The 576,716-nt window shown below is 39.4% G+C and overlaps 6 protein-coding genes and 3 pseudogenes across 6 annotated transcripts in view; 2 read left to right on the top strand and 7 right to left on the bottom strand.

Moving 5' to 3' along the window:
• Positions 1 to 31,874: 31,874 nt before the first annotated feature.
• Positions 31,875 to 264,619, bottom strand: LOC131280359 (sodium/potassium/calcium exchanger 1-like). The gene is made up of 31 exons (XM_071218410.1): positions 264,614 to 264,619; positions 245,496 to 245,516; positions 236,305 to 236,325; positions 231,397 to 231,417; positions 218,801 to 218,821; positions 213,234 to 213,254; positions 182,913 to 182,933; positions 182,744 to 182,764; positions 179,549 to 179,569; positions 170,837 to 170,857; positions 170,657 to 170,677; positions 165,038 to 165,058; positions 163,513 to 163,533; positions 135,179 to 135,199; positions 113,410 to 113,430; positions 109,514 to 109,534; positions 109,149 to 109,169; positions 97,627 to 97,644; positions 71,748 to 71,768; positions 68,008 to 68,025; positions 67,257 to 67,277; positions 61,551 to 61,571; positions 60,905 to 60,922; positions 59,076 to 59,093; positions 57,998 to 58,015; positions 57,040 to 57,060; positions 43,341 to 43,361; positions 39,047 to 39,067; positions 35,381 to 35,398; positions 34,057 to 34,077; positions 31,875 to 33,444 (listed from the first exon to the last, which is right to left on the bottom strand). The coding sequence occupies exons 22-31, from the start codon at positions 61,561 to 61,563 to the stop codon at positions 32,237 to 32,239; spliced, it is 1,377 nt and encodes a 458-aa protein (XP_071074511.1). The 5' UTR covers positions 61,564 to 61,571; positions 67,257 to 67,277; positions 68,008 to 68,025; positions 71,748 to 71,768; positions 97,627 to 97,644; positions 109,149 to 109,169; positions 109,514 to 109,534; positions 113,410 to 113,430; positions 135,179 to 135,199; positions 163,513 to 163,533; positions 165,038 to 165,058; positions 170,657 to 170,677; positions 170,837 to 170,857; positions 179,549 to 179,569; positions 182,744 to 182,764; positions 182,913 to 182,933; positions 213,234 to 213,254; positions 218,801 to 218,821; positions 231,397 to 231,417; positions 236,305 to 236,325; positions 245,496 to 245,516; positions 264,614 to 264,619; the 3' UTR covers positions 31,875 to 32,236.
• Positions 264,620 to 310,262: 45,643 nt separating this feature from the next.
• TSBP1 (testis expressed basic protein 1) lies at positions 310,263 to 351,575 on the bottom strand. The gene is made up of 23 exons (XM_058306546.1): positions 351,538 to 351,575; positions 350,989 to 351,009; positions 350,695 to 350,715; positions 350,132 to 350,152; positions 349,522 to 349,542; positions 348,859 to 348,879; positions 346,490 to 346,510; positions 345,763 to 345,783; positions 343,598 to 343,618; positions 342,411 to 342,425; positions 341,771 to 341,794; positions 341,422 to 341,445; positions 341,102 to 341,125; positions 339,813 to 339,833; positions 339,185 to 339,208; positions 329,288 to 329,308; positions 328,356 to 328,370; positions 326,837 to 326,857; positions 326,177 to 326,194; positions 324,572 to 324,592; positions 316,876 to 316,896; positions 316,133 to 316,147; positions 310,263 to 311,618 (listed from the first exon to the last, which is right to left on the bottom strand). Coding segments are annotated over exons 3-23 (1,452 nt in total). The 5' UTR covers positions 350,696 to 350,715; positions 350,989 to 351,009; positions 351,538 to 351,575; the 3' UTR covers positions 310,263 to 310,557.
• Positions 351,576 to 353,629: 2,054 nt separating this feature from the next.
• LOC131280519 (testis-expressed basic protein 1-like) lies at positions 353,630 to 377,304 on the bottom strand. Its single transcript, XM_058307683.2, has 11 exons — positions 377,096 to 377,304; positions 375,320 to 375,406; positions 374,502 to 374,534; positions 373,670 to 373,702; positions 372,281 to 372,313; positions 372,164 to 372,193; positions 372,052 to 372,072; positions 368,839 to 368,859; positions 368,274 to 368,294; positions 362,864 to 362,884; positions 353,630 to 353,715 (listed from the first exon to the last, which is right to left on the bottom strand). Exons 1-11 carry the CDS (start codon positions 377,106 to 377,108, stop codon positions 353,630 to 353,632), a joined length of 399 nt encoding a protein of 132 aa, XP_058163666.1. The 5' UTR covers positions 377,109 to 377,304.
• Positions 377,305 to 397,165: 19,861 nt separating this feature from the next.
• On the bottom strand, positions 397,166 to 397,722 carry LOC101444763 (cytochrome c oxidase assembly factor 8 pseudogene; annotated as a pseudogene).
• A 21,414-nt stretch (positions 397,723 to 419,136) lies between these two features.
• Positions 419,137 to 429,348, bottom strand: BTNL2 (butyrophilin like 2). The gene is made up of 6 exons (XM_012527907.2): positions 429,270 to 429,348; positions 427,298 to 427,642; positions 425,386 to 425,667; positions 424,310 to 424,330; positions 420,428 to 420,775; positions 419,137 to 419,423 (listed from the first exon to the last, which is right to left on the bottom strand). The coding sequence occupies exons 1-6, from the start codon at positions 429,346 to 429,348 to the stop codon at positions 419,137 to 419,139; spliced, it is 1,362 nt and encodes a 453-aa protein (XP_012383361.1).
• A 34,631-nt stretch (positions 429,349 to 463,979) lies between these two features.
• LOC101438478 (HLA class II histocompatibility antigen, DR alpha chain) lies at positions 463,980 to 468,414 on the top strand. Its single transcript, XM_012527899.4, has 5 exons — positions 463,980 to 464,138; positions 466,027 to 466,272; positions 466,673 to 466,954; positions 467,208 to 467,373; positions 468,019 to 468,414. The coding sequence occupies exons 1-4, from the start codon at positions 464,057 to 464,059 to the stop codon at positions 467,360 to 467,362; spliced, it is 765 nt and encodes a 254-aa protein (XP_012383353.1). The 5' UTR covers positions 463,980 to 464,056; the 3' UTR covers positions 467,363 to 467,373; positions 468,019 to 468,414.
• Positions 468,415 to 508,186: 39,772 nt separating this feature from the next.
• Positions 508,187 to 522,013, bottom strand: LOC101443412 (HLA class II histocompatibility antigen, DR beta 3 chain-like; annotated as a pseudogene).
• A 163-nt stretch (positions 522,014 to 522,176) lies between these two features.
• LOC101442967 (HLA class II histocompatibility antigen, DR alpha chain-like) lies at positions 522,177 to 524,800 on the top strand (annotated as a pseudogene).
• A 41,827-nt stretch (positions 524,801 to 566,627) lies between these two features.
• Positions 566,628 to 576,716, bottom strand: part of LOC101437751 (DLA class II histocompatibility antigen, DR-1 beta chain-like) — a 13,646-nt gene continuing 3,557 nt past the window's right edge. The window contains exons 2-6 of the mRNA XM_004465520.3: positions 571,173 to 571,442; positions 568,399 to 568,680; positions 567,676 to 567,786; positions 567,246 to 567,269; positions 566,628 to 566,954 (exon numbers count right to left, since the gene is read on the bottom strand). Of these exons, the coding sequence (XP_004465577.1) occupies positions 566,941 to 566,954; positions 567,246 to 567,269; positions 567,676 to 567,786; positions 568,399 to 568,680; positions 571,173 to 571,442 (701 nt within the window). The 3' untranslated portion in view covers positions 566,628 to 566,940. The remainder of the gene's footprint in view (positions 566,955 to 567,245; positions 567,270 to 567,675; positions 567,787 to 568,398; positions 568,681 to 571,172; positions 571,443 to 576,716) is intronic.

A 576,716-nucleotide genomic window follows, 5' to 3' on the forward strand; every position in this document is an offset into this window, starting at 1 on the left:
TGGACCATATTACTCCTTTTCCCATCCCCAGCCCCCCTCAAACCCAGAAAACCCCACCCGAAGGTAACCCCTTGCCCCCATTTTGTCCCTTCTTTGTGCTCATACTTACCGCCAGCTCATCACAGATTCCACCCCTGCAGACATTAACTCACATCCTTCCTCCACCCCCCATTTTCCTGTAAGCCACTTTTCCAGACTCTAGCTCTCTGAGGCAGTTAACTTATTTCATATCATTGAGGTCATATAGTATTTGTCCTTCAATGCCTGGGTTGCTTCACTCAACATAAGATTCTCAAGGTTCATCCATGTTATCACGTGCGATTGTAGTGTATTGGTTCTTACAGCTGAGTAGTATTCCATTGTGTGTATATACCACATTTTATTGATCCACTCATCTGTTGATGGACATTTGGATTGATTCCAACTTTTGGCGATAGTGAACAATGCTGCTATGAACATTGGTGTACATATATCGGTTTGTGTCCTTGTTTTCAGATCTGATGGGTATATACCCAGCAGTGGTATTGCTGGGTCATATGGCAAATCTATGGATAATTTTTTGAGAAACCGCCAAACTGTCCTCCAGAATGGTTGTATCCTTCTGCATTCCCACCAGCAATGGATGAGTGTTCCCCTTTCTTCACATCCTCTCCAGCATTTGTATTCTACTGTTTTTTTCATGGCTGCCAATCTTATGGGAGTAAGATGGTATCTCATTGTAGTTTTGATTTGCATTTCCCTGATAGCTAGGGATTTGGAGCATTTTTTCATGTGCTTTTTAGCCATTTGTATTTCTTCTTTGGAGAAGTGTCTGTTTAAATCTTTTTCCCATTTTTTAAATGGGTTGTTTATCTTTTTGTTTTCGAGATATATGAGTTCTTTCTATATGCAAGTTATAAGTCTCTTATCAGATATATGGTTGCCAAATATTTTCTCCCATTGTGTGGGTTCCCTTTTTACTTTCTTGACAAACTTCTTTGAGGTGCAGAAGGCTTTAATTTTGAGGTAGTCCCATTTATCTATTTGTTCTTTTGCTGCTCGTGCTTTTGGTGTGATATTCATGAAGCCATTTCCTATTACAAGGTCCTGTAGATGTTTCCCTACACTGCTTTCTAAGGTCTTTATGGTCTTGGCTCTTATATTTAGGTCTTTGATCCATCTTGAGTTGATCTTTGTATAAGGTGTGAGATGGTAATCCTCTTTCATTCTTCTACATATGGCTATCCAGTTCTCCAGGCACCATTTGTTGAATAGGCCATTCTCTCCCAGTTGAGAGGGTTTGGTGGCTTTATCGAATATTATATGGCTATATACATGAGGTTCTATATCTGAGCTTTCAATTTGATTCCATTGGTCTGTGTGTCTCTCCTTGCAGCTGGGGCGGCTTGCACCCCAACGCTGACGGGGGGGTTTGGAGGGGTCAGCTGGCTGCAAAGGCGTCTGAGGCTGCGGCAGACAGCCTCAGAGGGGCTCTCAGGCGTGGAGGACGCGCGGCGAGGGGAGAAAGAATGCCGCGGAGACCAGGTCTGGTACGCAAGTCCGGTTTATTGCGGAAGGGGACATAGCTTTATAGGGTTAGGGACTGCGTGGAGGGATTTGATAGGTGCGGGCGGGTACTGCTTCCTGATAGGTGATTGTAAGTGGTTGCTAGGCAGAGGGCTGGCTGAGAGGTTTGGAATAGGGGAGGGGAAAAGGGGAGTGAGAGCTGGCCGGATGTTGGGCTAGGCGGGAGATAGAAAGGGGGAGGGCAGCGCCGGCCAGCCGTTAGCAGCAAAGGCCTAGTCAGGCGTAGTCACCTTATCTAGGCCCAGTGGGCAGAGGCGGTATCACTTCTTGCCGCACCGTTTGCTACTGTGGCAAGCCGGGCGCCCTTCCTCCCACATCTCCTTATGCCAGTACCATGCTGTTTTCACTACTGTAGCTTTGTAGTATGTTTTGAAGTCAGGAAGTGTGATTCCTCCTATTTCGTTTTTCTTTTTCAATATGTCTTTGGCTATTCGGGGCCTCTTTCTATTCCAAATAAATTTCATAGTTAGTTTTTCTAGTTCCTTAAAGAAGGCTGTGTTGATTTTTATTGGGATTGCATTGAATGTGTAGATCAGTTTTGGTAGGATAGACATCTTAATAATATTCAGTCTTCCTATCCATGAACAGGGAATATTCTTCCATTTATTTAGGTCTTCTTTGATTTCCTTGAACAATCTTGTGTAGTTCTCGATGTATAAGTTTTTTACCTCTTTAGTTAAATTTATTCCTAAGTATTTGATTTTTTTATTTACTATTGTGAATGGTATTTGTTTCTTGATTTCCTCCTGATCTTGCTCATTATTGGTGTATAGAAATGCTACTGATTTTTGCGCATTGATCTTATAACCTGCGACTTTGCTAAACTCATTTATGAGTTCTAGGAGCTTTGTTGTAGATCTCTCAGGGTTTTCTATATATAGGATCATGTCATCTGCAAATAATGAAATTTTGACTTCTTCCCTTCCAATTTGAATGCCTTTTATATCTGGTTCTTGTCTCAGTGCTCGAGCCAGTACTTCCAAGACAATGTTAAATAGGAGCGGAGACAATGGGCATCCTTGTCTTGTTCCTGAGTTTAGAGGGAAGGATTTCAGGATTTCGCCATTGTAAACAATGTTGGCTTTAGGTTTTTCATATATACTCTTTATCATGTTCAAAAAGTTTCCTTGTATTCTGATCTTTTGGAGTGTTTTTATCAGGAAGGGGTGCTGTATTTTGTCAAATGCCTTTTCTGCATCTATAGATATAATCATGTGGTTTTTTTCTCTCAATCTGTTTATATGGTGTATTACATTGATTGATTTTCTTATGTTGAACCATCCTTGCATACCTGGAATAAATCCCACTTGGTCATGGTGTATAATTCATTTAATATGTTGTTGAATATGATTAGCAAGTATTTTGTTAAGTATTTTTGCGTCTAGGTTCATTAGAGAAATTGGTCTGTAATTTTCCTTTCTTGTGGTGTCTTTGTTTGGCTTTGGTACTAGGGTAATGTTGGCATCATAGAAGGAATTAGGCAGTGTTCCTTCTGTTTCGATTTTTTGGAATAGTTTCAACAGGATTGGTGTTAGTTCTTTCCGGAATGTTTTGTAGAATTCACCTGTGAAGCCATCTGGCCCTGGGCTCTTCTTAGTTGGGAGATTTTTAATGGCTGATTCTATCTCTTTGCTTGTGATTGGTTTGTTAAGATCATCAATTTCTTCTTTCATCAGTATGGGCTGCTTATGTGTTTCTAGGAATTTGTCCATTTCCTCTAAATTGTCATTTTTGTTGGAATATAGTTTTTCAAAGTATCCTCTTATGATAGTCTTAATTTCTGTGGGGTCAGTGGTGATATCACCTTTCTCATTTCTTATTTTGTGTATTTGCATCTTTTCTCTTTTTCTCTTTGTTAGTCTCACTAAAGGTTTGTCAATTTTGTTGATCTTCTCAAAAAACCAGCTCTTGGTCTTGTTTATTTTTTCAAGTGCTTTCTTATTTTCTATTTCATTTAGTTCTGCTCTTATCTTTGTTATTTCCTTCCTTCTTCTTCCTGTTGGGTTACTTTGTTGTTGTTTTTCTAATTCCGTCAAAAGTGCAGTTAGTTCTCCAATTTTTGCTCTTTCTTCTTTTTTGATATATGAATTTATGGCTATAAATTTCCCTCTCAGTACCGCTTTTGCTGCATCCCATAAATTTTGGTATGTTGTGTTATCATTATCATTTGTTTCAAGGTAGTCATTGATTTCTTTTGAGATTTCCTCTTTGACCCACTGTTTTTCTAAGAGTGTGCTGTTTAATTTCCAAATTGTCGTGTGAAGTTTGGGTCTCTGTCCGTTGCAAATTTCCAGCTTGACTCCACTGTGGTCAGAGATATTGTTTTGTATGATTTCGATCTTTCTGAATTCATTAAGCCTTTCTTTGTGGCCTAGCATATGGTCAATCTTGGAGAATGTTCCATGTGCGCTTGAGAAAAATGTATATCCTGCTGTGTTTGGGTGTAATGATCTATATATGTCTATTAGATCCAGCTCTTCTAATATACTGTTCAAATGTTTTGTTTCTTTAGTGATTCTCTTTTGAGATGTTCTGTCCAGAGTTGATAGTGGTGTATTAAAATCCCCCACTATAATTGTAGATGCATCTATTCTTTCACTTAGTTTTTCCAGCGTTTGCCTCACATATTTAGAGGTGCCCTTGTTAGGAGCATAAATATTTATGATTGTTCGATCTTCTTGAAAGATTGTCCCTTTCGCTAAAATATAGTATCCTTCTTTGTCTCTCACAATTGTTTCGCATTTAAAGTCTATTTTGTCTGATATTAATATAGCCACTCCTGCCTTTTTTTGGTTGTTGTTTGCTTGTATGATTGTTTTCCAGCCATTCACTTTCAACCTCCATGAGTCTCTGGGTCTAAGATGTGTCTCTTGTAGGCAGCATATAGATGGGTCATATTTCCTTATCCAGTGTCCCAGTCTGAATCTTTTGATAGGTGAGTTTAATCCGTTGACATTCAGTGTTATTACATTTAGAGAGTTATTTATGGTAGCTATATTTTGGTTGGATTTGTGTTTGTTATATTTTGTTTGTATTATTTTATTTTCCCCTTCTATTTTTGTCTTTCTTGTTGCTTTTACACTCTCCTCCATCTCTGACTGTCCTGTTTTTTCCTTTCTTCCTGCAGAACTCCCTTAAGAATTTCTTAAAGGGGAGGTTTCTTGTTGATATACTCTTTCAGTTTCTGTTTATCTGTGAATATTTTGAACTCTCCATCATTTTTGAATGCTAGTTTAGCTGGATAGAGTATTCTTGGTTGGAAATTTTTTTTCCTTTAGTACCTTGACTATATCATACCACTGCCTTCTTGCCTCCATCGTTTCAGATGAGAAATCAGCACTTAATCTTATGGAGTTTCCCTTGTATGTGATGGTTTTCTTTTCTCTTGCTGCTTTTAGAATTTTTTCTTTGTCTTGGGCATTGGATAATTTGACAAGTATATGTCTTGGGGTGGGCCTGTTGGGGTTTATGACAGTGGAGTGCGCTGTGCTTCTTGGATATGTACATCTGTCTCTTTCAGTAGATTTGGGAAGTTTTCACTCATTATTTCCTGCAACACTCCTTCTGACCCCTTTCCCTTCTCTTCTCCTTCTGGAATGCCTATAATACGTATGTTTGAGCGTTTTGCGTTATCATTCAGGTCCCTAAGTCCTATCTGGATTTTTTCTACCTTTTTATTGACCACTTCTACTATCTGTTTGATTTCCAATGCACTGTCTTCCACATCACTAATTCTCTGCTCTGCCTCTTCTAGTCTGCCGATATTTGTTGCAAGTGTATTTTTGATTTCTTGAATTGTGGTGTTCATTTCCATCATATCTGTTATTTTTTTGAGCATGTCTGCAATTTCCCCTCCAAGTGTTGTCTTCATGCTGTTAACCTCTTTCATTACTTCATCAAATTTGTTGGTGATAAATGTTCTGAGATCTTTCATTGCTTGTGCGAAGTCCTGCCCCCCTTCCTGATTTTTAGTTTGTTGATTGGATTCAGCCATGTTTTCCTGATTACTGGTTTGGTTTGTAGATTTTTGTTGCTGTCTTGTCAACATTTTTTCTTGACGGGTTTAATCAGTTCCTTATCTTCTTTGTCTAGTCTTGGAGATTAATTAGCTGTTGTTTTTGTGTAAGTGCTATATCTTCTCTTTGTCACTTTGTTCTTCTTATTCCAATTTCTTATTGCTAGTTAAGCTCACTTTAAAGGAAAGTATTAGTGCTGGGGAAAGGCAATTGTGTAAGGAAGGAAAAAGTGTGAAGTCGTATTGGTGATATATGTTAACAAAGCAACAATATGAGTTCTGGGAGGATGGAGGTTAGATCATGTAAATTGTGTAGAGTTATAGTAGTAGGAAAGTACCTATAATGAGGTAGACGACTGAATATGGGAGGAATGTGGTACGTACTAAGAGGCTATTGTTTTCGTGAGAGAGGGAAAGAGAAAAGGAAGGTAATAGTTTCAGGGACGAATACCAGATGGAAAACTAAACAAAGGTATTAGAAATTAAGAGTTAGACACTTTGTGGATCAAAGAAAGGGAGATGGAATATAGGAGAGATAGCAGATGGTGGAGGATATCAAGTTGTAGGGGAAAGGGGATAGTGTAGATAGGCTAAATCTATTCACAGAGAAATGAGGCAGTGGAGGGTGAGGAAACCCAGCAAATGTGAGGTATTTCCTGTAGGACCTATTGTATTATTAAGGTAAAATAGTATAAGAAGAATATTGGGGACAAGAAAGAGAGGATAAAAAAAAACAAAACAACAACAACAACAACAACTACAACAACAACAACAACAACAAATAAAAAATAAAAAAAAAACACAAAAAACAAAGAACAGGAACCCTGCCGCCAGGCTCGGCTGGGCTCGGCTGGGCTCCGGTCCCCCATCCGCTGCCCGCCGCGGCTCGGCTGGGCTCGGCTTTCCCGCCCGCCGCCCGCCACGGCGCAGCGCGGCTCGGCTCTACCGCCCGGCGTGGCGCGGCTGGGCTCGGCCGAGCTCGTCTGGGCTCGGCTCCCTCGCCTGCCGCGGCTCGGCTGGGATCGGCTGGGCCCGGCTGGGCCCGGCTGGGCTTGGCTTCCCCGCCGGCCACCCGCCGCGGCGCAGCGCCACTCGGCTCTCCCGCTCGCTGCCCGCCGCGGTGCGGCTGGGCTCGACCGAGCTCGTTGTGCCTTTATTTTGGGAGTCCCCAGGATGCATAGTGTCTTCTAGAACTAGGGAAAGTATTAAGGGTGATAGTTGTTAAGAAAGGTAAGCACCTTGTCCACTTATTTAGCAACTGAGTTGTTCTGATGTTCTACTGGGAATAGAAATTACATTGCAAAGTGCAAAGTGTGGAGAATAGGCAGGGGACAGCAGAGGGGCTGAGGATAAAGCAGGAGTTTCCAGGAGACACGGTGAGGGAATAGAGCAGGCTGCTCAGTGGATGCACCATGAACGGGCAGCATTGGCATCACCTCAGAGTTTGTTAATGATGCAATTTGCTGGACTTCATACCTGATATAATGAATAAGAATTCCCGGAGTGGCCCCCACTCCAAATAAAACAAAACAAAGCAATGCTTTTACAAGCACTCCAGGTGATACTGGTGCAAGTTTGAGAATCACTGGATGACAGCAAAGGAGGCAGGAGAAAATCTGGATGGAAGAAGGAATGCCACTTCCACTGAGACATGAGAGAAGGATGTAAGTTCAGATATCTGAGGTAATTACAGAGTTGTGACTTGATTAATTAAATTTTCTCTCTGTGTGTGAAACAGGCACAATCCTCTGCTGAGAATGAGGGCTAGGAAGTGGCTTAAGAAGAGGGCTGGAGTTCTGAAAAAACTGCTCTGGGCAATGAAGAGGGACATTCTGAAATGAGCATGTTGGGGACTCAGAGGAACATGTAGATGGCAAATTGGGAGTGATATTAATTCACAGACCTTTTTCTCTCTTCTGGCAACAGAGAAGGCAGAGAGTTGATCTGATCCAGTATTGGGATGTCTGCAGTGTGGTGCTGCTGAATTGGTGGATTATCATTTAGACGAGAGTTTCAGGAATGAAATCAGTAAGGAAGACTATAGACTGGATGGAAACAAAGAGGCGAAGTGCCTGGTGGAGGTGGGAAGGTCAAGGAAGAAGAGGAGTGGGAATGAGGGAGAGCTAGAGCTGCAAGGACGGTGGGCTTTGGTTGGAGAGTGAGATGCTCGGTAAGGCTTCAGAAGAGATCTTCAAAAATGACTCAAAATAAAGACAGCATCCAATAACAAAGGCAGAGTCCAAAAGCAAACAAAAGAAAGAACTTGGAACAGAGAAGAAACCTTAAAAAATTTATAATCAATATCTTCAAAGAGATAAAAAGCAGGTACTGTATTTGTGAAAGAACAAGGTGCTTAAACAAGGGAATCGTCAGAAAATAAGCAAAGGGCTTCTGGAAATTTAAACATGGGACATTAAAATAAGGATTTAATAAAGGGTTTGGAAGGTAAAGGAGAGGAAATTTCCCAAAAACCATAAAAAAAGTACAATAGCAAAAGAAAAGATGTGAAAACATAAGATTGAGAATATCAGCTACTTTGTCTTTAGATTCTACGGTAATCATATCCTCTGTAAATAATGACACTTTTATTTCTTCCTTTATAATTTTTTTGTTCTTTTTCTTGTTTTGTTTTGCTGGCCATGACCTATGCTACAGTGCTGAATAAAGTGATGATAGTGGGTCTCTTTGTCTTGTTCACAACTTTAAATGAGAACACATCCCATATTTCCTTCTTTGGAAGATGTGTTGTAGATTAAAACAAAAAAACAAGTATACTTTATCAAACTATGCATAAACTATTTGTAGTTTTTTTTTAAGCCAGTCATCAGCAAACTACCACTGCTACCTGTTTGTTTGTTTATTTATTCATTCATTCATCTATTTATTTATTTATTTCTCCCCCCCTCGTTGTTTGCACTTGCTATCTGCTCTCTGTGTCTGTTCCTTGTGTGCTCTCCGTGTCTGCTCTTTTTCTTGTTAGGAGGCACTGGAAACTAAAACCAGGACCTCCCATGTGGAAGGAAGGTGCCCAATCGCTTGAGCCACATACACTCCCTGCTTGTGAGTTTCTCTTTGCATCATCTTGTTATGTCACCTTGTTGCATCACCTCATTGTGTCACCTTATTGCGTCAGCTTGCTGTCTTGCTAATCTTCTTTAGGAGGCACTGGAAACTGAACCCAGAACCTCCTGTGTGGTAGGCAGGGGCACAACTGCTTGAGCCACGTCCACTTCCCGGCCACCTGGTTGGATATGATACATCAACCAAGAATGGATCTTATCATATTAAATGGTTGAAAAAAAACCATAACATGTAAAGACGATATGAAACGCAAACGGCAGTGCCAGTCACATTAGAACACATCACACTCACTTACTGTTTGAGCTGCTTCTGTGCTGTAATGGCACAGTCGAATAGCTCTGAAGGAAACCCTATGGCCCACAAAGCCTAAAATATAAAATAGTAAGCATCTGGCCCCCGCTTTAAGCCCAGAACGGTGCTGAGAGAAAGGTGGGTTTCCCGGGTGTGCAGAGCAGGAAGGAGGGAAAGATCTAGGGTCCTAACTCCTCCTCGTACAGATTTTTCAACCAGCCCACTGTTTTCACCCTTACCCCCACCCCTTACGTCCTCGGCTCCCACTGTCTCCAACTCCGGGGATTTTTAGGGCTGTGTCTGAAAAGGCCCTGGTATTCCCTGGCATTTCCCTTAGTGCACACTTAGGTTCCAACTTCATCAGCTTGGCTTCTCCACCACTTTTCCAGAAAGTTGTTCTGTCTCTCCATATTCCCTTTTCGCAGAAGGCGCGTGGGGGGACCGGGGCGGGCGCGGGGGGCGGCGGCCCGGGGGGCGGTGGCGCGGGCCTGGGCGGGCGGGCGCGGCTGGGGCGGGGCGGGGTGGGCGGGGCGCTGCGCTAGGGCGCCGCCTGGCGGGCACGGGGCGGGCGCGGCTGGGGCGGGGCGGGGTGGGCGGGGCGCTGCGCTAGGGCGCCGCCTGGCGGGCACGGGGCGGGCGCGGCTGGGGCGGGGGCGGTGGCGCGGGCCTGGGCGGGCGGGCGCGGCTGGGGCGGGGGCGGTGGGGCTGGGCCTGGGCGGGCGGGCGCGGCTGGGGCGGGGCGGGGCGGGCCCGCGGCGGGGTGGGCGGGGCGCTGCGCTAGGGCGCCGCCTGGCGGGCGCGGGGCGGGCGCGGGGCGGGCGCGGCTGGGGCGGGGGCGGTGGGGCTGGGCCTGGGCGGGCGGGCGCGGCGGGGTCGCTGGGGCGCTGCGCTGGCGCCGTCTGGCGGGCGCGGTCGCGGGGACGCCGCCTGGCCCGGCAGGTGCGCGCGGGGACGAGCGCGGCCCTGGCTGACCGCGGGGCTCCCCGGGTTAACCTCCAGGGCGTGGAGCTCACGGGGGGCTTCGTGCGAAGAGGTGGGCTGGCCCCTGAACAGATGCAGCGAGGCTCTGACTTGTCCTGACTTTCCGGGCGAGTGTGACGTGCCGCATTTGGGGCCCCCTGTGCTTTGCGCGGGGACCGCCCCCCTGTGCGCAGGTGAGGCTTCTGCCCGCCCCGCCCTCGTCAGGTGCCCTGGCTACACTATCTGCAACTGCTCCCTTTGGACAGATTCGGCCTCACCCATTTCCCTTCTCTGTGTCACCTTTTTTTTTTAAAAACTTTATTTTGTACATTTGATAATTGAAAATATAAACAAAAATTAAAAACATAGTTGAATAAAAACATACATTTCTCATTTAAATGTACTGGATACATATACATTTCTTTTGGGTCATACAATATGTTACACAATATGCTTGGTTCACAGTAGTGCAGTCATGCAGTACTTGTCCTTTTGTGTCTGGCCTGCTTCACTCGACAGAATGTCCTCCAGGTTCACCCGTGTTGTCCGTTGTTTTATGGCTGCATCTCTTCTTACAGCGGCATAGTATTCCATCGTGTGAATACAGCACAATTTGTTTATCCTTTCATCTGTTGATGGACACCTGGGATGTTTCCAGCTTTTGGCAATCGTGAATAATGCAGCTATGAACATCGGTGTGCAGATGTCTGTCCGTGTCCGTGCTCTCAGTTCTCCTGGGTATCTACCCAGCAGTGGTATTGCCGGGTCAGGTGGCAAGTCTACATTCAACTTCTTTAGGAACCGCCAAGCAGTCCTCCACAGTGGCTGTCCCAAACCTCATTCCCACCAACAGTGAATAAGTGTTCCTATCGCTCCACATCCTCGCCAACATTTACAGTTCTCTGACTTTTTAATGCTGGCCGTTCTGATAGGTGTGAAATGATATCTCATTGTAGTTTTGATTTGCATTTCCCTAGTCATTAGTGATATGGAGCATTTCTTCATGTGTTTCTTGCCATTTGTATTTCTTCTTTGGAAAAACGTCTATTCAAGTGTTTTGCCCATTTTTTATTGGGCTGTTTGTCTTTTTATTGTTGAGTTGTAGTAACTCTTTGTATATCCTGGATATTAAACCATTATCTGACGTGTGATTTCCAAATATTTTCTCCCATTGAATGAGATGCCTTTTCACCCTTTTGACAAGTCCTGGAGAGGTACAAAAGTGTTTAATTTTGAGGAGATCCCATTTATCTATTTTTAAAGAAGATTTATTTACTTATTTATTTAAAAAATTTATTTCTCTCCCCGCCCCCCCCCCAGTTGTCTGCTCTCTGTGTCCATTCGCTGTGTGTTTTTCTGTGACTACGTCTGTCCTTATCAGTGGCACCGGGAATCTGTGTTTCTTTTTGTTGCGTCATCTTGTTGTGTCAACTCTCCCTGTGTGGGGCACCACTCCTGGGCAGGCTGCACTTTCTTTCGCGCTGGGCGGCTCTCCTTATAGGGTGCACTCCTTGCGTGTGGGGCTCCCCTACGCGGGGGACACCACTGCGTGGCAGGGCACTCCTTTCATGCATCAGCACTGCGTGTGGGCCAGCTCCACATGGGTCAAGGAGGCCCGGGGTTTGAAAATGTGGACCTCCCATGTGGTAGGCAGATGCCCTATCCATTGGGCCAAGTCCGCTTCCCTCTATTTTTTTATTTTGTTGTGTGTGTGCTTTGGGTGTAAGGTCCAAGAAACCACCACCTACTACAAGGTCTTGAAGATGTTTCCCTGCATTTTCTTCTGGTAGTTTTTATGGTCTTGGCTTTTATATTTAGCTCTTTGATCCATTTTGAGTTGATTCTTTTATAGGGAGTGAGATAGGGGTCCTCTTTCCTTCTTTTGGTTATAGATTTCCAGTTGTCCCAGCACCATTTGTTGAAGAGACTGTTTTGTCCCGTTGATATTGACTCAATAAGTTTGTCAAAAACCAGTTGACCTTAGAGGTGAGGGTTTATCTCTGGGTTCTCAGTTCTGTTCCACTGATCGATGTGTCTATCTTTATGCCAGTACCACACTGTTGTGACCACTGTAGCTTTGTAATATGTTTCAAGGTCAGGCAGTGAAATTCCTCCCAAGTCGCGCTTCTTTTTTAGAATGCTTTTGGCTATTCGGGTGCACTATCATTTCCAAATGAATTTCGTAATTGCCTTTTCTATTAATGGAAAGTAGGGTGTTGGAATTTTGGTTGGTATTGCATTAAATCTGTAAACCAGTTTGGGTAAGATTGACATCTTCATGATATTTAGTCTTCCAATACATGAACATGGAGTGTTTTTCCATTTGTTTAGGTCTTTAAAAATTTCTTTGAGCATTGTTTTGTAGTTTTCTGTATATAGGTCCTGTACTTCTTTGGTTAAATTAATTCCTAGGTATTTGAATCTTTTTGTTGCTATTGAAAATGGAATTTCCCCCGATTTCCTCCTCAAAGTGTACAAAAACATTACTGATTTTTGTGTGTTGATCTTGTATCCTGCAACTTTGCTGAACTCATTAGCTCAAGTAGCTTTGTCGTGGATACGTCAGGATTTTCTAAGTACAGGATCAGGTCATTTGCAAACAGTGAGAGTTTTACTTCCTCTTTTCCTTTTTGGGTGCCTTCCCCCCCACCCCTTGTCTAATTGCTCTAACTAGAACGTCTGTCACAGTGTTGAATAACAGTGGTGACAATGGGCATCCTTGTCTTGTTCCTGATCTTAGAGGGAAAATGTTTAACCTTTTCCCATTGAGTATGATGTTGCTGTGCGTTTTGCACATATGCTCTTTACCACAGTGAGGAACTTTTCTTCTATTCCTGTTTTTCAAAGTGTTTTTATCAAGAAGGGATGCTAGACTTTGTCGAGTTCGTTTTCTTCATTGATTGAGATAATCATGTGTTTTTTCCCCTTCAGTTAATGTGATGTATTATATAAACTGACTTTATCTTGAACCTCCTTTGCATACCAGGAATAAATCCCCCTTGGTCGTGATGTGTACGTCTTTTGAAATTCTGTTGGATTCTGTTTGCAAGTATTTTGTTTAGAATTTTTGCATCCTTGTTCGTTAAAGAAATTGGCCTGTAATTTTCTTTTCCTATAGTGTCTTTTAAAAATTCAATTTAATTTCATTTTATGTTTAAAGAAGGTTTATATTATATAAATGATACATTGAAAATATGGGAGGATTCCCAGATACCCCTTCCCCACCCCTTCCATACTTTCCTCCATTAGCAACGTCTTTCATTAGTGTGGCACATTAGTTAACAATTGCTGAACACGTACTGAGCATTGCTACTAACCATGGTCTATAGCTTACGTTACAGTTCACACTTTGCGCTCAACATTTTTTTAGGTTTTGACAAAATGTATAATGGTCTGCATCCTTCAATGAAATGTCATTCAGAGCAATTCCAGTGTCACGAAAATGCCATGTTACACCAATTCTTCCTTCTTCCTCCCCGCAGAACCTCTGCTGACCACTGCCTTTCTATCAGTGATACAAGTTCTTCCATTGCTAGAATAATAAGTCTACTTTAGTCCATAATTTTATTGCCCCCTTATGTTTGTTCATTCCTCAATCTTGAGGATTTTGGGATGGCGATGCCCACTCTGTTTCTGACTGAGAGCGGACTTAGACCCCATGGGGCAGATGGGTGGAACTGTCTTGCTTGCAGTTGTAGATACTCTGTTTTTGGGGTGGGCGTTGTCTACCATCATCCTTTTGTTAGTTGCCCTGGTGAGGGCAGTCAACTGGGGAGTGGGTGTGGCAGCTCTGCTGACATTCGGGGCTCCATCGGCATATGAGTAGACTGAAGATTTAAGTCTCTGGGACATATAATTAACAAGAATAGTGCTAATTATAAGTTCAAATAAAAGTGGCAGAAGAGCCATGTGTAGAGAAATTATAAATGAGTCTATCTCTGTTATATTGGGCAGTATGTATTCCAAAGGAAAGCCCACTAACAGGGTGCCAAATTCCTGAGATTTTCTGTCCTGCTTATAGTGTCTAGATGTCTCTAGAGGCCCCAGGAGCTCAGCTGTTTGAGGCAATGTTTACTGTGGCAGTCAACATTGCCATACCTGCTAAAATGTGCATAAGCATAATCTCTGGAATGACAGTCAGAATTACTTTGAAATCTCTTAGCCATGAAAACTCATTTTTATTTAATATTTCCTCCTTCTGGATGCATCATTAGTCAGTGCTTGGTAATAGTCCCTCTGGGTCAGGGTGGCTCATCCCCAGTGGTTTATCTTGACTTATGTTCTTTGGACACTTGAAATGAATTTGTATTCTGTTGTTGTTGGGTAGAATGGTTTATCATTGTTAATTAACTCTTGTTGGTTGATGATGTTGAGATTTTCTATATCTTTGGTAATTTTCTGTCTAGTAGTTTTATCAATTTTTGAGAGAGAAGTGTTGATATCTCCAACTATACTTTTAAATTTGTCTATATCCTCTCTGTTGTGTTTTTGGTCACATATTTTGCAGCCCTGTTGTTTAATGTATACATATTTAGGATTGGTATGGTTCATCTTGATGGGTTGGCCCTTTTATTATCATATAATGTTCTTTTCTGTCTCTGTTAATTTTTATTCTGAAGTCTACTTTATCTGATATTAATATAGCCACTCTTGCTTTCCTCTGACTAATATTTGCATGACATATCTTTTCCCTCCCTTTTAATTTCAACCTTAATATAATATTATATTTGAAGTAAGTTTCTTATAGACAGAGTAGAGTTAGATCATGTTTTTTTGATCCATTCTGCCAATATCTTTCCTTAAAACGGTGTATTTAGACCAATTAAATCTAATGTAATCATTGGTATGTTTGGATTATGCCTACCATTTTACTTTTAGTTTTCTTTTCGTTCTCTGTTTTTTTTTTTAATATTTATTTATTATTATTATTTTTTAATTACATTAAAAAAAATATATGAGGTCCCATTCAACCCCACCGCCCCCGCCCCCCACTCCCCCCACAGCAACACTCTCTCCCATCATCGTGATACATCCATTGCACCTGGTAAGTTCATCTCTGAACATCACTGCACCCCATAGTCAATGGTCCACATCATAGCCCAGACTCTCTCACGTTCCATCCAGTGGGCCCTGGGGGGATCTACAGTGTCCCGTAATTGTCCGTGAAGCACTATCCAGGACAACTCCACGTCCCGAAAACGCCTCCACATCTCATCTCTTCCTCCCGTTCCCCACACCCAGCAGCCCCCATGGCTACCGTTCCCACACCCATTTCACATTTCCTCTGTGGACATTGGATTGGTTGTGTCCATTGCACACCTATGTCAAGTGAGGGCTTAGATTCCACATGGGTACTGGATGCACTCTTCCCGCTTCTAGTTGTAGACACTCTAGGCTCCATGTTGTGGTGGTTGACCTTCTTCAACTCCATTTTAGCTGAGTGGAGTAAGTCCAATAAGTCAAAGTGTAGGAGCTGAAGTCTGTTGAGGCTCTGGGCCTGGGTGTCATATTATCAGTCCAGAGATTCAAATCCCCTACATATATCTTAAACTCAGCACCAACTACAATTCCAATAAAGTAGCATGCAAGTCTTGTGAAAAGAGATCCCCTCTGAGTCCATTTCCATCATGCAGAAACACCAGCTCCAAAGAAGGGCCATCTGTCATGGCAGTGAACCCCTTCTGCCATGACCATAGAACCCGTGGGTCTCTTTATCCCTCAAAAGAACCAATACCTGGGGTTGTATCTACCTTATCTGTCTCTTAGACTCTGTTCAGTTGTACATAGGGGCATTCCTTCTGACAACCTCCAGACTCTTTTTTAGAGACTCACAGCGTTATAATCTCATTTCTCCTTTCCATTTCCCCCTTACATTAGGTCAAACAGCTTCCCGAAGTCATGTTATTATATGTAGACAGGTATATTCTGCTGTTCCGCATTGAATCTTTAATTCAAGGTCATTTTCTAGTTGCTTCTTCAGCTGGTATGTGGTAGTGATCCCTCGGTGCCAGGGAGGCTCATCCCCGGGTGTCGTGTCCCATGCTGGGGGGAATGCATCACATCTACACGCTGAGTTTGGCTGTGAGAGTGGCCACATTTGAGTAACATGAAGGCTGTCAGGAGGAAACCCCCAGGCACAATGCACTCTAGGCCTTGTTCTTATTGCAGGTGCATAGGCTCAAAAGTGTAGCCATTAGTATCAAGAGCCCACTGTTGGGCCCTCCTTCCTTCCTGGTTCTTGCCGTTGCACCTGGAGGATTGCCGCTGCTCTCCCAGGGCCCACAACAGTGACCCCCCGGCCAGGAGCCCAGTACCCCCCCAGCTGTTGTTTTTAATTGTTTCCACTATGAGTATATATAGACATTACCATATACCCTGGGCATATGCCCTGTATAACTCCCTGTCAACCATATATATCCTGTCAATAACATCCCATATCAGTATTCCTCCGCTGCCATTGTTGAACCACTCTGTGATCCAAAACTTCCCGTAAAGTGAATCCCAACATAATGTCAGCTTCAGAAGAGTCTTAGATCACCAAAATTCATATATACAATATACAGTATTTCCCCAGATCCACCATAAAACCTTTTCCCTTCCACAGCAATAATCTTTTAACTTATTCATATCATATTTCCTGAAACTGATGTACAGATTCCGAAACTATAGTTTTCAAACAAGGTGACATTTGTGCTTACTATGTGGTCCATACTTTAGGTTGTACAGTTTTCTAAATTTTTTAGTTATCCTATGTTTTGTCTTATGGTTTTCATTATTAGTCTGTCGTCCCCTATATGTTTTTGGTGTAATATTAGCTGTTTTATATTCATCCTCGTGTACTCTCACATAACTCCTCTTTTGCCCCCTTATTTACCTTTGTTCTATCCATTGCACGTCCATTTTCCCCTCCCCTTAGGGCCCACAACGCCTGCCAATCTAATGCCCTGGGAGCCGTCCTTTCTCACGAGAGATACAGTTCTCTCTATTTGATGGCATTAGTCTTCCCCAGGATATGGGTCCACCCCACCCAATGGTAGAACCCACCTTGGCAAAATGAGCCTTCAGCTATTCCCTCCGGAGTCCATCCCGCATCAGACCATACCCCCTGAGCATCCTAACCAGGTGACCCTCCTATTTATACTTTGATACGTTTTACTCAACATTTAGTTCTCAACGAACTTCTGGCACTCTCCCATGTTTGTATGTTGCCCCTCCCTCCCACCTATTTCTTGGACCATATTACCCCTCTTCCCATCCCCAGCCCCCCTCAAACCCAGAAAACCCCACCCGAAGGTAACCCCTTGCCCCCATTTTGTCCCTTCTTTGTGCTCATACTTACCCCCAGCTCATCACAGATTCCACCCCTACAGACATTAACTCACATCCTTCCTCCACCCCCCGATTTCCAGTAAGCCACTTTTCCAGACTCTAGCTCTCTGAGGCAGTTAACTTATTTCATATCATTGAGGTCATATAGTATTTGTCCTTCAATGCCTGGGTTGCTTCACTTAACATAAGATTCTCAAGGTTCATCCATGTTATCACGTGCGATTGTAGTGTATTGGTTCTTACAGCTGAGTAGTATTCCATTGTGTGTATATACCACATTTTATTGATCCACTCATCTGTTGATGGACTTTTGGATTGATTCCAACTTTTGGCGATGGTGAACAATGCTGCTATGAACATTGGTGTACATATATCGGTTTGTGTCCTTGTTTTCAGATCTGATGGGTATATACCCAGCAGTGGTATTGCTGGGTCATATGGCAAATCTATGGATAATTTTTTGAGAAACTGCCAAACTGTCCTCCAGAATGGTTGGATCCTTCTGCATTCCCACCAGCAATGGATGAGTGTTCCCCTTTCTTCACATCCTCTCCAGCATTTGTAGTCTACTGTATTTTTCATGGCTGCCAATCTTATGGGAGTAAGATGGTATCTCATTGTAGTTTTGATTTGCATTTCCCTGATAGCTAGGGATTTGGAGCATTTTTTCATGTGCTTTTTAGCCATTTGTATTTCTTCTTTGGAGAAGTGTCTGTTTAAATCTTTTTCCCATTTTTTAAATGGGTTGTTTATCTTTTTGTTTTCGAGATCTATGAGTTCTTTATATATGCAAGTTATACGTCTCTTATCAGATATATGGTTGCCAAATATTTTCTCCCATTGTGTGGGTTCCCTTTTTACTTTCTTGACAAACTCCTTTGAGGTGCAGAAGGCTTTAATTTTGAGGTAGTCCCATTTATCTATTTGTTCTTTTGCTGCTCGTGCTTTTGGTGTGATATTCATGAAGCCATTTCCTATTACAAGGTCCTGTAGATGTTTCCCTACACTGCTTTCTAAGGTCTTTATGGTCTTGGCTCTTATATTTAGGTCTTTGATCCATCTAGAGTTGATCTTTGTATAAGGTGTGAGATGGTAATCCTCTTTCATTCTTCTACATATGGCTATCCAGTTCTCCAGGCACCATTTGTTGAATAGGCCATTCTCTCCCAGTTGAGAGGGTTTGGTGGCTTTATCGAATATTATATGGCTATATATATGAGGTTCTATATCTGAACTTTCAATTCGATTCCATTGGTCTGTGTGTCTCTCCTTATGCCAGTACAATGCTGTTTTCACTACTGTAGCTTTGTAGTATGTTTTGAAGTCAGGAAGTGTGATTCCTCCTATTTCGTTTTTCTTTTTCAATATGTCTTTGACTATTTGGGGCCTCTTTTTATTCCAAATAAATTTCATAGTTAGTTTTTCTAGTTCCTTAAAGAAGGCTGTGTTGATTTTTATTGGGATTGCATTGAATGTGTAGATCAGTTTTGGTAGGATAGACATCTTAATAATATTCAGTCTTCCTATCCATGAACAGGGAATATTCTTCCATTTATTTAGGTCTTCTTTGATTTCCTTGAACAATCTTGTATAGTTCTCGATGTATAAGTTTTTTACCTCTTTAGTTAAATTTATTCCTAAGTATTTGATTTTTTTATTTACTATTGTGAATGGTATTTGTTTCTTGATTTCCTCCTGATCTTGCTCATTATTGGTGTATAGAAATGCTACTGATTTTTGCGCATTGATCTTATAACCTGCGACTTTGCTAAACTCATTTATGAGTTCTAGGAGCTTTGTTGAAGATCTCTCAGGGTTTTCTATATATAGGATCATGTCATCTGCAAATAATGAAATTTTGACTTCTTCCCTTCCAATTTGAATGCCTTTTATATCTGGTTCTTGTCTCAGTGCTCGAGCCAGTACTTCCAAGACAATGTTAAATAGGAGCGGAGACAATGGGCATCCTTGTCTTGTTCCTGATTTTAGAGGGAAGGATTTCAGGACTTCGCCATTGTAAACAATGTTGGCTTTAGGTTTTTCATATATACTCTTTATCATGTTCAAAAAGTTTCCTTGTATTCCGATCTTTTGGAGTGTTTTTATCAGGAAGGGGTGCTGTATTTTGTCAAATGCCTTTTCTGCATCTATAGATATAATCATGTGGTTTTTTTCTCTCAATCTGTTTATATGCTGTATTACATTGATTGATTTTCTTATGTTGAACCATCCTTGCATACCTGGGATAAATCCCACTTGGTCATGGTGTATAATTCGTTTAATGTGTTGTTGAATACGATTAGCAAGTATTTTGTTAAGTATTTTTGCGTCTAGGTTCATTAGAGAAATTGGTCTGTAATTTTCCTTTCTTGTGGTGTCTTTGTTTGGCTTTGGTACTAGGGTAATGTTGGCATCATAGAAGGAATTAGGCAGTGTTCCTTCTGTTTCGATTTTTTGGAATAGTTTCAACAGGATTGGTGTTAGTTCTTTCTGGAATGTTTTGTAGAATTCACCTGTGAAGCCGTCTGGCCCTGGGCTCTTCTTAGTTGGGAGATTTTTAATGACTGATTCTATCTCTCTGCTTGTGATTGGTTTGTTAAGATCATCAATTTCTTCTTTCATCAGTATGGGCTGCTTATGTATTTCTAGGAATTTGTCCATTTCCTCTAAATTGTCATTTTTGTTGGAATATAGTTTTTCAAAGTATCCTCTTATGATAGTCTTTATTTCTGTGGGGTCAGTGGTGATATCACCTTTCTCATTTCTTATTTTGTGTATTTGCATCTTTTCTCTTTTTTTCTTTGTTAGTCTCGCTAAAGGTTTGTCAATTTTGTTGATTTTCTCAAAAAACCCGCTCTTGGTCTTGTTTATTTTTTCAAGTGCTTTCTTATTTTCTATTTCATTTAGTTCTGCTCTTATCTTGGTTATTTCCTTCCTTCTTCTTCCTGTTGGGTTACTTTGTTGTTGTTTTTCTAATTCCTTCAAATGTGCAGTTAATTCTTCAATTTCTGCTCTTTCTTCTTTTTTGATATATGAATTTATGGCTATAAATTTCCCTCTCAGTACCGCTTTTGCTGCATCCCATAAATTTTGGTATGTTGTGTTATCATTATCACTTGTTTCAAGGTAGTCATTGATTTCTTTTGAGATTTCCTCTTTGACCCACTGTTTTTCTAAGAGTGTGCTGTTTAATATCCAAATTGTCGTGTGAAGTCTGGGTCTCTGTCCCTTGCAAATTTCCAGCTTGACTCCACTGTGGTCAGAGATATTGTTTTGTATGATTTCGATCTTTCTGAATTCATTAAGCCTTTCTTTGTGGCCTAGCATATGGTCAATCTTGGAGAATGTTCCATGTGCGCTTGAGAAAAATGTATATCCTGCTGTGTTTGGGTGTAATGATCTATATATGTCTATTAGATCCAGCTCTTCTAATATACTGTTCAAGTGTTTGTTTCTTTAGTGATTCTCTTTTGAGATGTTCTGTCCAGAGTTGATAGTGTTGTATTAAAATCCCCCACTATAATTGTAGATGCATCTATTCTTTCACTTAGTTTTTCCAGCGTTTGCCTCACATATTTAGAGGCGCCCTTGTTAGGAGCATAAATATTTATGATTGTTCGATCTTCTTGGCAAATTGTCCCTTTCACTAAAATATAGTATCCTTCTTTGTCTCTCAGAATTGTTTCGCATTTAAAGTCTATTTTGTCTGATATTAATATAGCTACTCCTGCCTTTTTTTGGTTGTTGTTTGCTTGTATGATTGTTTCCCAGCCATTCACTTTCAACCTCCATGAGTCTCTGGGTCTAAGATGTGTCTCTTGTAGGCAGCATATAGATGGGTCGTATTTCCTTATCCAGTGTCCCAGTCTGAATCTTTTGATAGGTGAGTTTAATCCGTTGACATTCAGTGTTATTACGTTTAGAGAGTTATTTATGGTAGCCATATTTTGGTTGGATTTGTGTTTGTTATATTTTGTTTGTATTATTTTATTTTCCCCTTCTATTTTTGTCTTTCTTGTTGCTTTTACACTCTCTTCCATCTCTGACTGTCCTGTTTTTCCTTTCTTCCTGCAGAATTCCCTTAAGAATTTCTTGAAGGGGAGGTTTCTTGTTGATATACTCTTTCAGTTTCTGTTTATCTGTGAATATTTTGAACTCTCCATCATTTTTGAATGCTAGTTTAGCTGGATAGAGTATTCTTGGTTGGAGATTTTTTTCCTTTAGTACCTTAACTATATCATACCACTGCCTTCTTGCCTCCATCGTTTCAGATGAGAAATCAGCACTTAATCTTATGGAGTTTCCCTTGTATGTGATGGTTTTCTTTTCTCTTGCTGCTTTTAGAATTTTTTCTTTGTCTTGAGCATTGGATAATTTGACAAGTATATGTCTTGGGGTGGGCCTGTTGGGGTTTATGACCAGTGGAGTGCGCTGTGCTTCTTGGATATGTACCTCTGTCTCTTTCAGTAGATTTGGGAAGTTTTCATTCATTATTTCCTGCAACACTCCTTCTGACCCCTTTCCCTTCTCTTCTCCTTCTGGAATGCCTATAATACGTATGTTTGAGCGTTTTGCGTTATCATTCAGGTCCCTAAGTCCTATCTGGATTTTTTCTACCTTTTTATTGACCACTTCTACTATCTGTTTGATTTCCAATGCACTGTCTTCCACATCACTAATTCTCTGCTCTGCCTCTTCTAGTCTGCTGATATTTGCTGCAAGTGTATTTTTGATTTCTTGAATTGTGGTGTTCATTTCCATCATATCTGTTATTTTTTTGCGCATGTCTGCAATTTCCCCTCCAAGTGTTGTCTTCACGCTGTTAACCTCTTTCATTACTGCATCAAATTTGTCGGTGATAAATGTTCTGAGATCTTTCATTGTTTGTGCGAAGTCCTGCCCCCCTTCCTGATTTTCAGTTTGTTGATTGGATTCAGCCATGTTTTCCTGATTACTGGTTTGGTTTGTAGACTTTTGTTGCTGTCTTGTCAACATTTTTTCTTGACGGGTTTAATCAGTTCCTTAGCTTCTTTGTCTAGTCTTGGAGATTAATTAGCTGTTGTTTTTGCGTAAGTGTTATATCTTCTCTTTGTCACTTTGTTCTTCTTATTCCAATTTCGTATTGCTAGTTAAGCTCACTTTAAAGGAAAGTATTAGTGCTGGGGAAAGTCAATTGTGTAAGGAAGGAAAAAGTGTGAAGTAGTATTGGTGATATATGTTTACAAAGCAACAATATGAGTTCTGGGAGGATGGAGGTTAGATCATGTAAATTGTGTAGAGTTATAGTAGTAGGAAAGTACCTATAATGAGGTAGACGACTGAATATGGGAGGAATGTGGTACGTACTAAGAGGCTATTGTTTTCGTGAGAGAGGGAAAGAGAAAAGAAAGGTAATAGTTTCAGGGACGAATACCAGATGGAAAACTAAACAAAGGTATTAGAAATTAAGAGTTAGACACTTTGTGGATCAAAGAAAGGGAGATGGAATATAGGAGAGATAGCAGATGGTGGAGGATATCAAGTTGTAGGGGAAAGGGGATAGTGTAGATAGGCTAAATCTATTCACAGAGAAATGAGGCAGTGGAGGGTGAGGAAACCTAGCAAATGTGAGGTATTTCCTGTAGGACCTATTGTATTGTTAAGGTAAAATAGTATAAGAAGAATATTGGGGACAAGAAAGAGAGGATTGAAAAAAAAAAAAAGAACAACAAGAACAACAACAACAACAAAAAATAAAAAATAAAAAAAAAATAAAAAAAAAACCAACAAAGAACAGAAACCCCGCCGCCAGGCTCGGCTGGGCTCAGCTGGGCTCCGGTCCCCCGCCCGCCGCCCGCCGCGGCTCGGCTGGGCTCGGCTGGGCTCGGCTTTCCCGCCCGCCGCCCGGCGCGGCGTGGCTGGGCTTGGCCCCGCCGCCCGCCGCGGCTCAGCCGGGCTCGGCCGGACTCGGCTTCCCCGCCCACTGCCCGCCGCCGCGGCGCAGCGCGGCTCGGCTCTCCCGCCCGCCGCCCGCCGCGGCACGGCTAGGCTCGGCTGGGCTTGTCTCCTTCGCCCGCCGCCCCCCGCGTCACAGCGCGGCTCGGCTCTCCCGCCCGCCACCCGCCGCGGTGCTAGCTGCCTCGGCTCCGCCTACCCAAGGAGGGAGTCCTCCACACGTAGCTGGGATCTCCGTGTATATTTCACAGATGGATCCTCTCTGTTACCTTCCCTCCAAATCGATGTCCAGACACCTCCGGACCAGGAAAAATCCCGAAACAGCCGGTCCCAAAGAGTCTCTGACGCCTCCCAGCCGATTCCCCCCAGGAGCTAGTAACCGGGAAGTTCACTCAGCCGCCATCTTGCCTCCCCCTCCTGAAAAGTCCCAAATTATATCTTATAGACCAGTCCTTTCCGTTACCTTCCCACCAAATCGATGTCCAGACACTTCCTGCCCTGAAAAAATCCTGAAACAGCCTGGTCCCGGAGAACCTCCAGCGGTGCCCAGCTGCCTCTTCCCAGGAGAGACGGCAAGGCAAGCTCACTCAGCCACCATCTTGCCGGAAGTCCCCTCTCTGTTTTTGTTTTTGTTTTAATTTTTTCCCCTGCCTTCCTGTGGGCTACTTGGACATTTTTTTAGAATTTCTTTTGATTTATCTATAGAATTTTTGATTATATCTCTTTTGTAGATTTTTAGTGGTTGTTCTGAATATTGTATATACATAACTTACTAAAGTCTATTGGTTTCATCAGTTTACCAGTTTGAGAGAAGCATAGGAATCTTGCTTATTTTTATGCCTCTTTACCCTCCCTAATCTATAATTGTCTTAAATATTTCCTCTGCATACATTGAAACCACATCAGGCAGTGCTATATATATATTTTTGTTTCAACTGTGAAACATAATTTGGAAAACCCAAGAAGAGGGGGAGGCTATCATATTAATTTTTTGCTTAATGTGTTTTTTCCTTCTTAATGTTCCCAGTTTCCTTTTGTTTTTATGTTTAGAGAACTTTCTTTAGCCATTCTTTTAGGGTAGATCTCTTCAGTGAAAATTCTCTTGGTTTCCCTTTACCTAAGACGATTTTTTTTTTTTAAAGATTTATTTTTATTTATTTAATTCTCCTCCCCTCCCCCGGTTGTCTGTTTTCTGTGTCTTTTTGTTGCGTCTTGTTTCTTTGTCCACTTCTGTTGTCCTCAGCAGCACGGGAAGTGTGGGCAGCACCATTCCTCGGCAGGCTGCACTTTTTTCTTTCGCGCTGGGCGGCTCTCCTTACGGGTGCACTCCTTGCACGTGGGGCTCCCTTACGCGTGGGTCACCCCTGTGTGGCACGGCACTCCTTGCGCGCATCAGCACTGCACGTGGGCCAGCTCCACACGGGTCAAGGAGGCCCGGGGTTTGAACCATGGACCTCCCATGTGGTAGACGGACGCCCTAACCACTGGGCCAAAGTCCGTTTCCCAAGACGATCTTGATTTCTTCTTTTCTGATGGTATTTGCACTGGGTGTAGAATTATTTTCTTTCAGCACTTGAAGAGTATTGTGCTGCATCCCCCTGGCCTCCATGGTTTCTAGTGAGAAATCTATTCTCATCTGAATTGTTTTCCCTACATATAAGGTGTCATTTTTTCTATGGCCATTGTGGCAATTTGAGTCTTTTGTGGACCCCAGAAAATCTTGCTCTTAAACTAACCCATTACTTATTGTAGATGGGAACTTACTGTAGATGGGACCTTTTGACTAGCTTGAGTTAAGGGACCTTCCTTTTGATTAGATCACTTCGGTAGGGCATGACCCAGGGTGGATGTTAAACCTCTTACTGGAATCCTATATAAATGGAGGACTAGAAAGCCACAAACGCAGAAAAAAGCAGCAGACACAGAGAAGCCTCCAGAAGTTGAAGTCAACAACCCAAGGAGAGAGAAAAGCCATAGAAGGAGCAGTTCAAAGCTGAAGCAGTGAGGCCTGGAAGAGAGGGGAGACACCAACAGAACTGCCACTGTGCCTCTCCACATGACAGGAGTCCAGGATCATCAGCAGCAACCTTTGGGGAGAGAGCTTAGTCTCATGCCTTGATTTGAACATTTTTTCCCAGGTTTGGAGCTGTGAACTCTTAACCCATTGTAGAAGCCAACTCATTTCTGGTATATTGCATTGGCCACCTTTATTTTTTTTAATTTTTAAAGATTTATTTTTTAATTATTTCTCTCCCCTTCCCCCCCCCCCCCACACACAACATGTCTGCTCTGTGTCCATTCGCTGTGTGTTTTTCTGTGTCCACTTGTGTTCTTGTCAGTGGCACCTGGAATCGGTGTCTCGTTTTGTTGCATCATCTTGCAGCGTCAGTTTTCCATGTGTGTGGCACCACTCCTGGGCGGGCTGCACATTTTTTGTGTGGGGTGGCTCTCCTTACGGGGCGCACTCCCTGCACGTGGGGCTCCCCTACGCGGGGGACACCCCTGCGTGGCACAGCACTCCTTGCGCGCATCAGCACTGCGCATGGGCCAGCTCCACACGGGTCAAGGAGGCCCGGAGTTTGAACCCTGGACCTCCCATGTGGTAGGTGGAAGCCCTATCAGTTGAACCAAATCCACTTCCTGATTAGCCACCTTTAGCAAATTAAAAAGACGTTATCGAGATGTTTAATTGTTTAGTTTACAGAAGGCTAACTATGATCTGTTGTGGTATGAATTTTTAAAATTTATCCTGTTCTGATGTGCTCAGCTTCTTGAATCTATAGGTTTATGTCTCTTGCCAAATTTTGGAAGTTTTCAGTTAGTATTTCTTCAAGTACTTTTCCAGGCAACCCTTTCTTCTCTACCTCTGGGACTCCAATGACACAAATGTTTGATCTTTTGTTATAGTTCCATAGGTCTCTGAGGCTTCGTTCATTTATTTTTCTTTTCAGGATTTATTTTATTTATTTCTCCCCCCCCCTCCATTTCCCCCTGTTGTCTGCTCTCTGTGTTCATTCACTGTGTGTTCTTCTGTGTCTGCTTGTATCCTCATTAGGCAGCTCTGGGAACTGATCCTGGAATCTTTTGGAGTAGGAGAGAGGCGATTACTCTCTTGCGCCATCTCAACTCCCTGTTCTGCTACATCTTCTTATTTTCTCTCATCTGTGTCTCTCCTTGTGTCATCTTGCTGCACCAGCTCTCAGCATCAGCCAGCCCTCCTGCACGGGGCAGCTTTCCCGAGCTGGGCAGCATTCCCATACAGGGGGGCACTCCTGTGTGGGGTGGCATTCCAGCACTGTGTGGGCCTGCTTGCCATGTGGGCTACCTTGCCCTCACCAGGAGGCCCTGGGCATCGAACCCTGGACTTCCTATATGGTAGACAGGAGCCCAACTGGTTGAGCCACATGTTTCCCATTGTTGAAGAATTTTTGTCATCACGGCTGTAAATTCTCTTTCATATAATTCTAACATCTGTGTAATCTTGACATTAGCATCTGTTGATTGTATTTTTAAAAAAAGATTTATTATTTATTTATTTCTCCCCACCCCCTCATTGTCACACTTGCTGTGTCTTTTTGTCTTCCTTGTTTCTTTAGGAGGCACCAGAAACCGAACCCAGGATCTCTGATATGGGAGAGAGGCACCTAATCGCTTGAGCCACTTCTGCTCCCTGCTTTGTTGTGTCTCTCATTGTGTTCTTCTTCTTGTGTGTCTTGTTGTGTCATCTTGTTGCATCAGCTTGATGCACCTGCCTGTCATGTCAGCTTTCTGTCTTTCTTGTCCTCTTTAGGAGGCACTGGAAACTTCCATTCCCTGATTCATTATATTTTCCTTCTTGTTGCACCAGCTTGCCACCCCTGCTTGTCATGCCAGTTCACTATCTTCTTTAGGAGGCACTGGGAACTGAACCAGGGACCGCCCATGTGGTAGGTGGGAGCTCAATCGCTTGAGCCACACCTGCTTCCCTGATTGCATTTTATTCAGTTTTGGATCTCCCTGGTTCTTAAAATGACAAGTGATTTTTAAATGAATCTGGACATTTTTTGCATTATATTGTGAGACATGGGATCTTATTTAAGCCTTCTGTTTTAGCTGTTTTTATTTTTTGACATGGGAAGAGGGGGCAGGGGAAGGGGAGGTACTGCCTCGTCACTACCAGGTGGAGGTGTGAGTCCGTTTCCCCACTTGCCCTTGGATGCTGCCTGGGGGTTTGCTCCGCATTACTGCTAGGCAGGGTGGAAGTCCTAGCTCCTCACGTGGTCTCCATCAACACCGCAGTGGAGGGCGGGGGCTCATTACTAGGACAGAGGGGACGGTCTTGCCCCTCCAGGAGGCCTCCTGGGACCTCGTCCTAGCAGGGAAGAGGAAGGCTGCCTCAGCATCGATGGATGGGCTGGAAGTCTCGGCTTTCCCTGTCGTTTCTGTGGACAGTCAGGTGGGGAAACTAGCTCGTGAAGACGAAAATCCTGGCTTCCTACTGGCCTTTTCTGATCCCCCCCAGTGGGGGTGTCGCAGCGTCTTGTTACAGCGTCGTGAGGGTGGAAGTCAAGGCCGCCCCCTGGACCTTGGCTGCCAGCCTGGGAATGGGACCCCAGAGTTTGTGTGCTATTTGGCTGGAGTAGAGCAGTTATAGTCTAAAAGCTTTCTGTCTTGCTAGGGTGCCCTTTTTCCTGGACTTTTGGTGAAAGAGAGTGGGCTTTTTTTTTCTGTGTGTGTGTGTCTGTTGGCATTTCTGGGTTTCCAACTCTTTCAACCCCAAGTCTGGGATTTAGGAGGAAAAGGAGCCCCCGGAGCAGCCTCTGGGCGGCTGGAACCGGCTCCGCGTGCACTTCCTCCCGCCGCCGGGTGGGGGCGCGCCGAGGGCAGAGCCGCGGCGGGGGCCGCCTCCAGCCCCGCAGCCCCTCTTCCCGGAAGGGCCTCCGGGACGCGGCTCCTGATCGTCAGACTCCCTCCCCGCAGGAAGCTCAGCTCCCGCGTGCGGGAATACGGGCCTCTGAGGGCCTCGCTCGGGGACCCCTCGTCAAGACGGACGTCCCAGGTCGCTGGGCAGCCCCCTGTGGGCCACGAAGGCCCTGCCGCGTGGAGGAGGCCGCCCGCAAGCCCGCTGCTCGGCGACGCCCGTCAGACGCGGGGCGCGGCGGCCTCAGAGCCCCCCCGCAGGAAGAAGCCGCCGAGGGCAAGACGCGGCGTATGAGACCCCCCCGAGAAGAAAGCCGCACGGGCGAAGACGCCAGAGCGGTCCTCCCCGGGGACAGCCCGCCCCAGAGCGGGACGCGTCCTGCGGCAGCTCGGCGGAGAGGCCGCCTCGTGGAGCCGGAGCCGTCCAGGCAACGTCGGCGCAAGGCACACGCTGCCAGGCGGGGCCACCAGGCTTCCGGGTCGGTGAGAGCCCAGGTGCTGCCCGATGACCCCGGCCATTGGGATCTCAGGGGCCCCACTTGAGGCGTCTATGCCGCCACAGGGTTTAGCCCCTTGGCCGGCTCAGCTTCACGCGTGGTGCAAGCCTCCTACGGCACTCTGTGTCTGCGTCCCAGAATTCTTCACCCACATTGCACACCGACCTCTGCGCCGCGGCCTGACTGGGTTCTGACCTGGACTTTTGCTAAATGTGCCTTGCGCAGAAGCCACGGGCTTGAATCCTGATTCTGCTTCATTCCTTCCCACCCAAACCAAAACGTCCCCCGAGGACCGCCCTAATGAGCCCCCAAGCCCCCTTCTCATTTATCCTGATGGGGTTATCCATCTGCTTGAGCTGCCCCTCTGGTCTCCTTTTTAAATTATGTTTTATCAGGTACACATGCATTTACTTCCTCAAAGCTTATTAAACACATCTGTAGTCAAAACAAACAAACAAAAAAACAAAAAAACCCAAGGAACTTACCACGGTGGTGTTGTTCCTTTGGTTGCAAGACCCATAGCTGGTCTGCCTTCTTTACACTTTTCAGAGCCTCCCTATGTTTGTTATATATGTTACCCAAGGCTGTTAGTTGTACTCAATGAGAAGATTAAGGAAAAGAACATTTACTCCATCCTCCCCAAAGGGAAGTCCAACCTTCAAAATGATGTCCCTTTCTAATGGAGTTGCCTCCTCATCTCAATTATTCTCCTCTGAAGACCCTTTCATTTAAAAATTCTGTCAATATCTCTTAGAGGTAGTTTGGACACTGCAGAATAGAGAAGGTCTGTCTTCTTTTCCCTTCCATTTTACTCCCTCTGATTTACTCCTAAAATTGAATTATGTTCCTAGGCATCCATTGCTGTTTACTGTGTTGCCTCTTTCTATTTGTTGTCATCCACTGTAGGAAAAGATTAAGTTTAGTTTTCACAAAGGGGAAGCCAGAGCCTGGCTCTGCTGTTGGAGGAAGGAGGGAAAGGGGTTCTAGCGGCTTTGGTGCCCCTGGAATTTGCCAAAACGAGGGAGGCCAATGGTGAATGCTGGGGGGGGTGGGGTCAAAGTAAGGAAGGCCAATGATGAGAAGTGAGGGCGGGGCTAAGGCAAGAAGGGCCAATGGCGAGAAGGGAGGGCAGGACTAAAGCAAGAAGGACCAATGGTGAGAAAGGAGGGGAGAGCTAAAGCAAGAAGGGCCAATGGTGAGAAGAGAGGGTGGGGCTAAAGTGAGATGGGCCAATGGTGAGAAGGGAGAGCAGGGCTAAAGTGAGAAGGGCCAATGGAGAGAAGGGAGGGCAGGGCTAAAGTGAGAAGGGCCAATGGAGAGAAGGGAGGGCAGGGCTAAAGTGAGAAGGGCCAATGGAGAGAAGGGAGGGCAGGGCCAATAGTGAAAACAGCGCCAAATTTGAAAAGCCACCGGGAGTGACGGTGGCACCATTCCCACCCAGCTCACTGGAGTGTAGAGGGCTCCAGGGAGCGCCAACTGAGAGCGGAACCATACACGGAGTTAGACGGTTCTGATAAGCTGTAACCCCTGAAGTACCCAGGCAATGGGGAACAGGGGAGGGACCTGCGTGTTAGGGTTAGGGTATAAATGTCAGTGTTCGCTGTTGTTTGACAGGGTGGCCATTCTATCCAGGTCAGGCACAGTTCTTGCAAGATCATTAATAAAATTATTTTCTCCTCCACAATCGGGTGAGCTTTTGTTTTCTTACAGGGGCAGTTTTCTTTCTAATATCCACCATGTTCATAAAATGTCTCCATAGACTTAACTGCAATTGTTTTAGGCCTCCTCTGAGCCTGTTCTCTTTAACTTACCTGCTGTATACTTCTCAGTTTCTTTGATGGTTCAACTTCCTCTTTGTTTACTTATTTCAACAAATCACAAGGCTAATCTTATAGCGTCTCTTCTAGCAATAAACTCCTTATTTAAATCTCCTTTATATAGAAATGACTCTTTTAGTCCATACCCTTGAGCAAATCTCCCTTCCCTTCTGAATTCTATTTCATACTTACAATTACATCTCTCTGCAAACTGGACAAAGAACTCATCTTTCTCTTAGGTAGTTGTGTTTGTGGATTTCCCTTCTGATATAATTAATGCTGTTATCTTACCACTTAACAAGTGTTAAAACCTTGGAGTTATTTTTGTCTCTCCCTTTGCCACAGGCATTCTGTTAGTTGTGAGTCAATTCATTTTTCTTTCAAAATAATTCTCACATCTGTTCCTTTCATTATGTTCTCATTACTTCCAAATTAGTTTAGGTTCTTTACTTTTTATGGCTGTATCTCTGCAATAATCTTCTAACTGGTCTCCCAGCCTCCTTCCTCTTGTCTAAACCACCAGATTTCTCTTTCTAATAGACAACCTAGATTACACCTTTGTTGCCTATCAAATAAATGAAACCAAACCTCAAGTCCCTTCATAACCTGGCCCTAGTTTCTTGTTCCAATATTATTTTCATCTCATATTTCCAGTGTTTGCCAAATTTCAGTTATTCAGGTGCCATGGTTTGTTATTATTTTCACTATGTCTGAATACATCCTGTATTATTTTTTACTTGATGTTTTTCTTTAAATTGATTCACCTTTTTCCTTAGCTTTCTCCTAATGTATAATATCTATAGAATGATGAGCTGATGGACTGTATATACTATTTTCTGATTCACATAAAAATAAACATTAAATGTTTACCATTAAAATGTTTATTTACATGGCTACCAGCTAAAACCATCTTGAACACCAGTGATGGTCTGGGGACTACACTTTGGTGAATATTGACAAGCACAAATTCTTTGCTTTTCTCCCTGCATATTCTAAACTGTTTTTTCTTTCTTTCTGGATTCTCTCACTTCGTTTCACAACCAGTTAAATTCAGTAAACATTGTGGTAGGTATTAAGGATGGAAATAATGATAACATGTAGTTCTTCCTTTAAGGAGTTTATGCTCTCCTAGAGGAATTGCCAAATCTAGGGACTTAATAGAATAGCAAAATCCAACCCTTTTTGATGCCTAGCTCAGATCCTACTTCTTATGAAAGTCCTTCATGTATTAGCCCTATCTAATGAGATTTTCATCTTTAACATTTTCCCTATTGTAGTTGTTGTAATGAATCATTTATTCGATGCATTCCACTTACTGGCTATTTATTTTTTTACATTGTTTTCATGTTATTTATATTTATCTTTTTGATGAAGTTATTTTTGTATTTCTCTAAGATAGGGACTCATTTTTGTTAGACAAGGAAGTATCATATTTCTTAAAGAAAAATAACTCTATATTCCTTTATCCAGTATTTTATTTCAGAAAATTTGCATTTCCTTTATAATGGTATATAATGAATAAATTTTTGAAAAAAATCACTTTTGTCAGCAGAAGTTTGAGACTGAGAGACCGTAAAAGGTGAAATATCTAAAATGTCTTTTTTCCCAGATTATAAGCAAAGGAACAGAAACTTTTGACTAAAAAAGAATATAGGGAGACTACAATTTTAATCCATACTGCTGATGACTGGGACATAGTTTTGAAGTTAATGTGTTGGAATGAAATTATTTACTTCTCATTTGTTCTTTTATAAGCTCTGGTGCTGTTTTTTTCTCCAGTGTGATTTTTTACTTGTTTTTTCCCCTGGCATCTTCTTTCTGGTCTTTCTTGTCCTCTTTTTTTCCCTTCATTTTTTCATCAAACTGCTTTTCCCAATACTTCTCTTCTTTGTACTGTGCTCCTTCTTGTCCATGTCCTTGTTTTCTTTGTCCTCTTTCATGTCCTTATCTTCCTCCTTGTCCCTCTTCTTGCCCTCATCTCCCATCTTGTCCTTGTCCTCGTGTTCACCTTCCTTTGTGTCCTTATTCTCCTTTATGGCCTCAGTCTCCTTCTTGTCTTCATCTCCCTTTATGGCCTCGGTCTCCTTCTTGTCTTCGCCTCCCTTTATGGCCTCAGTCTCCTTCTTGTCTTCGCCTCCCTTTATGGCCTCGATCTCCTTCTTGTCTTCATCTCCCTTTATGGCCTCAGTCTCCTTCTTGTCTTCACCTCCCTTTATGGCCTCTATGTCCTTCTTGTCTTCACCTCCCTTTATGGCCTCGATCTCCTTCTTGTCTTCCCCTCCCTTTATGGCCTCAGTCTCCTTCTTGTCTTCACCTCCCTTTATGGCCTCGATCTCCTTCTTGTCGTCACCTCCCTTTGTATCCTTTTCTTCCTTCTTTTGTTCATCTCCCTTCATGTCCTGGTCCTCATCCTTCTTGCGTTCACCTCCTTTTATGGCCTCGATCTCCTTCTTGTCTTCACCTCCCTTCACGTCATTGATCTCCTTCTTGGGTTCATCTCCCTTTATGCCTTCTATTTCCTTCTTGTCACCTCCCTTTGTGTCCTCCTTTTCCTTCTTTCCTTCATCCCCCTTCATGTCTTTGTTCTCATCTTTATTTCCCTGGTCTTTATTTTCCTTATCCTCATCTTCTTTCTTATTCTTGGCCTCATCTTCCTTTTTATCTCCCTGCTTGTCTTTGTTATCCTTTTGTTCCTTTTTTGTACTTTTATCTTTTTCACCATCTCCTTTCTTTGATTGGCATTTACCCATTTCCTTTTTCTTATCTTTGTCCTTCTCAATATCTTTCTTTTGGTCTTCCTTTTCTCTCCTCTCTTTGTTACTCTGGGATTTCCCAGGAAGATCTTCAACTTTCTTTCCAAATTTCTGTTTCTGTCCCTTTACACAGATCTCCTTAGGACCAATTACTTCTCTCTTTTGCTGGTGTATAGGATAACTTTGACAAGTTGGTGATGGTCTTGCCTGAGTTTTCAAAGCAATTTTCTGTTTTGGGGTAGTTTTCCTTGATTCTCTAAGGCCACATTTTACCTCTGGTTTTGGATATTTTTTCAAATTACCTGAAAATATAACAAAGCATATAATAAAAGTGCATAATTCATATCTTAAATAATTTCTCTGTATTTTCATTTTTGTTACTTTTGTATTAATTTTGAGGCAATAAATTTGTTTTCCTAATAATAGAAAATGAATGAAGCTGTACACATAGACAGGATTAGGTAAAAGAGCATCGGGAGGGAGGTAAACCTATTTGTTTACTCTTTCCTCTCAACCTCCAAAATGAATTGAAATCTTTCAAGATCTTTTAAAATATATTGTATTTGCTTCCTTGACTTTAATGCACCTTCTCTTTTCTAAATGCCTGCACTTTCTCTTTTCTTGCTTTTCCTGTCCTCCACCCTTCACCCTGAGCCATTCATTATTAGTAAATTTAGTAGTTTCTGCTGACTACTCAGTGTAAACAATTCCAGGATATCATTTCTTTAATATACTGTATCAGTCAACAGAGTTGTTCAATTTAGAAATTATCAGTGAGCTATGGGGTGGGGGTATATAATAAGTATGTCAATCCAAGGCTTTGCTTGGGTAGAGTTGAAAATAGTGCAAAAATTTTTTCTCAGCTCACTTAGGGCATTGTACATACCAGAATTGAGAAACAGCAAAGAACTTACCAGTGGGCACAGAAGATACTACTAGAAAACAAAAGCAAGCCAATACAACACATTAGATTGTTGTTTGTTTTACATTTGTAGTTCCTATTCATGGTATTTGCAGAGGAACATCAGAAATGAGAACTTTAGGGACAATTAACCCTCCATTTTTTCCAGGAGCAATAAAATGTAATATGAGTACTGGTTTTCTGTTGTCCTGTTAACATTTAGTACTTAACCATTTAGCAGGAGAGTTTTCCTCTTTTTTTGTTTTGGTCAAGGAAGTTTGTTCTTTTCTAGAACACCAATAATAACTTGACAATTGCTGAGTAATGAGCAAAGGATGGAAAATACAGATATTGAGTTTCTTTAGTTTTAGCAATGATAATTCCCTCTAGGAACTATGGAAGAAAAACAATAAAATTAAGTTAAGGGGAAAAAATAATGTGTGTCAATGGGTATGACTTTATGAAATATTTTTGTAAAATAGAAACACCAATGTGTCTTGGTCACTGGCCCTTAAATATGCTTATAAAGATGTTCTTCTTGAAATATTTAATTCTCAACTTTGAATTATCAGTATGCTATTACCATTTTGCATATCAGAATCTAAGTGTTACAGGTACAAAAAGAATATTACTGCTAACCAAATGAACAAAGTTTAGCTGAATCTTTGTAGCATGCAAATCAAATGAATTTAAAATCTTTTTTTTTTTGTTATTGCTTTATCTGTATTGTATTAAATATTAAAAGCTCGGGACTGAACTAAATATTTAATCAGGTTACATTCTGAACATTTTTCTGTTCTAATTTGTCTTGTTTGTAAAAGTAAGCAAATACATCACACAGATTTAAAAAAAAAAAAGATGTTCATCTTGGGCAGGAAGCTCCGGCTTCATGTCTGTGTCTGTGGAGCTATCGCCCTGTTCAGGGTAGAGTTTAATAGGAGGCAGAAGACATAGGCAGGTTTTCATCATTTTTTCTCTCGTTTCCATTTCCCTATAAAAAATGGAAACCTATCCGAAATTGCTAAAAAATCTCTCCTTTAGAAAAATCTGCTGTGCTGAATTTCATGCATGCTCTTTACTTTATTCTGTTCCCCAATAAACTCAAGTGGTAAATTTTTTAGTTTCTGCCTGTAACTTACTAGGAGCAGGTCTAGAAGATTACTTCCTTATGTTTTACTCTTAGGTAGGTGAACTCTCTGTTTTCAGAATTAATCAAGAAATTAAAGGGCTATTGTATAAAATGGCTAGAAGTGAAAATAATGATTGCAGAAAAGATTCCCAAGTCTCTTGGGAGAGATGTGTTTATGGATTCTAGAACAGAGAATTAAAGAACTTACCACTGGGTGCTGTAGGTCCTGTAGGAGAAAAACCCAAAATAATAGATTATTTTTTGACTCAACAATCCAGTTCATTCAAAGCCTTTGCAGTAGGCTTCAGATATATGACATTGAAGGAGAACCCACCCCTCCAAGTCACTAATTGTAGAGAACTGTGATGGGGAATGTGGAAGGGATCTGGATGGAGTGTTTCCTTAAACCTCATGAGATCAGCCAACTAATATAACGTAGGGTGAGGCCCTTCCAATGTGTTCTTTTTCCCTCAGTATAGAGTGGAAACCCATTGGGTAAACTGTTGTGGGACCATCCCATTAAGGATCTTCTTCCTCTGGTTTCCTTATCTGTGTTTCCCTCTTTGCTTTTCTCCATTTATTCTTCATGAGCTTTTAAATCACTGTCAATAACTTAACTGGATGGCGAGTAACAAGGAGAGAAAAGGATACATATGAACATCAGTCTTTTTTGATACTAGAAATGATGTTTTCCTTTAGGAATTGGAAAGTGCAAATACTTGTATGTGTGTAGTTATTCTTAGAATTTGCTAAAATAGAAATTTAAATAAATATCTTCATGCCATGGTAAGAAATATCAAATATGGTTTTAATAAATTTTTATCAAGGAGGAAGCTCCAAACCCTCCATTTCTGTATCTGCATGCGATAGTCCCATTCCCGATAGCACTTAGAAAGAGGAAATGGAGGGGAACCTGCTTCATCTTCTTTCTGTCACTCCCTGTAAGAATTAGAAACCTGTCGGAAATGGTTAAAAGCTCTGTTTAAACTTTCTGCCTTGAGTTTATGACTCCTATTTAATTTTTAACTTCCTTACGTCTCCCCCCCTTGTAAACAATGGTGGTAAATTTATTTGTTTCTGCTAACAACTCATTTTCACAAGTCATAGGAGATCACTACTCTTTAAGGAATGTCTCTCCTTTCAGAAATTATCAATAAACTAAGCAATTGGGGGAAAAGCACAATAAACCTCAAGATCAGCAGAACTAGAAGTGAAAATAGTCATGCCATCCCAGGTAGATGGGATGCGAGGTCAGAATGCCTCTCTTTGTTCTCATTCCCTTCAATATGGTGGAGAGAAGGAGATCCGTTTTTAGTCTTTTACTTCTCACTGAGTTCACAGGGCTGAACCCCTTCAGTGACATTTCCCGTGCCCTCTTCCTCTCACTTGTCTTTTTATCCCCTTTCTCCTATTTCCTTAGTGCTGTTTCTTCTTTATCTGCCTTTTTTTCTTATTAGTACCACAGGATTTTTTGTTGGTGGTAAGCCATTAAATTGCAGACATTTATTCTTTCTGTTAATTAGGGAAAGTTGCCCGGATTAAATCACTTAACCATATACTGACTATAAGGGGAAAAGGTAGAAATATGAGATCAAGATTATTGGTCTTAGAAATGTTAGGACCCTTAAGAGCTTTTAAGAAAAATATTAATATAATTCCTAAGGAGAGAAAATTCTGTGTGTTTTATTACAGATTTTCTAAAGTCAAAACAAATGAACCTTTCAGGGTTCCTTGGCTAGAGCTTTTGAATCTTTTCTAATGATGTATCACTCTGGGTTCTGCTGCGTGCTTTTGCCTGGGCTGCTACAATCCCCTCAGAGTAAAGCTTGAGGAAGAGGTGAGAGAGGAAACATCTTTCTTCAGAGAAAACATCTGAAAGGGAATTTGGGTAAAGATATCACTTTCAAGGTTTCCCAGTGAAATAATTGGTATAGGGAAAGTTTCCCAGAACTCTCTGAATATCTGGGGTTGTTAGAATTGACAAACAGAAAGAGAGCATACCAGTGGATAGTAAGGGTACTGCCAAAAAGAAGCCAGAATAAGGTATTCGTTTTTTCTGTCCCTAAGAATATAATTCCTTTTCCATAGAATTTGAACATCAGAAATGAGATTTTTGGAAAGTACTAAACCCTCCTGTTATTTTATAGACATGCTATGATGAGAGATTTGGCATCCCTTTTGTGTGAGTCGTGTCCACTCGTTCTAGCTGTGGTGGGTTGTGGAGGCCCACGCAAACGGAGCGTTGAGGTCCTTCAGTGGATTGGTTTATGGGATGACAGTTTACATTTTTTTCTCTCTTGGTTTCTCTTCTTCCTGTATACCCCCCTCTCTTATCTTTTAATTTCTCTGTCTTATTTTGTTTGATATGTTTCTAGAACTTTTTGTTAGAACTCTGTAGCAATTGTGTATGTTTACCTAAAATAAACCAAAGAAATAATTTAGATTATGTTTTCTGGATCAGTTACCAAGTCATCATTTATACCGTATGTTATCTTCTTAGGGATTTAAGTTGTAACAAAATGGGTTTGGGTACAGTATTCCTACTTTAAGGTTTTGTTGTTTTTTTTTTGGCTTTTATGAACCCTTAATTTGGTGGGCCTTCAGGGACATCTGAGTAGATAGAGCCCATTCTCATTTTCACTTCTTCCCTTAGTTCGAAATGGAAAACCTTCAACAGGCTGTCATTTACACCCGTAACAGGTCCCTCCTTTCCTCTCCTTGATCTGCCTCATCTGCCTCTTTAATTTTATTCTCTGCAACCTCCCCAGTCTAAGTTGAATCACTTTTTTCAAGTTGAATGCTAATTTTTCTGGTGAATAAATTATTTTATCAACATATTTCTCCCTTAACATTTATTTTTTTGTAATCACAAGAGTTTATTCTTTTTAAAATAACATTAATGTACCTTTCGTATAAGTGACAATACTAGTGTTTTATGTTGTCTAAGACTAAGGTTATTTTTACAAGACAATGGAAAGGGAAATTATTAGGAGTTACTATAAACTTTTCTAATGTTAAAAATTTCATTTTAATATATTTTTGTACATGGTATATATTTAGTTTTGAAAATCTTCCTTTCTTAAGAACATTAGTGGTGAGTGGTCTGGGTTGCAGGCCACGAAATTCTCCAGGACACGCGCTGTGGAGGTCTAGTCTAGTCCAGGTAGAATTTAAGAAATCTGGGAAGGAGTTTACCACTTTTCTTCAAGAGTTGCCCTTTTGCCCTCACCCTTAGGATGGGAATTGAAACCTCTCAAGGACTCTATTGAAAATAGGCATCTTATGAAAAGTTTCCTGGATTCAGTAGGAGACTGACATATATATATATATATATAATATATATATTATATATATATATATTTTCTTGAAGATATGTCCCTACATTTTCTTGTAAGAGCTTTATTGTACTTGTTTTTTTAAAATTAATTAATTTTTTTATTACATTCAGAAAATATGAGGTCCCCATATACCCCCCACCCCTCTCACCCCACTCCTCCCCCCATAGCAACATTCTCCTCCATCATCATGAGACATTCATTGCATTTGGTGAATACATCTCTGAGCACCACTGCACCTCATGATCAATGGTCCACACCATAGCCCACACTCTCCCACGTTCCATCCAGTGGGCCATGGGAGGACACACAATGTCTGGTAATTGTCCCTGCAGCGCCACCCAGGACAACTCCAAGTCCCGAAAATGCCTCCACATCACATCTCTTCCTCCCACTCCCTATCCCCAGCAGCCACCATGGCCAATTTCAATGCCACATTTTCTTCTATTACTAATCACAATAGTTCATGAATAGAATATCAGTAAGTCCACTCTAATCCATACTCTATTCCTCCATCCTTGAAAAATGTGAAAACTTACGCTTAGGTACTGAAGTTGATCCTAAAACAAACAAACAAACAAACAAAAGTAATATAGATAAACTCCAAAATAGGTTTTTTTTCTTTTTGCATTAAATACAGTTTACTTTCATATTCTTCCAGAAGGAACATTAAAAAATGCGACCTTTGTGGAGCACCAAACCAACCCTATTGCATTTTTAAAGCAGTCGGGCAACTTTGATGGTGTTCAATCCACACTTCAACTTGTTTTCATAAGTATTGACTAGTTGAACCATATCCAGGAGAATTTCTCAACTTGTAAACTTTCGCATTTCCTTTTCATTTTCTCAAGTAATCTGCTTTTGCTCTCTTTCCTGGTCCAGGGACCTATTTGCCTGCTCTAATTTTGTTTTTCAATATGTACGAATTATAGAATGTCAATATACTGCTTATAAATAGGCTTAACCTTTTTCCCTGTCAATGTTACCACATTCCTCACTGCATACCTCTTTTTTTCCCTTTTCTTTCCAAGATTTTGTATTGAAGTTTCGCATTCATACATGAACATACATAAACAATAACTGTCTAGCAAAATTTATGAATTTGCAAAACAGGCCTCCCATATATCTCCCCACCACCAACATCTTGCATTGTTTTGAAACATTTTTACAAACTATGAAAGAGCTTCATCAAAATACTAACTATAACTCATATCTTACATTTACTGTATTTCCCCCCCAACTGCATACCTCTTTTTACTGTTAATAATAAATACATATTTTCTTAAATTACCAGTAATTGATTATATTTCAGAGAAGTTGGGAGAGGGAGGTATATCTGTCAAGTTTTAGATAAGCTGGAAATGGCAGCCTTTAGCATGGAAGACCAGAATAAACCATAGGAAGAAAATGGTAAAAATGCAATTAATAACACTGACTCAAAAGAAAGCACAACCATTTGAAGTTACTTTGTCTGGAACGTGTTGAATATAATTTATATCGATGATCTTCTGTTCCTTTTTTCCTTTATTTGTTCCTTTATTACTTCAATGGTCCATGCAACACATGTTAACCATACACTCTGTTCTAGGCACGGTGCCTAGTATAAGAGATGGTGAAAACAAATTCAAGGACATTCAGTTTATGAAATCTTGTGAATGCTTCTCTCCCTGTGTATTAGGCAGGGTTCTCTAGAGAAACCGAACCAAGAGGAGATATCTGTAAATATTATGAGATTTTAAAATAAGAATTGTCTCACGTGACTGTGGGGAGTGAGAAGTCCAAAATCTGTAGGGTAGCCTGCAAACTGGGACCCTGATGAAGGTTTTCTGTGAACTTCCCAGAAGAAGCCGCAGGCTGAAGTAAAGATGAGGCTTCTGTCTTCTTACTGCTGAAATAATCACTTCTCCTTTTACAGCTTTCAACTGATTGGATGAAACTTCCCTCACTGTTGAAGGCAGTCTCCTCAGTTGATTGTAGATGTAATCAGCCATAGATGCAATCAACTTACTGATGATTTAAATCCACGAAATGACCTCATGGTAACATTCAGATCAATGCTTGTTTGACCAAACAACCGGACAGCAAAACCTGGCCAAGTTGACACATAAACTTGACTGTCACACCCTGAGATAGACTTAGAACGAGACATTGCCTGATTTCCACGAGGCATATAATGCCCTCTAGTACTAAAATTACAGGTGCTTCTTTCTAAATAGCCTTTACTTCCTCCTGTATTATTTTTTTCTAAGAAATTCACTTTTTTTGAGTTTTTTAAAAAAGAAACCCTAGATTACATAAATGTTACATCAAAAATATAGGGGATTCCCATATACTCCACCCTTCCCATACCTTCCCACATTAACAACATTTTTCATTAGTGTGGTTTATTTGTTACAACTGATGAACAAATATTAAAGCTACTAAACATGGACTATAGTTTACTATAGTTTGTCCTACACAATTTTATAGGTTTTGACATGTATAATGGCCTGTATCAGTCATTGCAATGTCATGCAGGACAAATCCAATGTCTCCCAAATGCCCCATGTTTTTTCTCCTCCCTCCACTCAGAGCCTCTTCCTTTATATCAATATTACAAGTTCTTCCATTGCTGGAATAGTAATAAGTCTACATTAGTCCATAGCATTCTCCCCTTATGTTTGTTTATTTCTCAATCTTGAGTGATTTTGGGATGATGATGCCCACTCTGCTGATGATTGAGAGGGGCCTTAGACCCCATGGGGCAGATGGGTGGAACTGTCTTGCTTGCAGTTGTAGATGCTCTCTCTTTCTGGGATGGGCGTTGTCTATCATCATCCTTTCATTAGTTGCTCCAGGTGAGTCAGTGAACTGGAGAGTAGGTGCTCCAGCTCTGCTGAGATTCAGGGCTCAACCGGCATACGAACAGACTGAAGATTTAAGTCTCTGGTACATATGAGTATAGTGCCAATTATAGGTTTAAATAAAAGGGGCAGGAGGCCCTGTGCGGGAAATCGTAAATGAGTCTGTCTCTGTTACTTTGGGGAGCACATGTTCCAAAGGAAGGCCCGCCGGCAGGGCGCCGAATTCCCGAGGTTGCCGGCCCTGCCTGCAGAGCCTCGAGCCCGCAGGAGCCGGCTGGCTGAGGCCCTGCTTGCCGTGGCGGTCAACGAAAGCCTGTGAGACGTGCCGAAGCCAACCTCTGGAACGACCTCCCGACTCACTGTGAAATCTCTTAGCCATAAAAACTCATTTTTATTCAATATTTCCCCCTTTTGGTCAAGGTCTTTTTCCAGATGCATCGCTAGTCAGTGCTTGGTAATAATCTCTGGGTTCCAAGTCCTGTATTATTTTAAGTTGATTTATTACCCCAGAACTAGTGCTTCTCAGAGGTGTAACAGAGTTCTCTATATTTATAATCTGACATATTGAAGTCTGCTTGCAGAGTAAACTTATTGGTAAATACCATTATCACCTGCATTTCATCAAATAAATAAATGCCCAAAGTCACCAACTCTTAATTGGATTTGAACCTTAATAGCGTGCATTCAGAACCTTTGTTTTAAACACCGTTATACTGACATCCCCCTCCCCTCCCAAAAAACCCCGACAGCTCCATGCTGGCTCCTCTGACTCTGTAACCCCAGACCTCCAAGTATCGTTCTTTAAACTTTATTGCCTTGACTTTTTTCCCCACACGATTTTTTCTCTCATTCTTTCCCTCTTTCTATTCAGTTCCATTGTCTCATTTTTTCAAGTAAGAAAGGATTTTTAACCATCTTTAGTCACAGATCAAGTGGTTTGCAGATCTATTATGGGAATCCAGTTTGTTTGACTCTACATCATCCTACTTCTTTCCAAGATTCATAGATGAAAGAAAAAAATATCATTTTCTTCCTTTTATGAAACGAATACTAAAGAGTCTACCATGTTGGAGATAACATATTAGGTGCTGAAGATAGAGGAATGGCAGAGGAACGCTGTTCCTGTACTTGCAAAGCGAACAGTTAAGTAAAGGTTCAGCTGTGTTAACAAAAGCTACATCAATGTGCTGGGTATGTGAACTAAAAGGAGCATTCAGGCTCTCTAAGATCAAAATGTTAGAGATTTTATGAAAGACAGGTGGTTGTGTCAGGAAGCTCTGGCTTTCAGTGGCCAGCATGCAGAGGAAAAAGCATTAACAGGTAGATTAAAATTATAAATGAGAAAGGTAAAATTGTAACTCTAATGAGAAAACAACTCCAGTGATCTTGGGAGTAGGGAAGGATTTCTTAGATTCTGCAAAGCAAAAAATTGTAATGTGAAAAACAAATGTATTTGACAACATCAAAACTGTGTTTTTGTTTAACCAAGGGCACCACAGACAAAGTTCAGAGGCATTTAACAAATTCAGAGAAGATATTCTGAAGGTATAAAAATCAGGAAGAATTAATAGCTATAAGCTACAAGAGATGCTTATCAAGAAGCAAGAAAGAGAAGAAACCAAGTGGAAAGAAAATGGACAAAGGATTAATTGGCAGTTTACAAAAGGGAAACTGGAATGACTAATGAATATAAAGTAGATACATGAACTCACTAGTAGGCAGTGGAAATTCATTTAATGTAAGAACTTTAGTGTTTTTTTTTCTTGAGCAAAATATTATGTGTTAATGCTAAGTCAGTTAACTTGCAACAATGATAATATCATTTTCAGGTTATTCTTTTTAAATTCAGTGGAGTTAAATTTACAGAAATTTGATAAAATTCTTAATTTGTCCCCCAATGACAATGACAAACAGAAAAATTAATAATAGTCCCATGTACATTCTAATAATCCATTATATAAAATAATTACAAATAAGATAATGTACTTACTAAGACATGGTTTAGCTCTTCCTGAAATACAAATAGAAATAAATAATTTTGTTAATCAGTTCTGGGTACAATCTACTTTCCCCCCATCAATCTTCCACTGGAGAGTCTTAGAAAATGACAACCAAGAAGCACAAGCATGTCTGCATGAGTTATTTTGATGCTGTAATAATCCCAGGCAAGATGATCATCTATGAAATGTGTAAGATGTTCAGTTCTGATGTTGGAAAGAAATCTTAGGAGGACCTTGGTCCAGTTACCCAGTTGCTATGGTTTTCTCTTCTGGAACGATCCCTTCCATGAGAGGAACTTTAAGTGGGAACATTATTTCCTTGCATAGTCAAGTTTTGAGAAATCTACATCCAGTTCATATATTTTAAAAAAAATTATTTATTTTTCTTCCCTTCCCCTGCCCCCACCCTGCCTTTTTTTGCTGTCTGTGTCCATTCACTGTGTGATCTTCTGTATCTGTTTCTCCTTTTGTCTTCTCTTCTTGTCTTTCTCCTCTAGGATTCACCGGGATTTGATCCTGGGGACCTCTGATGTAGAGAGAAGTTCCCTGTCAATTGCACCACCTCAGTTCCTGGCCTCTGCTGTGCTTCACCTTGACTCTCCCCTTGTCTCTCTTCTGTTATGTCATCATCTTGCTGCGTGACTCACTTGCACAGGCACTGGCTCACCGCACGGGCACTTGGCTCGCTGGTTGGGCACTGGGTCACCACGCAGGCACGCTTTCTCTTTTTTTTCACCGGGGGGCCCCAGGGATCGAACCTGGGTCCTACCATATGGTAGGTGAAGGCCTTATCACTTGAACCACACCTGCTTCCCCAGTTCATATTCTTATATGGTTTAGATATGCATTTATTGATTGTATCTGTATAATATTTACATCTGCAGAGACACAAACATATGATATGGGCACTCTTTCTTTTTTCCTGGTCTCTCATACATTTTATGAGCAATTAGAGGCTGGCAAATGCCTGCTTCATTCCTTTTCCTCCTTTTTATTTTCTCAGTCCTTACCATCTAACTTTTCTTACATGTGGTCTTGTTTTTCAATTGCCATTCACTCACTTGAAAAAGAATGTGTGACTTAAATCATGATTGTTTTGTTCTTCTTTTTATTCTTTTTATTAATTGGTGGAAATTTTCGTCTGCAAATTCAGTAGAGAATGTCTTTTAATTGACATGAAAAGCAACTGAAAAAGATTAGGGACTTCATGAAATGAAAAAAATTACTGCTGGAGGACTTAATTATAGAATTTTATTAGTCTAACAAATCGAATTATTTAAAAATAGAAAATCAACTTATTAATTAGCAAATATTAATTTAGGGAAGTAATGGTTGGAAAAAATGTTCATGTATTGTATTAATGTATTGACAAACTATTCTTCTACACTTAGGCCTCCCTAGACTTTTCTTAGATTTTAACTATAACAGGGAATTTATGGACTCTTTATGTTTCCTTTGTATTATTTTCTTGGCTAATAAACAATTTAGACTCATGTTCAAGCATATAGTTTATTAATTTGGAGTCCTTAACTTTCCACTAGGAGCACCCATGTGCACCTCTTTCATTATTAACATCATTAATTTTTGTTTTTCTTTTGTGAACACCTTCCCATATATCCCCCCATCAATGACACCTTGTACCAGTGATCCTTCCCTGACACTGTTGTGACCCTTCTGTGATATAAAACCTCTCCGAGAATGAAGACAACAAAATAACCAAATAAAATTAATAAGAAAATGAAGTAATAATTAAAAAAATAGCCAGTAAAATACAAAGCAAATTTAAAAAATTGAAATAAAAATTTTTTAGACATTGTGCCTTTCATCACCACAAGATCTGTTGTCTTGTATGTACAGTGACATTTTCTTCCATATATTTCCCCAGTGTCTTATTTTTTTCATTTTATATTCAAAGAAGCTTTAGGATACAGGAAAATCACATAGATAATATAGAGGATTTACATATACCCAGTACCCTTCCCCTCGTCCCCTCTCCCCTATTAATAACATTTTACATGCGGATGGTATATTTGTTATAATTGATGTACAAATGTTGAAGCTGTTCTACTAATCATAATATCATTAGTTTTAATTTAAGCTCATGTAATTTTCCTAAGTGATAAATTTGAATGGTGATGTTTTGCATTTTAAAAATGTGTATTGGCGGCCGACTTGGCCCAGTGGTTAGGGCGTCCGTCTACCACATGGGAGGTCCACGGTTCAAACCCCGGGCCTCCTTGACCCGTGTGGAGCTGGCCCACACACAGTGGTGACGTGCACAAGAGTGCCGTGCCACGCAGGGGTGTCCCCGCGTAGGGAAGCCCCATGCGCAAGGAGTGTGCCCCGTAAGGAGAGCTGCCCAGCGTGAAAGAAAGTGCAGCCTGCCCAGGAATGGCACCGCACACACAGGGAGCTGACACAAGATGACGCAACAACAAGAAACACAGATTCCTGTGCAGCTGACAACAGAAGCAGACAAAGAAGACACAGCAAATAGACACAGAGAACAGACAATCGGGCTGGGGGGTGGGGGAAGGGGAGAGAAATAAATAAATAAATCTTTAAAAAAAAGTGTGTATTGATGGTTAATATTACCCTAAATATTTATTCTTTGTACTTTGTGTTAATGGGAATTAATTGTACATATCCTCTGATGATTTGCTCTTAATAATAAATCCTGAATATATACCTTATTGACCTATAAGAACTACACAGATATATTTGGTAGTTCAGACTTACTCTCTCATCTTAAACACGGTTTTTCTAATGTGTTACTTTGAGAAAATCTGAGTCTAATGATTTCTTTGGTTGGTATTCCTTTTGTATTCTAAGAGAATAGCCTGTGCAGTTTGTTTGAGAGGAGAGTAAGTTGTCTTCCTGGATACTTTTCAGCTTATTTTCTTACCTGTTGCAGTAAATTTATATCATTTGAGTCCTTTGCCCAAAATTAGACCATTTACTTCCCCCCTCCTTGTGATGCTCTTATTAACTGAGTCTCTTTGCTTATGTTTATGAATATCTCATTGGATTGAGGGTTTTATTAATCTGACAATATTTATCTTGATATATACAATTATTTTGTATCATTTTATATTTTCCTAACATCATTACAGTGAGGAAATATTGAGAAATATGATTATTGAAGTGTTTTACAGTCAAAACTAATAATGGCAATAGTAATTAAAAGTAGCTTACATGCATAAAACAATGAAAATTGAATTCAGAATTTGAAAATTCTCTAATTAAAAAAAAGTGAAAATGAAAGTAACCTAGAGTGGAGACATGGAAATGGAACTTAAGTTTGTGTCTCTCATCTCTTCCTGTAGTAAAAGAGAAATAAATGAAGGCTAAGTTCTTAAATATACTTGTATCCTAAATGATGACAACAGCTTGCTGCAACTAATTGATTACCACTGGCCCAGGAATTGTTCTAGTGATTTAACTGTTTCAATCCCCATAGAAGTCTGATTGAGGTGGCTATTATTATCTCCATTTCATCCGTGGAAGAAGTGGGCAGAGACTATCCAGGATCAGAAGCGTCTGCAATGATGGAGGCTGGATTTGTACCCAAAGCACCAAATCCCCAGAGACCACACCGCACAGGTCCTCTACGCATCGTGTTATTCTGTGATTTTAAATTTCCGTGTTGGCTGTTCTAGCACTATGATCTAAGACAGTGAACACTGTTTAGACCTCAGACTTTCCTTGACTTTCTCAGATGTTGTCATTATCTTTTTATCTTCTGTCAACCTGTCTTTAATATTCTTTGAAGCAGAGAAAGTTATTAATTTATTTGCAGTCACCAGTCAAATAAAGGTAATCTGGTATTGGAAACCCTGTTTGTTTAACTTTGTATTTTTATCCTTCATAAGTTTGGTAGACGTGAGAGAAGAAGATGTTATTCTTCCAGTTAAAAAATTATTCAGTAAATATCTCTCAAGTGTTCTAGGCATCAAACAAGGTGTCTCTGTCCTCTAAGCACTGAACAGTCTAGTAATTGCACTGATGTTGGAAGACATCCCTGGGGACACTACAGGATACTGAGGAGGAAGTGCCTGTCTCTTATTTTCTTTCCATCTCAGACTCTCTAAGGAGTTAAACCTTTTAGGAAATGTGGGCTCTTCCTTTATGGAAGGACAGTCTGCTGGAAAGGAAAGATCTGTCTTGATGGGGTCAGCCTGGTACACTAGAAAGAGCATGGACAGATAAATTAAAGACCTACCAGGGGAGTGGAGGAAAAGGAGAGAATATCTTCATGATCTTGAGTGTGGGAAAGGACTTCTTTGAACCTCAAAAAACCATCATAACATGAAAAACTGCCATATTTGATCACATCTAAATGAAGTATTTCTGATCAGCTAAGAACATCATAGACAGAGTTAAGGGCTACTTAACAGATTTGGAGAAGATATTTTCAAAGTCTAAAAGTCATAAATAATAATATTAGAATGTAGGAGGGATATTATAAAGCAACAAATAAGAGATAGAAAACCAATTTCATAAAAAACTAACAGCATGTGAATAGGCAACGAGTGGCTAATTATTATATAAAGAAGGATACGAGGGGAGTGGATGTGACTCAAGGGGCGGAGTGCCTGCTTTCCATATGGGAGGTCCTGGGTTCAGTTCCCAGTGCCCCCTGACAATAAAAAACAAACAACAAGCAAACAAGTGAAAAGAAACAACAACAACCCAGGGAAGCTGGTATGGCTCAGTGGGTGAGCACCAGCTTCCCACATACGAGGTCGTGGGTTCAGTCCCCGGCCCCAGTACCTCAAAAAAAATAAGCATATGAACACCTTAAAGACTTGAACTCCTGAAGCACCTTAAAGCTTTTAAAGTGATAGATGTGTATTTAAATCTTAGCTGTATGACTTTAGGCTTGTCTTTTGACTTCTGTAAGCCTCAGTTTTCTCACCTGTATAATCTGCCAACTAATATGTATCTCGAAGAATTCTGGTGATTTAAAAAATTATATTTACCTAAATTGCTGGCATGTAGAAAGTGATCAGAATTATTTCCTTTCCCTTCTCTCCTCCCCCACCTTTTTATTCCTATGCATACTGTTTTGTCTCTGTTCCCAGGGTTCACATATTTAAGGTTCATTTCTGGACTGAAATTAAAAACAGGCCTTGTGGTAATACCTTGCAGGGATTGGGCAGTGTTCTCCAGGAGGCTGTGTGTGTTCCAAATCAGCAGCCACTCTATGGTGCTGTTTCTTCCACAGCCAGGATTTATGGGTCCAGGAATCAAGGGGTGGAAATGGGAGTGGCACCACTCACTATTACCCTTAGTGATCCTCTAGGAAAACATCTACTCCCTGTTTCTGCAGCCGTAAGCTCTGCTGGTCTACAGGTCTTAGTTCCAAAAGGAGAAGTGCTTCCACAGGAACACAACGATTCCACTGAACTGGAAGTTAAGACCGCCAGCTGGCCACTCTGGGCTCCTCGTGCCTCTGAATCAACAGGCAATGAGGGGAATTACTGTACTGGCTGGGGTGATTGAGCCTGACTATCAAGGGGAAATAGGACTGCATTTACATAACGGGGGTAAAGAAGAGTTTGCCTGGAATACAGGAGATCCCCTAGGGTGTCTCTTAGTACTACCATGGCCTGTGATTAAAGTCAATGGAAAACTGCAACAGCCCTATCCAGGCAGGACTAACAACGGCCCAGAATCTTCAGGAATGATAGTTTGGGTCACCCCCCCAGGCAAAGAACCATGGCCAGCTGAGGTGCTTGCGGAGGGTAAGGGGAACATGCACTGGGTAGTGGAAGAAGGTAGTGATAAATACAAACTTTGACCATGTGACCAGTTACAGAAACGAGGACCATAATGGTCATTAATATATCTTCCTTGTTTTGGGTATGTTTATATAGGTACATAAATTGGTATCTTTGTTTTCTTCCCTACCCTTTCCCCTTATCTTATGGCGTAAGTTGTATTAGTTTCATGTCGTAGTATTTAAGGATGTCAGGTTTAAGAGTGACTATTACCCAAGGACTTGCACCCTATTCTGGAGGATTTAGTGTGTTTCTGGTTGTACGCAGGACAGCTGAGTATTGTTAGGTGGAAAAAATATACATATATAGGTATGTTATTGTTTTTATTTAGAGACTAAGTGTGGTCTAAGGTGTGTATGGCTGCCAAGTTGACAAAGGGTGGACTGTGATGGTTAGGCTAATGTGTCAACTTGGCCAGGTAATGATACCCAGTTTTTGGTCAAGCAAGCACTGGGCTAATTGTAATTCAAGGGCATTTCATGGTCTTTAATCATCAATGAGTTCATTGCATAGATGGCTGGTTACATTTACAATCAACTGAGGAGATTGCCCTCAGCAATGAGTGTGGACTCATCCAATCAGTTGAAAGCCTTTAGATTCAAGGGCACTAATGACTCTGTTTTCAATAATCAAGAGACCACTGACAGGCCATGGCCTGAGTTGGCAATAGAGCAACGCAAAATATCACCACTGGATATGACTACTTCCGTACTTATAAAAGGCCCATGAATATTAAGTTTCCCAGTACCATTTGTTGAAGAGATAATTTTTCCCCCCCTATGAATGTACTTTATACCCTTCTCAAAAAATCAGTTGGGCATAGATGTAAGGGTTTATTTCTGGACTCTCAATTCTATTCTATTGGTCTGTCTGTCTGTCCTTTTGCCAGTACCACACTGTTTTGATTACTGTAGCTTTGAATTAATACTAAGCTTTGAAATCAGGCATTGTGAATCCTTCACCTTTATTCTTTTTCAAGATTGTTTTGGCTATTTTGGGCCCCTTACAATTCCATATGAATTTGAGGGTTGTCTTTTCTATTTCTGTAGAAAAGGCTACTGAAATTTTGGTAGAGATTATATTGATATTACAGATTTCTTTGGATAGTATTGATATCTTCAAGATATTAAGCCTTCCAATCCAGAACACAGAATATCTTTCCATTTATATAGGTCTTCTTTAACTTCTGTCACTAATATTTTGTAATTTTCAGTGTACAAATATTTTCCTTCCTTGGTTAGATTTATTCCTAGGTAATTTATTCTTTTAGGCGCCATTATAATTCAATTTCTTTATTGATTTCCTTTTTGGATCATTCATTGCTGGTGTATAAAAACACTTGATTTTTTGATCTTGTACCCTGCAACTTTGCTGAATTTATTTACTGCTCTAGTAGCTTTCTTGTGGATTACATGGGATTTTCTATATATAGGAACATGTTGTCTGCAAATACAGATAGTTTTACATCTTCCTTTATAATTCTGATTCTTTTTCTCTGTCTTGACGAAATGCTCTGGCTATAACTTCCAGTACAGTGTTGAATAACAGTGGTAACAGTGGACATCCTTCTTTTGTTCCTGATCCTAGGAAGAAAGCTTTCAGTCTTTCATTATTGAGTAGGATGTTAATGGTGAGTTTTCATATATCCTCCCTATCATGTTGAGGAAGCTCCCTTCTATATCTGTTTTTATTTTAAAATCATGAAATGGTATTGAATTTTGTTGAATGCCTTTTCTGCCTCAAATGGAATAATCATGTTTTCTTTTCCTTTATTCTATTAATGTGATGGATTTTACATTGATTAATTTTCTTTGTTGAACCACGCTTACCTTCCTGACATAAATCCCACTTAGTCATTGTATATAATTCTTTTAACATGCTGTTGGATTCGGTTTGCTAATAGTTTGGAGTTTTGCACCTATATTCTTAAGGGAAATTGGCCTGTAATTTTCTTATCTTTTGATGTCTTTATCTGGCTTTGGTATCAGGGTAATGCAGACTGTGGTAGGTTGAACTGTGTACCCCAGAAAAAAAACAAGTTCTTTTTTTTAAATGAGATTTATTTTTATTTTATTTATTTCTTTCCCCTTCTCTCCCATCCCCTGGTCGTCTGTTCTCTGTGTCTATTCGCTGTGTGCTCTTCCTTGTCTGCTTCTGTTATCAGCGGCACGGGAATCTGTGTTTCTTTTGTTGCGTCATCTTGTTGTGTCAGCTCTCTGTGTGTGCGGCGCCATCCCTGGGCAGGCTGCACTTTCTTTGCGCTGGGTGGCTCTCCCTGTGGGGTGCACTCCTTGCACGTGGGGCTCCCCCACACGGGGAACACCCCTGGTGGCACGGCACTCCTTGCGCGCATCAGCACTGCGCATGGGCCAGATCCACACGGGTCAAGGAGGCCCGGGGTTTGAACCGCGGACCTCCCATGTGGTAGGCGGACGCCCTAACCACTGGGCCAAGTCCGCTTCCCACCAAGTTCTTAATCTTAATCCACTCCTGTGGTGGTGAACCCATGGTAAATAGGACGTTTTGAAGATGTTATTTTCGGTTAAGGTGTGGCCCAGCTGAATGAGGTTAGCCTTCCTCCTGTGCCTGGGGCAGGGATGAGGCCGCCAACACAGAGCTGCAGGGTCCTATGACCTTGCAGGGCATGGTGTGCTTTGGCCGACCTTATTCCCCCAGTTACCCTCTGCACATGGATGATAGGGAGTCTGGTCAGGGTCGTGGCCCCTCAGAGAGTGTCGGCTTCTTTTTGGAGCCATACATAGTTCCCTGTGGCTTCAGAGGCCGTGCACCTCACCTGCTGGCCTGCAGCTCTGTGCTGTGCTCCTCACCCCCGCCTCCAGGAACAGGATTAAAGCGCAGCCTCGTTCAGCTAAGGCGGGGCCAGCCGAGTCGTTCCATCCTTTTCCTGAAACTCCCCCCTTGTTCATACATCCTTTTCCTGATTTCCTTAGTTCTTTGCCCATGATTTCCTTTAGCTCTTTGAGCATATTTAAGAGTGTTGTTTTAAAATTTTTGTCTTATAAGTCCCACGTCTGAGTTTTCTCAGGGACAGTTTTTGTCAATTTATTTTTTTCCTTTGAGTGGGCCATACATTCCTTTTTTCATTGTATGCCTGGTGATTTTTGTTGAAAACTGTACATTGGAATTATATAATATGGTGTATTAGTCAGCCAAAGGGGTGCTGATGCAAAGTACCAGAAATCTGTTGGCTTTTATAAAGGGGGTAGAAGCTTACAGTTACCAGGCCATAAAATGTAAGTTACTTCCCTCACCAAAGTCTGTTGCCACATGTTGGAGCAAGATGGCTGTTGATGTCTGCAGGGGTTCAGGCTTCCTGGGTTCCTCTCCTCCCAGGGCTTGCTTCTTTCTGGGCTCAGTCACTTTGCTCTTTCTATAAGGCCAGCTGTAGATTATCAGGTGATTGGCTTCTCTCTCTCCCAGGGCCTCTGCTGTATCTGCTTCTCTGTGTGTTTACTTCCTGGGCTCCAGCTCAAAAACTCCAATCTCCCTTCTCTGCTGCGCAGTTTCTCTGTGAGTTCCCACCCACCAAGGGGGCAGATACTCAACATCCTACTGATGTGGCCAGTCAAAGCCTTAATCATTATTTAATCAAGTAAAAATGAAACATCTGTATCCAATATAATCTAATATGCCCAGAGGAACAAACCAGTTTACAAGCATAATCCAGTATCTACTTTTGGAATTCATAAACAGTGTCAAACCACTACATGTGGTAACTCTAGAAATAAGATTCTGCCTCTTGCCCAGTGCTTGCTGTTTTTTGATTGTTGACAGCTGTAGTCATCCATTTGTTTGATGATCTTTCCAAACTTTTTTTTGCAAAGACTATATTCCTTATTATGTGTGAACACTGAAATCTCTGTTCCTTTAGCTTGTGTTCAGTTAATGTTTTTACAGGGATTTTGATAATGTCAGGAGCTAAAAAACCCAACAAAACAAAACAAAAGCTAAACAAACACATCTAGCCTTTGCTGTTTGGTTCTGTGGTAGGGCATGTCTTTAACACATAGCCAAGCTTGCACCAAGTCTAGAGATCAGAGCTTCTCAGGTGTGTCTTCTCTGAGCACGTGTTTTGCCAGGGACACATGTGTTGCTTTCTAATTTCTACAGTATATACTGATACTTTTTTTTTTCCCCTGATACTTTTGAATGCCCTGATATTCCAAAGAAACTCTTCTCAGCTTTTCTTCCAAGGATTTAGGTGGATTGCTCCTTTGGGCATATTAAATTGTATTGGGTTCAGAAGTTTCACTTTTACTTGAATAAAGATTATGTCTCAACCATAATCTTTATCTACATGTGGCTTCAGGTTGTTCTCTATCTTTACAGTGTTTTTGAGCAATGCCTGCTACTTTTCTGCCCTGAGAGAGTCCCACATTAGATAAAACAGAGACATGCACTTTGTGACTGTCCTTCAGATGGCCCAGACAGGTTAGAACAGATAAAGACAATACTTTCTGAATAAGGTCTGCTCTGCTTCCTCCCCAATCAGGGACCATGGCCCCAGACTAGGAATGCAGGTTGTCATCTTCAAGAGTGATGCAGAGTCTAGGAAGGGATGGGACAAGGGCAATTAAAAATATCACAGAGCTTTCCTATTATTTTTTGTTGACTTTTCTTCATTCGACATTATTTTGATTGCTGTAAACCTTGGACTGATAATCGGAATTATGATAAAGTTGGTTCTGAAAGTATTTGCTCCTTTTTCTATGTTTCTGTGCAGGGCTGGGAGCTTGGAGCTTCCTTCTTTGCCATTTTGGTAATGTTATTCTCTGTTTTGTTTTTATTAACTGCCAATTTGCTAAGTCTTCAGGGAAGTGGCTTATAATTTAAATATGGCAAACCAAAAATTGCAGACTACTTACTAAGCTTGAAAATAAGAACTTCATATATGTCTGATGGAGACAACACAAAACAAGTTAATCTGCTTCTTATTAGTAAAATCTGATTTTTTGAAAAGTAAAGGCTGCATTAAGCCTAATAGTCCAAGACTACGGTTAAAAAATACAAACCGTAAACTGCTGTTAAGAATGAAGAACCTAAAAAATGGTAGATTCCTTCCTCACATGTTACACCAAAATGAATTCCAGATATATTAAAGATTTAAATGTAAAAAGCCATAAAAATATTAGAAGAAATGTAAGCATATATTCATATCATCTTGGAGTTGAGAGACACTCTCATAAAAAAGATTGATTGTTAAAAACTACAAAAGTTTCAATATTAAAAAGCCATTATTTGCTGAGTGGTAGGCTCAAGGGTTTTCATTTTATTATTGTACTTAATAACATGTTATATAAATTATTTTGTATGATCAAACATTATGTAATCTGAAACTTTAAAAAGTCACTAGAAAGTTTCCTTTTTAAAAAATTTTTTGTCTTTATTTATTTTTTTAATATTACATTAAAAAAATATGAGGTCCCCATATATCCCCCAAGTTTCCTTATTTAAACAAGAAACTGTGATAGCAAAAGGCCAGTATCCTTAATCAATATAAAAAGTTTTTACAACTTAATTAAAAATCAGTGTAACATATGAACACACAGGTCACAAAAGAAGAAGTACAGGTGGCAAAAAATATTGGAAAAAATCTTCTAACTAGTAAACAAGCAAACAAGAAACTAAAATGGTTCCATTTTCACCTTTCAAACTGACAGAGCTTTTAAAATGTGTTCGTGCCTGGTGTTGGTCAAGGTACAGGACAAGAGACACTCTCGGCCACAATGGGTAGGAGTGTGGATTGGCTCAACAGTTTTACTTATCTGTATATTATGATCTTCTACAAGAAGTAAATGTGTCAGTGTAGAATTTAAGGAGCTAACCAGCCTATCAGTGGGCTCCGTTTCTAAAGCCGGGAAGGATCTGCCTGCACCCCATCATCTGGTCGAGAATGGTCCACAGTGCCCAAGCTCCCTGGGGTCTAGACTGTGTTGTCACTAAAGTGAGTGAATTACCCTGGGGCCCCTGGATGAAAAGTGACAGGACAGTCAGGGCTACCCCTCCTGAGTCCACCCTAAGTCTACAATCAATACAGAACTAAATCCATGGTAGCTAAGCAGGTAAAGACTGCCTCATCTCTACAGAGCTTGAGAGCCATTCATTTAATCATCTCGTCTTGATTTGCCCTTGAAAAAATGGGCAGGTATATCAAGAATAAGCAAAGTATTAAATATCAAATGTATGTTCTATTAATTCCCTTTCCATCTCCACATCCCAGCGAAGGGTCAAAGACACAGTTTGGCTAACAGGTGTATTAGGAAAGAAAGAAAGAGAAAGCAAACTTCAAAAATTACCCTTATCTCAAATTTCTCTTGATTTTTTGGTATTTTTTAATAAGTATTTCTATCTTTTAACATCAAGGTTAGGATGATTAAGCCTCTGGTAGAAGAAATGACAGATATGCATTAGAGAAAAGGGTTAGCCGTTGAGAAGACACACATGATGAAAAAAGTATGGGACTTCCAAATAAAAATGGTGGGTGGAGTACATGTACCTACTATCTGAAACTCCGCTAAAACAACAATAAAGGGAATTTTATTATTATTTTTTAAAGCAAGAGGTTACAAGTAAAAAGAGAACAGGAGAGAAGACAATAGCAGTAAAACTTTGGAAGAGTGGCTTCTAGCAGACAGCAAAGCAGTGGGGAGAGCCAAAAAGCAACCTGAGTTTCACTGCAAAACCACCACCACCCTCAAAAAAGGCTCAGGATTTGGCAGCAGTATCAGATACCATTTTGGAGGATATATTTTTGGTAGTGGAATTGCCAGATCAAGAATATGCATATTTCCAAGTGTAAAGATAATACCAAAATGATTTAAAAAGTGGTCTTGTAACTTGGTTATATTGGGCAATACCTTCTTTGATTTTTTTTTGAGATTGGTTCTTTTCTTTTGCACTGCTGTAGCTCCACTGTGTTCTAAAACTCAGCAAATTTTAGAATCTTACTCTCCTTTTCTAGACTATTCTGTGCCATCTTCCCCAGAGTAAATAAACATTAAAAACTGTATATTTGCAAAAAAAACCTTTTTTTTCTGTTTCTCCGGGTAACGGTCTGGAGGCCTATCTGCTTCAGAGTTCTTACAGTGCTCTCTATTGGCAAGGGCACTGAAAGGAGAAGTGAGGAACATATGAGAAATAAAACCTTTTAATTTAGAATTTTAAATATAGGGCAAGGGGGTGCAAGTAGTCTGCTCATGGTCTAGTTTGAGTCACTTGAAGTGTGGCCCTTAGACAGAATAGAATTAGTATATCTCATTCTCCCCATAGGCTGAATGGAGGAGATGGCGCTGAGAGGAAACCGGAGGACATTTAGTTTATATGACTTCGTGAATGTTTCTTTGTTCCTGTCAGGCTTGGAACCAAAATTGCCTGGTTTCTTCACGTATATGTCCATCATCACTTTGTCATTTCATTTTCCCACCTCATCTCTTTTTTTTTTATCTTTTAGGGTTTCTATTTCCTTTTTTAATCTCATTCCTATCTGATTATATTCTATTGACTTAGATAACTTTTATTCACTTTAATTGTCCAGCCTCCCAGCTCAATTTTTGGTTCCTGTGTATAGATTCAAAAGACTCTATAGGGTATGAAAAAAAATTTATTCTTTTCTTTCCTTGTATTTTTCTATTTATCTTTCTCAGCTTCAACTCATTTTTTATCCCCTGTAAGAACATCCTTCTTTGTTACTGGTAAGTCAGTCGACCTGATTGGTATTCACTTTACTATAAATCATCTGGGTTTCATTTCAAGATGATTTTTAACAACAGCAAAATTCTTAGCTTTTCCTCCACTGAAAAAATAACAACTATAAAATTTAATAATAGCCCTGGGTACACAGCAATAGATTTTAGCAGTAGAATTATGAATAAGATAATGTACTTACCAGGGATTGGTGAAGTTCTTGCTAAAATAAAAACACAAGCAATTACTTTATGTTTTAACTATTAAATGTACAACTTACTTTCTTGGGGGAGTCTTATAAAATGACACTCAAGAAGCACAAACATTTCCCCATCAGTTAATTTGCTGCTGTGATCTCTAGCACAGTGTCCATTATGAGGTCTGTAAGGTACAAGTTTCAGGCCTGGAAAGAGCCTGTAAGTTCTTAGGTTCTTGGCTGAGAGGACCACAGGCTAGTCACCCCCTTGCTGTTTGTACCCCTCTACGAAGTCCCTGCAAGGTAAGAAACTTTGGTTTGGGACTCGTCATTAAAGAGGAGCTCATTCCTTTGTATATCCCTTATTTTTTCCCAACATTTGAATAACTCGGGCTTAAATAGTTTTATGCATTTTGTAAGTGAGTTTATTCTTTTTATAAATTAATTAGTTATTTTCCATCAGCCTCTCATGTGCTTTGAGAACTTGCAGAGACTGTCAAAAACTTTATTTCTTTCTTTTTACTTCTTCAGTTTTTTCCATTTCCCACTCTCTCTAGTAATCTTTTTCAGTTATCCTCCATTATTTGATTAAGAATTTATGACTAATCCTAGAGTCTTTTGTACATTTTTTTTTCTAATTATTTTTTGTTCAGTTGATTTTTCTGGTTAAAAATTTCATCAAGGGCTGCTTTTTAATTGGCTTAGGGAGTAGTTAAAAATATCAGGTCGGGACGCGGACTTGGCCCAGTGGTTAGGGCGTCCGTCTACCACATGGGAGGTCCGCGATTCAAACCCCTGGCCTCCTTGACCCGTGTGGAGCTGGCCCACATGGGAGTGGGGGAAGGGGAGAGAAATAAAATCTTAAAAAAAAAATCAAGTCTACAGAAACGCTTAAAAACCTGAAGAATAAATTCAGACTATTATTTAAGTTAGAAGATAGAAAAATTGAGAAAAAATAACATACCAAGTGGTTCAGCAAATCCTAATTTAGAGAAAAAGCAGTTGTTCTAATTATATAATGTAACATAATATTGTTTAGTACTCAATTCTACCACAGTTAGGCATTTGGATTCTTTTCTAGATTTTAGTCATGATATTTACTTGGTTCTAAATATATTCTCAGAAATTATTTTTGTTTTTCTTTTATATTCTCAGCAATGCTCAATTTGGTGGTATGGGTTAAAGCACATAAAACAACTATTGTCACTTACCTGAAAATCTAGAAACATACATGGAAATCTTTTTTTACTACAGTATCATTGATTTTATTTATGCTTATGTAATACAAAGAAATATGTAAGTATGTTAATGTGGGAAAGGATGGGAGGGGACATATGAGAATCCCTTATATTTTTTATGTAAAACATATATAATCTAAAGCTTCTTTAAAAATAAAAAAATTAATTATAATAAAAGAAATATTTAAGTAGTTACAATTTTAATTTATTGAACAGTTATTGAGGCTCAGTATGTCATCAAATGTTTGCTGTTTGGGTTTTCTATTGTGTGCATTAACTGTACATGTTATTCAACCATTTGTTGATAAGAAGCTTGTTGACCTATAAAACTGATGCAAACATTTTTGGCAGGTCAAATTTGCACTAGATGTTGTAAGAGAAGATATGGATGGTTGGAGTTGGAGCTATCCGACTCTGGTGGAAGAGCAAAGCAAATGGTTTTCCTGGAGCTTTTCTTCTTACAATAGGTTTATATCATTTTGGGGTCTGCCAAGAAGACAGACCACTTAATTTCCCTTTTCCTTGTTACAATCTTATTAACTTTGCTCTTTCCTATGCTTATGTGTATCAGATTGGGATTTAGCATTAAATACTGATTTGATAATGATAGTATTTCTCATAATGAATATTATCCATTAATAGTTTCTTAATCTTTCACCATATCATCAATTATCTATCTATATCATAAAGAGAAAGTATAGCGAAATGTTGGCATTGACATTTTACACTGCTGACACTGTAGTAACACTAGGGAACTAAATTAGCTTACATTCTATAGAATTTAGCATTTGAAAAGGAACTTACGGATGGATGGTGTAGGTCCTTTAAAGAAGAGAAAAATAGAGACATGAGTAATGTGTGGTATATGAAAATATATCAGATAAAGAAGTTTCTCTAGGTTTGTGAATTATGACAAAAATGTTACTCATGCACTTTTCAGAGGGCGCCTCCAAAAAGAAATGTCGAGGGTATTGCAAGACGGATGAGACTGTTTAGCAAAAGATGATTTTAAGAGCTGGTCAATCCTGGGGATTTTAGTGTTCTGTCTGAAGGAACTCTTGCTGAGGGAGACTATTCTTTCGTGCAAGATTTCTTTCTTTTAGGAAAATTTTTGAGTATTTAAAACTTTACCTATCACCCTTTACTTTTCTTGCAAAACTGGACTCTTTGGTAGAAATTCCTTCTAGATTTTGGTTTGCAAAAGATTTTTATTTGTTTTGTGGTATTTTGTCTTATAAGAAGTGCATTTAAGCTTTCCTGAAAATTGTCAAATTTCTCTAAAAAGACTCACTATTATGAGGGGAACAGAGAAAGTAAGAGAATAACAGTGAGATTTGTAAGGTTGATTATGTGCATATCCAGACTCATCTACAAAAAGATCTTCACTTTGCAGACACTACTCACAGAAAAGTAACTTACTGGATATTTTTCCAACAGTTTCTGAAAAACAATCTGTTAGATTGTAAATGCTGACCCGCAACTCAAAATGTGCTCCGCTCCCCTCCCTGCTCCTTCCCCCCTCGCCAAGCCACAGAACACTCACTCCCCCAAGTGATCAAGTATGCTCAGAACAAAAGTTCCCAAAATGTTACCCCTACTCTGGGAACTGCAGACCGGGTACTCTTCCACCCCATATCCTCACGTCCCCCTCCAACCTGTCCAAATCCACCAGTTCAAATAGGTATCCCCAGCGCAGTCGAGGGGCTGAAGTCTTTCACCGCAGACCCCCACCTTGTCGGTGATCTAAGAAACTTTCCCTGCCTGAATTTTGGTCTGTTTCTGAGCCTCACTAAACTGGAAACCTAACACAAACAAAAATAATTAAGGGAGAGCGGTTTGATCTACTGTGTTAGGCCAACCTCAAGATACTTCTTTGTGTTGTTCCAGTATTTAGTTTTACCTACATCACTACTGTGACCTTTTAATATGGAAGTCCTAGTAGAAACAGGTATATGAACCATTCTTGTATTCACTTCCTCCTTTTTCTATCTTTTTAATGACATTTCGTGTACTGTGTACAAAGTTTAGATGTTGCTTTTATTATTTCCTTCTTTGCTTCCTTCCTTTAATTCTATGACTAATTTCTTTTTCCTGCTTCCAAATAATTTCATTTAAAACATTGGTTATTTTATTCTCTCCTAATATGAGAATTTTAATTTTGTTTTCAGTAACAGATCAGTTCTCCTGATAAAATATTTATTTTTAGTATGGATCAATGGAGTTCAATTATAAGATAATTACCAATAACTCTAATATTATTAGCTTTTTGATCTTCTGAAAATGAAAACTCCATGATAAAATTTTACGCAAACTATATTAACCCATGTATTCACACTTTCTTACTTTTGGGGAAAAAAAGAAATGTACTTTCTGGGGCCCATTTAACTTACATTCCTCACCTTTTATCATGGGTTAAAACATTTAAGAACTTAGCAAAATTCTCACCCTTTAAATGTCTTTCTCTTTATTTCATTTTTTTTACTTGACTTACCTATTTGTATGATTATCACTTTGATTTCAAGATTAAATTATGTTTGATATTAACAACTTCAAATAAATGAGGGCAGCATTTCTCTTAACTCCTATCATTCAGTAATTAGCGTGCTTTAATTCCAACGATGAACAGAACTTACGAATAGATGTTCCAGAACCTTTTAAGATACAAGGACAAAGCAAGAAAAGAAATAAATACAATTTGTCTAGGCCATGGATGGTATCAGAGATATTACAGTTTTCCTAGATTAAAATACAATTTTCATTTGTGCAGTTTTTGGAGGATGCCTCAGAATAAAGAAATTGAGTGTGAAAGCTTATTTTAACAGATGACCTAATTTTGCAGATTTTGGTGTCCTTTACTGGAGGACATCTGCTGAGACCTCTGCAGAAACAGGTACATTCCTTTAGCTGCCTTACAGTCTTGTCTATTGCAGGCAGAGGTACAAAAGCTTTTAGGAAAGTTTTAAGTTGATTAAAAATTTTAACTTTACTTTTTTCTACCCTTGCCCCCCTTTTCTTGATTTCTCAAACTAAACTCTCCTTGGTTATATAGATTCCAGTCTATAGTGAGGCAAGTTTTTACTTTTATTGTGTTTCCTTTAGTTAGCCAGAGTATTAAAACTCTTCTGTAAACTGTCACAATCTAAAAAGTTCTGATTAATAGGTAAGGAACCTAGATTGGGAAATAAGCATATTATGATTTACAAAAGGATATTATTATAATGGTCTTCATGCACTGTGTTTCCTAATATATACAAATTGAGAAACAGGAAAATAACTTACTGGTAGGTTTCATGGCGATTTCTAAAATGTAAAAACAAATAAGTGAGTGAGGTAGATTGCTATGAGACTAAGGGTCTCTCAATTTTACTTTTGAAGCTGAGCTTTAATAACTTTCATACCTAATTCCTTAGTGCCCCACTCCTGCTGGTATGGCCAAGTTTGGTTGTATGTATTTTTTTAAAACCCAAAATACATTAACTAATAGATTCATCACAAGGGCTCAACAGAGACTTAATTTAAAAAACAAAACAAAACAGAAGTGACGCCGCCCATTCAGAAGGAAAGGACAGGCCATCTCGGGAAAGAGTGGAAAGGCGGCACCGAGAGCGGCCGGGCGCGGCTCTCGCTGGAGCGTCCTGCAGGTCCGCGTTCCAGGCCGCGGCTTCCGGGGCTCGGCGGCGAGGTTAAAGCGCTGGCGACGCGGCTCCCCAGCAGGCCCTGGGTGGACAGGGGCGTGGTCCTGACGCCACGAGGCCGACCACGTGTGCTTCAGGGTGTCCGGGCGCTGTGACCCGGGTGTCCCCGCTGGGTGCTGGCGGCGCTCACCGAGGGCGCCGCTGGAGGGGCAGCCGCGGGGGACCTCCAGCCCCAGCTTGCGCCTCAGGTCTGCGCACGCTTCAGCCCGCGCCAGCCGCTCCGTGGGCGGTTCCCCCCTTGAAAAGGCTGTGATTCAGGGAAGGCCCCAATTCCCTCGTCGCCAGGCACCACGGGCCACCAGCTGGCGCCTCTCGCGCATGAGCTGCGGGCTGCGCCCCTGCAGGCCCGGCCCCTCGGGGCGCGGGGAGGCGGGGGGGGGGGGGGGGGGGGGGGGCGGCTGGTGCCCCCCGGGCTGCCACCGGCCAGCCTGGTCGCGGGACCGACGCTTGGGGACACGACTGCAACTGCCTGAATGTACTGTTTTTATGTTAATCATTTTAAAAATGTCTTACAAATTAACAAAAACCTTAGTATGGTAGGGAAAAGGGAAAAGGAAGAATGCAAACTTGGATAGTTGCAAAGCTGGACACCCTCAGAGCCAGTATTAGCAAAAGCAGCACAGACAGTCGACAGTTCATTGTGTTCCTGGAATTATTCAAGGGATAATTTGTATTCCTGACTAAACTTTGGTTCCCTCCAACACAGTCTCATCATTGCTTCCAAGTTATATTTCTAAAATGAAAATCTATCATGATACCCCTTACTCGTTCCTGAAAACTCGTAATTCTTTTGAGTATTTTCAGGAGAGCCTAAAACAGAGTTCATCTGGCCCTATTTTGCTCTACTCTGACTTGGAGCATTTATTATGCTGCTGCTTTTCATTTATTTGTCTCTCTTGCCTATTATATTATGAGCTCTGTAAGATGTATTTACCTATCTTTGAATCACCACCATTTGGTGTGAGCACAGATGTGACTTACAGGAAATACTTATTGGATGGATAAATGATTGGATCAAGACAGTTCCCATTTATACTATTTCTTTGGGACAATTAAGTAGGGTTATTCATTGGCAATGAGTTGAGGAGGAAGAGCTGTAGCTTCTGTTGTTCTGTCTGGAGCCACCACACTCTGGTGTTTTTGATAAAGTGGAGCTGCACCTGCAAGGGTTTTGGTAGGTGAAATTCTCCCTATTTTTTTTTTTAAGTTGAGTAATTGCTTTTATTTATTTTTTCTTCCCCGCCTCTGCCCCTGCCTTGCTGTTTTTGCTGTCTCTGTTCATTCACTGTGTGATCTTCTGTATCTATTTTTCTTTTTTTTTGTCTTCTCTTCTTGTCTTTCTCCTCTGGGATCTACTGGGATTTGGTCCTGAGGACCTCTGATGTGGAGAGAGATTCCCTGACAATTGCACCACCTCAGTTCCTGGTCTCTGCTGTGCTTCACCTTGACTCTCCCCTTTGTCTCTCTTTTGTTGTGTCATCATCTTGCTGCGTGACTCACTTGTGTGGGCACTGGCTCGCTGCGCAGGCACTCGGCTTGCTCCACGGGCACTGGCTTGCCACGTGGGCACTCGGCTTGCCATGCAGGCACCCACATGGGCACTCAGCGTGCTGCGCAAGCACTCGGCTCACAGCGTGGGTGCTCGGCTCACAGCGTGGGCACTGGCTTGCTCTCCTTCTTTTTCAGGGATTGACCCAGAGATCGAACCCAAGTCCTCCCATGTGGTAGGCAGAGGCCTTATCACTTGAGCCACATCCGCTTTTCCTCCCTATTCTTTCACTTCCTTCCACCTTGTTAGGTTTAGGAGAACCAATGAGGAATTTCAACATCAAATATTTGTAACCTTAATTTTGATTTCATATTTTCTTATTTATTCATTTATCTAACATTTTATGTTTTTACACACCATAGTGTAGCTCTTTATTTGATATGGACCTCAAAAATGACCAACTAATGTTCCTTTCGAATTCCAATTTAGTTTGTATTTACCCCAAAATCATTAATAATAGATTCTATGACATAAAGAGAGAGATCGAATAATACGGATATGGCTGGAAATGAAGAGTCTATTTCACATAGCTTATGCATCAATACCAAATAATTCAATAATTGTAGCTTTATGTAGGGTATCATATTACCTAAACATGGTAATTTTATCCTTTCCTTTCTAATTCTTATATCACTTTTTCTTTCATTTTACTGCACTAGTTTGAACTTCCATTCAAGAACCATAATTAGTAGCAGAGGTAGAGCGGAATCCATACTTGTTCCTCCTTTAAATAAGAAGGCTTCTAAAAGCCCAGCAATAACATTGTGTGCTATGAATATGTGTGGGACACATGTCTCTATTTTATTAATCTTTATCCTCATGAAAATTCTTGGAAATAAGTTCTGGGCTTCTTTTTGAGTCTTTCCCAAATTAGTTTTTAGAATGAATTTTTCTAATGTGTTATAAATCTGCTGAACGCCTTCTTTATTCTAGGAATTCATAGCATTTTTAATGCATTTGAATTTTCTGATGTCTAATGTGGTGTGACTTCTGGCTAAAAGTTTTTCCACATTCATTACCCTGATAAGGCCTCTCACCTGTATAGATTCTCACATGTAAAGCAAGAATTGGGAACTGACTAAAGGCTTTTCCACAATCATAATCATTAGGTTTCTCACCTGTTTGACTTATAACATGCATAGTAAGAGATGCACTTTGAGAAAATTCCCTCCCACATACCTTACATTCGTAAGGCTTACCACCTGCATGAATTCTCACCTGTGCAGTAAGTGGTGTGATTGGAGAAAAGGCTTTTCCACGTTCATCACATTCACGGGGTTTCTCTCCAGTATGACTACTGTAATGTGTAAGGAGCTACTGCCTCTGGTGAAGGCTGTGTCCCACTCCTGACATATGTAGGGTTACTCTCCACTGTGAAATTCCTCATGTTCAGTGAGATTTGATCTGCCACTGAAAGCCTTCCCACATTCCTTACATATTGAGGTTTTCTCTCCAGTATGTCTTCTCTGGTGTCTAATGAAGCTTGATTTTTGGATGAAAGCTTTCCCACATCCACCACATTTATAATGTTTCTCTCCAGTGTGTATTCTCTGAAGGGCAATGAGTTTTCCTTCTGGTTGAAGGCTTTTCTATATTCATAACATCTATAGGGCTTTTCTCCAGAGCGAATGCTCTGGTGTTTAATGAGGTATTGCTTTTGTCTGAAGGCTTTCCCACATTCCTTACATTCACGTTGTTTCTGTCCACTGTGAGTTTTTCATGTTCTGTGACATATGATTTATCTAATGGATTTTTCGCATCCCTTACATGCAGAGGGTTTCTTTCAAATAAGAAATCTCTGTGTCTGAGATTTGACTTTTGAATTAAAGCTTTCCCATATGTATATGATTTCCCTTCAGTATGAATTTTCTGGTGAATAAAGAGGTTTTCTATCAGGTTGAAAACTTCCCCACATTTATTACATTTCTCTGCTTGCTCCCTGTATGGCTTTTAAAATGAGGAATAAAAGATGATCGTAAAGAGCAGACTACATTCAGGACACTCATGATTTCTCTCTAGTACGACTTTTCTCATTCTCCCTGCGGGTTTGCTTCAGATGTGGAGTATTCCCACGTTCATTACAATACTGATTTATATATGAATATTCTCATGCTCAGTGAGATGTAATGCCTGGCTGAAGGACTTCCAATATTGCTTATATACATAGGGTTTTACTCCTGCATGATTTCTTTGATGTGACTGTAACTTTCCCAAATTCATTAAATCCCAAACAGTTTCTCTGAAGTGTTCATTCTCAGGAATCTCATGAGGTCGAATTTCCAAGAGTTCACACTCATGACACTTAAAGGAGGTGACTCCCATGTGGAACCAACTATGGCAAAACACATTGTCTTCATTCTTTTTTCCTTACACGGATTCCCTGGTGCTCAGGTAAGCAGGATGCAAATCCCTTCAAAGCGAAGCCACATTCATAGAAGTGTTATTTTGAGGAAACAATGTCTGAGGTCAGAGAAAATATTTTCCCAACTTTCTTACGTTCTCTGCCTTCATCTTAAGCCTGTATGGTTGTGGACGGAGATGCGCCTTCACTCACAGGGCTTTTGTAGTGCCGTTCTGTCTGTTTCTTAGTGTCCTACGCTCCCTCTTGACAGTATCTCCTTTCCCTTTGTCCTGTCATCCGTGGCTCTGGCCTCGACTGAGGATCACATCCGCTGACCTTATGACTGGGAAATGGGGAAGTGATTCAGCTCCTGGGGTATGCTGGGGACAAAACAACACCCCACAAGTCAACCTGGAACCTTCAGGCTTCAGGGATAGAAAGGGTGCAGCTTCCAAAGATGCGTGAGGAAGGTGGCCCCGGAACAAAGGCCAAAATTCCTTGCCTTTTTTTTTTTTTTAAAGCAGAGGGATAGTTTTAGCAAAACACTTCTCAGCAGGTCATCAGTACTAGCACAGGAGCTGACCTCTCCCTGGAATTTGACCTTGCACGTGGGTGTGCCTTTGTTCAAGCACTTTTAAAATAATTTATTTAACAGTTATTGCTTGAGCAACAATCTGGGTTAAGCCCTGGTCTAGATACTGCAAATAGGGTAGAAGGAAAGATAGATAAGGGCCCTGCCTGCACAGGGCTAAACGGTCATGCTGGGGTGCCATGGGGTTGGTCAAGCTGGACCTACACCCTGCCCCTCCCGACATCACCATCACACGCTTTTAAAGCCCATTTTAAAAATTTTCTTTACACTCTATAGCCACTAAACATACAATCACCTTTCTTCCTTCCCTTTTCCTCTCATAACCTCTAATGTTTTCTGTCTCTGTGAAACTCCTTGCATTCTTACTCTTCCAGATATCTGAATAATTGGGAAATGCTGAGAGTGATATTGTAAAATATCACTTCCTCACCTGCTATCTAGACTCTATAATACATTAGGTTGCTGCATTAGAAGTTGCTTTCGCATGTTGTTTTCCATGCTTTCTTTTCATGATGTTTTTGCCTCTTTATTTCTCTGACTGGCATCCTTTACCTGCTTACAGTTCATCTCACTAAAAATTCTTGGTATGTACTTTTTCCTGGGTGAACCTTTCTTTTTTTTTTTTTTTTTGATATTGGAAGGTGAGTTGTATATTTGAAGGGTTAAACTTCAAAAGCATTATCAGTAATTCAGTAAAATGTTAGGTTTTGCGCTATTGAAAATGAAAACTGTCAGTCTGACAAAAGTCCTATATATCCTGAATTAGTTCCAATGTGTATGAAAATTACAAAAGGTGTAATGAACTTACTTGGAGCTGAAGCTGCTTTTGCTGAAACAAATAAATAAATTTTGTTAGTGTGCTGTGTAGCACATTTACCCATTGTTAGTCATTTCCCAGGTGTCTTTTAAGATGACATCCAATACACACCAAAACTTCCGCGTCAGATACTTTGCTGTTTTAATCTTATATAAAGAATACATTACAGTCAGGAACGGGAAGGAACGCTGGGGGTCGCGATCTAGCCACTCCCTCCGGAGTGTCTCCACTGAGTGAGAAGCCCACGCTTGTGCCTCTTTCCAAAGGGAAATTCAGTTTATTCTCCCATTTCTACTTGGGCTCAGGAAGCTGTCAAAAACTTCATAAATGCAGATTGGAGCTCCATCCTAGCCTCACTAGGGCTTTGAGACCGTTCATAATTTGTCAAAATACTGCTCATTTAAACCTGAGGAGCTCTACTTTTCCACCCTCTTTAGTGTTCTTGTTTTCCACTCTCCCACTTTCTCTATCTTCGTTTATTCCATTAACCCTCTAATAATTCAAATAACGAAAGTATGAGGAATCTCAGGATACCTTCTTCCTGACCTTTTCCTACTTTTTAAAACCAGTGGTTTTTCCCCTATCTTAAAGTTCATTAGTTGATTTTTGTTATTTGGAATGAAAGACAATTGAAATCAGTTTCTGCACATAGAGAATTTCAAGACAGTCCATTGAAAGAATCACTTGCACACACACGTGAGCTAACTGACCTAAAGAAGAGAGAAATATATGCATAACTTACTGGCTGGTCCCACAGCTTCTAATTTAGAGAGAGAAAAAAATTGGCATTACTCATTGTAATATATTACCTTATTTTATTAATAACCCATTTATTTCTCCACAGTTGGGCAATTGGTTTCTTTTCTGTATTTTAAGCTATATTTATAGTTCATAGCTAAAAAAATATTTATTTAATGATTAATGTGGTCTGATATTTCTCCCAAAATTTTCCTGTTGGATTTTTGATTTTACAAATTAACTCTATATGTTCTTTGATTATTTGTCTACATGAACCTAGAAATATGGATAGTACTGACTGCTGTGAACATTAAGGCGTTCAACTGTGCTAAGTAATACTCATGACGACTTATTCTTTACAGTGTGGAATCCTAATCAAATTATTTTTTTGAGAATCAAAATACTTTCTGTCCATGAAAATATTTTGTTTGTTTTGGTCTAAGAGCAAAGCCAGTTTGGTGGCTCCAGTGATTTCTTAATAACAAAGCGATTATTCTGTTTGGGATTTATTTAAGCCTTTATCTCTTCAAACATTGCAGAGGGTTAAAACATCGCCCCGGTTGCAGTGGGTCACATTTGGAGGTTTGTCAAGAAGTTTCAAAACATTTAAATTCCAGCTTCCCTATTATACGCTCATTAACTAAGCCCCCTCTTTGCTTAAAGATTATGAAAACCACCTAATTGTCACTATTGTATTTTTGTTTGCTCTTGACAAGGAATTTCAACTAAATTTAGGACAGTATTTCTGTCAAATTGTACAATCCCTTAATTGGTGTGATGTTTGTTGGGTTCTTGTCCAAGACTTTTATCTAAACTCTCTTCTTTAACAACTTGTCTTTTTTTGGGGGGGGTGTGTTTAAAGGATTAGCAGTGCATTTAAGCATTCCCATAAACTGTCAGTAATATAAAAAATGCTGATTCATTGGAGGGCAGTGTAGAATATTAAAAGAATATTAAGATTCGGTGACACAATGATTATGCAAAAAATTTTTCATGTACTTGCATCTCCAAAACTACTTTAAGACATGAGATTCTGGAGGTCACCATGGTAGTTCCTAAAATGCAGGCACAGAAAATAAGCTTGTCTTGCATGCATCTAAAGGTCTCCCTAATATGCTTCTTCAAGTTGGGTTTAAATCTTACTTCTTTATAATATGGAACCCTCCACATCTGGTATAATAAGAAAAGCTATGTAGGCTTATGGTTTAATTATATTTATTCTTTATTGCTAATTTTGTGGTTAACTTTAGTTTGTTTGTTTTGACTACTAAAAGATTATCGGTGTTGGAGGAAAAAAGTAGAAAGAAGATTAAGAAATTATATTCCCAGTGCTTGGGCACTGTGGCAATCAGGGTTAACAAAAGCACTTTTTTCTGCCAAGTATTATAGGATATGAAGTAAAAAACAGCAAAACAATGTACTTTTTCTCATCTCAGTGCTATCTAAAATAAAACAGACACAAGTGAGTGTCATAGGTTGTCTGGAGAAGACAAAGTATTTTTAATACATTGTCTGGACTTTAATTACTTTACATAATGGATAATAATAGTTAATTTATTTTGACCACTTTCTAGACACCAGACATTGTTCTGAAGGATTTAACTAATTTAATTCACACAGAAGTCCGACTTGGTATCTACTGATAGTATAACATTTTATCATGAAGTAAAATGGCCAAAATTACATAGGCAGATCCCTCCAAAATTTGAATCAATTGAGAAAAATTGGAACCTACTAATGATCTGTACACATTTCTAAAAAACAAAAGTATTATAGGAAAATCCCCAAAGAGATCTGTTTCCTGAAGTAAATTCCCCTCTTCCCCTCTTGTGCTATGCATCTGTCATCTAATTGACCCTCTCCTGGTGCCATTTTGTGGGGAAAATGGGATGGGTAGGGCGATCTGGTGCTTTTCGTCTTCTCTGTCTCTTGCCCAGCTAAAGGCTTAATTGTTACTTTCAGGCTGACTGGTCCTAATTGACCACCTTGACCTGGCATTGGGAATATAGTTTCTTATTCTTCTTTCTACTTTTTTTCTCTGACACTGAGAATATTTTAAGTAGTCCAAACAAACAAACTCTATATTCTTATACCTTCATTCTCCTCTGTACAACTACTGAGTCTGAAACTTCCTGTTTTCCTTACATGATTATAATTAATCTCAGGAGATATAATGAAATTTTTCTCTGTTGTTACCCAAGGCTTTTAAATTTTTCCATATTAACTAGGAGTTAAGGGAATGATGGATAATATGGAAGTAAAGGAGCTTAAGAGCTCATGACACACAGATTCCCAAGATCCTGAATATTCAGCAGTAAAAAAGAACTATTTTAAGACTTTAAGACTGTGTTCTACAGGGTATCAAATGTCAATTACAACTGACAAATGAACAAGGAGATTTCTATACAGTACTGGAGATACTGACAAAAATAAATTTATTTATTAGCTCAATAACACCTTAATCATACTCTTATAATCAATTTAGTCATTGTCTTTTCTGGGTCTGAGCCTCGAAATTAAGGGGATTTGATCTGCATTGTTCTCTCCTTCCCACTTTTCCGTTGCCCTGTGTCATTTCCTGGGAGAAAGAGGGTTGATAGCTTCGGTAGAGTGTTCCTTTCCCTGTGAAGATGGACGCTCACAGATTTCAGACGCTGACTAGGAATTTACTGATGGGCCTTTTCTAAAACAAACTCACACATGAAGAAATGAATCTGCAGATTTCACTCTTCTGTGTGGATAATCTCACCGGAGGCTGGTAAATTCCTTTGTGCTTTACTTTCTCATCCAGGGCACAGAGAAGGACATGGAAAATATGTTGTAGCAGCATCTGCATTTTTTTTGGGGGCGGGGGTGGGTGGGAATATCTTCCTTGTCCTTCACCCTCTTCTTTTCTTTCAAAGTAGCTTTTTCTTCTCTAGATTTACTCCAGTCTTTTTTTTTTTTAAGGATTTTATTTGTTTTAAGGTTATTATTCTTTTAGTTTATCAATGCCTCCAACTTTCCTGCAAATTGTTGGTGCCTTCCAAAATTTTGATTAATTGGAGAATAACTCAAAATGAGAAATAAGAATATTGAGATTTGCATATCTGGACATCTTTATGCACTTGGTTTTCCAAAAGCCACTCAAACTGAGGAAAAAAACCTTGAACTTACTGGCAGGTATTGTGTTCTGTATTCTTAAAATACAGAAATAAACAGGTGAGAGTGATTTGATTGGCAGGAAATTAAGATTTTCAAACAATGAGTTGTTTCAATGTCTAATTTTCTAGGAGCCCCAAACTTTCGTTATCTACTACTGTAGATAAGATATAAGGGTTCAATGTTTGATTTAAAAAATATCCTGTTAATAGGATTATGAATATGGGAGAGAGAAGGCATGAATGAAGCAGTGGGTCATAACTGGCAGCATTTGACACAATTTATCATGCTCTCCTTCCTAGTGGTTCCTTCCTTGGCTTCTGAGATACCATGCTCTCTAGAGTTTATATGTTCTCTTCTTCATTCCTGGGCCGCCCCTTCTAGTTTCCCTTGCTGTTTCCTTGTTAGGTTGCCGATTTCTAAATGTTGGAGGGCCTCGAGGCTCAGCCCTTGAACCTCTTCTGTCTCTATCTACACTAACCTCCTAGATGTTCCCATTTTGGTCTCATGGATTTAAATACCCTTTGCATGTCTACAGATTGCAAATTTATAACTGAAGCCCAGATGTCTTCCTTGAATTAAAAAATAGAAAAATGAACTTACCCTTGACTTTTGCAACTATTCCTAAAATAAAATACAAGGATGTGAATGTGGTGGGGTTGGCCTCACGGGAGACTGAAGTTCTTGATAATGTCTTTGCCTCGGCTCTAGAACATCCAACCATCTAAAACTAAGCCAACATTTGGTATTTATAAGTGATTATATGTCAGACAGCTCCAATGTTTCTTCTGATTGGACTGATTTAACCCTATGAGTCTGGAACTATTACCCAAATTTTACAGAGGAAGAAATGGGTCACAGAGATTACCTGGCTTAATCTCTAACACAGTCTCTCTTATACCAGTGTCCCATAGCTGATAATTAGCAGCGCTGGGATGTGCAGGAGGCAGATGGACACTGGAGTCGATCTTTTAACTTCATGTCTCACAGAACTCTGTGTTGACTGTTTGGTACTGGTGTTCCAGTCATTACCTTAAGTTTCTTTCTTTAAACTTAATTCCCTTGACTGATTTTCATATACTATTTGTGGCAGTTTGAGTCTTTTTTGGATCCTAGAAAGTCCTGTTCTTAAAGCTAATCTATTCCTGTGTATGTAAACCTATTGTCGATTGGCACTTTTTTAAAAGAACAACAACGACTTTATCTTCATAATATATATGAAGATAAAAATAACAGACAAAAAGCAGCTTAACAAATTATTGAAGCATTGCTTCGATACAGGCACATTTATCTTATTTAATCCTAAAAACAAACTCAATTGTTTTCCCCAGCGTTCCAAAAGATGAATAAATGAGCACAGATTATTTAAATGACATGACCAAGGTCTCCTCGTTAATAAAGAAATTGAAAAATAGAACTTGATCATATTCATATCTCATGAAACTAAATCCTATATTCTTTTTTTGACCTTTAGCATGGATATAGTACATTCTTTGCCTTTGCTACAAAAATATTAAAATATTATTGTTAACAATAGTCTATAGGGTACATTAGTTGTATTTTCCCCATGTATCTCCATATATTTTTTAAAAGATTTATTTTAAAAAATTTATTCCCACCTCCTCATTGTTCGTGCTTGCTCTCTGTTCATCTTCTTTTAGGAGGCACAGGGAACCGAACCTAAGACCTCCCATTGGGAGGGAGACACTCAATCACTTGAGCTACCTCTGCTCCCTTTCTATATTCTTAACACCTTATAATTGAGTGTGGCAGATTATTTTATGAATCCCAAAAAGAGAAAGATTATGCTTGTAAACTAATCTATTCCTCTTGGTGTGATACCCTTTGACTGTATTAAATTCAGTTGAGGGGCTTTTGATTAGATTCCCTGTTAAGATTGTTGTAGGGTTTTTTGTTGTACTATGTTGGTGAGTCCATGCCCCTTTGCTGGGTCTGATAAAAACTGACTTACACAGAAAGAAGAGGAAAAAGGGAACTGCCATGTGAGACAAAAGACTCCAGTTTTGCCCACAGTTGAACTTCAAGGACAGAAGTCCTAAGAGACAAGCCAGGAGAGAGAGGACTACAAGATCACTCAAGCACAAAGCCCCAAGAGGCTGGATAGAGCAACTCAAGAGGAGACCGTGAGCCTGGAAGGGAAGGCTGAAACCTCAGAGATGGGGGCCATCTTGTTTCACCACTTGGTAGCGCAGCAGGATCAACAGTAGCTGACTTTGGCAAGAAAGCATCTCTGCTGATGCCTTGATTTGGACATTTCATGGCCTTGGAACTGTGAGCTTTTACCCTTAAATAAATCACTATTAAAAAAGCCAACAGATTTCTGGTACTTTGCATCAGCACCCCCTTAGCAAACTAAAACATAGAGGAAAACTCTTGTATTTGTATTAACCACAATCCTCATCTACCACGGGAATCACTCTACTGTACAGTTCCTCCTAGATCATCTTCTAGCTGTGTTTCAAGTAATACTAACCTCCCTAGACTACCCCTTTCAGTCACAACCACATTTATAAATCAGCAGTGTTAGTTATACACATTATAATGTTATGTTACATCAACTCCATCCATTTCTACATATTTGCAATCAACCTTATTAAACATTCTACTTACATTGTCACCTCTACCTTCTCAACCCATGTTCTGTCTCCTTCTAACCTGTACTTCATAAATTTACTCATCATATTAAGTTTATATCAGTGAGACCATAGAATATCTTTTTTATGTCTGTCTTATTTCACTCAACATAATATCCTCAAGATTCATCCACGTTGTCATATGCATTCCAAGTTCATTTCTTCTAACAGCTGAATAGTATTCCATCATATGTATATACCACATTTTGTTTAAACATTCATCAGTTGGTGGACACTTAGGTTGTTTCCATCCTTTAGCAATTACGAATAATGCTGCTGTGAACATGGGTGGGCGAATATCTGTTCACATTCTTGCTTTCAGTTCTTCTGAATATATTTCTAGAAGCAGGGTTGTCTTTTGATAAGATTCAGTTATGGCACCTTCCTTTGGATTAGATCACTTCAGTAGGACATGACCCAGGGTGGGTCTTAATCCATTTACTGGGGTCTTTTATAAATGGAGGAATAAAAAGCCACAGACACAGAAAGAAGGCTGCAGAGGCAGAGGGAAGCCTCCAGAAGTTAAAATCAACAAATCCAGAAGAGAAAATAGCTACAGACAGAGGAACCTAGAAGCTGAAGGCAGTGAGACTGAGGGGGGGGGGAGGGGAAAGGAGACGCCCCCATGGGCCTGATTACCCGCACCTGCAGCTTGGGAAGAAAGGGTCTTCCGATGATGCCTTGATTGGGTCACTTTCATGGTCTCAGATCTGTAAGCTTTTAACCTAATAAATTCCAATTATCAAAGCCAACTTACATCTGGTATTTTGCTTCTAGCAGCTTTTAGCAAACAAACACAATTTTACTCTCATTTCCTTTCTTTTCTTTTGCATCTTTTCAACGTTTCCCTGAGACAGAGATATGTTTTAATTTCGTCATTGCTCCAGAGCTTATAAATGTCAGATCTTGGAAATAGGTGAGGCATTTATTTAAGAAATGTTTCTTAATATAAGATCTGGGGATAGAATGGTGAAAAGAAAAACACTGTGCTTGACTTTGAAAGATTTAATCATCTAGGAAAGGAATTAGTCATATTGGCCATAATTGCATGGAAGAGAGACTAAAAAGTTATGCTCCAGGTACAAATGAATGTTTAGTAGGAATTGCTCTTATGTCTCTTTATGGGAGACAGGGAATAGTGGAAAGAGTCTGAGTTTTGGGATTAAATACCTAAATGGTAGAGGTAAAATTATAAATCTAATGGAAGGAAAGGAGACACAAACCAGCATGTTCACTGAAGTATTGTTTGTGCCTCTAAGGAGATGGAGGCAGTTAAGGGTCCATCACAAGAAGAATGGATGAGTATAGTACATACTTTGAAACACTTGGCAGCTCTTAGAAGCAATGTGCTAAATAAATTGAGATAAATTGGGAAAAATGGTTATTTCTTTAAAACATACTGTCAAATAAAAAAGTAAGAAAAGAACATGGCCCAAAACACAAAATAATCATTTAAATTAAAAACACAAATTATAAGTATTGGAGAAGATGTGGAGACCTAGGAAACATTCATTCATTGCTGGTGGGAGTGGAAAATGGTGCAGCTGCTTGAAAAAGTTTGGCAGGTCCTAAAAAAGTTAAGTATAGGATTACCATATGACCGGGCATCCCACTTCTAGGCATGTACCCACAAGAATTAAAAGCAGGGACCTGAACAGATATTGCACACCATTGTTCATAACTGCATTATTAACAATTTCCAAAAGATGGAAGTAACCCAAGTGTCCATCAACTGATGAATGGATAAACAAAATGTGGTATATACAAACAATGGAATATTATTCAGCCCTAAAAGAATGAAGTTCTGATAAATGCAACAACATGGATGAACTTTGAAGACTTCATGTTGAGTTAAATAAGACAGACACAAAAGGACAAATACTGTATGATCTCACTGATATGAAATAATTAGAATAAGGAAACTCATAGAGTCAGAATCAAGACTATTGGTTACCAGGGGATGATGTGGTGATAGGGAATAGGGAGTGAAGGCTTAAAATGTACAGAGTATCTAGTTGGGAGGATGGAAAAGTCTTGGTAATTATTGGGGTGATGGTAGCACAATATTGTGAACATAATTAACAGCACTGAATTATATCCTTTAATGTGGGTAATAAGGGAAATTTTAGATTGTATATATGTTAAAAGAATAAAAATGTAAAAACAATCCATGGAAGTACACAACACAGTGAGCCCTAAGTTAATAGTATAATTATAAAATTGGGCTTTCATCTGTTGTAACAAATGTACCACATCAATGCAAGGTGTTAGTAATAAGGTGGTATATGGGAACCCTGAATTTTATGAATGATTGTTCTGTAAACCTACAACTTCTCTAATAAATACACGCAGACAACCAGCAAGATGGTGACGGAGTAAGGAGCTCCTAGAGTCAGCTTCTGCTACAGGCCAGTTAGTAAACACCCAGAGTTATCTGAAGCACCTATCTGGGGCTCCAGGAGCCCAGAAGAGCATCCTGCCACATCCTTGAAAGAATGGAAGAAGGAGACTGCCCATCTGCAGAGAAGATTCATAAGTAGAGCACTCTACACTAAGGAGGCCATTGCCCATTCTCCACTGGAGGCATAAACCGCCTTGGGATTGGAAGCTCCACTTCCCAAAAACAGTTAAGGAAGAGACGGTTGGGCACCAACTTCAGCTACTGATTAGTAAATTTGGTGGGTTACAGTATAATCTTGAGAACAGCTAAAGTTTGAGCCTGTCCAAGTCAGAACAGGCTGGTAGCCTCTATCCTAACAAGGTGCCTGGCACGAGGAGAAGTGGGGTGGACTGAAAATCACAGCGCTGGTAGAGACTGGCTTCTTTCCATCCAGATCAGACTGCAACTAGTATAAGCTGCATCCCATCTCCGGCAGGGAGGAAGCTGGGGATACCTGTGTCAGCCTCTCTGGGAAATTACAGGACATGCTGCGGAGGCCAGTGATTATCCTACTTTGGCAGCACAAGCCACACCAGAAACTATTCTGTGGCTGGACTTAGAAGTTCCGTTTGGGAGGAAGAGATGGTTGGCCACCGATTTCAGCTACTGATTAGTAAATATGGCTGGCTAAAGAATGACCTTAAGAACAGCTACTGAAGAAGCAACTAGAAAATGACCTTGAATTAAAGATTCAATGCGGAACAGCAGAATATACCTGTCTACATATAATAACATGACTTCGGGAAGCGGTTTGACCTAATGTAAGGGGGAAATGGAAAGGAGAAATGAGATTATAAGGCTGTGAGTCTCTAAAAAAGAGTCTGGAGGTTGTCAGAAGGAATACCCCTATGTACAACTGAACAGAGTCTGAGAGACAGATAAGGTAGATACAACCCCAGGTATTGGTTCTTTTGAGGGATAAAGAGACCCACGGGTTCTATGGTCATGGCAGAAGGGGTTCACTGCCATGACAGATGGCCCTTCTTTGGAGCTGGTGTTTCTGCGTGATGGAAATGGACTCAGAGGGGATCTCTTTTCACAAGACTTGTATGCTACTTTATTGGAATTGTAGTTGGTGCTGAGTTTAAGATATATGTAGGGGATTTGAATCTCTGGACTGATAATGTGACACCCAGGTCCAGAGCCTCAACAGACTTCAGCTCCTACACTTTGACTTATTGGACTTACTCCACTCAGCTAACATGGAGTTGAAGAAGGTCAACCACCACAACATGGAGCCTAGAGTGTCTACAACTAGAAGCGGGAAGAGTGCATCCAGTACCCAGGTGGAATCTAAGCCCTCACTTGACATAGGTGTGCAATGGACACAACCAATCCAATGTCCACAGAGAAAATGTGGAATGGGTGTGGGAACGGTAGCCATGGGGGCTGCTGGGTGTGGGGAACGGGAGGAAGAGATGAGATGTGGAGGCGTTTTCGGGACGTGGAGTTGTCCTGGATAGTGCTTCACGGACAATTACGGGACACTGTAGATCCCCCCAGGGCCCACTGGATGGAACGTGAGAGAGTCTGGGCTATGATGTGGACCATTGACTATGGGGTGCAGTGATGCTCAGAGATGAACTTACCAGGTGCAATGGATGTATCACGATGATGGGAGAGAGTGTTGCTGTGGGGGGAGTGGGGGGCGGGGGCGGTGGGGTTGAATGGGACCTCATATATATTTTTTTAATGTAATTAAAAAATAATAATAATAAATAAATATTAAAAAAAAAAAAAAAAAAAAAGAACAGGTAAAGTTTGAATCTGTCCAAGTCAGAAAGAGGTCAGTTCCGCCATTTTGAATCCACCCCTAGCATGAGGGGAAGCTGGGCTGACTAAAAAGCACAGTGATGGTAGGGACTGTTTTTTTTCACCCAGATCAGCCTGCAACCCTGGCCTAGGCTTCAGCCCTACCTCTGGCAGGGAAGAAGATTGTGGACCCTGTACCAGCCTAACCAGGTAACTGCAGGTACATTTGGCTGGCAAAGACTAAATAATTGGAAGTCTACCAGGGCAACTACGGTCATCTTGGACCCGCACTGCATAGATTGCTGCCCACACCTGCAGCTCCATCCCCACCCCAGGCAGGGAAAAAGGGGCGTGAAGCTTCATCAGTCTCTCTGGACAACTACAGTCTAGACCTGCACTACTTGGATTATTCCACCCAGCTTTGAGTCTGTCCCTACCCCTGGCAAAGGAGAAAGTTGGGAGAAGCTTCTTCAGTCCCTGCAGCATTGAGGGCAGCTTTAGCCCCCACAGCTTATAGCACCAACTACATCCTTGGCTCTCCTGTACAACCAGCCAGGGAGAAAGGGCAGGAAACCCTAAACTAAAGAGAAAAACTGCACCCAGAATAAATATTCTAGTAAGCCAGATCCAAAGATACCAACCAAAAATTACAATCCACACCAAGAAACAGAAAGGTATGGCCCAGTTAAAGGAACAAGCTTATCCTCCAGATGACATAAAGGAGTTGAGACAACTAATCACAGATGTTCAAACAAATCTCCTTAATAAATTCAATGAGATGGCCAAAGAGATGAAGGATATTAAGAAGACATTAGATGAGCACAAAGAAGAATTTGAAAGCATACATAGAAAAATAGCAGATCTTATGGGAATGAAAGGTGGAATCAATGAAATTAAAAATACATTGGAATCATACAATAGCAGATTTGAGGAGGCAGAAGAAAGGATTGGTGAGCTTGAAGAAATGGCCTCTAAAGTGAACATACAAAGGAGCAAATGAAGAAAAGAATGGAAAAAATTGAACAAGTTCTGAGGGAATTAAATGACAGCAAAAGATGTGCAAACATATATGTCATGGGTGTCCCAGAAGGAGAAGAGAAGGGAAAAGGAGCAGAAGGAGTATTTGAAGAAATAATGGTAGAACATTTCCCAACCCAATTGAAGGACATAGATATCCATGTCCAAGAAGCACAATGTACTTCCATCCAAAAAATCCAAATAGACCAACTCCAAGACACATACTCATCAGAATGTCAAATGCCAAAGACAAAGAGAGAATTCTGAGAAGAGCAAGAGAAAAGCAATGCATAACATATAAGGAATACTCAGTAAAACATATAAGGAATACTCAGTAAAAGTGCTGATTTCTCATCAGAAACCACAGAGGCAAGAAGACAGTGGTATGATATATTTAAGATACTACAAGAGAAAAACTTCCAGCTAAGAATCTTATATCCAGCAAGATTGTCTTTTGAAAATGAGGGTGAGTTTAGAATATTAACAGATAAATAGAAACTGAGAAAATTTCTAACCAAGAGATCATATTTTCAGGAAATTCTAAAAGGTATTCTAGAGCCTGAAAGGAAAAGACAGGAGAGAGAGGCCTGGATGAAGAGAGTTTAGAAATGAAGATTATATCAATAAAAGTATCTGAAAGTGTCAGTGGTGAAAATAAAATATGATAGATAATATCCAAATACTCAGGAATAAACTTATCCAATGATATAAAGCACTTGTATTCAGAAAACTACAACTCACGGTAAAAGAAATAAAAAATTGCCTAAATAATTGGAAGAACATTCCATGTTCATGGGCTGGAAAACTACCATTAAGATGTCAATTCTGTACCACACTAATTAAAGAAGTTGTTGATGTGGGAAAAGTGAGGGTGTGGGGAGTGGGGCATATGGGAAACTCCTATATTTTTTAAAGTAACATTTTGTGTGATGTATATATCTTTTAAAAATAAATAGGGAAGTGGATGTGGCTCAAGTGATTGGGCTTCCTCCTACCATGTGGGAGGACCTGGGTTCAACCCCTGGGGCCTCCTGGTTAAAAAGTAAAAAGTGTGCCAGTGCGGTGAGCCAAGTGCCCGCGTGGCAAACCAGTACCCACGCAAGTGAGTCATGCAGCAAGATGATGATGCAGCAAAAAGAGAGACAAAGGGGAGAGTCAAGGCTAGGTGCAACTTAAAGCAGCAACTGAGGTGGCACAAGTGACAGGGAATCTCGCTCCACATCACAGGTCCCCGGGATCAAACCCTGGTGAATCCTAGAAGAGAAAAATGAGAAGACAAAAAAGAGACATAGATACAGAAGATCACACAGTGAAAGGACACAGGCAGCAAAAAATAACCCCAAAAAACAAAATTAACAGGGTAGGGAGGAGGGGGAGGGAAAAAATAAAAAATATATTAAAAAAAATTAGCAAACCAAAAAAAAAAAGGATGTCATTTCTAGTTAAATTGATAACACAGATTCAATGCAATCCTGATAAAAATTCCACCAGCATTTAAAAAAAAACATTGAAAACAAGATTATCAAATTTATTTGGAAGGATAAGGGGTCCTGAATAGCCAGAAACATCTTGAAAAGGAAAAGAGAACTCTCATCTCCAGAGTTTAAATCATATTACCTAGCTACAGTGCTAAAAACAGCATGGCACTGGCATAAAGACAGACACATAGACAATGGAACCAAATTGATGGTTCAGAAACAGACAGTTAAATGTATGGTCCAGTGATTTTTGACTAGCCTGTCAAACCCACACAGCTTGGACAGAACAGTCCATTCAAAAAATCATGCTGAAAGAACTGGATATCCATAGTCAAAAGAAGGAAAGAGGACCCCTATCTCACACCTTATCCAAAAATTAACTCAAAATGGATCAAAAACCTAAAAATAAAAGCAAGAATCATAAACCTTCTAGAATAAATTGTAGGAAAATATCTTCAAGACCTGGTGGTAGGTGGTGGATTCTTAAAGGAGATAAGACAAGGACTGAGATGGACTACTCATGTTTAATATATGTAGAAGTTTTAATTAGATTTATTGTAAAAGTATGGAAATGTATACAGTGGATGGTAACACATAGTGAGAAACAGCTAGTTTATAAATGGGGATGTGGTTGAAAATGGTAGTCTAGTTATGTGAATGCCAATCGACAGAATGCTAGAGAATATTCTAGGAACTGAATAGCACAGTAAACCAAGAGGTGGATGAGAATTGTGGTTGATGGTACAGAATCAAGACTGTCCTTTGTTAGCTACAGCAAATGTACATCACTATTACAGGGTGTTGGGATGTGGAGAAGCATGGGAAAAATACAACTGGAGTGACCTATGGACAGTGGCTAGCAGTAATAATGTAATATTCTTGCATCTATGCCAAAGATGTACTGTGTTGATATGGGGCAGTGTGGAATATGTGTGCCAAATGTATACAATGGATGTGGTAGCAATCATGATATTATTTTGTCATCTGTAACAAATGTTCCACCACAGTGTGGTGTGTTGATAGATAGGTGTTGTTTGGGAATTCTGCACATGTGCATGATTGTTTTATAAATGTACAACTTCTGTCATAAAATTATATTAAAAAATAATAGTGTGGGTTTGGGGAAAATACACCAAATGTATAATTGGTAGTAAGATTTTGACAATATTCTTTCACAATTTGTAACAAATGTCTCACAACAATGCAAGGTGTTGGTGGAGGGTTGATGTATGGGACCCCAGTATGTTTGAGTTGTAAATTCACAACTTTTACTAAACACTTATTGTTTATGTATGTTCATATATAACATATTAAGATAATAATACTAATAGGATGGGTTGGGGAAAATACTTTGGTTAGTAATTTTTTTTTTTTTTTTTTTTTGGTTAGTAATATTTTGACAATGCTCTGGTTAGTAGTAATATTTTCATAAGGCTCTTTAATAATTAGTTAAAGATGTTAACAACAACGCAAAGTAATGGTGGGTAGAGTGAGGTATGAGAGACCCGTTTGATGTTATATATGTTTATTTTGTAAGTTCACAACTATTACTATACACTTGTTGTTTATGTATGTTTATGTATAAGTGATAAACTTCAATAAATTAAAAAAGTGGGGAAAATACACACAAAGCCTAAGATACATATTTTTATAGGACATATACTTAATCTGGACCACATTTTATGGTGTGTACCCATGGTTAAGGGGGGAAGGAGAGTAGGGGAAGGGATAGAGGGGAAAATTATCATTAAAAGAATTAGAGCAGACATTTTGGATTAATTTTGTCTTGGGTTTCAAGTCTGCACCTCCTTCTATTTTGTAAATTATTTTACTCTACTTTGTCTCTGTTCTTTCAACTATAAAATGTTTGTAAGCAATACCTGGTTCATAAAATTATTTTAAGAATCAGTGAAAAAATATATGTGAAGTGTTTGGCACTTAAGATGCTTAATTAGTGTGTGTTTCCTCTTTCCCCTCCATCTTCCTTTTCTGACCCACAGCACTTCTGTTTTCAGATTTCACACATTGTTTAAACACTGCTACATGGATTTTTCACTAAGTCTCATTTCTTTTATCATTTCTTTCCCACCTTCACTTTTAGACAATGTAGCAGTTTGATATTGTTTATGAATTCCAAAAATAGATATTAGATTATGTTTGTAAACTGGTCTTTTCCTCTGGGCATATTAGATTACACTGGATTCAGACATTTCACTTTTACTTGATTAAATAATGATTAAGGCTGTGATTGGGCCATGACAGTAGGATGTTGAGTTCCTGCCCCCTTGGAGGGTGGGGATTCACGGAGAAACTGCACTACAGAGAAGAGCGGTTGGGATTTTGATATTGGAGCCCCGGGAAAAAAACACAGAGAGAAGCAGGTACATGAGGAAGGAGAGTGAGGGAGGAGAGAAGACTCCATTAGACATGGCAGAGGCCCCAGGAAGAGAGAGGAGCAGTTTGCCTGATAGTCCACAGCTGGCCTTGTGGAAAGAGCAGAGCAGCTGATCCCTGAGAGCCTAGGATAGAGATGAGACTTATCCCAGCCTACAGCTAATATGGGAAGAAGCTGGGACTACAGATCCTAAAGGGGAAACCTGTACCCTGGCAGACATTGGCAGCCATCTTGCTCTGACATGTGGCAACAGACTTTAGTGGGGGAAGTAACTTATCTTTATGGCCTGGTAACTGTAAGCTTCTACCCCAAATAAATACCCTTTATACAAGCCAACAGATTTCTGGTATTTTTCATCAGTACCCCTTTGGCTGAGTAATACAGAATTTGGTACTGGAAAGTGGGATTGTGCTTTTGGATTTACCAGAATGCTGAAATGGTTTTATAAATGGGTATAGCAGTTTGATATAGTTATGAATTCCAAAAATAGATATTGGATTATGGGTGTAAACTGGTCTGTTCCTGGGCATGATTAAATTATGATTAGGGATTTGTTTGGGTCATGTCATTAGGGTGCTGAGTCCCTGCCCATTTTTGGGTGGGGACTCAGAGATAATAGACATGGCAAAGGAGTAAGTTAGAGTTTTTGATACTGGAGTTTTGAGCTGGAGCCCAGAAAGTGAACACACAGGAAAAGAACAAAGAGGAATAGACACACATCCTGACACAAGGCAGAAGCCCTGGGGAGACCGACAGAGCAGTTTGCCTGAGAGTCTACAGCTGGCCTAGTGGAGTGAGCACAGCAGCTGAGCCTGGAGAGAAATTCAGCCCCAGGAAGAGAGGAACCTAAGAAGCCTGAATTCTTGGCAGACATTGGCAGCCATCTTGCCCCAACACTTGCCAATAGACTTGGGTGAGGGAAGTAACTTATGCTTTATGCCCGGTAACTGTAAGCTTCTATCCCAAATAAATACCCTTTATGAAAGCCAACAGATTTCTGGAATTTTGCATCAGCACCCCTTTGGGTAAGGGGCACTTTTTGGAGGAATTGTGAAATACTTGGTAGGAAAGACCTACATTGCTTTGAAGAGACTGTTAATAGTAATATGGACTTTAAAGAGACTTTTTATGATGAAGCTATTATTGGAAACTGGAGAAAACATGATCCATGTTTTAAAGTTACAGAAAACTTAGCAAGATTAACTCCTGGTATTTTATGGAGGGCAAAATTTGAAAATGGTGAGCATGGGCATTTAACTGGAGAACTTTCTAGAGTAAACTCAGAGACTCTGACTTGGCTTCTCCTTGCAGTTTATAGCAAAATGCTAGATGAGTGAGATAGGCTGAGGACTGAACTGTTGGGCACAAAGAAACCAGAAACTGATACTGGAAATTCCAAGCCTCTGGAAATCACACCCCAAGATGATAGTGCCCCATTTGAGGACTTAACTAAACTTGGAACTTGTAAATCAGGATTGAAAATGCAGTTACCTAGGAAGGACTTGTGAAAAGTCTTATTGTCTGATGGCTTGGACCCCTGATTCTTGTGTGGTAAACCAATAAGCTTTTTGAGAGAGTTGAATGAACAGAACCACTGTCAGCTTAGACTAAAAGGGACATGGGAGGGAGACTTTGAAGGAGAAACAGTTTTAAGAGGAAAACCATGGAAGCTGAGATCTGGAATTAAGACATTGCCTTGGGCCAAGAGAGGAACCCCAGCTGTGTGTTCAGAGACGGGTGACTTTGCCCTGGAAGTTGAAGAGTGTGGCTGTTTCCACCTGATGTTCTGGGAGAGTTTTGCTGCCCCAGGGTACAGAGAGGGTGGAGCACATTCCTCAAGGATTAAGGGTGGTTAAGCTTGGCACCCCACAGGGCTGAGAGGGGTGTGCCTGTCCCCCATAGATTAGGGAAGGCCAGGTAGTCAACTTGTTGCTCTGAGAAGGTTGAGCCTGTTTGCCAAAGGTTAGGGGGAATGTTGTCTTCACATCACTGTGCTAGGGGGGTTAAGGCTCTAACTCAAAGTTTGGGTAAAGTGTGGCAATCACCTCATTGCTCTTAATGGTGAGTCTGGAGCTCAGTCGCCATCCAGATGCTTGATGAAGAGGAACCAAGAAAATGGCCATTGGGCAAGCCTGTGGAAAGTGTGGGACCCCATGAGGCCCCAAGGAGGAGAAACCAACATCTTAAGAATGATTCTCAGACTTTGACATCTAATGGTTTGTCCTGCAGGTTTACTGAACTGTAGAGGACCCATGGCTCATGTTTCCTTCCCAATTTCTCCTTAACGTAATGCAGACGTTTGTTCTTTGTCCATTTGTATTTTGGAAGCAGGTAAATGGTTTTGTAGGTTTTAGAGTTCTACAGCCAGATGGGACTTTGCCCCAAGACAAACTGTATTTTCTTTAAATTGATTGTAACATGATTTTGTACTTAACATTGGTACTGAAATAAGGTTTTTTGAATACTGTAATGTCTTTTTAGAATTCAGAGGGTGGAGTGTAGCCATTTGATATTGTTTATGAATTCCAAAAACAGATATTAGATTATGTTTGTAAACTGGTCTGTTCCCCTGGGCATATTAGATTATATTGGATTCAGAGGTTTCACTTTTACTTGATTAAATAATGATTAAAGTTTTATTGGGTCACATCAGTAGGACTCACAGAGAAACCACACCACAGAGAAAGGAGGTTGGGATTTTAATATTGGAACCCCACAAAGTAAACACACAGAGAAGCAGATGCGTGGGGAAGGAGAGAAGAGTTCATTAGACACGGCAGAGGCCCCAGAAGAGGTGCTCTTCACCTGATAGTGTACAGCTGATCTTGTGGAGAGAGTAGTACATTTTTTTCAGTGCTAATTTCCAATCTTGAATACATTTTGGTATAAAAGTTTTCATTATCTTTGCCCCAGGCAGCATAATATTCTGTCTGTTAAAAATTATCATTGGCATATGAGAATTTTAAGTAATGATGGGAAAAAGAAAAATGAGTATCAAGATTTTCGAAGGCTGGAGATGACAGACTTCAGGTATTAGGAAGACTGAGGAATATCATAGATTTGAAGTAGCCAAGAGACCAATGAATTATAATACCTTTCCTTCTAAAATAGAAACACAAGCATTTTGGTGTGATTTGTTTATAAAATGCTAAATAGTTTGTACTGACAATCTTCTTATTCATTCATTTTTTTAGTTTATTTGTATAGTGACTATTTGTCCGGGTCTCCTAAGCACTGTAATAGGTGCTGGGGGTACAGCAATAAACAGGAGTGACTGCCTGTGTTCTCACAGAGTTTACAGACTGGGGGCAAGAGTGTCAGAAATAGATTCCTTTGGAAAGTACAGCATTGTTTCTTTCCTTGTAGTGTAGATTTGAAAGAATGACAGAAAGACACAATCTTCTTCATTTCCTTTTACTCTCAGCTACTACAGCAAGGTGAGCAAGTTTTTTTTTTCATGACAGCAGTTCAGAGGAAAGTAGTTTTTCTTTTAACATTTTAAATTGGAAAATAAAATACACATCTCGAAAAGATCACAGAATATAAATGGGTTTGTTAACAAATAAATACGAAACGAACATTTGTATAATACCATCCAAGTTAAGAAACGTTATTTTGCCAGAACTCCTTCGTGATCACATAGTTTCTTGATCACAGCTCCTTCCCTCTACCCAGAAGTAACTTTTTCTTTTTTTCTTGCTTTACTTTATAGTGCTTTCACGTAAGTCCCTAAGCAATGTAGTTCAGCTTAGTTTTTTTTTTTAATTAGACAAGTTGTAGGTTTACAGAACAATCATGTAAAAAGTACACAGTTCCTATCTCTACCCCTAACTCAGTGTTCCCTATTACTAACCTTTGAGTTAGTGTGGTACTTTTGTTAAAGTGGATGAAACAATATTATTTTAATTATCTAGTAACTATAGTCCATAGTTTATATTAGGGTTAACTGTGTTGCACAGTGCTATGGTTTAAATTTTTTTTTATTCTGATAACATATATACAACTTAAAATTTCCCATTTTAACCACCTTGAAATATACAATTCAGGAGTGTTAATTACATTAACAATGTTGTGCTACCATCACCACCATTCAATACCAAAACTTTTCCAATGTCCCAAATAAACATTTTGTACCAATTAAGCATTAAATCCTCGTTCCCTACCTCAACCCTGGCCCCTGATACACTGCATTCTAGTTTCTGATTCTATGAATTTGCATATTCTAATTATTTCACATAAGCGAGATAATATATTTGTCCTTTTGTCTGGCTTATTTCCCTCAACATGATATCTTCAAGTTTCGTCCATGTTGTCACATGTATCAGAGCTTCATTTTTTTAGGGCTGAATAATATTCTATTTTGTATATATACCACATCTTGCTTCTCCATTCATTAGTTGATGGACATTTGGGTTGCTTACAACTTTTGGAAATTGTGAATAATGCCATTATTAACATCAGTGTGCAAATATCTGCTTGAGTCCCTGCTTTCAATTCTTGTGGGTATATGCCTAGAAGTGGGATTGCCAGGCCATATGGTAATTCTATACTTCAATTTCTGAGGAACTGCCAAAATGTTTTCCATAGCAGCTGCACCATTTTCTATTCCCACCAACAATGAATGAATGTTCCTATTTCTTTACATCCTTGCTAATGAATTCCCATTTTTAAAACAGTAGCCATTCTAATTGGTATGAAATTGTATCTATGGTTTTGATTTGCATTTCCCTAGTGACTAATGATGTTGAACATCTTCTTTTCATATGCTTATTGTCCATTTGCGTCTCTTTTTTTGGATTAGTATTTTGCCCATTTAAAAATTGGATTTTTTGTTGTGGTGGTGTAGGATTTCTTTATATATTCTGGATATTAAGCCCTTGTAAGATATACTATTTCCAAATATCTTTTCCTATTCTGTAGGTTGTTTTCTGGCTTTTGTGCTAAAGTTCCTTGATGCACAAAAGTTTTTACTTTTGATTAGGCCCCTTTATCTATTTTTCCTTTTGTTGCTTGTGCTTATGGTACAAAACCTAAGACACCATTGCCCAAGACAAGGTCCTGAAGATGTTTGCCTATGTTTTTTCCTAGGAGTTTCATAGTTTTGTTTCTTATATTTAGTTCTTTGATCCATTTGAGTTAAGTTTTGTATATTGTAGGAAGTAGGTGTCCACCTCCATTCTTTTGTAAATGAATACCTAATTTTCCCAGCACTGTTGAAGAGACTATTCTGTCCCAATTGACTGGACTTGGCACCCTTGTCAAAAACAATTGGCCATACCCTGAGCCTCAGCAGAGTTGCAACTCCTACTCTCTGGCTCATTGGACTTACTCAGGTCAGCTAACAGAGAGATGAAGACGATCAACCACCACACCAGGGACTCAAGAGTGCCTACAACTAAGCAGAGGAATTGCATCCATCATCCACGTGGAATCTAAACCCCCTCTTGACCTAAAGGTGAAGTGGACATCACCATCCCAGGGTCCTCAGAATGGAGGAATAAAATATGGATTAGAGTTGACTTACTGATATTTTACTATAAAACTACTGTGACTAGTAATAGAAGAAATTGTATCATTGAGGTGGAGAAAGTGGCCACAGTAGTTGCTGAAGGCAGGGAGAAGGAAGAAGAGATGTGATGTGGGGGCATTTTTGGGACTTCGAGTTGTCCTAAATGATATTGCAGGGACAGATACTGGACTTTATATGTCCTGCCATAACCCACTGAATGTACTGGGGGAGAGTGTGAACTACAGGGTAAACTATAATCCATGTGGTGTAGCAGTGCTCCAAAATGTGTTCACTGAGTACTATGAGTGTGCCACAATGATGGGGGAGGTTGTTGGTGTGGGAGGAGTGGGGTTGAGGGGGGGGGGGTATGCGGGAACCTCTTATGTTTTTTAATGAAACATTTTTTTTGTGATATATATATCTTCCAAAAATATAATTTACAAAAATGATGGGGGTGGAGGGGTGGGGAGTGGGTTATATGGGACCTTCTTATGTTTTTTAATGTAACTTTCTTTGTAATTTATTAACTTTAATTAAAAAAAGTGTAAAAAAAAAAAAAAAAAACACCAAACAAACCCAATTGGCCCTAGATGTGAGGGTTTATTTCTGAACTTTCAGTTTGATTCCATTGGTCTATACGTCTTTCCTTGTGTTAGTACCATGCTACTTGATGACTGTACCTTTGTATAAGTTTTAAAATCAGGAACTGTGAGTCTTTCAACTTCATTGTTCTTTTTCAAGATGGTTTTGGCTATTCAGGGCCATTCACCATTCCATATAACTTTGATGATTGATTTTTCCATTTATGCAAAGAAGGCTGTTGGAATTTTGATTAGGATTGCATTGAATCTGTATATTTTTTCAAGTGGAATTGACATCTTAACAATATTTGGTCTTCTGATTTATGAACATGGAATGGCCTTCCACTTATTTAATTTCTGTCAGCAAATTTTTGTTGTTTTCTTTGTACAAGTCCTTTACATGCTTACTTAAATTTATTTCTAAAAATCTGATTTTTTAAGTTGCTAGGTAAGTAGATTTTTTCATTTTTTATTTCATCTTCAGATTACTTGTTACTAGTTTATAGAAATACTACTGGTTTTTGCATGTTGATCTTGTACCCCACCACTTTCCTGAATTTGTCCATTAACTCTAGTAGCTTTCTTGTGGATTCTTTGGCATTTTCTATATATAGAGGCATGTTGTCTGTAAATAGAGATAGTTTTCTTTTTTGCCTAATTGCTCTGGCTAGAACAATGTTGAGTAACAATGGTGACAGTGGCATCCTTTTTTATCCTAGGAAGAAAGCTTTCAGTCTTCACCATTGAGTAAATATTAGTCTGCCCAAGGGGGACCATGAAAAGTACCAGAAATCTGTTGGCTTTTATAAAGGGTATTTATTTGAGGTAAATGCTTACAGTTACGAGGGTCTAAAGAGTCCAACTCTAAGTTGCTTACTCACCAAAGTCAGTTGCCATGTGTTGAAGCAAGATGGCGGCTGATCTCTGCAAGGGCTCAGCCTTCCCCTCCGGGCTTCCTCCCTCAGCTGCAGGCTGGCAGAGGGCTGTCTCTCAGGGCTTCCTCCCTCAGCTACAGGCTGGCAGAGGGCCGTCTCTCAGGGCTTCCTCCCTCAGCTGCAGGCTGGCAGAGGGCCGTCTCTCAGGGCTTCCTCTCTCAGCTGCAGGCTGGCGCAGGGACGTCTCTCAGGGCTTCCTCTCTCTCCTGTCATGGGGCTCGTTTCCTTCTGGGCTCTCCTCATCAGTCTCACTTGTTCTGGTCTCTTCCCAAGGTCAGCAGCAAACTATCAGGTGAATGGCTCATCTCTCCCCGGGGCCCCAGGATAAAAAAGTTACAGAACTCTCTTTCTTCTGGCATGTCTTCTGGAGTGAGTGTCTGTTTATATTGGCCCACCAAGGGGTGGGGACTCAACCTGAGTTACGCCTTACTGATGTAGCCCAATCAGAAAGCCCAAACTGATTTTATCAAGTCAGCGTAATCCGAGGCTTCTCACTGAATTTAATACAATCAAAGGGTACTAAAAATAAGTTTACGAACATATTCTTTCTCCTTTTGGAGTTCGTAAAATAATCTCAAATTGTCACTGCACCCTTTATCACGTTGAGAATGTTACTTTCTATTCCTATCTTTTGGAGTGTTTTTATCAAGAAAGGATGCTGGGGAGACGGACTTTGGCCCAGTGGTTGGGGCGTCCGTCTACCACAAGGGAGGTCCGTGGTTCAAGCCCCGGGCCTCCTTGACCCGTGTGGAGCTGGCCCATGCGCAGTGCTGATGCGCGCAAGGAGTGCCGTGCCACACAGGGGTGTCCCCCGCGTGGGGTAGCCCCACGCACAAGGAGCGCACCCATAAGGAGAGCCGCCCAGCGCGAAGGAGGGAGCAGCCTGCCGAGGAATGGAGCCGCCCACACTTCCCGTGCCGCTGACGACAACAGAAGCGGACAAAGAAACAAGACGCAGCAAAAAGACACAGAGAACAGACAATCAGGGGGAGGGGAGGGGAATTAAATAAATAAAAATAAATCTTTAGGAAAAAAAAAAAAAGGATGCTGGATTTTGTCAAATGCCTCTTCTGCATCAGTTTAGATGATTTTGTGGTTTCTTTCCTTTGTTCTATTCACGTGGTATATTACATGAATTTATTTCCTTATATTGAACTACCATTGCATACCTGGGATAAAACCCACTTGATCTTGGTATATAATTCTTTTAATGTGCTGTTAGATTTGGTTTACATGTATTTTGTTGAGGAGTTTTGCATCTATATTCATAAGAGAAATTGATCTATAATTTTTTTTCTTATAGTATCTTTATCTGGCTTTAGTATTAGAATGATGTTGGCTGTGTGGAATGAGTTAGGTAGTATTCCCTCCTCTGCAATTTTTTTGGAATAGTTTGAGCAGGATTGGTATTTTTTTTTAAGATTTATTTTATTTGTTTCTCTCCCCTTCCCCCTCATCCCCCCCCCCCCATTGTCTGCTCTCTTGTGTCCATTCGCTGTGTGTTCTTCTGTGCCCACTTGCATTCTTGTCATGTGGCACTGGGAAACTGTGTCTCTTTTCCCAGTGCCACATCATCTTGCTGTGTCAGCTGTCCGTGTGTGCGGCACCACTCCTGGGCAGGCTGCACTTTTTTTGCACAGGGCAGCTCTCTTTGTGGGGCGCACTCCTTGAGCTTGGGGCCCCCCTATGTGGGGGACACCCCTGCATGGCATGGCACTCCTTGCATGCATCAGCACTGTGTGTGGACCAGCTCACCACATGGACCAGGAGGCCCTGGGTTTGAACCCTGGACCTCCTATATGGTAGGTGGGTGCCTATTAGTTGAGCCACATCTGCTTCCCAGGATTGGTATTAATTCTCCTTATAATTGGTAGAATTCGCCTGTGAATCCCATCTGGTCCTGGGCTTTTCTTTGATGGCAGGTTTCTGATGATTGATTTAGTCTTTACTTGTGATTGGTTTGTTGAGATCTTCTTTTTCTTCCAGAGTCAGTGTAGGTTGTTCCTGTGTTTCTAGGAATTTGTCCATTTCATTTAGGTTGTCTGATTTTTTTTGGTATACAGTTGTTCCTTCTAATGTCTTGTGATCATTTGTATTTCTGTGGGGTTGTTCATAATTTTTACTCTCTCATTTCTGATTGTATTTATTTGCATCTACTCGTTTTTCTTTGTGCTAATAAGAGTTTGCCAATTTTATCAATCTTTTCAAAGAACCAACTTTTGGTTTTGCTAATTCTCTCTATTGTTTTTTCCTCCTCAATTTCATTTATTTCTACCCTAATATTTGTTATTTTTTTCCTTCTGCTTGCTTTGGGATTAGTTTGCTCTTCTTTTTCTAGTTCCTCCAGGTGTGCAGTTAGGTCTTTTATTTTACTCTTTCTTCTTTTTTAATGTAAGTATTTAGGGCTCTAAATTTCTCTTTCAGCATTGCCTTTGCTGTTTCCAATTGTCTTGATGTGTTGTGTTCTCATTTTCATTCGTCTCAAGATATTTACTGCTTTCTCTTGCAATATTTTCTTTTACCACTGATTGTTTAAGAACGTGTTGTTCGGCTTCCATATTTTTGTGAATTTTTGAAATCTCTGCCGGTTTGATTTCCAGTTTGACTCTGTTATGGCCAGTTAAAATGCTTTGTATAATTTCAATCTTTTTAAATTTATTGAGACTTTTTTTGTGACTCAGCATGTGGTCTATCCCAGAGAAGCATCCATGAGCACTTGAGAAGAATGTATAGCCTGCTGTTTTGGGGTTTAATGTTCTGTATATGTTAGGTCTAGTTCATTTATCATATTACTCAAATTCTCTTTTTCCTTATTGATCCTCTGTCTTGATTTATTGTCCAATGATGAGAGAGGTGTATTGAGTTCTGGAACAATGATCTTAGAGTCATCTATTTCCTCCTTCAGTTTTGCAAGTGTTTGCCTCACATATTTTGGGGCACCATGGTTAGGTGCATAAATACTTGTGAATGATATTTCTTCTTGGTAGATTTCCCATTTATTCATACCTAGTGTCGTTCTTAGTCTCTTATAACAGTTTGGCATTTAAAGTCTATTTTGTCTGATATTAGTATAATTACCCCAGCTCTGTTTTGGTTACTATTTGCATGGAATATCTTTTTCCAGCCTTTCACTTTCAGCCTATTTGTGTCTTTGGGTACAAGTCTAAGGTGAATCTCTTGTAAACAGCATATAGCTGGATTGTGCTTTGTGCTTTTTAAATTCATTCTGCCAATCTGTGTCTTTTGATTGGGGAATTTTTTTGGGGTGGGTACTGGTGGTGGGGATTGAACCTGGGACCTCGTATGTGGGAAGGCAGTGCTCAATCACTAAGCCACATAGGTCCCCTGAGTTGGTTTTTTCATTTGTTTTGCTTGTTATTTTTTTAGGAGGCACCGGGAACTGAACCTGGGACCTCCCATGCAGGAAGCAGGTGCTCAACCACTTTAGCCACAGCCACTCCCCTGACTGGGGAGTTTAGTCCATTACATTCAGTGTTTTCACTCTTTAAAGGCAGTAATTACTTTAGTAATTTTTCCATTCATTTTTATATGCCATTTCTTTTTCTTTCTTTTCTTTACTGCAACGTATTTTTGTATAGTTGCACTTTTGTGATGCATCTGATCTTTTCTCATTTGTTTTTATATGTATATATACACATATGCATACAAGTACATATATGTATACATATACATACAGTATTGTGTAGAATACACACACACATATTTAGTAGGTACTGGGGATTGAACTCAGGACCCATACATGGGAAGTAGGTGCTCGACCCTAAGCTGCATTTGCTCCCCATTGAGAGTTGGTTTTCTCATTTCTTTGTTTGGTTTTGTTTTTAGGAGGTACCTGGGATTGAACCCAGGACCTTGTACATGGGAAGCAGGCACTTAACCACTGAGCTACATCTGCTTCCATCTGTATATTTTAAAAATAGTTTATGTTTACCTTGGGGTTCATATTACACAATCTACATCTATTACCTATTAATTTGAAAAGCTACCAACTTAGCTTCAATAGCATACATGGTCTCTGTTCCCATATCCCTCTGTTTTTCCTCTTCATATTGTTTTTTCTTTTTTCTTTTTGTGTCCCATATTAACACTTTATATTTTGCATGTCCATTTTCAGGAAATAAGTCTTTTTCTTTTTCAATTGTATTCTGACGCTGATAGGATTTAAAGAAGAGTTGTATGTTGAGCTTTCACTCTTTTAGTTTCCCTCACTGATAATCGTCATTTCTTTAAACTACTCCAAGCCACCCTCTCCTGTCTTTTCCTTTCAACCTGCACAACGCCCTTTATTCTTTTTTTTACAATGTAATTTTTATTGTCTTTTTAAAAAAGATACAAAATCGCAAAAAATGTTACATTAAAAAATGAGAGGCTGTTAACGAACTCCGTTTCTGCTGGCCTGCGCCTGTTTCAGCCTCGCTCCGTGTCTGAAGCACGGCTTTGCCGGCGGGCCACGTTCACCCCCCACCACCCTCTTTCCTCCGCCCGGGTTTCCTTCTGTAGGGTCCCCCGCCCGCGGAGCCCGGCGGAGTGAATGCGGAGAAGGGTCGTCACCCCAGAAGAGGCCTGGGCCCTGGGGCTGCGGGGCCGCGGTCACGGGAGGCCCTGCCTGCGGCTCCGCCCCGCGCTGCGCCTGGCCTCCTGCGCCCTCGGGGGCGCCGCGCGGGCTGCGCTTCACCCCGGCCGGGGCCCGGTGCCGGGCCGAGGGGGCCTCGCTCGCGGGTGAGCCCCGCAGAGCCCTCAGAGCCCTCAGAGCCCTCAGAGCCCTCAGAGCCCGCAGAGCCGCGCAGAGCCCGCAGAGCGCCGCAGAGCGCCGCAGAGCCCGCAGAGCCCCGCAGAGCCCCGCAGAGCCCCGCAGAGCCCTCAGAGCCCTCAGAGCCCTCAGAGCCCGCAGAGCCGCGCAGAGCCCGCAGAGCGCCGCAGAGCGCCGCAGAGCCCGCAGAGCCCCGCAGAGCCCCGCAGAGCCCGCAGAGCCCGCAGAGCCCCGCAGAGCCCCGCAGAGCCCCGCAGAGCCCGCAGAGCCCCGCAGAGCCCGCAGAGCCCCGCAGAGCCCCGCAGAGCCCGCAGAGCCCCGCAGAGCCCCGCAGAGCCCCGCAGAGCCCGCAGAGCCCCGCAGAGCCGCGCAGAGCCCCGCAGAGTCCGCAGAGCCCGCAGAGCGCCGCAGAGCCCGCAGAGCCCCGCAGAGCCCCGCAGAGCCGCAGAGCCCGCAGAGCCCCGCAGAGCCCGCAGAGCCCGCATCTGCAGGGCCAGGGAGGGCCGAGCCGCGCCCCAGGCGGGCAGGCCCCAGGCGGGCAGGCGAGCGGGGCGGGCGGGCCCGGGGAGCGGGGCGGCGGTGGCCGGGGCAGCGCTGCTGGGCCTTCTTCCCCGCCGGTCCACCGTGGAGTCCTCCAGTCCCCGCTGTCCCCCGAGTTCTAGACAAGCGTGGTTTGTCCTTTTCTTCACCGACTGGGGGAGTGTTTCTGCAGGTTCTTACTTCACCGTGTTGACGGCATCGGTCCCCATCTCCAGTTCTTTCTCTGTGTTTTCCTTTATCTCCTCGAGCAGACGAGGGTCATTCTTTTAAAAGTCTTTGTTCAGCACATCCAAAGTCTGGTCTTAGTTGATGGCTTATTGTGATTTTTGAGTGGCATTTCCTGGATTATTAATGAGGCTGAGCACATTTTCACATATATAATAGCCTTTTAAAAACAATATTGCATAAAACTGCATATTTTATTATTATTTGTAAAATGTGTGCCTCCTATCCTTTATATCAATACAATTTATTAAAAACACATATACACACATACACTTTTTTTTTTTTTCCAGGAGGGCCATTTGTTAACCCTTGGTCTACACCAGGTAAGATTCCTATGAAGAGTGCACAAGTATTTCAATTTTCCATAACCTTTTCAACACTTGGATTTATTTAGTCTTTTAATTTTTTGCCAATAGCTCTAAAGTGATATCTCAATGTTGTATTTTTCCTTGTTGGGTGATTTTTTTCCTTGAACTTACTATTTTGAAATAATTTTTTATATATGTAGGAGTTGCAAGGAAAGGATAAAGAATTCCTGTATACACTTTACCCAGCTTTCTCTAATGTTAAATCTTAAATTAATTAGCCTTCCTTCTGAAGTGCCTGTTAAGCATTTTGTACATTTTTCCTCTTGGTTTGAATGTCTTTCTCTAATTGATTTGTAGGCATTCCTCATGTATTCTTACATCAGGTTTTTTTTTTTCTTTTTGGTTATGTGTGTTGTAAGCATACTTTTCTACTGGGTGCTTGCCTTTTCAAGCTCTTAATGGTGACTTTTGATGAACAAATTTTCTTAATTATTAAAAGGAAAATTTCTGTACCCCAAATTCACAATGGTATATGTTGATATTATTTTCTCAAAAGTCTATTCTTTTGCCTTTCACATCTATGTATAAACTTCACTGGAATTGAAGTTGGAGTACAATGTGAAGTAGCCATATACTCTTTCATTTTTTTTTTTTTTGATATAGATAACCACTTATCTCATGACCATTTCTGTAAAAGATCTTTCTTTCCCTGCTGCTCTTCAGTGCCAGTTTTGTCATAAAATCTACAGTGAACATTTCTGTAAAGATCTATTTCTGAGCTTTCCCCAATTTCCTTACTCAATCTGTCTTTCTTGGGTTTTGTTACTGAGGTGATGTTGCTTCATAAAATGAGTAGGGGTATGTACCCCTTTTTCTATTTCCTGGGAAGGTTTGTGTAAGATTGGAATTATTTCATCTTAGAAAATTTGGTAGTGCTTACCAGGGAAACCATCTAGGCATAGAAAAAGATTTTTGCTTATTGACTAAATTTCTTTTTAAATTTAGGTTTTTGTTTATTAGTTTTACTAAGTTTTTTTCTCCCTGGGACTGCAGGAATCACAGTTATGGAAGAATTGGTTTATGGTAGTAATAACATAGTACTTTATTATTTAAAATTTTTAAAGTGTGCCTTCCTAAGTGGTAGATAATGTCTGATGATATTTAGTCTTTCTCTTTGTTCTTTTTTTAAAAAAATCTAAGGTCATGTGATCTCTTTCTCAGATACTCATCATTTTCTTTTACCAGTACACATAATGAATGAAGTCCAGAGATGCAGTGCTTTAACTTCTCCCACTGGGAAATTATATTGTTATTTTATATTCTTTAAACTTTGCTTTTTCAATTTTACTCCCCCCAGCTCTTCTTTTAGTGCTATTGCTACCGCCGCCGCTGCTGCTGGCTCTATTTCTACTCCTACCACCTTATTATTTATCCTGATTTCCTTCTCTCTTTTCTGTTTTTTGTAATTATTACCTGTTAATATGGAGGATCTTAGGTACAGCTATCTAATTCCTTTCTTTATTTGTTGTTCAATCTTTTACCAAAATATAGGGTACTGTGCATTAGATGTGTTTGTTGTTCTCATAATTTCCTTTTGTTTTTTAAAAAAGTTATTTCCCTTAACTGTTGTCTGGATCCTGATTCCACTTTGTTTCCTTAAATACATTGGAGCATGTTTCTTCTTAGTACAAACATTCTAGTTTATTATTGCTAGGCAGTTGACATTGCTATTCTTAATGTATTCTTCCTGTGAACTAGTGGAGTTAAATTTCAAAGATATTTTCAAAAAATCTTCAAAATGTTTAGTTTATGTACAGTTGAAAAGGAAAATTACCACACATTTCACCTTATAGCTACTAAACAGCATAGTAACTTACCAGTAGGTTGTCCACTATCTGAAATACAAATACAAAAACATACTTTCAGTTGATCTTTCTGTGTACATTATAACCTCTTTTAATAATCTTTTCTTTGATGGCCCAGGAAAATGATACTAACAAACCACCAAAATATTTGAATCATTTCCTTAGAACTATTAACTATGTTACGGGGTACCTGACATGCAGTTCAAGGATTGGAAGGGATCTGCCAGGGTATGCCCTCTGTAACATCGTAACAAGTGAGAGGTCTGTGTTCATGACCTAAGTGAAAGCTTACTATTTGCCTCTAGCCATAACTCCTGCTCTTAAATAGAGCTGAGAGGTACATAATTGATTTATATAAGTTTAAAAGTTTTTTTTTTCAGTTTTATTAGACTTTAACGTATTACAGTGGCAAAAACTTATTTAAGCGTGGCTGCTTTTATTTTTTCATCTTACTGTATCCTTCCCTATTCTTTTCTCTGCCTTCTCTTATTCCAGCTACTCTTGTTGGTTTGGAAATTTCTTCTCTTTTTTTTTATTGATAGAATATTTTTTGCCATGCTTATAATTCTTTTTGTGTGAATGTGTTTTTTTTCAACCTATCTAAAACTCATCGTTACTTAGAAGATTGTTTATTATTTAGAATGGAAGTCATGGAATGAAATATGAAAAACATTATTCTACACATATTGAATTGAAAACAATGAATGAGGGACTTAGTCCTAGACTTTTTTTGGACCCAAACTTGAGAAACAGATAAATAATTTTTAAATAGTTACCGCAAATCCTAATTCTGAAAAATCAATCAAATATCAAATTAATATCAGTTTATCAATCAAAACCACTTTTAAAAAACAAAGATATTCTAGAACGTGGAAATCCAAAAAGGAGCAATTCTAATTAGTCAAATAATTGGGGTAGGATATTGGTCTACCCTACAGTAATTCTATAAAATTTCAAATCATATTTAATTGATTGAATAATAAAAGAATAGAGGAAGGGCTTAAATATCAGCTGACAATAATTAAAAAAAATGCCTTGTTTTGAATCAACAATTTACAAAACACTAAGCTTTTCAAAGTTTATAAAGATATTATTTATTCCTATCTTGATCATGGTGTACATATAAGTTTGAGTTTTTTTACTTTTCATTACATTGTGGAGTCTAGACTTAATTATCCTTGCAGTTGTCATTCATAATTATAATATTATAATGTATTAATCAACTACACTATACCTAACTATTCTTTCAGAATGGCATGTTTGGGCTCTTTGTTCAATTTTGTTAGAATATAGCATTTTCCCCAGAAATGTGAATTATCTACTTCTTTATAATCATATGAACATTGAGTTTTGCATTTTTTATGAAAGATGTTGTCATTGCATTTTAAATGTTATTTATTTAATAATAGTTGAGGCTTAATATTTTTATTTCTGTTTGTATTTTCTGTTGTATAAATTTATTATACATATTTTTTGACAGGTTTTCTGTAGGAAGCTAAGCATGGACTTATGTCAATTATACAAACATTTTATGACCCAAATAGGTTATATTGTACCAATCACATTTTAAAAATTGAATTAGTTAAAAGAAATCTGTCTCATGTCATTATTTGCTACAGAAATATTTGATGCTTTCATCTCTATTGGTTTAAGGACAGATACCTGACTTGGTGGCTTCAGGGCTACTTTACCTTTAAATATTTTTGGAGCCTGCTTAAACTTTTATATACTTAATCCATTGCAGAGATTAAATTATTTAGGGAGCTAGCAACTAGTCACAGTGTTTGGTTTCTTTTCTGTTTTTTGCACATTCATTAACTAATCCTCTTTTTTTTTTTTTTTTTAAAAAAAGCAATTTTCTTGAGATATATTCACATACCATACAATCCATCTAGAGTATACATTCAGCAACTTTTGGTATCATCACAGAGTTGTGCATTCATCACTGCAATCAATTTTAGAGCATTTTCATTACTCCAAAACAAAAACAAAAACAAAAACTTTCCCCTAAACAGTCACTCTAAGTCCCACTGTCCTTCCTCGTCATACACGACCATGTCCACAACAGGGTTCACTATACCTCTAGCTTTCCTTCTAGTGACACACACAACTCTAAACTTTCCCCTTCAACCACAAGCATAGCCACATAGCAGAGCTGCTAATTACTCACTATAAAGTGTTAACATCACCTCTTTCCATTTCCAAACATTTACAATCAACCTTATTACAAATTCTGCACAGATTAAGCTTCAGCTACCCATTTTTTTTACTTCATTCTATCTTCTTGTGACCTATATTCTAGCAATTAACTCCTATAGTTTGATGATTATATTTAGTTCATATTAGTGAGATCATACAATATTTGGCCTTTTGTGTCTGACATATTTCATTCAACACAAGGTCCTCAAGATTCACCCGTGTTGTCACATGCAGCAAGACTTCATTACTTCTTTCAGCTAAATAATATGCCAGTGTTATGTATATACCACAGTTCATCCATTCATCTGTTGATGGACACTTGGGTTGCTTACATCTTTTGGTAATTGTGGATAATGCCACTATGAACACTGGTGGGCAAATGTCTGTTTGCCTCCCTGCTTTCAGTTCTTTTGGTATATGCCTAGAAAAGGGATTGTGGGATTAAATGGCAGTTCTATATTTAGCCTCCTGAGGTACTGGCAAACAGTCTTCCACAGTGGCTGTACCATTCTACATTCCCACCAACTGTGAGTAAGCAGGAGTTCTTATTTCTCCTTATCCTCTCCAACACTTGTGATTTTCTGTTTATTTAATTATGACCAATCTAGTACTTGTGAAATGCTATCACATTGTAGTTTTGATTTGTATTTCCCTAATAGCTAATGACATTGAACATCTTTTCATGTGCTTTTTAGGCAATAGTATTTCCTCTTTGGAAAAAATGTCTATTCAAGTCTTTTGCTCATTTTTTTTTTCCATTGCATTGTGTTATTATCATTGAGTTGTAGAATCTCTTTGTTTATCTTATCAGATAGGTGGTTTCCAAGTATTTTTTCCCATTGAGTAGGCTGCCTTTTTACCTTCTTGACAAAGTACTTTGAAGCACCAAGTATTCAATTTTGAGGAGGCCCCACTTATCTAATTTTTCTTTTGTTGCTTGTGCATTGGGTGTTAGGTCTAAAAAGCCACCTCCTACCACACGATCATGAAGATGCTTTCCTATGCTTTCTTTAAGGAATTTTATGGTTCTGGCTTTTATATTTAGGTCTTTGCTCCATAATAGTTAATTTTTGTATAAATTGTGAGATAGGAGTCTTCTGTCCTTCTTTTGGATATGGATGTGCAGTTCTCCTAGTACCATCTGCTGAAGAGATTATTCTGTCACAAGTGAATGGACTTGGAGACCTTGCCATTAATTAATTCTGGTAGCTTTGTTGTGGGTGTTTTCAGGGTTTTCTAGATATAGTTTCATATCATCAGCAAATAGTGGAAGTTTTACTTCTTCCTTTCCTATTTGGGAAAGGAAGCCTAACTTCTCTAGCTAGAACCTCTAGCACAATATTGGATAATAATGGTGCCAGTGGGCATCCTTATCTTATTCTTGGTTTCAGTGGGAAAGCTTTCCATCTTTCACCCATTGAGTACAATGCTAGCTGTAGGTTTTTCATATGTGTACTTTACCATATTGAGAAGGTGTCCTTCTAATACTATCTTTTGAGTGTTCTTATCAAGAAAGGGTGCTGTATTTTGTCAAGTGCCTTTTTTGCATAAATCGAGAGGATCATATGATTTTTCTTCTTCAATTTTTAATTTGGTTTATTATATTAATTGATTTTCTGATGTTGAAACACCCTTGTATGCCTGGGACAAAACACATTTTTAAAGTGTGTTTTGGATTTGGTTTTCTAGTATTTCCTTGTGGATTTTTGCATCTATATTCATAAGGGATAGTGGTCTGTCACTTTCTTTTTTTGTAGTACCTTTTATCTGTTTTTGGTATTAGGGTAATGTTGCCTTTGTAGAATGAGTTTGGTAGCATTCTTTCCTGTTCAATTTTTTGGAAAGCTTGAGCTGTGTTGGTATTAGATCATCTTTGGATGATTGGTAGAATTCACCTGTGAAGCCATATCTCTCCTAGGCTTTTCATCTTTGGGAGATTTTTTTTTTTTAAGATTTATTTTATTTATTTCTCTCCTCTTCCCCCCTGCCCGCCCCAGTTGTGTGTTCCTGTGTCTATTTGCTGTGTGTTCTTCTTTTTGTCTGCTGTTGTTAGCGGCACGGGAATCTGTGTTTCTTTTTTTTGTTGTTGTTGTTGCGTCATCTTGCTGCATCAGCTGTCCGTGTGGCAGCGCCATTCCTGGGCAGGCTGCGCTTTCTTTCGTGCTGGGCAGCTCTCCTTATGGGGCGCACTCCTTGCGCGTGGGGCTCCCCTACGCAGGGACACCCCGGCGTGGCACACCTCTCCTTGCACTTGGGGTTCCCCTACACGGGGGACACCCCTGCGTGGCAGGGCACTCTTTGCATGCATCAGCACTGCGCATGGGCCAGCTCCACATGGGTCAGGGAGGCCTGGGGTTTGAACCATGGACCTCCCATGTGGTAGGCAGACGCCCTAACCACTGGGCCAAGTCCGCTTCCCTATTATTATTTTTTAAATACCAAATAATTTATTTGTCTATTTGGAGGTTCACAAACCACATTACCTCATTAAAAGCCCTGAGAAGTTCTGCATTAAAGGAAAAGTTTACTTTAAAATATGTATTCAAATATTTCTCCATGAAACTTGGGTCTGTTAATAGTCTTTAAAAAACTTTGGAAAGCACTGGTTTTATTTCTTAGCTTAGAAATTTCCTAATGGCACTCCAAGCATGGCTTCCACATATCAGTATTAAATTCAGTTAGCATTGATAGTACAACTCTCAACCAATTTTGTTTATAGAATAGATTTGTTTTCTAGTGCCTCTCGTTCTTGTGTACTGAGTGGTTAGTCCCAGCAATGCCTGAAAGTCTGATCTCAGATTGATCTTAGACCAGGCAAGAGAGGCCCTTGCTTTGTGTCTCATGCTTTACAAGGCCCTGCTCTGGTTCTTCTTTGGTCACTCCCTCTCTCCCGGGTTGAAAAATCTGTGAAGTCAAGGGTATTTGCCTACCTGGAATGTGAGCTAGCTTCCTTCCTTCCTTCCTTCCTTCCTTCCTTCCTTCCTTCCTTCCTTCCTCCCTTCCTCCCTCCCTCCCTTCCTTCCTTCCTTCCCTCTTTCTTTCTTTATATATTTTTTATTTTTTTAAACTTTATTTTGCACATTTAAAAATTGAAGATATAAACAATTAAAAACTAAAAAGAAAACAAAGTTGAATAAAAACATACACTTCTCAATTAAGTGTACTGGATACATATAATTTTTTTTTGAATCATACAATATGTTACATAATATATTTGATTCACAGTAATGCAGGCATACAGTATTTGTCCTTTTGGGTCTGGCTTGCTTCACTCAACATAATGTCCTCCAGGTTCATCCATGTTGTCATATGCTTTACGACTTCAATTCTCCTTACAGCTGCATAATATTCCATTGTGTGAATAGACCACAGCTTGTTTATCCATTCATCTGTTGATGGACACCTGGGTTATTCCCAACTTTTGGCAATCGTGAATAATGCCCTGTGAACATGGTTGTGCAGATGTCTGTTTGTGCCACTGCTCTCAGTTCTTCTGGGTACATACCCAGTAGTGATATTGTGGGGTCATGTGGCAAGTCTACATTCCACTTCTTTAGGAACTGCCAAGCAGTCCCCCACAGTGGCTGTGCCCTTCTGCATTCCCACCAACAGTGAATAAGTGTTCCTATGTCCCCACATCCTCTCCAACACTTGTAGTTCTCTGTCTTTTTAATAGTGGCCATTCTGATAGGTGTGAAATGATATCTCATTTTAATTTTGATTTTTGTTTCCCTAATCATTAGTGATGTTGAGCATTTCTTCATGTGTGTTTTTGCCATTTGTATTTCTTCTTTGGACAAATGTCTATTCAAGTGTTTTGCCCACTTTTAATTGGGTCATTTGTCTTTTTATTGTTGAGTTGTAACAACTCTTCATATATCCTGGATATTAAACCCTTATTGGATAGTGATTTGCAAATATTTTCTCCCATTGAGTCTGCTGCCTTTTCACCCTTTTGGCAAAGTCTTGTGAGGTGCAAAAGTGTTTACTTTTGAGGAGGTCCCATTTATCATTTTTTCTTTTATTGCATGTGCTCTGGGTGTAAGGTCCAAGAAACCACAACCTATTAAAAGGTCTTGAAGATGTTTCCCTATATTTTCTTCTAGTAGTTTTGTGGTCCTTGCTTTTATATTTAGGTCTTTGATCCATTTTGAGTTGATTCTTGTATAAGGAGTGAGATAGGGGTCCTTTTTCAATCTTTTGGTTATGGATATCCAGTTGTCCCAACACCATTTGTTGAAGAGACCATTTTGTCCTGTTAACATTAACTTGGCAGGTTTGTCAAAAGGGACAGATGTAGGACGTTATATATCCTGCCATAACCCACTGAATGGACTGGCAGAGAGCATAAACTACAATGTAAACTATAGTCCATGTTGTGTAGCAGTGCTCCAAAATGTATTCATCATATGCAATGAATGAATCACACTAATGAAAGAAGTTGTAGATGTGGGAAAAGTGGGGTGTGTGTGTGTGTGAAGAGTCGGGTATATGGGAATCTCCTATATTTTTTAATGTAACATTTTGTGCGATCTATGTACCTTTTTAACATAAATAAAAAGTATATTTAAAAAAAGAAAAGGGAAGCGGACTTGGCCCAGTGGTTAGGGCTTCCGTCTACCACATGGGAGGTCCGCGGTTCAAACCCTGAGCCTCCTTGACCCGTGTGGCGCTGGCCCATGCGCAGTGCTGATGCACACAAGGGGTGCCCTGCCACGCAGGAGTGTCCCCCGCATAGGGGAGCCCCACGCGCAAGGAGTGCACCCCGTAAGCAGAGCCGCCCAGCGCGAAAGAAAATACAGCCTGCCTAAGAATGGCGCCACCCACACGGAGAGCTGTCACAACAAGATGACACAACCAAAAGAAACACAGATTCCCGTGCCACTGACAACAACAGAAGCGGATGAAGAACACACAGCAAATAGACACAGAGAACAGACAACCAGGGCGGGGGGGGGGGGCAGGGGGGGAAGGGGAGAGAAAGAAATAAATCTTAAAAAAAAAATAAAAAAGAATAAATAAAACCATTTGACTGAATAGGTGGATTCTCAATCTTATCCTCCTGATCGATGTGTCTTTTTTTTTTTTTAATGTAAGCACCGAGGGCTATAAATTTCCCTCTCAGCACTGCCTTTGTGGTGTCCCATAAGTTTTGAAATGTCACATTCTCATTTTTATTCATTCTCAAGATATCTGCTGAATCCTTCTGCAATTTCTTTTCTGACCCACTGATTATTTAAAAGTATTCTGTTTAATCTCCATATATTTATAAATTTTTTCATTTTTTATCCATTATTGATTTCCAGTTTCATTCCATTATGATCAGAGAAAGTGTTTTGTATAATTTTTATCTCTTTAAATTTATTGAGACTTTTCTTGTGACCCAACATATGGTCTATCTTGGAGAAGGACCCATGAGTACTTAAAAAGAATGTATATTCTACTGTTTCAGGTTACAGTGCTTTATAGATGTCTGTTAGTTCTTGTTCATTTATCATATTATTCAAGCTTTCTGTTTCTTTATTTTCTGTCCAGATGGTCTATCCGATACTGAGAGTGGTGTATTGAAACTTTCAACTATTATTGTAGATACATCTATTTCTCCCTTCAGCTTTGCCAGCATGTGCCTCGTGTATCTCAGAGCACTCAGGTTAGGTGCTTAAGTATTTAGTATAGTTATTTCTTCTTGTTGAATTACTTCTTTTATGAATATATAATGGCCTTTTTCATCCTTTAGAACAGTTTTACACTTAAAATCTAGTTTGTCCAATATTGGTCTGATATTAGTATTGGTACTCCAGCTCTTTTTTTGGTTATTGTTTGTATGGATTTTTCCAACCTTTCACTCTTACCTTGGTTGTGTCCTTACATCTGAGATAAATCTCTTGTAGACTGCATATAAATGGCTCATATTTTCTTTATCCATCCATCAGTCTATTTCTTTGATTGGGAATTCAAACCATTAGCATTCAATGTTCCTAGTGTAAAGGTATTACTTAGTTTATCCATTTTATCCTTTGGATTTCTGTTGCCATATTGTACTATTTTATGTTTTTTTATCCTTTAATTTATTGTTTCTAATAATCTTCATGTCTACGCTCTTCTCTAAGTCTCTTGCCCTTGTTCTTTCCTTTCAGGCTGCAGCACTCCCTTTAGTATTTCTTGTAATTCTGGTCTTTGGTAACATATTCTATGAGTTTTTGTTTTTCTGTGGAGACTTTGAACTCACCCTCATTTTTTATATTATTATTATTATTATTTTAAAGATTTATTTATTTTATTTAATTCCCCCCCCTCCCCCGGTTGTCTGTTCTCTGTGTCTATTTGCTGCGTCTTGTTTCTTTTGTCTGCTTCTGTTGTCATCAGCGGCACGGGAAGTGTGGGTGGCGCCATTCCTGGGCAGGCTGCACTTTCTTTCGCGCTGGGCGGCTCCTTATGGGGCACACTCCTTGGGGAGCGGGGGACACCCCTGTGTGGCACGGCACTCCTTGCGTGCATCAGCACTGCGCATTCACCCTCATTTTTAAAGACAGCTTTGCAGGACACACAATTCTTGGCTGGCAGCTTTTTTCTTAATACATCATACCACTTAAATACATCATACCACTTTCTTCTCTCCTCCATGGTTTCGGATGTGAGGTCAGCACTTAATCTTGTTGATGTTCCCTTGTATCTAATGCTTTGCTTTTCTCTTGCTGCTTTCAGAATCCTCTCTTTATCTTTGATATTTGTCATTCTGAATGGTAGGTGTCTTGGGATAGGTCTGTTCAAGTTTATTTTGTGTGCTATATATTTTCCTTCTTGGATATTGATATTTATGTCTTTCATAAGGGTTTGGAAGTTTTCGGTCATTATTTCCTCAAATACTCTTTCTGACCCTTTTGCATTCTCTTCTCCTTCTGAAACACTGATAATGCATATGTTTGTGCCTTTTTCATTGTCATTCATTTCCCTGAGGCTCTATTTCTGATTTTCCATTCTCTTGTCTTTTCCAGCTCAGATGTTCTGTCTTTGAAATCATTAATTCTGTCTTTGAGCATTTCATATCTGCTCTTGCCTTGTAATTTTTTTGCTGATGTCTAGACAGCTGATTATGATGGTGAGTTTACTCTGATGGTCATTTTATCTTTCTTGCCTAAGGGTTTGTTTTGTTTGGCTTTGTGTTATGGCTTCTTGATTCTTGGCTCAACTTATTTCAGATCTGTAAAACTGCCCATGTTTGACGATTAAAACAGGGCTAGGGACCCACTAGTGTGGTGTAGAGCATTTCCAAAGGGCCCTGGGGGAAGGACAGGAAAGATGCCAAATAGCCTCCTTTTCTACCCCATTCTGGTTGCCCAGAGTGCACTTTCCAAGCCTGCCCAGCAGATGGCAGTCTTTAGCAAACTTTCCCTGCTGCCCTAGGAGGGACTGTATTTGCAGCCTCTAAGAGGAGGTATTGAAGGAATGTCTGTGGAAATACCCTCTCTGGCCTGGCTAGAGGATTCAGATCCAGGCCCAGCAGTCCAAACTCTCTGATTAGAAGCCATGCTCGGTCCTTGCGGTGCCCTCCCTCCTCCCAGGGGGACAGAGCTCGCTCTGTCAGCAGCTGTCCACTCTAGGGAGGGCCAAGGCTGCTTGCCTCAGGGTGGGGGATGGGTGCCGCTTCCTGCTTTGGGGGCAATTCACTTACAGCTCTTGCTTTGGCTTCTCTGTCTCCCTGTCACTTCCCTGCTCTGCAGATCCTACAGCACCATTCTTTCAGACAGTTTTTGCCTTTCCTCTTGCTTTTTTGGAAGACGGGTGAGCCCTGCTGGTCCCAATGCTGCCATTTTGGGATTGCCAACTGTCTTGCTCTCTGACCCTCCGTTTTGTTTGGTCTTATCACTGTCACTCAGAAATATCTATCTCTGTGTGTTTTTGAATCAGTATCATACTTTTTTCTTGAAATAGTAAACTCATACTAGGATAGGATTTCTATCAATTTACAACAGTTATTAATTTTGTGTACCTTAATTCTTCCTCAAGATCCTCTAATGTCTATTTTTTAAAAATACTTATTTATTCTCCGCCCCCCCCATTGTTTCTGTGCTCACTGTTTTCTTTCTGTGTCCATTCACTGTGTGATTTTCTGTGTCTGCTTGTTTTCTCTTTAGGCAGCACTGGGAACCAATGCTGGGACCTTCCGGAGTTGGAGAGAGGCGCCCAATCTCTTGTGCCACCTCAGCTCCCTGGTCTGCTGCATCTCTTATTATCTCTCCTCTGTGTCTCTTTTTGTTGCATCAACTTACTGTACCAGCTCTCTGTGCAAGCTGGCACTCCACGTGGGCCAGCACTCTTGTGTGGGCTACCACACCACGTGGGTCAGCTCTCCGCATGGGCCAGCACTCTGCTTGGGCCAGTGTGCCACGCGGGCTAGCTTGCCTTACCAGGAAGCCCTGGGAATCGAACTCTGAACCTCCTATATGGTAGATGGGAGCCCAATCTCTTGAACCACATTCATTTCCCTCTAATGTCTATTTATATCATGGAAAGATTGTTAAGGAATCAGTATTAAGTTTTTTTTTTTCCAGTAGGAACAGAAAACAGAAATAAGGAAAAAAAGTAATTCAAATCCGATGAACTTTAGAAGGTAATTTACTAATGGATGATCAAGGTCCCTTTAGGAACCAAAACAAATATGGAGAAAATAATAAGGTATGTGTAGGACATAGGAAGATATCAAATAAAAGTTTTATTTTAGATTTCCTGGATTATACAAAATTGTGAGCCATATACTTAGGGGTACCTCACAAAAGGGAAATTAAAAAATTTTAGAAGGTGGCAGATCATTATGGTTAGGAAAGATAATTAAAAAGGGCTGGAAACTTTCTATCATTTTAAGAGTTGACCTACTTTGGCTTTCATTGTGGTTTTGTTTGGAAGATACAGGCATTAGCATTTTTTCCTTTCCTATTCAGTGCATGAAGAAGGTTGAAATTATTTAGGGGAGAGGTCAATGTGTTATTTTATAATTAATGCCTTTCTCTCCTTTCTTCAAACTGAACTCTACTCTTACATAGTAACTCCAGTCAATGTTTTTATTTATCTATTTATTTATTTTTCAGTCTGTTTTTAAAAGTGGTTTTTGTGCTTTCTGTTATTTGTTCTTGTTTAGTTAATCAAATCAATTCAATTTACCTGTTGACTAAAAGTAATTTACAAAAATGCTGATTAGTGGGAAATAAAGTGGAATGAGAAGTAGGAATATTAAGATTTGCAAAGTTTTATGCATTAATAGCCAGATTTAGCAAAAGTTCAAAGTGCACTTTAGCGTTCAGAAATCATTCAAACTGAGAAATAGAAATGGAACATACCACATATGCTCTCAATAGTTCCTAAAATAAAAACACAAATTAATAAGTTAGTGTGGTTTGACTGTTAGAAGTTTAAGGTTCTTCCTAGCATGCTTCTCCTCCCTGAAGTGAGCAGTCCAGACCTTCCAGAGCTGCTACTGTGACCAAAGGGAAACTCTATGTCTTTACTGTTAGCTTATATTTATTTTTCATTAGTAGTGTAATTAAAATTTTATATTAAATAACAAGGTTCTGAGAAAAGAAAGACCAAATAAGAAATAAGAGCTCTTATATTTGCAAAGCTGGACTTATTTAAGACTGAGTTTGTGAAAGTCCCGCATGCTTCAAAAACAAGAAGAGTATTACTTAAAGAATGCAAACTTTACCTCTGCTTGATGAGCGTCTTCCTAAAAGAAAACATGAGCAAGTGAGTGTGTTGTGGTTTGGTAAATGCTTGATAAAAACTCTGTCTAGGTTTAATTTATCTTGGAGCACAAAATATTAGATCGTTATACTGATAAATTACCAGGTGCCAAGCACCTGTCTAGAGCTTTATGGGATTGATATTTAATTCTTAGCAACTCTATGATTAAGATTTTGGTCATAGAGGTTATTCACAGTCACAGAGCTAATGATTAGTGGAGTCAGGATCTTTCCCCAAGCAGCCAGGCTCCAGAGTCTTGCTTTGAAAAACTGCTTTGGCCGATTGGGCACTACCATTTCAGTATTGGTTTGAATCTCTGACTTTCTTTTTTGCTCGATCATACTCTCATTTCCTTTGTTTTCATTAAAAACAGACCTGGAATTAGAATCCAGGTCTGTTATACTCTACAGTCAACCTTGTCCCCCTTTTTTCAGATGTGTTTCAGCATCTACAAGTTTTTGACATTGCACTTGGTGCTGATAGAATTTAAGATGAAATGCTGCATCGACCCTTGAAGAATTCAGTAGTCTACAAAAGGAGTCAGTCATATTAATAAACTATTGCAATTGTGTGGTAATTACGCTAATAGAAGTATAGACATGGTGCTATAGCAATTATTCTAAGGGACTGTTACATTTTGGGAACTGTTGAGCTCTCCCCTTATGGAATTCAGCCTAGTTGTAATTGAAAGATGTTCCTTTATCTGGGAGGTGGAAGGGGTGGGGAGCATAGTACAATAAAAATGGCATTGGTAGATGCATTAAATAATTAAAAGTAAAAAGTAAAACTCTAAAAGTAATGGAAGACATTTTACAAGAATATCTTTATAATGGGGTTTAGTAAGAACTTAAGCATCCAGAGGCCAAATCATAAAGTGAAAAAGTGATGTACTTGCCCACATCAAAATTTTATGATTTCTATTTAACAAAGGACACAATAGACAAAGTTCAGAAATGCATGATAGACCAGAGGAAGATAGTTGCCCTATCCAAACCTGGAAAATAATAATTGGGATGTATGAGTAGCATCTGACTATAAATAAGAAAAAGACAGAAAACTCAGTAGAAAAGTGGCAACTGATATAAATAAAAATGCACAAAAAGGAAGCCTGAATGGTTAACAAGTATGTGATGAGGTGTTCAAACTTACTGGGGTCAGAGAAATGCAAATGAAAGCTGCACTGATACACTAGGCCATCTGAGTGATGGCATTTACACGTGGCCAGAGTCAAGATGTTGATAAGAACATGGACTGAGTGCAACGTTCATGGATTGCTGGTGGAAATATAAATTGTACAGTAATTGTAGAAATAATGTGGCCTGTGTCATATGAGCTTGAAATCTACCTACTGAATATATATCTCAAGAAATTCTGACTCCTGTTCATAAGGGAATATCTATCAATACTTATGAGGATGGCCATTACTGGTTTTTTGTTTTTTGTTTTTTTTACTTTAGACCACTTTTATGTCCACCACCAGGAGAATGCATATATAGGGAATGCAATTCTTTGGAATACTTTACAGAATGTAGAAGCTCTACATGAAATGTAATACAGTAAAATGGATAGATCTTTAAAAGGTGTTAAATACAAAAAAGGAGAATAAGGTAGTTGATAAAAATTACACACATACACAATAATGCTACAAGCTTTTTAAACATAGATGAATATTTAAGGGCAGCATTAATCACAGAATGGTGCATATATTTGTGAAGGGAAGGGGACTGGGGGCTGTGGGTGAAGGTGAAAATTAAAAAACCCGAGGATTATGAATTTTAAATTCACTTAGACCTGATTTCAATCCTAGGTTTTGCTGAGTAACCGAATGAATTTGAATATGTTATTTAACCTCAGTATATAAGTTTTCTTGCCTTTAAAATTTTGATAAAATTATAGTGAGTTTTAGGCAAATAATATTAATATATGCTAAGTTCCCTTTTTTTAAAGGTCTCAATTCATATTCTTTTCTTCTCTCCCTCTCTCCCTCTTCCTGGGGACACCACTTTCCTTTACCTGCTTTTATCCAAACATCACTAAAATGAACTTCTATTTACTTTCATTACCTTTATCTTTCTCTTTTTCTCCACCTCCCTTTTCTATTTTTCTCCCCACTTCCATGGACTCTCTATAGGAATACATTTATTTTGCTGATAAGCTGGTAACCATGCAAATGAGATGCTGATTTAATCTCTTCCTTCATTTCTTGAATTAAGAAAAATATTTCATTGTAAAATATATCATACGTATATAAGTGCTTAGATATGTTTGTTTATAGCTTAAAGAATAATAATATCCATGCACCCAACATTTGGGTGCCACTAGCTGTGCGTAATCCCCGATTACATCTCTTTTTACTCCACTGTACCTTCCTATTTTTTACTTGAATTAACCATGGTCCTGAATTTTGTTTTAATCTTTCCTGATTTACTCTTCTTCATTCCCTTTGTTAATGGATTTTTTTCACGTGCTAATCATTCATAAATAATATAAGGCGATTTTGATCATGTACAAGTAAAAGAGATGAAAATAATTGAGTCTAAATTTGAATCTATCTAGAAGTGAAAATAGTAAGCCTTCAGAAGGCACTAAGAATGCCGGATATGAGAAGAGAAAACTTACCCAAAAATATTGTAGTTATGCCTAAAAGTGAACCAAAGAAATTAATGAGGTAGGTTTTTGGATGAGTAACTTGTGTCCTATTCAATCTTTGTGTGGAAAACATGCACTTTTTAGGGAGTGTGTCATCTTCTAAGTTACTTGGTTGTGATAAAAACCTGTCAGTGAGTGTAGTAACTCTTGCCTTAATTGTAAGAATAACTCCACTTCTTTGGGTCCTTTGAACATTCAGTTGGTAGACCATTAGAGGGGCTGGGACAGGTGTAGATTCTTCTAGGTTTTTACTTCATCTCTCAGCCAGAGTTAAAACCTTAGAGTGAACTAAATGTAAAACATTTAACAAATTCCTATTTCCCACTATTTTTTTTTTGTGTCATCTTTCTTTTTATCTTCTACTTCTCCATTCTTTGTTCTATCATTGAATACATAAATGTGGGAGATGATCATTTTTGTTGTTTTGGGGCTCTTTTCAGCTTTATCAGCACATTTCTCCCTTCATGTTACTTTCAGGTCTATCAGAACTATTTTTACTTTTTAAATGTATGAATAACCTGCCGAGAATTCAAGGAGACTTGAATTCTAAATCTTTTGCATAAGTGACCAAGCCTTTCATACAATGTTCAAGGCATTTTATAGCAAGTCAATAGAAAAAAGGAGGTTATTGGGAGTTACTAGAGATATATCTAGAATAAACCACATTTTAAAATCTCTTCCATCTACACATGGTAAAAGGAATAATGCTGATTATATTGTCTTCACAGGGCTGCCAAATGCCCCACAACAGATTCTGTGGCATTCTAGCCTGTCCCAGGGTTACCATCCCTCTCTTTTCTCTTTTTTTCCAACTTCTGAAAACTGTTAATTCTGCATTATTCTGAAATTTCTGCCTTAGTTTCTTATCTCATTCTTTTTTTTTTCCTATTATTTTCAAGTCTGTTTTTCTATCTTCTTTTTCTCATTATTTTAGAAGTTGTTTCAGTTTCAATTAATAATCCATCATAATCAGTCTTTGGAGACATTGCTCTTATTTCTCTTCTTTTGGCCAATCATTGGAATTTTGCTTTCCAAATATTAATCAATGAATAGAGAGGATTTTATGTAACATGAAAACAAAGGAAATAGAGAACCATGTGTTTTAGGTCACTAAGAAGCAGAATAGAAAATAATTAGTGTGTGGAATGATTCTCCTATGTTTTAAAAGATAGAAACACACCAGAATTGAGAAAGAAATGAGTGACTTACTGTTATAACTTGAAGGGGTTTCTAAAAGAGAAAAGAAAATACACATGAATTAGCCCCAAAAGAGATTAGTGTTGCATTCTCTGGAATAATACTTACTTTCTCTAATATTTCTCCAGGAGAAACATCAGAAAAGGGACATTGACAGAATGTTATTGCCTTCTCAGTGAACAACATGTGACATTGTGATGATTGTAAGAGCTGGCATCCTGTGTGTCCGATCACCCCACTTGTAGCATTCTGTGGCCTTTAGTTCGGAAAAACTTTAGGAAGTCTAAGTGGATGGACTCATATCTTTTCACGTTTTTCCATCTGCTGAGTAGTTTCTTTCATATCCCTAAAATACCCTCCATCATTATTTCTTTTTTGCAGACATTTTTTTTTCTGAATGACAAGTGTTGTTTCATATTGACAATCTCTGGAAGCCCTTTTCTAGACTAATGCTATTATATTATTGCTTTATAAATAAGAAATTATTGTGCTTTTAAGAAAAAATAATCTAGCATAATGCTGAAGAACGGGGAGAGAGGAGTGAACAGAAAGCCTTTAGAAGGTTGTACTGTAACACTGTAAAAGATCAAAATATATGTGGAAAGGAACTTATTTGAATTTTGTTGCTTTTTACTGAAATACATAAAGATATGAGTGCTTTTGATCTGAAAGGAGACTAGATTTTTCTCTAAACTCTTAAGAATGCAATAGAATAAAAATTTACATGACTTTTAAATTAAATTTTACTTTTATTTAAGTAATACATATGTATCCTTTGTAAATTCAAAACATTTTATAAAATTATAAGGAAAAGAAACAATATCTTGCCCCACTCTCCTGATTATCATTTTCCTTCTTTAGAGGGATCTACTTTTTAACACTGTTTTGGTATTTTCTTGTGTTCTTATATATTTTTTTCTAAATAACTTTTTTTTAGTTTGAAAATTTATATTTTATATCAATGTTACAATTAACTTAGGTAACACAAGACAATAACTACAATAACAGTAATTCTGCTTTGGTCAGCATCAATACTCCCCACTTATTTTTGTTTACTCTTCATTTTTGGGGATTTGAGACAATGTCCACTCTGACTGCTTCTAGCTGAGAAGGGACATAGATTGAATAACATTAATAATGCTATTTTCTGATTTATAAAAATTACATCTTAATTTTTGACTTATTACCAGGCTTTATTTCTCTTATTCTTCTACTCCCACCACACATGTTTCCCCTTTCTATCCTCCCAGTATAGTTCTGTCACAAGTTTTGGTTAAATTAATATCCTCAGTGATTACATTGTTACAACATGAGCATATTCTTCACGGCTAAGGCCTAATAAATGCTATGGCTGCATTGTATTTATTTATTTTAAAGGTTAATTTATTTATTTATCCCATCCTTCCCCATTGTCTGCTCTCTGTGTCCATTCACTGGGTGTTCTTCTGTGTCTGCTTGTCTTCTCTTTGTGTGGCACGGGGAACCGATCTGGGACCTTCCGGAGTGGGAGAGAGGTGCTCAGTCTCTTGCGCCACCTCAGCTCCCTGGTCTGCTGTGTCTCTTATTGTCTCTCCTCTTTACCTCTTCTTGTGGTGTCGTCTTGCTGCACCAGCTCTCCGCACAGGCCAGCACTCCATGTGGGTCAGCAGTCCTGCATGGGCCAGCACTCTGCATGGGCCAGCTCTCTGCTTGGGCCAGCTTGCCACATGGGTCAGCTTGCCCTCACCAGGAGGCCCTGGGATTCGACTCTGGACCTCCTATAGGTAGACGGGAGACTGGTTGCTTGAGCTACATCTGCTTCCTGGCTGCATTGTATTTAATGTACAGCTCTTTGTATTGCTTTCCTCCACAGCTTGCCTTGTTTGTCCTTTGGGTTTATGCCATTTCAGTATCTTCATTGTCACTGTCTGTGGTTTCACGACAGTGGAATGGATGGAATCTGTCCTCCTGAAGCCCTTTTAGTGCCTTTCTCATGGGTAATTTCACAGTAGAAGTTGGTAAAAGCCAAAGCATACAAAAGCTTTCTCTACAGCATTAGGATGTTAAGGCACATTAGAAATGAGAAATAGAAAAAGGAACCAAGTAATGAGTTCTGGATCTTATCTAAATTATTAATACAAATATAAAAAAAGCCAAAGGGTATATCATTCTTTTCTTCTAAGGAATTCTTTTCCAGAGCAATTTTTAAAACTAGAAATAATAACCAGAGAGAGCAAAGGACTTCCCAGCAACTAGAAGACCAAAATAGATATGATTATTAACAAAGGAATTTCATTATGGGTGTTTCTTTAGTTGCAACTGAAATATAAACACAAATAAGAGTAACAAGTACTATTACACGGAAAGAAGGATAATACAACTCTCCTAATATTCTTTGATTATTCAGCATAATGCAAAATACACATGAAATTTAAAAAATATATAGTATGTGAATATATGTTTAAAAATTAAAATTTGGGGAAGCAGATGTGGCTCAACAATTGGGCTGCCTTCTACCATATAGGAGGTCCAGGGTTCGATGCCCAGGGCCGCCTGGTGTAGGCGAGCTGTCCTGTGTGGCAAACTGGCCCAGGTGAAGTGTTGACCCATGTGGCGAGCTGGCGCAGCAAGATCATACAACAAAAAGACACAGAGAAGAGACAATAAGAGATGCAGCAGATCAGGGAGCTGAGGTGACACAAGAGAATGATGGCCTCTCTCCCACTCTGGAATGTCCCAGGATTGGTTCCCAGAGCCGCCTAATGAGAACACAAGCAGACACAGAAGAACACACAGTGAATGGACACAGAGAGCAGATAACAGTGGCGGGAGAGGAGGAATAAATTTTTTAAAAAATTAAAATTTGTATTTTATTGGCCTGTGATGAAAATTAGTCTCTTGATTTATTCCTTCATACCACCAATTCCCTCCCTGTAGATACAAATGCTTTCAAATCTTTTAGGTTTTGTTTTCTGTGTTGGTGTCATTTTTCTCTGTATTTCTAATTAACATTATTACATTGCTATTTATTGATTTATCAGATTCACAGATTACCTATTGATTTGTAATTATGCATGATGAGCTTTTACCTTACTCTGCCCTTCCACTCTTGTATGCTTCCTCTCCTTTTCTCCCGATATTATCCAGTTACAGGTTTTGTTTAATTGAATACGGAACATTTGGGTTATTTTATCTACATGTCTAATACTCTTCATACATTTTACAACTTTCTCTTAATTTCAATACCTACTTGGTAGTTTGATATTATTTATAAATTCCAAAAAGAGATATAGATTATATTTGTAAACTGGTCTATTTCTTTGGGTGTGATAACCCTTTGATTGTAGTAGATTCAGCTGAGCTGTCTGATTAAATTATGTTAAGATTAGGGCTTTGATTCAATTACATCTTTAGAGTGTGATTCAGAGCTGAGTCCCAGCCCCCTTGGTGGGCTGATTAAACAGACTCTCACACAGAAGTAGATACACAGAGGAGAAAAACACAGAGGAAGAGAGACAGCTTGATGGACATGGCAGAGGCCCAGGGAAGAGAGATGAGCTTGATAGTCTACAGCTGACCTTGTGAAGAGACCAGAGCAGCTGAGCCCAGAAAGAAATGAGCCTGGGAAGAGAGACAAGTCTTAAGCCAGCCTACAGCTTGGATGGGAAGAAGCTGGACTCATGGAACCGTAAGAAGGAAGAGGGAGGCTGAACCCTACCAGACGTTGTCCTCCACCTTACTTCAACACGTGGCAATGACTTTAGGTGAGAAAGTACCTCTTACGTTACCTTGAGTTGGACTCTTTAGGGCCTTGTGACTGTAAGCTTCTACTCCAGATAAATACCCTTTATAAAAGCCAACAGAATTCTAGTACTTTGCATTAGCATCCCTTTGGCTGACTAATAAAAATTTTGTACCAGGATAGTGTGGTCATGCTTTTGCAATTACCAAAATGCTGGAATGGTTTTATAAATGGTAAGGGGTATTTTTTGGAAGAAGTGTAAGGAGCTTGATGGAAAAGGGCTAGATTGCTTTGAAGAGACTGTTGGTAGTAATATGGAGCCTCAAGTTATTTTTGATAAGGTCTTATATGGAAATAATTGTGCTATGCTTGTTAGAAAAGACTTAGGGGGGAAGCGGATTTGGCCCAGTGGTTAGGGCATCCGTCTACCACATGGGAAGTCCTCGGTTCAAACCCCGGGCCTCCTTGACCCGTGTGGAGCTGGCCCATGCGCAGTGCTGATGTGTGCAAGGAATGTCCTGCCATGCAGGGGTGTCCCCCACGTAGGGGAGCCCCATGCGCAAGGAGTGCGCCCCATAAGGAGAGCTGCCCAGCACGAAAGAAAGTGCAGCCTGCCCAGGAATGGCGCTGCACACATGGAGAGCTGACACAGCAAGATGATGCAAACAAAAAGAAACACAGATTCATGTGCCACTGACAACAGAAGCGGACAAAGAAGACACAGCAAATAGACACAGAGAACAGACAACTGGGGTCGGGGGGGAGGACAAAAAAAAAGAAAAGACGTAGAGTGCTTTGAGGAGACTGTTTGTAGGAATATGGATGCTAAAGAGGCTTTATATGAGGCCTTAGAAGTAAATGATGAAACTGTTATTGGAAACTGGAGCAAAGGTGATCAGTGTTTTAAAGTTGCAGAGAACTTAGCAAGATTAGCTCCTCATGTTTTACGGAAGGCAGAATTTGAAAATGGTGAGTTTGGGCATTTAGCTAAAGAACTTCCTAAAGTGAACACTGAGAATGCGACTTGGCTTCTTCTTGCAACTTATAGTAAAATGCTAGAGAGAGAGAGAGAGAAACTGAGAACGAAATTATTGGGCACAAAGAAACGAGAAACTGATTCTGGAAATTCCAAGCCTCTGGAAATGAAGTCCCTAGATGATAGTACACTATTTGAGGAATTAACAAACTTGGATTTTGTATGTCAAAATTGAAAATGCAGTTATCCAGGAAATACATGTGGGAAGATTTACAATCTGATGGCTTGGACCCCTCCTTCCTGCATGCTAAAACAACAAGCTTTTTGAGAGAGCTATATAAACAAAATCATTGTCAGCGTGGAGTAAAAGGGACATGCAGGGGAGAGATGAAAGGGAAAATGGCTTTAAGAGGAGGAACATGGAAGCTGAGATCTGGAATTAAGACATCTTCTTGGCCAAGGGAGGGACCCCACTCATGTGTAGAGAGAGAGTGTTTGCCCTGGCAGTTGAAGAGGGTGGATGTCCCACCCTGCTGTTTAGAGAGTTTTGCCATCCCAGGCTACTGAGAGGGTAGAATACATTCCCCAAGGGTTGAGGAGAGTAAGGTCAACACCCCATAAGTCTGAGAAGGGTGGGCCTGCCCACCATAGTTTAGGGAAGACCAGGTCTCCAACTCATTTCTCTGAGAAGGTTGGCCTGTAGGCTAGAGATTAGGGAGAATGTTGCCTCCCCCTCGCTGCACAAATGGGGCTGAGACTCTCCCCGAAAGATTGGGTAAAGTGTGGCCATCACCCCAATGTTCTTAGAGGGTGAGGTCTGGAACTTGATCATCACCCATGTTGGTGAGCCTGCTGGCAAACAACATGCAGCCAGAATGGCTGCTAAGCACACACAATGGCTCTCACAAAAGGCACCTCCCTTCTTCCGAGCCAGCTTCCCGCCAGAGAAGCCCGCGTGTGCCAACTTCAACACTACCTCATCCCATCAAGTAGCTGCGTCATATTATCCCAATCCCCTTAGCCCATCTGTAATTGACACATCACCTCAAGCCCCACCTCTGCCTATATAAGCTGTGCCCCTTCCCCAATAAACCAACCTGCGCCACGAGCCTGCGTCTCTGGGGTGGTTACTGTGTGTTTAACCTGGCTGTGTGGTACCGGGGCCCGCCGTCACTCACAACCCGTTCGATAAGTTCGCCTCAGCGAGGCGAAAGCCGTCTAGCTAACAGCCCCAGGGGCACGCCCACAACTGGCGCCCTGAACAGGGACCCACCACCTCGTCCGGACAGCAACCAGCGGGATCCGAAGCGATCCTCTTCGTATCGGTGAGTGAAGGTCAGAATGGGGAACTTAGCCTCTTCTGAGAACGCATTACAAGCACGAGTGTTACATGCCCTATTAGCTAGCCGCCACCTTAAAATCACTAAAAAATACCTCTATCAGTATTCGGACCTTCTTGTCCGTTTTAACCCGTGGCTTTCCACTGCTGCAATATGGAATCCTGCCACTTGGGCTAAATTGCTCAGGCGAGTCAAATCCGCTAAGGTCCACGAAGGCAAAGCCTTCCCTCTTAGTCTCATACCCACTCTTTTAGCTATTCACGGCTGCCTTACAGGCGCCCGGCTAGACGCTGGCTAAAACCGAGGGAGCCTAACTCTCTCACTGCCACGCCTACTACACCTCCCTTTCCAGCTCCACTTACTGCAATTGTCCTTAATCACCACCCATTCACTCCTCCTCACTGCTTTCAGGTAAATTACCACCATGAGATTCTCCTCCCTTTTAGGCTCCTTAGCATCATAAAACCATTACTCACCTTTGTAAATCTGGTCAAGAATATAGTCTTAATAGCCCCTGTGCTCAGATGTTATTAAACAGCATTTCTCATGCTCACAATACACCTACTGATTGGAAAAGCCTAGTCCTTGCTATTTTAACCCACGGAAATTACATTACCTAAAAAGCTCTCTAATATAATGAAGCCGAAAGTGTAGGTACCCACAACATTACTCACAGAATAACAGTCATTCCCCCAAGTGCTTTAAAAGGTGAGCAGCAATAAACCCTTCCAAGAGTTCAGGCTAGCTGTCCCCTCCCCCCCTACTTTGAACAATGTTTAACCATAACTAAACTAATAACAATGTTTCCAAGCACAAGCTTGCATGTTACAGGCAACATGGATTCCAGAAGAAAACTTAAGAAGTTATATTTAAAATGTGGTATAATGGACAGCTTAAAAGCAGCTATACCAAGAAAGTAAGAATTATATGAGTTAATTGTAAACTGTATGTTTCTGTTACTGTGTTTTGATTGTTCTGTGTTTGTCTGTTTGTTCAATGTCAGTGTATGTTTTGATACCTCCGGATGGTAATATAAATTAATAAAAATTTATAAAAGAGCTCTATTTAAATGGCCAAAAATTAAATAAGCGCTTATATTAATACTTAAGTTTAAATGTTAATAAAATCTCTACAATGATAAAAATCATAAGTCTTGATTAACAAAATTACTATAAGCCTTATTATAAAAAGTTGTTCTTGCCTAGATTGAAATAAATAACTTATTTTTCTTCACAGGATAATATCAATGATGTAAAACTTAAATGACTATTTGGTTAAAAGTTTGTGAAAATGCTAACTGAAATTTAATAAGTCTTTGCAAAAAGGTGTGTTTTGTCCTAAAGTAGGATGGCTAATTTTCATAAACTCTTGGAACTTAAATGCATGTGGCAAGTTATAGAAAGTATTGTGGTAACTTTAAGTAAAGAAATGTGTTCTGTAAAGGTAAAATTTGTCTTAAAATAATATAACTATAGTCTATATGGTTATAAATAATTATAAGAAGTTTTATAAAGCATTGTTTAAATTAAAGTGTTTAAACAAACCTGAATTAATAATAATAATAATAATAAGTAATTTTATAACAAAAAAGCTTGGCTACAGCCAGCCTCCCTTCACAACTTGCTTCTAGAAAACTGTTTCTGATATTGCATGCTACTAAGTATTTAAAGAAAAGTTCATTATTTTAATAAGCTTGTTTAGTGTTCACGGTATTATGTTATAAGAAGTTTGCTTGATAACTTTGTATGTAGGCTATATGGAATGTGTTTTTGTTGTTAAGGAAACAGAAGATAATCTTGTCCTAAGATAAAATGATTGATTATTGGAAAGAGTAGAGTGTGGGACAAAATCTGAGTGAATACTGAAAGTGCAGAAGGTTCGTGGAAAAGGAATTTTATAGTTAAAATTCAATAAAATTTGATGGGTCTATCTATAAAATTTTAAAGGCTTTAGTATCAAGTAGTATGCTGATGCAAAGTTAAAAATTTTTATTCTTTCTCTCAGGCCTCTCATCATTAATCTGTTTTGGTAAAAGTTCTTATCCTCAATAATCAGTATACAAAGAAAGTCTGTTTTATCAAAGTAGCTCCTTGTGCTTCTTGTGCTCATCATTTCCTCAGTGTTCCAAGAAAGGAAAGTTTTATCTCTTTTAAAGGAACTAATGTTCAAAACTGCTTTCTCAAAACCTAATCCTGAACAGTAGCCTTTTATTCCAAACTAATTATAAGAAATTTGTTCTTTTACCTTGAAAGAAAAATTAAAGTAATAATTGAGTTCATTTAATATGTTATAAGTTGAATAAAAGGTGTTTTAAAGTGTTATAAAATTAACAAGTTTTTTCTTTCCTTTAACCCTCTGTTAATTAAAGTTGTATGAGTAAAAGGTTTCTATAAATGCTTAAAAGTGTATAAAGTTACCAATATTTCAGCATAATATTAAAGAAAAGTACAATGTGGTTATTTATGGTTTTAATTATAATAAAAGAGTATGTGTCACAGAAACAACCTCTTATCATGGATTAAAGTAACAACACTAGTATGCAGCAATCCCAAACACTGCTAGTTTGTTGCAAAAAGTTAAAGTCCAGCTCTATTGCTGTCACTTTGTTTTAAAACTTGCTAAGACTTTCTTTAGTGTCTTCTTAGACAAATCAAGCCAGGTGCATTCCTCTATCTGTAAAAAACCCAACAATAAACTTTTGCAGTGCTTTTCAAGGCTATGTGCATAGCCCAACCATCTTGTACAGTATTTACTGAAAGTAATAGTAATAAAAAAACAGCATACGTTACTTCTCAAAAAAAACAGGTTTGGCAAACTCCTTATTTGTCCGCCTAATGCACAGAGCTTTCAGCCGTCATTAAAGTTTTACAAATGTTTCAAGAGCCCTTGAACATTGTCTCTGACTCTAAATATGTAAGTCTTACTGTCAAGCATATTGAAGCAGCTCATATCTTTGCTACTGATGAGTTAACTTCTCACTAACTTGCAACATCTCATCAGGTTAAAACAGCATCCTATTTACATTACTCACATATGCTCTCATACCTCTTTGCCTAGTCTAATGACAGCAAATAATGCTCAAGCTGATTTATTAGTAGGGTGTTTACGAAGTGCTCGTGATTACCATGCTTTAACTCACATTAATGCTAAAGGCCTATGAAATAAATATCAAAAGTTAACAAGACTACAGGCACAAGAAATTATTCGCACTTGTCCTACTTGTGGACCACTAACAGTGGTGCCTTTTCAGGCTGGAACTAATCCCAGAGGCCTGACTCCTAATCAATTATGGCAGATGGATGTTACTCACATACCATCCTTTAGTAAACTACAATATGTTCATGTTTATATTGACACTTATTCTCATTTTATGTAGACTGCTGCTCAAAGTAAGGAACAGTTGCATCATGTTCGTTCACATCTATAGTCTGCTTTTGCTGTAATGGAATGCTCTCTAAAAATTAATAATACACCTTCTTACATTAGTAAATCCTTTGAATCTTTCTTTTTAAAATATGGTATTCAACATGTTGCTAGTATTCCTTATAATCCTACAGGTCAAGCCATAGTTGAATGCAGCCATCGTACCCTAAAAACTATGCTTTTAAAACAAAAAGGGGGAGATAATGGTATTATAACACCAAAAGATTAATTAGCAAAAGCTTTATGTACTTTACATTTTCTTAATGTTTATAATTCATTGACACCTGCGGAATGTCACTTTGGAAAATGTCAAACATCTACAGTGGACACAGGAAATGAAGATCAACCAATATTCTAGAAAGATATTTTAAGCAATGAATGGAAAAAAAGGTAGGATTAAAGTAAGGGGGTGAGGCTATGCTCTTATCATTTCAGAAAATGGAGAACAAATTTAGTTATCTGCGAAAAGGATTAAACCCCAGAATGAAGAGATGGAGTCTTCTACAGCTTCTGATGATGGTGATCGTAAGTAATAAGGAAGCTGCCAGTTATTACACTTATTAGGCCTATATACCTAACCCCCCATTACTTAGAGTGTTAACCTGGAAAAATCCATTCTTTCATATATATCTGAATAAAACCCATATATTCCCTAAACCAACTGATAATCAATTGCCAATTAAACCCTATAAAGAAAGACAAAGAATCGATAATCTCATATTACCATTTGATTATCAACCCTTATGCATTAGTAACCATCCTTCCTGTATGTAGGTTAAAAATCAGGCCATAATTATCTTCAAAAATAGTAATACTCAGTTTATTGTGACTTTGTTTCCCTCTTACAATTTAATCATAACCAAGAATCATACTTATGATTGTTGGAAAATTAACTATAACCCCAAAATGCTCTATTCTATAAAAATGAGGCCTTGCATCCTAGTAGCCATTACCCCGCAACTAACATACTATGGAGAAGGCAAACTAAAAATTTTACTATCCCCATCTGTGTCAAAGAGAGCCGCCTTCCTCCCTATATTGGTGAAAAATTAGCCTCACAGGTTCAGTCACTGCAGCCACCACAGCAAGTGGTGCTCTTGGTCATGGCCTCATCAGCTTGCAATACTTTGAACAACAACGACAAATTAGCCTAGAATCCAGTGCGCAGTCTCTTGACTCTCTGCAGAGGCAACTAACATCTCTCGCCCAAGTAGCCTTACGAAACCATAGGGCCTTAGATCTACTCACAGCTGAAAAAGAAAGAACATGTTTATTCATCCAAAAAGAATGCTGTTATTATGTTAATGAATCTGGAGTTGTAGAACAAAATATTAAAAAAACTTAATAATCTATGTAAAAACTTATATACCAATCAAAACAGTGCCAATCCCTTTCTCAATTGGTTTTCTTCTCCCATCACAGCATGGTTCACCCCCCTGATTAGTCCTCTTATACTAATTAGTCCTCTTATACCATAGCACCTTGTCTTTTAAAGTGGTTGCAGAGGCGAATAGAAAAATTTCTGCCCTTACTATTTACTCCATGCAGCTCTGCCAGTACCAAACGCTTGCGCAAGAAGAAACTGAAGCCACCACTGCCGTGTAGCTGTGTAGCTAGCACACAGCCACCTTCCCTCCAGTCACAAAGCTCAGTTGGCAGCCAGAGATGGGTAAGACCTCCAGAGGGAGGCAACCTAAGACAGGCGCAACTGCGTGGCATAAATGACTCGTAACTGGTAGCCAAAGACGGGTAAGATTCTCAAGGGAGAACAACCTAAGACAGGCACAGTTATTGCAGTCTTGAAATAAAACAAAAATGGAGGTATTGTTGGTGAGCTTGCTGGCAAACAACATGTAGCCAGAATGGCCGCTAAGCATACACAATGGCTATCACAAAGGGCACCTTCCTTCTTCCTGGCCAGCTTCCCGCCAGAGAAGCCTGCACGCGCCAACTTCAAAACTACCTCATCCCATCAAGTAGCTGCTTCATATTATCCCAATCCCCTTAGCCCATCTGTAATTGACACATCACCTCAAGCCCCCACCCCTGCCTATATAAGCTGTGCCCCTTCCAAATAAACCAGACCTGCACCACGAGCCTGCATCTCCGGGGTGGTTAACCTGGCTGTGTGTTACCGGGGCCCCGTTGTCACTCACAACCCGTTCGAGAAGTTCGCCTCACGAAGGCGAAAGCCATCTAGCTAATGGCCCCAGGGGCATGCCCACAACCCAGATGCTCGTAAATGCAAGAAAATGGCCAGTGGGCAAGTCTGGAAAGAGTGGGTCCCCATGAGGCCCCAGAGAGAAAAAAGCCATCATCTTCAGAATGATTCTCAGATTTGAAATCTAATGAAGTATGCCCTGCATACTTCAATAAACTACATGTAGTTCAATGCATCAGTGATGCATGTTTTCCTCCAAAATTCTCCTTATGGTAATGCAAATGTTTATCTGTTGTCTGTCTCTTTGTATATTGGAAGCAGATAAATTGTTTTGTAAGTCTCAGAAGTCTACAGCCAGATGGGACTTTGCCCAAAGACAAATTGTATTTTTTTAAATTGATTGTGATATGATTTTGTATTTAGCATTGTTACTGATTAAAGTTTTTTTTGGAATTCAGAGGATGGAGTGTGATAGTTTGATATTATTTATGAATTCCAAAAAGAGATACAGATTATGTTTGTAAACTGGTCTATTCCTTTGGATGTGATAACCCTTCAATTGTAGTAGATCAGCAGAGACATCTGATTAAATTATGTTAAGATTAGGACTTTGATTCAACCACATCATTAGAGTGTGACTCAGAGCTGAGTCCCAGCCCCCTTGGTGGGCTGATAAAAGACTCTCACACTGAAGTAGGTACATAGAGAGGAAGAACAGAAAGGAAGAGAGACAGCCTGATAGACATGGCAAAGGCCTTGGGAAGAGAGTTGAGCCTGATAGTCTACCTTGTGAAGAGAACAGAGCAGCTGAGCTGGGAAAGAAATGAGCTTGGGAAGAGAGACAAGCTGTAAGCTAGTCTACAGCTTGGATTGGAAGAAGCTGGACCCACGGAACCTTAAGAAGGAAGAAGAAGGTTGAACCCTACTAGACGTCATCCTCCATCTTACTTCAACATGTGGCAATGACTTTAGGTGAGAAAGTACCTCTTATAGTACCTTGAGTTGAACTCTTTAGGACCTTGTGACTGTAAGCTTCTACTCCAGATAAATATCCTTTATAAAAGCCAACGGAGTTCTAGTACTTTGTATCAGTACCCCTTTGGCTGACTAATATACCTGATAATCTAACAAGGTTCAACATCTGTTCAAACAGTCTTTTTCAGCAAACATTTAGAAATTTGAGTTCCCCCATGGTATCATAAACCATCTCTGTCATCATTATCAACCTTTTTGCAGGCAGTTATCCACTGTACTGAGAACACGCTACTCAAAAGAAACATCATACAAAGTTGGCACTATACCATGAATTATTTAATACATATATCACACCCACACCAACATGTCCCTGTAAGAATAATGATTTTTTGAATTTTAAATTCAAGGTCACAGACTCCCTGAAATCTTTGCATGGACCCCTGGTTGAGAACCCATGGAGGAGAGGAAAATGCTTATGGTTAGACTGCCAAGTTAAACCTGAAAACCACTTTAATACTTTTTCATGGGTTGTTTTATAACTGAAGATGGCAACAATCAGACTGTTCCAAATCCATGTGCACAAATCTATTGAGTATCAGAGAAAAGGAAGCAGAAAAAGAATATGCGGGTGGGTTCTGAACTAAAACATTAACACAAATAAATACTGAATTGTTCATTGTCCAAGAATAGAAGAATACAGATTTTTCTAATAACCATTTTTTGAAATTATGAAAGTACATTAAAAAATTTACCTGGATTTCCAAAGCATTTAGGTTTATTTTTGTGATAGTACCAAATGTAAAACTTTAGAGTCAAATTTACAGACTTATAACAAGTACAAAACAATTCTACTTTCCTGTCCCTTTACAAAACCAATTTTATCTCTGTTAAGAGAAGCACTTTAAATATTTAAAATGTATTTTTGCAGCATATGTCTACATCCTTTTTTTTTTTTTTTAAATTTCTCTCCCCAACCCCGTCTGCAATCTGTGTCCATTCACTGTGTGTTCTTCTGTGTCGCCTGCATTCTTGTCAGCGGCAGTGTCTCTTGTCAGTGTCTCTTTTGGTTGCATCATCTTGCTGTGTCACCTCTCCACGTGCGCAGTGCCACACTGGGCAGGCTGCGCCTTTTTTTTTTTTTGTGCGGGGCAGCTCTCCTTACAGGGTGCACTCCTTGTGCGTGGGTGCTCCCCTACACGGGGGACACCCCTGTGTGGCGTGGCACTCCTTGCACGCATCAGCACTGCATGTGGGCCAGCTCACCACACGCGTCAGGAGGCCTGGGGTTTGAACCTTGGACCTCCCATGTGGTGGGCGGATGCTCTATCCATTTGGCCAAATCTGCTTCTCTGTCTACATCTTTTATAACAAATTTTGTGTTGAAGTATAAATCCAGGCAGCAAAGTATTTTTTTTTAATAAAGGCCTTTATTATGATGAACAAGTTTCCTTCTATTCCTAGTTTTCAGAGTGTTTTAATCATGAAAGGTGTTGAATTTTGTCACATGCCTTTTCTGTATCTATTGAGATGATCATGTGATTTCTTTTCCTTTGTTCTATTTATGTGGTATATTATATGGATTAATTTTCATTGGTTGAACCACATGTGCATTCCTGGAATGAATACCATTTGTTCATGGTTTATAATCTTTTTAATATGCTGTTTAATTTGGTTTGCTAGTATTTTGTTAAGGATTTTGGTTCTATATTCATAGGGGAAATTGTTCTCTAATTTTCTTTTCTTGTCCTGTCCTTATCTGTCTTTTCTATTACATTGGCCTTATACAATGAATTAGTGTGCCTGCTTCTTGACATCTTTGTAGGAGTTTGAGAAGGATTGGTATTAATTTTACTTTAAGTATTTGGTATAAGTCACCAGTGAAGCCTTCTGGAGCTGCACTTTTCTTTGGTGGATCACTATGTTACGCATACCCTAGATTATTCTCTAGTTTCTTTTCAGTTGACATTTACCTCCACATACTAACCTTTTCTGCCACAATCACATTTATAAATCAACAGTGTTAGTTATACTCATTATTTACTTTCAACTCTATTTGTGTCCACACTTTTACAATTAACCTTATTAATAATGCTTCCTACATTAAGCATTATCCCATTCTCAACCCACCTTTTATTTCTTAGTAACCTATATTCTAGAGTTTACCTCCAGGAGTTTACTCATTGTATTTAGTTCATATTAGTGAGATCATACAACTTTCATTCTTGTGTCTGTCTTATTTCACTCAAGGTGATATCCTTCCAGGTTCATGTATGTTGTCAAATGCATCCCACTTTCATTTTTTTCTTACAGGTAAATAGTATTCCACTGTGTGTATATAGTGCATTTTGTTTATCTCTTCATTGGTTGATGGACACTTGAACTGGTTCCATATTTTATCAATTGGGAATAATGCTTCTATGAACATTGATGAGCAAATGTCATTTCACGTCCTTGCTGTCCGTTCTTCTGAATGTATTTCTTGTAATGGTAGTATTGGATCATATGGCATTTCTATATTCAGCTTTTTGAGGTACTGCCGACCTGTCTTTCACCAGAGGCTGCACCATTCTACATTTCCACCAGGAGGGAAGGAGTGCTCCTGTTTTTCCACATCCTTTCCAAAACTTGTAGTATTCTGTTTTTTTTTTTTAAATGGTCATTCTATAAGGTGTGAATTGATATCTCATTGTAGTTTTGATTTGCATTTTCCTAATACTTAGTGATGTTGAGTATTTTTTCATTTGCTTTTTGGCCATTTGTATTTCCTCTTTGGAGAAATGTCAATTCAAGTACTTTGCCCAATTTTAAATTGGGTTTCTGTCTTTTTATCGTTGAATTGTATGATCTCTTTATATAACATGGATATCAAACCTTTATCGGATATGTGGTTTCCAAATATTTTCTCCCATTCAGTAGGCTGCCTTACTACTTTCTTGATAGTCTTTTAAAGAACAAAAGTGTTTGATTTTGAGAAGGTCCCATTTATCTATAATTTATTTACTTATTTTTTTAGCAAATCACCATTTCTATTCATTTCCAAAGATTTACAAACAACCTTTTTAAAACCAATTCTGCTCAGATTAATCCTTAACTTTCCATTCTGTACCTCATTCTTTTTTCTGGTGACCATTATTCTAATTATTAGCTCCATAAGTTTACACAATATATTTAGTTCATAATAGCACAGTCATATGGTATTTGTCCTTTTATGTCTGGCTTGCTTCACTCAACATAATATCCTCCAGGCTCATCCATGTTGTCATATACTTCACAACATCATTTCTTTTTACTGCTGCATAATATTCCATCATGTGTATACACCACAATTTGTTCATCCATTCATTGGTTGATGGCCATCTGGGTTGTTTCCATCTTTTGCAATTATGGACGATTTTGCTATGAACCTCGGTGTGCAGATGTCTATTCATGTCACTGCTCTGGGTATATACCTGGTAGTGGTATTGTCAGGTCACATGGCAAGTCTGTATTCAACTTCCTTAAGAACTTCCAAACTGTCCTCCACAATGCTATACCATTCTACATTCCCACCAAAAGTAAATAAGAATCCCTGTCTCTCCACAACTTCTTCAACACTTGTAGTTTTCTGACTTTTTAATAGTCACCATTCTAACAGGTGTGAAATGTATCTCATTGTTGTTTTGATTTGCACTTTCCTAATTGCTAGAGATGTTGAACATTTTCTCAGGTGTTTTTTTTCACCATTTGTATTTCTTCTTTAGGCAATTATCTATTAAGGTCTTTTGCCCATTTTTCAATCAGTGGGCAATTATCTATTAAAGTCTTTTGCCCATTTTGTAATTGGGTCTTTTGTCTCTTTATTGTTGAGTTGTAGTATTTCTTTTTATGTCATGGATAGTAAACCCTTATAAGATATGTGATTTCCAAATATTTTCTCCCATTGAGTCAGCTGCCTTTTCACCCCTTTGACAAAGTCTTTTGAGGTGAAAAAACAGTTTAATTTTGAGGAGGTCCCATTTATCTATTTTCTCTGTTGTTGCTTGTTCCTTGGGTAGAAGGTTTAAGAAACTACCACCTACCACAAGATCTTGAAGATATTTTTCTACATTTTCTTCAAGGAATTTTATGGTTGATACTTGATTCATTTTGAGTTAATTTTTGTATAAGGTGTGTGTGGCAATTTGGTATTACTTATGAGTTCCAAAAAAAGACATTTATTATGTTTGTAAACTGGTCTGTTCCTCTGGGTGTGGTACCCTTTGACTGTATTAGACTCAGCTGAGATGGCTTTGATTAAGTTATGTTAAGATTAGGACTTTAGTTCGACCAGGTCATTAGGGTGACTCAGTTTGAGTCCCTGCTCCCTTTGTGGGCTATATAAATGGACTCTCAATGAAGGAGACACACAGAATTAGATACAAGAGAAGATACACAGAGAAAGAGAGACAGCTCCACAGATACAGCAGAGGCCCTGGGGAAAAGAGATGATCCATTTGCCTGATAGTTTACAGTTGACCTTGTGAAGAGAACAGAGTAGAAACAAGCCCTGAAGAGAAGAGAGACAAGCCCTATGCCAGACTATAGCTTAGACTGGAAGAAGTGGGACCTATGTAAGAGGGAAGAGGAAGGCTAAGCCCTTGCAGACATTGCACGCCGTCTTGCTTCAACACATGTCAACTGAGTTTGGTAAGGAAGTGACCTTGAGTTAGACTCATTAAGGACTTGAAACTGTAAGCTTTTATGCCAAATAAATACCCTTTATAAAAGCTCCTCATACTGGTTCATTTCAATGGTCTTATCTTCAAGTTCACTGGTTCTTTCTTCTGCCTACTCCAATTGGCTGTTGAATCCCACTACTGACTTTTTCATTTCAATTATTGTACTTTTCTGCTCCAGAATCTATAATTTCTTCTTCTTTATAATTTGTATCTCATTATTGAAATACTCATTTTCTTCATAAATAATTTTATTGATTTCCTTTAGTTCTTTGTTCATTTTTTTAATTCACTAATCCTACTTGAATGTTGATCTCAGATCTTTGATTAATAGTCCCTGTGATTGGGCTTCTATGGGATAGTTTTCATTAAAATTTTTTTCAGTGCCTGAGCCATAATTTGCTGTCTCCTTGCATATTTATAATTCTTTGTTTATTGCTGGTCATTCTGAGCATCATTTTGTGGTCACAGTGGAAATCTAGTTCTCCTACTCTGTTCTGTTCATCAGATCCTCCCACCCCAACAAAAAAGAAGAAAGGAAGAGAGGAAAGGAGAAAGAAAGAAGTGAAAAAAAAGAAAGAAAAAAAGAAAAAATAGACAGCAACAACAAAAAGAAGAAAGATGTACTGCCTCTCCAAGTCTCCCAATAGATGCTGTTGGAAGCTAGAAGCTCTTGCTGCTAAGCAGGCTATAAAGAAGGCTAATTTCTGTGATTTTCTTCAGGGATCTACCAGACTGACCTCAACTTGTAACCCCAACTTCTTCAAGGACAAGGTTTCCTCTGCCTGCCATTTCTCCAGTCATGGACTGAGACTAAGGAATGGGTACTGGTTACTGGCTGAAATCTGCCATCACTTACAAAAGGTTGAAAGCTTGACACCCTCTCTTCCTTTGACCCTCTGGTTCTGAGTATCCAATCTGGTTCCAGGGTTACCACACCTAGTTAATTTCAATCTCTTTTTCTAGCTCATTCATTTTTATGGTGGTAGGAGTGGTCTGTAGGACTTCCTATTCTGCCATTCTGCCTGAAAGGTATAATATTTTGACTTGTTGAAAGACATCTCATGCCTATCCCAATCTTTGTCTTTTGGATATATCTCCTATAAGTCCTCACTCTTGCAGTTGTAATAGATGATCTCCTTTGGAAGAGCAGTCAATTTGGGATTTTTATCAGTGCCAGTTTGACCTTTCTTTAGTATTGAATTGTATGTTTCTGGGATTTCAAGAGTTCCTTTTCCTTGGTTTACCTCTTTCTTTTAATGGAACACATTTCCCAGTTTCTTCTTGAGAAAGTGCATGGTAGATGAATAATTTTTGAGACTTTGAATTTATGAAAATAATATTCATGCTTCATGTTTGCCTGATAGAATTTTGGGGATTACAGAATTCTCCATGGGAAATTTTTTTTTTTAAGTATATAAAAGCATTTTCCCATTGTTCTCTAATTTCTACTGTTACTTTTGAGAAATCTCATGCTGTACTGATTTCCAGTCCTCTGTATGTGTCAACTTTGTTTTTTGCTTCTAGTGTTCTAAAAATGTGTAAATGTATGATGCTGTTACTGGGTATGTGTCTTTTTTCTTTTATTGTGCAAGGTCCTTTCTGGACTCCTTCAAATTTAATTTTTTAATATATATTTTTTACTAGAGAAGTTGTGAGCTTATAAGACAGTCATGCATGATGTGCAGAATTCCCACACATCACCCCTCCAACACTTTACATTGTTGTGGAACATTTGCTACAAGCTATGAAAGAATATCATCTGACTGTTATCACTAACTATGGTTTGTGGTATAAATTTGGTATATTTTTCCATACCCCCTGTTATTAACACAATGTATTAGTATTGTACATTTGTTACAGTTAATGAGAGAACACTTTTGTATTTGTACTGTTAACCACAGTCCCTCTTCTACCACATGGTTCACTGTGTTTCAAATTTAATTTTAAATCTGAGTGACTGTCTCCTCCCTCTTCTCTGTCTCTTTCTCTCTCTTTTTCTTTTTCTGTCTCTCTTTCTTGCTTTCCCTCAACAAATTTTCCTTTAATCATCTTACATCTTGTACTCCTTTTAAAGCAAAGTAGCTCCTCAGGAACTCTATTTTTCATTTTATTTCCATTTTTTGTCTTTGTTTTGTTTGACTTAATTAATTTTCTAAGGGTTTGTTTGCCATCATTCTCCAGTCATTTTATAGGATATTAACATGTTGTCTTTTCATATTTTCAATATCCTATGACTCTTTTTTCCCCTCAATGTTACGTTTTCATATCACCTTGTTCTTGATTCTAATGCAATATATTGTCTCTTAGTCCCATTATTTTTTAACATTTTAAAGTTCTCCAATTTTTCTTGACTTCCTCAAACTTTCTATATTCTGCTGATTATTTGGCTCTTGGTCTTTTGATTTATAGTCTTTCCTATAATGTCTTGTGATTCTTGGAAATCCATTTATATTGGAAAATGAAATTCTGAATAGCTAATCTTCTGTGAATCAGTATTGATTGTCACCTCAGTCAGCTGACTTTCTCTGAGTGACCCTCAATATCAGAAAGTTTAAATATTTTTTCCTAGGGTAGTTCATTTTCTGCAAAGAAGTGTCACATACTCTTATTGTGAGTGGGTATAACTGATTTTATCTCAGAATTCTTTGAGTACTTTGGGGGAAAATGTAGAATGTGGATTCTTATTTTCCCTTTATTACCAGGATGTCAAACCTGCTTCCATCTGTACATGGAGTACCCATCTCCAAGTTTCCTTTGTTTCAAACTCCTCTAAGCATACACCCATTTTTTTCTATCCTAATACAAAATGGAAGAGTGATGGAGAAGAGTGTGGAGTTGGTTGGTACAGCACTATTTTATAGGGTTATAGCTAGTCAGCCTGTCCTCAGTACCATCTTCACCCCCTTGACTTAAAAGTTACCTCATCCCTGATAATTCTGAGCCATTCTGGTTTCTGATGTTGAGGATTATCTGTTAGAGTAGATCTCTTTAATTTACTTACAATTCATGTTCAGTGGATCAGCTAAGTTAGTTATTATTCATCTACTTACTTTTCAGCTTTAATAGCTTTTTTTTTCAGATTTTCATCTGCTTATAGTTTCCTATTAGAAATTTTAGTTTTGCTATTTTAAGTATATCTTTTCTTTCAATTTAGTGTGATATGAAGAGTTTTTAGAGAAAAATGAAGGTTTTCAGATGTTTCAACCTCAATATCCAGGTAATACTCTTTTAGTCATGAGATTTAGAAAACCGTTACTGGTATTTACTCCAGGGAAAAACAATCTTTTCCTATTCCTAAGAACCAAAGTATATTCAAGATAAGGCACAGAAAAGGAACTCATTGGCTTGTCCTAAAGTAGTGCCTACAAAAACAAACAAAAATTAATATTTGAGCTAATTTGAAGGTGTTAATAACTTTTTAAAACTTCTCTAAAGGAAGGACTTACAAGTATAGAAATAACGACAATGAGGGAATGCAAAAGTCCCCCATAAGCTCATAATGAAAGCACACACGATTTGAGATTCAAAAGAGAAATATATTGACAGGCAATGAAAACACAAATAAAATAGAAGAAACATAAAAATATAATTGTTGTCTGCCCATTTGGAGGAGATTAGGTTTCCTTAATATCTTTCTAAAATCATACAATAGAATGCAAAATTTGTATGAAGTATTTACATTTGTAAAAAAAATAGAGAAAAAAGTATATGTGCTTGTTTTAAAAGTCAAATAGTTCTCTATAAATAAAAACATTGGTTCTCTGACTCATTCCTTCTTACCTACAGTTTCCTTTTCACCTACACTTTTTTTGGAGTGAGGTTATTTAATATTTGGTCATAAATTGTCTCTGATATTTCATGATATCTAAAATTTGGATAATGTAAATTGGCCTCCTATAAGGCTTTATCTCTTCTACTTTTTCCCAACTTGCTTTCCCTCTTCTGCTCTTTCCAGTGAACCTGTTTCTTTCTTTCTTTTGGTAAATAAATATATCATGATAGCAATATAATAACCATATAAATAATATTCATAGATGAGTCATGTATTATACCAACTTTCCTGTGCAAACTTTTTTTTTCATTTTTTTTTACTTTTGGGGACTTTGTCAAAATATTTTTTTTTCAGGTTTATGCCTTTTGTTATTCATTATTGGTGATTTTTGAAAATTTCTGAAAGAAAGAAGAAAGGACCTATTTTCAGTTAGCTTAATATGATCTCTGGTAATCTTTTCAAGGGTGATCTTATAAGAAATTGTAGTATCTGGAATATCCTTACAATTAGCAGACAAAATCACCCCCAGATAAGAAAAAGACAGGGAGTGCAACTGTTTTTTAATTTAGTATAAATAATTCAGTGTGATTATTATTTTCCATCTCTCATATAATCTATAGTGATTACAAGGTTGAAGTTATAACAGACTGAGAACTCAAAAGTCTTCTTTGTAACTAGGAGACCCAAGCATATTTTAAAAGTTGAAAAGAACTTACGGGTAGATTCTGGAGTTGCAACTAAAACACAAACAAAAGAAACACAAAATTGTTATTTGCCTGTGAAAAGAAGACTGATTGTCTTTAATAGTCTCTTTGATGGAAAATACAATGCAAAACTGGTATATTCAGATGTATTGATAAAACTTAATTGTTTTCATCAAAATAATGTATTTTCTCAACTAACGTTGCTGAGTATAACAAAAAACATTAATCCCCTAACTTTTCCATTCACAGTCAGATTTGTTCTCCCAAATTATAACCATTCAATAGTTATAGGTAGGTCCTTTCTTCTGGAATTTCTGTAAATATATAAATACAGTTTCAAAAATATGATTTTTTGTACTTTCAGATTTATTTAGTATCCACTTCCTACTATGGAAGCTGAGGTCTTCTTGTTCTTCTCTTTTATACCTTACCTCCTTTACCTTTCTGTGGCAGGCAGAAATCTTCTGTGACCCTCAGGGAGTCTCATCCTTGTATAATGCTCTCCCCAGAGCGAGGGCTGAACTTATGATTTGTTTTTGGCCAATACAACATAGCCAAGATTTTAAGATTGGCATTCCTGTATGATGTTACATAATTTAAGACTATGTTAGTACTCTAGAGTGAGGGATTCTCCTCTTGGCTTCTAAAGTAAGCTGCCAAAAACAAAACAAAGAAAAAATAAAGTAAGCTGCCTGGTTGTGAGAGCGCCTGTGAGATGCCAATGGGAAGAAACTTCCGGGGTTCCTAGAATCTGAGTGCAGAACCAGGTGACAACCAGTAAGAAAGTGGTGAGCTCAGAAAAGTGCAAAAAGTATGCAAAAAGTGCAAAAAAGTGCAAAAAGTGCAAAAAGTATGCAAAAAGAGAGAAAATGGGGGCAGCAACATTAAAGGGAATGCTAAATGTGATAAAAGGAAAAATTTGAAATAAGCATGTGTAGCAGTTTGATAAAGTTATTAATTCCAAAAAGAAATATTGGATTATGTTTGCAAACTGACCTTTTCTTTTCCTCTGGACATATTAGATTATATTGGATTCATAGGTTTACTTGATTAAGTAATTATGTAAGCCTATTGTGCCAGTAGGGCATTGGCACCTTTTGGTGGGTGGGGACTCACAGATAAAAGGCATGGCAAAAGACAGAGTTGAGGGCTTTTAATGTTGGAGTTTTGATGTTGGAGTTTGATGCTGAAGCCTTACGCTGGAGCCCCAGGAAGTAAGCTCACAGAGCAAACAGAAGCAAGCCCCAGGAAAAGAGGAACCCTAAGCCCAGGAAGAAGCAAGCCCTGGCAAAAGAGGAACCCTGAATCCAGAGATAAGCGAGATCCTGGAAGGGAGGAACCCAGGAAGCCTGAATCCTTGCAGACGGCAGTCATCTTGCTCTAACACATGCAAATAGACTTTGGTGAGGGAAGTAAATTATGCTTTATGGCCTGGTATCTATAAGCTCCTATCCCAAATAAATACCCTTTATAAAAACCAAGCAATTTCTGATATTTTGATTCAGCACCCTTTTGGCTGACTAATACAATATGTAAATCTGGGAAGGAATGAAGACAAAAGTAAATATTTTAGTAAATATATACAAATGCTGACTCTAAAACAACAACAATAATGTATTGTTGGATTAAAATAAATGCAGATTTAAAATAAGTGAAAATAGCTAAAAACTGGATATAAATAGAGTTAATAGTTTAAATCTCTTCAGTTGTCTAGCAAAAGCTAAAATTTTTATTTATGTACAAATTTAATAAGACAAATATGCATGTTGTCATCTCTAGTGGAGGCACTAGAAGAATAATAAAATAATGTATAGTTAACATGCTAATAGAGAAGTAAATAGAATGATTTTTTAAAAGTACCCAAAATTAGACCAAAAGGAGAAGTAAAAAGGACATAGAATAGGAGACACTTGGTAAAATAGTATTTTAAAACAAAAAAACAAACAAACAAAATAATTTACACCCAATGTAAATGGACTAAATATTCCAATTGGAAGACAAATATTGTCAGACTGGATTAAAAAAATTCAAGTACAGATTGATTGGAAGATATGTCTTAAATATAAAGGTATTGAAAAGGTGAATGTCAATTATGTTAAATGTGCATCAGCTAGAATTCTAAACTAAATAATAATAGTTTTTGAGTAAAGATGCAAATCAAAGTTTAAAGAGGGACACAACATCTGGGAAGATAGTGTTGGAGCAGCTTGGTAGGGCTTAACTCTCTTAAAAAACAATGTTTGAGGGGCAAAAATCTGTCCATGAGGGCAGCTTTGGGGATCTGCAGACCATGAGAGTGGTGCTCATCATCCAGGAGGGTGAGGGACAGAGAAACAAAGAAGCCAAAATGAAAACCATGAGTTACTAGCCTCAGTGGCTGGAAACAGCACCCATTCACCTCCCTTCTGGTGAACAACCTGGGCAAAACCTGTGACTCATTCAACCAACTGAGAGGGTGTAGCAGTTTGATATAATTGATGAATTCCAAAAAGAAATACTGGATTATGCTTGTAATCTGATCTATATCTGGGCATGATACAGTTATGATAAGGGCTTTAATTGGGCCATGTCATTAGGGCATTGAGTCCCCATGCCTTTGTGGGTGGGGACTCACAGATAAAAGACATGGCAAAGAACAGATTTGAGGGTTTCTGATGTTGAAGCTTTATGTCAGAGTCTGATGCTGAAGACCCAGGAAGTCAGCATGCAGAGGAAAGAGAAGCCAGTCCCAGGAAGAACCCAGAAAAAAGCAAGCTCCAGGAATGTAGAAACCCAGGAAGCCTGAACCCTCACAGACCTTGGCATCCATCTTGCTCCAAATAGACTTTGGTGAGGGAAGTAACTTATGCTTTATGGCCTGGTATCTGTAAGCTCTTACCCCAAATAAATACCCTTTATAAAAACCAACCAATTTCTGGTATTTTGTATCAGCACCCCTTTGGCTGACTAATACAGAGGGCAACACATGAGTTCCTCCCTGGGAAGGAAGAGGGTACAGTGAAGGGTAGAGAGTGGTTTCTTTTCAGTGAGTTTGGCCAGCAGAGCCTGCTTTCAATCTTGGCTCTGGCCAGACCAGAATCATGGGCAGGTGGAGGTTGAAAGAGTCACCTCTGTGGATTCACCAAAGAGTGCTATTTGCTGGTAGATCAGGAAACCGCAGGATGAAAAAAATGCTTTTTGGAACCTCTCATGTCCCAGATTCCTTGCATCTGATCTGCAACCTATTAGTGGGTCTCTGACCCTATGTTGATAACTTAAGCTGGACAATTTTAAAGACTTAGATTAAGGGGAAACAAAAATCAAAGGAGAGCTTTGAAATAAAATCACCATGTAAGAGAGAGAAATTGACTGTCAGAGTAAATTCACTAACATAATCAGATGCAAAAAATTACAAGCCATACTAAGAAACAGGAAGAAATGACACAGCCAAAGGAACAAACCAAAAAATCCTATGACTTAAGATAACTAATCAGTTATAATCACACAGATCTCCTAAATCAATTTAAAAAAATGGAAGGAAAATATTACTAACAAGATTAAGCATATTAAGATGTAGGGTGAGCATAAAGAACAATTGTTCTGTAAAGAAAAGTAACAGAGCAATGGATGAGGTTAAAAATTCATTAGAGGGGGAAGCAGACATGGTTTAACTGATAGAGTGTCCGTCTACCATATGGAAGGTCCAGGGTTTGATCCCCAGGGCCTCCTCACCTGTGTGGTAAGTCGGCCCACTTGCAGTGCTGCAGCATGCAATGAGTGCCCTGTCATGCAGGGGCGTCCCCATGTAGGGTGTCCTATGTGCAAGGAGTATGCCCTGTAAGGAAAGCCACCCAGTGTGAAAAAAGTGCAGCCTGTCCAGGAGTGGCACTGCACACACAGAGAGCTGATGCAGTAAGATGACACAACAACTTAAAAAGTGACACAGTTTCCCAGTGCCACTGGATAATGCAAGTGGAGGCAGGAGAACACACAGGGAGTGGACATAGAGAGCAGACAACGGGGGGGGAGGGGGGGAAGGAAGGGGAGAGAAATAAATAAAATAAATCTTTAAAAAGAAAAAATTCATTAGAGGCATAAAACAGCAGATTTGGAATGACAAAAGAACAAATAAGTGAAATAGAGGGCAGAACTTCTAAACATTTAAAAAAAGACAGGAGAACAGAAAGAGAAAAGAATGAAAAAAGTTTTACACGGTCTCAGGGAATTGAATGGCAATACTTAACTCATAGACATATGCATTATATGTGTCCCAGTAGGAGAAGAGAATAGTAATAATGACTGAAAAATTTCCAACCCTTATGAAAGACACAAATACCAATATCAAGGGACAATACACTGCAAACAGAATAAGTCCAAGTAGAACTACTCAGAGACACTTACTATTCAGAATGAAATACTAGAGATAATGAGAATTCTGAAAGCAGCAAGGGAAAAGCAATTCATCACATACAAGGGAAGCTCAATAAGACCAAGTGCCAATCTCTTACCAGAAATCAAGGAGATGAGAAGAAAGTGGTATGATGTATTTAAGGTACTGAGAGAGAAAAACTGCCAGCCAAAAATTCTTTACCCAGCAAAACTGTCCTTCAAAAATGAGGGTGAGTTTAGACTCTTTAGAGACAAAATCTGAGATAGTATGTTACCTGAAGACCAGAATTACAAGAGATACTAAAGGGAGTGCTGCAGCCTGAAAGGAAAACATGAGGATGAGAGACTTGAAGAAGAGGGCAGAAATGAAGGTTACTAGGAAGGGTAACATATAGGGTGAAAAGACAATAGTGAGATATGACAATGGAAAGCCAAAAGATAAAATGGATGAAGTAAGTAATGCCTGTACAGTAATAACATTGAACATTAATGGATTGAACTCCCCAATTAAAAGACATAGACGGACACAATAGAGAAAATACGAGCCATCTATATGCTGTCTACAAGAGCCTCAACTTAGAAATAAGGACACAGTCAGGTTTAAAGTGAAAGGTTGGAAAAAGTTATTCCATGTAAATAGTAACCAAAAAAGAGCTGGAGTAGTGATACTCATTTCAGACAGAATAGATTTTAAATGCAAAACTATTATAAGAGATGAAGAACATTTTATTTTAATAAAGGGGCAATTCACCAAGAAGAAATTACTATAATAAATGCATATGCACTGGGTGCCCCAAGATATTTGAAGCACACACAGGTAATACTAAAGGGAGAAATAGACATCTCTATGATAATATTTGGAGACCTTCAATGCATCACTCTCAGCACTGTATAGAACATCTGGACAGAGGATCCCCAAACTGCAGGATATAGATTATTTTCAAGTGTTCATGGATCCTTCTCCAGGATAGACTATACGTTGGGTCACAAGGCAGATCTCAATACATTTAAAAAGATTGAAATTATAAAGAACACTTTTTTTTTTAAAGCACTTTTTTTCTTTTTTTAATTCATTTTAAAAAAAATATTACATTCAAAAAATATGAAGTCCCATTCAACCCCACCACCCCCACCCCCCACTCTTCCCACAGCAACACTCTCTCCCATCATCATGACACATCCATTGCATTTGGTAAGTACATCTCTGGGCATTGCTGCACCTCATTGTCAATGGTCAACATCATGGCCCACACTCTCTCATGTTCCATCCAGTGGGCCCTGGGGGGATCTACACTGTCCCATAACTGTCCATGAAGCACTACTCGGACAACTCCAAGTCCCGCAAACGCCTCCACATCTCATCTCTTCCTCCCATTCCCCACACCCAGCAGCCACAATGGCCACTCTTCCCACACCAATGCCACATTTTCTCTGTGGACATTGGATTGGTTGTGTACATTGCACATCTATGTCAAGAGGGGGCTTAGATTCCACATGGATACTGGATGCAATCCTCCTGCTTTCAGTTGTAGGCACTCTAGGCTCCATGGTGTGGTGGTTGACCTTCTTCAAATCCATGTTAGCCGAGTGGGGTAAGTCCAATAAATCAGAGTGTAGGAGTTGAAGTCTGTTGAGGTTCAGGTCATGGCTATCATATTGTCAGTCCAGATATTAAAATCTCCTAGATATATCTTAAACCCCAGCACCAACTACAATTCCAGTAAAGTAGCATGAAAGTCTTGTGAAAAAAGATCCCATCTGAGTCCAGTTCCATCACGCAGAAACACCAGCTCCAGAGAAGGGCCAAATGACATGGCAGTGAACCCCATCTGCCATGACCATAGAACCCGTGGGTCTCTTTAGCCCTCAAAAGAACCAATACCTGGGGTTGTATCTACTTTATCTGTCTCTGAGACTCTGCTCAGGTGTGCATAAGGGCAATCCTTCTGACAACCTCCAGACTCTTTTTTAGAGACTCATAGCCATATAAACTCATTTCTCCTTTCCATTTCCCCCTTACATTAGGTCAAACAGCATTTTAAAGTCATGTTATTATATGTAGACAGGGATATTCTGCTGATCCGTGTTGAACCTTTAATTCAAGGTCATTTTCTAGTTGCATCTTCAGCTGGTATTTGGGAGTGATCCCTCGGTGCCAGGGAGGCTCATCCCCGGGTGTCATGTCCCATGCTGGGGGGAATGCACTGCATCTACATGGTGAGTTTGGCTTTGAGACTGGCCACATTTGAGTAACATGAAGGCTGTCAGGAGGAAACTCCTAGGCACAGTGCTGCTCTAGGCCTTGTTCTTATTTCAGGTGTATAGGTCACAAGCATAGTCATTAGTATCAGGGGCCTACTGTTGGACCCTCATTCCTTCCTGGTTCTTACTGTTGCACCTGGGGGACTGCCGCTGCTCCCCTTGGGACCATGACAGAGCACCCCCGGCCAGGAACCCAGTACCCCCCCCAGCTGTTGTTTTTAATTGTTTCCACTATGAGTATATCCAAACATTTCCATGCAACCTGGACATATGCCCTGTATAACTCCCTGTCAACCATATATAGCCTATCAATAACATCCCATACCAGTATTCCTCCGCTGCCATTGTTGAACCACTCTGTGATCCAAAACTTCCTGAAAAGCGAAGCCCAATATAATGTCAGGTTCCCTTACTAGTAAAATGGAATATAGCGATGAGTTTAAAGGTTAGATCTAGAATACGTATTGATTTGGGAAAATTCTACATCCTATCTTTTTCTTTTCTTTTTTCCTAATTATTGAGCTGCTCTTCACAAGAGCCTTAGATCACAGTAATTCATATATACAATATATAGTACTCCCACACATCCACCATTAAAACCTTTTCCCTTCCACAGCGATAATCTTTTAACTTATTCATATCATATTTACTGATACTGATGTACAGACTCCGAAACAATAGCTTTCAAACAAGGTGATGTCTGTGCTTACATTGTGGTCCATACTTTAGGATATACATTTTCTAAACATTTTAGTTATCCTATGTTTTACATTATGGTTTACATTATTAGTCTGTCGTCCCCTATATGTTTTTGGTGTAATATTACATGTTTTATATTCATCCTTGTGCACTCTCACGAAACTCCTCTCTTGCCCCCACATTTACCTTGGTTCCATCCATTCAACATCCATTTTCCCCTCCCCTTGGGGCCCACAGTGACAGCCACTCTCCATTTCCCGAGGAGCCACGTCCAGAGATACTTGCAACAGTGTTCAGAGCCTGACTTGCTCAACTGCCCTAATGCCCTGGGAGCCACCCTTTCTCTGGAGAGATACAGTTCCCTCTATTTGATGGCATTAGTCCTCCCCAGGATGTGGGTCCACCCCAACTCTCACTACTTGGGTCTCTACCCAATGGTACAACCCACCCTGGCAAAATGAGCATTTAGACATTCCCCAGGAGTCCGTCCCACATCAGACCATCCCCTCTGAGCATCCTAAACAGGTAACCCTCCTAATTATATTTTGATACGATTTTCTCAGTATTTTACTCTCAACCAACACCTGACACTCTCCTATGTTCGTATGTTGCCCCACCCTCCCCCCAATTTTTTGGGCACTATTACCCATCCGCCCATCCCCAGCCCCCCTCAAACCCGCAAAGCCCCACCCAAAGGCAACCCATTGCCCCCATTTTATCTCTTCTTTGTGCTCATACTTACCACCAGCTCATCATAGATTCCACCCCTGCAGACGTCAGCTCACATCCTTCCTCCACCCCCCGATTTCCTGTAAGCCTATTTTCCAGTCTCTAGCTCTCTGAGGCAGCTTGCTTATTTCATATCATTGAGGTCATGTAGTATTTGTCCTTCAATGCCTGGGTTGCTTCACTCAACATAAGGTTCTCAAGATTCATCCATGTTATCATGTGTGTTTGTAGTGTATCTGTTCTTACAGTCGAGTAGTATTCCATTGTGTGTACAAATCACATTTTATTGATCCACTCATCTGTTGATGGGCATTTGGGTTGATTCCAACTTTTGGCAATAGTGAACAATGCTGCTATGAACATTGGTGTACATATATCTTGTTTTCAGTTCTGCTGGGTATATGCCCAGCAGTTGTATTGCTGGGTCATATGGCACATCTATGGTTAGTTTTTTGAGAAACCGCCAACTGTCCTCCAGAATGGTTGGATCCTTCTGCATTCCCACCAGCAGTGGATGAGGGTTCCCCTTTCTTCACATCCTCTCCAGCATTTGTATTCTTCTGTTTTTTTCATAGCTGCCAATCTTATGGGAGTAAGATGGTATCTCATTGTAGTTTTGATTTGCATTTCCCTGATAGCTAGAGATTTGGAACATTTTTTCATGTGCTTTTTAGCCATTTGTATTTCTTCGTTGGAGAAGTGTCTGTTTAAATCTTTTTCCCATTTTTTAAATGGGTTGTTTACTTTTTTTATTTTCAAGATATATGAGTACTTTATATATGCAAGTTATAAGTCTCTTATCAGATACATGGTTGCCAAATATTTTCTCCCATTGTGTGGGTTCCCTTTTTACTTTCTTGACAAACTCCTTTGAGGTGCAGAAGGCTTTAATTTTGAGGAAGTCCCATTTATCTATTAGGTCTTTTGCTGCTCGTGCTTTTGGTGTGATATTCATGAAGCCATTTCCTATTACAAGGTCCTGTAGATGTTTCCCTACACTGCTTTCCAAGGTCTTTATGGTCTTGGCTCTTATATTTAGGTCTTTGATCCATCTTGAGTTGATCTTTGTACAAGGTGTGAGATGGTAATCCTCTTTCATTCTTCTACATATGGATATCCAGTTCTCCAGGCACCATTTGTTGAATAGGCCATTCTTTCCCAGTTGAGAGGGTTTGGAGGCTTTATTGAATATTATATGGCTATATATATGAGGTTCTATATCAGAACTTTCAATTCGATTCCATTGGTCTGTGTGTCTCTCCTTATGCCAATACCATGCTGTTTTCACTACTGTAGCTTTGTAGTATGTTTTGAAGTCAGGTAGTGTGATTCCTCCAATTTCATTTTTCTTTTTCAATATGTCTTTGGCTATTTGGGGCCTCTTACCTTTCCAAATAAATTTCATAGTTAGTTTTTCTAGTTCCTTAAAGAAGGCTGTGTTGATTTTTATTGGGATTGCATTGAATGTGTAGATCAGTTTTGGTAGGATAGACATCTTAATAATATTTAGTCTTCCTATCCATGAACAGGGAATATTCTTCCATTTATTTAGGTCTTCTTTGATTTCCTTGAACAGTCTTGTATAGTTCTCAGTGTATAAGTTTTTTATATCTTTAGTTAAATTTATTCCTAAGTATTGATTTTTTTATTTACTATTGTGAATGGTATTTGTTTCTTGATTTCCTCCTGATCTTGCTCATTATTAGTGTACAGAAATGCTACTGGTTTTTGCACATTGATCTTATAATCTGCGACTTTACTAAACTCATTTATGAGTTCTAGAAGCTTTGTTGTAGATCTCTTAGGGTTTTCTATGTATAGGATCATGTCATCTGCAAATAATTAAATTTTGACTTCTTCCCTTCCAATTTTAATGCCTTTTATATCTGGTTCTTGCCTCAGTGCTCGAGCAAGTACTTCTAAGACAATGTTAAATAGAAGGGAAAACAATGGGCATCCTTGTCTTGTTCCTGAGTTTAAAGGGAAGGATTTTAGGATTTCTCCATTGTAAACAATGTTGGCTGTAGGTTTTTCATATATACTCTTTATCATGTTCAAAAAATTTCCTTGTATTCTGATCTTTTGGAGTGGTTTTATCCAGAAAGGGTGCTGTATTTTGTCAAATGCTTTTTCTGCATGTATAGATATAAGCATGTGATTTTTTCCCTTCAATCTGTTTATATGGTGTATTACATTGGTTGATTTTCTTATGTTGGACCATCCTTGCATACCTGGAATGAAACACCACTTGGTCGTGGTGTATAATTCGTTTAATGTGTTGTTGAATACGATTATCAAGTATTTGTTAAGTATTTTTGCGTCTAGGTTCATTAGAGAAATTGGTCTGTAATTTTCCTTTCTTGTGGTATCTTTGTTTGGCTTTGGTACTAGGGTAATGTTGGCATCATAGAAGGAGTTAGGCAATGTTCCTTCTGTTCTGATTTTCTGGAATAGTTTCAGCAGGATTGGTGATAGTTTTTTTTGGAATGTTTTGTAGAATTCACCTGTGAAGCCGTCTGGCCCTGGGCTCTTCTTAATTGGGAGGTTTTTAATGACTGATTCTATCTCTTTGCTTGTGATTGGTTTGTTAAGATCATCAATTTCTTCTTTCATCAATATGGGCTGTTATGTGTTTCTAGGAATTTGTCCATTTCCTCTGAATTGTCATTTTTGTTGGAATATAGTTTTTCATAGTATCCTCTTATGATAGTCTTTATTTCTGTGGGGTCAGTGGTGATATCGCCTTTCTCATTTCTTATTTTGTGTATTTGCATCTTCTCTCTTTTTTTCTTTGTTAGTCTCGCTTAAAGGTTTGTCAATTTTGTTGATCTTCTCAAAAAACCAGCTCTTGGTCTTGTTTATCTTTTCAAGTGCTTTCTTATTTTCTATTATTTAGTTCTGCTCTTATCTTTGTTATTTCCTTCCTTCTCCTTCCTGTTGGATTACTTTGTTGTTTTTTCTAATTCCTTCAAATGTGCAGTTAGTTCTTCAATTTTTGCTCTTTCTTCTTTTTTGATATATGAATTTATGGCTATAAATTTCCCTCTCAGTACTGCTTTTGCTGCATCCCATACATTTTGGTATGCTGTGCTATCATTATCATTTGTTTCAAGGTAGTCATTGATTTCTTTTGAGATTTCCTCTTTGACCCACTGTTTTTCTAAGAGTGTGCTGTTTAATTTCCAAATCATGGTGTGAAATCTGGGCCTCTGTCCCTTGCAATTTTCCAGCTTGTCTCCACTGTGGTCAGAGATATTGTTTTGTATGATTTTGATCTTTCTGAGTTCATTAAGCCTTTCTTTGTGGCCTAGCATATGGTCTCTCTTGGAGAATGGTCCATGTGCACTTGAGAAAAATGTATATACTGCTGTGTTTGGGTGTAATGATCTATATATGTCTATTAGATCCAGCTCCTCTAATATACTGTTCAAATGTTTTGTTTCTTTAGTGATTCTCTTTTGAGATGTTCTGTCAAGAGTTGATAGTGGTGTATTAAAATCCCCCACTATAATTGTAGATGAATCTATTCTTTCACTTAGTTTTTCCAGCGAAGGACACTTTTTCTAATCATAATGGAATGAAGCTAAAAATCAACAATTGATGGAGAAAGTAAAATTCACAAATATATGGAGATTAAACAATAGACTTAAATAATCAGTGGGTCAAAGATAACCTTGCAAGAGAATTTAGTAAACATGTTGAGATGAATGACAATGAGAACACAGCATATGAAAGCCTATGGGATACAACAAAGGCAGAGCTGAGAGGAAAATGTATAGCCCTCAATGCTTACATCTAAAAAGGAGAAAGAGCCACACTCAAAGAACTAATTGTACACCTGGAGGAATTAGAAAAAGAACAACTAATCTCAAACCAAGTCAAAGGAAAAAAATAGTAATGATCAGAGCAGAAATAAATGAAATTGAGAAAGAAAAACAGTAGTGAGAATAAAAAAAACAAAAATTGATTCTTCAAAAAGATCAACAAAATTGACAAACTTAGGTCTACCAACAAAGAAAGAAAGATAACATATGCAAATAAATGAAATCAGAAATAAAAGGGGGAGGAGGGAATCACCACTGACCCTGCAGAAATAAGAGCTATCATAAGACGACAGTGTGAACAACTGTATGCCAACAAACTGGTGAGTGGAGATGAAATGGACAAATTCCTAGAAACACTCAAACAACCTACACTGATCCTAGAAGAAATAGAAGACCTCAACAAATTGACCATACGTTAGGAGATTGGAACAATCATCAAACACCTCCCCAAAATGAAAATCCCAGGACTAGATGACTTCATTGGGGAATGCTACCAATCATTCAAAGAAGATTTAATATGAATCTTGCTCAAACTCTTCCAAATAATTGAACAGGAGGTAATTTCATTCTATGAAGCATACCAATGCCAGATAAAGAATACAAAAAAAAAAAAAAAATTACAGGCCAATTCCCTAATGAATATAGATACTCAACAGGATATTTGTTATCCAAATCCAAATGTTTATTAGAAGAATTGGGAGCAGATGTGGCTCAAGCAATTGTGTGCCTGCTTCCCACATGGATGGTCCTGGGTTCAGTTCCTGGTGTCTCCTAAAAACAAAACAAAAAAACAACAAGCAAACAAATTAAAAAAAACCAAACCAACTCAGGGGAGCTGATGTGGCTCATTGGTTGAGTGCTGGCTTCCCACATACAAGGTCCTGGGTTCAATTCAATTCCTAGCCCTGGTACCTTAAAAAAAATTATATATCACATAAAGTGGGTTTTGTCCCAGGTAAGCAGGGGTGATTTCACACAAGAAAATCAATTAGTGTAATACACCACTTAAAAAAATTGAAGAAGCAAAATCACATTATCATCTTGACTAACACAGAAAAGTCAGACAAAAATACAGCATCCTTTCTTGATAAAAACATTCCAAAATAAGAACATTCTCAACATGGAAAAGTGTATATATGAAAAACCCACAGCTAACATTGTGTTCAATAGTGAAGTACTGAAAGTCTTTTCATTGAAATCAGGAACAAGGCAAGGATGCCCACTGTCACCACTTTTATTTAATATTGTGCTAGAAGTACTAGCTACAACAATTAGGCAAGAAAAAGAAATAAAAGGCACCCAGATAAGAAAGGAAGAAGTAAACTTTTGATATTCACTGATGATATATGATCAGATACCTAGAAAATCTGCCCCCAAACCCACAACAAAAGTCCTAGACTAATAGTTGTATTCAGCAAAGTGACAGAATACAAGAGTAATGCACAAAAATCAGTAGCATTTCTATGCAATGCTGCTGAGCAATCTCAGGAGGAAATCAGGAAAAAAATTCCAATAACAATAATGACTAAAAGAAGCAGATATTTAGGAATAAGCTTAACCAAGAACATAAAGGACCGGTATATAGAAAACTACAAAACATTGCTAAAAGAAACCAAAGAAGACTTAAATAAATGGATGGACATTCTATGTTCATGAACTGGAAGACTAAATATCATTAAGATGTCAATTCTACCCAAACTGATTTACAGGTCCAATACAATCCTAATAAAAATCCCAACAGACTTTTTTTTTTAAATGGAAAAGCCAGTTATCAAATTTATTTGGAAGGGTAAGGGGCCCCGAATAGCCAAAAATGCCTAAAAAAGAATGAAGCTGGACCTCCTTGACCCATGTGGAGCTGGCCCACGTGCAGTGCTGATGTGTGCAAGGACTGCTGTGCCATGCAGGGGTGTCCACTTGTAGGGGTGCCCCACGTGCAAGGAGTGCGCCCAATAAGGAGAGCTGCCCAGCGCGAAAGAAAGTTCGGCCTGCCTAGGAACGGCACCGCACACACGGAGAGCTGACACAACAAAATGACGCAACAAAAAGAAAGACAGATTCCCGTGCCGCTGACAACAACAGAAGTGGACAAAGAACACGCAGCAAATAGACACAGAGAACAGACAACCGGGGTGGGGAGGGTGAGGGGACAGAAATAAATAAATAAATAAATCTTCAAACAAAACAAAACTTCCAGACTTTAAAGCATATTACTTAACTACAGTGGTAAAAACAGCATGGTACTGGCATAAAGATAGACAGATTGACCAATGAAACCAAACTGATGATTTATAAATACCCTCACATCTATGTTCAAGTGATTTTTGACTGGTCTGTTAAGCCCAACCAGCTAGGCAGTACAATCTATTCAACAGATGGTGTTGGGAGAACTGGATATCCATATCCAAAAGAAAGAAAGAGGTCCCCTAGCTCATATCTTATATAAAAATTAACTTGGAGCGGATCAAAGACCTAAATATAAAAGTGACAATCACAAAACTCTTAGAAGAAAATGCAGGAAACCATCTAGAAGATCTGGTAGGTGGTAATTTCTTCAACCTTCTACCCAAAGCATGAGTGTATGAAAGAAAAAAGAGATAAATCACACCTCCTCAAAATTAAACACTTGTTCTTCAAAAGACTTTATCAAGAAAGTGGAAAGACAGCCTAAGAAAAGTATTTGGAAACCATGTATCTGATAAAGGTTTGATATTCACGCTGTATAAAGAGATCATACAACTCAACAATAAAAGGGCAAGCAACCCAATTTGAAATGGAGGAAAGGTTTGACTTGAATAGACATTTTCTTTTTCAAAGAGGAAATAGAAATGTAATGCTTATTACTATATAACACTGATTTTGGTGGTGGATGAAGATTTGGTTAATAGTAGAAATATAAGAAAGTTCTTTAACAAAATGTTAAGAATATGGTGACACGGGAAAATCACAACTATGTAACTTATGGATGACAGTTAACAGTAATATTGTAATATTTTTGTGGCAATGGCAAAGAAGATATCAATTCTAAGGTATAACAATGGGGGCTATAAGGGGAATGGGATTTTTCCTTTTGGAGTAATGAAAACATTCTAAAATTGACTGAGATTATGACAGCACAACTCTGTGATGGAAATGAGAGCCACGAAGTGTACACTTTAAATGGATTGTTTAAGATATAGGACTGTATAACATGGTGAATCCTGTGATGGAAGATGGACTGTGGCTAACAGAACAATTATGAGAATGTTCTCTAATGTACTATAACAAATATATAATGCTAAGCCAGAGTGTTAATAGTAGGGTGGATTGGGGAAAATACACTAAATGTAAGATATGGGCTAGAGATAGTAGTCATTTTTTGATGAGGCTCTTTCATAGTTGGTAAAAAATACTTCACAAATGCAGGGTTTTGTTGGTTGGGTTGAGCAATAGGAGCCCTGTATGATGATTTGCATGCTTATTTTGTAAGTGCACAACTTTTACTATATACTTATTGTTTATGTATGTTCGTGTATGAATGATACGCTTCAATAAAATTTTTAAGTGAAAAAAAGCTAATGAAGGATATTTAATTATGAAAAAAGGATGTAGTAACAAAGAAAATAAAAATTCTGAGTTTTATTGCCCTCCTGCCTGTTCTCCCTCTCTCTCCCTTCTCTTTGTTTCTCTCTCACTATGTATATACAGACATAGCCCCCCCCCCCAAAACACAAAAGAGAAAAGGTGACATAGAAATATATAAAGTGTAGTGTGAACTTTAACACGAGTTTTTCAAAGACATGAAGCAGACAGGTAAATGGGATTTTAAAGATTTAGCAACACAATGAACACATGAGACTTAATTATCAGAGAACAATACACTACAGAAGTGTAGATGCATATTCTTTTCAATCATACAATGACTTTTTCCCAAAGTTGACCATATGCTGAGCCACAAAGCAGGTTTTAACCACTTTCTAATGACTGAACTAATTTAGACTGTACACTCATATATATATAAAACAGTAGACTTAAACTAGAAACTAATGATAAAAGGATTACTAGAAGAAACCTCAGGTTTTCAAATTAAGCTGTACTTTTTTTTTTTTTCAGGTTTAGGCAGAGGTCTTTAAAAAAAAAAAAGTCAGGTTCAGATCCACAGGCAGTTTCAAAGCTGGGTGGTTCTTTCCAGGGCTGCGCGCGCGCTGAACAGCCCCGCCCAGGCGCCGGCGCCGCGCAGCGAGCACGCACGCGCCCCCTGCCGTCCCGTCCGGTGCAGCGCAGCACGGTTTCGTTCCCGCGCAGCACGGTTTCGTTCCCGCCACCCAGATCTGATTAGACGTAAATGAGCTCAGACACCTACAGCTCTACTCTTCCACAGTTTTGAAGAATTCTTAGCTTCAAAATTTTGCGTATCTCATCCCTAAGCTCTAACAAGAAAACTGGAAGCAAGAAAGAATACAGGCACCGAGAACTCCTGAGTCACAGCCACGCGCCGCGCGAGGGCGCCAAGCGAAAGGCGCGCCTGAGGCCGCAGCTGCGGAGGCCGCGCCGGCGAGGACGGCCTCTGCCTCCCCGCGCCGCGCTGAAGAGCAGCGCTGCTTCCCCGGGCTCGGAGCGCTCGTCACCTCGTCGGAGGGCTGCTCTGGGCCCTCTCGGCTGCTGCGGCGCGTCCGAGCGCTGCGCGCCGGCGACGAGGGCGGCTCGACCTCGCGGAGGCGCTCCTGAGGCGAGGCCGCGCTCTGTCAGTCAGAGGGGGTTTGCTCCCCGGGCGCCCTTCAGCCGCGCCTCGGGCCCGGGCGTCTCCCTGCGTGCGTCCCGCGCGGTGAGGGCTGACGTCTCCGCTGAGGTCGGGCTGGGATCCAGCGAGGACGGTGGGCGCGCTTCCTCAAGCAAGCAACTCTGAAATTTTACCACTAGCAAACTTGAGGGCTTAATTTGATGTTTCTTTTGTATTGAATTGTGTTTTTCTCGAGTTTCTTTAGTTTTTTTATTCCCCGATTCCATCTTCGTTTTGATGAAGCGCATTCCCCAGTTTCTTCTGGAGAAAGCACAAGGGAGGGGTATTTTGAGACCTTACATTAATGAAAATAACATCACTCAGTTTTCATGTTTCCTTGATAGAATTATTGGGGTTATAGAATTCCTCATTGGAAATGTTTCAGAGTTTGAACAGTTTGTTCCATTGTTTTCTCATTTTGCCTGTGGTTTTTGAGGAATCTGATGGCGTTCTGATCAACTTTTTTTTCTGGGTCAACTTTTCATTATTCTTTGTGTTCTGGAAACGTGATGGTATGCTTACTGTGTGTTTCTTCCCACTTATTGTTCAGGACCCTTTTTGGACTTTGTTATAATTTTCATGGTACAAAATCTGAGTGATTTTCCCTCCCTCCCTCCCTCTCTCCCTCTTCTCTCTTTTCTTCCCCTCATTTAAAAAAAAATTATTGACATATATCACTCATACATAAACAAGCGTATAGTAATAGTTGTGAACTTACAAAACAAATATATAACATCATGTAGGACTCTGATAACTTACCCTATCACCAATACCTTGCATTGTTGTTAAATCTTTTTAACTAATGATTAAAGAGCATTGTCAAAATATTATTACTAACCAAAGTATTTTTCTCCCAAGCTGCCCTATTATTATCTTTATATCATTTATATATGAACATACATAAACAATAAGTGTATACTAAAAGTTGTGAACTTACAAAGCAAACATGCGTAACATCATACAGGGGTCCCATACATTAACCCTCTACCAAAACCTTGCATTGTCATGAGACGTTTGTTACAATTTATGAAAGAACATTGTCAAAATCTTACTATTAATTTTAGTCCTTATCTTACATTTGGTATGTTTTTCCCCCAACCCACCCTATTATTATTTTTAAAATATGTTTTTTATGACAGAAGTTGCAAACTTATAAAACAATCATGCACATGTGCCCCTCATTTTAAAAAATTGAAAGTCTTTATTTTTCATTTGCCACTTTGACATCATAGCTTTAGGATGACATTATACAGGGATTCTAATATACATAGAATTCACTAACTTTAGTGTTTCCTGCTCTGCTAAAGGGCTTGATGCAAATACCTAATTTTGTTTTAATTTTTAAAATATCAGGCGTGATTATTTTGAAATTAATTTTTAAAATATTTTTACTGTTTTTATATTCTTTTAATTTTTTTATATCAATGTTATAAGTTACTCAGTTAACACAAGGTACTTATTATAATAACAAATAGATATGCTTTAGTTTATGGTTATATCCCCCTTATTTTTGTTCATTCCTTAATCTTGAGGGATTTGGGATGATGTCCACTCAGACTGCTTCAGGCTGAAAAGGGGTGTAGATCTTAAGGGGCAGAAAAACTAAATTGTTTTGCTTGCAGTTGAAGATGCTCCTTGCTTTGGGGTGGGGTTGGTCCAGTATCATCATTTTGTTAGTTGTCCAGGGCAGGCCCAAAGATCTGGAGTGTAGGGGTGTGCAATTAGGTCTTTGATTTTAGCTCTTTCTTCTTTTTTGATATATGCATTTATGGCTATGAATTTCCCTCTCAGTACAGCTTTTGCTGCATCCCATAGGTTTTGATATATTGGTGTTGTAATTTTCATTTGTTTCAAGGTAGTTACTGATTTTTTTTAGATTTTCTCCTTGACCCACTGTTTGTCTAAGAGTGTGTTATTTAACTTCCATATCTTTGTGCCTAATCTGGTTCTCTGACCCTTACTGATTTCCATCTTCATTCATTTGTGGTCAGAGAAATTACCTGTTATAATTTTAATCTTTCTGAATTCATTGAGAATTTTTCTTTGTCTTAGCATGTGGTATGTCTTGGAGAATGATCCATGTGTACTCAAGAAGAATGTATATGCTGCTGTATTTGGGTGTAGAGTTCTGTATATATCTATTAGTCCAGATCTTCTAATGTATTATTCAAAGTTTTTGTTTCTTTTTTGATTCTCTGTGAAGATGTTCTGTCTAATGGTGATAATGGTGTATTAAAGCCCCTCAATATAATTGTAGAGGCATCTCTTTCTCCACTTAGTTTTTCTAGTGTTTACCTCATGTGTTTTTAGGTGCCCTGGTTAGGTACATAAGTGTTTATGATTGTTTCTTATTCTTGAAAGATTACCCCTTTTACTAATATATAGTGTCCATCTTTGTCTCTTACAATAGATTTGAATTCAAAGTCTATTTTGTCCAATATTGGCATAGCTACTCCTGTCCTTTTTTGGTTATTATTTGCTTGTAAGATAGTTTTCTGTTCATTCACTTTCAGCCTCCTTGAATCCCTGGGTCTAAGTTGGGTTGCTTATAGACAGCATATAGATGGGTCATATTTCCTTATCCATTCTGCCAATCTGTGTCTATTCACTGGTGAGTTTAATCCAATAACATCCGTATTATTACTCTCAAGGAATTATTTACATATTTTCTTTGGGCCATGCATGTCAGGTATTGTATTTATTTCTCTTTTTGTCTTTTTAGTTGTTCTTATACTCTTTTTCAAGTCTCTTTCTCCTGTTTTTCCTTTCAACCTTCAGAATTCCCTTTAGGATTTCTTGAAGGGCAGTTTCCTCATTGGCATACTCTCTTTTTTTTTTAAGATTTATTTTATGTATTTCTTTCCCTCCTCCCCCCATTGTCTGCTCTCTGTGTCCATTCACTGTGTTTTCTTCCATGTCTGTTTGCATTATCTGACTGCAGTGGGAATCTGCTCTCCTTACAGAGTGCACTCCTTGCACATGGGGATCCCTTACGTGGGGGACACCCCTGTGTGGCATGGCACTCCTTGCGCGCATCAGCACTGCGCGTGGGCCAGCTCACCACATGGGTCAGGAGGCCCTGGGTTTGAACCTTGGACCTCCCATGTGGTAGGCAGATGCTCTATCCATTGAGCCAAATCCACTTCCCTCAGTATCTTCTTAATATATTTTATTCCTTCATCTTCTTGAATTATATAGGAGATTTGTTTGGATATCTTTGGCTAGTTGTTCCAAATTGTATGTCTCCTCCAACTTTTTAATTTGTCCCTTTGACTGGGCCATATCTTTCTCTTTCTTTGAATGTCCTTCAACATTTTTGCTGATGTCAAAGCATGCGATTGTTTTGATGAGTTTACTCTGATGATACATTTCTCTCTTGCGTAGGTTTTATTTTTGATTGGCTTTGTGTTAAAGTTCGTCTTTGACACTTGATTCAACTTTACTAAATATTTAGAATTGCCCATGTTTAATTGATCAAAACTGGTCTGGGGAACCATAAAGGGGATACAGACCAGTTCCAATGGGTCCTGTGGAGAGGGTCAGGAAAGACTCCAGAAAGCCTTTTTTGTTTTTTTTCTTGTTGGCTCCTTGAAAGTGTGGTTTCCTGACAGAAGGTGGTGCTCTTTTGGCCAGGTGTTCACCACATCCTTAAGGAGGGGAGGGTTTTTTTTTTTAAGATTTATCTTTTTTATTTCTCCCCATCCCTCATTTATTTTGCTTGCTGTCTGTTGTGTGCTTGTCTTCCTTTTTAGGAGGCTCTGGGAACCAAACCCAAGACCTCCAATGTGGGAGGTCCTAATTGCTTGAGCCACCTCCACTCTGTTTTGTTGTGTCTCCCATTATGTTTTCCTCCTTGTGTCTCTTGTGTCATCTTGTTACATCAGCTTGCTGTGCCAGCCTGTCAGTGTCAACTTGCTGTCTTGCTTGTCTTCTTTAGTAGGTACCAGGAACCAAACCTGGGACCTCTATGTGGTAAGCAGGAACTTATTCGCTTAAGCCACATCCACTTCCCTGTTTTTAAAAAATTTTCCTGTCAAGGCCTCCACTCCTATTGGGGGCAGTGTTGAAAATAATGACCAGGAAGGGCCCTGACCTGGCTGGAACTGAGATTCAGCTGGGACCCGATGATCCAAACTTTCCCATGAGTAGCCTCCTTCAGCTCTCAACTGTAAGTCCTCCATTCTTGGGGAGGAAGGCTTCTATGCCCCTCACCATCCCTGCAGTCCCTGCAGATGCTGCGTGTTTGAGGTGGGCGGGGGACAGGTGCCAAGCGTTGCTGAGAGCAGTTGACTCACATTTCTGCTCCAGCAGCCTCTCAGTGTCCCTTTCCTGCTCCTTCCTGGATGTTGTACGGTGTGTGCTGGTTTCTGGAGTACAAGCACCACCATCCTACTACCCCCTGTGCCTGCCTCCATCTGCTAGCACCCAGTGAGGCTTCCCACCAGAGCCCCTGTGCCGTGTACCCCTGCACCCGGCAAGCCCCCAATTTATTTATTTATTTATTTAGATTTATTATTTATTTACTTATTTCCCCCCCTTGTGGCTTGCTTGCTGTCTGCTCTCTGTGTCCATTTGCTGTGCGTTCTTCTGTGTCTGCTTGTTTTCCTTTGTGGCGTCATCTTGCTTCGCCTGCTCTCTGTGGGCGCGACCCATCAGCTGTCTGTGGGCACGGGCCATCAGCTCTCTGCAGGTACAGGCCAGCCTGCCTTTACAAGGAGGTCCTGGGACGTGAACCCAGGGCCTCCCATATTGTAGACAGGAGCCCAATTAATTGAGCCACAGCCGCTTCCCCCAATTTATTTTTGATCTTATATTCAATACCCTCCTTAAAGATGACTAGATCCTCTGGAATTATTCTTTCTTCTTCTATTTCCATTTTCTGACTTGGTTTTCTTTTGTTTTATTCTGTTGATTTCCTGACAGTTTTTAAAAAAATATCTTTTACCAGTCATTTACAGAATATTAATATATCATTTTTTCTTTTCATGTGCTATAGCTCTTTTTCCCCTTCAGCGTTAGTTTTTAAAATTTTTAAAAAAATTTTTATTTCTCTCCCCTTCCTCCCCTCTGCCCCAGTTGTCTGTTCTCTGTGTCCCTTTGCTGTGTGTTCTTCTTTGTCCACTTCTGTTGTTGTCATCGGCACAGGAATCTGTGTTCTCTTTTTTTGTTGCATCATCTTGCTGTGTCAGTTCTCCGTGTGGGTGGCACCATTCCTGGGCAGGCTGAACTTCCTTTAGCGCTGGGCGGCTCTCCTTACGGGGTGCACTCCTTGCGCGTGGGGCTCCCCTACGCGGGGGACACCCCTGCGTGGCAGGGCACTCCTTGCGCGCATCAGCACTGTGCATGGGCCAGCCCCACACGGGTCAAGGAGGCCCGGGGTTTGAACCACGGACCTCCCTTGTGGTAGACGGACGCCCTAATCACTGGGCCAAGTCTGCTTCCCTAGTGTTAGTTTTTATATCACCCTAGTCTTGATTCATGAGTGCAATATCTTATAACATCATCTCATTATTTGAAGTTTGTATTGCACTCCAAATATTTTTGGTTTCTTCTAATTTTCTAATTTCTGCATGACAGTTTGGTCTTAGTCTTTCGGTTTAGAGCAGGGATTCTTAACCTTTTTTTGCTTCCCGGACCCCTTTGCCAGTCAGGTGAAAATGACAGACCCTTTCCTAAGTCCACACTATACTGTGTATTATTTAATAAACATATCACACTTGTACCAACATGTCCCCACAATATAATGTTTTTTTTGAATTTCAGTTTAAGCTCATGGACCCCTGGTTTTAGAATTCCTGGTTTAGTTTTTGTTGAAATGTCTTGTGATCTTTGGAATTGCATGTATGATGAAAACTAAACCTCTGAATAGCTGATTTGTGTATTGAGTAGTGATTGTCACCTGGGCCAGCTGACTTTCTCTGGATGACACTCAGTAACAGAATGTGTAGGATGAAGGACTAGAAAGACACAGGACTCTCTTCTCCAGAAAAATAGCTAGAGGCAGGCTGAAGTAAGCTAGAAGAGGATCTTCTAGGGTTTAGGTCACCAGGTGACAGCTGAACAGAATGTGTAGTTATTTCCATAGGGTAGTTCATTTTGTTGGAAGAAATGTCCCATATTCTTCTTCTATGTGGGTATAACCGTGACTGCCAGAATTCATGGGGAATGACTGTAGAATGTAGACTTGTATTTTTCCCTTTCTTTATTAGTATGCTACACTTGCTTTCATCTGTACATTAAGTACCCTTTACCAGATTCCTTTGATTCTACCTTTCTGGTGCACAAATCTCTTTTCTTCTACTCTAGTAGTAGACTATAGTAGACAGATGGGACATCTGATGGAAAGGAGTGGGAAGTTGGTTTATATAGAACTATTTTCGTCAGGTTTACAGCTTATCATCCTGTCCACAGCCTAGTCTTCATGCCCTTATCTGAATTATCTGGTACCTGATAATCAGGACTCCTGGTTTCTGCTGTTTAGGACTCTGTTTAGGATTAGCCTTCCCAAATAAATTTAGGATCATGTTCTGTGCATCAGCAAAGTTAGTTATTACTTATCCATTTGCTTTTCAGCTTTATTAGCTTTGTTTCAGATTTTCATCTGCCTACGTTTCCTCCTTTATTTCATAGACATTTTAGTTTTGCCATTTAAAAATATTTTTTTCTCTCAGTTTAATGTGATTTCGAGAGTGACAGAAAATAAAAAAGTATTTCAAGGTTATAATTTTAACCTCAATACCCCATAAATAGTCTTTTAATCATGGCATTTAGGAATTTACTTTAGGGAAAAAACAGTCCTTTCCTACTCCTAAGAGATAAGGGACAGAAAAACAATTTACTGGATTTTCCTGAGTAAATTCCAATTTACTGGAATTCCTTCAAAACAAACACAAATACATGTATAAGCTAAATATAATATAAAAGATAATATAATCATTTTTAAAATTTAAAAGGATGAACTTATAAATCTAGAAGTGACAGCAATGATTGTCAGATTGGATTAAAAAACCAATTAAATAGAAGTTTGAAAGTTTTAGCATGATATATACATCACATTAAGTGGTTAACTCAACAGAAGCAGTCTTTAAAGAAGCATATCAAGTAGTAGTGACTCTTTTTTAAAGATTAAAATGTTAATTCACAATGAAAATATTAAAACAAAATTTGTATGCCTTTATGTGTGTGCACACACACATAGCTATAAAAGAATGAAAGAAAAAGAATGAAATGAATGAAAGAAAAGTAAAACAGGAAAATTCATAAGCAAATGGGAGGTTTTTTTTCATTTTTTTATTAGCTTTTTTTTTTAAAAAAGATACATAGATCACACAAAATGTTACGTTAAAAAAAATAAGGTTACCATATATCTCACTTCCCACAGCCCCCACTCGTCCAAATCGACAACTACTTTCATTAGTGTGGTATGTTCATTGCATTTGATGAATACATTTTGGAGCACCGCTATACAGTGTGGATTATAGTTTACGTTGTAGTTTATACTCTCTCCCAGTCCATTCAGTGGGTTCTGGCAGGATATATATTGTCCTGCATCTGTCCCTGCAATATCATTGAGGACAACTCTAAGTCCTGAAAATGCCCTAATATCATACCTCTTTTTCTCTCTCCCTGCCTTCAGCAACTCCCCTGGCCACTGTCTCCACATCAATGATATAATTTCTTCAATTGCTAGAGACATAATAATTCTATAGTAGAATACTAGTAAGTCCAATCCATATTTTATTCTTCCATCCAGAGGATCCTGGGATGGCGATGCCCACTCCACCTCTAAATTGAGAGGGGGCTTAGATCCCACATGGCTAATGGATGGGATTCTCATGCAGTTGTAAACTCTCTTGGTCCTTGGTATGGTGGTTGACCATCCTCACCTCCCCATCAGCTGACCAGGGTAAGTCCAGTGAACTGGGGAATAGGTGTTGCAACTCTGCTGAGGCTCAGGGCCCAGCTGGCACATGGACAGTCCAGAGATTCAAGTCTCCTGGGCATATACAATCCCAGTGCCAACCACAGTTTCAGTAAAAGTGACAGAAGAGGCATGTGTAGAGAAGGGGAGGTTTTAATATGATTTTTTTTCAGTATCTTATAGATGAAGCAAAGTTCAAGGAAAGATATCGAAGATTTGACAATTACCACTGTTGAACTATCAGAGAATACTGTACCTCTAAGGTATATATAAACATTTTTCCAAGTGTACACTTTTAAGCACACAGTTTGCATTTACCCTTTCTGTTTCAAAAATTGTCATACAAATTATCATTCTGTGTTTACATGATTATAAGCATAAAATGCTATCTATCCTTTTCTTAACTGAGCTTTAATTATGCTTTTTTACATACACATATTTCAATAATGTATTTGTACCTATGCTTTTACTTATTTGTTTTAATGTTTTGTTTTCCTTGGAATTTGTGATTACCTTTATTCCTTCATTTTATTAATTTTTTACATTAAACATGAATTCATGTAAAAATCTGATTGAAGTGTATAATATCTTAGTTTGTTGATAGACATATGGGTATCTGTCATATTTCTTATCTCTTTGATAAGAGTATTTTAAGAGTCCTCAATCTTTCAGCTGGGCTATTTGATCTACTCCATTGGAAGAGGTTTTTTTGTTTTTTTTTTCACTTTTAAATGATATATGAATCACAGTTCAACCAGGATAAGCAGAATCAGTAGGAGATTTTTATTAGAGGCTCATTACGTGTAATTGCCTTATGTGATTTTACAGGCTGCCTAACTAAGTCTGTAATTTGTAGGGCAGACCCTCAGGAAAGGGAGAATGGAAATTTAGGACTCTGGCTAGATGGCCTTTGTCCACAGGTGGAATTTCTTCCTCATCAGGGAAGCCTCAACTCTGCTCTTAGTTCAGGCCTTTCAACTCATTGAGTCACGCTCTTCCAGATTATCTAGGGGTTTTCTCCATTGCTTAAAATTAACTGACTATGGACTTCAATCACATTTTCACATGTGTTGTTTTGTATTATATCAACTTCCCTGTGAAAAGTCTTCTTTGCTGTGCAATTAATATTTGCATTCTTTCTGGTTTTTTTAAGATTTTTTTTTCAGGTTTGTGTCTTTTGTTATTGTTTCTAAGTCATTTTTATGAGTGAATTAAGGAGGGAAGTGAAGTAAGTGGTTTATTTCAATTTTTCTAATGTGAATTTAGATACTCCCTTCATGGGTAGTTTTACTATCAGATATGGTAATATCCACTGAGCTCAAAAGCTTCACAAGGAACAGACCAAAATCATCCCCTGATTATAAACAGAAAGAGACGGTACTGTTGGATTCTAGGGTCTTTCTGAGATTACATAAGTCTATTAACACGAGTGTGATTTGCCTGACAGAAGGAGATAATTATTTGCTTTCTGTATTCTAGTCTAGAGTGATTAAAAGGTGTAAGAGTCTGAGAATCCAGAAACTTCTTTTTTATCAAGGAGACTAAAGCAGATGTGAGAAATTGACAATTTATGAAAGGACTGTGGAATCTCAGTTGAAACAAAGAAAACAAAAATATTTTTTAGTTGAATATAAAAGAAAGGCACGTTTTCTCTATTAGCCTTTCTTATTATTAATGCAATAGGATTTGGAATATTCCAGTATATTATTGTATTAAATTTTTCATGAAAGAATGATCTATTCTAATTTTCAAAAGACAACTAAAGTTACAGGCTTATAGCAAAAAACTTGTTCCCTCTCACGACCATTCACAATCAGATTTGCACTCCCAAATAAAAGCCACTCGACAGTAAAGGAAACAGCAGTAAAAACTGAGTAGCGTGCAGTGAGGCGGCTGTCAGTGCCCGCTGGCTACAGTGAGTGGGGAGGAACCGGGAGACCCTCTTCACCTTGAACGGGGTGGCGCGTGGGGCTGAGGAATGATTTCAGCTTTTGAGCAGCCTATTGAGGTCACTGGGTGTGGTTCTGACCGCTGTGCTGGACAGGGTCCTCGTGGCCACTGTTTCAACCCCACCCCTGAGAGTCAGCGCTGGCGGAGGTTTATGGACACGTTGCTTCCTCAGGGCGTGGGTGACAGTTTGCTGAAGAGTGCCACCTGCTGGCAGGCCAGGAAAGCGCAGCACAGGGCAGCCAAAAAAAGGATTTTTTCCATCTTTCCTGACCCTCTTCCCAAGGACCTTTAGAACTTGTCTGCTCCACTTTCGTGGGTCCCTGGCCCTGCTTTGGCTGAAAAAACTGACTTAGGAAAGTTCTCTCCGTGGTGACCCTCCTCTCAGATTTTGCCCTCCAGGCAAAAGTAACTAAAGGCAATGAATGGAAATAAGAAAAGTTATAGAAAGAAAACAATAAATGGGAGGTCCTAGGTTCAAACCCTTGGCCTCCTTGACCTGTGTGGAGCTGGCCCACGCGCAGGCTGATGCACGCAAGGAGTGCCCTGCCACGCAGGGGTGTCCCCCATGTAGGGGAGCCGCAGGCGCAAGGAGTGCGTCCTGTAAGGAGAGCCGCCCAGCGCAAAAGAAAGTGCAGCCTGCCCAGGAATGGTGCCACACACATGGAGAGCTGACAGCACAAGATGACACAACAAAAAGAGACGGATTCCCGTGCCTCTTACAAGGATAGAAGCGGTCACAGAAGAACACACAGTGAATGGACAGAGAGAGCAGACAACTGGGGCGGGGTTGGGGGGAGAGAGAAATAAATAAAAATAAATCTTAAAAAAAAAAGATGCAAACAGACATTTTTTTTTTAAAGAAAGAAAATAATAATAAACAAGAGGTCATGATTACCAGAGGAGCAGGGAAAGAAAGCTACCCAGGGGTCAAACAGTTGCACAAACCGAGCAATCTTTAAAAATTTTACTTCATGACTAGGGTGGAATCAGATGTAGAAGAGTTGAACAAATATGATAAAAGCTGGGCTGTTCTAAAGGTAAGAGATAATGGCTAAGGATTATGGGGTTTTTCTTTATGTAGAAATGAAAACATTCTAAAATGGACTGTGGTGATGAATGCACAACTCTGTTATCATACTAAAAGCCATCAGGTTTGCACTTTGGATAGAATGTATGATATGTGAATATATATCAATAAAATTGCTGAAAAACACACACCAGTAGTTGGAGAAAACAATACTTCACATTCAGCAACGAATACAAGTCCATCTGATTTCTCCTGTTTTTAATCTTTGTTTAGGATTAGCCCTCCTAAATATATGTTCTGTGCATCAGTAAGTTAGTCATTAATCATCAGTTTGCTTTTCAGCTTTACTAGTTTTGTTTCATATTTTCATCTGCTTATAGTTCCCCCCTTATTTCATAGACATTTTAGTTTTGCATTTAATAATATTTTTTGCTCCTTATGTAATGTGATTTCAAGGGTAGTTGAAGGAAAATGAACTGTTTCAAGTTTTCTCTGTCAACCTCATACTGCGGTAATAGTCTTTTAAACATAGCATTTATTAAACAGCTCCTGGAAATTTACTGTAGAAAAAACAATCCTTTTCTAATCCCAAGAGACCAAGGCATACTGGTGATAAAGAACAGAAAACTAACTTACTGGATTACCCTGAAATAGTTCCTACAAAAACAAACACATATAACTGTATAAGCTAATTTAGAGATAATATAAAATTTTTAAAATTTAAAAGAGTGAACTTACAAATCTAGAAGTGATGACAATCAAGTGGTAATGAATGCACAAAAAATGTGAGATAAAAGAGGAACTTACTGATAGACTTTGAAGGCACACCTAAAATTGGAAGAAAAGCAAAAATATATTTGTTGGTTGCCCATCAGAAAGGTATTAGTTTTTGTTAACTTTCTAAAAATAATTGAATAGAAGGAAAAATGTTCATAGTGTATTTGATTGGCACATGTCAGTAACTCACTGAGTCCCCACCCACCAAGGGCGGGGACTCACAGAGAAACCGCACCACAGAGAAGGGAGGTCGGAGTTTTTGAGTTGGAGCCTGGGAAGTAAAGAGACAGAGAAGCAGATATGGCAAGGTCCCAGGAAGAGAGACAACTGTACACCTGATTGTCTAAAGCTGGCCTTGGTGAGAAGGCAAGGCAGCTGAGCCTGGAGAGAAGGAAGAAGCCCTAGGAAGAAAGGCACCCAGGAAGTCTGAACCCTTCCAGATGTTGGCAGCCATCTTGCTCCAACACGTGGCAATAGACTTTGGTGCGGGAAGTAACTTATGCTTTATGGCCTGGTAATGGTAAGCTTCTATCCCAAATAAATATCCTTTATAAAAACTAACCTATTTCAGGTATTTTGCATCAGCATCCCTTTGGCTGCCTAATACAGTATCTATCAAATTTCTCATCTCTTTGAAGAGAGCATTTTAACAGCCCTTTATCCTCTAGCTGGACTAGCTGATCTTCTGCAGTGGAGCCATTATTTTGGGATTTTTTTAGCTTTCAAAGTGTTATATGAGTCAGAGTTCAACCAGGTAAGCAGAATCTGTAGGACATTTTTTATTAATATTAGAGTTTCATCATGAGTAATTGGCTTATGTGATTTTGCAGGCTGCTTTACCAAACTGTAGGGCAGGCCATCAGAAAAGGGAGAATGGAAATTTTGGGGCCTGGCTATGGCCCTTGAATTTTTTTCCTCATCAGGGAATTCTCAACTCTGCTCTTAGTTAAGACCTTTCATGCTCATCCAGATTATCTAGGGATTTTCTCCATTGCTGAAAATTAACTACGGACTTCAATCACATCTACACATGTATCACTTTGTATTTTATCAACTTTCCTATGAAAAGTATTTTTTGCTGTGCAGCTAATTTTTGCATTCTTTTAGAAGTTTTCCTTTTTTTTCAGGTTTGTGTCTTTTGCTATTGTTTCTAAGTCATTTGTATGGTTGAGCTTAAGGAGGAAAGTAAAGCAAGTGGTTTATTTCAATTTGTCTAATATGGATTTAGATACTCCCTTCATGGTGGTTTTACTATCAGATATGGTAAAATCCACTGAACTCAAAAGCTTCAAAAGTAGCAGACCAAACCATCCCCCGATTATAAACAGACAGAGCAAGTACTGATGGGATATAGGATCTTTCTGAGATTACGTAAGTCTATTAACACAAGTGTGATTTGCCTGAGAGAAGAAAATTAATTCTTTCTTTTTGTATTCTGGTTTAGAGTGATTAAAAGCTGTGAAGGTGTAACATCCTAAAATCCAGAAACTTCTTTTTTTTTTTTTTTTCAATCAAGGAGACTAAAACATATGTGAGAAATTGAAAATGAACTTACAAAAGGATTGTGGAGTTTCAGCTGAAATAAAGAAAACAAAAAAAAAATTATTTACCTGAATATAAAAGACTAGTTTCCTATATTAGCCTTTCTCATTATTAATACAATAGAATTTAGAATATTCCAATATATCATTATATTAAATTTTTTATGAAGGATATATATATATATTCTAATTTTGAAAAGACATCTGATGTTACAGTCCTATAGTAAAAACTTTTTTCCTCTCACAACAATTCATAATCTGTTTTGTCACCCAAATTAAAACTACTCAATACTTAAATGTAGGTTCTTGTTGAATTTATCTAAATATTTGAAAAGAGGTTTCTGAAAATATGAGTTCTTATAGTTTCAGGTTTATATGATATCCACTGAATGGCTTCTGCCCATCAAAGATGAGGCCTTCTTGATCTTCTACTTAACACCTTACCTCCTTTACATTTCTGTGGGAAAGAGAATTCTAAGATGACCCCCAAAGAGTCACATCCTTGAAAAAATAAATGTAGATTTAAAATAGTTTAACAAGAGCACAAAGGCTGAGGGAGAATTCAGATAAAGAGGATTTTTTTTCCTAGTAGGTGTATTGAAAGCAATTACAGGTTAGGGTTTAACATTCTGGTTGCCTAAGATGATTGATAACATTTGAAATGAACAATGGACTCACCACAAAGCTTAAAAAACAAAACAGCAACAACCTAAACCTAGGATGTGAAATGTCCACAGGGCCTTTGTAAAACTTCTACATTTTCCTGGGGCTCTTGAAGGCCATAAGAAAGTAAAGAGTTGCTCATGTGCCCAAAATGTGAGCAATCTCATAAAAAATGATAGGCTTAAACTCTCACCTTTGGCTGTTCTACAGCCACTATACCATCGAGAATGAAGTTGTCGGCTCCCTGCCTGAGTGTTGAAGGAATGTCTCAACATGCCACAGAGCCCCTCAACAAGACGGGGAAACTTATTGGTCTAGGTGGTTAGGATATTGTTTGTCAAACCATTAGCTGACTGCTAAGCTAGTGGATAAGAGACTTTAGGGACCACACATGACAAAGAATACAGACTCCAGAAAAGCCAGTAAACAAAACAAGTATGAGAAATAAGAACAAAAACACACCCTGGAGAGGGGAACATTTCTGATTTCAGGAATAAATTATATTATTTAAATGTTTATTTTTCAACAAAAAATTATGAGACATGCAAAAGATGAGGAATTATAGCCCATACAAAAAAAAAAAAAAAAGAGACTGACCTTAGGGAGGCTCTGTCATTGGACTTACTAGACAAAATATTAAACCAGCTCTTATATATCTGTTCAAAAAACTAAAGGACATCGTATTCATATAACTAATAATGTATGAGTATGGGGTCTCACCAAATAAAGAATATCAATAAAGGGGAATAAGCTATATACAAAACCAAATAGAAATTCTGTTGTTGAAAAATATGGTATCTGAAATGAAATAATCATCAGCATATTTGTGCTGTCAAAACTATGAATCCCTTGACACAGGGAACTGAGAGAGTCTACAGCTGCAAGCAGGAGAAATCCATCCATCAGCCATGTGGTTTCTAAGCTCTCTCTCAAGTTAGAGGTGGAGTGGACTTCGCCATCCCAGGGTCCATAGGATGGAGGACTAATATATGGATTAGAGTGGACTTACTGTTATTCTACTATAGAATTATTGTGACTCTAGCAATGGAAGAAACTGTATCATTGATGTGGAGACAGTGGTCATAAGAGTTGCTGAGCGCAGGGAGAGGGAAGAAGAGGTGTGTGATATTGGGGCATTTTTGGGACTTGGAGTTGTCCTGAATGATATTGCAGGGACAGATACAGGACATCATATATCCTGCCATAACCCACTGCATGGACTGGAAGAGAGTGTAAACTACAATGTAAACTCTGATCCATGCTGTGTTGCAGTGCTCCAAAATGTACTCATCAAATGCAATGAATATGCCACACACATGAAAGAACTTGGTGATGTGGAAGGAGTGGGGGTGGGTGGGGAGTGAGGGTATACGGGATCCCTCTTAAATTTTTTAAGGTAATATTTTTATGATCTATGTATCTTTAAAAATTTTTTAAAAAGCTATTAAAAAATCTTGAAAAAAACAATGAATCTGCAACCTTGAATATTAGTTAATTAGTATTATCCAGTCTGAGGAACATGAAGAGAAAGAATGAAGTAAAATGAACATAGAATCTGAATCCCGTGGAACACCATCAAGCATACCAACATAGGCATAATGAGAATTCCAGAAGAGGAGGAAAAACAAAGGAGGCATAAAGAATATTGAAGAAATAATGGGCAAAATATATACAATTTAACCCATTTTCATGAAGGTCAAAAACTACAGGAAGGATAAACTCAAAGAGAGCCATTCCTAGACACATCATCAAACTGTCAAAAGCCAAAGACCAGGAGAGAATCTTAAAAGTACCAAGAAAGCAGCGATTCATCATGTACAAGTGATCCTCAATAAGATTAATAGTGGATTTTACATCAGAAATTAGGGACCCCGGTAAGAAGTGAGACAGCATATTTAAAATGCTGAAGAAAGTGACTTTCCTACCAAGAATTATATATCAAGCAGACCTATCCTTCACAAATGAAGGAAACAGTAAGATATTTGCTGATGAACAAAAAATAAGAGAATTTGTTGTTAGTAGACATATGCCATAAGAAATACTTTAAAGGAAATTTTCAGGACAAAGTGAAGGATACTAGAGAGTAAACTGAATCCAGATGAAGAAATAAGGTGTAACAGTAAAGGTAACTACACAGTTAAATATCTGTGGCAATAGAAATAATTTTTGTTTGTAACTCTTTTCTCTTATATGTTTAAAAGACACCTGCATAGTGCAATAATTATAGTCTGTGGTGATGGTACAAAATGCAGAAAATACAATTCATATGACAATAATAGCAGAAGGGTGGGGGGTATGAATGGAGATAGATAGGAGCAAAGTTTTAGTATTGCAATCTCCAGATCAATCACAAAGAAAATAACTGATAATTATACAGTAATAAAAATGACTAAGTATTTCAAACAGTATTCTAGAAAACATCTTTTTTAAGGCAAAAGAAGCAGTAATGGATGAATAGGAAAACAAAAAAAGACAACATATATGAAAGACAGCAAAATGACATATATAAATACTACCTTGTCATTAATTACAATAAATGTAGATGAATTAAATACTCCAATAAAATTGCAGAAATTTGGAGAGTAGATAATAAAACTCAGTCTTTCTATATGAGACAAGAGACATACTTAAATTCAGAATCACAAATAGACTGAAAGGAAAAGGATTGAAAATTTTCAACCATGGAAAAGAAGTAACTAAAAGAGAGCTGGAGCGGCTATACTAAAGTCAGACTAAATAGACTTTAAGACAAAAATTTTTACTGGAGACAAGATTTTTATAATAAAATTGCCAATTCATCAAGAATGATGACTACTCTAAATGCATATGCAATCAACAGCAGAGCTATGAGATACACAAATCACATGAAGAATGTGAAGAGAGAAAGAGACATTTAAAAAAAATAGTTGAAGGCGTTCAGCGAAGATGGTGGAATAGGGATCTTCAGGACTCACTCCTCATCCAAAAACAGCTGGTGAACAGCCAAAAATTTCCTGAAACCACGTTCTGGTCTCTGATGTCAAGGTAACACTAAACAGCATCCAGGGAAGAGTGGGACAGAAATTCTGAGAAACTGCAGCTAAAAAAATCCTCTGAGTAACTTGCTGTGAGGTGACTCTTAGTGCCCGTCCCCACAATCAAGGCCAGTTGCCTTGTGTCAGATCCCTGGCAGGCTACTGTGAGTGAGAGGAATGGGGAAACCCTCTTCACTTTGAATGGGGTTGGGGATAGGGCCGAAAACTGATCGCAACTTTTGAACAACTTATTGAGGTCACTGGGTTTGGTTCTGAACTGCTGTGCTGGACAGGGACTGCTGTGGCCACTGTTTCAACCCCACCCCTGAAAGAGTCAGCGCTGATGGAAGTTTTTGGACACACTGCTTGGGGTGTGACAAAAAGTTGTTTTGTTTTTGTTTTTCCATTTTCCCTATCCTCTTCCCAAATATCAGTGAAACTTGTATGCACCCACTTCATGGGCCTCTGGCCCTGCTTTGGCTGAAAAAACTGACTTGGGAAAGTCGTCTCTATGGTGGCCTTCCTCCCAGATATTGCCCTTCATGCAAAAGTAGCTGAAAGCAATGAAAGGAGAGTAAAAAAAAATTATAGAGGCAAAAACAATAATAAGAGTTCATAATTATTGGAGAAGGAGCAGGGAAAGGAAGCTCTCCCAGGGTGAAACAATTGCACAAACAGAGACATCTTTAAAAACTGTATGCCCAGGGCAAGAATCAGATGTAGAAGTGTTGAATAAACATAACAGCTGGGCTGTTCTAAAGGTGAGAGGTAATGGCTAAGGATTATGGGGTTTTTCTTTATGGAGAAATGAAAACATTCTAAAATGGATTGTGGTGATGAATGCATAATTCTGTGATCATACTAAAATCCATCAATTATGCCCTTTGGAGAGAATGTATGATATGTGAATATCTCAATAAAATTGCTGAAAAACACACACCAGTAGTTGGAGACATCAATATCGCACATCCTGTAATGGATAAAAGAACAAGTCCTGGTTTCTGATGTTTACTCTCTGTTTGGATTAGCCCTCCTGAATTTATTCTGCATCATGTTCTGTGCATCAGCTAAGTTAGTTTTTACTCATCCATTTGCTTTTCAGCTTTATTAGTTTTGTTTCAGATTTTCATCTGTTTATGGTTCCCCCCTTATTTCACAGACATTTTCATTTTGCCATTTAAAGATATTTTTTTCTTCTAATATAAGGTTATTTCAAGAGTTGTTGAAGGAAAACGAATATTTCAAGTTTTCACTTTTTTTTGTCTTGTTTTTTCATGTTACATTAAAAAAATATGATGTCTGCATATACCACCCCCTCACCCCACTCCCGCCATAACCACCTCCTCCATCATCATGAGACATTCATTGCACTTGGTGAATACATCTCTCAGCACCACTGCACCTCATGGTCAATGGTCCACACCATAGCCCACACTCTCCCACAGTCCACCCAGTGGGCCATGGGAGGACATACAATGTCTGGTAACTGTCCCTGCAGCACCACCCAGGACAACTCCAACCCCCGAAAATGCCCCCACATCATCTTCCTCCCACTCCCTACCCCCAGCAGTCACCATGGCCACTTTCTCCACACCAATGCCACATTTTCTTTGATTACTAATCACAATAGTTCATGAATAGAATATCAGTAAGTCCACTCTAATCCATACTCTATTCCTCCATCCTGTGGACCTTAGAATGGTTGTGTCCCCTCCACATCTATATCAAGAGGGGACTTAGATTCCACACGGATGCTGGATGCAATTCTCTTGCTTTCAGTTGTAGGCAGTCTTGGCTCCCTGGAAGTTTTCACTTTCAACCTCATACCCCTGTAATGGTCTTTTAATCATGGGATTTACAAAATAGCTACTGAAATTTAATGTAGGAAAAATCAATCCTTTTCTAATCCTGAGATACCAAGGCATACTGGTGATAAGGAACAGTAAACCAACTTACAGGATTGTCCTGAACTAGTTCCTACAAAAACAAACACACACATATATGTTAGTTATAAGCTAACTTAAAGATAATATAAAATTATTAAAATTTAAAAGACTGAACTTACAAATCTAGAAGTGATGACAATCAACAGGTAATGAATGCATACAAAATTTGAGATTCAAATGAGGAACTTACTGAAAGGTTTTGAAGTCACACCTGAAATTGGAAAAAACATAAAATATGGTTGTTGGTTGCCCATTATAAGGATATTAGTTTTCCTTAACTTTCTAAAATAATTGAATAGAAGGTAAAATTTTCATGGCATAGTTAAAATTAATTTTTCTTATATTAAAATACTTGTTTTAAAAGGGGTGTGGGAGGTGTGCTGTGGGGGCGTGTTGGGGGCTTGGAGTTGACCTGGGGGCATGACATTATGTATCCTGCCATGGCCCACTGGACGGACTGGGGGAGAGTGTAAGCTACAGTGTGGACTGTGGCCTGGGCTGTGCGGTGGTGCACCGGGGTGTGTTTGTGGGGTGCGGTGGGTTTGCCACATTGATGGGGGGGGGTGTTGATGTGGGAGGGGTGTGGGGGGATGGGAAGTGGGGGTATGTGGGAACCTCTTATATTTTTTGATGTAACGTTTTGTGTGATCTATGCATCTTAAAAAAAGATAATAAAAAAAAACCATTTTATGGAAATAAAACTCCCATTTTCTCACCCATTCCTTCTTACCTACAATGACCTTTTCACTTAAAAATTTGGGCCATGGCTATTTAGTAATATTTCATTATATAATATCTCTATGCTCTTTTATGCTTTCTTAAATTTGAATAATATTCATTGGCTTCTTACTTTGGACAACAAGGTTTTACTTGTTTTTCTACCCTTCCCTAAATCACTCTCATCTCTCACTCTTTCCAATAAGCCACAGTACTTTTTTTGTTAATCAATGTGTCGTGTTATTAATATCATGGCCATGAAAATAAATTCTTAGTTATGTATTATTACAGTTCTTCTTGGCTAAATTTGCTTTTCACTCCAGTTAATATTTGAGTTTTAGTGGGATTTCTTAAAATTTCTGTAAGTTTATGCATTTTGTTATTCTATCTGCCATTTTAGTGAGCTTCTGAGGGGAAGAAGAAATCGCTCCTTCTCCTTTTTCCTACTATGGGATCTGATACTCTCTTCAATGTTGGTTTTATATCAGACATGGTAATATCTGGAATGCCCAAAATTCTCATAATTACCTGATCAAATTAGAAGCACAGTGGGCAGTAATACTGCATTCTAGGATGCTTCGTAGAATGCAAATGAAATCAGCCTTTGGCTATATCTAAGGAGAGTATAATATTTTTTGTCTTTAATCTTGTCTAAATCTTGAAGTTATTACAGGCTGAGAACTCAGAGCCTTTTTTGTAAATAGTATTCATAAGCTGATTTACAAAATGAAAATGTTTTAAAGGTTTTTAGGTGACTTCTACAGGCACAGTTGAAACACAAAGAAAATAAACAAAAATTATTTGCCTGTGAAAAGAAGGGTTTTTTCCTCTAGTTAAAATTGTGATATCTTGTATTTTCCATTTTATAAAGTTTCTACTGACTTTTAACTACTGAAGATGAGGCATTTTTATTCCTACTATCAACGCTTGATTGACTACCTTCACCTTTTTGTGGTTGGGAGAATCAAAGATGATCCTTAATGAGCCACACTTTTGTATAATGTTCTTCTCTTTAATGAGAGTCAAATAGGTGACTTGCTCCCAGTCAGAAGAATAAGGCCTAGGTGATAAGATAGTCACACCCATGGTAATTTTGCATTATTTAATATTCAGTGTTAGCAGTCTGGAGGGAGAGATTTTCCTGCTGACTTTGATGAGAGGGCCATTCAGCTGCTCCAGAGAGAATGTAGAAGATATATATGATATGGTGTAACAAACCTGAAATATTAAGCCCAGAAGAAATGAAGAGAAAATGTCAAAAATCACTTGACCGTAGATGTGAGGGTCTGTTTCTGAGTTCTTGACTGGTTCCCTTGGTCAGTCTGTCTGTCTTTATGTCAGTACCATTTTGTTGTTACCACTGTGACCAAGTAATATGCTTTCAAGTCAGGAAGTGAGAGTCTCCCACCTTCTTTCTTTTTTAAGACAGGTTTTGCTGGTTGGGTCCCCTTATCCTTCCAAATAAATTTAATTGGCTTTTCCATTTCTAAAAAAAAGTAGTTGGGATTTTTGTATTGTGTTGAATCTGTAAATCAGAGTGGGTAGAATGATCGTTTCAATGATATTTAGGCTTCTAGTCCATTAACCTGGAACATGTTTCTATTTATTTATATCTTCTTTTGTTTCTTTTAGCAATTATTTGTAGTTTTATGAATACAGGTCTTTTAGGTCCTTGGTTAAGTTATTCCTAAATATTTGATTCTTTCTTCACTAGTATAAATGGAATTTTTTCCAAATTTCCTCCTCAGATTGCTCATCTGTAGTGCATAGAATGCTATTGATTTTTTTTGCCTATTAATCTTGGATTCCTCCACTTTGCTGAACTCATGTATTATTTCCAGTAGCTTTATTGTGGATCTTTTTAGGATTTTCTAGATACAGGATCATATCACTAGTGATTTGCAAATGTTCTACTTCTTCCTTTCCTATGTGGTTGCTTTTTATTTATTTATCTAGCCTAATTGCTCTAGCTGGAACCTGAAGCACAATACTGAATACCAGTAGGGACAGTGGGTCTCCTTGTCTTGTTTCTGATCTCGGTGGGAAAACTTTCAGTCTTTCACCATGGAGCACAATGCTAGCTGTAGATTTTACATGTGTGCACTTTTCCATGTTGAGAAAGTTTTCTTCTGTTCCTATCTTTTGGAGGGTTTTTATCAAGAAATGGTGCATACATTTTTTTAAACGCCATTTTTGCATCAATCAAGAAGATCATGTGATTTTTCTTCTTCAAATTATTAATGTGGTTTATTTCACTAATTGATTTTTTTGTGTTGAACCACCCTTTCATACCTGGCCTAAAACCCATTTGATCATGTTGTAAAATTCTTTTAATATGCTTTTGGATTCAGTTTGCAAGTATTTTGTTGAAGATTTTTGCATCTACCTTCATTAGATTGGTTCTCTTGTCTGCCTGCTCATTGTTTGCTTGGCTTCTCCAGGAGGCACCAGTACTGAACCTGGGGCCGCCCACGTGGGAGGTCAATACCCAATTGCCGCCTGTGACACATCTGCTCCCTGGGGTTTCAGCGTGTGCTGGCTTGTGGCATCTGCTCATTTAGGCTTCTAGCTCTCGTTTTGGCAGGGTGTGGTGTCAAGCACTCATTGGCAGTGTGCAGTGTCTAGCTCTCCTAGCAGCCAGATGTAGGCATCTAGCTCTCCTTGCGGTGGGTTGCGCATATCCAGCTCTTCTTGTGGCAGAATGGGGAGTCTTGTTCTCCTTTCAGTAGGTCAGACGTTTAGCCCTGGTTGTGGTGGATTCTGCTTCTTGTTTGTGTTTCAGCAGGTGCAGGTTTCTAGCTTTTGATGTAGTGGGGAATGGCCTCTAACTCTCACTGAGGCAGGTGTGGGTTCTGCTTGTCTTCTTTTAGGAGGCACAGGAACCCGAACCCGGGTCCTCTCATGTGGTAGGTGGGTGCCCAACTGGTTGAGCCACAACCACTTCCCTCCCAAGGTTTTGATATGTTGTGTTCTCATTTTCACTCATCTCAAAGCATTGCAATTTCTTTGATACACTGATTTGTGTGTTGTTTAGTCACCATACGTTTATGAATTTTCCATTTTTCTGTCCCTTATTGTTTTCCTGTTTCATTCTGTTATGATCAGAGAAAGTGTCTTATATAATTTTAATGTTTTTAAATTGATTGAGACCTGTCTTGTGACCCAACAAATGGTCTTTCATGGAGAAAGATCCATGAGCATTTGAATCATATGTATATCCTGTAGATCTAACATTTGTTAAATATAGCTGTTTCTTTCTTTATCCCTATCCAGATGTTATATCCAATATTGAGAGTGATATATTGACATCTCTAAGAACTATTGCAGAGACATCCATTTCTCTCTTTAGTTTTGCCAATGTGTGCTTCATATATTTTGGGATATCCAGGTTAGGTGCATAAATATTCATTATAATTATTTCTTCTTGGTGAATTGCCCCCTTTCTAATTATATAATGACCTTCTTCATCCCTTATAATGGTTTTTCATTTAAAATCTATTTTGTCCAATTTTAGTAGGGCTCCTGCAGCTCCTCTCTGGTTTCTCTTTTGCAATATATTTTTCCATCCTTCATTTCAACCAGTTTGTGTCCTTACATCTGAGGTGAGTCTTTTGTAGACAACATATAGATGGCTCATATTTTTCCTCCATTCTGTCAGCCTATGTCTTTTGATTGGAGAGTTCAAGCCATTGACATTCAATGTTATTACTGTAATGACATTACTTACTTCATCCATTTTATCCTTTGACTTTCTGTTGTCCCATCTCAGTACAGGCTGTCCTAAATTGACCCTTCGTAATAATCCTCATTTCCACACTCATCTGCAAGTTCCCCACTCATGTTTTTTCCCTTCAGGCTGCAGCACTCGCTTTAGTATTTTTGTAATTCTAGTCATTTATTAACATACTCTCTGTTTTTGTTTCTATCTGAAGACTTTAAACTCAACCTCATTGTTGAAGGACAGTTTTTCTGGTTTTGAATTCTTGTCTGGCAGTTATTCTTTTTGCAAAAATTTTCCCTTAAATACATCATACACTTTCTTCTCACCTCCATAATTTCTGATGAGAGGTTGGTGCTCAGTGTTATTGAGGCTCCCTTTTATTTGATGCTTTACTTTTCTCTTGCTGCTTTTAGAATCCTCTCTTTATCTCTGATATTTGTCATTTTGAATAGTAGGTATCTCAGACCAAGCCTATTTGGATTTATTTTGTTTTTGGTGTATTGTCCTTCTTGGATACTGCTATTTATGTCTTTCATAAGGGTTGGGAAGTTTTCAGTCAGTATTTCCTCAGGTATCTTTTTTTTAAGATTTATTTATTTATTTATTTATTTCTCCTCCCTTCACCCTCTCCGCCCCCTCCCCCCCGTTGTCTGCTCTCTGTGTCCATTTGCTGTGTGTTCTTCTGTGACCACTTCTACCCTTATCAGCAGCACCGGGAATCTGTGTTTCTTTTTGTTGCATCATCTTGCTGTCTCAGCTGTCCGTGTGTGCGGTGCCATTCCTGGGCAAGCTGCGCTTTCTTTTGCGCTGGGTAGCTCTCCTTATGGGGCGCACTCCTTGCGTGTGGGGCTCCCCTATGCGGGGACACCCCTGCGTGGCACGGCACTCCTTGCGCGCATCAGCACTGCGCATGGGCCAGCTCCACATGGGTCAAGGAGGCACGGGGTTTGAACCGCAGACCTTCCATGTGGTAGATGGATGCTCTAACCACTGGGCCAAGTCTGCTTCCCCCTCAGATATCTTTTCTGCCCCTTTTCCACTCATTTCTCTTGCTGGGATACCAATAACACATATGTTTGTGCATTTTGTGCTGTCATTCAGTTTCCTGAGACCCTGTTCCATTTTTTCCAATCCTTCCTCCTTCTGTTCTCCAGACTTTTCCAGTTTGGATGTTCTGTCCTCAGTATCACTATTCTGTCTTAGAGAAATTAAAATCTGCTGTTATTTGCCTCTAATTTATTTTTAATCTCATCCATTGTATCTTTCATTGCCATACACTGTTTTTTTTTTTTGCAGGCTTTCAATTTGTTATATTCCTTCAGTGTCTTTTTAATATCGTTTATCACTTTAGTCAGATTTTCCTTCAGTTCATTTGATGGATTTAGATTTGTGTGATTATCATTGATTAGTTTTCTTAAATGTTGTATCTTGTCAAGGTATTTCATTTGTTCCTTTGGCTGGGCCTTCTCTTTCTGTTTTCTAGTATGGTGTGTAATTTTTTGCTGATGTCTAATCATCTGAATATATTGGTGATTTGCTCTCATGGTCAATACTCTCTTGCATAGTGTATTTTCTCCACAGCTCTTCTTTAATTTTTTAATCCCCCCCCCCACTCCCTGTGGCTTGCTTGCTGTCTGCTCTGTGTCCATTCACTGTGCATTCTTCTTCTTCTTTTTTTAATTGTTAGTCTTTTCATCACCTGATTTTTCTTTATTACTATTATTATTTTTGTCTTTATTTTTTTATGTTACATTAAAAAATATGAGGTCCCCATATACCCCCCACCCTCCTCACCCCACTCCTTCCTCCATAGCAACAACCTCCTCCATCATCATGAGACATTCATTGCATTTGGTGAATACATCTCTGAGCACCGCTGCACCTCATGGGACTGTGCATTCTTCTGTGTCTGTATTTATTTATTTTTGTTCTCCCCCTTGTGACTTGCTTGTTGTCTGCTCTCTGTGTCCATTCACTGTGCACTCTTCTGTGTTTTTACTTGTCTCCCTTTTTGTTGCGTCACCTTGCTGAGTTGGCTCTCCGCAGTGCTTGTGGGCCAGTGGCATTCTGTGGTGCTGCAGGCTGGTGACACACTGTGGTGGCCGGACCAGTGGCTCTCCGCAGTGTGCAGGTGATCCTGCCTTCACAAGGAGGACTCGGGATGCGAACCCAGAGCCTCCCATATGGTAGATGGGAGCCCAACTGGTTGAGCCACAACCGCTTCCCTCTTTTTACATTTTTGATTCAACTTATTCTATGTCTTTGAAAATGTTCATGTTGGGGAGCGGATGTTGCTCAAGCAATTGCGAGGTCCCTAGTTCATTTTTGTTGCTTGAGCAAATGTCTCAATGAGGAGATGCTGCAACAAGCAGATGCTGCAATGAATAGATGCCAGAATGAACAGACACTGCTACCAGCAAGACACTGCAACGAGCAGATTCCACAACCAGTAGACTCTGTAACCAGCAGATGCTGCATCCGGCAGGGAGCAGAAGTGGCTGAAGCCTTTGGGCACTTGCCTCACACATGGGAGGTCCTGGGCTCAGTATCCAGTGCCTCTGAAGAAGACGAGCAGGCAATGAGCAGACAGACAAGGGAGGCACCTTGGGAGGTTGGAATAAAAATAAACAAACAAAAAATTTACCAGCTTAAGTTATCAAAAGCAGTCTAGCAACTCACTAATTGCATGCAGATTTTCTTCCAGAGGTGGGGTTTATGAGAGAACTAAAAGCAGTTTTTCTTTTTGCAGTTTCCTGGCTAGTCAGTATGTGGAAGTCATATGCGAAAATTTCCTGGGATGTGTTTCTTTCAACCTCTGTGTTCCTGTGTTTCTGGTTCTGCCAGAGCCAAGAGTCAATGCGGGCTCTGCTGGCTGAATTCACTGAAGAAGAGAAGCCTCTGACACATTCTCCCTCTTTACTTGTAAGAGCTGATAGGGAAGAAGATGTCTGTTACCCTCTAAATCAGCTGCGGTGAGTCAGGGCTTTTTTCAGGTTTAATGTCCTGTGGGTGGTGATTCAGGCCCTTCCCAGCTGTGATAGAGGTTTAGTAAACAGTTTATTGTTTGGGTGCTTCCTCTCCCTCTCTCTCCCTCTCTTTCCCTCTCTCTCCCCCCCCTCTCCCCTCCCCTCTTTCCCCTTCTCTTCCCCTCTCTCCCCCTCCCCCTCCACCTTTCCCTCTCCCTCTCTCTCTCTCTGTCTCACCCCCTCCCTCTTGGGAATTCCACAGCACTGATGTGGTCTGTTGACCCCCAACAGTTCTATTGGACAGGTTTTGGTCCTTTCCCAGTTGGTTTTGTGAAGAGAGATGAGACCTACTTGCCTACTCCGATGCCAAGTTCCTGGAACTCTCACTATTCATTTCTTAACTGAGGTATACCTATGCTTTTATTCCACCGGTTTTTAACTTTTTTGTTTCCATTTGGACTTGTGGTTTCCTTTATTCTTACATTTCAATACTATTTCTGCACTAAATAATTCATGTCAAAAGTCTGTTTGAAGTGTGTAATCCCTTAATTTGTTGAAAGACATATGGCTATGCATTACATTTCCTGTATCTTTGAAGAAAGCATTTGAATAGCCCTCAATGCTCCAGCTGGACTAGATGATCTTCTGCAGTCAAGCCATTATTTGGGAATATTTTTCATTTTCAAACTGGTATATTAGTTAGAGGTCAACCAGATAAACAGAATCAGTAGGAGAGTTTTATTAGATGTTCATCACGAATCATTGCGTTATGTGATTTTTCAGGCTTTTTAACCATTGTGTAGAACAGGCCATCAGGAAAGGCAGCATGGACATTTAGTGCTTTGGCTCTGCCCTTTGTCCTTTGGGAGAATTTCTAGAATCCTCAGCTCCACTCTTAGTTAAGTCCTTTCAAATTATTGAGTCATACTCATCCAGATTATCTAGGGATTTTCTCCTTTGCTAAAAAAAAACAAAACTGACTATGGACTTCAATCACATTTACACATGTGTAGTTTTTTATTATATCAACTTACCTGTGAAAAGTGTTCTTTGATGTACAGTTAATTTTGCATTCTTTCTGGTTTTTTAGATTATATTTTGCAGGTTTGTGTCTTTTGTTATTGTCTGAGTCATTTGTTTGAGTGAGTTTAAGGAAAGAAGTGAAGTAAGTGGTTTATTTCAATATGAATTTAGATACTCCCTTCATGGGTGGCTTTACTATCAGATATGGTAATACTCACTGAACTTAAAAACTTCACTATTAGTAAACTAAATCATTCCCTGATTATAAACAGAGAGAGTACTGATGGGTTCTAGGGTCTTTCTGAGATTACGTAAATCTATTAACATGAGTTGATTTGCCTGAGAGAAGGAGATTAATATTTGCTTTCTGTATTCTAGTCTAGAGTGATTGAAAGGTGTAACATCCTGAGAATCCAGAAACTTTTTTTTATCAAAGAAGACTAAAGCAGATGTGAGAAATTGACAATGAACTTACGAAAGGTTTGTGGAGTCTTAGCTGAAAGAAAGAAAAAAAAAATTTTTAAACTTGAATATAAAAGGAAAACTAGTTTTCTCTATTAACTTTTTTCATTATTAATGGAATAGAATTTGGGATATTTCAATATATTATTCTATTAAATTTTTCATCAAAGAAATATATAAATTCTAATTTTCAAAACACAACTAATGTTACACTTATAGCAAAAAACTTGTTCCTTCACACAGTCATTCACAATCAGATACGTTCTCCTGAATGAAAACCAGTCATTACTTAAATGTAGGCCTTTTCTTCTGAAATGTATCTAAATAGATGAAAAGAGCTTTCTGAAAATGTGAGTCCTTATATTTTCAGTTTTCTGTGATATCCAGTGACTGGCTTTCTCCTATCAAAGATGAGGCCTTTTTGATCTTATATTTAATGACTCAACTTCTTTACCTTTCTGTGCGAGACATAATTTTAAGATGATGCCCAAAGAGTCATATCCTTGACAAAATAAATGTAGATTCAAAATATAGTTTAAGAAGAGCACAAACACTGAGAGAGAATTCAAGTAAAGAGGGATGTTTTTCTAGCAGGTATATTGAAATCAGATACATGTGATTGTTAATTTCTGGATGCCTAAGATGTTTCATAATATATAGAACAAATAAACTCACTACAAAGCTTATGAAAAGTAAAAACACCACCTAAACGTAAGGAATGAAATGTCCACAGGGCCTTTGTGAAACTTGAACATATTCCTGGGACTACTGAAGGCCTTGAGAATGTGAAGAGTTGCTCACATGTCCAAGGGTGTGAGGAATCTCAGAAAAAATGATAGAGAGGACTGAACTCTCAGCTCTGGCTGTCTTAGTGCCATTACACCAAAAGGAAGTAAAGTTGTCAGCTGCGGGTCTGAGTGTTAAAGGAATGCCTCACCATGCACACAGAGCCCATCAGCCAAGACAGGAAGACCTATTGGTGCAAGTGGGTTAAGATATTATCTGTCACACCAGTGGCCGACTACTAAGTGGATAAGAGACTTCAGAGACCATGCATGACAAAGAACACAGACTTCAGAAAAGCCAGGAAACAAAACAAGTAAAACAAATAAGAACAACAACAAACCTTGCAGAAAGGGAGAATCTCATTTCCAGGCATAAATAGTATTATTTAAATGTTTGTTTTTCAAGAAAAAATTATGAAACATTCAAAAAGCAAGAAAGTATAGTCCAAAAAAAAAAAAAAAAAAAGAATAAAGTTAACCAAAAAAACCTCAAAACCAAAAACAAAAAACAACCTGTCTTTGGGGAGGCTCTGTCATTGGACCTACAAGACAAAATATTAAACCAGCTTGTTTAAATATGTTCAAATAACTAAAGGACACCATATCAAAATTACAAATAATATATAATTATGGTGTCTCAGAAAATAAAGAATATCAATAAAGAGGAATAAGCTATCTACAAAAAAGGAGCCAAATAGAAATTCTGTCATTGAAAAGTACAGTAACTGAAATTATATAATTATTAGCATATTTGAGCAGCCAAAAGAATGAAACTGCAAACTGAAATATAGGTAATTAGGATTATCCAGTCTGAGGAATAAGAAGAGAAAGAATGAAATAAAACGAACATATAAATCTGAATCAAGTGGCACACCATCAAGCATACCAATATGGGCATAATGAGAATTCCAGAAGAAAAGGAAAAACAAAGGAGGTAGAAAGAATATTGAAGAAATGATGGGCTTAATATACCCATTTGACTAATCCATTTTCAAGAAGTTCAACAAACTACAGCAAGGATAAAATCAAAAGGATCCGTTCCTAGACACGTCAGCAAACTGTCAAAAGCCAAAGACCAGGAGACAATCTTGAAAGTACCAAGAAAGCAGTGACACATCAAGTACAAGTGATCCTCAATAATTTTAATAGCAGATTTCACATGAAAAATTAGGAAGCCCAGTAAGCATGGGACAACATATTTAAAGTGCTACAATGTAAACTATAATCCATGCTGTGTAGTAGTGCTCCAAAATGTATTCATCGAATGCAATGAATGTACCACACTAATGAAAGAAATTGTTGATTTGGGGAGTGGGGTATATGGGAACCTCTTATATTTTTTAATGTAGGAAAAAGTGCTGAAGAAAGTAGCTTGTCCACCAAGAATTATATTTCAAGCAGAATTATCATTCAAAAATGAAGGAAATAGTAAGATCGTTGCAGATAAACAAAAATTAAGAGAATTTGTTGCTAGTAGACCTGCCCCATAAGAAATACCTTAAAGGGAGTTTTCAGGCCAAAGTGAAGGATAATAGAGATTAAATTGAATCCACATGAAGAAATAAGACAGAATAAATGTTACATATCTGAGGCAGTAGAAATATAATTTTTATAACTCTTTTCTCTTATTTGGTTTAAAAGACACCTGCAGAAAGCATAATTATATTCTGTGGTGATGGTATAAAATGCAAAAACAATTCATATGAAAATAATATCACAATGGTGGTGGGTGAAAATGGAGATACCCAGGAGAAGAATCAGATGTAGAAGAGTTGAATAACTTTTATAAAAGTTGGGCTGTTCTAAAGGTGAGAGGTAATGGCTAAGGATTATGGGGTTTTTCTTTATGGAGAAATGAAAACATTCTAAAATTGTGGTGATGAATGCACAACTCTGTGATCCTACTAAAAGCCTTAGATTGTGCACTTTGGATAGAATAGATGGTACGTGAATGAATATGTCTCAATAAAATTGCTGAAAAACACACCAGTAGTTGTAGACAATACCTTACATTCAGTAATGGATAGAGAACAAGTCCTTCTGGTTTCTGCTGTTTATTTATCTCTGTTTAGGATTAGCCCTCCTGAATATATTTTGCATCTTGTTTTGTAGACCAGTGAAGTTAATTACTCATCCATATGCTTTTCAGTCTTATTAGTTTTATTTCAGATTTTAATCTGCTTATGGTTCCCCCCTTATTACATAGACATTTTTGTTTTGCACTTAAAAATATTTTTTTCTCTTAGTGTAAGGTCATTTCAGGAGTAACTGAAGGAAATCAAAGTGTTTCAAGTTTTGGAAAAGTCTTGTAAATCATTGCATTTATACAACAGCTACTGGAAATTTACTATAGGAAATGTAATCCTGTTCTAATCCTAAAATATCAAGGCATACTAGTGATAAGGAACACTAAACCAACTTACTGGGTTGTCCTGAAATAGGTCCTACAAAAACAAACACACAAATGTATAAGATAACTTCAAGGTAACACAAAATTTTCATTATTTAGTAGAGTGAACTTACAAATCTAGAAGTGATGAAAATCAACTGGTAATGAATGCACATGCAATTTGAGATTCAAAAGGAACTTACTGACAGGTTTTGACGTCACACCTGAAATTGGAAGAAACATAAAAATTTGTTTGTTGCCCATTATAAGGACATTAGTTTTCCTAAACTTTATAAAATAATGTAATAGAAGGTAAAATTTTCATGGTGTGTTTTAGTGTAATTTTTCTTATATTAAAATACTTGTTTTTTTTTTATTTTTTTATTTTTATTTTTATTTTTTTATTGACTTTGTAATAATATTACATTAAAAATATATATGTGAGGTCCCATTCAACCCCACCCCCCCACTCCCCCTCTCCCCCCCCCCAACAACACTCGTTCCCATCATCATGACACATCCATTGGATTTGGTAAGTACATCTTTGGGCACCTCTGCACCTCATATACATTGGTTCACATCATGGCCCATACTCTCCTCTATTCCATCATGTAGGCCCTGTGAGGATTTACAATGTCCGGTGATTACCTCTGAAGCACCATCCAGGGCAGCTCCATGTCCCGAAGACGCCTCCACCTCTCATCTCTTCCTGCCTTTCCCCATACCCTTTGTCCATTATGTCCACTTTTCCCAATCCAATGCCACCTCTTCTATGTGGACACTGGATTGGTTGTGTCCATTGCACCTTTATGTCAAGAGGAGGCTCAGATTCCACCTGGATGCTGGATGCAATCCTCCCATTTTCAGTTGTAATCACTCTAGGCTCCATGGTGTGGTGGTTGTCCTTCTTCACCTCCATCTTAGCTGAGTGTGGTAAGTCCAATAAATCAGATTGTAGGTGCTGGAGTCTGTTGAGGCTCAGGATCTGGCTATCACATTGTCAGTCCAGAGATTCAAATCCCCTAAATATATCTTAAACCCCAACATTAACTGCACCTCCAGCACATTAGCATGAAAGTCTTATGAAGGGAGATCCCATCTGAGTCCAGATTCATCACACATAAACACCATTTCCAAAGAGGGGCCATCTGCCCTGGTAGTTAACCCCATCGGCCATGACCATAACTCCCATGGGTCTCTTTAGCCCTCAAAGGAACCAATATCTGGGGGTTGTATCTGCTTTATCTGTCTCTCTGACTCTGCTCAGTTGTGCATGAGGGCAAACCTTCTGCCAGCCTCCAGACTCTTTTTTAGAAACTCGTAGCCATATAAACTCATTTCTCCTTTCCATTTCCCCCTTACTTTAGGTCAAACAGCATTTTAAAGTCATGGTATTTTATGTAGACATGGATATTCTGCTGATCCGCATTGAACCTTCCGTATAAGGTCATTTTCCAGTTGCATCATCAGTTGGTAGTTGATAGTGGTCCCTCGTTGCCAGGGAGGCTCATCCCCGGGTGTCATGTCCCACGCTGGGGGGAAGGCATTGCATTTACATGCTGAGTTTGGCTTCGAGACTGGCCACATTTGAGTAACATGAAGGCTGACAGAAGGAAATTCCCAGGCACAAAGTTGCTCTAGGCCTTGTTCTTATTTTGGGTTTATCAGCTCACAAGCATAGTCATTAGTATCAGGGGCTCACTGTTGAACCCTCACTCCCTCCCGGTCCCCACCACTGTACCTGGGAGACTGTCGCTGCTCCCCTAGGGACCACGACAGAGCACCACTGGCCAGGAACCCAGTACCCCCCCTACTGTGGTTTTTAATTGTTGCCACTATGAGTATATCCAAACATTACCATGCACCCTGGACATATGTTCTGTACATCTCCCTGTCAGTCATATATCACCTGTCATTGGTATCCCATACCAGTATCCCTCCATTGCCAAAATACTTGTTTTAAATGTCATATTATTTTATGGAAACAAACACCCATTTTCTCACCCATCCCTTCTGACTTACAATGACCTTTTCACTTCAAAATTTGGGTGGAGGCTATTTAATAATATTTGATCATATAATATCTCTGTTCTCTTTCATGCTTTCATAAATTTGTATAATGTACATTGGCTTCTTACTGTGGACACAAGGTTTTGCTTGTTTTTCTACCCTTCTTTAATTCACTCGCATCTCCCACTCTTTCCAATAAACCATATCACTTTTTTGTTAATCAGTATGTTGTGTTATTAATATCATAGCCATGTAAATAAGATTCTTAGTTGAATTATGCATTATTACAGTTCTGGGCAAAATTTGCTTTTCTGTTCACTTAATTTTTGAATTTTATAGGGAGTTCTTTTTTTCTGTTCTCTGTGTCTCTTTTTGTTGTGTCATCTTGTTGTGTCAGCTCTCTGTGTGGGTGGTGCCATTCCTGGGCAGGCTGCACTTTCTTTCGTGCTGGGCGGCTCTCCTTACGGGGCGCACTCTTTGCACGTGGGGCTCCCCTAAGTGAGGGACACCCCTGCATGGCAGGGCATTCCTTGCACACATCAGCACTGCATATGGGCCAGCTCCACACGGATCAAGGAGGCCAACCGGGGGTTTGAACCGTGGACCTCCCATACGGTAGACGGACGCCCTATCCACTGGGCCAAGTCCGTTTCCCTATAGGGAGTCTTAACATGTTTTTGCAGGCTTATGCATTTTGTTCTTCTATCTGCCATTTTAGTGAGCCTCTGAAAGGAAGAAGAAATCGTTCCTTTTCAGTTTTCCTACTATGGGATCTGATACTCTCTTCAGTGGTGGTTTTACAATCAGACATGGTAATACCCGGAATGCCTAGAATTCACATAATTACCTGATCAAATTATGTACAGATTAATAGCAGAATGTATTCTAGGGTGCTTCCTAGAATGCAAAGGAAATCAGCCTTCTGTTGGATATATCTGAGAGGAGATTAATATTGTGTCTTTTATCTTGTCTAAAACTTGAAGTTATTACAGCTTGAGAACTCAGAGTGTTCTTTGTAAATAGTACTCATAAGGAGATATGCAAAAGTGAAAATGAATTTAAGGGTGAATTCTGCAGGCTCAGTTGAAACACAAAGAAAATAAACAATATTTGTTATTTGCCTGTGAAAGGAAGGCTTTTTTTCTCTAGTCAGAATTGTGATTTCTTGTATTTCACATTTTATAAACTTTCTACTGACTTCCAGCTTTGGAAGATGTGGTCTTATTTTTCCTTCTTCATACCTGATTGACCTCTTTTTCCATTTTGTAAGTAGAGAGAATCAAAGATGATCCTTAATGAGCCATTTTTTTGCTATAATGTTCTCCTCTTGAATGAGAGCAGAACTAGTGACTTGTTTCTAGTCAGAAGAATACAGCCTAGGTGATAAGATAGTCACTGACATTTTGCATTATTTAATATTCAGTGCTAGCAGTCTGGAGGGAGAGATTCTCCTGCTGGCTTTGATGATGTAATCTGCTATGTTGTTAGAGGGCCAGGCCATTGCTCCAGAGAAGAGTATACAATATGTATGTAATTTGGTGTAAGAATCTAAGAAACCTGAAATATTAAGCCTAGAAGAACTGAGAGAAAAATGTCAAAAATCACTTGACATTTGGTTCCATTGGTCAACCTGTGTGTCTTTATGCCAGTACCAATTGTTTTTACCACAGTAGTCACGTAGTCAGGAAGTGAGAGTCTACCAACTTTGTTCTTTTTTTAAGCCATTTGTCGCTATTAGGGTCCCCTTACACTTTCAAATGAATTTAACTGACGTTTCCATTTCTGCAAAAAAGTTTGTTAGGATTCTGGTTAGGATTGTGTTGAATCTGTAAATTAGTTTAGGTAAAATGGTCATTTCAGTAATGTTTAGGCTTCCAGTCCATTTACCATGAAAGTGCTTCCATTTATTTAAGTCTTCCTTAGTTTCTTTTAGCAATGATTTGTAGTTTTAAGAATACAGTTCTTTTTTATCCTTGGTTAACTTTATTCCTAAATAGCTGATTCTTTTAGCTGTTAGTATAAATGGAATTCCCCCCCCCCAGATTTCCATCACAGATTGCTCATCCATAGTATACAGAAACGCTATTGATTTTTACCTATTAATCTTATAGCTCGCTACTTTGCTGAACTTGTCTATTATTTCTAGTAGCTTTGTTATGGATGTTTTAAGGATTTTTTAGATATAGGATCATAGTGAGTAGTGAAAGTTTTCCTTCTTCCTTTCCTATTTGGGTCCTTTTTATTTCTTTATCTAACCTAATTGCTCTAGCTAGAACTTTTAGCACAATATTGAATAACTGGTCACAGTGGACCTCCTAGTCTTATGTCTTATCTCGATGAGAAAGCTTTCAGCCTCTCACCATTAAATACAATGCTAGCTGTAGGTTTTCATATATGCACTTTTCCATGTTGAGAAAGTTTTCTTCAATTCCTATCTTTTCAGGTGTTTTTGTTAAGAAATGTTGCTGTATTTTGTTAGTGTTTTCTGCATCAATCGAGATGATCATGTGATTTTCTTTCTTAAATTTATTAATGTGGTTTGTTACACTAATTGATTTTCTGGTGTCGAGTCATCCTTATATACCTGGCATAAAACCAATTTTACCATGTTGTATAATTCTTTTAATGTGTTTTTGGATTCAGTTTGCAAATATTTTGTTGAAGATTTTACATCTACCTTCATTAGAGAAATTGGTCTGCAATTTTCTTTTTCATAATTTCTTTATCTGGTTTTGGTGTTAGAGTAGTGTTGGCTTCATAGGATGAGACTGGTAGCATTACTGCCTGTTCAGTTATTTGGAAGTGTGTCAGCAAGAATAGTATTAAACCTTCTTTGAATGATTGTTTGAATCTACCTGTGAAGCCATTTTTCCTAGGCTTTTCATTTTTATGATGTTTTTGATGACTTTTAATCTCTTTACTTGTAATTGGTTTGTTGAGGTCTTCTGTTTCTTCTAGGATCTGTGTAGGTTGTTCATGTGTTTCTATGAATTTGTATATCTCATCTACATTCTCTAGGCCTTTGTTGTACAGTTGTTCACAGTATCCTCTTACGATGCTTTATGTCTGCATGGTTAGTGGTAACACCGCCCTTTCATTTCTGATTTTAGTGTATTTATCTTCTCTCTTTTTTCTTAGTTTTTCAGTGTAGCTAAGGATTTATTGATTTTGTTGAGCTTCTCAGAGAACCAACTTTGGTTTTGTTGATTCTATTGTACTTTTGTTCTTGGTTTCATTTATTTCTGCTCTTTCTTTTCTTTCCTTTGGCTTGGGGTAGTTTGCTATTCCTTTTGTAGTTCCTCCAGGTGTATAGTTAGATCTTTGATTTTTAGCTCTGTCTTCTTTTTAAATGTTAAGTATTGAGGGTTATATATCTCTCTCTCTCAGCACTGCCTTTGCAGTGTCCCAAGGGTTTTCTTTTGTGTGTTTTTTTAAAGATGTATTTATTTTATTTGTAAAACCCTTCCCCCCACTGCAGTGGTTCTCTTGTCTGTCTGTTCATTGTTTGCTTGCCTTCTCCTGCAGGGACCTGGAGCTGGACCTGGGACCTCCCACATGGGCGGTGAATGCCCAATGGCCTGTGACACATCTGCTCCCCATGGACATCAGTGTTTGCTGCCTTGTGGCATCTGCTCCTTTAGGCACCTGTCTTTGCTTTTGGGTGTGGCGTGTAGCTCTCATCGAGGTGGGATATGGGAGTCTAGCTTTCATTGTGGCAGAGTGCTGCATCTAGCTCTCGTTGCACCTGGTGCATGTGTCTATCTCCTGTTGCGGGAGGGTGCAGGCGTCTAGCCCTCCTTGCAGTAGGTGTGGACCTCTAGCTCTCGTTGTGGCAGGGTGGAGCATCTTGCTCTCATTGTGGTGGTTTTCCGTCGTCTGTCATTGCAACGGTGTGCGATGTCAGGCTATTGCTGAGGTGGGTTTGGGCATCTAGCTCTTATAGTGGCAGGTGCAGGTTCTAGTTCCACTGGGGCAAGGTGAGGTGTGTGGTTCATATTGTGCTGGGTGAGGGCTAATAGCTCTCGTTGCAGTGGGTGCAGGTGTCTAGATTTCATTGCAGTGGTGTGTGGCATCTAACACTCAGATGGGCATCTGCTTGTCTTCTTTTAGTAGGCTCCAGGGTCCAAACCAAATCTCTGATGTGGTAGGTGGGTCCCCGACTGGTGGAGCCACATCCACTTCCCTACCATAGGTTGTGATATGTTGTGTTCTCATTTTCATTCATCACAAGGTATTTGCTGAATTTTTTTGCAATTTTTTCTTTGACATATTGATTTAGGAGTATGTTGTTTGGTCTCAGTATATTTATGCATTTTCCCTATTTCTGACCATTATTGATTTACAGCTTCATTCCATTATGATCACAGAAAGTCTCTTATATAATTTCAGTGTTTTAAAATTTATTGAGACCTGTCTTGTGACCCAACTTATGGTCTTTCCTGGAGAAGGATCCATGAGCACTTGAATAGAATGTATATCCTGCTGTTTTAGGGTGTAAAATGCTCTATACAAGTCTGGTTGATCTAGCTCTCCAGTTCTTTCTTTATCCCCATCCAGATGTTATATCCAATAATGAGAGTGGTATAGTGATGTCTCTAACTATTATTGTAGAGACTTCCATTTCTCTCTTCAGTTTTGCCAATGTGTGCCTCATGAACTTTGGGGCACCCAGTTTAGGTGTGTAAATATTTCTTATAGTTATTTCTTCTTGGTGAATTGCCTCCTTTATAATTATATAATGACCTCTTCCTCCGTTATAACAGCTTTCCATTTAAAATCTCTTTTGTCCAATATTAATATCGCTCCTGCAGCTCTTTTTTGGTTTCTTTTTGTGTGGAATATCTTTTCCATCCTTTCACTTTCAGCCTGGTTGTGTCCTTATATCTGAGGTGAGTCTTTTGTAGACAGCATATAGATGGCTCATATTTTTTCCTCCATTCTATCAGTCTACGTCTTTTGATTGTGAGTTCAAGCCATTAACATTCAATGTTATTATTGTAAAGACATTTCTTACTTTGTCCATTTTATCCTTTGGCTTTCTGTTGTCGCATCTTTCTATTTTCTGTCTTTTTACTCTTAAATTTTTCCTTCCTAAAATCTTCATTGCTACACTCTTCTGTAATTCTCTCACTCTTGCTTTTTCCTTTTAGGCTGCAGCACTCCTTTTAATATTTCTTGTAATTCTGGTCATTTGTTAACATACTCTTTGTTTTTGTTCATCTCTGGAGACTTTAAACTCACCCTCATTTCTGAAGGGCAGTTTTGCCTGTTCTGAATTCATGGCTGGCAGTATTCCTCTGTCAGTACCTTGAATACATCATACCACTTTCTTCTCACCTCCATGCTTTCTGATGAGAGGTTGACACTCAGTCTTATTGAGGCTCCCTTTTATGTGGTGCATTGCCTTTCTCATGCTGCTTTTAGAATCCTCTCTTTATCTCTGATATTTGTCATTCTGAGTAGCAGGCATCTCAGAGTAAGTGTATTTGGATTTATTCTGTTTGGGGTGAGTTGTCCTTTTCAGATACTGCTATTTATATCTTTCAAAAGGGTTAAGAAGTATCCTTCCTGCCCCTTTTCTATTTTCTTCTCCTGCTTGGACACCAATCACACATGTTTTTGTGTGTTTCATGCTGTAATTCAGTTCCCTGAGACCCTGTTCCATTTTTTTCCAATCCTTCCTCTTTCTGTTCTCCTGTCTTTTCCAGTTTGGTTGTTTTGTCCTCGATATCACTGTTGTGTCTTGGAGAAATTAAATTTTGCTGTTATGTTCCTGTAATTTATTTTTAATCTTATCCATAGTGTCTTTCATGCCCATAAATTGTTATTTTTCTTAGTAGGCTTTCGATTTGTTCTTTATGTTCACCCAGTATCTTTTTATTTATTTATTTTTTAAAAATTATTTATTTATTTATTTTTTTAATTACATTATGAAAAATGAGGTCCCATTCAACCCCACCGCCCCCGCCCCCCACTCCCCCCACAGCAACACTCTCTCCCATCATCATGACACATCCATTGTACCTGGTAAGTTCATCTCTGAGCATCACTGCACCCCATAGTCAATGGTCCACATCATAGCCCAGACTCTCTCACGTTCCATCCAGTGGGCCCTGGGGGGATCTATAATGTCCCGTAATTGTCCGTGAAGCACTATCCAGGACAACTCCACGTCCCGAAAACGCCTCCACATCTCATCTCTTCCTCCCGTTCCCCACACCCAGCAGCCACCATGGCTACCGTTCCCACACCCATTCCACATTTTCTCTGTGGACATTGGATTGGTTGTGTCCATTGCACATCTATGTCAAGTGAGGGCTTAGATTCCATATGGGTACTGGATGCACTCCTCCTGCTTCCAGTTGTAGACACTCTAGGCTCCATGTTGTGGTGGTTGACCTTCTTCAACTCCATGTTAGCTGAGTGGAGTAAGTCCAATAAATCAAAGTGTAGGAGCTGAAGTCTGTTGAGGCTCTGGGCCTGGGTGTCTTATTATCAGTCCAGAGATTCGAATCCCCTACATATATCTTAAACCCAGCACCGACTACAATTCCAATAAAGTAGCATGCAAGTCTTGTGAAAAGAGATCCCCTCTGAGTCCAATTCCATCACGCAGAAACACCAGCTCCAAAGAAGGGCTATCTGTCATGGCAGTGAACCCCTTCTGCCATGACCATAGAACCCGTGGGTCTCTTTATCCCTCAAAAGAACCAATACCTGGGGTTGTATCTACCTTATCTGTCTCTTAAACTCTGTTCAGTTGTACACAGGGGTATTCCTTCTGACAACCTCCAGACTCTTTTTTAGAGACTCACAGCCTTATAATCTCATTTCTCCTTTCCATTTCCCCCTTACATTAGGTCAAACAGCTTCCCGAAGTCATGTCATTATATGTAGACAGGTATATTCTGCTGTTCCGCATTGAATCTTTAATTCAAGGTCATTTTCTAGTTGCTTCTTCAGCTGGTATGTGGTAGTGATCCCTCGGTGCCAGGGAGGCCCATCCCCGGGTGTCATGTCCCACGCTGGGGGGAATGCATCGCATCTACACGCTGAGTTTGGCTGTGAGAGTGGCCACATTTGAGTAACATGCAGGCTGTCAGGAGGAAACCCCCAGGCACAATGCTACTCTAGGCCTTGTTCTTATTGCAGGTGTATAGGCTCAAAAGTGTAACCATTAGTATCACGAGCCCACTGTTGGGCCCTCCTTCCTTCCTGGTTCTTGCCGTTGCACCTGGAGGATTGCCGCTGCTCTCCCAGGGCCCACAACAGTGACCCCCCGGCCAGGAGCCCAGTACCCCCCCAGCTGTTGTTTTTGTTTCCACTATGAGTATATATAGACATTACCATATACCCTGGGCATATGCCCTGTATAACTCCCTGTCAACCATATATATCCTGTCAATAACATCCCATATCAGTATTTAATATCTGTTATCTTTTTAGGTTCTATTTTCCTTCAACTGTTTGAATTGATTCAGATTTGTGTGACTATTATTTATTGTCTTAAATGTTGTATCTCATCAAGGTATTTGGTTTGTTTTTTTGGCTAGGCCTTCTCTTCATGTTTTCTATTATGGTTTGTAATTTTTTGCTGATATTAATCATCTGAATATATTTACTCTCGTGGTCCATATCTCTCTTGCCTAGTGTTTTTTCCCCCCACAACTCTCCTTTTTTTTGGTTCAACTTATTCTAAGTCTTTAAAAATGCCCAGCTTGGGGAGCAGATGTTGCTCAAGGAATTGGATGCCAGCGTTCCACATGGGGTTCTCCAGTTTGGTTCCTGGTGCCTCCTAAAAAAGACAAGCAGATGTCTCTTTGAAGAGATGCCACAATGAGCAGATACCACAATGAGTATGCGTCACAATGAGCAATCTCTGCAACTAGCATGACACTGCAACCAACAGATACTGCAGACATTGCAACCAGCAGATTCTATGACCAGCAGATGCTACAAACAGCAGGGAGCAAAAGTGGCTTGTGTGGTTGGGCACTTGCCTCCCACATCAGAAGTCTTGGGTTCAGTTTCCAGTGCCTCCTAAAGAAGATGAGTAGACAACGAGCAGACAGACAAGGGAGCCATCTGGGGGGAAAAATGGGAATAAAAACAAAACAAAAGAAAACAAAAATGTCCAACTTAAGTTATCAAAAGCAGTCCAGGAACTTACTAATTGGGTGTAGATTTTCTCTCAGGTGTTGGGCTAAAGAGAGAGCTAAAAGCAGGGTTTCTCTTTGCATTTTCCTGGCCAGTCAGCATATGACAGAAATATGTGAACCTTTCCCCAGATCTGATTCTTTTGACCTCTGTGTTCCCGTGTTTCTTCTTTGGCCAGAGCTGATACTCAGTGCAGGCTCTGCTGGCTGAATTCACTGAAGAGAAGCCCTCTGAAACAGGCTCCCTCTTTCCTTGTAAGAGCTGATAGGGAGGAAGACGTCTGTTATCCTTTTAGTCATCTGCAGTGAGTTGGGGGTTTTATTCAGCTTTAATGTCCTGTGGGTGGAGAATGGGGTCCTTCCCCGCTGCCATAGAGGTTTAGTAACTCACAATGTTGTTTTGGGTTCTTTGACTCAATCTCCCTCACCCTTCTGGGAGTTGTGAAACACTATCCTGGTCTGTTGACCCCCAAAGCAGTTGTCTCAGATAACTTTTGACCCTTTCCCAGTTGCTTTTTTGAAGAGACTTGAGCCATGCTTGCCTACTCCAATGCCATCTTCCTGGAACTTGTACTACGCATTTCTAAACTGAGCTGTAGTTATTCTTTTATTCCATTGGTCTTAGATTTTTTTGTTTCCCTTTGGAACTTGTGAATTCCTTTATTCTTCCATTTTATTACTCACCACCTGCCCCCAAAGAATTCATGTCAAACTGAAGTGTATAATATGTTGAAAGATGTGTGCAGCTATCGGATTTCTTGTTTCTGTAGAGTGTTTGAATAGCCCTCAATCTCCCAGTTGGACTAGCTGAACTCCTGCAATGGAGGCATTATTTTTGGATTTTTTTCACTTTTAAAATGGTGTACAAGTCAGAATTCATTCAGATAAGCAGAATCAGTAGGAGATTTTTATTAGAATTTCATTCCATGTAAATGGCTGATTTGATTTTGCAGGATGCCTAACCAAACTGTAAGGGAGGCCATCAGGAAAAGCAGCATGGAAATTTTGGGGTCTGGCTGTGGCCATTGTCCACAGGAGGAATTTCTTCCTCATGAGGGAATCCTCGACTCTGCTCTTAGTTAAGGTCTTCAACTCATTAAGTCATGTTCATACAAATTATGTAGAGATTTTCTCTCTTGCTTAAAATTAATTGACTATGTACTTCAGTCACATCTACATATGCATACTTTTGTATTATATTGACTTTCCTGTGAAAAGTCTTCTTTGCTGTGCAGTTAAATTTTGCATTCTTTCTGCTTTTTTTAGGTTATTTTTTTCAGTTTTTTGTCTTTTGTTATTGTTCTTAAGTCATTTCTATGAGTAAGCATAAGGAGGGATGTGAAGTAAGTGATTTATTTCAATTTGCCTGATACGGATTTAGATACTCCCTTCATGGGTGGTTTTACTATCATGTATGGTACTATCCACTGAATTCAAAAGTTTCACAATTAGCAGACCAAATCAATCCCTGATTACAAACAGAAAGAGAGGGTAATGATGAGTTCTGTAGTCTTTCTTAGACTGCATAAATGTATTAACATGAGAATGATTTGCCTGAAGAAGGAATTTAATATTTTCTTTCTGTATTCTGGTCTAGATAGATTAAAAGACTTGAAGGTATAAGAGCCTGAGAATCCAGAAACTTCTTTTTTATGAAGGAGACTTAAAAGATGTGAGAAACTGAAAATGAACTTACAAAAGGATTGTGGAGTCTCAGCTGAAACAAAAAAACAAAAAACAAAAAGGATTTTACTTGAATGTAAAAGGAAAAGTAGTTTTCTCTATTGGCCTTTCTCATTATTCATGCAATAGAATTTGTAATATTCCAATATATTACTAAATAAAAAATTTTAATGAAAGGAATATTTATATATTCTAATTTTGAAAAGAGAATTGTTAGACTTAGAGCAAAAACCTTTTCCCTCTCACAACCATTCACAATCAGTTTTGCTCTCCCAAATTAAAACTACTCAATACTTGAATGTAGGCTCTTTTTTTCTGGGATTTATTTTGAACATTTGAAAAGAGCTTTCTGAAAATGTGAGTTCTTATATTTTCAGTTTAATATGATATTCACTGGCTGGCTTCTTCTTTCAAAGATGTGGCCTTCTTGATCTTGTATTTAATACCTCACCTCCTTTACCTTTCTGTGGGAGAGAGAATTCTAAGACAACCCCCAAAGAGTCACATCCTTGAAAAAAATAAATGTAGATTTGAAATACAGTTTAATAAAAGCACAAAGTCTTAGAGAGAATTTAAGTAAAGAGTAATTTTTTTCTAACAGGTGTTGAAAGCAATTACAGTTAATTGTTTAACATTCTGGTTGCTTAATGGTTGATAACATTTAAAACAAACAATAAACTCACCACCAAGCTTAAAAAATAACAAAACAAAACCTAGGGAATGAAATGTCCACAGGGTTTTTGTAAAAGTTCAACATATTCCTGGGTCTGTTGAAGGCCATGAGAATGGGAAGGGTTGCCCACATGACCAGGTATGTGAGAAACCTCAGAAAAAAATGACAGAGAGGCCTAAAGTCTCAGCTCTGGCTCTCATGGAGGCACTATACCAATAGGAATGAAATTGCCAACTGACTGCCTGAGTGTTAAAGGAAAGCCTCAACATGTACACAGAGTCCCTCAGCAAAGAGAGGAGGACTTACTGGTCTAGGTTGTTAAGAACCATTAGCTGACACCTTAGCTAGTGGATAGGATACTTTAGTGAAAACGCACAACAAGAAATACAGACTTCAGAAAGCCAGTAAACAAAACGAGCATAACAAATAATAAAAACAAACTCTGGAGAGGGGAAGAATCTGATTTCCAGAGATAAATTATATTATTTAAATGTTTGTTTTTCAACAAAAATTATGAGACAATCAAAAAATATGGAAGTAATAGCCCATAAACAAGAAAAAAGTTAACCAAAGGAAACTTGGGGAGGCTCTACCATTGGACTTACTAGAAAAAATTCAACCAGCTATTTTAAATATTTTCAAAGAGCTGAAGGAAACCATATTCAAATAACTAACAATGTATGGGTATGGTGTCTTACCAAATGAAGAAGATCAGTATAAACTATATATAAATAAGAACCAAACAGAAATTCTGTTGCTGAATAGTACAGTTACTGAAATGAAATAATCATTAGCATGCCTGAGCATTCAAAAGAAGGAATCAGCAATCTTGAATATAGGTTAATTAGAGATATCCAGTCTGAGGAACAGAAAGAGAAAGAATGAAGTAAAATGAACATATACTCTGAATCCAGTGGTACACTATCAAGCATACCACCATAGGCATAATGAGCATTCCAAAAGAGGAAAAACAAAGAAGGTAGAAAGAATATTGAAGAAATAATGAGCAAAATATATTCAATTTGACTAATCAATTTTCAAGAAGTTCAACAACCTACAGGAAGGATAAACTCAAAGAGATCCATTCCTAGACACATCATGAAATTGTCAAAAACCAAAAACCAGAGTCTTTATAGTACCGAGAAAGCAATGGCTTCTCATTTCCAAGTGATCCTCAATAAGATCAATAGCAGATTTCACATCAGAAAGTATGGATCCCAGTAAGCAGTGTGACAACATATTTAACTTGCTGTAGAAAGCGACTTGTCTGCCAAGAATTATATATCAAGCAGAACTATCCTTCAAAAATGAAGGAAGCATTTAAGACATTTTCAGAAAAAAAAATAGAATTCATTGCTAATAGGCCTGCCCCAAAAGAAATACTTTAAAGGGAGTTTTTAGGCCAAAGTGAAGGATACTAGAGAGTAAACTGAGTCCACATGAAGAAATATGATGTAACAGTAAAGGTAACTACACAGATAAATATCTGAGGCAGTAGAAATGTAATTTTTGTTTGTAACTCTTTTCTCTTACATGGTTTAAAAGTCACTTGCATAAAGCAATATTCTGTGCATAAAGCAATATTCTGTGGTGATGGTACAAAATTCATATGACAATAATGGCACAAGGGTGGATGGTGGAAATGGAGATAGATAGGAGCTGTAGTTTTTGTATACTACCAAAATTAAGCTGGTATTAATCTGAACCAGAGTGGTATAAATAACAAAATTAATTGCAATCTCCAAAGCAATCACAAAGAAAATACTCAAAATTATACATTAATAGAAACAAACAAGTATTTCAAATGGCATTCTAGAAAAGATCTATTTAACTCAAAAGAAGCAGTAATGGATGAAGAGAAAAATAAAAAAAAACATTTCAAAAGACCAGCAAAATGACACATATAAACACTACCTTGTCAGTAATTATAGTAAATATAGAGGAATTAAATATGGCAGAAAAAAAGGCAAAAATTAGGAGAATAGGTAAAAAGACACGATTCAACTATATGTTGTCTATAAGAGACACACTTTAGATTCAAATTCACAAATAGAAAGGAAAAGATCAAAAAAGTAAAACCCTGCAAAAGCAGTAGCCAAAAGAGAGCAGGAGTGGCCATACCAAAGTCAGACAAAATAAATCAAGACAATATTTTTTTACTAGGGACAAAGAAGGATTTTTATAATGATAAAATTGTCAATCCATCCAGAATAGATAAATATAAACTCATATGCACTCAACAGCAGCGCTATAAGATACACAAAGCACATGATTGTCATCACTTCTAGATTTTTAAGTTCACTCTTTTAAATTTTAAACTTTTATATTATCTTTCAGTTAGCTTACAGATTTATATGTGTTTGTTTTTGTAGGAACTATTTCAGGACAATCTAGTAAGTTGGTTTTCTATCCCTTATCACTAGTATGCCCTGGTCTCTTAGGGTTAGAGAAGGATTGCTTTTTCATACAGTAAATTCCCAGTAGCTGTTGTATAAATGCCACGATTAAAAGACTATTACTGGGGTATGTGAGGCTGAAAGTAAAAACTTAAAACACTTCAATTTCCTTCAGCTACTCTTGAAATCACATTACATTAAGAGAAAAAAAAATATTTTAAATGGAAAAACTAAAATATCTATGAAATAAGGGGTGAACTATAAGCAGATGAAAATCTGAAATAAAACTAACAAAGCCGAAAAGCAAATGGATGAGTAATGACTAATTTCATTGATGCACAGAACATGACGCAAAATACATTCAGGAGAGCTAATCCTAAATAGAGAGCAATAAACATCAGAAACCAGAAGCACTTGTTCCTCTATCCATTACAGAATGTGAGATATTGATGTCTCCAACTACTGGTGTGTGTTTTTCAACAATTTTATTGAGATATATTCACATACCATATATTCTGTCCAAAATCCACAATTGATGGCTTTTAATAGGACACAGAGTTGTGCATTCATCACCATAATCCGTTTTAGAATGTTTTCATTTCTCCATGAAGAAAAACCCCATAATCCTTAGCATTACCTCTCACCTTTAAAACAGCCTAGCTTTTATCATATTTATTCAACTCTTCTACATCTGATACGCAGCACAATTTTTGAAGTTTGCTACATTTCTGCAATTTCTCCTTGGGAGAGCTCCCATTCCCTACTCCTTCTCTAAGAATCATGATCTCTTCTTTATTATTGTTTTGCCTCTATAAATTTTTTTTACTCTTCTTTCATTGCTTTCAGCTACTTTTGTCAGGAGTGCAAAATCTGGGAGGAGGGTCACCACAGAGAGGACTTTCCCAAGTCAGTTTTTTTCACCAAAGCAGGGCCAGGGACATATGAATGGGATGCAGACACGCTCCATAAATCCCTGGGAAGAGATCAGGAAAGATGAAATAAAAACATTTTGCCGGCTCCCCTAGCCGCACTTTCCTGACCTGCCAGCAGATGGCACTCTTCCACAAACTAGTCCACGCCCTGAGAAGCAGTGTGTCCCTAAACCACCAACAGCCCTGAGGACTCTCTCAGGGGTGCGGCTGAAACAGTGGCTACAGTGGTCCCTGTCCAGCACGGCGGTTCAGAAACAAACCAGTGATCTCAAAAAGCTGTTCAATATACCCCCACCCCATTCAAGACGAAGAGGGACTCCCCATTCCTCTCCACTAAAAGGAGCTGGCCAGGGGCGGGACACCAGGCAGCTGGCCTCGAGGGTGGGGCATCTCAGCTCTTCTTTGATTTTTGGTTCAACTTATTCTATGTCTTTATAAATGCCCAGTTTGGGGAGGAATGTTGCTCAAGCAATTGGGCTCCAGCCTCTCATGTGGGAGGTCCCCTGTTCAGTTCCTGGTGCTTCCTAAAGAAGACAATCAAATTCCTCTATGAGCAGAGAGTAGAAGTGGCTAAAGTGTTTGGGCACTTGCCTCCCACAGGGGAGATCCCAGGTTCAGTATCCAGTGCCTCCAAAGAAGATGAGCAGGAAATTAACAGACAGACAAGGGAGCCACCTTGGGGGATTAGAATAAAAACAAGCAAACAAAAAAAGAAAAATTCCCAGCTTAAGTTATCAAAAGTAGTATACAGGAACTCACTAATTGGGTGTAGATTTTCTCCCAGGGGTGTGGGTAAAGAGAGACCTAAAAAGCAATTTTTTTCATTGCAGTTTCCCAGCCGGCCAGTATGTGATGATCATATGCATATATTTCCCGGAATGTGTTTCTTTCAGCCTCCGTGTTCCCATGTTTCTGGTTTAGCCAGTGTCAAGACTCATTGCGGGCTCTGCTGGCTGCATTCACTAAAGAGAAGCCCTCTGACATACCCTCCCTCTTTCCTTTTAACAGCTGACAGGGAGGAAGTCATCCGTTACCCTCTCAGTTGGCAGCAGTGAGTTAGGGGTTTTACTCAGGTTTAATGTCTTATGGGTGGGGTATCAGGTCCTTCCCAGCTGCCATTGAGGTTTTGTAACTAACATTCATTGTTTGGGTGCTTTGTCTCTCCCTTACCCTCCTTGGAGTTGCACAGCACTGACCTGGTGTGTTGATCCACAACAGTTACCTCGGACAGTTTTAGACCGTTTCAGGTTTGCTTTTGTGAAAAGAATTGAGCCCTGCTTGCCTAGTCCAACTCCATCGTCCTGGAACTCTCACTATGCATTTCTTAAATGATTCCATTGGTTTTACATTTTTTGGTTTCCCTTTGGAACTTGTGATTTCCTTTATTCTTCCATTTTATTACTTTTTTGCACTAAATGAGAATTCATTTCAAAAGTCTATAGTGTTAAATCCCTTAATTTGTTGAAAGACATGTGGGTATCTATCAGATTTCTTGTCTCTTTGAAGAAAGCGTTTGAAGAGCTCTCCACTACATGGACTAGCTGATCTTCTGCAGTGGAGTCATTATTTTGAGATTTTTTTTCACTTCCAAACTGGTAGATGAGTCAGAGTTCAATGAGATAAGCAGAATCAGTAGATTTCTATTGGAGGTTCATCACAAATCACTGGGTTATGTGATTTTTCAGGCTGTTTAACCTATCTGTAGGGCAGGTCATCAGGAAAGCAGCATAGAAACTTAGGGCTGGCTATGGCCTTTGTCTACAGGTGAAATTTCTTCCTCATCAGGGAATCCTCAATTCTGCTTTGGTAAGGTCTTTTAACTCATTGATTCACGTTCATCCAGATTATCTAGGGATTTTCTCCATTCCTTAAAATTAACAGTCTGGACTTCAATCACATCTACACATGTATCATTTTATATTATATCAACTTTCCTGTGAAAAGTCTTCTTTGTTGTGCAGTTAACATTTGCATGCTTTTTGGGTTTTTAGATTATTTTTTTCAGCTTTTTGTCTTTTGTTATTGTTTCTAAGATATTGGTATGAGTGAGTTTAAGGAGGGAAGTGAAGTAAGTGGTTTATTTCAATTTGCCTAATATGGATTTATATACTCCCTTTATGGGTGGTTTTACTATCAGATACGGTAATACTCACTGAACTTAAAAGCTTCATAATTAGACCAAACCATCCCCTGATTATAAACAGAGCGAGAGGGTACTGATGGGTTCTAGGGTCTTTCTGAATTTATATAAGTCTATTAACATGAGTGTTATTTGCCTGAGAGAAGGAAATTAATATTTTCTTCCTATATTCTGGTCTAGAGTGATTAGAAGACTTGAAGGTATAAGAGCCTGAGAATCCAGAAGCTTCTTTTTTATCAAGGAGACTAAAAGAGATGTGAGAAATTGGCAATGAATTTACTTAATTTCTGTTCCCTAAGATGGTTTGTAACATTTAGAACAATAGACTCCCCACAAAGCTTAAATAAACCACAACCTAATCCAAGGAATGAAATGTCCATAGGGGCTTTGTAAAACTTCAACATAATCCATGGACTATCGAAGGTCATGAGAATGTGAGGGGTTGCTCACATGTCCAGAGATATGAGAAATCCCAGAAAAAAATGATAGACCTGAATTCTCAGCTCTGGTCATCCTAGAGCCACTATACCAACAGGAAAGTGAAGTTGCCAACAACCTGCCTGAGTGTTAAAGGAATGCCTCAACAAGCACACAGAGCCTGTCGGCCAAGACAGGAAGACCTATTGGTCCAGGTGGTTAAGATATTTCTGTCACACCAGTAGCTGACCACTAAGCTAGTGGGTAAGAGACTTTAGTGACCACACATGACAAAGAACACAAACTTTAGAGAAGCCAGTAATAAAACAAGTATAGCAAATAAGAACAACAACAAACCTTGTAGAGGGGGAGAATCTCATTTCCAGGCATAAATTATATTATTTAAATGTTTGTTTTTCAAGAAAATATTATGAGACATTAAAAAAATAAGTAGGTTTAGCCCATACACAAGAAAAAGTTAACCTCCCCCCCACAACACTGTCCTTGGAGAGGCATGTCACTGGACTTGCAAAACAAACAAACAAACAAACAAACAAACAAAAAAAAATATATATATATATATATATATTTTTTTTTTTTTCATGTGGGCCGGCTCTCCTTATGGGGCGTACTCCTTGTGTGTGGGGCTCCCCTACGTGGGGGACACCCCTGCATGGCATGGTACTTCCTACGCGCATCAGCACTGTGTGTGGGCCAGCTCCACACGGGTCAAGAGGTCCTGGGTTTGAACCTTGGACCTCCTATGTGGTGGGCGGACGCTCTATCAGTTGAGCCACATCTGCTTCCCCAAAACAAAATATTAAACCAGTGCTTTTAAACCAGTTCAAAGAACTAATGGACACCATATCCAAAGTACTAACAATGTACGAGTATGGTGTCTCAGCAAATAAAGAATACCAATAAAGAGGAATAAGCTATATACAAAAAAAGAACCAAATAGAAATTCTGTTGTTGAAAGTATATTAACTGAAAAGAAATAATTATCAGCATATCTGAGCAGTCAAAAGAAAGCACCTGCAAATTTGAATATAGATAATTAAGATTATTCAGTCTGAGGAATAAGACGACAAAGAATAAAGTAAAACGACTATATAATCTGAATCCAGTGGAACACCCTCAAGCTTACCAACATAGGCATAATGAGAATTCTAGAAGAAGAGGGAAAAAAAGGAGGCAGAAAGAATATTGAAGAAATAATGAGAAAATATATTCAATTTGACTAATCCATTTTCAAGAAGTTCAACAGACTACTGCAAGGATAAAATCAGAGATGAGTTTCTAGATACATCATCAAACTGTCAAAAGCCAAAGACCAGGAAAGAATCTTGAAAGTACCAAGAAAGCAGTGACATATCATGTATGCGATCCTCAATAAGGTTAATAGTGGATTTCACATGAGAAATTAGGAAGCCCAGTAAACAGTGGGACAATATACTTAAAGTGCTGAAGAAAGTGATTTGTCACCAAGAATTATTTATGAAGTAGAACTATTTGTCCAAAATGAAGGAAACAGTAAGATATTTGCAGATAAAAAATAAGAGAATTCGTTGCTAGTAGACCTGCCCCATAAGAAATACTTTAAAGGGAGATTTCAGGCCAAAGTGAAAGATACTAGAGAGTAAATTGAGTGCACATGAAGAAATAAGATGTAACAGTAAAGGTAACTACACAGGTAAATATCTGAGGCAGTAGAAATGTAATTTTTGCTTGTAACTCTTTTCTCTTATTTGGTTTAAAGGACACCTGCATAAAACAATAATTATATTCTGTGGTAATGGTAGAAAATGCAAAAAACAATTTATATGGCAGTAATAGCCAAGGGTGGTGGATGGGAGTGAAGATAGATAGGAACAAAGTTTTTGTATCCTACTGAAATGAAGCTGGTAGTAATCTGAACTAGATTGCTACAAGTAACCATGTTAATTGCAATCTCCAGGGCAATCTCAAAGAAAATAACTCAAAATTATGACTAACTGAAATGACCTAGGATTTCAAATGTTTTTCTAGAAAACATCTGCTTAATGCAAAGGAAGCAGTAATGGATGAATAAGAAAACAGAAAAGACAACACATATGAAAATATCAGAAAATGACACATATATAAGTACTACTTTGTTGGTAATTACAGTAAATGTAGAGGAATTAAATACTCCCATATAATGGCAGAAATTAGGAGAATAGGTAATAAGACGATCCAATTGTATGCTGTCTACAGGAGACACACTTTAGATTCAAAGTCACAAATAGATTGAAAAGAAAAAGGTTGAAAAAGTTAAACAATTTAAGAAGGGTAACCAAAGGAGAGATGGAGTGGCTATACTAAAGACAGACAAAATAGACTTTAAAACAAAAATTCTTCTAGAGACAAAGAAGCGTTTTTATAATGATAAAATTGTCAATCCTTCAAAACAGATAACAACAGTAAGCATATATGCACTCAACAGCAGAGCTGTAAGGTACACAGAAACCTGATTTGGCTGAAAAAACTGACTTGAGAAAGTCCTCTCTGTGGTGACATTCCTCCCATATTTTGCCCTAAAGGCAATGAAAGGAGAGTAAAAAAATTATAGAGGCAAAGCAATAATACACAAGAGATCATGATTGCCAGAGTAAAAGCCAGGTAAGAAAGCTCTCCTGGGGTGAAACAATTGCAGAAACAGAGCAATCTTAAAAACTGTACTGCATACTCAGGGCTAGAATCAGATGTAGAAGAATAGAATAACTATGATAAAAGCTGAGCTGTTCTAAAGGTGAGACGTAATGGCTAAGGATTATGGGGTTTTAATTTATGGAGAAATGGAAACATTCTAAAATTGATTGTGATGATGAATGCTCAAGTCTGTGATCCTACTAAAAGCCAGCAGTTGTGCACTTGGGATAGAATATATGGTATATGAAAATATATCTCAATAAAATTGCTGAAAAAACATACACCAGTAGTTGGAGACAACAATACCTTACATTCAGTAATGAAGAGAAACACGTCCTTCAGTTTTCTGCTGTTCATTTATCTCTGTGTAGGATTTGCCCTCCTGAATATATTTTGCATCATGTTCTGGGCATCAATGAAGTTAGTCATTACTCATCCATTTGCTTTTCAGTCTTATTAGTTTTGTTTCAGATTTTAATCTGTTTATGGTTTCCCCCTTATTTCGTAGACATTTTAGTCTTGCCATTTAAAAATATTTTTTTCTCTTAATATAAGATGATTTCAAGAGCTGTTGAAGGCAAATAAGTGTTTCAAGTTTTCACTTTCAACCTCATACTCCAGTAATAGTCTTTTAATCATGGCATTTATAAAACTGCTACTGGAAATTTGCTGCAGGAAAAAGCAATTCTTTTCTAATCCTAACAGACCAAGACATAATAGTGATAAGGAACCATAAAAGAACTTACTAGATTGTCCTGAAACAGGTCCTACAAAAACACATATAAATGACTATGTTAACCTAAAGATAATCTAAAATTTTCAAAATTTAAAAGAGAAAACTTACAAATCTAGAAGCGACAACAGTCATGTGGTAATGAACACACACAAAATTTGAGTTTCAAAAGAGAGACTTACTGACAGGTTTTGAAGTCACATCTGAAATTGCAAAAAACATAAAAATATGTTGTTGGTTGCCCATTATAAGGATATTAGTTTTCCTTAACTTTCTAAAATAATTGAATAGAAGGTAAAATGTTCATGGTGTACTTAAGTTTAATTTTTCTTACATTAAAATACTTGTTTTAAGAGTCACATTATTTTTTGGAAAGAAAGTACCCATTTTCTCACCATCCCTTCCTACCTACAATGACCTTTTCACTTAAAAATTAGGGCAGAGGCAATTTAATGATATTTGATTATCTTAATATAATAACTCTCTGCTCTTTCATGCTTTCTTAAATTTGAATAATATTCATTGACTTTTTACTATGGACAAAAGGGTTTGATTGTTTTTCTACCCTTCTCTATTCACTCTCATCTCCCACTCTTTCCAATAAACCACATCAGTTTTTTTGTTAGTTTGTTGTGTTATTAACATCATGGCTATATAAATAATATTCTTAGTTGAATCAAATATTATCATCGTTTTCCTGGGTAAAATTTGCTTTTCTCTCCACTTAATTTTTGAAAAATTTTTAAATTAAAGGTTTATTTTATGTATTTCTCTCCTCTTCCCCCCCTACCCCAGTTGTCTGTTCTCTGTGTCCATTTGCTGCATGTTCTTCTTTTTGTCTGCTTCTGTTGTTGTCAGCAGCACAGGAATCTGTGTTTGTTGTTGTTGTTGTTGTTGTGTCATCTTGCTGCATCAGCTCTCCATGTGTGCGGCACCATTCCTGGGCAGGCTCTCCTTACGGGGTGTACTCCTTGCATGTGGGGCTCCCCTATGCGGGGACACCCCTGCGTGGCAGGGCACTCCTTGCACGTATCAGCACTGTGTGTGGGCCAGCTCCACACGGGTCAAGGAGGCACGGGGTTTGAACTGCGGACCTCCCATGTGGTAGACGGATGCCCTATCCACTGGGCCAAGTCCACTTTCCCACATTTTTTTTTGAATTTTGAATGTTTTTGTAGGTATGTGCATTTTATTATTTTATGTGCCATTTTCGTGAGCTTCTGAAAGGAAGAAGAAAGTGATCTTTTTCAGTTTTCCTACTATGGGTTCTGATACTCTCTTAAATGGTGGTTTTACAATCAGACATGGTAATATCTGGAATGTCTAGAATTCTCATAATTACCAGATCAAATCGCCTACAGATTAGAAGCAGAATGTATTCTACAATGCTTCCTAGAATGCAAATGAAATCAGCCTTCTGTTGGATATATCTGAGAGGAGTTTAATATCTATGTCTTTAATCTTGTCTAAAACTTGAAGTTATTACAACCTGAGAACTCAGAGTGTTATTTGTAAATAGTAGCTGTAAGCAGATTTGCAAAAGTGAAAATGTATTTAGGTGTGACTTCTACAGGCTCAGTTGAAACACAAAGAAAATAAACAAAAATTATTATTTGCCTATAAAAGGAACACTTTTTTTCCTCTACTCAAAATTGTGATATCTTGTATTTCCCATTTTATAAAGTTTCTACTGACTTTCAACTGTTGAAGATGAGGTCTCTTTTTCTTTCTTCAATACCTGATTGATCTTCTTTACCTTTTTGTAGTAGAGAGATCAAAGATGATCCTTAATAAGCCACATATTTGTATAGTGTTCTCTTGAATGAGAGCAGAACTGGTGATTTGCTTCTAGTCAGAAGAATATGGTCTAGGTGATAAGATAGTCACTTACATGGTAATTTCGCATTATTTAATATTCAGTGTTAGCAGTCTGGAGGGAGCAATTCTCCTGCTGGCTTTGATAAAGTAAGCTGCTGTGTTTTGAGAGGGCCTGCTCCAGAGAAGTGTGTAGAAAATATATATGATATGGTGAAAGGGTCTAACAAACCTGAAATATTAAGCCCAGAAGAAATGTGAGAAAAATGTAAAATATCACTTGACCATAGATGTGTCTATTTCTGAGCTCATGATTTGTATCTATTGGTTAATCTGTTGTCTTTGTGCCAGTACCATTGTGTTTTTACTCCTTAGCCAAGTCATATACTTTAAAGTCAGGAAGTGAGTGTTCCGACTTTGTTTTTTTAAAAAGCCATTTGTTGATATTTGGGTCCCTTTATCATGCCAAATAAATTTAATTAGGTTTTCCATTTCTGCAAAAAAATCTGTTGGGATTTTTGTTGGAATTTGGTTGAATCTGTAAGCCAGTTTGGGCAGAATGGTCATTTCAATGATATTTAGGCTTCCAGTTCATTAACCTGAAGAGTACTTCCATTTATTTAAGTTTTCTTTAGTTTCTTTTAGCAATTATTTTAGTTTTATGAATACAGGTCTTTTATGTCCTTGGTTAAGTTTACTCCTAAATAGTTGATTCTTTTAGTTGCTATTATAAATGGAATTTGTTTTTGCAGATTTCCACCTCAGATTGCTCCTTCCTAGTATATAGAAATGGTACTGATTTTCACCTATTAATCTTGTATCCTGCTACTTTGCTAAACTCGTCTATTATTTCTAGTAGCCTTGTTGTGGATTTTTTCAGGCTTTTCTAGATATAAGATCATAGTGAATAGCGAAAGTTTTACTTGTTCCTTTCCTATTTGGGTCCTTTTTATTTCTTTATCTAGCCTAATTGCTCTAGCTGGAACTTCTAGCTCATTATTGAATAACAGTGTTGACAGTGGACCTCCTTGCTTTGTTTCTGATCTTGGAGGGAAAACTTTCAGTCTTTCATCTTGAGTGCAAAGCTAGCTGTAGGTTTTTCATATATACACTTTTCCATGTTGAGAAAGTTTTCTCCAATCCTGTCTTTTCAGGTGTTTCTATCAAGAAAGGATGTTGTATTTGTTAAAAGCATTTTCAGCATCAATCGAGATGATGATGTGATTTTCCTTCTTCAATTTATCAATGTGGTTTGTTACACTGATTAATTTTCTTGGGTTGAACCACCTTACACACCTGGCCTATAACCCATTTGACCAGGTTGTACAATTCTTTTAATATACCTTTGGATTCACTTTGCAAGTATTTTGTTGAATATTTTTGCATCTACCTTCATTAGAGAAATTAGCCTGCAATTTTCTTTTTTTGTAATTTCTTTATCTGGTTTTGGTGTTAGAGTAATGCTGGCTTCATAATGGATTTGATAGCATTACCGCCTGTTCAGTTTTTTGGAAGTGTTTCAGCAAGGTTTGTGTTAAATCTTTGAATGATTGTTAGAATTCACTTGTGAAGCCATCTTTTCTAGGCTTTTCATCGTTCTGATATTTTTGATGACTTTTAATCTCTTTTACTTTTTGTTGAGGTCTTCTATTTCTTTAGGGTTTGTGTAGGTTGTCCGTGTGTTTCTATGAGCTTGTACATCTTGTCTGCATTCTCTAGGTTTTTGATGTACAGTTATTCACGGTATCCTCTTTCGATCTCTCATGTCTGCATGGTCAGTGGCAATGTCCCCTCTCTCATTTCTGATTTTAGTTTTTTGCATCTTCTCTTTTTTTTCCTTTGTCAGTCTAGCTAAGGATTTGTTGATTTTGTGATCTTCTCAGAGACCCAAACTTAGTTTTGTTTATTCTTCCTACGTTTTTTGTTCTCAATTTCATTTATCTGCTATGATCTTAACCATCCTTTCCTTAGGCTTGGATTAGTTTGCTGTTCTTTCTGCAGTTTCTCCAGGTGTGCAGTTAGAGCTTTGATTTTAGCTTTGTCTTCTATTTAAATATGAGTATTGAAGGGCTATATATGTCTCTCTCAGCACTGCTTTTGTGGACTCCCAGGTTTTTTGTTTTTAAGATTTATTTATTTTATTTGTAACCTCCTTTCCCCTAGGTTGTTCTCTTGTCTGTCTGCTCATTGTTTGCTCACCTTCTGCTGGAGGCACCTGGAACTGGACCTGGGACCTCCCACATGGGAGGTGAATGTCCAAAAGACTGTGACACATCTGCCCCCTTGGACTTCAGTGTCTGCTGCCTTGTGGCATCTGCTCCTCTAGGCATCTGCTCATTGCTGTGGAGTGCGGAGTCAAGCTACTGGTGAGGTGGGATCCGGGTGTCTAGATCTCATTGTGTCAGGGTTCCGCATCTAGCTCAATTTGTGCCTGGGGCATGCATCTCTCTCTCTTGCGGTGGGTGCAGGTGTCTAGCTCTCCTTGCTGTGGGTTGCGGGCATCTAGCTCTTCTTGCAGCGGTGCAGGTGTATAGCTCTTGTTGTGCCAGGGTGGAGCGTCTAGCTCTCATTGCGGCAGGATTCGTTTGTCTGTCATTTTGGAGTTGGTGTGATGTCTACCTATCGTTGTGGTGGGTTGGGCATCTAGCTCTGTGGCAGGTGCAGGCATCTAGTTCTCATTGCGGCAGGTGAGGGCATATAGCTCTCCTTGATGTGGGTATGGGTGTCTAGATTTTGTCGCTGTGATGTGTGATGTCTTACTCTCATGAGGGTGTCTGCTTGTCTTGTTTTAGTGGGTACTGGGACCTGAACTCCAACCTCTAATGTGGTAAATGGGTGCCCAACTGGTTGAGCCACATCTGCTTACCTCCCATATGTTTCATTTTCATTCATCTCAAGGTATTTGCTTAATTTCCTTGCAATTTCTTCTTTGATGAACTGATTTAAAGTATGTTGTTTAGTCCAGTATATTTATGAAATTTCCCTTTTTCCATCCATTATTGATTTCCAGCTTCATTCTGTTATGATCAGAGAAAGTGTCTTGTATAATTTCAATGTTTTTAAATTTATTGAGAGCTGTCTTGTGACCCAACATATGGCCTCTCCTGGAGAGGGATCCTTGAGCAAACTTGAATAGAATGTATATCCTGCTGTTTTAGGGTGTAATGCTCTATAAATGTCTGTTAGATCTAGCCACCCATTTCTTTCTTAATCCTTGTCCAGATGTTATATACAATATTGAGAGTGGTATATTGACATCTCTAACTATTATTGTCGAGACATCCATTTCTCTCTTCAGTTTTGCCAATTTGTACCTCATGTATTTTGGGGCACCCAGGTTAGGTGCATAAATATTTACTGTAGTTATTTCTTCTTGGTGAATTGCCCCCTTTATAATTATGTAATGACCTTCTTGATCCATTATAACATCTTTGCATTTAAAATCTCTTTTGTCCAATATTAGTATCACTCCTGCGGCTCTTTTTTGGTTTCTCTTTTTCCATCCTTTCACTTTCAACCTGGTTGTGTCCTTACATCTGAGATGAGTCTTTTGTGGACAGCATATAGATGGCTCATTTCCTCCCTCCATTCTATCAGTCTATGTCTTTTGAATGGGAGATAAAGCCATTAATATTCAATGTTATTACTGTAAAGACATTACTTATTTTCCCACTTAACTTTTGGCTTTCTGTTATCACTATTTACTGTTGTCTGTCTTGACTCTTAAATTTACCCTTCCTAATAATCTTCATTTCTATACTGTTCTTCAAGTCTCACAGTCTTTTTTCCTTTTTGGCTGCTGTACTCCCTTTAGTATTGCTTGTAATTCTAGTCTTTTGTAAACATACTTTCTGTTTTTGTTTGTCTCTGAAGACTTTAAACTCACCTTCATTTCTGAAGGGCAGTTTTGCTGGTTATCAATTCATGGCTGGCAGTTTTTCTCTTTCATTGTAAAATACATCGTAAAACTTTCTTCTCAATTCCGTGAGTTCTGGTGAGAGCTTGGTACTCAGTCTTATTGAAGCTCCCTGTTATATGGTGCTTTGTCTTTCTCTTGCTGATTTTAGAATCCTCTCTTTATCTCTGATATTTGTCATTCTGAGTAGTAGGTGTCTCGGAGGAGAAAGCCTATATGGATTTACTCTGTTTGGGGTGCATTGTCCTTCTTTTATACTTCTATTTATGTTTTTCATAAGAGTTGGGAAGTTTCAGTCATTATTTCCTGAAATATCCTTTCTGCCTCTTTTCTATTCTTTTTTCCTACCGGGACACTGATAATGCATAAATTTATGCATTTCATGCTGTTATGCAGTTCTCTGAGATCCTGTTCAATTTTTTCTAATCCTTCCTCTTTCTGTTCTCCTGTCTTTTACAGTTAGATTGTTTTGTCCTTTATATCACTATTCTGTCTTGGAGATATTTAAATATGCTGTTATGTGTCTCTAATGTTTTTTTTTCTCCTCCATTGTGTCTTTGATTCCCATAAACTGTTACTTTTCTTTGCAGGCTTTTACTTTGTTTTTATGTTTACTCAGTGTCTTCTTAATTTCCTTTATCTCTTTAGTCATATTTTCCTTCATTTCTTTGAATGGATTTAGATTTGTATGATTATCATTGAATAGTTGTATTAAATGTTATATCTCGTTAAGGTATTTGGTTTGTTCCTTTGGCTGGGCCTGCTGTTTCTATTTTCTATTATGGCTTGTGATGTCTGATTATCTGAATACATTGGTGAATTTACTCTCATGGCCAATATCTCTCTTACCTACTGTTTTTTTTTCCCATAGCTCTTCTTTGACTTTTGGTACAATTTATTCTTTGTCTTTAATAATGCACAACTTGGGGAGCAGATATTGCTGAAGTAATTGGGTGCCAGCCTTCCACATGGGAGAGTCCTGGTTCAGTTCCCCATGATTCCTAAAAATGATGAGCACATGTCTCATTGAGCAGATGCTGCAATGACCAGATGCCACAATGAGTAGATGCCACAAGGAGCAATTGCTGCAACCAGCAAGATGCTGCAACCAAGTAGACTCTGCAGATGAGGCAACCAGCAGATGCTGCATCTAGCAGATGCTTCAAACAGCAGGGAGCAGAAGTGGCTTAGGTGGTTGGGCACTCGCTTCCCACATCAGAGGTCCCAGGTTCAGTTTCCAGTGCCTCCTAAAGAAGGTGAGTGGACAATGAGCAGACAGACAAGGCAGTCCTCTATATATGGGAATAAAAATAAACAAATAAAAGAAAATGGCCAGCTTAAGTTATCAAAAGCTGTCCAGGAACTCACTAATTGGGTGTAGATTGTTTCCCAGGGTTGGGGCTAAAGAGTGACCAAGAAGTAGTTTTTCCCCTTGCATTTTCCTTGCTGGTCAGCATATGATGGACATATGCCAACCTTTTCCAGATGTGTTTCTTTCAACCTCCATGTTCCTGGTCTGGCCAGAGTCAAGAGTCAACGCAGGCTCTGCTGGCTGAAATCACTGAGGAGAAGCCCTCGGACATACCCTCCCTATTTTCTTGTAAGAGCTGAAAGGGAGGAAGATGTCGGTTACCCTCTCAGTCATCTGCAGTGAGTCAGGTGTTTTATTCAGGATTAATGTCTATGACTCTCTCTCCCTCACCATCCTGGGAGTTGTGCAGCACTCACCTGATCTGTTGACCCTCAAAGCAGTTACCTTAGACAGCTTTTGGCCCTTTTTCATTTGCTTTTGTGAAGAGACTTGAGCTGTGTTTTCCTATACCGATGCCATCTTCCTCTAACTCCTGCTATTCATTTCTTAATTGAGTGGTAGCTATGCTTTTATTCCATTGATTTTACATTTTTCACCCCTTCGGAACTTGATTTCCTTTGTTCTTCCATTTTATTACTTTTTTTTGCACTAAACAACAATTCAAGTCAAAAGTTTTTTTGAAGTGTATAATCTCTTAATTTTTTGAAAGACATGTGGGTATCAATCAAATTTCTTTTCTCTCTGAAGAGAGCATTTGAAGAGCCCTCAATCCTCCAGCTGGACTAGCTAATCTTCTAGTGGAGGCATTGTTTTTGGATTTTTTTTCACTTTCAAAATGGTATTTGAGGCAGAGTTCAACCAGATAAGCAGAATCAGTAGATTTTTATTAGAGGTTCATCACAAGTAATTGGCTTATTTGATTTTCCAGGCTGCCTAACCAAATGTAAAGCAGGCCGCTAGGAAAGACAGCATGGAAATTTTGGGGTCTGGCTATGGCCTTTGTCCACAGGTGGAATTTTTTCCTCATGAGGGAATCCTCAACTCCACTCTTCATCAAGGCCTTTCAACTCATTGAGTTATGCTCATAAAGGTTATTGAGGGATTTTCTCTCTTACTGAAAATTGATTGACTATGTACTTCAGTCACATCTATACATGTATACTTTGGTATTATATCACCTTTCCTGTGAAAAATCTTCTTGGCTGTGCAGTTAATTTTTGTATTCCTTATGTTTTTATAGATTTTTTTTTTTAGGTTTGTGTCTTGCTTTGTTTCTAAGTCATTTGTATGAGTGAGCTTAAGGAGGGAAGTGAAGTAATTGGTTTATTTCAATTTGCCTAATATGGATTTAGATACTCCCTTCATGGATGGTTTTACTATCCAGATATGGTAATATCCACTGAGCTCAAAAGCTTCACAATTAGCACATCAAATCAACCCCTGATTACAAACAGAAAGAGAGCATAATGATGAGTTCTATTGTCTTTCTTAGATTGCATAAATCTATTAACAGGAATGTGATTTGCCTGAGAGAAGGAAATTAATATTTTCTTTCTGTATTCTGGTCTAGGGTAATTAAAGACTTGAACGTATAACAGCCTGAGAATCTTCTTCTTTTTTTTTTTTATCAAGGAGAGTAAAATAGATGTGAGAAATTGAAAATGAACTTACAAAAGGATTGTGGAGTCTCAGCTAGAACAAAGAAAACAAAGAAATTTTTTAATTGACTATAAAAGGAAGAGTAATTTTCTCTATTAACTTTTCTTATTATTAATGAAATATTATTTGGAATATTCCAATGTAGCATCATATTAAATTTTTCATGAAAGAAATATAAATATTCTAGTTTTGAAAAGACAACTAATGTTAAAGGCTTAGAGCAAAACCCTGTCACAAACATTCATAGTCAATTTTTTTCTCCCAAATTAAAAGCACTCAATACTTGAATGTAGGCTCTTTTTTCTGGAATTTATATAAATATTTGAAAAGATCTTTCTGAAAATGTGAGTTCTTTTATTTTCAGTTATGTATGATATCCACTGATTGGCTTCTCCTTTCAAAGATGAGGCCTTTTTGATCTTGTATTTAACACTCACCTCCTTGCCCTTTCTGTGTGAGAGAGAATGCTAAGATGAAACCCAAAGAGTCACATCCTTGAAAAAATAAATGTAGATTTGAAATACAGTTTAACAAGAACACAAAGACAGAGAGAGAATTCACGTAAAGAGTCTTTTTTTTTTGGTAGGTATATTGAAAGACATTACAGATAATTGTTTAACATTCTGGTTCCCTAAGATGGTTGATAACGTTTGGAACAAACAATAGACTCTCACCAAGTTTAAAAATAAAAACACACAAAAAAACCCAAAAACCTATGGAATGAAATGTCCACAGGGGCTTTGAAAAACTTTGACATATTTCTGTGACTAGTCAAGGCCATGAGAATGTGAAGTGTATTTCACCTGAACCAGAGATGAGAGAAACCTCAGAAAAAGATAGAGGCCTGAACTCTCAGCTCTGGCTCTTTTAGAGCCAGTACACCAACAAGAGTGAACTTGTCAACTGTCTGCCTGAGTGTTAAAGGAACGCCTCAGCATGCACACAGAGTCCCTCAGCAAAGACAGGAAGAGTTATTGGTCCAAGTGGTTAAGACATTATCTGACAACCACTAGCTCACCACTAAGCTAGTGGATAAGAGGCTTCACTGACCATGCTCGACCAGGAATACAGACTTTAGAAAAGCCCATAAACAAGACAAGTATAACAAATAAGAACAACAACAAACTCTGGAGAGGGAGAGAATCTGATGTCCAGAGATTTATTATATCATTCAAATGTTTGTTTTTCAACAAAAAATTATGAGACGATGAAAAAATATGTTAGTATAGGCAATACACAAGAAAAAAGTTAACCACACACACACAAAAAAAAACCAGAAAAAAAAAAACTGTCCTTGGGGAGACTATCATTGGACTTACTATTCAAAAATTCAGCCAGGTATTTTAAATATGTTTAAAGAATTAAAGGACACCATATCCAAATAACTAACAATGTATGAATATGGTGTCTCACCAAATAATATCATTAAAGAGGAATAAGCTATACACACAAAAAGAACCAAAAAGAAATTATGTTGTTGAAAAGTACAGTAACTGAAATGACAGAATTGTCATCATATTTGAGCACGTAAAAGACCAAATCTGCCTTGTCAGTAGCCCTACATTGGAATTTGCGCTCTTGAGTGTGACGGAGTTGGATTCAGATATGACCTTTCTACACATGCCTCTTCTGTCACTAGTACTGAACCTGTGGTTGGCGCTGGGGTTGGTGTATACTCAGGAGATTTTTATCTCTGGACTGTCCGTGTGCCAGCTGGGCTCTGAGCCTCAGTAGTATTGCCACACCTACTCGCCATTTTGTTGGACTTACCCAGGTCAGCTAACAGGGAGGTGAAGATGGTCAACCACCACACCAGGGAACCGAGAGTGCCTATAACTGCAAGCAGGAGAATCGCATCCACCAGCCATGTGGGATCTAAGCCCCTTCTCGATTTAGAGGTGGAGTGAACATCACCATCCCAGGGTCCATAGGATGGAGGAATAAAACATGGATTAGAGTGGACTTACTGGTATTCTACTCTAGAACTATTGTGACTCTAGCAATGGGAGAAATTCTATCACTGATGTGGAGACAGTGGCCACAGTAGTTGCTGAGGGCAGGGAGAGGGAAGAAGAGATATAATGTGGGGGCATTTTTGGGACTTGAAATTGTCCTAAATGATATTGCAGGGACAGATGCTGGACATTTTAGATACTGCCATAACCCACTGAATGGACTGGAGGAGAGTGTAAACTACAATGTAAACTATAATCCATGCAGTGCAGCAGTGCTCCAAAATGTATTCACCAAATGTAATGAATGTGCCACAATGATGGAAGAAGTTGTTGATGTGGGATGAGCGGGGTGGGGTGGGGTCTGGGGTATATGGGAACCTCTTATATTTTTTAATGTAATGTTTTTTTGTCATCTATGTATCTTTTTGAAAAAAAGACAATTAAAATGTTAAAATAAAATAAAATGACATTGTAATATGTTTTAAAATTTGGTCCATATTTATAAAGTTTTACAAATTATGAAAAAAAAAGACCAAATCTGCAAACTTGAATATAGGTTCATTAGGATTATTGTGTCTGAGGAACATGATGTGAAAGAATGAAGTAAAGTGAACATATACCCTGAATCCAGTGGAACATCATCAAGCATACCAACTTAGGCATAATGAGAATTCCAGAAGAGGAGGAAAAACAAAGGAGGCAGAAAGAATATTGAAGAAATAATGGGCAAAATATAACCAATTTGACTAATCCATTTTCAAGAAGCTCAACAAACTACAGAAAGTATAAACACAAAGGAATCCATTCCTAGACACATGATCAAACTGTCAAAAGCCAAAGACCAGGCTAGATTCTTGAGAGTACCAATATACCAATTGTGATTCATCATGTACAAGTGATCGTTAATAAGGTTAATAGCAAATTCCACATCAGAAATCAAGGAGCCCATTAAGCAGTGGGACAACATATTTGAAATGCTCAAGAAAGTTACTTTCCTACCAAGAATTACAAATCAAGCAGACTATCCTTCACAAATAGATGAAACACTAAGATAATTGCAGATAAACAAAAAATAAGAGAATTTGTTGCTAGTAGACCTACACTATAAGAAATACTTTAAAGGGAGTTTTCAGGCCAAAGTGAAAGATACTAGAGAGTAAACTGAATCCACATTAAGAAATAAGATGTAAGAGTAATGGTAACTACACAGGTAAATAACTGAGGCAGGAGAAATGTAATTTTTGTTTAAAACCCTTTTCTCTTATTTGGTTTAAAAGACACCTACATAAAACAATTATTATATTCTGTGGTGGTGGTACAAAATGCAAAAAATACAATTCGTATGACAATAATAGCAGAAGGGTGGGTGGTGAGAATGGAGATAGATAGGAGCAAAGATTTTGCATACTACTGAAAGTAAGCTGGTATTAACCCGAAGTACATCATTATAAGTAAAGGTGTTAATTGCAATCTCCAGATAAATCACAAAGAAAATAACTGAAAATTATACCTACTAAAACTGACCAAACAGTGTTTGGTATTTCAAACAGTGTTTTAGGAAACATCTATTTAAGGCAAAAGAAGCAGTAATGGATAAATAAGAAAACAAAAAAAGAGACACACTTAGATTCAGAGTCACAAATAGATTGAAAGGAAAAGCACTGAAAAACATGCAAAAAGGGCAACTGAAAGAGAGCTGGAGTGGCTGTACCAAATTCAGAGAAAATAGACTTTAAGACAAAAATCTTTACTAGAGATAAAGAAGGATTTTTATATTGATAAAATGGTCAGTTCATGAAGCATAGATGACAATTATAAATGCATATGCACTCAACAGCAGAGGTATAAGATACAAAAAGTACATGATAGATGTGAAGAGGGAAAGAGACATTTAAAAAACAATAGTTAAATGCTTCCAGGGAAGATGGTGGAATAGGGAGCTCCAGGACTCACTCCTCATCCAAAAACAGCGGACAAACAGCTAAAAACTGCCTGAAACAACTCTTCTGGGCCTCTGGATGTCAGGAGAACACTATTCAGCATCCTGGGAAAAGTGGGACAGAAATACTGAGAAACTGCAGTAAAAAGCTGAGTAACTTGCTTGAGGCGACTGTCGTGCCCATTCCCCACAAGCAAGGCCAGTTGCCTTGTGTCAGGTCCCTTGCTGGCCTCTGTGAGTGGAGAGAATGGAGAAACCCTCTTCACTTTGAATGGGGTGGAACAACTTATTGAGGTCACTGGGTTTGGTTCTGACCGCTGTGCTGGACAGGGACTGCTGTGGCCATTGTTTCAACCCCACCCCTGAAAGAGTCAGCGCTGATGGAGGTTTATGGACACGCTGCTTCCTTGGGGTGGGGGTAACAATTTGCTGAAGAGTACCATCTGCTGGGCAATTCAGGGAAGTGCAGCTTAGGGGAGCCAACAAAAAGTTTTGTTTTTTTTTTTCCAATTTTCCTGACCCTCTTACTATGGATTTTTGGCATTTGACTGCACTCGCTTATGGGTCCCTGGCCCTGCTTTGGCTGAAAAAACTGACTTAGGAAAGTCATCTCTGTGTGGACCCTCCTCCCAGATTTTACCCTCCAGGGAAAAGTAGCCAAAGTTAATGAATGGAGAGTAAAAAAAACTACAGAGGCAAAAACAATAATAAACAAGAGATCATGGTTACTCGAGAAGGGAGCAGAGAAAGGAAGCTCTCCCAGGGTGAAATAATTGCACAAACAGAGACATCTTTGAAAATTGTACTGCATATCCAGAGCAAGAATCAGATGTAGAAGTGTTGAATAAATATGATAAAAAGTGGGCTGTTCTAAAATTTAGAGGTAGTTAGTGAAGGATTATGGGGTTTTTCTTTATGGAGAAATTTTAACATTCTAAAATTGATTGTGGTGATGAATTTACAACTCTGTGATCATACTAAAAGCCATCAGTTCTGCACTTTGGATAGAATGTATGGTATGTGATTATAGCTCAATAAAATTGCTGGAAAAACACACCAGTAGTTGGAGACATCAATACCTCACATTCTGTAATGGATAGAAGAAGTCCTGGTTTCTGCGTTTATTACTCTGTTTAGATTAGACTTCCTGAATATATTTTGCATCATGTTCTGTGCATCAGTGAGCTTAGTTATTACTCATCCATTTGCTTTTCAGCTTTATTAGTTTTGTTTCAGATTTTCATCTGCTTATGGTTCCCCCCTTATTTCATATACATTTTAGTTTTGCTATTTAGAAATATTAATTTTTTCTGTTAACATAAGGTGATCTCAAGAGTAGTTGAAGGAGAACGAAGTGTTTTAAATTTTCACTTTCAACCTCATATCCCTGTAATAGTCTTTTAATCATGGCATTTATAAAACAGCTACTGGAAATTTAATGTAGGAAAAAGCAATCATTTTCTCGTCCTAAGAGACCAAGGCATACTAGTGATAAGGAACAAAAAATGAATTTACTGTTTTGTTGGAATAGGTCCTATAAAAACAAACACATATAATGTATAAACTAACCTAAAGATAATAAAAAATTTACAGAATTTAAAAGAGTGAACTTACAAATCTCGAAGTGATGATAATCAAGTGGTAATGAATACACACAAAATTTGAGATTCAAAAGTGGAACTTACTGATAGGTTTTGAAGCCACACCTGAAATTGCAAAAAACATAAAAATAGAGTTGTTGGCTACCCATTCTAAAGATACTAGTTTTCCTTACCTTTCTAAAATAATTGAATAGAAGGTAAAATGTTCGTGGTGTTCTTAAATTTCATTTTTCTTATATTAAAATACTTGTTTTAAAAGTCATATTATTTTATGGAAATAAAGCACCCATTTTCTCACCCATCTCTTCCTACTGACAATGACCTTTTCACTTAAAAATTTGGGCGGAGGCTATTTAATAATATTTGATTATATAATATCTCTATATTCTTTTATGTTTTCTTAAATTTGAATAATATTCATTGGCTTCTTACTGTGGACAACAAGGTTTTGCTTGTTTTTTTTTTACCCTTCTCTCATTCACTCTCATCTCCCATTCTTTCCAATAAACCACATCACTTTTTTTGTTAATCAGTATATTGTGTTATTACTATCAAGGCCATGTAAATAAGATTCTCAGTTGATTCGTGTGTTATCATAGTTCTTCTGGGCAAAATTTGCTCTTCATTCCACTTAATTTTTGAATTTTACTGTTATTTCTTAAAATTTTCTGTAGGTTTGTGCAGTTTATTATTCTATCTGCCATTTTAGTGAGCTTCCGAAAGGAAGAAGGAAGTGATCCTCTTCACTTTTCCTACTATGGGATCTGATACTCTCTTCAGTGGTGGTTTTATAATCAGACATGGTAAATCCAGAATCCCCAAAATTCTCATAATTACCAGATCAAATTGCTACAGACGAGAAGTAAAATTGGAGGCATGAATGCATTCAGGAATGCTTCCTAGAATGCAAATGAAATCAGCCATCTGTTGGATTTATCTGAGGGAGATTGATTTTTTTTTGTCTTCAATCCCATCAAAAACAAGTTTTTGCAGCTTGAGAACTCAGAGTCTTCTTTGTATATAGTTGCAGATTTGCAAAAATGAAAATGTATTTAGGTGTGACAAATTGTTATTTGTCTGTGAATGGATCGCTTTTTTTTCTCTAGTTAAAATTGTGATATCTTGAATTTTGCATTTTATAAAGTCTCAACTGACTTCCAACTTTTGAAGATGAGGTGTTCTTATTCTTACTGTCAATACCTGGCTGACTTCCTTAACCTTTCTGTAGTAAGTAGAATCAAAGACGATACTTAATGAGTTACACTTTTGTATAATGTTCTCCTCTTGAATGAGAGCAGAACCAGTGACTTACGTCTAGTCATGAGAATGCACCTAGGTAATAAGATAGCCACTTGCATGGTAATTTTGCTTTATTTAAAATTCAGTGTTAGCAGTCTGGAGGGAGAAATTTTCCTACTGTCTTTGATGAAGTATGCTGCTACGTTGTGTCCACTGCTCCAGAGAAGAGCATAGAAAATATATAAGATACGGTGCAAGTGTCTAACAAAGCTGAAATATTAAGCTCAGAATAAATGGAGAGAAAAATGTCAAAAATAATTTGATCATAGATGTTTGGGTCTATTTCTGAGTTCTTGATTTGTTTCCATTGGTCAATCTGTATGACTTTATGCCAGTGCCACTGTGATTTTACCACTGTAGCCAAGTAATACGCTTTAAAGTCATGAAGTGAGAGCGCTCCACCTGCGTTCTTTTTAAAGACATTTTTGGCTATTTGCGTCCCCTTACCCTTCCAAATAAATTTGATTTGCTTTTCCATTTCTGCAAAAAACTCTGTTGGGACTTATGTCAGGATCACATTGAATGTGTAAATCAGTTATATAGAATGGTCATTTCAATGATATTTAGCCTTTCAGTCCACTGACCTGGAAAGTGCTTTTATTTAATTCAGTCTTCTTTAGTTTCTTTTAGCAATTATGAATACAGGTCTTTTATGTTCTTGGTTAAGTTTATTCCTAAATGTTTCATTCTTTTAATCACTATTACAAAATGAGTTTTTTGTGGGTTTCCTCCTTAGATTACTCATCTGTAGTGTATAGAAACGCTATTGATTTAAAAAAATGTTTTATTTTAAAAAACTTATTGAAGTATATCACTAACATGTAAACATACATAAACAATAAGTATATAGTGATAGTTGTGAACTTACAAAACAAACATACATAGCATGATACGAACTCTCATAACTCACCCTGTCACCAAAACCTTGCATTGTTGTTAAACATTTTAAACTAATGATTAAAGAGCATTGTTAAAATATTACTTCTAACAAAAATATTTTCCCCCAACCCACCCTATTGTTATTATTATATTTGTATCATTTATATGTGAACATACATAAACCATAAGTGTACAGTAAAAGTTGTGAACTTACAAAGCAAACATGCATAACATCATACAGGGGTCCCATATATCAACCCTCCACCAACACCTTGAATTGTCGTGAGATATTTGTTACAGATTATGAAAGAATATTGTCAAAATCTTGCTACTATTTATAGTTCTTACCACAATTCAGCCTATTATTATTTTTTAAATAGTTTTTTAATGACAGAAGTTGTAAACTTACCAAACAATCATGCACATGTGCAGAATTTCCAAACAACATCCATCTATCAACATACCACACTGTGGTGGAATGTTTGTTACAGATAAAATAATATCACCTGATTGTTACCATGCCCGTAGTGTACATTTGGCACACATTCTCCATACTGCCCCTTTATCAACACAGTATATATTTAGCAAAGATGCAAGCATATTACATTATTACTGCTAACCATAGTCCATAGGTCACTCCAGTTGTATTTTTCCCATGCTTCTTCACATTCCTACCACCCTGCAGTAGTGATGTACATTTGCTCTCATTCACAAAGAACACCCTTGCATCTGTACCATCAACCACAATTCTCATCCACCTCTTGGTTTACTGTGCTATTCAGTTTCTAGATTATTCTCTAGCATTCGGTCAATTGGCCTTTACATCCCTAGACTACCATTTTCAGCCACATCCTCTAGCACTAGCTGTTACTATTTGTTACCATCCACTCTATACATGTCCACACTTTTACATTAAAGCTAATTAAATCTTCTACATACATTAAAAATCAGTAGTCCATCTCAGTCCTCCTCTTTTCTCCACCACCCACCACCACCACCTACAACCATATACCACCTACCACCAGAGCTTGAAGATATTTTCCTACAACTTCTTCTAGAAGCTTTATGGTTCTTGTTTTTATATTTAGGTTTTTGATCCATTTTGAATTAATTTTGGATAAGGTGTGATAGGGGTCCTCTTTCCTCCTTTTGGCTATGGATATCCAGTTCTTTCAGCACCATTTGTTGAATGAACTGTTCTGCCCTAGCTCCGTGGTTTTGACAAATTAGTAAAAAATCACTTGACCAGACATGTGAGGATCTGTTTCTAAACCATAGTTTGGTTCCATTGGTTTATGTGTCTGTCTTTTGCAAGTATAATGCTGTTTTTACCACTATACCTAGGTAATTTAAAGTCTGGAGATGAGAGTTTGCTTTTCTCTTTTAAAATGTTTCTGGCTATTCAGAACCCCTTACCCTTTCAAATAAACTTGATAATTGTGTTTTCAATTAAAAAAATGCTGGTGGAATTTTTATCAGGATTGCATTGAATCTGTGTATCAGTTTGAGTAGAATTGATGTCTTTATGATATTTAGTCTTCCAGTCCATGAGCGTGGAATGTTCTCCCAGTTATTTAGGTCTTTTTTGATTTCTTTTAACATTGAGTTGCAGTTTTCTGAATACACATGCTTTACATTGTTGGTTAAGTTAATTCCTATTTGAGTTTTATCTGTCATATTTTATTTTCATCACTCCTTTGACTTTTTTGGTTATTTTTATTGATATAATCTTCATTTCTAGACTCTCTTCCAGGCTTTTCTCTACTGTATTTTCTTTTCAGGCTGTAACACACCCTTTAGCATTTCCTGAAAATCTGGTCTCTTGGTTAGAAATTCTCTCAGTTTCTTTTTATCTGTGAATATTCTAATTTTACCCTTATTTTTGAAAGAAAATCTTGCTGGATATAAGATTCTCTGCTACACGTTTTTCTCTTGTAGCTTAAATATATCATACCACTGTTTTCTTGCCTCCATGGTTTCTGCTGAGAAATCAGCATTTAATCTTATTGGGTATCCCTTACATTTATGCATTGCATTTCTCTTGCTGTTTTCAGAATTCTCTCTTTGTCTTCTGATGAGTATGTGTCTCAGAGTTGGTCTATTCAGATTTTTTTTGGATGGGAGTACATTATGCTTCTTGGACATGGATATCTATGTCCTTCAGTAGGGTTGGGAAATTTTCTACCATTATTACTTCAAATATTCCTTCTGTCCCTTTTCTCCTTCTGGGACACCCATGACATGTATGTTTGCACATCTTTTGCTGTCTTTAAGTTCACTGATACCTTGTTCAATTTTTTTCATTCTTTGCTTCATCTGTTCTTTTGAATGTTCACTTTTTTTTTTATACAATTTTTTTATATCCTCCCCCTTGTGTGGCTTTTTTGTGTGTGTGCTGTCTGCTCTCTGTGTCCATTCGCTGTGCGTTCTTCTGTGTCTGTATTTATTTATTTTAATTCCCCTTCCCTTGAGGCTTGCTTGCTGTCTGCTCTTTGTTTCCATTTGCTGTGCGCTCTTCTTTTTTGTTGCATCACCTTGCTGAGCTGGCTCTCTGTGGGGCTTGCAGGCTGGGTGGCACTGTGCAGCATGCGCATGAGCCCGCCTTCACAAAGAGGCCCCAGGATGTGAACCCTGGGCCTCCCATATAGTAGATGGGAGCCCAAATGATTGAGCCACAGCCTTTTCCCCTGTATATTTACTTTTAAAAGCCATTTCTTCAAGCTTACCAATCCTTTCTTCTGTCTCCTCAAATCTGCTATTCTATGATTCTAATGTTTTTAAAATTTCATTTATTGTGACTTTCATTCCCATAAGATCTGCTGTTTTTCTATGTATGCTTTCAAATTCTTCTTTGTGCTCATCCAGTGTCTTCTTAATATCCTTAATCTCTTTAGCCATCTCATTGAATTTATTAAGGAGATTTGTTTGAACATCTATGATTAGTTGTCTCAGCTCCTTTATGTCATCTGGAGGCTTATCTTGTTCCTTTAACTGGGCCATAGCTTTCTGTTTCTTGGTGTGGTCTGTAATTTTTTGTTGGTGTCTTGACATCTGGCTTACTAGAATATTTATTCTGGGTGCAGTTTTTCTCTTTAGTTTAGGGTTTCCTGTCCTTTCTCCCTACCTGGTTGTGCAATAGGAGCCAAGGGTGTACTTAGTTCTATAAGTTATGGAGGCTCAAGCTGCCCTCCTTGCCCCAGGGACTGATGAAGCATCTCCCAACTTTCCCCTTTGCCAGGGGTAGGACAGAGGCACAGCTGTGTGGAATAATCCAAGTCCTGCAGGCCTAGACTGTAGTTGCCCAGAAGACACTGATGACGCTTCATGCCCCTTTCTCCCCTGCCTGGGGCAGGGATGGAGCTGCAGGTGTGGGCAGCCATCTATGGAGTGCGGGTCCAGGTGACCAGAGTTGCCCCAGTAGTCTTCTGATTATTCAGTCTGTGCCAGCCAAAGGTACCTGGATAGGCTGGTGCAGGGTCTGCCAGTCTCCTCCCTGCCAGTGGTGGGGCTGAAGCCTAGGCTAGGGCTGCAGGCCCATCTGGGTTAAAGAAGCTGGTTCCTACTATCACTGTGGTTCTTGGTTCTGGCTTCCCCTCAGGCTGGGGCGGGGTCAAAATGGTGGCTTCTGGCCTCTTTCCGACTTGGACAGATTCACACTTCTGCTGTTCCTAGGATTATACCTTAGTCAGCTGAGCTTGCTAATCAGCAGTCAAAATCAGTGGCCAACTGTCTCCTCCTCCCCTGTTTTTGGGAAATGGAGCTTCCAATTCCAGCCACAGAATAGCTCCTTGGGCAGCTCGTGCTTCCAATGTAGGACAATCACTGGCCTCCACGGCTTGGCTGGTAATTTCCTGGAGAGGCTGGCACAGGTCCCCCAGCTTCCTCCCTCTCAGAGGTGGGGCTAGGGCTTAGGTTAGACCTGCAATCTGATCTGAATGGAAAGAAGCCAGTCCCTACCAGACTGTGGTTTTAAATTTGCCTCACTTCCCCTCATGCCAGGTGTGGAGTTAAGATGGTGGCTCCTGGCCTCTTTCTGACTTGGACAGGCTGAAACTTTAGCTGTTCTCAGGATTATACTTTAGCCCACTGAATTTACTCATCAGTAGCTGAAGTTGGTGCCCAACCATCTCTTCCTTCTCTGTTTTTGGGAAGTGAAGGTTTCAATTCCAGCCACAGAACAGCTCCCAAGGTGGCTTGTGCCTCCAGTGGAGGATGGGCACCAACCTCCCTGTTATTAATTTTTGCCTATTAATTTTGGATCCCGATACTTTTCTGAACTTGTCTATTAATTCTGGTAGCTTTGTTGTGAATTTTTTCGGGATTTTCCAGATATAGGATCATATGACGCATGAAGAGCAAAATTTTCTTCCTTTCCTATGTGGGTGTTTTTTTTTTTTTTTCACCTAGCCTAATTGCTCTAGCTAGAACTTCAAACACAATATTGAATAACAGTGGGGACAGTGGGCTTCCTTGTCTTGTTTCTGATCTTGGAGGGAAAGCTCAGCCTTTAACCATTGAGTACAATGTTAGCTGTAGGTTTTACATATATGCACTTTTCCATGTTGGGAAAGTTTTCTTCTTTTACTGTCTTTTGGAGTGTTTTTATAAAGAAATGATTATTTTTTAAAACACCTTTTCAGCATCAACCAAGATGATCACATGATTTTACTTCTTCAATTTTTAAAATGTGGTTTATTACACTAATTGATTTTCTTGTGTTGAACCACCCTTGCATACCTGGACTAAAATCCATTTGATCATGGTGTATAATTCTTTTAATATGCTTTTGGATTCAGTTTGCAAGTATTTTGTTGATGATTTTTCCATCTACCTTCATTAGAGTGATTCTCCTTTCTGCCTGCTCATTGTTTGCTTGCCTTATCCAGGAGGCACCTGGAACTGAAGCTGGGACTTCCCACATGGGAGGTGAATGCCCAAGTGAAGCAACATCTGCTTCCCATGGGTTTTGGTGTCTGCTGCCTTGTGGCATCTGCTCTTTTAAGCATCTGCTTTGTGCTGTGGTGCGCAGCATTAAGCTCTTGTTGTGGCAGGATGCAACATCTAGCTCTCATCGTGGCAGGAGGCAGGCATCTAGCTCTCATTGTGGTGGGTGCAGGTACTAGCTCTCATTTTGATGGGTTGCGGGTATCTAGGCCTTGTGTCAGAATGGGGCATCTATCTCTCACTGCAGCAGGTTTGGGCAGCAAACTCTAATTGCAACAGGGTTTGGCATCTTGTTCTCATTTCGATGAGTGCGGGTGTCTAGCTATTTTTGTGGTAGAGTGTGGCATCTAACTCTCATTGAGGCAGGATGGGGAGTCTGTTTGTCTTCTTTTAGGAGGCCTGGAACCCAAAACCCTGCCCTCCCATGTGGTAGGTGGGTGCCAACAGGTTGAGCCACATCCGCTTCCCTCCCATAGGTTTTGATATGTTGTGTTCTCATTTTCATTCATCTCAAGGTATTTACTGAATTTTCTTGCAATTTCTTCTTTGACACACTGATTTAAGAGTGTGTTGTCTACTACCCATACATTTATGAATTTTTCCTTTTTACATCCATTATTGTTTTCCAACTACATTCTGTTATGATCAGAGATAGTGTCGTGTATAATTTCAGTGTTTTTAAATTTATTGAAACTTGTCTTGTGACCCAACATATGGTCTTTTCTGGAGAGGGATCCTTGAGCACTTGAGCAGAATGTATATCCTGCTCTTTTGTGGTGTAATGCTCTATAAATGTCTGTTAGATCTAGGACCCCATTTCTTTCTTTATCCCTATCCAGATATTATATCCAATACTGAGTGGTATATTGATGTTTCTAATTATTATTGTAGAGAAATCTATTTCTCTTTTCAGTTTTCCCAATGTGTACATTATGCATTTTGGGGCACCCAGGTTAGGTGCATAAATATTTATAATAGTTATTTCTTCTTGGTGAATTACCCCCTTTATAATTATATAATGATCTTCTCCATCCATTATAACAGCTTTGCATTTAAAATCTCTTTTGTCCAATATTAGTATTGCTCCTGTAGCTCTTTTTTTGGTTTCTCTTTGCATGGAATATCTTTTTCCATCCTTTTACTTTCAACCTGGTTGTGTGCTTACATCTGAGATGAGTTTTTTGTAGACAGCATATAGATGGATCATATTTTTTCCTCCATTCTATCAGTCTGTTTCTTTTAACTGGGGAGTTCAAGCCATTAACATTCAATGCAATTACTCTAAAGACATTACTTACTTTGTCCATTTTATCCTTTGGCTTTCTGTTGTCACATCTTATTATTGTCTGTCTTTTTATTTTTAAATTTACCCTTCCCAATAATCTTCATTTTTATAGTCTTCTCTAAGTCCCCCATTCTTGTTGTTTCCTTTCAGGCTGTAGCAATCCCATTAGTATCTTTTGTAATTCTTGTAGTTTGTTAACATGCTCTTTGTTTTTTTATTCTTTCCCTTCCCCGCCCTGCTGTTTGTCTGTCTGTGTCTATTCACTGTGTGATCTTCTGTATATATTGCTCTTTTTGTCTTCTTCTGTTCTCATCTTTCTCCTCTAGGATTTACTGGGATTTGATCCCTGGGGACCTCTGATGTGGAGAGAGATTCCTTGTCAATTGGCCACCTCAGTTCCTGGTCTCTGCTGTGCTTCACCTTGACTCTACCCTTCATTTCTCTTTGCTTGCATCATCATCTCAGTGTGTGACTCACTTGTGCAGGCACAGGCTCACTGTGTGGGCACTTGGCTTGCCATGTGGGCACTGGCTTGCCATGCGGGCACTGGCTCACCACACAGGCACTTGCATGGGCACTCAGCTGACCATGTGGGTGCTTGGTCCACCCCACGGGCACTCAGCTCACTGTGTAGGCACCTACATGGGCACTTGGCTTATCATGCAGGCACTTGGCTTGCCACTCAGGCACTGGCTAACTGTGCAGGCACGCTTTCTCTTCTTTTTCACTAGGATGTCCCGGGATCAAACCTGGGTCCTCCCATAGGGTAGGCAGAGGCCCTATCGCTTGAGCCATATCCACTTCCCTCTCTGTTTTTGTTTGTCTCTGAAAACTTAAAATTCACACTCATTGCGAAGGGCAGTTTTCCTGGTTATGAATTCTTGGCTGGCAGTTTTTCTCTTTCAGAAAGTTTTTCCTTAAATACATCATACCACTTTCTTCTCACCTCCACAATTTCTGATGAGAGGTTGGCACTGGATCTTACTGAGGCTCCATTTTATCAGATGAATTGCCCTTCTCTTGCTATTTTTAGAATCCTCTCTTTATCCCTGATATTTGTCATTCTGAACAGTAGTTGTCTCTGAGTAAGCCTATTTTATTTATTCTGTTTTGCTTGTGTTGTCCTTCTTGGATACTGCTATTTATGTCTTTCATAAGGGTTGGGAAGTTTTCAGTCATTATTTCCTGAAATATCCATTCCCCCCCCTTTTCCATTCTTTTCTCCTGCTGGGACACCAATAACACATACGTTCGTGCATTTCATGCTGACATTCGATTCCCTGAGACCCTGATTCATTTTTTCCAATCCTTCTTCTTTCTGTTCTCCTGTCTTTTCCAGTTCGGATGTCCAGTCCTCAATATCACTGTTCTGTCTTAGAGAAATCCAAATCTGCTGTTATGTGCTTCTAATGTATTTTTAATCTCATCCATTGTATCTTTCATTTCCATAAGCTGTTATTTTTTTGTGTAGGCTTTCAATTTGTTCTTTATGTTCATCAGTGTCTTCTTAACATCCTTTATCTCTTTTTTTTAAAGATTCTTTTTTTAAAAAAATTTATTTAATTCCACCCTCCCCTCCCCAGGTTGTCTGTTCTCTGTGTCTATTTGCTGCGTCTTGTTTCTTTGTCCGCTTCTGTTGTCATCAGTGGCACGGGAAGTGTGGGCGGCACCATTCCTGGGCAGGCTGCACTTTCTTTCGCGCTGGGCGGCTCTCCTTACGGGCGCACTCCTTGCGCTTGGGGCTCCCTACGCGGGGACACCCCTGTGTGGCAGGGCACTCCTTGCGTGCATCAGCACTGTGCATGGGCCAGCTCCACACGGGTCAAGGAGGCCCGGGGTTTGAACCTTGGACCTCCCATGTGGTAGACGGACGCCCTAACCACTGGGCCAAGTCCGTTTCCCTCCTTTATCTCTTTAGTAATATTTCCCTTCAGTTCTTTGAATTGATTTAGGAGATTTGTGTGATTATCATTCTTTAGTTTTCTTAAAGTTTGTATCTCATCAGGGTATTTGGTTTGTTCCTTTGGCTGGGGTTTCTCTTTCTGTTTTCTTGTATGGCTCATAATTTTTTGCTGATATCTAATCACCTGAATATATTGGTGAATTTATTCTCATGGTCAATATCTCTCTTGCCTAGTCTTTTTTCCCTCGCAGTTCTTTTTTTCTCAAGTTATTCTACATCTTTAAAAATGCCCAGCTTGGGGAGTGGATATTGCTTAAGCGATTAGGCTCCAGCCTCCCACATGGAAGTCCCCAGTTCAGTCCCCTGTACTTCCTAAAGAAGATGAGCAAATGCCTCAATGGGCAGATGCTGCAATGAGCAGATGCTGCAACGAGTAGGCCTACAATGAACAGATGCTGCAACCAGCAAGATGCTGTAACTGGAAGACTCTGCAACCAGCAGACCCTCCAACCAGCAGATGCTGCAAGCAGCAGGTGGAAGAAGTGGCTCAAGCGGTTGGGCACTTGCCTACCACATAGGAATTCCCGGGTTCAGTATCCAGTGCCTCCTAAAGAAGATGAGCAGATAATGAGCAAACAGATAAGGGAGCCATTTTGGGGGTTGGAGTAAAAATTAAAAATTAAAATTCCCAGCTAAGTTATCAAAAGCAGTCCAGGAACTCATATTTTCTCCCAGGGGTGTGGCTAAAGAGAGACCTAAAAAACAGTTTTTCTCATTGCAGTTTCCTGTACAGCCAGCATATAACAGTGATATCTGAACCTTTCACAGGATGTGTTTCTTTCAAACTCCAAGTTCCAGTGTTTCTGGTCTAGCCAGAGCACTAGAGTCACGTGGGCTCTGTTGGCTGAATTCACTGAAGAGAAGCCCTCCAACACACCGTCCCTATTTCCTTGTAGCATCTGATAGGAGAGTAGACAGGTCTGTTACCCCCTCAGTCGGGTGCAGAGAGTCAGGGGTTTTATTCAGGTTTAATGTCCTGTGGGTGGGGAATCATGTCCCTCCCAGCTGCCATAGAGATTTAGTACCTCACATTTATTGTTTGGGTACTTCATCTCTCCATCACCCTCCTGGGAGTTGTAAAGTACTCACCTGGTCTGTTGACCCCCAGCAGTTCCCTTGGACAACTTTTGGCCCTTTCCGAGCTGCCTTGGTGAAGCAATTTGAGCCCTGCTTTCTTACTCTGATGCCATCTTTCTGGAAGTCTCACCAAGCATTTCTTAAGTGAGCTGTAGCTATGCTTGTATTATTTTACAGTTTTTGGTTTCCCTTTGGTACTTGTGATTTCCTTTATTCTTCCATTTTAATATGTTTTTTGCACTAAACAAGAATTCATGTCAAAAGTCTGTTTGAAGTGTGTAATCCCCTAATTTGTTGAAAGACATGTGGGTATCTATCAGATTTCTTGTCTCTTTGAAGAAGGCATTTGAATAGCTCTCAATCCTCTACATGGACTAGATGATCTTCAGTGGGGTCATTATTTTGGCTTTTTTCACTTTCAAACTGGTGTATGAGTCAGAGTTCAACCAGATAAACAGAAGCAGTAGGAGATTTTTTTAGAGTTCATCACAAGTCATTGGATTATGTGATTTTTCAGGCACATCTGTAGGGCAGGCCCTCAGGAAAGGCAGCATGGAAATTTAGGGCTCTTCCAAATGGCCTCTGTCCACAGGTGGAATTCATCAGGGAATCCTTAACTCCACTCTCAGTTAAGATTTTTCAACTCATTGATGCATGCTCATCCAGGTTATATAGGGATTTTCTCCCTTGCTTAAAATTAATTGACGGTGGACTTCAAACACATCTATACATGTATAGTTTTGTATTATATCGACTTTCCTGTGAAAAGTCTTCTTTGCTATGCAGTTAATTTTGCATTCTTTCTGGTTTTTTTAAGATTATGTTTTGCAAGTTTGTATCTTTTGTTATTGTCTAAGTCATTTGTTTGAGTGGCCTTAAGGAAGGACGTGAAGTAAGTGGTTTATTTCAATTTGCCTAATATGGATTTAGATACACCCTTCATGGGTGGCTTTACTATCAGATAATGTAATATCCACTGTGCTCAAAATCTTCACAACTAGCAGTCCAAATCATCCCCTGATTATAAACAGAAAGAGAGGGTACTGATGGGTTCTAGGGTCTTTCTGAGATTACATAAGCCTATTAACATGAGAGAAGGAAATTAATATTTTCTTTTCATATTCTGGTCTAGAGTGATTAAAAGACTTGAAGGTGTAAGAGCCTGAGAATCTAGAAACTTCTTTTTTTATCAAGGAGACTAAAAGAGATGTGAGAAATTGACAATGAACTTACGAAAGATTTGTGGAGTCTCAGCTGAAACAAAGAAAAAAAATTCTTTTACTTGAATATAAAAGGAACACTAGTTTTCTCTATTAAACTTTCTCATTATTAACAGAGTAGAATTTGGAATTTTCCAATATATTATTTTATTATATTTTTCATGAAAGAAATATATAAATTCTAATTTTCAAAAGACAAGTAATGTTAGTTATAGCAAAAAACTTGTTCCTTCTCACAGCCATTCACAATCAGATATGCTCTATAATATTAAAACCAGTCAATACTTAAATGTAGGCCTTTTCTTCTGGAATGTAGCTAACTAGATGAAAAGAACTTTCTGAAAATGCGAGTCCTTATGTTTTCAGTTTTCTATGATATCCACTGATGGGCTTTTTCCTATTAAAGATGAGGCCTTCTTGATATTGAATTTAACACCTCGCCTCCTTTACCTTTTTTTTTTTTTTAATTTATTTATTTAGTTCCCCCCCTCCCCCGGTTGTCTGTTTTCTGTGTCTTTTTGCTGCGTCTTGTTTCTTTGTCTGCTTCTGTTGTCGTCAGCAGCACGGGAAGTATGTGCGGCGCCATTCCTGGGCAGGCTGCACTTTCTTTCGGGCTGGGTGGCTCTCCTTACTGGGCGCACTCCTTGCGCGTGGGGTTCCCCTACATGCGGGACACCCCTGCGTGGCAGGGCACTCCTTGCGCGCATCAGCACCGCACATGGGCCAGCTCCACACGGGTCAAGAAGGCCCAGGGTTTGAACTGCGGACCTCCCATGTGGTAGACGGATGCCCTAACCACTGGGCCAAAGTCTGTTTCCCTCCTTTACCTTTCTGTGGGAGACAGAATTCTAAGATGAAAAAAAATAAAAGTAGATTTCATATACAGTTTAAAAAGAGCACAAAGAGTGGGAGAGAATTCAAGTAAGGATTTTTTTTTTCTAGCAAGTGTATTGAAAGCAAATTCAGGTGATTTTTAAAATTCTGGTTCCCTAACATGGTCAATAACATTTGGAACAAAAAATAGACCCATCACAAAGCTTAAATAAAACAGAAGCTACACCTAAGGAATTAAATAAAACAGAGCCTACACCCAAGGAATTAAATAAAACAGAGCCTACACCTAAGGAATTAAATAAAACAGAGCCTACACCTAAGGAATTAAATAAAACAGAGCCTACACCTAAGGAATTAAATAAAACAGAACCTACACCTAAGGAATTAAATGTCCACAAGGGCTTTGTAAAACTCAACGTATTCCTGGGACTATTGAAGGCCATGAGAATGTGAAGAGTTGCTCACATGTCCAAGGATGTGAGAAATCTCAGAAAAAATGATAGAGGCCTAAACTCTCAGCTATGGCTGTCTTAGAGCCATTGTACCAATGGACGTTAAGTTGTCATCTGCCTGCCTGAGTGTTAAAGGAATGCCTCAACATGCACACAGAGCTCATCAGCCAAGAAAGGAAGACTTACTGGTCCAGGTGGTTAAGATATTATCTGACACACCAGTGGCTGACCACTAAGGTAGTGGATAAGAGACTTCAGTGACCATGCATGACAAAGAATACAGACTTTAGAAAAGCCAGTAAACAAAACAAGTATAACAAATAAGACCAACAACAAACCCTACAGAGGAGGAGAACCTCATTTTCAGGCATAAATTACATTATTTAAATGTTTGTTTTTGAAGAAAAAATTATGAGATATTCTAGAAATAAAAAGGCATAGCCCATACACAATAAAAAACTTAACAACAACAACAACAAAAAACTGTCCTTAGGAAGGCTCTGTCATTGGACTTACAAGACAAAATATTAAACCAGCCCTTTTAATATGTTCAAAGAATAAAGGACACCATATGCAAATTACTAACAATGTACGAGTACAGTGTCTTAGCAAATAAAGAATATCAATAAAGAGGAATAAGCTATATACAAAAAAGGAATCAAATAGAAATTCTATTATTGAAAATAACAGTAACTTAAATGAAATAATTATTGGCAAATTTGAGCAGTCAAAAGAATGAACCTGCAAACTGGAATAAAGGTAATTAGGATTATCCATTCTGAGGAATAAGAAAAGAATGAAGTAAAGTGAACATATACTCTGCATCCAGTGGAACACCATCAAGCATACTAACATAGGCATAATGGGAATTCCAGAAGAACAGGAAAAACAAAGGGGCAGAAAGAATATTGAAGAAATAATGGGAACATATATCCGATTTGACTAAGCCATTTTCAAGAAGTTCAACAAACTACCACAAGGATAACCTCAAAGAGATCCAATCCTCAACACGTCATCAAATTGTCAAAAGCCAAAGACCAGGAGAGAATCTTGAAAGTACGAAGAAAGCAACAGCACATTACATACAAGTGATCCTCAATAAGGTTAATAGCAGATTCCACATCAGAAATTAGGAAGCCCAGTAAGCAGTGGGACAGCATACTTAAAATGCTTAAGAAAGTGACTGCTCCACCAAGAATTATATATCAAGCAGAACTATCCTTCAGAAATGAGGGAAACACTAAGACATTTGCAGATAAACAAAAAAATAAGAGAATTTGTTGCTAGTAGACCTGCCCAGGAGAAATACTTTAAAGAGAGTTTTCAGGCCAAAGTGAAATATACTACAGAGTAAATTGAGTTCACATGAAGAAATAAGACATAACAGGAAAGGTAACTACATAGGTAAATATCTGAGGCAGTAGAAATGTAATTTTTGTTTGTAACTCTTTTCTCTTATTTGGTTTAAAAGTCACCTACATAAAATGATTATTATATTGTATGGTGATGATACAAAATGCAAAAAAATACAATTCATATGAGAACAATAGCACAAGGGTGGTCGGTGGGAATGGGGATAGACAGGAGCAAAGTTTATGTATACTACCGAAATTAAACTGGTAGTAATCTGAACTAGTTTGTTATAATAATGTGGAACTGGCCCATGCACAGTGCTGATGCGCACAAGGAGTGCCCTGCCATGCAGGGGTGTCCCCCATGTAGGGGAGCCCCACGCACAAGGAGTGCTCCGCGTAAGGAGAGCCACCCAGTGTGAAAGAAAGTGCAGCCTGCCAGGAGTGGCGCTGCACACATGGAGAGCTGATGCAGCAAGATGACGCAGTAAAAAGAGACACAGATTCTCGTGCCGCTGACAACAACAGAAGTGGACAAAGAAGACGCAGCAAATAGACACAGAGAACAGACAACGGGGGGGGGGGGGGTAAGGGAGAGAAAATAAATAAATAAATCTTTTAAAAAAAAGATTTATTAAAAAAAAAGTAATGATGTTAATTGCAATCTCCAGAGTAATCTCAAAGAAAATAACTCAGAATTGCAGACTGATAGAAGTGACCTTGGATTTCAAATGGCTTTCTAGAAAACATCTATTTTAGACAAAAGAAGCAGGAATGGATGAATAGGAAAACAAACAAACAAAAAGACAACATATATAAAAATACCAGAAAATGACATGTGTAAATACTACCTTGTCAGTAATTACAGTAAATGTAGAGGATTCAAATACTCCAATAAAACGGCAGAAATTAGGAGAATAAATAATAAGACACGATCCAACTATAGCTGTTGACACACTTTAGATTGATTATCACAAACAAATTGTAAAGAAAAGTGTTGAAAAAGTTAAATCATGCAAAAACAGTAACCAAAGAAGAGCTGGAGTAGCTATACTAAAGGTAAACAAAATAGACTTTAAGAAAAAAATTTTTAGAGGCAAAGGAGGATTTTTATAATGATAAAATTGTCAGTTCATCAGGAATGGGTGACAACTATAAATATATGTGCACTCAACAACAAAGCTATAGGATACACAAAGCCCTGCTTTGGCTGCAAAAACTGACTTAAGAAAGTCCTCTCTGTGGTGATCTCCCTCCCAGATTTTGCCCTTCAGGCAAAAGTAGCTAAAGTCAATGAAAGGAGAGTAAAAAATTATAGAGGCAAAGCAAAAATAGACAAGAGATCATGATTACTGGAGAAGGAGCAGGAAAAGGAAGCTCTCCTGGGGTGAAACAATTGCAGACACAGAGCAATCTTAAAAATTGTACTGCATACCCAGGGCTAGAATCATATGTAGAAGAGCTGAATAAATATGATAAAAACTGGGCTGTTCTAAAGGTGAGAGGTAATGGCTAAGGATTATGGGGTTTTTCTTTATGGAGAAATGAAAACATTCCAAAATTGATTGTGCTAATTAATGCACAACTCTGTGATCATACTAAAATCCACCAATTGTGCATTTTGGATAGAATATACAGTATGTGGTATATCTCAATGAAATTGCTGAAAAACACACACCAGTAGTTGGAGACAATAATACCTCACATTCAGTAATGGATAGCAAGCACATCCTTCTGGTTGCTGCTGTTTGTTCCTGTTTAGGATTTGCCCTCCTGAATATATTTTGCATCATGTTCTGTGCATCAGCGAAGTTAGTCATTACTCATCCATATGCTTTCCAGTCTTATTAGTTTTATTTCATATTTTAATCTGCTTATGCTTCACCTCTTACATTGCAGACATTTTCATTTTGCCATTTAAGATTTTTTTTTCTCTTAATGTAAGGTTATTTCTAGAGTAGTTGAAAGAAAACGAAGTGTTTCAGGTTTTTACTTTTAATGATGGCATTTATAAAACAGCAACTGGAAATTAACTGTAGGAAAAAGCAATCCTTTTCTAATCACAAGAGAACAAGGCATACTAGTGATAAGGAACAGTAAACCAAGTTACTGGATTGTCCTGAAATAGGTCCTACAAAAACAAACACATATAAATGTATATGCTAACTTAAGGATAATATAAAATTTTCAAAATTTAAAAGAGTAGACTTACAAATCTAGAAGTGATGACAATCAACTGGTAATAAATGCACACAAAATTTGAGATTCAAAAGTGGAACTTACTGATAGATTTTGAAGGCACACCTGAAATTGGAGAAAACGTAAAAATATGGTTGTTGGTTGGCCATTATCAGGATATTAGTTTTTGTTAAATTACTAAAATAATTGAATAGAAGGTAAAATGTTCATCATGTATATAATTTAATTTTTCTTATATTAAAAATATTTGCGTTAAAAGTCATGTTATTTTATGGAAGTTAAACTCCCATGTTCTCGCTCATTTCTTCCTATCTTCCATGACCTTTTCACTTAAAAATTTGAGAGGAGACTATTAAATGATATTTGATTATATAATATCTCTATGCTCTATTTGAATAATGTTCATTGGCTTCTTACTTTGGACAACAAGGTTTTGCTTGTTTATCTACCCTTCTCTAATTCACTCTCATCTCCCACTCTTTCCAATAAACCACATCATTTTTTTTGTTGTTGTTAATCAGTATGTTGTGTTTTAATATCATGGCTATGTAAATAATATTCTTAGTTGAGTCATGTATTTTCATAATTTTCAAGGGTAAAATTTGCTTTTCTCTCCAATAAATTTTTGAGTTTAATTGGAAGTTCTTAAGATGTTTTTGTAGGTTTATGCATTTTAAAATTCTAGCTGCCAAATAGCGAGCTTCTGAAAGGAAGAAGAAAGGGATTTTTTTCAGTTTTCTTACTATGGGATCTGATGCTCTCTCAATGGTGGTTTTAAATCAGACATGGTAATATCTGGAATGGCCAGAATTCATAATTACCAGATCAAATCGCCTGCAGATTAGAAGCTGAATGTATTTTAGGATTCCTAGAATGCAAATGAAATCAGCTATCTCTTGGTTATATCTGAGAGGAGATTAATATTTTTGACTTTGATTTTTTTCCTAACACTTGAAGATATTAAAAGCCTGAGAACTCAAGAGTGGTTTTTTTTTTTGTAAATAGTATTTGTAAGCAGATTTGCTAAAGTGAAAATGTATTTGTGGGTGAATTCTACAGGCTCAGTTGAAACACTAAGAAAATAAAATTTGTTATTTGCCTGTGAAAGGAAGGCTTTTTTCTCTAATCAAAATTGTGATTTCTACTGACTTCTACTTGTTGAAGATGTGGTCTTCTTTTCCTTCTTCAATACTTGGTTGACTTCCTTTACCTTTTTGTGATAGAGAGAATCAAAGATGATCCTTAATGAGCCATATATTTGTAAAGTGTTCTCTTGAATGAGAGCAGAACCAGTGACTTACTTCTAGTCAGAAAATATGGCCTAGGTGATAAGATAGTCACTTGCATGGTTATTTAGTATTCATTGTTGGCAGTGTAGAGGGAGAGATTCTCCTGCTAGGTTTGATGAAGTAATCTGCTATGTTGTTAGAGGACCTGTCCGCTGCTCCAGAGAAGAGTGTACAAGATGTATATGATATGGTGTGTCTAACAAAATTGAAATATTAAGCCCAGAAGAAATGAGAGAAAAAATGTAAAATACCACTTGACTGTAGATGTGAAGGTCTATTTCTATTTTCTTGATTTGTTTCCATTGGTCAATCTGTCGGTCTTCATGCCAGTGTCATTGTGTTTTTATCACTGTAGCCAAGTAATATACTTTAAAGTCAGGAAGTTAAGAGTTCTTTGACTTCATTCCTTTTTAAAAGACTTTTTGGCTATTTGGGTCCCCCTACCCTTCCAAATAAATTTATTTTGGCTTCTCCATTTCCGCAAAAATGTCTGTTGGGATTTTTGGTGGGATTGCGTTGAATCTGTAAATCGGTTTAGGTAGAACGATCATGCCAATGAGATTTAGGCTTCTTGTTCTTTGATCCGAAAGTATTTCCATTTAAATTTTCTTTAGTTTTTTTTTTTTAAGCAGTTATTTGTAGTTTTAAGAATACAGGTCTTTTATGTCTTTGGTTAAGTTTATTCCTAAATAGTTGTTTCTTTTAGTCACTATTATAGTTTTTTTTTTGCAAATTTCCACCTCAGATTTCTCCTCTGTACTGTATAGAAACCCTATTGATTTTTACCTATTAATCTTGTGTTCTGCAACTTTGCTGAACTCGTCTATTATTTGTAGTAGCTTTATTGTGGATTTTTTCAGAATTTTCTAGATATAGGGAATAGTGAAAGTTTTTCTTCCTTTCTTATTTGGGTCCTTTTTATCTCTTTATCTAGCCTAATTGCTCTAGCTAGAACTTTTAGCACAATATTGAATAACAATGGTGACACTGAGCTTCTTTGTCTTTCTTCTGATCTCAGTGGGAAAGCTTTCAGCCTTTCCACATGTAGTACAATGCTAGCTGTAGGTTTTTCATATATGCACTTTTCCATGTTGAGAAAGTTTTCTTCGATTCCTATCTTTTCAGGTGTTTTTATAAAGAAAGGCTGCTGTATTTTGTTAAATGCCCTTTTTGCATCAATTAAAATGATCATGTTTTTTCTTCTTTGATTTATTGATGTCATTTGTTATACTGATTGATTTTCTTGTGTTGAACCACCCTTGCATACCTGGCATAAAACCCATTTTATCACGGTGCATAATTCTTTTAATGCGCTTTTAGATTCAGTTTGCAAGTGTTTTGTCCAAGATTTTCACATCTATTAGACATATTGGTCTGTAATTTTCTTATTTTGTTATTTCTTTATCTGGGTTTGGTGTTAGAATAATGCTGGCTTCATAGAATAAGATTGGTAGCGTTACCACCTTTTCGGGTATTTGGAAGTGTTTCAGCAAGATTTGTATTAAATCTTCTTTGAATGATTGTTAGAATTCACCTGTGAAGCCAACTTTCTTAGGCTTTTCATCTTTGTGATGTTTTTGATGACTATTTTAATCTCTTTACTTGTAATTGGTTTGTTGAGGTCTTCTGTTTCTTCTAGGGTCTGTGTAGGTTGTTCATGTCTTTCTATGAATTTGCATATCTCACATATTTTCTCAAGGTTTTTGGTGTATATTTGTTCATGGTATCCTCTTATGAGATGTCTTATGTCTGCATGGTTAGTGGTAATGCCCCCCTCTCATTTCTGATTTTAGTTTTTTGCATCTTCTTTTTTTTTCTTTGTCAGTCTAGCTAAGGATTTATTGATTTTTTTGATCTTCTTAGAGAAACAACTTTGGTTTTGTTGATTCTCTCTACTGTATTTTTGTTCTCAATTTCATTTATTTCTGCTCTCATCTTTACCATTTCTTTCCTTTGGCTTCGATTAGTTTGCTGTTCTTTCTCTAGTTCCTCCAGATGTGCAGTTAGATCTTTGATTTTAGCTCTGTCTTCTTTTTTAATGTAAGTATTGAGGCCTATATATATCTCTGTCAACACTGCCTTTGTGGTGTACCAAAGAGTTGTTTTTTTTTTTTAAGTTTTATTTTTTTGTAAACCCCCCAAACCCCTCTTCCAAGGGTACTCAGTCTGCTCATTGTTTGCTCGCCTTCTCCAGGAAGCACCTGGAACAGGACCTGGGACCTCCCACATGGGAGGTGAATGCCCGATGGCCTGTGACACATCTGCTCCCTGTGGACTTAGCATCTGGTGACTTGTGGCATCTGCTCTTTTAGGCATCTGCTCATTGCTGCAGGGTAGTCATCAAGGTCTCCTTGGGGTGGGTTGTGGCATGTAATTCTCTTTGCGGTAGAACCCGGGCGTCTAGTTCTCATTGTGGCAGGTTGCTGCATCTAGCTCTCTTTGGGCCTGGTGCATACGTCCATCTCTCCTTGCTGCGGGTGAGGGTGTATAGCTCTTGTTGTGGCGGGGTGGAGCATCTAGCTCTCATTGCCGTGGGTGCGGGTGTCTAGATTTCTTTGCAGTGGTATGTGGCATCTATCATGCGGGTATCTGTTTGTCCTCTTTTAGTAGGCACCCAGACCAGACCCAAACTTCCAATGTGGTAGGTTGGTGTCCAACTTGTTGAGCCACATCCTTTTCCCTCTCATAGCTTTTGATATGTTGTGTTTTCATTTTCATTTGTCTCAAGGTATTTGCTGGATTTTCTTGCAGTTTTCTTTGACACACTGATTTAAAAGTGTTGTTTACTTTCTGTTCATTTATGAATTTTCCCTATTTCCATCCATTATTGATTTCCAGCTTCATTCCATTATGATCAGAGAAAGTATCTTGTATTATTTCAATGTTTTTAAATTTATTGAGACCTGTCTTGTGACCCAACATATGGTCTTTCCTGGAGAAGGATCCATGAGCACTTGAATAGAATATATATCCTGCTGTTTTAGGGTATAATGCTCTATAAACATCTATTAGATCTAGCTCCCCATTTCTTTCTTTATCCCCTTCCAGATGTTATATCCAATACTGAGAGTGGTATAGTGACGTCTCTAACTATTATTGTAGAGACATCCATTTCTCTCTTCAGTTTTGCCAGTGTGTGCCTCGTGAATTTTGGGGCACTCAGGTTAGGTGCATAAATATTTATTATAGTTATTTCTTCTTGTGGAATTACCTCCTTTGTAATTATATAATGACATTCTTCATCTGTTACAACAGCTTTTCATTTAAAATCTATTTTGTCCCAATATTAGTACTGCTCCTTGTAAGCAGTTTGATATTATTGATGAATTCCAAAAAGAAACGTTGGATTATGTGTGTAACCTGATCTTCTCCTCTAGGCACATTAGATTATATTGGATTCATAGGTTTACTTGATTAAGTAATTATGTAACCCTCTTGTGCCAGTCGGGCGTTGAGTCCCCACCCTTTGTTTGGTGAGGACTCACAGATAAAAGGCATGCTAAAGGACAGAGTTTGGGGTTCTTAATATTGGAGTTTGATGCTGGTCTTAAGCTGGAGCCCCAGGGAGAGAGACAGAACCACTTAACTGACTGCCTACAGCTGACCTTGTGGAGAAAAAGGAGGAGCTTAGCCCAGAGGAACCAGGAAGCCTGAACCCTCGCAGCCGTCGGCAGCCATCTTGTGCCAACAAGTGAAAATAGACTTTGGTGAGGGAAGTAACTTATGCTTTATGGCCTGGTATCTATAAGCTCCTACCCCAAATAAATACCCTTTATAAAAACCAACCAATTTCTGGTATTTTGCACCAGCGCTCCTTTGACTGATTAATATACTCCTGCAACTCCTTTTCGGTTTCTTTTTGCATGAAAAATATTTTTTAATCCTTTTGCTTTCACCTTGGTTATGTCCTTACATCTGAGGTGACTCTTTCGTAGACAGCATATAAATGGCTTATGTTTTTTTCTTCCATTCTATTGTTTATGTATTTTGATTGTGAGTTCAAGTCATTAACATTCAATGTTATTACTGTACAGGCATTACTTACTTCATCCGTTTCATCCTTTTGCTTTCTGTTGTCACTACTTACTACTGTCTGCCTTTTTACTCTTAAATTTACCATTCTTAATAATCTTCATTTCTACATTTTTCTCCAAGTCTCTCACTCTTGTTTTTTCCTTTCAGGCTGCAGCACTCCATTTAGTATCTCTTGTAATTCTGGTCATTTTTTAACATACTCTTTGTTTTTGTTTGTCTCTGAAGACTTTAAACTTGCCCTCATTTTTATTTTTGAAGGTAAGTTTTGCTGGTTATACATTCATGACTGGCAGTTTTTCTCTTTCAGTACCTTATGTACATCATAACACACTTTCTTCTCACTTCCATGCTTTCTGATGAGAGGTTGGGACTCAGTATTATTGAGGTCCCTATTATGTGATGCATTTCCTTTTTCTTGCTGCTTTTAAAATCCTCTTTTTATCTGATATTTGTTATTCTGAGTAGCAGGTGTCTCAGAGTAAGCCTATTTGGATATTCTGTTTGGGAAGCATTTTCCTTCTTAGATACTGATATTTATGTCTTTCATAAGCTTTGGGAATTTTTCAGTCATTATTTCCTCAAAGATTCTTTCTGCCCTCTTTTTATATTCTTCTCCTTGGACACCAGCCATGCATATGTTTATGCATTTTGTGCTGTCATTCAGTTCCCTGAAACCCTGTTCCATTTTTTCAAATCCTTCCTCTTTCTATTCTCCTGTCTTTTCCAGTTTGGTTGTTTTGTACTCAATATCACTTTCTGTCTTGGAGAAATTCAGATCTGCTCTTATGTGCCTCTAATGTTTTTAAATTTTATCCATTGTGTCTTTCATTCCCATAAACTGTTATTTTTCTTTCCATTTTGGTCCTTATGTTCACCCAGTGTCTTCTTCTTTTTTTTTTTTTTTAAAGATTTATTTATTTATTTATTTCTCTCCCCTCCCTCCCCACCCTGGTTGTCTGTTCTCTGTGTCTATTTGCTGTCCACTTCTTTGTCCACTTCTGTTGTTGTCAGCAGCACGGGAATCTGTGTTTCTTTTTGCTGCGTCATCTTGTTGTGTCAGCTCTCCATGTGTGCGGCACCATTCCTGGGCAGGCTGCACTTTCTTTTGCACTGGGTGGCTCTCCTTATGGGGCGCACTCCTTGCGTGTAGGGCTCCCCTACGCGGGGGACACCCCTGCATGGCAGGGCACTCCTTGTGCACATCAGCACTGCATGGGCCAGCTCCACACGGGTCAAGGAGGCCCGGGATTTGAACCGTGGACCTCCCATGTGGTAGAAAGATGCCCTAACCACTGGGCCAAGTCCGCTGCCCACCCAGTGTCTTCTTAATGTCCATTATCTCTTTAGTCATATTTTTCTTCAATTCTTTGAATGGATTTAGGAAATTTGTGTGAATATCATTGATTAGTTGTCTTAAATGTTATATCTTATCAAGGTATTTGGTTTGTTCCTTTGGTTGAATCTTCTCTTCCTGTTTTCTAGTATGGTTTGTAATTTTTTGCTGATGTCTAATCATCTGAATATATTGGTAAATATTCTCTCATGCTCTATATCTCTCTTGGCTGGAGTTTTTGTTATTCAAAGCTCTTCTCTGAGTTTTGGTTCTACTTATTTTAAGTCTTTACAAATGCCCAATTCAGCAGCAGATGTTGCTCAGGCAATTGGGCATCAGCCTTCCACATGGGGTTTCCCAGTTTGGTTCCCAGTGCTTCCAAAAAAGATGACAGATGTCTCATTGAGCCAATGCCACAACACAGATGCCATGAGTAGATACCACAATGAGCTGTATCTGCAACCAATATGATGGGCCGCAACCAACAGACCTTGCAGACGTTGCTACCTGCAGACTCCATGACCAGGGAATGCTGCCAACTGTAGAGAGCACAAGTGGCTCAAGTGGTTGGGCACCTGCCTCCCACATTGGAGGTCCTGGGTTCAATTTCCAGTGTCTCCTAAATAATACATGTAGACAATGAGCAGACAGACAAGTGAGCCATCTGGGGGGAGGAAAGGAATAAAAATAAATAAAAATGTACAGCTTAAGTTATCACAAGTAGTCTAGGAACTCACTAATTGGGTGCAGATTTTCTCCTAGGGGTGGGGCTAAAGAGAGATTTAGAATCAGTTTTTCTCCTTTCATTTTCCTGCCTGGTCAGCATATGATGGACATATGCATACCTTTCCCTGGATGTGTTTTTTTCAACCTCTCTATTCCCATGTTTCTGATCTGGCCAGAGCTGATAGTCAGAGCTCTGTTGGATGAAATCACTGAGGAGAAGTCCTCCAACAGAGCCTCCCTCTTTCCTTGTAACAGCTGAAAGGGAGGAAGATGTTGGTTACCCTGTCATTTGGCTGTAGTGAGTCAGGAGTTTTATTCAGGTGTAACATCTCGAGGGTGGGGAGTGGGGCCCTTCTAGGCCCCCATAGAGGTTTAGTAACTCACATTTATTGTTTTGGGTTCTTTGACTCTCTCCCTAACCCCCCTGGGAGGTTTGCAGCACTATCTTGGTCTGTTGACACCAAGCACTTCCCTCAGACAGCTTCTGGCACTTTCTCAGTTAGTTTTGTGAAGAGTTGAGCCCTGCTTGCCAAGTCCAATGCCATCTTCCTGGAACTCTCACTATGTATTTCTTAACTGAGTGGTAGCTATATTTTTATTCCATTGGTTTCACATTTCATTTTTTTGTTTCCTTTTGGAACTTGTGATTTCCTTTATTCTTCCAATTTATTACTTTTTTCCCCTAAACAAAATTAATGCCAAAATCTGTTTCAAGTGTATCATCTCTTAATTAGTTGAATGAGGTGTGTGTCATTGAGATTTCTTGTCTCTTTGAAGAGAGCATTTGAATAGCCCTCAGTCCTCCATCTGGACTAGCTGATATTCTGCAGTGGAGGCATTATTTTTGGATTTTTTTTCACTTTCAAAGTAGTATATGAGTCAGAGTTCAACCAGATAGACAGAATCAGTAGGAGATTTTTATTAGAGTTCATCACAAATAATTGGCTTATTTGATTTTGCAGACTGCCTAACCAAATTGTAAGGCAGGCCATCAGGAAAGGCAGGCTGGAAATATTGGGGTATGGTTATGGCCTTTTCCCACAGGTGGAATTTCTTCCACATCAGGGAATCCTCCACTCTGCTCTTAGTTAAGGCCTTTAAACTCATGAAGACACTCTCACACAGATTCTGTAGGGATTTTCTCTGTTGTTTAAAATTAATTGATTATGTACTTCAACCACATCTATACATATATTGTTTAAAAAATACATTTTTACTTATCTTTTAAAAATACATAGATTACATAAAATGTTACATTAAAAAATATAGGGGATTCCCATATGCCTCACTCCCCACACCTCCCACTTTTCCCACATTAACAACTTCTTTCATTAGTGTTGTACATTCATTGCTATTGATAAACACATTTTGGAGCATTGCTACTAAGCATGGTTTATAGTTTACGTAGTAGTATATAAACTTTCCTGTCTTCTCTGCTGTACAGTTGATTTTTGCATTCTTCCTGGTTTTTTAGATTATTTTTTTCAGGTTTGTGTCTTTTGTTATTTTTTCTAAGTTGTTTGTATGAGTGAATTTAAGGAGGGATGTTCAGTAAGTGGTTTATTTCAAATTTGCCTAATATGGATTTAGATACTCCCTTCGTGGGTGGTTTTACTATCAGATATGATAATATCCATGGAACTCAAAATCTTCACAATTAGCAGACCAAGTCATGCCCTGATTATAAACAGAAAGAGAGGCAGTGATGAGTTCTATGTTCTTTCTTAGATTGCATAAATCTATTAACATGAGATGATTTGCCTGAAGAAGGAAATTAACATTTTCTTTCTGTATTCTGGTTTAGACTTGAAGGTGTAAAAGCCTGAAAATCCAAAAACTTCTTTTTTATCAAGGAGACTAAAAGAGATGTGAGAAATTGAAAATGAACTTACAAAAGGATTGTGGAGTCTCAGCTGAAATAAAAGAAAAACAAATTTTATTTGAATAAAAAATTCTCTATTAGCTTTTCTCATTATTCATGCAATAGAATTTGAAATTTTCCAATATATTATTATATTAAATTTTAATGAAAGAAATATATAAATTCTAATTTGAAAAGACAACTAATGTTACAGACTTAGAGGAAAAACTTGTTCCCTGTCACAGACATTTACAGTCAATTTTTGTTCTCCCAATATTTGAATTATGCTCTTTCTTCTGGAATTTATCTAAATATTTGAAGAGAACTTTCTGAAAATGAGAGTTCTTATATTTTCAGTTTTATATGATATCCACTGACTGGTTTCTCCTTTCAAAGATGTGGCCTTCTTGATCTTCTATTTAACACCTCACCTCCTTGACCTTTCATAAAGAGAGAGAAGAGAGAATTCTATGATGACACCCAGAGAGTTACATCCTTGAAAAAATAAATGTAGATTTGAAATACAGGTTAACAAGAGCACAAAGACTGAGAGAGAATTCAAGTAAAGAGTGTTTATTTTTCTAGCAGGTGTATTGAGAGCAATTACAGGAAATTATTTAAATTCTGGTTGTCTAAGATGGTTGATAACATTTGGAACAAATAATAGACTCACCACTAGCTTAAACAAAAAAGTAAAAACAAAACCTAGGGAATGAAATGTCCACAGCATTCTGTAAAAACTTCAATGTATTCCTGGGACTTTTGAAGGCTATGAGAACATGAAGAGTTGCTCACCTGACCTGAGATGTGAGAAATCTCATAAGAAATGATTGAGAGGCCTAAGCTCTCAGCTCTGGCTCTCCTAGAGCCACTATACCAATAGGAATGAACTTGTCAAATGCCTGCCTGAGTGTTAAAGGAACGCCTCAACATGCACACAGAGCCCCTCAGCAAAGAAAGGATGAGTTATTGATCTAGGTGGTTAAGATCTTATCTGTCAAACCATTAGCTGACCACTAAGTGAGTGGGTAAGAGACTTTAGTGATCATGCATGACAAGGAATACAGTCTTCAGAAAGTCAGTAAACAAAACAAGTATAAGAAATAAGAACAGCAACAAACTCTGGAAAGGGGGAGAATCTGATTTCCAGAGATAAATTATATTATTTAAATGTATGTTTTCCAACAAAAATTATAAGACAAAAAAAAAATGGAGATATAGCCCATAAACAAGAAAAAAGTTAATCAAAAGAAATTGTCCTTGTGAAGGCTCTATCATTGGACTTACTAGAGAAAAATTCAACCAGCTATTTTAAATATTTTCAAAGAAGTAAAGGAAACCATATCCAAATAACTAACAATGAGTGTGGTGTCTCACCAAATAAAGAATTTCTTTAAAGGTGTATAAACCATATACCAAACAGAAATTCTGTTGCTGAATAGTACAGTAACTGAAATGAAATAATCATCAGCACATCTGAGCATTCAAGGGAAGGAATCCACAAACTTGAATATAGGTTAATTAGGAATATCCAGTCTGAGGAACTAGAAGAGAAAGAATGAAGTAAAATGAACATATACTCTGAATCCAGAGGAACACCATCAAGCATACCACCATAGGCATAATGAGAATTCCTAAAGAGGAAAAACAAAGAAGGTAGAAAGAATATTGAAGAAATAATGAGAAAAATATATCCAATTTGATTAATTCATTTTCAAGAAGTTCAACAACTTACAGGAAGGATGAACTCAAAGACATCCATTCCTAGACACATCATGAAATAGTGAAAAAACAAAAACTAGGAGAGAGTCTTTTATGTACCAAGAAAGCAATGGCTTCTCATTTCCAAGTGATCCTCAATAAGATTAATAGCAGATTTCACATCAGAAAGTATGGATCCCAGTAAGCAGTGTGACAACATATTTAACCTGCTGAAGAAGAAAGCGACTTGTCTGCCAAGAATTACATATCAAGCAGAACTATCCTTCAAAAATGAAGGCACCATTAAGACATTTGCAGGAAAAAAATAGAACTCATTGCTAATAGACCTGCCCCAAAAGAAATACTTTAAAGGAAGTTTTCAGGCCAAAGGGAAGGATACTAGAGAGTAAATGGAATTCACATGAAGAAATACAACATAATGGTAAAGGTAACTACACAGGTAAATATCTGAGGCAGTAGAAATGTAATTTTTGTTTGTAACTCCTTTCTCTTACATGGTTTAAAAGTCACTTGCATAAAGCAATATTCTGTGCATAAAGCAATATTCTGTGGTGATGGTACAAAATTCATATGACAATAATGGCACAAGGGTGGGTGGTGGAAATGCAGATAGATAGGAGCTGTAGTTTTTGTATACTACCAACAGTAAGCTGGTATGAATCTGAACCAGAGTGGTATAAGTAACAATATTAATTGCAATCTCCAAAGCAATCACAAAGAAAATAACTCAAAATTATACACTGATAGAAATGACCAAGTATTTCAAATGGCATTCTAGAAAAGATCTGTGTAACTCAAAAGAAGCAGTAATGGATGAAGAGGAAAACGAAAAAGACAACATTTTAAAAGACCAGCAAAATGACACATATAAATACTACCTTGTTAGTAATTACAGTAAATGTAGAGGAATTAAATATGGTAATAAAAAGGCAAAAATTAGGAGAATAGATAATAAAACATGATTCAACTATATGCTGTGTATAAGAGACACATATTAGATTCAAAATCACAAATAAACAGAAAGGAAAAGGATAAAAAAAGTTAAACCCTGTGAAAGGAGTAGCCAAAAGAGAGCAGGAATGGCCATACAAAATAGACCAAGACAATTTTTTTTTTACTAGGGACAAAGAAGGATTTTTATAATGATAAAATTGTCAATTCATCCAGAATAGATGATAAATATAAACATATATGCACTCAACAGCAGAGCTGTAAGATACACAAAGCACATGAAAAATGTGAATAGAGAGAGATATTTATAAAACAATTATTGAAAACCTCCAGGGAAAATGGTTGAAAATGCTAAGAACGTAGTGACTCCTCATGTACAAGTGAATCTCTAAGATTAATAGGTGATTTCACACCAGAAATTAGGAAGCCCAGTAAACAGTGGGACAACATGTTTAGAGTGCTAAAGAAAGTTACTTGTCCACCAAGAGTAATATAAAGCAAGGAGAACGATCCTTTCAAAATGAAAGAAACAGTAAGACATTTGTAGATATGGCAGTGGACTTGGCCCAGTGGTTAGGACATCCGTCTACCCATGGTTCAAACCCCGGGCCTCCTTGACCCATGTGGAGCTGGCCCATGCGCAGTGCTGATGTGTGCAAGGAGTGCCCTGCCATGTAGGGGTATCCCCGCATAGGGGAGCCCCACGCGCAAGGAGTGCGCTCCGTAAGGAGAGCCGCCCAGCGCGAAAGAAAGTGCAGCCTGCCCGGGAGTGGCGCCGCACACACGGAGAGCTGACACAACAAGATGACGCAACAAAAAGAAACACAGATTCCAGTGCCGCTGACAACAACAGAAACAGAGAAAGAAGACACAGCAAATAGACACAGAGAACAGACAACCAGGGTGGGGGGTGGGGAAGGGGAGAGAAATAAATAAATCTTAAAAAAAAAAAGACATTTGCAGGTAAACAAAAATTAAGAGAATTCGTTGCTAGTAGACCTGCCCCATAAGAAATACTTTAAAGGGAGTTTTCAGGCCAAAGTGAAGGACACTAGAGAGTAAACTAAATCCACATAAAGAAGTAAGATGTAACAGTAAAGGTAACTAAGTACACAGGTAAATACCTGAAGCAGTAGAAATGTAATTTTTGTTTCTAACTCTTTTCTCTTATTTGTTTTAAAGGAAACCTGCAGAAAGCAATGATTATATTCTGGTGATGGTACAAAATGCAAAAATAAAATTCATATGACAACAATAGCACAAGGGTGGGGATGGGAATGGGGATAGATATGAACTAAGATTTTGTGTACTACTGAAGCTCTGAGTACTTGTTCTGTGGTGCCTGTCAGTGCCAATGCCCCACCCCTGAGTCCCTGGCTGGCTACTGCAAGTTGCGAGGAATGGGGAAACCCTCTTCACCTGAACTGGGTCGGGGTTACAGCTGAGAACTGATCTCAGCTTTTCAATAGCTTATTGAGATCCCTGGGTTTGGTTCTAGACCACTGTGCTGGACAGGGACCGCTGTGGATATTGATTCAATCCCACCCCTGAGAGTCAGAACTGATGGAAGTATATGGACACACTGCTCCCGCAGGGTGAGGGTAACAGTTTTCTGAAAGTGCCAACTGCTGGACAGATCAGGAAAGTGCAGCTTGGGGAGCCAACAAAAAAGTTTCATTTTTCGTGATCCTCTTCCCAGGGATCTTTGGAACTTGACTTCACCCTCTATATGGGTCCCTGGCCCTACTTTGGCTGAAAAACTGACCTGGGAAAGTCTCTCTGTATTGGTCCTCCTCTCAGATTTTGCCCTCCAGGCAAAAGTAGCTAAACTCAATGAAAGGAGAGTAAAAAAAATTATAGAGGCAAAACTGGAGAGGGAGCAGGGAAAGGAAGCTCTCCTGGGGTGAAACCATTGCACAAACAGAGCAATCTTAAATTGTACTGCATAATGAAGGCAAGAATCAGATGCAGAAGAGCTGAATAAATATGATAAAAGCTGGAATGTTCTAAAGGTGAGAGGTAATGGCTAAGGAGTATGGGATTTTTCTTTATGGCGAAATGAAATCATTCTAAAATTGATTGTGGTGATGAATGCACAACTCTGATCATACTGAAAACCATCAATATGCACTTTGGATGGAATGTATGGTATGTGAATATATCTGAAAAAAAAAAAGTGCTGGAAAACACACACCAGTAGTTGGAGATATCAATACCTCGCATTCAGTAAAGAATAGAACAATTTCTTATGGTTTCTGCTTTTTATTACTCTCTGTTTAGCACTAGCCCTCCTGAATGTGTTTTGGATCACGTTCTGTGCATCAACAACATTAGTTATTATTCACCATTTGTTTTTCAGCTTTGTTAGTTTTGTTTCAGATTTTCATCTACTTATGGTTCCCCCCTTATAGACATTTTAGTTTTGCCATTTAAAAACATTTTAAATGTGATTTCAAGAGTAGTTGAAGCAAAATGAATTGTTTTAAGTTTTCACTTTCAACCTCATACTTCAGTGTTAGTTCTTTAATCATGGCATTTATTAAACAGCTTCTGGAAATTTATTGTGGGAAAAAGCAATCCTTTTCTAATTCTAAGAGACCAAGTCATACTAGTGATAAGGGACAGAAAAGCTACTTACTAGATTGTCCTGAAATAGTACCTACAAATAGAAATACATATAAATATATATATTAATTGGAGTTAATATAAAATATTTAAAATTTAAAAGAGTGAGTTTACAAACCTAGTGGTGATGACAATCACCAGGTAATGAATGGACACAAAATTTCAAATTCAAAAGAGGAACTTACTGACAGGTTTTGAAGTCACACCTGAAACTGGAAGAAAAACAAAAATATAGTTGCTCGTTGCTGATTAGAAGGATATTCCTTTTCCCTAAATTTCTAAAATAATTGAATAGAAGGTAAAATTTACATGATGTATTTAAGTTTAGTTTTTCTTATATTAAAATACTTATTTTAAAAGTCATATTATTTTATGGAAATAAAACACCCATATTCTCACCCATCCCTTTCTACCTAAAATGACCTTTTCACTTAAAAATTTGGGCAGAGGCTATTTAATAATTCTTATATAATATCTCCATGCTCTTTCATGCTTTCTTAAATTTGAATAATATTCATTGGCTTCTTACTATAGACAACAAGATTTTGCTTGTTTTTCTACCCTTCTCTAATTCACTCTCATCTCCCATTCTTTCCAATAAACTGCATCACTTTTTTTGTTAATCAGTATTAATATTAATAATTGTGTTATTAATATCATGGCCATATAAATAATATTCTTACTTGAGTTATATTATCACAGTTCTCCTTGGCAAAATTTGCTTTTCTCTCCACTTAATTTTTAATTTAATTAGGATTTCTTAAAATTTTTTTGTCGGTGTATGCATTTTGTTATTCTATCTGCCATCGAGTGATCTTCTGAAAAGAAGAAGAAACTTCTCCTTTCAGTTTTCCTGCTTTGAGATCTGATACTCTCTTCATTGGTGGTTTTACAATCAGACGTGGTAACATTCAGAATGCCCAAAATTCTCATAATTACCAGATCCAATTGCCTACTGATTAGAAGCAAAATGGGAGGTACTAATGTATTCCAGAATGCTTCCTAGAATGCACATGAAATCAGACATCTATTGACTATATTTGAGAGATTAATATTTTTTGTCTTTAGTCTCATCTAAAACTTGAAGTTATTACAGCCTTAGACCTCAGAGTCTTCTTTGTAAATAGTAGTCGTAAGCAGATCTGCAAAAGTGAAAATGTCTTTATTGGTGAATTCTACAGGCTCAGTTGAAACACAAAGAAAATAAATAAAAATGGTTATTTTCCAGTGAAAGGAAGACTTTTTTTCCTATCGAAATTGTGATTTCTTTTATTTTCCATTTTATAAAGATTCTACTGACTTCCATCTTTTGAAGATGAGGTTCTATCAAAGCCTGATTGCCTTTATCTTTTGGTAATAGGGAGATCAAAGATGATTCTTAATGAGACACATTTTTGCATAATTTTCTCCTCTTGAATGAGATCAGAACCGGTGACTGCTTCTAGTCAGAAGAATATGGCCTAGGTGATAAAATAGTCACTGGGGAGGTAATTTTGCATTATTTAATATTCAGTGTTAGCAGTCCAGAGGGAGAGATTCTCCTGATGGCTTTAAGGAAGTCAGCTGCTATGTTGCGCGAGGGACAGTACTCTGCTCCAGAGAAGAGCATAGAAAATATATAAGATGTGGTGCAAGGGTCTAACAAACCTGAAATACTAAGCCCAGAAGAAATGGAGAGAAGAATGTCAAAAATCATTTGACTATAATGTGAGGGTCTTTTTCTGAGTTCTTGATTTGGTCCCATTGGTCAAGGTGTCAATGTGTCTGTCTTTATGCCAGTACCATTGTGTTTTTACCACTGTAGCCAAGTAATATGCTTTAAAATCAGAAAGTGAGAGTTCTCCAACCTTGTTTTTCTTTTTAAAGACATTTTTGGCTATTTGGGTCCCTTACCCTTCCAAAGAAATTTAATTGGCTTTTCCATTTCCGCAAAAAAGTCTGTCGGGAGTTTTGTCTGATTGCATTCAATCTGTTAATCAGTTTGGGTATAAGTGTCATTTCAATGATATTTAGGCTTCCATTCCATTAACACAAAAAGTCCTTCCATGTATTTAAGTCTTCTGTAGTTTCTTTTTAGCAATTATTGGTAGTTTTATGAATACAGGTCTTTTATGTCCTCGGTTAAGTTTATTCCTAAATATTTGATTCTTTCAGTTGCTATTATAAATGGAATTTCCCCCTCAGATTTCCTCCTTGGATTGCTAATCTGTAGTGTATAGAAATGCCATTGATTTTTGCCTATTAGTCTTGTATCTTGCCACTTTGTTGAACTTGACTATTATTTGTAATAGCTTTGTTGTGGATTTTTTCAGGATTTTCTAGAGATAGTATCATATCATTAGTGAAGAGCAAAAGTTGTACTTCTTTCTTTCCTATCTGGGTGCTTTTTATTTCTTTGTCTAGCCTAATTGCTCTTGCTAGAACTTCTAGCACAATATTGAATAACAGGTGACAGTGGGTCTCCTTGATCTCGGTGGGAAAGCTTTCAGTCTTTCATCATTGAGCACAATGCTAACTGTAGGTTTTTCATATATGCAGTTTTCATGTTAAGAAAGTTTTCTTCTATTCTTGTTTTTTGGGTTGTTTTTATAAAGAAAGGATACTGTATTTTGAAAAACAATTTTTCTGTATCAGTTGAGATAATCATTTGATTTTTCTTCTTCAATTTATTAATGTAGTTTATTACACTCATTGATTGTCTTGTGTTGAACCACCCCTGCTTACCTGGGATAAAACCCATTTGAAAGCAAGATAGTCCCATCCATCTGCCCCACATCCCAAGTCCACTCTAAATTAGAGGGAGAATGGGGATCACCATCCTAGAATCCTCAGGATTAGGGAATGAATGACGAATTAAAGTAGACTTACTGGTATTCTACTCTAGACTTATTCTGATTCTAGCAATGGAGGAAGTTTTATTACTGATGTGGTGGCAGTGGCCACTGGAGGTTCTGAGGATAGGGAGAGGGAAAAACAGGTGTAGTATGGGGACATTTTTGGGACTTGGGTCTTGGCCTGTATGGGACTGTGATGACAGAGGCAGGCCATTATATATCTTGCCATAAGTGACAAGATTGTGTGTGAGAGAGTGTAAACTATAATGTAAACTATAATCTGTGGTTAGTGGTAATGATCCAAAATGTGCTCATCAATTGTGACGAATGTACCATCCTAATGAAGGATGTTGTTAATGTGGGAAAATGTGGGAGGATTGGGGAGCTGGGTATATGGGAATCTCTTATATTTTTTATGTAACATTTATATAATATAAGTATCTTATAAAAATAAAACATTATATTAAAAAAAAACCCATTTGATCATGGAATATAATCCTGTTAATGTGCTTTTGGATTCAGTTTGCAAGTATTTTGGTGAATATTTTTGCATCTATTTTCATTAGAGAAATGGGTCTGTAATTTTCTTTTTTTGTAATATCTTTACCTGAGTATGGTATTGGAGTAATGGCTTCATAAAATGAGATTGGTAGAGTAGGAATTAGAGTGGACTTACTGGTGTTCTGCTGGGGAACTATTGTGATTAGTAAAGGAAGAAATTGTAGTAGTGATGTGGAGAGGGTGGCCACAGTGGCTGCTGATGGTCGGGAGAGGGAAGAAGAGATATGGTGTGGGGGCATTTTCAGGATTTGGAGTTGTTCTAGGTGGTGCTGCAGGGACGGATGCTGGACGTTATATGCCCTGTCGTGGCCCACTGGGTGGACTGGGGGAGAGTGTGGACTACAATGTGGACCACTGTCCATGTGCAGCAGCGGTTCTCCAGAATGTATTCGCCGGGTGCAGTGGATGTGCCACAATGATGGAAGAGGTTGTTGACATGGGAGGGGTGGCGTGGGTGGGGTGGGGGGTATATGGGGACCTCATATTTTTTGAATGTAAAATTTAAAAGAAAATAAAGAAGAAAAAATAAATAAATAAAAGGGGGCCATGTTGGAGAATTAGCCAGCATAAAGCATCCTGGGATACTTGGCATGACTGCTTTAAATAGGAAAAAAAAAAAAAAAAGAGATTGGTAGCATTACTAACTGTTCAGTTAATTGAATGTGTTTCAACAAGATTTGTATTAAATTTCCTTTGAATGATTGGTAGAATTTACCTGTTAAGCCATCTGTGCTAGGCTTTTCATCTTTGTGAACTTTTGATTTTAATCTCTTGTGATTGGTTTCCTGAGGTCTCCTATTTCTTCTAGGGTCAGTGTAGGTTGTTCATGTGTTTCTATGAATTTGTACGTCTCATCTATATTCTCTAGTTTTGGTGTGTACTGTTGTTCACAGTATCCTTTTATGAATTGTCTTAAATAATGCCCCACTCTCATTTCTGATTTTAGTGTTTTGAGTCTTCGCTTTTTATTCCTTTGTCATTCTAGCTAAGGATTTATTGATTTTGTTCATTTTTTCAGAGAACCAACTTTGGTTTTGTTGATTCTCTCTATTCTATTTTCCTTCTTGATTTCATTTATTGTTCCTCTGATCTTTACCACTTTTCTTTGGCTTGGATTAGTTTGCTGTTCTTTTCATAGTTATTCCAGGTGTGTAGTTAGGTCTTCAATTTTTAGGTCTTTCTTCTTGTTTAATGTAAGCACTGAGGACTATAAATTTCCCTCTCAGCACTGTCTTTGCTGTGTCCCATAAGTTTTGATATGCTGTGTTCTCATTTTTTATTTGTTTCAAGGTGTTCACTGAATTTTCTTGCAATTTCTTCTTTGACATACTGATTATTTAAGAATTTGTTGTTTAATCTCCATATATTTACACATTTTCCCTTTTTCCATGCGTTATTGATTTCCAGCTTCATTCCATTATGATCAGAGAAAGTTTCTTGTATAATTTCAGTGTTTTAAAATTTATTGGGACCTGTCTTGTGAACCAACATATGGTCTTTCCTGGAGAAGGATCCTTGAGCACTTGACTACAATGTATATCCTGCTGTTTTAGGGTGTAAGGATCTATAAACGTCTGTTAGATCTAGCTCTCTGTTTCTTTATGCCCATCCAGATGTTATATCCAATACTGACAGTGGTATAGTGACATCTCTAACTATTATTGTAGAACATCCATTTTTCTCTTCAGTTTTGCTAATGTGTGCCTCATGTATTTTGGGGCACCCAGGTTAGGTCCATAAATATTTATTATAGTTATTGCTTCTTTGTAAATTGCCCCCTTTGTAATTATATAATGCCCTTCTTCATCTGTTATAACAGCTTTTGCATTTAAAATCTCTTTTGTCCAATATTAGTACCAGTCCTGCAGCTCTTTTTTAGTTTCTCTTTGCATGGAATATCTTTTTCCATCCTTTTGCTTTCATCCTGGTTGTGTCCTTACATCTGAGGTGAGTCTTTTGTAGATAGAATATAGATGGCTCATATATTTTCCTCCATTCTATCAGTCTGCTTTTGATTGGTGAGTTCAGCCATTAGCATTCAATGTTATTACTGTAAAGGCATTACTTACTTCATCCATTTTATCCTTTGGCTTTCTTTCATCACATCTTACTATTGTCTGTTTTTTCACTTTTAAATTTACCCTTCTTAATAATCTTCATTTCTTCACTCTTCTCCAAGTTCCCCACTATTGTTTTTCCCTTTCAGGCTGTAGTAATCCTGTTAGTATTTCTTGTAATTCTGGTCATTTGTTAACATACTGTTTTTGTTTGTCTCCTAAGACTTTAAACTCAGCCTCATATTTGAAGGGCAGTTTTGCCACTTACAAATTCTTGGCTAGCAATTTTTCTATTTCAGTACCTTAAATACATCAGACTTTCTTTCCATGATTTCTGATGAGAGGTTGGCACTCTATCTTATTGAGGCTTTCTTTTATGTGGTGCTTTGCCTTTCTCTTGCTGCTTTTAGAATCCTCTTTATATCTCTGATACTTGTCATTCTGAGTAGTAGGTATCTCTCCAAGTAAGCCTATTTGAATTTATTCTGTTTGGGGTGTGCTCTCCATTGGATATTGCTGTTTATGTCTTTCATAATGTTTGGGAAGATTTCAGTCATTATTTCCTCAAATATCCTATTTGCCCCTTGTCCATTTCCTTCTCTTGCTGGGACACTGATAACGCATGAGTTTGTGATTTTTGTGCTGTCATTCAGTTCCCTGAAACCTTGCAGCATTTTTTTCCAGTCCTTCCTCTTTCTATTCTCCTGTGTTTTCCAGTTTGGATGTTTTGTTCTCTATATCAGTAAGGCTATCTTGGAGAAATTCAAATCTGCTGTTATGTGCCTCTAATGTATTTTTAATCTCCTCCATCATATCCTTCATTCCTGTAAACTTATTTTTCTTTGCAGGCTTTCAATTTGTTCTTTATGCTCACCCAGTGTATTCTCAATATCCTTTATCTCTTTAGTCACAATTTCCTTCAATTCTTTGATTTGATTTGGGAGATTTGTGTGAATACCATCGATTACTTGTCTTAAATGTATCTCATCAAGTAGTTGGTTTGTTCTCTTGGGCTGGCCTTCTCTTGCTGTTTTTATTATGGCTTAAATTTTTTTGCTGATGTCTAATCATCTGAATATACTGGTGAATTTATTCACATGGTCAATATCTCTCTTGCCTTGTGTTTTTTTCTTTCTTTCACAGCTCTTCTTTGGTTTTTGTTTCCATTTATTCCAAGTCTTTAAAAAGGCGTGGCCTGGGGAGCAGATGTTGCTAAAGCAATTGGACACCAACCTTCAACATGGGAGGTCATACTTTCAGTTCCTTGTGCTCGCTAAAGAAGATGAGCAGATGCTGCAACGAGCAGATGTCACACTAAGCAGAGGCCACAATGAGCAGATGCTGCAACCAAAAAGCTGCTGCAACCAGCAGATGCTGCAGACACCACAAACAATAGACCCCACAACCAGGAGATGCTGTAACCAGCAGGGAGCAGAAATGGCTCATGCAATTTGACACTTGCTTCCCACATGGCAAGTCTCTGTTCAGTTTCTGGTGCCTCCAAAAGAAGAGAAGCAGACTATGAGCAGACAGACACAGAAGCCATCTGGGAGAGGGGTAAGAATAAAAATTTAAAGATATATTAAAAAAATAAACATGTCCAGCTTAAGTTATCAAAAACAGTCCAGGAACTCACTAATTGGGTGCAGATTTTCTCCCAATGTCAGGGCTAAAGAGAAGCCTAAAAGCAGTTTTTCTCCTTGCTGTTTCCAGGCCCGCCAGCATGTGACAGTCATATGCAAAGCCTTCCTGGGATGTGTTTCTTTCAACCTCTATTTTCCCTGGTTCTGGTCTGGCCAGAGACAGGAGTCAACACGGGCTCTGTTGGCTGAATTCACTGAAGAGAAGCCGTAGGGAGGAAGATGTCTGCTACCCTCTCATTTGGCTAACGTGAGTCAGGGGTCTTATTCAGGTTTAATTCTTGAGGGTGGGGAATGGGGCTCTTCTTGGCTGCCACAGAGTTTTAGTAACTCACATTTACTGTTTTGGGTTCTTCTCTCTCCCTCCCTCACCATTCTTGGAGTTGTGAAGCACAGTCCTTGTGTGCTGAACCCCAAAGCAGTCCCCTGGACAGCTTTCGGCCCCTTCTCGATGGCTTTTATGAAGAGAGTTGAGCCCTGTTGCCTACTGCAATGCCATCTTCCTGGAACTCTTACTACGTCTTTCTTAACTGAGTGGTAGTTATGCTTTTATTCCATTGGTTTTACCTTTTTTGGTCTCCCTTTGTAACTTGTGATTTCCTTTATTCTTCAATTTTATTACTTCCTTTTGCACTAAACAAGAATTCATGTCAAAAGTCTCTTTGAAGTGTATAATCTTTTAATTTGTTGAAAGACATGTGGGTGTCAGATTTCTTGTCTCTTTGAAGGGAGTGTTTGAATAGCCCTCAGTCCTCCAGTTGGGCTGATCTTCTGCAGTGGAGCCATTGTTTTTAGATTTTTTTCACTTTCAAAGTAGTATATCAGTCAGAGTTCAACCAGATAAACAGAATCAGTAGGAGATTTTTATTAGAGGTTCATCACAAGTAATTGGCTTATTTGATTTTCCAGACTGCCTAACCAAATATAAGGCAGTATGGAAAGTTTGGGCTCTAGCTATGGCCTTCCTTCACAGGTGGAATTTCTTCCTCATCAGGGAAGCCTCAACTCTGCTCTTAGTTCAGGCCTTTCAACTCATTGAGTCATGCCTCTCCAGATTATCTAGGGGTTTTTTCCACTGCTTAAAATTAACTGACTATGGACTTCAATTACATCTACACATGCATACTTTTGTATTGTATCAACTTTCCTGTTAAAAGTCTTCTTTGCTGTGCAGGTAATTTTTGCATTCTTTCTGTTTTTTAAGATTAATTTTTGCAGGTTTGTGTCTTTTCTTATTGTTTTTAAGTCATTTGTGTGAGTGTGCTTAAGAAGGGAAGTGAAATTAGTGGTTTATTTCAATTTGCCTAATATGGATTTAGATATCCTCCTCATGAGTGGTTTTACTATCAGATATATTAATATCTACAGAACTCAAAAGCTTCACAATTAAAAGACCAAATCATCCAGTTACTGGAAACAGAAAGAGAGGGTACTGATGGGTTCTGGGACTTTCTGTGATTATGTAGGCTAGTAACACAAGTGTGATTTGCGTGAGATGATCTAATGAATATTTTCCTTCTGTATTGTGGTCTACATGATTAAAAGACTTGAAGGTGTAACAGTCTGAGAATTGAGAAACTTCTTTTTTATCAAGGAGGATAAAAGAAATGTGAGAAATTGAAAATGAACCTAGGAAAGGATTGTGGAGTCTCAGCTGAAACAAAGAAAACAAAAAAAAATTTAACCTTGAATATAAAAGAAAGACTAGTTTTCTCTATTAAACTTTCTCATTATTAATGCCACAGAATTCAGCATTTTCCAAAATATTGTTCTACTAAATTTTTCATGAAAGAAATACGTATTTTCTACTTTTGAAAAGACAACCAATGTTGCAGGCTTATAGCAAAAACTTCTTTCCCCTCAAAACCATTCACAATCAGATTTCCTCACCCAAATTAAAACCACTCAGTTCTTAAATGTAGGCTTTTTCTCCTGAATTTATCTAAATATTTGAAAAGAGCTTTCTGAAAATGTAAGTGTTACATTTTCAGTTTTATATGGTATCTACAGACTGGCTTTCTTCTATAAAGTTGAGACCTTCTTGCTCTTCTACTTAACACCTCACCTCCTTTACCATTTTGTGGGAGATAGAATTCTAAGATGACCCCAAAGAGTCACATCCTTGAAAAAAATAAATATAGATTTGAAATACAGTATAACAAAAGCACAAATACTGAGAGAGAATTAAAGGATTTTTTTTCTATCAGCTCTATTGAAAGCAATTACAGGTAACTGTTTAACATTCTGGTTGCCTAAGATGGTTCATAACATTTGAACAAACGAAAAATCACAAAGTTTAAAAAAAAACCCACAAAAACCTAAAGCTAGAGAATGTATGTCCACAGAGGCTTTGTAAAGCTTCAACGTGTTCCTGGGACTATTGAAGGCCTTGAGAATGTGACAAGTTACTCAAATACTCAGAGATGTGAGAAATCTCAGAAAAAATGATAGAGAGGCCTAAACTCTGGCTCTTGCTGTCCTAGAGCCATTATACCAACAGGATGTGAAGTTGTCAACTGCCTGCCTGAGTGTTAAAGGAATGCCTCAACATGCACACAGAGCCTGTCGGCCAAGACAGGAAGACCTATTGGTCCAGGTGGCTAAGATATTATCTGTAGGGAAGCGGACTTGGCCCTGGGTTAGGGCGTCCGCCTACCACATGGGAGATCCACGGTTCAGACCCCTGGCCTCCTTGACCCGTGTGGAGCTCACCCATGCGCAGTGCTGATGCGCGCAAGGAGTGCCCTGCCACGCAGGGGTGTCCCCCACGTAGAGGGGCCCCACGTGCAAGGAGTGCACCCCTTAAGGAGAGCCGCCCAGCGCGAAAGAAAGTGCAGCCTGCCCAGGAATGGTGCCACACACACAGAGAGCTGATGCAATAAGATGACGCAACCAAAAATGAAAACACAGATTCCCGTGCCACTGACAACAACAGAAGCGGACAAAGAAGAAGACGCAGCAAATAGACACAGAGAACAGACAACCAGGGCAGGGTGCGGGGGGGTGAGGGGGAGAGAAATAAATAAATAAATAAATCTTTTAAAAAAAAGGATATTATCTGTCAACCATTAGCTGATCACTAAGCTAGTGGGTAAGAGACTTTAATGACCATGTATGACAAAGAATACAGACTTCAGATAAGGCAGTAAACAAAACAGGTCTAACAAGTAAGAACAACAACAAATAGAGAGGGGAAGGTTCTGATTTCTAGGGTCAAAGTATATTATTTGTTTTTTTTTTTCAACAAAAAATTATGAGACATGCCAAAAATAAGGAAATATATCCTATACAAAAGAAAAAAGTTAACCAAAAGAAACTGTTCTTGGGGATGCTCTGTCATTGGACTTACTAGACAAAATGTTAAACCAGCTTTTTAAAATATGTTCAAAGAACTAAAGGTCACCACATCCAAATAACTAACAATGTATGAAAACGGTAACTCTACAAATAAAGAATATCAATGAAGAGAAATAAGCTATATACAAAAAAAGAGAGCAAAATAGAAATTATGCTGTTGAAAAGTACAGTAACTGGAATGAAATAATCATCAGCATATTTGAGCAGTCAAAAGAACAAATCTGCAAACCTGAATATAGGTTAATTAGGATTTTCCAGTCTGAGGAATAAGAAGAGAAACAATGAAGTAAAATGAACATATAATCTGAAACCAGTGAAACACCATCAAGCATACCAATATAGGCATAATGAGAATTCCAGAGGAAAAGGAAAAACAAAGGACACATGAAGAATATTGAAGAAATAATGGGCAAAATATATAATTTGACTAATCCATTTTCAAGAAGTTCAACAAACTACAAGAAGAATAAATTCAAAGAGATCCATTCCTAGACACATCGTCAAACTTTCAAAAGTCAAAGACCTGGAGAGAATCTTGGAAGTACCAAGAATGCAGTGACTCATCATGTACAAGTGATCCTCGGTAAGAATAACGTGGATTTCACATCAGAAATTAGGGAGCCCAGTAAGCAGTGGGAAAACATGCTTAAAGTGCTGAAGAAAGTGTCTTGTCCATTGATAAGGGTATATCAAGCTGAACTATCCTTCCAAAATGAAAAAAAAAATTAAGATATTTGCAGATAAAGAAAAAGTAAGAGAATTCATTGCTATTAGGCCTGCCTCATATGAAATACTTTAAAGGAAGTTTTCAGGCCAAAGTGAAGGATCCTAGAGAGTAAACTGAATCCACATAAAGAAATGAGAAATAGGGTAACTCCACAGGTAAACGTCTGAGGTAGTAAAAATGTAACTTCTTTTTGTTACTCTTTTCCATATATAGTTTAAAAGACAACTGCACAAAGCAATAATTATATTCTGTGGTGATGGTACACAATGCAAAAAATACAATTCATATGACAGTAAAGCACACGGGTGGGGTGTGTAATGTAGATAGAACCAACGTTTCTACCAAAATTAAACTGGTATTAATCTGAACTAGATTGTTGTAACTAGTGACATTAGTTGACATCTCCAGAGCAATCACAAAGAAAACAACTCAAAATTATACACTAGTAGAAATGACCAAGGATTTCAAACAGTATTCTAGAAAACATCTGTGTAATACAAAAGAAGCAGTCATAGTGGGGGAGTGGGGTGTGGGGTATGTTGGAACCTCTTGTATTTTTTAATGTAATGTTTTTTGTTATCTATGTACCTTAAAAAATGCAATTAAATAAAAAAATTAAAAAATAAAAATAAAAAAAGAAACAGTCATGGGTGAATAGGAAAACTACATATAGACAACATATATAAAAAGATCAGCAAACTGACACATATAAACATTACCTTGTCAGTAATATACAATAAATGTAAGGGAATTAAATACTCCCAGAAAATGGCAGAAATTAGGAGAATATATAATAAAACATGATCCAATATATGCTGTCTTCAGGAGACGCACTTTAGATTCAAAGTCAGAAATAGATTGAAAGGAAAAGGATTGAAAAAGTTAGACCATGCAAAAGGAATAACCAACAGAGAGCTGGAGTGGCTCCACTAAAGTCTGACAAAATAGACTTTTAGACAAAAATTTTTACTGGAGACAAAAAAGGTTTTTGTAATGATAAAACTGTCAACCCATGAAGAATAGATAACTGTAAGTGTATATGCACTCACCAGCATTGGTATAAGATACACAAAGCACATGATAGATGTGAAGAGAGAGATTTTAAAAAAATAGTTGAAGTCTTCCAGGGAAGGTGGTGGAATAGGGACCCCCAAGATTCACTCCTCATCCAAAAACAGCTGATGGACCCCCAAAACTGCCTGACACAACTGTCTGGGTCTCTGGAGGTCAGGGAACACATGCAGCATCCAGGGAAGAGCGGGACAAGGATACCGAGAAACTGCAGTAAAAGACTCTGGATTACCTTGTGCTGTGGCGGCTGTCAGTGCCGTCCCCCCTCGGCGCCAGTTGCCCTGGATTGGTCCCTGCTGTGAGTGGGGAGGAACCGGGAGACCCTCTTCACCTTGAACGGGGTGGCGCGTGGGGCTGAGAACTAATCTCAGCTTTTGAACAGCCTATTGAGGTCGCTGGGTGTGGTTCTGACCGCGGTGCTGGACAGGGTCCTCGTGGCCACTGTTTCAGCCCCACCCCTGAGAGTCAGCGCTGGCGGAGGTTTATGGACACGCTGCTTCCTCAGGGCGTGGGTGACAGTTTGCTGAAGAGTGCCATCTGCTGGCAGGTCAGGAAAGCGCAGCACAGGGCAGCCAACAGAAAGGATATTTTTCTATCTTTCCTGACCCTCCTCACAGAGATCTTTGAAACTTGTCTGCACCCCCATCATGGGTCCCTGGCCCTGCTCTGGCTGAAAAATCTAACTGTGGACAGTCCTGTCCGTGGTGACCCTCCTCTCAGATTTTGCCCTCCAGGCAAAAGTAGCTAAAGACAATGAAAGGGTAGTAAAAAAAAGTATAGGGGCAAAACAATAATAAACAAGAGATCATGATGACTGGAGAAGGGGCAGGGAAAGGAAGCTCTCCTGGGGTGAAACAATTGCACAAACAGAGCCATCTTTGAAACTTGTACTGCACATCCAGGGCAAGAATCAGATGTAGAAGAGATGAATAAATACGATAAAAGCTGGGCTGTTCTAAAGGTGAGAAGTAATAGCTAAGGACTATGGGGAAATTTAAACATTCCAAAATTGATTGTGGTGATAAATGCACATCTCTGTGATCATACGAGAAGCCATCAATGGTGTACTTTGGATAGAATATATGGCATGTGAATTTATATCAGTAAAATGGCTGAAAAACAGGAAACATCAATACCTCACATTCTGTAATGAATGGAAGGACAAGTCCTTCTGGTTTCTGGTGTTTATTACTCTCTGTTTAGTATTAATCCTCCGGAATATATTTTGGATCATGTTTTCTGCATGAACTAAGTTAGTTATTACTAATGCACTTGCTTTTCAGCTTTATTAGTTTTGTTTCAGATTTTCATCTCCTATGATTCCCCCGTATTTCATAGACATTTTAATTTTCAATTTAAAAGTATTCTTATCTCTATGTATTCTCTATGTATTCTCTATATACTTTTCTCTATGTATTTCAAGAGTAGTTGAAGGAAAATTAAGTGTTTCAAGTTTTCACTTTCAATCTCATACTCCATTACTAGTCTTTTAATCATGGCATTTTAAAAACAGCTACTGGAAATTTACTGTAGGAAAAAACAATCCTTTTCTAATCCTAAGAGACCAAGGCATGCTAGTGATAAGTGAAAGAAAACCAACTTACTGGATTGTCCTGAAGTAGTTCCTACAAAATCAAACACATAGAAATATATAAGCTAACTTACAGATAATATAAACAATTTAAAATTTAAAAGACTGAACTTAGAAATCTAGAAGAGATGACAATCAAATGGTAATGAACGCACATACATTTTGAGATTCAAAAGAGGAACTTACTGATAGGTTTTGAAGTCACATTTGAAATTGGAAGAAAAACAAAAATATAGTTGGTTGCCCTTTTAAAGGATGTTAGTTTTCCTTAACTTTCTAAAACAGTTGAATAGAAGGTAAAATATATGTGGTGTATTTAAGTTTAATGTTTCTTATATTAAAATACTTGTTTTAAAAGTCATATTATTTTATGGAAATAAAACACCCATTTTCTTACCCATCCCTTCCTACTGACAATGACCTTTCCACTTCAAAATTTGGGTGGAGGCTATTTAATAATATTTTCTTATATAATATCTCTATGCTCTTTCATGCCTTCTTAAATTTGAATAATATTCATTGGCTTCTTACTATGGACAACAAGATTTTACTTGTATTTCTACCCTTCTCTAATTCACTGTCATCTTCCACTCTTTCCAGTAAGCCACATCACTGGTTTTGTTAAGCAGTATGTTGAGTTATTAATATCATGGTTGTGTAAACAATATTCTTTGTTGAGTCATGTATCATCACGGTTTTTCTGGGCAAAATGTGCACTTCTCTCCACTTAATATTTAAATTTTATTGGGATTTCTTAAAATTTTTCTGTAGAATTATGCATTGTGTTCTTCTATCTGCCATTTTAGTGAGCTTCTGAAAGGAAGAAGAAATCCCTCCTTTTCTGTTTTCCAGTATGGAATCTGATACTCTCTTCAGTGGTGGTTTTATAATCAGAAATGGTAACATCTGGAATGCCCAAAATTCTTATAATTACCAGATCAAATTGCCTACAGATTAGAAGCACAATGGGAGGTACTAATGTATTCTAGAACGCTTCCTAGAATGCAAATGAAATCAGCCATATATTGGCTATATCTGAGAGGAGATTAATATTTTTTATCTCTAATCTTGTCTAAAACTTGAAGTTATTACAGCCTGAGAACTCAGAGAGTTCTTTGTAAATAGTCATCATAAGTAGATTTGCAAAAGAGAAAATGTATTCAGGGGTCAGTTCTACAGGTTCAGCTGAAACAAAGAAAATAAATAAAAATTGTTATTTGCTGGTAAAAGAAAGGCTTTTTTCTCTCGTCAAAATGGTGCTATCTTGTATTTCCCATTTTATAAAGTTTCTACTGACTTCCAACTTTTGAAGACGAGGCCTTCTTATTCCTTTTCTCGAGACCTGACTGAGTCCTTTACCATTCCTAGTAGGGAGAATCAAAGATGATCCTGAAGGAGCCACGCTTTTATATACTGTTCTCCTCTAGAGTGAGAGCAGAACTGGTGACTTGCTTCTAGTCAGAGGAATACGGCCTAGGTGATAAGACATCTACTCCATGGTAATTCTGTATTATTTAGTATTCAGTGCTAGCAGTCTGGAGGGAGAGCTTCTCCTGCTGGCTTTGATGAAGTAAGCTGCTGTGTTGTGAGCGGATGAGTCTGCTGCTCCAGAGAAGAGTGTACAAGATGTATGTGATATGGCGCAAGTGTCTAACCAACCTGAACGATTAAGCCAGAAGAATCAGAGAGAAAAATATCAGAAATCACTTGACTGTAGATGTGAGGGTTTATTTCTGTGTTCTTGATTTGGTTCCGTCGGTCAATGTGTCTGTCTGTATGCCAGTTTTACCACTGCAGCCAAGTCATATGCTTTGAAGTCAGGAAGTGGGAGTCCTCTACTTTGTTCTTTTTAAAGACATTTTTTGGCTATTTGGGTCCTCTTACCCTTCCAAGCAAATTTAATTGGCTTTTCCATTTCTGCAAAAAAGTCTGTTGGGATTTGTGTTGGGATTGCCTTCAATTTGTACATCAATTGGGTAAACGGGTCATTCAATGACATTGAGGCCTCCAGTCCTTTAACCTGGAAAGTGCTTCCATTTAAGTCTTCTTTAGTTTCTTATACTAATTATTGGTAGTTTTATGAATACAGTTCTTTTATGTCCTTCATTACATTTATTCCTAAATATTTGATTTTAGTTGCTATTAAAAATGCAATTTTTCTTCTGGATTTCCTTTTCAGATTGCTCATCTGTAGTGTATAGAAACACTATTGATTTCCCCCTATTCTTGTATCCTGCTACTTTGTTGAACCCCTCTATTATTTATGTAGCTTTGTTATGAATTTTTCAGGAATTTCTAGATATAGAATCACATCATTAGTGAGTAGTGAAAGTTTCACTTCTTCCTTTGTTATTTGGGTGCTTTTTTCCCCTTCATCTAGCCTAATAGCTCTAGCTAGAACTTCTAGCACAATATTGAATATCAGTGGGATAGTGGCCTCCTTGTCTTGTTTCTGATGGCAGTCGGAAAGCTTTCAGTCTTTCACCATTGAGTACAATGCTAGTTTAGGTTTTTTATATATGCACTTTTCCATGTTGAGAACGTTTTCTTCTATTCCTATCTTTTGGAGTGTTTTTATCAAGAAAGATACTGTGTTTTTTCCAAACGCCTTTTCTGCTCAATCAAGATGATCATGTGATTTTTCTTCCTCACTTTATTAATATGGTTTATTATACTAATTGATTTTCTTGTGTTGAACCACCCTTGCATATCTGGCCTGAAACCCATTTCATCATGGTATATAATTCATTTAATGTGCTTTTGGATTCAATTTGCAAGTATTTTGTTGATGACTTTTGCATCTACTTTCATTAGTGTGATTCTCTTGTTTGTCTGATTGTTTGCTTGCCTTTTCCAGGAGGGTCAGGGAACTGACCCTGGGACCTCTCACATGGGAGGTGAATGCCCAATGGCCTATGCCCCATCGGCTCCCTGCTGGCTTCGGTGTCTGCAGCCTTGTGGCATCTGCTTATTTAGATGTGTGCTCATTGCTGCAGGGTGCGGTGTCAAGCTTTCCTTGCAGCGTGGTGCAGCTTCTAGTTTTTGCTGTGGTGAGTTGAGGTTATATAGCTTTCCTTGTGGCTAGAATGGGGTGTCTATCTTTCATTGAGGCAAGTGCAGGCATCTACTTATCTTCTTTTAGGATAACCGGACAGGACTAGGACCTCCTATGGTAGGTGGGTACCCAACTGTTTCCTTCCCATAGGTTTTGATATGTTGTGTTCCCATTTTCATTCATCTCAAGGTATTTACTGAATTTTTTTGCAATTTTATCTGGGACACACTGATTTAAGAGTGTGTTGTTTAGTCTCCACGTATTTATGAATTTTCTTTTTTTCCTTCCATCTTTGAATTCCAGCTTCATTCCATTATGATCAGAGAAACTGGCTTGAATATCTTTAATGTTTTTAAATTTATTGAGACCTGTCTTGTGACCCAACATAAAATACATACTTTCCTGGAGATGGATCCATGAGCACTTGAATAGAACACATATTCTGCTGTTTTGGGGTGTAATGCTCTATAAATGTTTGTTAGATATAACTCTTTGTTTCTGTCTTTATCCCTGTCCAGATGTTATATCCAAACCTGAGAGTGGTATATTGACGTCTCTAACTATTATTGTAGAGAAAGCCATTTCTCTCTTCAATTTTGCCAACCTGTGCCTCATGAATTTTGGGGCACCCAGGTTAGGTGCATAAATATTTATTATAGTTATTTCTTCTTGGTGAATTGCCCCCTTTATAATTTTATAATGACCTCTTCCTCCGTTATAATAGCTTTGCATTTAAAATCTCTTTTGCCCAATATTATTATCACTACTGCAGCTCTTTTTTGGTTTCTCTTTGTGTGGAATATCTTTTTCATCCTTTCACTTTCAGCCTGGTTGTGTTCTTACATCTGAGATGAGTCTTTTGTAGACAGCATATAGATAGCTCATATTTTTTCCTCCATTCTATCAGTCTACATCTTTTGATTGTGAGTTCAGCCATTAGCATTCAATGTTATTACAGTAAAGGCATTACTTCATCCATTTTATCCTTTGGCTTTCTGTCTGTCTTTTTACTCTTAAATGTACCCTTCCTCATAATCTTCATTTCTACACTCTTCTCCAAGTCCCTCACTCTTGTTTTTTCTTTCAGACCGCAGCACTCCCTTTAGTATTTTTTGTAATTCTGGTAATTCTTGTAAAACAGAGACAAACAAGCTCTCTGTTTTCGTTTGTCTCTGAAGACTTTAAGCTCACCCTTATAGGTGAAGAGCCGTTTTTCTAGTTATGAATTCTGGGCTGGCAGTTTTTCCTTTTCAGTAGCCTAAATATGTCATACCCCTTTCTTCGCACCTCCATGATTTCTGATGAGAGGTTGGCACTTAATCTTATTGAGGTTCCTTTTTATGTGATGCTTTGCTTTCTCTCACTGCTTTTAGAATCCTCTCTTTATATCTGGTATTTGTCATTTTGAATAGTACCTGTCTTGGTGTAAGTCTGTTTGGCTTTATTGTTTGGGATGCATTGTCCTTCTAGGATACTATTTATGTCTTTCATAAGGGTTGGGAAGTTTTCAGTCATTACTTTTCAGATATCCTTTCTGCCCCTTTTCTGGTCTCTTCTCCTGCTGGGACACCGATAACACATGTTTTTGTGTTTTGTGCTGCCACTGAGTTCTGTGAGATCGTGTTCCATTTTTTCCAACCTGTCCTCTTGCTGTTTTCCTGTCTTTTCCGGTTTGGATGTTCTGTCCTCAATATCACTATACTGCCTTGGTGAAATTCAAATCTGCTGTTTTGTGCCTCTACTATATTTTTAATTCACCCATTGTGTCTTTCATTCCCATAAACGGTTAATTTTCTTTCAGGCTTTCAATTTGTACTTTATGTTCACCCAGTGTCCTCTTAATATTCTTTATCTCTTCAGTCATATTTTCCTTCAATTCCTTGAGTTGATTTAGGAGATTTGTGTGATTACCCTTGATTAGTTCTCTTAAATGTTGTATTTTTTCAAGGTATTTGGTTTGTTCTTTTGGCTGGGCCTTTTCTTCCTGTTTTCTAGTATGGCTTGTAATTTTTTGCTGATGTCTAATCATTTGAATATATTGGTGAATTTTCTCTCATGGTCAGTATCTCTCTTGCCTAGTGCTGTTTTTCCCTCAGCTCTTCTTTGATTTTTGGTTCAACTTATTCTAAGGCTTTAAAAATGCCCAGGTTGGGAAGGGGCTGTTGCTCAAGGAGTTAGGTGCCAGCCGTCCACATGGGAGGTCCCCAGTTTGGTTCCCAGTGCTTCCTAAAGAAGATGAGCAGATGCCTCAATGAGCAGATGCTGCCATGAGCAGGTGCAGCAATGAGTAGATACCACAACGAGCAGCTGCTGCAGCCAGCAAGGCCCTGCAACCAGTAGATGCCGCAGACATCGCAATCAGCAGACGCTGCTACTGGCAGAGAGCAGAAGTTCAAGGGCTCAAGTGGTTGGGCACTTGCCTCCTACGTGGGAAGTCCCGGGTTCAGTTTCCAGTGCCCCTAAAGACCAGCAGACAGATAAGGCAGCCATTTGGGAGTGGGAGTGAGGGAATAAAAATAAGCATAAAAAAGTTCCTAGCGTAGGCTATCAAAAGCAGTCCAAGAACTCACTAAGTGGGTGTAGATTTTCTCACAGGGGTGAGGCTAAAGAGAAACCTAAGAGCAGTTTTTCTCCTTGCGGTTTCCTGGGCAGCCGTAAGTGTCGGTCATATTATGTGAACCTTTCCCAGGATGTGTTTCTTTCAACCTCCGTGTTCCTGGGTTTCTGGTCCTGCCAGCGCTGAGAGCCAATGCGGGCTCTGCAGGCTGAATTCACTGAAGAGAAGCCCTCGACGCACTCCCTCTTTCCTTGTAACAGCTGAAAGAGGAAGATGTCGGTTACCCTGTCATTCGGCTGCAGTGAGTCAGGGGTTTTACTCTGGTTTAACATCTGGAGGGTGAGGAATGGGGCCCAACGAGGCTGCTGTAGAGGTTTAGTAACTCACGGTTGTTGTTTTGGGTTCTTTGTCTCTCTCCTTCACCCTCCTGGGAGTTGCACAGCACTGTCCAGTTTCCTTGGACAGCTTTTGGCCCTTTCTCGGTTGCTTTGTGAAGAGTTGAGCCCTGCTTGCCTACTCCAGTGCCATGTTTCGGGAACTTCCACTATGTGTTTCTTAGCTGAGCTGTAGCTATGCTTTTATTCCATTGGTGTACATTTTTTTTGTTTGTTTGTTTCTCTTTGGAACTTGTGATTTCCTTTATTCTTCCATTTTATTACTTTTTTTGCCCTAAACCTGAATTCATGTCAAAAGTCTGTTTGAAGTGTATAATCTCTTAATTTGTTGAAAGACATTTGTCTGTTTGAAGAGAGCATCTGACTAGCCCTCAATCCCCCAGCTGGGCTAGCTGATCTTCTGCAGTGGAGCCATTTTTTGGGGATTTTTTTCACTTTCAAACTGGTATTGAGTCAGAGTTCAACCAGATAAACAAAATCAGTAGGAAATTTTTAGAAATTCATTATAACCAATTGGCTTTTTTTAAAAAAAAGATTGATTGATTGATTGATTGATTTTTCTCCCCTCCCCTCTCCCAGTTGTCTGCTCTCTGTGTCCATTCGCTGTGTGTTCTTCTGTGACAGCTTCTATCCTTATCAGTGGATAAGGATACACAGAAATCTGTTTTTCTTTTTGTTGTGTCATCTTGTTGTGTCAGCTCTCTGTGTGTGCAGTGCCACCTTCTTTCGTGCTGGGCGGCTCTCCTTACGGAGCGCACTCCTTGCACATGGGGCTTCCCTATGCAGGGGACATCCCTGCGTGGCACGGCACTCCTTGCATGCATCGGCACTGTGCATGGGCCAGCTGCACACGGGTCAAGGAGGCCCGGAGTTAGAACTGCGGACCTCCCATATGGTAGGGCAGACGCCCTATCCATTGGGCCAGGTCTGCTTCCCAGCAATTGGCTTTTTGATTTTGCAGGCTGCCTAATCAGTTTGTAGCACAGACCATCAGGAAAGGCAGCTTGGAAATTTAGGGCTCTGGCTCTGGCTTTTGTCCACAGGTGGAATTTCTTCTTCATCAGGGAAGCCTCAACTCCACTCCTAGTTAAGGCCTTTTAACTCATTGACTCATGCTTATCTATGTAACTAGGATTATCTCTCTTGCTTAAAATTAACTGACTATGGACTTTAGTCACATCTACAAAGTATAGCTACATCTGGATTAGTGTTTGAATAACTGGGGACTGTAGCCCTAGCCAAGGTGGCCCATCAAAACAGCATCACCCTCCATGCCTTGCCCCTTTCGCCCCATACACATTTCCTAATGCCATACTTATGAAGACAGTGCTAAAGTTAGACTTCTGGCTCACATGATAACCCTAGGTGTAGCTGATGACATGCTTTTTTCCACGGAAAAGGAGGCAAAGTTCTTAGTTGATATTCTTTTCCACTGATATCCTTCAACTTAAATACTGTGATATAATGTTAAGTGTTATTAATCCAGTTGGTCCTAGGTGATAAGGTGATAAGAGAGAGAAGAAAAAAGAAAATATGTAGCTAAGAAATACAAAATTCATAATAAAATAAGGAAATATACAAGTACTGCAGTCCTTGTTTATGCAATTGGTCACATGCAGGTAGCTGGTCTGGCTCTCTACTATTCTTCCATTACCCTTTCCATATTTTCTTTGCCTTCATCAAGTGCCTCAGCTGGTCATGGTTCTTTGGCTTTTGGGATGAAGTGCCATTAGCAGTCCTGCCTTAATTGGGTTTGTTGTAGTTTTCCATTGACTTTATTTACGTGATATGATAATGCGAATGGATGCCCCAAGGTATTTCCTATATTCCAAACACTGTGTTGGAATATATACCTCCACTGTGTTGTAACAATCTATTTTTCTGTTGGTAACCCCCTTATTTGTCTCTCTGTTCAAAGGCCTAAGTCGCTTAAAGTGCTTGGGTGGAGGCTTACCTTTCAGTTTAATGGAATAGTTTTGTCCTTTTGGAAGCATTCCTCCTTTTAGATGTAAAGTCTCTAGACCAGGGAAATCTACTTTCCTGAAGATGGGGCAAAAATTTTGCTAGAGGATCCCTACGGATTGTAGTGAATGGAGCCCTCCCACAACCTCCTCTTGATACCTAGACTATGGTGGAAACAGCACCATGTACACTGATTCAGAGCAATGTGCATCATCTTAGAGACCATTGCCGCAACCCTCGAAGGTATTGCCATCTAGAGTGTTCTGTAACTGAGTCTTCAAAGGTCATTCCTCTTTTCTATCAAACTAGCTGTATTAGGATAATAGGGATCATGTTAAAACCAGTGAATTCCATGAGCATGGTTCATTCTCATACTTCCTTTGCTGGGAATCGAGTTCCTTGATCAGAAGCAATGTTGTGTAGCCTGCCATGGTGATAGATAAGGCTCTTTATAAATTTAAAGATGGTAGCATTGTGTGCAGGGAAGTCAAATCCATACCCAGAGGAAGTGTCCTCTCCAGTAACAATGAAGTGTTGTCCTTCCATGATGGAGACAATCCAATGTGTGCTCAACATGCGGCCAGTGACCTGGCTGATCACCTCGAAATGTGTCATTGCAACTCAGTGTCGTTTTGTGCTGTTTGCCAATTCAGCCACTCCGCCCATTGCTGAGTTTTGTATTAAATCAACCTTACTGTGCAAAGTCTTCTTTGCTATGAAATTAATTTTTGCATTTTTTCAGTTTTCTTAGATTATTTTTTCAGGTTTGTATCTTTTGTTATTTTTTCTCTGTCATTTGTGTGAGCTTTATGAGAGGAAAGAACAAAGTGGCTCTTTTCAGTTTGCCTAATATGGATTTAGATTCTCCCATGATTGTTGGTTTTTCAATGAGATATGGTAATATTTATCAAACTCAAAACCCTCATAATTAGCAGAGCAAATCATCCTCTGGTGATTTGTAACAGAAAGGAAAGGTACTGCTGGGTTCTAGAGCCTTTTGCAGAATACATGAGTGATTAACATGAGTATGATTTTCCTGGGAGAAAGACTTAAAAGGAATACCACACTCCAAAATTATGGATATATATTTTCTTCAGATATACAGGGAATATTTACAAAGTGGTTCCTAAACTGTACCACATAGTAATTCTTGACAAATTTCAAACGACTGAGGTCATTTGGAATATGTGTGTGTGCACTTTTCTCAGTCATTTGTGTGAACCACTGGTAGAAAATATACAGTAATATTTTTTTTTGCTATAGATTGATTAAAAGACGAAGTTACAACAGCCTGAGAATGCAGAAGATTTCTTTTTCTCTAAGAGATTAACACAGATATGCGTAGCAAACTTTTCATTCTTTGCGAGTCATGGATATATGTCTTAGGAGGTATCTTACAATTCTGCCTTTAGCCAAATGGTGTGTTTTTAAAAACAGCATCTATTAGTTTTTCTTGTTTTACTTATCTCCTTTGTTGACTGCATGTGGGTGATTTTGCATGACCAAAAAATTACAAATATTGTGGAAAGGAGGTCTAATAGGCACATAGAAGCAAATCAGTGTTGTAAACCTAAAGTACAGTTTTAAAGGTCATTATCATCAGCATGGGTGTTTTTTTTTCATCTTTTAAAAATTCCCTGCCTTTGAGGTTTGCTACTCCTATCAAGTGAAATCAGTGGAAATGTCATCCAGCTACTGAATTGATACGATTATACCAAAAACATTTCCAAGATGACAGTTGACATTATTTCCTATTTTATCTCCAAGCTCATTATCAAATGACAGGTATCAAGAATGAGAGGTACCAGAATCCCTCGGCCAGATTGCTCAGTTTTTCACTGGCAGTTAAATAGCACTGAACTAAAGGAAAAACGTAAAGCAAAGACCTGAATTAAAGTCATAGTTGTTTGTTGGCATATATAGTAACAGTGTTGTAGGCATCATCTTCTCAGTTATGAGTGACTGATGAAGAGAAATTATTTGACATTTTTTAACTGTTGAATTAAAGGACATCGTTCTTTTGCCTTTAGGTTTAGGATAAGGTAATAACCTTTTGGATGTTGCCCTTATCTTAGTTTGCCTTGCAGTAACAAAAGAGAGAGGAAGAGCAGACTTAAGCTTTTTCATTGTTTTTTTTTCCCAAAGTGTGATAGTGCAGATGTCTCTATCAATTTCACATATAATATGTGGCTATGAAACCATGTATGTTACTTAAGTAACTAAAAATCATTATCTATTATTAAAAGCCAATAAAGGGAAACGGACTTGGCCCAGTGGTTAGGGTGTCCATCTACCACATGGGAGGTCCGCAGGTCAAACCCCGGGCCTCCTTTGACCCGTGTGGAGATGGCCCGTGTGCATTGCTGATGCGCGCAAAGGAGTGCCCTGCCACGCAGGGGTGTCCCCCGTGTAGGGGAGCCCCACGCGCAAGGAGTGCGCCCCATAACGAGTGCGGCCAAGCGCGAAGGAGAGTGCAGCCTGCCCAGGAATGGCGCCGCCCACACTTCCCATACCGCTGACGACAACAGAAGTGGACAAAGAAACAAGATGCAGCAAATAGACACAGAGAACAGACAACTGGGGGAGGGGGGGAATTAAATAAATAAATAAATAAATAAATCTTAAAAAAAAAAGCCAATAAAACAGTATAACACTTTTTTAAATTCAGTAACTTTAAATACTGTACATAAATAATATTGGAGGCAAAGTTCAGTTGATGACACTTGTGTATGTTACTGATGCTGGAAATCATTTTTAATAAAAAAGTTGTATTGTCACAAAAAAATAGATATGAGAAATTGTAAATGAACTTACGAATGGATTCTGGAGTCTCAACTGAAACAAAGAAAACAAAACCAAAATTTATTTGATTATAAAAGGAAGACTAGTTTTCTCTACCAGCCTTTTTCATTAACACAATAAAATGTGAAATATTCTGATATATTATTAAAATTAAATATTTTCATCAAACATATAAATATTCTCATTTTCAGATGTCAAACTAATGTTATAGCTTGTAGCAAAAACATTGTTCCCTCTCAGAAACATTCACAATCAAATTTTCTCTCCCACATTATAACCACTCAGCATTTAAGTGCAGGCTCTTTCTTCTGGAATTAATCTCAGTATTTGAAAAGAGCCTTGGAAAATGTGAGTTCTTGCATTATCCTCTGACTGGCTTCTTACTCTCAGAAATGATGCCTTCTTGATCCTATATTCAACACCTCACCTCCTTAAGCTTTCTGTGGGAGACAAATTCTAAATGACCCCCAAAGAGTTACATCCTTGAAAAATAAATGTAGATTTTAAATAAAGTATAATAAGAGCACAAAAGGCTGAACAAGAATTCAAGTGTTCTTAACCTCTTAAAGTATCTCATAAATATTAAAAGTTGTCATTTATATTATATTCTTAATATAATATATTCATAATTAATAGGCTAATACATTATTTATTGGATAGCCAATAAAGAGAGTAATAGAATATATACAAATCTGTTAGGGGAGGAGGATATGGAATTTATAAAGCAAATTTATCCAAAAAAATGCAAAAAGGAAAAGAGAAAAGTCAGAATAGTTGGAATAATTAGGGAATATATAGTAAGATGCTATTTCTTAACCCAAATATGTAATTATATTGAAAGTAAGTTAGGGAGTGGATGTGGCGCCTACTTTCCACATGGGAGGTCCCAGGTTGTATTCCTGGTGCCTCCTAAACAACAACAAAAACAAAACAACAAGCAAAACAAACAAAAAACCGACTCAGGGGAGCCAATGTAGCTCAGTGGTTGAGCACCAGCTTCCCACATACAAAGTCCTGGGTTCAATCTCCAGTCCTTGGTACCTCAAAAAAAAAAAAAGTGGGTGGTCTACCTTCTATAATTTCAAGACATGGATTTCCATTCTTGATTAAAAAATAAAATCCAATTATGTCTTGCTTGCAAGACATGCCTTAAATATACAGGTATAGAAAGGTTGAAACAAATGAAAATTAATGGAACATAGCCTCATGCTGGCATGTAAAACCAAGTTAGCCTTTAAGACAAGCAGCATTTCAGTAGCCAAAAACGGGCAGTATTTAGCAATAAAAGGGTCAATCACAAGGAAGATACAAAATTTGAAAATATACGTATGTTACTGTCAATACCCCACCCCAAAGATAGAATGAATAACAGAAACAGACCAATTCATAATTATAGTGGGAGATTTTAACACTTTTTTCCAGTAACTTATAGATGAAGCAACAAGATGAATGAGATATAAAGGATTTCACAACAGAGTAAACACAGTTGAACACACTTGACCTAACTGACAATTCAAGAATATTACACTCCAAAATTATGAATACATATTTTTTCAGATATACAAGGAATATTTACAAAATTGTCCATATCCTGAACCACAGGGTAAGTCTTGACAAGTTCCAAATGACTGAGGTAATTTAGAATGTATATACACTTAGTCATTTGTGTAGGTTAGTGGTGGAAAATATTTAGTGTATATATATATATGCAGATATATATATATAGTAGAATTAATCTAGAAGTGAGTGTTAAAAAGAGAATTAAAATATCTCTCAAAAATTTTTAAATTTATGCAATATATCTCTGAATCACCACTTCAAAGAAGAAGTCAAAATGCATATTAGAAACTATTTTGAAAGAATGAAAATATAAATCTGCACCTAAAAACTTTTGGAATGGAGCTAAGTTTATGCTTAAGGGCAATTTTATAGCTTTATGTACATAATTTACAAAAGAAAAGCACAAAAATTAGTAATCAATGCATTTATTTGAATATAATATATGTTAGATATGAAAGAAAGAAGAGAATTTCAGAGAAAATAGTGGAATAGGCACCTCTGAAATTTCTGTTCTAGGTAAAAGGAACTAGCAAAGATGGTCAGAATCAACTTTTCCCAAGCCATGCAAATTAGCCAAATTTCAGCAATCTCTGGAATACTTACTCAAGAGAAATGCCTGATTGTTCATAAGAACAGGAGCTTTGTGACATTTTATTTTCTCTTTCCCTATCCCCCACTCATGAGCTTTGTGGTTACTTGAAAATAAACAGGCTGCATGTGCAGTAAAAACCATCGTCCACTGGAGAGGACAGAATGGGGTTGGGGCTTCTTTAAAGACCATTTCATCGAAAATTTTCATTATTTCATCTGTCTGGTGTTTCCCTGGAAGACCCCACTTGTAAGACTGTCTGTATTTGACCTTTTTTAAAGTTTTATCATTGCAAAGAGCCATTTCCCCAAAGGGGTGTATTAAAAACAGTTACAGGCAATTATTTAAACTTCTGGTTGCCTGAGATGGTTGGTAACAGTTGGAACAAACAATAGACTTTCAACATAACTTAAAACCTAAAGCCACGGAATGAAATGTCCCCAGGGGCTTAGTAAAATTCTCACATATTCCTGGGACTATTGAAGGCCTTGAGAATGTGAAGGCTGTGCAGATGCCCAGAGATGTGAGCATACTCAGGAAAAATATGAGAGAGTCCTAAACTCTCACCTTCTCCTGGCCTAGAGCCAAGATGCCAGAAGGCAGTGATGACTACTGCAGAGTTGTCAGCCGCCTGGCTGAGACTGGTTGACTGCATCAACACGCACACAGAGCCACCCTTGCATACCTTAGATAAAACCCACTTGTAATTTCTTATTTGATCCACTGATTGTTTGAGTGTGTTGTTTAATCTACATATATTTGTGAATTTTCCCTTTCTATGCATGTTATTAATTTCCAGCTTTAATCCATTGTGATCAGAGAATGTGTTTTGTGTAATTTGAATCTTTTAAAATTTATGAGACCTGTTTGGTGATATAAGTGGGCTATACTGGAGAAGGATCCATGAGCATTTGAGAAGAATGTATATCTTGCTGTTTCAGGGTGCATGGTTCTATATAGATCTATTGGATCTAGTTCACTTATCATATTATTCAAATTCTCTGTTTCCTTGTTGATCTTCTCTCTGGATAGTCTAACCAGTGATAACAGTGGTATATTGAAGTCTCCGTCCGAGATGTTTATTTCTTCCTTCAGTTTTGCCAGTGTTTGCCTCATGCATTTTGGGGCACCCTGGTTAGGTGCATAAATATTTATTACTGTTATTTCTTCCTGGTGAATTGCCCCTTTTATTAATATATAATGTCCTTCATCTCTTAAAGCAGTTTTGCATTTAAAACCCATTTTTTCCATTATTAGTATAGCTACTCCAGCTCCTTTTTGGTTATGTTTGTGTGGAATACCTTTTTCCAGTCTTTCAATTTCAGCTGCATTGTGTCCTTGCATCTAAGGTGAATCTCTCGTAGACAGCATGTAGATGACTGATATTTTAAAAATCCATTCTGCCAGTCTGTTTCTTTTGATTTGGGAGTTCAATTTGTTAACATTCAATGCTATTACTAGAAAGGCATTATTTACTCCATCTATTTTATTCTTTGGCTTTCTGTTGTCATATTTACCAATTTCTTTTTACCCTTTTACTTACCCTTACTAATTTTTTAAAAGATTTATTTATTTTTGTTTATTTCTTTCCCCTTCCCCTGCCCCCCAGTTGTCTGCTCTCTTTGTCCATTCACTGTGTGCTCTTCTGTGACCCCTTCTATCCTTATCAGTGGCACCATTTACCCTTAGTAATAATCTTCATTTCTACACTCTTCTCCAAGCCTATCTCTCCTGTCTTTTCCTTTCATTCTGCAGAACTCCCTTTAGTATTTCTTGTATGTCCAGTCTCTTGTTGCAAATTCTCCCAGTTTCTTTAAAGACTTTAAACTAGCCCTCATTTTTAAAAAAGATTTATTTTTATTTATTTATTTCTCTCCCCTTCCCTCCCCCCCAACCCTGTTGTCTGTTCTCTGTGTCTTTTTGCTGCATCTTCTTTGTCCACTTCTGTTGTTGTTAGCGGCACGGGAATCTGTGTCTCTTTTTGTTGCGTCATCTTGCTGCATCAGCTCTCTGTGTGTGTAGTGCCAATCTTGGGCAGACTAGACTTTCTTTCACACTGGGTGGCTCTCCTTACAGGGCACACTCCTTGCGCGTGGGGCTCCCCTATGTGGGAGACACCCCTGCGTGGCACGGCACTCCTTGCGCACATCAGCACTGTGCATGGGCCAGCTCCACATGGGTCAAGGAGGCCCGGGGTTTGAACCACGGACCTCCCATGTGGTAGGTGGACGCCCTAACCACTGGGCCAAGTCCGCCACCCTAGCCCTTATTTTTGAAGGACATTTTCCTGAGTAAAGAATTCTTGATTGGCAGTGTTTTTCTTTTGGTATCTTAAATATATTATCCCAGTCCTTTCTCACTTCCATGGTTTCTGATTAGAAATTGGCACGTAGTTTTATTGAGCATCCCTTGAATGTGATTAATTGCTTTTCTCTTACTGCTTTCAGAATTCTCTCTAAATTTCTCGCATTTGGCATTCTGAATAGTATGAGTCTCAAAGTCATTTTATTTGGATTTGTTCTGTTGGGGGTAGGTTGACTTTCTTGGATATTTATATTTCTGCCTTTCATAAAGGTTGGGAAATTTTCAGTCATTATTTCCTCAAATATTTTCTGCCCCGTTTCCCTTTTCTTCTCCTTCCAGGATGCCCATAATGCATACATATGCTTGTGCATTTCATGCTGTCATTCAGTTCTCTGAGATCCTGTTCAATTTCTCTTTACTCTGTCTGTCTCCTATCTTTTCAAGTTCAGGTGCTCTGTCTTCTAATTCACTTACAGGTTCTTCTGCCATTTCCTATCTGTCATTGTAAGCATCTAATGTATTTTTAATCTCATTCATTGTGTCTTTCATTCCCATGTTACTTTTCTTTGCAAGTTCTCAGATTCTTCTTTGTGTTTACCCAGTGTCTTCTTAATATCCTTAATGTCTTTAGCCATCTCATTGAATTTATTCAGGAGATTTGTTTGTACATTTGTGATTAGTTGTCTCGAGTCCAGTGTTTCTTTTGGAGATTTAATTTTTTCCTTTGACTGGCCATATCTTCCTGTTTCTTATTATATCTTGTAATTTCTTTAGGTGTTTCATCATCTGATTTTTTTGATGTGTTTATTCTGTTCGCAGTTTCTCTCTTTTGCCTGTGGCTTACTGGTTTTTTTGCTAGGGCTACTCTTTGACACTTGGTTCAACTTATTTTGAATCTTTATAATAGTTCATGGTTTACAAATCGTATTTTCCCGCTCTTGTTTATCTGATTCTTTGAACATTTGGCACAGTTTTTGAGATTGCGCTGTGCAATTATTTCATGCCTAGGAGCAAGCTTCCTTTCCTTTGTTGCCTCTCAGGAAGGTTAGTGTTTCGTTTGTTTTTTATTTGCCTCTCTATAGTTTTTAATATTCCTCTCATTTCCTTTAGCTGCTAATACCTGGAGGTCTAATTTTGGCAGAAGTGTCCCCCTGAAGGCTATCTTCCTAGATCATGTTTCGCAGCCCACACAGACCCAACGACTCATCATGGATCGTAGATCGATTCCACCCTGCTCTGCAGGAGCAGACTCTAACGGCTGCCAACCTTTTCTCTGAAGTCTCCCCAAATCTTTGCTTTCATAACATACCCAACAGATTACACTCTTTGTCCAGTTTTCCCTGCTGCCCTAAATTGTTGATGTGCCTTTAATTCTCAATTGACTTAGCCCCTGATAATCAGGAACACGGTTGGGACTGAGGCTGCCAGCCTAGCTGGGATGAAATTGTTGCACAGCTCCCAGCCCCAGGAATCTGTGCTCTCGAATCCACTGTGCTGGGCCCCCTGAAGTGGGTGGAGTGCGTGCCTGCACTGCCCTAAGAGAGTGTTCAGGCTGCATCCTGCTTCCTCACCTACTGCTGGGCATCGGGACCAGAACCCCGGCCCTCTAAGGTGGGTGGGGAGAATCTGCCCGTGCTGCCCCGGCAGAGTGTTCAGGCTGAGCCTGCTTCCTTTCCTGGCTGGAGTGCGTTGGATCTGGGACTGCCACAGCCCTTTGAGGTGAGCAGGTGAATCTATCTGCTCTGCCCTGAAAAACTAATCAAACTGCGCCCAACTTCCACTCCTGCTGGTCATGGGGGCCCACGCAAGGGCTGCCAGTGGCTCTCCAACCTCGGCATCCGGAACTGATCCCAGCCATCCTAGGCATCTAGTGTGTTTTTCAATAACCCCTGATTCCATTCCTACCAGGGATGGAGAAAGAACAAAGGCTGCTGGCTCGTGACTTGGGCGGGTTTAAACTTCAGCTGTTCTCAGAATTGGAATCCAGCTAGCCACATTGGCTAATCACCAACTGTAGTCGGTGTAGTCTGCTTTGCCTACCCTGCTTTTGGGAAGGGAAGCTTCTGCTTCCAGCTTTCCAGGTGGCCCATCTCACCTGTGGAGGATGGGCACCAGCTTCTATAAAGTGGAGGGTTCTACTCAGGAATCTTCACAGCAGATTATCAGTCTCTTCCTTCCGCTCTTCCCTGGATGGTGTATGGTGTTCTCGTCTCTGGAGTCTCCCAGACAGTTGACCCAGAGAGATCCTGACTGAATATTAGCTGCCACATGGGACGAGCTGATTGTTAAATTTCCCTACTCTGTCACCATCTTAAACAACTAATGGATTAAAGAAGAAATCACAAAAGAAATTGGAAAATATTTAGAGACGAATGAAAATACAACATACTAAAACTTATGGTGTGTATTAAGGGGAGTGCTCAAAGGGAAATTTATATCTATACATATATATATTAAAAAATAAATAAGATTTCAGGTTAATAACCTAACTTCATATCCTGAAAAACTAGAGAAAGGGCAAGTTAAACCCAAAGTTAGTGTAAGAAAGGAAATAAAAATGGAGTGAACATAAGTGAACTAGGGAATAGAAAAACAATTGAGAGAATCAATGAAACTAAAAGTTATTTCTTTGAAAAGATCAATAAAATTGACAAAACTCTAGCTAGACTGACAAGGAGAAAATAGGCAACCAGAAATGAAAACCAGAAATGAAAATTGTGAGTCATTACCGGCCCTATTACAATAAAAAGAATTAAAGTAGAATATTCTGAACATCAACAAATAAGATACTCTAGACACAATAGACACATTCCTAGAAATATGTAAATTACCTAAACAGAGTCAAGACAGAAAAAATCTCAACAAACCCATTACAAGTAATTGATTGATTGAATCAACAATAAAAAATCTTCCATCAAAGAAAAGTTCATGACCAGATACCTTCAGTGATGAATTCTTCCAAACATTTAAATAAAGTTAACACCAATCCTCAAATTCTTACAAAGAATTCAAGAAAAGGACACACTTCCATTTCTGGATTGATAGGCATTTCGATTGTTTGCAACTTTTTGATTTCTATGAGTACTACTTCTCTGAGCATTCATGTTCAAATTTTTGTGTGGATATGTATTTTCCTCTCTTTGAATAGAGTATCAGGAATTCAGTTGCTGAGTTTTCTAATAAGTTTATGTTTAGCATTTTTTACTAAACTGACATAATATTTTGCCAAATGGCTATACGATTTTACATTCCTACCAGCAATGTATGAGAGTTTCTTCAAACCCTCAGTGACACGTGAGACAACATCCAGTGGACTGTACTGACATATATGTGACATGAGTCTTAGAAGCTGTGTTGAGAGAGCAAGGGCCATAAAATATATTATAATAAATAATGACTGAGTGAAATAAACATCCATAGTTCATAAAGTTGTACTGTTCAAACAACAATAACTGAAATGAAAAGATTGGAGCTGGCAGAAGAAAGAATTAGTGGGTTTAAAGACAAAACACTTGAAATAAGTCAGACAGAAGCAGAAAGGAAAAAGAAATTAGAAAATTGAAAGCAAAAATAGCCTGAAACAGCTATGGGACACCATCAAGCACACCAATTTATGCATTATGGAAGCCCCAGAAGTAGAAGAAAAAGAGAAAGACTAGTCAAAGAAATAATGACAGAGGACTTCCCGAACTGAAAATATCTCAATTTCACCTTCATTTCTAGGGAATATTTTTTCCAAGTATGGTATTAGAGGTGAACAGTTATTTTCTTTCAGCAATTAGAGGATTTCATTCCATTTTTTCCCATGACTTCTTTTGGATCAGTTGGCACTCTTACTTTTTCTCCTATGAAGATAATCCATTTTTGTTGTCTCTCTGCATTTAAGGTTTACTATATGTCTTTGATTTTTTAGCAGTTTTAGTATGGTTTGCCTGGTATGCTTTTTTTTTTTGTTTTTAAATCCTCCTTGGATTCAGAATGTGAGTGTATCTTGCATCTCTGTCTTGATAACTTTTCTATATGTTGGAAAAGTATCAGCCATTGTATTTTCCAGTGTTACTCCTGCCTCACTCTCCCTTTCATCCTTTTAGGACACCAGTGACACACACATTAGACATTTTCACTGTATTTTTTTGTTTGCATACTCTTTTCTTTATTCTCTATCCTCTGCCTCTCTATATTACTTTCTGAATAGTTATTTCTGACCCATCTTCCACTTCTTAATTTCCATGTCAGCTGTTTAATCTGCTCTTTGGGATACCATTTACTGAATTTATTTTCACATCATATTTTTAAGTTCTGGAATTTTTATTTCTTTTAATATAATAGTTTCTAGTTCTTTATAAAAGTTCTTAATCTTTTCTTTCATATCCTCAAATTTGTTAATTGTAGTTATTTTAAAGCCTATGTCTAATAATTTTAACACCTGGGTCCTAGTAGGGACCATTTGAAATTGGCCTATCCAAATTATGAGTATCTAGGGTAAAAATCTGTGACAGCTCTGCCTGTGGCCCAGCTTCCTAAGACTGGCTTCATTTCCTTTTTCTACCCTTTTCTTCTATTATTGTTCTCATTGCCAAAGGTGGTTTTAGCGAGAGGTGAGTGCCTATTTCTGGTTCGCCCTTACCCTGAGGGCACAGGTCCCAGAGTGTAGCAGTTTGATATAACTGATGAATTCCAAAATAAAAGATTAGATGATGCTTGTAATCTGATCTATACCTGGGCATGACTGAGTTATGATTAGGGCACTGCCTCCCCACCCCTTGGTGGGTGGGGACTCACAGATAAAAGGCATGGCGAAGGACAGAGTTGGGGATTTCTGATGTTAGAGTTTGATGCTGAAGACCTGGGAAGTCAGCACCCAGAGGAAAGAGCAGCAGCACCAGGAATGAAGGAACCTTGAACCCAGAGAAAAGCAAGCCCCAGGAAGCCTGAACCCTCACAGACGTCAGCAGCCATCTTGCTCCAATAGACTTTGGTGAGGGAAGTAACTGATGCTTTATGGCCTGGTGTCTGTAAGCTCCTACCCCAAATAAATACCCTTTATAAAAACCAACCAGTTTCTGGTATTTTGCATCAGCACCCCTTTGGCTGATTAATACACAGGTCCACCAGTACAACTTAGGAAGAGTTTCCTAGAAAACTTCCTGCCATGGACTTGGACCTGAAATTTTGAAGAGATACTTCCTTGTCTTCTAGCTCCTGGTATAGCTGTTGATACAATTGATAAATTCAGTTCCCTGATCCTTTATAAATGACATGTTTTGAATCCCTTCTATCTTCAAGGTTCTCAGAATTTAAGAGGATGTTACTGATTGGGAGCTTAATAGATCCTTTTTTTTTTTCTTATTTCTGTCCTTTTTTTAATTTTAAGGTACCAGAGACCAGGGATTGAACCTGGGACCTTGTATGTGGGAAGCTGGTGCTGACTCGCTAAGCCACATCGGCTTCCCTGAGTTGTTCTTATTATTTATTTTACTTGTTTTTGTTTTTTCAGGAGGCACCAGGAAGCAAACCCAGGACCTCCCATGTGGAAGGGGGGCAGGCAACTGCTTGAGCCACATCTAATCCCTGTCCTTTAATTTTTGATATGTTTTAAATTATTTCTTTGAAAATGTCTTCTTTCTGAAAATCCTGCTAGTTGAATTTCCTAAATTGGTCATCTAATTTGCCTTCTCTTTATTTTTCTTTAACTTTCTTATGTATTTTCCCTAGTTTATCTTCCAGTCCTTTTATAAAATTGTTAAATTTTGGCTATCACATTTTCACTTTTTGAGAGTAGTTTTTGTCCTTTGAAATTTTTTTTATCATAACCATTCTTATTTCACAGATGTTTATTCACTTCTCTTCCATATAATATTTATTATATATACATTTTAAAGTTGTTTTCCTGCTCCTTGCATTATCTCTATTTTCTTACCGTTGCTTCCATCTTCCTCCATTTGCCTGTTTTGTCACTTCTTTTATATTGAGGGATTCCCTCAAATGTCAGATGATTAGTGATTTGCCATTTGAATTTAAAATTGCAGAATAAAAATGCTCAATGAAAGTGTATACTGGGAATTGTTTTTTGTTGGTGATATTTAGTATAAGGCAAACTGGTGGCCATGTTTATTTTTGTTGCTGCTGGTTTGGGGGGGGTCTCCATTTTAAATATTTTTAAAAATAAGAGTTTTTAAAATAAAAACATTTTAAAGATATTTAGTCCTTTTCTTGGGAAGTTTATTTTTTCCCCACAAAAGTTCCTCTAATTTCCTTCCTGGTAAGCAAGTGTATGCCTGATAGCCATTGTTCTAAGAGCAACTGAAGTGAAAGAAGGTGCTGGGAGTGTTTGTGTGATTTAGTCTTTTATTTAATCGCCCAATTTCAGCGCTACTGCCTTTCCCTTCGAAAGTTTCAGCCTTCTGTTTCAGCCTCTCTAGAGAGTAAACCATTCGGCCTCTGCCAAGGTGAGGTAGGGCTGTTTCCTCGGCTGTGAGGAGTGAACAGGGTATCTAGGCCCTTATAGGACTTTTAGTCAATAATCCTGTCTTTAGTCCCACTTTACCCATTTCCTTTCAATTCTTTAGACTTCCAGAATTCTGTGTTTTGAATTGCCATTCTTGGTTTCCTCCATTGTTTACATTTGGGCTTTTTCCTATCTCCTAAGTCAGGTATTATCTGCTTTCAAAGTCTTTACATTCATAATGTTCTCATCTACTGTTCCTATTTTTTTTTTTTTTTACTTCTGTGTATATACTTTTTTCATTTTTAAATTTTCATTCCAATAGAATTTTAGGGGGGAATTGACATAAATGCCTTGTTAATCTAGATTCTCCCCTCAAAGCAAACAAACAAGCAAACAAACTCATTTTTTTTTTTTTAATTTTTTTATTTTTTATTGACTTTGTAATAATATTACATTAAAAATATATATGTGAGGTCCCATTCAACCCCACCCCCCCACCCCCCCTTTCCCCCCCCCCAACAACACTCGTTCCCATCATCATGACACATCCATTGGATTTGGTAAGTACATCTTTGGGCACCTCTGCACCTCATATACATTGGTTCACATCATGGCCCATACTCTCCTCTATTCCATCATGTAGGCCCTGTGAGGATTTACAATGTCCGGTGATTACCTCTGAAGCACCATCCAGGGCAGCTCCATGTCCCGAAGACGCCTCCACCTCTCATCTCTTCCTGCCTTTCCCCATACCCTTTGTCCATTATGTCCACTTTTCCCAATCCAATGCCACCTCTTCTATGTGGACACTGGATTGGTTGTGTCCATTGCACCTTTATGTCAAGAGGAGGCTCAGATTCCACCTGGATGCTGGATGCAATCCTCCCATTTTCAGTTGTAATCACTCTAGGCTCCATGGTGTGGTGGTTGTCCTTCTTCACCTCCATCTTAGCTGAGTGTGGTAAGTCCAATAAATCAGATTGTAGGTGCTGGAGTCTGTTGAGGCTCAGGATCTGGCTATCACATTGTCAGTCCAGAGATTCAAATCCCCTAAATATATCTTAAACCCCAACATTAACTGCACCTCCAGCACATTAGCATGAAAGTCTTATGAAGGGAGATCCCATCTGAGTCCAGATTGATCACACATAAACACCATTTCCAAAGAGGGGCCATCTGCCCTGGTAGTTAACCCCATCGGCCATGACCATAACTCCCATGGGTCTCTTTAGCCCTCAAAGGAACCAATATCTGGGGGTTGTATCTGCTTTATCTGTCTCTCTGACTCTGCTCAGTTGTGCATGAGGGCAAACCTTCTGCCAGCCTCCAGACTCTTTTTTAGAAACTCGTAGCCATATAAACTCATTTCTCCTTTCCATTTCCCCCTTACTTTAAGTCAAACAGCATTTTAAAGTCATGGTATTTTATGTAGACATGGATATTCTGCTGATCCGCATTGAACCTTCCGTATAAGGTCATTTTCCAGTTGCATCATCAGTTGGTAGTTGATAGTGGTCCCTCGTTGCCAGGGAGGCTCATCCCCGGGTGTCATGTCCCACGCTGGGGGGAAGGCATTGCATTTACATGCTGAGTTTGGCTTCGAGACTGGCCACATTTGAGTAACATGAAGGCTGACAGAAGGAAATTCCCAGGCACAAAGTTGCTCTAGGCCTAAACAAACTCATTTTAGGGCTCATATTTTAACATGAGAGGTATGAAAGCAGTGACAGTCACAGGAGTCAAAAGCCTCCATGGCATTAGATTAACTAAAGCGATCACAAATGGGAACTAGAGAAACTTACTGCTCCAGTCTGAATTCCTTTCTGAAAGATTAACACACACAAAATACACACACACATCATTTTCATTTGCCTAAGGGAAGGGGACTCTAATTTTTTTCTAATATTATTTAGGTGTGTGATGATTTTTGGGACTGAAAATATTAATAAGTAGAGAGAGCAAAAACTTCCCAAAGAGCCAGTAAACCAAAGCCCGGCACAGTTAAGGAGCTGTTCAGGTGCTTGCTGAGGGTTCTGTCTTCCACAGAAGACACACCTGAGCATGTGAATGCGGTGTTCTTCAGAAAATGAGCCCAAGGTTACATTTCCGTCAGTTATTCCCTTTAGGGGGATGAATTTTAAAGTTAAACTCTCTTGGGGCTCTACGTCATCTTTATCTTCTGATCTTGGTCTCTGGGGTGGAAATTCCATGGGTTTGGGAGATCTGTGAACCCGTTCTATTTGCCCGTTCATTGCTTTTCACTGCAAGGACTATTGAGATTTCTGTAAATGTTGCTGGGAAATAGAAAAGTAACTTCTATTTTTGCTCAGAGAGTTCTGCCACAAAAGTACCAAACCTTTTCATTTGTTCATGTTTCTAATTAGGAACAAGATTCATATATATATTTAGTGTGGAATATCAGGAAATGAACCTATAGTGTTGCATCAGAGAAGTCAGCTTCAGTAGAATTGATCAGACTTGTGCACCTCCTGTTGTGATTTAAGAGCAGTGCTAATCCAGTGGTGTTAATGCTTTCTGAGTTTGATGTAAAAAACATGTAGGGTCCTTTTCTGTATCTTTGACTGAAACCTTTCATTATAGGTGTAAGGCATTAGACCATGCAAATCCTGCTGTATTCACGTTTTCATCACATTCTTAGCCTGAGATGTGTGAACCCTACTCTATATTGTACTCCCACTTCTACTTTCTTCTTCCCTCTCTGTTCTCTTATTTTGTTTCTTATATTTCTGCTAATATACATACCACTCTATCCCCACCCTACCTATCTGGAGATTTTTTGAAAAGGCAATGCAAGTAATACTAAGATATTTTGTTCCTACTAGGAACATACATGTTAAAAAACATGTGTGAGGCAAACATCTATCTGTCTGTCTATCTATCTATCTATCTATCTATCTATCTATCTATCTATCTATTATCTACATATCTATCAACCTATCTTTGTGTATGATGCATGCAAATATATAAGTATACCATTCATTACTTGAGAAAAGATGAAAAGTTTTGGGCATCTTCTGTTGTTTATTCTTCTGTTATAATACCAAAGAAAATTAATACAGATTATTGTGGATCTGGACCCGTTCCCACTCATTCTTTCCATGTGGGACATTTGGAGTGAGATTGTTAGTGGCACCAAATCATCCCAGTATATTGACTAGAAAGTGGTGGGGAAATCTACTCCAAAATGAAGTATGGTGAGAGAATAAGAGTAACATAGTTAATATTTTAGAAAAGTCTTAATATGCAGTGAGTAGAACCTGTTTAATAATAAAATGTCGTCTAATTTTCTCCATATGTAATTTGCTTTAATGAAAATGATGAAATTAGATTAGTTGTTTACTAATCTGAAATTATGGTTATATGCATATTTTTCAATAAAAAAAAATAGTTTTTGCATTGTAAATAGTGTTTAGCCATGTTTTGTCTCTTTGGTAATACTAAGGAATGATCTCCTTTGTTAACCTGGGTTGATTGCTCTGGTGAGGCCTGTGGCTTATGTTCTTGTTGTTTTTCTTTATTATTTAGTCACCCATGTCAGGCCTCTTTGTCAGGGTGGAGGAATTTTCTTTTTTAGAAAAAGGGAAGATGTAGACACATATATTCCCACATGTTCTGACCCTCTCATTCCTCTATATCTCTTTTAGGCAAATTGGCTCCTGCTTGTCGCAATCCTGCTTGGTGTGTTAGCAGCTTCTCTCCTTTCTTGTTTATGAAATGGCCCAAAATATTCTCCCTTTTGTTCTACACATAGAAAATGACATGCTTTATTTACAAAAGGGAATTCTTCTTATTTTTTTTAAGTCTTAGTTTCAGAGAAAAATTATATAAGTATAAATGAGGAGAGTTCAGAGTATAGGCATTTGATTATCTATTTTCTAATACATGATACCTTTGTTTTAGAGATATTACAGGCTAGAAAAGTAAGACTGAGCAGTTAACTGATCTCCCCAAGTAATTAATCTAGGAAAGGTAAGAAATCAGACAAGCACCAAGTCTTCCATAACATCATATCATGTTCCCCGCTTGCTCGTGTCTTGAGTGAATGAATGCTCCAGAGCCACTGGTTCATATGTCCTACTCTCGTGGATGACCTCTATTCAAAGCTATTTTACTCAGGGGAGCGTACATGGCTCAACTGATGGAGAGTCCACCTGTCATATGGAGGGTCCAGGGTTATTCAAAGGGCAGTTTATTCTCTCCTCCTTCAGTATGTGTGCTTCCTATCTGAGAAGGAGAGATAAGAACGGGAGCTCTGGGGGAAATCCGAGCTGTCAATTGCCTATTCTTTTAGCCAGATTCAAAAGAAATGCACAATATTTAAATAGTCCCTTTCAACAGCTTGGTAGCTTTAGTATGCATGGGTCGTCGTTTCCTAGGCATAAGACCTCTTCAGAGCTAAGGAATCTGTGTGCTGGATTGAAATTAGTGGGCTCTTATCCGTCTCTTTTTAATGAGAGATTTGGGACAGAGAGTGGTTCCTATTGAAAAGTGAATTAATGCTTTGGAAAATTGATGAAATAAATAACTTTCAAAAGAGAGCTAAAATATGAGGGAAAATAAATTTGCAAGTCAGGTATAGTTCACCTAACAAGAAAATAATAGGAATCCCTGGAGTATACAAAAGAACAGGTAGGGGAGGTGAAATAAATTAAAGAACACTTTCCTAAACTGAAGACAGACTCAAGATTTGGGATTGAAAGGGTTTACTGAATGCCAGGCATATCTTGGTAAATTCTTTAGTTTCAAGGACAAAAACTTTCTGCATCAATGGCTGACAAATGTTTATTGTATTTGAGTTTGAAAGATGGTGACATGTACATTGTGATTTCCTCTCCTCCTCAGTTGAATTTCTGAAGTGTTAAGACACCCATGGGCCCGCCAGCTGATAGGGCCTACAGGGGGTCTTTGAGGCTGTTGGTTGTGTCGGTATCTTCAGGGGAAAACCAGGTATACCATTTTCCTTGAGGCTAAGCTTACTGAATGCCAGGCATATCTTGGTAAATTCTTTAGTTTCAAGGACAAAAATACAATTTAAAAAACTTCTAGTCAGAAATAGTAGTCTATTTGTGATGGAAAGCGAGTCAAAATAGCACCTGATTTCTCAACAGCAACACTAAAATAGAAATAAGAATATAGTAGAACAACACCTTAAAATCCAGTGAAACTATACCCAGTCAAGGTAAAAATTCATCTATAAAAGCAAAGAAAACTAAGTTCCTACAGACAAGGTTTCAAAGAGTATACCATTTTGGTGTGCCAATTGAGGAAAATATTAGCAACTGACTATTTTAATTAGGTTTTCATGATAGGGGAAGAAGAAATAGTGAAGAGCAATGAATCAGTGGAGTCATCTTCATCAGCCTTTGTTTAATCAAATTGCCAAATTTCCATTCCTTGTATAATATACTGCCTGACTTCAGTTCTCACCATTTAAGTTACTGTATTTATCATGAGAGTTCTGTTTTTATTTCTCAAAGCATTTTGTGCCACTTGCCCTTGTTTTGAAATTATACAGTTTAAGCAAATCAATGGAATATAATAAAAAATGAATTATTTTTATGAAAGCAAGTTTGGAAAATAATTTTCCAGCAAGAACTCTTTATCCAGCAAAAAAAATTCTACAAATTTGGAGGTGAAATAAAGATTTTTTTCAGACTGAGAAGTACAAAAGGGTATTCTTCAGGCAGAAAGAAAATAATTCTGGATAGAATCTAAGAGATACAAGGAAGAATGGAGAGCAGTTGAAGGGTAAATATGTGGGTAAATCTAAATAAATATTAACTTATTAAACATAAAAGTAGTAATGTCTTGTGGGAGTTAAAGTTTGTTTAGAATTAAAATACCTATTAAATTAAGCATTTAAGTTGGAAGTAATGGAGATTCTAATTTCTATTACACTTGTTAGTCAAAGATACATCATATATCCTTTAAGGTGATCATTTGATGAACAGTAAAATAATGGAAAACTAACAAGGTATTAGAAGAATATCAATCAAGGAAAGTCAAGAAAAAATGTGTAGAACAGAGAGAGAAAGCAAATAGGACAGATTGAAACCAATTAATGAAATTGAATTTAAATAAACTAAATATTTCATTTAATATATGAAGATTTTATTATCCTGGATTTTTACAAAAACACCTACATTTCAAGGAACATATCTAAAATTAAAGATAAATAAAGGTGTAAGTAAAAGAATGAAAAGAAACAATGCAAAAAATATTAAAAAGAGAGCTGGTTTAACGATATTAATTTCAAATGAAGTAGACATTAAGGCAAAAAGCATTAGTAGGTATAAAGAGGGTCATTTCATCATGATAAAATAATAAATTTACCAGAATTATATAGCAAGTTTAAATGTTTGCCTTAAAATATATAAAACATTGCCTTAAAATATATAAAACAAATTCATGGACACATAATTTATAGTCGTACTAAATGACTGTATCCCAGTAACAGAATAAGACGACAAAAAATTAGTTTGATATAGATGATGTAAAAAGCTCAGCTTATTTTACAGGTATAGAATATTGTACCCAACAAGAGGAGAATAATTCCTATTAGATTATTCAATATATCATGGGCTAAAAAGTGAGTCTCAACAAAATTCAAAGGTTAAAATCAGAGTCATTCTTGCCCACAGTGGAGTTAATCTGGAGTTTAATAAAAATAAATATTAGAAAATCCTGAATATATTTGGAAATTAAGAATTCCATTTTAATTTAATGGCTTAAATAAGAAATCAGAATAGAATTAGATATATTTTTTAATTGAGAGAGAATGAAAATACTATATTTCAAAACTTGTAGGATCCAGCTAAAGCTTTGATTAGAATTAAATTTATAAGTAAATTAGATGCAAATATTAGAAAAGTGGTTGAAAAATCAATGATCTCAATATCCAAATCAAGAAATAAGAAAAATAGCAAATTAAGCACAAAGGAAATAGGGAGGAAGAAGTACTAAAGAAGTGGAAAACCAACATACAATAGGGAAGATTAAAAAGGCCAAAAGAAGACATAAGTCATAAGAAAAACTGCAATATCTGAATAATCCTACAAAATTTAAAGCAATGAATCTTAATTTAAAATATTTTCACCAAAAATACTCCATATCTAGGTAACGTCACTAATGAATCTACCACATATTTAAGGTAGAACTCTTTCAGAAAATAGAAAAGAGGAAATAATTCACAACTTATTTTGTAGCCAGCATAATCTTGATAACAAAACATGACAAAGACTGTATGCCAATGAGCCCTGAATCTCAGCATCATTGCATCCCCTACTCTCCAGTTCATTAGATTCACCCAGGACAACTAATAAAAGGATGATGATAGACAACACACATCCCAAAAAACACAGTGTGTCACAACTATAAGCAAAACAGTTACATCCATCTGCCCCATGGGATATAAGCCTCCTCTCAATCAAAAACAGAGTAGCCATCACCTTTTCAACATCCTCAAGATTGAGAATGAACAAACATGAGGGGGGATTGCAATTATGGACTAAGATAAACTTGTTTTTCCAACAATGGGAGGATTTGTATCATTGATATAAAGGCCCACCAGAGGTTCTGAGGAGAGGGAAAAGGAAGAAGAGGTGTAACATAGAGCATTTTGGGGACATTGGAGTTGTCCTGCATGACATTGCAATGACTGATACTAGCCATTATACATTTTGTCAAAACCTGTAAAATTGTGCAGTGCAAAGTGTAAACTATAATGTGAATTATAGGCTATGGTTAGTAGCAATGATTCAATATGTGTTCATTAATTGTAACAAATGTACCACACTATATTTTTGATTTAACATTTTATGTGATCTAAAGCATCTTTAAAAATTAAAAAATGATAGACTTTCCAAAAAAGGAACAATCTTTCTCATGAAAATAAAAACAAAAATCCTAAACAAAATATTAGCAAACTAAATCTAGACCTACTCTCTTCATATGTATCATCATGACCAAGTTTCACTTATTCCAGAAATGCATGATTATTTTAACATTGAAAATGCCAATCACTGCAGTTCACCACCATAACAGAATAAAGAATAAAATTCAAACGAATTCTCTATCTGCATGATGAAACTGGACTCAGATGAGATCTCTTTTCGTAAGACTTTCATGCTACTTTACTGGAATTGTAGTTGGTGTTGGGGTTTAAGATATAATTAGGGGATTTGAATCTCTGGACTGACAATATGATAGCCAGGCCCTGAGCCTCAACAGACTTCAGCTCCTACAATCGGATTTATTGGACTCACCTCACTCAGCTAAGATGGAGTTGAAGAAGGACAACCACCACACCATGGAGCCTAGAGTGCCTACAACTGAAAGCAGGAGGATTGCATCCAGTATCCATGTGGAATCTGAGCCTCCTCTTGACAGAGAGGTGCAACGGACACAACCAATCCAAGGTCCACAGAGAAAAGGTGGCATTGGAGTGGGAAAAGTGGACATGGTGGCTGATGGGTATGGGGAATGGCAGGAAGAGATGAGATGTGGAGGTGCCTTTGGGACTTGGAGTTGCCCTGGACGGTGCTTCAGGGGCAATCACTGGACATTGTAAATCCACCCAGGGCCCACTGGATGGAATGAGGGAGAGTATGGGCCATGATGTGGACCATTGACCATGAGGTGCAGAGGTGCCCAGAGATGTACTTACCAAATGCAATGGATGTGTCATGATGATGGGAGTGAATGTGGCTGGGGGGGAGTGGTGGGGTGGGGGTGGTGGGGTTGAAAGGGACCTCATATTTTTTTTTAATGTAATATTTTTACAAAATCAATAAAAAAAATTAAAAAAAAATTCTCTGTCTTAATAGATGTAGAAGAAAAGCATTTGATAAACTTCAAATTCACTCATGATCAACCCACTTTTAGTAAATAGAAATAGTAGAGAAAAACTAGAATAGAAGGGGAAACCTATAGCAAATATACTTATGACTGAAATGTTGACAGCTTTCCCTAGGAGGTTAGTAAAAAGAATGCTTGCTGTTGCAACTTCTACTCAACATCATACTAAAGTTCCTAGCCAATGTAAGAAGACAAAAAAATTTATAGTGTGTAACTTATCCTCAAATTAAATATCCATTAAATGTAATTCCAAACAAAATTTACAGGTTTTCTTTTCTTTTCTCTTTCCTTTTTAAAAATGTTTTATTTTGGTGTGGCACTTAACAAGTTTATTCCAAATTTATATGGAAACTTAAAGGGCCAAGAATAGCCAAGTCATTATTCAAGGGAATGAAAAAATGTAAAAGAACCTACTCTATTAGTTGCCAAGACTAATTATGTTACAGTAGTTAAGATAGTGTGCTATTGGTGCAAGGATTTAAAAAGTTGATCAATAGAAAGAAAGGCCAGAAATAGATCCACGCTTGATTTATAACAAATTCTGCACTGTAGAAATATGGGCTAGAACAGTCTTTTCAAATGGTGTTGGGTCAACTGGATATTTTGGAGAATAAAATCAATTCCACTTTGATTATAGATCTAATTATGAAGGTAAGACAATAAATTCTCTAGAAAACGGCATGAAAGAACATCTTCATGAACTCAGGGTTGGCAAAAATTTCCTAAATAAGATACAAAAAGCATTAATTATAGGGGTAAATGATTGGGATCACACTGTAATTAAGAACTTCAATTCATCTCAAGAAACCATTGAAAGAGTGAAAAGAAAAGCCAAAGAATTGGAGAAAATAAATATATCACACATAAATGGCTTAGGATTCCTAACTAGACTATAGAAAGAACACCCACAAATCAGTAAGGAAAGGCCAGACAACCTATTAACATTGACCAAGAGGGTTGACGTGGCATATTTGAAAAGGGGTTATTCAAACAATAATATGAAAATGTAGTAACCATAGAAATGCATATTAAAACTCTAATGAGGATTTTTGCTTCCAGTCATGATGGGGACTAGGTTTACCTTCCTACAGTAAACAACTAGAAAACTTGAAAAAATATATAAAACATGTTTTCAAACGTTGTACAATAGGCATTGTAGGACTGTGATCCCTGAGAGCAGTGAAACAAACAGGAGCATTCCTAGAATTGCCCAAGTTTTCTGCCTGAAGATACAGTCTAGACTATGAAACAAGGAGGGTGATCCAAGGAAAGCTTGGAAGACTTGCTTAGTTGTGGAGACTGAAATCAATTTTCAGGCACACTTCCTCAACTGGAAGTTGTATGGCAAAGTAGAGAGGAAGGAGCTATACAGAAATAGAGCTCTAGACATCTGCCTCAGGTCTCTTCTTGAGTCTTAGATAAATACTAAAGCATGCATGTGTGGGATGAAACTCCATGAAGCTAGGAAAAAAAAGTAACTGGGAAGCTGTGAGCTGAATGATTCTCAGAACCATTCACCTGGGATGGGAGGCATTTGAATTCCACCAATGAAAGTGCAGAGTTCTAGTTGACTACTCATGACATTGTGCAGAGACTCATAAAGATATATTTTAGTGGGGGGTTAAACTGTCAGCATGAAACTGAATTGTAACTTACTTATTTTTCAAAACAAATCTATATACTCTTTAAAGGAACAAACAAAATCCAGACAATAACATAAGAAATATAATGTTCAGCATCCTATCAAAATTTTCCAGATATGACAAAGCAGCAGAAAAATGTGATGCATTTGGCAGGAGAAAAATCAGTCAATAGAAACAGACCCAGAAATGATAGTGATGATGGAATTATAAAAAAAAAAAGCTAAAACATCTATTTTATATATATATATTTAAAGAAAAATATATATATTTAAAGAAAAATGGGAAAATGATGAGGAGAGATATTGAACATACAAAGATGAAAAATATTCTATCTAAAATTAGAAAAAAAACTTTACTGGATAGGATTAACTAACTAGGCAAGCAGAAGAAAAGATTAATGAATCTGAAGACATCATAATAGAAATTAAGCAAAATGAAGCACAGAGGAAAAAGACTGAGAATGAGCAGTCTTGGTACCCTGTGGGTTATATTGAGCAGTATAACTCACATGTGATTAGAATTCCAGAAATGGTGACTGGTGGGGAAAGATGGAGAAATATTTAAAGAAATAATGGCCAAGAAATTTTTCAAATTTGAGGAAAGCTCTAAACCCACAAATCCAAGAAGCGTAACAAATCCCAAGTAGTATAACATGAAGAAAGTCATGATAAGACATATCATACTCATAATGCTGAAAACCAGTGATAGAGAAATTTAAAAGCACCCAGAGGGAAAAAAGTTATGTTATATACAGAAGAACAAAGATAAGAATTATAATAAATATCTTGTCAGAAGCTATGCAAGCCAGAAGGGAATGGAACAATATCTTTAAATTGCTTTTAAAAAAATTGGAATTTATACTCAGCAAAAATATCTCTAAAAAATAATGGTAAAATATGAGTGTACAACTCTGTAATTATACTGAGAGCCATTGATTGTACACTTTAAATGGATTACATGGTGTGTGAATAAAAGTGTTCTTAAAAAGTCAACATAGTGCAAAAGTGACTGAAATACATATTTCATTCAATTCCCAAAACTATGTAATCTATGTGATTCATGACTTTCTAAGAGATACTTTCATTTAAACATCATTAAATAAGTTGAAAGTAGTGCATAGAAATAATCAAACATGGGTTTCATGCAGTTTCTGAGATGTTTAATATATGTGATTCACAGCTTTCTAAGAGAATGTTTCTTTTAAACAGTGTTTAGTCAACATAAGTGCACAGAAGTGAGTGAAACATATCTCAGTCAGTTTCAGAAATTAAGTAGCTTATGTGATTCTAAGCATTCTAACAGTATGTTTCATTTAAACACTATTTAGTAAGTCAGAATAAGTGCATAGAAGATATAGAAGCATATTTCTCACTCAGTTTTTGAAACAAGTGATTTTCAGCTTAGAGGAAGTTTCAATCAAATATTGTTTAGTAGGTTGAAATAAGTACTTCAGAAGTGAGTAAAACATGTGAACTCACTTCACATGCCACTTGATAAGTCAAGATAATGGCATAGATGAAAGAGTAACTTGTATTTCACTGTTTCTGAAACTAGGAAACATATGTGATTTACAGCTTTATAAGAAAAGGCTTCTGTTAAACAGTGCTCAGTGGAGATAAGTGCATAGTGGAGAAATAGGAATACTTATTCACTGCTAGTGGGATTGCAGAATGGTAAGCTGCTGTGGAAGACAAGTTGATAGTTCCTCAGGAAGCTAAGTATAGAACTGTCATATGATCTGGTAATCCTGCTACTGAGTATCTATGCAGAAGAACTGAAAGGAATGTGAACAGACATTTGTACAACAATGTTCATAGCAGCATTATTCACAATTGCCAAAAGATGGAAACAACCTAACTGGTCCATCAACTGATGAATGGATAAACAAAACGTGATGTATATATATGGTGGAATATTATTCAGCCTGGGAAGAAATGAAATCCCGATGCATGTGACAACATGGATGAACATTGAGGACATTATGTTGAGGAAAACAAGTCAGACACAAAAGAACAAATATTGTATGACCTCACTAATATTAACTAATTAATTTAATAAGCAAACTCATAGAGTTAATATCTAGAATATAGGTTACCAGGAGATAAAATGTGAAATAGAGAATGGGGATCTGATGATTAATTTGTGCAGAATATTTAATAAAGTTGATTGTAACTATTTGGAAATGGATGGAGGTGATGGTATTACATTACCACTATGTAGTTAATAGTGTTAAATTGTGGTTGAAAGAGAAATTTAGGGTCTTGTATGTTACTAGAAGGAAAGATAGATGATGAAACATGGTAGACTGTAACAGGTGTGTATGTGTGTATATGTATGTGTATTCCACATCAAACACCAAGAAAAAGAGATATAGCTATTAAGCTAATTGTATGGAGATACAAAAGTATCACAAAAAAGGCAGGAAAAGAAAAGAAAATGACCAAAGAAAAGATGAGTTAAAATAGATACCAGCTAGCAAGATGGAGCACATTAACCCAACTATATAAATAATCACACTAAGGATAAATGGTGTAAAAATTCCACTTGAAAAGCAGAGATTGTAAGCCTGGGTTAAAAACAACAACAGCAAGACCCACTATTTGCTTTCCAGAAAAACTCTAATTATAAAACTACAGACATATGAAAAGGGTTAGAAAGATACGTTATGAAGGCATTAATCATAAGAAAGCTGTAATAGCTAAAATAATACCAGACATAGTAGACTTCAAAATAAAGAATATTGCCATGGATAATCAGGGACATTTCATAGTGGTAAAAGATTAATACTTCTAGAATACACCCAACAACAGAGTTGCATATGGAAACTAACAAAACGGAAAGAATAAATAAAAGATTTTAGATGGGGACTTCTACACTCCTTTCATTATAGAAAACCAATAAGGATATAGAAGATAAGAACAGTCCTATCAACCAACTTATAGAAAATCCACCTAACAATAGCAGAATACACATTCTTCTCAAGTGCATTTGGAACATTCTCTAAGATAAATTATTTCTGGGCCATAAAACAAATTTCAGTAAGTGAAAAAAAGATTGAAGTCACATGGAATATGTTCTGTGACAATCATAGAATTAAAATTAGTAATTAATAATTGATATATATCTGCAAAAAAACTCTAAAATATTGGGAAATTAAACAATATATTTCTACCTAATACACAGGTCAAAGAAGAAACTCCAAGAGAAATAAGAAAGTATCTTAAACTGGATCAAAATGAAAAAAGCAAATCAAAATGTATAGGATTCCATTAAAGCAATGCTGAGAGGGATATTTGCAACTTTCAAACCTTATTTTAGCAAAGAGTAAAGTTGAAATCAGTTATCTAATCTTACAATTTAAGAAACTAGCAAATTAAATGCAAAGTAATCAGAAGGGAGGAATAACAAAAAAAGCAAAAATTAATAAAGCAAAATAAAAAAGGAAGAGAAACAATGTAACTAAAAGCTATTTTTAATATTAATAAAATGTATAACCTCTAGAGTTAGATTGTTAAGAAAAGAAGAGAGAATATAAAAGCTACTAATAGAGATGCTATAGACAGGAATATCATGAACAATTTTTGGCTGATAAACTTGACAACTTAAATGGACATATTCCTTTAAAGACAAAAAGTATTAAAACTGACTCAAGAAGAAATACATATCTGAATTATTCTGTTGTCTCAATTCAAATTGCATTACCAACAGAAAACCTTCTCACAAAGAAAACCCTAGGTCCATATGGATTGAATGTGAATTCTGTTAACCATTGAAGGAGAAATAATCGCTAAAGATGAAAGACTAACAATCCTCTGAAAACTTCATCAGAAAAAAGAGAAGTGAACACTTCTGTATTTATTTTACCATCAGCATTACCTTACTACCAAAAGAGAAGGAAACTATAGAACAATAACCCTCATGAACATGGATGCAAAAATCCTTAATAAAATATTAGCTTTAAATCCAGCAATATATTAAGAAGTTAATACACCATAACACAGTTATGCAAAGTTGACTTGACATTTGAGAATCAGTCCATGTAATTCTCAATATTAACAGAATAAAAAAGAATAATTAGATGGTACTCTCAGTAGATGTAGAAATGGCATTTGACAAAATTGTTGACAGCAAGCTAGGATTAGAAGTTACTTCCTCAACTTGATTAAGGGTATTTATGGAAATCCTTTAGCTATATTTAGTGGTGAAAGATAGAGTACTTTTCCCCTAACATTGGGAAAAAAGACTCAAATGTCTGCTCTCATCACTTCTGTCCATCACTGTACAGGAGATTCTAGCCAGTTCAGCAAGGCAAGGAAAATATATATAAAAAAATAGAGACAGGAAAGAAACAAATAAAATTTTATTTATTCATAAACAGCACGATTGTGTGTGTAGAAAATACTAAGAAACATATAAACTACTAGAATTAATATGTTAATTTATTAAGGTTGCCATATACTAGATCAATGTACAAAATAAATTATATTTCTATACACAACAGCAAGTAAATTAAAACACTATTTACAAAAGTATAAAATATGAAATATTTAGGTATAAATTTAACAAGAGATGTGCAAACCACTTTCTATAATGATAGAATATCTGAACAGAAGAGCAATAAGGAAATAGAGGTCTTGAACAATACTATAATGAACTAGACCTAACAGATATACACAGAACACTTCACCTAGTGACAGCTGAACACACATTCTTCTCAAATACATATGAATCATTGTCCATGAGAGAGCACATGTTAAGCTATAAAACAAGTGTGAACAAATTTAAAAGATTGAACTATACAAAGCATTTTCTCCAACTGTAAGAATGAAGTTGGAAGTCAATAACAGAAGGAAAACTGAAAAATTCACAAATATAAAAAAAAATTCACAAATAAAAATGGGCCGAAGAAGTCATAAGGGAAATTATTCAATATCTTGAGAAGAATGAAAACGAAAACACAGTATACCAAAACTTATGGGATGCAGCAAGGGCAGTGCTGAAAGGGAAATTTATAGTATGAATGAATGTACTGAAAAGAGAAGAAAGATCTCAAATCAATAACCTAATTTCACATTTGGAGGGACTAGAAAAAAAAGAGTGAAATAAACCTTATTCAGTAGAAGGAAAAAATAGTAAAGATTAGAGTGGAGATAAATGAAATAGATAATAAAAAAACAATCATGAGAATGAATGAAACAAAAAACTGATTCTTTGAAAAGAATAAAATTGACAAATATTTAGCCAAACTAACAAAGAAAATAGAGAGAAGATGTGAATAACTAAACTCCAAAATGAAAGTGGGGAGGTTACTACTGATCTTGCAGAAATGAAAAAGATTAGAAGAGAACACTATGTGTGCAAACAAAGTAGATAATCTAGAGGAAATGGGCAAATTTCTAGAAACATACAATTTGCCTACACTAACTCAATTATAAATGGAAGATCTCAACAGACATATAACAATTGAAGAAATTGAGTCAGTAATCAAAAAACTCATAACAAAGAGAGGTCTAGGGTCAGACAACTTCACTGGTAAGTTCTACCAAACATTCCAAAAATTAGCATCAGTTCTTCTCAAATTCTTCCCAAATTGGAAGGGGAACTCTTCCTAACTCATTCTATGAGGTCAACATTACCCTAATACACCAAAGCCAAATAAAGACATTATAAGAAAAGAAAACTATAGACTCTTTTCCCTTATGAATCTTGATGCAAAACTCCTCAACAACATTCTAACAAATCAACTCCAACAACACGTTATAAGAATTATATAGCATGACCAAATGAAATTTATCCCAGGAATACAAGGGTAGTTAAGCTTAAGCAAATTAATTAATGTAATACACCACATTAATAGAATGAAGGAAGAAATGGCATATCATTTCAACTGATGCAGTAAAGGCACTGGACAAAATCCAATACCCTTTTCATAATAAAAACACTCGGAAAAATAATAATAGTAGGTAAGTTCCTTAACATGATAGAAAGACATGAAAACTCCACAGCTAATAACCTACAGTGGTGAAAGAATGAGAAAGCCTTCTCCCTGAGATCAGGTGTTCCAGGAATATTGTCAACACAGGATCAATTTTTTATGTTAAGTCTAGGCCTGAAAATTCCTATGCCATAAGGGTGATGTAAATTTGGACTCTAAACCAATACATAGTACTAGTCTGTGGTTTTGATTTCTTATTAAAGATTGTTTTTTCTTAACCCAAAACCCTAAGTAAGGAAAAGCTTCCTTGCCATTTTCCTGGCCTGGTGAGTAAGTAAAGTACCCCATTCACTGAGGATGCAGTCTTAACAAGTACCAGGACTTTACAATTCTAAATAAAAGCAAACCAAATATAGTAGTGTATGAGAACTGATATGTACGATCAATATATAGTAATCATACATCATTATTTAAAGGATGCTAGAATACTTGAACACTAGAGTAAGTACAACAGTGTAATTTATAACATTTATGACTTAAAGGGGAATCCTTTCAGTAGATGTAGAAAGAAATTCGATAAATTTAATAGCTACTTACTAATAATTGCAAATTAGCCAAATGAGTGACTTGTAAAATAATAGAGTATATATCTAAATCCTTTTCAAATAGCACATTTAATGGAAATGTTAGAAATGTGAGAAACATTCCTTTAAAATTCATGAATGAGACAAGGATAGTTTATTCATTACTCCACTGGAGATCTTAGCTAAAATATATAAAGAAAGACAAAAATAGTCATTCTACGTCAGTAGAATTAATAACTTCACCAATATTATCTGGATATAAGATTACTATGAAAAGCAGAATTTGCTTAAATTAGCAACCAATTAGAATATGTAAATTTTTAAAAAAGATACCATTCACAATAGTGACCAAATCTATTAGCAATCTAGGCATAATTCTAACAAAAGTTGGACAAGATTTTTATGGAGATACTTATAAAATTTAAATGAAGACGTTATAGCATGTTTTCAGATGGAAACACTAAAAACTGTAAAGAGGATGATGAATATATAAATTTCTTGCAATTTCAATTGAAATCCTAACAGGGCTTTTCACAGAATTTGACAACTGATCCTAAAATTCATACGAAATTATAAGGGACCATGGATAGACAAGACCATTTGATGAAGAATAATAAGGAATTATGTCTTTACAGTTATCAAATTAAGTATAAAGTGAAATAATTAAAAGATCTTGATAATGGTACAGATATATACAAACAGACCAATGGAACAAATTACAACCTAGAAAATGATTGTCTTTAAATATGAGTAGTTTTACTAGGGCAGAAGATACATTTATAAATCAATGGTGACTCTAATAAATGGTACTGGGAAAATTTGATTTCCTTATGGAAAAATGAAGAAATCCCTACACCTCATATCATACACAAAAATAAATTCCAGATGGAATATAGCACTAAATGCTAAAGGGAAAAAATTTAAAAGGGGAAGAATTTCTTGACAAATAAAGAGTAATCATAAAGGAAAGGATACATCTGACTACATTAAAATAAAAAAAGCCCACAAAATTTATTTACCCGGTCAGACACACAAAGTTAAGGATGAGGCACAGATATTTGCAACTCACATAACTCTAAAATAATTGTATCCATATTACATAAAGAATAGCTATGAATCAGTAAGAAAAATACTAACAGTCCAATATGAAAATGGTCAAAGATTTTTACCAAGCAATTAGCAGAAGAATAAATGAAACTTGCCAATAAACGTATGAAAAGATTTTCAATGTCATTAGTAATTGAAAAGAGAAAAGTAAAGCAATGGTGATGTAATGATATACCAGATTAGAAAACACTTTAAAAAGCTAATATTAATATTAAGAAGAATATGGGGAAATGAGAAGTTTTTTTTTACATTGCTGGTGGGAACATAAGTTAATAAAACCATTTTGGAACAGTTTGGCAATACCTAGTCAAGGTGAAGATGCAGAGTCCTGCAATGCTGCTTCTAGATAGACACTAAAAAACATGGGCAAGATGTTGATCACAACGTAATTACTGATAGTGAACATTTGACCACAATTTATGAGGCCAGCTAAAGCAGTTCTCAGAGGATAACTTATACTCCTATGTTTTATTATTAAAACAGAAAGAAACTATGTAAACTAAGTATTTAAATTAAGAAATAAGAGAAAGAACCATAAAATGAACCAAGAATGAACCTCTTGGGAGAAGAGAATTGCAAAAACAAAGAAATTAGGAAAATAGAAGAGATAAGATAAAAAAAACCAAAAGCCATTTATTTGAAACACCAGTAAAGTAAATATAGCTTTTGTAATGAGCTTGATTAAAGAAAAGGGAGAAAGCAGAAAATATACAAGATTAGCAATGAAAAAGAATGAGTCAGATGAAGGATTATTAGCATATAAAAAGATGTTCTAAACGATTATATAGCACATATTAGAACATCAGGAAGAGTTGCATTATTTCCTAATAAAATACAAACTACCAAAATTCAACCAAGATGTAGAAAATCTAATAGACCCACAATCATAAGATTTCAAAGAAGATTAAAATCTGCTGAATTCTAAGTAATCTTTGAACAACAGATAAGTCCAATGTGATTTAAGCCACTCTGGACCATAGAAAAAGATGAAAATCTTCTCAGTTTAATTATAAAGTTGATATAACACTTTTAAAAATTTAATTTTGCTTTTTAATTATCTTTTTTTAAAGAGATCACACAAAACATTACACTAAATGATATAACATTAATACTAAAAGAATAAAGTAGTAAAAAATGCTATAGGCTCAAACTTATATAGATACCAAATTTTAAAATATTAATGTGTTGAATTCAGCAGTGTTTCAAAGAACTAAAAATACATCATAGCCAAGTAGGTTTTTTCCCAGGATTGGGAGAATAGTTCAGTTTTAGGAAATTTTCAACGTGGTTTTACACATCAGCAAAACAAAGGAGAAATGCACATATACTTGCATATGATTAAATTCAGGTGTTCTAATAACAATAATAAATCTAAGTAAAATAGGAAGAGAAGGAAACTACTTAGGTAATACTAAAACAGTGTAAAACTAATAGAAAATGTCATACTGAATGATGAAATTCTGAAGCCTTTTCCATTAATGAAGAACATGAAAGGGACATCTGCTCTTGTTACTATCAGTATGATCTTAGAACTCAGGAAATATAGAAGAAAATGAAATAATCTGTGTAAATATATTTAGAAAGAAAAATTATATTCCTACAGAAGTATATTAGAAAATCTATGAAACAGGTATAAAACTATTAGTTTTTAAATATTAAAAATTTCTTCATGTCAGGTACATGAATCGAATCAAGATAAATATACAAAACTATGATTTTTTTCTATACTTGCTAAAATTAATTAGGAAAGGAAATAGAAAAAAATCACACTCACAGTGACAACACTGTGGACTCTAGGAATAAATATATAACAAGAACTAATATGAAGAAAACTACAAAGTCTTGTGAAAGGACCAAAATCAAGACCTAGGCTAATGAAAAGTAATGTGTTTCTGAGTGAAATGATAATATCAAAACTCTTCAAACCATTTTATAAATTTAACTCATTTTCAATCAGAATGCTATTTTTTTTTTTCTGGAAGGAGCCAAGTAAAATAATTTTAAAGTTCAAATGGCAGAATTTATGCCCAAAAAGCCAAGAAAACAATGAAAAAAAGAGAGTAGACTAAACCATGCAAACTTTCCAAAAAGCACGTAATCAAAGCAGTATATCCCTTGAGGGACATCCATGATATTGTTAAGATGAAGAAATCATGTTGCAGATTAATGTTTATAAGGTATATGATTTAATTCCATTTTTAGAAAAAAAATTCCTGTGTATATTTGCATATGTATTTATATGAACTTGGAGTAAGTAATGGAGAGATTCATAGGAGGTTAACACTGATTGTAGTGTGTGTTTTTAATTTGTGAAGAGGAATTTAATAAAGATTTAAACCAAACATTTATTGAGACCTGGGTTGCAATCTGCCATGTTGGTGTTGGTATCTCTTAGGTTTGATTTCCCAGTCTAGGCAGGTGCTCAGAGTTCTGGATGATGATGGATAAGAATTTTTTTTTTTAATTCTTTAAACACTAAGAAAACAAGCTTATATTTCTTAAAAACTATAATTGGAACCTCCCAGGTAGAGAGTAGGAATGCTGGTTGTTCTTCCTATTCCTAACTGTTTTAAAAGGAGAGAGTATTAGAATTTCATCAGATATAAAACTGAATATTTTGACCAGTTTTTCAGTGTATTCTTTTATTCCTTTAGATCTCACTTCTTTTATATCTTTTCTCCTTTACCAGACCCCCTCCAATCACTTCCTAGACTTCCTTTAACTGTATTCCACTATGACAAGGGGCGAGAGATATTTAGAACAAATTGCATTAAAAATGCAATTTCAACCTTGGAAATTATTAATCAGGATAGGAGTCATATTAATAGATTTTACATAAATTATTTCCCAATATCCTTGTATTTCTCATTCAGATTTGTTATCTCTAAACTCATTTCCCAGCTTTTTCTTTCCTTATTTCTGTTCCTAAACATAAAATGACTAATGGTAGGCTTCCACTCATTCTTGTGAGCAAGATATTTGTAATATTTATGAGCTTATTTGTAAATAAAAATTTACCACCTTTGATTTCTAAGTCCCACATTCCTGCTTTTACATCTATACTAATCTTGAAAATACACTTATGTAATTTCCTAAAACTTGCATCGTTTTGTTAAACATGTTGCCATTTTGGTAGCTCTCCCCTTACCCCTTCTCCTTTTGATGGGTTCCTTTAAGATATCCACACCTATATCTTTAATGGAGGATTAACAACTGTTTTTAACTGGCCTCTTTGCCAGTGACTTTTAGAAAATAATTCAACAAATTTTCATAGTTGGGGTTTCCTTTATAGTATGACACTCGTCCTCAAGGAAATAGTGGAAATGGTGAAAATGCTGTGAAGGCAAGTTAGGAGAGGATGCAGAAAGGTTTCTGTGGATCCATCTCTTCTGACTCCTTGGTTCAGTGGGATATGCACCCAGATAAGGAGTCAACTGAACTGGTTTCTAAAGTCTGTCTACTATATTCGCTGCCTTGGCAGGGATCTTGTTTCTTAGCAGAAATCAGAGAGAAGCTGCATTTGTGATAGCCTTCTAAAAGCTAGTAGCTAGCTGCCTGATGGACCAGAGAGAGCTATAGAAAAATAACAAGAGGATTGTGACAATTTAAATACTTCTAACTATGTGACAAGTCTTCTGGCCACAATTTTTCCCTGGTAACAGCCTAACACGTGTAAGAGCTAAGTCAATTAAGGCTGGTGCAATCTCTAAATGTGTATATTTTAGAGACATAGAAATAGTTTACAATATAAAAATTTCACACATTCAATGTCTGTCCTCCCCTTTTTTGACAATTCAGTCTTGCTAAATCTGTGTGGTTCACCGAAGGTCGCAGGGTTGTGACTCTGACTTCTGACCTCAATTTAGGCTTCTTCATATCTGCAGCAGGACACAGTGGTTTGGATTGTCCTAGAAGCTGTGGAGCTACTCTTCTCAGGTTGGGATTGGTTATCATAAAGGATTTATGAAAAATTTTATACTTTGGGGATTAGTGTGGATAGGTTCTTTAGAAGACAATTTGTTAATCCATGAGGATTTTGCAGGTTGAATTATAGACTCTCAGATTTGGTAGGAACCATAAAGATAATCTACTCTAGTCACCTAGCTGATTCCAAAAGGTCTGCTTTGCAGCATTCCCACCACATGATCACACAGCCTATGCTTAAACTCCTTTAGATGTGCCACTTCTCCTTATACTGAAATAAAATCTGTTACCTTTTACCTTCTATTACCGGTCTTATTTCCTTGGGGTCATACAAAATATTCTAATCCATGATGGACCTTCTTATATTTGAAAATAACTCTCATTGTCTCCTTGTATGTGCTCTTTTCCAGGTAGTAACTGTGCAAACTTCCTGCTCACATGAAATGATTTGAGTTCTCTTACCATCATGGTCTTTCTCTCCTGTGTGCACTCTATGTTATCCATATCCCATGAAAGAACTGAATGTAATAATATTCAGTGCATGGGCTAACCAGCACAGAATGGATCAGGATAAAAATCAAATTCCTAAAACGTATACTTTTAAAGTAGACTAAAATTAACTTTTGGAAGGCTCATCTCACAGTTAATTACTTGCATTCCTATAGTCTGCCTCCTTCACTTCCTTCTCTTAGCTTTCGGAATCATCCCCAAATCACAACTACTATGGTCTCTTTTAGTTCTTATTCTCCTTGAAGTTTCTGCTATCCTTTAACATCCTTTCTTCTTGAAATTCTCATCTTCCTTAGGTAGCATAAAATTACATTGTAAAATTTTCCTTATATCTTCCCATCCTTAGTTAATGCTCTTCTTCAACCCATTATATATAACAAACTTAGTTCTTGGTCCTCTGCCTTTCCTAGCTCTGTACTTTGTTCTTTGGAGAGCTTATTTACTACTGTTTCAATTGTTACCTCTACTGGATGGACTCCAGATCTTTCTCAAATGACAAGTGTTACTGTTTGTCCTCTTAAACTCAACAATTTTTTATTCCTTCCCTGTCCCACAAACTCCTAGCTTTTTACTGATTCTCTGTCACAGTTTCAAAAGTTATGGTGTCATTACTTTTCTTCATTTACTTATTCACATACAGTCAGTTATGAAGTACTGATTCTTCTTTGAAAATATCTCTCAAATCTATCCCTTCTATTTATTTTCATTCTATCACTACCACCCCCAGTACCTCCTAACTGGGTTCACTACTATAATCTTTTCTTCAGTCTATCTTGGACAATCATAATATTAACAGGCTTTTTTTGTTATACAGTCTCATTCACTTCACTCTCCTTCTCAAACATCCCTGAAGGCTTCAAGTGGTCTAAGGTCTAAATCCCTGATTTGTTTTCTAAAACTTCTCAGAATCTTCTTCTAACCTCTCTTTCCAAAATTGTATGCCAGAATGCCTCCCATGAGCTGCTGCTCCAGCAACATTGCCTGTGGCCCCCGAAATACGGCAGGGCAGTCTTTAACCCCTTAGCCTTTTTTCTCCTCTTTCTACTTGACTCAGCACAACAATTTCTAATTCATCTTTTGAGACACGTCATATGCCACCATCCCTTCCCATGACGCTACCCTCTTGGTCTCATCCTCAAGACACTCCTCAATGCTTATAGTAGTCTTCATCTAAATTACTTTTTTGACACTTAACATTTTACTTTTTTAAAATGCTCATGTACACATACCACATCACTATGTATGTTGTGATTACTTGGCTGCAGGGACTCTGGCTTGTATGTCCTGTGTACCCCTTAGTGCTTACCAGTGCCTTGAGCACTTCAGGCCCACGATGAGGAGTCATTGGTTGCTTGGTTGGTTAGGCTATCACAGAGATACAATATTTGTCAAAGAAATTATTCATTTCTTTAATCAAAATGTTTATTTCAGAAAGTATCCAGGCTTTCTGGACTTTTACATCATATAGGTATCAATTTATAAAACGAACCTTTGGAAACTGAGGTTTGTGGCTGAATCTAAAAACCGTAAAACTTCTGAAGAGCCGAGTTTACAGATGATAGATTGTAAGGATTCTGTTTTATAATCCATTTAGGCAATGGCTGGGGCATGATTTGTGTCTGGAGGATGGAAAACATAATGGTCAAATGTCTTATGGGCCTTCTTTTTATCCTTACTCTTCCACCTTTTTGTTTGCTTCTTCCCTTTACTTGCCTTTGCCCTTTGCTGAGGGTGCTGCGTTTTTATCCTTGGCTTCAGTTTCTTTCTTTCCTTTACCACCTTTGTCCTTTGCTTCATCATTTTTCTTGGTTTCGGCATCTTTGCCTTCCTTTCCTTTATCCATCTCAGGCACACCCTTCTTTTCTCCAGCTTCCTGTTCTTTTGGTGCTACAGTGGCAGTCTTTTTTTTCCCTTTGGCTTCTGGTCCTTTTGATGTTTCAGGGGCACTCGTTTCTTGAGCTTCTTCTCCTTTTGGTTTTCCAGCGCTCTTCTTTCCTTCGGCTTTCTCTCCTTTTGACTTTCCAGTGCTCTTCTTTCCTTCAGCTTCCTCTCCTTTTGATTTTCCAGTGTCACTCTTCTTTTGGGGGGCTTCATCTTCTTTCGGCACTCCAGTTTCACTTATCTCTTCCTGTTCTTTCGGCATTCCAGTTTCACTCTTCCTCTTTTGGGCTTCCTGATCTTTAGGCGTTACAGTTTCACTCTTCTTTTTTCGGGCTCCCTGTTCTTTTGGCATGCCGGTTTCACTCATGTCTTTTGTGGCTTCCTGTTCTTTCGGCATTCTGGCTTCACTCTTCTTTTTTGGGGCTTTCTGTTCTTTTGGCATTTGGGTTTCACTCATCTCTTTTCGGGCTTCCTGTTCTTTTGGCATTCCAGTTTCACTCTTCTTTTTTGGGGCTTTCTGTCCTATTGGCATTCCAGTGTCACTCTCTTTTCCTTGGGCTTCCTGTCCTATCAGTATTTCAGTGTCACTCTCCTGAACTTGGGCTTCCTGTCCTTTTGGCATTCTGACATCACTCTCTTTTATTTTAATCCCCTTTCCTATCTTGCCTCTCCCCATCTCAAAGCCTTCTGTTTTACTTTTTGACACTCTTTGAGGTTTTGGCCTCCAGGAGTCATCAGAATCTATAAATATGTTCTCCTTCTCTAGTGTTCCCTTCCTTTCTTCTTGGCTACTCTGAGTTCCTGTAGTGCCTCCACTTTTTAGCCTCTGGGCTTTAGAATCTGATATGTTTGCAAGGTCTCCATCCATGTAACCTGGAAATATAACTGAGCACACAACAAAAGTGCATGATTCAGATATCAAATATTTTCTCTGTATTCGTATTTCCCCCCCCGATAACTGGTTTCTGTTTCTTTTGTCTTAAAACTGACAAACTGGAGATAACTTGATATTTTCCTGAAAATATAAAATGGTGGAACTCTACACATAAAATTATGTAAATATTGATAAAATTCCAGACTTTTAAATAACTTGGGAAATTAGTGAGTGCAAAGATAAAATGTACTAAATAAACTGGCATTTGTGACTTATGCTAATTAATAGTGATTAGTGGCTGAAGGAGGATATATTCTGAAAGGACATAGACTTTATTTTTAGAAAAAATTGTGGAAAGAAGCAATACTTGTTTCTTAAAATAGAAAAAGGAAACTAAAAATATGTTTTCCAAATTGAATAAAAGCGTATCTCATTATTCAAAAATATTAACAGTACTAGCTGATACTTATTGAGTGCTTACCATATACTTGGCACTTACTATTCTAAGCACTCTACATGTATTAATTTATTTAATCCTTACAACAACCAAGCAGGGTAGGTACTATTATTATCCCCATTTTACAGATGAAGAAACTGAGGCACAGAGAGCTTAAATGAATGTGTATAAAGTCATGCAACTAGTAAGTGGTAGAGCTGGAATTCTAGTAGTCAGATTCTTGAATTCAGCTTTAAACATCATCCTAGGCTGCTTCTTGCAGTAGCTACTAACATTGCAAAAATTTCAGTTTCCTTTTATCATGTATAGTTAGATCAGCTCTGATTCGTCTCAATTTCCATGTGATCTAATAAACTTGAATAGTTAGCTTCTGGTATGATTTTTTAGTAATTTAGTTCCCTGAATTTAGTAAAAAAAAAAAAATTCCAAGTACCTAGGAGAATTGTATGGGATCTCACTGCGCAGCAGCGGCATGCCTTGCTTTGAGAAAATCTAATATTTAATGCAGTAGAAAGAATAGTGAATTTGAAAGCTGAATCAGAATATGTGGGTTTAGTATCACTGCTAGCTGGATTTATTTGGGTAAATCAGTTAATTCCCAAAGACCTACTCTCCTCATATTTAGTCTTTTCCATCCACTTTGTAGAGTTATTGATGAATACTAGTAAAATGTTTAAGTAGTATGGCTTTGGGAGATTAACTGGTTCAAATTCTGGTTCCACACCAGGCTTGCTGGGTGACCTTGGGCAAACTTCACTCTCTCATCTGTAAAATGAGGGCAATAATAGTAGATACCTCACAGAGGTGTTGTGAGGATTAAATGCTATTATCTAAGTAAAGCACTCAGCATAGTGCATAGTAAGTAGTCAATAAATATTAGCTATTACTACTATCAAATGAGATAGTGCAGGCAAAAACTCTCTCTGATCTATCAAGACAAGGCATACTTAGTTCCCAGCAAATAATTTAAAGGAGTGATTAATCTTATTATAGGAATACTTCTTGCTTTAAAATTAATATTGGAAGTTTTTTTTTTTAACATAGAAAGTTTTCTGGTGCAATTGGTTTAATATTTGAAAAATTGACGTACACAATTTCAGAATTCTATCAGTTGTAAAAAGTGAGGTACACTTGTATTTGGAATGAAGGTAATTGTAGTTCAGTGTTTTCTGGTGTTTCCTCTTTGGTATTTTAAGCTTCTGACATCAAAATAAAAATAACCTTAGGAACCTTGCAGTAATGCTTTCTGAACTCTTGTGTATTTTTCCCCAGTGTTTTTCATTAAGATATGGATACTGATATTTTATTCTAGAAAAATTGATTTCCAATTTTCTAGTGAAAATTGGTAGTAATATATCCAAAGTGTTGCTGTATTAAGAAAGACAGCCCAGAATATTTTTATTTCTGTCAGTGTACCAATGGACATTGTTTTGTTTAGTTTGGGGGAGTGCTTATAATGTAGAGAAAAGCATTTTTTTTCATTGAGGCTTCTAACCTTAAGAATTCTATGGAATGTACTCCTTAAGCTGAGTTTTCTTAATATATTAATGCTTTTAGTTTTACCATCTCTTGGGGTTAATCTGTTTCATGTTTCTACTATGTAAAAATATTGTATGGCCCTTCCTTTCTTCATTTCCCTTCCTTTTTTTTTTTAACCTAAATTTACCTTCTAAATTGTATAGAACTTGAATATTCTAAAATTTAACTAAATAGTCAGTGTTTACAATACCTATGCCTTTCCTAATTTTATAGAATTTTAAAGATTTTTATTCTTTTTCCCCCACAATGAAAAATACTAACTTTTAGTCACTTCTAATAGTATCTTCATACCCTCTATTGTTTTAAAATCTTTTCCATAACTTTTTTATTTTCAATTTAATTAACAGAAATTAGACTTATTAATTTTCCCCCCAGCAACATAGCTATTACATAAAATGAGGTTCATTTTTATTTCAACTTTCCATTTCAGAAGTAAACCACAAATCATGATTCTACTAAACTCTAGATTCCTCTCTCCTTTCTCCTCCCAGATTTCAAGATAATGCTTAAATCTTTTCTTTCCCTTCGATTTAATAATCTGCTATAATTGATTACAATGTAAATCTTCATAATATAAAGATTTGTAAGCTCTGGCAAAAGTCAATTTTTTTCAGGCAGTAGCCCATAAAATAAGTTCTAGTACATTCAAAAGATTTAACCAAGACTTTGGGGTTCATTATAATATGCTGAGATTGCTTAAGAAATAATGATTTAAATTTTTCAATTGGATGAATTTTTGTTATAGCTGAAAGATATGAAATACTTATCACTTTAATAATTCTAATTTTATGATATTTAAAATAATGTAGAAAGAAGACCATGGGTTTCAATAGGAAATGAATCTTATCAGGTTCTTTATGCAGTGGCTGGCAAGGATAGTACAATTAGATCTATCCTTATCTCAGAGATGTAACACTGTAGTTCTCAGGACATCAATTAATATTTTTAGAGATCATATATAATTATGAGTTGAATGTGTAGGTAAGCAATAGAAGACTTAACTTGAGAGGATGATTGTGCTTAATGACCTGATCTACCTTAGATCTCTCTTTGACCATTGAATTAAATCTTAACTTCCTGTTTCTAAAAATATCAACTCCGAAAAATGTGTTTGAAAAATTATGTCAATAAGAATATACCTTTTACAAGAAAAAAATTTCAAAGATGTAACTGATTTTTTTTCTGGCAACTTTAAAAAATGCATCCATTAAGAGCTAATTCACTCTCAAGAAGGGACTCGGTCTGTACCCCCTTCTCAGAGAGAGCGCTTTCTTTTAGCAAGGGGCCCCTGTTCCCTTCCGTACGAGGCGAGGACAGCTGCAGGATGCAGCGCAGTCTGAGTTCTTCCCTGGCCTCTAGACACAAAGTGACTGTGCTGAATGCATACTGTTTTTTGTAATATTAAAAGAAAATAATTGTCCCTTTCAACTTCACCCTCACTCTCTACCCAAAACCCACCCTTTCCCTACAGTTAATTGGGAAAGAAGACTAGGGCTTAAACATGATTAAATAAAAAGACATATTCTATGTTTATCAGTGTTTGGAATGTTCGAGATGTGAAATGCCTTACTATATTTAAGTTTTACTTGCTTCTTACGATGATGTATTTACAGAGTTTTAAAAAATTATTATTCTGTTTTGTTTTGTATGATTTCTTTGAGGAGCTGAACACAGATAATCCTGGTATAGAGAATTCTGAATTTAGAAAATAGTTCAATTAAAAGTCAGATGTCAATTGAAACAGGAATCCTATTTTTTGTAAGCATTCTTTTGCATACATTTAATTATCCAGCTTCCCTAGCAGACGTATGTTTGTATTTATAAACATTGATTTAAGAAAAAGTTTCATAACTATTCATAAAAACGGCATGTATGGGTTAGTATAGGAGGCATCATTTTGGTGAGGAAATAGTACATACTTCAGAGACAGGAAGTCCGGGGTATAATTCCCAGCACTGCTGTTCACCATTTTTTTTTAAACCTTGAACAAATGTCTGAGCCAGTTTCCTGATCTGTAAAGTGGGGGATAATAATAGCTACCAGGGAGGGTTATAGTAAGAAGAGATGTTTTTGGAAGTGCTCACATAGTACACAGTATATAATAAGTGCTCAGTATCAACTGTCACTAAAACAAACTTATTTAGAAGGCAACAAAAAATAAATAATGAGATTTTGTTCTTAACTAGTTTTTTCCCATTAATTTTATAACTAAAAAAAAAAAAAGGCTTCTATATTCCCAGCAAAGAACTAATAGAATATAGACACTGGTCTTTCTTTCATAATACTTTGCTGGGTGTTAGTGAGGAGCTTCCTTTTTGGAGCCTAGAAGACGGCCAGAGATAAGGGCACACTTTCATATGAACTTCATCTCCTTTACAGCAATCTTTCAAAAAACAGATTTTTATAATCTTGGAAGAGACCGGTGACCTCAGAAGCACAAGCCTCTATTTTAGGAGGAGAAACCGCCAGACCAGAAAATAACTATAAACGATGTGAAATATCAAAGTTGAAAATAGATAAGGAACTTACCTATAGGGGTTAGTGCTAAAAATAAAACACAAAAAGAAAGATTAGTGGTGATTTTCTAACTCAGGGAAAACCCAACTTCCAATGATACCGCTTCTAGTAAATGCAGAAACAGGACCCTCAAGGGAGAAGAAAACGGTTTCATCCTCAGTGAAATACTGCAGAAGAAGTGCTGCCAGTTGAAGCTTCCCATCCCACTCCACACAGGTGTTTATCTTTAGGATGCCATTTATGGACTTGGATCCTTGGGCAGGTAGTATCTATTCTACTGTAAGTCATTATTGCATTTCCCATCTTGTTTGTTCTTCTCAAATCTGATTTTTGACCCACTCTTCCGATCAGTTTGAAAAAATGTATATTGTTGATCAGTGATCAAAATTGCCATCTTGTCCTGGCTTCTATTCTTTATGTCAATCTTAGGGGATTTTCTTTTTCATAAAATGATAGGTGGCCACATTGTAACATAGAGATGGACTCCCTTGTGATCGCCTTGCTGGGAATATATGCTACCAGTAATTTTTGGTAGTAGTTAACCAGAATTAATGAAGACTGTTGTATTTTGTTCCAAAAGAAAAAGAGATAAGAGGGAATCAAAATTGAAATATGAGACAATCACTAATTTAACTAACAAGGGCTATTCTAAGATAGAAGACTACAGAATACAAGAAAATTTGGGATTAAGAACTCAGAGGTCCTAGACACAGAGAAAGGTAGAACAAGGATATAACCCCCAAACCCAGACTTACTAATTGGTCTGGAACTGTCCACTGAAAGAGATAAAGACAACCACATCAGTAGGTATTATGAGGCTCCCCCTTCTTCCCCAATCTCCGAACCTCTATCTTGGATGGAATCTGTTTTGTGAATTAAGTTCCATTTATTTAAATGTAGGGACCTCCATTTCCATTCCCCCTTTTCTTGGCTTATTGTAGTTCAAAAGACTTGTGATAAACTACGTTAAATGTTACTGAAACTAATCACCTTTATTTTTCACTAATCATTAGTGATTTTGCTAGAGGCACACGACTGCAATTTAGAAAATCTGGTGTGTATCGTGGTCTAGCTTTAGAAAACGTGTACTAACGCTGCTCACCGACATTGCTTGATATGGAATCCTTAAGTTACATTTGTGACCAGGTTTTGAAATGGAGTGTACCTCTTGTGTTTATGTTACTTGACATATCTAATATAAAAACACAGAATAATAAGAATGAAATTGTGAGAAACATGATACTCAGGTTTGTTACCAGGGATGAAAATGGGGAGTAGGGTATTTAATCTCTAAAGCAGGGGTTGGCAAAGTATAGCCCCTGGAGCACGTCCAGCCTGCCGCCTATTTTTGTCTATCCTCTGGGCTAAAGAAGGATTTTACATTTTTAATTTTATATTAACTGGTTAGAAAGAAAGAACAATACTATTTCATGATACCTGAAAATTATATGAAATTCAAATGTCAATGTCCTTCAAGTTTTATTGGGACAGACCCCATGTATTTGTTTATGTGTCGTCTGTGGCGGCTTTGGGGCTTCAGCGCTAGGTTGAGTGGTGGTGACATAGACTGTATGGCCTGCAAAGCTTAAAATGACCTTTTCTGGATCTTTACAGAAAAAGGTTGCCCACCCGTAGTTTAGACTGAACTAAAGAACGATTGAGTTTAGAAAGAGATTAGGAATTCACTAGTGGGTACTTGAGGTATTCCTAAAGATCAGAGCAAGAAGATAGGTTAATGGTAACATTTTTGGATCAGAAATACAGATCTCTCCAACTCCCTCCACCTCGTCCTACTATTTCTTCTAGGGTACCGTCGAGACCTCCAGCAGGATGTAAGGAAATATGAGAGAGCAGATTCCTTATTGTATTGTAAGAACCTGATCCTTTTCACCACCATTATACCTCTCCCCATGGTCCAAGTTACGGTTACTGTCATTTCTTTAATTGCTCTCTCTGCGTCCATCCAGGCAGGTCAGTTTCCAATACAGTAGCCAGAGAGGATTCTTTTCAAGTGTCAGTCAGATCAGGCCACGCCTCTGCTCAAGGCTCCCCATCTGATGCAGAGTCAAAGCCATTACTTGACTTGAAAGGAAGGCCCTGGCTGGTCTGTCCCCCGGAGCTCTGTGATAGCTCCTCTTCCCCTCACTTCTCATTCTGCTCCAGCCATGTTTGCTTTCCTCCTTTTCCCCAAGTAGTCTGGAAATTCTCCTACCCCAGTTGGATCATTTGCTGTACCCTGTGCCTGAAATATTCTCCTTTCAGAACCACATAGCTAATTCTCTCACTTCTTTCATGTTTTTTTTCTCAGATTTCATCTTCTCAGTGAGGCCTTCCCTTATAACAATTTTTAAAATTGCAAATCCTCCCCACTCCCACACTCTCTATTTCCCTGTTCTTTTCTGTAATGCTTAACAACTTCTAATAAACCTTGCATTTTATTTATTTCCCCTGAATTAATGTCTATCTTTTCTTCCTGTTATCCCACCCACCCCTAATTCTATGATGGCAGAGATTTTTTTTTTAAAGATTTATTTTTATTTTATTTTCTCTTCCTTCCCCCGCCTTGTATGCTCTGTGTCCATTCACTGTGTGTTCTTCTGTGTCGCTTGCATTGTCAGGCGGCTCTGGGAAACGGAGTCTCTTTCTGTTGGGTCACCTTGTTGCGTCAGCTCTGTGTGTGCGGCACCACTTCTGGGCAGGTTGCGCTTTTTCACGAAGAGCGGCTCTCCTTGCGGGACGCATTCCTTGCACGTGGGGCACCGCTACGTGGGGGCGCCCCTGCATGGCAGGGCACTCCTTGTGTGTGGCAGCACCGCGCATGGGCCAGCTCCACACGGGTCAGGGGCCCTGACCCTGGACCCTCCATATGGTAGGTGGACGCTTTCTCAGGTGAGCCACGCCCAGTTCCCAAGATTTTTTTTTTTCCAGTTTCTTTTCACTGTTACATTCCCAGGGCTTAGAATAGTCCCTGGCTATAGGTCAAATTCAATAAATATTTGTTGAATGAATAGCCTAATCCTATAGCTTCAATGTTATCACTATTTCCCTGACTCACTCCTCTTTTTCTGTACTTTACTGTCTCCCATTTTTCTATTCCTATCTCTTTCTTTGTTCCATTATCCTCTTCTCCCCTGAAGACAGTAAGGAAAACTGAAAAGACCCCTACGGGTCCTGCAGTTCCTTTCTTCAAAACTCTATTTTGAAATAATTGTAGACTCAGGAAATTCCAAAAAGAGCTTCCCCAATGATGACATTTTATATATCTGTAGCACAGAATCAAATCCAGCAAATTGACAGTATATTTAAAGTATACCGATAACTAAACAATAGATTTCATTCAGTTTCCACCATTTTAAAAACTGTGTTCATTGTGTGTACTCATTGTGTGCATAGCTCCATGCAGTTTTATCCTATGTATAAATTTGTGTAGCCACCAACACAAGATACAGAACTGTTCCATTACCACAAAAAAACTCCTTCATGCTGCCTCTGTATTAGGACCCGCCCCATGCCCTGCCTCAATTCTTCCCAGCTTCCTGGCAACCATTAATCTGTTCTCCATTTTATAGTGTGTCCATTTCAAGAATTTTATATAAAAGGAATCATACAGTATGTAACAATTTGAGATTGGCTTTTTTCACTAAGCACAAAGTCCTTGAGACCCATCCTAGTTGTTGCCATATTAAGAGTTCACTCCTTTTTACTGCTGAGTAGTATTTCATTGTATGCATGTATACCAGACTTTGCTCAACAGTTCACCCATTAAGGATATTTGGGTTTCCAGTATTTTGCTATTATGACTAAAGCGATTGTGTACAAATTTTATGAGAATATAAGTTTTAATTTCTCTTGGATGAATGCCCAATAGTGTGATGATTGGGTCATATGGTAAGGGCATGTTTAGTGTTGTAAGAAATTGTCAAACTACTTTCCAGAGTGCCTGTACCACTTTAAACATTCCCATCAGCAATGTGTAAGATCCAATTTCTCTCATCCTTCCTCACCACCATTTGGTATTTTTCACTATTTTTACTTAACTGTTCTGATAGGCATGTAGTGATATCTCATTGTTTTAATTGCTCACTGGCTAATTATGTTGAAAAGTTTTCTTGTGCTTATTTGCTATTATATCTCTTCTTGGGTGAAATATCTTTCATATAATTTGCTCATTTTCTAATTAAATTAGTGTTTTATTACTGAGTTTTTAAACTTAGAGATACCTTTGAATTTTGAGTGTTCTTTATATATTCTAGATATGAGACCTTTTGTGTTGGATATGCTTGCAGATATTTTATCCCATTCTGTAGCATGTCTTTTCATACTCTTAGCAGAGTCTTTGCAAATGAATAGTTTTTAATTTAAATGAAGTCTAATTTATGAATTATTTTCCTTTTATGAGTTATATTCTTGGTGTCATATCTAAGAACTCTTTGCCTAGCCTTAGGTACCAAAAATTTGTTCCTATTTTCTCCCAAAAGTTTTCTGGTTTTATGTTTTGCATTTAAATCCATAACCTACTTTGAATTAATTTTTGTATGGTATGAGCTTAGATTGAGATTGAGCTTTTTTTCCTTTTTTTTTTTTTTGCCTGTGGATATCAATTGTTTTGATACCATGTATTGAGGGTTATCCATCCTCTGTTGAATTGCTTTTGCTCTTTTGTAAAAAAAAAAAAAAAAAAAGAAAAAAAATCAATTCAGTGTTGTATTAGTCAGCCAAAGACGTGCTGATGCAAAGTAACAGAAATCTGCTTTTATAAGGGTATTTATTTGGGGCAGAAGCTTACATTTCAAGGCCCTAAGAGTCCAACTTAAGGCACCATAAGAGGTACTTTCTCACCCAAGTCACTGGCCACTGAAGCAAGATAGCAGGTGACATCTGCAAGGGTTCAGCCTTTCTTCTTCCTCGTAAGGCTCCATGGGCCCAGCTTCTTCTGAGCTCAGCTGTGGGCTAGCAGAAGGCTTGCCTCTTAGAGTTCCTCAGTTGCTCTGTTCTTTTCAGCTGCAAACTATGAGGTCATCTCTCTTCCTGGGGCCTCTGCTGAGTCTATGGAGCTGTCTCTCTTCCTCTATGTTCTTCTCTCTGTATCTACTTCTCTGTGTTCCTTGATTGTCCATTTATATGGCCCACCAAGGGGGCAGGTACTTAACTCTGAGTTGTCCTAATGACATGGTTGAATCAAAGCCCTAATTTTGATTTAATGAACTAAACATAAAGCCTTTGAATTTAAGCCAATCAAGGAGTATCATGCCCAGAGGAACAGACCAGATTACAAACATAATCAATATCTCTTTTTGGAATTAAATAATATCAGTCTGTTACAGGTGTATTTGTATTGGTCTATTTCCAGATTCTCTATTCTGTTCCATTTATCTGTGTTTCTATTCCTTAGCTAATACCACATTGTCTTAGTTACTATAGCTATATGGAGTAAGTTTAATATCAAGTAGAATGATCCCTCTTTTTATTCTTTTTCAAAATTGTTTTAGCTATCCTAGTTCCTTTGCCTTTTATTATAAATTTTAGAATAAGCTCTTCTATACAAAAAATTTGCTAGAATTTTGATAGGAATTGCATTAAGTCTATAGATCAATTAGGGGGAAATTACATCTTTACTATTTGAGTCTTCTAGTTCAGGCACACCATATGTTTCTCCAAGTAATTTTCAGCATAAAGACCCTGTACAATAATTTTGTCAGATTTGTACCTAGGCATTTCATTTTTTATGGAGCAAATATAATCGGTATTGTGTTCTAAATTTTGCTTTCCCTAAGTGTGTTGTTAGTAAATAGGAATACAATGGATTTTTGTGTGTTAATCTGCAACCTACCTGAATTTAATTAGCTCTGCAAGCTTTTTTGTGGATTCCTTGGGATTTTCTGCATAGGCAATTGTCATCTACAAATAGAGACACTTTTATTTCTTCCTTTCCACTATATATGCTTTTTATTTCCTTTTCTTATTTTATTGTGCTGGCTAGGACTTCTAGTACTGTTTTCAGTAAGAGTGATGCAAGTGGCAGTGGACTTGGCCCAGTGGTTAGGGCATCCGTCTACCACACAGGAGGTCCACGGTTCAAACCCTGGGCCTCCTTGACCGGTGTGGAGCTGGCCCATGCGCAGTCCTGATGCGGCAAGGAGTGCCCTGCCGCGCAGGGGTGTCCCCCGTGAAGGGGAGCCCCACGCGCAAGGAGTGCACCCCGTAAGGAGAGCCGCCCAGCACGAAAGAAAGAGCAGCCTGACTGGGAATGGTGCTGCGGAGAGGTGATGCAGCAAGACGACACAACAAAAAGAAACACAGATTCCCATGCCGCTGACAACAACAGAAGTGAACAAAGAAGACGCAGCAAATAGAAAGAGAGAACAGACAACTGGGGTGGGGGGAGAAGGGGAGAGAAATAAATAAATCAATAAATCTTAAAAAAAAAAAGTGATGCAAGTGAACATCACTTTGTTTCAGATCTTAAAGGGAAAGCACTCAATTTTTCACCATTATGTATGATGTTGGATGCTTTCTACTAGGTTGAGGAATTTCTTCTCTTTCCCAATTTACTAAGAGATTTTTTAATCATAAATTAGTATTTAATTTTGTCCAGTACTTTATTCTACATCAATTTATATGGTCATGTGATTTTTCTTCTCCAGACTGTTTATATGGTAGGTTATAATGATTGATTTTTAAATATTGAACCAGCCTTGTTCATATTAATAGTATGTATTTTTATTATTTTAATGGCTGCAAGATCTATAGTGTATTCCCTGTTTCATTCTTGATTTGGTAATTCTTCCTCTTTTGTCAGTCATTACAGGTTTATCAAATTTACTGAACTTTTCAAAGAACCAGCTTTTTGTTATTTGTTTTCAATTTTATTGAATTCTGCTCTTATTTTTATTATTTCCTTTATTATGTTTGCTTAGGATTTATTTTTCTCTTTTTCTAGGTTCTTTCTTAAGGTAGGACCTTAAATCATTGATTTGAGACTTTTACTGTTTCTAATGTAGGTATCTAAGGCTCTACATTTCTCTCATCATTGCTTTAGCTAGACCCACAGATACTTATAATTTCATATTCTTCTACTTAAAAGTACTTTCAAAATTTCCTCGGAGATTCCTATTTCACCTATGAATTATTTAGACATGTGTTGTTAATTTTTCAGGGTTTGGAGATTTTCCTGTTGTCTAGTCATTGATTTCTAGTTTGATTCCATCATAGTCAGAACACATAATCTGAATGATTTCACCTCTTTTAAATTTGTTGACATTTGTTTTATGACTCAGGATATGGTGTATATTGATATATTCCATGAATGTTTGAGAAGAATGTGTTATTCTGCTGGTGTTGGGTTGATGTTTCTAAAATGTCAATTAGATTGTGTTGGTTATTTTGTTGTTCAGTTGTTGTATATATTCTTGCTGACTTTCCAGCTAGTACTTCTCTCAATTGCTGAGAATGGGGTTTTGAATGTAATTGTGAATTTTTCTATTTCTTTTTTCAGTATTTTGAAGCTTTGTTTTTCAGTGCATACACATTTAGAACTTTTATGACTCTATGGGGTATTGATTCTTTTATCATTAGGTAATACCCCTCTTGGGCCTTGGAAATTTTCTTTGCTTTGAAGTCTACTTTATCTGACATTAATATAGCTACTTCTACTTAAGAAAAAACTGCTTGCACAGTACATTTCTTTCCATCCTTTTACTTGCAATCTATATTGTTAAATTTGATGTGTTTCTTGTCAGCATAGAGTTGGGTTTATGGTATTTTTATCTACTCTGCTGATATGTTTTTTAATTGATATATTTACCAATTAAATATATAGCTCCTTTTGAAAATGAAACACAAATTAGTGTAGTTTGCCTGAGTATTATGAAAAAGAATTCCTAATTTAAGTCTCCCAAGGAGGGGAATTCAGAAAAGGCTTTCAAAGTACTGCTCTTAACCCTTCTTCTCTGTAGTAATAGTAGTCCAAATTTAGTTATGACAACTTTAGGAAGAAGAGGATGACAATCAGCCTTTCTCTATCATAGTGTGTTCATTGTTTACACTTTACCATCTATCCTTTCTTATACTTCACTTCTTACATTTTATTTTTTTTGTTTTGGAATTTTGTTTTCTGGCCCTATAGCTTCATATAGAAATATATGCTTTGTAATATGTTGTTTTCATGGTCTGTCCTCACATATTTTTCCAGCATTATTTCTCTTTGGTTTCCTTCTGTAACTGATTTCTAGCCAGATGAAAAACTACTTTTCTTTTTCTTTGCCATGTGTTTTCCTGTCACAGTGGGCCTTTGATTTACCAAAAAATTATTTGTAACTTAAAGAAATGCTAGGTGTGGAAGAGCTGGAAAACAACCTGAACTTCTGGATTCACAGTGGTCAAATGTTAAAAGTGTCGGTGAAAAGAAAGGAATCCAAACACTGTAAACTAAGAAAGAGAATAAGAACTTACCAGCTGTTGCTGGAGCGATTGCTAAAAAAGAAAATAAAATGAATTAGTTTTTATTTTAATCACAAACTCAGTACCCACTGACAACCCACTTGGAGCACCAGAAAGTGGACTTAAATCTTCAAGTATATGCTGTTAAACAAGCAGGTGACCAACTTAGTTTCTCCTTTCATCTTTTTAGTGTTTCAACTTTCTTCCATTCAAAACCCTACCATGCTGGCCTCCACTGTATTTCTTTTTGCAGTACAGAAAAGCTTATTTGTAATTACCCAAAATTTAAACTTTCATCACATAGTCTTTCTATGTTTTTACTTTCTGATAATCTCTGGTGATTTTAATGGGAACTTTTGAATTCTAAAGCTGGCTTGGGAAATAGCATGTATTAGGAGGAACCTTCCAGAGACTGCACTAAAGAACAACAAGATTAAGAAAAAGAAAAGGAATTTATCTGTGAGGCTTATATCCTTTGCTAAAATATCAACACAACTAATGTGATTTGCTTGGGACATGGAAACAAACATCACTGGTACATCTCATGGGGGTGTAAAGAGGGCAGGGCATGGGCCAATCATAGAGATAATAAGAAATCCCATGAGCTTCAATTTCCTCATCCTCTCCTATAGTCTAAATCTTTTATGGTGGATCTCTTTAGGGTAGGCAAAATGGAATTGAGTTTAGGCCCTCTTACTTTTCTGTTTTATGAGATATTAAAACTCTTCAAGAGCTAATAATGTTTATTTTCATTTAGTTCTGTTCCTTTTATTTTTCCTCCTAATTCTCTAAACTGCTCTCCTTGTGTCTAGTCTACATCACTTTGTTTATTACTCCCTTCCTTATTCCAAAATATCTGAGCTGCGGTGTTTATTACTTTAGTAATCTTGCTCTATTTTTTATGGCAAGTCTTCCTATTTATCCTTTGAATCAATAGAATTTTCACTTAAAATCAATAATTTTAGAAAATACAGAAAAATCTGAAAGCAAGGGAGAGGAAGAAATATGCTCTTTAGATTTTGCATGAACAGAAGTGAATTCAATCAGAGATGGATCCAAAGCCTGTGGACGGTCAAAGGACACATATAGTAAGTGTTTTACCTGGGATTTGAACCTGCGCCTGCCTGATTCCTTTCTTAACCATCACACTATACTACCTTTGCACCTTTTTACCAGTTAACATGGAAGTGGTTTTATTCCATATTTAGAATTATCTCTTAAGGTATGTCTTTCGAAATCAAGTCATGAGTCATAGAATACTAATTTTAATGTGTCTCGCAACATGCTGCAAATTTGCTTTCTAAAAGGGGTTCTATTAATTTACAGTGGGACTGACGATGTATGAATACATATTTTACCAAAGCATTTCCAGTATAGCTTTTTTATATTTAGTTATTTTTATTAGGTGACAAATTGTACCTCAGAGTCTTAATTTTCTATCCTTCATTCTTTTGCCAATCAGTGGACATATTATAGTTCCTAAATTTACCAGTAACTTGAGGGGGATACTAGATAATGGGGAGACAGAGGGCATTGGGAAATGTGAATGCAAAATCCTTTGCTTCAGGGAAAACTTTCTCAAGGCCACTGAAATTAAGAAATAGATGAATAACTTACCAACAGGTATTGGAGCAACTGGTGGAACAACATGAAACAAACATGCATTAGCAGAGTTTTGGATGAAGAACATAATTTCCTTCCTTGCTCTTTTTTCAAGGGGTTAACAAAGGGATCTTTGGAAGGCACCAGCCCTCCCCATAAGACAGCCACAACAGAACAAGGGGGATTATCATCTTTTTTGTGGTAAAAGGATAGTCCTAGTTTGGTGAAACAGGTAGAAAGGCAGATGGGGCTAGCATTTTATGCTTAGGCCATTCTTTTTCTTTCTCATCCAGTATGGAGGGTTTAAATTCTACACAGAACTTTGAAACGATTACAAATTCTCTTCCTTCTCCCCACATCTTAGCCTCCCTCACCACCCCTACCTTGTTTTTCTTCTAGTTCTCCTTATTATCCCCCACTTGTTATATCCTACCCTATATAACTTTTTTGAAATTTTCCTTAGAAAGCAGAATGTTTCTTCTACACCTAAGTCTCTTAGCCAAATGTTTATTCTTTCCATCAAGTAACTAATAAGCCAACAGTTTGCTGAGTAAGAGAGATAGGAGATATTTATACATAGAAACATGAAATGGAGTTGGTCGGATTAGGAAATATTTTCTCCACATTTTGAGCTCCCAGTTTATACCAGAGTTATGGAAAGAAAAAGGAACTTACTGATAGGTACTGCAACTTGTTCTAAAATCCAAGCACAAATAATCAGTATGGTTGCCAGTGATAACAGAATTGGTATGGATAATAGAATTCTTTCTGACACCACTTCCAGACAGGAATTTTTGGAATGAAAAGGAAGCAAGTCCCAAACCACCAGTATGAACTACTTTAGTCTCTTTTCCAGTAATACTGTCATTTTGAAAGGGTGGGAAAGAGGTAAAGTTATTTTCCTTTTACCAATCAATTTCTCTAGGAAATCGAAGTACTAAAGAGGTGGAAAAGCCTCATTTCCTTTAAATTTTGTTTCCATTTTCATTCCACTTCCTTCTTTCATTGCTTGCTCTTTCATTCAGTTTCCCCCAATTTTCTCTGTCATTTCCACTTGATTTCATTGAAAATGTATTCTTTTTGTTGACAGATCAGTATAGTCATTCCTAAGAGATTTTCATCCCACTCTTCATTTTTTTTTATCAGTTTCATTTTTCAGATATTATTCAGTAGTCCAAGAGGGAAGAAATTGGCCAATGTGTATGTATTGCCTGTCTCCCTCCTCAGGCAATAATGTATTCTCTGGTATATCCTTACCATGTGACGTTTTAAGTATATAAAGTTTATTTTTTTAAGCAAGACACGTTTCACTAGGAAAAAAACTATCATGTTTAATTTTTTTTGCATTAATCATTGTAGCCTATGCTTTGTATACCATCATATTCTACCAGGATTCTGGTAATGGGGAGAGGGTGTGAGAAATATAAATGTCAATATTTTCCTTGAAATGGAAATATCCAGGTTTAGGAAAAGGCCCACAATGAGTGTATACCAGAAACACTAAACTAAAAGGGAATTTCTTAGTCAAAATAGTAGGTGTCATTGCAGTGGGTATGCAACACAGATTTCAGTTATACTCTTCTATGAATGAAGACAGAAATAGACCCCTAAGTATCACTAAAGCTTATTTTTCAGATGTAAGAATTATATTTTTAGGAGCAGTGGGAGAAATGGACTATCTTTTGTTCTGCTTCTTCTCAGTCTCTCTGGATTTGAAACATGCCAGGAATGTTTAAGTTGATATATAAACTCTTGGACAGTAGCACCTTTTTTCTGTCTTGTCCCCTGCTGTATATTCCCAGTGCCTGGCACATGGTAGATCCTCAATAACTATTTTTTGATTAAGTAAGACCTTAATTAATTTAACCTTGACATTCTATTTTTTCTCATCTCCTACTTTTTTCCTTTCCTAGCAAAATTATTTATAAACTCTAATAATAAAAATAATAAAAGCTAACATGTACCAAAAAAATGCTCAAAGGTATTCTTTCTAAATCCTAAATCACCTTTAGTCAGCTCATTATTTGCCTTGCCGTCTGTGGGTTTCTTACTTTCTAAAATATTCATAGGTAACTTTACAGGAAGCTGTTCAGTACAGAAGCAAAAGAAACTTGAATGTCAATGTCTCACATGGTCAGAAAAGGCTACAGTCAGTACAGGGAACTAATCCCAGAATTTATGAATGAAAACTTACTTGGCTCTGCTTTCCCTGTGAAAAAGAAATCAAATAAATAAATCAATTAGAGTTCTCTTGGATGAAGAACAGTTATTTCTCAAACTCTTTCTGCAGGGAGTATCAGAAATAGAACTTGGAGCAACCACCAAATCCTCTATTTAGAATCAATCAAATGTAATGGGAGAATAAATAACCTCAGATTATTTGACTCAGGTCCCTCTTAACTTGGGTGCTTTTTGCAAAAGAATGGATGAGAGGAGTCATTTTAGGGGGCTATTTCCTCCTCCCAATTTCTCTCTGCTAATTCAAAGTTTTGAAAACCCTTGACTGTTAAGATTTTTATATCATTTTACTGCCTTATTATTATCCCACTGTTTCCCATCACTTCTTTGGAATGATTGTGTTGATTCACCATGATCATTATTATGAGATTTATTTGCCAAGTTCTATTCTTTATGTTAATTTTAGGACTAGGTGGTCATATTTCTCATTGCTTGACTTTAGAGTCAGGTAGATAGATGTAGGAATCTCAGCCTCTGGTGCTTACAATTGTGGGATCATGGGCAAATTAGTCTCACAATTTCCTTTTCTGTAAAATGAGAATAACAGTATTTATATGATATAATATATATGAATCTGTAAATCCCTGCTACAGTGTCTGCCACATTGTAAATGCTTTGATAAATATTAGATATTATTTATTGCCATAGCATTAAGTACCAGTCAGTTTCAATTGTAGCCTCCAAATGCACATTAATAGTTGAAAATGGAGCAAGCTATTAGAAATAGGAATAGGGAAACTGGAAGCTAGAAGGTGAGGAAGGTGGAAAAATTCAGAAATAGAAATCTTAAGTCTTGGTACATGCACATTAAAAGTCACAGCACCCAGAAAGGCCTCTAGCACCCTAAGATACCAATAACGATAGAAGCGAGAAAAACATGGGACTTACTCTTAGATGGCCCAGGTGCTGCTTTAGTGAAAAAAAAAAAAGACAAACAAATTAGTCTGGTTGTCTAACGCAACAGAAACACCTTTTTTCACTGGTGTTATTTCCAAGATGAGCTTCACACACAGAAAGGTAGTGAAATGAAGGGGACGGAAGCAGGGAGCTCTTTGCTCGGGAATGCTACGGAAGGAACAGGACTTGGCCAGTGTGGAGCTCTCCCTTTTCCTCCCCATCTCGGCCTCTGCTTTAAATCAGGAAATGGGTCACATCCCAACCTGTTCTAAACAGAGCTATTTTCTTGGCCTCCTTTGTCATTTTTCTCTCCCATCTTCCCGTTTGCATTCTTGATCTCCGCAATCCTCCCCACTGCTCCTCACTTCATTTGCCCAGATTCCAAGTTTTTTCTCTGATAGCAAGCACTAGGATCTCTTCCTTAAGAGACGTCTCTGCCAGAGAAGGCACTTAATAAATGTTTGCTGCATCAATGAAGAAATCCTCTCACTGTGGCCAACACCAGGGTATGGCTCCTTTTCTTCCGTTTTCCCCACACTCCATGAGTCAAGGCGATTTTCTGTCTTAACAAGTGGAACAGGTATCATGGCCTAGGAAAGCAGGCAGTGATCCCTATGCAGATGTGGGAGGGGGAACAAAAGGTTTGCTGAGGGTGGCCCGACCATACAGTGTTTTGTGCCTGAGTCCTGGCAGATTTTTAGCTGTAATATTTTGAAAAGTTGATAAACCTAGGAGTAATCATTTCAAAATTTGAAGGAGTGTTCTATCTAACAAGAGATAGAATATTAAATATTATTTTGACCTCACATAATCTAGATTAAGACCCAACTTCATTCAGATAGGCCACACTTAAACTAAAAATATCTTCAAGAGGTCCTATTTGCAAATGGGCTTACACTCAGAAGGATATGGGTTAAGACTAAGAACATGTCTAAACTGGGGTACGTGATTCAGTCTAGCAGAGGCTGAATCTTTTGCAGTGAACAGGCCGGAGATCCACAGGCCAAACTTATCATGGTGATGTGCTGCATTAGGCCATCACAGGCTGTCTTCTCTGCTTTCTTTTTGAGATATTTTTAAAAATACTTAAAGAATTAAATCTCAGCCGTCAATAATCACACTACCTAGAATGTAACATTTGTCATATTTGCTTCCAATTTTTCTTAAGAAAGAAAATATTACAGAGATCACGAAAGTCCCTTTGAATCACCAATCCCAGGTTTATTCCCTTCCCTCTGCTTTCCAGAGGCAACCACTGTTATAAGCTTGACAGGTGTCCAATCATTTATAAAAGTACTTTTATACATGTGCGGATCCTTAAGCAATATTGCAGTTTAAAGTTTTCTTTGCTTTAACTTGCATATTTATTTATTTATTTTAAAGATTTATTTATTTTTATTTAATTCCCTCCCCCCCCCACCCACCCCCCACCCCGTTTCCGTTGTCTGTTCTCTGGGTCTATTTGCTGCGTCTTGTTTCTTTGTCCGCTTCTGTTGTCGTCAGCAGCACGGGAAGTGCGGGCGGCACCATTCCTGGGCAGGCTGCACTTTCTTTCGCGCTGGGTGGCTCTCCTTACCGGGCGCACTCCTTGCGCGTGGGGCTCCCCTACGTGAGGGACACCCCTGCGTGGCGGCACTCCTTGCGTGCATCAGCACTGTGCATGGGCCAGCTCCACACGGGTCAGGGAGGCCTGGGTTTTGAACCACGGACCTCCCATGTGGTAGACGGACGCCCTAACCACTGGGCCAAGTCTGTTTCCCCATATTACATTTTTTGATATTGTTTTGTACCTGAAAATTTAATGTATGGTTTATTTCACTCAACCCTATGGTTTGAGGTCTTGATTCCACACACCCAAACACATATAGTTGATTTCTTTCAAGCTGCTGTATAGTATTCTATTGTATGATTATACTTTATATTAAATTATGCTTCATTTTTTATTATTAAAAATAATGCCACAACAAACCTCCTTGTACGTGTCTTATGTACATATGTAAGAATTTTCTCTAGGGTTAATACCCGGAAGTAGAATTCATTGGGTATGTGCATATTTAGTTTAGATATTGACAAAATGCTGTTCAGAGAACGAGAGTTGCCATTTCACCCCATGCCCCAATAAATTCTTGATCTTGTCAAGATTCAAATTTTTGCCAATATAGTTTGAAAAAAGTATTATCTCACTTTTACATTTTATTTTTTATCATAAGTGATATTTAACAACTTTTATTATTAGCTCTTCAGGTTCCCTATTTTGTGTGCTACCTATTCTTATCTTTATCTCAGTTAATTTTCACTTTTTCTTATTGTGAAATTTTATTTGTATTCTTTATTTATTTTATTTTTCTTTTTTAAGGAGGTACCAGGGATTGAACCTGGGACTTCCTACATGGGAGGCAGGTGTCCCCCATGTTTATATTCTTAATACAGATAACAGTGATAGAAACGCACATTGCAAATATTTTCTGTCTGCTGCCTGAAGATGCTTTTATTAGTTAGATGTGACCAAACTGAATGAGGGCAGGCCTTTCTCGAATATGGCTGAACTCCTAAGCAAAGGAAGTTAGACGCGAAAGTAAACACCAGATGTAGAAACCAGAGGGAGAGAGAGCGAGAGACAGAGAGAGAGACGCCATGTGACTGTGGGAGGCCATCACCAGAACACTACAGATTTTGGTGAAAGCATGACCTTTCTGACACCTTGATTTTTGACTTACAACCTCCAAAACTGTGAAGCAATAAATTCCTGTCATTTAAGTGAACCCATTCTGTGATATTTATTTGTTATAGCAACCCTGGCAAACAAAGACAATTGAGAGCCTTTTTTTCCCCTATATATTTTTTTTAAGTTGCCATGCTTGTAGGCGAGTTCAGAAGAATTGTCTTACTGCCTAAAAGAGAATAAGAATCTAAGGGGAGGAATCTATAAAATTATAGTTAGTGTGTTCATTATTCTCAGTGATGGAAAAACAGTAATTTCCCATCATAATTATGCTTTCTGTAAGGGTCACTACACATCTACACATATCAGCATTATAAAAATCAGCCCTAAAATGGTTTCTGTTAGAGAGTTGGCAATTTAGAGTAAATAGGCTTAAGGTTTTATCTATTTTGGTCACAGTGTTAAGCAGAAGTACTTGTTAGTGTACGAACAGAGAATGTCTCCCTCCCTCCCTCCCCTGCCCTCCCCTTCCCACTTTCCCTTCCCTTCCCCTCCTTCCTTTTCTTTCCTTCCCATTCATCCTTCTTCCTCCAGCTCAACTTCCTCCTACTCCCTCCCACAACGCCCCCCCGGCCCGCCCCCGTCTTTTTTGGTTTATCTTGGGAAGAAGACTTTTATGACTGTGGTATCTAATGTTAAATGCTTAGACAGACCAGCTCACAGGGCTAGGCTAAGCATGAGGTGGTTATTTTGCTTTCTCTTCTAGAGAAGTTTTATAAATGTTCTCTAACAGGAGTTAATACTTTTTTTTAGAGGTTTATTCATCAAAGATTTTTACTTTTCTTTTTTGCTTTAGTAAATGATATATATTTTTTTCGAATTATATTTTCTGAATGATTTTTGCTGGCACAAAGAATGCTATTGAGTTCTTTTTTTTAAATTTCTCTCCCCTTCCCTTTCCATGCCCCATCCCCCCCCACCCCCCACCCCCAGTTGTCTCTTCTCTGTGTCCATTTGCTGTGTGCTCTTCTGTGTCCACTTGCATTCTTGTCAGTGGCATTGGGAATCTGGGTCTCTTTTTGTTGCGTCATCGTGCTGCATCAGCTCTCCATGTGTGCGGCACCACTCCTGGGCAGGCTGTGCTTTTTATTGTGCAGGACAGCTCTTCTTGCAGGGCACACTCCTTGCGCATGGGGCTCCCCTACAAGAGGGACACCCCTGCATAGCATGGCACTCCTTGCATGCATCAGCACTACGCTTTGGCCCAACTCACCACATGGGCCAGGGGGCCCTGGGTTTGAACACTGGACCTCCTATCTGGTAGGCGGACGCTCTATCAGTTGAGCCAAATCCGCTTCCCTGCTATTGAGTTTTGCTTGCTGTTTTTATATCCAGCAACTTCACTGACCTTGTATTAATTTAACAATCTATTTATTTTTTATTTTTCTACATAGATTGCATAATCTGAAAATAATGAGAGATTTCTGCCTTCCCTTTGAAATTTTATAACTTCTTGTTTCTTTTCTTGCCTTGTCTTGTTGCATAGGCTGGTAGAAATTGATTGTAATAATCTTTTTCTTGATTGTGACTTGAATGTCATTCTAAAATTTTATTTTTAAGAAATAAGGGATAGTTTTCCTATATCAGGTTAATTGAAGGTCTCATTTATTCTTCATTTATTAAGAAAATTTTCTTTTATTTCTTGTTTGCTAAGGGTTTTTGGTCATTAATCTGAATTGAGTTTTGTAAAATAGCTTTTCTTTATCCCTGTAGATGATCACGTCAGTTTTGTTCTTTATGAATTTAGTGAATTACATTGATAGATTTTCTATTATTTCTATCATGGTCATGAAGTATTAAGAATAAATACAGTATCAGATTAGACTTGCAATATTTATTTGTATCTGTGTTTCTAAGTAAAATGTGTCAATATATTTTTTCTTATACTCTGTGTCTTCCTTTAAAATCAAGGTTACAATCATATCATAAAATGAATTGCAGTAATTTTCCTTTCTTTCTTATTCTTCGGAAGAGTTTGTATGAGATAGAATATTTTTTTCCTTGAAAATTTGGTAACCCTTGTCTATAAAATCATATCAGTCTGGGGCTTTTTTTCTGGGGATTAGGATTTTTTGACTCTTGGTTCACTTTCTTTAATAGCAATTGATGATTTGAGGTTTTATATTTCTGCTTAAGTCAGTTTTGGTAATTTATTTTAATGTCTTATTTTGTTTAGGTTTTCACATAGTGTCATATAGAATTTCAGTACAATCCCTAATGAAATGATTCTAAATTATTTTTACTTTATAATTAAGCCCCTTTTTAATTCCTACTCTTAATATTTGTGCCTTTACTTTGTTTAGTTAAAATTTTTTCAAAGTGCCAAATATTTTTTGGTCGATCATCTATACTTTAATATTTTATTTCATTAATTTCTGCCTTTCCTTTTCTACTATCTTGAGCTCAGTGTTGAGTTCTTTTGTTTTTATTAATTAATGAGTTCCATTAAAACACACCATAATCAATTTCCCTCTAAATATTTTGCAATATTTTAAACGTTTTGATATATAATGCCTTTATTCTGGTTGATTTCTACATATTTTGAAATTTCTCTCACAATTTCCTTTGTACACTTTGGATTACTTAAACATATGCATCTTAGTTTCCAAGTATATAATTCTTTTTTTGTTCTTGATATCTAATTTGATTGCCTTCTGGTCAGAAAATGTGATTTATATTATGTCAAAATTTTATTTTGGAATTAGTTGAGACTGAGTCCTAGGTGGTAGAAAATTAGTATATTTTCCTTATGTGCTTGAAAAGAATATGTAATTTTTTTTTTGGTTCTGGGAAAATCTATTAGATCAAGCTTTTAAAATTATCAGTCAAATTTTGTGTCAGTCTAGCCTTACTAAGTGTTATCTGATCTATTTTTCTGAGAAAGATATAGCAAAAAATTCCCTAATTTAATTATAAATATTGATTTTTCATGCTATTGATGGTTTTTGCTTTTTTATTTCAAAGACACTGTAAATAAGTACCTAGAGGTAATGACTTTATAGAGGATTTATTAAAAATTTCTTCTAATATGGAATATCTTTTTGTCCCTTTTATTTGTCTTTTATTCTATTTTGTCTGATATTTGCACAGTTATACCAGTTTTTTATTTGTTTTTTACCTGATTTTCCTTATTAAGGTTTTCTTTATTCTTTATTAAGGTTTTTGTTATTCTTTATTCTTTTTCCTTATAGGTTCCCTCCTTTGTTCTCTTTATTTACCATTATTTGTACTGTATGATAAATTTGTATAGCTCCACTTAGCACAGAAATAAGCCAATGGCTACTTAAATTAGCTCTTCTTCAGATCAGTCATTTTCCATTGGTTCTACATGCTGAGGAGGCTTTAGTTGAGTATTCTAAAAGGTATATGCTCCCTTTCTTTTGTCTTAATAGTTATCTTTTATTTTTCATCTACATATTAAAATGTGTATGTTTTAACCGAAAGTAGTTAATCAGTACTTCTGTCCTCCCATCAAAATATCTTCATCAATAATTTCCAGCCCTTCCTCTAAGTTATTTTTTTCTAATACTTTAGGTCTACTTGCTTTAAAACACATTTAATAAATATTCTCCCTCTTCTCCTTGCCTTCCTTCTCCTTTCCCCACCCTTTCTCTTCTTTTCTTCCTACTGTTCTGTGCAGTCAATGAATTTTAGATTTACCATCATGTTTTGTCAATTTATTTGCTCACATATGCTTCTTGCTCCTAACTCCTTTTAAAGTTTCTGTTCTTACTAAAGTATATATCTTTAATAAGTCTTTGACTAAAGACTGGTGGTTAGGAAGTTCCTGAGTTCTTAGAGATTGAAAATGACTCCATCTCATCCTCACTCTTAAATGATAATTTGACTGGTTGTACCACATGGGCTTACATTAACTTTCTTTCAATGCTAAGTGATGATGTCTCCTGTCATCTCACACATGTTATTGCTAATGAAAAGTCTAGTGTTAACATGATTAGTGTTCTTTGTGGGTGACCCCCATCTCTGGTGGGACTTATGGCTTCCTTATTTTATCCATGTTTGTCAGTTCACTACGATGAGTGTGTGTGTGTCTATTTTTTAGTTATATAAATCCAGCCCTCAGTAAACACTTTTGATATAAGGACTCATGTTTCTGTTTTATTTTGAATTATATCAACTATTATCTCTTAAAATATTAACTGGCATTTATTCTCTGAATTTTCCCTTATGGTACTCTTATTACAATTGATCATCTCATACTATCTCAACATCAGACTCTTCTCTGTCGTATTTTCTTTTCTTTTTTTTTTTTTTTTAAGATTTATTATATCTATTTCTCTCCCTTCCCTGTCTCCCCTCCCCACCATTGTCTGCTCTCTGTGTCCATTTGCTGTGTGTTCTTCTGTGTCCGCTTGTATTCTTGGTGGCACCGGGAATTGGTGTCTCTTTTTGGTTGTGTCACCTTGTTGTGTCAGCTCTCTGTGTGTGGTGCCATTCCTGGGCAGGCTGTGCTTTTCTTGTGCAGGGTGGCTCAATGCAGGGCATACTCCTTGCATGTGGGGCACCCCTACGTGGGGGACACCCCTGCGTGGCATGGCACTCCTTGCACGCAGCAGCACTGCGCATGGGCCAGCTCACCACATGGGCCAGTAGGCCCTGGCTTTGAACCCTGGACCTCTCATATGGTGGACGGTCGCTCTATCAGTTGAGCCATGTCCGCTTTCTGTCTTTTTTATTTTCAATCTCTTCTCTGTGTGCTATTCTGAGAGATTGCCTCAGTTCTATCTTCCAAATCACACTGCCATGACTAATATATTTAGTTATTATTTATACAACTGTAATTAATAATATATTAAATATTAAACTATTATGTAACTGTTATTTTGATTTCAATAAGTATACTTTTCATTTCTAATCTATCACATTGGTTCTTTTTGTATATACCTGAACTTTTTTTATATTACTTTAGACTACATATCTTCTTTTATCTTGTTAAATAATCTTTTTTTTTCCCTTTATTTTCCATGAGCAAAGCCACAACCTTTTAGAACTCCAGCCTTTGGTACCCTTTTGATGTTATTTTATTAGCTCTACTACACGTTCTATGTCCTATCAGCTGTCTTCTTACTTTCTATTTTCTCCTGAATCCTCTCCAATTAGACTCTTGTCCATTTCCCCTTCACCCTATTGAAGTTACTAATGACCTCTAATTTGTAAACTTCAGCAGTCGATTCTTAGTTCAGAACTTTATTTCTTAGCAGCTTTTATGCAATAAGTAGTTCATTCTTTCCATGTGGAAATTCTCTATTCCTTTGAACTCTGTGATATCTCCCTCTCTTAGTTTCCTTCTTTAACTCTGTCTACTCTTTCTCAGTGGCCTTTACTGGATCTTTCTCTTCTTCCTAACCTCTAAACTGGTATCCCTGAGCTCAAGCCTTACCCTCTTAGCTTTACACAAACCTTTGGTGACTTCCTTTATTCCACTGTTTAAAATGTTATCTATATGCTGATGACTGTCAAATTCATATCACTATTTGACCTCTCCTGAAAGGTTTAGACTCAAATATTCAATTGGTTTTTGTTGTACAGTATACACTTGAATGTGACTTTTCCCAAATTTGTTTTCCCAAAATTGGTAACTATGACATAGCTAAGGAAAAAGAGGTGATAAACTCCCTCCTTCCTTCTCACCCAAGTGAAGTAAGACAAGCTGTCAGGCCTACAGCTGTGAGGGGAAGATTGAAGACAATCTTAAGAGTTGTATGTGGCTGACCAAGGAATAGGAAAAGATAATGTTTTCCTTGAGGCAAAAGTGGGAGGATTCTAAGAAATTAGCTTAAAGAGATGGATTGGATGTCTTTTTATGGGAAGTGTTGATATGTTCTGTGCCTCTTGTGGAAGATGGAAAAGAAAACTGGAGAGAGGGAGCAGTGCACAGTGAGGGGTGTGCAGTGAAGCAGCTGATAATCTCTTCAACCTGTGATGCAAGGATGCTGCTGACAACCTCTTCTTTCTTGTGTTGCAAGGATGCTTGGGCTGCCCAAGAAAGAATCAAGTGGAACTGCACAAGACAGCAAGCCTGAGCCTCTGGTACCACTGCAGGGGCTGGCCTGGTTGGTGAGAGCACCTCAGCAGTGCCAGGCTGTGAGGGGAGGCCGGAGCTGGGGAGGGAGCTGGGGCTTCTGGTGCAGGCTGGCCTGGAGTCAGCACTCCCACGTCAGGACCTGCCGGGCAGCCCCAGAACTCCAGCATGCTTTCTACAAGACATCTGGGAGCTTGCCCCAAGAGACCGCAGGAAAGGGCAGCCAGTCCCAGGAAGAAAAGGATCTACAACAGACAGAGGAGGAAATCTGCAAGCCTAATGAAGTGAAATCCATCCTCCTGGCCTCAACTCAGTGGAGCTACACCCACAAGGAGGGGGGCGGGAAGGAGAAGCAAACTGCCCTTTCTGCACATTCTGGGTCCCTGGGGCCTAAGGCCGGTTGCTAAGAGCATAGTGTTTTAAGAGGCGTGGCCTGTGGGTGTTAGTAACTTAAACTGACTAGAACCTACAGAGTCATCCACATGTTGATCATGGTTCGAAAGCTGGGGAAACTTTACCTAAATCTGGCTTAAATGAGATGCTTGGCCACGCTAGCCTGCCTTCTTGCCTGAGCCATTGGCTGGAGCGGAGCAGCAGCTGCTGTGTTAGCCTGTGGGGAACTCCCAGCTGTCCACAGGCGCCGGGAGAAGGGCCTCCTTCACTCACTCACATCACTCGCCGCGACTCTGCACACACCTGAGTTTTTAACCTCGACAGGAACCTTGGTTTTTAATATTAATGTGATAGAGTTTCAGTCTGGGGGATTCCAAGAGGCATTGGGACTGCATAAAAATAATTTATAAGTCCAGTATAAGGACCAGATTTCCATCCTGAAAAACCAGGATATAGTTGAAAGGTAGCTTCATGAATTCTGTATTAAATATTGTTATTGCCAGAGCTTTCTCTGGTTCAAATGTTGAGTCACTTAGAGTATATTACCTTTGTTAAGATGCTAAATAATGGAAAATCTTTTGAATAATAAAGGTTGCCTTACGGTTATAATCTGGAGGCCTTCGGATAATGTAGAGACAAATATGTTAAACAAGAGGCTTCATTTCTGTGAACTTAGAAATAGAAAATCTAAACTAAGAAAAAGTCCCACTTAGGCTGAGAAAGATCTTACCTGTGGTGGTTCTTTGTGAAATCACTAAAAAATAAGCAAAAAGTAACCCATGTCATTCTTCTGAAATAGAGAAGGCGTAGTTTTATCTAATATGTTTCTCTGGTATCTGTGAGAAGAAAGTTTGGGAAAGGATGCAAAGAAAGCATCTTAAACAACTCTAGAGGTTAGTTACAACGCAAATTTAAATCTATGATTAAGCAATGTGATGTGGTGACGCTGAAGGCAAGGTTTCCTTAAAGGCCTTCTTCATTTATTAGAGCTGAACAACTCTGGATACAATCCTAGGTAGAGACTTCTGTTTTCCTCTAATAGCACTGTAATCCTTAAAGGAGCACTTTCCATCTAAACCTCATTATGGACTTCATTTTTCTTTGTTTCTTTCTCTTTCAAAAAATTCTGCCTATCTCTATTATTTCATAATACTCTTCAGTTTGTTGCTGATGATTGGTAGTTTGCTCCTTTTAATCAGTACGGTTACCCTTTTCTAAAATGATCTATAAAGTAGAGGGAGCTGGGTAATAAAAGAAGTAAGAGAGGAATGAAAAAGTCAAATCTCTTAATAGGACAGAATCCCTCAGACCTTGAAGGAGGCAAAGAGAACTCAAGTAGAGAAACATATAATACTTACTGATGGGTTGCAGGGGTGCACCTGAGAAACCAAATTAGGTATTGAAAGAGACAAAAAGCAATAATATGATATATGTTACAACACAGTCTTAATTTTTAGATTTAGCTAATGAATGATATCTTAGCTTTCTCTATGTAATCTCACTCATAACTTGTAGCAATATAGCTGTGCACTTGCTATTACCTATTACTGAAAAATGGTCTTTGTCACAAAGAAAATTCCTGTTTTCTTTTCCTTTATTTGCACCTAGTAAGTTCCTGTTTTCCCATCTTTTCTCTTTGCTGAGCCTGGCAAGATTGATGAATTTACACACAGAATGGGAACAAATATTATTAACTTTAAAAAGTAGCTAAATACCTGAAACATTTTTTGACTCTAAATAGTATGTTTAAATTATAGCTATTCTCCTTATAACCCATACCTGAACCAGATTTTGCCAATACTTGAAAGTCCCTTGATGGCCTGTCTAGTTTAGTTTAGTCTAAGGAATTTACAAATGCTTGGCTTAAACCTCCTTTCTCACTGTCTTATGAACTATTTACTACCTTAGGCAATACCCAGGCCATTCTTTGTAAACTCCTGAAGGACGTTAATTAAGCCATTTATGACCCAGTTTGTAATGTGTAACCCATGCTTATCCTAGCCAGCCTCTGGGGCCTGCACTTACACACTTCTAATTAAACTAATCAATATCCTGTAACATCCCAAATCCCTATCCCCACCGCTCTTTGTCTGAAAATAATAAAATCCCTAGCCTACTTTGTTCAGGGAGGCAGATTTGAGACTGTCTCCTGACCTCCACTGGCTTAATAAATTTCTCTCCTTTGTGTGATCAACCTTGGTGTGGACTTCAGATCTCTGCACCGGGTAAGAACCTGGGAGTCTCACATGTGTGAATGATTTGCTTCCTTTTAGGGAGACATATTTGTGTATGGGGGGATAACGCTGGTAGGTAGACAACTCCCGGTTCAAATTAGGGTTCTATGCCTGTATTCTTGGTAAGTATGTGGACTGTCCCTTTTCTCTTACAAAGAGATCAATGGAATTGCTATAAGGATTAAATGGGATAATGTAATTAAAGTCTAGTGACATAGTTCTTATCACATAGGAAACTGAAATTATATAAATATCCTTCACAGGGGGAAGCTGGATGAGTAGAAAGCAAAGGAAACTGAAAGACACGAGTCTCAGATCCCTGCACACAAAGGGCTAGAAATGAGCAGGGCAAGGAATGGTCTCTACCCCTGTGGACAATAACAGAAAAAAATAGATAAACAAACTGAACTTACCAGTAGGCATTGAAGGTGGAGCAGCTGAAAAAGAAATAGAGAAATCTCTTGAGCCACCTTTTTCTCTCTCACTAGGTTTTTTTCCTCTTTGGAGAGTTCCTTCTGGCTAAGCCATATAAAAAGGGCTATTTTCCATTTGGTCTTTATTTAATGTAAATCATAAGGGTTTGAACATTCGAAAAATTAATAGCCTCATAGAATTTTGATATTGGTAATGTAAGTGGCTAAGGAAATATGTACCCCAAGCCCAGAAGCCCCAATAGCGCCAGGAAAAGGGGACACCCCAAGACCTCAGTGGAGGAAACGTGGACAAGACTTACTGATGGCACGAGGAGTGGATCCCCCTGGAAAACAGAGCAGAGAAACTTATCTCCTTTGCCTTTCTTCCCCATTCAATTTTTCCTTCCACTTGTGAAGTCCCTTGTCATTTTTAACTGCTGGGAAACTTTCTCCTTTATTCTTTCCTTTTAAATATAAATCAGTGGATTCCCCCCCCCCCCCCAATAATACTAGTAAAAAGTGGAGAGATTCATGGGTAATGGAGAAGCAAGAGATCCAAGGAAATACAAACTCCAACCCTGGAAATTCCAGTGTGGCCAGGTAAAGACTCTCATACCCCTCTAGAGTCTACCCGCCCTGCTGCAGATTATCACATGAACACAGACTTACTGATTGCTTGTGGAGAGAATCCCACTGGAAAAAAAAAAAAGCAGAGGGATTTCTTATTCCCTTTGTTTCCTTTCCTATTCTTTTAAAAAAAATTTTTATTCTTATTTTTTTTTAAATTCCTTGTGCTATAACTGTTGGCAAAGCTTTCCCAGTCAGAAACATTTGAACTTTCCAGAAAATCAATAATAAGCTGGTAGAAGCCTGGATAATGAAAAAGTAAAAGACTAAGAAAATAGCAGTTTCAAGTTCCTGTATTTTTACCAGGAATCACTTTGATAAACTCACTGCAGAGAAATACATAACTTCCTAATTGCTTGTCTAGACGATCCACCTGGAGAACAATTATCTAACATTTTCTCTGCTATTCGTATTTTCCCATCGGTATGGAAAATGCCTTATTGGCAATCGTTTGAACCATGGAGAGACTTTTGCCCCCTGCTCTTTGATTTGTATGTGGGTCAGCTAACCTTCTAAAGACTTCCTAATAATCTAGAAGAATTCTGAGTAGTGGATAAATAAGGGTCTAGGAAACAGAACTTTAAAGTGTTGCTATCCCAACATGGTTGGGTAACTTTGGCTTACAATCTTTGAGACATTGCAGAAGACTTGAGATCCATTATAAAGGAAAAGTCAAACTTACTAGAAGAATCGGTATCTGAAAGACAAAGAAAGAAATCAGTGGGGACAGGTTGGTGAAAAGCTAAGATGGAGGTGAAGAAGGACAACCACCACACCATGGAGCCTAGAGTGATTACAACTGAAAATGGGAGGATTGCATCCAGCAACCAGGTGGAATCTGAGCCTCCTCTTGACATAAAGGTGCAATGGACACAACCAATCCAGTGTCCACATAGAAGAGGTGGCATTGGATTGGGAAAAGTGGACATAATGGACAAAGGGTATGGGGAAAGGCAGGAAGAGATGAGAGGTGGAGGCGTCTTCGGGACATGGAGCTGCCCTGGATGGTGCTTCAGAGGTAATCACCGGACATTGTAAATCCTCACAGGGCCTACATGATGGAATAGAGGAGAGTATGGGCCATGATGTGAACCAATGTATATGAGGTGCAGAGGTGCCCAAAGATGTACTTACCAAATCCAATGGATGTGTCATGATGATGGGAACGAGTGTTGTTGGGGGGGGGGGAGAGGGGGGGTGGGGGGGTGGGGTTGAATGGGACCTCACATATATATTTTTAATGTAATATTATTACAAAGTCAATAAAAAATTAAAAAATTAAAAAAAAAAAAAAAAAAAAAAAGAAAAGGGAGCTAATTTTCCTCCTACCTTAGGAGGAGTTGTCAGAAATGGCCATGGACCGAGCATTAAATTCTTGCAGCACCAGGCGGTGTGCTGTGCGGGAATGACCCAGCCCTGCCCTCATGCCTTGGGGGATTCTGCCCTGGGCTTGGTCTGGGCGGCTGCAGGGAAGGGCGGGGACTTCGCTTTCCTTCTTTAAGGTGGCTGCAGTGCTTCAAGTCTGGCAAGGGACTGGTAATTTCTTTAAACTTGGCTGCCATCTCCCTCCCTCTTTCTATGGCTGCCATGCCGTGCAGCTTGCGTTTCATTAATACAGCATCTTTCTTCCCTTGACATGTTACTGATAACTTAGAATAGTTTCCCTTGATGTCTATTTTAGGTTAATTAGTGGGATTTGCATTTTCCTTCATTCATTCTCTGAGTGGGGTGGTAGTTAGAAAGTGGCATAAGCAAAAGAGACCGAGAAACCAGAATTTCTACACCCACAAAAATAAGTAGGGAGGGAAAGGATGCGAGATCCTGGAGGAGGCCAAATGCAACCCGTCCTGTAACAGCCACGCAACTTACTGGTCATTTCTGAAGTGTCAGCTGTAAAGAAAAAAAAAAAGGGGGGGGGGGGAGAAATCAGCAGTTTGTATAGAAAAGGGAGAACTCATTTCTTTGACGGTGGATTAAAAGCAGGTTAACAGCAGAGAGGACGCAGGGAGCTCAGACCTGTGTGTTGGCGAGTGCAGGGCTGGGTTGAAGCGGCGGTGCTCACCCCAGGGCCCTGCAGCCTCCCCTGGGCTTGCGTTGGTGGGGCAGAAGGGCCCGCAGGCCAGGCTTCTGTTCATCCGTCCCTTTCCTTTCAGGAGCAGTACACTATGGAAGCTTCTAGAGGTTCATAATGTCTTAAACTTGTTCTTCTATGTACTGTTGTCATTCTCCTTTTCCCTAATCTCTTTTCCCTGCCTAACCTCTTGTCCTTTTTGAGATACTGAGACTGGGGATTGAACCTGAGACCTCGCATGAGGGAAGCCTGCGCATCTACTTCCCTGAGTTGGTTTTTCTCATTTGTTTTGCTTATTGTTTTCTTTTTTTTTAGGAGGCACCAGGAACGGACCAGGACCTTCTGTGTGGGAGGCAGGTGTGCAACCACTTGAACCACATCCGCACCCCATAACCTTTTAATTGGTTTGAAAAAAGTTTTCTTCTGATTCCTTCTCTTTACTAAGCCCATTTAGAGCCACTGACTTTTGCGTAGAATTTTAATCAGTGTTTTTTGCACTTTCTCCAAATCACGTGTAATTTAGGGACAGCTAGGAGGGAATAAAAATAGCAATCCCAATTTTCATTTATGTATATTACTGTATTTTTTAAGTGTTTGCACGCAGGAGCGAGGGAGTTGAGCAGGGGAGAAGCGAGGGGAAGGGAGCCTGTGTCCACGTAGATTCCCTGGCGTGGTGGTCCCTCGTGGACTTGGGTGGGCTGAGGCCCTTCCCTCAGCACAGTGTGCTCTGCTGAGGTGGGCTGGCTCGTGTGTTGCCCCTTTTAAGAATTAGGAGAACTTCCAGGGCTGTAGGTATTGGCAATAATCAAGGGAAATAAGAGAGGCAGCCTTGCTAGGGGATGGTTAGTACTGGCTCTTATTCATTCACAACTAGAACGTTTTCAGGACCAGCGTTTGGGCATTTGGGGCAGCCGTCACCCAGGTTTAGGGGTCATGATCTGGTTGCCTGCCCTCTCCACATTTTGAGATCCCTTTCCCAGGACATCTTGTAGGACAGTAAACACCACTACGCCACGGCCACGTCTCTGTCTCTTTTTCAAGACGCTTTATCCCCAGTGCTAAGTTCATTATCTGAGGTACAGTAGGAGCGCAGCTAGTTGCAGACTATTTGAGTACACCTGCTTTTGGATAATTCCCTCCTGCTTGGAAGTGAATGTTGTCACTTCTTAATTTCCAGACTCACGTTTCCCCACGAACTCTGCCTGGTTTTGAAATCCCAGATTTAGACCCTGGCTTTGCCCTAGCTCGTCACTCTGTGAAACGTTCCTTCACTGTCTTTGGTTTGTGGTTTATGTAGTTGTCTGATGTTTCTGCCAATTCTGTAATTGCAGCCCAACAGCTGTCATTTCCTGTTGAAGTGGTGTGTGTGTGTGTGTGTGTGTGTGTGTGTGCGCGCGCGCGCGCACATGAGTGTATTGAGGGGTATCTGGGAAGAAGGGGACGGAGTAGAAAATAGGTGATGAGGAAAAAGTTCTTGGGAGAGAAAAAAGCACTCAGGATAGACTAGACTCCGAGTAGCATTCCCTGGTAGAAATCTCCCAGGAAACAAAACAACTGGTCTGTTTACATTTGATTGTCTTTTTCCGCTTTTGCCTTTATTTTTTAAATTTGCTTTCCTTTCCTCGACTTCTCCACATGGTCTCCACTATCTTTGAGTAAGCCCTTTATAAACTACTAAGCACTTCAGAAATGGAAAGTTCCCCTTATTATTCCTTCCCTGTTGCTTAAGAAATTTTTCTATATTGCTATATGAGCCGTAATGACCATTACTGGGAAAATTTTCATGCTCTTTTTCTTTAAAAAAAAATATGCTAGAGAATTCCAGGCATATGGAAAACAGAAAGTATGAAAACCTGTCTAAAGACTGTTCTCAGAGCAGTAGACATTTAGGAGAGGGACCAGGTACCCAAGACACCAGAAGATCAAAGAACACAGGAAAAGGAAAAATAGACAAGGGACTTACCACTGACTCCTGTATATTGCACTAAAAACAGAAACAAACACACAAGTTATTGTAGGTGTTGAACATGAAGAAAACACACTTACCATTGGTTCTTCCCAAAGGGAAGCAGAGAAAATGAGTTTTCCCAGTAATTACTAATTTCTAATCTTCCACCCATGGGATTAACAAGTTTTTTTTATTGCACTGCTGCTGTGGCTCTAGCCTCTCCATAAGAATCAGCTTTTTGTCTTGGAGACTGGTAGCCCTCTTTTACTCAGAAAGATAACCCCTTCTTCCTGCCTTTCATTGTAGCTGCTTGAGGTGAAAGTCTTGATGGCATTCCTTTCCCTCGGTCTTCGCCCATCCTTTTTTCCAGTCATACCACTCTTGTTTCAGTCTCGCAAACGCCTTTTTGTCTTCTTGCTCCTTTCTCACACTCTCCCCCAGTTACTCTCTATTGTACCTTTGCTTTAGATTATTGACAAACTGACTATTGACAAAAGTTATCACTATTAGAAAAATGTTAAACTGCCTGTTATGAATTAATATTCATATTAAGAGAATTTCCATTTCCTAAAATATGACTGGTTACTCAGAGTGATGGCCCATACATGGGGAAATGAGGGTCTGAGAATCAATATTCTCAGCTTCTTTAATCTAGAACTGTCAACAACTGAAGCCAATGAAAGTCCTTCAGATGTAGTAGGAAACCGCTAGAGATGAGGTGACATATATCCAGGCAACTTACCAATAGGTCCCGGAGTTTGCACTAAAAAGAAAGCCAAATTGGCATATTAGTATGGTTGCTTGGAAGAATACATTTTTCATTAATCGTATTCCAGGGAGGATCATTGAGAGGTAGGGTAGGGAAGGATAAGGAATTATCAGTAGTGAGGTTTTTAGGGAGAACTCATCAAACTATGCTAACTGTAGAGCAAAATGGCTATTACGTTTACAACAGTCTTTTACCCTGAGGTTAGGATTTCTCTGGCAACCTTGTCAACCCTGGTGTAAAAGGAAAAGAGAAACTGTTTGCTTTCTTTTCCTGACTCTAACAATGGACGATTCTTTCTCGGTGGACAGCCCCAGACTAAAATCGTTATTTCTGACTATGCAGTGGACTTCAGGGGTAGGCATTTGGGAAGGAGGTACGGATCCAGTTCTCCTCCTCTCTGCTGCCAGCTTGTTGGGGACTGACAGAGCGGTGACTGCTGTGTTGACATTGACATTGTTGTGGGGTAAGGTGAGCAAATCCTTCAGTTAAATGAGAAGTGGACCTGCAGTTGATTTTCTAGCTCCGATTCCCTGCTGACCTGCACTTAGGGAAGATAGGGCAGCCGTTACCAGGTAACACTGCCTACCTAGGAATCGTCCTTGATGAGCACACTGCTTCTGAACTGGAAGAACTAACTACGAGGAAGCCACAACAAGCTTGTGCTGGTGATCAAGGCAATGATCCCTTGTTTGGGCATGCTCTCTGTGGAATCCCTGCAGGCTATGTGTTTGGAATTCTTACAGGAGATTCTGGCTTCAGAGGGACACGTGGGACTTCTAAGCCAGGGCAGCTCCTGCTCTCTGCTGATGGGGGGCCCAAGACTGCAGTCCCATGGGGGCTGTGTGGACATCTGCACATCCTCTGCCGGGCTCCTTCCACACAAGAGGGACACCTGACTCTGGGTTGCAGGCAAGCTGTGCTCCCGGCCTTAGGTCCTTCTGAGTAGACTGGTGCCAGGTGAGGTCTAGAAGAATCTTGAGTCTTCCTGGTTAGTTGAATCCAAATGTCCACCAATCACAAACAACTTAAGTAATCTTTTTCTGTACAAGCCCTTGCCAGGCAACACCAGGACTGGGCACAGTTTGGGTTGCTACCTGAATCTGTGCTTCCCAAATTGCAATTCAAAGATCCTCCCCCCAAAAAACTCCTTTGTTGTCTTGCAGCTCAGTTTGTTATTTCTCAGTCGATAGACTCATTCATTCTGTCAGATGAATATAGAGGACTCCTCAAAGCACATTCTTTAGTTATATGATTTTTAAATATTCTTCATTTTTGTTATGAATGCTATAATCTAGTATTTGGAGGTATAAATATTTTTATATAGGCAAGCTCTCAGTTAATAAACATTTAATTATGAACAATTGTATCTTGGAAATTAACCAATATTTATAGTGTTACTGTAACTGAGAGTTAAGAATTAACAAATGATTATAGAGATGCTTTTGTTTTTTTTTTAACTTTTCCAGTATATTATAAAATAGCCAGAAATTAATACCTGAAATAACTGAAAGGCTAGCCGCACCCTTGTTCTTCATTGCTGTTGTGAGGGTTATCCTGGACTGGTTGCACCCTGGTTTATGGTTACTCCACACTGGACTCAGCCTTGTTTATACTTGCTATTGTAATGCTATCTACTCTACCCTTCCGTTTGAATCTATAAAAACCCTAAACTCCTTAGACTCAGAGAGACAGATTTTAGGCCCATAGGCCCTCTGACCAACTTGCTATGCACTAGCAATAAACAATTTCTCTCCTAGAAATCCTGATGTCCCAGGAATTGGTCATTTGAAGTGCACTGGTCAGAAAACCCCATATTTGCTTGGTAACATCACTGTGGAAAAATGTGATGGGGAAAGTTGCTAAAAGTTGGTGAAAATAGAACCAACCTTTCTCGGACAGAACTTTTCAGAGCAATTCGAAATGATAAGAAAGTTAAAATTTGCATTATTAAAAAAATGTGCATTATTTTACCAAGTGACAATATCCTAATAATGAAGAAATGACTTGCACAGAAAGCAAGAAGTTTAAGGTGTTCTGTTCTAAATCTTTATTAATATTGTCTCTAAAGAGCTAGATTTCGTTCTTTAGGGAGAAAACCGCTCAGAAAGGACCACTCCTAGGGGGATATTTTTTCCCTTTGCATTTCAGCTTCATAGTTTTTATATTTTTGTTGTAGAAGCAGGGCGAATCCAACTTAGAGGGATTCTGAGGGGGGATAAAGAGGTAGCGGAAGCACTTGATTCTTGAGTCTGTGAGCAGGAATCATTAAAATAAAAATAAGTTGACAGTGTAAGCATTGTAAAGGAACAAAAGTCATTATAATTAAGATTTAGGTGACTTACCAATGGTTTTTTGAGAAAGCTCTACAAAAGAAATGCCAAAAGAAAGAAAACAAAAAGGTAAAATAAATCAGCAGATACTTTCAGGCTTTGGAGACAATATTTCCTATTTTTATGCAGTTCACAGTAAGAATCTGTACCACTAAACTTCGGGGTCAGCTGTAGGTGGGAAGCGTGATGTTGACTTTCTTGCCAGGATTCTACAGCAAGCTGATACCCCAAGGCCCTCCCCATCCAGTGGACCTGCTGAGAGGGTAAGTACCAAGCTATTAGGGAGATCACCCTTTTGCTCCATTCCATCCTTTGAAGAGGATGGGAAAAATGCTTCTCCATTTAACTTTACTTTCTTCCTTTCATTATTTCACTTCTCTCCATCTCACAGTATTTTGAAAAGTCCTTTGTGTAATGTTGATAAGCTATTGGAAACCTCCTACAGAGTTTGTTCTCCGCTTTTAGTTCATGTAGAATGCACATTTTCTAGACAGAGTTCTCTAGGCTCCCCTCTGCTATATATTTCTCACTGAAGATGGACACTGAGTGATTTGATGACTGACTGAAATCCTAGGTAGAAGAAAACCAAGAGACCAAGAAAATGTGGACTCCAAATCCTTAATATCCCAATAGGGAAAGCAGGGAAAGATCCCCAAGACACTGCAGGAAACTTACTGATAGGTCCCGTAGCTCCAGCTGAAAGAGAGAGAGAAAGATCTCAACAGCGTTACCACCGTGAAGGGAATACTGTTCCCTGACTCTCACCCCAGCACTCATTCTAGAGAGGGTACTATACACGGAAGCCCTGGGAACACCTAGGGTAGCTTGTGTGGCAAGCCTCCAGAAGGGTCCCTGGTGTCTAATCTAGGGGACTTAAAGGAAAGGAGGACTCGTCTGATTTCAGTGATGGTTGAAATCCCTCAGAGGATTGGGAAAGACTCACTCCACATTAATTTGTCATGCCTCCATTTTTCTCCTTACTCTTCTTTTCTCATTGTTAGAAGAGTTTGGTTTATTTGAAAAGTTTGCCCTCCCTTGCTGACAGGTCACTGTGCGTGCCACCAAGAAGGCACTTTCCTTCTGCTCTCTGTTTTTTTGTGTTAGCCCATGGTGTTGCAGTCTCTCCACCTCATGCCTAGCCTCTTTGGAAACTGGATAATAGGAATACCAGGGAGTAGAGAAACATGGTGTTTAGAAACATCAGGAAACGGGCAGATCAGACCCCAAGACCTTGTAAGTTAGAAATCAAAGGAACCAGAAGTGGGAAGACAAACACAATACTTACGGATAGGTGCTGTGAATTGCACTGAAATATCAAAAGGAGGCAAATTAGTATGGTTGAGGTTAACAGAATTCTCATGCCACTAATATTCTTTCTAAAGAAATCACAAAGTCACTCAACCGGAGGGAGAACAACGAATGCAGGGCTGCAGGTAATTTCAACATTGACATGCTTATTTATTCTTCTGCCTCTTCCTAGGAATACCTGTTCTGCTCATAGTTCTTCCCTCAGTTTAGAAAAAAAGCCTGAATAGCAGTTTGGATTATTTTAATCATCACACAAAGATTTTCTTTTTTTTTTTTTTACTTGTCATTATTTTAAATATGAGTGATTTTGCTTTCTCTTGTCTTAAGTTCAATGGCAATTCCAGGCATTTTGACTGATGGCTTGGGCAAAAGGAGGTTACAGGAGATTTGAATGCAATTGAGAAGAATGAGTAGGAAAGCCTGCTGGTGTGAAAACATAAACAGCCAGGGTAAGGAGAGGGCCCCCAAATCCCGGGGAGGGCCCCAAATCCTACAGAAGGCCAAAGAGTGCCAGAGTTAGGAAACAGAAAAGGAACTCACTTATGGGTCCAATAGCTCCAGCTGAAATATAGAAAAAACAAAACAGACCAAATAAGAATGGTTCTTTGGCATAGGAAAACACATTTTGCATTGAAATTCTTTCTGGAAAGACCTCAGAAATAGACAATGGGAGCAAATTTCCCCTTCAGTGAAGGGACAAATAAGGTTAATGCTTCAGTCCCCACCTTGGGAGACCCCAGCCACTGCTGGGAGCTGAAGCTGCAGGGAAGCAGTTGTCAGGATTGTAAAAAAAAGTAAAGCACTTGAGTATTAAAGCACAGAAAATGTACTTACTGATCCCTCCTGGAGTGCCAGCTAAAATACAAACACAAACGAACAGATAAGTTTGGAGAGAGCATGACTCAAGGATGTTCATTTCAGGGAGTTTCAGATTAAGCATTTACTACGTTTAGATTTTACATGGAAGGTGGCAGGAAGTTATAAGGCTGCAACTCTCCCTTTTTTCTTTGGAGACTGATAAGATCATACACCCGGCAATTATTTTTCTTGTTCTCAAATTTCATTATCTGTCTGTTGTCAAATCCTTCTAAAAGCTAGACAATTTTATCCAACTCTAAAATTTTTATGTCACCTTTAATTTTTTATTTGCAGAGTTTCCATTTTGCTAAATAAAAAAATTTGTTCAGTTACTTAGGGAGTTCCTGAGTTCAGCCTCAAGTTCCCGATACTTGGCAAAGAAAAAGGGAGACAGCAAAATAGAGTTTGTCTTCTCTCTTCCACCATCTTTATATGCCTCCTTCTCTTCCAGGCCCCTCTCTGCCCCAATGTAGGCACTTTGTAGATCATAAAAAAGAACCCAGCTGAAAAATAGGGGAAACTTACATAAAGGAGGTTCTGGAACTGCTTTCAAAGATTTTATACCACCTATAATGAAAATCGAGAAATATAAACTCACTTAGATTTAGAATTTCACTGGGTATTGATGCCATTCCCCCTTTTCCAGGTGTCGGGTGAAACTGTTTGGAGGCTTAAGCCCTGAGTTTGCTATTATCTAACTCTGACTTTGGAAAGTCACTAAACCTTTTGAACATTAATTTTAATTGCAACATTGTAAAAAAATTTAAATGTAATTTTTAAAATAATTTTAATTTTGAACATTTTCTCATGTTTAAAATGGAAATTGTATCTTCTGTCTTGTGCTACAGGGATACAGTGAAAACCAAGATTAATAATGAATGAGAAAGATGAAAAGGTCTATTCAAAATGTCATGGAGAGAAATATTCAGTGACTACAAAGGAATGAAATAATCCTGTAAAGCAGAAAGTCTTCACAACATTTAAGGTATTCTACTTTATTTTACTTTTCTCCTTCCGGTTCTAATTTTTCCTCTTATTCCTTAATGTTATTTGAAAAGTTTTGATTACTGGTGATAGAGCATAATAATGAGCATTTTATTGTGTTTTGGTTTGTTAATCTGTATGATCTTTCACTTAAAAAACTGTCTTTTTGTGTATGCCTATACCTTAGTTAATCCCTTTGAATATCTAGGGAGGAATCCAGCAGACAGTAATGGCTGTTTTTTCCTTGGGAAGTTAGCAATCTTTTTTTTTTTAAATTTTAAAAAATAACTTACAAAACAATTAAGCACATGTGTGGAATTCTCATATAACATCCCTTCACCAACACGCCACACCGTGGTGGAACATTTGTATAGATTATGAGATAATATCATCTGACTATTTCCACTAACTGTGATCCCTAAGTACACTGGCATATTTTTTCCATAACCTTCTATTATTAACACGGTATCTTTGGCACTGATGCAAGAATATGACGGTATTGCTGTTCACTATAGTCCATTTGAGGCAGGCTAGTAGAGGGAATGAAGGAAACAGATGGCTCGGAACTGGCAGAGAGCATGGCTGGCAGAGAAGTAGCTGTGAGACCCTGCCCAGAACCCTGAGGGGAGGGCTGCTACTAAAGAACAAAGCTGGAAACATCCTGCAGTACCCTGGCCAGGGGGTCCCATTTGGAACTCTCTCCAGGGTCAAAGAGAAGCCCTGGATACTTCCAAGCAACAGGCCTCCCCATTGGCCCCCTGAGAGCTAACAGGAGGAGTAACCCATCAAAACAGCCAACAGCTAGGACCCCTCCCCAACATTAGGAAAGGGGAGGAGGTGAGGTCTTAAAAGGCCTAACCTGGGACCCCCACAAGGGCATCTCACCCTGCAGCATGCCTGCAATCCATATCTCAGACTATATGCTCTTTTCTTGTTTCTTAAACTCCTTACTCCCTTGCCTACCCTTTGGTGCATCCTTAAATTCTTGTATGCCACATAAACCAAGAACCTAGAAGCCCAGAACCTGGAGCATTCCACTAACATATTTGGTAAGCAAGCCAGGAAACGAAGAGGCAAGTAATGCTCCCTGACATCCACTGAAGACTGTTGAGCTTTTAATTAAAGCTCATCTGTGTCCTCTTTCGTTTTATTAGCAAGACCCCCAAGACTCTCATCCTGAGTCATGCCCAGAGGTTTGTTCCTCACATGGTCCCCAGGAAGCCCTGCGATTCCTGTTAATCCACTACCTCGGGGTCCCTGAGGTTGCTTGCTCGCAACCTGCAGATCAGTCTCTGCTTTTACTGTCCCTCTTAATGTCCAGTTTAACTGCAAGCTTGGTCCCTGGCAGTGGTCTCTCTCACGGTCAACCTCTCTAAGGCCTCTGAAAGAGTAGGCCAAAAGAAAGGTTTCCAGCCAGCCCCTTTTCTAGGAAGAATCATGCGGCCTGGTAGCGTTGGTCTGGAATTCAGATCTGGACATCTCCCAAGACCTACTTTGCCACGGGGATGCCCAGTGGCCCAGCGCTGAGTCCCCAGGATGCTGAGAACCAGAGCAGCAGCTCCAAAGGTCTCTCAAGGCCTGAGCAGCTTGGACACTTTGGTTTGGAAGCTAGCTCCAAACGTCCCCCAAGACTTCAGCTAGGGTACTCCAGTTTGGAGGGCAAAAGTTCAGTCAGGCCAGGATCCCGGATGCTGGATTGACTTTTTTCCTCATTTCTCCCTAGAACAAAGGGTGCAGCTCTAGCATTCCAGCAGACTCCCCATTGGGGGTATCTTCTCAGGAATTGTGACAACCTTTCCACTGACGGTCTAGAAAGGAAGAGGCTCGTCTTTTCCTGCCACGCCATGTGGCTGCAGTGTGGCCAAGAGTGGGCTCTGTACGGCACCCTGAATTCCAGTTAAACCTGTGTAAGAGGAAAGAAGGGGACGGGCAGAGCTGGGGGCCAGAGACCACGTGGTCATGTCTCCCTGAAGGGATGAGGAGATGCATTACCACACCAGTCAGTTATAAGGTCAGGAAATTACTCAGTGGCAGAACTAGAAACCAGCTGGTCGGCCCTGGCTGTCCATACAAAGCTGCAGAAACTTTCCCTGGGCCCCGAACTTCCATGAACTCCCTCTTAGAAACAGCCTCCTTAGGTTTCAACATTCCAGACTGCACCACCAAAGTGGACCAGGAGGAAGAGGGGCAGGCACAGGGTCCAAAAGCACGCTCACCTTTCAGCTGCTGCCTCTAAGGCACCAGCACCTCGGGGTGGCCCGGATCCAGGCTCCATGTCCACACGTGACCCATCAGCCAGGGAGGCTCCAGTGACCGTGAAGTGGCAGGTGAGATTCTCAATTGCTTTATTAACGTGGGAGCTGATTCCTCAGTCCCAGCCTGCACTCTGAACCTCTCTAGTCTTGGTTGTACTTAATAAAGGGGAATAAATGGGAAATCAAGATCTAGGCCATTTACTAAGCCTCTCCCCTGTAGAATAAAAAACCTCCTCATAAGCCATCAATCAAGATTAAAAAGTTCTGGAAAATGGCTTTGTCAGGTCTTTCCCTATGCTAAGTGTGTAAAATTCTCCTTTCTGTTCTCATCTGTGCTTTAATTTTGTCAGTTTGCTTGTGCCTAGGAACTCAGATTTGGGATTCACCTGTTACAAATTGGATAATGGTGAAAGGTAACCTAAAAATGAGTCTTTAAATATCAATACTATCTTGCAATTGAATTTGATATATAAAAGAAATCACAAGTGGAATTAGTTCAACTGCTGGAAAAGCAGAAAAACTTAGCAACATTAATGTTACTGATAAAATTGTTTTAATTGCTTAGTTAATAAACAAAAGTACCCAGTTTGGGAAGCGGACTTGGCCCAGTGGTTAGGGCGTCCGTCTACCATATGGGAAGTCCGCGGTTCAAACCCCGGGCCTCCTTGACCCGTGTGGAGCTGGCCCATGCGCAGTGCTGATGCGCGCAAGGAGTGCCCTGCCACACAGGGGTGTCCCCCGCGTAGGGGAGCCCCACACGCAAGGAGTGCGCCCCGTAAGGAGAGCCGCCCAGCACCAAAGAAAGTGCAGCCTGCCCAGGAGTGGTGCCGCACACACGGAGGGCTGACACAACAAGATGACACAACAAGGAGAAACACAGATTCCTGTGCCGCTGACAACAACAGAAGCGGACAAAGAAAAACGCTCAGCAAATGGACACAGAGAACAGACAACTGGGGCGGGGGAAGGGGAGAGAAATAAATAATAATAAACCTTAAAAAAAAAAGTAATAAAAAAAGTGCCCAATTTGTCTTAAAGTTAAAACTTATAGAAACTAATGAAGAGTTAAGACAAAATCAATATATAGCTGCCTTTATATTATAAAACAGCAAAAGCTGAAATTACTGTAACTGGGTGTTTTAGCCTAGAACTAATGTGATCATTATCTTAGACTAATTTACCTTTGTTTATGGTTACTTCAGGTCTAGCCTCCCCCTTGCCTGTGCTCGCTATAGCAATGGTAATTATAAACTGAACTTACCTCTGCACATGGCTATTTTGTGACTAGCTTACTGTTCGCCCTTAGACTTCAGCTATTGCATGGCAATTCTGAACTGAGGTTGCCTTTGCTTGTGATTACGTCAGGGCTGGCCTCACCGTTGTAATGGTAACCCCTCTCTTCCTCCTGTGTGAATCCATGGAGAATTCTGCCCCTACTGTTTGGGGGAAGGCAAACTTGAGACTCCCCCGTTTCCTGACCTTCCACGGGTGTTAATAACCCTGCTTTCTCTCGTGACTCCAGGTGTGGACTCCAGTTTACCTACTCTGGGAAGGGGACAGAGGATCCCACAAACTTTGAGGAAATTGCTTCCTCATGGAATCCTTTGCCGTCTGGGCTGATGGTTCTTCCAGTCTAGCGGCCACTGGAGTCCTGTTATCTTCAAGGACTGGAGAGAAGAGGACCCCCCACCTCCACACACACGCAAGTGTCAAGAATTCTGAAAGCAGCAGGTCAGGAGAAGAAACCAGTTTTCCCTGAGATTTCATTTACTTCAGTGAGCATATACTGGAATTAGTGTTGCTCATGGAAGGTCTGTCAAAATGGGAAATAAGGAGAGCTCTGAAGTAAAGGAATATGTTGTAAATTATATTTTAAAACATTGGGAACAATTTCATTATAAGCCAATAACTAAAAAGAAATTCTTGTGCAAAACTGCATGGTCTCAGAGCAAATAGAAATAGCCTTCAAAGATATCTTTTGAATGTTATTTTACAGTTAAACTTATTTTGTAAAAGAATGAAAATTATAAGTGACATTAGTGAGTTGTGAGTTTGTGTCTATTTGTGTCTGCCTATTTGCTCAGTGTATATTTTCATGCATCAGGATGGTAATATCAAATTAACAAATGAAAAGCCTTAGAAGAGCTCTATTCAAAACGTTCTTACCTTCTAGGCCAAGGAATTAAGAATAGTAGTTTGTCCTCTAATTCCTCAATTTAAACCTTTTAACAGCCTTAAAATAAGGGTGGTTAATAATCCTATTACCAAATTTCAGTAAGTAAAGGAAAAATTCCTTGAAAGCTGTAGAAAGATCTTTTCTAAATTATAATTAAAGCAACTCAAACAACTATGCTATTAACGTATTCCAGAACCTGACAGTCAGTATGCTTTTAAGGTTATCCACAGTTTTGGAATTTTATTAAGGAAAAAAGAGGTTTTAGCCTCCTGTGGAAGAAGAGAAAAAGACTTTTTTTTGGTATAAACTATAACAGCTTCAATTTTATTTAGTTTGGGTGAAATCTCTCTAGGTTTATAGGATAACAATTACAAAAATTAGCATTATATGTATTAAATCTCTAAGATGAAAATTTTAAGTTCATGTTTAATGAAATTAAAGAGGGAAATATAGATCCGTCTGAAATGACTAGTCACAGAACAGAATGAGCATTGTAAGACAAGATTTTTAAAAGGATAAAGGTAAATTTCATTGGTTGGTAACTGTAATTTAATCTTTAAAGTTAAAGGTAAAGTGTCTGTGTGGTTATGGTTGGTTATAGGGAGTTTGCAAAAGCATTTTCTAAACTTAAATATTTAAATGGGTAATCCAAAAAGTCATTATTAAATAGAAACCTGAACTGATATTTATAGCAAAATGTAACTTCATATGAACAGGGAAACCTGTCAGAGGCCACCTCGATCTGCATGTTAAAGTGGTGGTAAGGGAAGATAAGCTTGATTCCATGGGGAATTTTAGGTTTTCAAAAAATAATGGAGAAAGTAGTTTTTCTATACTGCTAAAGTAAAATACCTCTTAACATAATCATGCTAAAGGTATAAAAGTAAAAAGCAGAGTACTAAAATAGTTAAATTCATTTGATATGTTATAAACTGCATTGGAAGTGTTTAGAAAGTGTATAAAAATTAAGAGAGCTAGACCTCAGCATTGTCAAACTCTCTTGAGCATTCAAACCAGGCCCAAATACCCTGCATCTCCATTTCAGTTATTGGCTAGGTCAGTCACTATGACCCCTAAAACAATAAAGATATCTACCACATCTGGACATGCTCCTGAAGTGGATGGGGAGTACACTGTAGTTTCAGACTCCCCTGGCAGCCAGTGATGACTCAATATGGTCAGATTTTCAATGGACATTGCCTCCAGACTGGCTCTGTTTTGTAGTGCTGACGGGCACTCTGTACTGGGCGGTGAAACACTGGAGCTTCCCTCCAAGGACCAGCAGTGCTGCAGCATGCTAGCCATATGGAGGTGTACCAAGTGGAGCAATAATTACCAGAGCAATGTGAGGAGAACTTAAACCAACACAAGTGGCATTATGGCCTGCTCCCGTGGAGAGACAACATGTGTGGTATTGCAATCCTGGAACTTAGATCTATTAACTGCAGCTCAAAGAGCCTGTGCATTGATTTGTATTAAGTACTGTACCTATATACTTGATGGCTATTATAATATCTCTTGTGTTTTAGATCATATATAGAAGGATATTGAGTATACTAAAAGTCCTGCTAAACTTAATTTTCTAAGGAGCTAGTGAATGTGCCTGTAAGATAAAGGAATGGCTCTTAAGTACTGCCTTTATTTTGCTTGCCATGTGCCTGTCTTGTTGCCTGCTTGTCTTTGCCTCTCTTCATACCTCTCCTAGCTGTCCTAGGCATAACCACTACTGTGTGAACCGGGTGGGTAATTTATACCCAAATCCAGCAGGTCTACCACAATCTCTCCCTAGAGCTGACCAACAGCATGAAAGAACTCAAGGAAGAATGCTGTTTACCATCAACTTTGGGAGGAAGCAGCCTCTGAAGGCACCTGTTCTTCCTCACTCTCATGGTCCAGCGTGTCATAGCTGGCCCCCTTTCGGGCCCACTTACCACCACCTTCTTTATCCTTTTAGTGGGACCCCATGTATCTTTAAAATTCTAACTAAGTTTATTTCTTCCAGAATCAATGCCATCCAGAACAAGGTATTAGCACTGTGGTGATTTCATCCCATTCCAACCATGGTGCTAGACCTGTCTTCCTTCAACCTCAGTGGAATAGCCAGAGGGTTCTACACTCCGTCAGGCAGGGCCTACTTCCCCTAACCATCAGGAAGCAGCTGCAGAAGAATGGTCATCACCTTTCTGTTCCCTCTTAAGAATTAGGGTGTGAACTCTCTGAGGGGGGAGCCAAGGCAGGTTAGTATGGGGAATGAAGGGGGAGATGGCTGGGACCCAGCAGAGAGCATGACCTGCAGAAAGCATGACCTGCGGAGAGCATGACCTGCAGAGAGCATGCCTACGAGACCTACCTGGAAGCCTCTGAGGGGAGGGTTGCTACTAAAGAACAAAGCTGGAAAGACCCCATGAGACCCTGGCCATGAGGTCCCATTTGGAACTCTCTCCTGGGTCAAAGGAAAGCCCCAGATACCTCTAAACAACAGGCCTCCCCACTGACCCCCTGAGAGCTAACAAGTGGGGCAACCAATCAGAACAGCCAGCAGCCGGGGGCTCTCCCCAACATTAGGAAAGGGGAGGAGGAAAGGCCTTAAAAGACCTAAAACTGGGGCCACCACAAGCGCATCTCACCCTGCAGCATGCCTGCAATCCACCTCTCGGATTAGGTACTCTTTTCTTTTTCTTAGTAAACTCTTTACTCCCTTGTCTACCCTTTTGTGTGTCCTTAAATCTTTTATGCAACATAAACCAGGAACCTAGAGGCCCAGAGCATTCTGCTAACACGTAGGGTACAATAATTGTATATTTCCCAAGCTTCTCCACATTCCCACCACCCTGCAAATACCAATCTTATTTCAAATTGCCAAAAGCCTCTTTACTGAAACGTCTATTTATTAAATGAATTAATTTTCCCTTGTACTTTTCATGGTCTGCATATGTATGAAATTATGACTTGGGTTTTTAGAACTTATTTGGTCTCTCAGGTTCCTCTTCTAAGGTTTTTCACTGAAATTCTCCCTCCCCTTTTCTTTCCTCTCCATTTCTTTCCTTCTCTACTTGTCCAACTCCTTTTTTCTTTCTGTACTCTGTGTCTTCCTCTTTGTTGAACATTTTTTTAGAACTGGAGCACAATTAAAAATTTTTTTTAATTTACTAGGAAACCTTCGTATGTGTTGGAAACTGTATTTCTTCCTCTTACATATAATCAAACAAAGATTTCCTTGCTTGCATGTTTATGACTCTGTTTTTATTTGTTTTGGCAGGGGAATGGAAGCTTTTCACAAATAAAATCTACTCTAGAACTTGGGAAGAGATGTTAATTTTTGTGGTATAAACTTTCGGTTATTAAGCACTGAATAGTCAACTTCTTAAGAAGGTATAGTAACATACTGTCAAATAAAGATACTTTTAAAAGGGCAACTCCTATATGTTTAAGATTTTTAAGATTTAAGAATATTAACCTCTATTAGGTATGGCAAATAGATTTGCATTTATATACAGTTAATGACTGCCTGGAGATGAGAGTCCTAGGTTGCATCTGGCCTCAGAAGGAAAGAGGACTACGATTAACCACTGTTGTCTGCAATGGCAAGGGTTTGAGCAGAGGTGAAATGCATGGCCATGTATGTCCCATTATGACCTAAAGTAATATAGAAAAATGAACAGAGAGAAAGAAAAGTTTTGAACCAAGAGTTTTGTGGCCTTGCTCGACATCCAGCACCATGGGCTTTCTGTGCTTTGGCCACCTCAGCTTTGGCAAATTCTTCTTCTGTCCCAATTGTGTCACTCATACCTAAGAATAGTCATGGGATCTTGTCATTTCTAATAACTGCATTACCTGCATTTGAAGAATCCCATGCTCTGATCATCCCTTCTGGTTTTCCAGCTTATTTCCTCTAGTAACCCTTTCCCCAGCACTCTATCGACATCCTAAGAAAGTCTGGTCCATTAATCCATCTTCTAACCTTGTGAATTCCTGCCTCCCATGTTATATCCCCCCTTATCTGCTTAGATGTCCTGGTCCACATCAGAACGACTTCCCTGCTAAAGCTTTTCCCTAATGCCTTCACCTCCTTTGCCTCTCTTTCCTTGGCAAAACGGCAAACCAGTGCTCCTGTGTATCTCTCCTGACCAGACTCCCTACCCTGGTCAAACTCAACCACCTGTTTTCTCTAGCAAAGCTGTTGGAGAAAAATTCAGTGGGCACCCACCACTGCTAGAAGATCCTCCACATTCTTGTAGTGAATTAACTTTTATATACCTTCTGAGACTCCGTCCTACTTTTTCTTTACTCAAGTTTTCAACATCCTCTCCCCTGCAACTTTCTGCTGGCATCCTTGGCTCATGCTTATTGAGAAACTGGGTACAAAAGATGCAAACCACCTCATCTTACCACATCTACTACACCAAAATTTTCCTTTCCTCTTATTTCAATAAGAAGTGTCCCTGCACTCATCTAAGGCTACCCCAGTGCCTTGTGCTCTGGATTATATCTTCCTCTAATAGTGGTCAGTTTTTTTCTGTCTCCTGGATTATAACCACTGATAACAAATATGCCTTAATAAGATCCATTTTAAAAATTATTTTTAAAAATCTCACATACTCCCCTGGATACTGCCCTATGTCTTTGCTCTTACTGCAGCAAACCTCCTGAAAATGTTCAGTTCCCTTTCCTCTATGCCATAAAAACCTTTCCTTTGCTTCTTGCTAGGTGTGATTACCTCTCAAACTTTTTGGTTTAGTTTTTTATGTGGTAAAATACACATAACATAAAGGTGTACAATTCAGTGGCATTAAGTACACAAAGTTTAAATGGAGGGTTATCCTAGTTTACAGATTTAAAAAATTCTCCTAGCCATAGCAGTTGCAGTCCACTGATCTATTTACTCTTTAGAGGGTTTCCATGGCAAACCTATCCCATAGCCTAGAAATTTTGCAGGAAAATTTGAATATCTGAGTTTATAATCTTGTGCATTTCAACTTGAAGATATTTTTCTTTGTTCCTGAAATAAATTCTCCTTTCCAGAATTTAACTAGATAAAAACAAAACAAAACTAAATAAATTCTGCATTGATCGGGAAAAAAATAATAAAATATTGAGCCTGATAGTTTTCCAATGGCACCCTTTAAGAGTCATGTATTATAAAATAGCAATGTTCATGGGTTGGTGTCATGGCAATGTCTTGAACTAGCAAAATAATTTCAGTATTTAGATTGAATCACATTTTAAGATTTTCAAACTATATTTTAAAAATCAAAGTAATGTAGAACAAATATATTCTCAATTTCCTAATTTTCTTGAAATAAACCTCTTATTTTAAAAAATTCTTTGGACTGGAGATTAAATACTGAGGGTGGTGGAACAAGCACAGGACTTGGAGTCAAATAACCGATGTTTAGAACTTCAGTTTACCTCGTACCAGTTACAGGCTGTTCAGCAAGTTAAGTAATTCCTGTGAACTTCAGTTTTCTCACCTGTAATACCTGCATATATGGACTCAATATTCATGACTTCCTTTAGTTACGACCTTCCCGTGTTCCCAAATCTCATTCACCACCTATTCACGACCCTCTTTCTCTTCCATGCTATTCCTAAGTTATTTTAAAAGCTACTTTTTTTTTTTTTTTTGCTGAAACTGTTATAACTAACTAAAACCATTTTAATCTTTATTTTTTTGTTAATTGGTGAGCTTTTAGTTTTCCAAAGTTCCCATCAATTTTAGATAAAATGCTCAGTGATGGGGAAGGAAGGGACGAGAGGCTCAGTAGGGCTGGGGAATGTTCCCTGGCTCTGTGACACACCAAAGAGAATTAGAATTGGGAATAGAAAAGGAGCTTACCTTTTGGTTCTGCTAAAAATGAACAAAGGAAAAAGGTTCATGTGGTTATTTGGCTTAAAAATACACATTCCCCCCCACCACCAGGGGAGTATCAGAACAGGGACCCCCTGAAACACCAAACCCTGGGAGCTGGTTGTCTCTCTTTGAGGTAAGGGATTAGGCATCTGCTCCACTGGTGTGGGCCAGACCTGGACGCCCGGATGGGCAGCGCATTCAAAGCTTTGTCATTCTTAGGAGACAGCTCACACCATTTGTCTCTCATACTGTATTACCTCCATTCTTGTCTCACTTTCTTACCAACTCCTTGTTCCCTTTTTATTTACACTCCTTTCCTCCTAATCATCCCAGCGCTACAGTTTTGAAAACTGGGCCTATCCCTTGCTGATATGTCATTATACTATGCCACTAGGAAATTTCATTTGCTTTCTGTACTTTTGATTAGTGAGGTTTCTGGGTTAGGTGGAACAAAGAAGTCAGAGAAAGGTTAACTACACATGTCTGCCCTGCCTCAATGGACGAAGCCCAGGCAGTGTAAGAAAATGTCCTCTTGATTAAATGGGGTAAATGTCAACCGGATTTAAAAAAAGAAAAAGAACTTACCAATACTTGTTTGAGACAGTGCTAAAAGAAAACAAAACAAAACAAAAGTGAGATCTGTGTGTCCCAGAGAGAGCTTAAATTCCATAGATTACCGGGAAGAGATTGTGGGAAAGGACAGCAGTGGGACCCTTGGGTTGCATCTAGTCCTCTGTTAATGGCTGCAATGCAATGTTGCAGGCAGGTGCATATCCATCTATGAATTGCTTTTTGGTAATCAGCTTCTGACGTTTGTATAATATTTCCTCAGTAATGCTCTTGGGGCTTACAAGATCTATGCAACCTAATTTTTAATTTCTTTTGGTAAGAGAATGAAAGTCATTTTGGAGACTGCTGGTTTCTGAGTTTACAGGAATTTTTCTGGCTCCATTTCTTTATTCTTTCATTTTTAATTCTTCTGACTTTGTTCCTTGTCTTGTTTCCTTCTCTGCCTCTCTTCCTCCTCCTCCTCCTCCCTCTTTGATTTTCTTTCTCTTTTTTCTTGAAAGATAGTTTGTTACAGCAAACTCTTACTACATAACCGCTTCAAGAGGGAATAACAGAAGAACACAACCAGAAAGTACCTGAATCTTGGGAGATGCCGAGTCAAGGCAAGGAAAGGGGCTGCTGTCAAGATGGAGGGCTAAGCACACCCAGATATTCCTCCTCTGGTCATGTTGAAAAGTTGGGCACAATTTTTAAAAAAGTTTAAGAATGTGGAGGTGAGGTTGAAAACTGGAAAGAGAAGTCTCCAAGAGTTGTATAACCTCGATAGTGAAGAAGCCCCACCACCTCGTGAGTATCTGATTGGGGGCTGGGTTTTCAACACCTGAGCAGGAGCAGAAATCCAGGTCGAGGGCTGAGCATTTTAAGACCCTGTTCTAGTCTGAAGCTGAGGTCACAAAAGTACTGGGTTGTCTGTGAAATGGGCACTATCACCTCTGCCTCTGCCTGCTAGTCTGGGTGTGCCAGGAAGTGACCCATTGGACTGGCAGTGTAAGAACCCTCAGTGGAGGCCCAGTTCAGGCATGGAGGCACATTTGAACCCTCCATGTAAGGAAAAAACTATAGTAAAAACTAACCTAAGAAAACTTAGGGGTAATAGGAGTAATGCATAATACAGGGCTTAGGAGGGACTCACATAAATGACTGATGAGATGGGCTTGCAGACTAAGGTATAAAATCATTTGAGTCAACCTGTTACCCTGACTGATGGCACTCACATCACATAGGACAAGTCCTGCAAGAAGAGCAAGTCAAAAAGGATTCTCAAACAAGTGTGTTTCAAATGTTCAAAGATACAAATGAAGGGAAGAATCCATGAAGCCATAGGAACTAATGAATCAAGAACAGGTGTAATTGATACAGAGGAAAATAGAAATACCAGATGTAAAAATACTGTCATTTAATGACAAAAATCACTTAATGAGTAAACGAAGAGACTAGATTCAACTGAAGACAGATGAGTGAATTGGAAAATGAATCTATGAGAAATAATTCAGAACCCAGGACAGAGAAATAAGGAGATGGTATGCCTTGCTATTCACCAAACTACATTCCTTGTATTCCTTGGCACACATGTGATAGGCAAAATAGTCCCCCTGCCCCCGTCACCCAAATGTTCACATCCCAATCCTTGGAACTTGTGACTATGTTATATTACATAGAAAAAAGGAAATAAGGTTGCTAATCACCTGATGTGATTAAGGGACTTTATCCTGGATTACCTGGGTAGGTCCAATATAATCACAAGGGTCTTTAAAAGGAGAAGAGGGAGGTAGAGGAGAGAGAAAAAGATGTGACAATAGAAGAAAGTCAGAGTAATGTGATGTGAGAAGAATTTCACCTCCGCTAGCTTTGAAGATGGAGAAAGGTGGCCATGAGCCAAAAAATCTGGGACTCTAGAAACTGGGAAAAGCAAGGAAACAAATTCCTCCCTAGAACCTCTAAAAGGAATGCAGCCCTCCTGACAACTTCATTTTAGCCAAGTGAGACACCCATGTCAGACTTCTAACCTACTGAGTTGTAGGAACAATGCCATTACATTTTGGTGATTTGTTACAGTAGCAATAGAAAACTAATACAACTTGGTTAGACTATTTTCCCAGAATCCTTTACATTGAAAAATGACATTAAAAATACAAAAGATAAGACATTAAATTAAAGCACACTGTTACAAATTTATTTGTTAAAATCACTATAGAAATCATAAGATATTTAAACTGAAAGTCAAGGAAAACACTATAAATTTGAATCTTGTGAGAAGGAGTTTCAGTGGCACTTAGAATGCATTTTACAGCCTTAAATACTTATATTAGAAAATAAGAAATTCTGAAAGTTAAGAGTTTAATAGGCTAAAGAAAGAATATAAAGAAAGTGAAATGCGAAAGAGAATCCACAAAACCAAAATTGATTTTTTAATAGATTAGTAAATAATAATAATTATCTCTGGCATGAATGGTCAAAGAAAGAAGGCAAAAGCCAATGATATTAGGAATGAAAATAGAACTTATCCATAGATAAAGAAAATAATTTTTTAAACCATAAAATAATTTTATGCCAATCAATACAGAGAACACATTTGTTAAAATTCATTCAGTAATTATTCATAAGATTTTTGTCAACTAAAAATAAAAAGGAATTTTGTTTACCCAAAAAAGGGAGCTGACAAGTGGAAGCAAGCTTCACTCTCAACAATGAAGACAGAGGCGTTTGTGTTAAAGTCAGAGACCAGGAAGGATGCCTGCAACTATTGCTGGAATTAACATTATTCTGGATATTTGGGGCAGAACAATAGATAAAAAGAAATATAGCTAATAGTGCAATTATAAAAAATGTTCTTTCATCAGTTATAACAAATGTACCATTCTAATAGGTATTAATAATAGGGTGGTATATGGGAACTCTGTATTTAATACATGAGTTATCTGAAAGCCTACAACTTCTTAAATAAAAAATACAATAAAAAAAGAACTAAAATAAGAATGGGAAAAAACCTTCCTAATTGTCAGATTTTGAGATGATGAATTTCTACCTTTAGAACCCAAGAAAACCTTCAAGTTATTAGAACTTCCAAAACACTTCTAACCAGGTGTCTAGATAAAAAACCAACTCTCAACAACACAGTGCACAATTTCTCTACCAGCAACAAGTATTTATAAAGTCCAATGGAAAAAAGATAACATTCACAGCAGGAACAAAAAGAAATATGTGCATAGGAATTATAACTTTTAGAAGAAACTAAAGGATATAATTTTATCCAGATTAAAATGTTGCTGTTTTTTAAAGCACAAACTCTAAAAGAAAACAAAAGATTGACAAACCTTATTACTACAAATCACGTGTGTGTGTGCATGTGGTGGGGGACTTCTGGCTTCCCCTTGCAGCTTACAGCAAAATGCAAGAGGAAAGAGATAAACTGAGAACTAAACTGTTGGGCACAAAGAAACCAGAGACTGACTCTGAAAATTCCAAGCTTTTGGAAATCAAGCCCTCAGATGATAGTGCCCCATTTGAGGAATTAACTGAACTTGGAACTTGTAAACTAGGACTGGAAATGCAGTTATCCAGGAAAGACTTGTGGAAAGCCTTCCTGTCTCATGGTTTGGACCCCTGCTTCCTGGAGCACGTTCCCCACAGATTAGGGAAGGCCAGGGCACCACCTCCCTGTCCTGAGTAGGTCGGGCCTGTGTAGTAGAGATTAGGGAGAATGTTGCCTCCACTCACTGTATTATGGGGGCTGAGACTCCACGCCAGAGGTTGGGTAAAGCATGGCCATCACCCAAACACTCTTGGAGGGTGACATCTGGAGCTGGGTCATCACCCAGATGCTCGATGAGGGCGGAACCAAGAACACAGCCGTTGGGCAAGCCTGTGGAGAGGCCCCATGAGGTCCAGGGAGAAGAAACCATCTTCTTACGAATGACTCTCAGACTTTGAAATCTAATGGAGTAGCCCTGCAGGTTTTGGGAACTACTGAGGATCTGTGACTCATGCTTCCCTCCCAAGTTCTCCTTGTGGTAATGCAAATGTTTACCCTGTGTCCATGCCTCATTTGTATATTGGAAGCAGATAACTTGTTTTGTAAGTTTCACAGTTTTACAGCCAAATGGGACATTGCCCCAAGAAAAACTGTATTCCTATAAGTGATTATGATGTGATTTTGTACTTAGCATTGCTACTGAGATGATTGAAGGTTTTTTTTTTAATACTTTAATACGTTTTTGGAATTCAGAGGGTAGAGTGTGACATTTTGAGACTATTTTATGAATCCCTGAAAGAGAAAAGATTGTTTGTAAACGAATCTATACTCCTGGGTGTGCTACCTTTGGATTATATTGGATTCAGTTGAGGGACCCTAGATTAAATCACCTGCTACGATTAGGGTTTTCATTTGCCCACATCAGTAAAGTGTGACTCAGGTGGAGTCTCTGCCTCCTTGGTGGGCCAATGTAAATGGACACTCATTCCAAGAAGACAAATAATAGCAGAGGAGAGAAATTTGCCATTTTAATCCTGCCATGTGACAGAAAGGAGAAGGCTCAAACAGCTGAAACCCCAGGGGAGAGATGAGTTATTTGCCTGGTAGTTCGCAGCTGACCTTGGGAAGAGAGTCGAGACTGATACAGGATGCTCTGAGAGGCAAGCCCTGCGCCAGCCTTCAGCTGAGCACAGGAAGAAGCTGGGCCACGGAGCCTCAAGAGGAAGGGGAAGCCCAGGAAGGAGAGAGCAGGCGGAGACCAGCCGCCATCTTGCTCCCACACGTGGCAACTGACTTTGGTGAGAAAGCAGCCTTGAGTTGGAGTCTTTAGGGTCTTGTAACTGTAAGCTTTTACCCCGAATAAATACCTGTTATAAAAGCCAACAGATTTCTGGTACTTTGCATTGGCACCCCTTTGGCAGACTAATACCCCTGGTTTTCTATATATCTCAAAATTATGTGTCTTTGGGGGAAAAAGCAAGTTGTAATGATACATTCAGAGTAAGGCATTTTTGTAAGTTTTAAAAAATAACATACAAAATTAACTAAATATTGTTCAGTGATATGTAAAAATTAGATAGATGTATGAAAATAGACAAAAGAGTTATAATGAATTTTTGTCTTTGGGAAGAGGGAAGTGGAATGGGTCTACAGATGGGGACAAAGGAGATTGCAACAGTTTCTGTAATTTGAGAAACATGACAAAATATTACCAATTGCCAAATCTGGCACATGATTTGCAATTGTTAATATTTTTGTACTTTACTTTTAAAACTCTTTAAAAGATAGAAGGGGAGTGGGTATAGCTCAGTGGTCAAGTGCCTGCTTTTCATGTACAAGGTCCTGGGTTCAATACCAGGTACTTCCTAAAAGAATAAATAAAAGAGAGAAAAAGTAAATACAGAAATGACAAGACTTGCAAACCAGATGACAACAGAACTGAAAGACACCTACCTATGGAGCTGACTGATGGTGCTAAAACACGTACACAAAGACAAACATGAGGTGAATCATCAGAATTTGGATCCCCAAGTTTTGCATATCAGCACCCATCATTGTGATCCCTTCTCAAGAGTGGGGCCCAGGTCTGGGGAGTCCTAATGACCTGGTGGTAGATACAGGAGGCCATTCCCACGAGCTATGCCTTTCCTTTCCATGTCTACACAGAGCTGAAATCTTGCAGTAGACAGATGCTATTCCTATAGAACTTTGTGGCCTCCATTTTCCCTGGTTCTCACCCTCCCCACTCCCTTTCTTCCCTTCTCTCTTTTTTCTCTTCTCCCCTTTTGCCTCTATCACTTCCCTTTCACACATTCATCCTTTCCTTGATCTGTTCCTTTCCTCCCAGTAGTTTGGAAACTGGTTTTTTGCTAACAGACCATTCTAAACCAGGAGATTTTATCTATTGTTTCATCTTCATATGAACTGATAGGATTTCCTTTTCTTCAAAGCATTTACAGTCTAGGGAAATGTTACTAATGGGAAGCAAGTTTTTGTTGAAAAGCAAGAGAATACTTACTGTAATATCCTCTGGATCTCTCTAAAAACACACAAACCAAAAAAAAAAAAAAGAAAAAATCAGTTTGGTTTTCCTACTTCTGGGGTTTCACTATTATTACAGAGTTACCTGATTATAATCAACACTTTCAAATATCCAAAATTATAAGAATCTGGAGGCAAAATCTCATCTGGCATAATTTATGAGTTATATGACATGAAAAAGGCAAAAGTTAACTAAGGTAATATATGTATACTAAGAAGAAATAATAAACTATGCATGGAAATATTGAAACAGAAGAATATATTAGTTATAAAATAAAGTTGAGGCCAATGGTATTTTCTTAGCTGATTGAGAATTCAAGTTCAATGAAGATACGGCAAATTATAATGTATAAATATGGATATGTTTATAGTGATTAGATGTGTATTCTATGCCCTAAAACTTGTTTCTTTGTGTTCTTTGTGATGGAAACAGGCTTTCTAAAAGATCTGAAGATGGACAAAACAAATTAGACAAAAACAAGTCATGTTATCATTACTATTTTCATTAAAAAAAAAAAAGTAGCAATACTGATTTTCTCTAGTTGACCTAAATTATGTTGCATGGAAATATCATTTGATGTATCATTTGATATAAATAGTTAAGGATCTACCCAGAAATGTAAAAACAACATGAATTTTTTTTCCTCACCTCCTTTTCTGAAAAATGAGTATTTCCCTACTTGGTTGCAACTTAATTGGAATTAAGTCTAAAACACATAAAACTTTCTCTATTTTATACTAGTATTTCTGGTTTCCATGATTCTATGGGAAATTTTAAAATGGAAAATACTAAGAGATGATGGACATTTTCATGTGTTGTACTTTGTACCCGTATTTGTTATAAAAATTAGTAATATTAAAAATAAACTCAGGGAGTGGATGTGGCTCAAGCAGTTGAACACCTGCTTCCCACATGGGAGTTCCAGGGTTCTGTTTCCCATGCCTCCTAAAAACAAAAAAACAAAAAATAAGCAAACAAACGAAAAAACAAAAAAATCACACCTCAAGGGAGCCAATGTGGCTTAGTGGTTGAGCACCAGCTTCCACATATCGAGGTACTGGGTTCAATCCCTGAACCCAGTACCTCTAAAAAAATAATAACATTCATGAGTTCAGTTTTTGCATTAATTACAGTGGCAATGTCAATATATGATATGTGATATACTTAAACTAATCTTTAAGTACCTAAACTTCATGTACCTAAACTAACAAAACAACTTCACCTAATATATTCCTCCCAAAGATCTCCGTAGTACCAAGCTGACCAGAAAATTTATGTTTCTATATTCAGGAGGGATGGAAAGAAAGGCCAGTAGAGTTTGAGGACTTAGAAACTTAGAATGACTGAGGTTTATAGGGATGATTTGGCTTTGCAAATTTTAAATTACTATTTATTCAGGCAACAATAAAATAGTTACAAATTCAATTTTCCTCTAAGAATGCAAGGGGAGACTACATTCTTAATAATTCTTAACTTATTAATTTGTACAACCAGGAAATTAATAATTAAGATATTATTAAATTGTGTAAGAGTAACTCTATGAAATTTGGTGTCAGACAAGTCTAAGTCCATATCTATCTAGATGGAGCCATGACAAGCCCCTTGACCGTGGGCAAGTCACTGATATTTTTCATGCACAAGTTTCTCTTGTCTAAATTAAGGATAAAAATGCATAGTAAATCCATTGATTTCTTTGAGAATTGCTTATTAAGGATCACTCTGCCTGTGGTAAGAATAGACTAGAAGAGGGCAAGAGTAGAAGCAGGGAGAGCAGTTAGGAAACAGTTGCAGTAGTTCAGGCCAGAGATGGTGCTTGGGCTAAGGTTATCATCGTTGGGGTATTAGTCAGCAAAAGGCATGCTGATGCAAAAAACCAGAAATCAGTTGTTTTTTTATAAAGGGTATTTATTTGGGGTAGAAGCTTACAGTTACCAGGCCATAGAGCGTAAGTTACTTCTGTAACCAAATTCCATTGCCACATGTTGGAGCAAGATGTCTCCTGATGTCTGCTGAGATTCAGGCTTCCTGGGTTCCTCTCTTCCTGGGGCTCATTTCTTTCCAGGCTCAGCTCCTCTGTTTTCTCCATGAGGTCAGCTGTAGACTATGAGGCTCTCTAGGCTTTGCCTCTCTCCACAAGGCCAGCTGTAGGCTATCAGGCAACCAGCTCTGTCTCTCTCTCTGGGCTTGATTCTCTGCATGCTCAGCTGCTCTGCTCTTCTGTGTGCTTACTTCCCGGGCTTCAGCTCAAAACTCCCAATCTGTCTTTTGCCATGTCTTTTACCTTTGAGTTTCCACCCACCAAGGAGTGGGGACTCAATGCCCTACTGATGTGGCCCAATCAAAGCCCTAATCATAATTTAATTCAGTAAAGGTAAAACTTCAGACAAATTTACAAACATAATCCAATATCTATTTTTGGAATTCATACACAATATCTAACTGCTATAGTGGGGGAGGTGACCAAGGGTTTGATGTGGAATAGAATTTGAAAATACCAGTGATAGGACTTGGATGAGGAGAGTGAGAGAAAGGAGTTAAAGATAACTCTAAGGCCGATGACCCGAGCAATTGATTCAGTGAATTCAGGTGCCAGTATCTGTGTATAGGAGGGCTTGGTTTTTGGACACATTGAGAGTGCGATGCCTCTCATCTATCAGTGGGACTGGTGCTTTATGGTTGTCTAGTTTGTTCACTGAACAAAAGGCATGGAGCCTGAAATCTATGTCTCTGGCTGCTGAAAAATGCCCATCACCATGACTAGCACATGGTAGGTTCTGAGTGACGTGAATTCTCTTCTCTTTATGTTGTATATAGTTTTATTTAACTTTTCTGTCTGTGTACCCTAAAATATCTCACATTAAGATAGCTTCTTGCACTGATTAAACTGTTCTGATAATTGTTACTCAAGAGTCTGTTTCCCAAAGAACAGGAGACCTGAGTAACAGCAGTAGACATTAGCAGCACTTCTGCACGACCTTGGCCTTCATTCCACAGGTCATATCCTAATGTAATGAATTTTCTGAGATTTATTTTTTCATTTCTTCACATTTATATTAAGCAAGGCACACTGAGTGGGAATCATTTCTGATTTGTAATTCCCTTGAGTACGCAGATTAATGTTGTTAGCTGATTAGAAGGTGGATAGGTAGGAGAGGAAGTGGGTAACAGTGAGGAAGACGATGCCCTTACCTCGATCATCAAATGAAGTGTCTAGAAGGTTGAAGAAAATAAGAGTCTTAATTTCTTCACAAGCAGATTTTTGCATTTAATTTTTTAACAATCAAATATCTAATTTAATTACCACTTTCTGTGGAATATGAACGTCGGAATCCTAAAAAAGAAGTTGAAAACATAATGAGATTCTACCTTCTGCATCTTATGTCTATATTATTTTCTTTTTAGATGAAATTCTGTTTACCTCTTCCTCTTCCGGGGGCTTGAGAGGAATAATCTTTTGGGAAAGGAAAAAAAAAAACAGTTTGAGAAGTAAGTTTCGTCATCAGCTTAAGCTCATCTGCTAAGAGATTTTGTTACTTTCCTTGATGTTCCCGCGTGCTTTGTGTTCCATTTCAGAAAAGAACAAAGAAGGGGAGTGCCCTGCCCCTTTGCTTCTCGCTCTTCTTGTCTGGGGCAGATAAATCTATAGAATTAAGAGGAGAAGGGGAGCAAGAGTCCAAGTGGGAGCGGGGAGGAGCATGGATGGCAGGCAGAAGGACCAGTCCTCCTCTTTTCTCTCCACGATTCCTGGGATGTGAATCTACATGCTCAGTGAGTGTGTGTGTGTATGTGTGATTGTTTCCATATCCACAACCTCATAACCCCATTGTCCTAGTTTCTGGACAACTTCAGTGGCTTCTAGCAGGAATGAGAGGCAATATTAGGGACTTCTGATAAATTCTGGAGATAGGGCCAGTCAGAGGGAGCAGGGAACACCCATAGCTGTGAGTGGATGTTGAGAGAATAGTGAGTGATGGAGGGTGGGGGTAAAGCATAACTACAGCACATCAAAATATATGGTGTGTGCACGTGTCCCTACAAAAATCCATACAGTGCCATAGAGCCTCCTCATCTCCACCAGATTTCTGGAAGAATTTTATTTCAAATAAGCTTTATCATTGTTCTTGTAAGCATGCTCATTCATGTCAGACCACATGTCCTGATTTGGGTTACAAGGTATAATTATTAATTATCAATTGAAATTTGGTATAAAATGAGCCTTTTTGGGTCTTCAACCAAGTGGGGGATAGTATGGTGTAAAAATATGAGTACTTGGAGTCAGAAATACCTGGGTTTGATGTCCAATTCTTTCAACTAGCTAGGTGAATTTAGGTAAATCTATTACCTTTTTTTTTTTGAGTATCAAGTTCATCTTCTAAAATGGGAATACTAATATAAGTTGTGGTCACTTATATTTTACTTTATAGCTTACAAAGTTAGGGTAGTTCCACATACACTATTCCACTTAATCTGCATAACAGCCAGTGAATTATGTATTTTAGCCTGATTTTACACAACCAGGAATTGTTTTAGAGACGTTCCTGAACCTTTCCAAGATTTCAAAGTAAACAGAAGCTGGAAGTGAATTCTTTATTGGTGTTAGAAAGGACACGTTTGCCTTTGCTGAGGAAAAATGCACAGTTCTCTCATGTGTATACAGATAAGCATAGAGAGATTGGTAGGCAGTGGATACTATGACAGCAAAAGAAGGGCTGACCTAAAAAATCACACTTAAAAGGAGATAAGTGCATCTTGTTCTTTAAAGAGCACGTTCCTCCACTCATTCTCTAGTTGTTGCTAATCTTTTTACCTCTAAAATCCTCATACTCCAGAAGACCAGCACCTGGAGAAAAAAGGGGGAGAGAGTTCCGTGATTTTGAATATTAGTGGGGCCGTATTTAAGACTTTGAGAGTGAATGCTGATTCCCAATGGTGAATAATGAAGTGAATTAATTGCATGAGGAGCAGGAGCAGATGATGACAAATGAACTTACCAGTCTCCGGTTTCAGAACAGAAGCCAGGCTAAGAGGTATAAGAAGGGGCCTCAAAGATGTTTTTCCTTCTTGGTACTCCATCACCTAGCTCCTGTTTTTCCTCTTTACCATTCTGGGGTTTCTTAGCCACTGTGGCATCTCTCTAGATCCTGCCATGCAAAGCCTGCTTCTCCTTTTTAGAACTTGAACTTGGGAGCTCTCCTCCTAAATCATAATCAACTTAGCTGCGTTCACTCTCATAATTTCTGGCTACACTAGTCTCTTGTATTCAGCCTGGACTCGGCCCAGCCACCTTACTGAGGCTGTCTTCACTAGCGGACGTGGACCTCCTGCTCCGCGCCTGTGGAGTCTACTTCCATGGCTTGGTATCTCTGCCGCTGTCCTTGGACCACAGAAGGCATCTGAAGGGAGTCTCACAACTATGCAGATCCACCTACTAATAATTCATTCTACCCAACCCCAGTTTGGCACTCAGTGCTGCTCAGACATCTCTGGCGCATTTTTCCCAGTAACTTAGAAGTTCAATTTGTGCAAAGGAGCACTATGTAAGTGCTGGAAATACAAAGATAAACAAGACAGACTTGGCCCGACCACAAGGAAATTACATGCATGGTTGCCACCTTTTTCTCATGAGTATAAGTACTTACTTTGTTCTGAATTGTATCTTGAGATGTCAAGTTCTGTGGAAGAATTAAGTGACAATGTGATTAGATACTTGTGAGAGGTGTTTTTCCCTCCTCCCCAAGTCTTCTCACTCTAAACCGTTTCTTTGCTCCCAAGGTGGCCCTTTTGATATAATAAATGACTTTTTCCCACGTCTTTTCAGCACATCCAGCCAGCCCCATCTTATCTACCTTTTTTACAGTGCTAGTTCTCTGAGGGATGAGAAAGTGGGAAGGGAAAGAGGAGTGGATGCAGCTGACTGGGAAGGAGTGGGAGCAATTCTGGAAAAATCCTGGAAAGAGGAACCTTATGACGTAGAAGTAGATCATTGCCTTTATGAGCCCTGTCTCTTTTCATTGACAAGCACTGCTCTGTTTTTTTCTTAATAGTGCCCCATATTAAGGCACTAAAATTCTCTAATCTTTGCATGTAAAACTGGCTTTTTGTGGCTAATAGCAAAGTTTCTTCTTTCTTTCTTCCACTTTTTTTTTTAACCAGGGTAATTTTTCTTGGAACTCAGATAATTTTCTCTTGAAGTATTATTACTACTGTTAAATGCAATCTCCTCTATGTTATTTAGGTTGACAATATTGGCAGTGTGAACTTTGGGAGTTTAAAAGTGCAGGGGAGTGGCTAATAGGTGAGAGATCCTTTGACTTACATGGTGAAATGAGACTTTTGACAAAATGAGAATATCGACAAAGTCTCTAGCTAGCTCATAACGAGAGATGAACTCAGACTCTTGACATCCCTCCCTCTGTGCATTTCCACGGTCTCTCCATTTTGACTCCTCGTTACTCACCATTTTGCTTGCGTCGTGACCATCTCACTAGCAAAATAGTCAGGATAGCAATTCCCAGTAGCACCAGGATGACAGCCAAAGTTATTTCTGAAACAAAAACGCATTTGTATGCCTGCTCATTTAGACCAGGTCATTATCAGAGATAATTTCCAGTCACCTCTCACTCTCTATCAGATAGACCTTTTTTTTTGGTGGTTGTTTCCTTTTTCACCCTCCGCGACAACTTTATTCCTTTATCTTTCTCATCTTACTGTCCCCATGTTCCTTCTCTTACACATTTATTTGCTCTTGTATTGGTCCTTTTGGTCAGATACTAAGAAACCCAGATGCTGTGTACCCTTGTTTTAAATGGGAAATTTGTCAGATTTCCTCCAGCTGAACTCTTTTTTCCTCAGGCAGGAGAAGGTTAAAGGGAGGAAATGGTCTGCAAAGCAATCCACCAGGGTGTGAGAAAAAAATATTAGACCTTGTTTCTTTGTATTTTTTACTGTCATCCCTTTAAAAATTTCTATTTTTCTGTTTTAAAACACATATACAAGAAGCTATATATGTTTTAAAATATATATTAGAACATGTTTTAAAACATATATATTAGTTTTAAAATACGTTTTAAGACACACATATATACACACTTTTTAAAAACGTATATTAGAACATACATAGTTTTCAAACATATATATTAGTTTTAAAATATGTTTTAAAGCATATGTATATACATACACCCACATACATATAGGGAATACATGCTTGAAAATTTTATATGGGTGAGCAATGAAATAACTTGGGAGGTCCTTACTGAAGGTCATCATATTAATGAAATCCACAGCAAAACACAGAAATTTATTATCACTGGGTTAGACTTTTCAGTCATCACCCACCCAGTTCCTCCTCAGGTGATTATTTATGAGGTTAACAGAAAAGGCACCTGCTGGGGCTGCCTCAACTGTGCTTGTTGCTGTGTCGTAGAAGAGAAAAATCTCAATTAGATATCGCACTATGGTCACTAAGACCAGAGCTATAAACTATAAAAGCTGCTTGTGGCAACAAAAAGTGCTGAAGAAAACTGAACTCTGCAGAGCTAAGAAAATCAATTATATCAAATGGCAATAGGTGAATCCACCTCAGTAACACACATCCCAGTTGGGGCAGTTAGACACATGTGTATTGAGCCTTTTAGGTGTTAAGCCACACAAAAAAGTTCTCCCATCACCAGATCAATCTACAGAAATTTGCTCCTAATGCACCAATAAAATGAATAGGAAATAGTCTGGCCTCTGGCATGAGAGTCAAAATTTTGTGACTGGGTGTGAAGTCACCTTTAGAGGTGACAAGGATAACCAGGGCCTGAAGACTTTGGCTAGTGCTCCTCTTGGAGTGGCATCCAAGTGTGCTGGTAGCTAGAAGATGATCCACTCCATTCATGAGGAAAATAGGAGGAGCCATTATTCCCCAGAGCTGAGTCAGATCACAAAGCGAACAATACTACAGGAAGAGAGATAAGAGACTAAGGAGTTTTCCCAGTTTTATGGAGGATGGTTGTTTTTTTTAATCTGTTCAAATTTTAGAAAGCAAAGGAGAAATCAGTACTCTTAATCTAGCTGTGTTGACTATGGGTTATTTTTGCCAGGCTCTGAAAGGAATCAGTGAGAGTGAAAGAAAAGATACTGAAGGTGAAAAGAAAGTAGGCAGAGAAGGTAAAGCAGTTGTGTTAAAGTCCTGAAGAGAAGACTCCAGAGTCAATAGCGTCAAGGAAGGCTTAGAGAGAGCAGTCCATACCCAAGATGGCCATTTTCCAATAATTGTCTTCTGTGGGTTCGGTGGCATCTGGATATCTTTCTCAGAGGGAGATCAAGATAAAAGGATCAACCCAAGTCACTGTTTCTGTGCAGTGTGGATTTGGGTGTGAAGGAGGCCCTCGTAGTTTAGGGGACAGACGGTCGCTAAGGAATTGCGTAGCTCAGGCTGATCAGACCTAAACAGACTATGGGAGAGTGGCCTGAGAAATGAAGATTCCGGAATCTGTGTCCTAACAAAGAATTAGAACCTCAGAGAGGCAAGAGGAAAGGAGGAGGAGGGCCAAGAGGCTCGGCACATTTACGAGCACTTTGGAGGACCTTAAATTTAGAGAGGGTGATAGAGGGACATTCACTATATCTGGGCTCTGCAATAATTTCTTATTTTCTAATGACTTTGAGGCCAGAAATGATGTCTTATTTTTCTTTGTAAGTCTTGAAGCAGAGAATCTTCTCCATAATAGATATTTAATGTTAGATGATTGAAAGTGAGAAAATTCCTAAATTTAAAAAGTGAGATCTTAAAACAAATGAAGGATGAACCAAAGAAGCTGAGTTGGTGGGACTTAGGAAAGGAAATCAGGAAGTCTGTGGTGCTAGAAGAGTCAGCCAGAGAATAGGATTTCATAAACCACCATGGTGAACAAGGAGAAAGAATAATAAAGCCCCCTTTACCGAGTATCTTTGAACTACACAGCTCTGTACTAGCTATTTCATAAGCACAACTCATTTAACCTCCAATAACCTTTACCATACATTCCTTCAAGTTGAGAGATACACCTGACATGACTCAACCAACAAACGGAGTTTCTGACTCCAAAACCCACACTCTTCACAAAGCCACAGTTTTTCAGTCTTGGGGCCCATTCTCCATCGAATTATTTTCCAGGCTAAGTATTGAGCCACTGGGGGAGGAGGCTGGTGCCCTTGTTTTTAAGATTCTCTATCCATCAAGTCTGGGGAAGTTCTGGGTTATATCTTTCCTCCCTCCATACAATCTTAATGGTTGAAATCTTTATTTAGCCTATTTTTATGGTACAGATGGGAGGGGAAGGTCATTTAATTTTACATGTGTAAATTTAAATCACTAGTATTTCAATAATCATTCCATATTTTAATTCTGTTAAGACTAATCTATTGGTATACACACAATCCTAAATTATATTGCAAAGTTATTAGAACCATTGAAAGTCCAACAATCAATTAAAATAATCAGTTATGTGATTTTGATTATGCTAACAGCATTCTATAATAGAATTATCAGGATTTTATTGCATAATTTTTTGGTAAAGTAAGTGTCTTTTTTAAAAATAGAGATGTTGTAAGTTTACATAAAAATCATGCAGAAAGTACAGGGTTCCCATATTCCACCTCTCTCAAACACAGTTTTCCCTATTATTAACACTTTATATTACTGTTAATAGTTACACTAGTATAATTAGTTACAATTGATGAAACAATATAATTATATATAGTATTATGTACTCTTAACTATAGCCCATGGTTTGCAGTAGCGTTGACTTGTGTTGTATAGTTCTCTGTTTTTCTTAAAACTTTTATTCTGGTAACATATTTACAGCCTGAAATGTCCCCCTTTTAACTTCATTCAAATGTACACTGCATTGGCGTTAATTACATTGACAATGTTGTGCTACTATCACCACTATCAATTACCAAAACTTTTCCAACATTCCTGGTTGCATAACATTTTAGAAAATAGATTAATACCTCAGTCTGGTTTCTGAACTGCAGCTCTCTTACTGTAGACTACATGCAAACTGGGTATGGCCAATTTTGATTTAATATTGTTGTATGTTGTAGAGTAAAGGTTAGGGTTCACTTATTTTTCCTTTGGGTATCTTTCAGTGCTATGTGTTGGAAAGACTATCCTTTCCCCAATGAATTATCTTGATACATTTGTTGAGAATCAGTTGAAAATATATACATAGACATATGTGTGCCTGAATATTATTCTACATATATATTCTTACACCAATACTACAGTGCCTTGATTACTATAGCTTTATAGTAAACCTTGAAATTTGGCTGTGTAAATTCTCCAATTTTGCTTTTTAACAAAATTGTTTTGGCTATTCTAGGTCCTTTGCATTTTCATATGAGTTCTAGAATCAGCTTGTCAGTTTCTATAAAAAACCTGCAAAGAGGGAAGTGGCTGTGGCTCAATCAGTTGGGCTCCCGTCTACCATATGGGAGTCCCTGGGTTCACATTCCAGGGCCTCCTTGTGAAGGCAAGCTGGCCTGTGCGCAAGGAGAGCTGACGGCTTGCACCCGCAGAGAGCTGGCACAGCAAGATGATGCAACAAAGGGAGACAAGCAGACACAGAAGAACATGCAGCAAATGGACACAGAGAGCAGACAGCAAGCAAGCTGCAAGAGGGGGTGGGGGTGGGGATAAATAAAAAAAGACAAAAAAAAGAAAGACATTATTTTAAAAAAACCTGCAAAGATTATGATCAGGCTAGTGCTGGCTGTATATATTAGTTGAGGAAGAATAGGCTTTTCAACAATATTGCTTTCCAATTTGTCAACATGGTATACCTCTCATTTTATTTATCTTCTTTAATTTCACTCAGCAATGTTGTATAGTTTTTCATTTTACAGGTCTTTCACATATTTTGTTAAACTTATCCCTAGGTATTTCATGTTTTGAATGGTATTATAAATGGAATTTTTAAAAGTGTATATGCTTTTCCATTATTTGTTGATGGTATATCTCACCTGTCCAAGGAGACATCTAGTAATATCTGGAGACATTTTTGGTTGTCATAACTTGGCAGTCGTTATTGGCTTCTACTTGATAGAGACCAGGGATACTGAGAAAATCTTACAATTCGTAGAACTATTTTCCCAACAATTGTCTGGCCTAAAATGCCAATGGTGTAAAGTTGAGACACTCAGATATTTAGGAAGGTAATTGATTTTTTTGTGTATATCAAACTTGCATCCTATGACCTTGCTAAACTCACGTAATAGTTAGAATAACTTTTTTTGGTAAGTTCCTGAAAATTTTATGACTACATAATCATGTCATCTGTGAATAAATGTTTGAATTTTTTTTTTTCTGATATGTGTGCCTTTAATTTCCTTTTCTTGCTTTATTGCCCTGGCCAGGTCCTTGTGGTGGTTTGGACCTGTATATCCCAAAAAACATGTTCTTAAGTCTAGCCCATTCCTGTGGGTATAATCTCGTTGTGAGTAGGGCCTTTTGATGAGATTACTTCAGGTAAGGTGTGCTCCACCTCAGTCAGGATGGTTTTTATCTCTGTAAGAGAATGAAATTCAGACAGAGAAAGTCACCTGAAGCAAGAAGCTGAAGTCAGTGAAACCCCAAAGAGAAGGGAGAGACCAGCAGATACCACTATGTGCATTGCCATGTGATAAAGGTGCTAAGAATCACCCGCAGCTGGTCTTTGGGAAGAAAGGTTCGCCTGATTTGGACATTTTCCTGACCCCAAAACCATGAGCAAAGAAAATCCCATTGTTTAATGGACCCCTTTCATGATATTTGCTTTGAGCAGCCTAGAAAACCAAAACAGTCCTGATTCTCTCATACAGTGTTGAACACGTGTGAACTTGATTGATGCCTTGCTCTATGTGAGATCCAAGAATTGTTCAGTGTACGCTCCTTGGTTATTGCTCTTTCCCTTGTCATTGTTCTTCATCCAGTCTATTGGGATATTTACCCTATATATGCACTGACTGTTCAAACAAAGACTTAAGTAGATCCCTATACATGTTTCCAGAGCACTTTCTCTGCATAGCTCCCTCCTCTCTGGTACTCCGTCCCACAAATTCCAGAGTTTGAAGCCTCCCTGAACTCTGATCACTGTTTCCTTAACTCACTGAAATCATAAGGCACTGTTTCTGTTTCTTTTCTCTATGTCAGTCAGGAAATGCCTGCAGGCATTAAACTGGGTTGATAATAAGACTCACTTAGTTTGTTTTCCTTTTGTCAGGCATCACAATTTTGCACTGCCTACTGTTCAATGTCTGAAAATAATTGTTTAATTTATTTTTCCTAGTGTTCTAGTTGCTTGTGGCAGTGGGCTATAGCTCCATAGCAGTAACTCCTTCAAGGTTGGAAACAAATTTATCTGCTTTATTATTATTATTATTTTAGTTAGGCCAGTAGAAAGAATTTTTTGGGAAATGGGGAAAGAACAGAGCTTGCTGAGAAATGGGAGACAATGACAGAAATATGCACCGAGATTTGGTGTGGGCTTCTCTAGGCAGAGAGAGGGAGATTTGGCTTGTGTGGTCACCTTTTCAGCTATTAATTATTCCTCCCTTTGCTAATGCTAAGGGGAGGGACCCCAGCTGTTATTGGCTACCCCTCGAATGGTGGGGGCCAATGGTGAGACCTGTTTGGAATAACTGAGGCCTCCCCTGAGCCCTGGAAAGAGTCCCAACTGGGATGTCAAGGTCAAAGTCAAGGTCTCAGAAGAGTCTCATGGCCATTTTTTCTGTCAGTCATGCTGTCTGCCCAACTGCTGCCTTTCTTCTATAGTTACTTCCTGCTGGTTAGGGCAGGAGTCCCTGTCTCACAGGGCATAGATGTCTCTGGCTATTCTATGGTGGTTGAGGGAAGATGGGTCAGGCACCCTGGTTGGAACTGGATGAAATGCCTGCATAACCAATAAGGCATTGGTTCTGGAAGAAATAAAATTAGTTAGAATTTTGAAGATACATGGCCCCACTAAAAGGATAAAGAAAATGGTGGTAAGTGGGCCCAAAAGGGGGCCAGCGATGACATGCTGGACCAACAGAGTGAGAAAGGCCAGGTGCCTTCAGAGGCTGCTTCCTCCCAAAGTTGATGAGAAACAGCATTTTTCCTTGAGTTCTTTTATGCTGTTGGTTAACTCCAGGGAAAGATTGTAGTAGACCTGCTGGATTTGGATATAAACTGCCAACCCTGGTTTCCACAGCAGTGGTTATGCTTGGGACAGCAAGGAGAGGTATAGAGAGGCACAGCCTAGACACAAATTCACAAAGACAGTGCAGGCAATGTATTAGTCAGCCAAAGGGATGCTGATTGCAAAACACCAGAAACTGGTCCTTATAAAAGGTATTTATTTGGGGCAGAAGTTTACAGTTACCAAGCCATAAAGAATAAGTTACTTCCCTCACCAAAGTCTATTTTCATGTGTTGGAGCAAGATGGCTGCTGACGTCTGTGAGGGTTCAGGCTTCCTGGTTCCTCTGGGGTCAGCTCTTCTGTTTCCTCCACAAGGTCAGCTGTAGACTATCAGGTAAATGGCTCTGTCTCTCTCTCCCTGGGGTTTCTGCTGTGTCTAAGGAGCCATCTCTATTCCTCTGTGTTCTTCTCCTGGCTCAGGTCCTCTCCTCCCAGGGCTTGCTTCTCTTTCCTCTGTGTGATGACTTCCTGGGGCTCCAGCTTAAGACTTCAGTATCATACTCCAACATCCAAACTCCAACATCAAAACCCTAAACTCTGGGAAGCAAACATGGCTCAACTGATAGAGCATCTGTCTACCATATGGAGGGTCCAGAGTTCAATACCCAGGGCCTCCTGACCTGTGTGGTAAGCTGACCCACAGGCAATGCTGCTGTGTGCAAGGAGTGCCCTGCCATGCAGGGGTGCCCCTGCGTAGGGGTGCCCCTTGCACAAGGAGTGCGCCCTGCAAGGAGAGCTGCCCCATGTGAAAAAAGTACAGCCTGCCCAGGAGTGGCACTGCACACACAGAGAACTGACACAGCAAGATAATGCAACAAAAAAGAGATGCAGTTTCCCGGTGCTGCCTGACAATGCAAGTGGACACAGAAGAACACCCAGTGAATGGACACAGAGAGCAGACAATGGGGGGGGGGGGATGGAGAGAGAAATAAATAAAAAAATAAATCTTTAACAAAACATCCCTCAACTCTGTCCTTTGCCATGCCTTTTATCTGTGAGTTCACACCCACCAAAGGGTGGGGACTCAAATGCCCTAGTGACATGGCCCAATCAAAGCCCTAATCATAATTTAATCATGCCCAGGTACAGACCAGATTACGAACATATTCCAATATCTACTTTTGGAATTCATAATCATATCAAACTACTACAGGCAACAACAAGACAAACATATGGCAAGCAAAACAGACAGTACTTAAGAAAATCATTCTTTTATCTTGTAGGCACATTCATTAACTACTTAGAAAATGAATTAAGTTTACCAGGAGTTTTTACATGTTCAATTGAAGCAGGCTAGTAAGATAGGGAATCAATAGATGGCTCTGGAACCTGGCAAGAAGTCCACGTGGACATCATAACCCCAAGATGGCTGCTGGAAGACCCTCCCCAAGATTCTGCCACTCAGAAGAAGGCTTCCTCCAGAAGCCAGGAGAAGCCCTGGATATTCCCCCAAGGACTTTATCATTGGGCCCTCATGGGAGATTGATGGGGGAAATAAGCAATCAAAATGGTATACAGCTGCAACTCCTTCCCTGCCATGAGCAAGGGGGTGGGATAATCAACAGTTCAAAAGGCAGGCGCAAGGCCTGAGCTGTCTCTCTCACCTCTGGACCCCAACTCTGGCTGCCTTCTCCCTGATTTGGATCATTATGCAAGTAAACCTGGAGATTTATAATCTATAATGGGAAATTGTAGTCTGTAAATCTACAAGCTTTATTACTTTCAACCCCCTCCTCTCTACCTGGGACCCCGATCTGTTATTTTCTCCCATTTCTTGTCCCTCCCTACCTGAATAAATTACTGGCTTAACTCACCCAGCATGCTCTTAAAATTCATTTCTACAGCATAGTCAAGAACCTAGATATAATCCAGTTATTTATTTGGTGAGCCAGCCATGAGTTTAATGTGAGTGAAACTATGACCTACTGCTTGCTTAATGCCTTCCTTTTGTTCTTCATTTTAAATGGGTTTGCCTATGAGTTCCCAAAGGATGTAATCCTGGAAGGGAAGGGGCACAGGAATTCTCCGCATCTGTACCATGTGCCCAGACTTGTGAGATCTGATCCCAGACAGGATGGATGGGTAATAGGGCAATGGCTCAAATCATAGCCCTGCCAAGACAGAGGTTCCCTGGCAGAATGCTGGGCACTGTGAAGCTTCTTTTTCAAGTCCTTTTAGCAGCTGGAGGCTTTGTCCTTGGGCCTTTCTGCCATTGCCTTCTCCAGCCCTCTCCCATCAGAGGCAGCATAGTGATGACAGAAAACCCCAGGGGCTTGCCCCTCCCAGTGGGTGCATGCCTTTGCACATGGCTTTCCTATCCAACCACACCCAGCTACCTGGGGATGAAGTGGGAAGACAGCTGGCAGAGCCAAGATGGATGCCGTAGGAGTCCCTTCCCCAGGGGTGTCACAGGCCAGGACACCCTTGCATAATTAACCTTTGCCCATGTTTTACCTCCTTCCTACTTCTTGCTACTGAATCTGTCTTTACAGGTTTGTGTTAGAATGCTTTGGTACATCTTAAAAACTTTGAAACTGGGAAAATACCTTTGCTAGCAAGAAAAATATTGCCTCAGGGCCCAAGGCCTGTTAGCTAGGACAATTGATCTCTAATCACTTAGTGGCCTTTTGATGGCTGGTCTAACTGGGAAACTATCAGACAGTAAAGTCATAAAACTAGGACTGTATCTAAGACTTCTAGGAGAATAGGAGGAAGAAGCTTTCTGCCCCTTCTCCGAGGAGGGAGCAGTATTCAGCTTGGAGGGCATCTGATCTATTTGCTCTGTCTTCCAAGTCCAGGATGGCCCCAGAAATGCCCAGCAGCAGGGTCTCTGATTCCTGGGGTGGCAGGAACCAGAGAAGTAACTCTGAATGTCCCCCAAGCCTTGAAGGTTTGGGTGCTTCCATTCAGAGAGCAGCCAAACGTTTCCTGAGATTTAACTCAGGAACTTCTGTTTGGGTAACTGTGCAGTCAGTCTCAGACCCTGGAGTGCAGGGGTGCCAGGAACAGAGCAGTAAACTGAATGGCTCCCATTCCTTGGGCCCATCCATTCAGAAAGCAGCCAAATATCCCCTGAGACAGACATCTCAGGAGCTTTGATTTGGGGCAACTGCTCAGTCTCCCACCAATTTGGCCTGGATGCTTTGATCTGATATCTGGAATCCGATATCCCCCAAGACCTAGGTTGCCCGCAAGGATGCTTGTGGGCCAGGCAGGCTTTGAAAATTAAAATTCTCAGGATGCTGAGAGCAAAGCATTGGCTCCAAATTATGTGGAGTGGTGAATGTTTTAGTCAGACTAGGACTCTGGGACGCCAGGTTGGTTCTTCTTCATTCTTCCTAGAACAATGGGCACAGCCTCTAGCTTACCAGCAAACTCCCCATAGGAGGCTCTTAGGAATCAAGGAATTCTGCCTACTGTTAGTCTACATGGCCACAGTATAGCTGAGAGCAGCCTCTGTATAGAACCCTGAATTCAAGTTAAACCAGTGTAAGAAAAGATAACAGATAGATCTGAGGCCCAGAAACCTCACGTCATGTCTCCTTAAAGAAATGAGGAAGTAAACCTCAAACTTCCATTAGTTTAAACTCGGTTGTGCCTATAAAAGGTGTGAATAGAGATCAAGATCCAGACTAGTTGCTAAACTTCTCCTGGAAAATAAGAAATCTCCTGTGCCATCAATTAAGATCAAAGAGTTTCTAGAAATGCTAAAGGTATAAAATTCTCTCCCCTGTTTTAATCGGTGCTTAATTTTGTGTTCAACTTTGAAGTCTGTGTTTAACTTTGTCAGTTTGCTTGTGCCTAGGAAATCTGATTTGGGATTTATCTGTTGCAAATTGGATAACAGTAAAAGGTAACCTAAAAATTAGTCTTTAAATGTCAATACTATCTTGTGAGTGGATTTAATGCATGAATCAGAAGTGGAATTTATTCAGTTGCTAGAAAAGCAGAGGAACTTTGCAAAGTTCCTATTAATAAAATTCTTGTGGCTTAGTTAAAAAAGTTCACCTTAAGGTAAAAACTTCTTAGAAACTGTAACTAAGAGTTAAGATCATTTATAGATGTCTTTACATAATAAAACAGCAGAAAGATAATAACTGAATTATAATTGGGTAGATTTAGCCTAAACCTACTATTTTAAATGTAAACTCTAAGCTCACCTTACCTTCAATTATGGTCACTTCAAGCCTAGCCCAACCCCTTGCTTTTGTTTATGGTTATTTCATAACAGCTTCTGCCCCTTTGGCTCAGGGGAAAGCAAACTTGAGACAGGCCTGTCTCCTATCCTACTGGTATTAGTGACTCTGCTTTCTCTTGTGGCTCCAAGTGTGGACTAAATTGCTGCCTGGTGGAATTTTTGACCCTCAGGGCTGAACGTCCACTTTTCCAGTCCAGCAGCCATCAGAGTCCTGTTATCTCTGAGGCCTGGAAAGTGAAGGAGGCCTCCTGCCTTGACTGTTGGGGTTCCTAAAAGTGGCAATTCATAAGAGAAACCAGTTTCTTTGGGGCTTTGATAGCCTCAGTGAATATATGTATAGTCTTGCTTATCCAAAGTCTGCTAAAGTCAAAGTGAGAAAGTTATGAAGCCAAGGAAAATTGCAGTAAAGCATTGGGAACCGTAGCAATTTGATATTATTGATGAATTCCAAAAAGAAATATTGGATTATGTTTGTAAACTGATCTTTTCCTCTGGGCATTTTAGATTAATTGGATTCATAGGTTTACTTAATTAAGTAATTATGTAAACCTTTTGTGCCAGTAAGGTGTTGAGTCCCCACCACTTGGTAGGTGGGGTCTCACAGATAAAAGGTATGGCAAAGGGCAGAGTTAGGGGTTTCTGAGTTGGAGTTTTGATGTTGGAGTTTGATGCTAAAGACTTAAGCTGGAGCCCTGGGAAGTAAGCACACAGAGGAAAGAGAAGCAAGCCCCAGAAAGAAAGGAACCTTGAACCCAGAGAGAAGCAAGATCCTGGAAGGGAGGAACACAGGAAGCCTGAACCCTCACAGCTATCAGGAGACATCTTGCTCCAACACACGAAAATAGACTTTGGTGAGGGAAGTAACTTATGCTTTATGGCCTGGTATCTGTAAACTCCTACCCCAAATAAATACCCTTTATAAAAACCAACCAATTTCTGGTATTTTGCATCAGCACCCCTTTGGCTGACTAATGCAGGAAAATTTTGGTTATAAGCCAATAATTAAGGAATGAAATTCTTTTGCAAAACTGCATGGTCACAGGGCAAATTAGAGTAATTAAAAGGAGCCTTCAAAAAATCTTTTAAATATTATCTTACAGTTAAATTTCTTCTGTAGGAGTGTAAAAGTTATAACAGTGTTTTCCTGTGTCAAACTCTTTTCATGTCTGCCTATTTGCTAAGTATATAACTTCATACACCAGGATGACAATATCAAATTAACAAATGAAAATTCTAAGTTCATATCTAATGAAATTATGTCAAAGAAATGTAGATCTGCCCTCTTTTAAATGCATAAAGTAAATTCCATTGGTTGCTAACTGTAATCTAAGGTAAATTAACCAGTCTATGTGGCTATGGTCAATTATAAAGAGTTTGTAAAAAACATCTTTTAAATTGAAGCATTTAAATGACTAGTTCTAAGAAGTCATTATTAACTAGAAACCTAAATTAATATTAATGGCAAAAAGTAACTTCAAGCAGTGACACCTGTCTGGAAGCCACCTAAAAGTGCATACTCAAGTGGTTGTAATGAAAATTACCTTGATTCCATTGGGAATCTTCAGTTTTCATTTTAAAAAATAAAAGAAGTAGTTTTTCCTCTACTGCTAAAGTAAAATACCTGCAATAATTAATATCTTCATGGTAAAAATGCAGAAGTAAGAAGCAAAATACTAAAAAGTTCATTTGATATATTACACATTGCATTATAACTATTTTAAAAGTGTATACAAATCAAGAGGTAGACTTCAGCATGGTCAAACTCTCTTGTGCATTCGAACCAAGCCTTCAATACACTGCAGGTTGCCTCTCCATTTGAGTTATTGGCTAGTTTGGTCACTGACCCCTAAAACAACAAATGTATCTACTACATCTCTGGTTGTGCTTCTGAAGTCGATGGAAACTATGTTGCAGTTTCAAACTCCTGCAGCAGCCAATGATGGCTCAATACAGCCAAATGTACCATGGATATCGCCTCCAGACTGTCACTGTTTCATAGTGCTGAAGGGTCTATGCTCCAGGCCCGTGGTATACTGGAGCCTAATTTCCTAGCTTCTCTCTAGGGTCAATGGTGTTACAGCATGCTGGCTGTGTGAAGGACATACCAAGTGGAGCAGCAATCACAAGAGTATTGTGAGTAGAACTTAAACACAATTGGCATTATGGCCTGCTCCCATGGAGTGATAAAATGCATGGTATTGCAAACCTGGAGCTTAGATTTATTGCAGCTCAAAGAGAAACTTATGCATTGAGTCATGCATTAATTAGTATTAAGTATCTGTACCTATATCCTATTCTGGATATATGCCTGGTGATTATGGTGATATCTTTTCTATTCTAGATCATATGCAGAGAAACACTGAACATGTTAAAAGTCCTGGTAAGCTTCATTTCCTAAGTAGTTAATGAACATGCTTAGCCCAGGTCTCCCTCCTACCCCTTATTCCAGAACCTGTCCCACTCATACCCTGGGGAGGACTGGCAGGACCACATGCCATCCTACCAGGTCTAGGCATTTTCCCACCAGAAGGGAAACAGCAAAGGAGGTGGCTGGGACCCACTTCAACTTAGTCCCTTTGAGATGGTCCATAAACAATCTTTCCTCACCCAGGACCAGGAAACCAGGTTCTGATCAAAACTTGGCAAGAAAACAAGCCTTATTCTCAATTAGAGCAAAATGTAAGGAACTTTACTCTGTAGTTCTGCTTACTCCCACAGCTATTAAAGTTAAAGGAATTTCCAGCTTGGTGCACTTATCCTGAGTAAAGCCAGCTGCCCAAGAAAGTGCCAGCTCACCAGGAGCAACTGATAAAATGTACAAATGCCAGTTACTGGACAGCCTGAAATACCTTTTCAAGAGAAAAAGCTAAGTAGTGTCTATGTCAAAGTCAGCTGTTCCCCCTAACTGTAGCCCAAATGCCTATTGCTAGGCAGAGGGCAAACGAGACTTCCCTTTAAAAACCATGTCTGTTTTCAACTCCTTTAACTTAACTAGAAAGGCAATGCTCTTCCCATTTATCTCTCCTACTATAGGAACTGGGATTGGCAATTTATACCTAACTGTTGTCTATTGAAATTTCTCTCTAGAGTTAACCAACAGTATAAAATAACTCAAGGAAAAATACTGTTTCCTACCAACTTTGTGAAAAAGCAGCCTTTGCAGGCAACTGCCTTTTTTACTTTTATGGTCCAGTATCCTCTTAGTGGGACCATATATTTCCAAAATTCAAATCATCTATTTCTTCCAGAATCAGCATCCCATTAGCCATATGGAGACTTCATTCTGATTCACCTAGGATGCCAGATCCATCTTCCTCTGACCAAGAGAGCAGTCAGAGAGTTTTACACCTTGTCAGGTGGGGCAAGTAGCTTCCAGCAGGAAGTAGCTTACAGAAGAAAGATTCTCTTATGGGGAGAATGAAGCAGGTTAGTAAGATAGGGAATCAATTGATGGATCTGGAACCTGGAAGAGAGACCACATGGACATCAAAAACCCCCAAGATGGCTGCTGGAAGACCCTCCCCAAGATTCTGCCACTCAGAAGAAGGCTTCCTCCAGAAGCCAGGAGAAGCCCTAAATATTCCCCAAGGACTTTATCATTGGGCTTTCATGGGAGATTGATTGGAGAAATAAGCAATCAAAATGGTAAACAGCTGGAACTCCTCCCCTGCCATGAGCAAAGGGGTGGGATAATCAACAGTTCAAAAAGTGTGCATGAGGCCTGAGCTCTCTCTCTTGTCCCTGGACCCTGATTCTGGACACCTTCTCCCCTGCTTGGATCACTATGCAAGTAAATTTGGGGATTTATAATCTATAATGGAAAATTGTAGTCTATAAATCAACCTGCTTTATCGCTTTTCAACCCCTTCCTCTCTATTTGGAACCCCTGATCTGTTATTTTCTCTCATTTCTTGTCCCTCTCTACGTGAATAAATTATTGTTCTAACTCACCCGACATGCTCTTAAAATTCGTTTTTACAGCATAGTCAAGAACCTAGATAAAATCCGGTAACACAATGTCCCTCTGCATATGATCTAGAATAGAAAAGATATTATCATAATCATCAGGCATATAGGTACAGTACTTAATACTAATCAGTGCACAAGTTCTTCTTTGAGCTGCAATTAATAAGTCTAAGCTCTGGGTTTGCAAAACCTTACATGCTCTCTCTCCTTGGGAGCAGGCCATAATGCCAATTGCATTTGTCTAAGTTCTACTCTCAGAACTCTGGTAATTGTTGCTCCACTTGGAGCATGGTGAAGCACTGTGGACCCTAGAGAGAGACTAGGAAGGTAGGCTTCTGTATATCACTGGCCTGGTGCATAGCGCCCTTCGGCACTATGATACAGAGCCAGTCTGTAGGCAATATCCTTGTACATCTGGCCTGTTATGAATTTATTTTTTGTTACTAATATCAATTTATATTTCTAATTAATAATGGCTTCCTGGAATTAGCCATTTAAATGCCTCAGTTTAGAAGATGCTTTTACAAACTCCTTATAATTAACCATAACCACATAGACTGGTTACTTTACCTTAAAATAAGCTTAACAGGAGGATTGCATCCAGCATCCATGTGGAATCTAAGCTCCCTTTTGATATAGATGTGGAATGGACACAACCAATCCAAGGTCCACAGGATGGAGTAATAGAATATGGATTAGAGTGGACTTACTGATATTCTATTCATGAACTACTGTGGTTATAATCGAAGAAAATGTGGCATTGGTGTGGAAAAAGTGGCCATGGTGGCTGCTGGGTGTGGGGAATGGGAGGAAGAGATGAGATGTGGAGGCGTTTTTGGGACTTTGAGTTGTCCTGGGTGGTGCTGCAAGGATAATTACCAGACATTGTAGGTCCTCCCATGGCCCACTGGATGGAATGTGGGAGAGTGTGGGCTATGATGTGGACCATTGACCATGAGGTGCAGCGATGCCCAGAGATGTACTCACCAAATGCAATGAATGTGTCATGATGATGGAGGAGAATGTTGCTATGGGGGGAGTAGTGGGATGAAGGGGGTGGGGGGTACATGGGGACCTCATATTTTTTAATGTAATATTTTAAAAAATGAATTAAAAAAGTAAAAAAATAAGCTTAAATTACAATTAGTAAACAATGAAATTGACTAAGAGAGTGCAGATCTACATTTCTTTCTATAACTTAATTTTATTAGACATGAACTTATGACTTTCATCTTAAAGATTTAGTGCATATAATGTTAATTTATTTAATTGGTATTCTATAAATCTAGGGAGATTACATATAAGCTAAATAAAATTGAAACTCTTATAGTTTACGTCAGGAATGTTTTTTTTTCCTTCCCTTGCAGATGGCTTAAAATCTCTCTTCTTTAATAAAGTTCTAAACCTGAATAATCTTAAAAGCATACTGACTGCTGAGTTCTGGAATATATTATAATTGTTTAGTTTGTTTTAATTGTAATTTAGAAAAGATTTTTCCTAGCTTTCAAAGACTTTACTTACTGAAATTTGGTAAAAGAATCAGTAGTCACCCTTGTTTTAAGACTGCTAAAAGTTTTAGATTGGGCAACTACAGGACAAACTGATTCTTAATTCCCTAGGCTAGAAGATAGAGTTTTAATTTGCTGCACCTAGCCCTTCCCTCAGAGCTCTTCAAAGAGAAAGCCCCCGGGGCTGGGTAGGTCAAAGAGCTCAGAGAAATCTTTTTCCTTTTCCCAATAGTTTCTATATTCAGATTTCTATATAACCTTTCCATCCTGATTAGCCTAATTTGGGCTCCAGGAATATTCATTCACATATATAACTGCAAATTTACTTTTAAAAACAATTTGAATAGCACTCTTTTAAGAATTTTCATTTGTTAATTTGATATTACCAACCTGATATATGAAGATATACACTGAGTAAATAGGCAGACACAAATAGAGAGTTAAACACAAAAACACAACACACTAAAGTTACTTAAAACATTCATTTTTTTACAAAGTAAGTTTAACTATAAAATAACATTTAAAAGATTTCTTTGAAGCCTATTTCTAATTACTCTAATTTGCACTGTGACCATGCAGTTTTGCACAAGAATTTCATTCCTTTTAGTTATTGGCTTATAACCAAACTGTCCCCCATGCTTTAAAATATAATTTTCCTTTGCTTTAGAACTTTGCTTATTTCCCATTTTGACTTTGGCAGACCTTGGATGAAAAACACTAATTCCAGTATATCCTCACAGATGTCATTGGAGCCTCAGGGAAACTGGTTTCTCCCATGAAATGCTGCTTTTGGGAACCTCAAGACTCAAGCTGGGAGGCCCTCCCACTCCAGTGCTCGGCTGCTGGTTTGGAAGAGTGTACATTCAACCCTGAAGGTCACGAGTTCACCAGGCAGCAGTTTAGCCCACACCTGGCCACAAGAGAGAACAGGGTTATTGACACCAGTGGAAGGACAGGAGACAGGATGTCCCAAGTTTGCTTTCCCCTGAGCTTAGGGGGGCAGAAGTTGTCATGAAATAACCATAAACAAAAACAAGGGGTGAGGCTGGACCTAAAGTAACCGAAACAAAGGCAAATTCAGTTTATAATTACATCACAATAGCTGAAGTCTAAGGGTGGCATGAAGTGGGTGAGCTAAAGCAAAGGTGTGACTAGACCTGAATTAACCATAAACAAAGGCAAACTCAGTCTATAATTACCATCACAATAGCAGGTTCTAGGCTAAATCCACCTAATTATAGCAATTTCAGATATTATCCTTCTGCTGTTTTATAATATAAAAGCATATATACAATCTTAATTCTTAGTTACAGTTTCTAGTAAGTTTCCACCAGAAAACAGTTTGGGCTACTCTGTTTATTAACTAAGCAACTAAAACAATTTTATTAGTAATAGCTTTGCTAAGTTTTTTCAGCAGTTGAACTAATTCCACTTGTGATTTCTTTTATACATCAAATTCAACTGCAAGATAGTATTGACATTTAAAGACTCGTTTTTAGGTTACCTTTCACCATTATCCAATTTATAATAGATGAACCTCAAATATGATTTATGAGTTCCTAGGTATGAGCAGACTAACAAAGTTAAACAAGCACAGATTAGAATGGAAGAGAGAATTTTACATACTTAGCTTAGCTCAGGGAAAGACCTGCCTTTAGACTCACTGAGAGGCAAAGCTCCCAATGTCTGTCCATGGCAGAAACCTTGTGCAAGGCCTTCCAGGGTAGTTCCTCCAGGACCCTGGGCGGCTGCTAAGTACAGAGCTAAGGGGTCCAGAGAAGCCCTGTCCCAGATGAGACACAATGGGGGCTGCTCTGGGGCTGCTTCCCATTTCAACCCAGCAAGGGCTAAAGCCCCGTGAAGGCTTTTGTTTTTTTGCTGGAACCTTTCATCTTAATTGATGGCACACGAGGAGGTTCCTTATTCTACAGGGGAGGGTTTTAGTAAAATGGCCTAGATCTTATTTCCCCATTCATTTCCCTCATTAGGCACATCCAAGGTTAGAGAGATCTGGAGCGCAGGCTAGGACCAACCAAGTAATTAGCGCCCATGTTAAATAAGAAATTAACAATCTTACCTGCCATGCCAAGGGTCACCATCTGGTTGACGGTTCACGTTGGCTTCGGGCCCCATTCGTCCTCCGCTGGGGCAGGGCCCAGTCCAGAGGGTGAGGCCTCTTGGGGCCAGGCTCCTACTGATGTGCAGCCTGGATTCAGGTAGCCCTGAGGTGACCACTGCCTCTAGCGGCGGCGGTTGAAAGGTGAGCCTGTCCTGGCCCTGTGCCCGCCCTCCTTACCTCCCTCATCCTGGTGCTGTGCTCTTGATTGTTGAAAACTGAGAAGGCTGTTTCTAAAAGGCAGTTAATGGAAGTTCAAGGGCCCATGGAAAGTTTCTGCACTTTTTATGGGTCTCTGAAGCAGACTAGCTGGATTTCTAGGTTCTGCCTCTTAGCCATTTCTCTGAGCTCATTTTAAGTTGACCACTTTGGTAGTGCATTCCCTCATCCCCTCGAAGGAGACATGACCACAGGGTCTCTGGTCCTCAGATCTGTCTGTCTTCTCCTCTCTCAAACAGGTTTAACTGGAATTCAGGGTCCTAAACAAAGGCCACTCCTGGCCATCCTCTGGCCATGTGGTATGGCAGGATAAGACAAGCCTCTTTCTTTTTAGACCATCAGTAAACAGGTGATCCTGGTTTCTAAGAAGGCGACCCAGTGGGGAGCCTGCTGACATGCTGGAAGAGCCGTCCATTATCCAGTCTCGGTGGGGGTGGGGAGTACCACTCACCTTTCTGTCTCCTGGCTGGCTCACCAAATGAAGCTGGGGAAGTGCTGGATTCCTCTAGGTTCTTGGTTATATTGCTTAAAAGAATTTAAGAACACACCAGTTTAGTTAGGCCTAAAAAGAATTTATTGGAAATGGGGGGAAAGAACAGAGCTTGCTGAGAAATGGGAGAGAAGGACAGAAATACACACCGAGATTTGGTGCAGGATCCTCTAGGCAGGGAAAGACTTTATCTGCTTTTATTTCCCACCATTCCACTAACTCTTCTCACAGTAGTTACCAAAACTACGTGTGTCAGTCTTGTGTTCTTTTCTTCAGTATGCCCTGGAAAGATAATCTTTATACTTCAGGGGCATATTTTGTGAGTTTGTTTTTTAATTTGGCCAGTTGTATATGATCTTGGCTCATAATGAAGGTACTGAGCAGTCTGCCCACCAAAGGCCTTTTAAGATACTAGTGAAAATAATGTCTGGGTATCTTAAATCAGAAGACCATCTAGCAATTAAAAGGAGATAGGTGCTGTACAAAGTGGCAAATGCAAGGAGCAGTATGCGCTCCTCCAACTGGAGATTGTTTTTCATCAGTCCCTACCAATTCTTCTCACCTCTCAGGAGTCTTCATTAGACACATAGAATTCGAATAGTAGTAATATGTTTCATATTAATGGTGATGTTTCTTTTCTCCTATTCCATACAACTTTAATTTTTTAAAATTCATTACAAATATTGTGCTATTTTTGTCCTACGTTAACTTGGCTAAGCTGGAACTTTCAAATAATCTTTTCCTGATATAGTGCTATGTTTGGCAATAGAAAAAAAAAACTGTGTAAGACTTGGAAGGCCAAATGGAAGCAGCAGTCATATATTTTGTGCTCTGAAGTTGGTGCAGAGCAAGCACAGCTGCAGCTGAAGCACATTGTCCCAGATCTGCTGGCTCCCTTGGTTCCTACAGGCAGAAACCATGCCTCAGCTCCTCCAGGCCGGCTGGATCTCCTCCTCAGCAATTCCTGGGCCAGGGGCAGCTATAGCTCCATGTCGAAGGGTGTCAGCTTATGCTGTGGGTCACCTGTGTCATCAGCATTGGAGATGCTGAGAAACAGACAAATTTTCCTCACACATTGCAGTTTGTCCTTGGTCTCCACTATTCCACTTCCATCTTCCTATCTCAACTTCCAACATGAGACACAGAAAGAGAAGATTTACATAGGCAGTTTAGCTCCCACAATTGCAATAAATCAAATTCCTACAATGCATCCCTTATTTTATATTGCCCATAGTTTTTATGCTTCCCTGATAAAACAATAACTGATACAAAATATAATTTTTGTACTATAATATCAAGTGGTATAGAAACTAAAGATACCCTAAAGTCAAAAGTTAGCATTTAGGGTCAAAGCATGAATCATAAGCATGTGAGATGTCTACTTGGGGCATCAACCAGAGACTTACAAACTCTGAGCTTCATAAAATAATTTTAGAATAGGCCACACTTAATTCATAAAAAGTTTTGGATATCTATTTAGGATTAACTTCCAAGGATGCAGTACATGATGCCTTCAGTTTTTCTAATGCTATCAGCTGGACCGATTGGTCCCAAGAATATTATGAGACACTATGGAGGCCTTCCTTAATTAACTTGGTTAAGCTGATTAGGAGGATAGAGTCTGAGGCTATTTTTACCACAATCCTTTCTCCTCCTCCCTCCCACCCCCTCCCTCCCTTCCTCCCTTCCTTCCTCCCTCCCTCCCTCCCTTCTTGAGGGAAGGAGACTCAGTTTTATTTTACAAATAGAAGCATTCAAAGCATTTAGAATTTTATCAGACAGGCAGGTTTTCTGGCAAAAGCAGCATAAAGATATCACAAGGGTAACTTTTATTCTGTAAATACCTAACAACTAAGAGTATACAAAAACATGTTATTTGAATAGAACCATTACCGAGAAACATTTTAAAGCAACTTAATTTTTTTTTAGGGTCAAAAGAACCTTAGTTACAATATAGTTGTATTTATTTGTGACCTGAAGTAATATTGACCCCGATAATTTAATCTCAAATGTTTAGAAATCAAGAAGGAGGAGGGAAACGGACTTGGCCCAGTGGTTAGGGCGTCCGTCTACCACATGGGAGGTCCGTGGTTCAAACCCCGGGCCTCCTTGACCCGTGTGGAGCTGGCCCATGCACAGTGCTGATGCGCGCAAGGAGTGCCCTGCCACGCAGGGGTGTCCCCCGCATAGGGGAGCCCCACGCGCAAGGAGTGGGCCCCGTAAGGAGAGCCGCCCAGCGCGAAGGAAAGAGCAGCCTGCCCAGGAATGGCGCCGCCCACACTTCCCGTGCCGCTGACAAGAACAGAAGCAGACAAAGAAGACGCAGCAAATAGACAAAGAGAACAGACAACCGGGGGAGGGGGGAATTAAATAAATAAATCTTAAAAAAAAAAAAAAGAAGAAGGAGGAAAACAAATCTTGTTAATTCCCTTCGCAAATTAAGAATCCAGTAACACACCAAGGGTCAAGTTAAGCTTTTTGGCATTAAATAAAATCTTTACAAAAGGATAACATATAGATGACCGACATCTCTCTCTTCACCTCCAGGGTGCTCTGCCCGTGGCCACGTCTCGTGGGTGCAGCCTCGGGAGAAGTAGCCCACGTGGGGTGCAGTGGGGCCCCTACTTGCTGGTCTTCTTTTGTTTCAGTTCACACTTTTTCCAAATCCTCTCCAGAGCCACTTTTCCCATGAAGAAGGTGGTGGCAAAGTTACGCTTGCCCCAGTCTCTGTTATAATACATATGCTTCTGGAAATTCTTATTTAAAAATTCCTTGTAAAACTCAGGCATTTCCTCTGCATTCCGTGTTGCTTTTTGACCTGAGCTAGCTCTCTGGGGCTCAGTCTCCAGTAAGTGAATTCTTTTTCCTTACTGAAAGGCAAATTCTGGTTTGCCCAGAATTAATTCCATTTTGTGTTTCTTGTCTCAACTCTCTCAGTTTTTGTTCTAACAGTGATTCATTTTCAGGGATGTAAAATTGAACAGGTGGAAGGTTTGAATATTTATCTGGGGGTGCTATTCAGTAGTGGCGGGAACTTGAGAGCTGGCTAGGCACCACATTCCTGCGCTGGGCGCTGCGCTCTGGGGCCAGGTGGCAGCCAGCCAGGGCCAGGGAAAGTGCGGCACAGAAGAGGGAGGAGAGTCCTACTCCGGGACCACAGGGTCGAGGTAGCACGCATCCACCAGGCTCCTGCAGCCGCTGCCTGGTTTTGTTTTTATTTTTGTTTTTTTGAGGTACTAGGGATTGAACCCAGTACATGGTACATGAGAAGCAGGTGCTCAACCACTTGAGCTGCATCCACTCAGGCACCTTATGACCATTAAATATATTAGGTAGTCATTGGCATGAAATGTTTCTCTGCGGATTTTTTAAAAAAATTTTTTGTCATTTTTAAAGAAGTGTTAGATTACGTAAAAGTTACATAAAAAATATAGGAGATTCCCATATACCCACTCCCCCTCCAACACTTTCCCCATTAACCACATCTTTCATTAGTGTGGTACATTGTTGCAATTAATGAACGCACACTGAAGCATTGCTACTAACCATCATCTATAGTTTACATTATAGTTGACGCTTTGCACTGCATAATGTTATAGATTTTGACAAAATGTATAATGGCCTGTATCTGCCATTGCAATGTCACTCAGAACAATTCCAATGTCCTGGAAATGCCCCATGTTACACCTTTTCTTCCCTCTCCCTCCCCTCAGAACCTCTGATGACTGCTGTCTTTATGTCAATGTTACAAGTTCTTCCATTACTACAATAATAAGTCTACTTAGTGCACAGTTGCATTCCCCCCTTATGTGCGTTCGTTCCTCACTTTTAAGGATTTGGGGATGGTGGTGCCCACACTGCTTCCAGTTGGGAGGGCTTAGGTCCCATGGGCAGGTGGATGGAGCTGTCTTGCCTGCAGCTGTAGATCTTCTCTGTTTTGGGGGATGAGTGTTGTCCATTGTTATCATTTTCTTAGTTGTCCTGGATGAGTCTGATGAACTCAAGAGTAGGTGTTGGCTGCAACTCCAAAGAATTTTTTTTTCATCAGGTACTGGGGATTGAACCTGGGCCTGGGAAGTAAATGCTCAACTACAGTATTTACTGTAGTAAGCTACAGCTTACTACAGCTGTAAGCTACAGCTGCTCGCTACTTTGGAAGTTTTTATACTATTCAAAGTATGGAGGGAGTGGATGTGACTCAAGCAGTTGAGCACCTGCCTCCCACATGGAAGGTCCCAGATTCGATTCTTGGCACCTCCTAAAGAAGACAAACAAACAATGAGCAGATATAGAGCAAAAACATTGAGCGGACAATGAGAAAAAACAGTGAGCAGACAGCTAGCAAAAACAATGAGCAAGACAACAAGGAAACAACAAGCAAAAGCAAATGAGCAGAGAACAGATGTGGCTCAAGCAGTTGTGCATCCACCTCACACATGGGAGTCCTGGGTTCAGTTCCCACTGCCTCCCAAAGGTAAAACAAACAGGCAAAGAGCAGAGAACAAGCAAAATACAAACCAAGGAGCAATATCATTTAGGACAACTCCAAGTCCTGAAAATGCTCCCACATTACAGCTCTTCTTCCCTCTCCCTGCCCTCAGCAATTACCCACTGAATGTAGCGGGGGAGAATGTAAACTACAATGTAAACTATAATCCATGTGGTGCAGCAGTGCTCCGAAATGTATTCACCAAATGCAACGAATGTGCCACAATGATGAAAGAGGTTGCTGATGTGGGAGAAGGAGGGTGGGAGGGGATGTGGGATATATGGGAACCTCTTATATTTTTTAATGTAACATTTTCTGTGATGTGTGTATCTTTAAAAAAAATACAATTAAAAAATAAAAAAAGAGGAAAAAAAAGAGAAAAAAAAAGAAAAAAAACCCCAATGAGCCAACAATGAGTGCAGACAACGAGTGCAAACAACCAGCAAAAACAGCGAGCAAAATCAATGAGCAAACAGACAAGGGAGCCATCTCAGGGTGGGAAATCATGGGATTTTATAAGGTTGGTGAGCCAGACATTTCTTGGTCATAAATTATAAGTGATTTTCATTTCCCTGAGATCAGATTACCCTTGTCAGGATCTCTAGCTATAATTTCATATTTGGTTGCTGGCATTATGCCATAACCCTGACTTTGGCCACACTGTTTTTGGATTTATTATTTTTATGTTAGTGATATTTGTCAATTTAAAGTTGAGAAGATGGCCCTCTGTTAAAAAACCAATTTGAAGACACTTTCCCTTTATGTAATAATAGGTAGTTAAGTTTAGTTATTCAATGTCGTATGTCAGAAAAAGGGGGGTGGTGTTTCTGAAAGATATATGTTTCCAGAGGATCTCACTAATGAGATATTTGGATTTTATAGTTCCAGAAGTAAAGGCAGCTCCATGCCTAGCTCATAAAGGTATGAATCCAGTATTGCACTCCATGGGATCACTTCAGTGTGCAGCTTCAGTAAGACAATCCACCTTAAGGTTCAGGACCTTTTCTGTGTGGTGGAGCTGGTAGTTAGGTTAGTTGGTTTGAGTAGACTGATCAATTTTAAATGATGTCAGGAGTTGGAGGGTGGTACTCTTGGTGGTAAGTCCACAAGATGCCCCTTCTTCCACCTAAGACTGGATGGCAGTGAGAGCAGTTGAGTTTCCGGATGTCTAAGCTGGAGTAAGTTGTGTCCAGCTCTGTGGTGATCTATGAGTCTACGGTAGTGATAGTTGGTACGGCAGTAGCAGTAGCCTCCAGAATCTTTCTATTGAGAAGAACTGTTATAAGAGAATATGGAAGGTGCAGATAGGCAGGTCGTTAGCAGAGAATGGAGAAACAGAACATTAAGATTTAAGGTTAAAAATGAGGTATAAAGGGATTTTTGGAGGAAAATGAAGCACCTAGGAACTAAGAGACAACATCCAAGGAAGAAGGGTGAAATGCCAAAGCAGGAAGTCAAGGTGTTCCCTTCCCCCTGATTGCCTGCGGGGTCCCAGGGTGAAGTCCCTTCCTTTCACCTTCCCAGCGGCCAGTGCTCTCGGCCCCCAGGTCCCAGGCCTCAGGATCTGCTCACTGGGGTGGGACTCTCTGCTGCTGGGAGCGAGCCCTCCCTCGCTGCTGTCCTCCATGCTCAGCTGCCACTAGGACCTCATCACACACACGTCTCTACTGCTCAACCCAAGTTTCTCAAAAACGGAATGCTTTTATTACATGTATGCTCTGTGGATGTCTGCCTTTGCCCTGTGGGGCTGGTGGTTATAATTAATCTCCCAAATTAGAGTCACAGCTATTCTTAAGGCATTTTTTTCTGTCTTTTAAGAGAGCAGAATCCCCTTGCTCTAAATATCAGATTTGTGAATGGCACTACTCAGTGGAGTAAAAATCCTGTGGCTCAAATAAGCTACCAAAACAACATGGCTCTTTTTAAAAGTACTCAATGTGATATTCAATAAGAGTTCATTAACTGGGATAATGTATACCTTAAACATGCTAAGAAGAATGTGCTCTGCATATTCATAGAACAAAAAAAAAATTTTTTTTTACCAACTCTCATCTCTGGTGAACATGTTCTGGTGAACATCAGTGAACAAAACAGATCAAGTCCTGGCCACCATGTTTATTTTTTCCTACTCTGTTAACCTCTCTCCAATAACTTGTCTGGACAACAAGATAAGATGTGGATTCAGTTGTTCATTTGTGATAAAGAAGTTTGTAGTTTATCGAGTGTGCATCACCCATGACCTATATTTCAATTCTTCTCCTGGGGTCTCCGGCATCACCTGTTCAATGGGGAGACGAAGGTCGTCTCTATCTCTCTTTTTTTCTCACTGTTATTTCTTCCCCTTCTACTCCATGCTGTGAAAGTCCAAGACCAGATCCTCTCTTCTGTCACTTTTTCTTTCTATAGCTCTGATCATCGGGCTTCTTCTCTGCTCATAAATAAGAAATAAGATCTGTGGAATTTATTTTATTTTTAGAACAGTTTTAGATTTACAGAAAATTTGCGAAGATAGTACATATACCCCACACACCTTACATTAGAATGACACTTTTTTTACTATTAATGAACTAATACTGACATGTTCCTATTAACTTCAGCCCACAATTTATTTAGATTTCCTTAGTTTTTGGCTAATGTCCTTTTTCCACAAAGGACTCCACATTACATTTATTTATATATTTATTTATTTATCTTCTTTATTTTCTTTTAAATTTTACATTAAAAAAATGAGGTCCCCATATACCCCCCACCCCCTCACCCCACTCCTCCCACATCAACAACCTCTTCCATCACCGTGGCACATTCACTGCACCTGATGAATACATTTTGGAGCACTGCTGCACCACATGGACAGTGGTCTACATTATAGTCTACACTCTCCCCCAGTCCACCCAGTGGGCCAGGGCTGAACATACAATATCCAGCATCTGTCCCTGCAGCACCACCCAGGACACCTCCAAATCCTGAAAATGCCCCCACATCATATCTCTTCTTCCCTCTCCCTACCATCAGCAGCTACCATGGCCACTTTTTCCACATCAATGCTACAATTTCTTCCATTACTAATCACAATAGTTCCATAGTAGAATACCAGTAAATCCACTCTAATCCATACTCTATTCCTCCATCCTGTGGACCCGGGGATGGTTATGTCCAGTCCTCCTCTACCTCAAGAGGGGGCTTAGATTCCACATGGAGATGGGTACAATTCTCCTGCTTGCAGTTGTAGGCCCTCTTGGCTCCCTAGTGTGGTGGTTGATCTTCTTCACCTCCCTGTTAGCTGGCCAGGGTAAGTCCATTTAATGTCATATTTCTTTAGTCTTCTTATGACTGTGGCTTTAGACTTGCCCTGTTTTTGATGACCTTGACAGTTTTGAGGAGTACTAGCTAGGTATTTTGTAGGGTTCCTCACTGTTGGAAATTATCTGATGTTTTTCTCATGATAAAACCGGGGCTGTAGGTTTTGGGGAAAAAGAGCACAGAAGTAAAGTGCCATAATTATGTTATATCAAGTGTGTATTCTATTAACAAAACTGCTGATGTTGGCCTTGATCACCTGGCTGAGGTTGTACTTGTTAGGTTTCTCCACTATAAAACTATGCCTTCTCCCCATTCCTACCCTCTTAATACTACACCTTTGGGGAGGAAATCAGTATGTGTAGCCTAAACCTAAGGAGTGGAGAGTTATGCTCCCCTTTTTGAGGGAGGGTTATCTACATTAATTAGTTGGAATTCTTCTGCATGGGATAGTTGTCTCTTCTTCCTCAATAAGTTAATTTATTAAATTATTTATATAAGTATGGACTCATGGATATTTATTTAATGTTTTGGATTATCATCCAACACTATTCTTTTTTCTCAAATGGTTCCAGTTTTGGCCATTGGGAGCTCTTTCAATGGGCTTCCATGCTCCTTTGATATAACCCTGTGAATTTTTTTTTTTTTAACACTTCCTTACTTTCTGACACTACAAAAATGCTCTTACCCAAATCTTAGAATCAGCTGTTTCTCAAAGGAGCCATGGTTCCTTTAATTGGAGGATGGCATTAGAAACCAAGATTTGGGCACTAGGTGTGTGGATCTATTTTTAAATCAATAAAGATATTTACTTCCAGAAATAATTAAATGAGTTAAATAACTAATCCTTGTGGCTGAGACTTTGGGAAAAAAGAACCTCAAGACAGAGACATTAGCTCTCAGAACACCATGAACCAGGAAAAAAAGGCTTAGTGACCTCTTGGAATCTCCTCAACAACATTCCCAATATGTTGTCATTCCAGTCCTAATGGGTTACCTCTGTTAGGGAGAGGATATCTTCTTTTCCAGCACTGTAATCAGAAGAAAGCTCTCCTCTAGCTACGTCTCCAAATTTGACTTCTCACAAATTCTCACAAAATAGCCCTAATTCTGCTTGATGCCCTCACACAGGATGGCCACTCTTCCAAATACCTCGTCCATTAGAGGTCTGAAAACTCCTGCCCCATCCCACCAAAGGTTTCTCCTTTGCAGGCTGTATTAGTTTCCAATGGCTGCCATAACACATTGTCATGAAATTGGTGGCTAAAAACAACAACAGAGAGTTATTCTTCTATAGTTCTGGAGACCAGAAGGCCAAAATCAAGGTGTCAGCAGACTGTACACCACTTGGACTCTAGGGGAGAATCCTTCCTTGCCTTTTCCAGCTTTTGGTGTCTCCAGGTGTTTCTTGGCTCATAGATACATCACTCCAATATCTGCCTCCATCTTTGCATGGCCGTTTCCTCTGTGTGCCTTTCCTCTTTGTGTCTCTCATAAGGACACTTGCCATTGGATTTAAGGCTACCTGGATTATCCAGGATGAAATTGTCTCAGGAGCCTTAATGATAGCCACAAAGATCCTTTCTCCAAATCCAGTCACAGTCACAGGTTCTGAGGGTTAACACATGGATGTATCATTTGGGGAGCCACCATTCAACCTCCCAAAAAGCCCATACATCTTCAATTACTTTAATCTTTTCCTCTACTTAAGGGGTCTCACATTCCTCTCAATTCATGTTATCATATTCTTGTTATGATTCAATTTGTCCAATTCCTTATGGTTCTGAGGACCCAGCACACTATGGCAGGTCCCGATGGAGTCAGTAAAAAATAGAATGAGACCAAAATATTTTCTCTTAATTGAAAAATAAAAACGATCCATGTCTTTTCCTATAACTCATCAGGCCACCTGTGGCAAATTACTTTCAGTGAAGAAGAAAGTTACTAGAGAACTTGGGATTTGCCTTTTTAATAGCCTTCTTTTTACTGGTTGGCCATCAGAGAGTCTGTGAATGAATAAAATAATCGTAAGTTGGAGTGGCAGCCAGAGAAATCATATCTAACATCATTCTGAGGTAGGTACCTGAGAGTGACTCCTTCACCTGCCAGCACCTGCCTGGGAGTAGAGGAGACCCGGGGGGATTCCATGTCTGTTCTCATCCATATGCCCTCCCTGGGGGCGATAATGTGAAGTCAGAGAGTTCTCTGGGAGTTAAGAAAGAATGAAAAATCAGAAAAGGTTTGGTTACCTCATTCAATGATCAAATACGATTTTTTCCCCCTGATGACCCTGATGAGACTTTCCTCTCTGCTTCTTATTCTTGAGGCTTAGAGATGCTGAAGGAAGGTATCATTTCCACAAATACCAGGAGATATCTTGGAAGCATTCATTAAAAACCTCTTCTTTATGGGGTACTGTACTAAGGAGAATGCAAGCTCCCTTCTGAGAATGCTTGAGTGGTGAAATTTTTTGAATATGAAAAGTAACAGCCCAATAGGTATATGTGAATTTATGTTTTTGAGAACAAGATTTCCTCTTCTTGTCATTAGGGGAAGGATGAAGTGAAAAGAAGGGTTTTAAAATTCTAAAAGATTACTTTCTCATGTCTCTGCTAATTCTGACATTTCCCCCATTTTTATGTTCATTCATTAAAAGGGAAAATACTCAAGAAAATGTAAATCTCCAAAGTAAGCAGCACAATCACACGACTACTCCAGAGTGTGTTGAGAGGAATAATGCTTGGTTATTACAGAGAGAGATATTAAATTTAGTCTGCGTATGCATCTCCCTTTTGGATTGTTTTGGAGGTGGGTTGGGGGTGTCATACTGTTTTTATAATTTCTATAGGGAAGAGGTTTTGACCAGTACTAATCTTGAGTACGTTTTTTGTTTTTTTCCTGCCCACAGTAAATCAATGCCTGTTCTTAAATGTAATTTATCTACTCATACTTTCTTGGGGGGAAAATCAAATGTCAGCCTAGCATATATTGCATGTGAATTGTTAGCAAGTGAGGACTACAACTCAGATAATTAAGAGTTTTTAGTAGGAAGCTCTGCTATGTTTTGATTTTTATATACAATTATGAAGATAAACACATTGTAAGAATATAAACTTTTGCCTTTAAACTTTATTTTTATTGTTTATCAGTTTATCATACAACCATTGGTTTCATAACATAAATTCTATACACCAAGCAAATTAAGAATCATTTCCTTTTTTATTATAGTTGATGTTAATAGTGGGACTTTCACGTATTTAGAGATTTTTATGTATGGTTAACACTGAATGCAAAAGTACTAGACAGTGTATTGCTCTAGAGTTAATTTTAAGGGATTTCCTAATGTGTATACTATCTTTTTATCTGAAATAATAAAATATGATCCTGAAAGTGCCTGAAAAAATAGTAAAAAATGCTCAGCTGGGGCTTGTTGAAGTGGAAGCGTGGTTTGCTCAGGAGAGGGCAGTTGGTGGCCGCAGATACCCAGGAGAGGCGAAGGTGAGAAGGCAGCGGGCTCGCTGGCAGGGGTCGGCCACCAAGATGCTGTGCAGTGCTGTGCTGCCAGGAGAGGCACCGGGAGCACACGGAAATGAACCCACCTGACCAGCCACGTGGAGGCGGGATCAGACCTTGGGTACCGTCTGCCTGACTCTAGAGCTGGAGCTCTTAGCTGCTAGATTGCATTACTTATTACCATCACTACTACAATATGAATAAATAATAATGAGCAACTGTTAAAAAAAAAAAGGAGGGCATATGAGAGTCACTTCCTTCCAGTGACTGAGTTCAGAAAAGGTGTGCAGGAAAGGAAAGGACTCAGATTGTTCTGAGACTGCAAGAATAATATAATGGAAGGAATGAGTGGAGATAGACACAGAAACGGGATGTAAGGAAACCACGGGTGAGATCGAGAACCAATATAGGGTCAAATTAATGAAATCCCGAGAACCAGAAAGTAGAAAATGACAGGAAAGAGATAAGAAAATGAACGTGTGGGAAGAGTGTTTCATAAGGAGAGATCAAGTGCTCACTGAGAGGGTTGTACTTGGATCATTAATTATGGAAGCAACTAAGCAACTAAGGGGAGAAATAACTAGTCCTGAAATAGAATAATCCAACCTGGGGAACTTTTGCTAGATTCTGATTCTTTCCTGTCTCCATTAAGCTTCCGCAGGGCTCTTCACACACACGTACATGCTCACCTTTCCCTCTCTCTCTGTCTCTCACTAGCCATCGTTCATCATCCTTCCCATGATCATCTCCATCCATCATCTATGTATTCACTTTCTATTGTTGCTATAATATATAAAACATAACAGCATAAACAAGCACAAACAACCCAGGTGTATTTTTTTTCTGTGCTGTAGAATGGAAGTCTGACACTAACATGGATCTCACTGGAGAACATCAAGGGGTCTGCAGGGATGCATGACATCTGGAGGCTCGCATGGAAAACCCACTTCCTGGTCCTTTCCAGGTTTAGAGCCTATCCACATGCTTTGACCTACTGTCCCCTCGGCCTATCTTCAAAGCCGGCAATGGCAGGTGGAGTCCTACTCATGTCACATCATTTTGAACTTCTTTTCTACCACCCCCTTCCACTTTTAAGGACTCTTGGGATTATATTGACCCACTGGGATAATTCAGGATGATCTCTCTGTTGCAAGCAAATAGGCCAACTTATTTCCATCTGCTACCTTAGTTACCTTTTTAAAATCTGTTTTTTATTTACTATATTCTATATATTTAAAATTACACATTGACTATAATCTTAGGAATATTTTCTTTTTTGTAACAAATCAATTTTTTTAAAAATATCTGCCTCCTTTTTCCTCTTACTTATCTGTCATATGCTGTCTGCCTCAGCCACTCTGGTCTCCTAACTGATCCTCAGTTTTTTTGTTTTTTTTTTGCTTCAGGACTTTTTTTAAAAAATTAATTTATCCCCTGTCTTGCCAGTTGCTTGCTGTCTGCTCTCTGTGTCCATTCGCTGCACATTCTTCTGTGTCGGCTTGTCTTCCTTTGTTGCGTCATCTTGCTGCCCCGGCTCTCCATGGGCGCCGGCCCTCAGCTCTCCGTGGGCGCCGGCCCTCAGCTCTCCGTGGGCGCGGGCTGTCGGCTCTCTGCGGGTGTGGGCCAGCTTGTCTTCGCAAGGAGGCCCTGAGAAGCAAACCCAGGGCCTCCCATATGGTAGACGGGAGTCCAATTGATTGAGCCACATCCACTTTCATTGACAAATCAATTTTATTGATACATATTAATAAAGCATTAATTCATCCAAGGTGTACAATCAATAGTATTTGGTATAATCACAAAATTGTGCATTCATCACTTCAGTCATTATTAGAGCATTTTCATTAGTCCAATAATAATAATAAACAAAGAGAAAACTTACCACCTCAGTTTCTCTATACTTTCCCTGCCACACGTACCTGCTGTTCTGTATCCATCTCTATAATTTATTTGTATTTATATTTTGTAAAACCAGTCTTATACAAAGTGAGCCAGGAGGTCGTTCCAGAGGTTATGCTTAGCAATCTCAGGAAGACCTCACTGCCTGCCACAGTAACAGTGCCTCAAGTAGGGGGGTTCTGGGGCTCTAGAGCCATCTAGACACTATAGGCAGGGCAGACAACTTCAGGAAATCAACCCCTTGTCAGTGGGCCTTTCCTTGGAATATATGATAACCCATTTCCCCCAGTGTATCAGAGTTAGACTCATTTATAGTTTTCCTACACATGGTGCTTTGCCCCATTTACTTGAACCTATAATTAGCACTATCCCCATTAAATATATGTCCCAGGTGCTTAAGTCTTCTGGCTGTTTATATGCCAGGTGAGCCTTGAATCTCAACAGAGTTGCAGCCAACACCTACTCTCCAGTTCATCAGAGTCACCCAGGACGACTATTAGGTTGCTGCAAAGTAATCATGGTTTTGCAACGCCTGCATCTGGCATTGGTCAACAGAAAGGGCCCAATTCTTCTTCACGACAATTCCCGACTGCACAGCACAAACCAATGCTTCAAAAGTTGAACAAATTGGGCTATGAGTTTTGCCTCATCTGCCATATTCACCTGACCTCTCGCCAACCGACTACCACTTCTTCAAGCATCTCAACAAACCTTTGCAGGAAAAATGCTTCCACAACCAGCAGGATGCGGAAAATGCTTTCCTAAGAGTTCATCAAATCCCGAAGCACAGCAATTCTTCTTCAGTCTCTTTTAGCAATGTTTTGTAGTTTTCTAAATACAGGTCCTTTATGTCCTTGATTATGTTTATTACTAAATATTTGATTCTTTTAGTTGCTATTATAAATTGATTTTTTTTCTGATTTCCTCCTCAGATTGCTTATCAGTAGTACATAGAAATGCTATTGATTTTTGCATATTAATAGATGAGTTTGCTTAACTCATCTATTAGTTCTAGTTGCTTTGTTGTGGGTTTTCAGGCTTTTCTAGACATAGGGTCATATCATCAGTGAATTGTGTAAGTTTTATTTCTTCCTTTGCTATCTGGGTGACTTTTATTCCTTTATCTAACCTAATTGCTCTGCTAGAACTTCTGGCACAATATTGAATAACAGTGGGGAGAATGGGCATCCTTGTCTTGTTCCTAATGTCAGCAGGAAAACTTTCAGTCTTTCATCGTTGAGTACAATGGGATTTTCACTTTACCATGTTGAGAAAACTTACTTCTATTCTTATCTTGGGATGCTTTTTTACCAAGAAAGGATGCTGTATTTTGTCAAATGTCTTTTCTGCATCAAGCAAGAGGTCATGCAATTTTTCTTCTTCAATTTCTTAATGTAGTTTATTACACTAATTGATTTTCTTGTGTTGAACTACCCTTGAATACCTGGGATAAAAGTTCACTTGATCATGGCATGTAATTCTTTTATGTGCCTTTGCATTCGGTTTACAAGTATTTCATTGAGGATTTTTCCATCTATATTCCTTAGAGATATTGGTCTATAATTTTATTTTTTTGAACTATCTTTATCTGGTTTTGAAATTAGGGTGATGTTGACTTCATAGAATGATTTTGGTAGAATTCTTTCCTGTTCAGTTTTTTGGAGGAGCTTGAGCAGATTGGTATTAGATCAGCTTTGAATGATTGGTAGAATTCATCTGTGAAGCCATCTGATCCTGGGCCTTTCACTCTGGGAAGTTTTTGATGACAGTTTCATTCTCTTCACTTGTGATTGATTTGTTGAGGTCTTCTATTTCTTCCAGGTTCATGTGTTTCTGGGAATTTGTCCATCTCATCTACAATGTCTAGTTTTTTTTGGCATTGTATCCTCTTATAATCTTTCATATTTCCTTGGGGTTAGTGGTAATGTCCCCTCTCTTTTCTGATTTTGTTTATTTGTGTCTGCTCTCTTTTCTTTGTCAGTCTAGCTAAGCTTTTATCAATTTTGTTGATCTTCTCCAAGAACCAACTTTCGATTTTGTTGATTCTCTCTAATGCTTTTTTGTTCTCAATTTCGTTTATTTCTGCTCTGATCTTTACTATTTCTTTTCTTTGGTTTGGTTTGGGATTAGTTTGCTGTTCTTTTTCTCATTCCTCCAGGTGTACAATTATGTCTTCAATTTTATCTTTTTCTTCTCTTTTAAGTTTCCCTCTCAGCACTACCATTGTGTTGTCCCATAGATTTTGATATGTTATATTCTCATTTGCATTTGTCTCAGGTATTTACAGAATTCTCCTGCAGTTTCTTCTTTGACCCACTGATTTTTTAAGAATGTGTTGTTTAATCTATATATATTTATGAATTTTCCTTTTTTCTGTCCACTATTTATTTCCAGGGGACATAATGGAATGATCAGAGGACATTCCATTATGATCAGAGAAAGTGTTTTGTAAAATTTTAATCTTTTAAAATATATTGAGACCTGTCTTGTGACCCAGTATATGGTCTATCCTGGAGAAGGATCCATGAGTAGTTGAAAAGAATATATATCCTGCTGTTTGGGGATATAATGCTCTATAAATGTCTGTTCGGTCTAGTTTATTTGTCATATTATTCAAGATCTCTGTTTCTTCATTTATACTCTGTCCAGATGTTCTGTCCAATACTGAGAGTGCTGTATTAAAGTCTCCAAATATTATTTTAGAAGCATCTATTTTTATCTTCAGTTTTAACAGTGCTTACCTCATATATCTTGGGGCCCTCAGGTTAGCTGTGTAAATATTTATTAGTTATTTTTTCTTAGTGAATTGCCCCTTTTATTAACATATACTGACCTTCCTCATCCCTTATAACTGTTTTGGATTTAAAATCTATTTTATCCAATATTAGTATCACTACTACAGCTCTTTTTGGTTACTATTTGTGTGGCGTATCTTTTTTCAACCTTGTTTGCCCGTATGTAAGAGGTGAGTTTCTTGCAGATTGTATATCGATGGCCCATATTTTTTTTTTAACCCATTTTATCAATTTTTGTATTTTCATTGGAAAGTTAAGGCTTTAACATTCAATGTTATTTCTATAAAGGCATTACTTACTTCACCCACTTTGTCTTTCTGTTATCATATTGTACTGTTGTCTGTCTTTTTACCCTGAAATTTACCCTTCCTAATAATCTTCGTTTCTACTCTTTCTCTAAATCTCTCAGCTTTATTTTTTCCTTTCAGGTGGTAGCAATCCTTTTAGTATCTCTTGTAATTGTGGTATCTTGGAGAAGACATACTCTCTCAGTTTTTGTTCATCATGAAGACTCTTCCTTATTTTTGAAGAACAGTGTTTCCAGATACAGAATTCTTGGCAAGCAGTTTTTCTCTTTCAGCACTTAAATACATCATGCCACTTTCTTCTCACCTCCATGGTTTCTGCAGAGAGGTTGGCACCTAATCTTATTGAGGCTTCCTTGTATTCCATGCTTTGCTTTTCTCTTACTGCTTTCAGAATCTTCTCTTTATCTCTGATATTTGCCTTTCTGAACAGTAGGCATCTCAGAGTTGGTTTATTCATAGTTATTCTGTTTGGGGTGCATTGTCCTTCTTGGATATTGATTTTTATGTCTTTCATAAGGGTTGAAAAGTTTTCAGTCATTATTTCCTCAAATATTCTTTCTGCCCCCTTTCTGTTCTTTTCTCCTTCATGAACACCAATAATGCTGATGTTTGTGCATTTTGTGTTGTCATTCAATTCCCTGAGATCCTGTTCCATTTTTCTCTTTCTTTTCTCTTTCTCTTCTGTCTTTTCCAGTTTGGATGTTCTGTCCTTGATATCACTATTCTGTCTTCAAGCAATTAAAATCATCATTATATACCTCTAACCTATTTTTTATCTCATTCATCATGTCTTTTATTCCTATAAGTTCTGATACTTACTTTTTTTTTTTTTTGGCAGACTTTCAAATATTTTGCTGATATCTAGGAATCTGAATATGTTGGTGAATTTACTTTGAGGGCCAATTTCTCTCTCTTGCCTAATGTTTTCTTTTTCTACAGATCTTCTTATAATTTTGGTTCAACTTATTCTAAGTCTTTAAAATTACCCAGGTTAAGTTATCAAAATCAGGCCAGGGTCTTACTAATGGAGTGCAGATTTTCTACCAGGGGTGAGGCTAAAGAGAGACCTAAAAGCAGTTTTTCTAATTGCAATTTCCTGGCCAGCCAGCAGGTGGCTGTCATATATGAGCCTTTCCACAGAATCAAGAAAGGTTCGGTGTCAAACCTTTCTGGCCATAGCTGAGATTTAAAGTGGGCTCTCCTGGCTGAATTCATGGTAAAGAAGCCCTCTTACTCACCCTTCTCTTTCCTTGTCACAGTTGATTGGGAAGAAGATGTCTGTTCCCCTCTCAGTTGGCTACAATAAGCCAGGGGTCTTATTCAAGCTTAATGTCTTGGGGATGGGGAACAGGAGCTATTCCTGGCTGCTGTGGGAGTTTAGTAACTCACACTTGTAATTTCGGATTCTTCGCCTCTCCATCCCTTGCTCTCCTGGGAGTTCTGCAGCACTGTCTTTGTCTGCTGACCCCCAAAGCAGTGCCCTAGGACAGCTTTTGGCCCTTTCTCCATTATTTTTGTGAGAGAATTGAGCTCTGCCTGCCTACTTTGATGTCATCTTCCCCCTTAATTCTCTTTTTTAAATGTATGTTAAAATATTCACAGGTTCCAATGTTTGGAACATTGAAATCTTTAGTGGGTCATTATTCTGGGCACCACAATGTAGCTCTTTTGTCTTTATCTCTATGTCTATCACTGTCTCTATCTCTATCTCTGCCTAATCCATCTTTTTATCCATCCATCCTCTCCATCCATCATCCACCCATTTTCTCTCCCTCTCTCTCTTGCTCTCTCTCTCTCTCTTTCTCTCTCTCTCTTTCCCTCTCTCAAATATGTCTCTAAACCCTCTGGTTTAATCACATAATTGAACCAAAGTCACTGACACTTCTACTCTGGATATAGAAGTGTCTAGTAGGTTTTAGTGCTTCCCTGAATTTTGAGTTACATGGGCACAAAAGTGGTTTCTGTTTTCCTATTACACAGTAACTTCATCAAATGCAATTGCCACTTTCTGAATGTCTTGCCCCCACCTGCCTTACAAATTTTTTCTATAGGGTGCAAGTAACAATTTTCTCTATAATTCCCTTTCCATATTTACCTTTGTACTCACCATTCAATGTATTATCAAAATGGTGCACAAAGGCAACCTTAATGAATATAAGAGAAAGATCGCAGCAATAACTCAGCTATCAATGGGGACTGACCAAAGATATCTAGATCATAAAATCATTAACCTTTGGAATTGAGTCCATAAAGAATAAACATAATATTTTATTGTTGAGAGTGTGATTATGCATAGTAAAAATCGCTTTCTTTCAGTTTTTGAAACTGTTCAAGAGAATACTGTTGATTTTTAAAAAGAGCACAGAAATATGAAGGAGGTACCAGAGGCCAGTATCCTCTTGATATTTCAACTTATTGGTATCCTCAGCAACAGTTATCACTACAGAGAAGGAAGCTTTAGGGGGAATGTTGAATAAGGAGTGTGATCACCTCAACTTCAGGCACAGATTGTGGATTTTTGAAAGCAAAATAAATGTTAAAGGAGGACAAATGGAATTTACAAAATTTCCTAATATTTTCCCCTCCACATTGTTTCATAATCATTCTTCCAGACTTAAAGATTTTTGGAGTCCTGAGGATGAAGATCAGGACCTGGTAAGGACCTCCATAGTCTGACCCTTGGCATCTGGGCAGAAGTTACTAGCAAGGGGGTGTTCATGATGAACGTCCTGCTGTGTACACTGAGGCGAGCCTGTGGCTCCACGGGAGTGCAAACAGTGTGCCATTTGATGTACCCATGTGCCGGCCTCAGAGAGCCATATGCTTTGGTGTTTGGTATGACTCCAAGTATTTATTTTGTTATTAGTATATCCTTCACTTCTCCATATTATCAAAATACTGTGGAATTATGAATATTAGTGATATAAATTGAATTAGGGTTGTTGTGTGGCAAAACACAGACGGTGCAATACCATTCTTGAGGTGGAGCTTCATTTCTTCTGGTGAGAAACCTTGCCACACGAGGAAGCAATCCCTGAAGGACGAATCGTTTTGACAGGAGTTCAAAGGAAAATTCTCTTTTGGAGGTGCAGGCCCTCACCTTGCTTCTGTCACTTTATAAGGAGACTTCTCCTTAGAATCTGGCTTGTCTCTTAAGTTGGATGAACATTTGAGGGCGTAACCATAAAACAGTTAGATGAAGCTCAAAAAAACATATTTTAAGTTGGGTTCAAATATTGCCTTTGAAAAGAAAGCTTTGGATTAAATTTCAGCAAAATATTCTAGAGGAATTGGTAGGGGTTTGTAGATGTGTTATTGTCTGGCGCTTTCTTAAGATATTGGACTACACTCGAATGGCCCCTTGAAATACCAGAGCTCTAAGGCTATCTCTGCAGGGCACCCTGGAGGTAAAGGAGATGCACTTGGTCTGCATTGCTGTTAATGCACCTACTGAGCCCCACTGGGAGAACTGGTGTCTTTAGTGAGAAAAGGTCAGTGAATGCTTGTAATGAAAGTCAAGTATACTGAGAATGACGTGGGAAGCAGGGAAATAGGAACAAGAGTGTTTAGACAACTATTTTGAGGCATTTGACTGTGAAGGGGCAGAGGTTCAGAAGAATGTCTAGGAGGATATAGAGTTGATGGAAAATTGTATTGTTTTGATTTTAAGATGGTTAAGATTTTGAAAATGTTAAGGCTCATGGGAAGGAACTAGTAGAGAGAGGTTGAGGGGAATAACGGATGGTTCTCAATACTAGAGAAGGAGTAAAGGACAGATGGTGAAAATAATGGATTGGTGTTCCTTATGTAGGAAGAGGGATACTTCTCTTAACATAACAGCAAGAGAGGAGTAAGGGAGAGATGCAGATTTAGATATACTTGTTTTTTCAAAGATAAGACATATCCTTTCTGATGGATTCTATTTTTTTTTTTTGAAGTGAGAACACAGTCATATATTGACAATAAGAGGGGAGTAGAGTTAGAAGTTCGAAGAAAGTGCAGTTTTTATGAAATTGACAGTGCAAATGTAGGGAAATGCTGATGGACGGAGTCACATAAAATGATTACCAGATACTTCTAAGGGCCAAGTTGCAATAGGTGACTATGGTGGGTGAGGAGAGATCAAGGATGATTTTCAGGTATCTGGACACAGAGCCCTGTTCATGGGCGTGACAACAAAATAGGAACAAGTGGGAGAAGAAGTACGAAGTAGACCAGGAAGTTATAACGGATTCAGTGGAAATGGGCATTCACCATCAGGTTCCAATGGGTTTTTAGTATCTCTCCTGCAGGGCTCAATTCATATTCTGTTCTACAACAGGATTTCCCCACTTGACACTTCTCTGGTCATTTTAATGGGGTTTCTATCCTACCAGACTTAGGGGTTGGAGATCATAAGGTGGAGGAGGACAATGAAAGAAATTATGAAGTAAGGTAGTCTACTGAAATCAGAGTTGTAGAAATGTCAGTGACAGTGTCCATCACATCCTCATTTATGGCTGTGGGTAGATCAATGAGGAACAAAGGATCTCTGATCAACAAAATCAACAAGAAGAAAGGTCCACAGTTTCTGACAAAGCAGTGACCTTGAATTCACCATCTGGTTCCATCAATTAATTCTTTATTGCTGGACTACTCTGAAAGTCCCATTTTGAGTAGATAAAACATTTTAAGCATGAAGTATATCCACTAGAATAAAGAAATACCCAAAGGCAGAAAATATGCTTTTTTAACATTGTATCTCTAGGGTGTAGAAGGTGCATTTCACACTTAAGGTATTCAATCATTATCCATTTTATTCCAGCATTCACAAAAATTTATTGATCAGCAAATATATGGCAAGTGCTGTTCTAGGTTGTGAGGATATGCCAAACGGAAAAAACATCACTACCCTCATGGAATTTATCATCTACTGGCAAATGAAAGAATCACGCCAGGGGATTAGCAAATTCATTTTTTCTGGTTTCCTTCAGTCTTCTTCCTGAAATGTGATCCACCCAATCTCTACATCTATTCAGAGAGGTGCCATCTTTTTACATGACTACTACCTGCTGTCTATACATCAGCAGAGGGAGAGAACCTGAGGCCTGTGGGTCAAGCCTGTTACTCATCCACTGGCCACAATAACTGTTCCAATGATAGGGGCAGAGGAGAGGGGAGTTACGCAATCATTATTCTTCCCTGCGGCTTTTCTAACTGGAATTGGACTGAGAAAGTAAATTAATTTCCAATTTGGGAAGTATATTTCTTAATATATAGTAAAAGGATATGACTGATAAGAGACATTTCATGAGACTTTCCTCAAGGAAAGCCAATTTATTTATAAATAGAGCTTGCACAAACACACAGGACTAAAAAACAAAGAGCTAGACTGATGAGGTAGACTCAAAAATGAAAAGTGATTTTTATTTTTTCAGAGTCAACATTATAAAATAAAGCACTTCCAATTACATTAAATCAATATAAAGTAACATGTCAAAAATGTTTTCAGGCGAAGCTACTAGCTAGTATATTTACTAGTAAATTTAAGTCTCCAAAAATATAAATAAGGGTGGTCCACTTTCAGGGGTATATAATTCACAGTTACAAAAATGTGTAAGTTTTCATGAGAGAATAATACATATTTTCAAACATAGACTTATGAATTGAAAAACAGAGAAAAAAATATGATATGACCCAAGAGAAAAACTCTAGAATGCTGTAGATGAATGCTCTTCAAAGGGCAATGATTACTCTGCAAATGTTTTATCCTAGAAAGCAGCAGAGTATCATTTTCTGGAATTCCTCACACGATATTTTACTTTTCAAAAGGCTCTCTTAATTTCAGTCTATCTTCTTCCACATCAAATTTCTCTTCTTTAATTCACTATCACTATGACTTTAAATAAAATATATTTATGTTGCAGTTATTGCTTATGTTTATTTATTTTATAAACTATTAATTTTAAATTGTGGGCTTTATTTTGCTTTAAACATAGAATTTTTATTTTCATATGTAAGATGCGTAATTAATCTTTCTCTTGGAATGGAGTGTCTAAGCATTTCTCCCCTGCCAGGTCCTCTGTTAACTTTCTGAAAATCTCTAGAGCAGGCATTCCACAATACTTCATATAATTTTCAATATGATATCTTAGTGATCAGATATCCCCCCTCACATTCAGCTGTATTTTCTCTCACTCAGGCCCACATACATGGATAATTTATTGTAATCTCCTTAAAAAAAAATAATGATCAAATGCTTGAGCATTCCTTGCATTTCCTCTTGTAGGCTAGATTGCATTACCCTTGGGATACTCTGGTCATCAGAAATCTGATGTTATCTGATCGTGGAATACGATGGGTCTCTAAAGGAACCAGTCTCCAGGTCAGATTTGAAGCTGGAGTGAGGTTAACGCACTTTGATCTGGCACCTCAATGATCTTGTGAGTCTTCTTCGAGCAAATGGTGAAAGAAGAGGAGGCCTGGGACTTGGAATATCTTCCTGGTTTCCAGAGTCCCTGGCTATTGTCCCAGAGGATTTTCTGGGTTCAGGAAGGATGTCTGGAGACCAAAGAATGAAGAGAGGGTGCAGAGTTCCAGAGAATAATGTTCTGGAGAACGTGTAGATTGGGCACTTGTTAGTCATGTTATAAAAGGAGAGGTGTCCAGAGGCATAGTCAAGGGAGATTCTGACCTGTCTAGGGGCTGTCTCCAGAGAGAGAAGGGTTGGAGGAGAGGTCATGGCCCAATACTCACTTCCATAGCAACCCATTGCCCAGAACCCATTCTCAGGTGACAAAGAGATGGATCCCTTCCTCGCAGCATCGCCCCTGACAACACCCAAAAACCATCCTGCCCAATCCCCAACCTTCACCTCCCAGTACCACCTCCCTGATGAGAATGCTTCCTGGCCCAGCACACAGGGCAGCAAGTCAAATCTCTGTGGGACTTCTGGAAGATTCTGCCAAGAATCTCCACGGATCATACATTTGTTTCTCTCAGAAAGGATGAGCTGTGGGTGAGCTGTATTTGGATCCAGTGTCACATTCACTGTAGAGAAAGAAAAATCCATTCCAATAATTAGGTAGTAGTTTTTTGGGGGGTGGGTGGGGAGGAGTATTGCAAAAATATTAATTTCATGATATTGATATCCAAACTGGCAAACAACAGGCTCAGTTGACATAAGAAATTTAAAGTGGACTTTCTAGACACACAAAATAGCCTCTCAATTGGTACTTGAGAAATCCTTTACCTGCAGAGCAGAAACCACCAATAAAGTAGTCCCCCACATTTTTAATGATCTTAGTGATCATTTAATCATCTTATATTTAATCATTTTATCCTTTAAATGATCATGCCAACAGAATAAATATTATAGTTAAATCTCAGCTCTCAGCTTTGCAAACAAGGGTGGCTATCCACTAACACTTCCTCATCTTCCTTAACTAGATCTCTTGGGAATGGGCACTAGGAAATAAATTATTGTATTTTGAAACTTTTGATTCTATTATCACTATAATCTCTGATCTCATTCAACACGATCCCTGACTACATGGGTGGAAGCCCAGAATTCTCATATGCATCATGAATTACTGACTATTGACTTATGCCTCCCCTATGTACATTCAAAAGAGAGGCGAGAGAGAGTATGCAGTAAATTCCCACAGCTCGTTATGCTCCACCCTCTTTCTGTTTACCTATCTTACCTTTTTTATATCTCTTCCTCCCACTCAGGACTACAGCACCAGCAAAAAGCGATCCAAAAATAAGCAGCATCTTCCATGAAGAAGGCATCCTGCTTTCTGAAGTAGAAACCCCAGAATCCCATTAAATCATGAAAGTGAGAATAATTAAGGGTAACAATTGGGTCTCTCAAGGGTCAACTCCCATCCGCCCACACACACAGTTGTTTTTTTCCGTCTTAGCCAATTATACCATTATAATCACTGGAATGGGAAAAGGGTAAAATTACCCAGGCCCAAATCATGAAGACAGTGCTAAGGAAACTTAACTTCTAGTCCAGAAGAAAATCTACCATGAGGAAGAATACATCAGAAGAAGAGAATACACAGGAGTTTGTGAGAATAGGGTCGATTCTTAGAATTTAGTGTATACACAACAAGTTCTTTGGACTCTAGTTGGGAATGTGAGGGAGAAACTCAGTGTCTCCTGACAACCAGTTGTGCAAGAGATAGTAGAATATTTCATCAGAGAGAAGAAAATGAAAATTAAAAATTAGAAAAGCAATAAAATGAGTAAGTCAGTCTGAGTTGATGTTTATCTACCAAAGCTGAGAGGAACATATGGAATTACTAACCTGAAAGAGAAAAAGTTGCCATTTTCTCCTGACCCAGAAGGGGGTTGCTGATGGAACAGGTCACGCTTGCCGTGGAGTGGTTTCTGATCACTAGAGAGGTCTCCACGTGGAACAGCCCATGACTGCCTTGAGTCAGGGCCCCAGAGAATGATGGTAATGCCTTTCCTTCCCCGTCTCTCCACTGGACCTGGGGCTGTGGGAACCACCCATCCGAGGTGCACATCAGCTGTTTTTCTCCATTCTTCAGCCCCTCCATGGTGACCAGCGGGGAAGAACCTAGACCTGGAAAGAGAGGTCAGGGAACTAAAACCTGGAGTCTCTTCAAGAAGTTTTACGGCTCGTACTTCTCTGAGTGAGAAGCGGCATCAGAAGGCTCCTGGAAGAGGAAAGAGCTAAAGAGGGCATTAAGTTCAACTGGGAGTGAGATGGCTGGAGGGTTTTCTTGCCTTGTTTTGTTTTTAATTTTGTTTTTATTATTCTTAAAGTCATCCAGGGATGGAGTAAGAAGTAAGATAAATTTTCACATCCAAGAGTTTTCTTCTATCCCTGAAAACAAAATAACTTTAACTAAAGCATAGATCACATGGGCAGGATGCAAAAGAGTAAGAGAATATTCTCAAAGATTAAAATCTTATGAATATGTATGTCCAATGACGTAAAATTGGAGAAAGTACATTTAACTTCACAACATGTGTCCCTCATGATGATTCCTGAATTTATTTATTTAGATTCAAAACCCATGGGAGAAACAAGTTGATTATCCAAGATTTTGGCCTTTATCCACAATGTGATTTGCTAACCTTGGAAAATCATTCTCACTCCCAAATATAGACAGTGGTAACTCACCACACAGAGTAGTTTTGTCTTTCCTCTTCCATCCCTGGCAAAACTGTATATATTTATGATTTTGTTTACCTGTCAGATCTAGTTTAGTCAGATCGAGTTTACTCTTATACTTTCTGGTAATTACACATTTCCCAGAGTTTTTATAATGAGCTCTGTGCAAAGTTATGGAGTGAAATTCTGTTTTCCCTAAGTATGTGGTCACTTTATGAAGGTACTGAGAAGGATACATGTCTTACATTCAAAGAATTAAATTTGGTCCATTTGAGTTTATGGGCTTTATGTATCTCTCATAGTTCCTGCACATCAGAAGGTTCTATGTTAATTTAAAGGATAAGTAGGCATCAAGAAAACTTCAGATGCCAGTGAAAATTTCCAGGAACTAGTATGCTAAAGCAGTAATAACAGGTGTTGAATCCAAAATATCCATCTAAAATCCTCACCTGCTACCTTGAGATCAAAGCTGGCCTCCTGGTAGACCCCATCTTTTTCAAAAAGGCACCGGTACTGCCCAGCATCTGAAATTCTGGCATCGTGGATCTGCAGAGTCAGATTCCCCTCATCGATGGCATCGCTCACCAACGCTGTCCTCCCTCTATATTCTTGCATCTGCTCTCCAGCCACATGGTCCCCATCCACATACACATAAACAGCAGGATGGCGGTGGTGTCGGACCCACCTCACCTCCATGCTCTGGGCGTTAGCCTTGGGGGACAGGTAACAGGTTAACTGTATATCTTCTCCCACTGTGACAAGGATGGGCTGGGCAGGTCCAATCACTTGTAAGGAAGCTGTTAAATACAGCACATAAAACACAATGAAAGAGGGAAGCAGGTGTAGCTCAACCGATTGGGCTCCCATCTACCGCCTACTGCCTTGTGAAGGCAAAGCTGGCTCGTGCCCCCGGAGAGCTGGCGCAGCAAGATGACCCAACAAAGGGAGACAAGCAGGCACAGAAGAACGCAGAGCAAATGGACACAGAGCAGACAGCAAGCAAGCAGCAAGTGGTGGGGGTGGACAAATAAATAAAATAAATCTTAAAAAAAAACCCTAAACAATGAAAGACCTAAAATGGAGAAACAGACTCATCAGCAAGAACATCTTTGCTAGGGTTTGGAGCCCAGGGGCATCCCTTGGGCGCTGTGAGGCTCAAGGTCATTCACTGGGGGCTTGGTGGAGTCAATACAGAGACTGCCCCTGTTCAAGGCAGAACAGCCGTGCTCCGTGTCAGTGCCCCAAGTTCACTGTTAGTACTCTTGTACCCCTACACCTGGATCCCTGTACCCCAATATCTGTAGCCCTAGATTTTTATTCAGGTTATATCCAAATAAGAAAAGAATGTTACAGTTCAAATTCCCAGAATAAAATTAACACTCTATTGCTTCAAATCCAAATGACTGTAAACCTCAGTTTCTTAGCAATAAAATTGGGATGTTACTACCAATTTAGGGTTAAGCAAAATAATCTATACAAATCCCTTGGATGACCATGCAGTGTGAATGGAGGCACATAGACCTGTGAGACCTGAGGGTGTTGGAGGCAGTCCCACCCTCTGCCTTGGGAATGTGGAAGGGATGGATATCAGTCTCAGGTAAAGATGGTGGAAGAAAGTCTTCCCCTAGATTTAAAAAAAAATAACTTGTTAGATCCAGCCACCAAATCTCAGTTCCCCAAGGAGTTAGAACACAACAGATTCACCAGCTGCAGAGGACCTTGAGAAACACAGTAAGATAAAGACATGGGAGGGTGGCAATATACAAAGCACAAAACGACTATGAATGCAAAAAAGAGTCTAAACCTCCCATCGTGGAGCATGGAGAAGATTTTCTCAGAGTTATCCTGGATCCAAGCTATATTACACTTTCAATTTTCATCAGGCCCTGGCCATGCCCACTTTGCTTTATTCAAAATTGATAGCCATAATTCTCTATCAAATGGTAAGTATACTTTCACATGCTATGATCATTTATAAGAGAAATTCAGGCATAAAATCACAGAATCACACACAGAGAGTCAACATACAAGCCTGAAGGCTTAATGTCACAATCATGCCATTGGCCAGAATTTGCTGGGGAACCTCTCTAGAGAGGGCACTTGCTGCACACACAATTCTAATTTTCAGATTATTCCATTCAATACACGCTAAAATTAGATTCCCAGTTATTCCCAATACTGTGTTCACTTTGTTCTTTAATTTTACCTAAAATATATTATCTCCATGCCTTATGTATCTGTTAAAATCTGAGCACAAAAGTAGGAGTCAGAAAAAATGGTTAGGAATTAGTTTGTTGCTATTTCTCCATCCAGATGTCTTAAAGTAAATTACTTAATAAATCAGATGGTTTCCTCATCTCCATTATCTATACCAGGATTTTCTCCCCGGTCCCTGACCTATGGTACATATCAAATCTCAAACTGGTTTACCTTGCCAGACATGGGTAACCAGGTAAATTAAAATGGCTTTTAATATGGACTTAAGAAAGCAAACTGTAAGAATGGCTATTTTATTAATTAGGTACATGATAGATATATGAAACTCCTGTTTTTCCAGAATCCAAGTTAAAAATAGTGTAAAGATCTAGATAAATCATGCAATCCTTATACGTAACAGTAATGTTTTGACAGTTTCATCAATTGTAACAAATATGTCGCAACGATGAAAGGTGCTGCTATTGGGGCGATGTATGGGAATCCTGTATGGTATGCATGATTGTTTTGTAAACTCACAACTTCTCAGATAAAAAATATAAAAATTTTAAAAAGCATGCAGTTTTATTTGTTGATAATTGACTCCCTGCTAGAAGGTGAGTTCCTTCAGAGCAGCTCTGCACAAAATACATCCTCGGTGTTTTTTTTCTATCTAGTTTTATATAGAATACACAGCTCTCCACAGTTTGTGCTCACAGCCCTCCTCCCCCCCTGAGAGGGCGCGAAGGGAAGCTGTCTTTTTTCTTGTCTTTTTATTGAGGTGCCTGGAAGGCCAGGGACGGATCCTGCTACTTCCCGGGGCCTCCAGCAGGTGTGTGGAGCTGGCCGGGAGGGCTCAGGGGAGTGGCTCTCCGCCTAAGGTCGTGCTCTGGACCGAGGCCTGTGCCTCCCTGCCCCAACCAGCCTGGCTTTCTGATCCGCAGCCGGAGAGCCCCCGGGCAGGGTTTCCGCCCTCGAGGTGCAGGCAGCTCGGCAGCCGGGATCAGACGCCAAGGTCAGGCTCAGAGGCGCAGTCTCCTCAGACAGCGGAGCGACCTTTACCTCCCTGCGGCCCTTCCATTTATCTTAATGCTCCAGCGGGGTCAAAGGTTTCACACTAGGCTCTGGCAAAAGCGGGGGGTGTTTGTCACTGCGGTTTTCCTCCACTCCTACGAGATGGAAGGGGGGCTTGAGCGCGCCTAAAGCGCACGCATGCGCACACACGCTCCTTTAGCAGGTGACTTGATGGAGCAGAGAGTCGCTGGACGGGGAGAACGATGACACAGGCTCCTGCGCATCTGGGCAGCAGGCTGGCATCTGGGAGCAAAGGTCATGGAACGGAGGGGAAAGACAAGGAGTTACAGGAGAAACCCGAAGGGGCTCAAGCAGCTGGTGAGCTTGAGATTTGTACAAAGCAGTAATATCTGCAGGCAACTGTAAGGGAAAAGAAACAAAACCAGGAAAACGCCCCAGTCCAGGGTTGCAGCCTGCATCCGGGAAAGGCACAGCTCCCTCCCAGGATGAAGGGGTACCGGGAGAGCAAGGGTGCGGAACCGGGAGCTGGGAGAAGCAAGAGCGGGCTGAAGAGGGGAGGGCGGGCGTGCTGAGCTCCCGGGTGCCGCTCCCTCGGGCCCGCAGAGCCTCACACGCACCCCCGGAGCCGCCGCCCTCCGCGCACCCGCCCTCCGCGCACCCGCCCTCCGCGCACCCGCCCTCCGCGCACCCGCCCTCCGCGCACCCGCCCTCCGCGCACCCGCCCTCCGCGCACCCGCCCTCCGCGCACCCGCCCTCCGCGCACCCGCCCTCCGCGCACCCGCCCTCCGCGCACCCACGGCGCCCCTCTTCCGCCCCACACTGAAAGGAGACGGCGCGCGCACCCCGTGCGCGTCCACCCGAGCCTCGCTGGACACTCCGCGGAACGCCAGGTGCAGGTGACCCTGGGGAAGAACCCTGAAGGGGGTGGGGCTCGCCCCAGCCGCCCCCTCGGGTCCTAACTGAAGGCAAGGCTCGGTGGAGCCGGGCCTCGGTTTCCCGTCCCGGGGCGCGCTCACCCCGCGCGCTCTGTTCCTGCAGCACCGTCTTCCACCTGCGAGAGCAGAGACCCGCCCGCGCTGTGCGCGCCCGCCCGTGCTACTCACCCAGCTCGGTCCGGAGTTTCTCTGGAAAAAGAAAGAGAATAACGTGTGAAGGAATCTGGTATCGGGAAAGGAGAAAAGCTACTTCAAAAAAGTACCCCACGCCACCATTGGGTTGGAAAGCTCAATTCATTACAAAACTGAAATGCAAAAACGATTCGTTCCCACGGGTCACCTGGTTGTCACAGCTGTTTTTCCTTTTCTCAGTTCTACCACCCCATGATTCTATTTGTTTCTACTCATATTTAACATATAGATATTTAACTATCACTTATAAAATAACACATTCCATTTTATAAAAACAGAAAGCACAAAATATATGGACAAAGGTAATCATCATCTATAATTCCACTTAATAGTTAAAACATATATATATTTCCTTTCAATTGTTCCCTATATCCATTTATATAATAATTATATACTTATACCTAAATACATAAGATGTCTCAAAAGTCTTAGTGCAGTTTTAAGTAATTTAAAGCCTAGAATGATAGGTAGATATAGATAGATATAATCTTTATCATTGAATAAGATATCATGAGAATTTTTTTAACCACTAAAATTATTTGAAAATATCATTTTCAACAATGGTATAATTTATAGTACATAAGACATTTAACACTCAACTGCTGGTGCTAATTTTTTAGTAGTTTTGTTGTTATTTATAAATAAGGCTGTCATTAAGATTTTATTACATAATTTCTTGACTCCATCTCTGATTATTTCTGTATGATCAATTCCTAGAAGTAATCATCACAATACAATATAGGAAAACATTTCATCTGAAAGAACATAGTTTTCTTTACAACACGATGCATACTTGTGAGTTAAGAAAATCAATACACAAAGAGAGAAAAGGTAGAACTTGAAAATAACTGAAATACCATTAATCGAAAATCACTGAAATACCATTCAATCAAAATTTGCTCTATATATTCCCAGTTGCAAATACTGTATAGCTTTTAATATCTAATACTAAACATTGCAGTTTTTCCTTGATAAAAATTCTCGTTACAGGACAGTCCCTGGAACACTTCCAGTTAAGCTGAGCACGTTGGCACAGCTGATGAAGCACTAACCTGGGATGGAGATTTCCGATCCCTTCTCTTCCTCGAGATCGGCGTTGTGGATGAAGCAAGACACAGTCTCTACAGCAGCATCTCTGAGGAGAAGAAAGCCTTCCACATAGAACAGGCCATCTTCCTCTTGGATGTGATGCTCAGAGACTGTCAGCAACTTCTCTCCGCTCTTGTCTTCCCAGTAAACCTGAGGCTTTGGGTACCAACCTCTTGCAGTGCACAGGAGCTGGATTCCGTCCTTCACATGTCCCTCCATGTGGATGTCAGGGGCGGATCCCACACCTGCGGAGGGAGGCACAGCCCTGAGCCCCAGAGCACATGGAGGCCCACAGCCTGGAGCCCAAGATCTCAGCGACACTGGTTCCAGGGAGAGGGCACATATTCAGGCCTGGGAGTAGAAGGTGGTCCAAAGTCTTCCCGTTCAAATTTGAGTTTAAATCCACTTTACCTCCCCCCAGTCTGGTTCTTTCATTTTCAGCATCTGATCAGTACTTTTCTTCAGAGCCAGACAAGAGAACAAGAGTGGACAGAACGACATTTTGCATATGTCTGTATCACTGAGTACAATTATGTTTTGTAATTTGTTCATGAGCTCCTCCATGCCATGAACTCGGCCTTTTCCTCTTCATATTGTCTATGTCAGGCACTTTTCTGATATTTTAGATGATTTCTTGACACCTATTCATACATTTCAGAAATCACCTCCATTCCTATACTTTCCATTCCTTCTGTTGATGTGATTTTGGGTGGCAAGTATCAAACCAGTGTATTGAAATGGGAAGCTCGGGTATCCAAATATTCCACTCAATGAAAAAAAATGTTCTTGAGAAATCCTAATTTAGAAAAATTCATATATGCACGATTCCTTCTCCATTCAACACTGCAATTCCCAAACCCAAACAAACTAATGATGTTTTCTGCTGCTATCTCCTGCTTGGGGAAAGAGATTCACTCCCTCCATCTATAGCCTTAGAAGATCCATGGCTTATTTTCAGATGTCCCTGCTAGTGAAATGTGTGTGTGCTCGCCTACTCTTAGCAACACAAGGATTACTTCATCCGTCTCAAATCACCTTAGACATGGTAAAGGTAATTATAGTCATGGGTGTTAAGGAAAGGCATTAGAGGAAACAGTTGTAGTGGGAGTAAAGAAGGAAGCAACATCTGCCAGAAATGCTAACTTCTTCAGAGAACTATTTCTCTGGCGGGTAAGTGGATTTGCCTGATTTTCTCTTTAGCATGTGGAGGAGTTATTCCTGCCAGAGAACCTTTCAGAAACTCTCTTGTCCATGAGATAGATTCCTTTGTTAGTTATGCCCTTCATCCTCACTCCCTCCTGTTATGTATTAACATGGCCATTCGGCAAACCTCGCCATTCACACTGATGACATCTGTGAATCCCCAATTAATTGGACACGATTTTAATACATGGCAACTCCATAAAAGCACAATGTTCTGAAGCTCTTCAGTCCTGGCACTAGCTTTCTAACTGGAGGCGTCGTACAAAGAAGTAAGATTTTCACATTGCATCTCAGCTATTGCATAAATGAGGTTGAATTACGTTGAGATACAGATGTCGGGTAGTAAGCTAGGCTCACTAAGCTCTCGACTTGCTCTTTTCCACCAGCCTTTGTGGCACAAATTCGTGATTCAGCAAAAATTTCTAATGATGACCTGTCATGCGTTTCAAGTAATCCTTAAGATTAGTAAACACCATGTAGGTTAAATCTGGCAAAATATTTTACAAGCGAGTATGCATTGAAAATTGAAGAACCATTTGACTTCAAATGAATCTGGTTAGAGGACCGAGCATTAGGAGTTGCCTTGATGGGAATTCTTCTACCAGCAATAAGCTTACCACAAGTTAATACACTTCTCCCTCCAAAGTCCTGTATCTTTTCCTGGAAATTTACCTGCCACTTTGAGCTGCAAGCTTGTTTCTCCATAATAGCTCTCCTGGTATCTGCACCAGTATTGCCCATTGTCGGACGGCTGGATGTTGTAAATCCGCAGAGCCACGCTTCCCTTGGCAATGTCGTCCTCTATCCATTCTACACGGCCCCTGTACTCCTCCATCTGCAGCGCGGCCACCTCAGCCCCATCCCAGCGTGCGAGCACAGGTATGCCGGGCTCCGAGCGGTACCAGCTCACCTCCATGTGCTGCGCACTCCTCTGGGGGAGCAGCTGACAGGTTAGTAGGGCATCTTCCCCGACCCTGGCCAGGATAGGATGGGCAGGACTTATCACTTTAAAGTCATCTAGGAAACAGTGAAAAAGAGGAACAGAAAAGGCCAATTGGAAGCTTCGTATGCTTGCTCTGGGATGTCCAACCTATCAAAAGTGGAGGCACCTGAAGAAGTGAGGGCTTTATTTTCAATTTTTAAAAAATAGATATCCAGCATGACAGTTTGCACATTTTGTTTTTATAAGACAATTTTGTGTACGGGAAATAGCATGCAATTCAAACATTTGAGCAACAATGCTAGATTTGTTATCAGCCGTATGATGTGGGGGTCAAATCTAATGAAACTTCGAAACTTGGAACCTCAATTTCTTCATCTTTAAGATACTAAAAGCACCACCCCAATTTTTGTTATTCTCAGGTAAGGTTATTGTAAACTGATTTTTTTAAATTGGCAACTTTATTATTGTGAGTTATTGATATCATTTTCCCTTTCCCTAAAATCTAGGTTAAAAAGTCCATTTATTAGATTTTTCACCTTTTCAGGATTGCTCTTGTCTTGGGCAAGGAACTAGACTTAAATCATTCTTGGAGAGGGCAAGACTCTAGTTACTGGGAGCTATATACAATCTATTTCTTCCAAGGATATTTTGTGGGGGATTAAGGGGAGTAGGTTGTCTAGAGATTTTGAGCCTTACAATTAAATTTGAAGTGTGTTAGCCTCTTTATTAATTATTATCTGCAAAGTCAAGAGATGCTCAATAATTTATATGTTATTTTGCTTAATAATTTCATATGCTATGTATATTATGTTCTTTCTTATGCTAAAATGCTCCACAGTCATTTGCACTTTCTCTGTAAAATTCAATCCTCCTAAGAAAAAAACTACTTTGCTTAGTTGCTATCAGTATCAAATAGATGCTACCCAAAAGGTCGGCAGAGAACTTAAGTGGAGATTGACTTGAACAATTTGCCGATGGAGTTTAAATATTAATCTAGGACTGAAGTATTACCTTCATTTACGGACTAAGAACTTGAAGCACCACGAGAGGAAGACAGCAACCTCATGGTATTCCATAGCTTATGGCAGCACTGAGCCCAGAGCCTGTGTCTCCTGATTCCCTTTCCAATGTTTTCCCACTTGGCCTTGCTGCTTTTTCCTTGAGACTCTGATATTTTCTTCTGGCAGTGAATTTTCAAAATCCCTTTTCAATTACAATGTTTTGGCAGACATAATTCAGCTCCTGACATTTCCAAGTCCATCTGTTGAAGCCCCCTTCTAGCCTATTATTTCCAAGTATTTTTACACTGCTGAATTTACAGTGAGAGGCAGCAGCTCTTCTTGCCACCAGAGTGCTAACTGCACAGAAGCAGGAGAATGGATAAAAATTTACTATGTTCCAGGCACTGATTCAAGCGCTTTTTGTGAATGATCTCATTTAATCCCAAATCTTGTGCTAGCCTATGAGACGTAGGTACTGTTATTAGTCCTACTCATAAAGATGAAGAAACTGGGGCAGAGGTTCGAATACTTTTCCTAAAGTCATACAGCTGGAATTGGAGGTGCACTTTTAGGAACACACACATTTGGCCCCGGAAGCGCCACTATTAAATGTTGTACTCTCCGTTTTAGGTTTAGATTTCTGCTTCTAGACTGGATCACTGGGGCATCAGAGAACAATGAAGGGGAGACAAAAGCTTACCTGATGGCTTAATGGTGAGCAGGATGAAGAAGAATGAAACAGCTGCACCAGACAGGCTGTACCCTAGAAAATTCAGCATCTTTCCTGGAGCAAGCACAAGAGAAAAAAGGACTGGTGCCTAAATGAGGCTTAATACACCAAGCTTTCCTCTGCTTATACCATCTTTTTTTTTTTTTAAAGATTTACTTTTTATTTATTCCCCCCCCCCCCGACCCAGTCCTCCCATTGTCTGCTCTCTGTACCCATTTGCTGTGTGTTCTTCTGTGTCTGCTTGTATTCTCATTTGGTGGCTCTGGGAACCGATCCTGGGAGCTTCTGGAGTGGGAGAGAGGCGATTACTCTCTTGCACCACCTCAATTCCCTGTTCTGCTCCATCTGCTTAGTTTCCCTCCTCTGTGTCTCTTGTTTTGTCATCTTGCTGTGCCAGCTGTCAGCATTGGCTGGCACTCCTGCATAGGGCAGCATTCCTGTGCTGGGCGGCATTCCCACAGAGGGTGGCATTCCTGCATGGGGTGGCACTTCAGTGTGGGCTGGCACTCCGTGTTGGCCAGCTCGCCCTCACCAGAAGACCCAGGGCATCGAACCCTGGACCTCCTATACAGTAGACGGGAGCCCAATTTGTTGAGCCACATCTGTTTCCCTGCTTATGCAGTCTTTATGAGGACATCAAGAGCAACCCCTTCCCCATCAATTGATAAAGTGGGCGCGGTTAAATTTCTCTGTAGCTGTTGATCCTTTACCTAATCTGTTGTATTTTGTGATGGTTTGAAATTTTGTGAATCCCAGGAAAGATTGTATTCCTGAACTGGTCCATTCCTGTGGGTGTGTGGCCCTTTGGTTGCATTTAGAGTCAATGAAGGAACCTTGATTAGATCACTTTCAATTAGGTGTTTTGATTGGACTATATCAGGGAGGTGGGACCCAGGTTGGATCTTATATAAACTGAGAAGACACCTAGAGGGGAAAGAGACACGGAGAAAGGGAGCTTTGCCTTTTGGCCCTGCCTTGTGAGAGACAGAGGACTCCAGATTTGCCTGCAGCTTCAGAAAGACAGAGAAGCCCTGAGAGGCCCAGGGAGAGATGCCTGATTGCTCACAGCTGAATCCCAGGAGAAAGGACAGCGAGAATGGCGGACTGGCCATCTTGCTTCACCATGTGGCAGGACTCGAGGATCTGCTAGCAGTGACCTTTGGTGAGACAGCATCTCTGATGATGTCTCGATTTGGACATTTCACAGCCTCAGAATTGTAAGCTCTTATCCTAAATAAGTTCCCATTATAAAAGTCAACCCTTTTCTGGTATTATTGCATTGGTAGACTTTGGCAAACGAAGACATACTTTAAGCATTTTTTTTTAGGTCTAAAGGAAGCTTTTTGATTGAAATGAAAAACATTCTTTAGCTAAAGTGACAAAATTTAAAACCTAACGAAAACAAAATATTCCTTAGGCCCATCTGTTGTGGGCATCAAATATTTTTCTCTTCCTTCTCCCAGCCCATCTCGCGAAGTCCTTCATCGCTAGTTTCCTAGATGTAGCTACAGAGTAGGAACGCTCTGGGTCCCAGAGCTGCAGCCAGGAAGCCTTCCCTGGGTGCCTCAGTTCACCCGGAAAAGGAAGAGAAGATGGAGAAGTGGAGACTCGAGCAGAAGATGGCCGAGGACGACCTTAGAAGGAACTTTATATGAAGCCATATGAGAATAGTGGAGGAAATAGCCCAACTGGTAGAGTTTGGCCAACTCACTGTATCAGCACTGTAAAAAGAGTTTTATAGCTGCAAAGTTGCAAAATTACTGGGATGAAAGTAGAGGTGCTAGCTTTACTTCTGGAAAAAATGAAAAATTCAGAGTGAAAGAAGCCCAAGATTTATTTTCTCTGATGTGTCAAGTATTTTATTGAAAGGAAAACTTGCTTCATGTCAAGTAGAAGAACCTGCTCAGGGGCAAATGCTGCTCTAGTTCTGCTCCCCTTTGCACAGAGGCCAACGGGGCAGGGAAAAAAATCAACAGTCCATCCGAAATGGAGATAGTGAATCGAGTGGTTCTGAAGATTATTATTATTCTATTATTTTTTTATCTGCTTTCTCAAAAGATATATGTTTTCATTTAAAGTATCTCTAGGGAAACTGATATGAGCCCAATCGCAATGCCTAGATCTAAAAGAAAATAAAACACATGTATGAAAACATGACTCTGAGAGTTTGTAAGACAATGCAGACCCTTAGCAGTTTGCCATTTGTAAGGTCTGGATCACTTCCCCTTAGGCTGAAGGCAATGCCACCGGCTCCTTGACTCCTGCTGTGAAAGGCAGAAACTCTGTTCCACCAAGTAAGAGCAAAGAAAGCCATGCAGTGGCCATGCCAAGCACCCTTCTGGGGGTTGCATGAACTAAAAAGAACCCGCATTTGCTACAAACAAGCTTATGGGTTTGTGTTCCTTGGTACTTTTATGCTAAAGTGGGAAGGGGAAAAAAAAATCTATGACTGCACTCTAGAAAAAAAATTTCCCATATCAATGAAGCTTTTGAAGAATGTTGTTAAAATGCATCTTAACCTTTTTTAGTTCTCAGAGATTTGTGAGAGTGTGACTGCAGGGGACTCTGGTTCTCAGTGCTCCTGGGGAACGTTTGGCAATGTCTGCAGATATTTCTGGTTGTTACATTTGGAGTTGCTATTGACAGCTAGTGTTGCTAAACAAACATCCTACAGTGCATGGGAGAGTCCCACCTCCACCCCCTCAGCAAAGAATGATTCTGCTCAAAGTGTCCATAGTGTCAAGGTTTCAGAACTCTTCCACAGCTGTCGGCATGCTGGAAAATCTTTGGAACTTTTTTTTTTTTTTTATAAATAGGTAACCTATACTGAACCTTACATTTTTTAAAAACGGAAGCTAAAACTGTTAGTTCTAGTGGAAATATTTCTTACATATCACTAAGAAATTTTAAAAAAATTAGATAAATCAAAGCATTTTCATTGTAAGCTCTTGGCATCTTTATTTCACCATTTGAATGCAAGACCAAGAGTCTTCTGAAACTGCCATGGATAGTATTAAATATGATAAGCTGTGATATTGATGAGGAATATGATCTAAATGTATGTGAATCTTCAAATTCTCAAAAATGCACATTTAATTTTCTGAATAAAGTACCTGTATTAAGATGCAACAATAACTTGCTTGATTTTAGGCATAGGTAAATGACAAATTCTGAATACCAAGGTCTATGCATGAACTACAAAAGCTCATGTCAAGGAAAATTGCAAATTACTGTATGCCATAGATCATTAGGATCCTACTTTTTTCAGTTAAAAGCCTCAAATGTCAAAACATAAAATGTCAAGTAGCTACAGCATTTGATTTATTTTAAAATGTTAATTAACTGGTGAGAACAAATGTGCTCAGTTTATGAAGTATGAAGTTTATATATCTACGTAGCCTCAAAAAACAGCTATAGTTTATCATAGGTTAAAACAACACCTTTTACTAGAGTAGAAGCAAATAAAATAAGACTTCTAGGAGACAAGGAGACTTAGCTCCCCTTTTGGGACCTTGGGCATCTCACTTCCTTAAACCTCTACTTTCTCACCTCTGATGGTGACAGCTGTCCCGAGAAACAGTTTTTCTGGCTGTCACCACCATGTGATGGACAGGACATCACGGCTCAGGGACATAACCCCAAGAGCATACATGACAAACGACTAACTTGATCCTGATTTTCTGATTTTTAATCCAGAGCCCTTCCTCACCCAGCCGGCGTCACAGAAATGGAAATCAAAGGAATGTGGCAGCATTCTGAAAAATATCCAGTGCCGCGCAAGCGGGGGCCGGGCGGCTAGCCTCGCGTCGCGGCGCGGCTGGCTCGCGCGCCCTCCTCGCCGTCTCCCCGACTTGCCCCTTCTCGGGGCTCCTTCCCCAGGGGAGGGGCGCTCCTGACACTCACCCGCTCCGCGGCAGGAGGAGCCCGGGGGCTGCTGTCCCCTGCCTTGGCCTCTTCCACCCACACGGCAGGGGTCCCCGGTGCGGGTGCGCCGACGGCAGCCTGGACTGCCGGAGCCCCAAGCCCTCCCTGGAAACGCGACTCCAGCCGGAAGCGCAGGGTCAGCTCCCCCGGCTGTCCTCGCCGCAAAAGTGAAACCCGGGCACCTGTGGACTTTGAGTTCTTTACACCCGCAGGCGAAATGGTGACCCCGGCACCCACCTTTGCCCGCCGCCCGCGCCCGCCGCCCGCGCCGCACCGCAGGCCCGCTCCCCTCATCGAGCCCGGCTGCCCACCTGGCGCCCGCGCGCACCTGAGCCCTGCGCGCAGGGGCCTGCAGAGCGCAAGCAGGACTCGGTATCACACTTCCCAGCCCGCACTTTAGTGACGAGAAAACCCAGAGAAGGGACTTACCACCTCCCGGGGCAGTGCCTGCCAAGGCCCCTTCGCCCTAGTTTATTGCACTTTTTATTTCGGTTCTTTATCTCCCTTTGCTGGGTAATGAAGACTCTAGTTACTCTCAGATAGTTACCAAAGATATTTGCTGTACTTCTTAATTCAATGCTTGGGCACAGGGAGTACAAAAATAGAGATTATAGCTGAGTGGGGTGAGTCCAATAAATCAGAGTTTAGGAGCTGAAGTCTGTTGATGTTCAGGGCGTGGCTTTCATATTGTCAGTCCAGAGATTCAAATCCCCTAAATATATCTTAAACCCCAACACCAACTACAACTCCAGTAAAGCAGCATGAAAGTCTTGTGAAAAGAGACCCCATCTGAGTCCAGTTCCATCACGCAGAAACACCAGCTCCAAAGAAGGGCCAACTGACATGGCAGTGAACCCCATCTACCATGACCATAGAACCCGTGGGTCTCCTTAGCCCTCAAAAGAACCAATACCTGGGGTTGTATCCACTTTATCTGTCTCTTAGACTTTGGTCCATGCTTTTCTTTTTCATAATTTTGTTTGGATCAGGTTTTCCTTTAAATTCCCCTTAAGGACTCTGGAGTCTGTAGATATATTATCAAGGGTTTAAGGGTAATCCAGAATAATGTCAAACTTAATTTTGTGTTTTCATTTCATTGTCAGATGATGATGTGATAAAGTGTAAGTTGATTTCTTGCCCTGACGTTCCTGTCCCTCCCCCTGTGGTGATCAGCCCATATTTGGACCGTCTAATTTGAGGTTGCTATTCTTGCTGTGAGAAATGTCCCCTCCATTCTCCAGGCTGGATAAAGACGCCGTCCTCACCACCCCTGCCTGGGGAGGAAGAGGAGCTGGGAGAGGAGAGGAGCCTAACTAAGCCGGGTGAGGGGCTCTCGCCCTGCTGCTCTCTCCGAGTCGAGGGGACCGCGCCTCACCCTGTGCTGCGTGGTGAAATGCTTCCACCCACAACGCTGGCGGGGAAAGTACAGCAGAGGCAAGGGGTGCTGCGGCTGTGACAGCCATCACCACGAGTGTGGAACGGAGGGTGAGGACCACAGGCCCGGACTGTCGTGAACGGGCCGAGCCGGCGCTGGAGATCCGGGGACCCTCCTGCACCTGCCCCAGCGCGGAACCTGCCGAGGACGCCCCCGGGGGGAGGTTTCAACAGGTAACTGTGAAAATCCTGAAGCCACCGAGTTTATCAGGAAATTACTACTAGATTAGCTCACTGCTATTGGAAATTAGATCAGTAATAGGAGAATACAGACACTTTTGTTTTCACGCCCAATTTTGTAGCTTGAAAATGTACGGTCCCCTGCACAGATGCTGTGCCATTTTGATGAGATGCACTGTTGGAATTCTACCGGGGCTGTAAGTACCCACATTTGCATTTGTGTTTATGATTAAACATATTAGCACCAACTGACCCCTTAAAGAATCTGTTTAAACTTTTGTGCATTTTTCTGTTCAAAAAAAAAAAAAAAAAAGCACAAAAACTTTTACATACACCCTGGTCTACCAGTTTTGAAATAAGAACCGTGTTCTCAGTTATGCTGTGTCTTATGGGTGACCGTTTTGCGTAGGGACATGTTGGATGTTGGAGAGAAAAAGAGCCACTATCTATGCCGTTCTGATTAGGGTCCCAGTCTGGAGGGGCGGGAGAACGACAAAGGGTCCTAGTCCTGAGGAGACGCGAAAAACAAGGGTTGCGAGCAGGCCCGAGGGGAGCCGGAGGGGAGGGATCGCAAGGCCCGCAGGCGCAGCAGCGGCTTCCTGTTTCTGCTGCCTTCAAGGGCTTGTCTTTTTCTTTTTCTTTTTCTTTTTCTGGCTTAAAATTACAGAAATTTATTCTCTCAGAGTTCAGGAGACCAGGGGTCCGAAATCAAGATGACAGCAGGGCTGTGTCCCTCTGCAGGCGCTGAGGGAGACCCTGGCCCCGGCCTCTCCCCTGGCGTCAGGCAGGATGGGGCGCCGCTGCCCTCTCCCAGGGGCCTTTCTTCAGAAGTTGGTTCCTGGTTCAGATGCTGCTGTGGTGGGTGACCCAGCTCATTGCATGACTTCAGGCAGTGCTGGCAGCAGGAGCTCTGGGCTTAGGATGCTTGAGCTTTTAATTCTAGTTTTAAGCTTTGATTTGCACATGTCTGTTCCCTTTGAGGATCTTAATTTCCTTGGCTTTAAATGGCTTCATAGAGGCACTGTTCATGTTCAAGTATTCTTACAAGGATAGTAATGTTAAAAATTAAAAATAAAAAAGAACATGGGGTTTGGTTTTGTGAGATGAATATGATTAAGCATTTTTTTTCTTCTTGATTTTTTCCCCATTAATAAGGAGACCATGACTATGTCATTTAACTAATTTGTGTTCGTCTGTGTGTCTGTCTGAACAGGAGAGGAACAACTGAGTTAGTAGTTGGAACTAGATGAGATAAAAGTGCCTGGTCAAAATTCTTTAGGAGTAATGTTGTTTTATTTTTTTGAATTTGAAATAAAGTTATTTTAAAAAAGGATAGAGTTAGAATATAAGCATTATACAAAGTCCTTATTTAGATACAAGGTGTTGTTATTGGGTACGGAGAGTCTTGGAAAGAAGGGAGACTGGAAAATAGTGGAGATAAGAAATGAAAATAATTCAGTTACTCCAATAGCATATTAGGAAGCTTTCTACAAATATAGAGAAATTCAGGTAGTGGCCATCAGTCCTGGGGATGTGGTGGAAAAAATTGGGGGGATTGTCAGATCAACTCATCTGAAAAATTACTTATATATTTCAAAGAGACCCTAGCGACAGAACTTACAAATGTAGAGTTCCTTCAGGGAAAAGAAAGAAAAATTTAAAACATTCCCATCCTTGTGGCAGAGTAGTATGTCTTTCTCCAGTCTTCTTGGTGCTTTGTGACTGGAGTGGAGCAGCCCTGACAGAAGCTCTGAGCCACCCACTGGAACGCTGTGTCATGAGGCTGGTGTTCCCAAGAGCACTGAGGGGAGGGCAGGGCCTCACAGGTAGACGGGGTCTTTCTTTGCATGTAGGACCAGAGTTCAGTCAGCATCTTGGGAAAGGGGATCTTGTTCCTTCATCCCGTCTCCACCCCTACCCCCGTCATACTCTGGAACCACCGCAGACAAGGAAGACCTAACTGCTGTTGTTTGGAAGCCTGGGGCTCCGAGATGTTGTTGAAAGCAGTCTTTTTAAGACTTGCTCCTCTCGAAGATATATTTTTATGATACAAGTATAGAGGGAAGTCTGCTTTGGAACATGGGAATGATTCCCTCACTTTAGTATTTGAGCCTGAAATGATGGGTTCAGGCTGGCCATTATAGGTCACTGGTGGATGGAAATACATGCTGTGGGTGCAGGGGATTTCATAATCTGTAATCTGTGTTACAGACTAGGAAAAAACATGATCAGACTATTACCACTAACTGTGGTCCATAGCTTACACTTGGTATATTTTTTCTGTACACCCCATAATATTAACACTATTATACATTTGTTATAATGCATAAGAGAATACTCTGGGAGGTGGGGCAAGATGGCGTCTGAGTAAGTACACCATCGTCATCTCTCCTGCAAAGACCGCCTGTGTGGTGACGGAATTCTGCTGGAGCAGGCTGTTTTGAGACCCTACAGGGCAGGAGGTGTCTGGACGTTGATCTGGAGAGACTGCAGCAGAATTAATGTTTGCTCAAGGTAGAACTGCAGGTTTCTAACACTGAACTCGGAAGCTGTGGAAGGTAAATCCCTTCCCCCAGGGCTGAGGGCATTGCACTCCTGGAGAGCTGCCGGTCCTGCCGCAGCGTTCCCAAGCCCCCCATTTCACAGACCTACATACCCTGAGTCTACGTTCTCACGGGGCTCTGTTTCCTGAGCCCAGCATCCTGGAAATCTGGCACTGCCCTACCCCTCCGGTCACAGACTAACTCTGGGAGTGGGAGGGTTTAGGTGGGAGGTGCAGAGGGGACCAAAGAGCGCAGGTTCAATTTTCTGGTTCCCCCCCTTTATTCTGTTTGGAGGAGAATATCAGCTGACTTGGGGAGAGCCTAAGAAGAGAGGAGAGGCGAATCTGATGAGAGAGCCCGATTTACCTAAACACCCTGGGATAGGAAACTTGGTCTGGGAGAAGGTGGAGTCAGATAATTAACCAGCCTCCTGTAGCACACCTAAGGGAGAGGGACAGCAGGACGTGCTCACAAGCTTCCAATAGCATATTTAGGGTTCCTGGCAATGGGTGGGAGCTCTCTCTCTCTCAAGAAATAAAGAGACATTATTTTCTCAGGTGAGTTGGTTCACTGGCAACACATTTGAATTTCCTACAGGAGCCCTCCTGCAGCCTTCCTGCTGCCCTGGGAGAGAGGGAAGTGAGGAAGGGGGAAAGGGGGAAGGTCAGACTCCTAAGCAATTTATTCAATTGCAAAGAGGATTCCTTGCCTAAGGCCTTATCTGGTCTTTTTTGCTGGGTTGTTTTCTTGTTTTTCTTTCCTCTTTATCTCCCCAATGGCCCCATTTTTTTCTTTTTTTCCTTTCTCTTTTTCTTGCTTGCTTTTAAAAAAAAATTCCTTTTTTTTCCTCCTTTTTTTATATTAGGTGCTGCAGGCAGCATTTCTTATTTGCTGTGCTTCCTCATCCTCAATTTCCTCTTTTCTGTGTGTACTGATTTTGGCCACCAATGCTGTCCCCTTTCCTTTACATCATTCCATCCTCCATTATTTATTGTTTCTCTTACATTCCACCTCTCTTTGTTTAGTCCCAATATTTCTTAATTTTTATCTCTAATACTCTAGTCTGTCTTCTTTTATTCACTCTTTATATTACTGTCCTTTCTTTTCTCTTTCCCTCTCTCCAGACCACACTGGCCTGTTAATTCATACTATATTCCTCCCCATATTCAGTTTACTATCTCATTATAGGTACTCCATTTTTTTTTTTTAAAGATTTATTTATTTATTTATTTCTCTCACCTTCCCCCTGCCCTGGTTGTCTGTTCTCTGTGTCTATTTGCTGCGTCTTTTTCTTTGTCCGCTTCTGTTGTTGTCAGCGGCATGGTAATCTGTGTTTCTTTTTGTTGTGTCATTTTGTTGTATCAGCTCTCCATGTGTACAGCACCATTCTTGGGCAGGCTGCACTTTCTTTGCTCTGGGCAGCTCTCCTTATGAGGCGCACTCCTTGTGCATGGAGTTCCCCTACGTGGGGGACACCCCTGCGTGGCACGGCACTCCTTGCGCACATCAGCGCTGTGCATGGGCCTGCTCCACACAGGTCAAGGAGGCCTGAGGTTTGAACTGTGGACCTCCTATGTGGTAGACAGACGCCCTAACAACTGGGCCAAGTCTGCTTCCCGGTACTCCACTTTTTTATGCTTATAACTATACACAGCTTATGTGAGTTCAATATCCCTTCTCCTAGATCTCACATGGTTCTTCTGCTAACATTCACTATCAATACTATTATATTTTATTTTCTTACCCCTTTTGCTTTCTCTGGCCCTAATATTTTCCCTCAAGGGAACTTAGCCAACAACAAGGAAATAGAATAAGAAGAACAAAGTGGCAAAGAGAAGACGTAACATGCACACAAAAACAACAACTAACTAAACCCTGAGACAAAGAAGCTAACCAACTGAATAAACCCAGCAAGATAAAATGATGACCAGACAGCAACAAAGAACTACAGACAATACCAATAATCAGGAAAACATGGCCCAATCCAATGAATGAACTAAAAACCAGGAAGAAAAGTGTAACACTGAACAAATAATTAAAGCTCTCAAAACATGTATCATGGACCAATTAAATGAAGTGAAGGAAGAGATTAAGCATATTAAGAAAACACTTGGAGAGCATACAGAAGAAATTGTAATCATGCACAAAGAAATAATGGATATGATGGTGATGAACAGCACAATCCCAGAAATCAAAAATACACTCTCAGCAAATAACAGTAGATGTGAAGAGGCAGAGGAAAGAATTAGTGATGTGATGACAGTACATCTGAAATCAAACAGATAGCGGAATTGATCAATAGAAATATAGAAAAAATCCAGCAGGGACTTAGGGACCTGAATGACAATGCAAAATGCACATACATATGCATCATAGGTATCCCAGAAGGAGAAGAGAAGGGAAGGGGGACAGAAGGGGTGTTGGAGGAGATAATGGCTGAAAACTTCCCAAACCTATTGAGGGAGATACATGTACATGTCCAGGAAGCACAATGCACCCCAAACATCATGAATCCCAACAGGCCTACCCCAAGACATATACTTGTCAAATTATCCAATGCACAATACAAAGAAAAAAAATACTAAAAGCAGCAAGAGAAAAGAGAAGCATTATCTACAAGGGAGGCTCTGAAAGATTAAGTGCTGATTTCTCATCTGAAACCATGGAGGCAAGAAGGCAGTGATATGACATAGTCAAGGTACTAAAGAAAGAGAATTTCCAACCAAGAATACACTATCCAGCCAAGCTAGCATTCAAAAATGATGGAGAGTTCAAAATATTCACAGATAAACAGAAATTAAGAGAGTATGCCAACAAGAAACCTGCCCTTCATGAAATACTAAAGGGAGTTCTGCAGGAGGAAAGGAAAAAAAACAGGAAAGACAGAGTTGGAGTAGAGTATAAGGTCAACTAAAATGATAAGAAGAGAAAAAAAATCAAACAACATATGACAAACACAAATCCAAAGAAAATATGGCTAATATAAGTAATTCCTTGAAAGTAATAACATTGAATGTCAATGGATTAAACTCACCTGTTAAGAGACACATATTAGAAGACTGGATGAGGAATATGACCCATCTATATGCTGTCTACAAGAAACACATCTTAGACCCAGGGATTCAAGGAGATTGAAAGTGAATGGATGGAAAACAATCTTTCAGACAAATAATAACCAAAAAAGGGCAGGTGTAGCTATATTAATATCGGACAAAATAGACTTAAATGCAAAACTCTTGTGAGATACAAAGATGGACACTACATATTAGTGAAAGGGATAATCTTTCAAGGAGAAAGAACAATCATAAACATTTATGCCCCTAACAAGGGCACCTCCAAATATGTGAGGCAAACACTGGAGAAACTAAGTGAAAGAATAGATGCCTCTACAATTATAGTGGGGAACTTTAACACAGCACTATCACCATTGGACAGAACATCTGAAAAGAGAATCAATAGAGAAACAAAGACTTTCAACAATATATTAGAGGATCTGAATCTAATAGACATATACAGAACATTACACCCAAATACAGCAGGATATACATTCTTCTCAAGTGCACATGGATCATTCTCCAAGATAGACCACATGCTAGGCCACAAAGAAAGGCTCAATTAATTCAGAAAGATTGAAATCATACAAAATAATTTCTCTGACCACAGTGGAATGAAGCTGGAAATCTGCAAGGGCCAGAGACCCAGATTTGGCACTAAGATATGGAAGCTAAACAACACACTCTTAGAAAAACAGTGGGTCAGGGAGGAAATCTCAACAGAAATCAATAACTACTTTGAAACTAAAAATGATAACACAACATATCAAAACTTATAGGATGCAGCAAAAGCTGTACTGAGAGGGAAATTCATAGCCATAAATTCATACATCAAAAAAGAAGAAAGCGCTAAAATTGAAGAAGTGACTGCACAATTGGAGGAATTAGCAAAAAAACAAAAAACAAAAAAACAAAACAAAACAAAAAACAAACTAAACCCAAAGAAAGAAGAAAGAAGGAAATAACAAAGATCAGACCAGAAATAAATGAAATAGAAAATAAGAAAGCACTAAAAAAATAAAAACAAAGAGCTGGTTCTTTGAGAAGATCAATAAAATTGACAAACCCTTAGCTAGACTAACAAGGAAAAAAGAGAGAGAACATGCAAATACACAAAATAAGAAATGAGAAAGGGGATATCACCACTGACCCCACTGAAATAAAAACTATCATAAGAGGACACTGTGAAAAACTATATTCCAACATGAAAGACAATTTAGGGAAAATGGACAAATTCCTAGAAACACATAAGCAGCCTACATTGATGAAAGAAGAAATCAATGACCTCAACAAAACAATCACAAGTAAAGAGATAGAATCAGTCATTAAAAACCTCCCAACTAAGAAGAGCCCTGGGCCAGATGGCTTTACAAGGGGAATTCTACCAAACACTCCAGAAAGAACTAACACCAATCTTGTTCAAACTCTTCCAAAAAATTGAAATAGAAGAAACATTGCCTAACTTATTTTTTGATGTCAACATTATCCTAATACCAAAGCCAAACAAAGACACCACAAAAAAGGAAAATTACAGACCAATCACTCTAATGAACCTAGATGTGAAAATCCTTAACAAAATACTTGATAATCATATTCAACAGCACATCAAATGACTTATACACCATGACAAGTGGGTTTCATTCCTGGTATGCAAGGATGGGTCAACATAAGAAAATCAATTAATGTAATACACCACATAAGCAGTTTGAAGGGAAAAAATCCCATGATCATATCTATAGATGCAGAAAAAGCATTTGACAAAATACAGCAGCCTTTCTTAATAAAAACACTGCAAATATAGGAATAGAAGGAAACTTTCTGAACATGATAAAAGGTATATATGAAAAACCCACAGCTAACATCATTTACAATGGTAAAATCCTAATATCTTTCCCTCTAAGATCAGGAAGAAGACAAGGATGCCCACTATCACCCCTTCTACTTAACATTGTGTTAGAAGTACTTGCTCGAGCACTGAGGCAAGACCCAGATATAAAAGGATCCAAATAGGAAAGGAAGAAGCCAAAATTTCACTATTTGCAGATGACATGATTCTGTACATAGAACACCCTGAGAAGTCTACAACAAACCTCTAGAACTTATAAATGAGTTCAGTAGAGTTGCAGGATGTAAGATAAATGCACAAAAATCAGTAGTATTTCTGTACACCAATGATGAGCAATCTGAGGGGGAAATCAAGAAACAAATAACATTTACAATAGTAAATTAAAAAAATCATACCTAGGAATAAATTTAACTGAAGATGTAAAAGATTAATACACAGAAAACTACACAACACTGTTCAAGGAAATCAAAGAAGACCTAAATAAATGGAAAAATATTCCCTGTTCATGGATAGGAAGACTGAATTTTATTAAGATGTCTATCCTACCAAAACCGATCTACACATTCAATGAAATCCCATTAAAAATCAACACAACATTCTTCAATGAACTAGAAAAACTAACTATGAAATTTATTTGGAAAGGAAAGAGACTCCAAGTAGTCAAAGACATATTGAAGAAAATAAAAGTAATTGGAGGAATCACACTACCTGACTTTTTTTTTTTTTGGTAACCATATATCTGATAACCATATATCTGATAAGAGACTTGAGTTGAATATGGGAGAATGTCAGGTATGTGTTTGAAGCTATAATGTTGAGAAACCTCTTTAGAGAATATAAGAAGGATTACATGTTTAAAGTGCTTGGGGGAGGCAGCTGGTACAGGGGCAAGCTTCTAGGGAGTATGAGAGAGCTCATTCTGTCATTATGTGTTATATCATTGGGTGGAGACCCATACAATGAGTGCGAAGGTGTACCCACATCCTGGGGAGACCTGATGTTCTCAAATAGAGGGAATTGTGTCTCTCGAGAGAATGAGTGGCTCCCAGTTAGTTAAGGGAGTCTAGTATATCAAGCCTTCAGCATTGTTACAGTATCTGTAAATCTGGTCTCTCAAGTAGTGTAGATTGATTGTCACTGTAGGCCCTGAGGAGAGAAGCAGGGCAACTGGGGGGCAATGAAAGTTCTCCACAAGATTATGTAATGATGGATATACGACATGTTAACTTACACCAAAAGTGTACAAAAGTTGATAAGTTAAAATGTAAACCATAATGTAAAATATAAGGAAGCTAAAAATTTAGAAATTTGTACAGTCTAAAATATAAACCATAATGTAAACCAAAATGGAACCATGTTTGATAGCTATGTTTCAAAATCTGTACAACAGCTGCAGCAAATATAACATGCACATGTAAAAAGATCATTGCTGGGGAAAGGGGAAAAGGGTTTTATGTTGGATATTTGAGAGTCCTCTATATTGTGTGTGTGAATTACTGTGATCGAAAACGTTTTTGAAGACAAAATTAGAAATTAGAAAAAAAAGGATGTAGACACTGAGGAAGAAAAGAAAGAAAGTGCTTTGCCACTGTACATACAGGGCAACACCTATTACAGTGAAGAAAGGCAAAATGTTTGAAACAAACTTTATAATATTTTTCATTTTATTAATACATCAATTTATTTTTAATTTACTTTAGTATTTCTAAATTATTATGTATTCTTTTTCTAAACTTTAAACCATCATTATATTTCAATTTCCTATTAATTGAATTTGGTAATATATTAGGCTTCATTGTTGAAGAAGTTTTGGACCACAGAGAGGTTCAATGATGGCAGGGGAGGAACACTGGTATGGGGTGTTATTGATTGGGGGCACATGAGTGGGCAGGGGGAATTCTCCAGGGCATATATATAGGGGACATAAAAATGTTCTGATATATATTGGGTATTTTTTATAGTAGTTACAGTTACAAACATCAACTGAGAGAGTGCTCAGTTCCTACCCAGGGGAGCTCTGTCACATTCCCTAATGGAACAACAATAATTTCCTAGGTGCAATGGCAAAGACCAACAAGGAAGGATGGTCCAATAATGAGCCCTTGATACTGATGATTATGCTTATGAGCCTGTGTGCCTGAAATAGGAACTAGGCCTAGAGCTGCAGGGTCCCTAAGAGCTACCTTCTGAGAGCCTTCATGTTGCTCAAGTGTGGCCATTCTCTAAGCCAAACTCAGCATGTAAATGCATTACCTTCCCCCCAGTGTGGGACATGACTCCTGGGGATGAGCCTCCCTGGCAAAGGGATTACTATCAATCACTAACTGGTGATGCAACTAGAAAGAGACCTTGAATAAAAGGGTCAACTCAGACCAGCAGAATATCTCAGCCTACATGTTGGATCAAGTGTTAAAAACTACTTTTTGACCTTGAATAAAAGGGGGAAATGGCAAAGACAAATGAGTTTATATGGCTAAGAGTCTTCCAGAAAGAGTCAGGAGGTCATCAGAGGGGTCACGCTTACACACACCTCAGCAGGTCCCTGGAGAGAGGCAAAGTATATACAACTCTAGGTACTGGTTCTCCTGAAGGCTATGGAGATCCACAGGGTATATGGTCATGGCAGATGGCTCTGGAGTTCTGTGCCATGTCAGAAGGCCCTACTTTGGTATTTGTGCTTCTGAGTGTGATGGAGCTGGACTCCGATGTGACCTTTCTACACATGCCTCTTCTGTCACTTTTTCTGAATCTGTGGTTGGTGCTAGGGATGGTGTATACTCAGAGGACTTGAATCTCTGGACTGACCATGTGCAAGCTGGGCTCTGAGCCTCAGCAGAGTTGTGACTCCTACTCTCTGGTTCATTGGACTTACCCAGGTCAGTTAACAGGGAGGTGAAGATGGTCAACCACCATACCAGGGAATCAAGGTTGCCAACAACTGCAAGCAGGGGAATTGCATCCATCATCCATGTGGAATCTAAGCCCCCTCTTGATCTAGAGGTGGAGTGGACATCACCATCCCAGGATCCACAGAATGGAGGAATAAAATATGGATAATAGTGGACTTACTTACACTATAAAACTATTGTGACCAGTAATAGAAGAAATTGTAGCATTGAGGTGGAGAAAGTGGCCACAGTAGTTGCTGGGGGCAGGGAGAGGGAAGAAGAGGTGTGATGTGGGGGCATTTTTTGGGACTTTGAGTTGTCCTAAATGATATTGCAGGGCCAGATGCTGGACTTTATATATCCTGCCATAACCCACTGAACGTACTGGAGGAGAGTGTGAACTATAGGATAAACTATTTTCTATGTAGTGCAGCAGTGCTCCAAAATGTGTTCACTGAATGCAATGAATGTACCACAATAATGGAGGAGGTTGTTGGTGTGGGAGGAGTGGGGTGGGGGGTTGGGGGTATACGGGGACCTCATATTTTTTAATGGAACATTTTTGTGATGTATATATCTTCAAAAAAATAAAATAAAATAAATGATGGGGTGGGGAGGTGGGGAGTGGGGTATACGGGAACCTCTTATGTTTTTTGTTTTTTTATGTTTTTCAATATAACGTTCTTTGTGATCTATTAACTTTAATTTAAAAAGTAAAAAAAAAAGAACACTCTTATATTTGTGTTGTTAACCACAGTCTATCTTCCACCACATGGTTCACTGTGCTGTACAGTCCCATGCTTTGTACAGTCTATCCAAAGTGTACACTCTGTGGCTCTCACTTTCATCATAGAGTTCTGCAGTCATCACCCCAGTAAACCTTTGAAAGTTTTCCTTAGTCCAAAGGAAAAAATCCCTTACTCCCCACTATTGATCCTTAGCATTGATATAGTACATTCTTTGACATTGATGAAACAACATTACAATATTGCTGTTAAGTGGAGTCCATAAATTACATTAATTGTATTTTTTCCATGCATCACTGTATTCTTATCTCCTTGTAATAGTGACATACATTTGCTCTACTTCATAGAAGAACCTTCTTTTACTTGTTTTATTAACCATAATTCTCATCCATCTCTGGATTCACTGTGTTATTTAGTCCCTAGTTTATTCTCTAGCTTTCTTTCAATTGGCATTTACATCCTTAGACTACCCCTTTCAGCCACAATCCCATTTATAAACTAATTGTGTTAGTTATACACTCTACATTACCATCAACTCTATCCACTTCCACACTTTTATAGTAAAGCTTACTGAAAATTCTACATACATTAAGCATTGGTACCCATTCTCAGTCCTCATCCTATCTCCTAGAAATCTATAGTCTTGGTTTTAACTCCATGTATTTTTTTCTTCATATTTAGTTCATATTAGTGACAGCATACAATATTTGTTCTTTCATGTCTGGCTTATTTCACTTAGCATAATATCCTCAAGATTCATCCATGTTATATGTGTCCCAATTTCATTTCTTCTTACTGCAGCATAATATTCCACCATATGTACATACCACATTTTGTTTATTCATTCATTGGTTGATGGACACTTGGGTTGTTTCCATATTTTGGCAATTATAAATAATGCCACTATGAACATTGGTGTACAAATGTCTATTTGTGTCACTGTTTTCAGTTTTTCTGGATATATTCCTAATAGACAGATTGCCAGATCATGTGGCAGTTCCATATTTAGCTTCCTGAAAACAACTGAACTGTCATCCTCAGAGGCTGCACCATTCTACAGTCCCAATAGTGAAGAAGTGTTCCTATTTCTCCACATCCACTACAGCACTTGTTGTTTATTGTTTTTTAAAAAAATTAATGGCCATTCTATAACGTGTGAGATGGTAATCTCATTGTAGTTTTGATTTGCATTTCCCCAACACCTAGTGATATTGAACATTTTTTCAAGAGCTTTTTCACCATTTGTATTTCCTCTTGGAAGAAATGTCTATTTAAGTCTCTTGCCCATTTTTAATTGAATTGTTTGCTCTTTTATTGTTGAGTTGTATATGATCTCTTTATACAGCACAGAAATCAAACTCTTATCAGATATGTGGTGTATTAGTCAGGGTTCTGTAGGGAAACAGAATCAACAAGAGTTATCTGTCAATAGTATTTGATTCTTTTTAAAAAAGATTTATTTATTTATTTCTCACCCCCCCCCCCATTGTCTGCTGGCTGGTCCATTCTCTGTGTGCTCTTCTGTGTTCACTTGTATTCTCATCAGGTGGCACTGGGGACCTGTGTCTCTTTTTGTTGCATCACCTTGCTGCATCAGCTCTCTGTGTGAGTGGCACCACTCTGGGGCAGGCTGCGGTTTTGTGCAGGGCAGGTCTCCTTACACAGGGGCCACTCCTAGCATGCAGTGGCACTGTGTGTGGGTCAGCTCCCCATATGAGCCAGGAGGCCCTGGGTATTGAACACTTGGACCTTCTATATGGTAGGCAGATGCTCTCTCTGTTGAGCAACATCTGCTTCCCAGTATGCGATTCTGTAAGAGTCTCTCATACAGTCACGGGGAAGCACAAGTCCAGGTTCTGCAGGCAGGTTGCAACCAGGGGCTGCAATGAAAGTCCAAAGAAGGTTCTTGACAAGGTCTGGGAGATGTTGGCTGTCCAAAGACGAGCTGGGAAATTCTCTCCCAATGCTGGAATCACTTTCCCTTTTAAGGAATTCAACTGATTGGGTTAAGTAAGCATCACTCATTGCTAATGTCAATCTCCCTGACTGATGTAATTATAACCAGCTATCTATGATTTACCACTGCAGTAAAGTCAATGGTGACTAAAGTCCATAAATGCCCTTGTATTACAGTTAGCCCAGTGCTTGCTTGACCAAACAACTGGGCACAATTACCTGGCTGAGTTGACACAACAGCCTAACCATCATATATGGCTTCCAAATATTTTCTCCCATTGAGTCAGTTCCTTTTCACCATCTTGACAAAGTCCTTTGAAGCACAAAAATGTTTAAGTTTGAGGAGGTCTAAATTTATCCCACTTCTTTTTTTTTTTTTCTCCATGGTTTGTACTTTCAGTGTAAGGTTTAAGAGTCTACCACCTACCACCAAGTCTTAAAGATGTTTCCCTAGATTTTCTTCTAGGAGTTTTACGGTTCTCTTTTACATTTAGGTCTTTGATGCATTTCGAGTTAATTTTTGTATAAGGTGTGATGTAGGGGTCCTCTTTCTTTCTTTTGGATGTGGATATCCAGTTCTTCCATCACCATTTGTAGAATGGACTGTTCTGCCCCAACTGGGTAGGTTTGAGTGCCTTGCCAAAAATCACTTGACCATGGATGTGAGATGTAGCTAGCATGTCTTTAAATAAAATTTTAGGACTATTCAAAATTAATTCAAGCTCACAGACCCCCTGAAATCTTTCTACAGACCCTTTGGGGGATCTGTGGACTCCAGGTTAAGAACCCCTGCTCTAGCTAGAACCTCTAGCACTATAGTGAACAACAGTGGTGACAAAGAGCCTCCTTGTCTTGTTCCCAATCTCAATGGGAACAATTTCATTGAAGACAGTGTTAGCTGTGGATTTTTCATATATGCCCTTTATCATGTTGAGAAAGTTTTCTTCAATTCCTACCTTTGGAGTGTTTTTATCAAAAAAGAATGCTGGATTTTATCAAATGCCTTTTCTGTGTCAATTGATAAGATCATGTGATTTTTCTTCTTTGACTTATTAATGTGGTGTGCTATATTAATTGATTTTCTTGTGTTGAACCACCCTTACATGCCTGGTATAAAACCCACTTGATCATGATGAATAATTCTTTTAATGTGTTGTTGGATTAGACTGGTGTTTTGTTGAAGATTTTTGCATCTATATTCATTAGGGAAATGGGTCTGTACTTTTCTTTTTTTGTAAAATCTTTATCTGTCTTTGGTATTAGGGTGATATTGGCTTCATAGAATGAGTTTGGTAGCTTTTCTTCTCATTCAATTTTCTGGAAGAGTTTGAGTAAGATTGGTATTAAGTCTTCTTCGAATGCTTGGTAGAATTCACCTGTGAAGCCTTCTGGTTCTGGGCTTTTCATTTTGGGGGATTGTTTGATGACTATTTCAATCTCTTTGTTTGTGATTGGTTTGTTGAAGTCTTCTATTTCTTCTAGGGTCAGTGTAGATTATTCCTAGGAATTTTGTTCTTAGTTCCAGCATAGATATGTTCCTAGGAATTTTTCCATTTCACTTACATTGTCTAGTTTTTGGCATACTGTTGTTCATAGTATCCTCTTATGGTCTATTTATTTCAGTAAGACAGTAATGTCCCCATTTTCATTTCTGATTTTATTTATTTGCATATTTTCTCTTTTATTCTTTGTCAGTCTAGCTAAGGATTTGTCTATTTTTAAAATTTTCTTGAAGAACTTTTGGTTTTGTTAATTCTCTCTTTTTTTGTTCTCAATTTCATTTATTTCTGCTCTGATCTTTGTTATTTTATTCCTTCTGCTTGCTTTGGGCCTAGTTTGCTGTTCTTTTTCAGCTCTGCAGTTACATTATTGATTTTAGCTCATTCTGCTTTTTTAATGTAAGCATTGGGGACTATAAAATTTCCTCTCACCACTGCCTCTGCAGTGTCCCATAGATTTTGATATGTTGTTTTCCTATTTTCATTCGTCTTCAGATAATTATTAATTTCTCTTATAATTTCTTTTTTGACCCACTGATTGTTTAATAGTGTGTTTTTTAATCTCCATATATTTATGTATTTTCCCTTTTTCTACCTGGTGTTGATTTCCAGTTGTATTCCATTATATTCAGAGAAAGTGTCCTGTTTAATTTTACTTTTTTTAAATTTATTTTTTCTGTTTGATTTTAATCTTTTTAAATTTATTGAGATCTGCTTGGTGACCCAACATATGGTCTATCCTGGGGAAAGATCCATGGGCACTTGAGAATAATGTATATCCTGCTGTTTGGGGGTGCAATGTTCTGTATATGTCTATTAGGTTAGTTTGTTTATCATATTATTCAACCTCTCTGTTTCTTTATTGATAGTCCGGACAGATGGTGAATCCAATAATGAGAGTGGTGTATTGATTGAAGTTCCAGCTATTACTGTAGAGACAGCTACATCTCTCTTCAGGTTTTTTTTTTTTTTTAGGTATGCTGGGGGCCAGGGATTGGATCTGGGACCTCATGTGTGGGGAGCTGGTGCTCAACCATTGAGCACAGAAGCTTCCCTGAGTTGGTTTGTTCATTTGTTTTGCTTGTTGTTTGCTTTTGTTTTTTCAGGAGGCACCAGGGACCAAACCAGGGACCTACCATGTGGGAGGCAGGAGCTCAACCACTTGAGCCACACCTGCTCCCTGTCTTGAGTTTTGCCAGTGTTTGCCTCATGAAATTTGGGGCATCCTGGTTAGGTGCATATACATTTATGATATTTCCTTTTGGTGAATTGTATATAATTCACCTCCTGGTGAATTAGTATATAATATCCTTCCTTGCTCAAGTAAATAGTTTTGCTTTTAAAGTCTATTTTATCCAATATAAGTATAGCTGCTCCACCTTTTTTGTTTGTTTGTTTTTGTTACTGCATACATGGAATATCTTTTTTTCTGCCTTTCGCTTTCAATCTAATTGTATCCTTGGGCCTAAGTTGAGTTTCTTGTAGATAGCATATAGATGGCTTATATTTTCTTACCCATTCTGCCAGTCTGTATCTTTTGATTGGGGAGTTTAACTCATTAACATTCAATGTTATTACTGTACAGGAAGTTCTTATATATATGTGTGTGTGTGTGTGTATTCTTGAAAGATACTTAGATTATATAAATGTTGCATAAAAAAATAGAAGGGATTCCTATATGCCTAGCTCCCTACACCTCCCACATTTTCCCACATTAACAACACCCTTCATTAGTGTGGCACATTTGTTACAATTGATGGACACATTCTGGAGTATTGCCATTAAGCATGGATTATGGTTTACATTGTAATTTACTCTCTCCCACACAATTTTGTAGGTTATGGCAAGATATATAATGGCTTGTATCTGTCATTGCAATGTCATTCAGGACAATTCCCAAGTCCATATAATATGCCCTTCATATTATACATGTTTTTCCCTCTCTGAGAACTTTCAGTGGCCCTCTGCCTCCACATCAATGATATAAGTTCTTCCATTGCTAGAATCATAATAAGTCTATAGCAGAATATCAGTATGTCTACTTTAATCCAAGTTCATTCCCCAATCGTGAAGATCCTGTGTTTGTCATGCCCACTCCATCTCTAATTGAGAGGGGGCTTTGATTCCATAGGGCAGATGAACGGATTATTTTGTTTGTAGTTGACTCTCTTGGTACCTGGGATAGTCATTTTCCATCATCTTCTCCTTATTAGTTGTCCTAAGTGAGTCCAATGAACTGGAGAGTAGGTGTTGCAAATCCTACTCAGGGCCCAGCTGGTACATGGACAGTCCAAAGATTTAAGTCTCTTGGACTTACACCTATCAACTTTAGTACTAATTATAGGTTCAAATAAAAGGGTCAGAAGAGTCATGTGTAGGGAAACCATAAATGAGTCCAACCCCTGTCACAATGGGGAACATAAATTCCAAAATAGGGTCCACTGGTAAGGCACCAAACTCCTGAGCAATCTGCCCTTACTATAGTGTCTGGATCTCTTCAGAGCCTGCAGGAACCCTGATATTTGAGGCAATATTTGCTTGTAGTCAATGAGATCCTGCCGGGACATGCATAAGTGTAACCCTGGAATGATCTCCCAACTCACTTTGAAGTCTCTTAGCCATACAAACTCACTTGTCTTTACCTTTTCCCTCTTTTGGTCAAGGTCTTTCACCAGTTGCATTGCTAGTTGATGCTTGGTAGTAATTGCTTGGTGCCAGGGAGGCTCATCCCTGGGAGTCATTTCTCACATGGGGGGAAGGTAATGCATTTCTATGCTGAGTTTGGCTTAGTGAGAGGCCATATTTGAGCAACAAGGAGGCTCCTAGGAGGTAACTCTTAGGTACCCTAAAATACTAGACTAAGTTATAATTTCAAAAGTAAGATTCTTAAGTATAGTCATCAATGTTATGGGTCTGTCAATGGACCATCCTCGCTTCACTAGTCATTGTCCCTGTACTTGGGGGATACTTGCTGTTACAGACAGTTCTTACTTCACCTATTTTGAGCTTTGTTACTTATTATATCTTTTTAAAAAAAACCATTTATTTATTTATTTACTTCCCCCCTTCCCCTCCTCCCACCCTGCTGTTTTTGCTGTTGTGTTGTCTTCTCATTTTCTCTTCTCTAGGGTTCACTGGGATTCGATCCTGGAGACCCCTGATGTGGAGTGAGGATCCTTGTCAATTGCATGACCTCAGTTTCTGGTTTCTGCTGTGCTTCACCTTGACTCTCCCCTTGTCTCTCTTTCTGGTGTGTCATCATCTTGCTATGTGACTCACTTGTGTGGGCACTGGCTCACCATGTGGGCACTCTCATGGGCACTGGCTCACCACATGGGCATGTTTTCTCTTCTTCTTTTTCACCAGGAGGCCCCAGGGATCAAAACTAGGTCCTCCCATATGGTAGGTAGAAACTCTATAACTTGAGCCACATCTGCTTCCCCTATTATATCTTATTTTCACCAGTCTTTTTACACTTTTACTTACTTTTAGTGATATAACCTTCATTTCTAGACTCTTTTCCAAGCCTCTTTCTCTTGTCTTTTTTTTTTCTTCAGGCTGTAGCATCCCTTTAGTATTTCCTGCAAAGCCAGTATCTTTGTTAAAAACCCTCTCAGTTTCTGTTGCCCTGTGAATATTCTCAGCTTCTTTATGCCATCTGGAGACTTAGTTTCTTTCTTTGACTGGACCCTATGCTCCTGTTTCTTGGTTTAGATTGCAATTTTTTTGGTGACTTGGTATCTGATTTATTTGATGAATTTATTCTGGGCTAAGTTTCTCTCTTTAGTCTAGGGCTTTCTATTTGATTGGTTTGTGCTACTGCATCTTTGATATTTAGTTCAACTTAATTTGGAACTTTACAGTGGCTGATGTTTAGCCAATCTGAATTTTATTGGCTCTTTTTCATGTTTCCTGCCTTTTCTCCCTTGCTGGTTGTAGAGCAGTTACCACGGATGCAGTTGGTGTTGTAAGCTGTGGATGCTGAAGCTACCCACATTGCCACAGGAACCAGTGAAGCTTCTTCCACCTTTCTCCTTTGCCAGGTAGGAATGGAGCCACAGCCATGAGGGCCAAAAGAGCCTGCAGTTGCCTGGAGATGCTGAGGAAACACCCTCTCCCGACTCCCTATCCTACTGGGGACAGGAATGTAGTCACATGGGTGCCCAGCAATCCAGTCTATGTGGGTCAAAAGTGACTATAGTTGCCCGGAGAGGCTGGTGCAAGTCCCTGCAGCCTCTTCCCTGACAGAGGCGGGGCTGGAGTCCAGACTAGGGCAACAAAGGACCTGGGTGGAAAGAAGCCATTCCCTACTGTCACTGTGCTTCCCCTTATGCTGGAGGCGGAGTTAATTTGGAGGCTATTGGCCTCTTTCTGACTTAGACCAGTTCAAACTTTAGTTGTTCTTAGGATTGGACTTGGCCAGTCAAATTTAATCAGTAGCTGAAGTCCGTGCCCAGCTTTCTCTTCCTCTCCCATTCTTGGGAAATGGAGCTTCCAACTCCAGCTCTTCCCCACCAGCAAGGGATGGGCACTGGCCTCCCTGGCGTGGAGCTCTGCTCACGAGTCTCCACTGCAGATGGCAGTCTCCTCCTTCCATTCTTCCTAAACTAAAAATTGTTGCAGGATGCTCTTCTGGTCTCTTGGGCCCCCAAACAGGTGCTTTAGATAACTCTAGGTGATTACTAACTGCACAGTAGGCTGAGCTGATTCTTGAAGCACCCTAATCTGCTGCCATCTTGTCCACTCTCCAGTTGCTCTAAGTTTACAATATGTATTGTGAAAAATTTACAAGCGGAAAACACTTACCATTCATTATTTTTTGAAAATGATGAAATTGCCTAAAATAAATTCTGTTGCAAATTTTAGCCTGGAGGAGATATAAACGGGTGACTAGCAAACAAATGCAAATGTCCCTCTTGGGGAATGAAGACAGCCACAGAACGAGTCACACAGGAAATATGAGATCCCTCAGAATGTTGAGGCAAAGAACCAATCTACTAAGAGAATCAATTTACTAAGCCTCCTGCATTTGCGTTCTTTATCTTGTTGTACTTCCTTGGTTCTTTTACTTACTGCTGCTTGCTCCGCGTCTGCGTGAAATCTGTTCCCTAGAGAGTCATTGCAGTTCCTACATATGACCAGCAGATGGCAGTGCTTCTTCAAGAACATGCACTCCGCGTAGAAAGAGGTGCAGGGACTTCAGACCCCGGGGCAAGGGGTCCAAGGCCTCTGGTGAAACGCACCAAGTCTTAACTTCCATTAGGGGGGGGAAAAAAAAAAAAAAAAAAGGATAGGATGTGGAATTTTTTCAAGTCAACATTCTTTATCTAAGTTCTTTATCTAACTTTATCCAAGTTCTTTATCTATCCTTTAAACCCATCGCTATATGCCATTCCCTAGTAAGGGACCATGACATTATATTGGGCTTCAAATTTCGGGGAGCTCTGGACCACAGAGTGTCTCAACAATGGCAATGGAGGGATACTGGTATGGGATACCAATGACAGGTGATATATGGCTGACAGGGAGCTGTACAGAACATATATCCAGGGGGCATCGTAATGATTGGATATACTCATAGTGGCAACAATTAAAAACCACAGCAGGGGGGGTACTGGGTTCCTGGCCAGTGGTGCTCTGTCGTGGTCCCTAGGGGAGCAGCAACAGTCTCCCAGGTACAGCGGCGGGGACCTGGAGGGAGTGAGGGTTCAACAGTGAGCCCCTGATGCTAATGACTATGCTTGTGAGCTGATAAACCTAAAATAAGAACAAGGCCTAGAGCAACATTGTGCCTGGGAATTTCCTCCTGTCAGCCTTCATGTTACTCAAATGTGGCCAGTCTCGAAGCCATACTCAGCATGTAAATGCAATGCCTTCCCTCCAGCGTGGGACATGACACCCGGGGACGAGCCTCCCTGGCAACGAGGGACCACTATCAAATACTAACTGATGATGCAACTGGAAAAGGACCTTATATGGAAGGTTCAATGCGGATCAGCAGAATATCCATGTCTACATAAAATAACATGACTTTAAAATGCTGTTTGACCTAAAGTAAGGGGGAAATGGAAAGGAGAAATGAGTTTATATGGCTACGAGTTTCTAAAAAAGAGTCTGGAGGCTGGCAGAAGGATTGCCCTCATGCACAACTGAGCAGAGTCAGAGAGACAATAAAGCAGATACAACCCCCAGATATTGGTTCCTTTGAAGGCTAAAGAGACCCATGAGAGTTATGGCCATGGCCGATGGAGTTAACTACCAGGGCAGATGGCCCCTCATTGGAAATGGTGTTTATGTGTGATGAATCTGGACTCAGATGGGATCTCCCTTCATAAGACTTTCATGCTAATGTGCTGGAGGTGCAGTTAACGTTGGGATTTAAGATATATTTAGGGGATTTGAATCTCTGGACTGACAATGTGATAGCCAGGTCCTGAGCCTCAACAGACTCCAGCACCTACAATCTGATTTATTGGACTTACCACACTCAGCTAAGATGGAGTTGAAGAAGGACAATCACCACACCATGGAGCCTAGAGTGATTACAACTGAAAATGGGAGGATTGCATCCAGCATCCATGTGGAATTTGAGCCTCCTCTTGACATAGAGGTGCAATGGACACAACCAATCCAATGTCCACATAGAAGAGGTGGTATTGGATTGAGAAAAGTGGACATGGTGGACGATGGGTATGGGGAAAGGCAGGAAGAGATGAGAGGTGGAGGTGTCTTTGGGACATGGAGCTGCCCTGGATGGTGCTTCAGAGGCAATCACCGGACATTGTAAATCCTCACAGGGCCCACTGGATGGAATGGAGGAGAGTATGGGCCATGATGTGGACCATTGACTATGAGGTGCAGAGGTGCCCAAAGATGTACTTACCAAATCCAATGGATGTGTCATGATGATGGGAACGAGTGTTTTGGGGGGGAGAGGGGGGGTGGGGGAGTGGGGTTGAATGGGACCTCACATATATTTTTTTGATGTAATATTATTACAAAGTCAATAAAAAAAAAAAACAAACAAAAAACCTTCCAATCTCTTCCTTTCGGAGGTTGTGCTTTTAGATGTCGTGGTGATCTAAGGTCAAAGCTCGCAGAGTGGCAGCAGGAATAGGAAAGCTGCTGCCTAATATGCATAAGTTTCCTCTGGGTCCCAGAAGAATTGGTCACTAAACTTGGAGAGGGGGAGAGATAGAGAAAAAGAGAGAGGGAGGGAGAGAAGAAGGCAGGGAGAGAAAGAAAGAGAGATCGATCAAGGGATGAAAGGAAAGAGAAAAGGAAACCTGTCGGGTGTGCAGTGCAGATAAACTATGTAAAATACTATGAAATACTATGAAGTCTTAGAAATGACCGTTGGATTTGGCGACAGGACGATGACAGGGAAGATTTCAGTTGAGAGGTGTGGATTTTAGTCTGATTTCTGTAGTTTCAAGGAAGTGTGGAGGGAGTGGAGACGGCAAGTGCCGCTGACCTTGTTAAAGATTTCCCTGAAAGTCGGGAGTAAATGTCCCTTAGCATGGTTGGAATCGGGGGAGCATTCACTGAAGTAAACCCGTCGTAACTGTGATCTCCTCAACCCCTCCCCACGCTTTTTTTTTTTTTCTTCAAAATCCAGCAAAGATATTCTTCAAAACTTATCCAGGAAGGACTCAGCATTAGATAAAACTCATAATAATTGTTCACCAGTATGCCAGAGATGAGAGCCAATTGTGAAATAGGCATCATTTCTGAAAATCTAGATAAGGCCATTTGAGCAACCCTAAAATATTACTCAGGTTGATGAATTTAGCTATAATCCATATGAATGTATTTGCGGCTATTTAAACATTCAATTGTTAATGGATATTTAAGATGTTTTCATTTTTTTGTTGTTATTATGAAAAGAGTTGCTATGTATTTGCAACAGTTCCTTTCAGGATAATATAGACAGGAGTAGAAGACGTTGTGGTAATGTATATATGCATTACTATGTAACGCTGACTTGTTTTGCAACGTGATCATAACGTGTGTATTTCCACCAGCCTTTCTTGGTGGAAACGTTCATTGTTGCACGTCCTTGCGACAGTGTCGCCTGCTGAGGCTGCTCTCTAGGGTGGTGAAGCTGTCCCTGCACGCTGTGCGAGTAGCGCAGTTTGCCCCTGCTATGGAGTGACCTTCCCCAGGCAGAACCGACAGCCCCACCGCCCTCAATCCTGCCCACATAACATCAGCTTATTGAAGGCAATTCTCTGAGAAACGATGACTGACTTAACAGTGGACAATAGAAGTGGAGATACTGTTCCAAGTAGGAGAATGCCTGAACCAATGTGGCTTCGATTTGCCAGAGCCACTCACCTTGAGGTCTGCTGAGCATGAGGGTAGTACCATCTTCTTTCTCAGACTTTCAAAGACCAGGGAGACTTCTAGAACTTAAATAATGACCAAGGAGCAGGTGTCTCAGGGTAACTCATGGCAAGGCACCCAACCATTCACAAAAGAAACAACCCCACCTTTCTAAGGCTCCTACTTCTTCCTCAGTGTCTCTTGCATTGTGCCCTGCACCCCTGGTGAGACCCATTTTCTAACTCCAGATTTAGAGTCTGACCAGGTGGGGTGGGGGCCTCTGGCTGACCTACCAGCTCACCTCCACCTTCATCTCTCCCAGCACTGCACACCCACCCATGCCTCATGCCTCCTTCTCCCTCTGGGTGGGGTCACATAAGGCAGAAGCTCTGACTCTGTTTCCATGGCCTGATTTTCACTGTTGACTTAGTGACTGATTCTTCACGCTGTCTTCTTAATTTCTCTACGACAATGATTTTGGTATCTAGAACCCAGCTCCTTCACCCTCGTTTCAGATAAAATACACTAAATAAGTCACATTCATATTTTCAGTCTCCCACCTGCAATTATTCCAGTCTAATTTAAATGATGAGTACAGACTGAGGGAGACAGTTCATTTTTTAATTTATTTTTATTTTTTTAAAAAATATTTTTGTCTTTTTAAGAAAAAGATACATAGATCATACAAAATGTTACATTAAAAAGTATGAAAGGTAGTTCATTTGTTTCGAGAGGGAAGGAGCAGAAAAAGGTTACTATACAGGCTTCTTACAATGTTTAGAAATGAGCATAAATCACATTTAATGGAGAAACATTTCCAAAGAATGCTGACGTTTTCAAAGTGAAATGGGGGCAGAAACGACGGCGTTATTGTCTGGACACGGTCAGCCCTCAAAACCCCAGGCCCCAAAGTCCATCCTGACAGGAGGAAAGAATTCTTACAGAAAGGCTGCTATTTTCCTCTGAGAGAATCGTCTTCAGCTCTAAGCACCTGTGTCTTTTATGTGGCACATGTCCCAAGAGTAGATATCTGGTGTATCGTTAGTTCCTTGAAAGTACACTTTGGAAAAATATAGGGCTGATACTCCGTAAGCTGCGTAATTTGTTAAAGTATAGAATCAACTGATGCCTTGACTACTAATTTTAATCATGAACAAAGAGCAGGGGAATTCAAAGATATTGGAAGAATTTCAGATTTATACCCTAATGGAGTGACTCCTGGGCAATGTTTAATCTAATAAAAGCACTTATATACCTACTCTTCTGTATTACTCTGAAAGAAGATTTGACTAAGAAAAATAGCTTACATTGCCAGTGCTATGCTCACTGTATTATAGTTATGGCAGTGCGACTAGTAACAGACAATGACTATAAATTATTCTTCTTCAGATAACATGTTTTTAAAATGTGTATCTTCTTTCCTCAGGTCAACTAAGGGGTCATTCATAGAGATATCGGTCTATGGGCTGTGACACCATTCCTTATCTCTTGAGCACAATTTATAAATGAAATAATTGGAAAAACAGCTTTCTATTATTTTATCTCCACCAGCAAGGTCAAGGAGAGAGCAGGTGTGTGTTATCTTTGGATAGCTATGCTCTTTGCTAGGTATTCTATTTTTCCCCACAAAACATATGGAAAGGGACTGACAAATGCCTGGAACTTGGTGAATCTATTTTCTTGGGGACCAAGTTGGATGGTTGAAGACAATGGGATTGGTTCTGCCTGCACCCAGGGCAGGTGGGTGGACTGGTCACTGGAGCTTCTGGACAGGGTGGCAGTGTAGGAATGGTCTGCACCCTTGATTTTCTGGCAAAGATGATGTTTCAGTGTCTCTTAAATACCAATGTAGTCCATGAGGGAATCTGAAGCATCTACAAATGTTTGCACAAAAGAAAAGGACTTCTTTGAGCATCATCCTGACCTCCATCCAGACCTGAAGGGCACACATCGTTCACTTCCAGCGGGACATTCCCTGCCCTTTTCTCTTCTTTCTCTCTGGACCCACTCCAAATGGGCTATTGCCTCAAAGAGCCAGCTATAGTGTAAGGAAGATGGGGAACCAGACCCTTTTTTACCTGTAAAAATTTCCAGCAGGGGATAGGAAACGATGTATCTAAATCCAGTTGGAACAGTTGCTTGTTACACAGTGACTGGCACTCTGATTGCTGGTTTAAGACAGTTGCGTGCAACTTAAAGGAATCAGAGGACAGTCTGTTACTTAAAATCGAGCAAATTATTTGGTGTATTACAATTTCTACCCACTGGCGGGGGAATAGCCTCTCTAATGAGGACCTGTAAAGAGGAAATGTTAGACACAGCAAGTTTGGTTTTGATTAACGTTTCATTTAGTGTTTATTCAAACCAGCAGTTACATTTGTATGCTTCAGATATTCTCAAAAACAAACACACAGTTTAGAAACTACCTTAAATATAATTTAAATAGTATTTAAAGAAGTAATGAGTAAACAAAAGTTATATGAATTAGATTGAAAATGGAGACTTTCAGCTTCTTTTCGTCCCCCACCCCACCCAACACACACAGGTGAATACATCTGAATTCTATGAAGTCATTCTGACCTAGATGAGGTCCCACGACTTAGACCTTATGCAATAGTGCGTAATATTTATGGATGTAGTGTCTACAGTCCATCTACATGGATAGTTGAGTAAAGTCATTTCCTATTTCTGGGAGATTGTCTGAAAGGAGGAATCACAGATGAGAGCATGTACATTTTCAGGAGAGGATGAAAACAATTTTGCATTGGGATGCTCCATATCCCTAGGGTTTGTACTGGCCTTAGGGTAACAAAATTGATAGCGTGGGAAACCACTCTGAAAACAAGCTACCAGAACGGCTCAGGAAGAGGAGGCTGTGAGTGAGCCTTGTGAGAATGGGGGTCAAAACATTGGCTGGCCGCATGGGGGCAGTGATTGGAAGCCACCGCCTTTAGGCTGTGTTGGTAATTTAAAAAAATCATTACTTCCTTCATAGTGTCAGAATTATCAAGCTCAGTTTGTGCCTGCTTACAGAACAGACAAGAAAACTGGGAATTATAGGACAGTCTGATGGTAGATACTCGAATCCCAGCAATGGAACCAGTAGTTGGAAATATACTGGCATGGAAATATACTGTGATGTGGATTGGAAATCTGCATACAACCACATTAAATATATATATATAATAAAATATTATAATATAATATAGCAATTAATAAAAATAAACACAAACAAATGCACACTTAACTTAAATTTCCTTATTTACATGCGCTACCCAAGCAAAGAAGGGCGATTTGACAACTCTGGGAGACTGTACAAAGAGAATTCAGTCTTTGGAGCATCAGATTTTAGTGGAGGTAAAGAGAGAGAATGAAACAAACTCTCTGGCTGTCATCCTCTCAAGTTAGAGATGAGCCCAAACACCACGGAGCTCCTAATCCGCACAGGACATGCTAGGACCCTGCTACCTTTGTTCGTAGGGACGGTTCACAGTTTTCACCCTGATGGAGATTGATTTCAGTAGATTAGCTTCCGCCACCTCTTACGATGGAGGCGGCAAGTGACAAAGGACAAAAAGTTTCGTGGGTGGTGAGTTGGGAAGGAAAGGCCTAGGTCAGTATCCCTCAGCACCTCTGGTAGGAAGTTCTCGCTAGGAGAGGGCACCACGAAGACTTTGAGTTCCGGTGAAGGAAAAGGGGAAGGAAGGAAAGCTGCAAAGAGGTGGGAGTTTCCAGAACTCGAACCTCACAAACGTATTGAGGACTGAGGCACCAGGCTTCACTGGGGCCCAATGCTAAGCTGTATCGTTTCCAAGGCTAAGTCCAAATACTTCAAAAGAATATTCTCCCTGGTTCTAGGCTTTGCTCTGAGGGGGAAACCAGTGTGCTGTGGTGGGGATTTAGCAATTTTAGTAATTTTTAGTAATTTTTAAAATTCCAGTTTGATTCTACAGTCTCGTTTATAATTTAGGAAGTGGAAATTAGAAAATTACATTTCCCATGCATATGTAAACATGCGGCATACATTTTTTCCAGTGAAATAGACTACTATGATTTCAGGGTGGAAGGCAGATGGAATCCATTATGCAGTGGACATTGGTTTCACACACACGAGTGGCAGCAGCTCCACATCCCTTGGGGCTCTAGAGGAGGGGAGACGTCAGCAGCAGCTTCCTACAGATTCCTGGCATCTTCAAGTTAGGGGTCTGCATTGGCTTCTGTTCCTGAAGACTTCCTAACGGCTTTGAGGTGTAAACCCATGTCATAGATCCAGCTCTGCTTAGGACACCTCCAAGGACTTCGATTCCTAACTGAACTCTGACTGGACAGTGACTGCTCGCCATTTAATGCCACCAAAAGACCCCACTCAGGTGTCCTCAGAGCTTCCCTCAAAAACACAGGAAACTAGAGTTTGAGAGAGAAGAGAGAACCATGGAAGAGTCTAAATAGGAGTTGCTTTCTTATCACAGAGAAAAGGAACTGAAAGTCTTTTCTAATATCTCCCAAATTTGGTAACTTCATGAGACAACCAATCAGTGCTTTAGTGTAAAAGATTTCGTAAGTTGCTAAGCAGCACCTTGGGTTGAAGCGTCTGTTACAATACATGAACTATCTTCCCATAAAATGCCTTTGAATTCATCATATGTTTTTTGAATACTTTCTAAAAACCAGGCATTGTGGAAGACAGCATAGGGTAGGCATAGAAAAATCACACTTGGTTTTGCCACTGAAGTTGGAGATGACTAGCCTAAGTCATAGGATCAGACGCTCATCATAGACTGGTATTTAAGAGCTGTCATTTGACCCTCTCCCCTGCTTCCAGGACATGTATTCCTTACCAGCTGTCACCATGCTGTGTGTCTCCTCTTAGTGATCTAGGAGCCAACACCAGAGTATGTTCAAAGCCTTGGATGCGATCAGACCAAGTCAGGCTCTACGGCAGGGGTGCTTATCCTTTCTTTGTTCCACGGACCCCTTTGCCAGTCAGGTGAAAACCATGGACTCCTTACTAAGTGCACACTATCCTGTGTATTATTTAATAAACATATCACACCCGCACCAACACATCCCCACAAGAATAACATTTTTGACTTTAATTCAAGCTCACAGACCCCTTGTTAAGAGCCCCTGCTCTATGGGGTGCTTGCCCTCACAATGTGTGAAGACACCTACAGGCAGGGTAAGACCTCAGAACAATGGGAAGTCCATGGTCATAGCTGGAATTAAGCGATGGGCTCGCCACAGGTGGGCTGTGTCACTGCCAGTCCTCTCTTCATTAGTGGAATATGGCTTCCAGCCCTTTCACTGTCCTTTCTGTGTGGTTTGACAGATTCCTTTCTATTACAGTGGATTTTCAGAAACACGAGGGTCAGAGCGGCTTAGCTTTTAGTCCTCTCTGGTGAACATCGAAATACAGTCTTTGGATCAGAACTTCAATAATCTCAAAACGTAACAGAAGGAACAGTACCCCCCACCCCCCGCAGGTTATCATCTCTTAGTGTTCCCAGTAAAATATGGTCTGCCCAATTTACACCACCACAGTTATTGACCTGAGTCCTCAGAGGAGGCGTGTCTCCCCAGCAGTCTCCTCCAGTCCCCGGTTGTGTTTCATGTGGTGGGGATTAGGCAAAAGTGCCTCCTTTACTGCCCATTGCTTCCAGTAGCCTCTGCCTGTGCCCAAGCTTTCCATCACCCTCTAGCTTTGGGAGTGTGGAAACTCAGGGCCTTCCTCTGATGTTCTCTTCGTGGATAACAGGGACGGGCTTGCCATGCTCTTTGGCTGAGTTGACCATCTTTGGGTCTAGGAAACTCCAGTTGAGGCATAAAACAATCAGCAGCTTCTTTAGTGAAATTTTGACATCCGGTACCACCAGGATGGCCTGGCAGTTTACATTCTCTTTAGACAATTTGTTGTCTTTTAATCAAACTTTCAAGCTCTCAGAGCACAGAAGCATGATCTGTCCTGAGCTCTCACTTTAGGACATTTTTGATGATTTTATTCTTACTAACGAGCTTCTGGCCAATCCCTGTCTCGGGTTAGGGCTTATTGGGGGATGGAAGAGTCTGATTGCCTGGCATTCTCAAAAACTTGATTTTCTATTTTGTTCACATGTTTGTTCGATTAAGCACTATATCTCTTTAATGAACTAAGTCGATCCTCCTCTCTTGGACCCTTTACATGAGCCCTGCCCTTAGCAACAGGTAAGTCATCTCAAAGCTTTTTTCTGATTGGCTGCAGTTCAATCTTCCTGAATTTTAACCAAGCCAGACTCCGTCACACCTCACAATCTCTTTTCTTTTATTTCCATTTGTACTGCCTCGCTGGCGAGCCATACCGACCCTCATAAAGCCCCCAAGAAGAAAATGGCCCAACGTGGAGTCGGGGTGCTAGGAGTTTTCCTCGCGGCTGTGCTGATGAGCGCTCAGGAAACAAGGGCTATCAAAGGTAGGTGCTGTGAAAATCAGTGTCCTAGGAGAGCAGTGAGAAACGAACCGTGGACATTTGCAAGACAATATTTGGAGCAAAAGCAAGTGTGACAAATTGTATTTTGGAGGAGTTCTACCTACATCACAAGATTAAGTTAGTTAAATTTATTTTAGAACAACAAAGCTGAATTGTATATTGGTGAATGGCACTGACTTTGGTATAAGCCAAACCTGGCGCGCAGGGCCAGGTGGGAGTACTTTCTCACACTAACAAGTTACCTCTTTGGACTTTCATCTCTCTTTCTGTAAAATTAGTAAAGTAAAAAATTGAAAACTTCACATAATTTTGTGGGGATGAAAGAGACAAATTATGAGAAATTCTCCGTACTGTTCTTGGTTGAGTATATGGTGGTAATGGCTTGGCTTGTGAATCCTGCCAGCTTATTGTGAGCAGAGACATTGCACTGAAAGGACGGTCACCAAAGAGCGACTGCCTACCCTAGGTGGAGGGGCGGCAGGAGTGCTGGTAGAAGTTACACGGGATCTCCTCCCTCTGGGGACAGCCAGAGTCCGCTCCACAGGGCACAGCGGTAGTCCACCTTACAGTGGATTTTCTAATGACATGAAGCCACTGTTTCTTGATATTTCCAAGAAAGTAGAAAAATTAATAAGGAAACGGGAATCTGATGTTTTCCTCTGCCTTCTCTAGAGCAAGCATTCAGGCTGGTGTGAAGAGTATTATAAACAACCATTCTTCATCCAGAGGGCTACTCTGGAAAGATGAGTTTCTTTCCTGGGGTTGGAAAAGGGCAGCCACATACATTTGCATCTATGAGAGTGTGCATAGCTGTGAATGTTAAAATCGTCCCTAGGTTTATCAATATACAGTCAGACCTTAAAATCCCTTACATTGTCTCTGAAGACTAAGTAGAGAAGTAATCTCCTCCCCTCTCTACACACACCACAGAAGCTGCATATCTCCAATTGTAATTCTCCTTTTTCAAGTTGATTACTTCCTTGGTGTTGGTTATTCTCAATATCAACCATAATATATTATGTCTCAGAATGATGGTCCCAATATAAGAAGAGTTAAGATCAAGGGTGCCAGGGTCAATCCAAGCATATTAATTCTCATAGAGGTATGCATGGGTGATGCGAAACCAGGGTTGTGGGTGATGTATACACCACTAGGTCTCAGGCGCAGCTTCCTGTGTATCTCAGGCCCCAGTTATGTTTTCAATTGATCTCATTCTTAAATTCAAAGCAGCCTCTGACCCTAATATGAACAATACTAAGAAATTACTTGCACTTGTCTCATTTGATCTTAAAAAAAAAAACCCATGGGAAAAGCAAAATCACAACAGAATTATAATTAGAACACTACACCCAAATAGGGAGAATATTCTCCTCAAGATTGCTGGGCAAAGAAGTAGCTAAAGGAAACACTGTAAGATTTGATTTCAGAGCTCAGAAGTCAACCTTTCAACCTTTTATCTTTTTAGTGCAAGGTTCTGGGAAAGTGCTTTGGAAATCTGGGTATTAGAGCACAAGAGAGAACATTTCTCTTTTAGGAATTGCTGCTCAATTTCTTAAAAAGGGAATCTTGTCTCTGCTAGGAACATGGTGTCAGATATGGCTTTACAATCCTCTGGGATTTTTTATCCCTCATTTCCCTCAATCCACCCTCTCTAACTCTGCCCTCTTAATCCTGCCCTCCCGGCACTGTTCAGCATCGATGCTCCCATCTAGACCTCATCTTCCACCTGTCCCTGCCCTCCATGACTCCTCCATTCCCCTTGGCCGACCCCTCCCCCCACACCTGCCCACATGTGTGTGTCTCACATCCTGGGTTCTTCCTCATCCTCCTCTCCTGCTTCCCACCCTAACACCCTTTCCTTCCTTTTCAGAGGAGCATGTGATCATCCAGGCCGAGTTCTATCAGACCCCTAACCCATCAGGGGAGTTTATGTTTGACTTTGATGGTGATGAGATTTTTCATGTGGATTTGGATAAGAAGGAGACAGTCTGGCGGCTTGAAGAATTTGGACGTTTTTCCAGCTTTGAGGCTCAGGGTGCATTGGCCAACATCGCTGTAGACAAAGCCAACCTGGAAATAATGATGAAACGCTCCAACTACACTCCTGACACCAGCGGTACCTTCCCTGCTGGGCGGGGGCTCCTTGTTTATGCTACAGTTACTGGATTCCCTTCCACAGGCCTAACCTTGTCATTAGCAAACCCAGATTCTCCTGTTACAGGCTCAAGATTCTCATGGTTTTGTTCCTTTATGATGTGCTCTTGTCTGGCCTCTGCCATCCACATTCACTCAGAAAACTCCTTGCCCTAAATCCATGTTAGGAGACCAAGAACAAGGTCTTTGGGTATCTTGTATCTCAATCTTGTTTCCAGTCCCGGGGTGAGGCTGTCACAGAGTCTGCAGAACACCATTTCAACTACTTTTCCAACTATAGGGTCTATTGGAACATAATTCAATGTGGGAGGGGAAGGGACCAGCCAAACAAGGGAAGCTAATTTCTGTCTTGTGCTCCCCAGTACCTCCAGAGGTGACGGTGCTCTTGAACAGACCTGTGGAACTGGGACAGCCCAACATTCTCATCTGTTTCGTTGACAAGTTCTCCCCACCAGTGATCAATGTCACATGGCTTCAAAATGGAAAACCTGTCACTACAGGAGTGTCAGAGACAGTCTTCCTACCCAGGGATGACCACCTTTTCCGCAAGTTCCATTATCTCCCCTTCCTGCCCTCAACTGAGGATGTCTATGACTGCAAAGTGGAGCACTGGGGTCTGGATGAGCCTCTCCTCAAACACTGGGGTACGGACCATCCTTCAATCCCCTTTATTTCTTGGTGTCCTCCCGTGATGCTTAGGACTCACAGTTTCGTGACATCTGCTACAGTCCTAAACCTTGTCTCTTCTCAATACTCAACTTCTCACTATTTTAATCTGCAATTCCTTCCTCTTCTTTAATCTATTAATGACACTTCTCTTTCCTAATTACGTTTGATCCTAAATGCTCCTCTTCACCACCGTTCATGACTTCTTTCCTTTTTTAAATTTCTTCTCAGAGTTTGAAGGACCAACCCCCCTTCCAGAGACCACAGAGAATGTGGTGTGTGCCCTGGGCCTGGTTGTGGGTCTGGTGGGCATCGTGGTCGGCACCACCCTCATCATCAAGGGGATGCGCAAAGGCAATGCTGCTGAGCGCCGGGGACCTCTGTGAGACGCCTGGAGGTGGGTTAGGTGTGGTCTTGGGAAGACGTGTATGGTTTTTCAAGGGAGGAAACATGGTGGAGGAAAGGACATGTGGTTCTTTTAGGGGAAAAGTTTGGGCAAAGTTGTGACTCGATCTCTCTTTCCTACCTCAGTACCAGACATTGGCCTCATCTGGCATCCCAAAGCTTCAGGGTCCATATTCCATTCCATAGATGTGCAACCAGGCCACACCTTCAATCTTGAAAATTATATCTAGCACCTAAGATATTGTTTCACATTCAGTTACTGAGTCTAGTGATCTAGGAAACTCAACTTTCAGATTTGAGAGCCCCACACTTAAATTTCCTCAGGCAGGCCATCAATTGGGAAGCATTCCCAGAGTCTGGCTCCCTTCTTTTCAGTTAAGTAGAAATCCCTTGGAGGCTAATGTGTGTTTTCACTCCCCCAATTTGAGAAGTAGTGTCTGCAGCACTAAGAGAAGGTAAACCATGGCCTGCTCATTCATGTCCTCTTGGAGAATAGGGTTCACTTTGAAAAGCTCTGTTTATTGGAGGTCAGATGAATAGTGAGACTTCCAAAGGGAAAGGAGTAAGAGAGAAGAGGTGGGAATCTTTTCATTTTAATTTTCATTTTAAATTCTTTACTATATGTGCCCCGCTACAGGTGATGATCTTTCTTAGAGAGAAGATTGATGAAGAAATTTGCTTTTTAGTAGCTTTACTAAACTAGCAATTACTGCATGGTTCACCTAAATGAAGACTACCATTCTTCAGGACCCTCCAGCCCTTTAGCCACCTCGAGAATGGTGATGCCAACCCTGATCGCTCCATACTCTTAACATCTAGTTGGGTTTCCCTGTCTATCAACCCTTCCTCTTTCTCTCCATTTTCCACCATTAAAAAATTTTTTTTCCATACCATTCCCTTAGAATGACCCATAGGATCCTTTTCTGTTCCAGAGCCTGTGAACATTCCATGGGGGCATCTTTTGTGTTCTTGTTCCTTGGAATTTCCCTGAACCATGATTTTTCTGTATACAATAAACAAGGTAGACTTTTCAGTGTGTCTGAGACAGTCCTTCAGGGATCTGGGAATATGTATGATGTCTCCATCATAAAGGGTCTAAATGTAGAGTGTAGAGGGATTAATAAAAAATTCCCAGTTTCATCAAGACTTGATCTCATTCATAGAACCTTCAGGCAATTCAGCTGCTGTGGTCCAGTCCTCATCTGGAAAATGCTAAAGCACAGTTTGTTTGTTGGGAGTGCTCTACTGATGAGTAGGTTCAGAATCTGTTTTTGGTTCTTAAACCTCAGTTCAATGAGATATCCAGATCTTCAGTAGAGGGAACTACAAAGCCTAGGATTTGACCTCTGATAATGGGTGGACAGATGGTGGGGTGTATGGGAGGGGGTGTGCAGGGAGCAGAATGAGAGGGGCATCCACACACATTATAGGCTTTACATATCAACGCATTTCAGACTGAATGAGGAATGGGATTGGACACTGGGGATTGGCATTACCAGTTAACCATAGTCGTAGATATCAGTGCCTTTACCAGAAGATTCTGACTTAATTTTTGTACCACCTTACATTTGGAGATGTTCCCTAAGTGGAAAAACTCACTAAAGTGGGGAGATGTAACAGAAAAATGGTAGGAAAGAATGGTTGAGTCACAGTGAGCTGTTGCTCAAATGTTTGTGAAACTCATTGGATATTTTTAAAAATTTTAATGTTTTTAATTTTAAGGAAACTTTAGATTACATAAATTTTACATAAAAATATAGGGAATTTCCAAATGCCTCACCATCTCCCCTCCCACACTTTCCCACATTAATATCTTTCATTAGTGTGGCACATTTGTTACAAAGGATGAACACATACTGAAGCATTGCTACTAATGGTGAACTATAGTTACATTATAGTTTACACTCTGCCCCACACAATTTTACAGGTTATGACAATATGTATAATGGCATGTATCCTTCATTGCAATGTCATGCAGGACAATTCCAGTGTCCCCATAATGCCCTCAAGTTACACCTATTCTTCCCTCTACCTCACAATCTCTGGTGGCCATGCCTTCATATCAAGGATGAAAGTTCTATTGCTAGAATAAGAAGTCCATAATAAAATAATAATTAGTCTACTTTTGTCTAGTGCTCATTCTCCAATCTTAAGGATTTTGGGATGTGATGCCCATTCTATTTCTTTTTTTAAAAAATATATTTTTAATTTTTTAAAAAGATACTTAGATTACATAAATGTTGCATAACACTAGTAGGAGATTCCCATATGTCCTACTCCCAACCCTCCCACATTTTTCCACATTAACCTCCTTCATTAATGTGCTACATTTGTGACAACAGATGAACACATTTTGGATCATTGCCACTAAGTGTGGATTATAGTTTATGTTGTAGTTTATACTCCACACAATTTTGTAAATTATGACAAGATATATGATGGCTTGTATCTGTTATTGCAATGTCATTCAGGACAATTTTCAAGTCCCCCAAATGTCCCCATATTACACTTGTTTTTCCCTCCACCTCCCCTCAGAACTTCCAGTGACCACTGCCTCCATGTCAATAATAAAAGTTCTTCCATTGCTAGAATCACAATAAGTTTATACTAGAATACCAGTAAGCCTACATTAGACCATCTTTCATCCCCCAATCCTGAGGATTCTTGGGTGATGATGTCCACTCCACCTCTGATTGAGAGGAGGCTTAGATCCCATCATGCAGATGGATGGGACTACCTTGCCTGCAGTTGCAAATTCTCTCTGTTCCTTGGGATGGTCATTGTTCATCATCATCTGCTTGTTAGTTGTTTCAGGTGAGTCCATTGAACTTGAGAGTAGGCATTGCAACTCTGCTGAGATTCAGGACCCAGCTGGTACATTGACAGCCCAAAGATTTAAGTCTCTTGGACATACATATATCAAGTCTAGCAGTAAATATAGGTTCAAATAGAAGGAGCAGAAGAGTTATGTATGGGGAAACCACAACTGAGTTCTCTGTCACATTGGAGAGCATAAATTCCCAAGTAAGGCCCAGTGGCAGGACACCAAATTCCTGAGCTGTCTGCCCTGCCTATAGTGTCTAGATGTCTTCACTATTTGATGCAATGTTTACTTTGGCAGCCAATGAGATCCTGCTGAGAAGTGCTGGAATGATCTCCCAATTGACTTTGAAGTCTCTTAGTCATATAAACTCATTTGTCTTTACCCGTTCCTCCTTTCGATCAAAGTCTTTTTTCCAGTTGCTTTGCTAGTTGGTATTGGTAGTAATCCCTTGGTGCCAGGGAGGCTTATGCCCTGGAGTCATCTCCCAAACTGGGGGGAATAAAATGCATGTGTACATTGAGTTCGGCTTAGGGGGAGCAATAAGGAGGCTCTCAGGAGGTAACTCTTACGCACCCTATAATACTAGACTAAGTTTCAATTTCAGAAGTAAAGGTTCACAAGTATGGTCATCAGTATGAAGGGCCTGTCAGTCGTCCATCCTCCTTCACTTTTCACTGCCCCTGTACTCAGGGGATTTTTGCTGTCCCATTAGAGAATGTGGCAGAGCTCCCCAGGATGGGAATTTGATATTCTTTCAGCTATTGTGTGAATCTCCACCTACCGTGACAATACCCCATGAACACTAGAACACATTTATACGACCTATAGTTATTCCCGTGGTGAACCTTCTCTCATAAATGCCCCATCAATGATACCCACAGCAATGATCCTCCCCTGCCACAGTTGTAACTCTTCTGTGATCCAAAACGTCTTAAAAAATGAAGCTAAGAAAATAACCAAGTACAAGTAATAAGAAAATGAAATAATAATGATAGTTTAAAAAATAATTAAAATGTTTTTGGAATAATAAAAATAATTTTAAAATATAAAATTAAAAATTTTTTTGGCATTATATCTTTCATCACTGTAAGATCTGTTGTCTTATATGTACAGTGACATTTTCTTCTGTTTATTCCCTCAGTGTCTTATTTTTTTCATTTTGTTTTCAAAGAAGCTTTAGGTTACAGAATAGTCACAAACACAATATAGGGGATTCCCATCCCCAACATCTCCCCTTTTCCCCTTTCCTCTAATAATAACATTTTACATATGGATGGCACATTTATTACAACTGATGTACAAATATTGAAACATTGCTACTAACCATGGTAATGATTCACAATATGGTTTATGTTTTGGACCATATAATTTTATAAATTTTGGTGAAATTTACCATGGCCTGTATCTATCATTGCAAGATCATGTAGAACAATTTTATCACCCCCAAAATGCCTCATGTTCCATCTATTCTATTTCTCCCTCCCACTCCCCTTGGGATCCACGGCAACTACCAAGCTTCACTTCTTGAAGAACAAGATACATAGTTACTTGCAACAACATCGAGGACTTGATGTACTGGCCTGAGCTCCCCTATTAGGCACTGCCTATGCTCTCGAGATACTCCCACCCCTCTATCTGAACATAGCAGGACTCCCCAGGATGGGAGCCCCAAGCACTTTCCCACTCATTATGTGGGTCTCCACCCACTTATACAACACACTATGATAAGGTGAACACTCACACACTCCCTAGAGTCCTGCCCCAGGTGCGCCATGTCCTGAATGCCCCCTACATCCAATACCCTAAACCATTAACCCTCTGCTGCCTTATTGCCAAAAAAATATTCCCAGTGTTGTAGTTTCAAGCACATACCCACAAATTCCGTGTTCACCTGGTCCCTCCCCCAACTGTCTCCCCAGTTCTACAGACAGTCCTCCCCAATCTACCCCCTTAACAAACCAGCACCACTCAAACCAATAGCATCAGTGCACCACTGTCATGCCCATCCACTGCACAACTACACAGTTCCACTTTATCTTAGATTTTGCTGATATGGACATTGACACACAACCCTCTTCTCCTTTTCGGTCTCCTGGAAACCTATCTTCCAATCTCTAGCTCTGTGAGTCTGCTCAATTTGCTTAATCCATATCAGTGGCCATGTAATATTTGTCCTTCAGTGCCTGGCTTGCTTCATTCAACATAAAGTCTTCAAGATTCATCCATGTTATCCCATGTGTTAATACTACATTCCTTCTTACAGCTGAGTAATATTCCATTGTAGGTATATACCACAATTTGTTTATCTATTCATCTGTTGATGCACATTTGGGTTGTTTCCAATTTTTGGCAATAGTGAATAATGTTGCTCTGAGCATTGGTGTGCGTATATCTGTTCATGTCCCAGTTTTCCATTCTTCTAGGTATATACCCAGCATTGGAATTGCTGGATCATATGGTAGTTCTATAGTTGGCTCCCTGAGAAACTACCACACTGTCCTCCACAATGGCTGCACCATTCTACATATCCACCAGCAGTGGATAGAGTTCCTATTCCTTCACATCCTCTCCAATATTTGTAGTCCTCTGGTTTTTAAATAGCTGCCAGTCAAATGGGTGTAAGATGGCATCTCATTGCAGTTTTGATTTATATTTCCCTAGTAGCTAGTGATGTTGAGCATCTTTTTCCTGTGTTTTTTAGCCCATTGTATTTCTTCTTTGAGAAGTGTCTATTCAAATTACTTGCACATTCTTTTATTGGGTTTTTTGTCTTTTTACTTTCAAGGTGTAGGATTTCCTATAGATGCTGGATAATTGGCCCCTATCCTATATATGGTTACCAAATATTTTCTACCATTTAGTAGGCTGTCTTTTCACTTTCTTGACAAACTCCTTTGATGTGCAAGTTTTTAATTTTGAGTTAATCCCATTTATCTGTTTTTTCTTTTGTTGCTTGTGTTTTGGGTGTAAAGTTCATGAAACCATTTCCTATTACTAGATCCTGTAGATGCTTCCCTACATTATCTTCTAAGATCTTTATGGTTTTGGCTCTTATATTTAGATCTTTGATCCATCCTGAGTTAATTTTTGTATAAGGTGTGAAATGGTGTTCCTCTGTCATTCTTTTGGGTATGGATATACTGTTCTCTAAGCACCATTTTTTGAAGAGGCTGTTTTCTCCCAGTTGAATGGGCTTGGTGGCCTTCTCAAATATCAGTTGTCTGTATATGTGAGAATATATATCAGAACTCTCAGCTTGGTTCCCTTGGTCAGTATGTCAATACTTGTGCTAATACCATGCAGTTTTTTAAAAAAATACTAAGTAAAGTACATGCTTTATTAATGCTATGTACTTATTTTGACCCACAATCAATGTTAAAACACATAATTCACTTAGTGAACTTTGAAAAGTGTTTAGTTTTGAACACCAAGTAAAATACATGCTTTATTCACTGCTATGAACTTGTATTAACTTACAATCAGTGTAAAAACACAGAACTCAGTGAGTGAACTGTGAAAATACTACAGTAATTTTTTTTCTTTTTTTGTTTTTTCTTTTTTTTCTTTTTAAAAAGAACTTAGATTATATAGATGTTACAGAGAATATATAGGGGATTCCCATATGCCCTGCTCCCCACACACCCCACATTTTCCCACATTAACAAAATCTTTCATTAGTGAGGCACACTCATTGCAATGGATAGACACATTTTGGAGCATTGGCACTAAGCATGGATTATAGTTTTCATTGTGGTTTACACTCTCTCCCACTCCATCCTTGTAGATTATGGTAAGATATATAATGACCTGTATCTGTCATTGTAATGTCATTGAGGAAGATTCCCAAGTCCAAAAAATGCCCCCATATTAAACCTATTTTTCTCTCTTCTACCTCAGAACCTCCAGTGGCCACTGCTTCCACATCTTTCTTGCATTGCTAGAATCACCATCAGTTTATAATAGAATACAACCTAAGTCTAATTTAGTCCCTCGTTGATTCCTCAGTCCTGAGGATTCTGGGATGGTGATGCCTGCTACACTTGTAATTGGGGATGGGGGCCTTTGATTCCATAGGGCTGATGAATGAGACTCTCTTGCTTGCAGTTGTAGACATTCTCAGTTATTTGGTATGTTGGTTGTCCATCATCTCCTCCTTATTAGTTGTCCTGGGTGAGTCCAATGAACTGGAGAGTAGGTGTTGTAATTCCATTGAGATTCAGGCTCCAGCTGGCATATATGTAACCCAAAGATTTAAGTCTCTTGGATGTCCACCTACCAACTTTAGTACTAGTTATAAGTTCAAATAGAAGGACAGAAGAGCCCTGTGTAGGGAAACCAAAACTGAGTCCAACTTTCTCACTCCGGGGAGCATAAATTCCCAAGTAGGGCCCACTGGCAAGGGAGACAAACTCCTGAGTGCTCTGCCCTGACTATAGTGTCTGTGTTTCCAGATTCCTCAGGACCAAACTCTTGAACTATCTGCCCTGACTATAGTGTTTGTGTTTCCAGATTTCTCAGGACAAACTCCTGAACTATCTGCCCTGACTGTAGTGTCTGGATGTTCCCATATTCCTCAGGAGCCTCGCTATTTGGGGTAGTATCTATTTTAACTGTCAATGAGATCCTGCTGAAGATGTGCATAAGTGTTATCTCTGCAAAGACCTCCCAACTCACTTTGAAGTCTCTTAACAATGTAAACTTATTTGTCTTTCCCTCCTTTTGGTCAAGGCCTTCTTTTTTTCCAGTTGCATTGCTTGTTGGTACTTGGAAGCAATCCTTCTGTGACAGGAAGTCTCATTCCCAGGAGTCGTGTTCCACACTAGGGGGCGTTACTGCATTTATATTGTGAGTTTGGCTAGAGAGAGGCCACATTTGAGCAACAGGGAGGATCCCAGGAGGTAATTCTCAGGTACCCTACAACACTGGGCTAAATTTCAATTTCAAGAACAAAGGCTCATAAGCATCGTCATTAATATCAAAGGCCCATCAGTGGACCATCCTCCTTCACTAGTCATTGCCGCTGTACTTGGGCATTGTTGCTGTTCCATTAGAGAATGTGGCAGAGCTCACCAGAATGAGAATTTGATTATTTTTGGGTTATTGTGTGAATCTCTATTCACTGTGGCAAAACCCCGTGAAGATTTGAACACATTTATATGCCTTATATGTATACCCAGGTGAACTTCCTCCCATGTATCCCCTATTATGGACACCCCACATCAATGGTCCTCCCCTGCCACAGTTGTAACACTTCTGTGTTCCAAAACTTCTTAAAAAATGAAGCCAATATAATAGCCAAATACAGTTAATAAGAAAATGAAATAATAATGATAGTCTTAAACATAAGAACTAAAATACAGAAAAATTTAAAAAACTAAAAATAAAATAAAATAATTGGGATATTATAAAATAATGAAAATATTAAACATTTTTTGACATTTTTCCTTTCATCATTGTAAAATCTGTTGTCTTGTATGTACAGTGACATTTTCTTCCATTTAATACCCCAGTGTCTTACTTTTTTTCATTTTCTCTTCAAAAGTTTTAGGTCACAGTAAAGGCACATACAGAATCCTGGGGATTCCAATTTACCCAACATCCTTTCCCCTTTCCCCCTTCCTGTATATATGGATGATACATTTGTTACCAGTACTAATATTGAAACATAGCTACCAACCACGATCAGTGGTTTACATTACGATTTACATTTTGGACCACACACTTTTTTTTAATGAAAATTTTTATTGCCTTTTTAAAAAAGATACATAGATCACATAAAATGTTACATTAAAAAATATGAGTTTCCCATATACCCCACTCCCCAAACCTTCCACCCCTCCCACATCAACAACCTCTTTCATCAGTGTGGCACATTCATTGCATTTGATGAATACATTTTGGAGCACTGCTACTCTGCATGGATTATAGTTCACATTGTAGTTTACACTCTCCCCTAATACATTCAGTGGGTAATGGAAAGATATATAATGTCCTGCATCAGTCCCTGCAGTATCATTCAGGACAACTCCAAGTCCCAAATGCCCCCATATCACACCTCTTCTTCTGTCTCCCTGCCCTCAGCAACTCCCATGGTCACTGTCTTCACGTCAATGATACAATTTCTTCCATGGCTAGAGTCACAATAGTTCTATAGTAGAATACCAGTAAGTACACTGTAATCCATTTTTTATTTCTTGGTCCTGTGGGCCCTGGAATGGCAATGTCCCCTCCCCCTTAAATTGCAAGGGGGGCTTAGATTCCACATGGCTGATGGATGTGATTCTCCTGCTTGCAGTTGTAGACTCTCTCGATTCCTTGGTGTGGTTGACCATCCTCATCTCCCTGTTAGCTGACCTGGGTAAGTCCAATGAACTGGTGAGTAGGTGTTGCAACTCTGCTGAGGCTCAGGGCTTGGGTGGCACATGGACAGTCCAGAGATTCAAGTCTCCTGAGCATATACACCCACCCCAGGTTCAGTAGAAGTGGCAAAAGAGGTATGTGTAGAGAGGTCATATCTGAGTTCAAGTCCATCACACTCAGGAGGACAAATTCTAAAGTAGGGCCCACTGGCAGGGCACTGAACTCCAGAGCCATCTGCCATGACCATAGCACTCAGGAACACCACTACCTGGGATCATATCTACTTTGGCTGTCTCTGAGATCCTGCTGAGATGTGCATAAGCATGATCCCGCTGATGACCTCCCGACTCATTCTGAAGACTCTTAGCCATATAAACTCATTTGTCTTTATCATTTACCCCTTTTATTCAAGGTATTTTTCTAGTTGTATCACCAGCTAGTGATTGATAGTAATCCCTCCATGCCCGGGAGGCTCATCCTTGGAAGTCATGTCCCACACTGGGGAGAAGGTAATGCATTTACATGCTGAGTTTGGCTTAGAGAGTGGCCACATTTGAGCAACATGGAGGCTCTCAGGAAATAAATCTTAGGCACCCTGCAGCTCTAGGCCTAGTTGAAATTTCAAGTGCATAGGCTCATAAGCATAGTCATCAGTATCAAGGGCCCATCATTGGACCATCCTTCTTCACTGGTCTTTGCCCTTGCACTTGGGGGATTGTTGCTGTTCCATTGGAGAATATGGCAGAGCTCCCCCGGATGGGAACCCAGCACTCCCTCAGTTGTCATGTGTAACTCTACCTACCAGGACAATACCCCAGTGAATATCTGAACATATTTATATACCTTACGTGCATGTCCTGGAGAACTCCCTCCCACCCAATGTTGAGAAAACTCTTTAGAAAATATAAGGAAGGGTTATTGGTTTAAGGTGTTTGATGGGAGACTTCTGGCACAGGGAGCACCTGAGGCAGGCTTCTAGGGAATGTGTGAGTGCTCATCTTGTCATAGTGTGATTCTCATCAATGGGTATAACACAAGTCTAATGGGTGTACAATGGTATCTCACTGTAGTTTTGATTTGCACTTCCTTAATACCTAGTGATGTTGAATATCTTTTCATGTGCTTTTTAGCCATTTGCATTTCTTCTTTGGAGAATTGTCTATTCAGATCACTTGACCATTTTTTAAATGGGTTGTTTGTCTTTTTATTTTTGAGGTGTAGGATTTCTTTATATATGCTGTATATTAGGCTCCTATCAGATATATGGTTACCAAATATTTTCTCCCATTGGTTAGGTTGCCTTTTCATTTTCTTGACCAACTTCTTTGAGGTGCAAATGTTTTTAATTTTGAAGAAATCCCATTTACCTATTTTTTCTTTCACTGTTTGTGCTTTGGGTTGAAGTTCAGGAAAACCGTTTCCTATTGCAAGATCCTGTAGAGGCTCCTCTACAATATCTTCCAAGGTCTTTATGGTTTTGGTTCTTATAGTTAGACTTTGGATCCATTTTGAGTTAATTTTCTTATAAGGTATGAGATGGGTTCCTCTTTCATTCTTTTGTATATGGATATCCAGTTCTCTAAGCACCATTTGTTGAAGAGGCCATTCTCTCCCAGTTGAGTGGGCTTGGTGAGTAGGCTTGGTGGCCTTGTAGAATATTAGTTGACTATATATGCAAGGATCTCTATTAGACTCTCAATTATGGTTCCCTTGGTCAGTGTGGCTATCCTTGTTCCCATAACTTGCAGTTTTGACCACTGTAGCTTTGTAGTAGTTTTAAAGTCAGCTAGCATGGTTCCTCCAATTTCATTTTTTCTTTTCAATATGTCTTTGGCTATTTGGGGTCTCTTGCCCTTCCAAATAAATTTCATAGTTAGTTTTTCCAGTTCAGTTAAAATACTGTGGTGATTTTTATTGGGATTGCATTAAATCTGTAGATCAGTTTGGGTAGGATAGACATATTAATAATGTTTAGTCTTCTTATAGATGAACAGGGAATATTCTTCCATTTCTTTAGGTCTTCTTTGACTTCCTTTAACAGTGTTGTGTAGTTTTCTGTGTACAAGTCATTTACATCTTTAGTTAAATTTATTCCTAGATACTTGATTCTTTTTGTTGCTAATGTAAATGGAATTTTTTTTCTTGATTTCCTCCTCAGTTTGCTTTTTCTTGCCTAAGTGCTTGAGCAAGTACTTCCAACACAGTGTTAAATGAAAGCAGTGACAGAGGGCATCCTTTTCTTTTCCAGATATTAGATGGAAATTTTTAGGATTTCATCATTGAAAATCATAATAGCTGTGGGTTTTTATATATACTTGTCATCAAGTTGTGGAAGTTTCCTTCTATTCCTATCTTTTGAAGTGTTTTTATCAGGAAAGAAGGCTGTATTTTGTCAAATGCTTTTTCTACATCTATAGAGATGATCATATGATTTTTTTCTTTCAATCTGTTAATGTGTTGTATTACATTGATTGATTTTCTGATGTTGAACCATCCTTGCATACCAGGGATGAAACCATTTCATCATGGTGTACAATTCGTTTGATGGGTTGAGTACAATTAAAAAGTATTTTGTTGAGGATTTTAGCATCTAGTTTTATTAGAGAGATTGATCTGTAGTTTTCTTGTGGTATCTTTGTTTGGCTTTGGTATTAGGGTGGTGTTCACATTATGATATGAGTTAAGGAATGTCTCCTCCACTTGTAAAGTCTATTTTGTCTTATACTGGTATAGCTACTCCTGTCCTTTTTTTGGTTATTGTTTGCGTGTAAAATTATTTTCCAACAATTCACTTTTAGCTCCTTGCATCCCTGGGTCTAAGGTGAGTGTCTTGTAGACAACATACAGGTGGGTCATATTTCCTTACCTATTCTGCCAATCTGTGTCTCCTGATTGTAGAGTTTAAGCAATTGACATTCAGTTCTATTACTGCCAAGGAATTACTTATACTAGCCATATTTTCTTTAGGTTTATGTATGCCATATGTTGTTTTTGTTTCTCTTTATTATCTTTTTAGTTATACCCACACTCTCTTCCATCTCTCTCTCTTCTGTTTTTTTTCCTTTCAGCCTGCCAAACTCTCTTTAGTATTTCTTAGAGTGCAGGTTTCTTATTGAAAAAGCTCTTAATTCCTGTTATCTGTGAATATTTTGAACTCTCCCTATTTTTTGAGTGCCAGCTTTGCTGGATACAGAATTCTTGGCTCGATGTTCTTTTTCTTTTGGCACCTGAACTATGTCATACCACTGCCTTCTTGCCTGCCTGATTTCAGATGAGAAATCAGCCCTTAATCTTATCAAGCTTCCCTTGTATGTGATGGATCTCTTTTCTCTTGCTACTTTCAGTATACTCTCTTTGTCTTGAGCATTGGGGAGTTTGACAAGTATATGTCTTGGGCTAGGCCTGCTGGGATTTATACTGTTTGGGGTTTGTGGTGCCTCTTGGGCAATGTACATCCATGTCCCTCAATAGAATTGGGACATTTTCAGCCATTATTCCAACACTCCTTCTCTACTTACCCTTCTCTTCTGCCTCTGGGATCCTTATAATGTGTATATTTGTGAGTTTCATTTTGTCATTCAAGTCTCTGAGTCACTGCTAGATTTTTTTTCTATCATTTTATCTATCTTTTCTACTATCTGTCTGATTTCAGATGCAATTGTATTCCACATCACTGATTTTTTCCTCTGTCTGTTCAAATCTGCTGTTATGTGTTTCTGGTGTACTTTTGATTTCTTGCATTATGCCATTCATTACCATCATATCTGTTACCTTTTTACGTATGTTTACAATTTCTTCAATATGTTCTCCCAGTGTTTCCTTAATATCCTTAATCTCTTCCTTCACTTCATTAATTTGATTCACGTTATTTGTTTGGATATTTTTGATTAGTTGTTCCATGTTCTGCATCTCCTGTTTTTTAGTTTAATTCATTAAACTAGACCATGTCTTCCTGTTTCTTAGTATGGCTTGTAATTCTTTATTGGTGTCTAAGCATCTGTTTAGCTTGATGGGTTTATTCTGTTGGCTAACTTCTTTCTACTCTAAAGTTTTATTTTGTTGTTGTTTTTGTTTGTTGTAAGGTTTTACTTTGACACTTCATTCCTATTATTAAATTTTCTTGCTGTCGTCTATGTCCCCTAGGATCAAAAATTAAAACCAGAGAAAAGGAAAGAGATAACAAGAGAAAAGGAATAATAATATTAATAAATGTAGTAGAGGAGCTGTACAAGACCTAGGAAATTAAATAATTAACACAAGTAAAAAATTATAAGAAGTGCAGAAGAATGAGATTTAAAAAGTGAAATAGAAAAAATGAAATAGGAAACAAAATGGAGAAAAAGATATAGAATGATTTGAATGTATGGAATGGTGAGAAGAGAGGAAAAGAAAAAAGGAAAGAGAAAAGTAAAAAATAAATAAAGAAAAAAGAGTGAGAAAGGAATAAAAATTTTAAAAATTGAAGACGAAACAAAAAAGGTTGAATGATTGTAAAACAACTGAAAACAGATAATAGAAAAATGAAAGAAAGAAAAATGTAACATAGGTAGAAAAAGAAATAAGGCAGGAAAAAGAAAAAATGATGCAGGGACAAAGTAAAGGGAAACACAGCAAACAAGAAACAAAACAATAACAGTGGCAACAACAACAAGAAGAAACCACCAAGGAGAAATAGCCTTCCCTTTAGGCTCCTAAGGAGTTTCTCAGGCTGCTGGTGTTCATCAATCAATCATTCAGCAGCCTACTATTTGCAGGCGATATACCAGATTTTAGTGATTAAACATTTAAAATCAAAAATAAAAGGGAAGCTTCTAAAAAAATAACAGATCCAAGAAATCCTAAAACAAACAATATCTATATGTTCCCTGTCATAACTATGCACTCGATGCCTGATAACCAGGTGGATCACTCACTTTTTTAAAATCTTTTTTTGTCTTTATTTATTTTTTTAATATTACATTAAAAAATATGAGGTCCCCATATACCTCCCAACCCCCTCACCCCACTCCTCCCCCCATAACAACAATCTCCTCCATCATCATGAGACATTCGTTGCATTTGGTGAATACATGTCTGAGCATCGCTGCACCTCATGGTCAATGGTCCACATCATAGCCCACACTCTCCCACATCCCATCCAGTGGGCCATGGGAGGACATACAATGTCTGGAAACTGTCCCTGCAGCACCATCCAGGACAACTCCAAGTCCTGAAAATGCCTCCACATCTCATCTCTTCCTCCCACTCCCTACCCCCAGCAACCACCATGGCCACTTTCTCCACACTAATGCCACATTTTCGTTGATTACTAATCACAATAGTTCATGAATAGAATATCAGTAAGTCCACTCTAATCCATACCCTATTCCTCCATCATGTGGACCTTGTAATGGTTGTGTCCACTCCACATCTATAACTAGAGGGGGCTTAGATTCCACATGGATGCTGGATGCAATCCTCCTGCTTTCAGTTGTAGGCACTCTTGGCTCCCTGGTGTGGTGGTTGACCTTCTTCACCTCCCTGTTAGCTGGCTGGGGTAAGTCCAATAAATCAGAGGGTAGGAGTTGCAAGTCTGTTGAGGCTCAGGGCCTGGCTATCACATGAACAGTCCAGAGATTCAGGTCCCCTGAGTATACACTAAACCCCAGCACCAACCACAGATCTGGTAAAAGTAACAGGAGAGGCTTGTGAACAAAGATCACGTCTGAGTCCAGCTCCATCACACAGAAACACAAACTCCAAAGTAGGGCCAACTGACATGGCACTGAACTCCATCTGCAATGACCATAGAACCTGTGGGTCTCTGTAGCCCTCAGAAGAACCAATGCCTGGGGTTTTATCTACCTTAGCTGTCTCTGGGACTCTGCTGAGGTGTGCATAAGGGCAACCCCTCTGATAACCTCCTGGCTCTTTTTGGAGACTCATAGCCATATAAACTCATTTGTCCTTTCTATTTCCCCCTTTTATTCAGGTCAAAAAGCATTTTTAACTCCTGATATTATATGTAGATTGAGATATTTTGCTGGTCTGAGTTGACCCTTCTATTCAAGGTCATTTTCTAGTTACATCATCAGCTGGTACTTGGTAGTAATCCCTCGGCACCAGGGAGGCTCATCCCCGGGAGTCATGTTCCACACTGGGGGGAAGGCAATGCATTTACATGCTGAGTTTGGCTTAGAGACTGGCCACATTTGAGCAACACGGAGGCTCTCAGGAGGTAACTCTTAGGCACCCTGCAGCTCTAGGCCTTGTTCTTATTTCAGGTGCACAGGCTCACAAGCATAGTCATTAGTATCAAGGGCTCACTGTTGGGTCTTCATTTTTTTTGGCCTTTGCCATTGCACTTGGGGGATTGTTGCTGTTCCTTTAGGGACTATGATAGAGCTCCCCTGGCTAGGAACTCAGTAAACCCTCAGTTGTTGTTTTTAATTGTATCTGCTATGAAAATATCCAAACATTTTTATGTACCCTGAATATATGCCCTGTAGAACTCCCTGGCAACCATGTGTCCCCTGTCAATAACATCCCACACCAGTATTCCTCCCCTATCACTGTTGATCCTCTCTGTGATCCAAAACTTCTTCAAAAGTGAAGCCCAATATATTGCCAGTTTCCTTTAATAGTAAAATGGAATATAGTGATGAGTTTAAAGGTTAGATATAGAATACATATTAATTTAGAAAAATTAAGATAAAAATAAATTGGGGTATCAAAAAATTGAAAAATGCAAAAGCTTTGTTTTTGATGTTTTGCCTTCCATCACTGTGATAAGTGTTGCCCTGTATGCAAATTGGCAAGGCAACTACTTCTGTCTTTTCCTCAGTGTCTACATCCTATCTTTTTCTTTTCTTTTTTCTAATTATTAAGCTTATCTTCACAAAAGCTTTAAATCACAGTAATTCATGTATACAATATACAGTACTCCCACGTATCCAACATAAAACCCTTTTCCCTTCCACAGCAATAATCTTTTTACATATTCATACTATATTTACTGCAACCGATGTACAGATATTGAGACAATAGCTTTCAAACAAGGTAACATTTGGTTTTACATTGTGGTTTATATTTTAGACTATACAATTTTCTGAATTTTTAGTTATCTTATGTTTTACATTATGATTTACATTTTAGCCTATCAGCCCCTATATTTTTGGTGTAATTTTACATGTCTTATATCCATCTTTGTGTACTCTTGTAGAACATTCTATTGCCCACACAGTTACATTGGTTCATCTATTCAATACCTCTTTCCCCCTCCCCTTAGGGCCCACAGTGACAGTCAATATTCATTGCTTGAAGGGCCATGTTCAGAGATATTTGCAACAGTGTTGAGGGCTTGACATGCTCAACTGCCCTAAAGCACTGGGAGCCACCATTTCTTTTGAGAGATAAAATTCCCTCTATTTGAGAGCATCAGTCCTCCCCAGGATGTGGGTATACCTTCACTCTCATTATATGGGTCTCTATCCAATGATATAACCCCCTATGGCAAAATGAACATTCACATACTCCCTAGGAACCTGTCCTGCATCAGATTATCACCTTTAAGCATCTTAAACAGGTAACCTTCCTTATTATGTTTTTGAAAAAGTTTTCTCAGCATTATACTCTCAACCAAATACCTGACAAATCTCCTATGTTTGTATGTTGCCCCACCCTCCCCCCAATTTCTTGGGCAATATTACCCATCCTCCCATCCACAGCCCCCCTCAAGCCTGCAAAGCCCCACCCAAAGGTAACCCTATGCCCCCATTTTATGCCTTCCTTGTACAAACACTTACCTCCTGCTTATCATAGATTTCACCCATGTAGGTGTCAGCTTGCATCCTTCCTCTACCCCCCAATTTCCTTTAAGCCTATCATCCAGTCTCTAGCTCTCTGAGGCATCTTGGTTTACTTATTTCATATCACTGAGGTCATGTAGTGTTTGTCCTTCAATGCCTGGGTTGCTGTACTCAACATAAGGTTCTCAAGATTCATCCATCTTATCACGTGTGTTTGTAGTGTATTTGTTCTTAAAGCTGAGTAGTATTCCATTGTATGTATATACCACATTTTATTTATCCATTCATCTGTTGATGGGCATTTGGGTTGATTCCAACTTTTGGCAATAGTGAACAATGCTGCTATGGACATTGGTGTGCATATATCAGTTTGTGTCCCTGTTTTCAGTTCTATTGGGTATATACCCAGCAGTAGAAATGCTCGGTCATATGGCAAATCTATGGCTAGTTTTTTGAGAAACTGCCAAACTGTCATCCAGAATGGCTGGATCCTTCTGCATTCCCACCAGCAGTGGATGAATGTTCCCATTCCTCCACATCCTCTCCAGCATTTGTAGTCTTCTATTTTTTTTTCATAGCTGCCAATCTTATGGGAGTAAGATGGTATCTCATTGTAGTTTTGATTTGCATTTCCCTGATACTTAGAGGTTTGGAGCATTTTTTCATGTGCTTTTTAGCCATTTGTATTTCCACTTTGGAGAAGTGTCTGTTTAAATCTATTTTCCATTTTTAAAATGGGTTGTTTATCTTTTTATTTTCAAGATATAGGAGTTCTTTCTATATGCAGGTTATAAGTATCCTATCAGATATATGGTTACCAAATATTTTCTCCCATTGTGTAGGCTCTCTTTTCACTTTCATGACAAACTCCTTTGAGGTGCAGAAGGCTTTAATTTTGAGGAAGTCCCTTTTATCTGTTCTTTTGCTGCTCGTGCTTTTGGTGTGAAGTTCATGAAGCCATTTCGTATTACAAGGTCTTGTACATGCTTCCCTACACTGCTTTCCAAAGTATTTATGGTCTTGGCTCTTATATTTAGGTCTTTGATCCATCTTTGAGTTGATTTTTGTTTAAGGTGTGAGATGGTGCGACGGCTTGCTCAGTCGGTAGAGGTGGGGTCTGGCTGCGGACGAGGGGTCGGTCCAGCTCTGGACGAGGGGTCGGTCCCGCTTGGGACGAGGGGTCGGTCCCACTTGGGACGAGGGGTCAGTCCGGCAGCAGACGAGGGATCGGTCTCACAAGGGGTTGCGCGGTTCAGCTGACGGGGTCGCCCAGCGAAGCCGGCGATGAAGGGGTCACCCGGAGAAGCAGGCGACGAACTGGGGACAAGGGAGGCCAGGCCCTTGTCGGGGGCTCTCAGGACTGGAGGGCGCACGGCAGAAGAACTACCGCGGAGACAAGGTAAACACGCAAGTCCCCTTTATTGAGGGAGAGGCAACAGTTTTATAGGGGCTGGGGGAGGCTGATTGGTCGAAGCCACGCCCTGTTCTGATTGGTTGCCGGAGAAAGGTCAGTGGGCGGTACTGGATGGGGGAGGGGTGGTAGTTAGGGATTGGCTGTCGCTGTTGCTGGGGGAAGGGGCAGGGTTTAGGGATTGGTGGCTGCTGTTGCTGGGGTGGAGGGCAGACTTGAGTTTCCCGCCCACACCTGGCTGTTGCTGCTGTCGGGGGAGGGGAAAAGGGCAGACTGGAATTTTCCGCCCACGCCTGGCTGTTGCTGCTGTCGGGGGAGGGGAAAAGGGCAGACTGGAATTTTCCGCCCTGCGCCTGCGCAGGGAGAAAGAAGAAGAAGGGTGCTGCCCCACAGGCATCGGGTGGCGCCATCCGGGAGGAGGGGCGGCCGCGGAAGCATGGCCGCCGAGAAGGGGAGACCCGAGGGCACTCTGCGCCCATGCCGAGCTCCCTTCAGGGGTGGCGGTGAGTCCGACCAGCCACCCTATTATGGGGGCAGCGGCTTGGCCTACCGCGGCCGCTCCCCCGCCAGGCCAGCAAACCACGCTTCAGCCCGAGGGGTGACCGCAAGATGGTAATCCTCTGTCATTCTTTTACATATGGAGATCCAGTTCTCCAGGCACCATTTGTTGAATAGGCCATTCTCTCCCAGTTGAGAGGGTTTGGTGGCTTTATTGAATACTATATGACTATATATATGAGGATCCATATCAGAACTTTCAATTTGATTCCATTGGTTTGTGTGTCTCTCCTTATGCCAATACCATGCTGTTTTCACTACTGTAGCTTTGTAGTATGTTTTGAAGTCATGTAGTGTGATTCCTCCTATTTCGTTTATCTTTTTCAATATGTCTTTGGCTATTCGGGGCCTCTTTCCTTTCCAAATAAATTTCATAACTAGTTTTTCTAGTTCCTTAAAGAATGCTGTGTTGATTTTTATTGGAATTGCATTGAAAGTGTAGATCAGTTTTGGTAGGATAGACATCTTAATAATACTTAGTCTTCCTATCCATGAACATGGAATATCCTTCCATTATTTAGGTCTTCTTTGATTTCCTTGAACAGTCTTGTGTAGTTCTCTGTGTATAAGTTTTTTACATCTTTAGTTAAATTTATTCCTAGGTATTTGATTTTTTTAGGTACTATTATAAATGCTTTTTGTTTCTTGATTTCCTCCTGAGCTTGCTCATTGTTGGTGTACAGAAATGCTACTGATTTTTGCACATTGATCTTATAACCAGTTACTTTACCAGACTCATTTATGAGTTCTAGAAGCTTTGTTGTATACCTCTCAGGGTTTTCTATGTATAGGATCATGTCATCTGCAAATCATGAAATTTTGACTTCTTCCTTTCCAATTTGAAGGCCTTTTATTTCTGGTTCTTGCCTCAGTGCTCGAGCAAGTACTTCTAAGACAATGTTAAATGGAAGAGGTGATAGTGGGCATCCTGATCTTAGAGGGAAGGATTTTAGGATTTCACCATTGTAAACGATGTTGGCTGTGGGTTTTTCACATATACTCTTTATCACGTTCAGAAAATTTCCTTGTATTCTGATCTTTTGCAGTGTTTTTATCAAGGAAGTGTAATGTAGTTTGTCCAATGCTTTTTTAGCATCTACAGATGTAATTATGTGATTTTTTTCCTTCAATCTGTTTATATGGTGTATTACATTGATTGATTTTCTTATGTTGAACCATCCTTGCATACCCAGAATGAATCCCACTTGGTCATGGTGTATAATTCATTTAATGTGTTGTTGGATATGGTTAGCAAGTATTTTGTTGAGGATTTTTGCGTCTAGGTTCATTAGAGAAATTGGTCTGTAATTTTACTTTCTTGTGGTGTCTTTGTTTGGCTTTGGTACTAGGGTAATGTTGGCATCATAGAATGAGTTAGGTAATGTTCCTTCTGTTTCGATTTTTTGGAAGAGTTTCATCAGGATTGGTGTTAGTTCTTTCTGGAATGTTTTGTAGAATTTACCTGTGAAGCCATCTGGCCCTGGGCTCTTCTTAGTTGGGAGGTTTTTAATGACTGATTCTATCTCTTTACTTGTGATTGGTTTGTTGAGATTGTCAATTTCTTCTTTCATCAACATAGGCTGCTTATGTGTTTCTAGGAATTTGTCCATTTCCTCTGAATTGTCATTTTTGTTGGAATATAGTTTTTCAAAGTATCCTCTTATGATAGTCTTTAATTCTGTGGGGTCAGTGGTGATATCTCCTTTCTCATTTCTTATTTTGTGTATTTGCATATTCTCTCTTTATTTCTTTGTTAGTGTAGATAAGGGTTTGTCAATTTTATTGATTTTCTCCAAGAACCAGCTCTTGGTCTTGTTTATCTTTTCAAGTGCTTTCTTGTTTTCTATTTCATTTAGTTCTCTCTTATCTTTGTTCTTTCTTTCTTTCTTCTTCCCATGGGGTTACTTTGTTGTTTTATTTACTAATTCCTCCAAATGTGCAGTTAGCTCTTCAATTTTTGCTCTTTCTCCTTTTTTGATATATGAATTTATGGCTATAAATTTCCCTCTCAGTACTGCTTTTGCTGCATCACATAAGGTTTGGTATGTTGTATTATCATCTTCATTAGTTTCAAGGTAGTTATTGATTTCTTTTGAGATTTCCTCTTTGACCCACTGTTTTTCTAAGAGTGTGCTGTTTAATTTCCATATCTTGGTGTGAAATCTGGGTCTCTGGCCCTTGCAGATTTCCAGCTTCACTCCAATGTGATCAGAGATATTATTTTGTATGATTTTGATCTTTCTGAATTCACTGAGCCTTTCTTTGTGGTCTAGCATATGGTCTATCTTGGAGAATGATCCATGTGCACTTGAGAAAAATGTATATCCTGCTGCATTCAGGTGTAATGATCTGTATATGTCTATTAGATCCAGCCCCTCTAATACACTGTTCAAAGTTTTTGTTTCTTTATTGATTCTCTTTTAAGATGTTCTGTTCAAAGTTGATAGTGGTGTATTAAAATCTCCCACTATAATTGTAGAGGCATCTATTCTTTCACTTAGTTTTTCCAGTGTTTGCCTCACGTATTTGGAGGCGCCCTTGTTAGGAGCGTAAATGTTTATGATTATTCATTCTTCTTGAAAGATTATCCCTTTCACTAATATTTAACATCCTTCTTTGTCTCTCACAATTGTTTTGGATTTAAAGTCTATTTTGTCTGATATTAATATAGTTAATATAGTGACACCTGCCTTTTTTTTGGTTATTGTTTGCTTGTAAGATTGTTTTCCAGCCATTCACTTTCAACCTCCATGAATCCTTAGGTCTAAGATGTGTTTCTTGTAGACAGCATATAAATGTGTCATATTTCCTTATCCAATCTTCCAGTCTGAATCTTTTGACAGGTGAGTTTAATCCAGTGACATCCAGTGTTATTACTTTCAAGGAATTATTGATGTTAGCCATATTTTCTTTAGACTTGTGTTTGTCATATTTTGTTTTTTTTTTTCCTTCTCTTTTTGTCTTTTTTTTGTTGATCTTACACTTTCCTCCATCTCTGCCTCTCCTGTCTTTTTCTTTCTTCCTGAAGAACTCCCTTTAGTATTTCTTGGAGGGCAGGATTCTTATTGGCACACTCTTTTAATTTCTGTTTATCTGTGAATATTTTGAACTCTCCATCATTTTTGAATGCTAGTTTAGGTGGGTAGAGTATCTTGGTTGGAAATTTTTTTCTTTTAGTACCTTGACAGGTTTGATTAGTTCCTTAGCTTCTTTGTCTAGTCTTGGGGATTAATTAGTTGTTGTTTGTGCATTAGTGTTATGTCTTCTCTTTGTCACTTTGTTCTTCTTACTCTATTTTCTTGATGGCTAAGTTCACTTTGATGGAAAATATTAGGGCCAGGGAAAGCAAAATAAGTAAGAAAATAAAATATGTAAAGTAGTATTGGTAATAAATGTTAACAGAGCAACAATGTGAGATCTGGGAGAATGGATATTAGACTCATGTAAGTTGTGTAGAGTTCAAGCCAAAGGAGTAAGAAAAGAAAATGTTTAATAGTAGTACTTATAGTAAATGTTAACAGAGGAACCATGTCAGATCTAGGAGAATGGATATTAGACTCATGTAAGCTGTGTAGATTTATAACAGTAAGAAAAGTAGAGTACCTATAATGAGACAGTTAACTGAATATGGGGAGGAATATAGTATCAGTTAAAAGGCTGGTGTTTCCATGAGAGAGTGAAAGAGACAAGAAAGACAATAATATCAAGAGTGGATAAAAGACAGAAAACAGAACAAAGGTATTAGAAATAAAAAGTCAGACAATTTGGGGGCCAAAGAAAGGGAGGTGGAATGTAAGAGAAACAGTAGATAACGGAGGATAGAAAGATGTAGGGGAAAGGGGATAGTGTAGGTGGCCAAAATCAATACACACAGAAAAGAGGAAATGGAGGATGAGGAAACATAGCAAGTGTGAAGCACTCCCTGCAGCACCTATTATTTAAATAAAATAAAATAAAATAAAATAAAATAAAATAAGAAGAAAAAGAGAGAAAATTTAAAAAAAGAGAAGAGAAAGGGGGTGTGAAGAAAAGGAGGGGGGGGGGAACAAGCAAGAAAAAGAAAAAGCGAAAAAAAACTAAATAAATGAAAAAGGACCTTGGGGGATAAAACGGGAGAAAAGACCAGGAGACAATGCAATATTAGCAACCAAGACCAAAAAAAAAAAAAAAAAAAAAAAAAAAGGAACCAACGTTTTAAGCTAGGAAACCTCTTTGCAGTTAAATAATACACTTAGGGATCTTACCTTCCCCCTTTCTCCTTTCCTCACTTCTCTCTTTCCCAGGGCAGCAGGAAAGCTGCCTGAGAGGTCTGATACGAGATTCAAGTAGGTCCTTGTTGAACCAACTCAACACAGAAGACTATGGCTCTTTATTTCCAATGTGAGATCACCTACACCTCACTAGAAATCCCAAATATGCTACTGGAAGCTTGGATAGCACCTCCTACAGTCCCTCCCCCTTTGATGTGTTAGGAGAGGTCTAATTGATTTTCTGAGTCCACCTCAGACCAAGTTTCCTATCCCAGGACGTTTAGGTAAATTGGGCTTTCTCAGCAGATTCACCTCTCCTTTCTTCCTAGACTCTCCCTAAGTCAGCTGGTACACTCCTCCAAGTTCAAGGAGAGAGAGAGAGAAAAAAAAACAACAACACAAAACATCAAGGGCTAGAGTAATCAAGGACCTTAGATGGACCTCTGGGTCTGGTGGATTCAGGGATGGGAAGTCTGTGACACTGCAGACCCAAGGTGTGTGAGTCTCTGGAGCATGGGCCACCAGGGTTTAAGGGATTCAGACCTGGGAACCACGCATCCAGTTAATAGGGGGCCTGGGAGCACCACAGCACAACACAGCCTTCAGGGATTGTGGCTGGGGTTTGTTTAACCCCAACGCTGATGGGGGGGTCTGGAGGGGTCAGGCTAGACCGCAGCGGCATCTGAGGCTGCGGCAGACAGCCTCAGAGGGGCTCTCAGGTGTGGAGGACGCACGGCAAGGGGAGGAAGAAAGCCGCGGAGACCAGGTCTGTGCGCAAGTCTGGTTTATTGCAGAAGGGGACACAGCTTTATAGGGTTAGGGACTGCGTGGAGGGATTTGATAGGTGCGGGCGGGTACTGCTTCCTGATAGGTGATTGTAAGCGGTTGCTAGGCAGAGGGCTGGCTGAGAGGTTTGGAATAGGGGAGGGGAAAGGGGGAGTGAGAGCTGGCCGGATGTTGGGCTAGGCGGGAGATAGAAAGGGGGAGGGCAGCGCCGGCCAGCCGCTAGCAGCAAAGGCCTAGTCAGGTGTGGTCACCTTATCTAGGCCCAGTGGGCAGAGGCGGTATCACTTCTTGCCGCACTGTTTGCTACTGTGGCAAGCCGGGCACCCTTCCTCCCACAAGGGATCCCTGCAGCTGGGTGCCAGCCCTAGGGGTAGGGGTCCCGTCTGCACCCTCTGACCTCCATGTCAGAAACCCAAAATTCCACCTCTCACAAGAATCTCTTCTGTCACTGTCTCACCAAATTGACCTCCAGACACCTCCTGTCCTGTAAGCCCCTGAAACAGCCCGCTCAGGGCTTGGGAACTCCCCAGCACAGCAAAGCCTTTAGGAATTGCTGCCACTGGGCCGCCAGCCCCAGGGGGAAGGGTTCCACCCACAACCCCGACCTCTGTGAAAGAGACCCAAAATTCTACCTCTTGCAAGAATCTCCTCTGTCACCGTCCCACTCAATCGACATCCAGACACTTCCTGCTCTGCAAGCACCCGAAACAGCCGGGTCCAGCAGGACTCCAACCCTACTCAGATGCTTCTTTGCAGGAGAGATTATGAGGTGTGCTCACTCAGATGCCATCTTGCCCCGCCTCCCTGGATCACTCTCTTGATCATCCCTAGATTTGAACCAGGGGCCTCATGTATGCAAGGCAGGAATCCCTCCACTGAGTTAAATTGTCTCCTTAGGTTGATCACTCTTCAGAGAGCTATCTGCCCTCTTTCCCTCATGTGTTTATAGACTTTTACATCTTCCTAGAGTCCTGCTGATTAGGCACCTGTCCCTGAACCCTCTGTAATGTATTTGCATTCTCTCCCCTGGAGGCTGGGCACGACAGCCTGCCTGAATGGATCCTCCTCCCCTCTCCCCTTCATGTCAGAGTTCCTTCCAAGATTCAAAGGGTGGCTCACCTGGCCAAACTTACTGCAAAGAAACCACTCTTCACCCACTGTCAGACCCCTCTTCCTCCCAGGGAATGCCCCCAGCCAGTCCCTTGGCAGCAGTGAACCAGGGGTACCAAAGCTATTTGCCCTGAAAAATGGGATATATGTGCTGTTTCCAGCCACAGGGGCAATAAACTCATGATTTTCATTTGGCCTCTTTAATCTTCCAGTACCCTTCTAGGTGACTCAGAATACCTTCATGTTCTATAAAGCATCTCCTTTAGATAGGTCCCCACCTTATTTGTTTTTTTTTTTTTTTTTGTATGAGGGTCAGTCTCTGCCTACTTTTGGCACCATATTGCTAGAATTCCCAGCTCTATTTCTAATTGAGAGGGAGCTTAGATCCCATGGGGCAGAAAGATGGAACTATCTATTTGCAGTTGTAGACACTCTCTGTTCCTTGGGATGGTCATTGTCTATCATCATCTCCTTGATATTTGTCCCAGGCAAGTCCAATGAACCAGAGAGTAAGTGTTGCAACTCTGCTGAGAATCAGGACTCAACCCAGCCCATGAACAGCTGAAAAATTTAAGTCTCTGGGATATATATTTAACAAGTATAGTGCTAATTACATGTTCAAATGAAAGGGGCAGAAGAGCCATGTGTAGGGAAATTATAAATATCTAACTCTGTTACACTGGGGAGCATAAATTCCAAAGTAGGAACCAGTGACAATGTGCTAAATTCCTGAGCTTGTCTGCCCTCTTTATAGTGTCTAGAGGTCTAGAGTCCTCAGAAAACCCACTGTTTGTGGCTTTGTTCAATGTGGCAGTCAGTGAGATCCTGCATAAGTGTAACTTCTGGAATGACGTCCTGACTCACTTTGAAATATCTTAGCCATAAAAACTCATTTACATTTAGTATTTCCTCCTTTTGTTCAGGGCCTATTTTGAGATGCACTGGTAGTTGGCTCTTGGTAATAATCCCTTGGTGCCAGGGAAGCTCATCCCAGGGGTCATGTCCCATGAAGAAGGTGGGAAGATATGACCGGATATTTATTTTATTGGAATATTACTTAATTCCATTGATTCATCTCATGAAAATATTGATGTTAATATTTACTTCATTGAGTTATATTGATAATTACATAAGAAAATGCAAGCAGATACAGAGAAACTAAACTTAGCAATAATAATACAGCAAAATTTTGAATTCATTACTTTTTCTCAGAATTTCTACAAACTGGTGATTAAATAAAAGCTAAGAGAAGTAAACAAGCCAGAACAAAGGCAGAAAGATTTTATAAAGCTTACTAATAAATAGTAAATGTCTATAGATATGGTTTAAGAATCAGAGAAGAATTGTGAGAGAATTTAAGACAGAATCAGCATAGTGTTTTTTTTTTTAACATGGTTCCAGTGTTTTTTGTTTATAAAATAGATAGATTTACAGTGATAATATACTAAAATGCAGACAAGTATGGAATAAAAAAGCAAAAGCTAAATTCCTGTCTTGCCTTGTAAGAAACCTTTTTTTTTAATGGACCATTTTTTCTTAGTGCCGTTGTAGGTCTACAGACAAATCGTACAGAAAGCACAGCGTTCCCATATACATTCTCCTCCCCTACTCGCGCCTAGTTTTTCCTATCATTAACACTTTGCAGGTTTGTTATAATTGTAAACCATTATTCTTAACTGACATCAATGGTTTACTTTCAGTTTCACTGTTTGTGTTTCACAGTTCTGGGGTTTTGACAAATGCATAATGCCATATATCCGGCACTATGGTTTTTCTGCCCTAAAATTACTCTGTGCTTCACCTATTCATCTCTCCTCACCTTCTTCTGAACCTCTGGCAACCTCTGATCTTTTTATTGCCTCTAAAGTGCCTTTTTCAGAATGTTATAAAGTTGGAACCAGACAGTATATAACTTTTTCAGATTGATTTCTTACATTTAGAAAAGTGCATGTAAGATTCATCCATGTATTTTCATTTCTTCGATTGCTGAATAATATTCCATTGTGTGGATGTAACCCAGTTTATTTATTCATTCACCTATTGAAGGACACCTTGGCTGCTTCCACTTTCTGGCACTTATAAATAATGCTACTCTAAACATTTTGTGTAGGTTTTTGCAAGGATATACTTTTTCAGTTAATTTGGGTAAATACCTGAGAGTGATTGCTGGATCATGTAATATGCCTATATTTAGCTTTGTAAGAAGTGACCTGACTTCTTCTGAAATGGTGGTATCATTTTGCCTTCCCACCAACAATGAATGACAATCTCTCTTGCTACAAATTCTTGCCAGTATTTGATGTTGTCAATGTTTGTGAGCCTAACCAGAAAGTCACTCTTTAAAAAAACTTCATTTTGAAGTAATGACAGATTCTCAGATTATTGCAGAGACAGTACAGAGAAGTTCTGTGTACCTTTCAACCAGTTTCTCCAAATGGTTATATCTTAAGTAACTTTAGTACAATATGGAAACCTGGGAACTGACATGGCTACAATATATGTGTATAGTCCTATGCCATCTTGTCATATTTGTAGATCTATACAGCCACCAGCACAATAAGTCCAGAACTCTTCCATTGCTTCAGAAGTCTCCCTCATGATACCCCTTTATATTCAGAATCTCCATCTTCTCATGCCTCTGAACCTGTTCTCCATCTCTATAATTTTGCCATTTCAAGAATGATATATAAATGAAATTACACAGTATATGAGCTTTTGAGATTGGCTCTTTTGACTCAGCATAATAACCTCCCCAGGTTTCCTTGCTATAGATGTACCACAGTTCATTGAAAATATTTAATGTGTCTAATTTTGAGTTATTACAAATAAAGTTGCTAGGAACATTTGTGTCAGGTTTATGTGTAATTGCAATCATATTTCTGGGTCCTGTGGTAAGAGTGTGTTTAGTTTTTAAAGAATTTTCCATAGGACCTATCCAAAGCTACATTCTCACCATCTATGTATGAGTGATTCCCTTTTTCCACCTCCTCACTGGCATTGTCAGTATCTTTAACATTTTAGCAGTTCTCCTAAGTGCATAGTGATATCTCATCATGTTCTTAATTTGCACCACTCCAATTGTTAGTGATGCTGAATATCTTTTGTTCTTTTCTGCCATCTGTATATCCTCTTTGATAAAATGCCTCCATGTCTTTTGCCTATTTTTAAAAAAGATTTATTTTTAATTTATTTATCCCCTCCCCCCTTGCTGCTTGCTTGCTGTCTGCTCTCTGTGTCCATTCACTGCACATTCTTCTGTGTCTGCTTGTCTCCCTTTGTTGCATCATCTTGCTGCGCTGGCTCTCTGTGGGCACGGGCCAGCTTGCCTTCACAAGGAAGCCCCGAGAAGTGAACCCAGGGCCTCCCATATGGTAGACAGGATCCCAATTGGTTAAGCCACATCCGCTTTCCTCTTTTGCCTATTTTTAAATTGTTTATTGTATTTTTACTGTGGGGTTTTGAGATTTCTTTAGACTACTTATATGTACTTTGTGAAATGTGTGGTTTAAAAACATTTCCTCCCTGTCTCTAGCTCATCTTTTTATCCTCTTCACAGGCTATTTTGCAGACTAAGAGTTTAAATTTTGTTAAGGCGCCATTTATTGATGTTTTTCTTTTAGGACCATGCTTTTTCTGTCATATTTAAGAATTCTTCACCAAATCCTAGGTCGCAAAGATTTTCTCGTATGCTTTCTTTAAAATGTTTATAGTTTCTTAATTCACATTCAACTTTTTTATAAATTTTGAGTGAATTTGGGCAGAATGTGAGAATAGGTTGAGTTTCTTTCTATTTCTCTGTCTCTCTCTTTTTACCTTTGGGTAACCACTTATTCCAGCACCATTGTTTAAAAAGACTCTCCTTCCTCTATTGAATTGCTTTGCAATTCAAAAATGAATTGGTTCTACCTCTATGGGTCTATTTCTGGATTCCTTATACTGTTCCATGGATCTATGTATCTATCCTCCTGAAAATATTAGTCTTAATTACTCTGGCTTTAGCTAAGCTTAAATTGGTTACAGTGATATATCCAACTTTAATTTTCATTGTATTCAGCTCTTCTAGGTCCTTTGCATTTCCATATAAATTTTAGATTATCCTTGTATATATCTACTAAAATATTTGCTTGGATTTAGATTGATATTGTGTTAAGCTTAGATATCAATTTGGGAAGATAAGGCTTGCTATCAGTTTTCCAGTTGATAAACACAGTTTGTCTCTCCACTCATTTGGATCTTCCTTCATCAATATTGCAGAATGCATATTACCTATTTGTTTTGTTAAAGTTATGCCTGTTTCCTTTTTTTGAATGATTGTAAATGTTATTGTATTTTTTATTCTTGCTTTTATGTCTTCATTGATGTATATGGAAATACAATTTAATTTTCCTCTTGATCTTCATGTATGCAACCTTGCTGAACTCCCCTATTACTGCTAGGGTGTTTTTGTTTGTTCATTTATTTTGTAGGTTATTTGGAATTTTTGTTTTTTTTGTATCAGGGCCAGAGTTTGAATCCGGGACCTCATATGTGGAAGGCAGTGCTCAACCAATGAGCCACATCATCTCCCCTGATTTGGTTTCTTTGTTTGCTTGCTTGCTGTTTATTTTTAGGAGGCACTGGGGACCTAAACTGGGATCTGTATGTGGGAAGCAGGTGTTCAAACCCTTAAGCCACATCTTCTCCCCACTTGGGAATTTTTAAGTAGACCATCTACCAGCTGCGAGTAGGGTTAAGTTTTATTTCTTCATTCTGATCTACATGTGTTCTGATGACTGGTACTCACCCCATTGGTGATGGAAGAATCCTACATCCAACATAATCTGAGATGGCCAAACAGGACACTGAAATTAGACAGATGAGTTGACAACAATTTACCAGTCACATATGCCCACAGAGCCGGAGAGGAGGGCACTACATACCATGCAGAGGCACAAAGGGGCCACACTTGGGAATAAATTGAGCCATTGGGGTTGTGCGAGCGAAGGTTTGTAGTAACAAAAGTGTAAGGTGCCCCCTGATTACTGTGGGATCATAACTGGTTTATTTGAATAATTCTGAAGCCTTTAGGCTGAAGACCTTGTGGAGTGTAGGTGTCCAGTTGACCTGGGAACTAGCTGGGTACGGAGCCCCTCTGGTGAGGGTAGGAGAACTCACTAGTTGATTAACTTGACATAGATCTCTTAGGGTTTATGTAATTTGAGGTTGGCTCAGCTTCTCAAATCTTACATTTATGTCTTTTGACAAATTTGGGAAATAGCCAATTTCCTTCAAAAACTTCACTCTTTTTCTTATGGAATTCTGGGTCTCCCATTACAAAACTTCTATATCTCTTTTATAGTCCCACAAATACTTCAGCATGAAAATAATAAGTATTATAAACAACTTTTTGAAAAAAATTATGTATATAGTAAATTACTCAAAATGTACAATCATCAAAGCTGCCAAATGACATACAATGTAAGATTGTTTAAAAACTTGACAATCAATTAATGCAATTCACTACACTTACTGAAAGGACAATAAGCAGAAGGCCATCTTGATAGATGCATCAAATGTCTTTGGACAGAATTCACTGCCTGTTTTGATTTTTTAAAAAATGTATTAGCAAACTATTACTAATGTTTTATTAATCAGGCTTTCCTCAATCAAAGGTTATTCAGAGAGTCATCTGAAAAATTTGCTGTGACATCTACACAAACCATCCTTAAACGTCAATTCCAGATGGATTGAAAATCTTTGGTAGAATTCAACATTGAAGCAAACGGGGCCTTGAATTTCCTTCAAGGGATGGTTCTATTAAAAGTTACAATTACTTTATCATGTGTATGGCTATATAGGATGTCTACTTTATGTGTCAATTTTGATAAATTATATGGCGGTAGATTAAAAAAGGATGCAAGTTAGTTATTTGCCATTCATCTCATGGAGAGTTGGATTGTATTTCCCTGCTCCTAAATCTGGCTTGGCCCTGTACTTGCTTTGAACAATAGAATATGTGGAAATGATGCCACCCAACTTCCAAGACTAGGTGTAAAGAAGTCTTGCTTTCCCCTCTTGGAGCACCTGCCCTTGGCAGACCTGGTAAAGAAGTCTCTTCCCTGTAGATGAGGCCACATAGAGAACATGTTAGAGACACTGAATTGCAGGCAGAGGGAGAGAGTGAGCCCCAGAGGACCTCAGCCCAGCAGCCCCTGAGGGCACCACAGGAAGCTCCAGGGAGAACCACCCAGCTGAGCTCAGTCAACCTCCAGTGTGAGAAATCACTAAATGACTGTGGTTTTGTGCCACTAAGTTTTGGGATGATTTGTCCTACAGAAACAATTCTGGGTTATCCAAGGAATTTCATCTAAGGTATCAAATAAATCTACTGGCAAAAAATGTGTTATAATCCTCTAATTACCTTTTTTTAGATATATTCTTAATTGAAGTATATCATTTATACAAGAACATGCATAAACAATGTGTATAGTAAAGATTGTGAACTTACAAAATAAACATATAACATCATACAGGAGTCTCACATATCTCCCTTCACCAACACTTTGCATTGTTATGAAACATTTGTTGCAAACTATGCAAAAGCATCATGAAAACATTACTATGAACTATAGTCCATATCTTACATTTGTTGTATTTTCCCCACAACCCACACTATTTTTTAAAAATACATTTTTATTACATAGGTTATGAACTTGCAAAACAATCATACACATGTGTAGATTTCCCATACAACATACCTTTACCAACACACCACATCATGGGGGAACATTTACTACAGATTATGAGATAATATCATCAGACTATTACCACCAACCATGGCCCATAGCATTCATTTAGCACTTTTTCCATACACCTCCATTATCAACACAGTATATCTTCAGCACTGACGCAAGAATATTATAGTATTGCTCTTAACCACAGGCTATAGGTCACACCAATTGAAGTTTTCCCGTGCTTCTTCACATTCCCACCACCCTGCAATAGTGATGTACACCTGTTCTAGCTCATAGGACACTCTTGCATTTGTACCTTTAACCACAACCCACATCCACCTCTGGGTTCACTGTGATGATATTCAGTCCCTAGATTATTCTCTAGCTTTCTTTCTATTGACATTTACTTCACCAGACTACCCTTTTCAGCCACAGTCCCATTTATAAACTAGTTGCTACTCACTATAATGTGTTACCATCAAGTATCCATTTCTATATTTTTACAGTTAAGTTCATTATAACTTCTATATACAGTAATTATGAGTAAGTATCCTCTTATCTCCTGATAACTTATACTCTAGGTTTTAACTTCATGTGCTTATTCTTAATATTTATTTCATAAGACTATCTAATATTAGTCTTTTTCTGTCTGGTTTATTTTGCTTAGTATAATGTCTTCCAGATTCATCCATGTTATCATATGTGTCCCGATTTCATTTCTTCTTACTGCAGAATAGTATTTCATCATATGCCTATACCACATTTTGTTTAACCAGTCATTGGTGGGTGGACACTTGGGTTGTTTCCATCTTTTGGCAATTGTGAACAACACTGCTATGAACATTGGTGTGCAGATGTCTGTTCACGTCATAGCTTTTAGTTCTTCTGGATATATTCATAGTAGAGGAATTGCTGCATCATATGGCAGTTCTATATTTAGCTTCCTAAAGAACCACCAAACTGTCTTCCACAAAGGCTGCACCATTTTACATTCCCACCAACAGTGAAAGAGTGTTCTTATTTCCCCACATCCTCTCCAGCACTTACTGCTGTCTGTTTTCTTAATAATGGTCATTCTATGTGGTGTTAGATTATATCTCATTGTTGTTTTGATTTGCATTTTCCTAATAGCTAGTGATTAACATTTTTTTCCATGTGCTTTTCAGCCATTTGTATTTCCTCTTTGGAGAAATGTCTGTTTAAATTTTTGCCCATTTTTAAATTGGATTGTTTGCTCTTTTATTGTTGAGTTGTATGATCTCTTTATATAGAATGTAAATCAAACCCTTATCAGATATGTGGTTTCCAACTATTTTCTCCCATTGATTGGGCTGACTTTTCACCTTTTTGACAAAGTTCTTTGAATCACAGAAGTGTTTACATTTGAGGAGGTCCCATTTATCCATGTTTTCTTTTTTTGCTTCTGCTTTCAGTGTAAGGTTTAAGAATCCACCACCTATCAGCAGGTCTGTTTTTTTAAGATTTATTTATTTCATTTATTTATTCTCCCCCATCCCTTGTTCTTTGCACCTGCTGTCTGCCATCAGCTCTCTCTGGTGATGTACACCAGCTTGCCTTCACCAGGAGGCCTGGGGAATTGACCCTTGGGCTTCCTATATGGTAGATGGGACCCCAATCACCTGAACCACATCCACCTCCCCTATCAACAGGTCTTGATGATATTTCCCTACATTTTCTTCGAAGAGATTTGATACTTGCTTTTATACTTAGGTCTTCGATCCATTTTGAATTAATTTTGTACAAGGTGTGAGATGGGGGTCTTTTTCCTTTATTTTGTCTATGGATAACCAGTTCTCCCAGTACCATTTGTTGAATAGTCTGTCCTGTCCCAGCTGGGTGGGTTTGACAGGTTTGTCCAAAATCACTTGGCCAAAGGTGTAAGGGACTCTTTCTGAACTACCAGTTTGGTTCCCTTGGTCTATGTGTCTATCTTTATGCCAATACCATGCTGCTGTTTTTAGCACTGTAGCTAGGTAATATGATTTAAAGTCTGGAAGTGAGGGTCCTCCAATTTTCCTTTTCCTTTTTAAGATGTTTCTGGCTATTTGGGCCTCTTACCTTTCAGATAAATTTGATAATTGTGCTTTGCATTGTTTAAAAAATGTGTGGAATTTTTATTGGGATTGCATTGAATCTATATATCAATTGGGGTAGAATTGACATCTTAATGATATTTAGTTTTCCAATCCATGAGCATGGAATGTTCTTCCAATTAGTTATGTCTTTTCTTAATTTCCTTTAGCAACACATTACAGTTTTCTTTTCTTTTTTTTTTAAGATTTATTTATTTTATTTAATTTCCTTCCCTCCCCTGGTTGTCTGTTCTTGGTGTCTATTTGCTGCATCTTGTTTCTTTGTCCGCTTCTGTTGTCGTCAGCGGCACGGGAAGTGTGGGCGGCGCCATTCCTGGGCAGGCTGCACTTTCTTTCACGCTGGGCGACTCTTCCTCACGGGCGCACTCCTTGTGCGTGGGGCTCCCCCACGCGGGGGACACCCTTGCGTGGCACGGCACTCCTTGCGCGCATCAGCACTGCGCATGGCCAGCTCCACACGGGTCAAGGAGGCCCGGGGTTTGAACCGCGGACCTCCCATATGGTAGACGGACGCCCTAACCACTGGGCCAAAGTCCGTTTCCCACAGTTTTCTGAATACAAGTGCTTTACATTGTTGGTTAAGTTCATTCCTAAATATTTGATTCTTTTATTTGCTCTTGTAAATGGAATTTTTTTTCTGGACTTCCTCCTAAGATTGCTCATTACTAGTATATAGAAACACCACTGATTTTTGGGTACTGATCTTGTATCATGACACTCTACTGACATCATTTATCAGCCCTAGCAACTTTGTTGTAGATTTCTTGGGAATTTCTAGATATAGTATCATATCATCTGCAAATAGTGAAAGTTTAACTTCTTTCTTTCCAATTTGTATGCCTTTTATTTCTTTTTTTGTGCCTGATCACTCTAACCAGAACCTCTATCACCGTATTGAACAATGTTGTGGCAATAGGCATCCTTGTTTTGCCCCTGATCATGGGAAAGCTTTCAGTCTTTCACCATTGAGTACAATGTTAGCTGTGAGTTTTTCATATATGGTCTTTATCATGTTGAGAAAGTTTCCTTCAATTCCTATCTTTTGTTGTATTTTTATCAAGAAAGGATGCTAAAGAGATGTGCTATGGGGGCATTTTTGGGACTTGGAGTTGTCCTAAATGATATTGCAGGGACAGATGCTGGACATTATGTATCTCGTCACAACCCACTGAATGGACTGGGGGTGAGTGTAAACTACAATGTAAATTATTATCCATGTGGTGTAGCAGTGCTCCAAAATGTATTCACCAAATGCAATGAATGTGCCACAATGATGAAAGAGGTTATTGATGTGGGAGGAGTGGGGTGAGGAGGGGTGGGGGGTGTATGGGAAACTCATATATTTTTTTAATGTAACATATTAAAAAAATAAAAATAAAGAGATCATAGAACCAAAAAAAAAAAAAAAGGATGCTATGTTTTGTCAAATGCATTTTCTGTGTCAATCAATAAGATCATGTGATTTCTTTTTTTATTTGTTAGTGTCGTGCATTATGTTGATTGATTTTCTGGTATGTTTGGCTTAAAACTCACTTGATAATGATCAATAATTCTTTTAATGGATAGTTGGATTCAATTAGCAAGTATTTAATTGAGGATTTTTGCATTTGTATTCATTAGAGATTGGGTCTGTAATTTTCTTTTTTTGGTAATATCTGTATCTGGCTTTGGTTTTAGGGTGATACTGGCTTCATAGAATGAGTTTGGTAGTATTCCTTCTTGTTTAGTTTTTGGGAGAGCTTGAGTAAGATCAGTATTAAATCATCTTTGAATGCTTGGTAAAATTCACCTGTGAAACCATCTGGTCCCAGGCTGTTTGATGACTGCTTCAGTCTCTTTACTTGTGATTGGTTTGTTGAGGTCTTCTATGTCTTCTAGGGTCAGTGTAGGTTGTTTCGACCTTTCCAGAATTTTTCCATTTCATCTACATTGTCTAGTTTTTTTGGCATAAAATTGTCCATAGTATTGTCTTATGATCTCTCTTACTTCTGTGGGGTCAGTAGTGATGTTCCAGTTTTCATTTTTTATTTCATTTATTTTCATCTTCTTTTTTTCTTAGACAGTCTACCTAAGGGTTTGGCGATTTTGTTAATCTTTTGAAGAACCAACATTTGGTTTTGTTAATTCTATTGCTTCCCCCCCCCCCCCAATTTCATTTATTTCTGCTCTGATTTTTGTTATTTCATTCCTTCTACTTGCTTTGGGATTAATTTGCTGTTCTTTTTCTAGTTCCTCCAGCTGTGTAGTTAGGTCATTTATTTTAGCTCTTCTTTTTTAATGAACGCATTGAGGGCTATAAATTTTCCTCTTAACACTTTCTTCATTGCAATCCGTAGGTTCTGATATGTTGTGTTCTCATTGCCATTCCTCTCAAGATATTTATTCGTTTCTCTTGAAATTTATTCTTTGACCCATTAAGAGTATTTTAATCCCTATATATATGTGTTGATTTCCAACTTTATTCCATTATGATCAGAGAAAGTGCTTTGTATAATTTCAATTTTCTTGAATTTATTGAGATCTGCTTTGTGACCCAACATATGGTCTATCCTGGAGAAAGATCCATAAGCACTTGAAAATAATGTATATCCTGCTGTTTGGGGGTGCAATGTTCTATAAATGTTTATTAGGTTTAGTTCATTTATCATATTATTCAATCTCTGTTTCTTTATTGATCCTCTGCCCAGATGTTCTATCCATTGCTGAGAGTGGTGTATTGAAGTCTCCAACTATTATTGTAGATGTTTCTATTTCTCCCTTCAGTTTTGCCAGTGTTTGCCTCCTGTATCTTGGGACATCCTGGTTAGTGCATATACATTTTTTTACTGTTACTTCTTCCTGTTGAATTATCCCTTTTATTAATATGTAATATCTTTCCTTGGGTCTAATAGCAGTTCTCCTTTTAAAGTCTTTATCATCTGATATAGACTACCCCAGCTTTTTGTGTGTTTGTGGTTAATGTATGCATGGAATATCTTTTCCCAACATTTCACTTTGTCTATTTGTATCCTTAGGTGTAATATCTCTTGCAGACAGCATATAGATAGCTCACATTTTCTAATCCATTCTGCCAGTCTGTGTCTTTTGACTGAGGAGTTTAATCCATTAACATTCAATGATTGTATTGTAAAGGCCATTTTGATCTTTGGGTTTTATCTGTCCTTTTATTTTTACCACTCTTTTGACACTTTTAGTTACTGTTACTGACAGAGTCATCATTTCTAGACTGTCTTCCAAGCCTCTCTCTCATGTCTTTTTGTTTCAGGCTGTAACACTCCTTTAGTATTTCCTGCAATGCTGGTGTTTTTGTTAAAAACTCTCTGTTTCTGCTTATCTGTGAATATTCTAATCTCATCCTCATTTTGAAAGATAATCTTGCTGGATATGAAATTCTTGGCTGGCAATTTTTCTCTTGCAGTATCTTAAATATATCATACCACTGCCTTCTTGCCTCCATGGTTTCTGATGAAATCAGCACTTAAACTTATTGGGTATCCCTTATGTGCTATGCATTGCTTTTCGCTTGCTACTCTCAAAATTCTCTTTGTCTTTGGTATTTGATATTAGTATGTGTCTCAGAGTTGGTCTCTTAGGATTTGGATGGGAATACATTGTGCTTCTTGGACACAGTTATCTATGTCCTTCAATAGGGTGGGACGTTTTCTACCTTTATTTCTTCAAATATTCCTTCTGCCCTTTCCCTTCTCCTTTTGGGACACTCATGGCACATATGTTTGCATGTCTCCTGCTGTCATTTATTTCCCTGAGACCCTGTTCAATTTTTTCCAATTTTTTCACATGTTCTTTTGTATGTTCACTTTTGGTGGCCATGTTTTGAAGCTGATTCTTCTGCTTACTCAAATATTTTGTTATATCTTCCTATGTATTTTTAATATCATTTATTACACCTTTCATTCTCATAAGGTCTGTTATATTTCTATGTATATTTTCAAATTCTTCTTTGTGCTCACCCAATGTCTTCTTAATATGCTTAATCTCTTTAGCCATCTCATTGAATTTATTAGGGAGATTTGTTCAAATATCTGTGACTGTTGTCTCAACTCCTCTATGTCATCTGCACAGTTATCTAGTTCCTTTAACTGGGCCATATCTTCCTGTTTCTTGGTATGGATTGCAATTTTTTGTTGGTGTTTTTGCATTTGGCTTGCTGGGTGAAGTTTTTCCCTTTAGTTTAAGGTTTTCTTGCCTTTTCTCCCTTGCTCATTATGTAATAGGAGCCAAAGATGTAGTTGGTGCTATAAGTTATGGAGGCTGAAGCTGCCCATGTTGCCCCAGGAATTGATGAAGCTTCTCTGACCTTTCTCCTCTGTCAGGGGTAGGGAAAGAGCTACAGCTATGTATAATAATTCAAGTTCAGTAGATAAGACTGTCTTAGCCACCCAGAGAGACAGATGAAGCTTCACACCCCTTCCTCCCCTACCTTGGGTGGGGATGGAGCTATAGTTGTGGGCAACAATTTATGCTGTGTGGGTCTAAAATGACTATAATTGCCCAGATAAAATGATGTAGCACCAGACCCCCTCCCTGCTAGAGATGGGAATGGACCATCTGGACTCCTGGAACAATCTAAACCATGTGGACCGAATATGCCTGCAATTGCCTTGAGAGACTGAGGTAATACTGTCCCTTCTGCCCCTTAAGGGGTGGGAACAGAACCACCAATGTCCAAAAGGTCAGTCCCTGTTGGCCAAAAGTACCCACCTTTGCCTGGAAAGGATTCAGAAACACCAGTCCCTTCTATCCTATTGGGTGGTTGGGGTGGTTCTATCGATGTCCAAGAGTTCAGTTGCTTGAAGCCGAGAATATCTGCCATCACCTGAAGAGGCTCAAGAAACACCAGCCCTCTCCAATCCTATTAGGGTGTAGGGTTGGATCCACAGGCATCCAACAGGTCAGTCCCTGTAGTCCAAAAGTACCTGCCGCCATTGTCCAGAGAGGCTGTGGAGGCACCAGACCCCTCCTACCTATTGGGGGTGGGGGTGGGGGTGAACCCAGAGGCATCCAACAATCCAGCTCATGCAGGCTGAAAAATGCCTGCCATCATGCAGAAAGGCTGTGGAAACACCAGCCCCCTCATTTCCTATTAGGGAGTGAGAGTGGGCCCACAAGTACCCACCACTCCAGGCTATATGGGCAAAAAGCACCTGCAGCTACCCAGAGAGGCTGGTCAAACACAGTCCATCTCTTTACCTAGTGGGGCTTGGGGTAGGGGCACAGGTGCCCAACAGTCAGATTTGTGCAGATCAAAAGCACCTGCAGTTGCCCTGAGTGACTGAGGGAACACCAGCCCCCTCCCGCCCTATGGGGGAACAGAGGTTGAGATGGACTTGAAGACACTCAACAAACCAGTTTGTGTTGCCTGAAAACTCCTGCTGCTGCTCACAGAGGCTGAGGATACTCAGTACCTCTCCTATCCTATGGGATAGGGTACAGAGTGCAGACATGCAGCCCCAGGTGTCTTACTATCCAGCCTGGGCCAGGGGAGCACCTGCCATTACCTGGAAAGCTGTGTCAGGTTCCATCAGCTTCCTCTCTGCTGGAGGTGGGGCTGGAGACTAGGCTAGGGCTGCAGGCTGACCTTGGCGGAAAGAAGCCAGCTCCTAATTTCACTGGATTTTCAGTCAGCCAGGCTTCCCCTCATGCTGGAGGTGAGTCAAATGGAAGTTACTGACTTCTCCCAACTTGGACAGGCTCAAAACCTAGCTGTTTCTAGGATTATACTTTAGCTAGCTAAGTCCACTAATCAGTAACTGAGGTCGGTGGACCTCCACCATTTATGGGACATGGAGCTTTTAACTCCAGCCATGGAATAGCTCCTGAGGTGGCTTGTGCCACTAGAGTAGGATGGGCAGCAGCCTCTGCAGCATGTCTTGCAGTTTCCCAGAGAGGTGGTGCAGGTCCCACCAGCTTCCTCCCTGCCAGGGGTGGGCTTGAGGTTTAGGCTACAGCTGCAATCCTATCTGGGTGAAAAGAAGACAGTCCCTACCAGCATTGTGATTTTCAATCAGCCACACTTCCCCTCATGATGGGGATGGAGTCAAAATGGTGGATACTGGCCTCCTTCTGCCCTGGACAGGCTCAGAGTTTAGCTGTTCTTAGGATTATACTTTAGACCACCAAATTTATTAACAGTCGCTGAAGTGGGTGCCACATGTCCTACCCGGTATTTGGGTGATGGAGCTTCCAACTCAAGCCATGGAATAGCTCTCGAAGTGACTTGTGCCATGGGCACTGATCACTGCGGTGTGGAGGGCTCTACTAACTAATCCTCCTTGCAGATGCATAGTCTCTTTTGTTAGCTTCAAGGCTGTTGCAGTATGCTCTTCTGGTCTCCTGGGGCCTCCAAACAGGTGCTTTAGATAGCTCTGGGTGTTTACGAGCTGCTCCATCGGACGAGCGAACTCCAGGAGTGCCTCACTCTGCCACCATCTTGGCTTCCCCCGCCTAGATAGTTTCTTTTTAATAAATCAGGGAATAAAAGACCAAAGAACATAATTATAGAGAGATGTGGAAGGTATCATATCCTTTACAAGTTGTCTGCATTTGTTCTCTTTGTTGTCTCCTATGTTAATTCCTTGATGCTAGGGACAATGTGCTTGTCTTTGAGAAAGCAAAATTGTAGGAGACCACAATGATTTGGGTACTTAAGGCTATCTCCCAGCTCAGAAAAACAGATTAAATACAGAATACATAAAACCTAGGAAAATTAGGGAAGAAATCAAGAAAATCTTCCAGATCTACATCTGACCTAAACTGTGGACTGTAAATGAAAATCATTGTTGCATTGCAAATTAATCTTCCAATCCACTCTTTCTTCTGCTTCTTTTCCTTGAATTCATATGAAACAAATGATTTTCACTCCATGTTTATTTGGGGAAAAGTTTTATAAAGTAATGTGGCAGAAGGTGAGGTTAGATGAATGGGAGGCGGTCAGGATTGAACTAAAAGGGGAACTGAAAAGAAGGACAGCAAGGTACTGCATGGACACTCGGGACCTCCAGGCCAAGAGGCCCAGGAAGCCCTGCAGGGAGGGACTTTCTGTAGGATCACTGAACAAGGAGCAAGCTGGATCCTGAAATGTACTCTTTTTGTGGAAGAATAAGAGCCAAGCAGGAAATCCTTTTAAGCTGTGAAGAAGCTAGGGCAGAGGTTCTACTTCACTCTGGACCTCAGCTCAGGAGACCTGAAGACGACAGAGGAGACGCTTGTTCAGACCTAACTCCACAAGTCACTTCTGTTCCCCTGTCTCAGGACTACATGCTATAGCAGTGTAGTAAGAAGTAAAATGTCTTAGGGGTCCCCGAACCAACACTACGCTAGAGCACAGCCTTCTTGAGAGGAGAGAAGAGGCTTTAGTCAACACTGATCAGATGTCAGGTTCTAAAGTCTTTCCCATCGTTTCTAATTCCTGTCTTGTCCCTTCTACCATCAGTTCTAGGAGAACAAAATCTGCTGCTAAAGGAGAATTAAATGTCATTACCTGTTGGCTGAAGTCCAGACTGTCCGGGGAAAGAGAAAGGAAGATGTATGTTTATAAGTCTCAGAGGCAAATCTGTTCCCAGACCCCAAGTCCTCAGCCCAGCCTCTCAGGTAAGATTTCTCTAACCCCACAACCACGTCATATGAACTCAGGGCAGAGAGGAGAGCAGAAGCTGGGGGCTGTGCCCATGAGCTGCTGCACACAGTCTACGGTGATTTCAGTAGCCATCTTGGCTCCAGGATCTCAGCTCAATAACTAAACATTTTAATCTTCCTCTTATCTCCAAGAGGCCTAATTCCTTATACTTCAACATAAAAACCATGGACTACTGATTTTAGATTTCCAGGAAATCTGAGGTGGACTGGGTGATGAAAATCTCTATTCAGAGCCACCAAGTACAGAGAACTAACCTGAGCAAAGCCGTGTTTCTCCCCCGAGTCTAGGGGTGTGTCAGCCCCCTGCAGGCTCCTCACCTTTCTGGCGCCTGCAGTGGATGGACAGCCCCACCCCAAGGAAGAGCAGGCCCAGGACAAAGCCCCCGACGCCACTCAGCAGCTTGCTCTGCGCAGACTCAGACTGTGCCCCTGAGAGAAGACAAGAGGATTAGTGATTTTTTTTTAATCCCAAAGTCAACTCTTTTAACTGAGGCCCTGAGATTCAGAGCTTTGAAAAGGGGAGAAGCCTGCCCTGGAGGAACTAGGATAATTGGCCACTTCTGGAAAAGAGGTTAAAAACCACACTGAGGTTCGGACACTGAACTCATTTAAGTATCACAGCCATGACAGGTGTGCCCTCAGCATCTAATGATTGAGGAAACTGAGACTCGATGAGGTTCAGCACTTTGTCTGGGCTGGCAGAGCCAGAAAGAGCAGGTTGGGGATTGGACTCTGCTGGTTAGAAAAGCCCTTCCACTGCTGACACTTCTCTTCTCAATGAACCACTCAGAGTGACAGGACCAGAAGTATAAGCCCAGATCCAGGACAGGGCTGGTGCCAGGGCAATGGGATGACCATGCCCTGAGAAACTGAGGCACCAAGACAACCTCTTTTCCACCTGCCAGGCATAACTGCCTTCCCAGGAGTAAAGTTATTTGTGGAAACTATCACAGGGAGTGGAGGAAATGAAAGTTTGGGTGGGAAGAGGGAACCTGACACTCAGGTGAGGCACAGTCCCCTCTGGGGGGTGAGGGGTTGGGGGCAGCGGCTGCTCACTCCACTCCACTGTGAGGGGGCTCTCCCGGCTGGGGTGCTCCACGTGGCAGGTGTACACGTCTCCGCTCTGAGGAACTGCTTCCAGCATCACCAGGATCTGGAAGGTCCAGTCTCCGTTCCGGATCAGGCCTGTGGAGACCACCCCCGCCTCCTCCTCCTGGCCATTGCGGAGCCACCTGACCTCAATGCTGCCAGGATAGAAGCCGCTCACGGCGCAGACCAGGAGGCTGTGGCGCTGCAGGGGCTGGGTTTTTGCAGGATACACAGTCACCAGAGGCTCAGCTGGGAGAGAAAAGTTAGAAAAAATGAGTGAGGAAAGCAGTGTTGGCTGCCTTTCTGCCTCTTTCCATCTCCAGTCAGGATTCCTCCACAGCTGGTCTTGCAGCATGGTAAGAGTCAGTGTTGAGAGTTTTCAATTTAATTCTTATAGCACAGACCCATGAGGTTTAAGAGGGATTGAGGAAAATTGTGGGTGTTTTCATGTATTAAAACAGTTAATCATTGTTGAACTGAAGTATTTGTAATATTTGCAAGGCATCTATTATTTTATTTAAAAGGGTGATTTCTGGAGTCAAGCTGGTCAACTTCAAATCCAGGTTCTGTCACTTAAATGGCTGGTCCAGGCAGAGTTGTTTAACTTCCTCTGTACCTCAGCTTTTATACCTACAAAAGGGGATAGTAATAGTAACTTGTATCTTAGAACATTAAGATGAAGATTAATCCACCTAAAATATGTAAAACCATGGTTGGAGCAGTAGCAGTTTGATATGGTTATGAATTCCAAAAATAGATACTGGATTATGTTTGTAATTTGGTCTGTACATGGGCATGATTAAGTTATGATTAGGGCTGTCATTGGGCCACGTCATTAGGGCGAAGGGGTGGGGACTCACAGATAAAAAGCATGGCAAAGGACAGAGTGAAGGGTTTTTGATGTTGGAGTTTTGAAGTTGGAGTTTGATGCTGAAGCCAAGTTGGAGCCCTGGGATGTAAGCTCACAGAGGACAGAGAAGCAAGTCCCTGGAAAAAGCAAGCCCTGGGAAGAGAGGAAACCTGAACCCAGAGAGAAGCAAGATCCTGGAAGGGAGGAATCCAGGAAGCCTGAGCCCTCACAGATGTCGGCAGCCATCTTGCTCCAACACGTGAAAATAGACTTTGGTGAAGGAAGTAACTTATGCTTTATGGTCTGGTATCTGTAAGCTCCTACCGCAGATAAATACCCTTTATAAAAACCAACCAATTTCTGGTATTTTTGCATCCGCACTCCTTTGGCTGACTAATACAGAATTTGGTACCAAGGAGTGGGGAAGTGCGTTTGCAATTACCAAAATGTGGGATGGTTTTATAAATGGGTAAGGAGTGTTTTTTGGAGGAATTATGAGATGCTTAGAAGAAAAGACCTACAGTGCTTTGAAGAGACTGTTGATAGCAATATGGATGCTAAAGAGATTTTTTATGATGCTTTAGAAGTAAATGATGAAACTATTATTGGAAACTGGAGGAAAGATGATTCATATTTTAAAGTTGCAGAGAACTTAGCAAGATTAACTCCTGGTGTTTGATGGAAGGCAGAATTTGAAAATGGTGAACCTGGGCATTTAGCCAAAGAAATCTCTGAAGTAAACATGGAGAACATGGCTTGGCTTCTGCTTGAAGCTTATAGCAAAATGCTAGACAAGAGAGATATGCTGAGGACTGAACTGTTAGGCACAAAGAAAACAGAAACTGGTTCTGGAAATTCTAAGCCTCTGGAAAGTGGCCCACTGAAGGACTTAACTAAACTTGGAACTTGTAAATTAGGATTGAAGATGCAGTTATGTCAGAAAGACTTGTGGAAATTCTTACTGTCTAATGGCTTGGACCCCTGCTTCCTACATGCTAAACTAACAAGGTTTTTGAGAGAGCTGTATGAAAAAAAACACTGTCAGCCTGGAATAAAAATGACATGGAAAGGAGAGATTGAAGGAGAACTAGCTTTAAGAGGAAAACCATGGAAGCTGAGATCTGGAATTAGGACATCACCTTGGGCCAAGAGAAGAACCCTACCCATGTGTACAGAGAGGGTGAGTTTGCACCAGCAGTTGAAGAGGGTGGATGTTCCCACCCCATTTTCTGGGAGAGTTTTGCCTCCCCAGGGTACAGAAAGGGTGGAGAATATTCCCCAAGGATTATGGCGGTTAAGGTCAGCACCCCACAGGTCTGAGAGGAGTAGACCTGTCCCTCATGGATTAGGAAGGCCAGGAGGTCAACTGGTTGCTCTGAGAGGTTTAAGCCTGTATGACAAAAGGTTACAGAAGGCCAGGTGGTCAACTCGTTGCTCTGAGTGGGTTTAGCCTCTATGTCAAAAGTTAGAGGGAATGTTGTCTTCATGTTACTGTACTACGGGGTTAAGACTATAACCTAAAGATTGGGTAAGGTGTGGCAATCACCCCAACACTCTTGGAGGGTGAGGTCTGGAGTTTGGTTGACACCCAGATGCTTGATGAGTGTGGAACCAAGAAAATGGACATTGGGTAAGTATGTGAAAAGGGTGGGTTCCCAAAAAGCACCAAGAAAGAGATACCATCATCTTAAGAATAACTCTAAGACTGAAATCGAATAGAAGATGCCCTGCAGGTTTACTGAACTGTAGAGGACCCATGACTCATGTTTCCCTCCCAATTTCTCCTTATTGTAATAAAAATGTTTATCCTTTGTCCATTTGTGTATTAGAAACAACAATTGTTTTTTAAGTTTTAGAGGGTCTATAGCAGACAGGACTTTGCCCCAAGTCAAACTGTATTTCTTTAAATTGATAGTGATATGATTTAGTACTTGCATTGTTATTGATTTAAGGTTTTTTTGAATATGGTAATGTCTTTTTGGAAATCAGAGGATGGAGTGTAGCAGTTTGATATAGTTGTGAATTCCAAAAATAGATACTGGATTATGTTTGTAATTGGGTCTTTACCTGGGCATGGTTAAGTTATGATTAGGGCTTTGATTGGGCCAAGTTATTAGGGCATTCCCCACTCCTTGGTGGGTGGGGACTCACAGATAATAGGTATGGCAAAGGACAGAGTTCAGGTCTTTGATGTTGGAGTTTTGATGTTGGAGTTTGATGCTGAAGCCAAGTTGGAGCCTTGGGAAGTAAGCTCACATAGGAAAGAGAAGCCAGCCCCTGGAAGAAGCAAGTTCTGGTAAGAGAGGAAGCCTGAACCCAGAGAGAAGCAAGATCCTAGAAGGGAGGAATCTAGGAAGCCTGAACCCTCACAGATGTTGGTAGCCATCTTGCTCCAACACGTGAAAATAGACTTTGGTGAAGGAAGTAACTTATGCTTATGGCCTGGTATCTGTAAGCTCCTACCCCAAATAAATACCCTTTATAAAAACCAACCAATTTCTGGTATTTTGCATCCGCACTCCTTTGCTGACTAATACAGGAACTTAGGCTTCAATATGTATTAACTATTTATTTTCCTTGTTAACTGATAGAAAATGTGATTTAAAAAGCATGGATAAATCAGGAAATAACAATGCAGTAAAAGGCGAGCTAGAGCCTGAATTCCTGGGAGTGCTATATCGATACCCTCAAACCTATATTCCCACAGAAATGGCTCTATGCCCGTGAAGCAGGCATAGACATGCATAGACACAGGTGATTCTCTATCCCTGTGAGATAAGTCCTAGGAAAGCATAAGTCCTGAAGGAAAGGGAAAGGAGCAAAAGAGTCATTCCTTAAACTCTTTTATTTGCACTTATTAGATCAATCCCACTCTTCAGCAAAATAAGCATATCTACGGTTGGATTTGTCACCCTTTCTAGATTGACACGTGAAGTCAGGACAGTGTCTGAACACATTAACACTGGCGCTTAAGGCTTGCGAAAATTTTCTGACTTTAGCGGTTCCTCAATAAAACAATTATTTTAAAGAAAGATAGAGAAAGCTGGGGGAAAACATTTTACTATACCACAAAATGGTAGACTTGGGATTCTTCGTAAAGGATTGCTGACAAATTTGCAGTATATTTTCATTAATAAAAAGACACCAAAGTCTTAACTTGAGGAGAATACAAAAGAAAAAAAAAACCTTAACATGGAAAATAATAAATAGAATTAAAATAAAAATCCTAAATTGCAGAAAATGCTGAGTCATATAATCAGCAAAGTGTTAATCATGTTACTGCATAGAGAACCCATAAAATCACTGAAAAAAATGTCCAAGACCCCAGGGATAATGACAATAGATAACGAGATAATTCTGAGAGCCCTAATTATGAATGGCCAATTAACATGTGAATGTTCAAGAGCCTCAGAAATCAAAGAACTATAAATTAAGAAAAGATCGAAATTTTCAACCAAAATTTTCTAGAAAAGATAAATGTGAGTTAAACTGTGTTACAACTATACAAAAGAATAACTACTCAAATGCTACTAGCATCATTATAAAAATAGTACCGGGTTATGTAGCATTATTATAAAAATAGTATAGAATGGACATGTTAAGTAACAAAATTATAATTCAAAAGGCTAGTTTCACAAATATGTAAAAATATTAAAAAAAATAAGAAAACAACGACAAACATTTCTGATTTAGATCTAAAAGCAAACTCGAAAGTTCCCTCACCCACATGCCCCCAAATTAGCCAGATCCATTTTTCCTCAATGAACCGTCCAAGGAAACACCTGACAACAGCTCTTGGTCTCAGGGCTGAGCGCAGGTGAGGACAGGTGAGGACAGGTGAGGACAGGTGAGGACAGGCTCGGCAGCCCCTCCCTCCTGCCCTGCTCCCCTCCCCCCCTGCATTCTGGGGTCCTCCCCCCATCACTAGCCTCACCCCAGCCCCCCACCTCGCCGCCGCAGAGGCCACAGGACCGGGAGCCCCCCAAAGCCCCCCGCAGGTCCCCGAGCCGCCCCCAGGCCGCTGCCCGCCCCCAGCGCACCCCCCACACGCACACTCATTTACACACTCATTCACACACATTCACTCACACTCACTCACACTCACACACACACACTCAGACGCATTCTCACACACACCCTCACACGCACACACACAGGTGACGTGCACGCCTCTCCCGACGCCCCCACCCCCACCCGAGCCTCGTGACTGGGCGACCCCCCCAACCCCGTCCTGGTCCCTAGGCCCGGGCGCTCACCTCGCCGCTGCACCGTGAAGCTCTCGGCAACGCGGTAGTTGTGTCTACACACCACGTCCACCTGCGCGCGAACCCTCCAGGAGGTCCTTCTGGCTGTTCCACTTTTCCGCGTCCGGCCGCCCCAGCTCCGTCAAGGCCACGTACTCCCCGACGTCGCTGTCGAAGCGCGCGAACTCCTCCCGGTTGTGGATGTGTCTGTCCAGGTACCGCACCCGCTCGGTCCCGTTGGAGAAGCGACACTCATGCTTTACCTGCCCTACGAAATGGGCAGAGGGACAGGACCAGCCAATCACAGGGCGGCCTCCGGGAAGAGACTGACGGCCACACCCACCAATCAGGGGCGCCCGGCTGGAGCCGCAGGACGTCCTGATTGGCTCTCCCGCAGCTCCGCCTCCAAGCAGGGATGCTCCGCCCCGTGGGGAGGCCTGCTGCCTGTGGGGTCCCTGCTCGGTGCCCGGCTGGATCCTCGGGGAGAGCTGGGGGTGGGGCTGTCCCCACCGCGGCCTGCCCCTCCCCCCCGAAACGCCACCCAGGGAACCCCGATGCCTGCTCCACCCCTTGCTCCCCTCTCCTTCCTTCTGTATCCACCTTGGTGCTGACCTGGTGCCGGAACTTGCTGCCCACTGGGAACCAGACCCGCTGGAAACAGACATCTCCCCTCTGCTGCGTTTAACTCAAAGTGATAGACCAAAACCACACAGGAGTTTATGCAGGAGTGAGGAAAGTCTGAGAAAGGCAAGAGTGGATTTCCACAGGAGAGTCACAGGATGATCTCAGTTATATCAGAATACCAGAGTTCCAGAATCTGAAGAGTGACGTTTAAGATGGGACGTGAAAGACCTTACGGGGAGAAGGGTGGGGTGGGGGTGAATACATTGGGATAAAAGGGGGGCATATTTCATGTGCAAATGTTGGAAGGGACTGAATTTCTTGAAGAAATCAGAACAAATTTTACCACAAAAACAGAATGAGGGCAGAGAGATTAAAAGATTAGACTGGAGACATGGTGTCAGGCACTGCAAAGCTTTGTAGATAATGTTAGGTTTTAGATTTATCCTAAATGTAATGAGAAACCACTGAGGAGTTTTAAGCAGATTAAAATTGATACAGGTAAGTGGATTTGGCTCAACGGATAGAGTGTCTGCCTACCAAATGGGAGGTCCTGGGTTCAAACCCAGGGCCTCTGACCTATGTGGTGAGCTGGCCCACGCCCAGTGCTGATGCACGCAAGGAGTGCCGTGACACACAGGAGTCTCCCCCATGTAGGGGAGCCCCAGGCGCAAGCAGTGCGCCCTGTAAGGAAAGCCGCCTAGTGCGAAAAAAGTGCAGTCTGCCCAGGAGTGGCACTGCACACACGGAGAGCTGACACAGCAAGATGATGCAACAGAAAGAGACAGATTCCCCGTACCGCTGACAAGAACATAAGCGGACACAGAAGAACACACAGCAAATGGACACAGAGCACAAACAACTGGGGAGGGGAGGGAAAGGGGAGAGAAATAAAATCAATAAATAAATCTTAAAAAAATAAAATAAAATTAATACAAAGCCACAATTTCTTATCCACATTTCTGAATTTAAAAAATCAGCTTTCTTTCAAAGTTTGGTGCTAAAACTCATTTGGCAAACCTGAATTGATGTATTTAGAGATGTATCCTAGACTCTTACCAGTTACATGTGCTTCGTAGCTTGAATATAGAAAGGTTGATAATAGACTGAAATGTAAATCTACATAGGTGTATGCATATAGATGTGTATATATGTACATAGACATATTTTAATGCTTTATGTTTTAAGTCCAATTCATCTATGATAATGCCAAAAAGTTAAAAAAAAAACCTGTGGTTAAAAGTGCAATGAATAAATATAAACCTCTGATACAAACAGTTTTAGGGAATGTAGAACTACCACAAATGTTTGAGGCATTTTGCTGGAAAATGCTTGTGGGAGTCATCCCATTAATGATTTAACAATGTAAAGACAAGTCATTGCAAGTTAATAGAAATGGTGATGACCAAGGACTCGTGAAATAGTAAAAATATTATAAAAGGCAAAAAAGAAGATCTTGAAACTTGATTGATTGAATGGATTCAAAAACAAAGTGGTAAATCTATGGTACCATCTAGTTTTTTTTTGTATTGAAATATGCAAAATAAACCTTGAAGAAATGAACATCATGGATGGTGAATGTCAAGAATGTTTAGAAGCTTCACGGTATAATTGAGTATTTTCAACCTTGGCACTATTAAACTTTGAATGAGATATTTCTTCTTTCTCACAGGAGCTGTCATGTGCACTGAAGAATGTTTACCAATGTCCTGGCCTCTACTCACTAGATATCAGTAACTCTTCTGCAGATGTGACAGTCAAAAATTGTTTCTAAATCATGGTAAATGTCTGTTGGGAGAGCAAAATTGTCTCTAGGTGAGAACCACTTCAATAAACCATCTGAAAAATCTGTTATTCTGTCAAGCAGAAAATTATGTTGAATGCTTTGCCAATATTTTACTTTCTGACAACTTTGGTCCTGAACGAATTTATTTTTGCTGAAAAAAGCTCTGTATTGAGGCCAGATCTCTTAAGAAAACATTCATAAGGCCTAATGTGAGAGTATCAGAACTGTTGATGTGCTGCAGTTTCACACAAAACACTGTGGGCAGTGATTGGAAAAGCCCAAATCCAGGTTGTCTAAAAAGAATATTTTACGCATAGTGGCAACAATTAAAAACCACAGTAGGGGGGGTACTGGGTTCCTGGCCAGTGGTGCTCTGTCGTGGTCCCTAGGGGAGCAGCGACAGTCTCCCAGGTACAGTGGTGGGGACCGGGAGGGAGTGAGGGTTCAACAGTGAGCCCCTGATACTAATGACTATGCTTGTGAGCTGATAAACCCAAAATAAGAACAAGGCCTAGAGCAACTTTGTGCCTGGGAATTTCCTTCTGTCAGCCTTCATGTTACTCAAATGTGGCCAGTCTCGAAGCCAAACTCAGCATGTAAATGCAATGCCTTCCCCCCAGCGTGGGACATGACACCCGGGGATGAGCCTCCCTGGCAACGAGGGACCACCATCAACTACCAACTGATGATGCAACTGGAAAATGACCTTATACGGAAGGTTCAATGCGGATCAGCAGAATATCCATGTCTACATAAAATACCATGACTTTAAAATGCTGTTTGACCTAAAGTAAGGGGGAAATGGAAAGGAGAAATGAGTTTATATGGCTACGAGTTTCTAAAAAAGAGTCTGGAGGCTGGCAGAAGGTTTGCCCTCATGCACAACTGAGCAGAGTCAGAGAGACAGATAAAGCTGATACAACCCCCAGATATTGGTTCCTTTGAGGGCTAAAGAAACCCATGGGAGTTTTGGTCATGGCCGATGGGGTTAACTACCAGGGCAGATGGCCCCTCTTTGGAAATGGTGTTTATGTGTGATGAATCTGGACTCAGATGGGATCTCCCTTCATAAGACTTTCATGCTAATGTGCTGGAGGTGCAGTTAATCTTGGGGTTTAAGATATATTTAGGGGATTTGAATCTCTGGACTGACAATGTGATAGCCAGATCCTGAGCCTCAACAGACTCCAGCACCTACAATCTGATTTATTGGACTTACCACACTCAGCTAAGATGGAGGTGAAGAAGGACAACCACCACACCATGGAGCCTAGAGTGATTACAACTGAAAATGGGAGGATTGCATCCAGCATCCAGGTGGAATCTGAGCCTCCTCTTGACATAAAGGTGCAATGGACACAACCAATCCAATGTCCACATAGAAGAGGTGGCATTGGATTGGGAAAAGTGGACATAATGGTCAAAGGGTATGGGGAAAGGCAGGAAGAGATGAGAGGTGGAGGCGTCTTCGGGACATGGAGCTGCCCTGGATGGTGCTTCAGAGGTAATCACCGGACATTGTAAATCCTCACAGGGCCTACTTGATGGAATAGAGGAGAGTATGGGCCATGATGTGAACCAATGTATATGAGGTGCAGAGGTGCCCAAAGATGTACTTACCAAATCCAATGGATATGTCATGATGATGGGAATGAGTGTTGTTGGGGGGGGGGAGAGGGGGGGTGGGGGGGTGGGGTTGAATGGGACCTCACATATATATTTTTAATGTAATATTATTACAAAGTCAATAAAAAATAAAAAATAAAAAATAAAAAATTAAAAAAAAAAAATAAAATAAAAAGAATATTTTACTTACGTATTATTTTCCAAATAATAATAATACCCAGAGATATATTTTATGCCTGGCTTTATCATCACTTTTTATCATGGGCTTACGTTCATTAAAGGCAAGTTAGATGGTGAGAAAACTGTAAAATATTATTGCCTCTGTTCAACTGTTCCACACAACCCACTCCTGAACTTCCTGCTAGAAGTAAAGTGTTTGGCATTTAATAACCCCCACTGTGACACCTTTATTGAAGCCTTGTGACCAGGAATATTTTTGTTCCATCAAGGACAGGAATAAACAGTTTAAAACCTCTGTGTTTGCGGCAATTTACAGAGGCCTGGAAATCCAAGAAATCATATTAGGGCTTCTTATGATGCTAATAATTAATCAAGTAACATTAACAAATATTTGGTATAAAGTTTGGGTTGCATAGGTGTTTGCAAATCAACAAACAGATGCAGTATTCACTACTAAGTCACTAATGAGAAGAAGAGTTGTCAAACCTCATTATTTTATCAGATAAAATTCTAAGTAGGTCAGAGGAAGCTGATAACAACAAAATACTGAATGGTGACAATAAGGCCCATTGAGTGATGGAAACACGGCAGTGGTGACACAGAGCATAGGACAAAAGTTCCTAAAGATGACAAGCTGAGAAGAGGGGATGGTTAAGTAGGGACCTTGAACAATGTACATTCACTATGTGGCAGTTTCCTCAAGAGACCCTGCTGAGACAGAAGAGGGACGGCACTGGAAGGAGTCTTCAAATGGGAGTCTAGGGAGAGCTCTGTGAACCTCATTCCTTGAAATCATGAAATGATCAACCCAACTTGATGACAATGACAATATTGACCCTAATGTAGTTAACTCTTTGAGATCATCAATTCATCAGATGTACCAAGTGTGGATGTTCGTTAGCTTACTATTCAGCTTTAGGTGAGCTGCATACACATTCAAGGTGTTACTGAATATTTTCCTTCAGAAAAAAATGTACTTACATTTTAGTTATGTTTATTCCACTATTTCATTTATCATTTTCTTAATTAAAAATTATCTAGAAAACTATTTATTGTCTTTATTCCATAAGCGTGAGCATTCATTCACAGGTTTGGGTGTAGAAATAGAGATGTGTTTGATTACTGTTGGCTCCTTTTTCTCACTGCAGGTATACAGTAATTAACTGGAAAATGCACTAGTACCTTTCTAAAATAAAATATTCTAATTTCCAAGACTCTTCTGGCCCTAAGTTTTTCAGACATGGAATTGTGGATCTGTATAAGCTCTAAGACATTACGGAGAACAGTGCTGATAATAAATTGGATATGGAAGGAGACAAGAGTGGGTGGAAAGAGAAGAGTTTGGAGTCTACCAGAATAATCTACACATGACATGGTAGTAGCTTGGACTAGGGCAGTAACCTGCACGTAGTAGTTGGTGGGCAAGTAGCACTCAAAGGTAAGGAAAAGGTGATGTTAAGAAGAAGAAAATTTCATTATATTTCATCTCTCTGATGGATTTCATATGGAACTGAGAGTCTGCCTTCTTTGAGAACTTTAAGTTTGGTGATGATGTAACTGAGGAGAGAAAAGGAGAAACTGGACGTGGAGGTAACCAGACAAGGCTAATTAAGGAAAACACAGGCCATAGGGAATGAACCTATGAAAGTTGGGATACAAGACTTAAGCTGGGAAATAGATTCCCTCCACTTGCTTATTTACATTCAGCCTAAGGGAAATGAACACTTTTCAGTGTTGCCCTGTGCCCTTGCACAGGATGTATAGGCTGAACCATATGAAATTGCAGATGTTTGACAAGTTTTTGACCCTTCCAAAAAAAAAAAAAGAATTTCATGTAATTCATCCTCTACTAGTTGAATCCCTTCTGGTAGGTTCAGACCAGAGAATAGAGAGAAGTAGGAGTAGTTGATGGTATAAAAAGGTTCAAAATAGATTCATAATGAACACTAACTTTAGCAGGTTTGCAGAAGGTCCTTTAAGTTCTTAAACACCCCGAAGGTGCTCCATATTTAGAGGGTCATTCCCAGGATGAAGCTGCTCTGCTTTAGCAAAGAAACAACACAACCCCAAATTTCATCAGAAAACCTCCAGTCAGTCATACAGGTCTTGTAAACGCTGGGATTCAGGGAGAAAGGAGAGGAGATAATGGGGAGGCCTCTTGATAGCACCCCACATATTAGGGAAAGGCCTCAAAAAACGTCACAGATACCCTTGAAGTTCTAACACAGGATCTTCCACAGAGGCCCGTCTGTTGTCCTTTCATTCCCCACAAGAGTATCAGAGAAATTTTCTCTTTGTTAGCACTGCTATAATAATGGGAACAGCTGGATGGCAACTTATCTCAGCACCATTATCTCCAAGACCCTCAAGATCCTTAGGGAATAGAATGCAGAGCTGGAGAGGTTTTTTTGGAGGAGGGTTGAGAAGAAAGGACTTCTAAGGAAACTCAAGCAGTAATAGTGGGAGGACAAGAATTCAAGCTTTTATAGTTATGGAAAGAATTTGAGGTTCATGAAATAAAGAATAATCATTGCTGAAGAAAATGTCACAGTTTTTGATGGATATAACTTCACATCATCTGGACACAGTGACAAAGTCAACACTTTCCCTTCCTTTTCCCACCCCATAAGAGCGCAGCACCCAAGGAGTGCACTTACGTTGTGTCATTGTGTCTCCTTGACCAAAACCAGGGGAAGGTTCAGCACCATCAGTGTCACGGTCAGAGCTGCCATCCAGGAACCATCCCCTATGCTGGACATTAGGTACCCACAGGCTGCAAGATAATCAGGCAAGCCTCACTCAGAGAGTCCTATGACCCTCCTCCACCCACATGCCAAAATACTGGAAGCAAGGAACTCCTATTTTTGCCTCTGGATTGGGTAACATCAGTGTTGGAGAGCCAATCAGCACAAGAGAGAAATAGCATCATCAGTTGCTGGTCAGAGATTCAGTGAGAGTACTCTTTTGAAACTTGAATATTCTCATTCTCATTAAAAGGATTGTTTTAATTTAGTACTTTAAAAGCTTGATCCAAATGCACTGAAATATTTTGATCGGGCCACTATTGTGCTGATCAGAGATGGACACAATGAGAACACAAGTTTGAGCTCTTCAGGACCCTCATCTCTCTCAAAGTTGAAGAGCTGTTTGGAGAAGTGTGTGTGTGAGCTTAGTATTAGAGAAGGTGGATTTGATTTCAGAGCTCGGAAGCCAACCTTTTAACCTTCTCTCTTTTCAGTGCAATGTTCCAATAATGGTGCTCTGGAACTCTGGGTATTAAAGCCTGTGTGAATGAGAGAGAACGTTCCTCTTTTAGGAATTGCTGCTGAATTTCTAAAAATGGAATCGTGTCTCAACTAGTAACATGGTGTCACATACGTCTTTACAATCCTCTGGGATTTTTTAACCTTCATTTCCCTCATTTTTCATTTCCTTCATTTTTTAACCATCTACCCTCTCTAACTCTGCCCTCCAATCCTGCCCTCCCAGCACGCATGCTCCCATCTAGACCTTATCCTCCACCTGTCCCTGCCCTCCGTGGCTCCTCCTTCCACTTAGCCAACCCATGTCCCCACACCTGCCCACAGATGTGTTCCCCACACCCTGGGTTCTTCCTCATCCCCCTCTCCTGCTTCCCATCCTAACTCTTTTCCTTCCCTTTTCAGAGGAACATATGTTCATCCAGGCCGAGTTCTATCATACCCCTATCCCATCAGGAGAATTTATATTCAACTTTGATGGTGATGAAATTTTTCACTTGGATTTGGAAAAGAAGGAGACAGTCTGGCAGCTTGAAGAATTTGTACTTTTGCCAGCTTTGAGGTTCAGGGTGCATTGGCCAACATTGCTGTGGACAAAGCCAACCTGGACACGATGATGAAACGTTCCAACTACACTCCTGACACCAGCAGTACCTGTCCCTGCTGGATGTGGGCTCCTTGTTTATATTATAGTTACTGAATTCCCTTCCACAGGCCTAACCTTGTCATCACCAAGCCCAAATTCTTCTATCACAGGCCAAGAAACTCATGGTTTCGTTACTTTATTGATGTGCTCTTTTCTCACCTCTGCCATCCACATTCACTCAGAAAACTCCTTGCCCTGAATCCATGCTGGGAGACCCAAGAATGAGATCCTTGGAGATTATTGCAATTCAGTCTTGTTTCTGTTCCAAGGGTGAGATTATCACCTAGAGTCTGCAGAAAACCATTTCAACAGTTTTTCCAACTTTAGTGTCTACTGATAAAGTTTGGACCACAATTCAATGTGGGAGGGGAATGAACCAGCCTAAGTATGGAAGGCTAATTTCTGTCTTGTGCTCCCCCAGTACCTCCAGAATGATGGTGCGCTTGAACAGACCTGTGGAACTGGCACAGCACAACATTCTCATCTGTTTCATCAACAAGATCTCCCCACTGGTGATCAATGTCACAGGGCTTCAAAATAAAAGCCTGTCACCACAGATGTGTCAGACAGCACTCCTACCCAGGGATGACCAGCTTTTTCAGAAGTTCCACTACCTGCCCTCAACCGAGGCCATCTATGACTGCATGGTGGAGCACTATTGTTGGGATGAGCCTCTTCTCAAACACTGGGGTATGGACCTTCCTTCCATCCCCTTTATTTCTTGGTGTCCTCCCATGATGCTTAGGACCCACAGTTTCATGACTTCTGCTAGTCTTTTTTTTTTTAAGATTATTTTTATTTATTTATTTTTATTTCTCTCCACACCCCCCAGTTGTCTGTTCTCTGTGTCCATTTGCTGCATGTTCTTCTTTGTCTGCTTCTGTTGTTGTCAGTGGCACGGGAATCTGTGTTTCTTTTGGTTGCATCATCTTGTTGTGTCAGCTCTCCGTGTGTGCGGCACCATTCCTGGGCAGGCTGAACTTTCTTTCGCGCTGGGCAGCTCTCTTTACGGGGCGCACTCCTTGTGCGTGGGGCTCCCCTATGCAGGGGGCACCCCTGTGTGGCACGGCACTCCAGCACTGCATGTGGGCCAGCTGCACACGGGTCAAGGAGGCCCGGGGTTTGAACCGCGGACCTCCCATGTGGTAGACGGATGCCCTATCCTTTGGGCCAAGTCCACTTCCCTCTGCTACAGTCTTATACCTTGTCTTGTCTCAGTACTCAGCTTCTCACACTTTTAATCTGCAATTCCCTCAATAGATCATTCTGTCTTCCTCCTCTTTAAACTATTGAAAATAATTCTCTTTCCAGGTATAATACATTTGATCCTAAATGCTCCTCTTCACTACTGTTCATTATGCTTTCCTTTTTAAATTTCTTCTCAGAGTTTGAAGGACCAAACCCCCTCCCAGACAGAACACAGAATGTGGTGTGTGCCCTGGGCCTGGTTGTGGGTCTGGTGGGCATCGTGGTCGGCACCACCCTCATCATCAAGGGGATGCACGAAGGCAATGCTGCTGAGCGCCGGGGACCTCAGTGAGACGCCTGGAGGTGGGTTTGGCATGCTCTTAGGGAGATATGTGGAATTTTTCAAGGGAGGAAACATGGTGGAGGAAAGGACATGTGGTTCTTTTAGGGGAAAAGTTTGGGGAAAGTTGTGGCTCAATCTCTCTTTCCTAGGTCAGTACCAGATGTTGGCTCATCTGACATTCCAAAGCTTCAGGGTACCTATCCCATTCCATAGATGTGCAGCCAGGCCATGCCTTCAATCTTGAAAATCATAACTAGGCACCTAAGATATTGTTTCACAGCCAATTACCAAGACCAGTGATCTAGGAAAGCCAGCTTTCAGATTTGAGAGTCTTCTGACTTAAATTTCCTCAGGTAAGCCATCATTTGGGTAGCATTCCCAAAGTCTGGCTCCCTTCTTTTCAGTTAAGTAGAAATCCCTTGGAGGTTAATGGAGACTAATGTATGTTTTCACTCCCCCAATCTGAGAAGTGGTCTCAGGAGCTCTAAGAGAAGGTAAACCTTGGCCTGCTCATTCATATCCACTTGGAGAATAGGGTTCTTGTTGGAAAAGCTCTATTTACTAGAGGTCAGATGAATAGCGAAACTTCCAAAGTGAAAGGATTAAGGAAGAAGAGGTGGGAATCTGAAGGAAAAGAGCTTAATATATTCAATTTAAACTCCTTACCATGTGTGCCCCGCTACAGGTGATGGTCTTTTTTAGTAGCTTTATGAAATTAGCAATACTGCATGGCTCACCTAAATGAAGACAGCCATTCCTCAGGACCCTCCAGCCCTTTTGCCACCTCAAGAGAGGTGACATCAACCCTGATTGCTCCATACTCTAACATCTATTGGGTTTCCCTGTCCATCACCCCTTCCTGTAGCTGTTTCCCTCCATTTTCCACCATTGTTTTATTATCTCCATACCAATGTCCTGGAATGACCCATAGGATCATTTTCTGCTCCACAGCCTTGTGAACATTCTATGGGGGCATCTTTTATATACTTATTCCTTGAAATTTCTCCGAACCATGATTTTTCTGTATACAATAAAGGAGGTAGAGTTTTCAGTGTGTCTTAGATAACTCTTTAGGGGTCTGGGTATAAGTATGATTTCTCCATCCTAAACAATCTGAATGTGGAGCATATCTTATAAGATCTGTGACTAATAATAAATACCCAGCTTCATTAAGACTTGATCTCATTCAGGGAACCTTCAGGCAATCCAGCTGCTGCAGTGCAGTCCTCATCTGGGAAATCCTAGAGCACAGTTTGTTTGTTGGGAGTGCTCTCCTGAATGAGTAGGTTCAGAATCTGTTTTGGTTCTTGACCCTCAGTTCAATGAGATATCCTGACCTTCAATAGAGGAAATTATAAAGCCTAGGACTGGATCTCTGACAATGGGTGACACAGATGATATGGTATATGGAGAGTGGGTGCTGGGAGCAGAATGAGATCAGGATCCCCACACATTATAGGATGTATATATCAACCCATTTCAGACTGAATGAGGAATGAAATTTAACACTGAGGACTGGCCTTTCCAATTTCTTAACAATAGTGCTAGATGCCATTGCTTTTACCAAAAGATTCTGACTTGATTTTGGAGCCATCTTACATTTGGAGATGTGCCCTAAGTGGAAAAACTCAGGAAAGTGGATAGGTGTAGCAGAAAAATGGGTGGAAAGAATGGTTGAGCCACAGTGAGTTCATATGTTTGTGAAACTATGACTGGATATTTTTTTTTTAAATTTTAGTGTTTTTAATTTTAAAGAAGCTTTAGATTATATAAATGTTACATAAAAATATAGGGATTTTCCAAATATCTCACCACCTCCCCTCCCACACTTTCCCACAGTAACGACATCTTTCATTAGTGTGGCACATTTGTTACAAAGGATGAACACATACTGAAGCATTGCTCCTAACCATGGACTGTAGTTTACATTATAGTTCACACTCTACCCTGCACAATTTTATAGGTTATGATAAAATGTATATTAGCCTGTATCCATCATTGGAATATCATGCAGGACAATTCCAATGTCCTAAAAATGCCCCCATGGTACACCTATTCTTCCCTCTCCCTCCCCTCAGAACCTCTGATGGCCATGCCTTTAAATCATGGATAAAATTTCTATTGCTAGAAAAATAATAGGCCTATAATAGGGTAATAATAAGTCTATTTTTGTCCATTGTTCATTTCCCAATCATGAGGATTTTGGAATGGTGATGCACATTCTATTTCTTTTTAAAAAAATATATATATATACTCAAAATTTAAAAAAAAAAGATTCTTAGATTACATAAATGTTACATAAAAATATTAGGGGATTCCCATATGTCCCAATCCAAACCCACCCACATTTCCCCACATTAACAACATCCTTCATTAGTCTGGTATATGTTACAATTGATGTATGCATTTTGGAGCATTGCTGCTAAGCGTGAATTATAGTTTACATTGTAGTTTATACTCTGCTCGGCACAATTTTGTAAGTTATGACAAGATATATGATGGCTTGTATCTGTCATTGCAATGTCATTCAGGACAAGTCCCCAAAATGTCCCCATATTACACCTGTTTTTCCTACTCCCTCCCCTCAGAACCTCCAGTGGCCACTGCCTCCATATAAAAATTCTTCCATTACTAGAATCACAGTACATTTATACTAGAATACCAGTAAGTGTACTCTGGGCCATCATTCATTCCCTAATCCTGAGGATTCTGGAATGGTGATGACCATTTCATCTCTAATTGAGAGGGAATTTCAATCCCATAGGGCAGATGAATGGAACTCTCTTGCTTGCAGGTGCATACTCTCTCTGTTCCTTGGGATGGTCATTGTCCAACATCATTTCCTTGTTAGTCGTCCTGGGTTAGTCCATGAACTGGAGAGTAGGTGTTGCAGATTTGTAGAGAATTAAGGCCCAGCTGGCACATGGATGGCCTAAAGATATAAGACTCTTGGACATATACCTATCAATTCTAGCACTAAATATATGTTCAAATCAAAGGGGCAGAAGTCACATATAAGGAAACCAACTCTGCCACATTGGGGAGCATAAATTCCTAAGTAAGGCCCACAGGCAAGGCACGAAACTCCTGAGCTGTCTTCTCTGCCTATAGGGTCTGGATGTCTCTGCTATTTGAGGCAATATTTACTTTGGCAGTCAATGAGATCCTGCTGATGTGCATAAGTGTAACCTCTGGAATGACCTCCCAACTCACTTTGAAGTCTCTTTACCATATAAACTCATTTGTCCTCACCCTTTCCTCCTTTTGGTCAAAGTCTTTTTCCAGTTGAATTGCTAGTTGATACTGGTAGTAATCCCTTGGTGCCAGGGAGGTTTATGCCCTGGAGTCATCTCCCAACTTGGGGGGAATGTAATGCATGTATATGCTGAGTTCAGCTTAGAGAGAGGCCACATTTGAGCAACAAGGAGGCTCTCAGGAGGTGACTCTCAGGCACCCTATAATACTAGGCTATATTTCAATTTCAAAAGTAAAGGTTCACAAATACGGTCATCAATGTGAAGGGCCTGTCATTGGGCCATCCTCCTTCATTTGTCACTGCCACTGTACTTGGGGGATTATTGCTGTCCCATTAGAGAATGTGGCAGAGCTCTCTTGGATGGTAATTCAATATTCTTTCAGCTATTGTGTGAATCTCCACCTATTATGACAATGCCCCATGAACACCTGAACACATTTATATGACTTATAGGTATTCCCCCACTGAACCTCATCTTATAAATGCTCCATCAATGACACCCCACAGCAATGATCCTCTTCCCTGGCACAATTATAATCTTTCTGTGATCCAAAACTTCTTTGAAAATGAAGCTAAAAGAATAACAAATACAATTAATAAGAAAATGAAATAAAGATGATAGTTTTAAAAATAAGAAATAAAAAATTTAAAAAATTTTGGAATATAAAAAATAATTTAAAAATATAAAATAAAGTTTTGACATTATGTCTTCATTACCATAAGATCTATTGCCTTGTATGTACAGTGATATTTTCTTCTGTTTATTCCCACAGCATCTTATTTTTTCATTTTGTCTTCAAAGAAGCTTTAGTTTACAGAAAAGAAACATACAAAATTTAGGGGATTTCCATATACTGAACAATTTCCCTCCTATTCCCCTTTCCCCTAATAATGACATTGTACATGTGGATGGCACATTTGTTACAACTGAGGTACAAATATTGAAACATTGCTACTAACCATGGTCAATGATTTACATTATGGATTACATTTTGGACCATACGATTTTATAAATTTTCGATGAATTTTAATGTGTCCTGATTCCTGCATTGCAAGAGCACATAAAACACTTTCATTGCTCCCAGAATATCCCAGTTCTAGCTATTATATTCCACACTCGCTCTCCCCTTGTGGCCCACAGCAACAACCAGTCTTCATTCCTTGAAGGATAAGGTTCATAGTTATTTGCAACAACATTGAGAGCTTGACACACTGGTCTATCCTCCCCTATTAGGCATCACCCATGATCTTGAGAGACTGCCACCATTCTGTTTGAGGAGATAGCAGGCCTCCCCAGGATGGGAGTTCAACTTATTATATGGGTCAACATCCACTGATACTTCATTGTATGACAAAATGATCACTTGCACACTCCCTAGAAGCCTCCCGCACGTGTGCCCTGTCCTGAATGCACCCTCATTGAACACCCTAAAGCAGTAACCCTTCCTTGTCATTTTGCCAAAGCACTTAATCAACATTGTAGTTTCAATCACGTATGGGGCAATACCCAGTGCTCACATGCTCCCTCCTTCAACCCTCCCCCAGTTCCATGGACCATCCAACCCACCTTCCCCACCCACCCCCCTGTCAAGCCTGAACCACCCAACCCAACAATATCACTACACCCCTGTCATATCCCTTCATACACAATTACACACTTGCACCTTATCATAGATTACACCCATATGGGTGTTGGCTCATAACATTCTTATCCCTTTCTATTTCCTGCAAACCTATCTTCCAGTCTCTAACTCTGTGAGTCTGCTCAATTTTCTTAACTCATATGAGTGAGGTTGTATAATATTTGTTTGTCAATACTTGTATTGCTTCACTCAACGTAAGGTCCTCATTCATTCATGTTATTCCAAGTGTTAGTACTGTATTCCTTCCTACAACTGAGTAATATTCCATTGTATGTATATACCACATTTTGTTTATCCATTCATCTGTTGAGGGGCATTCGGGTTGATTACAACTTTTGGCAATAGTGAATAAAGCTTCTATCAACTTTGGTGTGCACATATGTGTTTGTGTCCTTCCTTTCAATTCTTCTGGGTATATACCCAGGAGTGGAATTGCTGAATCAAATGCCAGATCTATAGTTTGTTTTTTTGGGAAGCACCAACCTGTCTTCCACAATGGCTGCACCATTCTACCTTCTCACCAGCCGTGGATGAGGGTTTCTCTTCTAACACATTTTTTTCCAACACTTATAGTCGGTTTTTAAACTAGCTGCTGGTGTAATGGATGCAAGATGATATCTCATTGTAGTTTTGATTTGCATTTCTGTTAGCTAGTGATGTTGAACATTTTTTCATGTGCTGTTTAGTCATTTGTATTTCTTCTTTGGAGAATTGTCTATTCATATCAGTTGAACGTTTTTTAAATGGGTTGTTTGTCTTTTTATTTTGAGGTGTAAGATTTCTTTATATATACTAGGTATTATTCTCCTATCAGATATATGGTTACCAAATATTTTCTCCCATTGGGTAGGCTGCCTTTTGACTTTCTTGACAAACTCTTTTGAGATGTAAATTTATATTTAATTTTGAGGATGTCCCATTTATCTATTTTTTCTTTTGCTGTTTGTGCTTTGGGTGTGAAGTTCTTGAAAACATTTCCTATTACAAGACCTGTAGATGCTTCCCTACATTATTTTCCAATGTCTTTATTGCCTTGGTTCTTATATTTAGATCTTTGATTCATGTTGAGTTAATTTTTGTATAAACTGTGAAATAGTGTTCCTCACTCATTCTTTTGGATGTGGACGTCCAGTCCCTCAAACGCTATTTGTTGAAGAGGTCATTCTACCCAGTTGAGTGGACTTGGGGGCCTTGTTGAATATCAGGTGACTGTATATTTGAGGATCTATATAAGAACCCTCAGTTTGGTTCCACTGGTCAGTATGTCTATTCTTGTGCCAATACTATGTAGTTTTGACCACTGTAGCTTTGTAGTATGTTTTTTAAAAAGTTTTAAAAAAAATTATTGATGTATATCACTCATACATAAATATACATAAACAATAAGGGTATTTTAATAGTTTTGAACTTACAAAACAAACACACATAACATCATACAGAACTTCATAACTCACCCTACCATAATACCTTGTATTGTCATGAAACATTTTTAACTAATGATTAAAGAGTATCCTCAAAATACTACTACTAATGAAACTATTTTTCTCCCAACTCACCCTATTATTATTTTTATATCAGTGATACATGAATTTAAATAAACAATAAGTGTATAGTAAAAGTTGTGAACTTACAAAGCAAACATGCATAGCATCATACAAGGGTCCCATACATCAACCCACTACCAACACCTTGCAATGCTGTGAGACATTTTTTACAAGTTATGAAAGAATATTTTCAAAATTTTACTACTAACTATATTCCTTATCTTACATTTGGTGTATTTTCCCCCAATTCACCCAACTATTATTTTTAAAATATATTTTTATGATAGAAGTTGTGAGCTTACAAAAAATCATGCACATGTGTAGAATTCCCATACAACACCTATCAACAGAGCATACCATGGTGGAATATTCATTACAGATCATGAGATAATATCATCAGAGTATTACCACAAACCACTTTTTCTATACTCTCCATTACCTACACAGTACATCTTTGGCATAGAGGTTTGAATATTACATTATTACTGTTAACCACAGTCCATAAGTTGCTCCAGTTGTATTTTTCCCATGCTTCTCCATATTCCTACCTCCCTGCAATAGTGATGTATGTCTGCTCTATTTCACAAAGGACACTCTTGAATCTATACCATCAACCACAATTCTCATCCTCTTGAGTAAAGTGTTATTCTGTCCCTAGACTATTCTCTAGCTTTCTGTCAATTGGCATTGACGTCCCTAGAGTACCCTTTTCAGCCACATTCCCATTTATAAATCAGCTGTTATTCACTATTATGTGTTACCATCCACTCTATATATTTTCACACTTTTAAAGTGAAGTTAATTAAAATTTCTACATACATTAAACATCAGTAGTCCATCTCAGTCCTCCTCTTAACTCTTTTAAGAATCCACCACCTACCACCAGGTCTTGAAGGTATTTTCCTACATTTTCTTCTAGAGCTTTATGCTTCTTGCTCTTGTATTAAGGTTTTTGATCCATTTTGAGTTAATTTTTGTATAAGGTGTGAGATAGGGGCCCTCTTTCCTTTGTTTGGTTATGGGTAGCCAGTCTCAACATCATTTGTTGAATGGACTGTTCTGCCCAAGCTGTGTGGGTTTGACAAACTAGTAAAAAATCACTCAAACTTAGATGTGAGGGTCTGTTTCTGAACCATCAGTTCAGTTCCATTGGTCTGTGTTTCTGTCTTTATGCCAGTACCATGCTGTTTTTACCATTCTAGCAAGCTAATATTTAATGTCTATAAATGAGAGTCCTCCACTTTGCTTTTCCCTTTTAAGATGTTTCTAGCTATTCAGGACCCCTAACCCTTCCAAATAAATTTGATAAGCATGTTTTCCATTTATTTTTAAAATGTTGGTGGAATATTTATTGCAATTGCATTGAATCTGTGTATCAGTTTGAGCAGAATTGACATCTTAATGATATTTAGTCTTCCCATCCAAGAGAATGGAATGTTCTTCCAAGTACTGAGGTCTTTTTTTTTTTTTTATGTCTTTTAACAATGAGTTGTAGTTTTCTGAATATAAGTATTTTCATCATTGGTTAAATTTATTCCTAAACGTTTGAGTTTTATCTGTCATATTTTATTTTCACCACTCTTTTGACACTTTCAGTTATTTTTATTGATATAATCTTTATTTGCAGACTATCTTCCAGACTGCTCTCTCCTGTCTTTTCTTTTCAGGCTGTAACACTCCTTTTAGCATGTCCTGTAAAGCTGGTCTCTTGGTTACAAACTCTCTCAGTTTCTATTTACCTATGAATATTCTAAGCTCACCCTCATTTTTTTTTATCCCCCCCTTCTGGCTTTTTCTGTTTGCTGTCTGCTTTCTATGTCCATTAGCTGTGCATTCTTCTGTGTCTGTATTTATTTATTTATTCCCCTCCCCCCTTGCAGTTTGCTTGTTGTCTGCTCTCTGTGTCTATTCACTGTGTGCTTTTCTGTGCTTTTTGCTTGTCTACCTTTTTGTGCATCACCTTGCTGAGTCAGCTCTCTGTGGTGCCCATGGGGTGGCAGTATTCCATGGTGCCTAGGCTGGCAGCTTCTGCAGCATGCAGGTGAGCCTGCCTTCACAAGGAGGCCCCAGGACATGAACCCAGGGCCTCCCATATGATAGATGGGAGTCCAATTGATTGAGCCACAGATGCTTCCCTCACCCTCATTTTTGAAAGACAATCTTGCTGGATATAAGATTCTTGGCTGGAACTTTTTCTTGCATAGTGTCTTTAATATATCATACCACTGCCATCTTGCCTCTCTGGTTTCTGATGAGAAATTGGCATTTAATCTTATTGGGTATCCCTTATATGTTATGCATTGCTTTTCTCTTGCTACTCTCAAAATTCTCTCTTTCTCTTTGGCATTTAATATTTTGATTAGTGTGTGTGTTGGAGTTGGTCTATTTGGATTTATTTAGAGGAGAGTAAATTGTGCTTCTTGGGCATAGATATCTATATCCTTCATTAGGATTGGGAAATTTTCTACCATTATTTCTTCAAAAATTCCTTCAACCCTTTTCCCCTTCTCTTCTCCTTCTGGGATACCAATGACACATATGTTTGCATGTCTCTTGCTGTTGTTTAGTTCCCTGAGACCTTGTTCATTTTTTTCCCATTCTTTTCTTCATCTGTTCTTTTGTATGTTTGCTTTCAGAGACCATTTCTTCAAATTCTCCAATTCTTTCTTCTCTGCCTCCTAAATCTGCTCTTATATGATTCCATTGTATTTTTATTTTCACTTATTTTTCCTTTTCTTCATCTGTTCTTTTGTATGTTCACTTTCAGTGGCCATGTCTTCAAGCTCACCAATCCTGTCTTCTGCTTCCTCAAATCTGCTCTTATATGCCTCTAATGTAACTGTAATATCATTTATTGAAACTTTCATTCCCATAAGATCTGCTATTTTTCTATGTTTACTTTCAAATTCTCCTTTGTGCTTATCCAATATCTAATTAATAGCCTTAATCTCTTCAGCCATCTCATTGAATTTATTAAGGAGATTTATTTGAACATCTATGATTAGTTGTCTCAACTTCTTTTTGTCATCTGGAAGCTTTTCTTGTTCCTTATCAACCTGTTTGATAAATCATATCATCCTGTTTCTTGGTATGGATTATAATTTTTGTTGGTATTTTGGCATCTGACTTACTAGATGTGTTTATTCTGGATGCAGTTTCTCTCTTTAGTTTAGGGCTTTCTTTTCCTTTCTCCCTTGCTGGTTTTATAGTAGGAGCCAAGGATGTAGTTAGTGCTATATGCTGTGGAAACTCAAGCTGCCATTATTGCCCCAGGGACTAATGAAGCCTCTTCCAACTTTCTCCTTTGCCAGGGGTAGGCACAGTGCCACAATTGTGTATCATAATCCAAGTTATGCAGGCCTAGACTGTAGTTGCTCAGAGAGAATAATGAACATTCAGACCCCTTTCTCCCTGCCTGAGTTAGGGATGGAGCTGCTGGTGTGGCAGCTATCCATGCCATGTGGATCAAAAACAACCACAGTTGCCCTGGTAGACTTCCAACTATTCAGTCTTTGCCAACTGAATGTACCTGCAGTTACCCAGAGAAGCTGATGCAGGGCCCTCCAGCTTCCTCCCTGCTTGAGGTGGGGCTGAAGCCTAGACTAAGGCTGCAGGTCAATCTGGGTGAATGACTTCGGTCCCTACCATCACTGTGATTTTCAGTCAACCCAGCTTCCCCGTATGCTGGGGATGGAGTTAAAATGGTGGCTACCAGTCTCTTTCTTACTTGGATAGATTCAAACTTTAGCTGTTCTTAGGGTTATACTTTAGCCAGCTAAATTTACTAATTAGTAGCTGAAATCAATGGCCAACTGTCTCTTCTTCCCCTGTTTTTGGGAAATGGAGCTTCTAATCCAGGCTTTAGTAGCCATAGTAGGATGATCACTGGCCTCCATGGCATGGCCTGTATTTTCCAGGAGAGGCTGGCACAGGTCCTCAAATTCCTCCCTGCTGGAAGTGGGGCTGGGGTTTATGCTACAGATGCAGTCTGATCTGGATGGAAAGAAGCCAGTCCCTACCAGCACTGTGATTTTCAATCCATCCCACTTCCCTTTGTGCCAGGGGTGGAGTTAAAATGGTGACCAGTGACCTCTTTCTGACTAGAACATGTTCAAGCTTCGTTGTTCTTAGGAATATTCTTTAGCCCACTAAATTTACTACTCAGTAGCTAAAGCTGGTGCCCAATTTCCTCTTCCTCCCCCATTTTTGGGAAGTGGAGCTTCCAATTTCAGCTGCAGAATAGCTTCCAGCACAGCTTGTGCTGCCAGGGGAGGATGGGCACCAGCCTCTGGAGAGTGGAGTCCTCTACTTATGAATCTTCTCTGAAGATGGGCAGTCTCCTCAATCCATTCTTTCAAGGATGTTGCAAGGTGCTCTTCTGGTCTCCTGGAACCCCCAAATAGGTGCTTTAGAAAGCTCTGGGAGCTTACTAACTGTTCTGCAGCGTGAATTGACCCTAGGAGCTCCTTACTCTGCTGCTATCTTGCTGGTAGTCTCTGTAGTATGTTTTTTTGTTATTTTTAGAAATGAAGGTGTTTTTTTTAGGTCTTTTTTTCCATTTTTTATTGTATTTCTTTGAAGATACATAGATCACAAAAAATGTTACATTAAAAAATATGAGGTTTCCACATACCCCATACCCCACCCCTGCAATCCTCCCACATCAACAACCTTCATCATTGTGACACATTCATTGCATTTGGTGAATTTATCTAGGAGCACTGTTGCACTGCATGGATTATAGTTCACACTGTAGTTTACACTCTCTCCCAGTTCATTCAGTGGGTTTTGGGTTATGGCAGGATATATAATGTCCAGTATTTGTCACTGCAATATTATTTAGGACAAATCCAAGTCCCGAATATGCCCCCACATCACATCTCTTCTTCCCTCTCCCTGCTCTCAGCAACTACCATGGCCATTTTCTCCACATCAATGGTACAGTTTCTTCCATTATTAGTCACAATAGTTCTATAGTGGAATACCAGTAGGTCCTGTAGTACGTTTTAAAGTCATGTAGTATGGTTACTTCCATTTCATTTTTTATTTTTCAATATGTCTTTGGCTATTCAGGGTTTATTGTCCTTGCAAATAAATTTCATAGTTAGTTTTTCCAATTCAGTAAAAAAAAAAAAGGCTGCTGTGATTCTTATTGAGAAAACATTAAATCTGTACATCAGTTTGGGTAGGATAGACATCTTATGATGTTCAGTCTTCCTATCCATGAACAGGGAATATTCTTCCATTTATTTAGGTCTTTCTTGACTTCCTTTAAAAATATTGTGTAGTTTTCTGCATAAAGTCATTTACATCTTCAGTTAAATTTATTCCTACAGATTTGATTCTTTAGTTGCTATTGTATATGGGATATTTTTCCTGATTCCTATTCAGATTGCTCATCATTGGTGTACAGATATGCTACTGATTCTTGCACACTAACCTTATAAACTTCCACTTTACTGAAGTCATTTATAAGTTCTAGAAGCTTTTTTGTAGATTCCTCAGCACTTTTGAGGTATAGGATCATGTTATCTAGTGAAATTTTTACTTTCCAATTTGGATGCCTGAGGCAACTTGATATGGTCATAAATTCCAAAAATAGATATTGGTTTATGTTTGTAATCTGGTCTGTATGTGGGGGTGATTAAGTTATGATTAGGGCTTTGATTGGGCAACATTATTAGGGCGTTGAGTCCCCACCCCTTGTGGGTAGGGACTCACAGATAAAAGGCATGGCAAAGGACAGAGTTGAGGGGTTTTGATGTTGGAGTTTTGATGTTGGAGTCTGATGCTGAAGTCTTAAGCTGGAGCCCCAGGAAATAAGCTAACAGAGGAAAGAGAAGCCAGCCCCAGGAAGAGAGGACCCGAGCCAGAAGAACACAGAGGAAGAGAGATGGCTCCTTAGACATGGCAGAAACCCCAGGGAGAGAGACAGAGCCATTCACCTGATAGTCTGCAGCTGACCTTGTGGAGAAAGCAGAGGAGCTGAGCCCAGAGCTACCCAGGAAGCCTGAACCCTCACAGACTTCAGCAGCCATCTTTCTCCAAAACATGGAATAGACTTTGGTGAGGGAAGTAACTTATGCTTTATGGCCTGGTAACTGTAAGCTCTTACCCCAAATAAATATCCTTTATAAAAACCAACAGATTTCTGGTATTTTGCATCAGCACCCCTTTGGCTGACTAATATAATGCCTTTTATATATTTTTCTTGCCTAAGTATTTGAGTAAAGGCTTCTAAAACAATGTTAAATAAGAGCAGTAACAGTGGGCATCCTTCTCTTATTCCAGATATTAGAGGGAAAGCTTTTAGGATTTCACCTTTGAAAATAATGTTAGCTGTGGGCTTTGTATAAATATCATTTATCATGTTGAGGAAGTTTCCTTCTATTCCTGTCTTTTGAAGTGTTTTTGTTAGGAAAGGGTGCTGTATTTTGTCAAATGCTTTTCCTGCATCTATAGAGATGATCATATGATTTTTTTCTTTTGATCTGATTATGTGGTATATTACATTAATTGATTTTCTTATGTTGAACCATCCTTGCATAAAAGGGATGAAACTCACTTGGTCATCATGCATAATTCATTTGATGTATTTAATATGATTAACAAGTATTTTGTTGAGGATTTTAGCATCTAGGTTCATTAGAGATATTGGCCTATAGTTCCCCTGTCCTGTGGCATCTTTGTTTGGCTTTGGTATTAGGGAGATGTTTGTATGATAAAATGAGTTAGGCAATGCTCCCTCCACTTTTAAAGTCTAATTTGTCTAATATTAGTGTAATTATTCCCTCTTTTTTGGTAATTGTTTGCATGTAAAATTGTTTTCCAATCATTCACTTTTAGCCTCCTTGCATCCTTGTGTCTAAGGTGCTTGTAAACAGCATATAAATGGGACATATTACCTTATCCATCCTGCCAATCTGTGTCTCCTGATTGGAAAGTTTAAAACCATTAATGTTCAGTTTTACTATTGTCAAGGAATTACTTATACTAGCTATATTTTCTTTAGGTTTATGTATGCCATACATTGTTTTACTTCTCTTTTTATCTTTTTAGTTATTCTTACATTCTCTTCCATCTCTCTCTCCTGTTTTTTTTTTTCCTTTCAGCCTGCCAAACTCCCTTTAGTATTTCTTGAACAGCAGGTTTCTTATTGACAAACTCTCTTAATTTCTCTTTATCTGTGAATATTTTGAACTCTCCCTCTTTTTTGAATGACAGCTTTGCAGGATAGAGAATTCTTGGTTGGAAGGTTTTTTTAAGCACCTTAACTATGTCATACCACTGCCTTCTTGCCTCCATGGTTTCAGATGAGAAATCAGCCTTTAATCTTATCAAACTTCCCTTGTATGTGATGGATCTCTTTTCTCTTGCTGCTTTCAGTATTCTCTCTTTGTCTTGAGCATTGGGAAGTTTCAAAAGTATATGTCTTGGTCTAGGCCTGCGAGGATTTATACTATTTGGGGTGTGCTGTGCTTCCTGGATATGTACATGCATGTCTGTCAATAAAATTGGAAGTTTTCAGCCATTACTCTCTCTAACACTCCTTCTGTCCCCTTACCCTTTTCTTCTGCCTCTGGGATGCCTGTAATGTGTATGTTTGTGAATTTCATTTTGTCATTGAAGTCTCTAAGTCCCTGCTGGTTTTTTTTCTATCTTTTTATCTATCTCTTCTATTATCTGTCTGATTTCAACTGTACTATCTTCCAAATCACTGAGTCTTTCCTCTGCCTATTCAAATATGCTGTTATGTGCTTCCAGTGTATTTTTGATTTCTGGTATTGTGCCACTCATCACCATCATATCCATTATCTTTTTATGTGTATTTACAATTTCTTCAGTATATTCTCCCAGTGTCTTCTTAATATCCTTTATCTCTTCCTTCACTTCATTTTGTTGATTCATGATGTTTGCTTGGACATCTTTCAATAGTTGTTTGTTGTTCTGTATCTCCTCCTGTTTCTTAGTTTGCTCATTAGAATAGACCATGTCTTCCTGTTTCTTTGTATGACTTTTATTTTTTGTTTATGTCTAGGCATCTGTTTATCTTAATGGATTTATTCTGTTGGTTAACTTCTCTTTCTACTCAAAGGTTTTATTTTGTTGTTGTTTTTGTGTGTTGTAAGGTTTCACTTTGACACTTCATTCCTATTATTCTATTTCCTTGCTGTTGTCTATATTCCTTTGGAAAAATAATTAAGATCAGAGAAAAGGAAAGAGATCAGAAGAGAAAAAGAATAGTAGTAGTAATAATAAAAAAGGTAGAAGAGGAGTTGTTCAAGATGTAGGAAATTAAATAATTAACATAAGTAAAAAAATCATAAGAAGTAAAGAGGGATAAGATGAAAAAAGTGGAATAGAAGACATGAAATGAGAAAAAAATAGAGAAAAATATAAAGAATGAATTAACAGGCCAGAATCATGAGGAGAGGAAAAGAAAAAAGGATAAAGAAAGGAAAAAAAAAGGAAATTTAAAACATATAAGGAGAGAAAACAGAGAAAAAACATTGAGAGAGGAATAAAAATTTTAAAAAATTGTAGACCAAACAAAAAGAGGTGGAATGAATGAAAAAACCTGAAAACAGATGATAGAAAAATGAATGAAAGAAGAAGATGTAGATAGAAAAAGAAATAATGTAGGTAAACAAAAAAGGGGGTGGAAAAAAGTGACGGTGAACAAGCAAACAAGAGTCAAAACAGCAGCTGCAGCAAAAACAACAAAAAGCCACCAAGGAGGAACACCTTCCCATTAGGCCCTTAAGTTGCTTCTCAGGCTGCTGGTGTCCATCAATCAATCCCCCTGCAGCCTGCCTTCTGTTGGTGATGTCCAGGGTTTTTAGCAATTAAAGTTTTAAAAATTAAAATAAGAAGGGAACCTTAAAACAACAACAAAAACAACACAGATCCAAGAAAGCCTAAAACAAGCAGAATGACTGTATGTTCCCCATCATAAGGAATCAGCTCAATGCCTGGTAACCAGGTGGATCACTCTCTTGATCATCACTGGAATTGAACTAAGGGTCACATGTATTCAAGGCAGGAATCCCTCCACTGAGCTAAATTATCTCCTTTGGTTGATCAGTCTTCAGAGCACTATCTGCCCCCCTTTCCCCTGGCATTTATAGATTTCTACAGCTTCCTAGAGTCCTGCTGATTAAGCACCTGTTCCCACACCCTCTCTATCTAATTGCTTTTTCTCCTCTGGTGTGACAGTCTGGCTGAGTGGATCCCTTCTCCCCTCTCCCCATAGGGTCAGGGTCCTTTCTGAGATTCAAAGGGCCTCACCTGGCCAAACTCACTGCAATGTAACAGTGCTCCACCATCTGCCAGACCCCTGCTCCTCCCAGGGAATGCCCCCTCCCAGTCTCTTGGCAGCAGTGAGCCAGGGGCACTGAAGCTACTTGCCCTGTGGGCAGGGTATATGTACTGTTTTCAGCCACAGGGGCAAGCGACTCACATTTTTCATTTGGTTTCTTTAACTTTCCAATACCATCCTAGATGACTCAGAATACCTTCCTGTTCTATATATCTCCAAAGCACCTCCTTTACATAAGTCCCTGCCTTATCTCCACTTTTTTTCTATGAGGGTCAGTCTCTGCATACCTAAAATTAGTCACCAAATTTTCACAGTCTCTATTTCTAATTGAGAGGGAGCTTATCCATGGGGCAGATAGATAGAACTATCTTGATTGCAGTTATAGACATTCTATTCCTTGGGATAGACATTGTCCATCATAGTTGTCTTGGGTGAGTCCAATGAACTGGAGAGTAGGTTTTGCAACTCTGCTGAGAACCAGGGCTCAATTGGTCCATGAACAGCTGGAAGATTGGAGTCTCTGGGATATATATTTAATAAGTATATAATGCTAATTATAAGCTCAAATAAAATAGGTAGAAGAGCCGTGTGTGGGAAAACTATAAATATCTAACTCTGTTACACTGGGGAGCATTAAATCCAAGTTAGACCCAGTGATGGTGTGCCAAATTCCTGAGTTTGTTTGCACCCTTTATAGTGTCTAGAGGTCTCTAGAATCCTAAGGAGCCCCACTGTTTGAAGAGTTGTTTAATGTGGCAGTCAATGAGATCCTGCAGAGATGTACATAAGCATAACTTCTGGAATGACCTCCTGACTCACTTTGAAATCTCTTAGCCATAAAAACTCATTTGTACTTAGTATTTCCTCTTTTGGTCAGGCACTTTTTCCAGATGCATTGCTAGTTGGCTCTTGGTAATAATTCCTTGGTACGAGGGAGGTTCATCCCCAGGAGTCATGTCCCATAATGGGAGTGGAGAGGTATATGACTGGATATTTATTTATAGAATGGCTACCAGAATCTACTCTAAACCATAAAAGTAAATAATCCATGATATTGTAATAGACTGGAAAATGCATGGTGCTGAAATAAGTGAGACTTGGACTTCATCTTGGCTCTACTATTTATTGGCTATGCATTCATTGGAATATTCCTTAACTCAAAGATTCCTCTTATGAAAATACTGATGTTAATATTTACTTCATGAGTTAATTTGAGAATTAAATAAGAAAATAGAAGCAGAGTACATAAAACCCAAACTTAGGAATATTAAAGCAAAATTTTGAATTCCATTAATTTTCCTCAGAATTTCTACAAACTGATGATTAAATAAAAGCTAAGAGAAGCAAACAAAACAAGCACAAAGGCAGAAAGATCTAATAAGACTTACTAATAAATAGAAAATTTCTATAAATGTGGTTTAAGAATAAGAGCAGAATTGTGAGAAAATTTAATATAGAATCAGCAGTGTTTCTCTTAGAAGGCTCCAATTTTTCTGTTTATAAAATAAATAGATTTACAGTAGGTAATATTCTGTAATGCAGACAAGTATGGAATAGAAATAGCAAAAGCTAAATTCAGATCTTACCATGTGAGAAAGCTTTTTCAAAAATGGATCTTCTTTCTTAGTTCCATTGTACTTTTACAGAAATTGTATGGAGAGCATAGAGTTCCCATATAACTTCTCCTCCCCTACCCACAGTTAGTTTTTCCTATTATTAATACCTTGGCAGATTTGTTGCATTACTATTAACTGAAGTCTATGGCTTACTTTAGGTTTCACTGTTTTTGTTGCACAGTTCTGGGGTTTTGACAAATGCATAATGCCTTATATCCAGCACTATGGTTTTTCTGCCCTAAAACTGTTCTGTGTTCCACCTATTCATCTCTCCTCACCTTATTCTGAACCTCTGCCAACCTCTGATCTTTTTATTGTCTCTAAAGTTGTGCCTTTTTCAGAATGTTATAAAGTTGGAATCAGACTGTGTATAACTTTTTCAGATTGGCTTTTTACACTTAGCAAAGTGCATGTAAGATTCATCCATGTATTTTAATTTATTGATAACTCATTTCTTTTGATTGCTAAATAATGTTCTACTATATGGATATATCACAGTTTCTTCATTCATTCACCTATTGAATGATACCTTGGTTGCTTCCATTTTCTGGCAATTATAAATAAAGCTACTCTAAACATTTGTGTGTAGGTTTTTGCATGGATATACTTTTCAATTCATTTGGGTAAATCTCTGAGAGTAATTCCTGGATCATATAATAAGCCTGTATTTAGCGTAGTAAGAAACAACCAGATGGTCTTCCAAAATAGTGGTACCATTTTGCCTTCCCACCAGCAGTGAAAGAGAATTCCTCTTTCTCTAAATCCTTGCCAGCATTTGGTGTTGTAACTATTTTTGAGTCTAGCCAGAAAACCACTCTTTAAAAAAATTCATTTTGAAATAATGACAGATTCTCAGATTATTGCAAAGACAGTACAGAGAGGTCCTGTGTACCTTTTATCCAGTTTATCCAAATGGTTATATTTTAAGTAACTTTAACAATATGGAAACCCTGGAACTGACATGGCTACAATGTGTGTGTATAGTCCTATGCCATCTTGTCATGTCTGTAGATGTGTGGCCATCACTACAATGAAGTCCAGAACTCTTCCATTGCATCAGAGGCCACACTCGTGGTACCCCTTTATAGTCTGAGTCCTCAATTCCCCATTTCTCTGAATCTATCTACCCCTACACTGTACTCCATCTCTATAATTTTGCCCTTTCAAGAATGATATATAAATGAAATTACAAAGTATATGAGTTTTGGGCAGCAGACTTGGCCCAATGGTTAGGGCATCCGTCTAGCACATGGGAGGTCTGCGTTTCAAACCCAGGGTCTCCCTGACCCATGTGGAGCTGGCCCACATGTAGTGCTGTTGTGCGCAAAGAGTACCGTGCCATGCAGGTGTGTCCCCCACGTAGGGGAGCCCCACATGCAAGGAGTGTGCCCCGTAAGGAGAGCAGCCCAGTGCAAAAGAAAGTGCAGCCTGCCCAAGAATGGTGCCACACACATGGAGAGCTGATACAACAAGATGATGCAACAAAAAGAAACACAGATTCCCATGCCACTGACAACAACAGAAGCAGACAAAGAAGACGCAGCAAATAGACACAGAGAACAGACAACTGGGGTGACAGGGAGAAGGGGAGAGAAATAAATAAATAAATAAATCTTTTTAAAAAACCCAAAAAACCACAAAGTATATGAGTTTTGGGGATTGATTCTTTTGACTCACATAATAACCTTGATTAGAGTGGTGATGAAGTTTACATGCTGCAGATGTATCACAGTTCATTGAATATTTTCAATGTGTCTAATTTTGAGTTATTACAAATAAAGCTGCTAGGAACATTTGTGCCAGGTTTATGTGTAACATAAGTTTTAATTGCTCTTTGATAATTGCTATCATATTTCTGGGTCCTATGGTAAGAGTGTGTTTAGTTTTTTAATTTATTTTTTAAAATTTATTGAAGTATATCACTCATGCATAAACATATATAAACAATTAGTGTATAGTAATAATTGTGAACTTACAAAACAAACATATAACATCATACAGGACTCTCATAACTCACCCTACCACCAATAGCTTGCATTGTTGTTAAATATTTTTAACTAATGATTAAAGAACATTGTCAAAATATTACTAATAACCAAAGTATTTTCCCCCAAGCCACCCTATTATTATTACCTTTATATCACTTATATATGAACATACATAAACAATGAGTGTATAGTAAAAGTTGTGAACTTATGAAGCAAACATGCATAACATCATACAGGGGTCCCACACATCAACCCTCCACCAACACCTTGCATTGTCATGAGACATTTGTTACAAATTATGAAAGAATATTGTGAAAATCTTACTACTAAATATAGCCCTTATCTTACATTTGGTGTATTTTTCTCTCAACCCACTCTATTATTATTTTTTAAATATATTTTTATGACAGAAGTTGCGAACTTATGAAACAATCATGCACATTTGCAGAATTCCCGAACAACATCTCTCTATCAACACACCACATTGTGGTGGAACATTTGTTACAGATTATAAGATAATGTCATCTGATGGTTACCATGTCCATAGTGTACATTCTGCACACATTTTCCATACTGCCCCATTATCAACACAGTACATCTTTGGCATAGATGAAAGAACATTACATTATCATTGCTAACCACAGTCCATAAGTCACTCCATTTGTATTTTTCTCATGCTTCTCTACATTACCACCACCCTGCAGTAGTGATGTACAATTGCTCTAGCTCACAAAGGCCACTCTTGCATCTGTACCATCAACCACAATTCTCATTCACCTCTGAGTTTACTGTGCTATTCAGTTCCTAGATTATTCTCTAGCATTCTGTCATTTGGCCTTTACATCCCTAGATTACCATTTTCAGCCACATCTCCATTTATAAACTAGCTGTTACTCACTGTGTGTTACCATCCACTCTACATTTCCACACTTTTACATTAAAGCTAACTAAAACATCTACATACATTAAATATCAGTAGTCCATCTCAGTTCTTCTCTTATCTACTTTAAGAATCTACCACCTACCACCAGGTCTTGAAGATATTTTCCTACATTTTCTTCTAGATGCTTTATGGTTCTTGCTTTTATATTTAGGTTTGTGATCCATTTACAGTTAATTTTTGTATAAGGTGTGAGATAGGGGTCCTCTTTCTTTCTTTTGGCTATTTAGTATCCAGTTCTCTTAGCACTATTTATTGAATGGGCTATTCTGCCCAAGCTGGGTGGGTTTGACTGGCTAGTCAAAAATCACTTGACTATACATATGAGGGTCTGTTTCTTAACCATCAGTCTGGTTCCATTGGTCTATGTGTCTGTCTTTATGCCTGTACAATGCTACTTTTACCACTGTAGCTAGGTAATATGATTTAAAGTCTGGAGATGAGAGTCCTCTAACTTCACTTTTCTCTTTTAAGATGTTTCTGTCTATTCAGTGTCGCAGTGTGGGCTCGCCCGGAGGGCCGCTGTAGGGGCGGTGTGGGCTCGGGCAGAGGGCTGCAACACATGGAGGGGCCTTCCGAGAAGGCGCTCCGGGGCCGGCAAGGTGCGGAGGACGCGCGGTAGGAAGAAGACTACCGAGGAGACCAGGATCTGTGCGCAAGTCTGATTTATTCAGGAAGTACAGCGGTTAATATAGGGTGAAGATGGGGGAGGGGCAGGGGGCGTGGCCGGGGGGCGGCAGACGGCTGATAGGTTTGTGCAGGGGTGCATCACTGGTTGCGGGCAGAAGACGGGGTAGCCAGGGTTCTCGGCGGCAGCGAGGCGGGGCTGTCATGGCGCGGCGGTGGCCCTCGGGGGAGAGGCGGGGTTAGGCCACCAAGGGAGAAGTGGGTGCAGCTGGGCAGAGGGGCGGGCAGTACGCCCGAACCCCAAGCGGAGGGCCTTAACGCTTGTTCCCGCCACCCGGGTCTGACTCGCACCGGCGCCTGGAGACGAACCGACCCTGCTGTCGCTGCGCTCCCACACGGTGCCACCCTACATTTCCCCCTTTTCTTTTATTAAGCGCCGAAGAAGGTGGAAGAGGAAGGGCCAGCACTCATTTTGTTGGGGGGGCCTCGCCAGGCAGCGCGTTCGAGAAGCCTGTCTTGGGGGGGGTGAAGGTGGGTGGCGGCGGCCGCCGGGCCCTTTCAGCTTGGGCTAGGTGGAGTAGCCGCAGAACTTGTTGGCGGAGAGGGTCGGGTTCGGCATTCAGGGTCATCATGGCCATCCGAGGGGCGAGGTGTCGCTGGTGACGTTTCTCTCTCTGGGTCAGGCGGTTCGGCGGTGGCGGGAGGCATCCTGGGATCCAGATGGGCTGGGCGGCGTCATCTGGAAAGACACAAGCAAAACCCCTTCCCTGGGCAAGGAGGGGGGCAGGCCCTGACCAGATGTTAGTCTTGGGGTCTTTCCACTGAACAAGGGGGGCCTGTGTGGGCCGGTAGGACGGGCCCCAATTGGCATGTACTGGGGAAAGGCCATCCTCATCAAAGCAGAGGTGGTTGTGGTGGATGGCTCAATGTGTTCTGCGTCGAGCTGGTCATAGACAAGAGCTCGGAGAACTAACAGTTTCTGGGATGAGATGGGCCACTGCTCCACCCAAATGGGCTCCTCGGTATCCCATTCAAGAGGAGTGGGTGCTGGAGGTGTAATGCGAGCAGTGGCGTATATCATTGGGGGGGAGCCGTGGATAGAATGGCTCCGCAGTTCGAGAGGACATCCCGGCCCCAGAGGATATTGTCGATGCCAGGCAGGACAAGGGGGCGGAAGGTGCCTTGGCGGCCTTCCTTGTCCTTCCAAATAAGATCGCGGCTGGTTTGGAATGTGGGAGCTGTTCCGGTGGCTCCAATGACGCGGGGGCCGGGGAGCACACCCCAGTTGTGTGCGGCTGTTTCTGGGAAGCAGGATATTTCTGCCCTGGTGTCAAGGATTCCCTCGAACCATTGGCCTTCAACCTCTAACTCCATTATTGGTTTCTTGGGTCCCAGTGGAACGGTCCACATTACGGCAGGGGGTGGTGGTGTGGGTGAGCGGCCTCTTGCTGGCGGGGCTGAGGCCTGCCCCCTCTCACGTTTAAAGGCTGCCATTGGCTGTTGGCGGTGCGGCAGTCACGGGCCCAATGGTATCCTTTGCCGCAGCGGGGACATGGGGTGGGAGGCGCGCGTGGTCTGGCTCCTCCGGTGTCTCGAGGCGTGTTCGTGGATGGTCGTGGTCGGGCGGCATGAGGGCATTCGTGGGCAAAATGTCTGCTTTCTCCGCATTTGAAGCAGTCGGAGGAGAGGGACATGGCCGTGGCTATGGCCTGAGCCAGCGCGGTGGCCTGCGGGTCTATGTGGGAGCAGGCCAGGATCCAGTCGTGTACTCCCCTTTCCTTCATTGGTAGGATGGCTTGTCGGCAGGCATTGGTGGCCCCTTCCAGAATGAGTTCCTGGGCAAGGGCTTGTTGCGCATGCTCGCCAGGGACCTTGCGCTTACAGGCCTCCTGAACCCGGGATACGAAGTCGGCAAAGTCTTCGTCTTTTCATTGGACTAGCTTGGCAAGTGGCTCAGGTCTGGTGGTGGAGCAGCTGCGGAAAGCGCGTAAAGCCAGCTCGCGAAGTTGGAGCCAGAACTCGGGGGGGGCGTTGTGATATTGGGCCGGATTGGCGAATTGGCCCATGCCTGTGTAAGCGTCCGGGGGATGGCGAGCCCTGACACGGGCGTTGTGTGCCACTTGCTTTTCTGCCTCTGATGTAAAGTGAGCACGCCAGTCGATGAATGGCCCGAGCGAGGGAAACCCAGTCATACGGAACCGCGAGCTGAGTGCTAAGCTCCTCAAGCAAATGTTGGGCATACGGGCTACCGAGGCTGTCCTCTTTAACAGCCTTGCGGAGGTTTTTTATTTCGTCGGCTGTAAAGGGGTACCAATCCTGCGGACGGTGCCGCGAGGGGGCGGCATTCAGCAGGTATAAGAGCGGCGTCTGATGTGCGGGGGCCTCTGCCCGCGGGGGCCAAGTACCCATGGGCCCTCTGGCGGATGAGGGATCCATGGCGGGGGGTGCCCAGGGGGTGGGGTGAGAACGTGGCTCATCCCAAGATAGCGGTGCCTCACAAGATGGCGGACTGCCCCAGGGGGTAGGCGGCTTGTAAGATGGCGGCCGCTCCTCTTCCGGCGGGGGCCAAGATGGCGCCGTAGCCGGCGGGGGCGGGTATAGGGGGAGGGACTTCCCTTTATCCTCCCAAGAAGAAGGCAGAAGTTCGCCACCTTGGGGCGAGGTAGGCGCGTCCGGTTTGGGTGGGCAAGAGTCCAGGGCGTTGTTGAGGCAGCTGGACAAGGACTCGGTGTCGGAATCACTGTCTGACTGAGACCCCTCTCCCTTGCTCTTACCGCAGGTGCAGTGGAAAGCGTCCCGATTGATGGGGTGCCCTGGAGGCACAAGCGAATGGCGATGAGCGTGGGGAGAAGGCTGGGGGGAAAACGCTTGTTCTCATACTCCATAGCCGCCGTGACGCGGTCAATGAGGTTAGTGTACGTGTCCGGGTCCCACAGGTGGCAATCTGTGATCATGGAATGTTCTTCCAATTACTTAGGTCTTTTTTTATTTCTTTTAATATTGAGTTGTAGTTTTCTGAATAAAAGTGCTTTGTATTATGGTTAAGTTTATTCCTGAAGAGTTGGGTTTTATCTGTCATATTTTATTTTCACCACTCACATTTTTAGTTACTTTTATTGATATAATCTTCAGTTCTAGACTCTCTTCCAGGTCTCTCTCTCCTGTCTTTTCTTTTCAGGCTGTAGCACTCCCTTTAGTATTTACTGACAATCTGGTCTCTTGAATAGAAATTCTCTCAGTTCCTGTTTATCTGTGAATATTCTAAACTTGCCCTCATTTTTGAAAGACAATCTTGCTGGATATAAGATCCTTGGCTGGAAGTTTTTCTCTTGTAGTATCTTAAATATATTATACCACAGTCTTCTTGCCTCCATGGTTTCTTAACCTTACTGGATATCTCATATATTATCCTTTGCTTTCCTCTTGTTGTTCTCAGAATTTGTTCTTTGTCTTTGGCATTTGACATTCTGATTAATATGTGTGTCAGAATTGGTCTATTTGGATTTTTTCCAGATGGCGTTATGTTGTGCTTCTTGGATATGGATATCCATGTCTTTCAATAGGGTTGGGAAATTTTCCACCATTTTTCTTTAAATATATTCCTTCTGTACCTTTTTCTTTCTCTTCTCTTTCTGGGGCACCCAGGACACATATGTTTGCATATGTTTTGCTGTCAGTTAGTTCCTTGAGACTGTGTTCAATTTTTTTCCATTCTTTTCTTCATCTCTTCATTTGTATGTTCACTTTTAGAGGCCATTTCTTCAAACTCACCAATCCTTTCTTCTGCCTCCTCAAATCTGCTATTATATGATTCCAATGTATTTTTAATTTCATTTATTGCACCTTTCATTCCCATAAGATCTGCTATTTTTCTATGTATGCTTTCAAATTCTTCTTGTGCTCATCCAATGTCTTCTTAATATCCTTCATCTCTTTAACTATTTCATTGAATTTATTAAGGAAATTTGTTTGAACATCTATGATTAGTTGTCTCAATTCCTTTATGTCATTTTGAGGCTTATCTTGTTCCTTTAACTGGGCCATATTTTCCTGTTTCTTGGTGTGGATTATAATGTGCCACAATGATGAAAGAGGTTGTTGATGTGTGAGGTGTGGGGGTGGGGTGGGGTGCGGTGTGGGGTATATGGGAACGTCATATTTTTTAATGTAACATTTTTTGTGATCTATGTATCTTTTAAAAAAAGACAATTAAAAATAAATAAAGCCTTAAAAAAGAAAAATGGTAAAAACATAAAAGTCATTGGAAAGAACTCACTGCCTGTTTTGATTTTTTTAAAAAATGTATTAGCAAACTACTATTAATCAGGAATTTCCTCAATCAAAGGAAGAATACTTACTCTATGGAATTTCCTTAATCAAAGGAAGGATACCTATTCTACCACACAAATAAGACTCAACAGTGAAATATGTGCAGTATCTGGGGTACTGCAGGAGTTAGGCAATGAAAATGGCATGAAAAATAAAGAAAAGGCATATGGTTTTCAAAAAGGGAAAATTGTCTTTACTTACTCTTGACAGGATAATATATTTTTAAAAAAAGAATTATGGAGAAACTAATAAAGTTAATAAGTAAAGTTATTAATGTTGATGGATATAAAACCATACATATACTAATTATATTCTGCCTTACCAGAAACTAGAAAAAAAATCTAGAAAATGCCATTCACAAGAGCATTTAAAAATATCACATAGCGAATAAGAAACCCAACAAAATATAAGTAATACATTTATACTGAAAACACCCACACATATTTGTAGAAATTAATGAACCTAAATAAATGGAGGGAATACCCAATTTGGAGAATATAAGACTAAATATTTTAATGGTGGTAGTTTTCTTCCAATTATTCTATATTCAGTAAAATCACATAGAATTCCTGCAAAGTTTTATGTTTATCATCTTCTTTTAATATTTTATTTTTTAAAAATATTTATTTATTTATTTATTTATTTATTTATTTATTTATTCCCCCTCCCTCCATTGTCTGCTCTCTGCATCCATTTGCTGTGTGTTCTTCTGTGTCTCCTTGTATTCTCAATAGGCAGCTCTGGGAAGCGATGCTGGAGTGGGAGAGAGGTGATCATTTTCTTGTGCCACCTCAGCTCCCTAGTCTGTTGCATCTTTTATTGTCTCTCCTCTGTCTCTTTTTGTTGCTTTATCTTGCTGTGCCAGCTGTCCATGTGGGCCAAGACTCCTGTGCAGGGTGGCCCTCCCTGCACAGGGTGGCACTCCGTGTGGGCCAGCTAGCCACATGGGCCAGCTTGCCTTCACCAGGAAGCCCTGGGTTTCCAACCCTGGACCTCCTATATGGTAGATGGGAGCCAAACTGCTTGAGCCACATCCGTTTCCTTGTTTTGTTTCTTTATTTTAATTTTTTTCTCTTTGGGGGATGGTAAAGGGCAGTTGTCAAGCTGAATTTTAAATTCATATATGAAGGCTAAGGTCTTAGATTAACCAAGGAAATTTTGGGAGAAAAAAAATGGAGTATATTTTGTTAAAAAACAAGACATAGGTGGGTGGAGCCATGGCACCAGTACTGCGGTGCGATTCCTGGAGGCTCTGCAGTATTGGGGAATTCATAAGCCCCGAGCGGGCTATTGGGGGGCTAACAGGGCAGGAGGCCTTCGCAGACTGATTTAGGGAAACAAATGGGAGTTTTATTGTGAGGCAGGGAATTTTTGATTGCGGACACAAATAATAGCGCTTCCAGCCAGAGCCCCGCCCCCCAAGGCCAGCTGCCGATCTACAGCAGCCTTAAATTGCTCACAATAAAGAGACATCACCAGGAGGCTGTTTCAGGGACTGGCAGGGTGGGAGATGTCTGGAAGCCGATTAGGGGAATATTTTGCGAAGTGTGGGAATTTTAGTTTTGGACTCTGTTATCGGCGTTTCAGGCTGCAGCCCCACCCCCGGGCCTGGCTACTGATCTGCATCATTAAATTTGCTGCAGTGTAGAGGCACCCCCAGGTGGCTGTTCCAGGGGCTTACAGGGTGGGAGGTGTCCTGAAGTCGAATTGGTGATACAGCCTCAGAAGAGACCCGAGTGAGTGGGTGAATTGCGGGGTTCAGACACATAGGTCAGAGTTTGCGGATGTGACCTCTCCCATAGGGCTGGCACTCAGCTGCGGGGATGCCTGAAGGCTGTGTTACACTGCAGTGCTCCAAGCCTTCCTGTTAACCAGATTTGAGGTTGCCAGGTCTAAATCCCCTAAACCCTGGTGGCCCACACTCCAGAGACTCACACCTCTTGAGTCTTCAATATCACAGGCTTTCCATCCCTGAATCCACCATGCCCTGAGGTCCATCTGAGGTCCTTGAATGTCCTAGCCCTCAACGTTTGTGTTTTTTCTTTTTTGTTTTGTTTTGTTTTGTTTTTTAATTTTTTAAAATTTTTTAATTTTTTATTGTCCTGATTGCTAACATTGCATTATCTCCTAGTCTTTTCTCCCATCGTATCCCCCAAAGTCTTTTCTCTCTTTTCAGTTATTTAGGGGGGTTTTTTGTTGTTGCTGTTGTGGTTGTTCTATATCTTTTTTTCTTTTCCTTACTTGTTCCCCTCCATTTACCCACCCCCTTTTTCTTTCTTTCTTCTCTCTTTTTTTTTTCTCTTGTCCCTCATTTTCTTCTTATTTTATCTTAAGTATACAATAGGTGCTGCAGGGAACACCTCACATTTGCTGGGTTTCCTCATCCTCCATTGCCTCATTACTGTGTGAATTGGTTTTGGCTACCTACACTACCCCTTTCCCATACATCTTGATATCCTTCATCATCTACTGTCTCTCCTATATTCCACCTCCCTTTCTTTGATCCACGAAGTGTCTAACTCTTAATTTCTAATACCTTTGTTTTGTTTTCTGTCTTTTATCCACTCTTGAAACTATTGCCTTTATTTTCTCTTTCCCTCTCTCAGGAAAACAATAGCTTTTTAATTCATACCATATTCCTCCCATATTCAGTCGACTACATCATTATAGGTACTCTACCTACTGCTATAACTCTACACAACTTACATGAATCTAATATCCATCCTCCCAGATCTCATATTGTTGCTCTGTTAACATTTATCACCAATAGTACTTTACACTTTTTCCTTGCTTACACAATTGCCTTTCCCTGGCCCTAATACTCTCCTTCAACTTGAATTCAGCCAGCAATAAGAAATTAGAATAAGAAGAAAAAAGTGACAAAGAGAAGATATAACACTTATGCAAAAACAACAGCTAATTAATCCCCAAGACTAGACAAAGAAGCTAAGGAACTGATTAAACCCATCAAGATAAAATGATGACCAGACAGCAACAAAAATCTACAAACCAAACCAGTAATCAGGAAAACATGGCTGAATCCAATGAACAAACTAAAAACCAGGAAGGGGAGCAGAACTTTGCACAAGTAATTAAAGATCTCAGAACATATATCACTGACAAATTTAATGAAGTAAAAGAAGAGGTTAACAATATGAAGACAACACTTGGCGGGGAAATTGCAGACATACGCAAAAAGATAACAGATATGATGGGAATGAACACCACAGTTCAAGAAATCAAAAATACACTCGCAGCAAATAACAGCAGATTAGAAGAGGCAGAGCAGAGAATTAGTGATGTGGAAGACAGTACATCGGAAATCAAACAGATAGTAGAATTGATCAATAAAAAGATAGAAAAAATCCAGCTAGGACTTAGGGACCTGAATGACAATGCAAGACACTCAAACATACATATTATAGGCATCCTAGAAGGAGAAGAGAAGGGAAAGGGGTCAGAAGGAGTGTTGCAGGAAATAATGGCTGAAAACTTCCCAAATCTACTGAAAGAGACAGATGTACATTTCCAAGAAGCACAGCGCACTCCACTGGTCATAAACCCCAACAGGCCCACCCCAAGACATATACTTGTCAAATTATTGAACGCTCAAGACAAAGAGAAAATTCTAAAAGCAGCAAGAGAAAAGAGAACCATCACATACAAGGAAAGCTCCATAAGATTAAGTGCTGATTTCTCATCTGAAACCATGGAAGCAAGAAGGCAGTGGTATGATATAGTCAAGGTAGTAAAAGAAAAAAATTTCCAACTAAGAATACTCTATCCAGCTAAACTAGCATTCAAAAATGATGGAGAGTTCAAAATATTCACAGATAAACAGAAACTGAAAGAGCATGCCAACAAGAAACCTCCCTTTCAAGAAATTCTAAAGGGAGTTCTGCAGGAAGAAAGGAAAAAAACAGGACAGGCAGAGTTGGAGGAGAGTGTAAGAGCAACAAAAAAGACAAAAAGAGAAGGAAACAAACAAACAAAATATGACAAACACAAGTCCAATCAAAATATGGCTAACATAAATAATTCCTTGAAAGTAATAACACTGAATGTCAATGGATTAAACTCACCTATCAAAAGATTAAGACTGGGACATTGGATAAGGAAATATGACCCATCTATATGCTGTCTACAAGAGACACATCTTAGACCCAAACACTCATGGAGGCTGAAAGTGAATGGTTGGAAAACAATCTTACAAGCAAACAATAACCAAAAAAAGGCAGGAGTAGCTATATTAATATCAGACAAAATAGACTTTAAATGTGAAACAATTGTGAGAGACAAAGAAGGACACTACATAATAGTGAAAGGGACAATCTCTCAAGAAGAACAAACAATCATAAATATTTATGCTCCTAACAAGGGCTCCTCAAATTCGTGAGGCAAATGTTGGAAAAACTAAGTGAAAGAATAGAGGCACCTACAATTACAGTGGGGGATTTTAATATACCACTATCAACTCTGGACAGAACTTCTGAAAAGAGAATCACTAAAGAAACAAAATATTTGAACAGTATATTAGAGGAGCTGGATCTAATAGACATATACAGATCATTACACCCAAACACAGCAGGATATACATTTTTCTCAAGTGCACATGGATCATTCTCCAAGATAGACCATATGCTAGGCCACAAAGAAAGGCTTAATGAATTCAGAAAGATAGAAATCATACAAAATAATATCTCTGACCACAGTGGAGTGAAGCTGGAAATCTGCAAGGGCCAGAGGCCCAGATTTCACACCAAGATATGGAAATTAAACAGCACACTCGTAGAAAAACAGTGGGTCAAAGAGAAAATCTCAAAAGAAATCAATGACTACCTTGAAACAAATGATAATGATAACACAACATACCAAAATTTATGAGATGCAGCAAAAGGAGTACTGGGAGGGAAATTTATAGCCATAAATTCATACATTAAAAAAAGAGAAAGAGCAAAGATTGAAGAACTAACTGCATATTTGGAGGAATTAGTAAAAGAAACAATGAAGTAACCACACAGGAAGAAGAAAGAAAGAAAGAACAAAGATAAGAGTAGAAATAAATGAAATAGGAAATAAGAAAGCACTGGAAAAGATAAAACCAAGAGCTTGTTCTTTGAGAAGACCAATAAAATTGACAACCCCTTAGTGAGAATATCAAGGAAAAAAAGAGAGAAGATGCAAATACACAAAACAAGAAATGAAAAAGGAGATATCACCACTGACCCCACAGAAATAAAGACTATCATAAGAGGATACTTTGAAAAACTATATTCCAACAAAAATGACAATTCAGAGGAAATGGACAAATTCCTAGAAACACATAAGCAGCCTATATTGATGAAAGAAGAAATTGATGACCTCAACAAACCAATCACAAGTAAAGAGATAGAATCAGTCATTAAAAACCTCCCAACAAAGAAGAGCCCAGGGCCAGACAGCTTCACAGGTGAATTCTACAAAACATTCTGGAAAGAACTAACACCAATCCTGCTGAAACTATTCCAAAAAATTAAAACAGAAGGAACATTGCCTAACTCCTTCTATGATGCCAACATTACCCTAGTACCAAAGCCAAACAAAGACACCACAAGAAAGGAAAATTACAGACCAATTTCTCTAATGAACCTAGACGCAAAAATACTCAACAAAATACTTGCTAATCGTATTCAACAACACATTAAATGAATTATACACCACGACCAAGTGCGATTTATTCCAGGTATGCAAGGATGGTTCAACATAAGAAAATCAATCCATGTAATACACCATATAAACAGATTGAAGGGAAAAAATCACATGATTATATCTATAGATGCAGAAAAAGCATTTGACAAAATACAGCACCCTTTCTTGATAAAAACACTCCAAAAGATCAGAATACAAGGAAATTTTTTGAACATGATGAAGAGTATGTATGAAAAACCTACAGCCAACATCACTTACAATGGAGAAATCCTAAAATCCTTCCCTCTAAAGTCAGGAAAAAGACAAGGATGCCCACTGCCTCCCTTTCTGTTTAACATTGTCTTAGAAGTACTTGCTCGAGCACTGAGGCAAGAACCATATATAAAAGGCATTCAAATTGGAAAGGAAGAAGTCAAAATTTCATGATTTGCAGATGACATGATCCTATACATAGAAAACCCTGAGAGGTCTACAACAAAGCCTGTACAACTCATAAATGAGTTTAGTAAAGTCACAGGTTATAAGATCAATGCGCAAAAATCAGTAGCATTTCTGCACACCAATAATGAGCAAGATCAGGAGGAAATCAAGAAACAAATACCATTCACAATAGTAAATAAAAAAATCAAGTATTTAGGAATAAATTTAACTAAAGATGTACAAAACTTATACACCGAGAACTATACAAGACTGTTCAAGGAAATCAAAGAAGACCTAAATAAATGGAAGAATATTCCCTGTTCATGGATAGGAAGACTAAATATTATAAAGATGTCTATCCTACCAAATCTGTTCTACACATTCAATGCAATCCCAATAAAAATCAACACAGCCTTCTTTAAGGAACTAGAAAAACTAACTATGAAATTTATTTGGAAAGGAAAAAGGCCCCGAATAGCCAAAGACCTATTGAAAAAGAAAAACAAAATTGGAGGAATCACACTTCCTGACTTCAAAACATACTACAAAGCTACAGTAGTGAAAACAGCATGGTATTGGCATAAGGAGAGACACACAGACCAATGGAATCAAATTGAAAGTTCTGATATAGAACCTCATATATATATAGCCTTATAATATTCGATAAAGGCACCAAACGCTCTCAACTGGGAGAGAATGGCCTATTCAATAAATGGTGCCTGGAGAACTGGATATCCATATGAAGAAGAATGAAAGAGGATTACCATCTCACACCTTATACAAAAATCAACTCAAGATGGATCAAAGACCTAAATATAAGAGCCAAGACCATAAAGACCTTGGAAAGCAGTGTAGGGAAACACCTACAAGACCTTGTAATAGGAAATGGCTTCATGAACATCACACCAAAAGCACGAGCAGCAAAAGAACAAATAGATAAATGGGACTTCCTCAAAATCAAAGCCTTCTGCACCTCAAAGGAGTTTGTCAAGAAAGTAAAAAGGGAACCTACACAATGGGAGAAAATATTTGGCAACCATATATCCAGTAAGAGACTTATAACTTGCATATATAAAGAACTCCTATATCTTGAAAATAAAAAGATAGACAACCCATTTAAAAAATGGGAAAGATTTAAACAGACACTTCTCCAAAGAAGAAATACAAATGGCTAAAAAGCACATGAAAAAATGCTCCAAATCTCTAGCTATCAGGGAAATGCAAATCAAAACTACAATGAGATACCATTTTACTCCCATAAGATTGGCAGCTATTAAAAAAACAGAAGGATACAAATGCTGGAGAGGATGTGAAGAAATGGGAACACCCATCCACTGCTGGTGGGATCCCAGAAGGATCCAGCCATTCTGGAGGACAGTTTGGTGGTTTCTCAAAAAACTAACCATAGATTTGCCATATGACCCAGCAATACCACTGCTGGGTATATACCCAGCATAACTGAAAACAAGGACACAAACCAATATATGCACACCAATGTTCATAGCAGCATTGTTCACTATTGCCAAAAGTTGGAATCAACCCAAATGCCCATCAACAGATGAGTGGATCAATAAAATGTGGTATATACATACAATGGAATACTACTCAGCTTTAAGAACAAATACACTACAAACACACGTGATAACATGGATGAATCTTGAGAACCTTTTGTTGAGTGAAGCAACCCAGGCATTGAAGGACAAATACTACATGACCTCAATGATATGAAATAAGCAAGCTGCCTCAGAGAGCTAGAGACTGGAAGATAGGCTTACAGGAAATCGGGGGGTGGAGGAAGGATGTAAGCTGACATCTACATGGGTGAAATCTATGATAAGCTGGAGGTAAGTATGTGCACAAGGAAGAGATAAAATGGGGGCATAGGGTTACCTTTGGGTGGGGCTTTGTGGGATTGAGCGGGGCTAGGGATGGGCGGATGCGTAATATTACCCAAGAAATTGGGGGGAGGGAGGGGCAACATACGAACATAGGAGATTCTCAGGTGTTGGTTGAAAGTATAATGCTGAGAAAACCTTTTCAAAATATAATTAGGAAAGTTACCTGTTTAAGATACTTAAAGGGGATAATCTGATATAGGACAGACTCCTAGGGAATATGTGAATGCTCATTTTGCCAGAGTGGATTATACCGTTGGGTAGAGACCCATATAATGAGAGTGAAGGTAGACCCACAACCTGGGGAGGACTAATGCCATCAAATAGAGGGAACTGTATCTCTCAAGAGAAACGGTGGCTCCCAGGGCATTAGGGCAGTTGAGCAAGTCAAGCCCTCAACACTGTTGCAAGTATCTCTGAACATGGCTCCTCAAGAAATGAAGATTGACTGTCACTGTGGGCCCCAAGGGGAGGGGGAAATAGATATTGAATAGATGGAACCAAAGTAACTATGAGGGCAAAAGAAGTGTTTCACAAGAGTACACAAGGATGGGTATAAAACATGTAATATTACACCAAAAACATATAGGGGATGACAGACTAATAATGTAAACCATAATGTAAAACATAGGATAACTAAAAAATTTAGAAAACTGTATAGCCTAATGTATAAACCACAATGTACACACAAATGTCACCTTGTTTGAAAGCTATTGTCTCAATATCTGTACATCAGTTTCAGTAAATATGATATGAATAAGTTAAAAGATTATCACAGTGGAAGGGAAAAAGTTTTATAATGGATATGTGGGAGTACTGTATATTGTATATATGAATTACTGTGATCTAAGGCTCTTGTGAAGAGAAGCTCAATAAATAGGAAAAAAGAAAAGAAAAAGATAGGATGTAGAATTTTTCCAAATCAATATGTATTCTATATCTAACCTTTAAACTCATCACTATATTCCATTTTACTAGTAAGGGAACCTGACATTATATTGGGCTTCACTTTTCAGGAAGTTTTGGATCACATAGTGGTTCAACAAGGGCAGTGGAGGAATACTGATATGGGATGTTATTGACAGGCGATATATGGTTGACAGGGAGTTATACAGGGCATGTCTCCAGGGGGCATGGAAATGTTTGGATATACTCATAGTGGAAACAATTAAAAACAACAGCTGGGGGGGTACTGGATTCCTGACCGGGGTGGGTTCTGTCATGGTCCCTAGGGGAGCAGTGGCAGTCCCCCAGGTGCAACGGTAAAGACCAGGAAAGAATGAGGGTCCAACAGTGAGCCCCTGATACTAATGACTATGCTTATGAGCCTATACACCTGCAATAAGAACAAGGCTTAGAGCAGCACTGTGCCTAAGAGTTCCCTCCTGACAGCCTGCGTGTTACTCAAATGTGGCCAGTCTCGAAGCCAAACTCAGCATGTAAATGCAATGCCTTCCCCCCAGCGTGGGACATGCCACCTGGGGATGAACCTCCCTGGCACCGAGGGATCACTACCAAGTACCAGCTGATGATGTAACTAGAAAATAACCTTGAATTAAAGGTTCAATGTGGACCAGCAGAATATCCCTGTCTACATATAATAACAGGATTTAAAAATGCTGTTTGACCTAAAGTAAGGGGGAAATGGAAAGGACAAATGAGTTCATATGGCTATGAGTCTCTAAAAAAGAGTCTGGAGGTTGTCAGAAGGATTGCCCTTATGCACACCTGAGTAGAGTCTCAGAGACAGATAAAGTAGATACAACCCCAGGTATTGGTCCTTTTGAGGGCTAAAGAGACCCACAGGTTCTATGGTCATGGCAGATGGGGTTTACTGCCATGTCAGTTGGCCCTTCTTTGGAGCTGGTGTTTCTGCATGATGGAGCTGGACTCAGATGGGATCTCTTTTCACAAGCCTTTCATGCTACTTTACTGGAATTGTAGTTGGTGCTGGGGTTTAAGGTATATCTAGGGGATTTGAATCTCTGGACTGACAATATGATAGCCAGGCCCTAAGCCTCAACAGACTTCAGCTCCTACACTCTGATTTATTGGACTTACCCCACTCAGCTAACATGGAGTTGAAGAATGTCAACCACCACACCATGGAGCCTAGAGTGCCTACAACTGAAAGTAGGAGGATTGCATCCAATATCCATGTGGAATCTAAACCCCCTCTTGACATAGATGTGGAATGGACACAACCAAGTCAAGGTCCACAGGAAGGAGGAATACAGTAAGGATTAGAGTGGACTTAATGATATCCTATTCATGAACTATTGTGGTTAATAATCGAGAAAATGTGGCATTGGTGTGGAAAAAGTGGCCATGGTGGCTCCTGGGTGCGGGGAATGGGAGGAAGAGGTGAGATGTGGAGGCATTCTCGGGTCTTGGAGTTGTCCTGGGTGGTGCTCCAGGGACAATTGCCAGAAGTTGTATGTCCTCCCATGGCCCACTGGATGGAACGTGGGAGAGTGTGGGCTATGGTGTGGAACACGGGACATGGGGTGCAGCGATGCCCGGAGATGTACTCATCAGACGCAATCGATGTGTCATGATGATGGGGGAGAGTGTTACTGTGGGGGGAGTGGCGGGGTGGGGGCGGTGGGGGTAAATGGGGACCTCATATTTTTTGAATGTAATATCTTTTTAAAAATGAATAAATTGAGTAGAATTTGGAAAAAAAAACAAGACATACTCAAAAGCTGCATTTGTTTGTACAGTATGGTATTGGCTTAAAAATAGATATGCTAGACAGGGGAATAGTGTAGAAATTCCAGAGACAGACCCCCTTCCAAATATAATGCCTGGTTTCTAGTGGCAATATAGACCAATGTGGGAAAGACAGCCTTTTTAATAAGTGCTGCTAGGTCATTCAGACAGTCAGTTGAAAAAATCGCCATAGTAACTACACAAACCGTCATTACAAGTCAATTTCAGATGGATTGAAGATGTTTGGTAGAATTCAACATTGAAGCAAACTGGGCCTTGCATTTCCTTCAAGGGATGGTTCTATTAACAGTTACAATAACTTTATCATATGTGAGGCTATTTAAAGTGTCGACTTTTTGTATCAGTTTTGATAAATTATGCAGGGTAGAATAAAGAAGGATGTAACTTATTTGCCATTCATCTCATGGAGAGGTGGATTGTATGTCCCTGCTCCTAAATCTGGCTTGGCCCTGTACTTTCTTTGACCAATAGAATATGTAGAAATGATGCCACCCAACTTCCAAGGCCAGGTGTAAAGAAGTTCTTGCTTTCCCCTCTTGGAGCATCTGCCCTTGGCAGCCCTGGACTTCCACGTAAGAAGTCTCTTCCCTGCAGATGAGGCCACACAGAGACCTTGTTAGAGACAGTGCACTGCAGGCAGAGGGAGAGAGTGAGCCCCAGAGGACCTCAGCCAGCAGCCCCTGAGGGCACCACAGGAAGCTCCAGGGAGAACCACCCCGCTGAGCCCAACCTCCAGTGAGAGAAATCACTAATGACTGTGGTTTTATGCCACTAAGTTTTGGGATGATTGTTCTACAGAAACAATTAATGAAACAGTGGGTTTTCCAAGGAATTTCATCTACGGTATCAAATAAATCTACTGACACAAAATGTGTTATATCCTCTAATTACCTTTTTAATGTCTGTAGGATCTATAAGAATATAATCTTTTTCATTTGAGAGGTTGATTTCATAATTTTAATATTTTTTATCATTTATCAGTTTCACAGTTGGTTTATGATAAAAAACACTTATTAACACAAAACATCCTGTTGATTTTCTCATTTTATATGTAGTTTAAATTTAATGTCCTCTTTCTTCTTTTTCATTAAATTCTCTTCTTCTTTTCCTAGATTCCAAAACTTAGAAGTTTAAATCTCTAAGTATTATATATGCGTGTGTGTGTGTGTGTATATATGTATTCTTTTTTTTATACTACCAGCACTTAAAGCTAGCTTTGCCTTTAAGAACTGTTTTGGTTGCATCTCATATATTCTGAAATGTTTTAGTATTCCTTTATTTTAAATTTCCCTCTGATTTCTGTGTTGCTTCCCTTCCAAATATTTGAGTATATCTTCAGTCTTTTGATTAGCAATTTTATAAGATTGTGGTCAGAGAATATATTCTATATTGCTTCCATCATGTGATTTGTTGAGACTTTTTAAAACGTCCTAGTGTGTGGTCAATTTCATGGGTATTCTTTGTGAAATTAAAAGGAAATATTGTCTGTATTAATTGGATGTAGTCAATATATGTGACAATTTTTAAATATCAGTGAGGTCAAGATAGTTGAACATACTATTTTCTTATTGATGTTTTCTGCGTGAAACTGTAGAGAAGTTTTTCTGCCTTTTATCCATCTCCCAAGTTTTCACATCACCACTATGAACTTAGCAAACATTCTGGGGAGAGAATCAGCTGGAAGGGACCACTAGCTCTCATGCGGTGTCTCTCTAGATTCCAATCCATTAAATAAAATCACAAGGCTATGTCAAGCTTTGTTGGTTTCTCATAATCCCATGAAAATCTCTCTGTGTCAGGTCCAATCTTTCTTCCTCCTACGTTGATTTTCAGCAGTTGACCCAGGGAAAGAGAACAGGTATTCATCCCAGCTTGCCTAAGAAGAATTTGTCCATCTCTGGAATTTGGCATTTTTGATTTTGCATCTATAGCTGTTTGAAGTCTTAAAAAGTAACACATTTTCCATTTTACCCATTAATTTAGTTTATTTAATTTTTTCTTCTTCTCATGGCAGCAGTGATGACCCTTTTAACTTTCTACATCCTAACTGGAACTGTGGGTTATGATTTTTTTTTGCTATCCTTGTTGATAGTCTTAGTTTATTTCAAAATATGTATATTATTCTTTTATGTATCTGCACAAAATTTATCCATTCTGCATTTGAAACACAGGTAGTTTCTTTTTTCTTATATTACAGTGTTAAACCATTTTTATATATCATCTTGGGCACACATGTGAGAATTCAAGCGTGAAGACATGTAGGATGGAAGTACTAGGTAACCTAAGCTACCCAAAAGGCATGCCAATACAAACTCACACCACCAATACAATACCCAAATATTGTGTTGCAGTATTTTGTCATTTCATATATGCTATATAGTTTTTGATGTACAGAATTTTAAGATCAAAACAAATAAGTCAGTTTCTCATTTGTGGAATTTGGTTTTTTAAAATTACAAATGCTGGTGAAAAAACACTTAATTTTATGTCTTCTTGGTCTCATATAAGACTTTTTCTTTTGGACAGACATCTAGAAGTGACTGATTGTTTTTGTTCTCCCTCATATAACATTTCCAATTGAATTTTAATAGCTACTACCAAGGTATCAACCATTCACAACCCAACTAATAATACATGAGAGAATCATTCCCATAGAATCTTCTGACTACTTGATTAAAAAATATATAATTTCTGGGGACCAGATGGGGCTCAAGGCTTTGGGCACCCACCTCCTACATGGAAAGTCTTGGGTTTGGTTCCTGGTGCCTCCTAAGGATGAGGAGCAGGCAATGAGCTGATGCAACAGGAAACACAACGAAGAGACAGAATGAGCAGGGTTCAGGGTGGGAGGTCCCAGGTTCGGTTCCCAGTGCTTCCTAAATAAGTCGAGCAGATACAGTGAGCAGACAGTGAGGAAGACAGACAAAAGAGCCATCTCAGGGGTGGAAAACAGGAAAAATAAATCAATAAATCTTTAAAAATAATAATCCGCATGCTAAATTCTAAAAACAAATAATACTCTTGTTTTCATAATTGTATTGAATTGTAAAGAGTTGGCATTTAATCAATATGTTAAAAAAAAAAAAGACAAAACCTTGAATTCAGCTGCCCAGCAGGAATCTGCAGACCTTCTTGAGGAAATTAGTTTAAAAACTAACAATGTAACAGTGTCAGACAGTTTTTCTCTATTCTAAAGTCATTGTTCCCTACTCTATCTATCATTTCTTTTTTCCTAAAAAAAGGCATGATTTTGCTCACTCTCTTCCCATGTGTGTCAGGGGAAGCAGGCTCATTCCATAAAGGGTGAACGGGTTTGTCTGAGCCTGCCATTATGTGGAAACACTCTAGGAAAAGTTCATTTTCCCTTTATAGAAGCATACAAAAATTAAGTCTTTTCCTACCCTTGAAAAGCATTGCAAGAAAATTTGCAGCCTAAAGCTGCAGGAATCTTACTACCATCTCAGGAAGCTGTAATGTTGAGTCTGGTAGAGGGATGAGATACGAGTTCCAGGGACATAGGGGATGCCTGGCCTGGGGAACCGGCCAACCTGGAGATGCCCTACCTTGGGGCCATCTACTATGTGAGACCACGAGTTTAAAAAAAATTAAGCCAGGGGAAACGGACTTTGGCCCAGTGGTTAGGGCGTCCGTCTACCATATGGGAGGTCCGCGGTTCAAACCCCGGGCCTCCTTGACCCGTGTGGAGCTGGCCCATGCGCAGTGCTGATGCGCGCAAGGAGTGCCGTGCCACGCAGGGGTGTCCCCCGCGTGGGGGAGCCCCACGCGCAAGGAATGCGCCCGTGAGGAGAGCCGCCCAGCGTGAAAAGGAAGAAGCAGCCTGCCGAGGAATGGCGCCGCCCACACTTCCCGTGCCGCTGACAACAGAAGCGGACAAAGAAACAAGACGCAGCAAATAGACACCAAGAACAGACAACCAGGGGAGGGGGGGAAATTAAATAAATAAATAAATCTTAAAAAAAAAAAATTAAGCCAATCACATTGGATTTTCTCCCACTAGCAGCAGAAACTATTTTCCTTTAAATATTAATGCCGTGTATTTTAATTCTACTTTACATTTTCACACCATAGCTCTCAATTAAAATGAGACAGATTATTTCTTCATCTCAGAGAAAAAAGACAGAGTAAAGTTGCAACCCTGGGATCAAACAGACCTTATTCCAATTTTATGTATATAGCAATCATTACTATCCATTTATTAATATCTTATAGGATTATAACCTGTTGGACACAAATAAAGTATAATGTAATCAAAATATGCCTGAATAAACTTTCAATTTTCTTGAAGATAAAATAATACTTGTCTCTGAATCACTGGAGAAATTGTGTTCATGTCTTTGAAACATCTGAGCCAAACATCTACTCTTTAGATCTGAATTATGTGTGAAACTGGCTCTTCAGATGGAACACAACAGCAGCAGCTTCCATCTTCCTAACCAATTTAGTCACCTTTATCTGAATCCTTTCTAAGGCTTTTTTATTAGTATATTATTGGAGTCTGTGGAATTGGAACAATATATTGATTTATCACAATGGTTGCACAATCCAAGAGTCAAAACTTTTCATTTACTATTCTAATTTATTTCCTATCATTTTTTCAAGTTTGTTTCAGTCATTATAGTCTGTTTCTATTTTTATGTATTACCTTTTTGAACTTTTGATTTAAACTTTTTATGTACATATTGTCATGTTTCCCAATGTAAAAATGATTAAATAAGATATACTCATAAAGAATATAGCTTTCATCTCTGCCCCCAATCTAGTTGCACATTTGACAAATAGACAATAGTTTTTCAAATTCTTCCATTGTTTCTATCTACAGATGTAAGTTGATAGACTGACAGATAAAAAAGAATGGCATTGCGACATATTTCTGTTATCCTCCTGTTCTATTAAACAAAATGGTGCACATATACAAACTGTCCTGTACATCGCTACAAACATATTTTGGAGATTATTTCATAGCAGTGTACAGAGAGCTATTCATTTTTTCTTCCAGCACCAGAGCATTTCAATGTTTGGGCATATATCAATTTACTCATGCAGTCCTTCTCCTTTGATCATTTCCCAGCATTGCCTCCAATTTCTGTAAAGGTAGGATCCATAAACGATTCTCCTGTGACAGACACTAAGTTTGTCACCCAATTGGAAGGGCCTCAGAAAGGCACTGGAGCTGCTGTGCCCTGATGGCTTCTGAGACCCATTTATGGGAAGAGTAAACCCCAAGTCACAGAGCCAGTGTGCCCGTGGCTGTTAGTCGAGGGGCAGAGAAAAGGTTGCAGGATTAGAGCCCACCCTTAATCTAATAAAAGGAATGCCCATGTTTAGATAGTTGTGTTTTTTTTTTAAGGAGGTACCAGGGACTGAATCCAGGACCTTGTACATGGGAAGCAGGTGCTCAACCAATGAGCTACATCTGCCCCCCTGATAGAGTCTTTGTAATAAATCAGGGAATAGGAGACCAAAGAAAACAATTATATAAAGATATTGAAGATACCTTTCAAGTTACCTGCATTTTTTTTTATATTTGTTGTCCCATCTCTTTATTTCTTGGTGCCAGCGACATATGTGCTTGCTTTGAGAATGCAAAGATGTAGGAGACCACCATGATTTGGGCCCATTAAAAGCTAACTCAGAACTCACATTAACATGTTTAACTACAGAATGCAGAAAACCCAGGAAATATTAAGGAAGAAGTCAAGAATATCTTCCAGAGCCACATCTGACCTAAAATGAGGACCTTAAATGAAAACCTTTGTTGCATTGTAATATAATCCTCGCTTACAATCTTCTTTTTGCTTTTTTCCCTTGAATTTATATGAATGAGATGATTTTCACCCCATGTTTATTTGAGGAAAAATTTTAAAGTAACATGGCAGAAATTGAGGACAGGTGCATGGGAGGCAGTAAGGATTGAACAAAAGGGGAACTGAAAAGGATAACAAAGCACGGCATTGACACTGGGGACCCCCAGGCCAGGGGCAGGGCCCAGGACCCCGCAGGGAGGGGGTTCCTGGGGGTCACTGGACCAGGAGCACGCTGGACCCTGAGGAGCCTCTGTTCATGGAGGAGGAAGAGCCGAGCAGGAGCCCTTCTGAGCGGGAAGAGCTGGGCAGAGGTGCTTCCACTTCACTCTGGGCCTCAGCTCAGGAGACCTGGAGACGAAAGGAGGGGCTCGTTCAGACCTGACTCCACACGGTGCTTCTGCTCCCTGTCCCAGGACCACCCGCTATGGCAGTGCAGGAAGAAGAGAACACGGCTTAGGGCTCCCCGAGCCAACACTGCTCTAGAGCGCAGGCCTCGGGAGGGAGAAGAGGCTTTGGTCAGCACTGACTGATCAGACATCAGGTTCTAAAGTCTTTCCATCGTTTCTGATCCTGTCTTGTCCCTTCCACCCTCAGTTCTAGAATAAAATCTGCCTCTGAAAGAGGATTAAATGGCATTACCTGTCGGCTGAAGTCCAGACTGTCCTGGGAAAGAGAAGGGAAGATGTATGTTGACAAGACACAGAGGCAAATCTGTTCCCAGACCCCAAGTCCTCAGCCTCTCAGGAAAGATTTTTCAACCCCACAACCACATCAAGTGAGCTCAGGGCAGAGGAGAGCAGAGGCTGGAGGCTGTGCCCATGAGCTGCTGCACAGTCTAGTGCGATTCCATTAGCCGTCTTGGCTCCAGGACCTCGGCTCAATTTCTCAACATATGTTAATCTTCCTCTTATCTCTCACAGGCAAAATCCCTTTTACTGCAACATAAGGAAATTTAAGGTGGACTGGGTGATGAAAACTCTATTCAGAGCCACCAATGTAGAGAACTAACCTGAGCAAAGCCGTGTTTCCCCCGAGTCTAGGGGCGTGCCAGCCCCCTGCAGCTCCTCACCTTTCTGGCGCCTGCAGTGGACGTACAGCCCCACCCCGAGGAAGAGCAGGCCCAGGACAAAGCCCCCGACGCCACTCAGCAGCTTGCTCTGCGCAGACGCAGCCTGCGCCCCTGCAGAAGAAGCCAGGGTTAGGGGTTTTATTTTATCCCTAAGCCAACTCTTCCAGCTGAGGCCCTAGATGCAGAGCTTTGAAAGGGGAGAAGCCTGCCCTGGGAGAGGTAGAAGTAGAATAATTCTCGAAAACAAGTTACAAAATCACACTGAGGTTCGGACACTGAACTCATTTAAGTGTCACAGCCATGACAGGTGTGCCCTCAGCATCTGATGTTGGAGGAACCTGGGGTTGGTGGGGTCAGCAGCTGTCTGGGCTGGCAGAGCTAGTAAGAGCAGGTGGGGATGGACTCCGCTCGTCAGAAAAGCCCCTCCCCTGCAGGGGACGCTCCTCTTCTCAATGAGCCACTCGGAGCGACAGGACCAGAAGGACGAGCCCAGACCCAGGGAGGGGCTGGTGCCCAGGCAGGGGGGGTGGCCGTGCCCTGAGGAACAGGCACAGGACAACCTCTTCCACCTGCCAGGCCCAGCTGCCTCCCAGGAGTGGAGGTGTGCGTGGAAACTAGCACAGGGAGTGGGGAGTGAAAGTTTGGGTGGGAAGAGGGAGCCTGACACTCAGGTGAGGCACAGTCCCCTCTGGGGGTGAGGAGCTGGGGGCAGCGGCTGCTCACTCCACTCCACTGTGAGGGGGCTCTCCCGGCTGGGGTGCTCCACGTGGCAGGTGTACACGTCTCCGCTCTGAGGAACTGCTTCCAGCATCACCAGGATCTGGAAGGTCCAGTCTCCGTTCCGGATCAGGCCTGTGGAGACCACCCCCGCCTCCTCCTCCTGGCCATTGCGGAGCCACCTGACCTCAATGCTGCCAGGATAGAAGCCGCTCACGGCGCAGACCAGGAGGCTGTGGCGCTGCAGGGGCTGGGGCTTCGCAGGATACACAGCCACCAGGGGCTCCACTAGGAGGGAAAAGGTAAAACACATGAGTGAGGAAGACAAGGCCGCTCTCCTGGGCTGCTGCCCTCTGCCTCTCCACGCCCCGTCTGACTCGTGGGCAGGCGCCTCCACGCTGGTCCTGCAGTGAGACAGGAGTGGGTGTCGGGGCCTTCAGTTTAATCCTCACAGCTGGACCCATGAGGGTTACGGGGTGTTGAAATAACTTCTGGGCTTTTTCATATATTAAAATAGTTATTCATTGTTGAATGTTAGTATTTACAAATATTTGTATGATGCATAGAGCATTAATTCAAGGCTGATTTCTGGAGCTGTGCTCTCCCGGCTCTGCCTCTTAACTGGCTGATCCAGGGAGGGGTGTGTAACTTCCTCTGTGCTCAGCTTTCTGCTCAGTAAGGGGGTAACAGCAGTAAGGGGTGTCTGGATGATTTAGATGAAGAGTAATGCACCTAAAATATGTGAAACAGTGACTGGTGCTTCAGATTCAATATGTGTTAACTACTTGTTTTCCTTGTTAATTAACAGAAAATGTGATTTAAAAGCATTGATAGATCAGAAAACAGCAGCAGGTTAGATGTGGAGATAGAGCCTAAATCCTGGGAGTGCGATCTCGAAACTCAGAACCTCCGAGTGCCACAGAAATGGCCTATGCCCGTGAATCAGGCAGAGGCAGAGGCGACTCCATCCCTGTGAGCCGAGTTCTAGGAAAGCAGGAGTCCTGCAGGAGAGGGAAAGGAGCAAGGGAGGCGTTCCTCAGAACACTCATCACATCAATCCTACCCCTCTGTAAAATAAGACTGTCTACTGCTGGATTTGTCACTCTTTCTAGATTGACATGTGAGGTCAGCACAGGGTATGGGACACATTGACATGTATGCTTAAGGCCTGGGAAATTTTCCTGACTTTAGCAGATCCTCAATAAATATAATTATTTGAAAGAAAAAAAGAGAAAGTTGGAGAAAACATTTTACTATATCAGAAAATGGTAGACTTGATTCTTGGAAGATCAGTGCTAACCATTTTGCAGTATATTTTCATTAATAAAAACTTGAAATTCTTTTTTTTAAAATTTCTCTCCTCCTCCCCCCAATTGTCTGCTCTCTGTGTCCATTTGCTGCGTGTTCTTCTGTGTCTGCTTGCATTCTTGTCAGCAGCACCAGGAATCTGTGTCTCTTTTTCTCATATCATCTTACTGTGTCAGCTCTCCATGTGTGCAGCGCCACTCCTGGGCAGGATGTGCTTTTCTCATGCTGGGCGGCTCTCTTTGTGGGGTGCACTCTTTGTTCATGGGCTCCCCTACAAAGGGGTGCCCCTGCGTGGCCAGGACTCCTTGTGGATATCAGCACTGGGCATGGTCCGGCTTACCACATGGGTCAGGAGGCCTGGGGTTTGAACCCTGGACCTCCCATGTGGTATGTGGACGCTCTACCCTTTGAGCCAAGTCCACCTTCCAAAACTTGAAATTTTTATCATGAGGAGAGCACGAAAGAAAAGAAATATACTTCGCATGTAAAACAATAAGCCGAATTAAAATACAGACCACAAATTGCAGAAAACACTGAGTCACATATCAGCAAATTGTTAATCATATTACTGAGTAGAAACTCATAAAATCACTGAAAAAAACACTAGGACCTCAGAGATAATAGACAACAAATAATTCTCAGATTGATTGGCCAATAAATATGTCATTATGATTGGCCAATAAATATGTGACGATGTTCAAGAGCCTCAGAAATCAAAGGAATATAATTAAGACAAATACACATTTTCAACCAAAAGTTCTAGCAGAGATGAATGTGAGGTAGATTATATTAAAACTATAGAAGAGAATAACTACTTAAATGCTACGAGCCTCACTGTAAACATAGTAGTATTATTATAAGAATAGAGGGATATATGGACGTTAAGAAAAAAACGGTAATTATAAAGGCTAGTGTCACAGATGTATCAAAATGTATTCAGTACAAAAACAACCAAAATGTCTGATTTAGACCTAAGAGCAAACTCGGAAGTGCCCTCATCCACATGCCCCCGAATTAGCCAGACCCTCTTGTCCTCAGTGAACCGTCCTGGAAACACCTGACAGCAGCGCGTGGTCTCAGGGCTGAGCGCAGGTGAGGACAGGTGAGGACAGGTGAGGGCAGGTGAGGACAGGCTCGGCAGCCCCTCCCTCCTGCCCTGCTCCCTCCCCCCCTGCACCCTGGGGTCTTCCCCCCCACCACTGGCCTCCCCTCAGCCCCCCACCTCGCCGCCGCAGAGGCCACAGGACCGGGAGCCCCCCAAGCCCCCCGCAGGTCCCCGGGCCGCCCCCAGGCCGATGCCCGCCCCCAGCGCACCCCCCACACACTCATTTACACACTCATTTCCACACTCACACGCACAGTGACACTGACACACACACAGGTGACGTGCACGCCGACCACCCCCACCCCCTCCGAGCCTCGTGACGGGGCGACCCCCCCAACCCCGTCCTGGCCCCAGGCGGGGCGCTCACCTCGCCGCTGCACCAGGAAGCTCTCGCCAACCCCGTAGTTGTGTCTGCAGAACCTGTCCACGGCCGCCCGCCTCTCCTCCAGGAGGTCCTCCTGGCTGTTCCAGTACTCGGCGTCCGGCCGCCCCAGCTCCGTCACGGCCACGTACAACCCCACGTCGCTGTCGTAGCGCGCGTACTCCTCCCGGTTGTAGATGTATCTCTGCAGGTACCGCACCCGCTCCGTCCCGTTGGAGAAGCGACACTCAGACTTTCCCTGCTCCACAAAATGGGCTGAGGGACAGGACCAGCCAGTCACAGGGCGGCCTCCGGGAAGAGACTGACAGCCACACCCACCAATCAGGGGCGCCGGGCGGAGCCCCAGGACGCTCTGATTGGCTGCCCCACAACCCGCCGCCAACAGGGAGGCCCCGCCCCGCGGGGAGGCCTGCTGCCTGTGGGGTCCGCTCCCTGCTGGCTGCTGGGCTGGATCCTCAGGTGCAGCTGGGGGAGGGGCTGTCCCCACGCGGCCTGGCCCCTCCTGGGAGCTCCATCCAGTGGACCCTGCTCTCTGCCTACCCCTTCCTCTCAATCAGGGTTCTTAACACAGTCTGTGACTTGAATTTCAATTCACATAACGTTATTCTCATGGGGACGTGTTGGAGGGCTGTGTGAAACATTTCTTAAATAATACACAGTGCATTGTGGGCTTGGTGGGTTCCCTGGTTTTCACCTGCCTCGAGTGGGGTCCGTGGGAACAAAAGGTTAAGAGCCCTGCACGGGCCTCCCCCTTCCTTTTGTAAACACTTTGCTGCTGGCCTTGTGCCTGGACTTTTCTGCCCACTGGGAACCAGGCCAGCTGGAAACAGACATCTCCCCTCTGCTCAATTTAACTCAGTCAAAGTGACAGACAAGAAACACGCAAGAATTTATACAGGAGCAGAAATGTCCAAAAAGAGTGGATCCGTAACAGTAAGAGGATGATCTAAATCGTATCAGAATAGCAGAGAAGAACTCTGAAGAGCGACATTTACGATGTGACATGAAAGACCTTAGAAGGGTGGAGTGCGAGTGAATACATTTGAAATAAAAGGGGGACCTATTTCATGTGCAAAGGCTTGAAAGGACGGAATTTCTTGAAGAAACCAGAAAAAAGCATTTCCCTGAAAAACAGAGAATGAGGGGAAGGAGGGTAAAAGATTAGACTGGAGCCTTGGAGTCACGTACTTCAGAACTTTGTAGAAAATGTTAGGTTTTAGATTTATCCTGAATGTAATAAGAAACCACTGAAGAGTTTTAAGCAGATTAAAATCAATACCAGGCCACAATTTCTTATGTACATTTGTAAATTCACAAAAATCAGCTTTCTTGCAAAGTTAGGTGCTAAAACTCATTTGGCAAATCTGAACTGATGAAGTAAGGGGTCAGATGTATCTACAACTGTGTCTTACAAGTTGTATGTGTTTCTGTAGCTTAAAGACAGAAACATAGATGAAATGTAAATCTACATGTGTATGTATATACATACAGATACAAATACATATTTTAATGCTTTGTCTTTAAGTTTAATTAAGCCAAAAAGAGTTAAGAAAACAAAATGTGATTAAAAGTGAGAACAAATAGAAGCATCTGATATGATCAATTTTAGAGAATGTAGAACTACCACCAAAGTATGAGACATTTTTCTGAAAAATACTTGTGGCAGTCATGCTATTAATGATTTAACAATATAAAGACAAGTCAGGAAGCAGATGTGGCTCAAGCAATTGGGCCTCTGTCTACCATATAGGACGTCCAGGGTTCAATGCCCAGGGCCTCCTGGTGAAAGGCAAGCTGGCCCGTGCAGCAAGCTGGTCCACACAGAGTGCTGCCCCATGCAGGAGTGCTACACCATGCCCCAGCAGGAATGCTGCCCCACCCAGGAGTCCTTGCTCATGTGGAGAGCTGTTGCAACAAGATAATGCAACAAAGAGAGAAGCAGAGGACAGACAATAAGAAACGTAGCAGACGGAGCTGAGGCGGCACAAGAGAATAATTACCTCTCTCTCACTCCAGAAGGTTCCAGGATCAGCTCCCGGAGCCACCTAATGAGAATATAAGCAGACACAGAAGAACACACAGCGAATGGACACAGAAAGCAGACAATGGGGGAAAAGGGGGAGAAATTTTTTTTAAATCTTTTTAAAAAATGGCAAGTGATTGCAAGTTAACAGAAATGGTGATGGCTAAGAACTCATGAAATAGTGAAACACATTACAAAAGACAAAAAAGAAGATCTTGAAACTGGATTGATTGAATGGATTCAAAAACAGAGTGGTAAATTTATTCTACTATTCTTTTTGGTACTGAAGCAAGCTAAAATAAAGCTTGAAGAAATGAAGGGGAAGGTGAGTGTGTTTATAATGTGAGTGCCTAGAATTTCTGGAAGCTTCACTGTATAAACGGGTATTCTCAAACTTGGCACTATTCATCTTTGGATGAGCTATTTCTTCATTCCCACAGGAGCTGTCCTGTGCACTGAAGAACGTTTAGCAATAGCTTGGCCTCTACCCACTAGATACCAGTACCTGTTCCGAAGATGTGACTACCAAAAACTGTTTCCAGGCATGGCAGATGTCCCCTGGGAGAGCAAAATGTCCCTAGCTGAGAACCACTGTGACAAACCATGTGAAAATTCTGTTATTCTGTCACCTCTGTTAATTATGAAGTAGCAGAAAATTACATTGAGTGCTTTTCCAATATTTTACCTGATGACCACTTTGTTCCTGAACATATGTTTTTTTAATCCCACGGCTTGCTTCTGTCTGATCTCTGTGTCCATTCCCTGCATGCTTTTCTGTGTTTTTGCTTGTCTCCCTTTTAGTTGCATCACCTGGCTGAGTCGGCTCTCCAAGGCGCTTGTGGGATGGCGGCCTCGGTGGCGTTTGAGGCGCTTGTGGGCCAGGGGGCCCTCTGCAGCGCTTGCGGTTCACGAGGCCAGCGGCTCTCCAGTGTCCAGCCGAGCCAGCCTGGGCCGCGAACCCATGGCCTCCCGTATGGTAGGCGGGAGCCCAACTGACTGAGCCACAGCCGCTTCCCCTGAACACGGTTATTTTTCCTGGAAGAACTGCTCTGTACTGAGACCAGGTCTCTTAAAAATATATTCATAAGGATTACTGAGAGAGTATCACAAACTATTGATGTGCTTCAGTTTCACAGAAACACAGTGGGCAGAGATGGAAAAGCCCAACCCAGGTTATCTAAAAAGCATATATTATTATTATTTTCCAAATAATAAAAAAAACCAAAGATATTTTTATTACTGGTTTAATAATGACTTTTTTTTTTTTTTATAAAGATTTTTATTTATTTAATTTCACCCCCTCCCCTGGTTGTCTGTTCTTGGTGTCTATTTGTTGCGTCTTGTTTCTTTGTCTGCTTTTGTTTCTTTGTCCGCTTCTGTTGTCGTCAGCGGCACGGGAAGTGTGGGCGGCGCCATTCCTGGGCAGGCTGCACTTTCTTTTCACGCTGGGCGGCTTTCCTCACGGGCGCACTCCTTGCGCGTGGGGGCTCCCCCACGCGGGGGACACCCTTGCGTGGCACGGCACTCCTTGCGCGCATCAGCACTGCACATGGGCCAGCTCCACACGGGTCGAGGAGGCCCGGGGTTTGAACCGCGGACCTCCCATATGGTAGACGGATGCCCTAACCACTGGGCCAAAGTCCGTTTCCCTAATAATGACTTTTCATCAATGGCTTAAGTTCATTAAAGGCAAGCTATGTGGTGAGAAAACTGTAAAATTTTATTGTATCTTCAACTGTTCCTCTACTCTATTCCTGAAAGTCCTGCTAAAAGTAAACTGTTTGGCTTTGAATAGCCTCCAATGTGACACCTGTGCTGAAGCCTGGTCACAATGAAATATGTTGTTGATGAAGGGCAGGAATACACAGTTTAAACCTCTGTGCTTGCTGCGATTTTCAGAGGCCTGGGAATCCACGAAGCCAGTTGCTAGTGCTTATCCAGATGCTAATAATTAATCGATCAGCATTAACAATTGTTGGGCATGAACTTTGGGCTATGCTGATGCTTCGAAATCAACAAGCAGATGAAATTTCCACTATTGAGTCACTATTGAGAAGAAAAAATTCTCAAGCCTCATTATTTTATCAGATAAAATTCTAAGTAGGTCAGAGGAAGTTGACAACAATAATATACTGCAGTGACAATGAGGCTCCTTGAGGGATGGGAACGTGGCAGCGGGGACTCTGAGAGCAGAGGACAAAAGTTCCCAAAGATGAGAAGGTGAGAAAGGGAACAGGTTAACTAGTGACGGTGAGCAAAGCACAGGCACCATGTGGCAGTTTCCTCAGAGACCCTGCTGAGACGGAGCAGGGACGGCACTCAGAGGAGTCTCAGCACGGAGGTCTAGGGAGAGCGCCTGCATCCTCTGTGACTCTCACTCCTTATAATCATGAAATACGCAATCCAACTCGGTGACAATGACCCTACTGTACCTAATTCTTTGAAACCTCCAAGTTATCAGATGTAAGTGTGGATGTTCATTAGCTTATACAAAGCTTTATGTGAGCTGAATAGACATACAAGGTATTATTCGATATTTTCCTTCAGAAAAAAGTATATATGTATTTCAGTCGCTCAAAGCATAAAACTTTGTAATCCTAGAATTGATGTTTCTGCCCTTGACAACTGGTTAAGAAGTTACCTTAATTTATCCCTTGCATCATATTCCTTCTTGGTTTCCCTGCCACTGATCCACTACTCATCTATAATAGTAACTACAGCCACAGTCATTACTTTCCTGTTCAGTAGCCCTGAGTAACTCGCTTTCTAACTTTCAGTCTCCTACACCCTATATTACCAGTAGGCATTAAATTAAAAGACTTGTCCAGGAGCAGAAATCTCCTTTCTGTTGTCAATTCCACTCAGAACAGGAGAGTCTAAGAAGTAGGTGACACTCTCATCTAGAAAGCTTTAAAATGAGCAGAATCCAGACTCTGCGTAATGACCGTCTCAAAGTCCCCTTTGCCCTGTGACATGGTGTCAGGTAAGTGTGCGCTCTGCAGCAGAGGCGATCCATCTCACAATTCACACATTCAATAAGTAACATCATTATGGATGCACATGTTAAAAAATAAAAATGCATGAACTTGCTGTTCACTTTAGCTTGTATAAGCCACTCCTGTGGGTAGCTCCTAGTCTACACTTGTGTTCTGTCTGTATGGGCCATGAGCCCAATTTAGGATCGACAGATTTAGAAAATACAAATATAGGCTGCCCAGGTAAAGTTGGATTTCAGATAAATTATAGGTTGTTGGTGTGAAATGCCAATTTAACTGAGCATCTCATGTTTATTTAGCAGCCTGGCCCAAGGTTATAAGTTATAATAATGTCTCAGTTAGGAAGGAGTGAGCTTAATACTCCTTTGTGTTTCTCACCAAAAGTCTGTGATCAGTTGTGTGAACCTGTATGGAAATTGTCAAATAATAAATTCAAATTGAATTAAAACTTCTACTATATATTAGAACTAGTAGGCCTAGCATCTTTCCCCCATCCTAAGAAATACACTG

The sequence above is a fragment of the Dasypus novemcinctus genome, chromosome 11 (genome assembly GCF_030445035.2).
Source record: "Dasypus novemcinctus isolate mDasNov1 chromosome 11, mDasNov1.1.hap2, whole genome shotgun sequence".
NCBI lineage: Eukaryota > Metazoa > Chordata > Mammalia > Cingulata > Dasypodidae > Dasypus > Dasypus novemcinctus.

Excerpts from the sequence above, each read along its gene's own strand:
- LOC131280359 (XM_071218410.1), bottom strand. Across the intron at positions 39,068-43,340 it reads AAGAGCTAAACCATGTCTTA|GATCAACTTCAGTACCTAAG; the intron begins GTAAGTACATTA and ends TGTTTGTTTTAG. Across the intron at positions 33,445-34,056 it reads AGTATCTTCTGTGCCCACTG|GTAATTTGAAAAAATATCCA; the intron begins GTAAGTTCTTTG and ends TTATATTTTCAG.
- TSBP1 (XM_058306546.1), bottom strand. Across the intron at positions 349,543-350,131 it reads GCAATTCACAGCACCTATCC|CTGGAGCTACGGGACCTATC; the intron begins GTAAGTATTGTG and ends TCTCTCTTTCAG. Across the intron at positions 343,619-345,762 it reads GCAATATACAGGAGTCAGTG|CTGACACTTCAGAAATGACC; the intron begins GTAAGTCCCTTG and ends TTTTCTTTACAG.
- LOC131280519 (XM_058307683.2), bottom strand. Across the intron at positions 372,194-372,280 it reads AGCCCCCGGAAGAGGAAGAG|GATTCCGACGTTCATATTCC; the intron begins GTAAACAGAATT and ends CTTCTTTTTTAG. Across the intron at positions 368,860-372,051 it reads CACTTCATTTGATGATCGAG|AGAGATCCAGAGGATATTAC; the intron begins GTAAGGGCATCG and ends GTGTGTTTTTAG.
- BTNL2 (XM_012527907.2), bottom strand. The coding sequence starts at position 429,348 with ATGCTGAATTTTCTAGGGTACAGCCTGTCTGGTGCAGCTGTTTCATTC. Across the intron at positions 424,331-425,385 it reads ATCGGAAATCTCCATCCCAG|AGAAACTCCGGACCGAGCTG; the intron begins GTTAGTGCTTCA and ends TTCTTTTTCCAG. Across the intron at positions 420,776-424,309 it reads GAAACTCCGGACCGAGCTGG|CTTCCTTACAAGTGATTGGA; the intron begins GTGAGTAGCACG and ends TGTATTTAACAG.
- LOC101438478 (XM_012527899.4), top strand. The coding sequence starts at position 464,057 with ATGGCCCAACGTGGAGTCGGGGTGCTAGGAGTTTTCCTCGCGGCTGTG. Across the intron at positions 464,139-466,026 it reads GGAAACAAGGGCTATCAAAG|AGGAGCATGTGATCATCCAG; the intron begins GTAGGTGCTGTG and ends CTTCCTTTTCAG. Across the intron at positions 466,955-467,207 it reads GCCTCTCCTCAAACACTGGG|AGTTTGAAGGACCAACCCCC; the intron begins GTACGGACCATC and ends ATTTCTTCTCAG.